Here is a 576,716-nt window from a genome sequence, read left to right as displayed (position 1 = left end):
GTCTTTGCCTTGGAGTGAAACTTCCAAGAAGACTGCTGTGAGGTTACTTAAAGAGATAGAGAGCTGGTGTTCCTGATTGCCACAGAAAGTGTATGCCTGACAGACATCGGTCTGAGCCCTGTTCTTATTGAATAGATCCCCTGACATTGAGGTAGCTGGAAGGTGTCCCAATTATTGTATTGCAGAACACCAATCTTCACCAGAAAGGATCTGACACTTATGAAGACACATATTCGCTTAAGGTCAGCTTGCAATAGACAAATATCTGTATTATCCCCATTTATAAATGAGGAACCTAAGGCTGAAAGAAGTAAGCAGTTTGTCAAGGTGAAAAACACAAGTCAGAGGCAGAACTGAGATGGAAATTTGAATATCTTTCTAATGTTCCTTTCCTCACACTTAAAGCTAGTGAAAAAAAAAGAGATACCAATTTTATTATTCTAACCATGGAGTAATATAACACCAAACCAAAAATTATGCATTAAAAACCCAAAAGAAATTATACCAAATATATTACTATTGGTGGGATTATGTTTTCCCCCTCACTTTTCTGTAGTTATTATACAAAGTTTCTGCAATGAACATTTTTGTATATATAAATAGAAAAAACCCTGAACTTTATTTGATTTTTTAAAAATGTATTTTGGGCTGAAACAAACTGTTCTGTCCCTCAAAATAGTATATGTGGAGATAAAAATGCATCCATAAGCCAAATAAAATGCTCCTTGTGTCATAGCCCTAAAGTATATTTATGCTGCTGACAGAATTTTTAAAATACACGAAATATCAGCCAATGTATTTTTTATTCTGTTATAGTATCTTAATTTTTTATAATTCAGTTTTAAAGAACAGGATGTTGGCTTTATTGACTAAAATATAGTGGTGTGGTTCTTACTGTTTCAAAGCCACATGAGAAGAAATGTTTAAAAGAAATATAAATAAATCTAACCTCTGTGCTCCAGTTTAAATTTCCTTTTGCATAGTTTATGTGGATACAATAATAAGATGCATTGCAAATCTTGCTAAGAATACCTTGGATGAAAGAGGAAGTTATATTTATGTTGCCGGTGGTGGTTAATAATGGGAGAGCTCTTCACTCATACACTCTCTGGGTTTTTAAACTGATGAATTGGAACATTGTAAATATGCATGTGACTGTCACCATGGGTGAATAGTACCAGTGTGGTGACAGTCATTACCCAAAGTCGTTTTAGGTAGAGCAGTTGCTCACTGAGTTTTGTATTGTTACTTTACCGTGTGCAAGATATTTTTAAATGTAGCTTTTTATTTTTAAGTTATGCTAAGGAAAAAGAAGTGAGGCAATATGATGGTAAGGTTTTTCCATGTGTGAAGGAAGGGGCAGAGGATGAAATAACAGCCTCTCTGTTTCTCTGATTTGTGTCTCTCCACTGACACATGTGCATAATTATTCATGTTTAAATATGTGTGTTTGAACTATATTATTACATATATATCTGGATATATTTCAGTAAATTTAGAGACACATTCTGATCTTGATAACAAAAAACAACAGTGTTACAATACCAATTGGTAAAATTGTGTTGTTAACTACACGATGTCATCTGAACTATTTCTAGTTCTTCAATACACAAGTCAATTAATAAATTGATTCTCTTCTTAATCTATTAATTAACAAGTGTATGAGCCTTTTTATGGTGGTCATGATTATAAAATAAAATACAAGATAGCTCATTTGAGACCCACAGAAAAATGAATAAAGTTGCCTTTCAGTAGTGCCAGGGAAAGAGACTGAATCCTCAGTGGTGGCTTGATTCAGTGGACGGATGAGAAGTGGAGGTGCAGCCAAGAGGCATCACTGAAGTCCCCTCCAGAGCGTAGATTCCAGGGATGCTAAAGCCACCTGTTCCAGATGGAGGGGATACAAGCCAGGGGAAACATGCAGAAACAATGACTGCCCAGGTAGTCTGTGGCCTGTTAGAGTCACGTACATCGGCTGGACTGCCGGGGATGCTGCGTAGCTTCTCACCATTTCACCGTAGGGCCCCCTTTGCAGTTCCTCCATAGAAGGCAGCAATTACCCCACAAATAGTGTCAGAGAGCCCTTGGGGTCCATTGGGTTGTGCTTGCTACCTACTCAACCAAAAACAACCCACACCAAAAATGAAATAAATTTCATACCATAAATGAAAGTTAGTCTGATTTTTGTTGACATAACTACATAAGAAAGTCATTTTACTTTTTAGATATAAACTTATCTGATTAGTTTTTGAACTAACAATAACAACGGACTTTGTTTTCTTGAAGCTGGATGAACTTCCAAATTATAACTAATTTTGTGTTTTGGGTTCTCTTTTAGCAAAACAAATACATTTTAAAATGTGTTATAAGTCTATTTAGTGTGCCTCTAAGATAGCTTTTATGTGTGTGTTGCATTATTTGTGTTAAATGAAGATTAATCTCCAGTTTCCTAAGCTTTTCTGAAGCTGTATTGTGTCATAATTAGTTTTTGCATATTTCGTTTTGAGTACATTGAAAATTCCTTGAGGGGAGAGATTATTTCTGAACTTTTTAACCTCTACAATGCCAATGGAACACTGAATTGAAATGAATTATACCTCTGAAAAATAAAGAAAGGAAGGAGAGAGGAAGAAAGAAGAGGACGAGTGAGGGAGGGAGGCAGAGAAAGAGAGGGATTCCTATGGGGAGAGGCAGAGAAACAAAAAGCAACCAAGGTATTATTAATAGGGGGACATTTTCCTTTCAGAAAAGGTCAGTTTCTTTTGCTTGTTAAAGAAATAACCTCCTTAAAGGCTTCGCTTGTGAAAAATCAAGATGAGCTTCCAGTGCAGCAAGCAAAATTAACCTGAGGTGATAAAAATTTATGAACCAGAAAAATTTTTAGAATGATAGCACAATTTTTTTTTATTTTTAAAATGCCAGTGATCGCCGTGCTTTTCACAACCATCAGCATTTAGGAAAAGAAATCAAACCACGTGACAGAGAGATTCCTTTCCAACGTGGAGAGTGGAGACAACAGGGAGGATTCACAGAGGAGGAGGTGACTAAAATGGGACTTGAAGACTATTACTGATCTGGGCCCTCAAAGGAGACATGGAGGCAGAAGGCATTGAAGGCAGAAGGTTCAGCATGAACAAAAAGCCCAGGGCTGTGGGGGGCAGGCGCGTTCATCAGGGACCAGGTGGTACATAGAGAGTCTGCACGTGAAGTCAGGTTTGGGAGACCAATGTTAATTCTCTTCTGGAACTTCCAACCTCGCCCTTCAGTGCTCAGCACTCCTTTTCAGCAGCAAGACAGTTTTCCCCTGAGCTTTGTAGCCTCAGAATGTGAAGGGTGAATAGAAACTTCCTTCTGTAGAGTTTCGAAACTGAGAGAAGGGTAGGGTGCGATAGTGGGGCTACACAACCGCCCAGGGTTGTCATTGTTTTCAGAGACCAACTGGTTCTTCTCCCTCCTCTCCAAAGTGTCCGCATCCAAGCTCAGAGAGGTCAGAGGAGTTGGGTGAAACAAAGAGCCAGTTAGATCCAGACCCTGGTGGTCTGCCCTGTGCTCCAGGGGGTCTTTCATCAGGGAACCGCACAGCCGTGAGATGGGAAGAATCCAGGCTGCAGAAGGCAGACAGACAAAGCTGCTTTCAACCCTGTCTGCATTATTACCCTTACTCTGCGAACTAGGGGATTTCACTGAGCTGCTGTCCTGTGTCTAACGTGTGGCTCGATCTCGGACTTTCCAGCCTCTACAGCTCCCAGAAACCAACCTGTGTCGTTTAAGCAACCCAGTCAGTGTCTGGTTTTCTGTTAGAGCAGCCGGAACTGACTAGACAATATTCTCATGTGTAATGAAAAGGAAAGAGTACCTATTTATGGAATTGTTGTAAGGATTAAATTGGTTAGATCATCAAAAAAGTGTTAGCCTGACAGATAATTACTGCTTAATGGATGTTGGTTATTACAGCCGTCATTATTGGAGCAGGATCTAGGTTTGAATCATGTTTGCATCACTTCTTATTTATATGAGCTTGGTGAGTTTCCCTGTGCCTCAGCTTCCTCATCTATAAAATGATAATAAGAGTCCCTGCTTAATAGGGTTACAGTGAAGATTAAACAAAGAATACAGGGAAGAGTTCAGATCATGCTTCACATAGAGTGAACACCCTAAAACTGCCAGCTGCTCCTGTCTGTGAACCACCAACGGGTTGCTCTGTGGTTGTCATTTTATATCCAAGTGATATAATTTTATGGAATCCACAAAACCATGTACTGACAAGTTTAGGAAGAGTTTTAATGTAAATACTGAACCAAGTTTCATGAACTAGTTTAACGAACTAAACGGAAAAACAACACCTGAAGTTCTGAGTAAAGAATGATGCAAACCTCGGCTCTTGACAGTGTGTGGCATTTTTGAAAACATTAAACTGAGACAGTTAAATTTCAGTTACCAGTAATTGCTTATTCTGAGGAAGTAATAATTGCTTCTGCTTGCCCTGAGGCTCTTCTCTCATTAAAACTGAAGCAATTGTAGCTTCAGGGGAAGGTATATATTCCACACACACACACACACACACACACACACACAAAAGAAACCAAAGAAGTAATTGCTTAGCTTGGAGCAATTTTTAAACTATAATTTATATATATGTGGGGAAAATATATATTTTAACAAATTAAAGAAATGTACTTTTAAGATAAAAATGTATTTGGTGATATTTATATGTTTTATAGTCACATGGTTCAAAATTCAAGAAGTATGAAAGGCTGTATGGTGAATATTATTCTTGTTTCTGCACCTTATTCTGCACAGAAAATCAATATTATTGGTTTTAGTGTAATCCTCCAGATGTATCTTGCAGTTCTTACAAATCAGTACATAAAAGCCACCTTTTTATTTTTCATGCCTTTATAATCTCCCATTGCGTGAATTTGCCATATTTTATCTAATCAGTCTCATATAGATGGACTTTCAGGTAGTTTCGAATACTGCACTCCTACAAATAATCCCAAATGAAGAGTCCCATAAAAAGGGTTTTGTGAGGAACATGATTATATCTATAGTATAATTCCTAGAGGTAAAATTGCTATTCAAGGCCATCTGTATTTAAAAATTTGTTAAACAGGGGTGGGCAAAAGTAGGTTCACAGTTGTTCACAGGGAAAAAGACATGCAGCTTATGGTGATTACGATAGCTTTATCAACTCTGTGTTTCACACACTCATAGCTATAAACCTGCTTTTGCCTTTTGCCTACCCCCACTAGTGTTTGAACTAGACTTCTCAAAATCTCCATCAAAATCACTTTTTTGGGGATCCCCAACTTGAGTTAAAATTCTGAGAAAGGCAGGGTGGGGGGTGTGGACAATGGCGTCATTGCTCCAACAGAAGATTCAGTCCAGTGCTCACCTGTCCAAATGTTTTCAGCGGGTGCTGTGAGCCTCCGGGAGAGTCTCCAGAGTGGCATGGCTTTGCATGCCCCATGGCGTGGTGGCAGAAACTCAGTGAGGGCAGCGAGAGGTTCAGGGCTGTGGGCCTGAGAGCAGCTCTGAAGGGCCTCGCACACCAGCAAGGCATGGAAGAAGCCCCAGAGGGTCCCTGGGGCCCACACGAAGTCTGAAAATGCTGAGAGGAGTATTAGAAGACAAGAAGACTGGGTTTGGGACCTAAAAGCTACAGAGGGAAGAAATCTTGTAAACAGAGTGGTACCCAGGCCAACTGTTATCGGCAGCAAGTTACACCCAACAGACCAGGGGAGACCTGGCAGGCAGCCATGTAAATTTCTTCCCATGGGCCAAGTGAGGGGCACAGAGGACACAGCACAATGACACACCAGCCGGAGACCAGAAAGGACCAGACACCTGTAGCCTCCCTAGTGACAGGAAAATGCATAAACTTGAATCCCACCTGAGGATAAGGCAAGGCCCCTCGGGCTGTCTTGCTTCACCTCCTCTCAGGTATTCCTTTCCCGATTTGCCCAGTGCCTTTGTCTTGGATCTCTTGTTCCACTGTTTTCTTGGGTAACTTACAAATGTAGTGGCAGACCATAAAATCTACCCCAACCAATTTAAGCACAAAGAGACGCATAAACCATTTTGGGGGAACTCCCAGGAACTCCAGGGTTCCTGGAAACTGGGCTGAGATGTAAAACCAGCAGCGATGCAGCCAGTGGAAGAGCCCAGGAGAAACCACAGCCACTACTCCTCAGCACTCTGACTCAGGATGCTGGGGAAGGGTTGCTAGAAACTCGGCCACCAGTGTCCCGGAAAACCCAGGGACCTCTGCCACCATGCCTGCCTGTCTGAAAATCACTTCTTCCTGTGACTGGCAGTTGTTCACTGTCACATCAAAAATGCACACAGACTTGTTGGAACCAGGCCACATGTGGAGCTCTAGCTGGGAGGGTGCCTGGCAGTGACTTTGTTAGGAAGCCTGGTGTCCAGAACGAGAAGACAAGCAAGATACGCGTCAGAATGGGTGTTGCATAAACCAAACCAGAACACCTGCCTCTCCCACATTTCAACTGTGACCTTTATGTTGAAGAGCTCCAAATATGTACATGTATCTGACCCTCAGATCTGCATTTTCAGCTCCCTAATTCTGAACTTTTGGTGGTTCAGTTATTCTGAATTAATTTTTTATAAATATGTTTTCATACATAAAAGATCGGAAGTGAACATATGCTGCAGTTAAAGGAATCTTGTAAGATATGTGCATAAAAGGGAGCTTTGCTTTGATAGCTGGATCATAGATTTCCAGAACCAATGTCAAAAAAGCATGATTGCAAGACCCCACAAAGACAGCTGGAATTTAAACACATAATGGTATTGCCTTCGGATGCAAGAAATGCACCAGCTTATCTTAGCCTATGCGAAGAATACCATACCTCCTTTTCCGTTTTAATAGATATTGCAGACTCAAAGCAATGAATATAGTTGAAGTAAAGGCTTTGGGGACATAACCTAGAGACTCCCAGTGGTTGTGAAATGTTGACTTTTCCTGCTTTGCATCTCACCTTCTTTCATTTAAAGACGACATTGTGTATCTTTTCTTGGATTACTTGCCTGTAGCTTTTGAAAAGCTATTCTAACAATTCCATTGGTATTTTGCCTGCTTGAGGTCTTCAAGTTAAATAATACTGTATGAAATGCAGACTTTTTTTATTTTCTTTACTAACATTTGCTTCAGTCTCGACTATTTAGTAAACTTTGTGAAGAATTGCTTAAGGCGTTGGGGCATTAGGGATGGTGCATTAATTATTTCATTTTAAAGAAACGAGTCTTATAAGAGAAAGGAACATGAGTAATTTCACTTCTCATTATTTTTAAAGCTTCTCTAGAAAATGGCCTTTTCTCCTTAGGCATAGAAGCTCGTTGTTTAAAGCTACAAGGGTGAGTGATTTTATTTTCACCCTGGGACTCCTTCTGCAAAAAACCAGATATTGATTCTTTTGTTAGATGTACAGTAAAGTCATTTTAAAAAACTTGTTTCTTCTTTTTCTTTAACAATGAGCATTGCAAATGCATGCTCCTGCTCTTCTTGGTAAATCACTGCCTAACTTAAATTCTCTATATCATTTCATACTTTTCTTTTGTGTGTGGCAATGAGACAGAAAAGGAATTTGGAGAAGTGAATACCAAAAAAGATTTCTCTTGTGTCAAATCTCATGAAGTCTTTCTTAAGGGTTTTGAGTGAAACTGCTTTGCACAGAGCACTGCAGATGAGAATAAAGAAGTTGCAGGAGAGATTTTTAGTCAAAGAAGGCTTTTCATTTAATGAAACAATAACATCCTGTCTCTATCCTGTGTTTATTGAGGAATAATAGGAAATAATATTCTCTCTCACAGAGACAACTTTATATTGACTATAAAAAAGATGGTTATGCATTTAATTATAAACCTTTTCTTTATACACCACTGATAGGAATGCAAATTGGAACATTTATGAACAACAACTTGGCATTCTTCATCAAAATTTATAACAAACATGCCTTTAGACACAACAGTTCCACTGGTAGCAATTTATTCTGCAGACGGACTCTCCTGTGGTGTGAAATGACTAATATACAGATTGGTCAGTCTGTATATTAGCACTCAGCACGGCCCCTCCCAAGTGAAAAAACAATCTACATGCTCATCAGTTGGGTTAAATAAAAATCATGGTGCATCTCTAGAATGAATTATCTTGCAAGCATGAAGCAATGAATGAGGAAATGTGGTAGGCGTCTCTACAACATGATCTCCATGGTGTTTTTGTCAAGTGAACAATCAAGGGGTAGAACAGTATGCCTGAAAGGTCACATTTGTGTCACAAAGGGGGAAATACATGTACATATTTATCACATTTGATACATTGCTGGTATATACCCAAAATATATTTGGAGAGACATTACAACAATCCCAAATAATATCGGTTGCAAGTGAGGAGCAAAATTAGAAGGCTGGGTAAAAGACTGAGGAGGGTGTGGTGTTTCACCTGTGGTGTCCTGGTAAATGTTCAACAACTAGAAGGGGGTGGGGGAGGGACTTGATCTGCATATTTGCCAATTCCCATTGTGTAAATACTCCTACCATGTCCGCTTTCAGGAGACCAATGAGCTCTCAGCAAACACAGAGCTGGGAAGAGGTGTGTCAGCGGCCTGAGAGCCATCTCCAGCACAGCACTGCCTTTCACTGGGTACCATGTTCCGGCTTTTCAATTTTGAACTATGTGAGTTGATTACCTATTCAAAAAAAAACAGTAAAATTTTAAAAATTCAATTATTCATGCTGAATTATTTATTATCTAGTAACCAGCTATTTTAAACATCTAAACTAAGGCTTCATAATAGTAAGAATAAAAATAATGGACCAAAAAATTATGTGTCTTTTCACCAAACTTCAAAAATTACTATTAATGCAAAAAGAAAGTAAATCTGAGCAGAATTTTTGAAACGTTGTGAGATTCCTGGTTTGAAAGCATTTAATGTATTTTTACTAAATTATGTGAGCATTCATCAGTGTTTGCTTAACATGATAAACAATGTCTGCTCAAATGGAAAGAATTAGAAGGTCACTTAATAAGAAACCCTTCCACACTTTCTATTCCATTTCCAGGCCCGGAAACTGGCATACCTTATACTTGATTACTGTTTCCCCTTCCAAAGTTATAATTCCCAGCCTCACAGCGAAGGGAGAAACAGAGACTTAGGGGGCCTCCCCTTTACCCCACTCATAACCGCCTCCTCTCCAGCCCATACTTGCATGTACTCTTCATTAGCTTAGGGTCCAAGTGTGATCACATGCCTTTTTAAATGAAATCATCTGACCCCTCATGTAATAGATTTCCAAAAGGTTTATTATGCCTTTTTGTTTCCCAAATGAATCAAGGGCTCCAAGGAAACCAGCGTTCCTTCTAAATGTCTCCTGGAGATAACACCCACAGTAACTGATTGATCCCAGGGGCCCAAGTGGGCGATGTCATTGCTTCTGTTGTTGCCACATTGCACTAGAAGGAGTCAAAACTAGTTCTGTGCAATATAATACATCCTTGTTCGCTCCTGCAACAAAGCTTATGTTAATCAGACCCTTGCTATCTCAGAGTTGTAACATTTCTGAGCTTCCAAGATTACAACTCTTTCATTTTGTGCAAGTTATTTGTGTCCCAGGTACTCTGTTCAAGGCTGGTGTACACATCCTAAACTTTTTAAATTTGTACTTCCAAGAGCTCACAGCTGCAACCTTTTATTCTGGGGAAACTGAAGCATCTTATCTGGGAGGGTTACACCTGCACCTTCCAACCCTGAGCAATCCACAGGCAATTGCTGACTGATACTACAATGATAGTAGAATACAATGATACTAGAATACTGAAGCTAGCACAAGGCTAAGAAAAAAAGTAAAATTCAATAAATATACATTGATAAGTGAAAAGACAAGGAGATACTTGAATATACATTGCTGTATATACAAAGCAAATAATTTTATGACAACAACATGTCATTATTTTTTTACTTGGTTTCTAAGTTGTAAGGCATAGTAAGGAAGATTGTCCCACTGAAAACTTAAAGATTTCATTCATGTTTTCTTCAAGTAGTTTTAAGGTTTCTTTTCTTACAATCAATGCGCACTTGAGCTTTTTACTGTTGTGGCTAACTCAGGTGGAGGCACCACCATAGCTTTACAGTGAAGTAGTTGTGTCCTCCGGATGTGAAGCCCGCTTGAGCGCAGCTTGATCTCAGAACGTTATTCCCTCTGGAGCTGGAGTGGGGCAGTAGCAGGTGGGAGCTTGTCTTTGTTGTCTTGAATTAAGAACATTTATAGAAGTTAGAATGCAAGCAAAGATCAGTTTAAGCCTAATACTATCCCACATTTAAAAAAGGGTGGAGAACAGTGTCAGAACTTTTTCAGGTAGAGGGAAGCATTATATGGACTCTGAGTTGGGAGGAGCATGAGTATTTGGGAAGCTGAAAGAAGGCCAGAGCTGTTATGAATGGAGATGGTAAGAGACTTCAGATGGAGCTTGCAAGATAAGCAGGGGGGAAATCAGGCAAGGCTAAAGCATGAAAGCTAAATTATGAAAGGACATGACGGAATCATTTACAGTTGCCAAGACATGAAAACAACCTAAGGGTCTATTAATGGATACACTGATAAAGAAGATGTACATTATTTCTTGGACTATAAGATGCACTTCCCCTACCAAATTTGGGAGGAAAATGGGGACGCATCTTATAGTCCAAATGTAGCTTACCTGGCTCGCTTTGTGGGGGTCAGGGGTGGTGGCGGCGGTGGAGTGGCGTCACAGGTTATTAAATATTTTACATTTTTTGCTTCAAATTTTTTTTCCTATTTTCCTCCTCTAAAACCTAGGTGTATCTTATGGTCTGGTGCATCTTATAATCCTAAAAATACAGTGTATGAATGAATATGTTACATATGAGCAGTGGACTATTATTCAGCCATAACAGATGAGGAAGTCCTGCCATTTGCAACAATGTGAATGAACCTTGAGGGCATTGTGCCACGTAAAATAAGTTAAAAGAAAAACAAACACTTCACAGTATCACTTATACATGGAATCTGAAAAACTGAACTCCTAGAATCAGGGAACAAACTGTTGGCTGCCAGAGGGAGAGGGATGGGGAAAATTGGTGAAGGAGGTGGAAGGGTACACACTTCTAGTTTTAAGACGGGTGATTTCTGGGAGTGCAACACACAGCATGTGGATTACAGTTAGCCATACTCTGTAGTATATGTGAAAGTTGCTTAAACAGTAAATTTTAAAAGTTCTCACCGCAAAGAATTTGTAACAATGTGAGGTGATGGATGTGTTTACTAACCTTATTGTGCTAATCATTTTGCAATATATACATATACCAAATTATTATGCTGCGTACACCTTAAACTCACACAATGTTGTATCTCAATAAAGCTGGGGGTGAGGGCAGTGATATAAGCCTGTTTAAATCTAGCAAAGATCACTGTAGCTGCTTTGTAAAGAATGAACTATAGTAGGACGAAATATAAACCCAAACCAGGGACGTGGCAGTGGGAATAGAAGATGAACAATGAAATACATTGTCAAGACTTGAAATCCATTGACTGTTGGAAACAAGGAATGGGAGTAAAAGGTAACTGAGATTTTGAGCCTGAGTTGGTTGTAAAAATATGAGGAAGAAAGAACAACATGAGAGGGAAGTCGGTGAGTGCAGTTGGGGCCCAAGACCATGCGTTCTGTGGCACATCTATGCAACCCAGGGTGTGCAGCTGCAATTCAGATGAGAGGGAGAGGTGGAAGATAGAAACTTGGGAGCCATCTACATAGATATTCTGTGGTTAGCAAGGAGGTGGGAGGAATTCTCCAGGAGAAAATGAATATAGAGAAAAGAGAAAATATGGCTTTAAACATATTCTTGAGATCTTAAAATGCAATGGTACATTGGTGTTTATATACCTTATTTCTAATACGAGAAACTGATAAAGCCTGACTATTTATTTTCCAGCTTTTCAATTTAAGCAGAAAGGAGAAATAATTATGTTAGTGTACATATAGCTTGCAAGGTGATTAGAAATTAAATAATGTATATATGAAATATGGATGTTTTGTTTTCAGAAATGTGGAAAGCAGGTTAGACAGAATAAATATTGCTATAAAAACACATAAAGATACCTCAGAAATTAAAAATAGATCTGCCTTTTGACCCAGTGATCCCACTTCTAGGAATACATCTGAAGGAATCCAAAACACTAATTAGAAAGAACACCAGAAACCCTTTGTTCATTGCAGCATTATTTACAATCACTGAGATATGAAAGCAGTCCAACTGTCCATCATTAGGTGAACAGATAAAACAACTATGGGACATACACACAATTGAATTCTACTCAGCTGCAAAGAAAGAGGAAAGTTTTACTCTTTGCGACAGTGTAGATGGAACTGGAGAACATTATGCTAAGTGAAATAAGCCAGTCAGAGAAAGACAAATAACATAATTTAACTCATATGTGGAATCTAATGAACAAACTGGACTGACAAGCAAAATAGAGAAAGACTCATAGATAGAGAGCAGGAAGACAGCTAAGGCGGGGGCAGGAAGAGGGTGGAGGGATTGAGCAAAAATGCAAAAGGACTGATGGGCATGGATAACCGGGTGGTGGCTGAGGTGGAGGAAGGAGTATAAGGGGACTAAACAGTAATGGAAAAATACAATAAAATAAATAGATAAAAATAAAAAAAGAAAAAAACCCACATACAATAGGCAACCCCAGACCATCCTGATTTTGAAAATCAAGCCATCAACCACCTAATAATTTGTTGAGAAGAGAAGAGGCAAAGGCCAAATGAGATTTGTAAAGCACAGATGGATGTCCTCAGGTGACAAATATTTAACATGAGCCATAGCAGGCATTTCTTAGTAGGTTGTAATGATCTTAATGATCTAAAATTTATTTAACTTTCTCTGCTTCAATGAAAGAACACTCACCACCTCTCAAGTCTCCTCAGACAGTTTATTGTGATAAATAAAACTTTAAAGGTAAAATATCTAGCTGAACTATATTGACAATATGGAAGAGAGCTTCTAAATTTTCATGGGGTTCTTGGGGTCTCAACATTGTTTTTTCAGAGCATCCTTAGTCCAAAAGAAATAATAGTCTATTGAGTGGTTAGATTAAAACAATTTCATAAGTATTCATGTCATAGTCACTCAGTAACCATGTGAAAAAATGGTATATACTTATTGAAGGAAAAGTATTTTATATCATTCGCACATAACCACATTTACTTCTTAATGGGAAGTACACCTGTTGAGTGCTGCACAGTTTCTCAGACCTTGGAATCAGATTGGATACCACTATCTTCATTTCCTGTTTCACATAAATTTTTGTGAAGTATTTGCTTTTTATCATAGCAATTCAGAAAACCAAGCTTCTAAAAGATATTATGTCATCCAAAGAAATGTTATGTGGTACGAAAATTACCTCAAACTTGTAAATTATGGGCCATCTGAGAGACATTAAGCATCTATGTGTTTCCTTTAAAGATATAAAATATCTGCAGCTCCCTATGCATTTTCTTTATTGCTGTGCAATAACTTGGCTCAAAGCTGGGAGAAGCACCTTTAGGCAATTTGGAGGTAATCAAAAATCAAACTGGGATAAGGGAATAGAAGAATAGTTGGGAGGTCACCTCTTTGGAGATGACCAAGTGGTTTCTTCGCTGTGCAAAACTGAGATTCATTGAGTTCATAAGAGGCCTCAAAATTTGTTTTTAGTTACACACTGACATGAGTTTACCTAACTCTCTTTCTTTCTTCAAATTTTTTTTATCCTCACCCAAGGACATGCTAACTGATTTTAGAGAAAGGGAAAGGAAGAAAGAGAGAGACAAAGAGAGAAACATCTCTTGGATGCCTCTCTTTGCAGGGGACTGAACCTGCAAACCACGCATGTGCCTTGACCCGGAATTTAACCCACAACCTTTCAGTTTACAGGACAATGCTCCAACCACCTGAGCCTCTTCGGCCAGGGCTGCATAACTCTCTTTCTAAAAAATATAATCAGTTTTCAAGATAAAGCAGTGACCTCTTATCTTAAGATTCCATCAAAATGTTTTGAGAAAAATAAGGTCAAACTCTGTCACTACGTTGGCGGGCAGAATTCAGGAACCATGTAGGTCTGACAAGATGTGATTTGTTGTCCTTTTGGAGTATATTGAGCTATTCTTCTGGCACTTTGTTAAAGGACACAGTGTCAGAGCTATCATCTGTTAGAAGGGCCAGGAAATCACTCTGCACCTAATCACTACCAAGCCTGGAGATACTTTATTATATGAATGAGCTATTAGGCCCCTACATCACCTTAATTGTGTTCCAAATTGGATCCCAACGTTAAATCTTTGCGTCCTGTCTCTAATTGCTAAACTTGCTTCTTTCCCCTGCTATGACAATATATTCATCGTAATTTACAATTTATCAACCCTCTAATGTAATCATTAGATAGGCCAACAAGATTACCTCTAACTGCTAAGGCAATTATAAGAAGAACTCACTCACCTTCCCTCATTTTCCCCAAAATAAACCTGATTCTAGAATACATCATCTATAAAAAGAAGAAGAAAAAGAAACAATGACTTATTTTTTCTAGTGCCTATTCTGTACTATGAACCTTAATGAATTTAAAACTCATGAGAACTCTTTTAAGTACATAGAACAATCTTTTTACTGATGAGGAAAACTCTCTGCAGAATAAGTAAGTGCTGGAGTGGGAATTCAAATATCAATACCCATTTTTTGAACTATACACTGTCTCTTCTAGGACTCTTGGACAATGCAGTCAGATCATGCAAAGCCCTTGTTTGGTCCATGTTCCTCCATTCTAGCATCCCAAGTCCAGTATCAAAGGCAGTGAGGGTTAACATTAAGGCCAGGGTTCGGATTATGTCCACAGCCAATGTACAGAAATGTTGTGTTCCTTACGGACTGGAAGTGGAGTTGCTATTTGATCATGCCTACATGAGAAAACCTTCATAAAGTCCAATAGTATGAGGTTCAGAGCATGTCACGTTCCACCTCCATGGGGACAGAAACTCCTACACTCAGGACCCTTAGACGTTGACCTGTGTGTGTTTAATTCTGCCTGTTCATATGTATCCTTTATAATATTCTCAAATAAACTGCTAAACATAAATAAGTATTTCCCTGAGTTCTGTGAGCTGCTCTAGCAAATTATTCAAAGCTGAGGAGGGGGTCATTGTAACCTGAGATCTGTAGCTGGTGTGTCAGAATCACAAGCGATGACCTGAATTTGGGACTGGAATCTGAAATGCGGATGGGGGTGCTGGTCTATGAGCCTATAACCTGTAACATCTGATGTTATCTCCAGGTAGATAATGTCAAGACTGAGCTGAATCATAGGACATCCAGGTGAGGTTGGCACTTACTTGTTGTAGGAGGCGAAAGCCCATATTTGTTGATGAGGAGTGTCAGAAGTGCTTTGTGTGAGTAGTAAAGGAAACTCACAGGGAAGAAACTCATTGCTGGGAAGAACTGGGTTTTTCCTTCTCACGTCCAAACTCTTAATCTACAGTAACAACTTTCCATGTGAGATGTAGGAGGAGAGAATGGACATCAGTGTGTAAATACATTGTGGTAGACATATAGATGATTTCTTTTCCCATTTCTTAGTATTTTTAAAATTAAAAAAAAATAATAAAATTATTTGTGTCAGTAACATAAAATGATTTTTAACCCTTTGGTGTGCTTCTTTTTGATATCTATTTAAATCTCTGATAACAATGAAATAATCTTATTAATCTCATTACTTTTATAATTTTGAGAACTCATAGCAATTGAGTATTGAAGTATGGACCCTCTTGCCAGAAAGACAAAAACACCAAAGGGGGTTTGCAGGGATTAACTGTTTGTCTGAAACATATCTGGTTTTAAAGTGCTGCTGTGAAATAAAGGGACTAATTTTCTTTTTAAAAATACATACACAAACCCCAAAACATTTCTATTTATGTTATAGTAAGGCCATTTAAAATAATATTTACTGTAATAATAAAAATATGCATGTTAAATTTATATTTAATTTTCTATGTTTGGAGATTATGCTAATATTTATCCCTGCTTAACAAGTTCACTGAATCTTGACTGAATGTATTAAAGTAGTTTTTAAGCTATTTCAGTCTTTTAAGGTGGAAAACCACCCCTGCTTCCTTGGTGTATGAAAATGCGCCCTATGACACCATTCAGATGCCATTATGCAGATGTCAGGATTTAGCCTGGATTTGATTTACTGGTGTGCTATTCTGTTCAGCTGGCTGCCTCCATTGCTATATCATCTTTATCTTTACTAAAAAGCACTGTCATGATCATGTTTAAAATCTGATGCCCATATGAGAACAAACGGGGTTGGCTTCAGTTGGAGTAAACATGGGGCAAAATCTCATGGGCAATTGTCTTGTGCATATCCAAGGAAAAAAGCTCACAGTACTGCCTTCTGTTCCTGTAGGTCATTATCAACAAGAAGAACCTAGGAAACCATGGAGGCTGGTTTTCAAGACATCTGTCCAAGGTATTCACTAAACCACAGAATTTCACTCTTTCTTCATAACCACAACCGTGTTGTAACTATATCATATTGTTACATTCAGTATTCCTGACACACAAGGATCATAAGAAATTAGCAAAAACTTTTTTTGAACTTCAATTTACAGTCTCTGGTTGGGTCGGTACCATTGGTATTGAACTCGGTAGTGATAAAGGAAAGAGACCAAAGCGAACTTGACATTGAGCTTAATCAAATAGGAAGCAGCAGGCCTTTTGCCTCACCAGGAAGCTACAGCTCTTCACAGTCCAGGGGACCACAGCATTGGGCTCCACTGAGGGGATTAGCACTCCTATCCCCTCTGATACCGGATCGCTGGGGAGTGCAGGGTGAGGGGCTGGACCATTGAGGCCTGTCAGTCTAACTCGGGGCTGTAAACCTGTCCAAAGCATGTGAAAGTTTAGGAAATTGATTGCTTCTTTGAAAATAAAAGCACTTTGTCCATCTCAAGCCCCAGCTAACATAACCCTAGGGGGACAAAGCAGCACACACTTGCTCTCCCTCTCACCCACCTGGTGATGCGCTCACCCCATGCACTCACGCGTTCTTTCTCCATAGTCAGGTGGCCTTAGCAGCCACACGGCTGACAGCCACACAGACTCAGCCACTGGAGTAACTGGGAACAAGTTAAGTTACCTGCATGGGCACTGAGACAGCTTAGCAGCCACCTCCAGGCTCCAAAGCTTTTATATTAAGTGAAAGCTCCAGATACTGGCTTTTGCCTTAGCATTGCTGAGGACACAGCTGGTCTTTTTCCATGGCAGGACAGAGAAAGAAACCCAGGGGGCAGCTTCTATTTCCACACAAATAAACTGTGCCTTCCGTGACAGGTCCATGGAATGCTTTCCTCGTGATTCTGTGGAAGAGCCTGATTCCCACCAACGACAGGGTGACATTGGGCAAGTAAGTCAGGTTATTTTCCAGCCACAGGTACTGCCATCGCTCTCTGCAAAGAATAATATTTTCCTTGCTGGCTGTCATGAAGATTCGAGAAAATGTCTTACAACCATGCCCTCCTCTCAGTAACTGTTAGTGTTTGATAATCTATGCAATACAAACACGGAAAAGAGTTCAATACATAAGCACTCAAGAAATAGTAGAGGTAAACTCATCTACTGGTGAAAAAATTGAAAAATGTGTCCTAAACCTGGAAGAACTGAGTTAACTTACCACAAGGGAAGCATCTATAACAGAAAGGCAAAAGGGAAGATTTCAGCAGCTTCCTCAAGCCAGAGACGGGGCTGGCGTGTCTCATGTCTTTTGCATTCATCACTCATTAGGAGATTCTGTGCTGGATACCGTGACAGAAAAAGAGATACCGAGTTTGAAACTTTGTTTTGAACTTCAAGTATCACCAGAGACCATTAATATTACTACAGAAATATCTGGATGGTTCATTGGAAGAAGGAAAAAGCAAGTTCTAGATATATAATTTTAGAATTTAAGTTACATAGGACAGATAGGAGAAACGTTTTGCAGAGAAACTTTTTCAAATCTAGAATTTTTGGAACAAAAGGCCTCTAATGGAACCAACTTGTCAGATATTTCATCACTCACAAGATTAATTTTTCTACTGAGATGGCAAGACACTGGCCACACTTGTCTTAAAAACTCAGGGAGGACAAATGAGTTCGTTATTGATTTGCTCAAGGAGGTGATAGTTCAGATTCAAACTGATTCTGTGTGGTGCCTGTCTAATCCACAGCTGTGTGCCCTGCAGGGGCTCAGCATGACTGGGCACGTCTGGAGGACCAGTGGCCCTGGTTCCCAGAAATCTATTTATATTAAGAATAAGCACATCTTTGGAGATAAATCATCCTATGGTGAAGATGAGTCAGATGCGTGGAGCTGGTCAAATAGCAAAAACTGACACCCAATAGGCATTTTTGAGAATAGAGTGATTACTTAGATGCTCAGACTCCCTCCCAAACTTTCTCCTGTTTCCTGGGGTTCGTATAAGATCATATGAGTTTATCACAAATGTGTTTGTATTAATTGCTCTTTAAGTTATTTGGGTACAAACAGTCCTTTTTTTAGCCATGTGTCACAATGTAAGACGGTGAGGGGGGAATGATAAGAAGGGGGACATCCTCAAACACCACCCACCTGCCTCCTTACATGTGAAACATAGTCTTCACTGAGCTGAGGACTCCAGTTAACCAAGATCCTTTTGACCTCTCAAGGGTCTTAGCAATGGGACACCTGTGAGTATAACAATGGTGACTGTCAAGAGCTGGGTCAGCTGTGAGCCTCAGATATTTCCAGATGTGAGGCATCTCTATCTGGCTGCACAGATTCAATACAGGCCTCAGAAGCAACAGAAGAAAAAAAAAGTCTCACCTTCATTCATTCAGCAAGCAACGGTTGACTAATTGACTGAGTTCCTGGAATACAGCTGACCCATGAACAACATGGTCTGAACTGTGCAGGTCCACTCATATGTGGATTTTTTTTCCCCAATAAATACTGTAAATGTATTTTCTCTTCCTTTAATTCTCTTAATAACATTTTCCTTTCACTAGCTTACTTTATTGTAAGAATACAGTATATAATATATGTAGCATACAAAATAGGTGTTAATTGGCTGTGTATGTCATTGGTAAGGCTTCCAGTCAACAGCAGGCTGCTTAGCAGTAAAGTTTTGGGAGAGTGAAAATTTTACGTGGATTGTCAACTGCATGCTGTATCAGCGCTCCCAACCCCAGCATTGGTCAAGGGTCAGCTGTTGGATGCTGCTGGGAGGGACGACTTTGCAAGATCCTAGAGATCCTTCACTAGATAGTGGGAAGCCAGGGCCTGTGAAATATGGAATATACTTTGTATTGTCAACTCCATGAGGATGGGCCTTTTGTCTGTCTCAATTACTATTGTATCCTAAGAGTCTACACTAAGAATAGATATATGATAGGAGCTAATAACTATCTGTCAAATTATTAAGTGACTATGATCTCATTTACTAACCTGGGCAGATTGTCTGATAAAACATGGTGTCATGGTTCATTTTGTGTGTCTACTTAACTGAACCACAGTGCCCAGATATTTGATCAAACATTTTTCTGGGTGTGTTTGTGTTCCTGGGTTTAACACTTGAATCAGTAGCCTGAGTAAAGCAGATTGCCCTCCTTGATGTAGGTGGGCCTCATCCAATTGGTTGGAGGCCTAATTATAAAAGCAATAACAAAATATTGAGCAGGAGAGAATTTACTCTTTCCCTCATGGTTTTCAAGCTGTGACATGGGTTTTCTTCTGTCTTGGGGCTCAGGCTCAAACTGGAACCATACCATTGGCTCTCCTGGGACTCCAGTTTGCCAATTGCAGATCATGGGATTCTGAGCATCCATAATCATATGAGCCAATTCCTTATAATAAATCTCTTTATAAATAAAGAGATTGGTTCTGTTTCTCTGGATAAACCAAACTAATATATATATAGATTATATGTACATTATGCAAATAGATATTATAGAGGAACCTCATTCCCTACTGCAGAATTTCTAAAGTCACAGGAAACAGATTATGAAAATTATAGAACAATTTCATGGAAATAAACAATTTCAGAAGAGAGTCACAGATTTTGATGACTATGAGCTATGCTTTGATATGTGGTAGCTGCATGAACAGAGTACAAGCTTCAGAATGTATTGAGTGTCACTCTGTTTCAAGAAGTCATTGAGTGGATAGAAATTGTATTCACCCAAACGATACATCAGTATCTCTGAAACTTGGGAGCCACTTCTCTATGGGAGAGGTGCATTTTTCTTTCAAGACACTGGTGAGATCCAAAGGGAGAGGCCTTTTGTGTCTTAAGTAGTGGTGGGGCCCCTGGGTCAGAATAGATGAATCCTGACTGAGTGGTTCCCACATTGAGTAGAGTGCTCCTCCTTCCCCCATTATCTGAAAGAGTTTGTGAATGACTGGGATTGTTTCTTCCTTAAATATCTGATAGAATTCACTGGTGAGGGCATCTGGGGCTGATACTTTCTTTGTGAGAAAAAATTTAAATTCTTATTTCAATTTCTTACTTGTTCAAGAGCTATTCTGATTTCTTCTTGAATAAGTTATGTTACTTTGTGTCTTTTTAAGGCATTTGCCCATGTCATTTAATTGTCTAATTCAGTGCATAAAGTAGTTCATAATATTTCTTAACAATATTTTTTTATTTTTGTATGTTGGCAACGACGTTTTTAATTGATTTTTGTAATTTTTGTTTTTTCTCTTTTATTTTTGCTAAATCTAACAAAAGGTTTCTCAATTTTGTTAAATATTTCAGTGAGCCAACTTAGTTTTGGTGATTTTCTTGTTGTGTTGATGGTTTCTCTGTTACTGATTTTTGCTCTAATCTTTATTATTCCTTCATTATAGCTTCCTTATTAATTTTCCCTTATTTTTCTAGCTCCCTGAGAAGCTTAGACTATTGACTTTAGATTTCTTCCTTTTTAATATAAGCAGTAAAGCAACAAATTTCCCTCAAGCACTGCTTTAGCTGTCTCCCACATACAACTGAGAAATTTTATTGAGAAATAAAATTAATGGCATTCAATAACTACATTTGTGACTCTACTTATAAAAAGAGCAAAGAAGGGGATAAAATACCATAATCATTTGAATAATTTTCTCTTTTGAGGTAATGACTTCTTATTTAAGTAGGGGAGAGAGATAAGTGATACACCTGCTCTGAGCTCCTGTCTGGCTCGAATAGTAGAAGCCTCAGCATCATTCATCACTGGGCCTCCCTGTCCTTTGCAGGGTTTTGTAAATGTCCTGGGAATCTAGTGAAGTCCAGAAGATTTGGCAGCTGCTTTTAGGGTTCTTTCCCCTGGGATGACACTGATATATTCCCATGCTCCCTCGGAGGAAATCTGCTCTACTGCATCTCCACTGAGGTTTGACAGTGGAGACATGGCCTTGGTTTAGATTGCATGTCTTGGATCTAGACTCCCTGGGTCACCATGGCATCACACCTCCTGCAGTTTTGCCTTCTTCCATAGTTGCTGCAAGAGAGTGAGGCATGAGCTCCTAATTTTCATGAAAGCTTTAAATACCTTCTTCAAAATCCAGAGGACTCATTTCTCTTAAGGGCTACCATAACATTTTCTTCCTTCTGGAAGAGTCTATTTAAAAGCGTTAGAAAGGTAATATTAGTCTCTCATTCACGGTGGGGAAAGAAGATTCTGAAATAGATTTTCTATTAAAAACATCTTGTAATAAATAATTTTCTTATTTTTACTAAGGTAACTTCTGAGGTTCGGATAGGGGCTTTGCTAAGGGATAACTGAAAACTGTAACAGAACACACTTCCTGAAATAGAACATTAATGTTTAAAGAATGACAAATAAATCCAATGGCTAAATAAATCCAATCTGTGCGAAGTTTTTTTAGAAAACATGTAAGAGGGAATAGTACAGATTACAGATTTAAAATAAATCTCCCTCTGTATTATTGATGGTCAATCGATAGATAGATAGATAGATTGATAGTTAAGTGTCAAAATGAGTTCTGTACTTGGTGAAAACTGTTGGTTACTGGTTCGCATCAATATAACACAAGGAAAATACAGAAAATGAGAGTATTTGGAAAACAGTATAGCAATTGGCATACTATAGTATCCAAGTTCATGAACAGAGAACTCATCTTATTTAATAGTATATAGATCATTACAGATGCCCTTAAACTTGGTGGTGATTTGCTTACGATTTAGCTAAATACTAGTCATGTGTGATATTTTAAAGTTAGTCAACTAGAACCCAAAATTGTATAAAAGTCTGAGAACAGGTAAGCATCAAATTACAATATTATTTTCATTATTTTACTTATTAATTCCAAAATTTTTAATTTACAGTTTAACATCATTAACTTTTTTTCATAAGTAAAATTTATATTTATTTATATTTAATCCTAATTTAAAGATGGCCTTTTTCTAAGCCTAGTTTACTGGACATTTTTTTCTTTTGTCAAGAGGATAGACAAGACTTTTTTTTCCTGATTTGTCAATAAAATATAAGCAATTACTAAGGTGGGAAGCACAAAAGAACCCATGCTAGTTTCACTTAGAAACAAAACAACGCCCACTGCGTGGAGCTCCATGTTGTGGCCACTATTGATGGGTAGGTGCTGGAACCTCACTCTGAGACTGTGGGGAAAGCTCTGCCCAATGGAGGAGCACAAATAGTAAAAATTTAAGCAGGATTTGCATACATAGCATAAAGAAATATGTTTAAATCAAAGAATTCTTTAAAGAAAAATATTGAAATGAAAAGCTGACAGAAGTATGTGTTCACTATTTCAAATAAAAACATTATAGTTCACACGTCCACACAGGTGCTTTATGTGCTACCTGAGATGTAGCACCACACCCAATCACTGAGGCTGAAGCAAGAGGCTCTGGTAAGGACTGTGGCTTGGAAATCTTGGGTGACTCTGCTGCAAAGAAGGTAAATGAAGTAGGTTCCAGTGACACCATCACAGCCTGGCAGATTGAGGACCGGCTGAGTGAGATGGAAAACCAAGTTAAAACCAATAAAGTTAACAAAACATTTTTCACTACACCTTGACAAATATATAGATATTGTTCATGACAATTCTTTTATATTTATGTGGTTTGAACATGTTGGTAATTATTCTTTCAGCAAATGTGGCTCAGGGTTTAAGTTTAGGTTGGGAATAAATCCTGGTGACAGTTGTAATGACAGGAAACTGATCTGGAGTAGTCTCCCAGACTAAAGAGTTTGTGCCAGAATGTAAATCAATGCACTGCTTCCAACATCAATAAAGTCTTGCCTCAAGGAAAAAACAAAAGTCAACTGAGCTATACAGCAAGCTAAGTAGTAAAAACTGTGAAGTGCACAAATGAAAATATGTTAAATTCAGGATTTCCCCTTTATTATGCCATATAAGGATGCTGATCATAAATAACAACTAGATATTCAGACATAGTTATCTAAGGGGAAAGTTCTGTCAAGAATGCTTGAGCTGTGGAGGAAATTCTTAATGTTTCTACAGTGTAAGACACTAGTTTGGTCTCAACTGTTTAAAGAGCTCTAGCAAGTTGCTAGATTTGTTTTTATTTTGTCTGAGAACTAAGATATTTTTAATGAGATTTAATTTTTCCATGCAAAGAAGGAACGCAACATGTTTTCCAATGGAAGATGAGATCAAAGGCCAACCTGGACACCAGACACCTGGACACCAGACACCTGGAAGAACAGGGTTTTTATAGATTGTTATGGCAACTCCCTTAGCTGAGCCATTTTCTGCAAAGTAGGTGGCGATCTTGATGAAGCACAGCAGCTAAATGAGATTTACACAGGTTACTTTTAGCCATGGGAAATGAGGCATGGGGCACGTTTGTGTTAGGATATGGATATACATCCATCACATAAGAAATCACTCCTGTTTTAGTCACTGTGGCTTTTTGTCCTATCTTCCTTGGCTCCCCTGTTTCATTTTTAGAAAGATTTAAGATAGCATAAATAATGTGTCATTTAGTATTGATTACTTTTCTTTGCTAAAAGCATTCTCATTTGGCATTCTTTTTTGGGTTGGGGGCTTGGGAGTAAATCCAACTTTCTTCCATGTGCCATATGTGCCTAGATTATCCTCGATGATGATGACAATGGTGGTGATGATGCTAATTCTGCTGCAGATGACTATAATTTAAAGGTCTAAAATATGTGTCTCTTTTGTTCTCTTTCTGAAATGGCAAATTTTACATTTAAGTGCACCATTTGACTCTGTCACCAAAAATGACACATTTAGCCTTTTGAGATGTCTTGGTATCATGCCATAAAAGCTTTTAAAATGGCATGTTAGTGGCAAAAGATGTTCTATCAAGAACCACACTTATGTACTAATTATTGCTGCTAATTACTTTACTGTTTTTCCTCCGACCTGAGACCTGAAGTTAAAAAAAAGTCTGATTCATTTACTCATTTGACAAATCATTACAAACTTAGGAAGGTTTATACTGCCAACAGATGCGATTCTCTCTAATCCTTACTTTCTTGAAAAACAGAGGGAACCGTCACCTTGTTCTGATGGTTAATGCAGGTGTACGGTGCGGGGTCTTAGCTTAATGATCTGTATTAGTGCAGAAATCACTAATGATCAGATATTTGGAGATGTCTGAAATAAATCACAGTTCTACATTCTTGTTAAATTCTGTAGATCAGAGAATGGCATGATCTATTCCTGACATTTCATCCAAAATCAATACCTCACACACATGCATCCTTCTCTCCAACCTCCCTCTGATCACTCTAATGTGAAATGCCTGTCTTCAGAAGGTTTTCACTTTTATAGAATCTGAAGACTTCTACAATTAAGATGACACCCCAGTAGGGAACTGCAGGGTCTGCACTTGACCCTACAAGGGGATGAGGAGAATAAATTTTAGGTCTGGGCCCCAAGTGAGAGTGATCATGCCTTCTAGAATGTGACCTGTTCCCGACCAGGTCTATTGTGAAGTCAGTGTGACTGATGAAAACACACTCTAGGCTCCTGGAGGATGTCTGTAAATGGGGTCATGGTAGAGGCGTACGGAACGCTGTGAAGACTGGAGGTGTTATAGCAAGCCTTTTGGTTTGGTGTTCCTGAGACCTGAGACTGAGCCAGCAACAGTACTTACTAGCTGGATGATCTCAAGTGAGTCACTCTAACCAATCTGAATCTCAGTTTCCTGAACCATGTGATGGAAATGATGTTACTTCACAGACGAGCTATGAAGATTACATACAATGATATAAGAAATGTTTTACACAGTATACACCAATGTATATCCTCATCGTAATGAGCATTCTAATTTCATTCGTGTTTTATTGTGTAGTTTACTCTCAAGGCTGCCACGTCAATCATAGCTCTCAATGGGAAATGGCCTTTCCTGGACTTTGTATAATTTTCTAGATTTTACTTGACATTTCTAAAGCCATTTTCAATCTCCTTTTTTTTTGTTTGAGTTCACCAAGGGGACTCATTTCAAATTTAATGTGAATGCTTTCCAGAGCATCTGCTTTTTCTCGCTCAGGAATCTGCTCTTGCTGTGAGCTGGTTGCTTCTAAGCACTGCTCCAGGCTGCCCCAACTGGGCCTGCACTCGGGTGTCTCACCGTGGCCTCTCCCTGCACCCCCTTGGAATATCTGCTCTCTCCTTCATCTCCCTGCCTCTGTCTCTGGATCTGATTTCTCTCTCTCTCACTCTCTCTCTCCCTCCCTCCCTCCCTCCCTCCCTCCCTCTCCTTTGTGTTAAGAATACTATACTCTTCACTTTCTTCTTTTAGGGAGATGGGTTAAGGAATCCAAGTGGAGAAGTTTAGGTCTCTTCTGAGAGAGTTCTCACAGACTTAGCGCCCAGGCATCCAGACATTCCCTCCACTTCCCACAGACGCTGTCCTCACTTCTGGTCTGCTATACTTTTCCAGCACAGACCACACTGCTGAATCTGTCCATGCCAGCCCTTTCCTCATTTATGGGGGTTATGTTTCCAGGGGTCCTAGTGAGGATCTCTCCTGTCTAGTGTCTCTTGTCCCTCAGTACAAACTAGATTCTATGAGACTCTTGAGCTATATGCAAATCCGAGGTTTGCCTAGATAATGGTCGGTATACCAATAAATCCCTTATGCGAAAATACCAAAACCTAAGGCCCCCATTCACTGCAAACAATTTGAGTGAAAATAATGGACTTGTTTAGAAAATAAACATGACACATAGATAGATAGGCAGTATCAGAATATGTAAGTCCTGGGAAAAAAACAAGCTCCTTTTACAGTAATACAGGTCCTGATGGATTGACCCTGCTATCATGATAATACATCATCTTTGTCTCTGGTAGCCATTTTTGTTTCAAAGTCTATTTATTCTGACATTAATAATAGCACTCAAGCTCTATTTTTGGTTACTGCTTTCATATTACATTTTTAATACTTTTACTTTTCACCTATATGTGCCTTGGAATCTAAAGTGTGTCTCAACATATAGTTGGAGCCACTTAAGAATTCTCTGCCTTTTGATGAGAGTGTTTAATTTGTTTACAATTAATGAGGGGGTGTGTAGAGTGGAGGGGAGTAAAGGAGGGAAATGGGACAACTTCAGTAATCAGTAATAGTACTGGGACAACTTTTCAGTAATAGCATAATTAATAGAATATATTAAAAAACAGCAAGAAAACAAAAAAAAAACCATAATTGCTGACAAGGTAGGATAGTAAGAGGTGGTCAGTCAACATTCGCCCAGTTGAAAGAAGACACCATCACCCTTCACTTGCAGACACAGCCAATGACACAGTGAGCATTTCTGCCCCCAAGCATAGACCTTGCTAATTTTAGTTTCAGTTTAGTTTTAGTCTTTAGGTTTTTCTTCAAACTCTTGTAATTTTTATTTGATCAGCAGTCACATTGAGGTCTGCTCTTTTTGTACTTTCTCCCAAATGAATGCTTTCCTATTAATTTCATTAGACTCTTCACTTCTTTATTTAAATAAAAGTATGTTAAAAGGAAGCTTTATATCTCTGTTTAAATAAACGCCCACCTGCTATATATATAGCATATCTTAAATAAAGTGAAAATAAAACATTGCTATTAAATACCAGCTAAATACTGTTGCCTACTTGAGTCTTTGAGTCTGAAATTTATACCTCTTTCTTAAACTATACTGGCAAGTATTAGTGATGTCATAAAGATATCCCAGCACTAAACTGAGGTTTCTTTTCTTAACTAACCAAGAGAAATAAAGCAAAGTGTAAAAGGAGAAGGCTTCTACACGTGTGATTTCAGTGTTGCCACTTGAAACTTGTACAGATGCGACATTTTGCAAAGTGCTCTCTAGTGAGAGCTGGCCACTTTTTCTACTCATCTTAGAGCACATACTTTCAACATAGAAAATACTTGGGGCTTAACTGAACTTAGCTGAGCAACTGATTGAATGAAGTTCACCTACATTAAGGAGGTCAATCTGCTTTACATAATGTCCACTGTTTTAACTGTTAACTTTATCCCCCCTCCCCCAAAAAAACCCTTTACAGAAACATCCAGAATTATGTTTGACCAAATATCTGGGTATGATGGCCCAGTCAAGATGGCACAGAAATGTAACCATCACAACCCATATAGGCCCAATTGTCCTTATACCACACCTACCTCCTTCTCTTTCCTTTCCCCTCTGCCCCAGTCAAAACTCAAGGGAGAAGAATATCTCTCCCAGATGGAGTTGAGGGATTAAATTCTAAAGTAATTCTGGAAGGCAATTTTGTAGACTGGAGGGATAGCACATCCCAAAGCCTGTTTACTGCTAGAATTACATTTTTTAAAAAGGATAGAAAAGTTACATATATGCTAGCACAGGGGCTAAAATGCATGCACACTTGCTTGACTATTGTGGTTGTACATGAATCTTAACTGTCCTGGGAATATCATAAAGTGTCCGATTCCTATCCAGTGGCTCACCTACTATTACAGATCTTAAATCAGAGCTAAGTTATGTCTGCTCTTCTGTGTAGATGAAAGAGATGTAGAGAGTTAAATGTGAAAGAAACAGGTAGGGATGGGCCTAAACCTTCCCCAAAAGTTTAGAGTATTGGAACAATGATGCATGATAGATTCATGTTCTTTTTATAAATTTGTTTTTCCTTAGAAGTAGGCCATTTTCTATGTTTATTCATGATAATTTACTGAGAGAAAAAGATACAAAGCTTTTAAAACTGTGTTTTAGACAGATAATGCTTTTAAAAGCAGAGAAAATATATCTGGTCATTGAACAGGTGTGTGCTTGCAAAAAGGGAAATAAATGAACCTTTTAAAGCTCAATTTTTCATCAAAATGAGTTTTACTTCTAGAAACCATGGCATTATACCCTGTGGATACTTAATATATATTCATTTGAAAGGCATCTTTTACCTAGTGATCAATTGCTTTGTCTTTATTTTTATTTTAGAAAGCCAAAGAGAGACGCCATAATTTTTCTGAGTAGTGCAGACCAATATTTAGCTATTTACTTGAGTTTCACAGCTCTGTGTGAGAATAAATATACATTCATATCAGTTCCTTATTTAATCCATAATTTGTACAACAAAGGTTTGCTATGTTACTAACTTTCTTTGTTAGCATAAAAAATATCTTCCATGTAACTCTGACCCTGTTGGCAATAGATTCAGAATCTGAATAGGTGGAACCCATAGAATTTAATAAAGACATTATCTTAATTGTTTACAGATGTTGACAAAAGTCAAATTTAATGTTTAGTATGAAACTTATCAGTATATTTCTATTATGTGTGCAAATATATACTCTAATATTGGGAGTAGGGTGAGACTAGCATACTCTTAAAACAGCACTTTGGCCATAGGACTCAGGAATACCAGAATTCTTCCCCAGAACAGTACCTCTCACAATTTTCTGGAAGGAGATAAGTGAAAAGAACAATGACTAGTTAAACAAAATTACACTTTATTACAAATTACATATCTGACCCAAAAGCCATGGACCTATTCTTGTAAATTGTGCTGGGATTTCCTAGAGTTTACCCCTACACTAAATATGCTATTGGGCATCACCCTACTGAGCCCAGATTTGACATTTAGAAGTCACAAAAGGCTACACCTGCCAGCTCAGGAAAACATGGAGGCAGGCAAGTAGAAAAGAGCTTTGGTACATTTGCCTACTACTGAGTGGGCCTGATCATCTGACAGGCTTACCTCCTAGACCAGGACACAGTGTCCTGGTGAGGGGCAGAGAGAGAGGGACAAAGTGCGTGTGGGGGGTGGGGGTGGGAGAGAGAGGCAGGAAGAGAGAGGAGACTAGAGGGAGGGGAGGAGATGGGAAGGGAGGAGAAAAAGAGGAAAGGGAGAGAAGGAGAGTAGAGGGGAGAAGATGGGAGGGGAGAGAGCAGTGTCCTTACCATTTTATGAGTGTAGAAGGAAGAGAATTCGGAAAATAAAAATCAAAAGGCCTTCTTGAAAGCTCCACCCATAGAAAACTCAGAGGAGTCGGTTAGTAAGCTTCAAATAGTCAGCCCTCTCTCCTTGGGTGAAGAGGGGAGCGGCGCAGAACTGCCTGTTTGGAATCTGGTTTGAGGGGAAGGATTGAGGGAATAAACAGAAAAGCATGAGCAGCCCCAAGGCTAACATCCATCTCATAGAGAAGTTCATGCTTCAGGGAGGTTTCTGATTGCCACAAAATGCATGCTTTTGCCCTCTAACATTTCTTTAGATTCATGGGATTTCATCATTAAGTGTTTTTTTTTTCTAGCTCTAGGGATCTAACCTCAGGGAGGGTCTACTCAGATTTCACTTCATTCCCTCAACACTCATTGAGAACATGTAGTTTTGGAGAGCTATAAAGAGGAATTCAGTTGAATTCTGACCTTGAAGGAACTTGTATTTTATACATTGTCAAAAGTAACTGGAATATAAAGTGAAAAATACCTTAAATATGTATTGCTCAGGGACACTGAGAGTTTGGAGAAAATAATATTTTAGCAACAGTAGATTTCACTATGATTTTCATAAAGTAATATAATTAGTTTTGATGTAACCTTTTAGAACTTCAAACAGCGCTCCTAGAATATTTCTTGTGAACAGAAAAAAAGCAGATAAGCAAATACGCACCTGCGTGATTCCAATATTATGCATCTGCTCCAAAGCTCTACAACTAATTAGAAATTTTGTTTCATGAGTGCAATTAGCCTTTAAAAAGATGGGCATCCATTAACACAGCTTGGTAGTATAATGACAGCAATTAGTTATAATTGTTCTATTCTAGAAAGAAATAATAATTGAAAGTAGATGACTTCTAGGGGATTAACAAATAAGCTTGCTAACTTAATTCTAAGAATTTGGTACAGAAAATTCATTTTAGGAATCTTCCTCTTTGGATGTATATAGAACTTGAAGAAAATATGATTCTTTTCTGCTTTGGCTCTTTCTAGTTAACTTTGATCTACTCTTTCTTCATCTGCCTCCTCCCACAAATCCTAGTTTAACCATTTCCATTTCCACTGTCACAGAAGAGAAAACATCAGGGTACTTTTGAGAACCTAGGAGCTGAGAAAAATTCCCTAGAAGATGGAATTAATTATACGATTTGAGACATTTGAACAATGAGAAGTTACAGAAGGCAGATATTAGTTCAATATAAAGCAGGCCATCTTAAAGATTAGAATGAACCAAAAAGAATTTTTTCTAGGTGGAGAACAGATGCCAGCTAGTTGGGGAGGAGACATCAGGGGGCGGAGGGATTAAGCAAAAGAAAAAGGACTCATGGACGTGGCCACAGTGTGGTGGCTGAGTGGGGAGGGGGTATAAAGGAACTAAATGGTAATTGAAAAAATATACTAAAGATTATATGTATACATTTTTTTCAAATGTTTAGAATTCCTGTTTATTCAAATGTAAACTGCAAAATCCCTTATTGGGTATTATAGAGTTGCTATGAATTGATTCATTAGGGACTTATGAAGAGCTGGACTAGTTGGTATATAACATTTCTTCATGCACTGAAGGAGCTTCTCTCACTGTAATTATTTTCTAATAAAGGTGTTATTTGCATTGTGTCATCTGTCAGAAAGTTGTCATATTTACACAATTTAATCCCTGCCATTGTTCTGAACTGAGCCATTCAGATAATTGTGAACCTGTGCACATGTGTTATGCAAAGGAAGAATGAGACTGAGACAAAATTAGATGTGAGATGCTAAGAGGCACTAGGGCATCCCTTTTATGCCTATTACCTCCAGTACACTGGTGGAGAACTGAATATTTCTGAAGGATGGATGTACCTAGGAGTTTTAGAATGGGAGTTTGGTGCAGTTCTGTTAATAGAATATAGCTATAAGTTAGCCCTCTTTGGTGCCTATGCACCAATAATTCTCACACACATAACTCTATTGCTAGTTAAAATCCTTGTATATTCTCAACACAGTATATTTGCCAATATGCTTAAATGGAATATAGCTAGAATATGCAAAGAAATATTACACAGGCCATGTGTGCAGCTTTATTTGGAGTGATAGCATACTGTTACTGGACATGTCACCCCTCATGACTACTAGAGCTGCTGCCACTGCAACGAGTAAATAGACTCACTATTAGGTTCAATGGCAATCAGTTCATTGGCCTCCCTCCAGTCAGTGCCAATCTGGCTTAGGTGAGCATCATCAACTTAGGTCAAACCCTTCTAGCCATACTGCCCATAGAACCTGTGTCTCAGTAGAATATCAGATTGCAACTCAACACAGGCTACCTCTTGGACACAGTGTGAAAACATCCAGAGATGCTTACTTATCAGTGAGGCCAGCCGTTCTTCCTCCCAGCAACCAGCACCCAGCACCTCTTACCTCCCACGTGTGAAACCCATGATTTTTGTTGCCAATTAGAATGTTTTTGCTTGGAGGTAACAGACAAATTAATTCAATGTAGCTTACTAAAACAATTTGCTGGCTGTCATAATGCCCAAATTTTTCATTCCCTTATAACTTGTTTCTATTTCCAACACTGTTGCCTTAAAGTTTTTAATACATTTCACTTAAATTATTATAGTTATAAGCTACCTGGTAAGTCTACCACTCAAGTAATAATTTCCTATAATAGGCATTTATTCATTTACTCAACATTTTGTGTGCCTACTATGCTGTTTGGTGGTGGGGGATATAGTACTGAACACGTTAAATTGCAGTCCCTAAATTTAAGGAGCTGTACTAGTGGAGAAAAACCAGTCTATGCTATGGCATCAGATGGAATCACAGAGGTTGATGCCATAGGTCTACTGTCTCTTGCTTCAGACATCTCTGTAGGGTGAATGTGGAATTGCTCATACTGTATTCACTGCAGGACTTAGTCTAATGAAACGGCCTCTATCTGGAACTTTGCCTGCTAGTGTGGCACAAACAAAGAGTGACAAAGCACAGTCTGGTTCTCAGAATTTCTGCCTACAAGTTATCTGTATCATACTCACTTATATTTCACTGGCCAAATCAAGTTCCTTGACACAGCTGACTTCATAGAATAGAGGAAGTATATACCTTTTCCAGGGAGGGTAATAGATATTGGTGAAGAATAAACAAATCAGCCACATGACCGTAAAATTTAGAGCAAGGGTCAGCAAACAATACACTGTCACAAGTTTTTGTAAACAAACTTTCATTGGGACAGACCTGTACCCATTAATTTACATATGGGGCAACTTCTGTGCATTACAAGGAAGAGAAGAATAATTATGACTGAGACTATATGACCTGAAAAGGCTAAAATACTTTTTAGTTCTTTCCAGAAAATATTTTTCTGCCCTGATTTAGAGAGGCAGAAAGATACATGCATCAACATTTAAATTGAAGTGTGTCCCACTTTCTTATTTATCTTGAAGCCTTTGGGGGAGGGGGAGCAGGCAAGGTATAAATTTTTTAAAAATCAAGTGGGGCCATTATTAAGAAAACATGTCATGAAAATGTACTATGGACCTGCAGAGGAAACAGATGATTGGAAAGATGAGGGAAGATTTTTTTGAAAGAGATAACACTTGAAGTGAGCATTGAAAGAAGTAACAATTTCTTAGGAGTGCCTTCAAGGAAAAAGTATTGCAGAACTAAGGAAAAACTTGAATAAGGAAAGTTTTGGGTATGCTCAAAAAATTATGAGTACCTGATTGTGATTAAATGCTAGTATTTGTGATGAATTATGGAGAGAAAGCTGTCCATTAAAACACACGAAAAATTTAAATTAGACCTATGTCATTAAAAGATGCAGCAAGGGCGTAAGAAGATGTTCAGGCTTCCACCCTTGGCTTCACTGTGTAGTGATTGCACGGCCCGCCTTGCCTGACCTCTCCGAGCCTCAGCTAGCCCTGCCTGGGAAATGAGAGTTATTGGGACCTCATAGCTTTATTAGGATTTAAATAATGGATCTACATCTGTCCTGTGCCTGATACATAGTACAGGCTCAAAAGTTGTAGCTGTTATTATCATTACTTTTTTAAAACCGTTGTCAACCCATTTCTTTAACTTTCGTGGCTAGGCCCATTGCCATCTGACACACACACTCCCTGGGCTTTGCGCCCCGCCCCACGTTCTGCCGACTCGCGAAACCACCTGCTGCTGCTGACGGTATCCACCTCACACAATGTTCTCTCTAGAAAGTCCTCAGACTGGCTTCACATAATTTAAAATCAAATTATGCATGCTGTCTTCTCATTCATGCTTAAGATTTTTGAGGGAAGGGATTGTATCTTGATCTCGTGAGAATCTTTGTTATAAAATGTTACAAGCAGCATTCACTCATGGCAGAATGATCCACAAAAATATTTTATTTCTTGCTAGGCTCCCTGGTTAATCTATGAACCATCTTGGGGAAATCTTTGTTCTGCAACACAGTTGATCTTTGGAAATAAATAAAAATACAAGGTCATAAATTAATCTAGTTGTTAATCTTTCTATATTTTGAAGGCAATTAAACTGAATTGTGTTCTTTCTCATCAACATATAGGGAAAGCAGTTTTAAAATCACATTTATGAAATTCTCTTACCATTATTGTTTGTTTTGTAAGTGTTTTTTCAGCAGGGGTGTCCAACCTTTTGGCATCTTTGGGCCACACTGGAAGAAGAAGAGTTGTCTTGGGCCACACATTAAATATACTGTGACACATAATCACAAAAAAATTAATAATGTTTTAAGTACATGTGCAATTTTGTGTTGGGCCAATTCCTAGCCATCTGGGCTGCATGTGACCTGAAGGTCCTCAGGTTGGATGCCCCTGGATGGACTGCATATGGCCCAAGACATTCCTAAATTTCTATTGTTTAAAAGTCACTAATGGACAAAAGAACTTAAAATGAGAATCCAACATATGTGGCTTAAATGAACACAAGGCATTTCTGATTGTTCCTTTTTCTTTTGATGAGTTCAGATGTTTAAAGCAGTATTCAAAAAACAAGGGGCTTATAGTCCGGGGAGTGGGCCAGTTGAGTCCCTGGAACATGAGGGAAAACTTAGAGCCTTTATTCATGTTCAGTTTTCATCCCATCATGTTATAGACGTCTACTACTCAATGTTTTTAAATATACATGATATATTTATTTAGTGTTTGATGTATATAATTTCTAAATGAAAATTAATTTTATGTATATACTCAAAATTTTATTTACTGACAGGTTATACAATTTTTTAAGAACTGAAAATCACTGGTTTAAAGGAAAAATATATATACAATATTTATAATAAATAGCCATATTTAGTTATGCATTTCTTGTGTCTATTAGCTTTTAGAGATACTGCTGATTGCTTTCTTCCTATGCAAATTGCATTAAGATACAATGCATAATTTTGAAAAAATATTGGTTTCTGGTGATGGAGAATCTTCTGGAAGCTTTGGGATCCCATCCAGCATTTTTAGGTTTGGCAAACAGGAGAACACTCTAAAGAAAAAAATAAAAAGGAGAAATGAGTAACTATTGAACAAAAGCATTGTATTTCATTTACTCTCTTTATAAATAAGTGGTCATTGCCTGCTGTTATGAGAAAGGTGAGTGGCTATCACTTTATTCCCTTATCTTTGCAATGGGGTTAGAATAAAATACTATCCATGCTCATTGTGCTGGAGTGTACCCTGTTGGGGAGCTACCCGACAGCCCAGTAATTTGCTAAGTATTGGTCAGAGAAGTGGGCCTGCATACAGTCTGTTTTTATAAGAGATTTAATTCAGTTTTTACAAAGTCTTATAAAGGGGAAAAAATTAATGAGTGGATTTAGCCAACTAACCATGAGAGAAAGAATGAGGTCATGGTATATGTGCATGTTACAAACTTAAAAGTTTTAGAAAGAAAAAGTAAAGCAAGCCCATGTTGTTCAGTGATAGTTAAGAAAAAATTCTGACTGAGAGGTGTAAGAGAGGGGGTAGGAAATAATATGATTCTCAGTTATTTTCTCTTGACAGAGAATTTTGAAGCTCGAATTTCAAATTCAGACAGTTCTTCACATCAGCCCAATTGAACAGTAGGCATACACCTAGCAGTGTTATAAAGCAGCATTTCCTCTCCAGTGGACAGCTTTTCTAGATTGGGGAAGCCTGGGAGATCAGGCCAGAGGGAATGCATGGCCCTGGGATTTTCCCAGGACAAAAGATACTGAAACCTCTTAGTGGACAAGAGGTGCTGACCTCCTTGACTACTCCCACTGGCTGCATGATTCCTATAGCACAAACTGCTTTCTGCATATTAAATCATTTCATCTTCACAACAGCTCTGTCTGATTGGTTTTTGTCGCTCATTTTAAGTAATTGATCCCAGATTATTAGGCCTGCAGATGACAGAGCAAAGGATAAAATCTAAGTCTTCTGGCTCCAATGTTAAGACTTAGCTGGCAGGAAATTCTAGTCACTACTTCTTTTTAAAAAAGAATGCTGAACTATGCATTCTTTTGCTGAAAGAATGCTATGTTCAAACTATGCTGAACTAATATCACATTGACTTCTGAAAAATGGCAGAAGAGTTTGCTTGTGGGTATTCTGAGAATTGGGGGTGACCTCTGCCTACTGGACTTACACTATTAGCTCTATCATTAAGTCCTTTCACTTTTGAATTGTGCTGTCCTCTTATTGGAGGATCTGAAACAAAGGAGGAAGGGAAAGACAGTCACAATTTTAGGTAAAAGTGATCAAGTTAAATTCATAGTTAAATAATTCTGATCATAATGTAAAAGGTCACTGAAGGTCTGGCTCAAATCCTCAACACAAAGATACCCAATGACAAATGGGTTATATGTCATTGGGTTGACATACAATGTCTGTTATAATGCTCAAAGTGTGGCTTTTGGCTAGACAATTAAATCCCAATTTGTATAAACTTCGGACTTCAGCAGGAGTTCCTCAGCAGAAGTGGATACTTAAATCCTCCCCTCAAACTTTAAAATGGCCACATCTTTCTGTTTAAAGTAATCCTGTGCTACCTAAATCAATACACCCTTGCTTTTTATAGCTTGAATGTCAGTGTATATCTACTTTGGACTCAATCCAATAGACTTAATACTGGAAAAGTAAGAACCTCATTATATCCTTCATTCCCACATAACTCTATACCACATTATGAATTTTGAAGACAGATTTACAGTGAGACCTCAGGGCATATCAGATTCCAGACAATTAATCTTAATACTATTGTTGTAAGGCATTCTTTGAAGGGAGACAAGTGACGGAGTTGGGACTAAAGTGTTTTATAAAATCTCACATATCAATTAACAAAAATGACATATAGTAGTAATAAATTATTTTTATGACTGAAAATGTGATTTTTTTATGAATAATGTTAAAATGTCCAGCTAAACCTCCTCTGACTGTAGAAAATATGATTTTGAACTTCAAAACACTATTATGGTTAAATATGAAAGCAAATCTGCTGCTAGTTTTCACTTATGTAAAAGCACTTTGGGAATTTATTAACACATAACATGAAATTTTGCTCTCAGAGGACAGTCTTAAGGGAGACAGCTGCAGGAATGGAATTTATGTAGTAACAACAGATATTAGAATTTTTATGTTGACAATTTTTCACTGTACATCAGGAGTTGAAGAGTCTAATATTATACAGACCTTTGGGTTACAGTTGCTGTCATGGGGAAATGGTAGAGCGAGAAAGAAAGGTAATGAGAACCATGTGTTCTATTGAAATTGGATGTAGACAAAGCACTATAACCACAGGACAGGAGTATAACCTAGAGATGATCTGAACCTTCGTATAACAAGTTCAAAGTGAGAGATGAGATGATTTGTGGTCAGATGGGGACAGATACAGGTTCGAGAACTCAGTTGCTTGTTTACATCCTTATAATGCCTGTAAGTACACTAATACTGGTGCTGGAAATTAGCTGGCAATAAATAGGTAGTCATTTTATTTGGTGTACACTCCAAGTTTGTTTAGATTCCATTACTATCATTAAGAATGTTCTGAATAGTGAAAAAGGAATAAAAATGGCTTATTCTTGGCATGTTTTCAAGCTCTTTCAACCACTAGAGTAGATTGAATCAATTACTTCTTTGTATTCACTTAATGGTGCCCTGTGGCCCAAAGGAGTGAAAATAAAACCAGAGAATAAACAATTTATAAGATTGTCACATGGGCCTTGATACGAATTTATATTTAGAATTTTTCAAAAGACATAATATCTATAAAACATTATGAAAGAAAATGCATAGGATCTGCGCATATAAAATGAAGCATATTTGTATATGTAAAGTCACATAATAAGAGGAGCCTAAAATTTGCACAGCAATTGAAAATTAACAAAAAAGTGTAGCAAAGATTTTTTAAAGACAAAAAAAAATCAGTTCAAAGTTCTTTAGGTGTGATTAGAAGCGTTAAACATCTAATTTATACTAGATATTCAGTGAAGTACATATTAAGGCACTTGCGATCTTACCGTTTCCGGTAATTTTGGTAAAATTCACAAGGGTTCCTCTTGAGCACAAGGGATTCTAGTGGAGTGTGCTGCAACCAGGAGAGCCCGGTGAGAGTCTCAATGTGGTTCTCGGCCAAAAATAAATGCTGTATCTGCGGTATCTTTGGCAATTGTTTGAAAGATGTGAGATGGTTTTTATTCATGTTTAAAACTCTGCAGCTGAATACAAAATATAAACACCTCGTCATTTGTCTCCTCATGAGGACAATTAACTCCCCAGTCTTACATAGGGCTAGTATGTATGCCACATCTAGAACATAACTCCTCAAAGGAGGGACAGTGATGTTTCCTACAAGTGACATTTGTAAGAAAAGAGAAATATTTACATTAAAATATTAGGAGAAAATAAGCAGGACATATGAGAATGTAAGCTTGCTGAACGTAGGAATCTGTTGTCTTTTCTGGCCCATGGCGGATCCTCAGTAGGCTCTGAAAGAGTGAATGACTGTATATAATCTCAGTCCTGAAACGTTCTCATGGAGAAACATAAAAATGTGTGAAGAGTACTGCCACTAAATTGTGAGATTATAGTTATTTTTTTTCTACTGGGCTGCACTTAAATTCTATATTGAGAAAATAACATTTTAGATCAGAAAAAAACACCCTCTTATATAAAAGAAAACCAAAAGGTCTTCTTAGGACAAGAAATGTGTGATTGCTCAATCTTTTTTGTCTCCTAATTTTTCCCTAGGACTGTCTGCCGTGACCAAAGCTGACCCCAGCAACCCATTCTGCCTAGTGAAGCAGATCACAGCTCGCCACTAAAAGGGTTCTCAAGCAATCCAGAGCAGAGATGTAGGTTATCTTGGGATCCTTGAAGGACTAAGAAGTCCATATAATTTAAAACTTTTTATATTTGTTTCTGTCACTGTTCTTATTGCTAACACCACCCCTCCATTAAAATGTGACCCTGAGCTAAGATTTCCATCAACTACCTACAGATTTTTCCCTACTAGTACTCAACACAAGGGGGGTGGACAAAAAAAGAAAGAAAAAAAACAGAATTTATTTATTAAAAATTATGTATCTATTCTTACATATTCAAACTTCAGTCACCTTCAAAGTACTCTCCACTTGAATTGCTCAATTATTGAAGCTTTTCCCACTGCTTAAAGCAGTTTTTGAACTCATTGATTTTGATTCCTGTTACTGCTTCAGCCATTTTTTGTTTTACCTCTTCCACATCAGCGAAACATTCCCCTTTGAGGACTTTTTTCATCCCAGGAAACAAACAAAAAAGTCACTTGGGGCAAGATTGGGTGAATAGGGAGGGTGGGGCCTGGGGGTAATGCCACTTTTGTTCAAAAACTGCTGAACAGTCAGTGCAGTGTGGGCAGGCGAGCTCATTAATCACCCATCAGAAATGGGCAAACCTACCGAAAGTCTCAAAAAAAGATTCACTGAAGCTGAATGCAGCCTCTCACAACCATGCCAGCTGGTGCACTGATTCATATGGGTTCCTAGAAGTGTCCTAGTCGGGGAAGCCTGTAATAAAAGGGGCCTGCCTTCTAATATAATAGAAGGGATAATAGAAGATAATTCCATTTTTGGGGGATGTTGCTGATAGTAAATATGACTAACTAAAAATTGCTATCTTACAACAATAGTGTATATGTAATATAATTGCACTTCTAGTTTATAATGGAAGAGATGGCAATTTTTAATGCCAATGTGATTCTATCATTACAAATTACTCCCCTAAATATTGATAATAACAATATTCATTTGGAAAATAATAGATTTCTTTTCTCTAAAGTGTGGCATTTTGATACATATATTTGCCTTTTTGCTTTACCCAGGCAACATTTAGCACTATGAGCTCTAAGACCTGATCACATGAGATGAACCACAATGTGGGCAGACAGTGGTCACAGTCTCATGTCTACAAACAGCAAAGATTTGATTTTGTTGTAGTAACTGGACATTCTAGGAAGCAGATACCTTGGCAATCTTATGGCACTTAAATCCACCAGTGAGTTATCCACTAACCAGAGGGTTTCGACTCGAATTAGTCTTCTAAGAATCCTGTTAAAATTTGTCACTTGATAAGGGTCCCCCAGATCCTGAAATGAAATGTTCAAATTCTGAAGGGAAAAACAGAAAGAAAAAGCAAGTTGTTTGTCAACTTTTAAAAAGAGTTATTAACCAAGAGTATATTGGATGTGCTATTTAAACAAGTCGTTGTCACCTTCTCTTGTCCTCTCACACACTCACACGTCCAAACACTCACAGTATGTCGCAGAGGTTCTCAAGGTGGCGCAGGTGAGTATCCTGAATGAACACTGATTAAAGCGACCCCCAAGGTGGAGGGTGAGGCTGGGTCCTCAGAGTCTGAAATTCTCTAGTGGTAAAGGGGGTAAAACTTTATTTGGGAATTACTGATTTAAATGATTAGTTATCTTTAGTTCCCTTGGAAATAGTAAAAAAAAAATCACATTTATAAAAATTTCAGAGTAAGATATCATCATTCAAAAGATGAAAACTATGGTTTTGTTTCAAAGCAACTAGGGATACATACCCAAAATGTACTTGGCATATTTCAAAGATAGTTGATATTTTATTTTATTTTATTTTTTATTCCTTGTTTTCTTTAAAAATAGATAAAAAATTGTTATGATATTTCATTTTTACTTTTAACATCAGTCACCTTTGATGTAAAGGAAATTAAAACTCTTCTCAGTAGTAGCAATGTTCTCGAAAACTCTATTACTAAAAGTCAATTTAACTTTTTTATTTCCACAATCTTACCATCAATTTCTGTCAATAAAAATTATCAAATAAAATGACAATGCTTTTTAAAAATTTGAAGCAAAGTAATTTACTATTTTTAAGGAAATGTAGATATCTCTATGTTTCAAAAGATCACAAAGGGCCCTGATGGGCATGACCCCATTGGTTCAGTGTCATTCTGAAGAACAGAAGGCTGTCAGTTCAATTGCTGGTCAGGGCAGGTGCCCAGATTGTGGGTTTGGCCCCCCACTGGGAAGAGATGCTTAAAATATTTATCCAGGTAATTTCTCTTTAAAAAGTGTCATGATTTAATCAACGAGGAAAATAGGTTCTTTTTTTCTGCTTATTTTTAGCTCTCACCTTGCAGTCCTCCCAGTTTTCTTGCAGCCATGTTTCCCATTGGCTTTTTTCACAGACTCTTTTCTGTGGAGGCAAGGCCCCCTCGTCCTGTGTGAAGAGGAGCTCTTCTGCAGGGGGTCCTAGGCAAAAGTCACAAGGGAAGGTCCTGGAAGTAGGTACAGGGTGACAGGACTGACATCTTCACTTGCTATTTGACCCATTGTTTCACACTTCCACTCAATATTTGGATTGAGGAAATCAAGATTTGATGCATATAATGCCCAAATAGTTCAGGCAGTAACAAAGGGAATTAAACTTCAGCCCACATGAATTATTTCTAGCCCAGGCAAATGGGAAAATCAACAGCACTGTGACTTTAATCTTTGTATAATTTTCTGTTTGGGGATGCAAAGGCACTCCTGACTTTTATTCTCTTTTGTATCTCAATTTAATTAGCATTTTCCCTTTGAGACTCTCCCTTCCTTGTCAACATCCAGATCCTCTTATTCTCCTACCTGAATGTAACTTTCCCTTGGATCTCCTTGTTTGCAGTGTTCTCTCTTTCAAAATAAATGATGCAAACTGTCATACAGCCTTCTTTAAACTACAGCTTCACCATGGGACTCACATGTTCAAAACAGTTCAGAAATGTCTTGTTGCTCAAAGAAAGATGCAATGTCCTAGCTTGTCCAGCAAGGTTTCCCACAGCCTCACCAATCTCCATTGCCAAATTCATTTCCCACTCTTTGCCAACCTTACTGCCCTCCAAATTAAGTTCGCACAAAACTCTCAGGGATAGGAAAGGGTACCCTGTTTCCAGTTTGGGGTCGGGTCCTAGGGCATTGTTGACTTCAGGTGCCTAATTTTAATTTTCTGAGCTTCTGCTTTTCACGTGTGGTGAAATACACGGAAGACTGGAACCAAGGGCTTATCGAGTTGAATTGGATGAGAAAAAATTTGTTTCATTTTTATAATGCTATATTAAAAATAGATTTCTAATACTTCTCTTTTTTAAAAAAAGATTTTATTTATTTATTTTTAGAGAGAGAGAAGGGAGGGAAGGGGAGAGAGAGAGAGAGAGAAACATCAATGTGCGGTCACTGGGGGTTATGGCCTGCAACCCAGGAATGTACCCTGGCTGGGAATCAAACCTGGGACACTTTGGTTCCCAGCCCGCGCTCAATCCACTGAGCTATGCCAGCCAGGGCTGATTTCTAATACTTTTCTAATATCAAAATGCTATTCTAAACCAACATATGCAATTCTCATTGCCATATGCCCCTGTTGTCTGGGGTAGCACATGAACTCACTCTGTTATTACGTCAATCAGGCCCCTGACAGCAGTCAATCCTATACTAAGTGATTTCAGTTTCCTCCCGACTCTAACAGACTGTATTCCTTTGAGTCATACCTGGTCCCCTTGGCACATACTTCTAATATCCTACTTTCCTGGAATGTATGATTCCTCTCATTTCAAAAGTGGGAAAAAAAGACACCAGAAAGAGGATACCAAAGGCATCAGGAACAAACTTTGTTTTGTGGCAGGTTTGTCTGGGCTCAGATGGGAGATGGAGTCCATTCGTGAAAAGATTTACGGAAGGCAATCAGAGAAAGACTCCAGTATTTCATTATTTTGACATGAACATCAGTTCTTTCATTAGGCACAGGTGGAAGCCAAGGTGTTACCTGCCTTTTCAGGCATTTGTCTCATAATGAACTGCACTATTTGCCATCCGGGAAATAACTTAATCCTGAAGGTGGCAGTATCTCAACCAATTTACAAATAAAATATTCTTGTGTTAGGAAATTATCTTCTTCATTTACTAGGGTGATTAGAATTAAAGGTCACAGAATTAGAAAAACCAGAACAATCACCTAATTGACTGGGGAGATCTTTGGCTCTATTGCCTTTAACACCCACCCCCAAATTTGGTAACTTTCTTTGTGCAATAGACATATACTCCCGAGTTTATTGAACTCTGCCCTGTATTGTTTGCTTGACTTCTATTGATCTTCTGCTCTTTCAATTACTTTTTTTTAAAGCGGCTTTCAAAATTTTCTTTGAAGTGGGAGGCCAAAGGTCATCTCCACTGTAAGGAGTTGCATTAAACTGGGTTTTTTTTTCCCTCAGACTTAGTCAGTCATTGAAGATATTTCTTAGCAGTTGAGAACAGCAGTTTGGAGTATCCGACAGCCCAAGGGTGTTTGTTGGCTGCTCCCTGTTCCTACTGCTATTGTTCCTGGTCTCCTCACTGGGTTTGTCATTTGTAGCATCAGTGACTGAACTGACTTGCTGGGGCCTTTTCAGACTGAAAGCATTTATTCTTTAGAAGAATTCTGTCAACAATTTGCTCTTTTGCTTGAGTTAATTGGGGAGAGTTAAGTCAGTCTTGATCTTTCAATGAAAGGCTATGAAAGTCTTGGGAAATTGCTGTTTATCACACACCAGACAACCTTTCTTTTCTTGGGAACTCTTCCTGGATTTACAACTGGGGCAGTTGATCCCCAACTGAAGTCGTTTTGAAGGGTCTTTCAGGATCTAAGCTAAGAGAAGGGTAATTTTTGTCATCATGCTTCTGAAAAGTGCTTGTTCTCCATCACACACATGCACACACACACACACACAAAAAAACCCTTAAAATTATGAACAAGGGACAACTATTTTCTCCATGGTTGGAGGTGATGGAATTTTCCAATGTTTTGCATCCCCTAGATCATGCTCCATTCCTTTTATGACTACTCACTTGGCCAGAGATTGGGTGTTGTTAACGATGTATGGCAGGAAAATGTGTCTTATCTCTGCACAGCAATGATGTCCTCTGCATGAATGACCACTGGGGTCATTATGTGGGATTGGTTTTGCTAAGGGATGACCTCCACACATGACCTGGCTGCTTAAATCAGGGAAGGAGGAAGACCATTGGACTCTCTTTACACAGGCTGATTTTCAGCTTGCTCCTACATTTACTCCTACATCTATTCTCTGGTCATCCCCTGCAATTTCTTGAATTCTGCAATCCTCTCTAAACCTCACTCTCCACCTGTGCTCAGGTTACAATTTCTTTTCTGTTCAGTGTGGCTGCCACAATCATCAACTACCTCCCTCATACATACCCTATGCCAGTACCCTTTTACCAATCTATTGACTTTCTATCCAAATTTCTTTCTTTTCTCCCTTCCTCCAAATCTCCTAAACTAGTGTTACTCATTGTATAGAAATGAGATAATCTGCCATGTAATTTCCTGTGATAATTTTTACAAATTCAGACACTGGGGCCCCACTCCATGCTAACTACATCAGATTTGGGGGGAGTATGGCCCAGGAATCTGCATTTTCACTCAGCAGTTTAACTAAAGTTTAAGAACCACCTGAACTCAACCCACTTTAGTTCCTGAGGTAGCCCTGTTTTCCTTTTGCTGATGAATTCCTTAAACATGACACTCACTCTCTCTCCCCCTCTGGTCTTCTTTTTTTTAAATTACTCATATTTTCTTGTTTTTTGAGATAATATTCTCTCAAAGGTCTCCAAAGGACAAACCTAAATTTCCTCTAGTTTAACTATCTATCAATATTTTTAACAATATTAGGAGTCATTACTTAGTTGCAAATAAAACTTACAGAGTTAAAACAGAAGAATTTTACTCGAAGTTTCAGAAAGTGATGTGTTTTAGTCTACCTTTGTCAACTGAGTTTGACTAAGAGACAAAAGGCACTGTGTGAGTAAAGTAATGCAACTGAGGGGAAAATAAGCAGGTAAATATATTTATAACAACTTTTTCTAAGCCAGCGTAATAATTGGACAATATAATTGCACAATATAGTTGCCAGTCTGAAAATACAGATGGAAGATAGCCAAGATATTGGGTGTTTTATAGAAACTAAATACTCACTAAAGCAAGAATTATGTCTAATATTATGTCATCAGCTTATGGAGGATGCAAAAAAAAAGACATGAAAAATGCACAGTCTCTGTTCCTACATAATTTATCATCTATTAAAAGCTACTTATAGAAATAAAACTATAATTTACTAATCCTAATCAAATTATGCATATCAAGGGCTGCAGATCATGGTTCTTCACAGTGTCTCACTAATCCACTTGTAAAATCTGAAGATGACAAAGGAACATTTAAATGTTGATTATTTTACCAAATTTAAAATGTTTAGTAAAAATATAAAGTGGGATGACTTGATTTATTTACTCTCTTTTAATGCTTCAAAAAAAGTATAGAATTAAAACAGGTTAAAGTCACCCACTGAAGTAACAGTGTTGCCCATGCTCATGAAATATAGTAAATAAAACTAAGTTGCAAAAAGATCATTGGTTAAATAAGTTTAATATACAGGTGATGAAATATGCAACCTTTTTATAAATATGTTTTGAGTAATTCTTACAATATTAAGATAAGTGAAAATACTTATTCACTTATTCAGAATTGTTTATACAATTTTGTTAAGTATATATGCATATGTTTATGATTTTCAAGGAAAGCATAATTGGAAATAAAAGTCACAATGAGTATTTCTGGATAGTTGAATTGTAGGTTCTTCTTTATCTGTTTTCCAATATTTAATACTGAACATCTATTATTTTTATAATCAGATACAGGGTCTGGCAGAAGTAAGGCCTGCTTGAGTTTGGTTGGTGTAATAATAGAGGTGTAATAACCTATACACTCATTTGAACATTTCACCCAGAATGCCACATACTGTGCTTGAGTGTGATATTGTTATGTTACAGAATTACATGCTTATGATATTGCAATAGAAATTTTATAATAAAAAAGAAGCACTATTTGTACTGGACCCTGTATTACAATATGCTTTTAAAGGTGGCTTCACTAAATTAACAATTCCATGATCTTGAAAAAAATTCTTTCTACTTGTAAAAAATATCTTTTTTTCAAGTGATGTATTTTAACCCATAAAACCGTCTACTTGGGGCATGTGCACAGAGAATAGACACATTTGTTCTCTTACCTTCTCTTACTCTTGGGCAACGCAGTTGACTTCCTTGAACGTCATGGTGCTCCACCTTCTGCCAAGTGAGGTGCTTAACAGAATCTGACGGAAGCTTTCAAATAAGAGAGAGGAAAAATACCATCTGGCAATACACAATTCATTTCCTTTTATGTACAAAAGTGATGCAAATCCATGCCAAACATTCAGCCAAATGGAACTCTGAGTACCTAATGGTGTGCTCATAGAAGACACCTTAGTCTAATCTAAATTATGTGTTCTTATTCACCTTTGCATCTCCAACACCTGTAATTGACTTATGTTTGATGGTGAAGGGTAGCAGAAATAAGTATATGTACTCTTTCATGAGTCCACTTCACACCACCTCTCATAAACTGTCCTTTAATATTTAATGAACATTTCATGAATAATCTCATTCCATTTCGAGCAGCTGTAACAATTAAGGGCTCTTCATTCTATGGACCCCAAAGAATCCCTTCACATGTGACTGCTGTTCAAGTGTTTGATAACCATCATCATCTTCTTCCTAAGTCATTCAATTATTACCCACAGACCATGGTTTGCAAATGATTCAATAGCTAGGAAGAACGTGCAGTTCTCCTTGGGAAGAGTTCCAATTTAGTGACATTGCTCTTAAAATGTGTAGCCAGTACTGAATAAATTATTTCATGTCTGGTCATCTTTCTTGTTCCAGACAGTATAATAGTGACCAAAATATGTGCCAAGATCACATTTAGGGCAATTTTATATTGTTTATGGCTACGGGGGTTGTAGTCGATCACAATTCCCATTATCTTCTACAGCTTATGGTAATTTCAAGGTAACACAAACAAAAAAGATATATTACTAGGAAAAGATAATTATGTTACATACACACACCATAGATTCATTCTTCTGTTAGCCAGTGTTACACACATATACAAACAAATCCAGGATATTTGATTTAAAGGAATGCCATTGAAGTATTTGGAACAACAGCATTTGACTTACAGAGCAGCATTTCACAGAGCTTATGTTTTGCTTGAGCTGTAAATTTGTTTGACTAATACTAACATAAAAAACATTTCCACTATTAAGTAAGCTTATGAGGCTCCGGATTAAACCAAGTTAAGCATTTCTCTTTATTACCAGGCTTCTCGGAGCCTTTAGCATTCTAATACATACTGTGAGTCGATACTACAAAGTGTCCCCTTGAACTTTTAAGACATAGAACTTTTTATTTGTGGAGCAGGATGTGGGACTATGGGACTATGTATCTTGTAAAGCAGAATTTGGAAAAAACTGTCTCAAAATGAACTGGGAAGAAGTGGCTTTTTAATAATCATTTAGCTTTGATCTTTTATATTAATTACTTATTCAGTGAATGACCTTGATCGACCCAGTACCTAATTAAGTATCTTCATTTAAAAAATAGAACTAATAATAAAATCTTTCTACCTTAATAACAGTAACACTAAAATATTAATGCTTGAGCAATTCTTTGAGATACCCGGAGGAGTTGATAACATGCTTTCAAGGAATTCACTCACTCTTTAGAGCTATTTAAAAAAAAATTAAGGAGCACAAATGCACTTATACATTTGTGATTATTGAGGAATGTAGCCCCTGGCTTACTTACTCTTCGTTGTTGAGTTCCCATGTTTATGTAAACTTCTTTCCCAACCTGTAGTGTGCTTTTGGAGTGTTTTTTTCTTGCTTCTATTATAGAATAAAAATTTCTTTAAAGTTAAATTCTTACACAGCATTGACTCTTTGTGCTATTCCTTGAGGTTCTTGCTGAGAAAAAAATAATCTAAGCTAAAGTTGTATTAGCAAAGATAGTTTCCATTTTTCAACTGGTGTCTAATTTTGTGCAAAAAAAAACTATGTTCATTTGTTTTTTAAAGGAGTTATGTGGGTGATTTTGGGAATGCTGATATTGTAGGAATTTGAGCCCTTGCCTTTCTATGTTTATATCAGGGTAAAGTTGTCAATGTGTTGCAGTTTTGTGAGTATTGTTCCTTCTTAAGGGATAGTGAATATTTGTGCCTTACCCTGTTCTTTTTCTGTTTTTATTTCTTGTAAACCAATTGACTAATTCATTGGTTCAATAAATATTTTCAAAGTGAGCATGCTTCATTTCATTCATTTATTCAAAAATTATAATAAAAATTAATTTAAAACTCCCCAAATATATATTGTACATTTGGTTTGTGCTTTAAAAATTCATTTTCTATAATTTTGGGAGGCAGACATAAATAACGCACCTTGATCCAGTGGGATAAGGGGAACAATTATGAACGAAGGAAAGGAGGAAAAGCATGTGTGATTCCATGTAGGTGGGTAAGAGGGAGTCTTGGAAATGGTCACTTTAGGAGGGGGAAATCTTGTGTTAACAAAGGAAATTCCAGAAAGAAAGGACATAAATCTTAGACCAAAGGCAGGATTTGAACTCAGTGGGAGAAAGGAAGGGATGGCATTTTTGTTTGGGGAATCATTATCTTTTCTACTCATCTCCTCTGGTGTTTCTCCACCCCAGCTTCCTTCCTTTCCTCTCCAAGTTGGGACTGAGAGTATCAACCATTCATTCCCGCCCCCCACCCCCCAGTTAGAAGGGTGGATTTAAGAAGTTTACACTTATTACAAAGTGTTAAATATAAGGTCAAGCTCATTTTATAAACTTGTCATTAGGTAAAGGGATAATTAAAAGTATTTACCTGGGATGATACTCCAGAATCTGAACGTGAATGAAATGTTCTGTTCCTTGACAGTGTCGACCAAGGGTATGACGCACTCAGATCGGAGCAGTATGATGAGGTGGGTGGATGAGTCTCCTGACTGTTCATGTTTCGACCTGAAGAGCTGTGTGCAAGAAAATGCTTAAAATGTTTGTATCTCTCTCTCTCTCTCTTTTTTAAGATTTTACTTATTTATTTTTAGAGAGAGGGAAGGGAGGGAGAAAGAAGGGGACTGATGGTCTTTAAATGTAAGCACTTTTGTATTAAAAACAGTAACAATAAATTATAAGCACCAATTTTTCCACTTAGAGGAGAAATAAATGATATCTTAGGAATACACCTAGATCTCAAGGACTTACAGACCTTATCATTGTCTTAAACACAGTTTTATGGTTAACAGTCACTTAAGATAAATTCTTCGCAAAGGTAAGGACGTCCACGTACATGGTATGTCTTAGAAAAGCGTATCTACTGGTGCACACAAATGCTGTTGTTTGTAAAACAGGAACAAAGAGGTCTAGCCCTCACATCGGAGTATCATTCCTAGTGGAGCTACAGGGCCAACAGCTGAGGCAGAATCAAGCATCTGAAACTCCCAGTTGGTTTTCCCATTAATCTGGGCCTTAAATTTTCCCTGACAAATTTCCCAAACATCTTATATTTCCTCAAATTGGTAGCAAACAAATTAAAAAGTCAGGTTCTTTAATCAATATTACTGACTTTGAAATACTTCTCAACCATTTCACTAACAACAACCTAGGGCCCTTTGTATTCCCATTGATATACCACTGACATAGAAAATGTCTTTTCCGGTCTGCTGTATAAATTCCCTAGGCGAATATTCATTGTTATGCTTACATGTTTCCTTTTCTCTTTAGCAATGATAATAGGATTCTCTTTCTGTAATTGGCTCTTTACATTATTTCAAGCCAATTTAAAAATAATATCTTAATATACCTTTTTATGTTAAGTAAAATTAGAAATCATATATTTATTTCTAGCCTGCTTTACTCTAAATAGATCATTTTTAGGCTGCAAGAATCTTAAGAGACAGCATTCTATATTTTATGGCACAGTTATTATGCCCCATAGAAATTTTGCTTACAAGAAACTACATATCCTTTATATATTGAGGCTGTCTTCATGAACTGCAATATAGAAATGTCTTTCCTTTTTCATTTATTAATTGAGCTGGTAGAGTAGATGAGCATAGCCATTACATCATATTCTAAAAATAGCATCCTGTGCCATTGAAAAAAAGCTATGCCCTATTATCAAGGAGAAAACTATCCCTCTATCTACCATTAAATAAAAAATAAACAATTAATTTTTTTGTGAAAAAGTCAGAGAATAGATGCCTCTCATATCTTTCCTACCTGAGCAATTCTTTAATAGTTTAGATATTGCTTCTTAAAATTACCAGAGTATTTTGCCATAGAAACAAATGAACAAACATTAAAAGAACAATATTAAATTGTGTACAATATATTATTCTTGAAGCAGGTAAACCCTGCCATCGACAACAGGAGTTTTGGGCAATAATCAGGGAGAAAAAAGTGGGGGGGGGGATAAAATAATATATCAAGGGATGAACAGAGAATGAAAGTTTAGCTGACTTTTTTTGTTCATTTATCTCTATTAAAATACACTAGCCATTTTATACCCCCCAAAAATCAGGAAAATAAGGATAATAAACTCTGCTGAATTTTTCTTCAGTGACTGGTGTCTGGTGATTGTAACCTCCAGTGATGGTTATGCAGTGAGAGGTTGAGTTAATAGAAGACACTGGAATTCCCATCTCTCTTGTTTCTTAATCTACAGTGTCAGAAATGGTCTTGCTTCGCCGGTGTAATCTCCTCAAAGCAGAGCAGCGGGGAGATAATAAGTTCACATAATTAAAATATTTTATAAAAAAGATCTAGTTGGTTGGGTTTTTACCATTTCTTTGTGTAGTGCTATCAGAGTGAACATGACAATTTCAAGGTAAAATTAAGTTTAAAAGTAACTGAAAATTACCTACAAAGGAGTTCCCATTAGATTATCAGGTGATTTTTCAAAAGAAACCTTGCAGGCAAGAAGAGGCTGGAAAGAAGTATTTGAAATCACGCAAGGCAAGGACCTACATCCAAGATTAATCTATCCAGCAAAGCTTTCATTTAGAATGGAAGGGCAGATAAAGTGCTTCCCAGATAAGGTCAAATTAAAGGAGTTCGTCATCACCAAGCTCTTATTATATGAAACATTAAAGGGATTTATCTAAGAAAAAGAAGATAAAAAATATGAACACTAAAATGACAATAAACTTATAACTATCAACAAATGAACCTAAAAGAAAAGAAAAACAATGAAAACAAAAACTAAGCAAACAGCCAGAACAGAAACGGAGTCAGAGAAATGGAGATCACATGGAGAGATTTCAGTGGGGAGGGTGAAGGGAGGATTAGGGGGGAAAGGTAAGGGAAGAAGAAGAATAATTAGTAGGCATAAAATAGATGGGGAAAGATAAAAAATGGTATAGGAAACAGAGGACTCAAAGAACTCATATGTGCAACCCATGCACATGAACTAAGGAGGTAGGAATGCGGGAGGGTTGAGGGGGCAGGGTGGAGGGGGGATAAAGGGGGAAAAAATTGAGAAAACTGTAATAGAATAATCAATAAAAAATACTTAAAAAAGTAAAAGTAACTGAAAATTATCTCATCATCTCAGTTTACATTAGATCATTTTGGAATTTGAACTAGAATTCTTTGTGCCATTATTCTGATTACTACTAGACTTTATTAATAATAGAAGGTAATAAAAAGTCTGGTAACATAATAGGCAACTAACATCCCCTCCAACTCTAGCTCTCTAGCTCGCTCTCTGTCTTTCTCTCTCTCTCCCCCCTGCTCTCTCTTTTTCAGGATGATTTAAGATTGGTCGAGCGTTTCAGCTAAAGACAAATGACCTGAGAAGATTCTAATCAGAAGATGACTAGACAGATTGTCTTCCAGTGTGAAATCTCTTTGTAGGCCCCAAGGTCTGAATTTCTCCGCTCACTTTTTTATTACTCCTCGGTGCCACACGAGAGTGCAGCAGTGAAGGGCAGTGTGCTGGGATTTTGTGGTAAAAACTTTGGGGTAGGCTCAAAATTGTCTTAGTTCTATTACTTCTATTGGAAATTTCCATATAAAATTTTTCTTCTGCCTGCCTTTTTGGGATAGAAATCTCAGCAAGGTAAGATAATTTCTGATCCTTTAATTTAAAAGTAAAAACTGAGAGGTAAAGCAGAATGTAGACTTTTACAGTAGACTGTAAAAACAGAAAAGTAAAAACTGAGCACAGTTCAGGTTGTATAACTACCCAAATCCTTACTCCATCTACAACTCCATTAAAGGTGTATATCAAGGATGTCAAAAGTGCAAGATCTGTGAGTTGTTGGAATCCAAGGAATAGCTACTGCTGTGACCTTGGGCAAGACATGGAGTAGTCTGTTATCTTTAGTATCAGATGGTGATGTGGGGTTTTGTTTCTGTTCTGTAACATGGCGATGATGGCAGCTTCATGCACCTGCTGTCATGTTGTCGTTAACGCTGACTGGGCACCTGCTCTGTGCTAGGTACCATACTGAGAGCTCCACTCATCTGATCATTGGAAGCACCTCATGAAGTGGGTAATGTGACTGTTTTTGATTTTACAGGTGAGGAAACTGAGGCACAAAGAGGTGGCACAACTTGCCCAAGTCACGCTAGTAAATAACCAAGTGGGTTTTTTTGCCACTGGGATTCAGATAAAATTCAAATAAGCTTTGTGACTCTTTAAATAACTATAAAGCTGTATCATTATTAGGGTGGAGTTATTAAGGAAAATCATTACTATTGATTTTTCTAATTCTGATTGCTCCACTTAAGTATAAATAATTCTGCTAGTTAATATAACACATAAATCTGAGCAGTTATTATTTGCTGAAAACAAAAAAGCCTTCAGTAGAACCTATGAGCACACTACTTTAGATAACAAGCTGTTTTTAAAACCCTCTCCAACTTCCCCTCCCCAAAAGAAAATAAAACCAGACACAGGCAGTTTAGTTGGTATATCGGTTTCTCATTTTTAATCTTTCTGCTTGCAGTGAACCGTTATCATAAATTACAAATCTAAACCCTTATGAAAGAGGAATTAATATTATTAATGCTCTAATATAAAGCTGCCACAGAGAAGATGCTGCAGCTAAAATCGTATAGCATTCATCAGCGGTGATTTATAGTGTCTTTAAAATAGGTAACATTATCTGAATTGGCTATCTATTCTTGGTTTTAAAAAAATGTAGAATGGCCAGCAGGATGGAGTCAGGCAAGCTAAGACTGCTGGATGAAAACAATAATATAACATCAACTCATGAGCACCTCTCATCAGAAGCTTGTGGTGTCCTTTACAATCACAAATTTATAAGCCTCATAAATTGCCGGCTGTAACGGGTGCTGTCTGTTTAATTAAAATGTCAAGTTGGCGATTATGTAACTTTGTCGGATGAGTGGGGGCAGTGGCAGATGGCCTAGTTTCTGAGGGGAAGCCAAACTCCTGAGTTGAAAGAGGCAGCACAGGGCACATGCCATACTGGAGGCCAGGGAGGCTCTTTCGGACCAATATCTAGGGTTGACAATATTGTACTGCATACGACTCGTTTCTAAATGTTCCGTTTATATCTTGTGTTGCATTGTGAGAGCTTCATTTTTACGAAGGGAGGAAGAGTTCTTACTTTCCCATTGGTAAACTTTTCCCAAATTCTCAAACCCTCTCTCTCTCCCTGCAAAATATTGAGCTAGGCTCTCAAATCCTGTGGGATCTTGCTAAAACCAGGTACTTTTGATATACTGGCTAGAAGAGTCATGATGGACTCTAGTGCATTAAATTTAGATGAAAGGGGATCAGCCTCCTTGAGTTCTTTGACTAGTTTTTTTATTTCTAAAATCCAGAATCTCTGTCTTTCCTATGCCTATATTTTATTCATTTGTAAAATGAGTAATGATTATGCTATCTACATGCTGAAGGTGGTAATGAGATAATAGGAAGTGCTCTGAAAGCAGTTCCTATAAAATCAGGAAGAAATTTGATATAATTTGATAGTTTCTGAATTGGCAAATTAGGTATAACAGGTTTTTACATTTGAATATTATCATGTTTAAATTTCTGATAGCTCTAAACTGAGTTCCTGAAACTAAATGCATAAACTCAGTAAATAATAATATAGCAATAAGCTGTTCTAAAAAACTGTGGTTTACAGATACGTCAAAAGTATCTGTCCTCAAAACCCAGAATTTTAACAGATACGTCTTACATTATTTAGATTGCTGATTCCAAACCCATAGAATAATAAATTGTAATTTTGATAAACATACTAGAATTATTTTTCTACCCATCTCTAATGAGACTTTAATTTTATGTGACCCAATTGTATTCTTGTAAATTTTGCTTGTCTCTGTTGCACCAGACCCATGCACGTTCCTATAAACACAAAGAGGCATCCAGCAAAGGTACAGCAAAAGTAAAAGGTACAGCAAAAGTAAAAGAAAAAACATCTGTTAAACTCTCTGAGGGAAAGTTTATAAATTTCAGTAACTATTAGTGGGTTTGCTGATATTTATAATGCAAAAGATGTATTCAAGTACCCAAAACAATGAAGACAGAGAGACTGAGACACTGCTATGCTCCCTCTACAAGACTATGTTTGGAAGTTTGTAGAAATGTATGGTAACCACACACACAGGTGTTTCTTAGATGGTTCTCAATACTTGAGGAATGTTTTTTTACTCCTTACATTGTTGTAACTTTGAAAATTCAATCACATAGAACGCTACAAGGGAGAAGAAGAACATAAACACTAACGGATAATATGTGATTGAGGTAGAGCTTGTGAACAAAAGTAAAACTATGAAATTGACTGTATGTCAGTAAGATGGTGTGTATAAGACTCTTGGTTTTTGATGTTTGGAAGTGTGATTGAACAAAAATACTGCCACTAAGAAAATTTCCTTTTTTTCCCTTTCTTCTTCCCTTACCCCCTTTCTTCCTTCCCTCTCCAAAGATGAAGTATAAAGTTTAAGTTGTGATCTGGGCATCACTTTTTAGTATACCTCTAAAATAATTTTATAAAGTTTTACTAGTTTAAAAAAGTAATAGTGATCATAAAGATCATTTTATACAGAGCTATGAATAAACCTCTTCTTGGTATACCACATTAAAGGGTGTTAGCAAGTAGGGAAAAATAAAGTTCATAATTCTTCAGAGAACTTCTATTCATTTAGAAACAATTATTTCACATGTCCACTTCTCCAAACTAAGACATAATTTTAGCATTAAAATCAACATAAATCTAGATATTGCTTGAGATCTACAGTTTGCTAACAAAAAATAGAACTTCTGTAATAGAGCTGCTTCATCCTCCAAACCCTGCCTATGTGTGATTCCTCTCTTGACTGTATGTAGTAAATGAAAGCTATAAGTTTCCTACACTCATATGAAGTCAAAATGTACTTAATCCTGAAAACTAAAGGTACAAATCTGAAATTGAGAGCCAGGTTATACATCAATACGAAGACAAAAAATTCAAGAAACATACAACCTCCCCTCATTGTCTACTGCCTAATTTTCGGCATGCTTTGAGAAACATTTATGATACAGCTATGAAATTTAGGAGTGAGGAAACAGTGGTTGGATTTTGGCTTCTTCTTTGGTCTTATTTGCAGCTTTAATGAGCTAGTACAAGTTGTTTTTGTGGTAGTAATTTCCTTCAAACTTAAATAATAGGTATTAACTAATATTAACTAAAAAAGAAGAGATATTAATGAATCAATATATATCCTTTTGGCTGTCTTTGTTTGTTTGTCTGCTAAAATCCACACAAGGGCCCTGTGTGTCTACAGACACACCATTACTGGAACAGTAAGTCCATCTCCCTCTCACAACGATGATCACAGAAATTGTACTGCACTTGTAGCCAGTCACATGGCATTGGGGAGAGAGTGGCAGAAATATTTGCTTCTCTCTCAAAGCAACCATCATCAGTAACACAGGCTGCAAGACTTTACATTTTTAAATGAAATTTAAGCTGGTAATGCTATCTTTGTTGGTTGGTTTGTTTTCTCTCAAGTAATGACTTAGCTTGCTCTTAAAATTTCATTTTCTTACCTTTCAGACATTTCCTGCCGGTGTACAAAGTTCCTCTGGCCTTCAAAAAACTATTTTTCTAAAGACATTTTTCATCATGTTCCCAGGAGGGCATATGAGAGCTGTCCACCAAGAATCTGCGGTCTCTTTTGGGGGTCTTCCAGGCAGTCACTGTGACCAAGGAAACAAGGTGTAACCTAGCAACCTGGCCCTTCAGGAGGTATTGTTACCAGTCTCTTAGAGCTCATCAAAAGAATTCCTCTGCTCCTGGAACAGAGTAACAGTGAAGATTGTTTCCAGGGTGATGTCTAAATTGTGGTTGAACTGAACCTTGACTGCAGAAACATAAATGACAGAAGAGGGAACAGACATCCACAGCATCCCTTGAAAGTTTGCTGTCCTCCGTTCCATTATTTATGTCTTGAACGGTTTACATCTGGCTTGGGTTTAGATGAAGTCGCATTTGTGCAACCTATCCCTCAGTATTTGGTTTCTTGCTTCTCTTCTGTAGTTTCAAGGCCAACAGGGGGTTGCCTAATTCCTGCTTGAACTTTGCTCAAATAAAACTTGTTTGAATTGGACACAGGGAATTCTCCCTTGTTCAGTACAAGAAAGTAATAGGGTCGGTTTTCAAAGCAAAGTTTTACAACTTTTCACAGAAAAGGGAGAGGTTATCATATTATATTATGTACTCATTTATTGGTCCAATACATCTGCAGAGCGTGCCTGCTGTGTCTAATTTTTAACATCACAAACTGATAAAACAAAACACTTCTACACCTGTGACATGGATGTCTCCTTTCCTGGAGACAGAAAATGTTAGCTGTGTTTTTGAGAATTGAGAAATTGTTGTTTGCCAAAAGCACAGTAAATACATCCATGGTCTTTGATGCTTCCAGCGGTAATATATCTGGGAAACCTTTTTATTTAAGACCTAGTTTCAAACAAGGTATTTGGCATCTTGCTTCAAAATATCTAGGAGAAACTGTCATGTGTACCTTTGCTTTACTTCTTTCCCCTGTGCTGCTGTAACCCATCCTCAGACTGAAGACAGTGTCAGTAAACCTTCAAGTGTATTTCATATTAAAAGAGTGAAACATATTCTCCTTCACATTAATTTCCGTTAGAACTTAAATTTTATATACAAGATACTGTAGGCTAAAACTTAGCATAACGACCTTCTATGCTTTAAAGAATGACACATTTGATTAAAATCCAAAAATTGATTTGTTTCTATTCAAGGTAGTGTAATTTTTTTAAAAAAACTATGAAGTACTGAAAAATGTTACATGTCAATTTTCTTGATATTTTTTCCATGATAGGGGTAGAAATACCAAACATCAGCCATTTTTTAATCCTCATCTTTTCTAAGCATCCTCAGAACCTCCCCAAGTCCAAAAAGTGTAGGCTGAAATTATCCAAAAATGAGTTAAATAAGATAAATAAATCACAACTGGTTTTAATTTATTTTTTTAGCTTTATAGACATTGACATCTACTCCATACCTCCAGTGCCTCCAGCAAAAGCTGTGAAACACTTCAGTGATGTGATTCTGACTTTGCTGTCGATCATCTTGGTTGCTTTAAATAAAATCCAGTGGCCAGGCCCTTTTGCAACCAAAAACCAAACAAGAATATCTAAAAGTGGGCAAGACCCAGTCATCATCATGTTTAAAAAGTTCCTGTCACACACCTCCAATTCCTCTTACTTGCACCTGCATCTGTATGGCAGAATGTGGTTCAAGAGAATCACACTGCCACGGTGACTGGTTTCACATTAAAATACATCACCTCTTACTGCGAGGTGCTGTCCAGAAGTCACCCTAGGTTCCCAGATCCATTCTTTCCCTCAGGCTCTCAGATGCTTTTCATACCATCTCCTTTCTCTCCTGACTTCCATGAGCTCTGGAAGTTACTCTTACCCAATCCCTGAGAAGAGAATTTCCACACAACGATCCACTTACTCACACTTACCTGCCCATGTGTTCTGCCTTCCCCTCTTTAACAGGTTTGACTTACAAATTCTCCTCTCTTCATTTGTGGACCAGACCCTATGTCTTCATCTCTACTCAAGGCCATTGATCCAGAAATTCTCTCTCTTCTGTATCACCCATTTCTCCTCTCTACTGAATCATTCCCACAAAGATACATACATGCTTCAGTCTTTCTCATTTAAAAGAAAAGCATGCCCTTTGGTTCAATTCTCTCTTCAGCCTCCATATCATTCCTTTGCATCCATTACAGCACGTGGGAATAGTGTTAGAATTGTTGGCTGTGCCTGCTGCTTCCAGTTCTTTTCCCCATTTCTCCTGAACTCACTTGAATACTTTTTCCCTCCACTACTCCACTAAAACTACATTTGGCAAGATCACTAATGACTTTCAGGTTACTAAAATTCAATGGGTAACTCCTAGTTGTCATTTTCATCATCTGTCCCCTGTATTTGAAACATTGAGTTACTCTCTCCTCCACCAAAACCTTCTCTTCCTTTAGCTCCTAGACTCCATACTTTACTGGTGGTTTTCTTTTTACTTTGTAATCTTTTTTGCTATTCCCTACTCATCCCCCCAGTCTCTTAGTTAGTGTGCCCGGAGTTTAGACTTTAGACTTTTTTCTCTCTTAACTCACTCCATTAATGATCTTATCCCAACTCATGGCTTTAAAAACAATCCATATGCTAGTGACTCTGAAATTTATAACTCCATCCTAGACTTCTCTTTTTTGAATCCCAGACTCATATACTCACCTGCCGACTTGAAATTCCTCTTAGGTTATTATAGTTATTCCAATCTTAATACTCCAAGACTAAGATTCTAAATCTCCTATCCAAATCAGTTCCTTTCATATAACCACATACTCATGCCAAAAATCATGAAATCATCTTCAAATACTCTCTTTCTTCAAACATCATGTTCATCCCAAATAAAATCTTATAAATTATACCTTCAAAATATATTAGAATCTGCCCACCTCTCACCCACTCCACAGTTACTGGCCTGGTATGAAACCCCATACTTCTTAGCAATATCACTAACACGGATGCTCCACTGATCTGCTGTTTTAGGCCATACCTCCCTACATTCTATCCTCAGACACACACCCAGACTAATTCTGTTGGTATACAAGTCATCCTTTTGATCAAAACACTTCACTGGTTACCCCATATGAGAGACAAAGAACAAAGTAGCATCCTTAAATATACTACAAGGCACTGATGTATTGATGTAAAAAGTAAGTATAATAGATGGCAAATAAGCACATAAAAAGGTTCTAAATGTCATCAGTCATAAAGAAATGCAAACTGAAATCACAATGAGATACTATTATGAATCTATTAGAATGGCTAAAATTAAAAATATAGACCATACAAAATATTGGTGACAAATATGCAAAAGTTGGAATTCTTATATACTTCAGGTGGGGATATAAAGTAATGAAACAACTTTGGGAAAAAGTTTGACATATTTTTTAAAGTTAAACATACACCTACCATTTTACCCAGTTATTCCACTCCTAGCTACTCACCCAAGAGAAATGAAAACATATGTCCACACAAATACCTATATGTTAATGTTTGTACGAGCTTTAGTTGTAATAGTCAAAAGCCAGAAAAAAAACAAGAGTCTATAAAAATTTAATGAATTACAAGTATGATGTATCCATACAATAAATACTATTCAGCAATAAAAAAGAATTAATTACGATGAAAATAAAATTTAATCTAGAAGTGACAGAAAACAGATCAATGGGGACATGGAGAAATGTGGAAAGGGACAAGTGAGATTACAAGGATATACAAGAAAAATTTTGTGGGTGGTGGACATGTGTGTTATCTTGATTGTAACAATAGTTTCACAGGTATATACATATGTCAACTCTTACCGAATTATATACTTTAGATGTTTGTGGTTTATTATATGTCAATCACACACACATAAAATATATATGGGGGCGCAGAGAAAGAGAACTTGTGTGTGAGAAGCATAGAGAAAGAAAGAAGAAAAAAAGGAGGAGCGAGAGAAGTACTGATTATCTTATTGTCTTTTTAAAATTTTATGCATTTTACTTTTAGAGAGAGGGGAAGGGAGGGAAAAAGACAGGGAGAGAAACATTGGTATGGGAGAGGAACATCAATCAGTTGTGTCTCCCATGTACCCAAACCTGGAACCTGGCGTGCAGCCCAGGCATGTGCCCTGACTGGGAATTGAACTGGTGACCCTTTGCTTTGGGAGACAATGCTCAACCAACTGAGCCACACCAGTCAGAGCCTCATTTATTGTGTTTATAAGTAATGTATGACTAAACTTTAAAAGAGCTTAAATAAATGGACTACCTCTTTATCTGTTTTACACGTGGAAGTTCCACATAAATTGTTTTTCGGGGATACAAATATTTAAAAAGCCACTGGGTATTTGACACTCTTAGAAAACCCTGCTAAAATGTGTATTACTTTAGATCATTCTGACACTTTTTGCTCTATCAAACTTTATCATGCAGTGGTGCTTTTTAAACTATCCTCCTCAGAATCCTAGGCAGGAAGGATGATTCATCTGAGCCTTTTCATTCCCTTCAACACTTCAAGCAGACTTGTGCTTTTATTTACTTTATAAATGGGTTTCTCTGTATCATTTAGATTGTCAAAAGTTTGTTAGACATTGGCAATTCCCATGGAAATGAACCCAAAGGATTGTTGAAAAAAATTGAAACTCAGAACTGTTGGGGACTGCCCCGCCTGGTCTCAGGAAGCTGTAACCCCCTGTGACCTAGGCTGAGTGAGAGACCTTCGGACCAGGAGCCACTAAGGAGACAAAAAAACTTATTTCCCTGGCATGAACGCTGCCTGTTCTGTGCCTGACCTCCTAAGCTTGATCAGTTAGCCAATGACGGGTAAGATTTCCCACAGAGGGAATCATCTTAGACAGGCATGATCACGTGGAGGCTTCTGGGTAGAGACTCAGGGCTGTGGAAATGAAGGGGTGATGGTATCAACCCCTGCCCCCTCGGCTTTGTCAAAGCCTGAGTCCTTGTTCTTAGATGTGAGAAATCCAAGTCTCCTGGCTGCCTCTGTCTCCTCTGTTGACTCAGGCCTGTGGAAATAGCAGGGGCGGTGTAGCCCAGACCAGAAACGGCGGACCCCCGGGGTAATCAGGCCTGGGACAAAGAATATGCAAGATCCTGTGAGATCTGTTTGTTGGAGGATGTTGTTAGAATATGAAGGCACAGGCAGGAAACTAAAACTAGCCCTTTAAGCAATATGTTAAAACTCCAAACTCTGCCTAGAATCACAGCAGGGGTTCTGTCTGCACCTTTGTAAGTCACCTACTTCTTTTGATCTTTTCTGCCAGACTGTGAATCCACAAAATAAGTTTGTATTCTCAATAAAAATCTGCTGGAGAATGGAAACAGGGTGCTCCCCACTAGAGAGAGTGGCTGTTCCGTTCCTACTTCCCCACAGGACCTGGTTGTCTCTGTGTATGTTTTGCTTGTGTGTCGACGAGCCATCCACAGTGTTCTGTGCTCACTGCAGGCCGGTGAGCATGCATCACAGAACATGGTGTCAGGAAAGAGCAGAGCAATTCACAGAACTACCATGGGGGAAGCCAAGGGGCTCTGGGGAAGTAAAACAAGACAAAGAGGATAGATTTGGAGACGGTGTCCAATAATGAGTCCCTGCACCTATCACACAAGGTCACTTGGGGATAGCCTTAAACATGTCACAAAAATCCTAACAGCTACTCTTCCTCTACTCTTTCCCCACACTAGTCATTGCTTACTACAAGGAACTGACAGCCACAGGAGGTTCCCTTTTTTAATTCTTCACTACCTAATATCTTCCATACCAAACACAGTGACTAGAATATCATAAGTGTGATGTAAGTTTGGTGAAATGAATGAGTGAAAGCACCAGGGTCTAAAGTCATCTTGCTGATACGGACAATGGACACCGGTCTGAGCTGAGAGGTGGTCAGGAAGCTGGAGAAGACTGCAGTGTAACTATTGGAAGATGTCCATGCATTTACATAGGGACTACTTAATGGAAAACATTTCAAGAGGTTTCTTTCAATAGAAATTCACTTTCGTTCCCCAAAAATTTATTTGGTAGTTTTGGAAAAAAGAGTGCATTTCCTTATACAATACTACCATTGTAATACTATTAGTAGTATACAATACTACTGTGTTGCATAAAGAATAACTAAGCAGGCAACAAGGCAAAAGCTGAGAAAAATTCTATGGCAAGTTTGTAAAACATATGTATACAACCTGCCTCACATTCTATTTTGGTGTCAGAAAATAATTACGAAAACATCTTTAATTTTCTGCCCATAAGATTAAGTTGGAGACAAATTAAGGTTTTGCCTTTTGTTCTTCTTATGGTGTAAAGAGTTATGTGCTTGGTTTAACAAAGCTTTTGAGTACCTGGCCCAGTCCTGGCTTATAACAGATGCTTAACAGTGGAGCAGAATCAGTGAATTGCAAGTGCTTCCAGAGATTGATTTTTCTAAGAGAGAATAAGATCTTACCTCCAAAGAAAAATAGGCAAACCAAGAACTCTAGTAGAACCCATCAATAAGCAGACAAAGAGAGCCCTAAACTTAAACTGGAAGAAATTGTTATCAGACAACACAACTGATAGAAAATACGAGATGCATCAAGTTCCTGTCATTTAAATTTTTTTTTTTGAAAAATAGGGAAAAGTGAGGGTATTTCACTCAAAATAGCATGGTTACTGAGGCAACGCTGCTAACATCTATTTCTTTGAGACCACTGTTTCCACCTCATTTCTTGACCCCTCCAGTTCTTCGGAAATCTATGAAGGAGAATATTTATTACTTACTTGTTTTGATTCTCTTCTTGAGTGTTGAAGGTGCTGGAGTACACATTTTACGGAAAAAAGTTTATTTTACAACACCTTGCCTTTTGAGTTATTTCTAATATCTTCTTATAAATAATTTGTAATATTGTAGTAAAATGGAATACAATGTCATTTGTTAACACAAAGCAAGATAGGAAGAAAAGGTGTAATTCTTTGATTGAAATTATTTTCCCAACCTAAAAAAATATGGAATAACCTTATATGGAATCTTCTAACATAATTATATAAATATGTAGGTATTTGCATGTATATGTTTATATATAAATATGATATAGATTTTTAATGTAAAATTTAGTTTCCTTCAGAGTAGCTCATATTATAGTCATATTGTAGAGTAGCAGTTTACAATTTGAGTATTTTATAAATACACAAAAAAAATTTTTGAATGGTAGCCCCGATTTATTTATCCTCTGTCTCCCAGCAACCTTTAGCACAGTGTGTGGCAGTGTTTGAGATGTGTTACTTGAAAACAAAACATGAGAGATTATTGGCTCTCATTACAGAAAACACTTCCCATGCCTAGGAAGACTTCCAGTCTTCAGGACTGGTCACTCTGCATGCAGCAGGTGCAGTGTGGGGTAAGGCTCATCCCACCTTCATTCAGCTTGTCTGTGAGAAGTCGTGTCAAGATGCACAGATGGGGCATTTACAGTCTCTGCCTTCAAATACCTTGCATGTTATCAGCTGTAAATGTCATAGAAGCTGGTGTAAAAGCATTTAATTTTTTCCCCTTATTTTTCAGTTTAACCAAGGTCTCAGCCACCATTTCTGACCAGGAAAAAAATCTTACTCTTTCCATCCAAAGTAATTCAGAATCTTCTGGATTTAAACTTGGTCAATTCAGCATTTAAAGTTAGTCTGTGAACGATCTCTAGTCAGGACCAGCTATGTAATTTCCAGTGCCCATTGCAAAATGGAAAGGTAGGACCCCTTGTTCCAAATTACTGATGATTTCAAGGCAGCAAGTGCAGAGCGTGCCATCAAACATGAAGCCCTTCTGATCGTGGACCCTACACAGATCACGGGACATGAAGCCAGCCCCTTCCCTCTCCTCTTCAATATACCCCATAAAACGAGACCTTTCAAATGTTTTTACTTTCCCTCTACCCAAACATACCAGGACAATTTGATACTTTTACTTCTAGATTGTTTTCCAGGGAGGAGGCCTCATTTACATCAAAATCTTCATTCAGCATCTACATTACCTATTCCCATTCATTCCATCATTGCCCATTGCTTATCACTCTGGTCTGTTTATTTAGAGTTCTTTCCCAGTTATTTTATTCCTGTGCTGCATAATGACACTCTCTCCGACTTTATTGCACATCCATAAATTTCTTTCTTTCATTCTGGCAAGTGACTAATGTCTTGGCCGCACACGCAGGTCCTCAAGCACAGACGTCTCCCTCGGAGCTGCGCACGACATTGATCCACTGCCTTCTAATTCGCTGTGCTGCCAAAGCACAGTTCAAATGACAGGCTGGTTCCTTCTCTTTGTAGCGTTCTTGTCTGTCTTGAAATCTGCAGGATTTTTCTCTTTACCCTTTAAGCTCATGATTGTACCAGGTTAGGCTGAGTTATATGGCTTTTCTCTTCAGCACTGCCTAGTACTCAGAATAAAAATTCTGCGAAACAAGGGTTTCTTCAGACCTATTCTCTCCTCAGCTCAGATACATTTCCTTTCATTATTCACTTATAAGTGTACTCTCCCCCGTCTGTCCTGTGCTCCTACTGGAACTGACACTGTTCGTACGTGAAGTCCCAGGATCTGTACACAACTTCGCTTCCATTCTTTCTCCGTGACTGCCTCCTCTTTGCAAATTTTCTCTAACTTCTTGCTCTTGATTTACCAGTTCAGGTTTTAATAATTGCCCTTCCATTGATCTGCAAAACTTTTATTTTTTTACTTTTTTAAGATTTTTATTTTATCTTATTTTTAGAGAGGGAAAGGAGGGAGAAAGAGAGAGAGAGAGAAACATCAATGTGTGGTTGCTGGGGGCCATGGCCTGCAACCCAGGCATGTGCCCTGACTGGGAATCGTACCTGCCATGCTTTAGTTTGCAGTCCACGCTCAATCCACTGAGCTACGCCAGCCAGGGCTAATGATCTGCAAAACTTTTAGATTAAAATATGATTTTATTTCAGAGAATTTTTTTTCCTCTGGGTGGTGAGCAAATCTCCTTTGATGTTCTTATCACCTCTTCACTTGAGTCCTTGAATAGGTTTTCTAACACCTTCGTTTCTCTGGGGAGCCAACTAGACTAGCACTCTGCTTTTCTTCCTTCTTGGTCTGGATTCTCCATTTCCTTACTCCGGGCTCAGCCCACTAGTGGTATTCCAAGAGCAGAGCAGTGGGAAGAGTCTGCCCTGCATGCCAGCTGCTAAGAGGTACAGTGCAGTCCTGAAGGCCGGAAGTCCGATGTGCACATGGTTGGTTCTTGTAGATCCCTCTTATGAGCTGCAGACTGCCAACGCCTTTCATATCCTCACATGAGAAAGAGAGTTACAAAATTGTTTTATTAAATTTTTTATTTCCCAAAAAAGTAACTAAAAGCAAAAACAACAAAAACATTATATATTTTCATCATTCTTTCTTTTTTAAGAGTTTTTTTTTATTTATTTTTAGAGAGAGAAGGGAGAGAGAAAGAGAGAGAGAGAGAAACATCAATGTGAGGTTGCTGGGGGCCATGGCCTGCAACCTAGGTATGTGCCCTGACTGGGAATCAAACCTGTGATGCCTGGTTCACAGCCCACACTCAATCCACTGAGCTACGCCAGGTAGGGCTCATCATCATTTCTAAAATGAAAAGATATATTAGGTAATCCAAATAAGAAAATACTATCTTAAAATAAAGCATATTTCTTTAAATTAGCAACACATCTCTTTATAAAACTCTGCTAATTTTTTTTTTCCTGTTGGTGGTTGGCTTTGCTGACACTAACTTGTGGACCAAGCTTTGGGCCTTTCAGAATCACTGCTCTGGAGTTTTTCCAGAGATGTAATCAGGCTGCTGGAGCATGCATGAAGCAGTGGGGACAGTCTATGTATTCAGGAGATTTGCAATTTTGAATCTCAAAGTGGGCCACAGGGCATGTCATGCTAATATAACTCATGTGTTTTGGTATGATAACATCATTTGTACAACAGGCATTTTTGTGAAATACAAAGACTTTCTTATTTTTAAGTTAATAATGGGATAAGTTAACAGCTCACTTCTGGAGACCTAAAATATGGTTCTGGCAAAAGGTACAAGAGAATAAACTGAACAACATTTGGGGTTGCCACAAATCTCATGAAATAGCATTGTTGGTTCTGGGAATATTAACATTTTCTCACACGTGTATTATCTGGTTTAGCCTAACTGATAAGTTCTAATGATTTTTCTTTCTACAGTAGAAATGACAGCTAACTAAATGCCAATGAAATTCATTTTTTAAAATTTTATGTACAAAATATATGATATAATATGTGCCAAGTATTCTACTTTGTTTTGCCAAAGACTGTTAAAATTATTGACATTTCCCAGTCATAATGAGTTGCTTCTTTAGGGAAAAGGAGATGAATAAATGTTCAACAGTCACTGAAGCCACTGTGTATTCTATACGTCTTTTATTGCATTCTAGTGTTTATCTCCAAATTTTTGTTACTGTACTGATGTTGGCATGTATTACACTAACTTTTAAACAGCTTATTCCTAGAAACTTACAATGTTTTTGTCACTTCCCTTTTAAAGTCACTTAACTTGCCATTGCCAATAAAATCACTGTTGAGTGCATTCTGACGGTTCCCAACAACAGGAGCTCGTTTCTGACTGCATTGTGTTGGATGCCCTTTGGACAACTACCGTGCTTTATGTTTTAATGTGAGATATCTAGTCTGGTAGAAATAAGTCTAAAGGCTTCAAGTAATTTTATTGAATCTGAAATCATTTTAATCAGCTGAAATTGCCGTATAGCCTGGCAGCTCTGAAAGAAGTGATTAAAAAGAATTATTATGATAAATGCCAAACAAAGATCAAATTATAGTTAAAATCATTTATTCTTGCTTTTTTTTTCAAAGAATAGGCTTATCATGCACTCCATATGCAATGGCAAAATTTGACAGCATTAATAGGGCGAATAAGTCCCAAATGCTGAATGGCCATTGCTTATTAAATCATAGGATAAATCAATTTTTATTAAGAGCTTTCATCCACAGTTAAGTAAACTATTTTTCAGATTGATTAAAAATTCCATCATAGTTCATTAACAAGCACTTTAGTTCCTATTTTGTATGCTAAGCATGATGTTAGGTGACAGAAATACAATAGTAAACAAGTCAGATTTCTTTAAGAAGAAACCTATTGTGAAAGTGAAAGAAGTAGCAGGAAACTATTAATTAACATGAAAAGTGCTACAGCGGAAGTAACCGTAGAATACTATGGAATCACCTAGAAGGGACACAAAATGACTAGGGATGGAAGAGCATTAGAGAAGGTTTTCTGGAAGAACCAGCATTTAGGCTGACAGATGGAGTTAAGAAAGAATCAGGTAAGCAAAAAGCGGGAGTTGAATGTGCTCTGGAGAAGGGGTAGCACAAGCAAGAGGCTAGAGAAGAGAGAATTGTGGCTTAGACATCTAACATGGATAGTTTGGTGTGGCTAATGCCAGGGTGTACACCTGAATCTAATATAATATTGTATGTCAACTGTAACTAAAAAATAAAAAAAAAGATTTATTAAAAGAAGAAAGAAAAGGGCTCCTCACCTGAGAAAAGAGGATGGGGGGGGCAGTTAGTTGCCATCCCCACTCAGGATAAAAGAATGGACATTTTATTACATTTCCAGGAAGATTTGAAAAAGTGACTTATTATGGTCTTTTTTTTTCTGTGAATAGCTCTTTACTTCCACTGATATGTATATAAAGCAGTGTGAAGTTCAGATGAACTACTCGAAGTATCACATCAGCATTTTAAAATACACATGCACAAATTCAGTATGATACATAGTATATGATATCACAGATGCAAAGCATCAGCACTTTTAAAACCATAGTATTCCCACGCAGGCAAGGTTTACAAGGAAACGTTTTCTGTTGCCCTCCCTGGCTGATTCTCTTCTGCCTCCCTAATTCCTTCCAGTGCTATTTTATCTTTTTATCTTTGTACATGTCTTCAATGCCATTTTTCTCAGGATATTGTCCTTCATCCTCTCCTCTTCTCCTTATACATCTGAGCACTTTCATCTACTTTCATTTTAACTTCCAACCAATGGCTCTTAGCCATCTTTAACTGTGAAATCTAACTAAAGCTATAGACATTACATGCATATATGCATGATTCATATATTAGATCAATATCTCTAATTTAGTGTTATTGGGTCAAATTCAATTTAGCATCTCCAAGTTGACCCCATAAACTTTTATGTCTACATTCCTCCTTATTGAGCAAAAAACTTGAAAAATAGCCCATATTCATTCACACCCATTTTCAGTCAATCTTCATTTTTTTTTTCATTGCAGGAAAGGGTACTGATATCTGCAACTTACATGGATGTGAATAAAAATGGAAAGATGAATAAACTGAGTAATAAATAGATGGTTACCTCCAGTGACTACCACTTTGCCCTGTTCCCTCTTCAGCTCCAGCTCCTAAATCGCTGCGATCGTCTCCTGGGTGTTCCTGCCGTGTTTGTACGTATTAATACTCACTCCCAAAGGGAAGTTGGCTAAAATGCTGCTACTTGAAGTGTGGTCCACAGACCAGTAAACAGCCAGCATGTCACCTGGGAATGTGCTGGAAATGCAGGCCCCCGCCAGAGGTACTGCATCAGGACTCACAGTTAAGAAGATCCCTAAGTGATTTGCATGAAATTTTAAGTATGAGAAGCACCACTCTGTGTGACAGTTCTCCTCCATATGATCCCCGTGCAGCAGACACTTCAGTGGCTCCCGTAGCCGACAGGGCGAGGTCTAAGATCTTCAGCACTGCGCACAAACGTCTCCTCGGCCGGCCTGGATGACGTCTACCTCAAAAGCCTCTCCTCTCACCACTACCCCTGTTCCTTCTGCACCCCCAGCGATATACCTAAGTATCATGCTTGCTTATTTTCAACATTTTGAATTTTTCTGAGGCACATGTGTCTTGTCTGATTCGGTTTTCCCTTTCATTCTTCTTACACCGTAACCCTCTGCCTAAGTCTGTCCTATTTATCCTTCAAGATAAAACAGTCCACATGGCTCCTTTATTATTTTGTGCATAGCTTTAGTGTCGCCTACTATTGTAACTTTTTTAAAATAAGAGAGATTTGTTCATTTTCTCACTAGGCCATGAGTCTCAGAAAGGAGGATATATGTTTTATTCATGATTATATTCCCAAGCCCTAGCATAGTTCTTGTCACAGGTGTGAGATATTTAATAAACGTTTATCGAACTGAGCCCAAAAGGACGTGACCATTGCTGAAGGTGCATGATCCAGTGTGGACCTGTGGTCCAGCAGGAGATTGCCGTGGGACAGGCAAGCAAGGAAATGCAGCTTTGAGTATAGCTCTGTTCATTGAGCTGTATCCACCAACTCACTAAACTATTATGAGTTCTTTTCTACTTTCCAGCTCTCTGAATCTATACACAGTAAAACAGCTGTTTGATTAAGTGTATATTCTGAATTAAAAATATAAAAGACATGCAAATTCACTGACATCTATTTACTGAGCACCTGTTAAACTGAGGCTAGTCTTTTTGAGATGTAACATTCCTTGTTACACTTAGAGAGATTTTCTAAGTGCTTTTTCTCAAAAAGTTACAGCAATTACATTTATCAATCTTCATTAATGATAGACAAAGGCACATAGTCATATTTATCAACAAAGGCAATGAAATACCATTTAGATATTCATCAGGCAATCAATCATTCATCAACAAAGCACGTTTCAAATCTCATTTTGACCTTTGCCTGTGAGATTATTACAACTAAGTAGCAAATTAAATATTTTGTGCATGTACCCTCTTAGTAAAGTAAATCAGAGTTGAAAGTAAAAGAACAAAAAGATAAAATTTTTTGCAATTTAAGCTCTAATCTTATTTGTCCTCCACTAAGAAGCAGTTTTTAACCATATTAATGAAATAGTAAAACATTTAAAAATTTTTTTGTGTATAAGTATGGTGGCAGAATTCATTTACCTTTAAAATAATTTTAGGTGCCAACCACATAGATATTATCATTTTATGTAAAACTAATAAACTGAGAAATCTAACTTTTCTTCCAATCTCTTTCTTTCCTTCCTTTTTCCTTCCACTGTATTTACTGAGTAGTTATATTGAGCAAAACATTGTGCTATGCAAGCTTCCAGGGATATGAAGATAAAGCATCCTTTAATTCATTCCATACATACTTAGCACCTTCCCAGTGGCAGGCACTGCTTTAGGCCTTGGAGATGCAGCAGTTAATGGACAAAGCTCCTGTGCTCTGGGAGTTTATGTTCTAGTGCATGAGATAGACAACAACAAATAAACGAATGAATAAGGAGTACAACTCCCGACAGGTGCTCTAACATGTAAGGTGGGGGAAAAGGGCAAGGATGTTATTTTAGGTAGAGTAACAGGAAAGTTCTCTTTGGGAAGGCAATGTTTGAAGAGAAAAGGAAGAGACCTGAAAAAGTGAGCAATTTGAGGACTGGGCAGAGTATACCCTAGGTCTGTCCAGAAGAAGTCCAGCCATTGTTAATATAATGAGAATGTTTTGTGCGACATTGATGTAACCTGGCAGCCAAGGACAGTGCACTGGGATGCACATGCATGAACAATGAATGATTGCACTGGACTAGTCAGTGTGGATGGTAGATATTGTTGAGTGGGAATGTGTACTCTGTGGCCATCACATTCAAAATGACTGAGCTAGTAGAGCAATAAATCTGCATCAGATTTTGCATTAAATTTGAACATTCCTCTATGGAAACTGTTTGGATGATTCAGAAGGCTGCAGCTATGGACAACTGGTGATTGGCAGCTTCATCACAACACACCCACTCATGCATTATGTCTCCTGAAGTTTTTTGAAAGCCCATATTTTCCACTTGCTCTGGACCTACCAATTTTCTTCACTTACCAGGAAGGCAAGTGAAGAAAATGATTCCAGAAGGAGGGAAGTATCTGTCAACTGTATCAAATGCTACTGGGAGTTGATTAAGATAAGGACAGAAAATTTATCATTGCTTTTAGCATGGAGACTATCTAATTAAAGTTAATTCTGTCAGTTTAGATGATGAACTATATGTATGTAATAGATTAAACAATAGTAAAAATGAGGGGTGTTTATACGCTCATTTTTATCTATGATGTTTTCATTTAAACGTATTATTTTTTATTCTAATTGTATTTCAGGAATAAATGAACATTTGTTCAATGTAAAATGTAATTGCACTGGAAATGAAATAAGTTAAAAAATTAATTCACTTATATACTGTTTTTATCTCCTGTTGTAGAAGGTAAAAATGTCATTTTACTTTTCTTTCTTTTTCTTTGTGTCCTATTTGTTTCTCCCCTTTACTCTGAAAATACCTAAACTAAAGGGAGTGAATTATTATTAATTCAAACCTGTAACTTAAAATAGCTTGTTAAGCCCCAGCTGGTGTGGCTCGGTGGATTGAGTGCCAGCTTGTGAACCAAAAGGTCACCAGTTCAATTCCCAGTCAGGGCACAAGCCTGGGCTGCAGGCCAGGTCCCTAGTTGGGGTGTGCAAGAAGCAACCAATCAATGTATCTCTCCCACATTGATGTTTCTCTCCTTTTCTTTCTCCCTTCTTTCCCCTCTCTCTAAAAATAAATAAATAAAAGTCTTTAAAAAATAGCATGTTAAATAAAAATCTGTATGCTTCCTGATTTGTTGGCCTCATTAAAAAACGAGGATAAAATACAGTGACCAAAACTTTGCCTTCCTCCATATTATTTACATAAAAATAAAATTTCTAGTTCATTATGTAGTAGCTTAAGTCAGCCACCAGATGGCAGATGTTACCATAGTCAACAAATCCTTTCAAGAAAGGAAACAGGTTGTGGTTTAGAATCATGAGCTGCAGAAACATACACTTCTATTGATTTATCCTCTCTGTCCTTCTTGTTTTTGAAGAAATCACTTGGTGGGTTTGAGGCTGGTTTCTATGACAGTTTTCCTTGCGTAGAGGAGGAGGGATTAAAGCGTTCTCCTATATACTAGATGGATGGTTTTTAAAGCAATTCTGGGATCTTATCAACTCCATAAAATATAAAGTGGAATCACAAAACTGGCTAACAAATTGCACTTAAATGACTATGAAGATGAATGGCAATGTTGCAGGGGAGTGTTTTCAACCAAGACCAAATGAATAACCTCACTGATCTTACATCTCACATCTTACAAGGAGGAAATGCCATAAAGATCACAAACCAAAGCTGATATATTTACTGGTGTGTTAAACCAGTTAAATTACATTTTAAAAAAACTTTTGCTACAGTTTGTTCATTTTATCATTATGATGGTTATTTACTCCTAATATGGGGGTTTCAATTAATGAGTACACGGAGGGAAAAAAAACTAAGCTGGTAGAATAATGTTATACCAAAGTGTTTACTGTCCCTCAATTATAAAAATTGAATTTCAGAATATGCTGGAGATTATATTTTAATTAACTAAATTCCTTTGCAGAGTTGCATATTATTTGTATTTTAACTGATGACTTTAAATATATTTAAGCAACAGAAGCTTATAAAATGTGAACCTTTATAAGTTTATAATTTTCCTAAGTTGACATACTGATTTTGTCTTATGATAAAGGGAATTTTTCTCTTTGATAATTTTGCTAAGAAGATAGCTGTGGATATCCTGTAGTATTGCACACCAAATATCTCTTTTTTAAAATAAATACTAAAACCACAGGAATTACTTGAATGAGACATTTTGGAACTTAAAAATAAATAATTAGGGTCAGAAAATAAACCAAATTTCCTACTGGAACTCTCCTTCACTCTCTCTTCCTTGATTCCATGACGTACTCTCTCCTTTATTCCTCCCTCTTCCCTCTGCCTGTCCGTTCTCAGTCTCATTTAGGGGTGCCTCTTACGCTCGCTCGCTTCTTTGATGTTTCAGTTCTCAGCCTTTCACTCTCCACTAGCACTCTATCCACACTCGAACATTGAATTCCCTCCCAGTGTTTCAACCACAATGACTACACTGGTTGCTCTTCAAATCCCTGGGGTCAGCACCACATAGATTATATTTAGGCTCTGGCATTAGGCTGCTGAGGTTCAATTGCTGGTTTGACCACTTAATGGTTAGGTGAACTTGATAAATATCCTCATTGTCTTGGTTTTATATCTTGTAATTTAAGAATAATAAGAATCTTAACATCTGTTGCTAAGTAAGAATGAATCAATTCATGTAATGCACTTAGCATAGTATCTGGCAAAATGTAAGGACCTAATAAATATTCCATCTAAGACTTTTTCTAGAAAATAGAGCTATATCATATGGATGGCTCTATTCAGATGTCCTTTAGAAACTTTAAAATGATATATCAAAATCTAGAAAATCAATATCCTATCCATCCCAACCCATTTTCTTTCTTTAATTCCTCACCCAAATTAACAACACTAAATCATCCAATTTAATGTCTCATTTATTTTATAATATCTTGTTGACTTTTCCTGGTAAATATCACCTGAGTTTATTCCCTCCAGTTACTCCCCCCTTATTCATTTATGTCTTTTTATTATTTCATTCATTAAGGGATATGCTGACAACTGTAATGGGACCTGGAGAAATGGCCATGAAGAAGACAGTTTAGACTACTGGGAAGACTAACATGAAACAGAAATTACAACTTTATCTCAGTAATCTGCGCTTAGATTGTCCCAGTTTTCCTCCAATCTCTGCTCCTTCCAAAACATCTGTTAAATGTATGAGAAGTTTCTCTTTAAAACACAAATCTGTATCTCAAAATATGAGCCAAAATAACTCAACAGCACAGTTTTTTGAAAAATGGATAAGACCAAGTTAGTTTTACTTGAAGATTGCAAGGGAGGTCCAATAATAAGAAATCCATTATTGTAGTTCATTATATTAATGAACTAAGAAGAAAAAAATACTGTTTACTCCATAGATTCAGTAGATGCACTAGACAAACCTTAACACCCATTCATATTAAAAACACTCAATAAACTTAACTAACATGCTACAGTATATTTATGACATCCCAGAAACCAGGGGGAAATTTAATATTTACCTATTATAATGTATTTCCTCTAAAGTCAAGAATAAAGATACAATATTAATAATAATTAGCATATGTTGCAAATACTAACAAATGCAATTGGACAGGAGAAGGCAATTCATGGAAAAAAGAAAAAAGACTCATGGACATGGACAAAAATGTGACTACATCAGGGAGAGAGGTGGGTGGAGGGGGAACAGGGCATAAGGGGGATAAATGGTGATGAAAAAATACAACAAAAAAGGGAACAAAGAGGTTAAACCTTCTTTATTAACAAAATATGTGATTACATATCTGAAAAATTCAAAAGAATCCATAGAAAAACAATAATTAATAAGACAATTTGGTAAAGACACAGGTTTAAAATGAGATTAAAAAAGTTAGTGGCAGAATATATATACACATATACATACTTATATGCATACATACACATATATACATGGATACACATATATGTATAAACAAAACCAGTTTGAATATGTAATTGAGGATAAGACTCCATTTGTCTTTGAAAAGAAAATACCTTGACATAAACTTAACAAGAAAAGTGCAATACTTATGTGAGCCAAACTGTGACTTGCTTTTCAAAAGCAAGATCTTAACGAGTAGAAAGACATACCGATTTTGGGAAAGACAGAGTCTGAAATCATAAAAATGTCAGTTTTTCCTAAGTTAAGGGATGGGAGGAAAAGCCATCTCACATCCTTAAAAGTACTGCAAAGCCTCTATAATTTAAACAGTTTGATATTAGCACATGAATAGGCAGACAAAGCAATGGAAAAAATAGAAAATCCAGAAATAGCTGCAATTCCATGTGGAAATTTAGTATGCAATAGAAACGGCATCTCAAATCACAGGGTAAAAGGCGGACTTTTAAATAACTGCTGTTGTGATTACTGGACATCCATATGCAGGAAAAATAGTATTGGACCCATTTCTTGCAACAGAAGCCAGAATGAATTCCCAACAGTGCAGATATTTAAATCTAAATAAAAGAAAAAGAGAAGAACCATGCAAGTATTTGAAAAAATCACATGTGAATTCCTCTATAATCTGGGGGTGGGGAAACTTTCCTAAATATAACTCAACATGTAGAAACAATGAGATAATAGATTGATAAATTTTACTATCTAAAAATTTAAATTTCTATGATAAAAATATACCATAAGCAAAGTAAAAATACAAATGGCAGACTGAGAAAATATATTTTTAACATATACCATGAAAGGTATACTAAAATATGACATGAAGTTATCCCTAATACATGAGGAGATTCTAAAACTTGTGATGAAAGAGGCTAAGAACTCTACAATTCAATGGACTGATCTGCAGAAAACTTATAGAAAAAGAAATACAAATTGCTCTTCACTGTAGGAAACGCTGCCCAGCCTCACCCGTGGGGTGACAACTGTTGACTGGGTGAACGGTATATGGATCATGTACCAGTACATGGATGCGTGCATCACACCCATGCACACACAAGTCTGGTAGTGTCACTCATGCAGCTGAAAGCTTCAGATGGCTTCTCCTGGCCTATAGATCAAGCCCTGACCTCTTAGCATGGCTTTTAAGGCTTTTTAGAATCAAAGTCTAATTGTTCAGTCTAATCCATCACCATGACCAACTCCACAACATGATGCTGTGATCATATCAAAGGTTATGTTTTTCTCCAGATATGACATGTATTTTTTATACTTTAATGGCCTTGAAACATGCTGTTTCTTTGTCCATAGTGCGTCCTTTCACTGTTCTCTGCTTGACAACATCCTGCCATTCTGCCAGACAAAGATTCAACTTTAATGCAACAAATGAGTAGTCAGTTTATTTCCTCCTAAAATCAAACCTTGGAAAATAGATTTGGCCTCAGAGTTGGTGGATTTCTATCTGCCTGTCTCTGTCTGACTCACACACACACACACACACACACACACACACACACACACACGTACACACTTCTGCCTATGTCTGATTGCTGCCTTCACCATCCTCAGCCTGTGATCTCCATGAGGTGGGAACTCATAGCAGATAGCTCTGGGCTTATATTCTTACAGCCTTGTAACTAGCAAGGAACAGAAGCTATTTCCTGCCAGCTCCAGTTAGAAAGTCTCCCTAAGAGTACTCTGATTGGCTTGAGTCCCATATCTACCCCTAGGTTAATTTTCATGACCAGGAAGGCAGAGTACGTGATTGACCCGAGTTACCATGCTTCACCGTTAGGGTGAGAGAACCTGATTGGCAGTCCTCATCAGGGCCATATTTTAGAATTTGAGAGAAGTTTCCCAAGACAAGAAAGATGTTGTCTGGGCATACAAAAGAATAACTCTTCACCACACGTGTGGAGAGAATAACAGTAAATGTTGGAAGGAATGTTATATCATTTTTGTGACTAAAACATTTTTATTCTTGATACATATACATTATAGCTCAAACATGTGATAAAAATATATCAATCAATAGAAGCAACTCATATGGAATCTGATTTAGACACTTTCCTCTTTTCTTTTTTTTCTACTTTCTAATTATTTTTAAAATAAGGATCCAGCCCTGGCTGGTATGGTTCAGTAGATTGAGCACTGGCCTGTGAACCAAAGGGTCACCAGTTTGATTCCCAGTCAGGGCACATGCCTGGGTTGTGGGCAGATCCTCAGGAGGGAGTGCACGAGGGGCAATCACACATTAATGTTTCTCTCCCTCTCTCTCTTTCTTCTCCTCTGTCTAAAAATAAATAAATAAAATCTTTAAAAAAAAAGAAATGAAATTGTCCTTTAACAAATAAAACAAAATAAAATAAAATAAGGATCCACCTAATGAGTAAAATTCCCTAACCTAAACTTTCTAAGTTTGATCAGTGTTATTTTTTGTCAACAATACTCTCCATATTCTTTCCTTCACCGACTCTATTCCCCACCAAACCGAATACTGTATTCAAAAAGGAAAAGGATTCAAAAGGAAAACAAAACAAAAACTAAAGAAATCAGTTTCCTTGCCTGTGAATAAGTTATTGCTCAGAGACGTCTTGAGAGCAGAAAGAAAGGGAGCAATTACTTCCATGATATTGCCTCTTACCTGGATGATCTGCCAGCGTTTGTGATGCTGTTTCAGGATCACAACATTCCACGTCTAGAACACGGGACTGGCTGGGCAGGTGTTTGCACCCGACACAGGAACTCTGGGACCTGCAGTCAGGGAGAGTGACTGAAGTGTCATCATGCTGCCTCGGCTGCCTCAAGAAACAGCTTTCTCTTGGATTTATTTGGTCCACATGCATCTGAGTGCTCATTATGTGCAGAGAACTGTCCCAGAAACAGTGATGGACAGGAGAAAGTGTTCAGGAGGTTAACCCTCCATGAGAAGAGAAGTGTGAAAGACGGCAGAGTAAAATTTTGAAATCACCAACTTTCCTTAAGCAAATTAAACTCTCTAAGGTAAAGAGATACAGGGCCTGGCATAAATAATGTCCTTTTTGTTACAAAATCTTTTATTACAAAATCATAAGCATGTAATTCTGTAACATAATGATATCACACTCAAGCATACCACATGACATTTTAGGTGAAATGCCCAAATTAAAACTATAAATTATTGCACTCACATTATTACCCCAACGACCACATTCAAGCAGGCATTACTTTTGCCAGACACTCTATTTATTTTGCTTACCTGTATTTTCTGATTTGTGTCTTACAATGAATAGATATTTCAAGGGTAATAAAATAAAATTAAATGAAAACTTATTATAAAATAAGAAAGGGTATGCCTCACCTGGCATCACAGGTGCAAATCCCATTTCTATCTGAGACCAGCTGTGTGAATTTGGGCAACTTAATTAATCTCTCTAAGCTCTGGTTTCTTGGCCTGTGAAATGGAACTAATAGTTCTATCTACCCCAAAAGTTGTGAGTATTAAGTAAGGTAAAATGTAACAAAGTGGTTAACACTATATGTGGAATACAGAAGATGCACAAAACACTTCCGACCAAGATGGAGGCATAGGGAGACATGCTTAGCTTCCTTGCACAACCACAAAAAGAATTACAGCTAAATCTCAAAACAAACAGCACCCAGAACTGTCAGAAAATTGAACTATAGCGAAGTCTAACAACCAAGGATTTAAAGAAGCCCCATTCATCTAGACAGGTAGGAAGGGTGGAGATGCAGAGACAGGCAGAGAGGCGAGCAGAGGTGGTGTGGCACAGAGAGAAAGCAGCAGTGGCAGAATGGGCATGGGTGGCTCCACATTCATGCGTGGTAGATAAAAATCAGGAGGAATACCTTGGGGGAAGGCGATCCCAAACCCAGACCAGACCACACAGCCCAGGGTTCCAGCAATGGAAAAATAAATCCCTGTAACTTCTGGCTGCAAAAAACAGTTGGGTTTGGGGCAGCAAAAAATACTGCTGGAGATTTAAGAAACTCCAATTAAAGGGCCCTCATAGTCTTAGAACGTACACAAACCCATCCACACAAATCACTGTGGGATTCAACATCAGGGTAGCAGCTGGGAGGGCACCACTCACATATGGGTGAAGTGACTGGAAATGGGGTGAGTGCTGGGCAAACCACCACAAGCCATGTAGTGACACAGTCCCCTCTCCGAGCCTCCCCCTACACAGAGCAACAAAGCAGTGAAGAGGGTTGCCCCACCCTAGCAATTACCTAAAGCTCCACTCCACACAATTTACAGCTGCCTTTTCTATAATAGGCCATGCTACTCAGACAAGGAGTCAAAGCAGTTCTACCTAATACACAGAAACAAATATATGGAGGTGCCAAATTGAGGAGACAAAGAAATATGGCCCAAATGAAAGAACAAAACCAAACCCCAGAAAAACAGCTAATTGGAATGGAGATAGACAACTTATCAGACGCAGAGTGTGAAACACTGATGATCAGGATGCTCAAAGAACACACTGAGTACAGCAACAACATAAATGAAGAAATGAAGGTTATACTAAGTGAAATAAAGAAAAATCTACATGGAACCAACAATAAAGAGGTGAAGCCAGGACTCAAATAAACAATTCGTAACATAAGGAAGAAATAAACATTCAACTAGAACAAAAAGAAAAACAAGAATTCAAAAAAACAAGAATAGTATAAGAGACTCTGGGACATCTCCAAATGTGCCAACATCCATATCATAGGGATGCCAGAAGGAGAGGAGGAAGAGCAAGAAATTGAAAATTTAATTGAAAAAATAATGAAAGAAAACTTCCCTAATTGGATAAAAGAATTAGACATATAAATCTAGGAAGCACAGAGTCTCAAACAAGTTGGACCCAAAGATGACCACACCAAGGTACATCATAATTAAAGTGCCAAAGGTTAGATAAAGGGAGAATCTTAGAAGCAGAAAGAGAAAAGCAGATAAGTTATCCACAAAGGAGTTCCCATAAGACTGTCAGCTGATTTCTCAAAAGAAACTTTGCAGGCAAGAAAGGACTGGCAAGAAGTGATTCAAAGTGATGAAAAGCAAAGACCCCCAACCTAGACTACTTTACCCAGCAAAGCTATCATTTAGAATGGAAGGACAGATAAAGTGCTTCACAGACAAGATAAAGCTCTAGGAGTTCATCATCACCAAGCCATTATTACATAAAATGTTAAAGGGACTTATTTAAAAAACAAAATCAAAACTATGAACATTAAAAAGGCAACAAATTCACAACTATTATCAACTGAATCTAAAAAAATAAAATAAAAAATGAAGCAAACAACCAGAACAGGAACATAATCATAGATGTGGAGATCATTTGGAGGATTATCAGCTGAGAGGGGAAAGCAGAGGAAATGGGGGAAAAGGTACAGAGATTAAAAAGCATAACTGGTAGGTACAAACTAGATAGGGGGATGTTAAGAATAGATAAGAAATGGAAAAGCCAAAGAAATTGTGTGCTTGACCCATGGACATGAACTAAGGGGGTATGACTGGAGGGGAGAGGGGTACCAGGTGGAGAGAGGCAAAGGGGGAAAAATTGAGACAACTATAATAATATAATCAATAAAATATACTTAAACATTTAAAAAAGAAGATGCACTAAACAGATTTTGTTCATTATTCTTGTTATTCATAGAAGGAAACTTTCATCTCTGGCTAAACAAGCATAAAATATAGGAACAAGTGGTACCTAACCCAGTTTATTCGTTTCCAATATTTGCTCAAGTATGAATTCTTTAGGCTTTTCCAATTTGTATATTGAACCCTCTCAGAAGCGATCCTAGGGTTCACTCCTCTGGAGTCTCCAGGCCTTGAGTTGCTGTTACCTCATGTTTTATTTCTAGCAGCCCTTATTTCTAAGGAGCCCATAGAACCTCAGCCCTGTTTCTAATCAGACCCTTCAAAGTAAGTGACATTTGTCACCATGAAGGTTAACCTTGCATTACTGAAGTCTACATGTTTCCCTGTCATTGAATCTGAGTGGCACCAATAAAACGGTGATCTGTCTCTTTCATCTTTTTCTACAACTGTATTTTTCAAGAGTATTCAGGGCTGAAATAGTGACGGCATCTTGCTTGTCTCTTCCCTGTTCTTTCCTCCACCCCCCTCTTCCGCCCCTCGGTTCTGAATGGGCTCGTAGTCTTCCTTCTAACAGCGAGCGAGTTAGTGGCTGACTCTCCTACTCAGTAGTCTCCAAAACTGGCTGAGTGCCAAAATAGGTTTTCTTTTGAGAGGAAACTTAATTTTTTCCTCTTGAACAAATCTAGTTGTTTTGTTTTGGTTTAATAATACATTTAGTTTTACCCACCTTAGAGATTCTCAGCCAGTTCAGATAATCAACTTTTGACTTAGTTCATTTTCCCCAGACTTGGTCTCTGGATAGTTGTAAAGAGGGAATTATACCCTTATACATAGCGATGCAACTGGGATAAAAACAGCATAATTCTAAGAGAATTCTTACAAAACAGAATTGATGGTTCAGTAAATATGATAGCTACCACTATGGTACTTCTATTAATGGACATTTAATAAGCAGTTACTGCGAGTCAAGCAAGAAACGGACATCATTCAATCCTTTTAAGAATGCTGTGAGTTGCTATGATTTTCTTTCCCATTTTATACTTGAAGAAACTATTACTAATGAGCGATGGGGTCTAGGACATGTTATTTAAACTTTTAAGCTTAATAGATTTTAAGATTTACTCATATAAGACAGGAATATAACCATCGAATAAAATATTTTTGGTGTGTACCAAAGTCCATTCACAAAAGCATGAATTTGGCTCTAAAACCTGTTTTAATAAAGGAAAACAACAGCAGTTTAACAATGAATTGAAGTCAGTTATCTTTAGGCATAGTCTCTATTACCTACTGTTCCAAGTTTGTAAGCTCCTCAGACTACTATAGTATTTTAGCACTGAAATGATTTTAAAATGTCTACTCTCATGTTGTCCAATAATGCTCCGAGGCGATCCAGTCCAACAGGGCCCATCTGGAGAAAGAGCTGGGATTATCTGGTACAACTGGGATTGTCTGGCTGCATAGTTACTCCATTTACTCCATGATTCTCCATTTAATAATTTTGCATAGGTCGTTTTAAACAGGTACTGGTAGTTTGGCAAATTTGGTGAGGCATCCATAAGACATTATCCAAAGATTTAAATTTTCAACCAGTTTTGGTGGTAGTGTAAGTTTGTTTTTATGACTTGATAGAAAAGAAAATATGTTAGTCTTCATGAGATTTATTTCCAAGATGGACAAACAAGATGGGTTTTTTCAGGCACACCCAACTTCAAACGTTCAATTGTTTTTTTCCATTGTCCATGGAATGTCCCCCAAATTTTAGTTCACAGAAAGTTAATGACGGAATTAAGTCAGTAAACATTGCAAAATGAACTAGACGCAAAAGATGATGCAACAAAGAAACTGAAACCACAAACAGGAGACTATCTGGCTGCATAAAACATTATAATCAGTCATGAAAATATCTGAACATCTAGCCTTTTTGAGGCACAACTCTTTATGAGTAGGGTACTCTTCTAGTCGTAAAGTTTTGTAAAACTATGATCATGAAAAAGCAGTGTAATTGAGGTTGCAAAGAAAACTCATGCAGTACAAGGTGTCTGATGGGATAATCATTGTGTCCACTGTGGGCCATTACTTTGTCTATGACCAGAAGTTTGAATTACATTCAGAAAGACTTCACGATAATTTAATATGTTGTGTAGCCAGGCAGATATAAGTTTTCATTTATCTATGCAGCAAATATATACACATATGAATGCAAACATGACTGCTAGAGGCAGTGGTTGAAGAGTGAGTGGTAGGGACTGCCTGGGTTCAAATCCTGCTTCTGCCACTTACTAACACCTCAGTTTGGGGAAGTTACTTCACTTTGCTATTCCTCAGTTTCCTCACCTCTAAAATGAGGATAATAATAGAATCTAAGTCATATAGTTGATGTGAAGATTAAAGGACTTAATATAGAGCCTGCCATACATTGTAGGAGAAACACTTGCTGGGTGCCTGCTGTGTGCCATGCACTGTTCTTCATTCTGGGGAAACTGAGGTGAACAAAATAGAGAAGGCCTCTATCCTGGTCTGTCATTATATTCTACTGCAAGACGAAATCAACCTGGGAACATAGACTATAAATAAATCAGATCATTGGAGATTATGATTAAGTACTAAGAAGACAGGAAACGCAGTTTTTGGGAATAACTGAACTCACAATGTAACTTGAGACTGATATTTTTTATTTTAATACAACAGAAACACACATAGATACAAGTATGTACAAGGTCTGTCCAGAAAATAGTCAGCCATGTAATATGAAAAACAGAGACATTTATTGAAGATACAAGATACAAGAAACACTGTACACAGGACAAGGAGGCCTAAGTTCCCTTCAAAGTAGGCACCTTGGGAAGGACCTCACACAGTTTTCCCAGTCACCATTAGTTGCCCCATTGTATTTTCCTCATCAGTGGTCTGAAATCTCTTCCCTTTCAGAGGTGATTTTAGTTTTGGGGAAAGCCAGAAGTCTCAGGGCGCCAAATCTAGGCTGTAGGGAGGCTGAGTCACCTGGGTGATTTGATGTTTCACCAAAAACTCTGCATGAGATGTGATGCATGAGCAGGTATGTTGTGATGAAGCTGCCAATCACCAGTTTCCCACAGCTACATCATTCTGAATCATCTGAATAGTTTCCACAGAGGAATGTTCAAGCTTAACACAAAATTTGATGCAGATTCATTGCTGTACGTGCTCAGTCATTTTGAAAGAGATGGCCACACAGTACACATGCTCACTCAACACCATCAACTGCCCCCACTGACTATTACAGTGAAGTGGTCATGGTTCCCACGTGTGCATTCCTGTCTACTCCCCTTGGCTGCCAGACTGCATCAACGCCATGCAAACCATTCTCATATTAACAATGGCCAGACTTTTCCCTGAGAGACCTCAGAGGATTGAGTTGGCTTTTGGTGCCCCCTCACTAAAGAACTAGTGAAAATACTTTGAGAGACGTATTCTAATAATAAATTGACCTCTGTTCAATGCAGGCTGGTCTCCTCTTCTGTGTACTCTCCAGGTTCCATTGTACTTTCTCTTCTTGGGCACCCCACTTATTCACAGGAATGTGACTTTCCTACTCCTTTGCCCTCACTGTGGGTTGCCGACTCAGCAGGCAGTGGGGTACTGCTAATGGAGCTTAGCTCATGCTTAATCTCTTCTCTAACAAATGTCTGGGGTTAAGAGGTTTTATCAACAGGGTCTGTCTTTTCTCTGTGTTTGCATGGTGCTACAGCTCCTCCAGTCTCTCTGCTGGTAGTACTGCCTTTCTCTCGCTGGCCTCCTCTGGGTCTTTGTCCATTGCCTACTGTGCTGTCACGATGGGCTATTTACCCTCGTTTGGAAGAGCAGCTTTCATACTGAGGTTTGAATTGAAAGCAGATTTCCCTCATTGAGCAGAAATGAGAGAGTCATGACACTTCATGTGAAGCCTCTCCATGGCTGGCATGGCTCAGAGGATTACTGTTTAACACCTTCATGCCCAGTGTTATGCAGGCAATTGTAATGTAGTGTAGTTGCTAAGGAAAAGTGAGGACAGTCCATCAGACCATAATGTCTATTGTTGGAATAATAATAATAATAATAATTCTGAATTTTGGGATGAAAATATTTTCTCATGGGGTAGAAGTCTCTAATATTGAAATATTGTCATGCACATAGTACTTAAAATAAGAATTGCCCATTGAAATAATTAATAAGTATATTTCTAGAATCTATGATGAATTGTAAAGACTGAGGCAGTAAAAGCGAAAATAAATGTGCTGGCTCTGTTTTAAGGTCAACAGTATTAAGGCGTCGGGCTAGCAGAGGGAACACCCGGGAATTTACTCTTCCTGGGCAGCCCTTCTCCGAGAGCGCCGATGGTCACAGCTTCCTCTTCAGTGTAGGCTGGATCTTCAGGAAGCGTATTTCTGAAAGTACTTTTTTAAATTTTGCTTTGTTTTTTTTCAACTTTAACACATTTTTACGAAGACCATTGTCTGTGAGATTGTAGCATAGGGCCTCTACCTCCAGGGGCAGGGCTCAGTGCCTCGTTACTATGCAGAAACCTTTGAATACTCAAGGTTAGTTTCACGGCAAATAAAATATTTTTTAATTATTAATCATAGTAATATAAATTGTACCTTCAAATTATGATTTAGCTAAAATTTGTTTTACCGTGCTCTGTTGTAAGCATGTCAGCTGTAGTATTTTATTTTCACAATCCCTATAAACTAGGTATTGTTATAACAATTTTTGAGATTGTTAAACTGAGGCATAAAAAGATGTCCCTAACAAAATTCTTTACCACTAGGTGCACCATTACCTCATATGGAGTTCTGAAGGAGTAAAATTCAGGAAACACATGGAAGCTCAATTAATAATCATGTAAATAATAGGTTTTATTGTAGTTACAATTATTGTCAATGTCAAGTAATTCAAACTTTAAAATGGAACCTCTTAACTTGTAAAGATGTGATTTAGTGGCAAAGGTATTTATTTGTCTTTTTGGATGAGAGAGTACTGCAGCTGCTCATTGTGTTTTGAATAGACAGTTACCGTGAAAATATCTTTATTGATGACCACAATGGTCTGCTGTAGTACCTTTATTTTCACTTTGGATCAGTTGCGTTAGCAAAGGATGTTTGTCCCACTTCAAACACAGAGGTGGCTGTGGTTCCCTGACCGACTGAAAGAGGCTTCATTCTGCGGCACCTGCCAGTGAGAGAAATCTTGGCTAACAGGACCCACAAGGAGACAGAGACGAAAAACACAGTTGGAACTTGGGAAAATATTTGTTTTGAACCCAGAGCCAGTAGTATCTTTCTTTTACATTAGAAATTCAACGCTTATGTTAGAGTTGCTTCTCCTTCCCTCTCTGGCTCCTTGTATCACTCCTCCTCACTGGAGTATGGCAGAGGGGTCCCAGCACGCATTTCAGACCAGCGAAGAAAAAAACTTGAGGCATAATGGATTGTGGTGTTTTCCAAAGAAAATAAGAGCAAAATGTGGACTTAGGAAAAAAAGATACTTGAGAAGTTTAAATAAATCGTTTTAACCTAGAGTAATTAGCAATTACTTTTAATTGCCTGTAGTAACATTTTTTTTGTTTTTATTAATTCAAATTTTTCTAAATCCAAATTTTAAATCTTTACCGAAAACAGGCATCATATGTTTTTTCAGTGACTATATTCAAGAATAATTTAAGAAGGCATTATTCAGAAAATTTGTTAATGTTTAATATGAGTAGATGCATTAAATTCTAGCCCCTAAGGGTAACAGAAACATTTCTGCTCTCTAGTGACAAGGAATCCTATAATTCATCTCAAATGCTTAAATAATATGTTTGAATAATTCTATGTTTTATGACCACCGCAGAGTACAACTCAGAGGAGTTTTGTCACTAAGTACCTGCATTTAGGAACAGCGTGAAGAGTGGGAGTCACACCACTGAGGTCCGGCTGCCACCACTCCTCAATTCCTTCCAGCATTTAAATGGCCAACAACTGTCTCCGGATCTCAGGGGGTGGGGGTAGGGGGGGATGGGGGGGGTGCTGTGGGAGGAGTTGTGATAGGCCTGAAAGGGGAGGAGACTTTCAGCTTTGAAGCAGGAAGTGGGAGGCAGATTTTAATTCATACAACAGCAAACTTCATAAAAGCTATTTGAAATGTATGCTGAGAGCATACATTTGAAAGGAGTTCCATTTTTGTTTTGTGTGCAGTAAAATGTTAAGCATCTCTCACTTTATTGTGACCATTCTAACATTTTCTCTCTAACCAGCAGGTTATATGAAACATTTATTTATGTAATACTTGGTGTCTTCTTAATCATCAGCTTGTTCTAAAGCTTAAGAATTTGTGTTTACTCAATAAAGTTGAAGAAATAGAGTTTCTGTTTGTCATGAAAATGTTAATTCATTAATAATGTTAAAGATAAAACTTTATTTTCCATTCTGAATATTAGCTTAGTAAAGATAGATATATATATATCTATATGTAGATATAGATAGCTAAATAATTTACATATGAATGAATAAGTGCAAATGAAGACAAAGAGTTGGGAAGATACCAAAAGTTTTACCTTGAGTACTATATGTTATTATTAGTGTTTGCCTAAGTCACGTGTAGCTAGAAAAATGAAGAAAGAGATTACAATTAAAATGTCAAAAAATACTTACAGTATGTTTAATGGTGCTTTCTGTCTCTGTGAGCTCACTTTATTACCTCTCTGCCCCCATTACTGGAGTTAAATGTCCTGACTAAAAATTAAAGCACTATTTCACAATTTGTCATCTAAAACATTTTACTTTTTGAGTATTTTAGCAATAAAATGTATTTAAAACTGTGAGCACATTAATACAAAATCTAGTTTTGATTGTAATGTGTTATAATATGTTGGCTTAACAAACATTGTATTTTATTTTTAATTACAAAAGCAATACAGGATTTCAACAGAACGTACAGTGTAATCCTTCTCTTGTTGCTACCTCAAATGGGAATGAACTTAAAACTTTAGTATTTAATACAATCAGTGACTTTTTTCTTTTCATTCTTTTTTGTTTTAGAAAAATAAGTACTTGTATCCACATTTTTATAAACAATAGGATGCCTTTCCCATCTTTTTCATGTTTATGCTATTTTAAATCTTCCCTCTCTCATTGGAATGTTAAACAAACAAAAATAACTTCCACAGCTGAAGTCTTTTTTGAAAGGAAAGTTTTGTTGAGCCAAATGCTGGCCAAACAAGACCAGTCTTGGGACACAGAGTCTAAACCACCAGCATCGTGGTTAGGTAGAGAAGGCCACCTGTCCGGTGTCTCTAAATTTGAAGTCTTTTTAGACATCAGGTAGGAAGGACAGTCTGGAATAAATTATCCTAGCTATAGTCACAGGGGTGGGAAAAGGTCCCAGAGATGCAGGGCCCGCCCTAGCAGAGGCACAGAGCCCAAAGAAAGGAAATGTCGTCTGGCTCCTGTGGATCGGCTGTGGGCAGCAGTCCAGAAAGCCTGAGTGCAAACAAGGAGCTAAAGCTTCTGGGGTTAGGTGGTGCCTGGCTATGATAATAGCCGCCTGCAGATTAATCTGAAGTTCCAACAGGTGAAGGAAGAAATGTGAGTGGCCTTTAATCTGGACCGCAGCCATTAGCAAACCAGTCCATTCTGTCTGTTTTTCTCACTCTCCGGATGCTCTAATTTAATTTAGAACATCTCAGACTTTTCTCCTTATCAGCAACATGAATGTCTTATTCACTGCAAATGAATCAATAGATCAACCTCCGTAAAGGAGGAAAATGATAAGAGAAAACTAATGAAGGGAAAAAAATGAGCAAAAAAGAGGAAAATGCTGAAAGCCATTTGTAAATAAATACCCATATGTTCCACTACTACAAAGAAACACCACCAGTAAGGTTTTAGACCACATCCTTATAGATATTTCCTATCTATTTATGAGAAGATGGGTCACTATTCTCTATTTAGACATCAGCCCATTTCTCTGTTTACGCTTTTCAGTTAATGCTCTGTGAACATTGTTCAGTGTCAATACACAGAAATCTAAGTGAGCATTTTTAAATACTGACTGTATAAGTGTATAATAAGTTATTTAACCTTCTTAATAGATGTTTATGGAATTTTTCAAGGTTTTTTTCCTACTGGGTACAATGAATAAACCTATTTTCACAGATATTTTTGCACAATTGTCTGAATATTTCCTTAAGATAAATTTTAAAGAAATTAGGTTTTAAAAGCTGTGTGTACTTTAAAAAACACAATTATACACATTCAAAATGTCTTCCTGAAACTCTGTACCAATTTACAACCTTCCTGTTAATGAAGAGAATTTGTTTACTCATAGCTTCAGCATCACTAAAATCTTTTTTTTATCCCTCCTAGCAAATCTCAAGACTGGTAAAATCAAAACCAAGAAAGAAAAAATGTCCCCCAAACTACTGCAATCCTTCAGTCAATGCGGCACTGAGCTCATAACCTACATCAATTTTCAGTTTATACCTTTAATATATCCTGGGGCAGTTCTTCAACCTCTTCTGCAAAATTCAATTTTAATTTATATTTGTCCACATCCTTTCAAAGGTGGTTTGAACAGATTCAGGCTATTGAAAATAATGAAAGCAAATTTCTCAGTACTTCCCTTGAGCTATTTTATGGTTCCTACTTTAACAGGCAGGAGATAGTCAGGAAATGATTCTGCTGTTTCTTAAAGACTTCACAATTGTATATTCAATAAAGAATGTGAATTCCTGGAAGGTATGGTATTTTTGAGGTGTTTAATGTCAGCTCCCATGAAGGACAGATCCACACCCCAAATCTCATAGGATTCCATGCTGCAGAATTTACTAGTTTGCTAGCTTCTCAAATGGGATTTTAGTATCGTTGTTGCAGGTTACTTGAGCAGAAAAGGGTATCAAAATATTGTATAGTAACCTTTAACTGTTGGTTCAAATGGCAACAATGGGATTTTTTTTTCAGTTTGAAAAAGCAATAAAGAGGTGCCTTGGGGGATGAAATCTTGCTTATCTCACCATCTGGATTATGAATGTAAAAGGATATTACTAAAACCAAGAGCATAAAAAGCCAAATAATATTCGAACTTTAATTAGTGTGCTTAATGAATGGATTTCTTAATGTTGACCTATGATGTGCTGTGGGTTTTTAAACCATAAAGATTAAAAAAATGGATAAGATGATATGACTAGAATATATTTCAATTTTAAGTACTTGTTCCTAAACAGAAAGAAAAGCTAACCAGGACATGAAACATAAAAAATATGAAACTATTGTTGCAAAACTCAAGTGTTGGCTGTTGGCAGGAGTGGGGACTTTGTTCAGGATGGAGAGGCATGGACAGGTGGAAAAGTCTCCTCTTCAAGGGGGTGGGAGCACAGGAGGCAAAGACAAATAAAATATTTTCATGGCTACAGTTACTTATTGATTTTTATGTGTTAATAGAGACACAGACTTTCATATTATTCTTAGAATGGTAGGTTAATATTTAGGGGCTTGGGGAATTATAAAATAATATTAATTTTTTAAATGATGGAAAAGAAACAACAGTATGAGCAAGAACATAGGGAGAGGTTAAAAAATAGTAAATATTAAATACAATGAGAATAAAACTAAAATACAGGTATCATCTTCACAATAAACTCAAAAGAACTAAATTTGAATTTAAATTATGAAAGAAGAAATATCAAATTATACTTTAAAATATATGAAGATATGGATTGTTTATAAGAAACAAATCTGGAATAAAATGAAGGCATAGTTTAAAAAGAAAAGAATGTGCAGAGTTATAAAGGCAAATACAAATAAAAAAGGGAAAAGGACTGACAGTATCAATATATCAGATAAAGGAAAATCTACAACTGCATTAAATGAGACAGAGGAGTCATAGCAGGGTAAAAGCTGTAGAGCAGAGTACAGTTTATATCTTCATTCACCAGGCACATAACATCAAAAATATATAAAACAAAATCCTCCAGAAATACAAAGATAACTTAATCAAGTAAAGAGTCAATGCATTAAAGACAGGATCAGCAGACTCCTTTCCAAATATTTATAAACATGTATATTTAAAATGTTTGTCTCATACTGACAGGGATGTGTGTTATTTTCTCACAGGATTAGAACATGCACGATGGGAATCATACACTTCATCCCCCTGGGAGCCACAGAAGCCATATTCTCCAGTCAATCCAATGAAACTAAAAATCAACAGAATCATGAACAAACAATCAAAAGCACTGCTCTAAACAACCACCAGATCAGAATAGAAATCAAATGGCTAATAATGGCAAATCAATTAATTTTATGAGCACTTCACTTCAAAATCTATGCAGCTGTGGCCTTGAACATTCTATCAACAAAGAAAGTCTGACATTTAACAATTAAGAATTCCAATTAAGGAAAGAGAAAACCAAGTTCTGTTACTGTAAGAAGTGAACTATTTTAGATTTCTGGCTTATCTAGTAGTATATTTAAGGTCATACTACACCAAATTCATGGGGAGGCCTGAGAAGGATTCAGGCCTATTTTTGACAATTCTCCTGTCACAAGCAGGAGCATGAGTCAGGCCGCTCTGGCCCTAATGGGCCCAGGGGCAGATTCTCAGCAAGGAAGAGGCATCTCAGTCAAGAACGAAAATTGGAGGGGCTCCAAGCACTTCCCCCTCTGCCGCCCTGCCGCCAGAAATGTATACTCACTGGCAGCTGGATGCATACTCAGGAGTCTGGGTGGTTTTCAGCAGGCTGACGGTGCCAGGGCCAGAGAGTAGCACAAGGGCTAGGGATTAGCACCAGGAAAGGTGCTAATAGGGCGGTGCAGGTGGTACCTTGCCCACATGCCCACTGAAGGCCAGTAGATCCTTCAATCTAGCCCTGCTCCACTGGCCAAGTCATGAGTCATTTTGCCCGCATGTCTGTCCCCATGTGGAGAGGTACCTTCTTCTGTCTTGAGGACATGAATGTTAGGGGTGGTCACAGACTGCAATGCAGGTCAAAGGCTGCCACTTCTCTAGGGCCATAGAGGAGTTTGGGAAGCCATGCAGATGATGCAATAGCAAACTGACACACTGTCTGACTCAGCGTCATGCAGGGAGGCGGGAACAGAAGGACGGGGCACAATGTCTTTTGCCTTCACTGTCTGAGCTGTGCTCCTGAAAGCCCCTGGCCTCCAACCACAGAAGGGACAAGGCTGCCTCCTCTTCAAGCATCACATGAACCAAATGTGATCTGAGCATGTGCCAGGTACCTACCACCAGGGCAGAGCCCCAGGTCAAGCCTGGAGTGTTTCATCACTTCTGAGGCTGCACATGCACCACTTGGTGCCACCTTCCACTGGTTTCAACAGACAGCTTTCAGGAAGGGCGAAGTTTTAGCAGCCCTTTGGAACCCTACAGATCCATACAGATGTCATATAGGCTCTGTGGAATTCCAAGAGCTTGCTACTCAGTCTGAAGTCTAAGAGCATCAAAATCTCCTGGGAGATAAGACCCCCAGGTGACTGGTGTGCATCGCTCAAATCTGGGAAGCAGTTTGTACTAGACTGTCCCCTTTCTGGCTAAGTTAGAATTAGTCCAAAAGAAGGTATGCCATTGTTTTTGAACCTGAGGTCACTGAGTGGTGGGTAGCTACCACCACTAAAAGGTTTCTACCCTTTTCTCTGGCCTAAGTACCCTAGAGGTCTTGAACACCAGGTGCGTATGCATGATTGAGAGTTGCTGTTGGCCTATAGGGCTGATTCATCCCTGTCTGGAGCCCCAAACCCAATTCTAACATCTGTAGTTAAGGCTCTCTGAGCATTAGCTGTTTGAAGAATGTAATGTAAGTGCCACTCAGTTGGACAGTGAAGGACTTGCTCCTGATGAATTTATCCTTTTCAGAACCCGAACTAGCTGGTTCTCATCTTAGAAAATGTCAGGGTGTCACCTTTCCATCCATCGGGAAACACTACCTTACCCACAGTGGCTCTCTCTCCTAGGTGACAGTGACCTGTCAGACGTGCAGTGTGTTTATCTCCCATTCTCCAAAAGAAACAATCCTTTGTGGACAAGCCAAGATTTACCAAAAATGCTGAAATTAGATGTTTTCTTACATTCCTATGTTTGATTTAGACACAATGTATCATGTTTTTATGCCATGATTTCAACAATAACAGCATAAATTTTAATCATCACTTTGTTTACAACAAAATATATTTAGTCCACTCATCATGAAGATTTCCAAATATCTATTATACACACATGCTTTGTGATGCCATTTTCAAAAAGGATCCGCCAAATATCTTTTTAAATGTGGCATTCTTGAATTCTTGGACACTGGCCTTCCTTTCTCACCACGATGCTGAAGAAGGAAGTGGGGCATCCTGTGTAAAGTGCTGAGGTCTAACCTCCAAGGGGATCCAAATGGAAAAACATGGCTGCTCTCAACAGGTTACAGTCCAGAGTAGCATCCCCAAAACAGAGAAAGTTGAATGTTATATTACATTTACACTGCTTAGTTTGAAGGTCAAAGAGAGACCCTATCTCTTGCTCTAGGAATCTGGGAAGCCTACTTCCAAAACATTTGATTTAAACATTCCACTTAGAGTCAGGCTTTTCAGTGAATGTAGGCATAGAAATAAAAATTAGATGTCAGCCGGCATATGTGTACCGATAAACTATAAAATGCCTCTCTCAGAATTTCTAATTTCAAATGTCCTCTTTGTCTTTTAGTTTAAAATTGTTGCGAGGATGACCTCCTACTCATGACAAACACACCAGTTAGAGACCAGGGCCCAAGTCATGGGGCCAGAGATGGAGAGAAACGTGCAGGCCATATATCACATACACGGAGCGTGAGAAAAGCTGGGATTAGAATTATAATAGTGTAATCGATCTTCTGCTTATCGATGCAATGCATCTCCATTGCCAAAAGTACAGAAAATTAATAAAGAAGCTGTTTTATCTAATGTACCAATCAGAGATGATTGCTCTAAGCCTTTAAGACCACATTTTACTAGAATTTTTGTGCTGCATTTATACTCTAATACAAATGTATGTGTTGATATCCTGCTGTGAATTCGTGGGACTGGCTGTGGGAGTGCAAGGAGAGGGATCCAGGAAGTTACAATTCATGTCTCTTTCAGTTGAAATTGCTTTATCTTGCATCGATTTTCAGTGCTATCATGTTGATGTATGGTTTGACAAGTTACCCTCTTAGCACCATTCAGTATTCGCTTATGTTGTCTACACTGTTCTATGTGAGGTTTGACAGATATGCAGTCTGAACAAAATGGAAATCATTCACTCCGAGTTCTGTCATGGGCTTTGATTTAGTAAGCACATGAAAATTAAGAGTTACTCAGTTCCCTAAAAAGTTTCAAATGTCCATATCTGCTTCAGTGTGAGGAAAATGTTAAGTCCTTCAAAATGTGTTTCTGAAATAATTAATATAAACCTTTTTGGGGGGAAGTTATATGGCTATTAATCCCAAATTACCTATGTTTTCCAGAATGGAACTGCTTGACTGAGAGTTTTATGTCTTAAAGACATTATTTTAAGATACCCTGCAAGAAAAAAAAATTGCACCAAATATGACCCTCACTCCTAGCACATACTATCTAGAATGTGAGTTATGAAGCCCGTGGAATATACTAAGGATGAGATCATTGATGGGCATAAATTCCAGGAAAGAGCCAAGCTGACTTGCCTTCACGCCTTCCTGAGAAAACCCAATCACTCTCAGATTCTCCTGGACGTCAGGAAACCTCCGAGTTCTCAGTCTATAGACTCTTTCATGATACTTTCATTAGACTATGTGTGCTTCAGTCGCTACACTTAACTCCTTTGTTCTTGTTTCTTTCTTCTTTTCTGGATGGACAGTACCTTGGGAGCAGGTCAGATGATACTCATTTTTGCATTGCTGAGAAATAGCACCTGGCCCATACAATTCTTAAATAAATGCTATTGGAATTTATGAAACTGAGAGAAGTTCAGGAGAGGAACTGGGAATCAAAATCATTTTGATTCTGAGGTACCAGCAGCTTCTTTAATAAAGAAGACAAAATTGCAGACAATAATTATAACATACAGTGGAACTAAAAAGAGACCCAGGTCAGAGTGTTCTGGACCTGAAGGTGTCCCTCACACCTACAAGTGGGAAGTAATAAATTTGTTTGACATTTTTCAAGTTGTGATAAAAACTCAAAGATAAATTAACTTTAGAAACTGTCCTTTATTTAAATAAGGCAGGGAAGCTGAAATAGCAAAGTTTCTTTCAGACTTTTTAAAAGAAGGAATCTTCTAAATAATTGAATGGTCTCCAATGATTTGAGACAGTGTTTCCCAACCTTTTGTCACTTACATTACTTTTGCTTTCTACCACCTTTTAAGCCAAATTTTTAAAACACACATATAGTTGAAATAGGCATTCGATGTGAAGCAACCTGGCTGTGGGAGGCTTGCGGGGTAAGGGAGATGGCTCTATCATTGAGGATGTCAGCAGCCACTCATAATATGCAAGTACAGGAGGGGCATGTCCAAAAAAGACCGAATGTATTTATAAAAAACTGTGTATTTATTCTTACATGTTCAGATTTCAGTCACCTTCAAAGTACTCCCCATTTGATGCATGTATCTATTGAGATGTTTTCTCCATTGCTGAACACAGTTTGTGAACTCATCGATTTTGATGCCTTTCAGTGTTCCTGATGTTTTTGTTTTACCTCTTTCACATTGGCAAAACATTTCCCTTTGAGGACTTTTTTTACCTGGGGAAACAAAAAACAGTTTCTTGGGGCAAGATCGGGTGAACGGGGATGGTGGGGCATAGGAGTTATGCCAGTATTGGTCACAAAATGCTGAATACTCAGAGCAGGGTGGGCCGGTGTGCTCATAAATCACCCACCATGCAATGAGCAAATGCAATCGGTGTCTTCCAAAAAAATTCACTGAAGCCAAATGCAACCTCTCACAATAATGCCAGCTGGTACACTGATACAGATGGGCTCCTGGAATACTCACCTAGCGGGGGAAGTCTATACTACAAGGGGTCTGTCCTCCAGAAGATAATTCCATTATTTGAGGGCCACCCCTCATATATGATGTATGGGGAAATGATAAAATCTTAATTAGCCTAAGAACACTTTTCAGGAAAATTCTGGAAGACAGCAATATATTTGAATATAAAATGCAATGGTTTGGGTTTTCCATATAATTTCTGTCACCTACATCAAATCTATAAGGATATGATTGTACTGCATTGTTATGCTCAAGTTTTTCATAAGCCCTTCTTTTAAAAATCTCTTTAGGAATGGGTTGCTTTCTCAGTATTGTTTTTAGCCTGATTAAATTTATTTTTAAGTCAAAACCCAAATTTCTTGAGATTGTATTCAGATTACAATATTTTATTACAGAACTAGAAAAAAAACTATTGACATTGGAAGGAAACTTGTAACGTTTCCTCACCTGATCCTAAACAAAGTGAATAGAGAGACAAGTGCTGGTCACTGCTCTCTCAGAAGGACATACATGTCCAAGTGGTGTTGGCTGTTTACCTGGTTCTCCCACCTACCTTGTGGATTTTCTATTAAGTAGGAATGAACTAAATCATTCACTACTCAAAATAAAGTGTGGTTAGATGAAATGTTTTAGAATATAAGCGCTATAAAAGGAGGAATTTTCATCTGTTTTCCAAAGCCTGGGGACAATACCTGAAACAAAATAGGTGCTTTATAAAGTCTTTTTAAATTAATTAATTTAGTAAATTAATAGCCTTGAAAAATTAAATATATTTAACATTAAAACTCTACTAAATATATTTCAATTTTGAACTATTCAGGGTCACTATTATAACTTCCACATATCCTCACATTATTAAAGTATTTTAATTTTGAGGTGCCAGGTTATTTCAGGGGTTCTTATTTTATAAGTTGATAGAAATGAATTTCATTAGGATTTAACCTCTGCTTTAAAACTTTTAGAGGCAGGGAGCTTACTCTGTATTTGTTCAAACTTAGGTTTTTTCTTAATGTTGAGACTATTCTCTCTGTAATTCATGGGAGAAGACCAAAGAAATGACTTAATTATTATAGGTAGCAATATTTTGGCAGCAAGCTGTCTAGTAAATTAACTCATTAACCTACCCAACCACCCATCTATTCATAATGGTTCTGCCCTGGAAGCTGGCAGGATGTATGAATTAGAAGTGTATGGTGTAGAGTGGTTCAATAAAGTCTTCGTGTTTAATATTTATTGGGCCTCCTCAGGGTGTCTGCCAAATATCCCATTAGATCACAGTTCTCACCTTCAAAAAGTAAGGCTAAACGTCTTGTAAAGTCTCTGTGGAATGAGGCAACTGGCCAAACCAAAAAATAAATTTAAAAAGTAATGACTGTCATTTCACTCTTGAATCTTGATTCTTTCATGCTCAGTCTAAAAGAATAAATCTGAAATGGAGCAAATGGGGCATATTCAGCTTGTGCTCAGTTTTCAGGCCACTGAGAGTAGACCCATCCATTTGCAAAAGGCTATATTGAACTGTCTTTGTGGGAGAAAACTTGACCTGTGTTTTAAGAGGTAATCAACTTCATCATTTTTTTTAAATGTTGTGATACAAAGTTTGAGGAAAAGTTTCTCTTGAAATTTGCATCTAATTAGGCAGTAACTTAAGAAAAACATTTCTTCCAGATATTTTTAAATATTCCAGATATTTTATTTTTATTTATTCATTTATTTTGTTTACCGTATTATTTAAAATTCCCATCCCCACACCCCCTCTCCTTTGGCAACCATCAGCTGTTCTCTGTATCTATGGGACAGTTTCTGTTTGTTTGTGTGTTCCTTCATTTACTTTAGTCTTTTTAAGTCCACATATAAGCGAGATCATATGGTATTTGTCTTTCTCCATATGACTTATTTCACTTAGCATAATACACTCTAGGTCCATCCATGTTGCTGCAAATGGCAAGATTTCATTCTTTTATATTGCTGACTAATATTATATCATATATATATGATATATATATATCATATCATATATATATCTTATCATATATATCATATCTATCTATCTATCTATATATATATATATCTCACATCTTCATCCATTCATCTGTTGATGAACATCTAGGTTGCTCCCATATTTTGGCTATTGTAAATAATGCTACAATGAATACAGAGATGCATATGTGTTTTCAAATTAGTGGTTCTGTTTTTCTCAAACAAATACCCAATATTTTTAAACAACTGACTTTCTAAATTGAACTGTTTCCCCCACTAGCCCAACTTCAACCGAACAATACACTCCCAAGAACAATGACATAGAGAGGCACGTGTCCTTTTCCTCCAGATCATGAAGCTTGGAGGTTAGTAATTGAAAGGTCTTGAAAGTTCCTACAAGAGGTGGAGCTATGCATCTTGCTGGGCACCAGATCAGTTGCAGGACCTGAGGACCATACTGGTGGGGCATCAGAGTGCAGTGGAACGTGTGGTAAAAGAACCACTGGGAAGCTTGATGGGTGTCCTGTGAAGGCAGCTCTTGAACTGGAAACCTCCTTCTAGTCTAGAAAAGTATGAAGGCAGGAGTCTTGCCCCAGTGGTTTGCCTAGCAAAAGGGTCTATTCTGAAATTTGCCTGTGAAGAAAAGTCAAAGGGAGGGAAGAGGATCATCATCCCAAGTCCTGTGGCTCTAGGAGAGAACAGAAGAGGACCTCTTTGATTCCCTTGGCTTCCTGTGAAGGGGTGTGGAGATGAGAAAGGGAGCTTAGGCTGTAGGGTTGTCCAGTCATTTGACCAAGTAGGGAGACCTTTCACCTCATCAGTAATGCTACCTGGTTGCTTTTGTTTTCCTCAGTGCCTCTTGTGTGGGGTTGAGAGGAGGACTGAGCAGGAGACAGAGAGAAAAGGTGAAGCCTGTTGCCTGAATAATTGATTGTTTTTTTCATAATTTGGGGTACTTAGTCTTATGAGTCCTCACCTATGAGTCCTAGTCCCAAAACCCTACTGCCTACTCACCTGTCTCACTACCCTGTTCAAATGCTACTAATGGCTTCGCAGTGGCTGCCAGAAAAAAAAATGCTAACTCCTTCGAAGATCATAGTTATGGCATTGGGTCTTTACCTACCTTCTAGCTTCTTTCATCTGTTAACCCCTTTCTGTGTTTTAACCAAATAGAACAACCTGGTACTATTCACCTTCTCCTGAAACCGTGCTTCCACTCATCTGACAAAATATATTAATTACCTCTCATGCATCAGGCATTCTTCCAGGCGTTAAGGATATAGTAGGTAAATCAGACATTCTTGTAGTTTAATGAACAGTATATTTTTTGTCTTAATAAATTCTATTCCTGCTCCTTAAATTTATTTTATTTGCTCTTCTACCATAAATTAAATGTTACCTCTACTGTGAGGTCTTTATTCAGGTAGAATAAATGCTACCTGTCTCTACTTTGCATGTATTGTTTGATGGAACTGTGTCTGTATTACTTGATTATCTCCCTCCCTAGTCTGAGATCTCATTGACACGAGATATGTTGTATCCATCTGTGTATCTACAACATCTGGCAGGTTGTGAGTAGTTAAAAAAATGCCTGTTGAAATGTCTCAACCTTATTGTCTTTTATTTAAACGTCTTTCTTACTTTTGTATTTTCTTGGGGATTATATAACGTACAGAGACTTGGCAATCCAAGTTTAGTTCAGAACAGTTATACAACCAAAATATGCTTTATAGAAGTTTATTTCAGGCAGCATTGGTTGAATGATTTAACATATTTCTTTCTGTATCTAAACAGTGAAGCCATTCCTGTCTTTTGGGCAAAAAATAAAGTACGTAGCTTTCCAAATTGTTCTCAGAATTAAGGATAAACAGCTGCTATAGTTTTGAAAATTAAACCTATTTTGACCATCAGAAGTTCATTTCAATGCATGCAAAAATAGAGCTATATATAGTTCACACAGACTTGCATGTTGCTAAGTTATAATGACTGAGTCACTCATTAAGGAGTGGCTTACATCTGGGACTTGTCCTGGGAACAAGATTTTTCCCCATCAAAATGGTTGTTTTCCTTTCTTCAGTATTTAATAAAAACTAAAGCAATACAAGATTTCAAATAGCAATCTGTGACATTTTCAAAACTATCAGTTGAACTTTATTGATCAACTCTATTAGAAGGATGAAAATAAATAAGTGTGTACTTGGTTAGAGCCCTAGGCAGCCTGAGAATTTACAAGGCACAGAAAGAGCAGAACAATTTCAAGTAAATGAAATTGGCATCAAAGGAGTGAGCATCTCAGTCTGCCATTTTGTCTGGCAGCCTAGCACGATATGAGAGTAGTAGAAGCAGCAGGTGGGATGGGATCACAAGGAAAAACAATCATGCAATAAGGTAGCAGCAATTTGTATATAAAATCTAGCAAGTACAACAGAATGATGGCCAAATCAGGAGATGACAGCGTGGCAGCCTTACACAAGGCCAAGTATCCATACCCACCCCCCCACCCCACCGCAACACCTCTGCTCTGTGCGTGCCTCCTGGTTCTCACACGCTACGCCAGAAAAATGGTAGAGAATTAATCCTGAAATGAAGGAGATTTATTTTTACCACCTGATGCAATGGGCTTGAGGTATAAATCAAATTGACTTACAGGAAAAAAATTACATTTCTTGCATACTTGAGTTTCGAAGCTGCTATGCAAATATGTTGCACTATATTACTGTGCATGTGTGTGCATTTCTGAAGGATATATTTCTAGAAGTGAAATACTAGGTGAAAATATAGTATGTGTCTAGGTGGAATATAATGAATAAAATAAACTAACAAAATGGAGACAAACTCATGGATATGGAGAACAGTCTTGACAGCTGCCAGAGCAGAGGGGGTGGCAGTCCTCAGTCAGAAGAGTGAAAGGATTAAACAAAGAAATAAAAACCTCATAGACACACACAACTGTATGGTGATTGCCAAAGGGCAGTGGGCTGGGAGAGGTAGAGGAGGGTAAAGAGGTTATAAATGGTGATGGGAGGAGACTTGACCTGTGGTGCAAAACACACAATACAATACAGATGGTGTATGGTGGGATTGTATACCTGAAATCTATATAATTGTATCAACCAATATCACCCCAATAAATTAAATCAAAATAAAAATGTGTATAGTATGTACACAAAATCCTTCACATTTTGGTAGATATTACCAAATTGTCCTCTAAATTATATATAATTTTATTTTTGTACTAATGATGTAGAAGGATGCCTTTTGTCTGATGTGTTTGCCAATATTTATCAATAGCTTCTAAAGATTCCTTTACCTAAAATATCTCTTTTAATTTATTTCCATAGAAATATCTTTTGTGGTTTGCTTCCAGAAAGGCTTTGCCCAAAGATAATTACTTGCATTTAGTTCAATTCCATTCAAATCCAATGTCATTAATTCATTTTTATCACCTATTTCCTTTGCTTTGCAGTGATTACATTGAATCAGGTCCTTTACAAATAGCATTTCTCATCTTAACGACATTATTTTAGTGGCTCTCAAAGTGTGTTGCCTAGACAAGCAGCATCAGCATTACCTGGGACCTTTTTGAGAAATGCAAATTCAGAGGCCCTGCTATAGAAAACCTGTGGAGGACCCAGCACTGTGTTTTCTCCTTTTGTAAGCCCTCCAGGTAATTCAAATACATGGCACAACCCGAGAGCCACTGCATTATGCCCGTTTCATACCTGAGGCACTGAACTGAAGATGTAAGCAGTTGCTCAAGGTCATCAGCAGCATGTGGCCGGTCTGACCTCAAACTCAGCAGAATCCTTCTTCCTTGAGTGGAAGTAAACTTTAATAGGATACAAAGTGTAAGATGTGGTATTGAAGGAGGGCAGTGTGGTAAAGTATGAGAGTGTGGAACTCTGAGAAAACCAAGCAGCAGCGAAAGTCTGTGGATGACCACTATTATGGTCAGGCGGTTACTAAGAGAGAGCACTAGGACCCAAACACCAGGAGAGAGAGACAGTCTTTGTCATTATATCAAATGAGCCTGAAAGGGACCAAGAGTCTATGGTTCTCTTTGTTCTCACAAATATGCCAGAAATGTGGAGGATAGACCATAATGGCACAGGCCCATGATAATGGGATAGAGTTATTGTAATACTCATTTTTAATCAAACTGTTTGAGCATTGTTTGCTATTCAGTTGTATGAGTTCTTTATATATTTTGAATAGTAATTCCTTATCAGTGTATTATTTGTAAATATTTTCTCCCATTTAGTATGTCACCTTTACATTTTTATATTTTTGGGGGGGATTTAATAATGATTGATTTCATAAGAAAACTATTTTTAAAAACTTGAATAGCCATTATTTTATTGACTATTGTAAAATATTTCCCAAAGCTACTACAAATGCTCTAAATACAGTTTTTTCTTTATTTTTAAATGATTTTCTTTGCTGTGTAGAGCTTTTTAGTTTCATGTAGTCTCATTTGTTGATTTTTGCTTTTGTCGTGATTACTTTGGATGTCAGATTAAAAAAATCATCGCTGAGACATATGTCAAAGAGCTTACCACCTCTGTTTTTTTCTAGAATTTTTATGGCTTCAGGTCTTACATTCAAGTCTGCAATTCATTTTGAGTTAATTTTTGTTCATGGTATTAGAAAATGGTCCAGTTTTGCATTTTTGCATGTGACTGTCTAGTTTTCCTCATATCATTTATTAAAGACTATTCTTTACCCTTTGTATATTATTGGTTCCTTTATCATAAATTAATTGATTACATATTATTTCTGAGCTCTCTCTATTCTGTTCCACTGATTTATCTGTCTGTTTTTATACCAATACCATACTATTTTAATTACTATTACTTTGTAATAAAGAGTGAATCAGGGAGCATGATGCCTTCAGATTCGTTCTTTCTTAAAATTGCTTTGACTATTCAGAGACTTTTGTGGTTCCATTCAAATTTTAGTATTGTTGGTTCTACTACTGTGAGAAAAATGCCATTGGAATTTTGATAAGGATTGCATTGAATCTGTAAATTGCTTTGGGTGACACACAATATTAATTCTTCCAACCCATGAGCATAGAATATTTTTCCATTTATTTGTGTTTTCTTCAAGTTCTTTCTTTAGTGTTCAGCATACCGTTCTTTCACCTCCTTGGGTAACTTTATTCCTAGGTATTTTATTCATTTTATTGCAGTTGAAAATGAGATTTTTTTTTACTTTCTCTGATAGTTTGTTATTAGTGTATAGAAATGCAACACATTTTTGTATATTGATTTTGTCTCCTATAACATTACTCAATTTTCTTATTAGTTCTAACATTTTTTGATAGTCTTTAGGGCTTTCTATATATAATATAGTGTCATCTGTAAATAGTGACAACTTTTACTTCTTTCTTACCAATTTGGAGGCCTCTTCTTTTCTTGCATAATTGCTCTGGCTAAAATTTTCAATACTCTGTTGAATAAAACTGACAATAGTGGGCAACTTGTCTACTTCCTGATGATGGAGGAAAGGCTTTCAGCTTTTCATTACTGAGTATGATGTTAGCTGTGAGCATCCCATACATGACCTTTACTGTGTTGAGGCATGTTCCCTCAATACCTGCTTTGTTGAATTTTGTCAAACGCTTTTTTTCCTGATGAAGATATACAAATGGCCAAGAGGTACCTGAAAAGATGGAGAGAAATGTAAATCAAATCCACAGCGACATATCACCTTACGTCTGTTAGAATGGATATCAAAAATGTAAGAAATAACAAGTGTTGATGGGTATGTAGAGAAAAAGGACCCTTCATGCACTGTTGGTGGGAATGTAAATTGGTGCAACGACTTTGGAAACAGTATAGAAGTTCTTCACAATGTTGCAAATTAAACTACCATATGATCTAACTGTTCTACTTCTGGATGTTAATCTGAATAAAATAAGAACACCCTACATTTATTGCAGCACTATTTACAATATCAAAGATATGGAAACCATGTAAGCATCCATCAATGGATGAGTAGATAAAGAGATTATATATATATGATTATATATAAAAATCAAATGTTATTCAGCCATAACAAGAATGAAATTTTACCCTTTGTGACAACATGAATGGATCTGAAAGGCATCATGCTAAATGTAATGTCAGACTCACAGAGAAAGACCGACACCATATGATACTTCTTATATGTGGAACCTAAAAAGAATCCAGGCTCATAGATACTGGGAATAAAGTGGTGGTTACCAGATGCTGGGAAATGAGGTTGGGAAAAATTAATGAAGGGGGTCAAAATGTAAAAAAAAAAAACAGTAAAAATACATTTAATTAGTTAATTAATTAACATTAAATATGAGAAACCTAAAAAACATGGCATGTGCTCTAATCACAATAAAACTATAGCAAACATTTTTAAAAGCCTGTTCAAAATTTTCATGAACAGCTCTTCAGTATCTAATGAAAATAGATTGATCACTTAGGGACTGAAATTTAGTACATAAAATGAGTTTATAGAGATCAAAATTTATTATTATAGACTCTTAAACACAGCATATCTTCAGGAAATATAATAATTTCAAGGAGAAAAATAGTTTTCAATTGTGATGAAGAAATTTTTACTATCAAAGAGCCTCATGTCTCATTTCTGCTTATGCATGCACGGTCCTGTCAGGTAAGAAACCACAGGGTTCGTTTTCACTTACACATTTCATGTATTACATACTCTTGATAGATCATTGATGGGGTCTATTGTTATTGCCATAACAATTAGAAAATAAATGATTAAGGTATTGATATATTAAGGTATAAACTGGATTATTAACTTGGAAAGAGAATAACACTTTTTTGATGTTTTATCTCTTTGTGTTTCTTTAATAAGCAGAATTATGTAGGGGACTGCTATGCCTGTGGTTGGGGAAATATAACTTTATAAAGTACCTGCTCTGCATCACAGATATAAATGTGATTTATCTACTTTCCTGCACGCTAATATGAGGAATTCGCTTCAAGACTGAATCTAGTTAGAATATTTACAGGGCTCCCTTAGTAACACTTACTAAATCACCATCAAAACACTGTGTGCTGGGAATTCTTCTCTAATAGGAGGAAAGGATTCTTTATTAGCCCTGCCTTTCTTGTGACCAGGATTGAGATTTCAATGCTTGGTTAAGGCTTTTGTCTATGGCCAGTAATCAGGAAAAACAATTTTTGTAGTGCTGGTTATAAGTAAAAGATAGTGGCAAAACTAAATGAAGACAAATTTATCTCATGCTAGAATGAGGGCATCTTTGTCAGAGATGATTATTAGTCACTGCAATATCTTGCATGTGTGTATTTAGGAGGAAATCCTGCAGGTGTCATTTGGGTCACAGAAGTATAGGGGAAATAGAAGAAATAGAGGGTAAAGGGCTTTCATTTTGGCAGAGGAGAGAGTTCATCATGATTCATTGCTAGGTAAAAGAAAATTGATTCTATGAGATGCAGACTTTCCCTAGCTTGCTTTGCCTGCTCATGTAGTTATATAACTCAGGCTGAATGTGGCTACTAACTTAACTTGATTCAAGAATGTGACCTTGGAATTGGGGCCTAATGGGTGGGTGATTTCCAAATTCTGAAAGTAGAGTAAAGACAATTTTGACTTCTTATGAGGTATCAGATAGCCATCAAGGGTATCCTGGGTTGACCTTAGGAAAAGGCAATACTTAATTTCCTTTTCCTGCCAAACCATAAAGCAATCAGAAAAAAGTTGCCCTGGCTCATGTAGTTCAGTGGATTGAGTGCCGACCTGTAAACCAAAGGGGTGCAGGTTTGATCCCTAGTCAGGGCACATGTCTGGCTTGCAGGCCAGGTCCCCAGTAGCGGGTACATGAGAAGCAACCACACATTGATTTTTTTCCCTCTATTCCTCCCTCCTTTTCTCTAAAAATAAATAAATAAAATCTTTTAAAAACTTGATATACTTCGGGGAAAATACTGTGGGTACTAGGGTGGAGTCCCGTGGTTCTCAATGTTAATGTGCATCACAACCACCCAGAGGGTTTGTTAAACAGGGTTTGCTAGGTCAGACTCACAGAGATGCTGATTCCTTAGGTCTGGAGTGGGTCCCCAGAATTTGCTTTCCTAACAAATTCCCAGGTAATCTGAGAACAATTGGTATAAAAAAACAGTGTGGATTTGGGAATCAGATTATTACTTCCAGTTCCTAGCAATTAATTGCTAAGCACTCTTGGACAAATCACTTAACTTTTCTGATTTGTGATTTCTCTTTTGTAAATTATGTATGGTGATAATAACATAAACTTAATGAAGTTGTCCAGAACTGTTAGGAGGACCAACTGCGGTGATGCAGAAAAATGTCTGTGAATGTTGGCTAATAATGCATGGATGATGGTTAATTCTATATGACAATTTGACTGAATTAAGGGATGCCCACCTATCTGGTAAAACACAATTCTCGGAGCATCTGTAAAAGGTGTTTCCAAAAGAAATCTGCCCTCACCAATGTGAATGGACATTATCCAATCCACTGAAGACTTTAATAGGACAAAAGGATGGCATGGCAGGAGCGGAAGTCTCTTTCTCTTCTTGACCTGGGATGTCCATTTTTTCTTATCTTCAGACATTGGAGGGCCTGGTTCTTGGGCCTTCAGACTGGGACTGGATTATATCATTAGCTTTCCTGGTTCTCCAGCTTGCAGACAGCAGATTGTAGGACTTTTGGTGTCTATAACCACATGAGCCAATTCTTAGAATAATTTCTCTCTTCTTGCTGCCTCTCTCTCCTTTTGGTTTTGTTTCTCTGGAGGGTTCTGACTAATGCAGCGTGTTTTTCCCTCTTATTTTTACAGTAAAAAATGAGACAAAACTCCTCCATCCACAAATTTATCTCCAGATGGCTCTCCTTTGCTTTTCTCAGGGCTGATGTAAGCCAAGGACGTGAGGAGTCTATGACAACAATGAACTGGAAATTCGGGTAGACAATGTTGGTAGCCTACCCAATAGAAACTCCTTCCCCTCTTGTCTTGTTACCAGAAAATTAATTTTATTCAAGAATGAGGTAGCTTTGTGCTCAAATAAGAAGAGTTCCTCCCTAGACCAAGGATATAAATTATGATTAGCCCAAGCCCATTTTGGTAACCTCTGCTTTTTCTCCCAGGAATAATGCTGAGAGGGTCAACTTTATACTTTCAACATATATTTATTTAGTCCCAAGCATTATTCTTGGCACAGGGATGTAAATGTGAACAAGAGTAATTAACAGTTCTAAATGGGAGGCATATGTTGAACAGTTAATAACACAAATAATTTCTGCCATGAAGTAAGAGTGCCATGTGCAATAGGACTAGGTAATTGTAATCCTAACACACTGTAAGGGGAGAGAGAGAAAAGAGATGCTGTGGGAGATTTCTGTAAGTCACATCAGTTAAGAATTACGGATGGATGGGAGCAAAAATATTTCAAATTTGTATAAAGGCTGTGAACTAATAAGTTTTTGTACATTACCTGGATATGCAGGTAATATATGTTGTCCCTCTCTGAACTGTCTTATATTTTATTTTCTATTAAAATAATGATTAAAATGTAAAGATAACTTTAAAAAGAAATGAAACTGATGTCTAACTAATATAAATGGGACCACTCTTTCAAGTGTGTTAGTGAAAACTTAGTGCAAATAAATTGGTGAAAGCACAGCAGTATGTATTGTACATCTAATTTTCATTCATTCATTTGCTCAACAATATCTTTGAGTGCCTACGATGTGACAAATTGTGTAATAATTGTACTGACTCTGCTTGGTAGTGCTGAGCCCCGCATTCCCACTATGACCGCACAACCCACAAGTAGTTTGGTGCGGTGATTAACAATGTTGCCTCTGAAGAAGCAAACTCCCCTCCTGGACTTAAATTTTAGCTTAAATTTTAGCAGCGTGACCCTGAGCAGGATTTGTAATTGCTTCAAGCATCAGTTTCTTCATTAGTAAATGAGGATGAAAATAGCACCAAGGACAGTTAAAAGGATAATATGGTGCAATGTTATAAAGCACAGATACTGCCCATTAAGCGCCCACGCGATAATGACGCTCATGTTCAGGGACAGCTGCACCTTTGCGGGTCTCTCTTTCCTCCCCTGAAACATTCAGGGTTGAAGCAGATTCTCTCCAATGATTGTTAGGAAGCTTATGGGAACTGCTAGCAGAAAGCATTGGTACCACCATTGCCTTAGAATAAATTAGTTATCCTGAGAGGTCTCTAAGGGCTAGTGGGAAGGTCAAATACACAGAGATAGCATTCCATTCCTGAGACGTGCACAGGGTAAGTTTCCATAGTATGTTTACTTTGCCATACCTGAATTGCATGCCAAATCCTAGCAATGGTCATACTTTTTTTAACATTGTGAAATAAAAAATGATCTTGGTTAGTTAGGGTCACTACCTAGAAAATTTTTAAGATCTGCCTTATAGTCATACACAGTCACCATACCAGACACACTACTATTTGGTATGTTACTCATAGTATTTATTGAATATGTCAGGATTTCAACAGTTAAAAAAGAGAAATATTGGCCCTGAACAGGTAGCTCAGTTGATTAGAACATCATCTCATGGTCAGGCAACATACAAGAATCAACCAAGGAATGCATAAATAAGTGGAACAACAGATCTGTGTGTGTGTGTCTCTCTCCCCTCCTCTCTCTAAAAGCAATACATACAAATTTTAAAAAGAGAACTATTTATTTTTGAAAACCATTTTTAAAATGTATGTTTCCAAGATCCTATTTGATGACCTGTTATTTTCCTATACTTCTATCAAAAAGTGTTCATTTTTTGTTGTTGCTAGTGCCGTATTTGGGCCAGATAGTTAGACTATTGATTTTGTTTTTCTTTTTACTTGACATTTTGAGTTCTGAGGTTTTATTCCTACTGCTTTGATTTGGAAACTTACGCTCAGAGCTGAGTTGCTGCATTGACAGCTGGAACTCAAGCCGCTCAGAGGGGAAACCGCACACAAAACTGCTGCACTGCCGGCAAGCCTTCCCTCTCCCGTTTAGAACCCCCACAGCATCTCGTATCTTCACAGTATTTTCGCACTGTTTTAATTTGTGTTGTGTCTGTGAAGTGACGGCGCCATAAATACCCTCCAAGTAGGTTAGTTTATAAGGGATCAGTAGAAGTCTTGATTTTTAAGAGAAAAATAAAAGCCCAAAATAAAAATCAGAAATAACGGATAAATATATTTAAATAAACACAGTATGAAAACAAGTCTAAAACAAGCGTTCTTTGTAACAGAAGAAGGAGGAAGCTCATAACAAATGCTATTTTTTTAAATGCCTTTATAGGTTCCTTTTTAACAGTACTTTTAAAATGTATTATATAGCTACAATAAAGGTCAGAATCTTAAGTTTGCACAGCTCTATTAATTTTGACAAGTACCCACGCCACCCCCACCCTGTCCAGCTTCCCTCTGGCACACACTTTGCACAGGATCCTAACTGCCTATATACATGCCTGCCTCTCCCCCACCTCTTTCTACAAGAGTGTGAGCTCTCTGAGGGCAGAGGCTAAGCCAAGCTCCCTGGATCACTCAGTGGTGAATGAATTAATGAACAAATAAACAAATAAACATTCATTAATAGGATATCTTATTATACTGCTTGACTGCCTTTGTTAGTGGCTCAGGCCTAGGGAAAGATGGTGAGTTAAATGTCGTCAGCACCTGCAGCAGCAGTGTTGGAGGACTGTAAACCAGTTGGGTCCCTAACGTGCAGTTCAGAGGTAGAGGGAGGGAGTGAGAGAGGGTGGGGGCGGAGAGAGAGAGAGAGAATGGATCAGGGAAAAGATGCAGTGGCCTGGGGCAGACTGGGCCTGGAAACAAAAGGCTGCTGGAGTCCGAAGCAGAGAGGTGGTAAACATCTGTTAGTATCTGTTGTGGACCCACCAGGCCTGTACAAGGGGCTGCTTAAGGTGCCAGCACACAAAAATCCTTTCCCAAAACAACGTCCTGCATTATTCAACAGTTTTAGTGAGAGCGACTTTACAAAGATTAAGCCTTAATTTAAAGTATATGTGTCTTGCTGATGGGAGACCACACTGTAACCCGTATATTAGCTAGTGTATTATTTTGGTGAAATGTCAAGGAAAAGAAAAGTGTAAACAAGGGAAAAGAGACACAGCATGCTTATGAGGATAAATCAGCCGTATGCACGCTTTCATCATGGTAGACTAATGGCTGCAATAAACAAACAGACTCAAATTCAGTGACTTAAATATACAAGTTTAGCTGCTGCTCACGCACAAGTCCAAATGAGTGTTCCTGGTCCCATGGCCCTTCCGGACCGCTCCTCTCCAAGTGGCAGCTCAGGCTCCTTCCCTCTTGCGGTTCTTCCAGCACCTAAGGCCTGAGGCCTTCTCTGGGCACTCCGCACCCTGCCCGAAGGTGAGGGTGTGAGGGGGAAGAGCTGGAGGATAATGAAATGACAAACACATGTCCACCTACAGATCTTCGGCCGGGATTTCGTTACTGGGCTGCACACAGCTGCAAGGCAAGCTGGGATATGCTGTGTGCCAAGGAGAAAAATGAACAGATCAGTGATAAAAAGCAAATTTTTTTTTGCCCTAAGACTAGTCCTATCTTTTTCCTTCCTATAAACTTTTATGTGCATTTTTTGTATGTTTAACCACTTTCACCCATTTCCCCAACCCCGAACCTCCCAGTCTTTAGCACAGTGAATCCATTCTATTTTTATGAATTCAGGATTTTTTAGGTTCCACATATAAGGAGATCATACATATGACTTTCTGACTTACCTCATTTATCATATTGCCCTACAGGTTCATCCATGCTGGCAGAATGTCAGGATTTCCTCCTTTTTTTCCTGCTGAATATAATATTCCTGCTTATATAATATAAGTTCACATTTTCTTTATCCATTCATCCATTCATAGGCACTTATGTTACTTCCATGTCTTGGCTATTGTAAATAATGCTGCAATAGGGGTGCAGAAATCCCTTTGAAATAAGTGATTCCCTTTTCTTTGGATATATACCCAGAAGTGGCATTGCTGGATCACGGGGTAGTTCTAGTTTTACATTTCTGAGGAACCTCTATACTGTTTTCCATAGTGGCTGCGCTAGTTTACATTCCCACCAATAATCCACAGGATTTTCCTTTTCTCCACATCCTCACCAGCTCTTATTATCCTTGTCTGTTTTGATGATGGCCATTCTAAGAGGTGTGAGGTGGTATCTCATCACGCCCTTGACTAGAATTTCCCTGATAATTAGTGATGTTGAGCACCTTTTCTTATACCTGTTGACCACCTGTATGTCTTCTTTGAATAAGAGTCTATTCAGTTCCTTGTTCATTTTGTGATCAGATTGTTTTCTGCTATTGAGGCTTTTTTTTGATAACTGTTTTTAAATTTAAAAAATTCAGCTCTACAAAGAAAATATCTTTTATACAAAAGAAAATACCTCAGACAGTAACTGAGATTCTCACTTTAAGAAAAAGCCTTAGCAGGTGCTAGGCCAGACCAGGGAAGCTGGATGGGGTTGCCAGGTGGGGTACAGATATGACTTGGACTTAGTTTAGGTTGCTAATACTTGAGTTTATTCCCCAAATAGCAAAAGAGCAATGCAAATGATATAAACACTGGATGTGGGTGAGTGGACACAGTATTTCCTGACTTCCTTTATAGAGGTTGCCCAAGAGTTGGTGGACATTCATGGGGGGTGATCTCTTCAAGGCTGGAGGGGCATGAGGACTGTGAAATTGGCCCTTTCTAGTCCCAGCCCTATCATTGCCCAGAAAGAGCTTCCATGACTGTCCATAGCTATAACTTTATTACTTAAGAACTCTATCACCTTATAATAATATCCAAGTCCTGATCATAAAGATCATTTCTGCGTCAGCACTGGAATAACCTCCCTTACCTGGGCCTCACCATTTATGCCTATACTGGGGCTTCCCACAGGTCAGTCTGGCTGTGCCCTATCACAGGTGAGGCCATCTTCCTAACTCCAGACACTAGGTTTGCGAATCTAAAAATGTTTTACTAATAGGGAGAGAACTTCCAGCTGACAAGATAAAGTGATAAGCCTTTTTGCATCTTTATTTTCCATTACAGTGATTTTTAAAATCTTCTTTTTTACAGACCTGTGGATCAATAAATAAGCACCTTTCTGCAATGCTGTGTGCGGAAGCAGACAAATGTAGAACTCAATATGATTATGCAGCCTCACGAGCATTACTTTAGAAAACATCTCTCTAGAAATGTTTTCTATCTTCAAGCAAACAAACAACTTCTTGCATTTCTTTACCGTTAACAATGTCATGCAAGTTAAAAAATGATTGGCTTCATTAGTTAAGGAAATTTATCAAGCCGAAAATAAAACTGATATCATGCATCTTGGCAGGTTTTGTTTCAGCACAGAGGGAAATAAATAAGCATGTCAAATGGGAAAAACAATCACATGAAGATTTTTCTTGCCTCCCCTTTGGGATTTATATGGAATTGGACCTCTACCCTGCTCTGTTTGTTTCATCTGTGTCCCCGGCTGCACCCAATATGGGCTTCTAGTTCTCTAATTCATCTCTGTATGTCTGGTGCACGATGAATTGATTAAGTGAATAAAATGGAAAAAAAACTTCAGTGAAAGGAAAAGTGATCACCAAAGTTACTGGTGGCAAAGGCTTTAGTCTACCTAGTTATATTTCTAGGTAGACTAAAATTTCTGACATTTTGTTTCTGAAATACTTTCAGTAACTTTCTTTTTGAAAAAGGGACAACTTAAAGAAAAAGTTGTCTCTAAATCCGTGTTTACAATTAGTCCTTTGTAACTAAAACCTCAGAATTCTAACTATAACATTATTTTATACATTCAAAAGCACAGAAGGGCTTTCTTTAATAAATACATTAATATCATTACCAGTTAATGGTAAAAATGATCTTGAACCAATTAAACTCACTTTTCTCCACGAGTTTATCACTAGAATTAGAAAAGGTTTATACATCTGCTTTTAATTCAAGTGCTTTGACTATAGGATATGAATCAGAGACTTTCAACAGGGAAGATAACAAATATGGGAGATCCATTTATGGTTTATGTCACGAGGATATTACCAAAAGGTAATTTTTTTTCATGGCCCAGCCTGTGTCTTTCCCTCAATTTTGTCTCCATTTTTGCTGCCAATGGAACCTTTCATAGACATCAAAGACATCATAGACTCAGTAGAAAGAGCTTTTATTAGATCTTTGACCTGGAGTATTTTACTTGCAATGAGTCAAAAATATTATCCCATTTCACTTCTGAATCAGAAATAAGGCAGATGGAATTGTATCATGAAAATAAAAGTTTTATTTCAAAAGAGCAAAGATTCTTATGCTACTTATGAAAGTTGCCATTGAATACCCGAGGCTCATCCCAGGGTGCAGTTTTTATAGCTACATGTAGATTTGGAAAGATACATTGTAGCATCACCAATTGCTTTGTGCCTAGTAGAAATATTTTTTTCACCTAACTTCTTTAAAAGTTGAAAAAAAAGTGGTTACTACCCTTACCAGTTTATTAGGATTACAGTGACATCTGGTGGCATTTTATTTTCCTTTTTAAAACTTGCCCAGGTAAAAATCTAACACTTTAGTTCTTGCTAAAGAATTGTAGCTTTACTGATGTAATATATATATATAAATTCTAAAAAAATCATTTGAAACCAACTGCATTATTGTCCAAAAAAATGCATTATTTCTGAGTCATGACAATTTTCTTTCAAAAATATCAAGATTAGTATTTATTTTAAAATTTATTCCTTTGACACCATTATAAGAACTGCCCTAGAAATTGGTTTTCAGGACACTAGAATTAAAAATTAAAAGTCTGCTGCTACTGAAGTGTTGTGTGTGATTGTAGTTTCTGTGAATTGTTTAGACAAGCTAATTAAAACAATATTAGTGGAAGAAATATTTTATTGAAAGAAAAAAACTTAGGGCAAAATGAAACCTCTGCCATTTAAATCTGATAATTATCAGCCTACTCATGGACTGCCTTTAATTAACATGTGCGGTGTGTAAAGTGAGAATGTTATTAAGCTACATTAAGGGATGAGAATTAAAAAAAAGACAAACTGGACTCAAGATTTCCACACTCCTGTTCTGCCCTTCTCTCTCTCTCTCTCATACACACACACACACACACACACACACACACACACACACACACACATACTCTCTCTCTCTCCAGCCATTAACATTTACTTCGATGTGATGGGTGTCAGAAAAATTCTTTCAGCTGTATTTTTTAAATTTTATTTTAATTGTTGTTCAAGTACAGTTTTCTGTCTTTTACCCCCATCCCAGCACCCCCCCAGCTCTCCCCATCTCCCACCCATTTCTGCTCTCTTTTTTATTGTCCATGTGTCCTTTATAATTGTTCCTGTAAACCCTTCCCCTTTTCCCCTGAAATTCTCTCCTTTCTCCCTTCTGGTCACTGTCAGCTTGTTCTCAATTTCAGCGTCTTTGGTTATATTTTGCTTGTTTGTTTGTTTTGTTGATTAGGTTCCTGTTAAAAGTGAGATCATATGGTATTTGTCTTTCACCACCTGGCTTATTTCACTTAGCATAATGCTTTCCAGTTCCATCCATGCTGTCACAGAGGGTAGGAGCTCTTTCTTTCTTTCTGCTGCATAGAATTTCATTCTGTAAATGTACGATAGTTTTTTTATTCATTCATTTACTGATGGGCACCTAGGTTGCTTCTGGCACTTGGCTATTGTAAATTGTGCTGCTATGAACATTGGGGTGCATAGGTTCTTTTGGATTGGTGTTTCAGGGTTCTTAGAATATAATCCTAGCAGTGGAATTGCTGGGTCAAAAGGCAGATCCATTTTTAGTTTTCTGAGAAAAAATTCCACGTGACCATATCAATAGATGCGGAAAAAGCATTTGACAAGGTACAGCACCCATTTATTATAAAAACACTCAGCAAAGTGGGAATAGAGGGAGCATTCCTCAACAGTATAAACACCATATATGAGAGACCTACAGCCAACTTCATACTCAGTGGGCAAAAACTAAAATCTTTTCCACTAAGATCAGGAATGAGATGAGCTTCTCCATTTTCACCACTTCTATTCAACATAGTATTGGAAGTTTTAGCCACAGTGATTCAGACAAGAAAAGGAAATAAAAGGCATCCAAATCAGAAAGGAGGAAACAAAACTGTCATTGATTGCAGATGACATAATAGTGCACATAGAAAATCTTTCAGCTGTTTTTTAATGACCAAGGTAGTCTAGTTCAGGAACTGGAGAGTCACTGGGCTGATAATAATTGCCATGTATAGGTAGCTTATTAACATTTGCTTTTCTACTACTTCCCCTTCTTTTCTTCCCTCACCCACTCTTTCTCTCTCTTCTTTCTGAATGTGAACTTCTAAATAACAGTTCTGACAGCCAATGAAAGCAATCACTTTTGGAAATTATAGGTGACGTTTCCACTTGCTATTACTTTAATAAATATAAGTCTTTCACTAGTGTTGCTGTAAATAATCATGCAATTTCCAATTCAAGACATCAATTGTAAGGCACTCCTTTGCACTACTAAGAAGGAACAAATCATCCTGAGTTAAACTAGGACACATCAAATAAAAAGATTATTTTAAGTTCATTCAAAATGTTAAGTAAATCTTTTAGGCTTATTTAAACAAATTTTATTATTTGTCATACTTATGTGTAGTTCACAATGAAAACACATGCAGAATACACTGTTTTCAAAACACAGAGGAGCTCCAGGTCACATACTGTGATGTCCCTGTCTGCCCTTGCCCTTGACTTCTGTGCCGCTGACCGCACTGGTGATACTGCTGGTGATACAGCCCTGCCAGAAGTGCAACTTCTGTCTCTAGGACTTTCTCCTAACAATTGACACCAATTCCACAAGTTTTGAAACTGGTATTTTATCTTAACACACACACACACACACACACACACTCAATGAAAGGTTTAGACAATAACTAGGATGTACGACGGTCCCTAAAATAGTCATGGTTAATAGCATGTGTAGTAACATATGCATTTTTCGAATGGGGGATTACAGTTAGACAACCGTCATCCAGCAAGATTGCTGCACACACAGGCAATGCCATGTTTTTAATTTTTATTTTTTTATTGTTGTTCAAGTACAGTTGTTTCCACTTTTCCCCCATAGCTTCCCCCCACCCCAGCTATTCCCACTTCCCACCCTTATTCCTAACCCCCTTTGGTTTGGTCTATGTGTCCTTTATAGATGTTCCCAAAAACCCTCCCCCTTTTTTAAAGTCATGACTCCTAGCTTTACCAGCAACCATAAAACACCATCGTTCACCCCATGTTCATAAATGTTAGAATGTGAAAAATGATGTACCCTGGTTGAACTGAAATATACTAATGTTAATGCTAATAGCTAGCCTTTTATGAGTGACTGCTTTGTGTCAAGTACTATTTATAGTCTTCATACATGTTATATTATAAAATCATTAACATAATCCTATGAAGTAGGTGTTATTTAAATGTATAGTTACAAATTAAACAATTTGGTGCAAGGCAGACATCTAGTAAGGGGAAGATCTGGTGTTTAAAACTGGTTCTCTGTCATTCCACAGCTCATATTTTTTTCCATAGGTATTTGGTCATACATATTTAAACAGAAAATACCAAAGGAGGGGTCAGTCAATCATTTGGAAAAAGAATCTCTCCATCAGCAATTTTGCTTGAATAATAGACAGAGCAAAGAGCAATCGTGTGAACAAATGTCAGGTGTATATATTTGTGAATTATCACAGAACTTTCAGAAAAGGAGAGATAAAATATTGTCCACGTGAGGAACAGTGAGAACTGCTCTATCAGCCAGAAGCAGCGCTGACTGTGGAAGAGACATTTTCTGGAACATGCCATATGTCACAAACAACCACTTAATTTTTCCCCAGATAAGCAAAATCTCTGCAATTTTCAAAGAGAGGAAAAGTTCATCTACACTTAATGTATACAAAAGAGTACATTTGGAAAAAGGAAAGTACATGTTTCATTTGCATTTGTTTTATTTTCATCAATCAAATGTTCTTTTCACAAATCCATGGATCTCTGTCTCACCAAAATCAGAAACTGATATGAACATAATGCACCTTTAGCTTAGGTTTATTAATGTTAAGTTATCTTCTATACTTTGAACCAAAATAGTTAACAAAACAATTAAACTGATTCTTCTGTGAAAACACCTCTTCCTGTCTTCATAAGACACAGAACTTTTTCCATAGCTATGTTTGTGTGCATGTAGAGACTTCACTCCCTCAAGAATAACTTTGCTGTCAGACATTAAACAAAGCAACAGGGCTAAGTATCATAATCTCTGTGTTTGCATTTTTAGAAGAAAATGTAGGGAAAAAACTTCTTGACATTGGTTATGGCAAAAATTTTTGGGATATGATACCAAAAGCACAGGCAACAAAAGAAAAAATACTAGGAGGGACTACATCAAACTGAAAAGCTTCTGCACAGCAAAGGAAACCATCAACAAAATGAAAAGGCAACCTACAGAACAGAGGAAAATATTGGCAAACCATATATATGGTAAAGAATTAATATCTAAAATACATAGGGAGCAAAATAAGTATCTCAAACAGGTGTCTGTTCTCCCATGTTTACTGCAGGATTACTCATAATAGCTTAGATAGGGAAGCAACCCAAGTGTTCATCAGTGTATGAATAGAGAAAGAAAATGTCACATACATTACTATTTAATATATGCACATATAAAAATGTATATGTATACCTGTACAAACATAAACACAGAGGAATATTGTTTGGCCCTAAAAAGAAGAAAATCCTGCCATTCATGACAACATGGATGAATCTGGAAGACATTATGCTAAGTGAAATAAGCCAGATGGAGAAAGACAAACACTGCATGATCTCACTCATAATGCGGAATCTAAAAAACTAAACAAAACAAAACAAAAGAGTAGAAGTCATAGAAACAGAGAAGAAAGGTGACAGCCAGGGCCTGGAGTTCAGGGAACACTGAGTAACACTGGTCAAAGCCTACAGCACATACTTCCGGTCACAGGATGAGTAAGCTCTGGGGGTATAATGTACAGCGTGGTGACTATAGTTATGAATACTGTATTATATGCTTACTGTTTGCTAAAAGAGTAAATCTCATGCATTCCTACCACACAACACAAAAATTTAACTAGTGTTAATTTGATCATGGTAATCATTTTATAATGGGTATATATATCAAATCATCACATTGTACACTTTAAATATTTTTATTTGTTGATTATACCTCAACAAAGCTGGAAGAGTTAAAAACAAACCATGCATAACTGTTGTTGATTTCTTTCCCCAAAAATATGTTCAAAAAGAAAGAAGTTTCTGTTGAGCTGTGCACACTGTGTGTGTAGTAATGTATGCATTTTGAAAGAAACAAAACTGAACCATACGAGGTCACTTTTTCAATAGAAAAGAAAATATTGAAGAAATTATAAAAGTCAAACAATAGGAAAAACTTGGTACTATCAGGTATCCTAATTTTAAGCACTCCATTAACATGTTAATAATAAGGTTTTATTTAAGGGGCATCTGAATTGTATTGAAATAATTTAGGGTAAACATTCTGAATGGTAGAGTTTAATCTTACATTAGTTAAAAAAATTGTATTTTGGGCTTCATGCTTATCTGATGATGTTGACTCTTCCTTATAGGTAACTCATTTAGTTTTGACTAATAGACATACAAATATAGCAAACATGTAAAGCTTAACAAGTAGCCATCAGTAACGAGGAATATCAGAAACTTAGAGTAACAACCCTGAATCAACATCAGTTAGCCTAGTCTGTGTACATTGTAAATGCAAGTGAGAGCATTGTTCTATAACAACCTCAGCTTTATGAATAAACTAGAAGTTTTCTGAGAATATAAGCTCTAAAAGATTCAGTGTTAAGTAATGTGTCCTAAGGTACTCATAAATTCTTTTGTGGGCTTTTGCCTATAAATGTTTCTATATTTTCAAAGAATATATTTCAAGTGTTCTAGTATGCAGAGGAAGTCTACATTTTTCCATAGTATGTAATAGGGAAAAAGCTTTAGAGAAAACCTTTTTTCTCATTTTGTGTAAATGCATTGCATTTTTAATGTAGACTAGTGCTCCATCCCCCAAATCTCTCCAAGTTGGATGACAGTTACAGCTGTTTTTCAGTTTCTCTGCATAAAAATATCAAACATGGGAAACCTTATGTTAAATGTAGTTTTGTTACCAACCTGAGTCCATGGACCAAAAGCAATGGCATCACCCTGAAGCTTTTTGGAAATGCAGGTTCTCAGGTACCACTCCAGACCTACTATGTGATAATCTCTTTTACAATCCCTGGGTAGTAATTCTAACACACAGAAAGTTTGAGAGCCACTAACTTAGGACACTTCACTGATTGATCTAATTTTCTACAAATTAATTTTAAACAACTAGTATATAAGTATTCCACATGTATTGTTTATTTGGCAATATTAAAGATTTAGCATGTAACCAAATCACCAAGGGAACTTGTTTAAAAACACAGACTTTCAAGTTTTCCCTCAGAGTTTAAAATTCAGTAGGTCTAGGGCCAGACTTGTTTCCCCCAAGCAAGTCTCCTGAACAGAATTAAAGTTAATGTTTGGCATTAAGTGCTTCTAGTTCCATTCATAGAACATGATCAGACCATCCTTTCTTTTTTCTCCCCACTTTCCAGAAGAATACCATTATTTCAGCCAATGGATAACAAAGTAATTCACTAGAGACCTGCCCCCTGTTGGAATGAACTACTTCTTGTTCTAGAGAATAAGATCAGTATGTTCTGCAAAGTACTTGTAACTCTCCGGAGGTCTCAAACAAATGCACCAGGAGCCATCAGATGATGGGAGAAACAAAATTGTGGTACCTCAATTACAGACATTCAAATTCAAACTGTAAAAACCTACACAGAACAAACAAAAACACTTCTGTGGGTAGAATTCAGCCCATGCCATGCTGATTTCTGGTATCTATACTAGCATGTTTTTTCTAGTTAATTCTCTGGTCACAGACATATCATAGAGCATATTTTTGTTACTAATTTGTTTGCATGGTTCACTTTGGGACTTTTGAGAACTTGGTTGTAGCTTGGATTTTATTTGCAGCATCAAAACATGGCGATATACCAGGCTGGTTAGCTACATAAGCCTTCTGATGCCAAGCAGATTATTTTGAAAGACATGGTAAATAAACCAGAGCTATAAGCTATGGGTTTGCACAGCCCTATTTTTTTTTCTAACACATTTTGTCATGGAGCCATGCAGAAGATGGTCAGTTGGGATACTTTTATATTACACTGTACACCATCTTTGGAGGAAAAAACAATCCAAATTTTTGCGGAGTGCTTGTCTTCATTTCACTTGTTGCTGCTTGTTAAGTACAAATGTACAATGGTAATTTACCTTGGTGCCTTGAGTCTGCATGATTAAAAAAGATTTAAGATGTCCAGAAACCTCACTGCTCCCAGATTTCACCTAGAGGAATCTTTACATTATAACTTCTACAATGAAAAGCAGAGCTGTCCACATGTTCACTATGTACTTTTATTTTAATTACTGACACAACACACATGACACGACAAGACCATTACCTCATTAACACTGATAACATTCCTTGACAAGTTGGCTTATAATTTACATACTGTTTTTATATGGAGTTAGTTTAAATATTATCTTAAGATATACTGTAAAACACGAATCTTAAATATATACCAGTTGCAAACATAATGTGCTTAGTTACTATTTTTTCTTGTTATTCAAGTGAAATGACTTAAAGTTCCTCAAAATCATGTCCATTTGTGTTCATTGTTTCAGGGTGCATGACTCGTCCCATGAATAGGATTGTACCTGCATTGGGTTGGAAGTGAACAAAAGAGGGGATAAACAACAAGAAAGGTATTTAAATTTAAAAAGGGTTATTTGTTTCTCTTCTTATTTACAACTAGCAATATTCTAAAAATAAAAATATATGTATTCTTTTCACTTTTAAAAAAATCATTTGAATATTAGAAATCCAATGAACAACATGGAAAAGTGTTCTCAATTTTAAATTATTTCCTTTTAACCTGTTAAAAAAGTTCTGTTCTCATTAACATACTCACCTGTTCTCCTGTTCCTGATAAGAAAGAAAAATGGGTGGTCCACAATGACTTGAGGATACAGCACGGCCATCCTACTAATTGCGATCATTCCTACAGTGCAGAGAGGAGGTAATTACATGTCTGTGGATGTGCAGGGATGAATGAATAATTTCTCTAAACCATCTATATTTAACACAAAGGCAATGCTTCATAAGAAACACGATTTTTAAAAACCTTTAAATTAGAAATATTATAAAGGTGCTAATATTTCTACTGAACTTGAAACACTCACACACCCCATACCACACAGTTTCCTCTCTCCACAACACCCCTCCCCCAATAACAGGATGATTTATTCTGCCTTTTACAAAAATTTTAGTCTCAGTCTCAGATAATACTTGTATCTTGCTAAAATGATCTTTGAATTAAAAGAAGGAAAAAAACCCTCTAAAAAGGAATAGTTGTTTTATATTCTCAAATCATTATTTCTTGTGTTTGAAATGGGTATTTTTACACAGAAATTTCCAGGCTTCTAGCAAGTGTCCGGAACGGCAGTGATTAAAGGGAAGGGACAGCGGTGAGAGACTCCATGTGTTCCTACAGCTGGGAAACTGAATTCCCCTGAGGTCTTTATTATAAATGATTGTTCTGTACTTGCTGTGGGGTGATTCAATCATCACAAAAAAGTCACTATTAAATTATGTAAGTATTCAGCTTTCTTGATGCCTGAGACTACTGTTTCTATTCCCTCCTGAAAATACTGTTAACTGGTGCTATCCTTTTAATGGACAAGTTTATGCAAATATAAAAGCAATGCATGCAAATATAAGGTGTTACATTTTATGAGGGTGGTGATGGTGGAAATTTGACTAAAATTTGATGATAAAACTGAAACAAATCCAATCAAATAACAGGAGGAAAAATATCAATGGAAAAATCATTCTCAATTAATTAGGGAACTCAGAATGATCAAAATAATTAAGGACATTTTCCATTTTGTTTTGGACACATGGTTTATATCAAATTTCTTGAACTATTTATTTAAAATTATGATTGTATTGGTATTATTATTTAGTTAAAATTATTACATGCTATCACATACTCTTGTTTATATACATGCTTTTAAAATCAAAACTTATCACAGCAGCACAATTTACAGTAGCCAAGGGCTGGAAATAACCTAAGTGCCCATCAGCATATGAGTGGATCAAAAAACTACGGTACATTTGCACAATGGAATTCAATGCAGCAGAGAGAAAGAAGGAGCTTATACCCTTTGTGACAGCATGGATGGACCTGGAGAAGATTATGCTAAATGAAATAAGCTAGGTGGTGAGGGACAAATACCATATGATCTCACTTTTAACTGGAACATAATCAACAAAAGAAAAAATCAAACAAAATATAACCAGAGTCATTGAAATTAAGAACAATCTAACAATAGCCAGAGGCTAGGGGGCAGGGGACAAGTGGGAAGAAGGGTTTTCAGGAACTACTATAAAGGACACATGGACAAAACCAGGGGGGAGGGTGGAAGTAAGGGAGGGAGGTGAGTTTGGAGTGAGTGGGGAATGGGGTGGGGAGAATATATGGACAACTGTAACTGAACAATAATAAAATAATTTAAATTAAACAAGATATAAATAAATGACAAAGTCTTTATAATAAAAAAATCAAATCAAATCAAAACTTTTCACTAACAAAATTATAAACTAACTTCTATAAGGAATTAAGTAGCCAGAAAAATGTTCAAATGCACAGCATGGAGATATTTGAAATATTGAAGCAGGCAGCACAGCAGGAAAATCTATTCTACAGGGCTCACAATGTCCTCCTGCCTCTCATTAGTGAGCAAACAGGAGATGGGAGTTAGCGGCATGGGGCACTGGAGTGAATGCATGTTTCATTCACAGCCTATTTAGAAATCCTAGCTGGTTCAGCATCAGCTAGTCTTCTAAATTACAGCAGAGCCACAGCAGTCAGATTATTGGCTTGATTCTAAAAATGGCCCCCGCCCCTCACCCAAGATTGCTTCAAAATTACAGATGTAGAAATGGTGAGAAGGTTTTAGAAAGCAACTTGGCACCTGAGGTGGCAGCAGCCTCGGAGCCTTCTTCATTAACCTCGATGAAGGACTTGTGAATTGCTTTGGAAAGGAAAATCTCTTTGTTATCTGCAAAAAAAGAGATAAAGAAGCATTTCTTCAGTAACAGAGATAGAAAAGCATTTTACCGTTTAGTTAAAAGGATTTGAAAACTATGAGACATAATATACTGACATATGATATAAACTCTAAGAAATAATGTTGTAAGATTACATTTATGATGTGAGTGAACCATCAGAGATGTGTATTCTGATTAGTCCTCATTTTATATTCTTTTGCCTTTTCCCCCATTATTTGTATTGACAATATTCCCATTGTTTATTTTTAAATTGCCATAAAAAGTGAAAAGTGGTTTTGTTTCAATAGCAATTTCAAATTAGTTCATAACTCAATATGAAAACATCTTACACATTGCCCTCTAATTTGAAATTTAAAAACACAAAATGAAAACATGTAGAAATCTAGATATAACCAGAATAAGAAATTTTTAAAAAATCTAATCTAATTACAATGGTAACATTAAATATTATTGGCAAAGAAAAACATAAAAGTTTCTAAGTTGTAGAAATGTAAATATATAAAAAAGTTACTTTGCATTTTAGTTCATTGGTTTATCTGAGGATTACTCTAAAGTCAGAGGAATTAACACATTTCAGTATTAGAAGGACTATTTTTCCCTTTGAATAATCTTTCTATTTATGTTTACTTTTAAATTAATGGCTATTATTTGCTGAATTATGTTCTCTCAAAGTTCATATGTTGAGGTTCTAACCCCCAAAACTTCAGCGTGGCTATATTTAGAGATAGACTCTTAAGTTAAAAGAGGTCATTGCAGTGGTCCTTAAGCCAATATGACCAGTGCCCTTCCAAGACGGCAATATTCGGACACAGAGGGAAGAGCATGTGCAATGGTTAATTTTGTTTACCAACTTGGCTGGGCCATGGTGCCCAGATATCTGGCCAAACATATTCTGGGTGTTTTTGTGAAATGTCTTCCAGATAAGATTGACATTGAAATGGGTGGATTTTGAGTAAGGCAAACTACCCTTATAACGTGGGTAGGCCTCATCCCATCAGCTACCGGCCTTAATAGAACAAACACTGACCTCCTCTGTGAAAGAAGGAATTCTGCCAGTTTACTGCTTTTGGACTTGAGCTAAAACTTTTCTATGGATCTTCAGTCTTCCCATCTACCCTTTAGCTTTTGGATTTTCAAAGTCACTACCCTGTGTGAGCTAATTCCATAAAATAACTCTTTTGTACTCTCTCTTTCACTTTCTCTCTCTCTCCCACCTTCCTTTCTTTCTCTCTCTCCATAGATAGATACATACATACATACATCATACATATGTACAAATGCCACATATACATGCATGCATAAGTGATAAATAAACAGAGATAGAGATAAAGATAGAGATTTTTCCTGTTGGTTGTGTTTCCCAGGAAAACCCAACAATATGTGAAGCCATAGGAAGAAGAAAGCCACCTCCAAGCCAAGGAAATAGGACTCAGAAGAAACTATCCTTGAAGAGACCTTCATCTCAGAATTCCAGGCTCCAGAACTGTGAGAAAATAAATGTTCATCGCTCAAGCTACTGAGTCTGTGGTACTTCACTACAGCAGCCCTAGCAAACTATATAAGATAATAGGTTTCAATCTTGGGTTTCCAATTTTTCCCCAAGATTAAACAAAACAAATAATGCCTCAAGTACTAAAATTTAAAAATAGTACAAGGAAAGAAGATAAGTACACCAACAATAAAATATCAGAAACAGAAATTAGAAAAAAAATCCATTTGCTATAGCAACAAGAAAAATAAAGTTCCAAGGAATAAACCTAACCAAGGAGGTAAAAGACCTGTACTCAGAAAACTACACAACACTAAGGAAAGAAATTAAGGAAGACACAAATAAATGGAAGTATATAGCATGTTCATGGACTGGAAGAATTAACATCATCAAAATGTCCATACTACCCAAAGCAATTTATAGATTCAATGCAATCCCTATTAAAATACCAATGGCATATTTCACAGATATAGAACAAACACTTCAAAAATTTATGTGGAACCATAAATGACTCTGAATAGCTTCAGCAATTTTGAGAAAGAAGAACAAAGTAGGAGGGATTACAATACCTGATATCAAACTATATTACAAGGCCACAGTAATCAAAACAGTATGGTGCTGGCATAAGAACAGACACATTGATAAATGGAACAGAAGAGAGAACCCAGAAATAAACTCAAGTCTCTATGGTCAATTAATATTTGACAAAGGGGGAAGAAACATAAAATAGAGTAAAAATAGCTTCTTTAACAAATTGTGTTGGGAGATCTGGACAGCTACATGGAAAAAAAAATGAAACTTGACCACCAACTTATACCATACACAAAAATAAATTCGAGGTGGATAAAAGACTTAAATATAAGTTATGACACCATAAAAGTCCTAGAGGAGAACATAAGCAGGAGGATTTCAGATATTCTATGTAGCAATATTTTCACTGCTACGTCCCCTTGAGCAAGGGACATGAAGGAAAGAATAAACAAATAGGACTACATCAAATTAAAAAGTATCTGCATGGCTAAAGAAAACATCAGCAAAATGAAAAGGGAACCAATTGTATGGGAAAGTATATCTGCCAATAATACCTCAGACAAGGGTTTGATCTCCAAAAATATAAAGAACTCATAGGACTCCACTCCAAGAAGACAAACAATACAATTAAAAAATGGGCAAGGGACCTGAACAAAAATTCTCCAAGGAGGACATTCAGAGGGCTCAGAGACATATGAAAGGATGCTCGGCATCACTAGCCATCAATTAAGTGCAATTAGATGCAAACTGAAAACACAATGAGATACCACTTCACACCATTCAGAATGGCCATCATTAACAAATAAACAAACACTAACTGTTGGAGAGATTGTAGAGAAAAGGGAACCCTAGTGCACTGTTGGTGGGAATGCAGACTGGTGCAGCCACTGTGGAGAAAAGTATGGAATTTCCTCAGAAAACTAAAAATGGATCTGCTTTTTGACCCAGAAATTCCACTGCTGGGATTATACCCTAAGAATCCTGAAACACCAATCCAAAAGAACCTATGCTACACTCCAGCATTCATAGAAGCATTATTTACAATAGCCAAGTGTTGGAGACAGCCTAAGTGCCCATCAGTAAATGAGTAGATAAAAAAAAAACTCTGGTACACTTACACAATGGAATACTATGCAACAGAAAGAACGCAAGAATTCCTACCCTTTGTGACAGCATGGATAGAACTGGAGGGTATGATGCTAAGTGAAATAAGCCAGGTGGTGAAAGACAAATACCGTATGATCTCATCTTTAACAGGAACCTAATCAACAAAACAAACAAGCGAGCCAAATAGAATCAGAGACATGGAAATAAAGAACAAACTGACAGTGACCAGAGAGGAGGGGGATGGGGGATAACGGGGAAAGAAGGGGAAGAGTCAAGTCAAGGAACATGTGTAAAAAATCCACGAAGACGGACAACGGGAGGATTGAAAGTGGAAGGTTGCAGGTGTGTAGAGCACGGGAGAGTAATGGGGGGAGGAAATGGGGACAACTGTAATTGAACATCAATAAAGAAAATTAAAAAATAATTAACCAAACTCGTCTATTAACATGAAGTTAAAAATTTTTTAAGTCAGAAAATTAAACACAGCAAGATATGCAAATAAATTTTTTAAATGAGTTTCAAGGATGTCGCCCTGTGTCATGTCACTGCAGTTGAGAACAACTCCACTGTCCGGGGCTCACATTAGCGCTCCCTCCGGATGACCTCAGTGCCCTGCTGAAAACCCTCTATCCCTCTGCTGCCTGCTCTGCCTCCCACCTCACCTTCAGTGTACCGCATACCTGCTCAGTATGCAAGCATGGGGACCTCCATGAGGCTGCCTCTGCTTCATTCGTTTAGCATTCCTCCATATACTCCGCTCCAGTTTATTTGAACTGCTACAGCCTGACTTGCCACTTTATCGCTTTTGTGTCTTTGCTTCCACAGAAACTCTTTAACCTTTGTTGTACCGTAAGACAACTGATCTAGTTTCAGAATTCAGCTTCGAGACCTACCATGCCGTTTTTGCTTTCCTCTGATTCCTACCTCCCGCTAAAGTAGAACTGACAACTCTTTCCCACTCATCCCAGGATCTAATTATATTGAATGAAGCCTTTACAATATATCATATTTTTATTGATCCTTCTCTCTTCCCAGACTGTCCACTTTCTTCAAACAAGGATCGTGTCATTACCCTTTGTGTGCCTGGGTTCTGGCATTCAGTGGGCCTAATAAATGAACTGCCCTAAGGAAAGGAAGTTTCCTGGTAATGTGTAATTTTCCAATATTTCACTCAATAAACAGAAATTTACTAATTGTTGAGTGAACGGGGGGTCAGCTGGTGGCATATTGTGAGTCTTTGGGTGTTGTCCCCCTGTGAACACCATGACCGTGATTCTGTTCACAATTATAGCTACACAGCTTATTTTTGTAATCCATAGAACATATGACACTAATCCAGAATAGATGCTGCAGGAAACCTGATGGAGAACGCCAGCAGAGAGGGAAAGAATACAAAGACTGCACACACTAAAAAATTTAAAGATTTAATTGAGTAGAAGAGCAAAGGGAATGGCATCCAAGAGACCAGTGTTATCATATATATTTCAAAGACAGCAAAAGAAAAATCCATCCAATGTTCTGCCTCCCCGGGGTGATTAAATGACGCATGATGGACAGCAAAGGTCTGCAGACGTAAACGAGACCTCAGGATACTTAACCTTCAGAAAAACAGTACCCCTTCGGGTATACCAGTAGGAGAAAATGTAACAAGTGAAAAATCATATCACAGATACTGAGGGGAAAAAAGAAAATGGCTTTTTTTTTCTCTTGGGACAAATTTCAAGCAGACACATTAAAATAGAATGTATGCTGAAAGTGGTTTAAGCAAGATTCTGTCTGCTGATGCCAGAATCGAGAAGGAGATCAGGTCATGCAGGGGTACAGGCAAGTTAACTGCTTCCCATGTTTGCCCTCCTATATTGCTCATTGCCACATGATGCTGTCAGGCAGGCACATTTCCCGCTAAGCCATACCCGTACCCCTCGAGGGCCTGGCCTTCACCTGTCCTATTCATCTTCTATCAATGATTCCTTGCACACTCCCAGGCACCAAGTATGCACTCAGATATTTTATGAATCAGAATGTGAGGGGATTTAAAGAGATCCGTTTTTCACATTGCTGAGCTCGTTGTATTGGTTAGAGAAAAGTTAACTCTTCTCTACAAAAATAAATAAATAAATAAATAAAAGGCAAACAGAGCTACCCCCCACACAAAAAATCCATACACTGGCCCCAAGCAGTCTTCTCCTTCTGGTCACAGCAGACACTGCTGCCAAGTGACCAGTCCTACTCTCTTCCGGGCCGTGTGGAGCCAGGCTGTTCACGTGGATGAGATGGGAGCTGGGCCAGCCAACCCCACATTCCCCAGAGAAGAGCTGGGCAATAATTCAAGCTCTTCCAAAGCAAGCAGGGCAAAATACTTAGGCATTCATTCAGTTTTGAGCAAATATTTATCAAGTACCCTCTTTGTATGAGGCATGGTGCAGGGCACCCAAGGCTCTAAGGGTCTGTGATTAACATAATGCTGGCAGCACGGCCATCATGTAAGTGGATGCCACTGCTCCCTTTGTGGCGTTGTTCCTAAACACAGGCAGCTTAAACAGATTTCTGCATCACCAAGGACATGCTTAAAATAAGAAAATGAAGAGAGTTCCATAATAGTGCCAAAAGCTAAATATTTAGTTTGCTAAAATATTTTTAGCTTTAGCTTCATCCATGAACTTTAGAAATGTTTCTAGGATTTGAGCTCCTTCAAGGCAGGAATAGTGTTTGTTTTACTGAATAGATTTTGTTATAGACAGGCAACTATTCATTCATTCACTCATTCATTCATTCACATACTAAGCACCTCCTATGTGCCAAACATTGTTAATGCACTGGGTATACTATGATGAACTAAACAGTTCCCTCCTTATGAGGGAAGGCAGACATTAAATGACAAGAGCAATTAAAAAGCAAGTCAGTAAATGATCACAATTTCAGGGTGTAAGAAATAAGATTGGCTGACGTGTTGGCTGGACGAGGGCATTAGAAAAGGCACGTCTGAGAAGGTCCATCTGCGCTTACATCTAAACAATACAAAGGAGCCATGAGAAGACCTAAAGCCAGGGTTCTCAGTGTAGGGAAAAGCTAGTGCAGAGGCAGATACAAGCCAGGTATGTTCAAAGACCCAAAAGATGGCTGATGTGGCTGGAATGTGGGGAATGATGAGGGCTGGCAATTTGACAGAAGCCCCCGTACCTGGAGCAAGCTAGAGCCAGGCACCACTGCCTCTCCACGCACCCACCCAGCATCTATCCTGGGCCCCGCTCTGTACTGGGCTCTGAGTATAGAAAAATGTCTATGATGCAGTCCTTGCTGCTGAGGAGCTCTGAGGCAAGAGAGAGGTATGTGAACAAATAATGTAAGAAAACCTCTGCATGATGAGAGTCCGCATGAAGGAACATAAATCATCTAGGAAGGGGGAGCTGTCCCTGAAAGACTCTCAGAGGCCGTGACATTTGGGCTGGTTCTTGAAGAATATGAAGGAAGTGAAAGGCAGAGAAGGGGACAAGGGCAGTGCAAGCAGAGGATTATACTTGCAAAGAGAGATAAGCAGCAGGGATGACCTGAAGGTCCAGTTGAAATCTCGCTTCTGAGAAGGTGGGGAGTGGCAGGGGATACACCCCAAATGACGCATTTGTACCAGAATACTAGAGAGCTGGGCTTTGTCCGGAGGTAACAGATCATGACTGCTTTCACTTTAGAAGATACCTGTGGCAGGAGCTGTAAAGGATGAATCAGATGACCAAAAGCTAGGGGCAGGAAGATCAAGTTGTTAACTTTTGCAATAGTCTGGGCAAGAAAGTAGGAGCAGAAATGGAATTATGGCACCTGAAGAAACAGAGCCTTCTGGCTTACAGGTGCAAGGAGAAAGAGAACAAACAAGGGCAGAATGTAAGATTCAGTCCAGCATAAATCTAAGCACTTTAGTCTGACCTGGATACGGCTTTTGCTGTGTCTTCTTAACTCCTTTATTTTATTGGCTCCTTTATTAAAGCTCGTACTTTATGCTGAAAGATTTAGTACTCACTTTTTCCTTCCTTACAACTTGCAGGAGGATTATCTATTAATCCAAATGCTGACACTCACTCATTTCCATTACAAAAATAGCCCTGATCTATAACAGGATCCTCACTGCAACCAGATGAGCCTTTAAAACCAGCCTGGGAAGAAAATGATTCTCAACACTCTAGATTCCATGTTTATTATGTGAGCCTTAACTATGTTTTATGTTAATGAAATTTAGCATCAAAAGCAATAGAACATCAAATTGAGATAAAAAACAAGCATAATAAATACAGAGCCTCTCATCTTATTCATTCCCTCACTCGGTAAGTACTAAGCAGAAAGCACAGTGCTAGGTGCTTCCCAAGCACACAAAAGGATCAATCTTTTGGGAGGTATAAATTATGGCAGGGGATATCTGGTGAAAAAATAATAATAATATGTGATCAGATATAATATGTCGCAAAAGGAGATGTATAGCATATATGACATTTCAGAATTTAAGGAGTGGTTACTTCTGGTTGTAGTAATCGTGGTGGCTTGAAAAAGTTGGGGGTATCTGAGCTGAGGCTCAGTTCCATAGGTATTTCAGGTGGGGGAGACTTCACAAAGAAGGGGAGCCAGGGGGGATGTGTGTTGCAGAGCAAGGGTTCAGTCTGGTTGGAGCACAAGCCATGTATAAGGAATCTGCCACAGTTAAGTTTGGAGGGAGCTGACGTCTGAATGCCCGTGGAGCGGGGAACTGTGCAGGGCAGGCTGACGGGAGGTTTTGAACAGGAACTGGAATGATCTGAGACTGAGTTTTAAGGCGATTAATGTTGGCAGTAGTAGATAAGCAGTAGATAAGACAGATTAAGGGGAAGAGAGATTGGACACCATTTAGGAGGCTATTGAAATAGTCCAGGGCAGCGGAAATGGGAGTCTGAAATGAAGGTGGAGGCCGGGGAAATAGAAAATGAAAGAGCAGATTCAAAAGGTCTTAGCCAGAGATCCTCAAGTCACTCTTTCTCAAGCAGCAGGAGAACACGAATCAGAGCTGTGGTTGTCGTTGTTGTTCTGGTCCACCTAAATCACATTTGCTATATTTTAAAGTACACTTTTTATTGCCTGATTTCAGGACGTGGCAGTGTCACAGTGGTACCCACTTGTTTTTGGAGTGCTCTCCAATGTACAAAACCTACTAATTATGTTATTTTTAAAGTGCTGTCCAATTATTAAGTAAGAATTCTAGTTGAAGAACTAAAACATACACAGGGTAAAATTCCACACAGTACACAGTGGTACGTGGAATAAAAATTCTTCTTTTATCTAAGAGACTCTGTCTGTATCTGAGAAGCAACTACTGCTATTACTTTCTAAGATGTTGTTCAGAAATGTTGTATGCATTTACAAGCTTCAATACATGCCTGTGTTCTCCATCTTTGGATCCAAAATATACTGCCATTCTACAATTTGATTTTCTTTACCTCTCTGCTTCCACAATGCTTTCTCTAGTTAAGAGCTTCTCAACTCATCACTATTGACAGTTGGGGCTGGATAATTCCTTGTGTGTGGACTGTCCTGTGCAGTATAGATCACAGGTATGTAGAAAGCATCCCTAGCCTCTCCACCCCAGATACCCCTGAGTTGTGACAACCCAAAAGGTCTCCAGCTATTGCCAAATATCCCCTAGGGGGCCAACTTCTCCTGGTTGAAAATCACCACACCAGTAGGTCATTTCTATCACTCTTCATTTTATTAAATCCAGCTGTTTATGTTCTTCTCCCCACAAGCCTGTATGCTTCTTTACAGAAGGTATGACATATTAATCATTTCTTTATTTTTCTCACATAGTACTTTGGTCACACTATCTGCCTCACATAGAATTGTTAAATGAAATAAGTAGACATGGCATTGAATATAATTAATGTTACATCTTAAACACCATGAAGTTCTCATTAAGGTAGAAAGTAGTTACAAAGTAATGCATGCTAATAATTTTCCTCGGTACTGTGGGAGTTACTAAGCATCAAAGACATTTTCATCATTATTTGGAGAGGCAAAAAACTTTACAGATGACAAGAATACCAACCATGTAAGGCAGAGTATATGGTGCTCAAATAAATGATGCAGAGATAAATTCTATTGAATTTAGAGGAAGCACAGACACAAGCCTTATAGTTATGTCATTGGACAGTTTTTGAATAAATGGTTTATACATTAATGTGTTTGTGTGTGTGTGAGAGAGAGAGAGAATGCATGAAGATTGCACTGCTTGAGGTGACTGGCATGCTGGGGCTATGAAGACTCTGGCAAAACTAGGAAGTTAAGAATTATGGGTTTCTCATTGAAAGCTTGAGGCACTGGCTTTAGCTCTTTCATCAAATTATTCTGAAGACCTGAATGGGGTAGTGTAGGAAGATAGCTGATTCTGGATTTTTTACTGATGTTTTAAGGAGTATATATTCCAAGAAATGTAATGTGTAAGGTGGCCCCCAAAAAACCTCTTTCCTCCTTCCTTCTTTCGTTTTATCCTTCAGCAAACATCTGCCAAGTGCCAAACACCACGTGCCCTGTGCCAGGTGTGGGGAATGCAGCTGTGAGCAGGATGCTGGGAAGGGTTCAGTTCTGATGGAGGTTTGATCAAACAGTGACTTCACATATTATATGAACTCTGAAAGATCCTACTGTTATTCCTAATCTCCAAACTATCTGCGTTCATAATGTATATCTATGCTCTATTGTCTCTGTACATAGTAAAGGCAATTACTACCTCAAACACCTTCCAGATGTGTCAAAAACATTAAGCTACACTGCCCACAGTAATTGATTTGCCACCGCGGTGCTACTGCCCCAGGACTGAAGAGCAGCAGATATTCTGTGCATGTGAAATAACGGCCTAGATGTTTGGGTGAGACAGTGAGGAGTGAATCTCTAATGAAATTGAAAATATAGCTACAGTTGGGAAGCAGCATGTAATTATGCAGCTGGAATTTGGCCAGTGTGGTAGGTAGATTCCGTCAGTTCCTAAGGAAGGGGGCATAGAACTTTATTTTTAAAAGATTCTATCCATTCATTTTTAGAGAGAGGGGAAAGAGAGGGAGAAAGAGAGGAAGAGAAACATTGGCATAGGAGAGAATCGTTGATCAGCCACTTCTCCTAGGTGACCTGACCTGGGAATGGACCTGCAAGCCCTGTATATGCCCTGGTCTAGGATTGAACCAGTGACCTTTTGCCTTGAGGGACATTGCCCAACCAACTGAACCACACGCATCAATGCTGAAGCATGTGAATTTTAAAGTATACTACACTTGAGCCATGAACGTATTTCTGACTCAAGTTCAAAGGTACCCATTACCTTTGGAATCTCCACCAAGAAGTACTACCTTCTTGACAATCTCACCAAAGAGTTCAGAGCCTCAGTTGTTGGATGGGAGTCATGACAACATTTACTCAGGAAAGTTTACTTCTTTTGTGTCGACAGACACACTTATATAGTAGATATTTAGAAAAGCTCTGTTACTGTTTTGCAACGCAAGCTCTGTAAGTAAGGGGTAGAAGACACATCAGTATCATCTCGCTGCTGGAAGCTAAATGCTGTTTAGGAAACAATCTGCCCAGTCCTCAATCTGGGTGGGCAAGGCTTTTTTGATTGTGGACTTGAGAACTTATTGAAAGCTACGAATGTGCTATCTCCTGCCCACTATTCCACCCCCCCCCCACTCTCTCTTGTGCTTTCAAATGATGCACACCTATATACAATGAGGGCCTCTTCTTCCCTGAATTCAATTCATGGGCCCTGACACTCCAGGTTTAGAAACTCTTATTTGGTCAGATTGGTTTTCTGTATTTTGCTACTTCAGGAGAAGAGACCTAAATTCTCTCCTGCAACTCTTGGGCTGCTAAGGAAATCTTCTATCACATCTGCTCTCTCTAGAAGGTGAATTGGGCTCAATGAAAGGCACATAAAGAGGGCTTACATGTTGAGTTTCTCTTATCTTGATATATAATGGACTTTATCTCATCAAAAATTTGTTTTATTTTCTGTGTTCTATAGAAATGATAGAGAATAATTATATAAACTGAGTTTCAAACTCACAGGAAGCTTAATTCTAAATGTCTTAGAGTTGGTTACTTAAAAATGTTTCTAAAAAGATTTTGCACATTCTAAGTACTTTAGTGTTACTAATATGCTATGATTTTCACTGAGGGTATCTGAATCAAATAATTCAAGTGGATTTTATTTCCTTGGGATAGATAAAATAAATTACCCAACACTCAATACACCAGGTATATTTTGAAGCTGCTTCTTCAAAACCAGTGTTTTTGATTGAAGACTTAGAATAATATTTACATTATCTTACTGAGTAGTCTTTTAAAAGTATCTAGTTCTCACAGCTGACACTCATTTATCCTTTCTTCCTTGTTTCTTTCCTCTATTATTTATTATTATTAGACATATTGAGATATTCAATCAATACATTATTGAGTATCTACTCTACAAAGCATTGTGTCAGATGGGATGGGAAGTTCAAGGATGTATAAGGCAGGTCTTCTGGAGAATATAATCTATTATTGAAGGTAAGACATGTACTGGAATAATATAAAATTAATGTTATGACTAAAAGTTATAGTTTTGCTTGTAGAATTTAAATATATTTATTATATTTATCTGACGATTAACTATATTTTATCTCAGAACTCCACAGTAAATAGAGGATTCAATATTACCACTTTGAAAAGCTTTTATGAAATAACTTTTTTAAAAAATTATTGTTTATTTCCTACCAGACAGGGCTGTCAAATTTGCATTTTTGTTGAAAACTTCAGTTATTCCAAGCGCCTTCAAAACATCTTTTAAATCAATTTCCTGTTCCACTGTGAACCTGGAGAACACATAGGGAGGAAAATAGTTTGTTATAGCATTTTAAAAGTATTTTGTTACTGTATCTTGTTGGCTGAGACAAAAATAAAATGTTAGACATGTTGCTTTTTAAAGTCTTTTGAGAGGAAAAATTATGCTACAACTGGCTTTTGCCTACAAGTAGTATTTGATTGCATTTGTAAAAAGAGGAGGAGTGAAATAAAATAACAGAAAAGTATTAAGTTATTAAGTAGAAAAAATATATGATATGGACACAAAACCATAATACATGGTGGAATAAATGAATTTTGAGATCAAGAATCATTACCATAGTACTATGTAAAACTTGTAAATGAATAGCATTAAAAATCCTTTAACCTGGTAATATAGTTGCTTTTTAAAGCTGGTATTGATTAATCATACATTTACCCAAGGGGCTTCCTTCTCTTCTTCATATTCTGGTCAACTTCCTACCCAATGGAAAACATTAAATAAGAATTATATTTTGCTGTAAAGTGAATACATCTAGCGTTTCAACTCCATACAACTCACAAAAAGGTGACATAAAAACTATTATGTTAAAAATATATATATATTCATGATTATATTAACCTCTCGGACATAAGGGTGTTCTCATGGTAGCACTCCAGAAAAGCTGTTAACCAATAAAAGTGAGTTAAATATTGTATCTTAAGAACTGTGCACGTTTTTCAATTATATAGAGATTTTTAGAACAAGAATAATAGATCCTTTTAGTTCAAATGAATTAATATATATGATGATATCCTTTATGATTATACATAAATGTGCCTTATTTTTGTAGGAGTAAATACAAGATTATTTAAAAACTTAAACAAAAAATAAGTACATGGTTTAATTTTACAAAATGGTTTACACAGAGCACTGGCTGGAGTGGCTCAGTTGGTTGGGCATCACCTGGCAAGGCAAAAGGTCACCGGTTAGATTACAGTCGGGGCACACGCCTGGGTTGCGGGTTTGGTCTCCTATCAGGTTGCATGTGAGGGGAAACTGGTCGATGTTTCTCTCTTACATCAATGTTTCTTTCCCTTTCTTTCTGACTCCCTTTTCCTCTCTCTAAAATTTTCCACAGAATGCCAGATTGTTACTAAAACAGAATATCTCCCAAACCAATCAACTTTATCACCCATGTTACTAGTTAGAGATACAGACAAAACATGGCTGCATTAACAAACAAATGTGTTTATTAAAAGCAAAGGATTTTATTACTTTCTATAAAAAATAAAAATAACTGGTGAGAACTAAATGTGCCTCCTTGTCAATACAGAGCAAAACGACAAATTTTAGGCAATGGTTGTGCACTTAAAAGAGCTATGTTGGCAAACAGTCACTTAATGTTAAATTAGCATCATTTCTGATGTCTGGCTTTAAGAGGAGTGACAGGGGAATGATTGCTATCAGTAAGACTCAGGCACTGAGAGAAATGATTAGGAGAGAATAGTTTTAGCAGGCCCATGTTTATTAAAAAAAATAAGATCAAAAGCTGAGTAAATGTATAGCAAACATATTAAACTAAGTACTAAATATTATCTATATCCTATACTTTAACTTGGACTTACATTGTTTATTTTGCTTTTTTTATCCCTCCCTATTTTGCTTTTACAAAAAAGTACATTGTCTATGAAAGTATAAAAGAAAGATGAGTAGGAAAACATGGGATGCTGTACAGAAAACATTCAATGGCTTAATTAAGGTTTTTTTTGTGTGTGTGCTTTATTATTATTATTATTATCATTATTCATTTATTTTGATCACTTATATAGAGCTTACTATATGCCCAGGACTGTTCCAAGAGCACAAAAATCAGAATAATTTAAATATCACCACAGCCTTTTGAAGTAGCTATTATTATAATCCTCAGTTAAAACAAGAAGAAACTTAAGGATAGAAAGATAAAATAACTCGACACAGCTAAAGGTCACACAGCTAAATGAATGGAGGAACAGGATTAGGGGGCCAGGCAGCATGATACATACTCTCTTGACCTAACCAAAATAGATAAGTAAAGGAATATATCAGAAGCGGATGCTTTTTACTTTTACTTTTTTTCTTTTTTTACACTGTCCTGGGATAGAATGGACCACCTCAGTAGCTTCTGAGGCCAATACTTTTCTATCACCACAATTACTTTAGCAAACCTGGTTCCTTTACTTTTTTTTTAAACTGAGAGTCATTTATTTCTTTTGCCATTGCCAAACATTTCCAAAGTAATACTTACCAGAAATTAACATAGCTTCTTCATTTCTCCTCCCTGACAATCCTCATTTACTGAAAGGGCTATAAGGGCACAATGGCCAATGAAAATGTGAACTTGACCTCACTTGTTAGTCTACCCATGCTAAGTCCTCATTCCTCCCTTTAGTCAACCTCTGTCTGAATTTTCTGAGAATTGCTCTCTATCCTTTTATATGCATTCTATCGTCTTTTATTCTGAGGCTTTGACACCAGATGTATTTATCTGGAGTTGGAAAGAAAAATTCTTTTTACTTCCTTAAAGCAACTTGGTTTGTTTTACACTTCTGAGGCTGGTTGTTTAGGTGAAGATGGTAAATTACCCAGACTGAACTTGGGCAAGTTCCTTGACTTCTGAGCCTCAGTTTCAGCATATGAAAAAATGGCAATAATAATAATAATACCCACTTAATAGTATTGTTGAGGGGATTAAAAAATGTTTCTAAAAGTCTTAGGATGGTCCTGGCATATAGCAGGCATGCAATAAAGAGCAATACAAGTAACAGTTCTTATTATATTGAAATTATGTATAATATTCACATTATTATAGATGTTAAGATGTATATATTTATATTTTAGTAGTGATGAAGTAACTTGATCCCTGCTACTTTAACTGTAAAGTAGTCAAATCCAGTGTTTTTATCCCTGCTACTTTAACTGTAAAGTAGTCAAATCTAGTGTTTTTACTTTAATGTTTATAGTACCTGGCATAGGACAAAACGTATAAGTTGAAGTGAAATATAATCTAGGTCCCCATGAGAATGTCTATTCTGAGTTGAAGACAGGATGTAAACAATTTCCATTCATTCATTCATCTTTTTCTCATCAAACTATTGAAAAAATAGCGATTACACATTAATAATCTCTTTCTTCTTAATATAGGCTAGTATTAATATAAATAATCATTATTATCTTCCTTAAACTGAGTGCTCACTATATGTCCCAGGCACTACACAAACCCTTTTATGCCTAGTATCTCATTTGATCATCCCTATGCTAACCTCACACAATCCTGTGAGACAGGCATTATCTCTATTCCAAAAGATAACAAATGGAAGTCCAAACAAGCTAAGAAACTTGCCCTAGTCATGCTGTTAGTAGGTCTTCAAATGAAGATAGGAACTACAGTCTTTCTGAGTGCAAAGCCCCCACCACTAACCACTATACTTCCAACAGTTGTTTATTTAAAACCAAATAATTACAGAGGGGGAATTCTGGGGGAAATGGGGGACATCTGTAACCGTGTCAATAATAACAAAAGGCTAAACACTGCTTTTTTAAAACCAAAAGGCATGACTGTTTTAATAAAAGCATACAATGTAATGGTGTATTTGCCCCTTTTTATCTGAGCGTGTCGCAGAGTTACGTGGGGGGAAGCGTCAGAGACTGAGTAGACGTGTGGAGCAAATGTTAGAATCCAACAGATATACAAGTGTGTTACCTTTAAGAACATTTATAAAGTTTGTAAGCAATTAAGGACCAAAACAAAAAGCATTCATGTTAAAGAACAAAATCAGATGGCTTGTGCATTATTTTTCTTTTAAAAACATGAGGCTGAAGTACTTTATTTGTAGACAGTTATTTCAAAATAACAGCATCATTCCTGGTTACAAAATAGAGAACCAATTTATATCCTCTGATTTCTCTCTGATCACAAATGACAAATCCAAGACTACAAAAGTCAGAGCCTCTGCCTTCTGAGTATTCAGATATTGGATTTTGAGTTTAGAAAACTCTTCTTATACCTAAGCCGAATCAGCAAAAACTGAAAAGTCAGCACATACAAGGGCAATGAAGAGAGTAATGTTCATGAGAACCAAGTTTTTAAAACTCCTACCTAGAGAAAAGTATATATAAAACTACCCATAGATTCAGATATGATAAATACTAGTATTTAAAATGTACACTGAAAAATAAATAACAATAGTAATAATATGTAGTACTTATATGCTACTCTGTCCATGCAGTACTCTAATGTGCTTTTAAGATTATATATATTTTATATGTCAGCCAAGCTACTTTTGCTATCATGGGTAAATTGGAAGATTATCTGCCCATCTCATTTAAATCTTAGAGATGTATGACTATGCATAAACCTTATGGTATTTCACTGGATTTGGCAATATACCATAGGTATAGCACTCTTACCCTCTATAAAACAGACTTCTTATGTTTTAGATACATATACAACTTTAATTTATTACTTGTTAATAGGATTATTTTGGGGGATAACAAAAATACAAAAGTCATTGCTTCTTTTCCTCACTCCCCAAAATACTCTACACATCTTAAGAAAAGCATTTTAAAGCTTTTTGTATAAAATCTAGCATAACACAATAAAATATCTGTCAAGCAGGACAAGAACTGGTCAAATTACAGAAATGCAAAGTTGTATTTTCAGGTAATAATTTCTGTATGAATTAAACTATATAACCCATTTAAGACAGACACTTGCATAAACCTAGAACACAGCTATTGGAACGTTTTTACCTTTGTTAAAATTGGGTCACATAAGTCACTACCCTTATTGAACATTTTGAAGATGCTAATGCTATAAAATGGAGGGGCTGGATAGTTTTCCATTGATTACTACTGACACATAAGTATTTGAAAATAGTCAGTCTCTCAAAAAGAGAAACCAAATTTCTCTTATCTTTCTTTTAGCCTCCCTCTCCACGCATTAGCCACGCAGAGGAAGAGTTCATAGAACTGCTAGAGTAATGGACACATGGCAATCAGCTGTGCCTAGTTTAGCAACAGGCACTAACATGAGCGAGCAAGCCAAACTGTTTCAGAATTGAACAGTATCTCTTAGAATGTGAAAAATTAATTTTCTTCCGCTGCCACATTCAGTTTCTCAGTGGGACCTGCAGCCCACATTTTCTAGTGAATTCAGTTGAATTAGAATATGTGATTCTTGTTAAGCATTCATTTATAATTCTGTTACAATACTTCCAAGGAACTGCACCCTCACAAAACTGAAGCATTTGGAGATGTTTCAGTAAGGGAAGCATTAACACTGTGCTGAATTTCTCATATTATCAAAAGGAATTCATTATATAATGTGAAGAAAAATATAAAATTAATGATAAAAGTCTCTGGATGAGAGTTTAAACCTGATTTAAGTATTTAAATTGGATTAGTAATGTTTAAAAGTAAGTGCTTTTAGAGTTAAGATATATTGTTTATATATTCAGTATGAGGGTCAATTATTTATATACATATACATATAGGAGGTCTGTCTGGAAAAAGTCTAGCCATTGTTAATATAATAAGAATAGTTTGCATGACACTCATGTAACCTGGCAGCCAAGGAGAGTGGACTGGAATGTGCATGTGTGAAAAATGATGACTTCACTGTACTAGTCAGTGGGGGCAGTAGAAGCCATTGAGTGAGCATGTGTACTGTGTGGCTGTCACATTAAAAATGACTGAGCAAGTGCAGCAATGAATGTGCCTTAAATTTTGCATTAAGCTTGAACATTCCTCCATGGAAACTATTGGGATGATTCAGAAGGATGTAACTATGGGCAACTGGTGATTGGCAGCTTCAGCACGACAACACACCTGCTCATGCAGCACACCTTGTGCAGAATTTTTTGGCGAGACATCAAATCACCCAGGTGACTCAGTCCCCCTATAGCCAAGATTTGACACCCTACTTTTCCCAAAACTAAAATCACCTTTGAAAGGGAAGATATTTCAGACCATTGATGAGATTCAGGGAAATATGACCTGGCAGCTGATGGCAATTGGGAGAACTGTGTGAGGTCCCAAGGTGCCTAATTTGAAGGGGACTGAGGCGTCATTGTCCTACATACAATGTTTCTTGTATCTTGTATTTTTTTTCAATAAAAGTCTCTGTTTTTTATATTACATGGCTGGTTACTACCTAGTATTATATATAGAATCTCCTTGGCTTTATTTCTTAGATATTCATTGGCTATCTCTCCTTGAGCATAGACTTAGTATAATCTTTCTATAGAAACGTATTTTCATGGAAAGTTATGCAAACAACATTTTAGCTAAAAAGAAAAAATATTTGGAGTACAAGAACCTTAATTTTTCTATATAGACTGAGAAATGAATAGCTATGTATTATGATGGTTCTACATTATGTGCATGTAGCACTAACATAATATGTATATATATTTCTAGTCATAACTGTCCACAGTTCCAAATAGATCTCCATTAACATAAGTAAATATCAGCTAAGTATTTTGAAAAATAAGCTTATATAAGATATAATTTTTATATTTTTAACCATATATTGTATGATTTATTTGGTATTAAGTATCCAGAAAGGGCAAATCTACAGAGATTTAAAAAGTAGGTTAGTAGTTGCCTGGCCTCTGGGATGGCAACCAGGATTGACTGTAAATGGGCATTGGGGTTTACTGGGGTGACAGAAATATTCTAAAACTTATTTTCATCATTTAATATACTTTTGAAATCCAATTAACTCTGTGAACTTTTAAATGACTATTCCTAAAATTAGAATAAACATGAATGTTTAGTAATTCAGTTTTAATACTATGTCTTATCACCTTTCAATGTTCATATTAATTAATCATATTGTAAATTTTCTTAATACAAAATGCATGTTAAAACTGTACTTTCACATACACGCATATACATAGGTTTATCTATCGTTTATTTGGATGTCACATCTCCTAGTCCAGATCTAACTAGCACACTATGTTTATAAACTTGTATGTGTTCATTGGTCTCACTCCCCTACTAGGTTTGAATGTACTAAAGGACAGAATAAATGTCTTCAATTGGGTTTGGTTTTGCAAGCACATCTCTATTATGGGGAAGAGATCTGACTTTAGAATAACTTACAGAAGTAAAGCAAGACTTACTGTATGGAAGGGTAAGGTCATCGTGGGGGGGACCATAAATGTACTGTCATAACAGGGAGATGCACACGAGGACAACGTGAGGGTCACCTGTGCCATCACGGCGTTCATGGAAGGCTTCCTGAAACTAGTGCCAGAACTGGACCCTGGAGGCTAAGTAAACCAATCTGGCAAGGCAGTGTGTGGAGGGCATTTTAGGACAATACAAAAAACACACAGAGAGACCCAGAAGCATGAAAAGAGCATGATGTCTGTGGCATAACCACAAGCACAGATAGTATATGCTACTAAATATTTGACATGCTTAGTGACCAGGGGCTAAGGTTGAGGAAGAGAATGTAGTCAGAAGAACATCAAGGCCCTGCATGGACTTTATTCTTTTGGCCACAGGAGAAAATTAAGCATCTTCCTGCTTATTTATGGTTGCATCTCAGCACCTAGCACAGCAACTTGCTTGCACTTTTTCCAACACAGTCAGAGATCATTTTTGCCCCTATAATCACCTTTAAATATTAATGAAATATAGAAGACTGTCAACGTAAATTATATTCAGAGTCAATCTATCGGAAAATCTACTAAAATGAAGCTCAGAATATTGACTCATATCTGAAACTAGGTGTTGGTAAACAGTATTGAATGAATTAATAAGTGAGGCCCTGTCTCTGGGCGGGACTGAATGAGAATGAAAGAATGCTTTTTAAAAAGGAGAAGAAGGAGAATATTAGAGGAGGAGGAGAGGACAGAGAAGGAAGGGAGTAGCACAAGACTTAAAATTTAAAAGTAATGGGAAGAGTTTTTCCCAGGTCAGAATCTTACTGATTACTCCTCCCCGAACTCCTGCCCCGCACCCCTGCCCCGCCCTGCCATGCTATCAGGGGGAGCCCCGCAGCAGCCTCTCACCTGGGCAGGTACACTTCCACTTTTTGCTTCTTCACAGAGTTTGCCCATTCTTCAATCAGCTGTGCTTTGACCAGTGGCTCCAGAGTGGCCAGTGGAACTTCCTGTCTGGACAACACCAGCATCATACTTATCTCATCTCCCTCATATGGTATTTCTAGGACTTGGTAGATACCACCAGCTTCATTGGAACCATCACTAAATTCCCCTAAAAAAAATCAAAGCTCCACATCAAAGCCTAAACAAAATGTTTAAATTTGTTATAAAGCTTTTTTTTCAAAACAGTGTGTAGAATGTAAGAAATTTAGGCATCTGAGAAACAGAGAGTTTATTTAAAAATAGACCTTGAAATTTAAGTGAATCCTAAGCCTTGCAGAATCTATTTTATTTTAGAATCCCAGAATTATTTCACATTTGTCATAACATGTTCTCTAGACTTGGTTTTTATTTTTAAATAAGACTTCAAGTGAATACAAATTTAAAGGATATTAGTAGAAACAATGAAAATTTCTGATTAGAAAAATAAAGTCCTGGATCCAATGTTACATTTACCGATATCCACCTGATTACTAAGAAGGGAAAAATGGACCGTGTAATACCTGGTGTTCTATTAATATCACAGCTAAACGTTTTGAGGCCAAGGCAGCACAACCAAAACGAACCCCGCTGCATTCTACAATAGGTGTCTGGTGCATTGTGGTGATTATCACCTTCAAACTAGGTGATTAGGTAAATTAGATAACTGGCTTTGTGTTCTATAAACTTAGCTAAATTGACTAGGCTTTCATAAACAAATTAGTCTTTAAAATAAATGGTCCTGCCATGACTTTCGAATTTTCCCCATTTAAAAAAAGTAATGCTTTTGTTGTGAATATTTTCCTGCAATTGACCTAGGGCCTTTTAATATCACATTAAACACCTTGGTTCTCAAATAAATGGTTATTTTCTATTTAGTATTGACTATTAATTTGATTAACTGTGATTATAATCTTTTATTTTTACAATGTATTTTAAATAGAATAAGCTACTAGTTCTACCATACATTTAGTTTAAAATTACACTTCTGCTTATGAAAACAAACTAATCCAGTTTAATATAGAGTATAAGAAAGATTAACACCTGAAACTTCTAAAAAATCCAATGAGATGTCTATGAAGATAATGCCAAGGATATTGAACTGTATCACAAATTACAGACCCTCAATAATGAAACTATGAATGAATAATTATGTCTGACCATACATACACAAGTGTGAAGGCACAATCTCAAAAGAATATTTGTGATTTAAGAAGTTGTAAGGAGTCAAATCGAGAGCTGAGTGGAACATACGGATCACTGAAAACTACCCAAAGCCAATGGCTTTTTGTAGTAATTGAATATTCTTACACAAGGTCAGGTATTTTTATGTGAATAAAGTCATTCTGCAGGTGTGATTACAGTTACAAATTAAAGAAAGATATTGAAAAGCTGTCAATGCACATAATATTCACTCAGGGTCTAATCAGAGGCTTGGAAAATGGAGCCAAGGAAATTGAATTGTAATTCAAACTAGATTGACAAGAATTTAAGTAATGAATGTTTCATGTTCTTTTTAAGAAATTTGTTGAACTACCTCAAAAAGAGAGAAATAAAAGCCAAAATGTCATACCATAATAAAATTCTCCTTGTTGATACATCATTGGAATTTGGACTTCACTTTCATCATCTTTAGTGAAGGAAAATGTTCTAGTATTTTCAGGTCTAAACTGTGACTTCCAGTTACCCTTGAAATAGACAGCACTGATGAGGGCCAGATGAGTGGCAGAGTCAAAATCTCTTGGGGACACCAAATCTTTAAACAGACCTATTCAGAAAAAAACAAATGGATTAAAATTCATATTAAATTGGAGGATGAAATGGGACCAAAGATTATCAAACTACCATCTGATAGAGTGTTACAGAAAAACTATATACTACTACTAAAATTAAAATAAAACTTAAAAGTACTTTACTCTCAAAAGAAAAATGTTCACACATACAATTATAGCTTCAGGGCATCTAAAATACCCACACCACCTAAAATAACACAAGGATCTTAATACTTGCACAAACTACAGAACCATATACAACAGAATCTCCAGCTTCAGTACTTCCTAGTTGCAATGATACATGTAAAACTCTTAGCATAGTAAGCACTCAATAAATGTTTCTAACTTTATTCTTAATCATTGTACCAGATTAAAATGTCATTCAATGCAAACATGCCTGCATATACATTGGATATCTTTCTACCAAATACAACAAGTACTTTTGACTTGGTAAAAACAGACAAGCGAAATCCAGTTTAACCTGTGATCTATGATGCCTCTTTATTTATTTACTTTTCCACACATGCCTGGACCAGGGACTGATACCTTCTTTTCTAACACTTGAGATGTTCCTTTCCAAATCTGTTTTGAGAGATATTTTGTTGATTGCTATGTGTTTAAAAAGAGTTTAGAAACAAACAGCTTTTAATAACTCACTCTATTCCAGGTAGATTCTTCTTCTTTTTTTTATTGTTGTTCAAGTAGAGTTGCCTCCATATTATTATTCTTGACTTATTCTTTCAATGTTACAAAAACAAACGTAAGTTTCTTTTATCTTACATTTTAATCTCATAGTTGAAAGAGTGACTTTAGTGAATGGATCATAGAGAAAAAGTAATATAGAGAAAAAGGACCAAATTTTGTTCTGTATTCTCTCATTTTATTAACTACAGCACTTCTGTGCTTACAAAGGTGCTTTAGCATTTTAAGGATTTATATGTTGCAAGCGTATATCATCAGGGTTTTTTGTTGTTTTTCCAACATAAAATGTATTAGATCTACATTATTTATGGAGGTCAACAATATGAATTAATTTAATGAAAAGCTGTAGTAAATACACTTTAAATTTGGTCTCACTTTTTAATATTCTAATTTCAATTATTTTTCATAAAATTGGAAAATGAAATGATAAAATATGAGATACCTGGAAAACTTAAATACATTTCAAATATATCAATTAAAAGTAAAATATAGAATTCATGCATCTTTTCCTAATTTCTTTGCATTTATTTGGGCCTAAAATGGGATATCCTCTTTTAAAGGAATCCTAAAGAGTTTTTTGATTACTAAGCAAGTTCTGTGGTTTAAAAGCCAAGAAAAATGTTTAAACTCTGACTTTTAACTCTCTTATTCTATTTTAATAAGATACACCAACTGCCATTCCAACCACTATCTAATTCATTAGTAAGCTCAAGCAAAATTTCATATAGTAGCTAAATTACTATACAGAGAAAACCCATCAAATGGAGAGCACAAGATTTCAGATCAATTTATCAGTGCCAAAATTCTATGTGTACCAAAAAACTAAACTTATTTCTCAAATGTTTACTCATAAACAGTACTTCTAAAACACTTTAATCTACACAAGGTAATTATAAGATACTCAACTAAATGTTATCTAATATTCAAAATGCAAAAGGAACAAGGAGACAAATAATATCAGAAGTAAGAGAAAGTCAAAACTAAACTATTTGGGAAAGAAAAGAACCAAATGACGTACTATTTGTGTTATTCTCCACCCACTTATTGATATGGTTGGCCACAGCAATATTTTCACTGAAGTCCACATGATTTACTTCCGCATTAAAATATTTTTTCATCATTTGCAAAAACTTATCATTGATGTGAAATTCATTTTGCACAAAGAGGGAATTGGCAATTTTCATCACATACTGGCTCTTTTCAGCAGTTACCATGTTAGAAAACTCCTTCAAGAAAGAAAATTCTTCACCTGCAAAAAGACACAGGGTAAGTTTTTTCAGTGGAACAAACATGGAGAGTGAAAGAGCAAAACACAGCAAGGACCCAAAGGAAAAGCACTCCCTTACTCCCCAAACCTGACATGGCGAGGGGGGTCAATATTTGTGAGATTTCTAATGTTCAAATTAACATTTTTGCAGTTTAGTATTATCAACTGATACCGCTTTCCACTTCAATCAATATCTTGGTAGAATCTATACAGTCAGATTTTTGGTTGCTTACTTTCAAAGTACTTAGGTTACTTTCATTAAATTAGTCTTATGTTTATCAGAAATAAGAAGTAAGTGTAATTATTTAGTTTAAAAATCAAATTATTTCTTAAAATTTCCTTTTAATAGACTTAAAAACTCTTACAACTAGAAAATCCATTAGAAATTGTTTCAATTCTTAGCTTTTTAATGAATTAACTCACATGTATGTTAGAAACATTAAAATAGAGATCTTACATCCTGTCAAAGTGATTACATAATACATGTTGGCTACAAATTTTCTTCAATAAATATAGTCTCATAATAATGCAACATTTCAAAAAAGATTCTTAGATGCTATGTAAACAATGAAGATACAATTGATTTTAAGCAAAAAAATGATATTCTTAGAGAATCATATTGCTTTTCTTTATAGCATTCATCACAGTTGTAAATTTTCATTTATTTACACAATAATTGATTAATAATATATGTTACTCCCTCTAGACTGAAAATTCCATTAGAGCAAGAACCATGTTTGCTTTTGTTTATAACAGTGAGGTTTATTTAAATAATAACATTATTATTAACAATGATATATAATTTCTGTAGATTAACTCAGCCTGAGACAGAGCCTGGAATTAGCTTCTTTCTTGGGTTTCCTAGTGTTTCTCGTGGCCACACCATCTCAATGAGATTACTTTGTTACTGTGTGTAAATACAGCTGCCTCTGGCATAAGACAATATAACTGAGTTGAAAGTTAAAGTTAAACCATCCTGAGAAATCGAACCTTACCAATTTTCAGGCTGTCATATCCCATTGAATGGCGAACTTCTTTCAGGGTAGATCCTTGGGCCCCAAGTTCCATCATTCCCATTGCAAGGGTGATGCTCAATGGAGAGAAAAGAATATTTTCATCTTCCCCAGTGGCTCGGAGGTTATTATACATATTCACTGACAACTCTGCAATGGTTTCCTCAGGGGGAGTGGCTCCTCCAGCCAGACTTTGCAGAACCAGCAAAGAGAAAAGTCCAAGGAAAGCCATGTTGGAACAGTTTCAATCCTGGAAAGCAGTAATTTACATGTGAATTAGCTCAGAAAAAGAGAAATATGAGTATATATTTGAATTATTTCTTAGATATGTTATAAAGTAAACCAAAAGATTTTTATTTTCTACATTGATTGATTGTATTTTTTTCCATTACCATTGAGCCCCCTTATACCTCTCCCCCAGTAATCACCACCCTGTTGTCCGCATCCATGAGTCCTTTTTCTTTTTTGCTTGATCCCTCCACCCCCTAACCAGCCCCCATAGCTGTCATCCTGCTCTCTATCTTCGAGTCTGTCTCTATTTTGCTTGTTAGTTCAGTTTGTTCATTAGATTCCACATATGAGTGAAAAGAAATCATATGGTATTTGTCTTTAACATACAGTGTTAATATTTCTATAACAAAATCCCCATTAAAGGATATGTTGGAAAATCCTGTTTTTCCAAAGTCAGTTAGTAGTCAAATGAATAACAGGCATTGCTAAGTTCTGAGGATATTCTCAGGAACAAGATAGCCCTGCCCCACCTTCTATGAGTGTAAGATTATGTATACATACATATACAAAAACCACTGTATTTTGGACCATAAGACGCACATAGGTTTTAGAGGAGAGAAATAGGAAAAAAAATTTGAAGCAAAAAATGTGGTAAAATATTTAATAATATAAATAACATAATATTTCACCAATGTAAATGTAAACAGAACTCAACAGCAACATTAACAACCATTATTCCTCCCAAATTGGGGGGGGGGAGTGCATCTTATAGTCTGAAAAATACGGTAATTATAGGTTGTGTTTTTGAGGCTGATTTATCCATTTTTCTTAGCTTCACCATGTATGTTTTGGTCGTATTTTTGAAACAGCTTACTCTAGCTTATTCAATACGACATAGATCCAGGACATGTATAATGGAAACCAAAAGATATTTACAGGGTTTTAGATGAACTTGTGAAGTTAGACATTTAACAATGCCATTTCACTCATTCACTAGAATTGTTCAAATTAATACACCAGGCAGCTGGGTTACCAAGTAGTGGGAAGAGATGACACACACCTGCCACAGGCCCCAGTTTATTCAGCCCAGACTGCAGAACCCACAGGAAGTGGTAACCCAGAGGAAATGTAGATTCAGCACATCCTTATCTGGTTTTCCCTTACCCACTGGTTCTCTAAGAAGCTGCTGCTCCCAGTAACAATCTCTGAGCAGGGAGGGAGGGACCTTTTACAACACCATCCTTTTAGACTCAGGATAATGTTACCATGTCAGCTTATACCAACAAAACTGGAGATTCTATTTAAATGACTGTTTCTAAATATCCAGCTCTTCTGGTTCTTGAACTGACTTCTCTGGGGAAGAGAAAGCAGCATCAGTGTCCAGATATCTCTGAAGAATATTTCTGCCTCTCAGCACACCGGTGTTCCAAAGCCCTGCCTCCTCACAAACAGCTGGACCGGCACATACTGGGGACAGGACACTCTCTCCTTGTATCCTTACGTTTTGTCACTGCAGGCATCTGGAAGCTAATTTTTTTATTTAAACAAATAAGTAGCTTACTTGTGCTTGATATACATATATTTAAATCATCATTAAAACAGCATGGAAAGTGATGTTGAGCAAACACATTTGGAAAATCATATTTCAATTAGTATGAAACATTAGTAATCCCCATTACTCAGTCAACAGAGTGAATACACTTTTAACTTAAGAATAGTGTGCTTCCAACAGATTTTTAAGTCACAGCTTCCTAATCAATCCTGTAATATTTTTAATTTCTATTTCAGAGAACTGCCTGGTTAATTTATAAGCCCTTCGCATCTTAGAGTTTAATTTAGGTATGGAGTTTTTTATTTTTGATTGAGAGCTTCCAAGTTTCTGCTCCCCTAAACGCACGTTTATATGAAACTTCAAATAATACTCTCTTGCTTAGGAAAGTAAGTTGAGCCCACATGTAAATATGGGCTCTCACAACTCATTCTGTGAGGAGGCAAAAGAGGGCTGATGTTGGGAGACCGAGTGCATTGCTGCAGAACAGCGTCGTTCATGTACGCCACGTGGGGACAGAAGCCAGGTGCCAAGCGAGCTCAGCCACCCTGCTAGTCTACCAACTTCAGCCGCCCAGGGGAGGCTGCTATGGCATTCTCTCTTCCTTTTCTACTCCAGAGAACTCCAGGAAAAGATGGAGGTAGAATACATAAGTTTTCTCCTTTAAGACCAGATGGCAATTTGGCAAGTACCCTTGTAAGTTAAAAGAGATTTTAAAACATATTCAGTATTTAATACTTACGATGCAATATTATTAAGGGGAACTTTGAAATCCAAGTCAGATCCTGAAGTCCATGATCTGAATCACCATGCTCTGCTGTGATCAGACATGCCATCTTTTAACTTCTGCCCTGTGAAGACCCACCCTTGGTCCTCATTATTTTCACTTAATGTTATCCAGTGTAAGGCCAAAAAATTAAAGTCATTCTATTACTGTGGTATCTGTCATTCAATAATACAACTATCAGGATACCACTGCATTTATCATGAACATCAAATTTCATATAAAACAAAAACTAACCTACTATGAATCAATAAGAATTCCAGGAAAACACAGCCAAGTATATTATGTTCATGGGCATTTTTATTTACAAGTGAATGTATCAGGCAATAATAATGGTGAACATATGATGTGCGACCTTTGGCCAGTCACATGCATTCTTTCAGTCTTAGCTTTCTCATTCATCAAATGAAAATACTACTTCATACTCTGCATAACGTTAAAGAAATGAATGAGGTCATGTGTGTGTGAAGCACTCGTTTTAAACTACAAGTTATATTAATAGAGAACTTTATTATTAGAAAACATGTTTCCTAGGTGTGTATATTTGCTAAGCCAAACAAGAGCCTGTAAAGCCAAAATGAGTGTGTTATCATTTCTGTTGGTCCAGCTATTGTAGCACTATTAGCCATTCATTCAATGAAGATTGATACAGGTACCATAAACATACCAAAATTGATAAAGAAAGGCACTTGTCCTCAAGGAACTCTCATCACTATGCAAAGGTGTATGATCCATACATTCTTATCTATTCTTAAAAAGAGACTCATAAGAATCAGAAAGGCAAATCATTTCTTCAGAAAAATGCACACACACGGACAACAGAATATTATATCCCCTGGTCGTGATATTCACTGGCCTCAGATTAGGAACTCCAGGTCTACGGCAGATGGTCCAGATGCAAAAATAAGTGTAGATGGACCTTCAGCCTGTCAGTGTTCTCTTACTGTGGGAAAGAGATACCAAAAGCACTAGTGCATCTTTGGGCTTCTGGAGGACTCCTGGAAAGAGCACCCATATGTTTGTGAGAGGCTCCTCCCAGGGCAGTGAGCAGCAGGCCACTGTTCCGTGTTCTGGTGGGAACTGGGAGCAGCATGGCTGCAAATAGTGGGAGTGGGTCACACCAGAAAACTTGTCAAGAGTATGAAAGCTCTGCTCTGGAAACACATATTAGCCACAGTTAAGTGATCTCTCTCCTCCTTTTGAAGGTGAGATTTTCAGTGTGCAAGTAAAATAACCTCTGCTAGCCTGGGTCAGCCTTACTCATTCCACCTATCCAACCCCTGATTCCTGGCCCCATTCACTGCTGCTGCCTCTGACTACTCTGCATCCTTTTTTTTCTCCCAGAGGAGAAGGAAAGATTGCTTTCCCCTCCGTATACCTTTTAAGCATAGATGTTTTTCTCCCTGGATCTATTCTTGACCTTCTCTCCATAATGTTCTTCTCATTCCTGCTGGTAAACACTCTCAAAACAAAGATTCTCCAACTATTATCCCAAACATGTTATTCCCAAGTAAGTACAATTCTAGCTCTGGCTTTATTTTTATCTTAATTTCTGATATGCATTGCAAATCGTTCTTGGTATATTTAGTCTTTGACTCTTGCCAGTGCTTCAAATACCAGGTGGCTCACATAGGACTCTCTCATCAATCAAACTCAGTTCTTTTTTTTCTTAAAACGTCAAAATCCTTGACTCCTCTCCATCTAATTTTCCCTTATGTTCAATAAGCTGTCAACACTTATTCCATACTGCAACTCTGTCACCTCTCCTATCCATCATCCTCTGGCCATTGCCACTGCCATAGTGACAGTTCTTTCCCTGGATACATTCTCAAGGACTCCACCAAGAGCTCTCAGCCATCCTCGGAACCTCAGGATATGGTCCTCTTCAACAGAACATATGCACAGCCTCCAGGTGAATTTTCTTGATGGGCTGTAATGAACAGTATTCCAGTGTTTGTAAAATCTCCAGATCTCCCTCATGTCTGCAGACTAATTTTGCAATATATCCCAGAATTTCCTTCTCTTGTTGCTGGATTGCATGATGCATTTTCTGGAACTCCTTCAACCTGGTTCCATATGTTCAATTCCTCACCACTCTTCAAGGTTCTGCTCCACTTCCATTTCCTTCGTGAATACCCTCCTGGCTCTTCAGTTCATCAATTTTCCCCTCTCTGAAATCTTGGCACATTTTATCTCTACCGTAGCACGTAACACTGGTCTCTTTTATTACAGACAATTCCCCTCATCTCTTTTTCTAGGCTTTTTAAAGGCACCGATGGAAATATGTTCACCTTTGTATATCTTAGGATAACCAGATACTCAGAATAAGCCCCTAATTCATTACACATAGTAGGTGCCAAATAAGTATTTGTGGAATTAATATAGCATGAGATGTAACGGCCCACATGGCTGTGTTAGAAGGAACAGCAAAAGTGACCGTTGCTTCTGAGTTCTGGAGGCTAATTTAATCTGAGCCCAAGGTAGTACCTCATTTCCATTTTTTATTCCTTTTGATAAAGTGTTTCCTTATTGAGTCTGAGACCATCTTTCCAGGCTGACAAAGTGGCGCTGTCACTAATGCTGGCATAATGCAACGGCTGGACATGGGATGCATTAACAAACAAAGTACACCACCTTGAAAAATCACAAAATGTGCTACCCAAATGTTACTGTATTAACATTAGTCTACAGAATGCCAGGGCCCCACCATTAATCATCATAACACATTCTAAAATGAGCTACTCTCACTTAGAGCATTACTTTGTAGATTCATTACTTTCAAGCTACTGAATGAAACACCTTTACATAAAAACGAGGGTCTGTAGTACCAGAAGAGTAGCTGACTGTGCTGTTGTGCTAGACAAGGCAGAAGTAGTTGAGCTGTAAATAGACCACCACTACTTCTTGTACTTCTCGTCCTTATTGCCAGTGGAAGAGTAGGTTGTGGGCATTGCGTGTATACCTACTGCTTTAGAATAGATACTTCATTGAAACAGGTCAGGGAAGTAAATCTTCTTGTAATTGAGGTCTGAGGAAACATAAAACTAAAAGCTAGCACAGTAAAAAACATGACCTTTTTAAAATGTCCTTAGTAGTTAATCTTATTTATAGAGATGGATTATTTCTAAATGCAACTTGCTTTGTTTTTGGTAACCCAATTATTATTATTTTAAAAAATGTTCAAATTGTGAGTTGAGAAAATGAGGGAGGTGTTCTTTAGCAGGAGAGAATAATGGCTGGAGAAAGTCTTTTCTCCAGTGGAACAGCCACAAGAAATAACTAAGGAGAAAAGCTTAATACTAAGAACATGTCTTGAAGCCCTCTGGCCTATTAATTCTCAGATTCTTGCATGTAAAAGACTAATAATTTTTAAAATTGAGGGAACCAATACAGGGCTGTTAAATTTTTATTTTACCAATTAAATGCATTGGGACAAGGCAAAAAAACTTAACAAAAATAATGTATCTTATAGTCCCATTAAATAACAAACACATCACTCACAGAAAATAATGAACATTTCAACAGGAAAATAAGACAGTCCTTTAAAGTGGATATACAGGTGTCTGAATTCATGAAGTTTTGCTACTTTTGTTTTTCTTCATGTTATAGCACTAAGTGCTTTGGAAAGCATTGTTCTAACTTCACTTAGCACTAGCTCACTCGGTGAAATTTAGAACAGACTGAAGTCTCCAGGACTTTGTTTCCTGACTTACTAAGAGAAAGGGTTAACCTAGAGCAGCAACCATGAAGTAGAGAAATTTGTCAAGGAATTTGCCACACACGCACACAAAAGAGTCATTACCTTCTGACACAATCTGTATGTTAACAATCTGTAATTGTGCAAATTTCCTCAATTCTGACATGCACATGCATGGTGTTGCTTCCAAGGCATAATTTTAACTTATCTGAAATTGGGATAAATCTTATAATCAATGTCCAAAGAAATCAGCTAGTCCTCAGAGAGACAAGCTGTGAACTTTTGGCTACTTGTTTATCGCATTGTTTCCTCAGTTGACTCATTTCCATTAGAGCTGCCTCCCACTGTCGAGTCTTTGCTTAAACTTGGATCCAGAATTGTTCCCAAAGGACTAAAAAGAAAAAGAACCACATATGCAGAAGAGAACAGAAAGGTAGGTGCAAATTTATTGTAAGTTATGCAAGTATTCGTCACTTGGGAAATGAACCAACTGATTTTCTTGTAAAACAACAACCAAATGTTTTACAAAGTTTCCAAGAATAGAAGACACAGGCAAGTAGATAAATTTGTGCCAGAGATAAATCTCTTGTCCTTGGCATATATGCAAAAGAACTTTCTGTTGGATGTCAAGCAGCACAATTAAAGGCAGAAGAATTTGACAAATCTCTCAAAATAAATCAGTGTTTTGAAGGCGGGAAAAGGTGAATGACCCATACATACTTTGTGAAAGACTACTGCTCAGGTACTAAACTGTCAAAGCTTCCTGATAAATTTGTGGAGGGCAGGGGTGTAGGGATGGACTAGTCTAATAATCAAATGGAAATGAAGAGAATACACCACAGGCAGATTTTGAAATGACTTAAGATTTTTTAATCATAAAGGTGTTAATAAAAAGCTTTGATCAGGAAATGCATAGGAAAAGTATCATGTCTTATGCATGACAAATGGTGGCTAAAAGTGAGTCAGAAGAGTTAAGAAGGGTTCTTTTTGGTTATTAAGGGCATAATATGCTAGTGTATGAATAAATATACTCCACTGTGCTTTTTTTAAAAAAAAGACCATACAATTTTTTTCTTCAAAATTAATCTTTCAAAAGTGCTGTTATTCAATTGAAGTGTGTCCTAAAACCAAGGCATCAGAACCAAAGAAATAAAAGACATAAGGAGGTTTAATTTTGTAATCTCAACATCTATTAAATTATGATATTGACTTAATCCTTTCATCTTTTCCTCTTCCTTTGGCCTTTCCCTCCAGCTATCTAGCCCCATGTGACTCTTCCCATACTCTCTTACGCTTTTCAATAAAATACATTTTTATGTTCTTTTTCCTGATTTACTGAATCAAGCAAAAAGGAAAGCTCACCAGGTTTCTCTCAAACAAGGAGGAAATAGAAAGATAAATGAAAGGTACATCACTATGGAGAAACAGTAACCTGTAGACATTTAACTTACCAGAAAAAATTATGAAAGACTTGGAAATGTCTTTCATAAGACATTATGAAAGATGCAAGATGATTACTAGGTGTCTTCTATGAAAAACTATGCATTATCTATTCTAGAACATGCCCTTCCAGGTTATAACCCTATATAGGTCTGGGGTCCCTCATTGTTTTTGAATATTACAACTCTCTAAGCCTCAGAAAAATTCTAGTGATGCAAATGATTCTTGTCCATAAAAATAATAGTATACATGTATGCCTGAATGCAATTGGTTACTGCTCTGTGGATATTGACCATTTTGCATCTATTAAGCAAATGTATTTCAGTATTCCTGATGGGTTTATATATATATTTATCTGCTTTTTGAATTTTCTCATGAATTGGTTAGAACATCTTACTGGCTGTCTCATTAGTGAGCTAAATAAAATCTTTTTATTTTGATATTTTTATATTTGTATTAGAATCATGATTATAACCTTTTAAAAACAATTATTCTTTACATTTTTAAATCTTTAAAATTAAAAGTTTTCTTTCAGGAGTACTTATTTTCATGGAATACTCAAATAGTCAGAGTAGAAAAGAACTGGAATATTAGTCTTTTCTTAATCACCATATAGTCCTTAATTATTGGTTTAATTGGTAACATACCAGTGGTACCCCAGAGTGACTTAGTAGAACTCTGTAGCTTGGAACTACTGATCACATAGCAGCTTGAGCTGAGCTGGCGATGTTATATGTCTAGAGTTCTTGGGAATTTTACAAGCATCCAAAAGGAAGTTTAGGATTGGAAGAGTTTATGGTGGCCTGTTCATTTAGGGACTAACCAATCCAGGAAATGTTGAAAAACAACCAAGGGAAGATACAGTGCTAAAACTCCCTAGAGTTTGTGAAGTGCTTTGGTATATATGAATACATTGTCTGCATTCCCCAGCCTCAAGAGGAGGTGCATTGGAAGGAAGAGATAAAATGTGACTTAGAAGATACCCTTTCTTTGGCAGTTCCTAAGGTTCCCAAGGAGCTTTGAAATTTTCCCAGTAACCTCCTTGGGACATGTCTAGTAAAAAGTAGGGGCTATAAAACTTTGAGAATGATACAGGGGGATCCAGCAAGATCCCTGAGCAGAGGGAAGGGACCCTGAAGCCAGGTTGCAACCAGGAACCAGCTAAACTGCCTGCATTTTCCAAAGGACAGTATTTTAAATGGGAGAAGGAGTTCCTGGCACAAGCTTTGAACTAATTTGGCAGAGGGTGGAGGGGTTATTTTGGGGGGTGTTTTAGAAGGAATGGATTCTGAGGCAGAAGCCTGCCATTATCCCCAAATTATGTAGCTTTTGAATAAAACACTCCTTTCCTTTTTCACCAAAACTCTGCCTCCAGAATTTATGAGTGGTGGGCAGCAGCGCCCCATCTCTGTTCACTTATAAGGATATTTCACAGCAAAGATAACCTCTTGAAAAGTTATTTTGACTCAATAAATAGAGACTGAATAAATGAATCTCCGGTTAAAACATTTCCCCTTATAGGCTATGAGAAATTTATAAACTTAAAAGCCAAAATACTTGATTACTCCGTGTCCTTCAAAAAGGTAGAAAAATGTGGTCCAACAGCACTTTCTGTGATGACAGAAATATTACGTATATGTACCTGTCATTTGTGGTTATCAGGTACTTGTTATGTGGCTACAGCAAGTGAGAAACAAGAATTTAAATTTCATTTAAATTTAATTAATGTAAATAGCTACATATGATTAGTGGTGAGCATAGTTGACAGTGCAGGGCTAGAGGCAGGCTAAACCGATCTACTCTTCCTAACATTGGTTCTTGACCAAACAGCCCATAATACAAGTGTTTAAAACAAAAACAGAAAAATTAGTAGCATGAACCCCACAAAAAGATGCCTCTTTACCTAATGTGTTTTATTTAGAACCATACTCCCTTTCTTTAGAAGATCTCAACTGAGAAATAGGCTCTATTTGGGATTCTGAAGCTGGTTGAAGCTGGTGACTACTGGGGAAAAGAAAACTAATGCTGACAGGACCAGTAAGCAGGTGGGTCCCCATCCCTCCTGGAAGCGTGATTTGAGCTTTCCATAAGATGGTGATGCATTTTTCTGTTTGGCACAATCCAGGAGCCTCTACGCTTGCCAGTGAATGATTTCCTTTGGAATACTGTCAGGAGAGCTAAATAACTGACACACAAGTCTCAAGGCAAAACTCAGTGAGTAGTTTCAGAGGGCCCTGTTAAAAAGTCATCATCAATCAAGGTCATGTGTAGCCCAAGGCCATTTTGGAACTCAGCCAGGCATTAATGGTTTTAGCTTACCCATTAATGTTGTAAGAAATCTCTTCCCCAGCCTGTGTGCTTGGGTGTTTATAAAATTGTAGCATGTTCCTGTTGGAAACACCTGTCTGGAATCTGTCATTTTCAAGGTAAGGAAACAGTCATTTGTACTGAACAATTTCTTGTATACAAAGGATGTTTAATCAGCTATGATAGATGCTAAAACTGATAAAATTCAAATATGGATGCAATACCTGGAATTGTATTCATTCACTTATTCAGTCAATAAATACTTGTTTTTGCCAACCACATGTCAGGCCCTAGGGATACAGAGAGAACAGGACGACAGAAGATACACGCCTTTCTGGTATTTTCCTTCATGTGCTGGGTCTACCTTGTTCAAAGAGATACCCAGCTTTTTATCCAGAGATTTAAAAGTACTGGATTTTCTAACCTTTTAATATTAAAATGGCACTTGTATGATAAAGTTTTAAAAATTTGGCCATGTCCCTGAAAATCTAAAAATACCTAGATGTTAATGCTGTTTCTCAATTATTTTTCTAATGCAAGGAGTAGTAGCCTGAATGGAGTGATATCCTGACTCACCCTCCATTCATTTACTAATGCTTGGGTATATCCTGAAGGGCTGGAAAATGAGGTAAGATATTCAGGAGGTTATTTAGTGTATAAACCTAAGGAAAAAACTCTCACAGAATGACTTTTAGAGTATTCAAGGCCAGTTTTAAACTTGTCTTGATACTGCATAGTGAGAACTGTAAATACACTATTGTAAAATAATATTAGGGTGTTGACCATACACACCAAAGTGTATTAACCCCAGCTACTCAGTATTTATATCAATCCTTACATTACACTGCGTGCGGATTGTATTTACTGTGTTTCTGTCTTGTCTTTCTTTCGTTTTTGGATTCTGTCTCTCCACACTCTGCATCCCTCACAGCTGTTGCTGTTTTGTTCTTTGGCTTAACCTCTTCCCTGATTTTACAAAATCGTGCATGAGTTTGAGGACGTCCTGAAACTCTCCTGAGATGAAATAGATAGCACACTCTGTGTCAATGTCTACTGAGACCCCAAATCTATTTTCTTACATTAGCTAATAAGTATAATATTTTTGAGATCTGAGTGCTCTTTTAGTAAGACGGTTCAGGCTCAAGGGATTCTGACACTAAGGTAAATCAGAAAGGATATTAATATTAGGTCTAATCCTGTGAATTGCCATTTTTGTACATCAAAGGGATCAAATACCAACTTCCTATGCTTCAATCTACTACTTACTGAGCTTTTAGGGTCTGTCAGGCTGAAGAATAGAACTCTCATACGCTGTTTTTGCTCACTTATATTTCATACAGTTGTTTCAATGTTTTGTTTGCGAAGACACACTATCTCATATTTTAAACATGCACACTAATTTAGAAATTTGGAAAAAGTTATATCATGATTTTATCTTAGAATTCTTTTTTTCACCTTGTTTAGAAATTCTAGAAGCTGACAGAAGAAACTCCCTAAGTGATAAAAATACCAACCTAAATTAAATGGCTTTCTTTAAAAGACAAAAAAAAACACACACAAAATATTCGTGGCCCACCCTTACTATACCCTGGGGAAATGAGGCTACATACCTTATTTTTTACATGGTGTTTTGCAGGACTAAGTGAAAGTGAGAAAGAATGTGTCAAAAATAATTGTATGGCTTTTAAAAAAATGCTCCTATAAACTTAAAACACAAAATCTACTCCTGCTGTCTTAGTGCTACCCTAAAAATATCTACCTGCTAAAACTCTACTCATAAACCTGCCACACCCATTGTGATAGGGGATTTCTGAAAGAAACTTTGGCTTCCTCTTCCTGTTCATCACTGTGAATGACTGAAAAGATCACTTGTAATTTTTTGCAAAGTGTAGGCAATCAGGAAAAACATAAGTAGATACACAAGGACCTATGAAAGTATTCTGGTTACATTTTCTTGTAATTTTCAGAGCCACATTTATGACACAGTGATGCCCTTAGGAAGTGTGTCGAAAGATAAGTCAAAGAAATCATTTTGGGGTGGTGAACATACAATGCAACACACGAATGATGAGATGATTATAGAACTATACACCTGAAGCCTATATATTTTTATTAGCCAATGTCACCCCAATAAATTCAATCAAAATGTAAATCAAAACCACAATGAGGGTGAAAAAGGTTAAGAGATTAAGTAGTACAAATTGGCAGTTTACAAAATAGTCATGAGCTTGTAAAGTACAGCACAGGGAATATAATCAATAATATTGTATTACCGTGAATGATGTCAGGTGGGTTCTAGACTTGTAACCTATGAAGTCATGTCAGGGAGGTCACTTCATAAATTACATAAATATCTAACTACTATGCTGTCCAGCTGAAACTAATATAATATTAATGTCAGCTGCAATTGAAAAATGAAAATTTAAATAAAAATAAAATCTTTAAAAAAAGGAAATCAGCCAGCATTAATGTTGGATAGGGAAAAAAGGAAGATATATATGTTTCCACAGGCAAAGTTAAACCAATCCAAATAGAATCAACGGCTCTTATTTTCATAGAACTGGAGAGAAATGGGTTTAATTACTTTCTCCTGAATCTCTTCCAAGTTCAACAGTGTTCATTGACAGGAAATTGCCCATTATTGTCCTTTATCAAGCTCCTTATAGCAGCTTAAGGCTTTTCCCGTCATTGGACAGGTAAATGGGAGGAACAGTTTATGGATCTCATATTGTGAGCACCAGAACTCACGGCCTGGCCGGCACACCATTAAGGTGCATTGCTCTCCTCCGTGAAGGATCTCAGAAGAGTCATGGGAAAGTGCAGGCAAGGATGTCCTCTTTTCATTTTGTTATCTTGGAGGCTGCTTCTCACAAATCTTAATTGTCAAAACTTAAAGCTGGTTGTGTCACAGAAATTTCAAAGAATATATTTATGACCTCAAGATATGTGTCAGAGTCTATCTTAGAGACAAGAATGTCTATGAGTAAATTGAATAAAATTTAAACAGTTCTTTCAACCTGTTTTTTTTTTTAAGATTTTATTTATTTATTTTTTAGAAAGAAAAGAGAGGAGGGAGAAAGAGAAACATCCATGTAATGTCAATCAGCTGCCCCTTGAACACTCCCAACCAGGGGCGTGGCCTACAACCCGGGCATGTGCCCCAGCCAGGAATGCCCCCGGGGACCTTTCAGTTTGCAGGGTGATACCCAAACAACTGAACCATACCAGTCAGGGAGTCTGCGTGTGAGTGGCTGGAGCTTGAAGCAGGGAATTGTTGATAAAATTCAGGAAGTTGATAGGAATATCTAAGTTCCAAAATAGCAAAAAAAGAAATTTTTCCCCTAAAAAATATATTCTTTGACCCCAATTTTCCCCCCAGGAACCAACTAATTCATGGAATTCTAGAGTTTAAATAATATAATGACCCGGCACTTAAGACAGTACAAATTATTGTTGATCTTTAAAACAAGCCAGAAGGTAAGTGAAAGTATTGTGTAGGTTAGGAAAATGAAACTAGTAAGTTTATAATATTTTACGATGGGCATATGTTTACTAAGGAATAAAAAGGGGATCTGAACTTTTGTCTGTAGGCTTCAAATCCTTCACCCTGTTTGCCATGCCATGCAGCTTCTGTTGGGCAGGAGTTCCCTATACCAGACTGACTCTGAGGAAACTCTCTGTGGGTGTGTGAGATGCACACACAAAGTTGGCCATCTCAGTTTTAGATTGGCGTCCTTACTGGCAAAGTATTTTTAATATTGTTTTTTTTTTATTATTTTATTTATTTATTTTCTAGAGAGGGAAGGGAGGGAGAAAGAGAGAGAGAGAGAAACATCAATGTGCGGTTGCTGGGGGTCATGGCCTACAACCTAGGCATGTACCCTGACTGGGAATCGAACCTGCGACACTTTGGTTCGCAGCCCACGCTCAATCCACTGAGCTATGCCAGCCAGGGCTGTATTTTTAATGTTTTGATGACATCTAATTCTCTTTAACATATGGCTTCTATTTCTGACAAACAATGGTATATCAGTTTTTAAACATAAAGTATATTAATTGAGATCCTAACCTGCTATGTATATAATGCATTATAAAACAAACTTTTTAACTAAAAAAAGTGTAATAGGCAAATCATTCCAGACACACAAAAAGGCATGCAGTGAAGATTCTCTTTCCCACACACTCTTTTGTTCCCTAGTCAGCCAATTTCGCTTTGGTGGAATCAATTAATGTTATCTTCCAGAGATATCTTGATATGCAATACACTGGCAAATCTTTTAATTAAAAATAAAAGATTAAGTAAAAATCCTTATTAATCTTTTCTTTAATGGTTCCTGTGTCTTTGTCACAGTTAAGCCTTCTCTGTTTCAACACTATATGTATGTGTATATAATACACATAAAAATTGTATAAGTATTATACATACATATATGCATGATATATATCATATATACATATGTATATACACATGTAAATATTTATATATGAAACACACAACATACTTATGGACATATATTTTTTAATTCTCATGTTTGCTCCCTGGAATTTTAAAGTTTCATTTTCAGGTTTAAAGTTTGATCTATCTGAAATTTATTTTGATTTGAACTACAAAGTAATCATCTTCTTTATAGGTACTGAAAAATGTCTCTTACTCCATTGATTTTACATGCCAAATTTTATCATATACTAAATTATATTTTTCACCACCCTAATCTGATTGCTGTACCTTTTATTGCTCTTTAGTATCTCATCACTAATTTTTACCCAGAATTTTACTTGCTGTCTGCCTCTTTTTTTCTACATAACTCTCTAAAATAGCTTGTATAATTTTCAAAAGTTGCTATTTTTGCCCTGGCTGGCGTAGCTCAATGGATTGAGCACAGGCTGCGAACCAAAGTGTCGCAGGTTCGATTCCCAGCCAGGGCACATGCCTAGGTTGCAGGCCATAACCCCCAGCAACCGCACATTGATGTTTCTCTCTATCTCCCTCCCTTCCCTCTCTAAAAATAAATAAAATCTTTTAAAAAAGTTGCTATTTTTATTGAAATTGCAATTAATATATACAATAATACAGGAAGAACTGGTATGTTTAGGATGTTGAATATTCCTTTCTAAAACTAAGTTACCAATTTCCCCTTATTCTACTCTTTTCTCCTAATTGTCTTATAATAACAGAAATGGTTTTTACAGTTTGTTTCAACCAACATCTAAATAAACTATAGGCATTGTACTTTGTTAATGTCTCTCAAATCTCTTTTAAGCCATCTGTCTCCCTGCCTCCCTGACTTTTATTTCTACATTTATTTGTGGAAAGTGAATCGGTTGTCCTGTGGAGTTTCCCACCATCTGGATTGTGCTGATTGTACTCCCATGGTGTGTTTAGCATGTTCATCTGTCCTTATTTCAGAAAGAATGCTACATAGGAAATGAACTATTCTAGTCTTTTCGTGTGTGTTTGTCTCAGAAGCATTTCAATTTCACTGGTGTAGATCTTCCTTATTTCTTTTTGTGTATGTCCTAGGGTTTTTAATGATATACCCTCCATGGAGGGCAGTTTAGGAATACTTATCAAAATTACAAGTACTTGTGTCTTTTGACTTAGCAATTTAATACCTAGGAATTTATCCTGCAGAGATAATTGCACACCTATCAAATGATGCATTTCTGAAATTACTCATGGCCTCATTATTCATAATAGCAAAAGGTTGCAATAATGTAAATTCTTAGTAGAACACTAACTAGGTAAATTGTGACATATCCATATAGTGAAATGCTGTACATCTGAATTTTAAAAGATGTGGAAGCTCCTCATGTAATATTAGGAAATAGTTTCTAAGACATGCTACTAAATGAAGCAATGAGGTTGCAAATCAAAGTGTATAGAATGTATAGTATGTTATAATTTCTGTAAGAAAAGGGAAAATTCATGAGGTCTGTGCAGAAAGTATCTAATATAAAAAATGGAGACATTTATTGAAGAAGATACGAGAAACATTGTACACAGGATAATGAAGCCACAATTTCCTTCAAAGTAAGTACCTTGGGACCTCACACAGTTCTCCCAGTCACCATCAGCTGCCCTGTTATATTTTCCTGAATCTCAGTGATGGTCTGAAATCTCTTTCCTTTCAAAGATGATTTTAGTTTTAGAAAAAGTCAGAAGTCACAGAGCACAAAATCTAGGCTGTAGGGGGACTGAGGCACCTGGGTGATTTGATGTTTTGCCAAAAAACTGCATGAGACGTGATGCGTGAGCAGGTGTGTTGTCATGATGAAGCTGCCAATCACCAGTTGCTCACAGCTTCGGCCTTCTGAATCATTTTAATAGTTTCCATGGATGAATGTTCAAGCTTAATGCAAAATCTGATGCAGATTTGTCGCTCTACTCGCTCAGTCATTTTGGATGCAATGGCCACACAGTACACATGGTCAGTCAACGGCATCTACCATCCCCACTGATTAGTACAGTGAAGTTGTCATTGTTCACACATGTGCATTCCAGTCCACTCTCTTTGGCTACATCAATGTCATGCAAACCATTCTCATTATATTAACAATGGCTGGATATTTTTCCAGACAGACCTTACATAAGTGAAATCATATGATATTTGTCTTTCTCTCACTGGCTTATTTCACTTAGCATAATCATCTCCAGGTTCATTTGTGCTGTTGTGAAAGGTAAGATTAATGTAGTTTAAAAGACACATAATAAATCATCATAGGTTTGTTTTTGTTTTTAACACACAAGTCAGATTTTCTAGCCCTCAATAATTCTGAATTGGGCAATATATAACTTAACTTATGATTACTTATTAAGAAATATTTTGTGGGTTTGTGACCTTATCACACAGAACATGGCTACATGTCATATTTCAAAATTACTTTCTTTGGCATAATTATGTTAACGGAGTGAAATTATGTTCACGTTTGAATCTGCATGGCAGTCATCGGCACCATCTGCTGAAGGCTCTTCTCGGTGTCTGTGGTAAGACGGCTCTCTGAGATCAATTTTCTTTCTGGTTGTAGTTTTCTTTGCTGTTCCTCACTTTTAAGCCCTGAAAATGGATGGCATTTTAAAAGTCTTCAAGTGGTTTTTTTAGCAATCAAGCTCCTAGACAACAAAAGGTGTCCTCAGGGTAGTGAGTTATTTTAAGATTGAGAATCCGGTATGATTAGACAGTGCATGTGTAGCCTCTAAGGATCATTAAAATTATTAATATGAGGCAAAAGTCCTAGACTAAAGGGATTCTGGGAGAGCATAATTCACTTCAGAATGACATGACTTTAAAATATTTTTATAACCCATTATTTAAAAGGGAGACAATAAAGTGATTTCTCTAAATCAGCACTTCTCAGTGTGTGGTCTGGAGATTTCTGCATCAGAATTCCCGAAGAGATGGTGAATATGCAGGTTGGGGGCTATATCACCAGCACCCTGAATCAGAAATTCTAGACATGGCCCAAGTTGCTCATATTAAAAGATATTTTGTGTGATTGTAAGATGCAATCAAGTGTGAACACTGAGTTGGTAGGATACCAATTAGGGTATGCCTGTCAGTAAACATGAGGTTAAAGCAGGGCAGTGACAGTTTGAGACAAGCAGGGACGTAGAACTAATTACAAACAAGGCACTTTACAAGTTAGCTCACTTATTCTTGTACAATCCAGTGTCTGTGATATTTAGATTTGTTTCTAGGATTACTGTTTAATACCTACCTCCTCCGAACCCCACGAGGGTAGGAAGCACATCCATCCCACTCAGAGCTCTCTGGGCCTAGCCTATTGCTTGGCCTATGAATGCCCTCAATATTTGCTGAGTGAATGATTCAGGTATGTTATCTCCACCTACAGATGAGCAAACAGAGACTCAGAGATAGTGGATAGCCTAAGACCACACAGTTTATAGTGAGCAGGGAGTTAGTCAGAGCTGGACCCCAAGCCCAGGCTTCTACCCCCAGCACCCTTTCCTTGCCATGGACCACTAAGTTTGCTTTCAGTGGAGACCTATATGCATATTGCCTGTTAAACACTCAAATCTTCAGAAAGCCCTGTAATGGACTTTGTTTAGAAAATGAAATATGTAATTGGCTATTCTAGATTGTGGTAAATATTCTGTAAAAAAATAAATCAGCAAAAGGAGATAACGGAATGAAGGGATGGGAAGGAACATTGTGATTTTAAATAAAAAGATTATGGGGTTAATTTCCAAATATATAAAAAAAAACTTATACAACTCAACAGCAGAAAGACAAATAATCCAATTAAAAAATGGGCAAAGAGCCCTGGCTGCTGTGGCTCAGTGGATTGAGTGCAGGCCTACAAACCAAAGGTTTGCCAGTTCAATTCCCAGTCAGAGCACAAGCCTGGGTTGCAGGGCAGGTCCCCTATAGGTGGCATATGAGAGGCAACCACGCATTGATGTTTCTCTCTCTTTCTCCATCCCTTCCCCTCTCTCTAAAAATAAATAAATAAAATATTTTTTAAAATGGGCAAATAACCAGAATAGACATTTCTCTGAAGAGGATATATAGATGATGGCCAATTGACATATGAAAAGATGCTCCACATCACTGTCACTAATCATCAGAGAGATGCAAAGGAAAAGCACAGTGAGATATCACTTCACACCTGCCAGAATGGCCATAATCAATAAATCAACAAACAACAAGTGCTGTTGAGGATGTGGAGAAAAGGGAACCCTAATGCACTATTGGTGGGAAGGCATAGTGGGGCAGCCACTATGTAAAATAGTATGGAGTTTCCTCAAAAAAATAAAAATGAAACTGCCTTTTGACCCAGTAATTCCAGGAATATATCTTAAGAAGCCCAAAAACGATGTCCTGATCAGAAAGAATATATGCCCTTCTATGTTCACAGCAGCATCATTTACAATAGCCAAGGTCTGGAAACAGCCTAATTGCCCATCAATAGATGAATGGATAAAAAAGCTGTGGTACATTTACACAGTGGAATTCTATGAGGCTATAAAAAAGAAGGAACTCTTACCCTTTGTGACAGCAAGGATGGATACATGGACCTGGAGAACATTATGCTAAGCAAAATAAGTCAGTCAGAGAAAGACAAACACCATGTGTTCTCACTCATATGTGGAATCTAATGATCAAAACAAGCTGACAAACAAAACAAACCCAGAGACATGGATACATGGAACAGACTGACAGATCTCAGCGGGGGCAGGGTGCAGGCGGGTTTGCGGGGGGAGAGGGAAGCAGCGGGAGGGAGGGGGGGAAGGGACAAAGTGGGGGAAGGGGACAAAAGAGGGGAAACTGGGGATATCTGTAATAGTGTCAACAATAAAAAAACAAAATAAAAATAAAAAATGAATACAAAGATTAGGGAGGTTTCACTACATAGGTGATTTTTGAACGAAGGCTTCAAGGAAGAAACAAGCCACTGATAATTGGGGTCAGAGGCCAGGGCTTAGCAAAGCAAATGCCTGAGGAGGGAGTGTATCTGTTTAGTCCAAAGATCAGCAAGAATCCGACACAGATGTAATGGAGAGGATGAGAAGGATAGTGGGTGAAAGCTTGGTCAGAGTGAGTAGAGGAAGAACAGGAAGAGAGGATTTAGAAACTGAGCCAAGACAATTCTTGAGGAACAGAGAAATCAGGAGTAGCCAAGAGAAACGAGTAGCCAAGACAGGGTTTTCTTTGCTTCTTTCAGGCAAAAGAAAGAGGATGCGTATTTCCTGGTAGTGATGCTCCAGGAAAGAAGGACATTGAAAAGTGAGTGGTGTTGTGAGGAGAGGGTGAGAACCTGAGCACAGGTGAGGGCTGGCCTTAGACAGAAGCAGATGATTAACTTATAGAAAAAGGAGAAAAGTCAAAGTGGATGGGTGCAGGTGCTTTTAGGTGGGGGCCTATGGTAGTGGGAGGCTGTGGAAATTTTCTGATGGATTTCCTTTTTCTCTATGAAATAGGATGCAAGGTCATTAGCTGAGAACAAGTCTGGGAGCAAGTGCTAGAGAACCTGCCTTAAGAATATTTTTCACTGCATCCTACTTATATATATATATATGCACTGTACTTGGTAGTTCTGCTTAACATATGGAAATATCTTAGGTACATACTCTTGCCAAATCAGTATTACTCATCTTTGGTTAGAATTAGCTTGGAAAGTAAACTGCACAAGTAATGAATTTTGAAATATAAATTAATACACAGTGAAAACCTCCTCTGCTCCAATTTGTATTACAAATTTATTCTCTCAAAATTAGTTCATGTTCTGAATGTCACTGAGAAGTTTAGTGGATCGCAGATGTGCCCCCCAGAATTGGGTTTCCAACCATAATTTAATTGAAAGGGTCATAACTAAGTTTCACCATATGGGGCTGCCAGATGTAATCAATGCAATGTAAGTTTGAGGAAGACATTATTGAGTGTGTCAAAACACATTTTATAAGCAATAAGAGCTATTATTTATGCAACAGAAATCACTCTAATGTATTATGAAATTAGAACATCAGTGGAATATACAACTGTTTGAGGGTTAATATAGAATGAGTAATTCTGGTTGAATGATAACATACTATTTAAAGACATACATGAGTCACATAATAAAGGCATTATCCATCACTCCTTCACCCCACTACATCAATAAAACCTGTAAGGCTAATATGGCTTAAAGTTCTAACACAAATATAGTCGGAGATACATTTGAAAACTGATACAGTTGGGAATTTAGTTTTATTAACAAAGAATGTGGGCAAATTTCTCAGCCATAAAGTTTTTAACCTGAGGCCAATTGATGGTTTAACACACCAAAACTGCCATCACCAAACTTTTGGCTTGTTATCTGGACTCTTCAAGTCTCAAAGCTGTTGAAATTCAGTGGTGGTCTTGCAATGGATAAACTTTATAACAAAACCAGTGATCCCAGAAGTCAATTAGAATGTCTGAAGTCAGTCTCAGAACAAAAGATCACACCTGAATAAACCGTATAAGAGGCACTGTTTACTCCCCGTCTAGGTCAGGTTGAAAAAGGCTCTTGTACAAGCAAAACTGTGCATCAGGAGTAGCTGTGGTGCTGGAATTGAATCCTGCTCAAACACAGAGGTATACATTCCACGTGCCACCAAACAATGTGCACTCCAAAACTGAAGATCTGAGACTACCCCCCAAGAGGATAATCATCTGGTCTTACTGTCCTCTGATAGTAAGTGATTTGCAGAATTGTGAGGAATGAATCTTAAGTGTTAATGCCTTAAATCCCCATGATGTGGAACTCATCTCCCTTACATAATCTGGACACATGTGAAACCATGAAGGAAAGGCAAATCCATATTTTGAGTTATGTGAACTTTGGCCAGATTAGAAAAATTCAGGAGAGCTATTTCACTAAATTATCCATAGGGTTTCAGCAGGTTAAGACCACACACACACACACACACACACACACACACACACACACTTGGAGCCAGGCTACCAGAACTGAGGAAACTCCTGTTGACAGCTCATGAATCTAAGCTGAAGCAGGATGTTCAACTCAGGGACATAGTGTGAGAATATCGGAGTTTCTCTGCTCAGCTGCCTCCCACTGTCTTGTGCCTGGACAGCATGTGGTACGCAGAGTTCCAAAGCCAGGCAGGCATATCTTCTCTTGACATTAGTTACCAGCCAGAGGCTGGCACTTCTCCTACCAGAATCATTGAACTTTGGTAAGATCCAATTGATGGCACCACACAGAGAACTGATGTGAGCAGCCAGCTGAACCACAAAGACACAGGCAGCAAGACTAATTTAAGCTTGCTAGTGAAGCAGAATTTAAGTAGATTCTAAAACAATCCCCAAGGCATAGTGAATGTGAGAACATTAATGTGTACTTTTAAAGAGCAGCCTGTAAGTGGTCTTTCCCTGATGGATGGGCATTAAGTGTTTACAGAGAAATAGTAAGAGGGGGCCTCGAGGGTGCTGGGCTTCCAGGCCAATTCTGTTGTACTCTTGCTACAATTTTTAGAGGCTGAGTTACCACCATCACTATTTAGAATGAAATTCTTAGCCTTTGGCACCTGAATACGTCTGTTACTCTTTCAAAACTCACCTCATTGAAAGGTGTCCCCCAAAAGTCATTTCCATTTGTGTATGAATGGTTCTCAGTGCAGTCTCTTGCCTAGAAGATTCTCAACAAATGTTTGTCACAAAATAAAAAAAAAAAACAGAGAGAAGTAGCTACAATTATGGAATACAAATGAAAACTGGATTAAGAATGGGAAGACTTGGCTGCGAACCAAAGTTTTGCAGGTTCGATTCCCAGTCAGGGTGCATGCCTGGGTTGCAGGCCATGGCCCCCAGCAACCGCACATTGATGTCTCCCTCCCTTCCCTCTCTAAAAATAGATAAATAAAATCTTAAAAAAAAGAATGGGAAGACTTAAACTTGAGTTCCAACTCCACCACTCACTAAATGACAAACTTTTGCTGGAATTCTGGTTCTAAGTCTCTGAGATGGTAATAATAATACCTTCTCCATTCTCCTTGTGAATAGTTACGAGAATGCAGGGGGCATAGGAATCTCACTCCTGGCTCTGTAATGCCTTGGGCAAATTGCTGGCTGGCATCTATTTCCAGGGTCAAATGTGGATCATAAAAACTTCCCTATCTCTTCTTAGGCTTGTTTTATCAGGGGCCACTCAAACATCAGAAAGTGTTATGGCTTTTTTATTTATTTTAAAAAATATTTTAAGTTTTAATTCTGAAAAACCTTTAGACTTACCAAAAGGTTAAAAAATGTATGTTATTTACCCTTCATCTGGTTTCCCTGAGTGTTGACATCTTAACTACACTTGATACAGAATTATAAAAATCAATATATTAACATTGATCTAATATTATTAACTGATCTATAGGCCTTATTCAAATTTTTCCAGTTCTTCCACTAATGCCCCTTTCTGGTCCTGCATTCTATCCAGGGTCCCACACTACATTCAGTTGTCACGTCTCCTTAGTCTCCTACAATGTTAAAAAAAAAATCTTGTGGGTAGATACATTAAGACTATGCAAATATCCTGTTTCTCATTATACTTTTGGCTACTAATTTTAACATCCCTTGATTATTCTCACCTGCAACAATTAACATCATGTTTACTAAATGGTGATTCTTCTTGCATCATTCTTTCTATATTCATCAATTGGAATTCTACTGTAAGGAAGAGCTATCCTTTCTCTCTCATTTATCTATGTATGAAAATTATTTGTTTGAATAAGCATGAACACATAGGTATTTAATTTATTCTATGAGTTATCGTCAGTTGTTTTATTTTTCAAATTGTTCTAGATTTGCTGACCTTTTTAGATGGTTCAACTCACATAGATCAACGTCTTGCTAAATAAATCAATCCTCCCTCCCCACCACCCTGGCCTGCAAGAAATGCCTGTTTGGATGTGTGGCATATGAGAAAAAATTAAAATGTACAGCCGAGAAGAAAAAATGTCCGGGGGATCAAGGGCACAGGATACTGGATTCAGACACCAGCAGCTCTAAATGAAGACAAAGGACCTATAAGGAGACAGAAGTGCAGGATACTGAATACCCCAGGCACTTGTACTCTGGCTGGAGATTTGGCCATCTGGTAACTGGCAAGGGTATTTAGGGATCTGTATATTTCTGGTTAATTTGAATATAGAGAGGCCAGTGAGAAGTATGAATTTAATAACTATGTTGTGTGTGTGAGAGAGAGAGAGAGGGAGGGAGGGAGAGGGATAGAGATCATTAGCATTTAGGCTACTTTAATGAGCGAGAACTTCTAAAAACACATAAAATCAATCTTGAGTATGATTCGTATAACGCATATCCCTGTGCAACAGACAGATGATCATGTTTGTTCATCAAATCGCTTATGAATTCATCACACAGACTCATACTTTGAATGTTTAATATATCCCTAGCACTGTGCAAATACCACAGATGTGAGCAACAATTAAACACTGTCTTTAGTGGTCTTGCAGTATGGTAGAACTGAGTTCTTTTCAAACAGCTGGAATGTTGCAGGTGGTCTTAGAAAATGCCTTGGGCTTCATCAGTAAAGGATGGCAAGGTGGTCTTTGATCTTTAAGATTGTTTCCAGGGCTAAGGTCATTTGATAATGATTTACTAACTTGACTATTTAAAAATTGCTGTTTAATATGTCTTTCTCTCAAACTATCCTAATCAGTAATAGGTGCACTTTTCTCTTTAATAAATCGCTTTGGAGCTGCTTAAATATTGAGTCTCACAGAGGGGATTCCCTACAGGTAGAAAAACTCATTTACATACAGTTTCCAACTCTATATTTCACACAGTGACTTAGGCTCATGATATAATGAAGAGTCAGTTGAGATTCAAAATACATTATTATTATTTTTTATTGTATATCTCCCCAGGAAAACATAGCACTATTGAGTGTCTATTATATCCTATGGCGAACTTCAATCTTAGGTCACAGCGTTAAGAGCTCCTGGTTTTGGTCCTATATGCTCTCTTTGAAATGACCTATCAGAATACATTATATTTGAAGTTGGAGGTAGAGAGTTGGTTGCATATTATAGTTACTTGGGTTTTTTTTTTAGTCTTCTTTTGATTAATGGAAATCAAGTAGCTAATCTAAATAATTGTAGTGGCAGATAATTGCTTTCACTGCTATGACAGCATATTAATGACAAGGGGAATGTGCTTGTCTCTACATCTTCCAAAATAATAAAGATGCCTTATTTTATGACTGATGGACAGATATCCTTACTAGGAAGTTTAATTAAGAGAATAATTTTGGAAAATCAGTAATACCTATTTGTTTTAATAGCTAATAATATAGGCTTTAGGTTTATTAACCTAAACCTAAATTATTTCATTACTACTAGAATCTCAGAAATTACAGAGAAGTGAAAAGCATATAAAAACCAAGTATTAAAAAGGACTTTTTATGCTATGATATCAAATGCACATTTTATATTTCCTGCAATTTCAAGTATGAATGGCTGGTGATATGGGTCTATATTGTATAAGGTTCCACTACTAACCAAAGGCTGCCTTATAGTTACCTCTTTCCTAACCCCTTAACCTAAAATAACAGATCTTTTTACAAAGCATAACTATACCCCAATGGGCTTGTTTGAAGGGGTCTAGGACTATCACGTTCTTTTCTTAAAACAAGAACTGACTTTTCACTTGTGTATTTATTTTAAAACATTAAATCTACCAAGTAGATTCTTCACTAGGAATTGCTTCCAAACTCTCATTCTGAACTATATCATGGATTAAAATGTATCACTTCTCCTCTACAGATAAGTTTATGGTAGATGTGGAGTTACATGTGTAATGCTTATACTGAGAGATAGGACCCCGTAACCTGTAAAAAGAGTTAAAAGACTAAAGGAAAAGTGAAGAGTCAGATTTTGTTAAATGAACATGTTTTGGAAATATCAGTTCAGACAACAGAATGGCTCCCTGAGCTGCAGGGGATACAGGGAAGAGTTACCAAAGATGTTTGTGAACAGCAGGAAAGGAAGAAATGAATTCAGGGTGACCAACTCGGTGGTCAGTGGTGATGGGAATCGAGTCAGCAAGCAGCTACTGCCTGAACTCCACGGTGGGCCTGCAGACCTGCAATGAAAGACTTAAGAGATCCTGAAGTGGAAGAAAATTAAGGATCATAGTTGATCAAATCTGGGAGCACTATAGAGTGGCAGCTTGAAAATAAATTATGCCATAACTAAACAAACAACGAGGGCGTGTCCTGTTACTTTCCCTTCTTGAATATAGCTCTACTAGAAGCAGTTTTACTTCTTTTTTAAAAAGCATTTTATTTATTGTTAGAGAGAGGGGAAGGGAGGGAGAAAGACAGGGAAAAAAACATCGATGTGAGAGAAAAACATTGATTGGTTACCTCTGGCATGCTCCCAACTAGGGCCTGGGCCTGTAACCCAGGAATGTGCCCTGAGTAGGAATCGAACCAGCGACCTTTCACTCTGTGGGATGATGCCCAACACACTGAGCCACCCTGGTCAGTGCAGTAATTTTACTTCTAACAGGTTAATCTGGTTAATGACATTCCCAGTGTGCACCAAAGATGTCTAAATTCAGAATTTGTATCATGGATTTCCTTAAGGCCAGGTCATAAACCTTAATATTATTCTATGTTGACATTTGAAATATTCAAGTTGAGCAGTGTCCATGTAGTATAGAAGACAGAGCTTCATGCTAGAAACTGCAACTTATGAGAAAACATATGCCCCACAGAAGCAAGGCACTTAGAACTGCTTAAACATTTCAATTGCATACATGATCCAAATGCTTGTAAACATTTTACAATTATAGACCAGTAGAGGGCTTTAAGAGGCACTTTCATCTATTTCAATTGCTGAATTTGTGTCTCTGTAGCCCAAGGTCTGGCTGTAATGTGTGGTTCTATCGGTTGATAGATTCTCATTTCTCCTATTTCTGGGATTTGTGGACATCCTGTGGTGATTCTAACCCTCATCCCTTTCTCCCTTCTGGATTTCATGCCTAATTAACTGGTATAAAAATGACTGCAGAGCTCACAAATTCTTAAACTGAGACAAAACAAAGGTAAATGTGGCATAACTGAGTCTCTCCCAACCACAGTCATTAGGAATATAAATATTTCCCTTGAAAAAGGAGCTTGAAGTAAGATTAATGCTTGATTTTGGAGAGTAAGAAATCTATTCCTCCCTCCTTTTTTTTTCTTTTTTAATTTTGGGCTAGCAGGTGTATTTAGAATTAAATGCAAAGTAATATACCTAGAGGAACACGCCACAAGCACACATTAAGATAATTCTTACCAACACAAAGACAGCAGCATCACTGTATAATCATTGCAGTTTTATTCATATACATATGTACGTATGTATGTATGTATGTATGTATGTATATATATTTGTCTGACAACATTGACAGTCCCCTGAAATAGAGCCACCGATACTTACTGGTTATTATTCCAGTAACAGTGGTTCTAGGAAAGATTTAGACACGGGTTTCTCAGCCTTTGCCTCCCCACACCTGAGGAGTACATTTAAAAATAGCCACACTGGAGATCCCTACTGGTGGAGAAAGAGCAAAGTGCCCTGCATCCTATCAAGAGTCATGGTCTTTGGGTACAACACAAAGTAAGTGAGGGAAGAAGGAGAAAAGACCCCGAATCCCTGCAGGATTAATTTATTCAAAAAGGAAATAATTGAAAAAAATACTCAACAGGCCAAAGTCTTGTGAAGAAAATGAAGGAAAACCACACAACATGCCAAGGTCCACAGAAGACCACCTTTCAGAAGAGGTACCACAGGGGGCAGGAGGAAATCCTCAACCTTCCGCAGAAGGTGTAAGCCGGGAAGCAGAAGGAACCTTAGAAGTGGGCTGACTCAGCCCATCCAGGGAAACAAGAGGACACTCTCACTAGGCATCTGGACCCTGAAGAACTGCTAAGAGGAGTAGATGAGTTGGAAGGGGTTAGGGAAGAATGAGAAACAAGTTTTACACATTTGAAGTAAAGACATTCCCCCAGACATCCTTATCCTGTTTGCTTTAGGCTGTGAATTTTTTGGGGGGGGGCGGAGTCTGATAAGAAAATCTGGTCCCTGTGTTCTTTCTGTTGGCATTTCCCGCTGTATCCTTTACCTTTGTTTTATTTTTAAACATTTGATAAAATTTTGTTCTAGTTTCCTTATTATCAGCATGTTTTTGGATTTTTGTATTTTGGCCCATTCTCCAGGTCTATTTTTCAGTAGGGAAGTTTCACACACATGCATGAAATGTGTGCATTGCATATTATAAAGTAAAACACGACAAGTTACAAAGCAGCACATTTCGTATCAGCTCACACGCAGGATGAAATTCCAAACTGTGTGTGTGCATGGGTATGTGTACACATACATGCATCAGAAACTTAACTGTGCTTATTTCTGTGTTGTGTCAGTTTTCTTTTTGCTTATACATATTTTTTAATCAACAGAATTAATTTTTTAAATAAGAGTCAAAATTTGCAACTAGCTTATATGGGTAATGGGGCACCTAAAAACTCTTGGTGAAATAACTATTAAAATGTAAACCCTAAATCACCTTTGGATCTCTTAGCCAGAAGAATAAAGCTGGCAATTATTACAGATAAAAAAAATAAATATAAATAAATAGCCACTCTGTAGTAGGCAGTGGATGTAAGGAACAAGTTTAAGTAGTTTAGAAAAGCCTGCAGAGGCATTCTAACCCAACTAACTCACTGCGCCACAACCCTACCTCCTTCTCAATCTTCATGGAGCCCAGGGCTTTTGAGAATCACTGGTATAAAAAAAGTAAATCAGATCTGGCTGGTGTGGCTCAGTAGATTTAGCATGGGCTGCAAACTAAAGGGTCACCAGTTCGATTCCCAGTCAGTGCACATACCTGGTTGTGGGCCAGGTCCCCAGTAGGGGATGTGCAAGAGGCAACCACACATTGATATTTCTCTCCCTCTTGTTTCTGCATCCCTTCACCTCTCTCTAAAAATAAATAAATAAAAATTCGAATTACATTTTGAAAAAGCCGTTATGTTTTCCAGCATTTATTGAGTACCTGCTATTTACTAAGCACTTTCTATGTTTTCTTTTATCAAAACCCTCAGTGTCACAAGAAAGGAACTTCACAAAAGAGGAAACAAGCTCATTCACTCAACAATCATAATATTTATTAAGCATCTACTATATACCGGGCACTTTTCTAAGCACTGGTGATACAGCAGTGAACAAAAGAGACAAAGTATCTGCTTTCAAAAGCTTACAATGTAAGGGCTCAGAAAAGTCACCTCACCCAAACGGAAGATGACTTTTGAGACCAGCCTGTGCTCCATGACCTATACACCCCACTTTCAGAAGCCCCTCAGCATCACAGCCTTTCTGAACACTCTGGTTTTCTTCAAGCCCCAACATACAAGATAGACCGTTTTTCACTTGAAGCAGATAGCATCCAGTAGGTACCTGGGCCCTGGGCGCAGAGTGAGGAGCACAGTCGACAAGAGCCCTGCCTTGTGGAGCTTAGTTAGCACAACAAACACACAAGCATCTAATTGCAAACTATGTTTAAATGCAATGAAGAAAACATAGTAATGTGCTATATGAAAGAATCACGGGGGCCTGCTTTAGACTGGGGAGGGGATCAGGGAATACCTGTTTGAGTAAGTGTTGTTTGGCCTGAGAGCTGAAGGATAAATGAGTTAAGGAGGGAAGCAGTAGTTCAGACACGGGGAAAAATGAAGACCCAAGGGCAGGAAGGATAAGAACAGGAGGGGCTGAGAGAAATTAGTGGACAAAAGGGAAAGAGGAGGCTGGGTTACGTAGATAGGGGGCAGCTCATACAGGGTTTTTGAGGAAGCAAGGATGTCACATATTCTCTTAAATGCAGAACATTTAACAAGCTATTTACAGACTGGGTTACAGGGAATCTAGAGTAGCAGCCCAAGGACAAATTAGGTGGTTATTGCAACCATCTAGTCGAAAGGAGATTGTGGCTGGATTAAAGTGGCTGCAATGGAGACAGAAAAGGAGTAAATAGATTGTGGAAATTCTTATTTAACAGAACTGGACAGAACACAGGTAATGGGAACAGTAAGTCAGGATGGCACCCGGGTTTCTCCTGGACCACTGGGTGGGTAGGTGTGCCCTTCACTGAGATGGGGAAGAGTGGACCATGAAGAGAGAAGGCTGAGAGATGGGGATCAGGAATTTTGCTTTGAATAGGTAAATCTGGGATGCTTATGAGACCTGTACTTGGAAAGTTAAGGGAGGTGTTGATAAACAAGGATCGAGTTCAGATCCAGGATAGAGATGCATTTGGGAGTGCTCAGCACATAAAAGATTATCAGGATGATGAGATTTCCCTCCTAGGGAGTGTGGGGAAGAGACGGCCTATGGCATAGCTCTGAGAAATTCTCGTAAGTTAAAGACTTAGGGAGACAAAGACAGAAAATGATCATTCATGTGCTCACAGGGCCTGGCAGAGCACAGGGACAATTTGCATGGTAATTACTAACCTAGAAACCAAACTATTTTAGCTTCTGTTAAAAAAACACTTTCCCAGTTTGGAATGATATATTCTAGGTTGGAATAACAGATGTACGAGGTTGAACAATGTGAAGTGCATTGTCTTTTTTGTAGGTCAAAAATAGCCACATTTGGGCAATTTCATAAAGTTCAACCTTATAAAACACAACTTGAAACAAAACCCACTTATATCATGGGAAAGTAAACAGTGCTAAAATGTTGCTCTTGGTACCTGAGTAGTAATCTTTTGCTAACGTTAGAGGCCTCTTTTACAAAAGATATTAAAATAAATCGTGCTGAACCACTTACCCATTAGTTTTACCCTGGCAATTAAGCTGACAGCCTGAAAATGCCACTGACAATTCATAACTAGATTCTGACTATTAATACCCCCAATATTATTCCCTGGGAAATCTATACACTCAGCAGGGTAAGCGTGTGCGATTTCATACGTCTCAACTTTTCAGTCTGGCTTTTAAAAAATTCTGATTTCCTATTCCTTTCTACAGGGAGAAAACATTTAAAGAACATTAACAGGCATGACTGACTGCTCTATAATTTAATATTAGCTTGTAAAGACTGGTTTTGAAAAACTATTCTGATACAATTTGAGTTACTTTCTATAATCACAGGTCTAGTTCATTTTATCAAACAGGCATAGTCCAAAAATATGTTACTAAATTCAATAGCGTATTTTAAACGTACCCAGGGCTCATGATTTTAAGCTGGGATTACAAACTCAGATGTCAGATGTGTGAACTGGACCAAGGTAACAGACAGGAGTGGCAATTGAAAAGGGTACTCCTCACCTAAATTTTTTCCTCTAAAACAAATTATGCCAAACAATGCAGTTGGGATGAGATGAGATGGGAGAATGTCACCTTGCCAAGCTGACAGTTTGGGATATCTTATTTAAAGTAAACTTGTGGTGGATTTTCTGTATTATCACTAGACATACTTCATTTTGCCTAATGATAGAATGTTTATACATTGATTTCATTATTTTTAAAGGGTCAAGCCTATAATTGTAAATGTCTTAATTTTTTAAGAATGAAAGATTTCACAGTTGCAGAATGCAAGTTGCAAAACACTGCATAGTAACTATGGTTCATTCTATAGAAACACACCAAGGATTACGGTAACTTCTGAAGTAATGAATGGGTCGTGTTCAGGCTACAAACAAATGTAAGCCTGGTACAAAGTGGTGATGCTTGTGGTAACCCCCATAACTTTCTATGACTCACTCTCCTCACCTATAAAACGGGGATCAAAGTAGTACTTACCTCATAGAATTATTATAAAAATTAGGGGGTATAATATATGTAGGTAAAGATACTAGCACAGTGCTTAGGTCATAGTAAAGTTCAGTCTCAAAAAAAAAAAACAACAACAGTAAAGTACTCTGGATTTCCTTCTGACAGTACCCACTGTTCTCTTACTACTCTGCCTTTTTCTTCATGCACTAATAACACAGTCCACAGGATGTGTAAACAAGTAGCAGGCACAAGATCATGAACCCATTGCTCAGCTTGCCTTTTCTGTTTCATTAATCTCTATGAGCAGTAGCCTATGTTCCTAAGGTAAACTGTGCTGCTGAAATACTTCTTGTAGAATTTCCTAAATCCAACCTGAAAAAGAGAAAGCCCACATCATGATGTACAACCAGTCATCTCTCATGTGTGTTCTACAATACACATGCTGCCATTAGCAAACATTAGATGCTTGGATGAACACATATGTGGGTATGTTGTAATACATAAGAACACTTTGTTCTTCTGAATTTCTCTGAAAATAAGTCACCCTGGCTTTGCATTTTGCCAATATCCATGAATTAACTACTTAAGGACCGAAATTTCTTTCATCACTTGCATGACACTTTATAAAAAGTTCCCTCTTTGGCACGTCTGAATGTCATCATTCTGAACTTGCTGTTTTTCACTCATCCACCTAATGCCGACTGAACATGGTCCCAGGTGCAGGCCACTAGACTTGACTGAAGCACCACGACAGGCATTCTTCAGACAGCGATGATTTCTTTAGTTCCAACTTTCCCTCCCCTCACCAATATCAAGAGGTTTTTATCATTAAATAACTGTTAATTTGTTAAGCAGGGCTAATCATTATTAAATAGTAAATTAAATGGTATATTCAAAGTAAACAGGCTCTACATGAGGGCTTAAGGGGATACTGGACGAATAAAATGAACTTTATAGCAAGAAATTTGGCTGGAGTAGGAAGCTTATTTCCTGGGTTCAGCGGCGTACTTTGGTGGGAATTATGAATCTACTGGATAAATGAGATCTTCCTGTTAAAGGTTGTCATTTACAAGGTATTCTAAGGGCAAGAAAGAAAACATAACTTGAAATATGAGCTGGTGCACTATTATACTTAAAGTGAAACTGGGTTTATGTTTTTGTCAGCCTTATAATCAAATGGTTGTCTTTGCTTGTATAAAGATAGTAATTAATTCTAGTTTGTCACAGATGGTTAATGATTCCCAGTGATGGATTATTTATGCTAGTTAGCTAGCTGAACGTTATGTTTTTTATAAGGGCAGTAAGCATAATTAATATGTTTTGTAGCAGTTAAGAAGCAGGTGTCAAATCAAAAACTAAAATTTTCCAATTAGGGGACATAAAAGGAACATAAAATGAGAGTAACAACAAAAATGAAAAGAGAGGAAATGAGACAGTATTTCAACTAAAACTGTCTTCATTAATCTAGAAGCAAGGTGAGGATTTTTACATAGTGGTGTATCATGTCTCAATAAGCCATTACTTTGTATAATATGAAGTAAACTGAAGCAGATGAATGAACATAATCCTTTTAAGACAAACATTTAAATGTTTCAACTGATTTATAACTACTAATCTTTTTTAAGGTTTTTGAACTTATTTTTTATTGTGGTAGAAATTAAAAACTTTTCCACATTAAGTATTTTTGTTTTTACAATACTTTTTGAACTATTACAATCATTCATTCTACTTTATTGCTCACACTCAAAACTTTCGTATTCTTCCTTAGCCCCAGCTGGCTGGGTCTCCATTAAAACAGTATAAGACAACATTCTCTATATAAGACAAAGAGGCCGTTGGGGATTACAGAGAACTAGCTGGCCTTCAAATACAGTAAGCACACATACACTTACCTGTGGGCTGACTTCTGACGTGTTTTGTAATCCCTATACTGTAGCTGTTACAGAGCCAAAAACTATTGAATCTGCATCTCAAATTTCCTCAGATGTGTATCGTCATTGCTACCACCTCTGGGCCAGTGTCACGGCTTCTGGTTCTTCCCAAGTTCATGTTGGTCCTTTCCTTATTCTTAACTTTCAAGGTTTACTTTTTTCCCTTGAATCCAGATCTGACCCCAAGGGCCATGTTTTCTTTTTTGGATTTTTGAAGTGTATTTTACTTCGATATGACCAGTACAAATAGGCTCACAGCTATTAAATCTTTGCCGATATAAATTACTCCTTCTTTGCACAGATCAGCGTTATTTTGCCTTCAGTATGCTTGTCTCACAAGTATGGCCACTCTATATTTTTGAATGATTTCATCTATTATTGCTTTGCCATCCTTTTACTTTTAACTGATACTATTTTGCTTATTAGTCTCTTTAGAAAGTGAGGTGGGTGAGCCCTGGCTAGTGTGGCTCACTGGATTGAGTGCAGGCCTGAAAACCAAAGGCCCATGGGTTCAATTCCCAGTCAGGGCTCATGCCTGGGTTACAGGCCAGGTCCCCAGCTGAGGACATACCCACAAGAGGCAACCATACATTGATGTTTCTCTCCCTCTTTTACTCCCTCCCTTCCCTTCTCTCTAAAAATAAATAAATAAGTCTTTAAAAAAATGTGCACTGGGTGTTATCCACACAGCATGGCTGTTTCTACCTTTAATAAAGGACTAACCTCACCGGTAATTGTAATAAGTTTGTGTACATTTTTGTCATGGTTCCTGTTTACTCTTTTTGCTTTGATTTTAAATATATTTTTCTCTATGAATGTGAAGAATAAAATAACCTCTGACTCCACAAACTGTAAAATAAGGCATTTAAATATGGTTTCTTCCACATTTTCCTGTTTTTGAAGTGATCTTGGAGTTCTCGATCCACAGTATTATTTTTTCTACCATTAAGACATCATATATTTTATAAGAATTGTTTTTTTATTTTATTTTATTTTATTTTAAATATTTTATTTATTTTTAGGGAGGGAGGGAGGGAGGGAAGAGGGGAGGGAGAGAGAGAGAGATATCAATGTGCAGTTGCTGGGGGGCATGGCCTGCAACCCAGGTACATGCCCTGACTGGGAATAGAACCTGTGACACTTTGGTTCGCAGCCCGCACTCAATCCACTGAGCTACACCAGCCAGGGCATGTTTTTAACATATTATTTTAAAATGAAGTAGCAGAAACTATTTAAATGTCATTTATTTCATTATTTTATAGTCCTGGTCTTGAATTCTGCGTATGCATGTTATTATTGTTGGTGGTGGCGGTGTGGGTCTCCCCTCATTATGACTGAGAAAAATCATTCTGTTCTTTTTTTATTGTCGTTCAGTTACAGATGTCCCCATCCTCTCCAACCCCCTCACCCCCACCCCGTAGCTCTGCCCTGCCCCATTCTTTTATTCTTATGCACACTGAATCATAGCTAGGCTGGACAAGGAGTTTGGAATCATAAGCTTATTCCATTGCAATTCCATACACACTGTTCGATTACCTTCCGTCACCAGGCGCTGCAGAGGAGAGGTGTGATGACAGGCTGATGTTTTCATCTTCACTATTTTTAATGCTTGATGTTGTTTAGGTGTTTGATTTTTTTCCCTTCATTTTAAAATTTAAATAAAAACACACCGTTAACAAAGTGTGACTAGATTTTTAGTCTCTGTTCATTGGTTTTACTTGGTGTTCTGAGGCCAGACAATATGAGAATATATCCTTCTATTTCACTTTCCTCTGCTAGACTGGTTTCCTTATAATTCAATCTTCCATAACTCTTCCCCATGTTTTTTTAAATTTTATATTATATTCACTCTTTTACATATACACTTTTAAATTGTACAATTTAGTGGTTTTAATATGTGCATAAAACCATACAACCATCACCACTGTCTAATTTTACAAACTTATCACCCCACAGAGAAACCCCATAACCATCAGTGGCCACTCCCCACCTCCCCCATCTCTCATTACTAATCTACTTTCTGTCTTTATACATCTGCTTGTTCTGGGTACTTCACATAAAATGTGGTCAGTTGTGTCTGGTTCTTCCTGTTTAGCATGTTTCCAAAAGTCATCCATGTTGCAGCATCTATCAGGTCCTTCATTCCTCTGGATGGTCAACTAATATTCCATTGTATGGCTATACAATATTTTGCTTACCTACTAATTCACTGATAGACACTGTGTTCTTACTGCCTTTTGAGACTTATGAATAATGCTACTGTGAACATTTGTGTACAGATTTTTGGGTGAACTAATTTGTTTTTAATCTTTATTATATTTTTTCCAATCACCTTTTAGTCCCCTTATACCCCCTCCCCCCAGCAATCACCACACTGCTGTCCCTGTGGTGAGTCCTTTTTGCTCAGTCCCTCCCCCCACCCAATCTGCCCTCACCCCAATGGCTGTCATCTGTTCTCCATCTATGAGTCTGTCTCTGTTTTGCTTGTTAGTTCAGTTTATTCATTAGATTCCATAAATCCTTTGCCTATTTTAACTGTTTTAGGTTTTGTTTCTTTTTTTATTTTATTTTAAGAGCTCTTTATAGTCTTTGGATATAAGCCTCTTCCCAAGTATTTCATTTGCAAATACTTCCTTCCATTCTGAGGCTTGTCTTTTCACCTTCCTGATTGCGTCTTTGAAACACAAAACTTTTCAAATCGGTGATGTCCAATTTATTTATACCTTCTTTTGTCACTTAGGCTTTTGGTGTCATATCTAAGAAATCACAGACCAGTGAAAGGTGACAATAATTTATCCATTTTCTTCTAAGAGTTTCATGGTTTCAGCTGTTATGGTTAGGCCTGTGATCAATTTTGTTACATTTTTTTGTATATGTTGTCAGGTAGGGTTCCATTTCATTCTTTGGCCTGTGAATATCCATTTGCTTATCATTTACTGAAGACTATCTTTTCCCTTGTCAAAAACCAATTGACCATAAATGCAAGGGTATGTTTCTGAACTCTTATTTCCATTTGATACATACATGTATGTCTAGATTCTCTGCATTTCCACTTGTACATTTTTGCAAAAAAAGGTAGCCGATAATTTCATGCATTGAATCTGTAGATTAATTCGGGGAATACTGTCATCTTAACAATATTGTCTTTCAGTTCACAAGTATAAGGTAACTTTCAATTTATTTAGGTCTTCTTTAATCTCTTTTAGTGACAGTTTGTGCACCATTTTGTGGTTTTGGTGTAAAACTCTTGTACTTCATTAAATTTACTCCTGAATTTTCACTGCTTCTGTATAAAATACAATTGATTTATCTTGTTCCAATATCTTGCAACTTTGTCGAACTTGTTTATTAGTTCTAACTGTATGTGTGTGTATTCCTTAGGATTTTGTGATATACAAGATAGTTCATCTGTGACCAGAGATAGATTTACTTCATTTCCAACCTGGATGCTTTTTATTTCTTTGTCTTGCCTAACTACCTTTGCTAGAACCCCTGGTAAAATGTTGAATAGAAGACATCCTTCTCTTATTCCCGATCTTGAGAGGAAATATTCAGTCTTTCACAATTAAAAATGGAGACACCTGTACTTGAACAACAATTAAAAAAATGATACTAGTTTTGGGGTTTTTATAGATGTCCTTTATCAGTTTGAGGACATTCCTTTCTATTCCTGGTTTGTTGAGTGTTTTCATCATGAAAATGTGTTGGATTTTGTCAAATGTTTCTGCCTCTATTTAGATGATCGTGTCTTTTATTCTATTGATATGGCATATTGCATTGATTTATTTCATGTTAAACTAACTGAATTCTTGGAATAAATCCCACTTGATCATGGTATGTAGTATTTTATTGTTGCCAGATTTTATCTGCTAGTATTTTGTTGAGGATTCTTGAGTCTATGTTTAGATTTTGTAGTTCTTTGTAAATTGTTTGGTAGTTTTTGTGGGAATTTGTCCATTTCACCTAAGTTATCTAATTTGTTACCATATAATTGTTCATAGTATTCCCTAAGAATCTCTTTTTATTTCTGTAGGATTGGTAGTGATGTCTCCTCTTTAGTATACTCACTTTTAAATATCATCTTCCTCTAAGTTCTCATAAAGTATCTTTGCCTCTATTTTAATTGACGGGCATGGCTTTCTACAACATTCAATATGCTGCTTAGTTTTAATTACAGACATTCCTCACTTGACTGAACTTGGAAGGAACTGCGTTTTGTTTTACGGATGGAGTTTGTGGCAACCCTGTGTAGAATGTCTATTGGTCCCATTTTCCAACAGGATTAGATGATGGTTAACGTTTACTACTAAATAGATATTTTAATATTTTTTAAATTAAGGTTTATAAATTGTTTTTTAGGCATATGTTATTGCACACTTACTAGACTACAGTATAGTGTAAATGTAACTTTTATATGCACTGAGAAACTAAAAAAATTGTGTGACTTGCTTAACTGCAATATTTGCTTTATTGCAGTGGTCTGGAACCAAACCTGCAATATTTCCCAGGTATGCCTGTAATTGTATTTTTAAGTCTGGGCTTTACTTTTCTATACATTTAGGCTGTTTGGCTTTTACATCAATCTTACTGTCACTACACAACATTTTGTGCAACTCTTAAAAATTTCTTATGATTATATGATACTGTTCCCAGTTTACTAAACATTTATTGTAGGGGTAGGGAGTACTTAAATTTAGAGATTCAAATCTCCATTTGAATTAAAAGTTACAGCTCACTTAAAATAGTAAGTCATAATAACAATTGAATAAATTCAGTAAATATTTAACGAACATCTACCACATGCCAGGTATTGTGCAATGTGTGTTATGTGAAATCACATAAATAGCCCTTGAGTCAAGCTACAGATTAAAAACCAAATTTGAACCGTTTTGTCAGACCTCAGAGCCCACATTCTTACACTAGTAGCTGACAAACATTTTTTTAAAGGGTCAGATACGAAATATTTTAGGCTTATGGGCCATGTGGTCTTTTTCACAATGAGTCAACTCTGCTATTGTAGCAAGGAAGCAATCTTAACAATATGCAAATGGTGGGCATTCCTGTGTTCCAATAAAATTTGATTTACAAAAAAAAGGTAGTGAACCAGCAAGCTCTAGCTTAGCCTTCCCTGATGACAACATAGAGCACTTTGTTCTGCTTCTGGACCTGTACCAGAGTAACTGTTGCAATGCTACAGTCCTAAAATACATACCCTTGTTTATATACATATGTGTCTTGAATTATCAAGGAATAAGTGATTTCACATACAAGGTGGCCAAAAGTAATTTTACAGCTGTGAGTGCGCAAGAGTTCATTCTTGTATTATTATTCATTATTATTTTCCATATGGACAGCCTGTATTTTGCTCCAACCTGTATTTTGCTGTATATCTTTATAGCACTCAACTCCATGCTACAGACTGTAAGAGTAAGTTAGAAATTTATATGTAATATCTGTCTGGAAAGTTGTGCCCTAGTAAAGCCACTCACCTAAGGTCACATGATAAAATGTAAAAATTGGACAATAAAGTGTTGATATGGAAATGCAGAAAACTGAAATATAGCCAAGGTTCTATGGTCAACATCTTTGATTATGACTTTTTAATATTGAAAAAATAGGGTTTTTATTTTCTCAAGTTTCAATTTTCTCCTCAGATTTTCCTATTTCAAGGAGTCATCACTTAAAGTTTAAGATGTATCATTGTAAGGAGTCATAATTTAGGTAATAATCAGCACAGATGTCAGTAAGTTTTTACATTTTAGAAATGGATAATGACACCATTTCCCAGGATTAAAAAAATTTACAGTGAATTCCTCTCTATGAACAATGGCTTGTTTTGCGTTGATAACAAATGTTCTTAAAAACAATCATAATATTCAATTGTGAATTCTTTTCATTTCCTTATACCCATATTCTCAAATGAAGTCTATAGGGAAATTTTTGATACTTTGAGGTTTAAAGCAGGTTTATGATAAAATCGTCCTTTGACCAGAAACTTGGAATGTGGTAGTCACAGGAATGAAAACGTTGTTAAGAAGATGCGAGTTTCCTAATCTGGGGATAAAACAGACAAACCAGTGCCACTGAGTCAGAATGAGATGGAATACAATTTAAAGTTAACAAGGTTTTAATTATCAGATTATAGTTGAAACTATTGACTGGTTACTCAAAACTCATTCTCAAACCATGTTTCTCCATTTGATCCATCACAAAGGCCCAAAATCCTCTTTAGCGCTGGGGGCAGCCACCTGCCACAGGCCAGTAGATCCACAGCAAACATTTGCTGGAGATCATTGGGAAAACGCTTTTTGCTTCCTGATTAAAAGAGAAAGGTTCAATATCTCCACCCATTCCTCATTATTCCCGCCCTGAACTGGGATGTGATATGGGAATCAGCGGAAATGCCAATCTTGCAGTGAGCTGGAGAGAAAGCCCGAAGACAAAATCCTGACAAAACTGAGCCTTTAAACAAAAAGTAAAGAATTACTTTCTAGACTTCTTGTTTTGGGAAAATAAATCCCTCTTGTTTTGACATCATGCATAAAACTGAACGCATTTCTAACTGATAGATACTTTAAGCTGTCAATTATGCCCTGGCTGGTGTAGCTCAGTGGATTGAGCGCTGGCTGAGAACCAAAGTGTCACAGGTTTGATTTCCAGCCAGGCCACATACCTGGATTGCAGGCCACGGCCCCCAGCAACCACACATTGATGTTTCTCTCTCTCTTTCTCCCTCCCTTCCCTAAAAATAAATAAATAAAATCTTAAAAAAATAATAAATTGTCAATTATTTCTGGACCACATAATGTGTATAAAAACTTGCTTTTAAGATAATCTTGGAGCCCTGACTGGTATGCTTAGTTGGTTGCACAATGTCCTGCAAAGCAAAAGGTCGCTGGTTCAATTTCTGGTCAGGGCACACGCCTGGGTTGTGGGTTCAGTCCCAGGTCAGGGCACATTCAAGAGGTAACCAATCAATGTTTCTCTCTCACATCGATGGTTCTCTCCCTTTTTCTCCCTCTCTCTAAAAATAAATATATAAAATCTTTAAAGGAAATTATAATTTTGGATAAAAAGATTTTTCTCAAAATGTTTAATTTTACCTTACTCATTATTAGCTAAATCTGATGCTATATTAAAAACATGAATAGTTATTAGGCCTTTATAATTTTAAGTTATTAGCATTTTATACTTAAAAGAGCTCATCAGAAACTTTGAAATACAGAAAAAAAATTGCCTTCCTGTCTTAGATTTAGTCAATGTACCTTGTGCTCAAGACCTCATAATATATGTAATTTCTTTGATGTTTCTTTATTTAGCAAAAGCAAAAATTATATCATTGTTACACAGCTGTGAAAATAGTGGTATTGTAGAAATTTCGTCCAGTTATTATATGTTAAATGAAATGATATACAATTTAACCTGCTTTGAACATAGAGCAAGTGATTTAATATCTGTAAGCAATTTGAGATACTTTAGAGGCTTTTTATCTAGAAGGCTGAATATATTTAAAAAACATTAATTGCTTCAATGATTTTAAATTGGTCTGTGAAGTACACAACAATTAAATGCTCCAATAACTGATTTAAGTGAGTGACCAAAATTATACATCATAATACAGTATCTATAGCATACTACTAAAGGTGGGAAAACAATGAAATTAACCCTTCAAATTACATAAGATAAAAGGACCTCAAATGAAGACTAGTTTTTCAAAACAAAATGTAAGTTATCAAAAAATAACAGAAGCTATTCAATGTAGGGAAAGATGTCAATGTATATCCGTGAGCTCTTCTGAGTCCATTCAAAAGAAGCCAGGATGCGTCCTGGCGGGGTCTCAGCTGGTCAGGGTGACACTCTCATATGCCAGGGTTGCAGGTTCCAACCCAAGCCAGGGCACATACAAGAATCATCCAGTGAATGCATAAATAAGTAGAGCAACAAATTGAAAATTGATGTTTTTTACTCTGTCTTAAGCCAATAAACAATAACAAAAGGAAAAGCCAAAATGCTAGGGGAGTGGGGAGGAGGAATGATGGACTATGAAGCTGATAGGTAATTACTGAATTGTACTGTAATGTCGCTTTATGACATCTGAGTTACTGTTACTGAGAACTCTGATCTGAGCTGTATAAGGGAAAAACAATACACTTAGGAAAATGAGGTTATTAAATCAAAGTAAATTCCCCATCTTCTTTCCTTCCCATACTAAATTGAGCTGTAAGGAGCTCAGAAGAGTCCCTTCCTAGGCTGAACCAGAAGGGGGCCTTGAAGGAGTGGCTGGAATCTGAAGTAACATGTGCACACTTCAGCAGCTGTGCTGTGCAGGCAGCCAGCAGTGAGCTCTCTTAGTGCCAAATCTCAGAACGCACCCCCTGCCCGTGCTGGCTCAAAGATGACAAATACCTGTATAATTTAGGCACAGTAAGCCTGAATAAGGCCTCCCAATGTAACCATTTCACTAAAAAGAAAACATTCAAGACCAGTTAAATTTTGGTTAAGATAAAGCCTCATATTACATTTATATACTTTTCTCTAAGTCTGTATTTCTATACCAAGAAAAAATAGTCCTAAAATGTATGTGTATGTATGTGTGGGGAGTGTCACCTAAAAGTACATCTTTAAGTCAGCAAAGTTTTAGAGGCAAGGGGAAACCAAACAAATTTCAAACAACACCCAATTAATAAATTTATTTTTAAAGTACACACCTGCAAGGTTGCACTTAATAGCAATGTTTGCTCTATTCATTCAGAAAGCCAACAAAAGACAGCAACATTTATATTAACTTCTATATAAGCAACTGTTGTGGGCAGAGGTCTGAATTTGATACTAAAAATGGATGTATAAGAAAAATTCACTTTTCTAGTGTACTTGAGTGTGAAAAATGCAAAATGGTACTTCATGTAGGTTGTCAAATATTTAAACAAATTGTTACCAAGTATAGACTATGCATAAGGTTCTCAGATAAAAAGGTACATGAAACTGTCTTAGCTCTGAAGATGCTAAGCATCTGGTAAAGACAATCATGAACTCAGCGAGGCACAGTGCTAAGCACTAGAGTAATGCCAAAGAAACGTGAGGAAGGGAGATGAAGCAATGATTAGCTCCAAGCCTATTTGTACCAACAAGTATGCTAGTGAGTGTTAAAACACAAAAGACAGTTACATATCTGCAATTATTAAATTAAGAACTATTTACAATTAACTAGACTTCTCCAGGTCTTATAATAATGAAAAGGAAAAAAAAATTTTTTTGTAGTAAGGATGTATACTAGGGATAAATGGTAATGGAAAAAATACAATGACAACAAACAAACAAACAAACAAATAAATAAATGAAAGGAAAAACATTTGAATTCTTAATTCTAACATTATTTCTGCAAGGTCATGTGCAAAAAATAAAATGCCCAACTCCACACGCATGTCGACACAATCAGTATGATTTCTTCTTATTTTCTCTCTCTCTCTAAGAAGGAATGATTAGAAAAGTGGATAGGCAGATTCAGTTTTTATAGAACGAAATGTGCTCTTTATAGATAAGCTTCAACAAAGGTATTTTACCTGAGGTAAAATGGTGGTGAGCTACATGCAGGCTTCCCTGGTTGTAAAAAGATCTCTGGTGACATGGTGGGAGAGCCTTTTCCTCAGGCCCATATTATATTCCCTATCCTTGGGACGAATTTAGAAACACTGGCAGGCAAACTTGTAGATAAGTCATTTTGCAGCCTACATAGTGGGAATCAAATTGGGCTCAACTGACATTTTTGCAAAGGCTAACCAGCACAAAGACAGTCTCAGTAGGCTTACTTAATAGCAATTATACTGTGAGGTCAACTGACTTTTGTCTACCAAAGTGCAAGGCATCTCAATGAATATAGTCCAATTAAAAAATGGGCAAGGGATCTGAATAGACACTTCTCCAGAGGACATTCAAATGGTCGATAGATGTCTGAAAAGATGCTTAACGTCACTAATCATTAAAGCAATGCAAATTAAAACCACTGCACACCAGTCAGAATGGCTATAATCAATAAATCAACAAACAAGTGCTGTTGAGGATGTGGAGAAAAGGGAATTCTTGTTCACCGTTGGTGGGAATGCAGATTGGATCAGCCACTGGGAAAGCAGTATGGAGTTTCGCCCCCAAATTAAAAACATAACATCTTACAATCCAGCAATTCTATTTTTGAAACTTATCTGATGAAACTAAAAACACTGATTTGGAAGAATAAATGCACTCCTATGTTCACTGCAACATTATTTACAATAGCGAAGATCTGGAAGCATCCCAAGTGCCCATAAGTAGATGAGTAGATAAAAAAGGCTGTGGAATACTACTCAGCCTTAAAAAAAGAAATCTTACCTTTTGTCACAGCTTGAAAGGACCTGGAGAACATTATCCTGAGTGAAATAAACAAGTCAGAGAAAGACAAGTACCATATGATTTCAATTATATGTGGAATCTAATGAACCAAATAAACATAATATTGGGTTGGTCAAAAAGTTCGTTTGTTTTTTTACCCCATAAGATGGCTTTAGTAGTGCTTAGTTGTCTTTAACTTCATTCAAAACAATTTCGTTAGATTGTATTGTGATAGCTATCATATCAGCATGCATTTAAAAAAATCAAAATTGGTGAATTTTTGTGTAGCCATTTTAATATTGAAGATGGAAGAAAATACATTTCAGCATATTATGCTTTATTATTTCAAGAAAGGTAAAAACACAACTGAAATACAAAACAAGAGATATGTGCAGTGTGTGGAGAAGGTGCTGTGACTGATTGAATGTGTTAAAAGTGGTTTGCGAAGTTTAGTGCTAGAAATTTCTCACTGGAAAATGCTCCACAGTCGGGTAGACAAGTTGAAGTTAATAGCAATCAAATTGAGACATTAATTGAGCACAATCAATGTGATCCATGCAGGAGATAGCTGACATACTCAAAATATCCAAATAAAGTGATTGGTGAAAATGAAAAAATATCTTTTATTTTACAGAAAAAACTATATGGACTTCTTGGCCAAACCAATACAAACAGACCCATAGAGAAAACAGACTTACAATTCTCAGCAGGGAAGGGGTTTGGTGAGTTGGGTAAAAAAGGTGAAGGGATTAAGCAAAAACTCAGATGTAACAGTATGGGAATTACCAGAGAGAAAAAGGGGTGGGGGGAGGTAGAAGAGGGTAAAGTGGTGGGGACAAATGGTGACAGGAAACTTGACTTCGGGTGGTGAACACATAATGCAATATACAGATGCTGTATTATGGAATTGTATACCAGAAACCTATATAATTTATTAACCAATGTCACCCCAGTGAGTTCAATATAAATTTTTTAAAAACTATTGGTCAATGGTTCTAATTCAGTAAATGGCTCTAGGGCTATTTATTTATGTTGAGCATGATACCTAGTGCTCAGAATCGGCAGGAGAAAGAAGAAAGTGTATAGTACAGGAGCTAGAAATCTAGTTACTTAAAACACAATCACTGAATAAATTCTGAAAACAAAAGGGAAGATTAAAAGCAAAACAAAAAAAAAATCCTTATGTTTCTATAAAAATCCTGATTGCCAAAGCAGTCTTTACCTTTAGGAGTTTGCTATAAAAGGGGACAGGCGTGTGTGCATGTAACTCTTGTTCATCTTTAGTGTCTGGTTTAAGTACCTCTGTGATTAAGAGCCAAACATCATTTTTGGTTTTTACTTCTTTTTAATATTATATCCAAACAATAGTAAGTTGCACTTAGTAGTGACTGTATATATATACATTCTTTTCTGCTTTGCTTCAATAACCCATAATTATTCAAAAATCTAATGAATTAATGTCAGTCTGATTCCAATCAAAATGACGATGTATAGAATATACTACTTTTTAGAGCCTTGTATGGATACAAGCCTCTAAAAATCAATGACTGGGTGGGGGAAGGCCAGGAATCACTTATAGGCATTTAACAAAAAAAAAAAAAAGAAAGAAAGAAAGAAAGAAAGAAAGAAAGAAAGAAAGAAAGAAAGAAAGAAAGAAAGATAAACCTCTTTGCTCTTGCTAAGGTTATGTTTCTTAAACAGTTTTCTTCATATCTGTCCCTACTTATAAAGCCCCTAATCCCACCCCACTGCACCACAACCTTTTGATCTTGAACCTTTATCAGTAAATCTCCTATTAGAAAGAGAAATTCATGCTATGCAATAGGCTTATATTTAGAATTTTAAATTAAAAAAAGTCCAAAATATATTTTGTAATTAGCTAAGTCTTTTGGCTAAAGAACATTCATCCCCAGAACATTTCCATTCAAGAGACATTCTGCATTCCACTGGTTTTCCTTTCTCATCGTATCATATGGTCACTGATAGCCATACACAAATAGTAAAAATCAAGAGCAGAATAAATAATATGCTTTTAACCTCGGTAGTGATTTACATAAAATTCGGCATTCTTGTGTACTAAACCTTTTCAACACCAGTATCATACAATCAATGTTTTCAGATTGTCTAAGGTTTAATGCGACCATCAGTTTAAAATGTGTCAGGACATCAAGGTAACAAATACCCATGTAACATATATTGCTAATGATTTTCTCATTTATAAAAACATGATCTTTTTACAAATGATATAGGAACCCAGCCTCCTTCATTGACATAATAAAAAGAATTCATCTTGGAAAAAAGTGAAAAATCCAGTGCTTTAATACCACAAATTCATTCATTCCTAATGATATTCTATCTTTCATTAATCCTCAGAGTAGAAGATCTACAAAGAGTTGGGATTCAAAGTACATGTGAATTTCAACACTTTGGTATTTATTTTCTTTCCCATTTACTTGCTTATTAACTGATCTCCAACAAAACTCTTTCAAAAAGACCTTTAGTAAAGCCTCTGAAAGAACTTCATTGCTGGAATTGTTATTAATTATTGTTATTACATGAAAAATAAACCAGTGACAGCAAGTGTTCAATTTCACAAAATGAATCATTAGCAGTCTGGAGAGAATCTATGGAGAGAATCTAAGACTAATTCAGGACAGTCCACTTGATCACAAATAACAAGGGTAAACAATCTTTTCCAAGTGTCACTATACCCTAACACCCATTTTCTCTCCCCAAAATATTTTCACAGGGTCATATCAGCTATGTCCGTTAACTGAGTCTCCTGTGATGTAGCAAAGAGAAAATTGTGATATAGCAAAGATAAAATCAGACCCTTACCATGGCTGCTAAGTTTAGTGGCTACTGTTGCTTTTCCTTCTAAGCTCTCTGCTGCTTTTAATACATACCTGTTCTGCCTGGGGACAATCTAAAGGCTGCTGTTTTTCTAAGAGGTATCAGCCTCTCTGTTGCTCTGGTGTATGAGAGTGTGGGAGGGGATACTGCAGGGGAGTAGTAAATACATTGATAAGTCTCAGGTTTATTGGTAGCAGCATACAGATGAGAGTGAACTTTAAGCTATGAATAGAATTCCTTCCAGCCATTTCTTTTCAAAAAGGAATTTTGTGTGCCTTACAGAAATAAAATCCTTAAGTAATTCAAGAAAGCTTGAAAATCAGAAAATAGAAGATAATAACTCCAATTTATTGACCAGCGTTCAAAAAAAAAATTTCCAGAGTATTAAAGTATTCAGGCAGACTCTGAAATATACAGCTGTCACAATGAAATCATTTTAGAGCAAAATGTGCTGCAATATGCTACTATGATTAAAAGCTATGTAATCTGGGGAACCTCTCTAAGAAAAACAACTAGGCAAATAGCTTTTTACATACTTCTCTAACAGGGAAAGGCTGTAATATTATCATACAGTTACACAAAGGTAGGTATGTCTTCCATCTTTACCTGGTACTAAAACATTTTCATCCATAAATATTTAATTACATTAAAAGAAACCACACACGGTTTAATGCCAAGAATAAACTTATTTTATGATACTATTACAAGTGTTTTAATTCTGAATCTATCGTAACACATATGAAGGGTAATCAATTAGCACACTCTTTAAGCAGAAGATACTCTTACAGCTTTCCTTGTACTTTTTTATTTACTTTTTTTTAAGTGTACAAATATCACCAGGACAATTGAGAGAATTAGGAACAGCAATGAAGTACACCATATGTTCGTACTGTAGGCTAAGTCCCGGTCTTTGTTCCAATATGCTATAGCCACTGGAAGGAAAGCTAAGTACCCATCTATTAAAACATATTTTTACATTATTGCTAGCAAAAGTTACACTTCCGATAGGTTTAGTCATCTTGATTTTTCCTGCCTGCATTTGCTTCTGTAATACAGATAGATCTGTTTCAATTCTAGGAACCTGCAGTACAACCACCCTGGAAAACAGGTCGGTAGCGGGATAATCTGATAAAACAACGTAAATGGTAGACATTGAAGAATAAGAAGTTATTTTCCCACTTAAAGAGTTCTGAAGTAATTCTGTATCAACGTAATTTTTTGTAACCAGCTACACACCTATCCAGATAACATTCACCTTTTTCTCAATTAACGTTAACAGAATTTCCCTCAATCTTAGGATCTCCCAAAACAGTTTCCAAGGCACAACTCAAACCAAAAACACTACCACACCCTTTACATAGTCAGGCCACCTTTTCTTCCGGCCCCCCGCCCCTAAAGTCCAAAAATGTACATTGCACCTAAAGGGGTTTGCACCAGTTCTCTAACCCGAGTCAGAGACTCTTTATAGCCGTGCCTAGATATAATTCTTATTGGAAGATGTTTTCTCCGGGTCAATGTACAGACGCCAGAAGAGACACCCACGCTTACCTCCCACACACCTGCAACCCCTGGCGGGATGCGGGAGCTGATGCTCAGACGACTGCGCTCCGCTCCCGTTTCTGCTCTCCTCTCCCGGGAAACTACAGTCCAGGCTGCGCCTTCAGCAGCTACAGAACAAAAGCTCCGCCTCTCCCTTCTCTAGTTGGCGAATTCAGCAGCTGTTGCTCCTCCCCCTACTTGTTCCCGCCGCTGCCGGAGCTAGAGGCGGCGGGAAGCTGCAGCCCGTACGTTCCTGAAGCCTGCACTCCTGCAGCTGTTCTGCCGCTTCCCTTTCCCTGGGGAACCCTCAGCTCTCACTCCGTGGCCTCAACACCTGAAGCTGCCTCACGCCCCGCCCGAGTCCCTCCGCGAGGAGCACGGACTAAACCTATCCTACCCGACTCCCAAGTCTGGCCGCCCGATCTGCCCGGGACTCCGCCACCTTCGTGAAAGCTGCTTCTCTAGCCATGGAACATTCCCTACACTGCACCCTCCCTCCGTCTCGGCATTTTCCCCAATACATTCATTCCGCCCGCGTCCACGGCTCAGCAGCTCCACGATCCCGAACTCGATCTCTCCCCTCCACCCCATTTCCCTTCCTCCCGCCCCCACAACGGGTGAGTCGCCCCGGGGCCGACCCCGCACCCTGATTGGCGCAGGTGAGAGCTGACCCCTCCCTTCCTCTTCTTTCAGTGCACCCTCACTCTTCATTTCACCTCCTCCCGCAAAGGCAGGGAACTCTCGCACTATTGGCTAGAAGTGTCCCCACCCATCGCTGTAGGCTCAACCGCGCGTCCTGTCGGGAACTGTAGTCTCGCTTGTGCAGGAATTGCCGACCACGCCGGCGAATGGGACTACGAGTCCCCATAGGCCTCTGCGCACTCCGGCTGAGCAGGATTCCGGACAACGCCTGGTTCCTCTCGGGTCCTTCCGGCGTCGCCGGAGTGAATTGATACGAGTTGAAGAGGGCTCCAAGGTGCGAAGTGAAGTCAGTGCCTCAGTAGCCGGTAAGGTGTGGCTTGTCTGTCCGAGTCCCTGTAACCCTGCACGGAGCACAAGAGGTTTGGGGTCACACTAGGACCGTGGCTGAGACACTCCGGCTTAGTTCTGGCAGGCGGAGCGGACTGGGCTGGGAACGGGGCCCTGTGGGCGTAAGCGAGGTTATCCTACGCGAGTGGCGTAAAGCGGGTTTGTAAATGCCTCCTGCCTTGCTCGGCCCGACCGCCTCCAGGAAGTCTTCTCTAGGTAGGGGTTGGAGGGGAAGGGCGAGGTTGGCCTCTGGTGTCCCCGGAGAAGGGAGAGGGCGGATGTGCCTGGGGTGGGGTCCTCTGAAGGTGTGGCTCGGGGTGGCGGGGTTGGGGGGGGGATGTTTTTCCCTGCTTTACAAGTTCCATAGTGAAGGAAGGGAAGGACGTTTGGGAGTCTGTTCTTGCGGTGACTCAGATTCTGTCCTTTGAAGAATAAGAACTGTAGATGGAAGACTCAAATGTTGACAGATCTACTGATCCAGTTCCAGTTTCGTGCTGTGGATCCTCTAAGGAGATCATTTTGCCACAAGCAGAAAACCTTAACCCTCTTAGTTGTAATTCCTAAGATAGGTGTATACCTTAAATGTTTCCAAAGAGCATTCACTTTGGCCTGCTGATGAGGAAACTGAGGGGATAAATGACATGCCCAAGGTCACACACCGAGGGACAGATCTTCTGAATTTAATCTTTGTAATCCGGTTTCTGAAACAGCACCAGAGAGTTGGTTGTGTTTTTTGAGCAAAGTGGAAAAAGTTGCAAAGTAATACATTTTATGTATTTTTAAGAAGCCATTTTTGAGGTGCGGACTTTCTGAACTCTGGAGAAATTCTTCCATTTAAAAGAAAAGGACACATTCTAACCTTTTAGAAACGTGAGGAAATAATCCGTTTCAGTTTACAAATTGTTCTCTTTCATTAGGTGTATATTAAGTGATGGACTGTATAGCTACTTTAAATGGTAGATGATGACATAGGAGAACGTCAGTTAAAACAGTATGTTCCATCCCTTAAAAGACAATTAATTTTTCCTTTCTACCTTAGGACTGCCCCCCCCCCCCCCATTGTGTAAAACTAATAATGGGATTGAAACTCTGCAAAACTTATTTTGCAATTTTTTTCGAATAATACAGCATCAAGAGAGTTTAGTGTGATCGTTACTAGAAAAGAAGATACATTGCATATATTGGCGGTAATATCACATTTTTATTGATTGTTTTAAAAAACTTTCCCCTTCGTTTTCTTGACTGGGGTGTTTGTGTGAATAACATGAGGCTTGCGCATATTTTCTTTTCCCTGATGTCACCTGTGATTTTTCACTTATCCTTAATTTAAATTAAAGAATGGGAAGATGGGACATTTATGTTTTATATTGAGTAGAAAGTAGTGTGCTTGTTCCAGTCTTATCCTATATAAATTTGTTATTATCACCAATTATAGTTCATGAGTATTAGTGGGTAGTTCTTTAATTAAATTTTGGATATATTCTTTGACATCAGAATTTGTTCGTGGTAAGTTTATAAACAAGAATCAGGTCTCCAGTAATAGCAGGCAATGAGTCATAGTTTACTGTTGTATAAGTTGACCATTGAAATATGCTGCATTGTGAATGTACTTTGCAGTTGTTAATACTATCACTTACTTTTTGAATGCAGAAACATTTTGTAGGATAAGAGGTATTATGTTCCCCTATGGATTGAAGTTAAGATAGTCTGGAAATTAATATGGCACTTAAAATGGGAGGGAGAGAGGTATGATACTGTAGAATGAAGTAAAATCAGGAATAATATAATGCCATGAGTAATGCAGTACACAAGGAAGGAAGACCAACTAAACAAATGGAAAATTATGTGGAGGGGAACTGGTTTTGTGCTATTACAGAAGTGTGATAGTTTAAGTATATTATAAGCTGAAAATAAGTGAGTGATCATAAAGCAAGAATACTCATATTTTGTAGATGGCAGTATAGGCATTACTTTTTGTTGGGGAAAGTATGAAATGAGTTTTTCTGCCTTTTGCCATGTAGCTCTGAATTAAAAGGAGCATTTGGAAATGCAGTTAATCAATTAACATAATGCACTTGTTCAGCACCTGTTATTTTTTGTCCTTGGCTCAGTTCTGCCACTAACTTCTTTTCATTTCTGAGGCCCGGTTTTAATTTTACCTATGTTGCAGTGGTGGAGTAACATTTCTGTTTCATTTATTACCTTTCAGTCTCATGCTGGAGTACTGGACTCATTTTGGATATCTGCATATTTAAAAATTGAAGGTTCACAGGGTTATGTGTGCACTTATATTTTTATAGTGGTTCTGCAGGACCCTCCCATCAGCCTTTGAACATCATCTCTTTCAGGACTTTGGATTTCTCCCATATAGTTACATCACTTTCTTTTTAAGGGTATAAGGTTATGAGAACAGGACTGTATATTATCATTGTATTTTCAGTAGGTAAATTATTGAGTACCTGTTTACAAAGAGAATAAAGAGGTTCAGATTGGTTAAGTGCAAGGGCATGTAACTGGTCACTGGTGGGTACAATACATTATTCATGTCTTCCTTCTCCAGATCTTGAGTATTGTAGTCTCAGTTCCCTTAGATTACTTATTTTACATGAGAAAAAGACTCCAAATGACTTAAATGTTCAGATACGTTACATTCTTACTCTGTTTTATGTTGACAACTTGTCTTTCCTCTTCTATCCAGCTCTCTATCCTTATCCCCAGCCTTTCGCATTTACTCTGCCTTCAGTTACTCTATACATAAACTCCAGTTACTCTATACATAAACTCCTCCTTGACCCCTGGGGCCTTTGAGCATGTTCTGTTCCCCCTACCTGTACTGCTTCCCCTCACCTTCCCAAATACCAGCAACTTCTAGTTAATTTTCAAGTCTCAGTTAAAATATCATTTGTCAGGGGAATCTTTCCTGAACTCTTTGAACCCTCTTTCCTAAAATTAGAGTAAGTTTCCACAATACCTTCACCACATACTTCTCTTTTATGGCATCATCACAGTAGGAACCTAACGGTTCTGTACTAGATTAATAAGCTACCTGGGGAGGGCCCTATCTTTTGTCCCGTGTCTTCACTATTTACACAGTATCTGGCACAAAGTAAATGCCCAGTAAATATTTGCTGAATGAATGAATAAATGATTGATTGAATGAATGAGTGCATTCATGCACAATGTCTCCAGCCCTGTGCTAGGGATAGAAATACAGAAATGGGTAAAACAGATACGTTTTCCACCCTTAGATAAGAAGTTGTTGAAAGAAATTTAATATAAATTGTAAAGAGATGTTCTTGGGGGTCTCTAAAATCAGGATAGTTTTCTATGAGCAAATGGCATAGAAGTCATTTTCTTTTTCTTTTTTTTTATAGTTTATTTATTTATTTTTAGAGAGAGGGGAAGGAGAGAAACACCGCTGCCCCCTACAACCCAGGCATGTGCCCTAACTGGGAATCGAACTGGGCGACCCTTTGGTTTGCAGGCCTGTGCTTAGTGAGGTACACCAGCCAGGCAAAAGTCATTTTTCTATTACAGCAAACTTTCTGTATTACAGCATTTTGGAGAACTTGTCACTATCCTGTTTTTTTGCAAGCAACATTCATTATAACAAAATTAGACATTTAAGAAACTAACTTTTAATGGATTCTGTTCCTTCCCAATGTTATCTATTTCACCCTCAACAAAATCTGTTTCCTTTTTACTTTGTTGATTCATTTTGATTTTTAAGGATGGCATCTTCCTTTGAATCTTACCTTTAATATTACCTGCTTTACACAGGTGCCTTTCTAAAATTGAGTACTGCTTGTTTCAAAGGAACTTCTATTTTGGGCTTCTTGAAAAATTTCATATTTCATTGGGTTATGATAATATTTTATTTGCTTTCAACCTAGATACTTCCTAAAGTAAAGAGATCATTTTAAAAACATGAAAACTATATTTCAGGAATAAACCGCATTCGATTTTGTTTCTAAAAAATTCTCTGATCTTTTGCAGAACTGTAGTAATGGCATAGAATGAATTCAACAGCTCTGTGTTGCTGTAGACTTATATGCTTTCATGAATTTGCCAATTGATTCTCCCACAATATATTGTCAAAAAAGTAATGGCTTTAAAATTTGATAATACTCCCAGTTTTTATTACTAAATATAAGTCTTTGATAAGTCCTAAATTTACTTTTTTAAAAGTCAGTCCTGTTATTGGGATCTTGGATAAAAAAATTTTATATTAACCTATCGTAATCAGTAATGGAGAATAAAACTGAAGTACTTCTTATATGTTGTTGGCTTTTTAGGGTCATAATGATAGGTGGTGTTACCAAGAATTTAAAGTTAGTTTCATGAAAAATAATTTTTTCTCCATAATATAAACTGTACACGTGATTTGGAAGTTAGTGTGATTGATTGTGTATGTTATTGCACTTGAAATATTTTTTAATTGATTTTTAGAGAAAGAAGGAGAGGGGAGGGGACGGAGGGAGGGAGGAAGAGAGAAGGAGAAAGATCGATTTGTTCCACCTATCTGTGCATTCATGGATTGGTGATTGTATGTGCCCTGGCTGGGTATTGAACCTTCAATCTTGGCGTTACCAGGAATACACTCTAACTAACGGAGCTGCTCGGCCAGGGACTGCATTTGAAATGTTAGAGAGTTGCATCTTAGAAATGTATGTATTAGGAATACACACAAAGTGTAAAAAATGAAAGCACCTTTATTGCAGTGATTAGAAATAATTTATTTGCAGAAAGGTAAACAATGTAGTTTGGATGCCCATTTTTTGTATGAAGATGAAAAATTCAGTTTTCTCATTTTACATACAAAATTAATTTCATCTTGGATGTATTGTAATGTCACTATCCTGTTGTTTTTTTTTAAGGTCACCCTTACATTTTTGCATGGGTAGTCTTTTTGTATAACCATCTAAAAAGTTAATTGGATCCATTCAGTCTCCTGACTCCCTCTGCAGTTGCCTAGAATCATGTGTTGTTATTTAAAAGGAAGGAAGGAAATTAGGGATTTTTTTTTAAGATATTTTAAATTTATTTATTTTTAGAGAGGGAAGGGAGGGAGAAAGACAGAGAGAGAGAGAAACATCAGTGTGTGGTTGCTGGGGGTCATGGCCTGCAACCCAGGCATGTACCCTGACTGGGAATCGAACCTGCGACACTGGCTCGCAGCCCGTACTCAATCCACTGAGCTACGCCAGCCAGGGCTATTTATCACATTTCTATCCAGTATATATTATGTGTGAAACTGTCTTAAATTTTCTTTGGAATGAGTTGGGATTAATATGATAGCCAATACTTACTGATTAGTAACTAAGTGCTAGGCCTCATGCTAAGCATTTTGCATGATCTCATGTAATCCTCACAATAACTCTGTGTAGTAGGGACACTATTATTCCCAGTATAGTAAAGTATAGAAAGGTTAAGCAACTTCTCTAGGGTCACACAACCAGTAATTGCTTAGAATTAGGATTTGAATCCAGGCTGTCGGACTCAAGAGACCATATTTTTAATCATTGAAATAAAATGATGTTAGTGATTGAGCTTCATTAGAGAGCAGTTAGATTTAGAGTTGCACTTACAGATAAGTTGTATTCTAGATGCTAAGGTCAGTGTGGCCGGAGAAAATTATTCGTATTGAAACTTAATTGAAAAAAATTGCTTTGGAGATTACCTCATTGGAGACTAACATAACATAGCCTTTTTTTCTTGAGCATTGGAATAGAATTACTTTTCCTGTGAGTGTTAGGTGAAGTATTTGACTTGGTATTCAGAGGCTTTGTTGGAAAAGAAATACGTGTATTACAGGAAAGTTAAAGGAATCACAGTGTGGTGAGCTGCTCATTGTGAGAGACACTGTGACTTTAAAATCAGCTGGAGGAGGAGAGACGGGGAATGACAGGTCCATGCCTCTCATCCCTTTCATTCTGGAGTTTATGTGCATGGAGTGGATTTATGATCTCTATGTGCACATTTCAGTATTTATTTTTTTTTGTTTTGTTTTCTTTGAGAAAATATTAAGCATATCTGTTGAACTTGTGTAGGGTAAGTATATATATAACGTGATACATACTTTGCATATGCTCCTGGCATTATGCTAAGTGGCAGCTTGACATGTCTTACTTTTTACTGTCTCTCTACCCTGCAAGACTGCACACGCTCAAGGGCATGGGCTGTATCTGACTTCTCATCACTACATGTCCAACTAACATTGCTGACTTTGACTATGCAGAGCACTGTGCTGGGTACTAGGAAATAGATAAAGGAGTAAAACTTCCCTTTAGGGCATTTCTAATTTAGGGTCTAGAAGGGGAGGAGGGTAGAAAGACCGTTATATGGACATTTAACCTTTGTGATATATTTTCTTTCTGGATTTCTTTTTGTTTTTACGTTTGATCCTCTTTACCCCTTTTCTGATTATTAAGTACTTGCACATTCATAAATTCATTTGATAATTCTGGGTTAGAGCTGTCAGGAAGGGGGAAAAGTGATAGTTCCTTTAACTTACCATCTGGTGCCTGGCACTAAAACATCCTTCCCTGCTTTATTCACCCATCGTGCCTTCAGGATGAACTGGAACTCCAGTGGAATGAAGGAATGACAAAACCCTAAATGTCACACGTCTGCTGCCTTCATAGACTTATATAAGCCTGCTATAAAAAAGGCCAGTTGGTAATGGTACATGAGTCAGACCTGGCCGCTAGGCTACCACTACTTCTTACACCAATTCAGATTGTTGCAAGGCGTTCTTCATTTAATTCCAGAGGATTTTAAATAATGCTGTGGTCTTTTATTAAGAAATCACATACTTTGTGGATGTCTTTATCTATAATAAAATTGGAATTTTGGCAATATTGTCAAAACTTGAGAGATTTCTGAGTTCTTACCTTAAATTTTGGTGTGCTTCCTCAAGAAAATAAGTTGCAGTTTTGTAAGTGAAGATTACATGAGGAATTGTGTATAAAATATAAACAAATACCATTCTACCTTATTTCTTTTGTGACTAATATAGCCTTTGTATTTGAGATCAATTAGGAGCTAAAGGTGAAGTTAAATGTCATTATCAAAATAGAACCTGCCTTTATTAGTACGGAATGTTAAACAGATGAGCCAGAGTCTATCTGGGGCTGATAGTTTTTATCAACATTCGTGCCTTGTGGCAGTATTTTGGTGCAAAGAGATTTTGTAAAGTAAGGTAAAGAGAATATACATTGCATAGAGATACAGGTTTTTAGTCAATTAAGAATAAGTTAACTAGTTGATATCTAAGATTATAAGTGGTGTGGAGAAGGTAGTCAGACCCATGTGGTGTATTCTTAACTTGTATTTCCCAGAAGAGAACATAGGACCAATATGAGTGCTTAAATTCAGTTGAATTATAAAGGAAAGCTTTGGATTTATATTGGAGAAATTTAAGCTGCACATCACAAATACTGATAAAAAGGAAAATAGGTGTATCTCAATGAAAAACTCTATGACTATTCAGTTAGGAATTATTTGATTCATGAGCCAGTAGATTAAGAACTTTATGGGCAAAAGATGACATATTCAAGGGGACACATTTGTTTTCACCCCTCCAAAAAATGTTTTCATTTAAATTTTGTTCAGACATGGCTTTAACAAACATTTAGGCATTGGAATAGGATAAAAAAATGAGGCTTATCACAACTAAAAAGAAGTATATTCTTTCCCCGATGCAGTTGTACAGAAGTATCTTAGAATCCAGTGGTTGGTATTTTTATTGTTGTTACCATTTCCCATCAGCTAATTCAGAGGTAAGGAGCCTTTTGAGTCAATTGTCAACTTTTGATTATTCTGTATAGATTTATCTCCTTTTACAATTTATCTCAAGAAGGTCCTTGATTGCATCTTGACTTCACTCTGTTACTCAGTCTGCTGCTGGGCCCCAACTGTCCTTATTAAGTTGATGTATGCACGTTAAGAGAATAAAAAGTAATTTTTACTTGGGCTTGTAAATTGTTTTAAAATGCAGTTGATGACCAAAACATTTTAAGTACTCCAAAACTATGCAATTTGCTTTGGATGATATGAAACTTTTTTTTGGTGGCCCAATAATGTATTAATGCCTTCATTTTGGCTAATGGAGAGAAAAGGTTTTATTTTTTTCTTTTTTATTATACTTTATTGATTATGCTATTACAGTTGTCCTGATTTTTCCCTCTTTGCCTCTCTCCATCCAGCACCCCCCACTCCCTCGGGCAATCTCCCCATCATTGCCCATGTCCGTTGGTCAGGCCTGTAAGTTCTTTGGCTACTCCGTTTCCCATACTGTACTACTGTACTTTACATCCCCATGGCTGTTCTGTAATTACCTATTTGTACTTTTTAAAAAAAAATATGTATTTTATTGTGGGGGAGAAAAGGTTTTAAAGATGAGCTATATAAGCATATGGCCTTTATGGTATTGTGGTATCAGTATTAGGCAATCATTGTGTGTGCTATGCAGGGGTAGGACTAGGGTGAGGCAAATGGGGCCTAGGGTGCAAAATTTAAGGAGGCACTGGCTGTGTCATGCAAGTGAGCTAAATTTTGTTCTCCAGGCATCTGGTTTGGCTCACCCTATTTGTAGTGCTATTGCCATGTCAGGCTCATAGAATTTTCAGTAAAATATCAGTATGAATTGAATGCTGAGTGTGTGTCAGCCACTGTTTTAAGTACTTTATATGCATGTAGTACTTTTTTTTTAATAGAGGGAGAGGGAGGGAGGAAGAGAGGGAGAGAAACATCCATCAGTTGGTTCTCATCCACCCCTAACAGGAATTGGTGGGCAACCCAGGAATGTGCCCTGACCGAGAATTGAACTGGTTTGCGGGATGACACCCAACACATTGAGCTACACCAGTCAGGGACATTTAGTACTCTTAATAATCCCATGAAATGAATCAGTTATTTCCATGTATTTCTCACTGAGTTTAGGAAGATTAAATAACAAATGGTATGGTCTAGGTGAACAACAATTCAAACTCAGGTCTTTGTTTCAAATGAGTACTTATCTACTGCTCTATACTGTCCATCTGAACATAGAAAAACTTAATTACTTCTTGTTCATTTTTGTATTAAGAAACAGTACTCAGAATATGCAAGTACATCCACTGACATGATGCTTTTAACATTTAAGGTGAGAAAATCAGAGGTCTCAGCAGCACCATATTGAAAATCCAAACTTGTGTGGCTGAGTATCCTAAAGTAACTGTGAATCACAGCTACATTCCATCAGGCTTTAGTCTGTAAACTTTGTGCATGGAGTCTGGAGGCATCTAGGCTGTAAACTGACCATGGATGACACAGCAGGACAGGTTAGTCTAGAAGTAGTTCACTTTAGCAGACAAACATGTCCTGTACAATAGGCTGTAGTAACTCAGTAGCATGTATTTGTTTGAGATATCTGTCACCATTCCATTTTGTTCCCCAACATGAATTTTTGTGGACTTTTATTTCTAAATTGTGAATTTGGAGATTGGACTAGATAATATACAATGGCTGTTTTCACTTTAAAAGTTTAAGTTTTAACATTTAACTTTCTTAAATGCATAAGCATGTGACAAGAGTAAGGGGAAATTTGGAGATCTGGAATTAACTGAGTTATGGGAAAATCTGAGTCCAAATATAATATCTTCTGCCAGTCCTTACTTACCCTTACAGTCAAGGCCATTTACTGGTGGATTTGATAATGCTTTGTTTATAATGCTTCTGTGCTGGTTGTCCTAGAGTAGTGGTTTTCGCATTGTTGAGAGAGGGGTGTTTAAGAGCTCCTAAGAGAGGGAGAGGCTGATAAACTATTAACACATTTATTGGATGAATGAACAGTTTAGTGTTTAGTCTTATATAGAGAGTTTGATAAAAGATTTTATTTGGAAAACAAAGAAACAAACAAGCCTTCTGTTTTAAAGAGATTTAAAATCACTTACCTTTCTCTATTTTTTGTTCAGTAGTCCTTGATTCCTTGGCTAGATGACTGCAGGAGATCAGACTTTTAGAAAGAGATCTGCTCCTGTCATTCTAGATTAAAATGTACTTAATACCTAATATTGAATAATTACTGTGTGCCATGTACTATTCTATTTAATATTTACATAAACCTTAAGAGGTAAATACTGTCATTATTCCCATTTTGTAGATGAGGAAACTGTAGCACAGAGAAGTTGGAAGACTTATATCCTACCCCCAAAACTAGTGATAGTAGACCCAGGCTCACATCCAGGCAAGTGTGGCTCTGGAGTCACTGTGCTCCTTACTCACCTCGCTGATGGCAGCGCTGTTGAAGTTGGCCAAGTGTAATTGAAACAGCCACGTTCCTGTTTTCCATTCAGTAGCATTGTGCATTTTGAAGTTTTTCTAAGAGCCTTAACTCTCACTTAACTCTCTAGAAAAATAAATTGTAAGTGTTAAATGAATAATGTATAAAGCACATGTGTAGAACCAAGCCTGCATAAGGAACACCTATCTGTGACAGATATACAGAGATGAACAAAAGTGATAAAGTGGATGGAGTTAATTTTGGAGCATTTTTACATTTTTTTTTCTTTATGAGTCACTGTGTTCTAATTTGCCAGTGTTTGCTGTTCTCAAAGATAACTCAATTTTCAGACAATATTTTAGTTAAAACTTCTGTTAATTAATAGCACAGCAAATGCTTATTTGGTCAGTCGTGTTTACAGAGATACTGATGATTATATTTGTTTATCTTGCTTTTAAAAATTGGAAAGCTGGAGTCCTTCAGCCAGTTAGTGGTATCACATACCCAGAAACTGTGGTAAAACAGAGACAGTGCGTTTAAAAATTCAGTTGAGTAGGGTAGACCTTCCAATGAGGTGATAATTCATTATGGAATGTGTACTTTCTTTGAATGTTTATTTAACAGTGCAAAAATACAGTGCTTAGTTATTTAGTAAAATGAAGTCTTCAGTATAGAGGTTTATGGTTTGATTTAAAAATTACCTCATCTTTTATTCTAGCCAGATCTCTTTCAAGTATACAGCTAAGTTTTTGTGCATGTTGTAGAAGAAACTAAAGCATAGAGAGGTGAAGTGACTTGATCAGGGAGACGTAGTCGTTTATTTTGAGAGTAAGTACCAGGATGTGGACCCTTGTTTTTGGACTTTAATTCTTACGCTCTTTTCTCATACCTCTCTGCACAAATTATCCATTTGATATTTCAGAGTCGCATAAACAGTTTTTGGTATCTAACAATATTATTTCTAGATGTCTCTAAATGCAATATTCAATAATTGCTAAACTCAGTATTACATGTTCAGGGAGGTTGAGTTCCACATTACCTTATTAAAAAAGAAAACTGTAGAGATTTCTCTAACACTTGAATTATAGAAAATATAATTTGCAGAGGAAGGAGAGAGACATAGGTATATCTTGAAGGTTTCAAGCTCATTTTGGTCTGAGTAGGCTCTCCTACCTCCTTTATTCCTCTGCCTCCCTTTTTCCTAGCTTCCTCTGCCAACCCTTTTGTCCCTTGTTTGGAAGTGGCTATAACACTTTGACATGAGAAGGCCCTAAAAGGTAGGTTGTGATACACGTGTTCACCTTTTCGGCTGTGAAATGGTCAGACTGAGCTACACAGCCTGTGATAAATTCAGTTTCTTTAGGAGCCCGATGGGTATGATTTGTGAGGGCTGGTGTTTGAGAAGAAAGCAAAGGGTTGTCTGTCGAAACCTTGAATCAGCCAGTTATTGAGGAGGCTTTCCATATTAGAATTTGGAAAGAATTTTATATGACCTGGTATTTTTCTTTTTAAAAAACTATTTTCCATGAGATTACTTTTGAATCTAGAGTAGATACAGGTATGTAATAACATATTATCACTGAATTTTAAAATTCAAGGCTTTAAGATAATTTTACTCCCTTTCTGTCTCTGATGGGGAAACAAGGTCAGTGATTAAGTGAAACTTAGGGTCTGAACCAAAATCCCCTGTCTCAGGTGCTTAGTCAAATTAAACTTTACCTGTGTCCCTGAGACTGACCTTAGCGGCTGGATTCTCTTACTGTGGCCACAGTTCTCTCCACACCAATGGTTTCCAGCCTGTCCTGTTCACAAGAATCATTTGGACTATCTGCTAAAAGTACAGCTCCTTGGACCTCGTATTAGGGGTTTTGATTTAGTAGTCTTGGGAATATGTATTTTTAGTGGGCATTGAAGTGATTGTGATGGTTTAGGCCAACTCAGCATTTGGGAACTCTATCACTTGCACCCTTTCCCATAAAGAAAGTTTTGCTTTGTGCTAAAAGTGGGATAACTTTTTGGATCGTGCTTATGTGTAAAGTAAGGTTAATCTAATCTAATCAAAATTCTTTGAGAATATTGTGAAATATCAAATTATATGCCAGTTTTTTCAGGATCTAAAAAATATTCTAGCAGCCCTAATAAAATGAGATATTAGAATTTATAACCTCTGACTTCTACTTTATTTTTATTTGGTGTTATTGTAAATTTCTGTTGAAATTCTGATGTTATTTACAGTCACCTGTTGCTTATATTCTCTTAGTATGTTAGGAAGAGTTTGGGATAGCAAAAAGAAGTAAAAACTGATAAATGTGAATGGGTCCAGACTTTGTTAATTGAATTAAGTAAATTTCTACGTTTTTGTTTTTCCGGGCTTGATAATTTAAAAAGTATTAGCAAAGGCTGGTTCAGTTTACATATTGCCTATCTCATATCTTATGAATTTGTTCATTAAACAAACATTTATTAATTGTCTGCTTTTGCTTTGCTGACTCTAATGTCTCAATTAGGAAAAAGAAACACTTATAAATGGTAACAAACACATGGATTCTGCTTGCTGCTAGAATGAATAAACTTTTATCTAAATGTTCATGGACAGGTTGGAGATGCAAGAAAGTAAATGAATAATGCTTCTCCCTTTAGGGAGGGAAAGTAAAGGAATTATAAGAATTTAGGACCAGGTAAAGGGGCTGAGTCCTGGACTTAACTACAGAGAAAAACAAGACAAATAAACCCACCTAGAAACATTTTAAATGTCAAATTTACTTAGGAGGCTTCTTTCTCACCCCAAGAACTACATACATCAGTGCTAAGGATTTCCCTGTGTCCACTCTTTTTATTTGTAAGCAAATAAAGCTTTGCCTCTAAAGTTATCTCTTGCCCCAGCTGGAGTGAAGTGAGGCTGTTTCAGGAAATGCTGATGTTGGGGCTTGAGATACACCCAAGTGCAGTTCTTTAAGTGAACAAGCTCTTGTTGGTTGGGTAGGGCAAAACTCCTGAAACTAAGAGTTTAGCATGGGAATGGCCAATTTTTAACCTATTTTTGTTACCATCCCACTCTAAACAAATAATTGTTTTAAGCCCAGGAAGATATTTAAAATTGATTTACCTTGTATTAGAAAGTAGCTGTGATATTTTGAACGTTCAAGGAAATCAGGGGGAAAGTATAAATAGGTTGCTTACATTCTATTTGTGTTGGTATCCCCATGTGACAAAGACTGTTTTTGAAGAGAAGTTTGTTGAAAAGTATATACCTTGTAACCTTGCATCTGAATTACTAGTATCTGTAGTCCTGGTTCTTTTTTTTTCCCCCTGTGGATGCTAACCACTCAAGAAACAGAGCTAGCTTTGAAATGAAAACTCTTACCCCAAAGCAACACTTCTGACATAGGAAACAAATAGTTCTTGCTATGTTGCCACCATACCCACATTAATTTTTATTTATTTATTGTTAGCTAGTAATTGTTATTGTGGGCAAGTCATTTCTTGAACTTTGGTTTCTGTTGTGTTGAGAGGGTAGATGAGGTGACTTTTTAAGTTCTTTCCAGATTTGGGATTTAGAGTCAGTAATCTTCAATCGACTGTGCATGCGTAATCAGTACTCCACTCCAGAAATCAGTGTCCCTTAGAGATGCCAATAATGTGCTGCATGACTGGTCAACACCTGGCCACACCCATAGTGAGAGGAAGAAACCATCTTCAAAGGGGCAGGGCCTCCGCCTTGGCTCAGATCAGCTAGCCCTTGCTCTTCAGGTAGCAGGCATGTTTTTGCTTGGATTGAGGGTTGTCCATTTAACCATTTCAAATGAAGAAGCATGTAGAAGGAATGACAACGTATTTTAACTTGAACTGAAACTAGCAGAACAGTTTAATATTTAAAAAAGCCTTATTGGAATTGGGTTTTAATCTCATGTAAACATTAATGAAACCGTGAGTGGCCCTAATTTGTGAATGTGTGTTCTGAAAAGTTGTAAATTCATCCAAGGAACAGTTTCGAAAGGTGGCTAAGTGTGTTGTAGGCCAGCCATCTACTTAGCCCAGAATGTTGGGGCTACAATACCATATTGTTGATGACAAGTAGTAGCTGATAGTACTGTAAAGTTAGTTTAGAGGAAATAATATAATTAATATGAGTCATAAATATCTTAAGTGAAAATTTCTTGACGTGGAATGGTACTGCTTATTAAACACAGTTGAAAAAAAAGAATGCAATGCTAGTATTGACAAAAGGTGAAAATTCAGTATTTGAGTAAGCTTAGTGTGGAAGATAGGTCAGAGGTCAACAAGAATTCTAAAGTTACTGGCTGCTTTACTGATCCCTTCATCGCCTCTGCTTTTATATATGCAGGGATAGGCACGTGTTTGAAAGAATGAAAGACAAATTATTTCATTGAGCCTGTGTTAGTGTATTCACCTTCTTTAGTGTTTCATCTCCTTTTTAGTGAGATTCTTGAAGACTTAAGACTTCTCATGCAAGGAATTTCCTCCGCCAATTTACCAGAATACAAGTGATCTATTCTTTGAGTGTTTAACTGTTGACCTCACCAAGAAATCAAATAAATTTGAAAGAAAATGTTGTCTGTCCATGCTTAGGAGTATTTCAAATGCCTGGTTTTTGTAATGATGGTTCTCTCATCTAGTTCTCCCATAGCAGTATAGCATCCTGACCTCCCCTGTGTGGTACTCACAGTTGTTGGTTTCTGTCTTCCTTCCATAGTAGAAGCTCCATGAGGTCAGAGACTGTCTAGCCTTGTTCATTGGTTTCTATTTAGTACCAGGCCTAATGCTGCATTGGTAACAAATACTTATTTATTAAATAAATAAATTATCTGTTTTCTGTCACCCAGTGAGATAGCTCTTCAAGGTTCTGTTGTTGACTCTGTCCTGCTATTTACTTGCTTTTTAAATTGATATTGATGCCTTCTTTTACTATTAAACTGTGCATACAGTATCCGTCATTTTCATTTTGCCTGATTTCTCTGTATTTTAACTCCTCTTCTCCTGTTCCAAGTTTATATAAAAAGTATCACAATTTATTTCTAGGTGGAAAAGTAGATTACCAAATGCCCTATTAGTTACATAGGAACAGTAGGACTACAGCTGATACTTACCTACTTCCTCTTGCTTATGATTCAGGTCCTGTTGATCTCTTATAAAGATGTAAATTTTCTCTCCCTTCAGTTTCTGTTCCCCATTCTATTCTTAATGCTGTGACCAAAGCAATCTACTTAAATCAATGGTCTGATTGGGTGATGATTTTCTCTTGCCCTATAGAATAAAATTTAGGAATTGGCCTTTTGTTCTTATTCTGTGAAGTCAGAAATAAGACTTTCTTATGTTTAGAACCACGAGAAATGGGACCAGATTGTTAAGTAGGTGTTGAGTTCCCCATCACTGGTCAGGATACAGAAGGACCGGAAGCAGTTCTCAAAAGGGATGGGTTATCAAAGAGTTTTGAAGCTATATGTACTTTAGGCCTCTGATAGTATCGTTCAAACTGCTTAGGTCTTCCACAGTCTGACCCAGATAACTTGTTAATGATTAGGACATCTTAGTCATTCCCCACTACATCTTGCATGTGGTAGGCACTAAATATTCAGTAAATAAATAACTTCTGCTTCTGGCTATTTTCCTGAATGCATGAGCCCGGGTTCTTTGTTTGCTCTTCAGACTTGATTTTCTGATGTGGGAGTATCAGATCTAGATTCTAAGTACTGGGATCCAGTCTTGGGCCTCTGCCTGTGTGATCTTGAGTTACTTATTTTCTCTGAGCCTACCTTTTCATCTGTAAAATTAGAATAGCTGTTACTGTGAAGTAAGTTATTGTGAGGACTAAGTACATAGGAAAAATGTTTTATAATCTGAAAATGCTTTACAAATGATAGAAATTGTTCAAAATTGATTGCTTTTTGTTTAATATATTTATTATTTAATATATAGGCATGTCATTACTATTACTCTTTCACATAATGAGGCTCATTTTTTAGCCTAGCAAAGGAAATATAATTACTTTTTTTAAAAAGCAGCACCATTTACTCACCTCCTCAAGGCAAAATTTCTCTCTTACATTACTGAATTCTTGATATTTTAATTCTAAACTACCAGTAACTGATTCCTTGTTTAGTTTTTGTGTCACCTTTGGACAAAGACTCAAAAAGCACCACTGGCAAAATAAAATAACATACTGTTTTTCCCAGATGTATCACATTTGGTAGCAATTATATAATTTTAAGATTTGTCTTAGATCATATAGTACTTATGTTTTTATTGTCATTTTTAGGTGGCAAAATCAGTGAATAATTAGCAAAGGGATTTTAATGAAAGTGTTACCTTTATTCTTAATTCTTTACTCATACACCATATGCACTTATATATTTCATAATTACAATTTTATGTTACATGTAAATGCTATAATTATGCATTTTGATGCTTTTCCCTAGATTGCATATGATGGAATTAGATACATCATTAATCCATGGTGCTTCATAGAGAGCTGTTTCTGAGTTCAAGATGAGTGGGTTCATGAACCACTGCTTTGTAAAATAGAACCTAATAAGAGATATTAGCTCTCAAGAAAGGGTAATTCTTGAGTCTGAGAAGGGAAAGAGATGTTCACTGACCAGGGCTGTCTTTACAAGTAAGATATATTAACAAATCAGATTTTCATAAGATGAGGACTATACATTGGAAAAGAAAATTATTGATTGGCATTTGTTGTTTCCTCTTAATATAGTAATTCTCTGTTCTTTCTCCCCTTTAACCAGGTCAGTATATGTTTTATGCCCTATTCTTTTATCACACACAAAAAGAGAAGAAATACTGCAGTGAATGAAGATTCTGCTGCATTTTAGCACTGCTTTTCCTGCTGTCGTTGGCCTTTGAATGAGGATGACAATGGAAGAGATGAAGAATGAAGCTGAGACCACTTCCATGGTTTCTATGCCCCTGTATGCAGTCATGTATCCGGTGTTTAATGAGGTAAGTTGGTAAATATTTCCTCACAGGCTCTTTGCTGTTGTGTGTGTGTGTGTGTGTGTGTGTGTGTGTGTGTGTGTTTTGTTTTTTGTTTTTAAGATTTTATTTATTTATCTTTAGACAAAGGGTAAGGGAGAGAGAGGCGGAGAGGGAAACGTCAATGTGTGGTTGCCTTTTATGCATCCCCTATGGGGACATGGCCCACAACCCAAGCATGTGCCCTGACTGGGAGTCAAACCAGCGACCCTTTGGTTCTCAGGCTGTCACTCAGTCCACTGAGCCACACCAGCCAAGGTTGTTTGCAGTTTTTAAATACCTACTTCATGTATTTATTTATTTGTTTGTTCTTTCGTATTATAAATACTTGTATAGAGATCTCCATCTGTGTATTAGGTATCATGCCAGGACTAGACATGAAACAGTGTGGGGAAATCCAGATGAACTGTTACCCCTCTGGAAGTTTTAGTGTAGTGGGAGAGAGAGACATTAAACAAAAGAATACAAATAATTAGGTGAATAAAAAATTGTTGTAAGTGCTATGAAGTGTAAAAAATAGTAGGTGGGACCTATTTTAGGAGCCAAGGCAGGCCTTACTAAAGAACAGACCTACTATCTAAAAGGAGCAGATAAGAGTTAGACTGCTGGAGAGCTGAGGATAAGCACATTTTAGATAGAAGAGCAGACACAAAAATCTCCTGATGAGTTACAGTCAGTACTGTTACCTTTTTACTGATAAATGGAACATACCAGTGCTTTGTATGTAGAGAAGATGTAGTTGCTTTTTTAATTTGAGGAATCTTCTAAGACTTAATACTTTTTTTTTTAATTAATATGCTAAGGTATGTACAGAATTCTAGAGCTGTGCAAGTTTCTTAAATATAATCTAATTACTCCCCTTTAACGGTGAACTAAGGTCCTGATATATAAACCCCCCCGAAATTATGTACGACTAAAAACCTAGGACTCGAAATTCAGTGGCTTGAGGCTTTTTGTGTAATTAGATTTTGGGGGGGGGGGCTGTTTTATTAATCTAATTATAAAGCTATCAATACCATTAATCTTATTGTCCCTGGACACTCCCACCATTTCCAATAAGTTTTTATATCTTTTTGTAAAATATTTGGAGTAAGATTGTGGGTTTCACAACCATTTCACCTACATTATTAGGTTTAATAATAATGTATTTGATGTATTTTATAATGCCTTGGGGACAATAGAGAGTGGTTTATTCTCTTCAACTTGAAATCCAGAGACTTAGTTTCCATTTCAGACAAATATTTTGTAACTTCACATGTTGTTGTCTACTAATAGTGTTACACTCAGCGTTCATGGAAGGAAAAAAAAAAAACAGTAGCTTGGGTAAAATTTATTTTTCTTACATAAAAAATTCTAGAGTTAAGTGGACCAGGGCTAGTATTATGGCACAATATCATCAGAAACTCAGTTCCTATCTTATCTTTCATCATCTTAGTGCTTGCCTTCAGTTATCAAGGTCATTTCACCTGTGGGTTGGCTGCTGAAGCTCATCCAGTCCTAAGTTGTTCCCTGGATTGGGCAAAAAATGGAGCACGGGGTACGGTGTAAGTTACTTCCAGCTGATTCAGCTTTCTTAACCTTTTTGAATGTCCTATACAAGACTGCCATTTACATCTCATTGGCAAAAATAGAATCTTATGACCACACCTAAGCTGCAAAAGAAGTTGGGAAATTTAGAAGTTTATTACTAAAGAGGAAGCAAAGAGAGGCATCTTTTGAAAACCCTCTCTATTATACTGCTACCATGGTAGCTGCCACTCTTTTAGGACTGATTACACCCACATCTGGCAGCTAGAACTGACACTTGAGTAATTATTTCTACTGTTTTGTTCTAATACTTTACCCATTTTGTTGCAAGACTAGAGTTATAGTTAGAAGCAAGTGCTTTACTTCTGTTTAGTAAGTAATTACTAAATGGCAACCATTTATTTGCTGAGTATTCCACTAGGGTCTGGAGGTACATATGGGGAAAAAGCCAACATACTTCTTTATAGGAATTGTAGGGAACACAAGTGCTTAAGCAGATAAATAATTATATGTTTAATTATTTATTTAATTGTACCAGGTATGAAGTAAGGAGACAGTCCCTGAAAGCTAGTGAGTAATCTGTCTTGACAATTTTTGTCTGTACTTCTCAGGTACTTTGAGAACCAATAATACAGTTCCTCAGATGCTCCCCCTTTTCTTGTCTGTAGACTGACTCTGTAGCTAACTCAGGAGGCTACTGGGCCAAGTTGTTTAGGGGACTATTGTATATTTGTCTGGGTTATTTTGAGTCTTTTCTTGAAGGGAGGGCAGTTGCGTTGCTGAGCTTCAGTGTTGCTGAGCTTTAGTTTGATCCTGTAGTTAATGAAGAGGAATAAGAAAAGCTTTTTTCTTTTTCCTAATAATTTGGATGATCTTTTTCTTTGCTTTGTTTTTTTTAAGATTTTATTTACTTTTAGAGAGAGAGTATGGGGGTGGAAAAAGAGAGGGAGAGAAACATCAATGTGAGAGGGAAACACATTGACCTATTGCTTCTAGTATGCACCTGGATTGGGGACGATCCCACAACCCAGGCTTGTGCCCTGACTAGATACTGTACCGGCGACCTTTATCTTTGCCTGAGCCAGCCAGACAGGGTGGGTGATCTTTTTCTATATGTGGAAAGTGGATTTTATTTTAGTCTTGATTTTGGAAGATAATTGTTTAGGATCTGAGATTCTGGTAAAATGAACCATTGGGATTAATACTGATACACCTTTTCTAATTTATTCAAGTATAAGGAAAGTTAACTTGAAAGGAAGAGTAATGGCTGTGAGTGGACTTGTAAATCTCTGTCATAAATAAAGGCAGTGATTCTCTCCAGATGAGATCTGAAAACATATGTAGGTTAATGGGCCCAGAATTAGAATTTGTTGCCAAATGATTCATAGTTGGTTCAAGAACTAATTATTAGAAGTGAAATTTGAAAAAGAAATGGCTAGATGTGGCAGACTGAGAGATACTACATCAAATTGTAGGGTCTAATTCTCAAATTGAATTTACTGATCAAACATCATGTTATCAAGCTTTTAAAAAATAATCTAGGTCATATATTTTTAAAAGTGTGTTCAGAAATAATAGGCATTTAGGGAATAGTTCTGGTAGAAGGTTTCCTTTTTGTAATAGAGATGAAATTTCAGTCTTGATTTAGGAATGGGGAGAAATAATTATGTGCCTTGAAATGTGAAGTGTTAGGTTAAAAAAAATAAAGTACTAGTGTTCTCTGACATTCCAGTGTATTAATGTAACATCTTAAATAAGATGCCTAATCAGTTAATTAATATTTATAGTTCAAAGGTACATTTTTCTATAAATTTACTAATAGTGAAATTAGTTGGGCTTTGTTTTTCTGTGCTATGCAGATTTAAAGATAAGTAGTTGTCAAATGAATCTTATAGAAAGTAGTACTACAGTGGGGATGAACATTTTACTCTGAAGCTAAATGATTTGCTAAATTTTGTGCACAGTGTAATGTAAGAGTTAAAAATCTTATGCATTCTCACCATAATTTTACATCCATGGTAATAACAATGGTGGGTCTAGAAGTCATCTTGTAGAGCAGATGTTTAGACAGTAGTACATCCTTACACCTGAGGAAATTTTAGTACCTCAGCTCACAAGGCATTTATTTACGGCATTCTGGGAGCTTGATGCTTGCTAAACTTAATGAAGCTGTGCTAGGACAGCTGAAAGAGTGGGTTTCTTGTTTAATCGGCTGCTGCAGAGTTCAGAGTCCAAGTATATTGCATGTGTTTTAAATGTACTGTGAAAATAGGTCTCCTGGTTGCATTATGGAATGAGTTTATAGAAACCTCATGCCAGGTGTCATTTCAGGTTCTTGTGGGCTATTATTTTTCACTAATTCTTTATTTATAGAGGAAGAGAGATGTGTATGGTTCAATTCTTCATTCCAGGAAAAGATATATCGTGTATCTTCTTTTCCTCTGACTTTGTGGAGGAACTGTTTTAAGATGAAATATAATTTGTGATGAAGTAGGTATTTTGAGACAGAAATAACAATTTTGCAACCAAAGATGAATTTTAGATCAAAGGTGTATTTGCTTGTCTATTAATAAATCGCACAAAACGGTGCTTGTGAATAGTTAGTATCATTCTGTTTAGAAGCATTTGAAGCAGCTATTCCTGCCAATCTCAGCAGAATATGCAACTCTCAATTTATGGACAAGGAAATATTTCTCCAGCTTTACCTATCTACCTATTCCATTTTTCCCCTCAGTGAAGAATATCAAATCCCAAATTTTGAGCATATCAAACATACTTTTTCACAGTGAAGGCGTAGGTTTACCCTGCAGTTCCATTATCCAGAGGTAATCATAGCTAATGTTTACATTTGAATTATTGCCCTGTCACTTAAGTTATATAATCGTCTTAGTTTTCTTATTTGTAAAAGGAGGATAAGAAATTATTCTCGCAATGCAGTGAAATAAATGAGTTAATATGTTTTAGCACTTAGAATAGTACCAAGTGTGTAGTAAATGTTAACTGTTAGTATTAAGCAGTCTTCCTTGTAATTTTCTGACAAAACTGTAATCATAGCCTAGAGTTTTGTATACTTATAGGCAGTGTTTTAAAGGAATACTTTTATATGAATAAAGTGGTTCTGGTTACCTTTTTTGCAAGACAATGTGGCAACCTCAGGAACTGATTCTTTTAGAAACATGTATTGAACTTACTATGTACAAAATATAGACTATTGCATTTGCTTTCTCGTTGGCACCACAAAGTTAATATGTGGCCTCTTTACAATAATTTTTTAGGGGGGTTGGAGGGATATGAGTGTGGCAAATGTCTGATTTTGAGGAAGCGAGATTTTTAGACCATCCAGAATCAACTAACCTAATTATTTTGACATTAAAAAAACTTTCAGAAGTTTGATACAGCTTCTATAAAACTTGAGCAACAAAAGGGTTAAATGTATTTTTTTTAATTACTTATTTTAGGGATTGGCTTGATAATAGAAAGTGAAGTGTAGGAATGAACTGATACTTCTAGGGGGAGTAAACAATAAATGAACTCTGTGCAATCGACACTTTGTATGAGCTTTTAAAGTACAGGGTCCCGCAGAAGTAACGCCTGCTTGAGTGTAATTAGTAGGGTAATGAAATGGGTGTAATAATTTATAGTTTTAATTTTAACATTTCATCTAAAATGTCATGGTGTGCTTGAATGTGATATTGTTATGTTACAGAATTACATGCTTATGATTTTGTAATATAAGATTTTATAATAAAAAAGGGACATTATTTGTGCTAAACCCTGCATTTTAATAAATAATCCAGAGAGTAAAATTTAACAAGTTTGTGGTTAACAATGCCCTCTAAAGCTATCAAGAGTAAGTTGGAGGAGGAGCTTACAAACCAGAATGTAAGGATGGGGGAGAGACCTAATGTTAAGCTCCCTATCATTTCCCTCCAAATGTACTTGAGCAGGTACCTTTTCTTCTCTTTTACATGAGATGAAATGTTATGCACCCTTTTCTCTCTCTCTGAGTTTCTTTTCTTTGCTCTCTTACTGATGACATGGAAGTTCAATATGATGGAGGCCCAAGGAGTGCCTTTCCTTGTTCCAGTATCCATTAATGCACAGTGTAGTCGTATGTTCCCCCTCCCTTCTTTGGACTCAAGGTGTATACACTATCAAGTACTACTAAAAAAATTGACTGTATTGGTTCTTTAAAGATACCCCAGCCAAAGACTGTTATCCCCAAAATTAAAAAAAATGCTCAACTCATTAGTAAAAGTGTTGGACACACAATGAAAGTTCTGTTCTAACCTTGCATAAAATCATTTTTCCTTGTGTTGCAACCCTGAAGAAACCCATAAGTGGGAGAACTGCCAAAGAGGTTGATTTTAAGAGGCCACATTCTTCAAGGACCAGTTCAGATCTCATATTCGTATTTTACCTCCTACTTTGACAGTGGTTCCATCAATTCCCATGAAGCTACTTACTTAACTAAATTGACCTTCTGGGATTCTAAGACTACCCTCTGTTTCTTTGCAGCTCTCACACTATCTTCCTTACACATGATAGAAACTCAGAAATTTGTTTGTTATTAAATAATTGAAGAGATTCAGTGATAGGGTAGACTCCAGTCTGGAGTGGGCAAGTACAAGGAGGCAGGGTAGCATTAGTGTCTTGTGCATGAGTTTGGGAGCCAGACAAATTTGGTATGAATCCTCTCTTTCCACCTACTAGTTATTTAACATTTGCATAAATTTATGCAAACTGAGTTTCTTCTCTAAAATGGATGTGGTAGCTAGTTCCAGATTTATTGTGAGGGTTAGAGATACTCTCTAGAAAAATACTTTGTATGATCAAGTCCATAATAAGTCCTTAATAAATGGTTGCTGTTAGAATATTACTAGAACCTGATACTCTCATGAAAAGGTGCTAGTAATATGAACATGACTTTATTATGAAATCATATATTACAAGCGAGAGGCATAAAAGATAAGCACTCTTGTGCTTTTAATTGGGAAGGGAAAAAAACATATCTTGCTACTTAAGTATGATTGCTTAAAATGATAGATTCCAGACAATTTAGATAAATTTACGGATAAGAGATTAAGTTCAATTTAAAAAATACGTATAGGCCTTTATGCCTGGGCAGTGTGAATACCATATAGGTAATAAAACCTAGTGGGTTTATTGCATGTGTCTGGATATAAAATGTATCCCAGAATAACTCCTCGCAGATTCTGGTGAGGTGCTTCAGAGCTCATGGATTTGATTTAGTGTGTTCTGTCTGAGCATCCCCTTTCTTTTCTAAGGTACACACATGCAAACTTACTCTAGAAATCTAGAGATGTTGATGTTAAGGAATCTTGGCTAATTTTGTGAGTCCTTCACTGACTTTTCTTGACCTCTTTTACTTGCCTTGGCCCTTTCACAGATCAGTCAGGGCATTACAGAATGAGTTAATATTGCTGATAATTGGAGGCACACATCTGACTCAGGCCTTTGACTTGTTGAAAGAGGTCAGAATGTGGTGTTAACCCAAATAAGGAAATAGGTTTCTATCAGGGTGGAAACATTCATCCTGTCTCCTTCTGCCTCTTGCACAACAAGAACTTGAGATCAGAGGAACTGTGTTATTATTTTAATCTTCAGTAGTGTTTATTACAACTAAATGAATTTTGTGGGGAAAAAATAATTTTATAAACTCCCCAGAGTTTCTTTTTTGCTGTACTTGCCAACTTGGTCCTCTTGTGTTTTCCGTTATACCTACTAAAGCAGTGTTAGATTTTACAAGATTGTAGAAGGTAAATCAATACTAAAACAAATGATCCATTGTGTTTTTTTTGGATTTATATTATTTCTCTCAGCAGATTTTGTTGCTTTTACATATGCTGAAGGTGAATAATTCATAGGGAGATAAGGTTCTTGACATTGTTGTCTTGTTTAGAAAATAAATTGATTTAAAGTGTTGGAGATTCCTTTGATATGTAAATGTTATATATACAGGATGTGGCAAAGTAGGTTTACATATGGAAAATAATACAATAATAATAAATAATACAAGAATAAACTCACTCCTACTTTTAACCTACTTTTGCCCCAAACTGTATGTCATTTATAAGGGAAAACCTACATTTTCATCACTGCAAGAGATTGAAAAGAATAGTTGGTACATAATATATGTTCATAAGGTTTTTGTAGAAATTTTCTACTTGCATAAAAATTTATAAAAGTGACAATTCTTTTGAACATTTAATATTGTCACAAACAAAAAAATACATATGTTGAGGTTTTATTAACTGGCCTAATCCTTTGGGATTAAACAAATCTGAATTTAACTGAAGATAGTTATTTTAAGTATGGCAGTTAACTCTTCAACAATGAGGGTTTTTTTAAACATGAAATTGTATAATGTTTTTGGCTCACTGAAAATGAATTCTATAAATTGTCTAATAAGGTCATTTTATCTTTCAAAATTATAAACCTTATATATTTGGTATAAAAATTAAAAGCATTTGGCTTGAACTTTTGATTTAGTTATGTTAGGTAACTTTTTTTTACTCCTGATAAAATAGAGGATAGATATAAGCACCTTTGAAATCCAGATGATCCACAGTCTTCAGGTTGAGTGTCAGACAAACCTTTTATCCGTACTGTTTGCTAATTAATAAAATAAACTAATCTCAGCTTAATCCTTTGCTGAGGGGATTGAAAAGCAATTAAGGAGGAATAAGGTAGTAAATACAGAGAATCTTAAATAATAAATGTTTTCTTTGTATTGGTCATTTTATATTCAATACATACACACACAGTTTGCCACATACTTGCAGCAGAGCATTTAGAGTTAATCCTGAACCTTCCCTGTCTTTATTAATTACAGTAAATATGTTTGTTCTTTCCATTGGGACTCATATTATTTTGTATTCTGTGCTTAAAATAAATTTACTTTTAAGTTAGAGTATTTCTTATTTTTGAAAAAAGTAATAAGGAACTGATTTTTATACTTTAACTTTTTGTGGTTTTTAATGAAAATTTTAGATAGCCTCTCTGGAGAATTAGGGTGATTTAGAGTTATTAGCAAGTATTTTTGTTAGTTAAATGATATATCTGTTAATATCCTTAATATAGAATGGAATACCAGAAATGTTGCTTTTTCTAAGAAAATTGATATTAATTGTGATTTAAAATTTTTATTGCAGCTAGAACGAGTAAATCTATCTGCAGCTCAGACACTGAGAGCAGCTTTCATTAAGGTGAGGCACAAAATATTCATTGTGATTATTAAAATGTATGTTATACATAAATCTGGATACTGGCTGATAATTGCCAGTTTACTTCCTTTTAGCGACAACCCTTTCAACCATCTCAGGCCTGTTTGTTGTACTCTGTAAAGTCTAACACTCTTCCACAACAGGAGGTGAAACAAATGCTTTTTCCTTAACATTTATCTGTTCACTTTGTGCTTCTGTATCTGTCTTTGGAGTATTCTCTCTTTAACTCTACAGTAGATTTTTAAATTCTTTTTTATTTGACATGTTAAAAACTTTGGTAAAACTATAACTCCAAAAGATTTTCTTCATACTAATTATAGAATATAATTATAAAACAGTGTTTTTGAGTGGGAAAATAAGACCTGTGTGTACATTAGATTAAGAACACTTTGAGTATATACAGCTAAGTCATTCAGCATGAATTTTTTCCTTGTCTGTACACCTGAGATTTTCAGTTGGTAATCACTAACCACATGTTGCTGTTGAGCACTTGAAATATGGCTAGTTTCAGCTGAATTGCACGGTATGTATAAAATACACACCAGATTTTGAAGACTTGGTACAATAAAAAGAATGCAAAATAACTCAGTAATAAATATTTTTTATATTGATTACATGTTGAAGTGGTAATATTTTAGATGGACTCTTAAGAAAATTATATATTGTATAATGTTTTAATGTGGCTAGTAGACAGTTTAAAATTATAGAGCCTTGTATTTGTTCACTGCACTGTGTTTTTATTGGGTGGCCCTGCTTTATGTATAAAACTTGATCCCCATCTCCCAAAGTACATATCAGTATGCCCAAAACTTTAATTTTTATTTACTTTTTGTGTTTGTTACCATCAATAGCTAAAATACTCAATAGCTAAGTATTTTAATGTTTAAATCTAAACAAATTTATAGTTGTGTTTCATTGGAGTTGAAACTATAAATTCATCCATTATTTTTATGGCAAAGATTAGTTTATAGATACCACTCTTAACTGATAGCATAATGTAACCAGACATCTCTCTTATCTCTCTACAAGAAATTGCATTGTATTTGTTGGATTGGAACTATGTTGACATGTGCTGAAATGTAGAGCCTTGCACACATTCATACTAGCTTCTTTAAAATGTGTCTTTGCCAAATCATTGGGTTAATGAAGAGAATCAACAAATCAGTACCATTATCAATTTTTCTTTCTTTCTTTCTTTCTTTCTTTGTTTAGTGTGGTTTGGAATGGCATATTTGGTCATTACGGAGGCATAATGACAACAATTTTAAGCATTGTTGTAACCAAAGAAGAGAAGGAAAACATGATAGGTTACACAGTGTGGTATTGATAAAGCAGAGGTTTTTCAGCTTTCCTAATACCAAGAGTAGGGAGAAGTTTCTCCTTTATATTCTGGTCAAGAAGACCCTATCTGAAGCAGTAGGTGGTATACTAAATGACATTCATAAAAGAGATAAAACAGTGAATTTCATGAAGCTTTTTCTTGTAATGTCCTTAAATATAAGCTCACGTTTTAACACTGAAGTACAAGTGAAAAACAAACAGTATGTTTGAAGTGCATGGCTATGGTAGATCTGGTTGATTCATGGGTAAATTTTGTTACCTACAACATGGATTCTTAACTCAGCATAGTGTAAGTTATTTTAGAGGAAACCATTAGTCAGTTATGCATTGATTTATTCTTTTTTTAATTTTAATTTTATTTTTATTTTTAATTATTTTATTGTTCAGTTATAGTTGTCTGCATTTTTCCCCGATTTATTCTTAATTATCATATTAATTTGTAAAATTTCATATGAAATTAAAGGAAGGCATGCATTGGAAAGATATCTTTGTGCTTTTTAAACAATAACTTACTTGAAGAAAATTGAATAATCTCACCCAGCCATTTATCTGTATTTATATGCATATTTCCAAGTTCTTGGTCCACAACAACAGTTAATATTTATCAACCTTCAAAATCTATTTTTGTTATTTGGGGGAAAATGATTAAAATAACTTTTTTTGAGGTAAAATAATATTAGTGAATATTATCATTTAAGATAATCTATTTTGCTTTTGATTCCTTTCCCATCGGATAGGTTGTGCTGTTGAGAATCCCTGATTCAGAAAAGTGGATATTACTGCCCTTGGGGATAGTTTTCTCTCACAATTGAATTCTTTATAAAAACTGGATACCCAGAGAGTTGGGGGTTTTATTCTGGGGGGGAAATCTGTAGGCATAGAGTCTCTGATTTAATGGTAGATCTGTTTATTTTGTCACTCAGAGTCATTGGGTAAATTTAATGCTTTTAAAATAAGTAGTTTAAGTAAGACTTCAAATAGAAGCTCCTAAGACAACTGTTCTCAAACTATGTGCCGAGGCATCCTGGGGCCCCACAGCAAACTCAGACGTCATGAGAGATTTTAATATTTTGAAACAACATGGTAATACTCAACATCTGTTTGACACTGAACTACTAGTTTGCTGTTTCAACATATTTGATTGGGTTACATTCCTTTCAGTGATGTCATGTCTGTGTTAGCTGGACTTTTGGCCATTGCTGAGATAAAATGCAAGTGCCACAAGAAAATCAAAGTACAACAGGAAATGAGGAGAGAGTGTCCAGTCTAATCCAGCATATGAAACACTGTGCAGTGCCTGACAGGGTGCACAAATCCCATTTAAAAAGGGAGTGGTGGTTATTTAAGAATGAAATTAGATATTTTTCTTTCAATTTGCATATATTTAAAGGTTATTAAGTTGTTAGGATGTCATTCGTTAAGTTGTTAGAACCTAACTATGTAATACACAGCGCTGTTAGGTATTTCTTTTGGCACAAAGAACACTGAACTGAGGAAGTTAGGGGCTTCTGCGAGATTTCAGTAATGTTCCTGCTTTGACATTTTGGGGTCCCAGAACAACTTGGTATTGAAAACTGCTTTCAAGCTTTCATCATTTAATATATTTTTTAAGAATTTATTTATCTTTAGAAATTGGGGAAAGGAGGGAGAAAAAGAGGGAGAGAAACATCAATGTGTGGTTGCTTCTCGCGCCCTGCACTGGGGACCTGGTCCACATCCCAGGCATGTGCCCTGAATGGGAATCGAAGTGGCGACCTTTTAGTTAGTAGGCCAGCACTCAATCCATTGAGCCACACTGGCCAAGGCTCAGCATTTAATTTTTTCAGAACCTTATTTTAACTTTATTAGAGAGATTGTTTTCTGCCGGCATTGTCTGGAAGCATATAGAGAATGCTTCCCTGCTTCCCAAGATAATGTGTTACAATAATTTAATGCTACTTAGGAAAGATACATCAGTTATCAAATACTTATTTAAATAGTGTACTATATGTAATTTTGTGGCAGTTCATCAAATTAATAAAGTTTATACCATCTTAAGTCATATTTGTACACCTATTTTTTCCATTGCCATTTAGCCCCCTTATACTCTCTTCCCCTCTGCTTTCTTTTAAAGACAACTCTTGGGGTGTTTGTTTTTTGTTTCAGATAGAGTCGGTCTTAAATATGTTTGTGGAAGAAAAATCAAAACAGGTTATACGGTTTATCCACAGTTACACTTTAGTTACCTGTGATCAACTAAGGTCCAAAAACATTCTATGGAAAATTTCATAAATAGTTTCTATAATTTTTAAATTATAAATTTGAAATTTGAAATGTATAAGTTCTGAAATTCCAGAAATAATAATAATAATAAAAAGTTCTTAAGTTTTAAATTTTGTGCTGTTGTGGGTATTATGATGAAATGCCACCATCCCGCTCAGTCCCACCCAGGACATGAATCCCTTTGTCCAGCCTCTACATGCTGTTTGTGCTCCCCGCCATTAGCCATTTAGTCACTTTCTCAGTGATCAGATTGGTCCACTGTGGTGTCGCAGTGCTTGTGTTTAAGTAACCTTACTTTACTTACTTAATAATTGCCCCAAAGCTCAAGAGCAGTTATACTGGCGATTCAGTTATGCCAAGGAGTTGCTGTAAAGTGCATCCATTTATTGAAAAGGTGAAAGTTTTTGACCTAATAAGGAAAGAAAAGATTCATATGTTGAGGTTGGTAAGGTCTCTGGTGAGAACAAATCTTCTATTCATGAAATTGTGAAGAAAGAAAAAGAAATTTGTGAAATTTGTGCAAGTTTCTGTTGCACCTCAAACTGCAAAAGTTATCGCCACAGTGAGTGATAAGTGTTTGTTTAGTTAAGTAAAAATGTCATTAAATTTGTGGGTGAAGACATGAACAGAAAAGGCTCCAATAGGTTACAGAAACATGTTGCACTGGAAAACGTGACACCTATGCAAAGACTTCGGCAAGGGATCCCTTGCAACCAGTCGCACCAAGCCATATTCATCTAGCTGCTTACAGTATATTGTTGCAGTTCCTTTTTCTTAGATATTGTTGTTGGTCTCTTATTGTGCCTAAGTTATAAGTTATACTTTATTATAGATATGGATGTCTAGGAAAAACATAGTACAGACAGTTCCCAACTTAGAGTGGTTTGACAACGATTTTTCAAGTTTTCAATGGTTTGAAAGCCATTTGTTTGCATTCAGTAGAAGCCATGCTTGGAATTTTGAACTCATCTTTTCCTTGGCTAGTGATATGTGGTTTGACACACTCTCATGGTGCTGGGCAGTGTCAGCCAGCTCTAGTTCCCAGTCAGGTTTGCAATCCTGAAGGTAAACAACCAATACTCTATAGTGTACTTTGTTACCAGAGTTTTTTAGATACTGCGTTCTGAGCATGGGTAACCTTAGCTAAGCTGTAGTAGTTCAGTAGCTTACATGTGTGAAATGCATTTTTGAGTTAGGATATTTTTCCATTTGTCCTGGGCTTGTAGGGTCATAAATTGAGGAACATCTGTATGTATAGGGGTTTGTACTGTCCAAGGTTTCATGCATCCACTGGGGGGTCTTGAAACATATCCCCCATGGATAAGGGGGAACTATTAAAAGAAATAGAATTCAATAGGGCCCTCTATTTTGTCACCTTTTTTAAGATTTTATTTATTTCTTTTTAGAGAGGGAAGGGAGGGAGAAAGAGAAAGAGAGAGATACATCAATGTGCAGTTTCAGGGGGCTGTGGCCTGCAACCCAGGCATGTGCCCTGACTGGGAATCGAACCTGCGATGCTTTGGTTCGCAGCCCGTGCTCAATCCATTGAGCTACGCCAGCCAGGGCTATTTTGTTATTAATTATCTATCATAATGACTTCCCTGAATAGCATTTAATAAAAGTTAAAATGATCTCAGGATTGAATGTTGCATATTTTGTTTTCCCATTCCAATCCACAACCTTTTAGTTTTTGATACTGAAATCTAATGAGAAATAATATGCTGTAATAGACTAAAATTCATGGTCATCTTAAAAGAAACAAACTCAGGATGTAATTATAAGTATGAAAAGCAATTTTGAAATGGTACAGAATTACTGGTGAAAAGCTCAGCTCTTGAAAATTAAAATTAACTTTGGTAAACCCAGAACTCTTTGTGCTCAGTCTTGAAATGACTAGGATGATTTTAGTGCCCAGGGGAGTAACACAGAAACAATGTAGACTCATTAGTGAAGCAAGCTCCAGAGGTAGTAAAGGATTGATGATGTTCCGAAAACTAGTGAAGGAAATATTCATGCTACAAAAATAAAACAAACAAGGTTTCATGCAAACAAAGTGCAAATAAAGTGCAAAGTGCGGGAGAGTATTTAAGGGATTGTGTAGCTTCAATAAAACTTGCAAAAGAATTCCTGTTTTTTTGTTTTGTTTTTCCTGACATTCTGTTAATTCAAATGCAAAGAATCTGCTAAATACTGGTGAGATGAGTAGTTGCTTGATCCTCAAGGTGAAAGATTAGCTAATGAAAAAAAGCTTAAAGTCTTCAGTATATTTCTGGAAAAAGTAATTGATGGATTACCAAAATATATATAATGTTTATTTATATCTCTCATTGCAGGAGATTGTAAAGGAGAAGTAGGAAATGTTAAGTACTTTATGTTCAAATGGAAAATAGGACCTTGTCTGTAATAAGTGACTGATGTTTAAGTTTTAACAAAACATGACCACACTTGCTTTACAAAGATTTCTGCACTTTTAAGTTGATTAGTCTAAGCTCCCAAAGGTTCTAAACAATTAAGTTTTGGTTTTAAAATTCAGATTTTGTTTCTGTATTTCAAAACTAGCTTTCTTTTTCTTACAGGCTGAAAAAGAAAATCCAGGACTCACACAAGACATCATTATGAAAATTTTAGAGAAAAAAAGTGTAGAAGTTAACTTCACAGAGTCCCTTCTTCGAATGGCTGCTGATGATGTAGAAGGTAATCACAGAGTCTTGTTTAGTTTTCTTTGTTTTCTTTCCTTTTTTTAATTGATGTTCAAATACAGTTGTCTCCATTTTCCCACCATCACTTCCCCCGCCCTACCCATGCCGACCCTCAGTCCCACCCTCCTTTAGCTCTGTCCGTGGATCCCTCATTCATGTTCATTTACTTCCCTTTTTCTTCTTTCCCACGTTATTTTCCTCTTCCCTCCGGTTACTGTCAGTTTGTTGTTGATTTCAGTGTCTCTGGCTATATTTTGCTTGCCAGTTTGTTTTGTTCATTAGTTTCCACTTACAGATAAATCATGTAGTATTTGTCTTTCACCACTTGGCTTATTTCACTTAGCATAATACTTTCCAGTTCCATCCGTGTTGTCTGGAAGGGTAGGAGCTCCTTCTTTCTTTATGCTGAGTAGTATTTCACTGTGTAAATGTACCATAGTTTATTGATCTACACATTTACTGATGGCCACCTAGGCTGCTTCTAGCACTTGGCTATTGTAAATTGTGCTGCTATGAACATCGGAGTGCACAGGTTCTTTTGGATTTGTATTTCAGGATTCTTAGGGTATAAACCCAGCAGTGGAATTGCTGGGTCAAAAGACAATTCTATTTTTAGTTTCTTTTTCTTATAGTTGTTAAAAAACACTTCTTTCAAATTTTATATTATTTGACAAAAGGGAGTAGCCTCCCCCTTCTCTTCTTCCTTTTTCTTTTTGTTGTTGTTACTGTGATGCTAGTAGGAGGAAAACTGTAAAAGAGGAAAGTAGTTCTCTTTTTGTTTTATATTTGTCAGACTTAATTGCTTGAAGTCAAGTATTTATGTTGTACACTTTAACTTTTTCCCTGTTATTTGATGAGTTTGGGTTTTGCCAAAGATAAACTAAACTCTATGGAATGGTTATTTGATTTTGTATTCACTTTATATAAATAGCAATTGAAAATAATGAGGTATCTTTTTAACTTTAGAATAGTGGGTTTTTTTTAGCACAGATTTGAGAGAACAATATAATAACAATTCTTCTTTCTCATTTTTTGCTTTTTTAAAATAATTAGAAATGGATTTCACTTAAATTTAGTAGCTATTTTGCCACTAATTCAGAAAAACGTAGACGTATAATTTCCCATATTTAGGGAAAACAAAAGTAAATACTTTAACTGATTCAATAACTTATTAGAAAGTCATTATTATTATTCTAAATGTAAGTATTTCCAGCCTGTGAGTCTCAGTATATTGATTGGTAGGGTTGTAATGTTTCTGGTTGTACAGTGAATTTGCTAGTAATGTTTTTGCCTCTACCAGGTCTGATTGAACTTCTTTTCAAAGTTGCTATTCTGTGATCCAACTCTTGTATTGAAATTCATGGTAGTGTTTTTGTTTTTAAGTGAGATTTCAAGAACATACTGACAATTTTAGTAGGTTGTTTGGATTTTGATACAATGAGACATTGTATATTCAGTATATAGGTTTTTGTTAAAGTCATCTTCCCCATCAGCAGATACATGTTGCCATCATATTTATCATGAATGTCATTGCTTTAAGATTTCCTTGAGAGATGTAGCTTCAGAGACCTGATGAATCTGATTGATTCCCTTTTAATTTTATTTATTTATTTAGCATGGTTTCATGAGCTATTTACTTCAAATTGAAAATGTGTAGTCTTTCATTTTCTGTTATTTTACTTAGTAAGAGCTCTGCTATTACCAAGCTGAGTTGAACTCTAACAAATCCAGCTTTTGCAACCTTGCCTTTCTTAGTTATCTGGCCTTTCTCCTCCCTCTTGACCAACACTGAGAATTCTGAGACTTGCATTTGGTGGAGTTGCATGACACTTTTTATTACATGTTTATTTCATCAGAGTATATGATTGAACGACCAGAGCCAGAATTCCAGGACCTGAATGAAAAGGCACGAGCACTTAAACAAATCCTCAGTAAGATCCCCGATGAGATCAATGACAGAGTGAGGTTTCTGCAGACAATCAAGTAAGCAACTGTTTGTTTTTCCCCTTTTTTTCTCAAAGTACCTCAAAGGGACCACTCACTGTAGATGGATAATTTTGGTATAACATTAATATTAAATGAAAATATTAATTTGAAATAAATTTGGGGTTTTTAAATGCCACGTCGTTATTAACTTCTAAGTTGGTGGTATTTGGCTTCAGAGTACAATAGCCGTATTTTAGAATGTGTGATTTTAAACAGTGAATGAAATGTACATCAACTAGAATATCATTTAAAACTATATAAAAGTAGACAAATGTGAACATCAGATTAAAGTGAATAGAGAAATTGGATAAATTATCGGAATTGATAACAAAGGAAACCAGTATTGTTTTTATTTCAGAAATGGCATAAGTCGTGTACTTGTCTTGAATAGCATTTCAGATATTGACCAAAATTGTGAAGCTCCAAACCCCTACCTTTGGGATTCAGGTTTAAAAAGGCCAAAAATGTGTGGGGCCAGGAGGCTGGCTGTTGAGAAGAGTCGTCCTAGAGCAGTGGTTCTCAAACCCAGGGCACTCTCCTCAGGGGTAAGAGGATGGGGGAATGAGGAGGGAACTACACACATAACTTCGAGAAGAGTATTTTTAAATTGAAGCCTTGGAAAATTTTCTTCAACCTCAGTGGATAGAAGACAAAGAAATCTGGGAATAATTGTAGTGGCACCATTAATACAACCTGTTGGTAAAACCACAACTAGAAATTGCTAGAAAGGAAATTTGTAGTGGTTGCATCAAATATCATATCTTTAAAGACTTAGCGAGGCTCACTTGGAATATTAACATTCACTTCTCAGAAATAGCATTCTTTTTTCTTTTTTTTAAGATTTTATTTATTTATTTTTAGAGAGGGAAGGGAGAGAGAGAGAGAGAGAGAGAGAGAGAAACATCAATGTGCGGCTGCTGGGGGTCATGGCCTGCAACCCAGGCATGTACCCTGACTAGGAATCAAACCTGCAACACTTTGGTTCACAGCCTGTGCTCAATCCACTGAGCTATGCCAGCCAGGGCTAGAAATTGTATTCTTTATAATTTATATTGCAAAGTGCTATTTCAGCTTGTTTGAGCACCTACATTTTGACTGATATAGAGAGAGGAGTATGTCCTGTTTTAGAAAATCATGGCACGTGGTGGGTACCCAACAGAGCTGTTATGGAGTGACCCTCTGCTTTTCAGTCTTCTAATTGAGGACCAGGAAGGATGATAAAAGCTTCATTGACTAGTCGAAATCTGTGCAACAGAGGAAAGACACTGAAGTAAATATTTTACTACCAATGAAAAGCCCCAACATCCTTTAACTATTTGTATCATGTGAAGGAAGAAGACAATCAACTGTTCATGGGTTTTTATTTTTAGTTAGGTATAAAGTAAACATGTTTGTCCTATAAAAGCACAAATTGTCAGTGATCTCAAGCACAGCTATTTACAACTTATATCTAGATTTTCTAGTAATTAAGTTTAAATTTCTTTTAGTGGTCTATACTGCATTTCTATGAAGATTTGACATTTTTAAAGTAGTGTTTTCAGCAAATTTTGCTTCGGGTCACTGAAGTAGAGGTTTACAGAATCAATGTCATCTTAATAATACTGTTACTTATATAGAACTTACATGCTAAGCACTTTTTAAGGTACATATGAACTTATTACAAAGCCCTGTAATAGAGGAAGAAACTGAAACATCAGAAATTAAGTAACTTTCCCAAGTTCACAGGGCTAGTGAGTAGGTAGAGCTTGGTTTGGAACCAAATAGACTGACTCCAGGGGTCTTCTCTGCTGCTTGCCTGTCATAGATTCATAATGTTGATCTAATTTGGTAACTGAATGAGAAGTTTCTGCTGTTTGGAAGAAGTGTGATAAAGGGAATCTTATGTAGAATGTCAGGAGGTAAGAGGGAGATTCGTGTTGTGGTTGGAGCTGGAATAGAAATGATTGGCCCAGAGCCATGATCCGGTTACTTTGACTCCCTCTCTCCCACCTGTGGAGACCCTGAAGCATCTGCGCTAAACCCAATATGGCTCTAGAGAGATACAATTTGAAAACCCCATTAAAAACAGCCACATTTTAATCTTGAGGATGTTCAGGTCAAGAACCTAAGAGTCCATGCTTCATGGTCACTGACAGAAGCTGCATTAGGGTCTTGCCTCTCATTATGGGGCAATAGTAATGTTTGAGTTCTGTTTTCTGGAGTGTACTCAGCACAACTGGATTAAGGTTATTGGCAATAAAAATTTATTTTTTAAAACATTTTAGGAGGGATAATTTGCCATGGAAAGTTAGTTTATAATATGTATTATTTCTGAGACTACAATTCAATGATGTATGAGTTAGCATACATAGCTAAAGGTGCAATTATTTGTTTTCCTGAGACAGAGATTTCAATATACTGTTACCACTGTTAAATTGTTTTAACAAATTAATGGCTAAAATTTTACTGAAATAAAATGTAGTTTATCCATTAGGCACATATTGTACATATAGTACAGTTCCTGCTTTTCTTTAAAATATTTTACTTTCTCATATTTAAGGTATTCTGTTCTTTATTCATTTATTTTAGCAATATTTTTCAATAAGTATGTATCAAATACCTATGATACCAAGTATTGTACATGGTGCTTTAGATTATGTTAGAGAAGAAAAATGATTCCTGTCAGCTAACAAATGTCCAGGTATTTTTGCATGTGTCAGTAGAGCTGGGTTTGAATCTCCATTCCAACATCTGTCTGGCCTTGGACAAGATGCTTTGCTTCTGTTATTCTACTGTCTGCCTGTGAAAACCAAGGTGATAATTGTGAGAACTGAAAGACATGATGGCACAGAACCTCGTATCCACGCGGCACATGCTAGCGTTGTGAAATAAGGTGGTTGGGTTTTTTCAGTTTTTCTTTATGGAGTTAATTAGGAAAAAATGATCCAGCAAACATATTTTATAAAGTACTTTTGATTAATGAATGTTTCTGTTTGACTACATTTGAGCTTATACAAATATTTTATAAAATTAATTCATGGAATTTTTTTTTCAAGTCCAACACATTCCAGTTAATGGATGACTAGTGGAGACTTGTGATTCACTAGACCATAAAGCATATGCATTTATGTATTTGTTCATTATAATATGTATTTGCATATTCATAGGCAAAAATTTGTCAGGGTTTGGTTTCAATGATGGCTTCATATTAGCCGTTCCTGAGGTGTCCAGTCTAGACAAAAATAAACATAAGCAACAGGAATTTCCTTCCTCTAGAGTATTTTCATAAACATTTACAAATTTGGGTGATGACAATTAGAAGCTCTGCTATTCTGTGCAATTTTTTGATAGGATGTGTGTTTATATTTCATCCAATGCCTTTTGTCCTCTTTCAGTATGTATGTTTCTCCAAAGCTGCTCCACTGAATAGCTGCATATTGCTAAAATTCATTCCTATTAATTCATACTCTGTGTCCCTTAACACAGAAACCATTAACTTCAGCATATGATTATACTATAGTTCTTTTACCCTCAAGTTTTCCCTAGTTCTTTGTCTGTTTAATTGGAGTATTTTGTGTGTGTGTGTGTGTCGGGGGGTTGCTGGTGTTTTATCCTATAAGGAACAAATCTTCAGTTATTGGCTAATATAATTTTAGCTTCCTTGGTGCCATAAATGAAAATACTATTCAGTGTACATACAGATAGCATAATATTTGACATAAATTTCTGTGCTTGTTTTATAGAAGACCAAGCCTGAAGATTAATAGACTTGGTCTTTATAAAGCTCTGTAGCAAATAAAGAACCTCAACTCTAGGTTCTGGGTTCACACACAACACTTCCCAAACCAGGTTTATCAACAGAATCACCTGAAGAGCTTCCCCCACCCCCTTTTTCTTTTAAAGCACAAATTCCCAAAATTTATTAGTAGGATGGAGTACTATCCACTAAACCCTCCCTTCCCTTCCCTGCCCCTATGCTCCCCTTTTGTTTTTGCGCCTGGGTGAGTGAGGGAGCCGCCAGCTTTAGAGTTGCTCTTTTGACCTATGCAGTTCAGCCATTACCATTGTATAGGGAACGTATGTTCATGTTGTTCGTTAGCACTAAAAGGACATTTTTATTCTTTGTAGCAGAATTTTAAAGTATACCACAAAGTACAGTTGTGTATAAACAGCTCTCTGATCAATGTATGATGTACTCCATCGTACTTTGTTTTAAATACGCTCACTGTGGATATGAAGAATCATATTTAGAGGTTAGAGAATTTTTACTTGTTGAAATTGTGACTTTCTCACATAATATGGTAATGTGACACTGTTTTATTGAGCAAGGTGGACTTACAACTTGCTTAAAAACAAATGAAAGGAACAGTTAAACTATAGGCCAAAAAAAAGCATACAGATGTCGTTTCTATGTAAAAAATACTTGAGTATTTAATGTTTGAATGTTTCGAAGCCTGATGCTGATGTTTGACATATAAAATGTAGTAAGTAAATATTTATTGAAATGTCATAACTACTTTGGAATAGGCTAAAATCCCTTTTTTATACCAGAATCCTGAAGACTGATAATTTTTAGAATTGCCAAATGTTTGTTTACTAGAAATATGCTGTGAAATACACTCACATGCACAATGAAACCTGGACAATCTAGACACCGAGTTTTTTTTTCTTTAAATAGTAAAGCTGAAACGTCGTTACAGGTATGAAGAAACTGAAATCGGACATTTTTTATTAAAAAGTCATAAAAATTTCTCTTGGAATGGTCTGGATTTATGTTTTATTAATTTGCATCTTACACTCGGATTACATTTTAGCAGCAAAGACAATGGTTGTGAAAAAGAGAAGGCTTGCTTTGGATAATGTGAGACTGCAGAATTATGTTAAATGCAGTTTGACAAAAACATTGCTATGGAGTTAGAACATGAAAATTGAAAAGAGCATAGATATAAAAGACAAGAGTTCAGAAAAAATGATGGCATGGTTAGGAGGAATAGTCAAATGAGAACTGACGGATTTCTTCTCTTTAGTAGGGGGAGGGAGGTGTTGATGCATACAGATGTAGCAAAGGGTGATTACTGGAAAGGTTAAGGTAAAAAAATACTCTGATACTGTCTCTCCCAGAAATTTAAATATATTTTAAATGTATACATATAGGCTTGGAATGGGGAGGGGACATAGATAGAAGGTAAATGTGTGGCAAGAAGAGCTATGTTTGGGAGGAAGTATTTTAAAACATCAAACTATTGGGTATATAACTCAAAGTGTTGGTTAATATTAGAAATGAGTTACATGTAATAGCAAAGTGTCATATCACTGTTCATGAGATAGCAAAAGTAGAGAATATGGTAGCTTGAATTTAGCTATATTAGTGAGAGAAAGGAAACACTATAACTGGAAAAGATGAGAGGCAGAGGCATATTCTTTTAAATTCAAGTAAGGCTAACTGAAATGTTTACTAAATTGGGAAACTTGATGTTGTGGAATGTTCGGTCAGCAGCGTTAAGAGAAGTCAGGATCACAGAAGGGTGCGTGCAAAAACTCCCTCCCACTCAGCCAGCTAGTCAGATGTTTGTGCTCGACAGAGTGTTGGTATGGTAATTAACAGTGTGGATAGTAATTCTTAAAAATATATACACAGCCTTCTTTCAAATGTAACTGATTTTAAGAAGATTCTTTTTTTCCTTATCCGACAGGGATATAGCTAGTGCAATAAAAGAACTTCTTGATACAGTGAATAATGTCTTCAAGAAATATCAATACCAGAACCGCAGGGTAAGTTTACTAGAAGCCTTGCACACTGCCATCCCAGTTGGGTTTATACCTAGTTGTTTTATAGAATTAAATACAAGACGGTTCGATTACTGGAAATGATCTCCTGTCTTTGGCTTTTGTGTTACTTCTCTTTTCTTTCTTAGTATTTTTAATTTTTTTTTTATGTCTCATAGGCACTTGAACACCAAAAGAAAGAATTTGTAAAATATTCCAAAAGTTTCAGTGATACTCTTAAAACCTATTTTAAAGATGGCAAGTAAGTACTTTTATGTATTTAAAACCTTCTCTTTTAGTTTTTATTGATTGATTTGAAAGTGAGGAGGAAAGAGACAACAGTTTAAGTGTTGTTTCACTTATTTATACATTCACTGGTTGATTCTTGTATATGCCCTGACCAGGGATTGAACCTGTAGCCATGGCATATTGGGAAGATGCTCCAACCAACTGAGTTACCTGGCCAGGGTGATCCTTCTCTTTTTCAAAAAAAAAAAAAAAAGATCTGATTTTTTTTATTTTTAGAGAGAAAGGAAGGGAGGGAGAAAGAGAGGTAGAGAAACATCAATGTGTGGTTGCCAGTTGTGCATACCCCACTGGGGACCTGGCCCACAACTCAGGCATGTGTCCTGACCAAGAATCAAACCAGCGACCCTTTGGTTCATAGGCCAGCACTCAGTACACTGAGCCACACCAGCCAAGGCCTTCTCTTTTAAAATTAAATAAATTACGTGGTTTATATGATACTAAAACCATATAAATTAAGCCCTTTTAGTGTATTGTTAATACTTACATCAACTACTAAGATAAGCTGTTAGAAATGAAAGTGAATGGTGGATAACCCAGTCATACCAGTCTAGACCAGTTGTTGGTAGACTTTTTCTGAAGAGGGCCCAATAGCAAATATTTTGACTTGGTGGGCTTTGTGGCAGCTTCCCTCCTCACCTGTGCTGTTGCAGTGAGTGTGAAAGCAGCCATAGATAATAAGGAAACAAGTAAGCACTATGGCCATTTTCTAATAAAACTTTCTTTATAGGCACTGAAATTTGCATTTTGTGTAATTTCCACCTGTCACATTATACTATTCCTTTGTATGTATTTTTTATTTTACCATTTAAACAACATAAAAGTATTCTTAGCATGCAGTTCATACAGAAACAAGGTAAGATTTGGCTTATTGGCCCAATTTTCTTAGTAGCATCAGAATCCCTTGTAGGGCTTGTTAAAGCACAAATTGCTTTTGGGTTCCATACTGAAAGTTTCTTATTGTTGAGGATGGCCCCAAGAATCTGCATGTTATTTCTAAGAAATTTCCAGATGATACTCATGCTGTATGTCTGTTAAGAGCTGCTGCATTAAAGTTAATGGTTCTCAACCCTGTTTGCATATTAGATTCTCCTGGGTTCAGTTTTTTAAAATCCCAATGGGATTTTGCAATGAATTTTATTCACTTACTTTTAGAGAGATGGGAAGGGAGGGAGAAAGAGAGGGAGAGAAACGTCAATCAGTTGCCTCCTGTATGCACCCCTGGCCAGGGACTAACCCCGCAACCCAGGCATGTGCCCTGACTTGGGAATTGAACTGGGGACCATTCTCTTTGTGGGACGATGCCCAACCCACTGCACCACCCCAACCAGGGCTGTAATAATATTTTTAAAATAATACTGCATTAATGTGATCTATTGATTTTAAAGCTATTTTTAATTGTTCAAATAGGTCAAACCATTTACATTTATATTATGAACTAAAGATACTGAGTTAAAGTATTAATGATTTTTTATTCCATTCTACTACTATTTAGGTTGTCTATGGGAAATGCTTCAGTTTAGTAAGCTGGCAGGTGTGTTCTGAAAATAAACTTACATCTGTTTTTCCTTGATCTCCTCTGCTAAACCCAAATAACCAAAAACACATTAAAAGAATAATTTACACATTGGGATCGTTATTTCTGACTCTAATTAATTAAGAATTACCAGAAAAAGTACATTAAAAGGTAGAAATTCATGTAGAGCCAAATTTTCATTCATCTGAAATTACTTTCAGTCTAGAATGACTTGGGTTCAACATTTAAAAGTCCCAGTGCCTTTGCCCCAAAATTATTTTTAACAGTTCAGACAGGCATGTGGATTGTTCAGGCTTCCTTCCATTACTTTTTCTTCATTCAGCACTTCTTTAAATTACAATTACAATTGTGTATGAATAATGTGCCGGGAGTTTTGTACCTGTTTCCTCAAACTGGAAGTTATTACTACAGCCTGATCTTTGAGCTGTCTTTCAATAGGGGGATAAATTTGCATTGATTCAACTTAATTCCTCAGCGTTCCTCTTTTTTAAGAAATGCCTGGAATGGAAATAAAGTCTTTAGCTATGCAATTAAAGAACTGGTAAGGCCACATAATGGGGCATCAGTTCTGTCTTACTTAGATACATGGAGGTGGCCTGATAGTAAATGTGGGATAACACAGCATAATTTTTTTAGAATATGTTTTTATATATTGTCAGCTCCAAAATATTGAAACCACATGATTATTTTGTTGAAAATAGATTGGGATGAATCATATTTGAAAGTAATTAACTTTTTCTTAAGTATTTATAATGCCCATTGACACTGAGACTGAGTGTAGTACTTTTGCAGATTTTATCTTGCTAACTTCTATGAAATCACAGCTGGAGAGTACATTTGAATCAGTTATTTGTTTGACCTATAAATAAACCCTGATGGTTCAGGTGCCACCTGTCATTAGCAGCCCTCCAACACCTAATTGCCAACCAGAGCCACTAGGGGTCAGTAATTCCTAGTTTCAAATGATTGAGGACCATTGAATTCCAATCTGAAATACAAGTTATGATACTCCATACTGACTCACCTTTTATTCCCCAAATTATTTCATCGCTACTGTTAATATAGATATTTATAAATAATGAATTTTTGTATAAAATTAATGCTTGTTCTTTTTTTTTCTTTGAACAGGGCAATAAATGTGTTCATAAGTGCCAACCGACTAATTCATCAAACCAACTTGATACTTCAGACCTTCAAAACTGTGGCCTGAAAGTTGTATATGTTGAGAGATGTACTTCTCAGTGGCAGTATTGAACTGCCTTTATCTGTAAATTTTAAAGTTTGACTGTATAAATTATCAGTCCCTCCTGAAGGGATCTAATCCAGGATGTTGAATGGGATTATTGCCATCTTACACCATATTTTTGTAAAATGTAGCTTAATCATAATCTCACACTGAAGATTTTGCATCACTTTTGCTATTATCATTCTTTTAAGAATTATAAGCCAAAAGAATTTACGCCTTAATGTGTCATTATATAACATTCCTTAAAAGAATTGTAAATATTGGTGTTTGTTTCTGACATTTTAACTTGAAAGCGATATGCTGCAAGATAATGTATTTAACAATATTTGGTGGCAAATATTCAATAAATAGTTTACATCTGTTAAACATTTCTTTACTTGAAAAAACGGATGCATATATATGTGAATATATATATGATCAAAAGACCAAGACTACTTGGGTTAATATCTAAAGAACTACTAATAGGAGCTTATTAGCAGTTTATCAGATAATAAAGCAGCACAAAAAAAAATTGGGGGGAGCTGTTCCTTACTCACTCTGGGCAAAAAGTAGTCAATGGAAGTATTTTTTTAGTTAATTATATATAGGGTACTGAATATTTTTCCAGCCTGCTTTAAGATACATATGAGAGAGATGGCAATTTGTAGTGTCTTTACACTATAACGCCACTTTTGAACTCTATGACTATGTAAAAACAAGTCTTTCTTGTGTGCTAGGCCCTAATAAGCTTTGTACCTTTTTTCTCCAAAATAGCCACAACTAATAGTGATTTGAAGCTATACCAATGCTAGTTGGTTTGAAATTGTCGTGAGTGCTGATAATAGTATACGCTCTTTAAATATATATAGTTCTAAGGAAATTATGTATCAAACATTCATGTTAAGCATTTTCGTTTTTCAGTTATGAAATAAAGGAAAGATAAGAATTTGTTTATCTTTTATAAAGATTTTAAATGTTGAACTAAATTTCTGTTGGCAATATAATTTTTTGTTATAATGCAATTTAGTTATTTTTAAAACTTTTCTTCATTTTTAAAAAGATTGTTAAAGAATTACTATCATTGGCGCTAGAAAAGGAAATTGTCCTGTCAGATGGATATAGGAAATATGTAGAAAGAAGCAAAAAGACAGTAGACTACTGGATGAAATCTCATACTTTATGGACATTTTACTGAATTGATTTTTTTTTCTTTTAAGATAATAGCCAGTAAAATAAATAGAATTGGTGATATTAATACTATTTATTTTTGACATAAACTGTTACTTACTCTTGGAAGTAGATGGTCATTTGCAAAATAGACATTAATACATGAAAAATATATAATTATTTTTTATGAGCAGTAGACTTTTCTAACATAAACCAGTACTTTTTATTCCACTATCTAGTATCTCTGGCTTTGGTTTTCCTGATATTTACCTCCAGAAAGGAGGCTTATTCTTGGGATAGTTCAGTTTCTTACATAATCCTAGAAGGACTGAATTCAGGTCAGTGAGGAAAGGGCTGGTGTGGCCCTGGACAGAAACATCTCTAGAGAACAGAAAGGTGGCTCCCAAGGAAAGGAAGACAAGGAGACATGCTGAGCACCTTCTCTGTGTGAAGCACTATTCTAGATGTATTAATTTAATTCTCCCCACAGTCCTATGATTTGGCTATGTGCCTTGCCTTGGAGAAAACGAAGAAAGCTTAGGTTACAAGAGATGGTAACAGCTGGAGCCATGGTTTGATTCAGCGTTTGTTTCCAGACTCCATTCTCCTTGCACAAAACTACTTCATCCATTGCCAAAAATGGACCTTGTTTGGAATACTGATTCCCTAACACCAGGCTGACAGAGCTCTCCTTGGTCCACGGGGAAGTCAGAGAAGCTAGGACAATGTGATGTCTTTTTTTAGAAATCTAAATTTTATTTTAAAGGGTCACTCTTATTTGGTGATGATGGCTATTTTTTAAATGTTTAAAATGTCCCCTCATACTTCCTTTAAACGAAATGACAAAATCGTAGATGGTAGTCTTTTTTTTTTAATAACCACATTTTAGTAACTGTATTAGGCAAAACACGAGATTAACAACCCAAGATCAGTCTCTTCTAATTATTTTTTAACTTTTTATGGAAATGTTTTTAAATGTACAGAAAATCGGTAAAAATAAGACTAGTACAAAGAACATTTATACATCTTTTAACCAGATTTACCCATTACTGAGGTGTTGCCATTTTTATTTTAACATTCGCTTGTTTATTTTCCCTCCCTGAAGTCTCCTTTACTCTGGCTCTTCCCTGTGACCCCTTTTGTCTTTCATGGCATTAATGTAATATGTTTTTGAAGGACACAGTCTTCTGTCTCCTCTGCCCCCCTTTTTGGGGTCTCATCATTAGATTCAGGTTATGCACTCCAAGAATACCAACCACGTTGGTGTCACATCTGCTCGTCATTGGAGATGTTAATTTTGGTCACCAGGTCGGGGTGTTGTTCACTTTCTCCAAAGTGTAGTTACTGGTTGTTTTTCTTTTTATCATGCTTGTAATGAAGAATCTGTGGGAGATTCTTTTAAGTCCATGGTAACAACAGTATTTTTTCCCCCAGGATTTAACATCCACTGATGATTCTTGCTCATTCTTTCTTTGTTTGGATAGCTGGAGGATGATTTCCCAGTTCCAGCATTTCTTCCTCATGTACCAGTTAGCACTTAGCATTCTGCTGTGAGCAGGAGCCCTCCTTTCTCCTTCACCCATCCCTGTGTGCCCACGTGAGTTTTTATATTAGCTATTGCTCTAAACTCCTGGTTTTCTATTTTCTTAATGGCTTGTGTTTCACTACTTAACTTCGGTGCTCAAATTCTTTGGTGCTTAAATTGTCTTAGATTTGGCCAGCAGGAGCTTCTTCATTCTGGCTCCTACTTCCTTGTATCTGCTTTTTTTTTAATTATTTTTTTAGCACATTATTTTAAATAAAAGATGCTCCAGGATCTGGAATCAGCAATTTTTTCAGGGAATCCTTGGGAATGAAAAATACATAGATCTGTCTGGCTGTTGGGCATGCTTATCATTACTCGGTGTTTTGCTGCGGCTCGGCCTCTTCAGCAGACGGAACTAGGAAATGTTCATACACACAAATACACACGTACACATGCATGTTACATGGGCTCCCATCCATATTTGGTTTTAGAAATCACGCATTCACACTAATACCTCCAATTTCAACCCATCCTCATAGGGTTCTTTCCTTCCTTCCTCATCCCATATTTCTGTGTCCCTTCTTCCCAGGAATCCTGGCTCCCCAAAAAGTCTGTCAGTATATTCACTTGTTTAGTCCTATGATTCATCTAAAGTAGTTTTTTCCTGCTTCTGCCTATATCACTGTAAAATACACGCTTAAAAGCCTATAAGATTGTATTCTCTCCCTGTCTGTACCCTGCCCAAGACTAAGGATATATGGCTATATTCCGTATTCATAAATTATTTCGAGTCATTCTTTTTTTCTCTTTCACTGTGATTATTTGTTGGAAATAAATCGGGTTCATTTGTTTCAGTTTTCTTCCAAGTTTAAGGTCCCTCCCCCCCAAACTTCCCATCTTTAATTTTATTTTTTATGTATTGAACATTAGCACGCTTCTAAAAGTCAGAACTGTACGAGGGCATACAGAGAGAAGGGTCACTCATTTTCTGCCCAACTCCGGCACCACCTTGTAGGTATCCAGCTTCTCTGTTTTTTCCCATGTTTCTTTTTTGGAAGAAAAGCAGTAAATTTGTTTTCTGAGTCCCTCTCTTTCTTGCACAAAAGGTGGCATACAGGTAGGGACACCATTCCTGGTTTGCCTAGGACTGAGAACTTCCTTGGGATACAACTTTCAGATAAAGCTAAAAGTGGACAAGTCAGGTAAACATAGGGTCGGTCCTTCTCCACACATGCTCTTTAAAAAAATAACTATCGATGAGTAATTTATATCCCATAAAATACATCATATATATCCTTTTTAAAACAAAACTATTGAGCTATGTAATTCAATGCCACACAATTCACTCATTTTATGAGTTGTGCATTCCAACCACAATTCAGTTTTAGAATATTTCCATCATTCCAGTAAAATTCTTCACGCCTGGTTACAGTTAATCCTTGTTCCCACCTCACCCTGGCAAGGAAGAGCTACTTTCCATCTAGAGTTTTCTGGGCATTTCATGTAAATAGAATTATACAGTGTTACCTTTTGAGCTCTGGTTTCTTTTACTTAGCATGATGTGTTTGAGGTCCATCCATGTCATTGCATATATCAGCATTTCTATCTATTATTGCTGAATAGTATTCCATTATTTGAACTATGCATGTTTGTTTGGAAGTTGATGGGCATCTGAGTTGCTCCCTTTTTGGCTGTGATACATCATGCTGCAGTGAACATTCAACTGCAAGTCTTTATGTGGACATGGTTTTCATTTCCTTTTAGTGAAATTGTTGGGTTGTATGATAAATTTATATTTAACTTTTTAAGAAGCTGTCAAAGTGATTTCTAAGTGGCTGTATCATTTTACATTCCCACCAGCAACATAGAGTTCTTGTTTCTCCACATCTTCACCGAAATTTGGGAAAAACTGTTTATAGACATTCTTGCAGATACAAAGTGGTATCCTGTGGTTTACATTTGCATTTCCCCAATGATGAATGAAGTTGAGCACTTTTTCATGTGCTTATTAGCTGTTTCACATACATGCTTTTATTAACTTTGCATTTTTCACTAAACATCTGTAGTAACTGCTCCATGCCAGTTCATAGATCTATCTCCCCCCTCTTGCCCTCCCCTCTAGATGCTCAGTGTTCCATGGCATCTAAGTACCTTATTTTATCCTATCAATCCACTATGCTCAGGCATTTAGGTGGTACTCGATACTTTGCAAAATAACAAATGTTACAGTAAATGATCTTACCCATTTCCGTTTTGTTTGAGGCATACCTTCAGAGTAGATTCCTAGAAGTGGAGTTACTAAGTTAAAGGACATATGCATGTGTGGCTTTATTAGGTAATTGCCGAATTCCTTTCCATAAAGGTGGTAGCAATTCAGATCCCACAAGGAATGTGTGAGACTGTTTCCCCAAAGTTTCAATAGCAATATATTGTCAAGCTTTTGAGTTTGGCCAATCAGATGGTAAGAAATGATATCCCGTTATAGCTTTAACTTTCATTTCTCCTGTAAGTGAAGTTAAAATTCATATGTAAGGACCACTTTTATGTCTTTCTGTGATTTTGATTTTTCTGTTTTTGTCATACAAACTTTTAAAATTTTATTGTAGAAAAATGTATCAGTTCCTTTATGAAACCATCAGGGCTTGATGCTTTCTTGTGGAGTAACTCCTTGATAACTTTTTCTTTTATGCAGATTGTTTTCTTTAATTGTACAGGAGTCATTTTGCTGTATTTTTCTAAGAAAGTATCCATATCTAGGTATTCAGATGTATTTCCATTGAAGTGAGTGAAAAATTTTTTATGTTTTAAGTTTCTTCTCTAGCAATAGCTACATCTCGTTATTTCTTATTCTGTATATTTGTACTTTGCCCCCTTTTTGTTAAATTAGCACATTCTTTGTTGATATTTTTGTTTTTACAGGATTTTACTCACTAATTTGATGAACTTTTCTTTTTCTCTGCGTCTACTTTCAAATGTTCAAATGTTAATTTCTGTTCTTGTATTTTATTATTTCTTCCATGGGCTTTCTTTTGTTTTACTTTGTTTTAGGCTCTTTCAGATGGAAATACAATTAATCTTCATTTTTTTATTTATATAGGTACTTAGTGCTGTGAAATTTTCTCTGATCACTGCTTAGAATGCATTCCGTAGATGTATTTATCATTTTCAGAAATTCTGTAATTTTTGTTTGTATTTTCTATTTTGTGTAAGAGTTAAGTTTATTAGAATAATTTCCAAGTGGAAGAGCTTTTTTGGTTGCATTATTTTCTATTTTTATTGCATTATAATTAGCAAGTAGTTTGTAATAACTTTATATAGTACCTGCTGATATTTTCTGTATGCCCTAATATATGATCAGGTTTTTGGATATCTCTGTAAATGTTTCAAACATGCTTGAGAAGATTGTGTATTCTCTATTATAAGGATGTAGTATTTAAGATAAATCCAGAACATATATCCTTACTTTTTTTTGTTTACTGACATGTGTTGTACTGCGAATGAAAGTGTCTATTCATGGTGTGTTCCTCTGTTTCTCCTTGCCTCTCTTCTAGTATTTGTTTTATATAGGTGGTTTTTTGTGTTATTTGTTGTATAGGAACTCATGCCTGTTATATCCTAAATGTGAAATGTGGATTTTAACATTATAAAGTGTCTTTTTGTCTAGTTTAATGTTTTTGAAGTTTGTCTTTTTACCTTGAGTTAAACCCATTCACGTTTGATGAGATGACTGTCATGTGGGCTTAATTCTGTACATTATTTGTTATAATTACTCTGTGTGTTCTTTTCTTTTTAGTGTGGCTACTTTGTTGTTTTAAAACAGTTCCTTTTGGTGTTTAGGAAGGTTTATATTTTATCCTTGTGGCTTTGGATTAATATTTTATAGGACTGATAATCCCTTTTTTTCTCTTGTCCTGTCTGGTATGTCAGGTTAAAATATATCCTGTAACCCTCACCTGTTACCTGAGTGAGAGTCAGTGTTCTTTTTCTACATTTTTCTTTTTCTCTCCCATGTCTCATATTCTTTGCATTTTCCTACGTTATCAAAACATATCCTACCACCTCTGGTCCCACCGTTGCTTCAGTCTGAACAGTACAATTAAATAGACAAAGTGCTCATGATTAGTGCTTTTACCTAAGTTTTCTCAATTATCTAGGTTAGACGAAATTTATTCTTTAGTAGCTTTCATTATATATATATGTATGTATACATACATATGTGTATGCATATTTATATAATCTCTGTATGTTCAGTCTCTGTATGTTCTTGTATGTTCAATATTACTTTCCTGTAGTCTTGATACTTAAAGGATATCTTGGCTGTCTATATCATGTTTGGTTCACATTTCCTTTCCTTGACTTTCTTGAAAATGTAGCTTCACCTTTGCCTTGGTTTGTACAGGGTGAGGCAAAAGTGGGTTTACAGTTCATAAGGACATTCTACAATAATTAATAACAATAATACAAAAATAACTCTGGGTTTCACCTACGACAGTAACCCTATGCTTCTTGCACCGCCCTGTGTGTTGCTTTGAACAGCCCAGTGTCAGTCCAGTTCTCATGCCTTTACATTATCTTTTTGCCAGGAAATCCTGAAAAAAATTTTTTTTAATTTTCAGAGTCCAGAAGTTTTATTAGCATATATACCCGAATTGATCATTCCAGGTACCAATTTTCCTGGTACTTTGATGGGCCCTTTCTCCGTGTGGATTGAGGTCTTCCTTTATTTCTGGAAAGTTTTATTGGATGACAGTTTTCTGTATTAATTCCATTCCATTGTTTTCGTCCTGGAACATCAATTAACATATGTTGAGCTCTCTTGGCTTGTCTTCTGTTTTAACCACTTTCAAACCTTTTTAACATTTTGCTCTATTTTGTTTTCATTTCTCTTGGTTGTAGTTTCCTGCTTTTTTTTTCAAGACTCTTTTATTAAATTTTTATCCAAATCTACCTTCTCAGGCATGTTTGAATTTAATCTTGATTTCTGATACAATTTTTTTTCTTTCTTGCACTCAACCAGTTCTCATTACTCCCTGTTTTTGTTTTTCTTTTCATAGTACTTCTGAATCAAGCTAGTTTTTTCATATGCCATATGTTTACTTGACGATATTTTATTTATTTAGGGCATGCTGATAAAGTTTTACTTACCTCCTCAGAGGTTTTTTTTTGGAGGAAAGGTACTTTCAGCAGCAGAAATGTGTTGATGTTGGGGAAAGAAAGCTCACAGTGCCTTTTCGGGTTTTTATCACCATCAGATACTTAATTTGCCCTTCTATTTTCTTCGCTTCTACCACTTCATTCTTTTCTGGATACAATGATTCATCAAAGCCGCCACCTCCAGTCCTGCCTCTTCCGTGTATCTCGTCCTGTGAACTATCAAAGTCAACTGCCTATGATCAGCGTTTTGGTTTAGTGTTGCACTTTCTCCTTCTAGAGATGATTGTACCTTTATTTTTCCCAAGTCCTCTGTCCTTTCTACTCCTTTCCACGGAGTCTCTTAAACTCCTCTTTACTTACTCTCCTCCCTTGCAGGCTTGCCAGCAGTAGGAAAGTGTGACAATGGGGGAGTTTTTCTTCCCCACTTAAAGGGGATCTGAAGGTTGTAGCGATTACTCTCTCCTGACACTGAAAGCACAAGTCCTCTAAGGTTTAATGTATCATTGAAATTATCATTTCAGCTCAGAGGACACGGGGGCATACTGAGAATCAGACACCCATCCTTATTCTCCAAACCTGAAATTTCCTTTCTCAGTTTCTGAAATAATTTTGCTGATTTGTGAACTCTGAATTTCCTGAAACTTATGGACTGAAAGACTGGTCCTTAGGGGTAAATCATTGCCTGGTGTTTTGTGTGGGTGGACAGATCCAGGAAAAAGCTGGGGGCTCCCCTCAGTTCTGTCTGTCCCCTCCCATCCGCAGCCCTAGTAGGAAACATGCTGCTTTGCACTTTCCCTGGTCTTGGCACTCTGGGGGCTCATTTGCCAGTGACTTGGGATACACGTTTCTGTTCTGAGAAAGTTGTAAAATGGCATATTCATGTTGGCTAGAATGGAATGCTTACTCAGAGACTTTAAATTAAATAATGTGGCTGTTGAATCCAGTGAACTATGCAAATTGTGATAAGTGACAGAGTAGTATGAATTTGGAGTAAAATCTAGTGTTGTAAATGGGTAAATTCACACTAGTCTGCCATAAGCTTATGTCTTAAACAATAACAACTTATTTTTCCCACAGATCTGGAGGCTGGAGGTCAGACCAGGATGTCAGCATAGTCAGGTTCTGGTGAGGGCTCTCGCCCTGGCTTGTAGATGGCCACCTCCTCACTGTGTTTTCCTACGGCCGAGAAAGACTGACCCAGTAAGCTCTCTGGTGTCTTACAAGGGCACTAATCCGTCATGAGGGCCCCATCCTCATGACCAAGTGACCTCCAAAAGTTCCCATCTGCAAATACCACATTGGGCGTTGAACCTTTAATATAGGAATTCTGGGGACCATGATTCAATCTACAGCATTCAAGAAATTGCCTGCCCAGAGTATGAAATTCACAACTTATGGGGCAAGTAAAATTTGATACCATAGTTGAAAAGAAGTGTTCTTGAAGAATGACAAAAATAAGTTGTAGAACTAGAAGAACTAACTGTAAAAATCTGAATTTAGAATTTAATTTACATGTGGAATATCCCATTGTCTTTGAAATGTGATGGTGACATCACTAATGAGGTCAGTCATTACAGTAAGTTGGATTCTGAATATAAAATTGTCTAAATTTTTGATTTTACAAATAAGTAGTGTTTTGACTGCACACCTTCCAAAGTTATGGCTTGCCAAACAAGTAGGCCTAAAAGAAAGATGAAATGTAGTTCATTTTGGTTGAAATATAAATAGGACTAATGAATGAGATTTGTTAAATAATTTTGTTGACATTATAATGTTACAGAATACACCCTCTTCCTAAAACACAAAATTATTCAGAGACCAAAAGAGGAAAGACAACCAGCATGGTGCTTACCACTTGGCAGGCACTTCCTAAATAATGAAAGAATGACTCATTAGACTACCTTTGCTTCAGTAATATCAAATATATGTTAAGTGTAGAAAATCTGGAGAAGATTAAGAAATGAGTAAAAGTGTTCATGAAAAAGGGCTTTTTCTATTTTCTTGTAGAGTAGCAGGGCAAAGAATCAGGGAAGACAATGCTATAAACTATTGAACCTTCAGATGTCTTAAGGAAGACCTGAGATAGATGCTAAAATTAATACTAAAACAAAGGAGGGACAAAGCTCATGGGATAAAAGAACACAGATGTAAAACGAGTTTCCATAATACACATCTCAGCTATAAGAAAAGAAATTAGAAGAACAGAAAGTCCTAGAGGACAATTCTAAATAGCATTACCTTATAAATATACTAAAATAATAACATTACCCATCGCTTCTCGGCCTTTTGGCTAAGATCAAGTGTAGTATCTGTTCTTGCCAGTTTAAAATAACCTGACCTTATACATGTACTAAAATGTTTCACTCTGCATGACATAATTGAGATACTTCTTGTTTTGTAAAGATGCTAAATAAAAGAGCAAATAGCGCTTCATTAAAGATCTCTCTTCACCTCAGCACGTTGCCTAAAAAGCTACAAATTGTCAACAGGACATTGTTCTAAATGGAATTAGAAATTATATAGGTTGAATCCCAAACGAGCTAAGATTTCTGTGGGGGGAAATGGCTGCATACTGGTCTACTTCACCTGCTTTCCTGATTGGCACTTGCATTTAGCTTCTTCATAAATTTATGTATTTTTCTTTTGTATTTATTATGCTTTTTCCAAAAATTGTTTTAGAGAGTTTTTACGATTTTGACAGTTTGACATTTATATTTTGAGAAAAGTGCTAAGCTTTTTCAAGCATGTGTTACTAAGGTCTTTGAGAAAATAAACCGAGTCATTTGATACCACTGCAGGGCAATAGCAGTCATCTTTCTAAATCAAATCAGCTATTCACACGCATATTTAATACCTCATTTTATTCTGTAATTATCCTACAGTGCCTTGTTTTGTGAGTATGGGTAGGAAGTTACTCTCTGCATAGCAGTATACTCACTAACCTACTTCTTACCTGTCTCCTTTCTCGATGGTACTTAGAAGCACTAGATGAGCCACCTCAGTTTCCTCCAGACTCTTGGAGGAGACTGCGTCACCCATGGTTGTTGCTGGAGGAAAGGGATCTTGGCTGTTTGAATGTGACCAGTCACACTGATTGGCATAGGAGTGGAAACCATCCAGGGGCAAAAAATTGCAGGTGAATGGCCTTTGAGATTGCTGATTCATAATTTGGCTTTGCTCAGTCATTGTGAGCCAGGCCACTTAAGATTCTTGTTTCGGCTTCTGAACTGGGTAATTGTAAAGACCAGTTGGCAGTGGGAGGGGAAGCTGAAGGAGTACAATGACGCTGTGAAGCAGAACGGGTGCCCATGGGTAACGTTGAGAGAGAGCAGGAACAGTAAGGATGAGGTGGGGAAATTGACCTGTGTGAGGGTCAGTTGTCAATTTGTAGTGAAAAGGTGTAGAAGCAAAAATAAAAAATGAAAAGAAAGAGCTGGAGAGTTTCTCAAGGTACATTTACTTGAAAATCCTAATTGATTGCTGTTAAAATAAAATAATCCAATTCCTAGCCTTCCCTGGTTGGGTTCCAGAATGACCTTCCAGTACTTGTCATAGTGTTAAATCAGACTTGGTGCTGCAGTCCCTTCCTGCTCTAGGAGTACCCTCTGTCTCTGTCTGTCTGTCTGTCTCTCTTCCCCCTCCCTCCCCTCCTCTTTAATGGCACTACAGAACAAATCCTCGTTCCTCTGCTATCTGAGTGAGCTTAGTTTTTATCATCAAAATAGCCTGATCTGTATTGCCTAATGGGTTTTAGGGTAATTCTATCTGCAGACTATTGATATTTAGGTATTCATTTATTTTCCTAATACCAAAATGTTATATTTATTTTCTTAATTTTTCCCTCCTTGTAGCTTAAATAAAAAAGCAAAGAAAACAGTCCCACATTCTGAACCCCTTCTTGATTGGACACCCCACCTGGCTGGTTCTCAGAAACCTCCGTCTAACAAGTCTAAAACTGCATTCATTGCTTACACCTTGCGTACTCTCTAGTATTTTCTAAAAAGACAAATGTCATCTTCCTAATTGTATTAGGTTACAGGTAACAAAACTTTACTGTTTAAGTAAATAGGAATTTTTTTTTAATGTAAGATCTAGAAAAAGGCAGTTGCTTAAATGTCTCCAGTGCTGATTAAATGTCTCCAGCACTGCCTTTCTGAGATTGTGTTGTCTTTTCCTCAGCTACTCCAGTCACGATGTCCACCTTCAGGGCAGGGCGAAGAAGAAGGGAGCTCCTCCCTATTCTACCATACACAACTAAAGCCTTTCCGGGACCCGCAACATGGATGACGTCAATGGCCAGAGTTGTGTTGTGTGTCCTATGGCCATTCCTGTGTGTAAGGGGAGCTAAGAAAAAGGCAGGCCATCTTGCCTGGTGTTAGACACAGCGTTCTATGTGAAACAAGGGTTTTGTTAGCAAGGAAAGAAAGAGATGTGGGTAGGAAACCCAAACTCCTTGCAAGACAGCTAGAGGAAAAAGATTAAATGTTGGTTCAGTGGCCTTTACAAGCCTCAGAAAAACGTGGCACTTGACCTTTTATAGAGCCACTCTTGACACATTAATTCCAAGAATTATAAGGAGGTTACGTATACTGGACCTAAGGAAAATGAGAGTCCAGCCATGGACTCTAATGGTTCAAGCACCTGTACTTCCTGTCGCAATGGTTATGGAGAAATGAATTACTAGTATGAGATGCAGGCTGCCCTGGAGAGTGGACACAGTCATGGGCATCCAGTGGGAGGGAGGGGTGCTACGTGACTTGCAAGTGTAATGGCTGAAGTGACTTAGGAGCCGGTGGTTTCCCTGAGCGAGGTTGTCCTACCTAGATGAGAACACCGGGCATCAGTAATCTTCCACAAATGCACATCTCATCACATTACATCTGCTTAAAAATTTCCATATTTCCAGTGCCCTCAGCGTGCACACCTGACTCCTCAATACGATCTGGACCAGCCTCACTTCTGCAGCCCAACTCCTGCCCCATCTCCCTGGCCCTGTGCTGCAGGGGCCCTGCAGGCTCTACTACCTTCATCCCCAGAAATCCACCTTGAACTCCGTCCCCTCTGGACCTTTGACAAACTATGTTCTCTGCTTAAACTCTCATCTTCCTACTCTGTCTGGCAAATACCTAAACATCACTAGGGTACCGCTAGAGCTATGGTTTCTTTCAGTTACATCTTTTCTCATCTTCTGCCTTTGGGTTCTTCCTCGAATCCACCTCATCTCTGTTCTCACAGCACTGTTACGTAATCCTCTGCTTAGTCATCTGTCTTCCCCCACCTCCCGGATTGTAAGCTTCATGAGAGCAGGGGCCCACCTGTCTTTGTCACTTGACATCACTGGTACCTAACACTATGCCTGCCTCATAGTTTCAGTGAAGGAATGGGGAAATGAATGAATGGGTGAATAAACCCATATATTTATATATTTACATTGTATTCTTTTGAGAGAATTCACTTGCCATAAGCAAGTACCCAAATCCCCACTGGTAAATCAACAGAAGAAGCAGGTTGTGTAGAGCTCAGCTTGTGGCAGGTGTACAAATGCTTGACTGGCAGACCCACTGGTCGATCACATGATGATTTCACTCATCAGCATTAAAGAATTATTGACAATGTCCACATTCATGTTCTGAGCACTGTCAGTGTGACTGCAATAATACCGCCAAGGACATAACATCTTTTCTTTTTCCATGGAGCTCACAGCATTCTTACACTTTCCCCTCCCCACTTTTTCAAACTAAGTACTGGAAGGGACTTAAATGATCATGTGATTTGGTTTTTTAGATGAAGATTCTGAAACAGAGATGGTGAATAACTTCCTCCAAGGTCAAGCAGCTAGCTGTTGTCATGGTTTTGTATCATTTTCCCCTTAGCTAAAAATCTGACTCACTTCCCTAAATTTAGCATCCCTCTTGGTAAATAACTCTGTGAGCCAGACCATCACCACCACTATATTTTCCCAGTAGGTGGATGAGCTCTTTTTCTGGAGCTGACTGTCCCCCTCACCACACACACGCGCACACACACACACACACACACATGCATCCCCCGTAGTAGACACAGCAATCAGCATCCCACCATCTGTGTACTCCCTACGTCATTTGAGAGTGCATTTTAAAAGCTTGCCTTTAAAGGGCCTCGTGTTTGTTTCAGACATTGGCAAGAATTAATCTTGATATTTGTCTTTCACTGCCTTGAACATGAAAAAAAAAGAATTAATCTTGAAAATTACAAAACCAAAATATGTTGAGCAAATTAAGACTCATTTTCTCTTGACAGCATTTGATCTAAGCAATGGTTGCAAAAGCTCCATCTGCATTTTGTGAGAGGCCTTCTCTATGAGCACCCCAAACAACTTGATTTGGGAGTGTACTTCTGACATGAATTTGACTATTGCTGTTCCTGCCACGGAGAAATAGGGGTCCTTGGTCTTCAGGGCTTTGCATCAGAGCGCCGTGTTCGGGAGCGCTGTGTTCTGTGAGAGGCGTTTGCCTTGGCAGTGCGCTCTCGCTCTCGGGATCACAGCTTTGGTTCCGTCTTGTAGAGTGTGTTTGTCTCAGAACTTTGACTGTTACAAGTTGTAAATTCCTTCTTATTGCCTTTTATATTTAAATTTTCTTTGCTTTCCTAGGGAGACTTTCTTAGAATAAACAGAGGTGAAAGGGTAGCATTTTTCACAAGAGCGCTAATTTTTCTGATTGTGTGTGTATAATAAGTAGAGGGACCAAGGACAGAAGTATAAAACACATAAAAAATATGTATTTATATTTATTGGCATCAAATATATATATATATATACACATATATACATAAGTGCAAATATATATATATATATTTCATGCCAATCCATTCCTCTTTCCGTGATATATTTTTATTCATTGAAACATTCATTCAATAAATATTTGTTTGGTGCCTATAGTGTGCTGAGCACTGTACTAGATATTTGATAACAATAAACATATCAATGACATACATTTCTATACATACACTTCATTGTTATCTATATAACCAATGATATTAGTTTCCAAGGGCTGCCATAACAAAGGAACACCAGCAGCGGCTTAAACAAAAGTGTATTATCTCAAGTTGTGGAGGCTGGAGTATCAGGGAAGGGCTTGTTTCAGGTCTCACAGCTTCTGGTAGTTCCTTGGCTTGTGGAATCCTAACTCCAGTCTTCACATGGCATTCTGTCTGTGTGTGCATTTCTGTACAAGTTTCTCCTTCTTATAAGGATACAGTCATATTGGATTAGGGGCCTTACTCCAGTATAACCTTATCTTAATTTAACCAGTACCTCTGCAGTGACCCTGTTCCACATAAGGTCATATTCTAGAGTACTGGGGGTTAGGATTTCAACATAGAACTTTTGGAACACAATTCAAGCCATCATACCAAGTACAGTGTCAACTCCTCCAAAGCCGTCCTGCTTCAGCTATATTTAAGCAACCTCTTCTTTCACTGAACCCACATAGTACTTTATCTGTAACATGTTTTACCTATATGATTTGTTTTTTTAGATGTTATGTCCCTTTACTGTGGAGACCCAGGACTTGTAATCATTGGTATCAGCAGGGCAGTGCCTACCTATGTTAAGTCATATAAAAATGTCATAAAATGTGTTGGGAACCGCCCTGACTGGTATCAGAGGCTGAAACCTCCGCCTAGGCTAAGGCTAAGGGAACGCCCTTGGAACCGTGAGCCAGCAAGGAGACAAAAGCTTATCTCCCTGGCAGGAATGCTGCTTCTGCTGCTTTATTCATGACTGAACCCCCCAAAAGCTTGGTCGGTTAGCCAAAGACGGGTAAGATTCCCCACGGGGGAAACGACCTAAGCCAGGCACGATCACTTTTGGGAGGCCCCCCAAAAGAAGGACTTGGGGGGCTGCAGCAAAAGGGGGTGATGGACCCTCGCTCCTCGGCTTTGACATAGTCTGAGTTCTCAGCGTCTGGGAAAAAATCTCCTTATCTCTCGGTGGCCTTAGTTCCCACGCTCCACCTAAGCCTGAAACAATGACAGGGTGGTACAGCTCGGTACTGAGAAGTGCGGATTTCCCGGGGTGATCAGGCCAAAGAAAGAATATGTAAATTACTGTGAAACCTTCTTTGTTTAGAATGCTCTCAGTTGAATGAGAAGGGTCTTAGGAGGAAGTTAGTTTGTTCCTCAGTCTTACAGCTCTTTGACCCCCAACTCAATAGATCGGCAGAGTTCTTTGTTTTCTATAGTTCCTTACTTCCCCTAATGAGTACTGTACTTTACCTGAATTATGCAAAATGAGCCTAATAAAAGCAGGTATGGACGGTAAATCAGCGCGCTCCCCACTAGGGGGGGTGGCCATTTTGTCCCTACTTCCCCACAGAAACTAGTCTGTCTCTGTGCATGTGTTGTTTTTTCTCGCGTGTTTTGTCGAGCCATCCACAGCGTTCCGTGGTCACTGCTGGCCGGTGACCCACGCGCAACAAAATAAATGAATGAACCAACCAAAAAATATCTACATAGCCCTTTCTAGTTAGCACACATTTCCACATACTTGATCTCACTTGAGTCTCGAAGCAAGTATTTGAAGTGGGCATGTAGGAATGATCTCTATGTGTGACTGTGAAGCCCCAAACATTGAATGTCCAGAGTTACATAGCCATAGTGGGGACTGCATTCAAATCCAGATCTCCTGATTCTGATCTTAGAGTTCTGTCTCATTGTGTCTGTTCCTTTCCAGAGACATTTTTATCTCCAATTTACACCTCTGCCACCCATTTAGTGGTCAGCACTCATCCGAAGCACTGTGACTATCTACTATCCTCTCTTGCTCATTAGGTACCTGTCTGACAAGGTGTACTCTTACACAACTCCTCTCCCTCTCTCTCCAGTCTGTATATGTATATGTATATGTATATGTATATGTGTATGTATATGTATATGTACATGTATATACAATCTTCCTTTGAGGCTAACCCATTCAGAGAGTCCATATTAAATTAAAGTCCACTTCCTTTTTAGAATAGGGTTTTTAGTGCTTTATAAACAAAACATCTGATTCTGAGGATTTGGGCGCTCCAACTGGCTCAGATAGTCACTTTATGACGGTAGTTACACTGTGTTAGTTATGGGAAAGAGTCACTTCTGATGTTATTAAAAGTAGATTCAGACAGTGCCAGACAGACCAGGTATTCTTGGAGAAGACTTCGTTAATTGCAATTACCTCTGACTCATTCTAATGCAGAAAATGATTTTTTTAAAGTGTTAACAGCATACATCATATTTAATGTGTTTCAATAACTAACATTGTATTAATAACTAACCTTGAAGATATTGATGTGGAATAGATTGAGATATTAGAATACCCTAGAAGCAATAAAAATAATTATAGAATTTTGGCTTCAGTATGAAGTGTCGTGACATGGATAATTTCGCTTCATTATTCCAGTCACTCTGTGAATCCATACCTATCTCCCTGAGTTTGGAAGAATTTGCTTTCCTCTGTGCTAACATTAGTGCTTTGCTACTTCTTTGCTAGGTAAAATTGGATAAATTATTTAATCTGCCTAAGTCTCAGTTTCTTTATTTATAAAATGGTGACCATAATATGCCCACACCATAGGATTTCAAAGAGAATTAAATGACAAAGGAATTGGTGTAAAGTCTTAGTGAAGCAGGAGATAGTCAGGAAGCAAGCTCCACAGGCCCCGCAGGGCTGAGATGAAAAACATCCATACATGACAAAGACCCCCTAAGATGGTTGTTCCTGTTTTCTAGGATAACTCTGAATCATGGAATGCGCCTGCTCCTACCCCTGATTCATTATAATATCATTATAATGAAATAACATTGTGGGACTCCCTTCTCCAGTAGCCAATCAAGAAAATCATGGGAAACCACACATCCGCAGTAGCTTTGAAATCCAACTCCTTGTACCTGCGCAGGAAAACCCCGCCGAAGACTAGCAAGGGGGCTTCTGCCCTATAAGAATAGAATGCCCCCCAGCCCATGTGTTCCTTCTCTCCTCAGAGTTGGCCCACTCCCATGTCCTGTGGAGTGTACTATCACTTAATAAATCTTCCCTCTTTCTTTATGCTAAAAACTTTGTGTGTTCGGTTCAATTCTTTGTCCTCGATCACTAAGAACCTGGTTACCTGTGCATACCTGTGACATTAGCAGAGAGCGGAGTGTGACATTATTATGTTATACAATTCACAAGTTGTGTGAAGTTGAGCAAGATACTTAATCTTGTTTAGTTCCATCATCAATAAAAAAATAGGACAATATTAAGTATCTTGCAGGTATATCATAAGGTTTAATAAAATCACAGTTGTGAAAGTGCCTAACACCGTATTTGGCATATACTAGGAACTCAATAATTGTTAATTTCCAACCTACCTACTTTCCTTCTCTCTTCAAAGAGGAAATCAATACCTGTTTACTGGGTTTTCAGTGACTCCTTCCATGCAATGATTTTATGACTCTTTCTTAGCAGTTCTATACATGGATGCAAGTATTCAATATCAAGGTGACTTTGACGGACTATTCTAAAGCTCCAAGTAGGATAAAATGCAGTGCTCTTTCAGAGAGGCAACACAAAGGAATTTGGTAACCTAGTTCAGAGTAATTGCCCAGAAAGTGGCTCCCTAGTGAAAGCCTCGCTGACAACCAACAAGCCCAGGTATAACCTTGAACATGGAAAATAGGATTTCAAAGAGAAGGATTTATTAAAGCAAAGAGGGACTCAAGAGTGATTAACTATTGGGAAGATATATCAGAATTTGCATGAAAAGATTGAACTGGAGATATTTTTTAAGCACTGTTTCCCAATATTCTGTTCTTTGAATCCTATGTGTTTAACTTATAAAACCACAGTGGCCTTTCTCAAATGGGAAGAGATACTTAAATCGATAATTGGGATTTTTTCCAATTTCACACTCCACTTCCATATATTTTAAAATTTGGCCACCACTCTTGGCTTAGAGTAGAACTTAAAGTACGATAATAAGCAATTTATTGCAGAATTACACATTTAGTTATTTTAGGACATCATTGTTTCATGAAACCCCATTGTTGAAATACTTGAGCAATCTGCAAAATGCTGTTATGAAAATAGTTTTGTTACCTTGGACATTGTTCAGCAGATCAGAAAAAGGCAAACATCATGTTGCCTAAGATTTAACCGGGGACCTGTTTTCTCAAGAGATGGGATTAATTTCAAACCAATATTTACTGTTCTGTGTATCTCCGGGCATGGTGGGGCACAGAGCTGTCTCGTTCACCTTTGCTTTTCTGGTGCCTAGAGTAGGACCCTACACAGAGTAGGGGTCTTGATGTCAGTTCCCATCTTACATAGACATGGTATGTATAAAAAACGAAATGGTTTGTTTTGAGAGTCTTTGAATTAGTATATTAAAAATGCTTTAAAGGCACAATCTCATATTTCCTTTCCCTCGTTTTCTTTTTTCATGGAATTCTGCCTCTGTTTCTGACTCAATGCCACCTATTCCCAGGATCCTGTTCTGCAAACTCAAAGCAGTAGGCGAATTTCACTTTCCACCCAGGTTCTCTTACAATGGAGTACACAGTGCTGTGTGTTGTATAGTTTATGCAAAGCACTGCCTTGGGCATTGTTCTTAGGGAGTTAATGTAGTTGGAGAGAGATACACAGGCTACTAATTACATCGCAAGGCAGAAAAAAGAGTACTGTGGTTAAAGTACACACAAAATGCTGCCGTTGCAGAGTGGAAGGAGTAATTAATTTGAACCGGGAGCAACAGGAACAAGGAAGGAAAGCAACTAATGTTTACTGAGGGCTTAAAAGCTGTCAAAGGCAGGGCTAGTGCTTCCTTTCCCCTGGGCTCTGGGAGGAGGTTGTGTTTGAAAATGAGCCCTGGGAGGTCTCGCCACTGGGGCCCTGTTGGGAAGGCTTGCCTTGGAGAAGCAAGGACACCACGGGAAGTCACCTTTCTGCTGGCCCCAGGGGACAGGGACTGGGGACAAGAAGCAGGTTCCACTCTAAATGGCTTGGTGGGAAATAGGTTGGTAAGGGAAAGCTGGTTTCAGTTGAAGTGAGAAGGTGCTGGGAGAATGCTAGGCAAAGATTGTAAGAATGTAAGAAAGAATAAGCTTCAGCGTGAGAGGAGGGCAAACATAGAGCAGGGGGATTAGAGGAAAGACAAGGCCTACATTTGTGTCGGTGAGTTTAAATTACCGGGGAGGAAGAGAGCAGGGATTTGGGGGTGGACTGGGGAATTGAGATAAGGACACATACAGGAGTGTCTGTTTAATGGGCATAGTGAGTCAGTCCCCAAGGGTCCAAAGGAAGCAAAGGAGAGTGGATGTATCAGCTTGCTTTGTCGCTTGGGTACTCAGCTCTCCAGGATGCTAGTGAGTGTGGGCTTGTTCCTACAAGAGAAGCGAGAAGTATAGATTCATTGCTAGAATTCTTACCCAACTGAACTGTCCAGTCCTTGAGACCACAGACTGTCTCCATCACTACACCATCCCCCAAAGAGCCTCGTAGTGGAGTGGGCAGGGGACAGGTATTCACAGTCTTAATTGCTTCATGACCCGCCAGAAGATGAATTTCAGTAGAGCCAAGAGGCTGGTAAAGGATTTTACAGGGTTGTGGAAGTTTAACTTGAAAATCAACCACACAGTTACAAAGACGTTTCAAACCATTTTTACGATTTTACAATCAAGAATTATTTCTATCACCATAAATTTACAGAAAAATGTCAATTGATGAACTTCTCCAGTAATTTGTTAGCTGCTCATTGTGTTTTCCTGTTTTGACTAATGAAAATGTTTAGAGCTGCATCTTCAGGAAGGCCGAGCAGGCCAGGCAGTCGGACTGTCTTAGAACAATTAGAGCAGTCTGCATCGTCAGCCAGTGGGACACCCACCTCTCCTGGCGCATCTTCACGGAATGATTTTTCATTTCCTTGTTCTTCCCTCATTAGTGTCCATAAGTGCACAGAGCCCAACTCTCCAGAACACCACTATTAAACGTTTTGCAAACATTTATGGGACAGATTCAGCTTATCTAAGCTATTATTAATTTATAAGTTAGGATGGTATAGGACAAATTTGGTTCTTATGTGAGATAACTTAGAGGAATTTATAATATTAGGGCTTAAAAATGGTTTCCTAACTTACATGTAGGGCTAAACCCAAAAAGAGAAACTCGTGGTCAATACACCCCACCTGCCCTCCACGCCCTTGATAAACATCCATAATCTATAATGCCACTCTTTGCCTCTGAACCCAGCTGAGCCTTCAGAATCCTTCTCAGTGCAGCACTGTAAACAGCAAGCAGTTGGGACTGGCCTGAAAGGGGACCAGAGAGGTAATGGTTCTTAAAAACCCATAAACCCCTTGGGGGTAGGTCCCAGCTCCAATTCAGGACTTGATATAGAGTAGGTTTTTTAATAAATAAACTAGGGACAGAGAGATGAATCAATGAACTCATAAATGAAATTTCATTGAGTTTTCTGAAACTGGTATAGGAATATGTGTGGGACACTTCCTCCTCTGTGATGCAGGAAACGTGCTGTGTATCACCATGCACCTTGTGCACGACAGTTCATAGGATGACAGAGTGGAAAGGACCTAGGGAATATTTGGTGACAACTTGTCAGTTTTACAGAGAGAAAATGAGGTGCAGATGGGACATCACCTAGAGTTCAGGCTGTCGAAGAGGGAGCTGCTACGTTCCACACCTTCCTAACCATGTGTGGCCTCCGTCTAACAGTGGGGACAGGATCTCACCTGCCTGGAGGGTGGTGGTGAAACTTAAACAAGGTAAGGAGTACAAAGTGTTTCCTGTAGGGCCTGGCACGTGATACATACTAAAAAAATGCCAACTTTTCTTTTTTTCCTCTCCTTTTCATTAGTAGTAGCTGAACCAGTGATGGTACTATAAATAGTTTCATCATAAAGTTTATCATATTATGTTTTCCTCATATTTTCAGTTAATTGAAAGCCTTTTTAAATCATCCTCATTTTAAATACATAGAAACTAAGACAAAGAGAATATAAGGAATGGGTTCTTATTAAATAATAAAAAAATTTCCTCTGTGAAAAACATACAATTTCTGAATGTCACATTTTTTTTGGCTAATCATATCATTTCATAATACATGACATGCTTCATAAAAATATATTTCTAAAAGCTGTCTTTAAATAATACAATGGTGAAATTTAATGAAAAATGAGCTGAGTTGTCTTTTCAAAGAAAAAAAATCAGTATTTACATCATATACTCAAACCTTTAGGTCAGTCATTAGTTGGGGGCAGCGGGGGGGGGGAGAAAAGGGAAAGTTGTAGTTGGCTCTATGCTGGTTGCCAGGAAATACACAAAAGCAGCAGGAACAGAAGAAACAAACAACTCCACATGGCTGCCAAGGTGTTTTTCAGAGGGTAGCACTTCACCGGGATGGAAACCTTGCAGCTGCCTCATCTAGTGTCTCCAGACAAGAAAATGCAGTTTAAAACCTCAACATGTCCGTAGAAACAAGGTTAGCCAAAGAGGTTTTGAGAAGTTGCTTTTCTAATGCATTTGAAATGAAGATCTTCATTTGAAATGAAGATTAGAAACTGCACCCTGTGTCAGTTGCTATAAACATGGGGAACCTTTACCCATTTTTAACCAAGTCAGGTTCAACAAGGTATAAAGTGGTGGTGTTTCAAAAGGACTGGACTGTAGACTTTGAAAAAAAAAATCATGGAGTGAAGGAAGTGTGGGGGCTGAGGGCTTTCATTCTCTCTCTCTCAGCTTGAACATTGTGCCTCCTTATTGTAAGCCTCGAAATGTACTTTTGTTTGGAATTCTATTGCTAAGTTGGGTTTCTTTTCAGAGACACCTGTTGAAGGAAGCAAAGTAAGTGTAGACATTGTTGAAGGCTGTTGAAAAGACGTGGAGCCATTATGAGCTGCCAGAGCGCTGCACTTGAGCTGGACGAGGGGTCACAGCCCAGGCCAGAGAGAACCGAAGGTGAAGACCACAGCATAGTTCTGCTTGAAAACCAACTCAGTATGGGTGACTTTGTCAAAATACAGAGGGCTTTTGAGGTAAGCATTAATTTTATTTACTGGAGGCTTTGAGTTGCTAACAAAGGAAACTAGCATGAAACAGATTTTCCTGTTAAAATTGCTTATATATTGAATGGTTAAAAATAAGTTTAATGGTGACAGATGATTACCAGACTTAGTGTGGCAATCACATTATAAGGTATAGAAATGTCAAATCCCTATATTGTACACCTAAAACTAGTATACCAATAAAAGATTATATACCTACTATACTTAAATAAAAAATAAATTAATAAAAGATAAAAGTATTACTCATTTTTTAAAAGATTTTATTTATTTTTAGAGAGAGGGGAAGGGAGGGAGAAAGAGAAGAATAGAAATATTGCTCAGTTGCCTTACACCCCCAACTGGGTACTTGGCCCACAACCCAGGCATGTACCCTTTCTGGAAATCAAATGGGTGACCTTTCAATGCTCAGGCTGACAGCTCAATCCACTGAGCCACACCAGTGAGGGCAGGTACCCTTCTTAAAAACAAAACAAACAACAAAACAAAACAAGAAATTGCAAATAATTGGTCAGGCTAGGATTTAACATCAGAGTAGCTTTATCTCTCTATTCTTCCATCCAAATGATATTACTTAGTATGCAAACGCTGCTCTTGAACACCATTACCACAGAGGAAGGAAAATTAATTCTTGGAAAAAATTCTTCATAGACATCAACATGTTTTTAGAAAGCCAAAGTTATGCTTATGAGTGGAGAAAGCCCGATCTCTGAGGTGACACACAGTAATAAATGTTCTCGTGTGTAACAGGGAAGCAGACCTCTGGGAGTGCCAGTATGCACCTCCAGTTTGCAAAAGTTCTCTCGGCCTTACCCAAACGACACAGCTCCTTTCTGAAGCTGATTTTGACGCTTTGTGGTCTGGAGATCCTGTGCGAAGGACAAGGGTCCCACTCTTTTTCTAAATGTTGGAGGAATGCCAATGAAAACACAATTTAAAGTTTTCATTTTGGTTCTACATATAAACCAAACCTTAGGAATTTTAATTATAAGTGAATAATTTTCTGTCTCTCTCAGTTAATTAGTTTGGAGTTCTGCAGCTATGCCCCATAAAGAGCATGCATTAACATGAATTTTAGTTTCTCATGCAGATAGGAAGAAGTGCTTTCCTGGGCTGCGGAATTTAGGTAGGCATGAGACCCAATTCTTTCTACTTTGTGACGTTTACTAAAATATGATCTCAGAGCTTCTGCAAGCCCTCTCGGGTACTTGGAAATGTCCATATTAATTGGAAACAGACATATAATATTTTGAAATATCACCTTGAAATGAACACAGTATGATGAAATCGAACAATTATACTATCCTATATTTGGAATAAATTTTAATATTTAGCTATCCAAAAAAACCACCAAACTGTTAACCACTGAAAAATTGCTATACTGTGTGTTGTATAAGTTAGATTTTACCTGTGTAGATAAATTAATGTCCCAGTGCTATCAGTCATTTCTTTATAATAGAATCTACCGTACTTAGTAGCAAAGGCATGCTTTGCCCTACATGTTCCTCATTCTCATCTTCACGTATTTGCTATTCATCCAGCCCCATTTGTCTGGAAGATTTCAGGGCTGTTCATGTTCGATGACCCAAATGAATTTCACATATTTTGATAGACAGAACAAACATTTTGACAGGGCATTCATAAAAACATAACATCAGATTATAACAATTTTGATTCTGGAATGAACAGAAATGTGGCAGTTTTGTTCTGGTGCTAAGAACACAGAATTTGAATGCTTGGGGCTATCAGGAGAGTCAGCATGATACCGTCATTATGTTGGAGAATGAAGCTGCTTCAGAATGTTGGGAGTGGGTGTTCTTTTTAAATTACTTATTATCTGGAGTAAACCCACATAAAACTGGTCAAATCAGTCTCAAGATTCTTTTTCTTTTTTAACTTTAAACATCTGAAAGGCCAGACCACTTATTTTGAAATTACCAGTTGGAAAAGCACATGTTAATGGTAGGAAAAGAAATTGCAGTCCAGAACCTGCATGAACACGGAGAATCTAATGACAGTTTTTAAAGAGAAATTGAACTTTGCAGGTGTTTTCAAGAAAAAAAAAATGAAGTCTGGCCATTTTTAGTAGATTCAACACACAGAGAGTGGAATCATTCAATGGCCAATGGACAAGCAGTACAAAATGCCAGCCCTTGAGCCAACACGATTTCCAAACACAGCATGAACACCTAGAGAAGAATGATACACAAGGCAGTCTCAGTGGAGTCTCGTCCGTCTTTCATGAGCACTAAGTCACAGGCTACAGGTAGCGATGCAACTGTACGAGGAGAAATTGCCCTTGGCCCTGTCTCGCAACCCAGCTCTGTAAAGGCAGTGATTTGTAGCCCAGTCACTGAAGACACGATCTTAGAAATGCCAGAATTCTGACACTAGATTCTTTATCTCTCATTTTATTTTTCATATGACGTTTCCTTGTTTGGGTCTGAAGTTGACAGACATTAGGTCAAGTCCATCTCCTTTAATAGCAAGGGTGATGCTTAGTTTAAAAAATGGGAAATTGGATCTTTCAATTGTGTAGCAAATGTTTCACACGTATTTCCAAATGATATATCACATACCTTATCAGCCTTAGCAGTATCACTTAGGAACAAAGTCAGTAATGCTTGTGTTTTTTGTGTGATGGTACAAATGAGTCACGATCACTTAGTGTTTGTATTCCAGTTTTGTCACTTATAATGTGTCTGCAAATCACTTCATCTCTTTGGGGCTCAGTTTTCTTTATTTCTAACATGGAGATAACAGGGTCGTTGTGAGGATTAGGTGAGACATCGTCTGGACAGGGCTTGAAAGAGCACGTGCTCATTAAGAGGTATTACATGTTCCCCGAGTAGAGGTTGAACCACACAGTCTCTATGGCCTTGATTTAATGCGTGTGTTTCCTAAAGGCAGGTAGACTTCCACGACACAACTGTGATTCTACATTCCCTTTAGCTGTGGTAGGAAGTGGGGGTAATAAGATTTGTAAAGACACAAATTCACATGGAAGAGAACAAGAACATCATTTTCTATCTCCTACTTTATTAACATTAAAAAAATTTTAATTGATCCTTGGATCCTCCTCTTTAGAACAAAAAAGATACTTGGGTAGAAGTACTACAAAAATCACTTGTGAATCTCATTTTCTTTCAAGTGATGGTGTCCAAAAAGCCGTATGTCAGCTTGAAGAGAGGGAAATTGTATTCTTCACAGAATTGTAAAAATGGCTGTTACTCAAACTTTCTTGTAGCACTGCTAATGCTTAGAGAAATGACATAGTCTCTGGATATTCATATTATTTTGATGTCAACCGTATTTCACATGTTCTTAGGTACTTCAAAATCCAGCTATTGTGTAAAGAAGGATGGCTATGGTTTGCTGGTTTTATAGGCCTGCTGAGAAGTAGAAATTATGGGTCAAGGAAATGGAATGTTGGAGAAGTTTCACTGAGGCCTGACATACATGGATTGAGTTTCTTCCTAAAGTGGCTGGCTGTGGAGGTGTTTTGAGTATTTCTTTTTCATAATTCCTCACTATTGGCCTCACCTGGGAGGACATTCTGTTCTTTGCTCCGGCATGCCCTGCTGCCTATTGACCTGGGACTGTAGATTGCTCGCACTGCTGGACTCACTGGATTGGGTCTTGGCCTGCCTCTGTCAACAACTGTGTCTATATCACCTCCTGGAGCATCTGTTCTGGCCCAGGTGATGGGTCCAGAGCCAAGGGCTGGCCCTGTCCTATCTACTCGGTGCTGTCATTTGCTCAAGTCCTGCTAAATCTTGAGATTTAAATAGCTAGATATGAAATCTCCTAAACTGTGTGTAAAAAGTGGGATGACTATATGCAAGGGAGAAAGGGCCAAACACAGTTCGGGGTGAGAAAGGCATAGTAAAGGCCAAGCAGGAAGTCCCCAGAGATGTTCAGGAAGTGTTCTGAGAACTAATTCTCTGGGGGTGGGGAGGGATGGTGAATGGAATCTAAACAAAACACACTTGACTTAACAAGACCAGAGAAGTTCAGGAGGCAGTTGTGCAGATCTGAGAATTGTGCTTGAGGTATAATAAAATGAATAAATCCACAGAATGTATGGTGCTTGACTGTCTTTATAAAATTCCCAAGAACACTGCAGACAGATCTTACACCCAGGCTGATCGACAATGCTTCTTAGCTCCAACCAGTCAAAGCTGAGGGTTCTGATGCCCTGCAGGGCAGAGTAGGCTCTAAGGCGATCAGGAAAATCAGATTTAGACCTTTTCTACCCTTCCATTATTTGTCTTTCTTGCTACACTCTTAGGACTCCTTTCAATGTATTAAGGAACAGTAAGTACTCTTTCTGTTTTTTCATCACCCATTGTACATTCGCCATCAACTTACCCGAATAGACAGGACCTCCTGGATGTGTCTCTTGTTCTGCAACAGTTCTCCTCTTGCTTTTCTTTCCTGTCTGTTTCAGGAGTCACCAGCTCAAACACAGAAATAAAACCACCTGTCCTTGTTTCATTCCCTTTCTCTAGAGCCGTTAGATGTTGCTCCCCTATTACAAAAGATGAGACAGTCCATAAGGATTAAAAAAGATTAGATAAAAATCATAGTTAAAAATCCTGGTGCACCTTTTGGCAGCACATTTACTAAAACTGGAACAATACAGAGAAAGTTAGCATGGACGTGTGCAAGGATCATGTGCAAAATCGTGAAGCAATCCCCCCTCCCCCCAAATTCTGTATATTATGTTATCCAACAACTTTCCGAATTAGAAAACCTTAATTTTTATAGAGTATGAAAACTGTAAAATAGCTCCAACATTAGGCTGGATTATTTTACTCACTCATATGAAGTAGAAAGTGGATATTTCTAATTGGTGGGCAGCTCCAAGTAGGGATTCAGGTGCCTCAACTTGTTCTAACTTCTACCTCCCACACTTGCCATGTCTCAAGTGAGTATGGGCAGAAAAGCCCGAAGGGGCACCGGGGGAAGGTTTTGTGGGCCAGGCTGGCATTCCAACTGCAACACGTAGACAGGTGTGTGCCCAGAAAATGATTTCACCCACAATTCTTAGAGTTTAATGGCAGGGGAATTTTCTTCTCTCCTAATAAAACAACATGCTTCATTCTGTAAATTAGGGAGAGTCATGTGCCTAATGGTGTTTTGTGTTCTGCTTCAGCTGCCAAGAAGTTGAAAGCTAAATTTAGTGTTCAACTGATAGAAATATTCTTAACATAGATTTTTCTGGAACAATTATCTGCTATTATCATATATGACTCTTATTCTTTTAGCTTTGCTTTAATGGCCCAAATGCCTATGAACTTTCTGTTGTAATTGAACTAAAAATCTTTCTGGAAATTAGTGGAGGTAAAATAATACAGATTTAATATCTTCCAAGTATGGTACAATTTTACCAACCAATTCTGTGACTATTTTGTTATTTGATCCTTTCACAAACCTGGAATGTAGGCAGGACACACCTTTTTATTTCCCATTTATGCATAAGAAGAATTAAGCTAAAAAATATTTAATTGAATTACAATGGGGCAGACAGAGCCAGGACTCAGGGGGTAGATTGTCCAATTGCCAGCCCGTTGATATGGCAGAGCTCCCATTGGCTGCAAGACATTCTATACCTGGGATGTTGCTCTAAAGAATAAGACGAGGATTTCATGAGTAAAACAAGCATGCTAAGTTAATAGCACAGCACTGTATCTTCGTAACTTGGAACGAATGTGTAATTAGTGAATAATCAACAGTTCCTACAATAAAATCAATGCAGAGAAAGAATGGAAGAATAAAAGGAACAGATAAAAATAACCCATTGCTTTTGAAATTCTATTTTTCTTTCTAAAGGCATCTCAATGAAGACTTGTGAGAAGGTAAACAGGGATGTTTAATTTATGACTGTTATATACTGCAGAGTACATTCAACAACCTCAGTCAGTTCATCACCTACTGAACAGAGGCAGCAGGTCAGAACACATCTTGCCCCAACTCCCTTAGTGGAATGAAAAAGCCCCTTTTTGATGGCAGCAGAAAATCAGTGGGGCTCTGCAGGTCCCCCTCCTCAACATCAGGTAATACTGTGAAGATAAATCCAATACCACTGAAGCTGGCACAATTGGAAATGACAGAGGACTTTTTGGTGATTTTGTCTGACTTGCTAGAATTTATGGGTGAGGTGAGGAAATGATGTCATCACCAAAGCACAGTAAGTGAAGTTGTGTGTCAATGCATATGAAAAATTGGTTTGCTTCCACGTTTGGCCTTTGTGTTGAAGTCTTTGACAAGTTCTAACAGCTTCATGCCTTTTCCAATTTCTCTGTGTGCTTTTGGAACAGGTGCTTATAAAAATTAATTTGGATCAGAGAGGCTGAGAGAGTGCTTTTGGTAAACAAATGTTTTAACCTTGAGCTTCAGCCAGATCTGGAGCAGAGAAGGCCACTAGGAAACTTGTTATAAAGGAGAGAGAAGAAAAAAAAAGATGCCTAGTAAACCAAAGCCTACTTTTTCAACTTTCGTGAGAAATAAAAAACAAAAAACAACAACAAAACCCCCAAAGAACTGTAACTTGTACTGTTTTGATTTCACATTTCTCACATATCATCAAGTATAGCATACTAAATGATGACACAAGACCCCACCAACTCTAGTACTAAAAATAAGAAACCTCTGAATTGTCTCTTCATGATTTCTAATTATTTCCCAAGACTCTGAGCCACACTTGCTTAGGCCCAAGCTCCTGGGGTCTTTTCTTTCTTTATCATGTCTTACCACTATTTTCTGATACGACTTCCATTAACTCTTGACTCTCTTGGTAACACCATTCCCTACTAAGGATCACCAGTACGCTGTTTTCCTCTACTCCTTGGCTTTCCATGTGTGCATGAGTTCTTCCTTAATTCTCAACACGTTGGAAGCCAGGTTTCACATTGGTTTTGCTGTGTAGATCAGCATTGCCCAATGTGGTGGCCACAAACCATATGTGGCTATTTAAATTAAATTGAAATAAAATAAGGGTTCAATAAAAGAAAACATTCAGTTCCTCAAAAGCACCATCCACATTTAGAGTACCCCATAGCCACATGTGGCTAGTAGCTACCATAGTGGACAGGGCAGATTATAGAACGTTCCCATTACTGCAGAAAGCTCTTTTGGACAAGGCTGCTCTGGACCCTTCTCATGGAATCCTGCTAACTTTTTCCACTTCCTTACTTCTGGCCACATTTATATGGCCAAGGGGCTACTCTCAGCCCCACCATCCCCCTGGAAACATATCAGACTTCTCATGTCTTGGAGCCTGGTGGCCAAGCTGATTCTTGGCCTCAGAGATAACAGAAAATACTTTCCTTCAAGCTAGTCTAACAGCACCCAAATTGTTTTAGTCATGCTGCTCATATTTTAGTTATTTGAATGCTTTCATGGTATTTCCCAGCTAACACCAATCACCCTTCATATTTAAATACCATTCTCTCAGGAAAACCTTGTCTCACTACCCAGGCTGGATTAGCAACTCACTATGTTCTGATTTTCTCTTCTCAGAAGTTCCCAGATGTTCTTTCTGTTGCTGTGACTGCACATGTTTAGATTAAGTTCAATGCCATTATTTGTTTAAAGCCAAGTTGAAGGGTTAGGCAGGCAGAGAGATGTTGTTATGAGATCCATAGATCTCTGAGGGTGGACACCCGGGGTGCAAAAGAGATAGCTGGAGGAGGAGGAGAGAGCAGAGTGTCTAAGACCAGATCTTCAGGAACTATTGAAGGAACTCCTTCAAGGGGGTAGAGAAACTATTGAAGTTGATGCAACAGAGAAGCAGGGTTATTTACTGGAAGTAGCAGGATGAGAAGCAAGCAAATAGGAAAAAAAGCTATAGCCAGTCATATATAGTTTTATTCATTTTTATGATATCTATTTAAGTCACTTTATTATTTTAAAAAGTTGGAATATATTATTCTCATTGTAAAAAAGTCCAAGTAACACATGAAATTCCCTTATGACTATTGTCAACCCACAATCACTGCACTGCCCAGATAACTACTCTTAGCACTGCATTTCTCAATGTGTTTTTATTCATTTCTATCTATAGATGCACATACATTATCACGTATAGCTTTAATGCCATGTTATGTTTACATATATTATCATTTTTATGCATTCAAGGAGAAGTGCCACACAAAGAGCTGCTAATCATGTGACAGGATACTTGGACTCATTGAGAATTAGATTTAAAATGCTAATCAAAAACCCTAGGCATCCTTTTTCATTCATCAACTTGGCAAAGATTAGAAAGACCAATAATATTTACTATTGGCAAAGAATCAAGGAAATGAGTACTATACTAAGACTGTAAATTATCAAATCTTTTTTGTAGATAATTTTCCCTAATATATCAAATGTAAAATGTATCAAAAGTATAATTTTTTACTTTAAATCACCTTTTGTTTTTCAACTACAGTTGACATACAATAATATATTAGTTTCAGGTGTACAACCTAGTGATTAGACATTATATAACTCACCACCTTGGTAAATCTAGTACTTCTGTGACTCCATACACTGCTATTACAACATTATTGACTGGGCTGTACTTTACATCCCCATGACTATTCTGTAACTACCACTTTGTACTTCTTAATCCCGTCACCTTTTTCACCCATCCTGCAACCCTTTCCCACCTTAAAAAAGACCCTTTAACATTTCTTGTAATACTTGTTTGGTGGTGGTGAACTCCTTTAGCCTTTTCTTATCTGGGAAAATCTTTATCTGCCCTTCAATTTTAAATGATAGCTTTGATGATTAGAGTGATTTGTTGTATTTCCTTGCTTTCCATCACTTTGAATATTTCTTGCCAGTCTCCTCTGGACTACAAAGTTTCTGATGAGAAATCAGCTGACAGTCTTATGGGAGTTGCTTTGTAGATAACTGTTTTTCCTTTGCTGCTTTTATTGTAAGAGTTTCTCTTTGTCTTTAATCTTTGACTATTCAACTATGATGTGTCTTAGAGTAGGCCTCTTTGGGTTCATCTTGTTTAGGACTCTCTGTACTTACTGAACTTGTATGTCTATTTTTCATCAAGTTGGGGAAGTTTTCTGTAATTATTTTTTCACATAGGCTTTTAATTCCTTGCTTTCTCTCTTATTCTTCTGGCACACATGTGATGAGAATGTTGGTACACTTGAAATTGTCCCAGAGACTCCTTATACTATTCTCATTTTTTTCTATTCTTTTTGCTGTTCTGATTTTCTAAAAAATTTCTGATCCTCCAAATTCCTGATTTCATCTGCTTAACTGTTGTTTTCCTGTAACGTATTCTTCATTTTAGTTAGTATATTCTTTATTTCTGACTGGTTCTTTTATACTTTGTTTTCTACTTCCATTTTTATATATTTTATCTTGGTGTTGAAATCCTCACTAAGTACATCTACTCTTCTCCTAAGTTTATTGAGCATCCTTATAACCAGGGTTTTAAACTCTATATCTGGTAGATTGGTTATCTTCATTTTGTTTAGGTTTTTTTCCCTGGAGTTTCATTCTGTTCTTTCCTTTGGGACATGTTTCTTTGTCTCCTCTTTGTGCCAGTCTCCCTGTGTTGGTTTATTTGTATTAGATAGAACTTCTATGTCTCCTGTGCTTGATAGAGAGGCCTTATATAGCCAGTGTTCTATAAGGTGCAGAGGCACAGTCTCTCTGATCACTTGAGCTGGGCACTCCAAATGTGTCCCCTACCTCCTTAGGCTGTGTTCGTCCTTCTCTTGTAGTTGAGTTTTGATTGCTGTTGCCATGTCAATGGGAGAAATTTATCCCTAGGCTCATTGACTGTAAGAACTGGCTGCAACTACCATGGAGGATAAACAATGTAGGGCCCACCCTGTGGAACAGGACCAACTTCAGCAGGGCTCTGGTGCCCACTGAGTCCTCCCCTGGAGTGTGTTGCTTGTGAGGTGGCCATGGGGGCTCCCAAGAGGTACAGCCCAAGATCAACCACCACCCATGTCCTGCCCATCTAAAAAGTGCTGGGCTTAGACATGCCCAAAATAGGCCAAGCTGTGAACCAAGGCTGGCTGCTGCTAGTTCCAGGCCTGAGGCTACTTAGTGAGAGGTACAGGGCACACTATGATGAGATACTGCCTGCTTGAGAGATTTTAGGAAAGTCTGAAGAGTGAGCTAAGACAGGCCATTCCTATGGAAAAGCCACTAGAAATAGCTAGGTATGCCCAAAAGTTGGGTGGGGAAGAGTCTCATGGAATCACCAGAGCTGGGTGAACAGTGTTAGCTAGGTTTGTGAAGACTCAGGTATGGCACCTGCCTGTTAGCTATCTGAGGGAGGGCTCAGAAAAAGAACAATGGCCTCTGCCAGTGCTTCTGCCTGGAAGAAAGCTGTTCCTTCAGTTTTCACCATTATGCCAGACAATTCAGTTCCTCTCCATAAATCCTGGTGCATTTTGAGGTGGTGCCCCAGTGCTGGAGCTCAGAGAGAGAGTCTGAGTAAGTCCATGCAGGGGACATTTAGGAGGAAGTGCCTGGGACTCCAGGAGACTCCATCTCACTCAGCCACAATCTCCACTGGTTTTCACAGACTGGAGTTATGGGGACTTCTCTTCCCAACACTGGAACCCTGGGCTGGGGGGCCTGCTGTGGGGCTCACAGGTCCCTCAGTCCTCAGGAGGGACCTCTGCAGCCAAGATATACTTCCCAATTTTTATCTACCACATGTGGGTAAGGAACGAGCCTGTTCTATATCTCCACCTCTCCTACCGTCTTGATGTGGTTTCTTTGTATCTTTAGCTGTAGGATTTCTGTTCAGCTAGATTTCAAAATTTTTTGAATTATGCTTGTTCTGTAGTGTGTTTGTGGTTTTGATGTGGTTATGGAAAGATTGGTGTAGCACATTTATTTATGCAGCCATCTTGGCCAAAACTCCAAAAGCATACTTTTAGAACCAACAATTCCAATTCTACAAACTATTCTAAATAAATTATGGTGAGCAAAAAATATATTTGCATAAGAATATTTAATATTGTCAATCAAATAGAAAATTTAAAACAACCAAATTATTTATCAGTAAATGGATAAATAAATCACAGTATACTACTGGGATTATAAAAAAGAGTAAGAAAAATATGTATATATATACACACACAATTTTAAGTTATTTTAGCTTTATAGCCTTTGGAACTTTCTAAATGGTTCTTTATTGCCATGTCACCCTCTGCCATCATGCTGTCACCCACCCTGTTCACCTCCCATTTCTACCACTCTTCTTTTTCTCTGTCTAATAAAATAATGAAGCCAAAGCAGTAAAAACAAAAAATCAAATTCTTCTCTTCTCATTTACAGCAGCTTGAACCTTTTTGTTCTTTGATTCATGTCTTACACATTTCTCTGGTTTTACTTTTCAATTAAGTAGGAATCTCAAGAAATTTTCTCCAAGCTGTTTGGAACCAAACATTAGCTTGGTACATTTTTCATCTTATAAGAATGGGCACAAATCCACTGGAAGATACCACTACTGGTTTTTAGTCTTTTTGGTAAGAGCAGCTTCAGTGGAGGGAAAGGGAAAGAAACTATATTGCAATGGGTTCAAAAAGTTGGAGGTGAGCACATTGAGACAATGTGTGAACTTGATTCCTTTCAGATGGCTGTTTGAAAGGATGAGAAGGAAAAGCACTAGCTAAAAATATATGGTAGTGTCAAAGAAAGATGGTTAATGATTCAAGTGACTTGACCATGTTTAAATGCTGATGCAAAGGAGTCAATAGAGAGCAGGATCAGGATGATCGAAGAGATCCCTTGAGGCAGTGGAAGGAGGTGTCCAGATGAGAGGAGCAGTTCTATTGTCACAGGAAGGAAAGGCTGCAAGTGAATCTACCTTGCAGATATTTGAGAGAGTTCCCATCTGATTGACACTTCTTTCTTGTCCTCTTCTCCCTCTCATCCTCTTCTTTCTTCTCCTTCATTTCTATGAATTACAAGTTAAATTTCTCTATTAGAAGTTTAAAGAATGTGGAGAATAAGACTAAGAGTTCAGCAAGAAACTTGGAAGGGTTCCTAGTAGTTTCAGTGATACTTATTGTATCACTGATTATAGTGATACTATTCTGCATTTGTGTGATCTTTGTCGGTGCTCAGCTAGGGTTTTTCTTGACACCTGGGATGAAAGGATGAGAGGTCAAAGGAATGAGTGTGATGGCCAGAGATTAGTTGAAGTGTTGGATAGTTGGTTTGAGAATGATGCAAGAGCGAGAAGGAAATGATAATTTGGATGAGAGGATTTCCTTCTACAACGTGGTTTGAAATCTTTTTGACCTTTTAGTTTATTCATGCTTTATTGATTTTAGACTTCATATGTAAATTTTAAGTATCTCATCATAAAGTTTTATAGTTCTAGGTAAATATCTTTTATCAAAACTGCATGACATTATTTGGGTATACAAATTCTAACCTCACATATTTCTGGATTGTTGATGAATGTGTTATACTAGAGATAATCAGGGTTTGCTGAGATCAACATATTTATGGTGTAAGAAAAGTCATTAGGGACTGGATACCATTGGGTGTGGGCCTAGTTCTGTCAACAGTGAGCTGTGGGGCCTGAGAAGTCTTTTTAACTCTCTGGGACTAGGTATTTTGTTTTTAAATGAAGGGTTTGGGATAGATTCTCTAAACTTTCTTCTAGCTCTGAAATGCATGGATTTGTAGATGCATGAAATTCTTTGACTCTATTTATGGTTTCCAACCAATGGACAGCAATTGTTTTTAAAAGTATTAAAAAACAATTAAACATTTTTAAAAGCAGTATATGTTTATCCTTCTGTAGTGAGTGATATTTCCAAATGAGGATCAATGAAGCTCAGTTGTCTCTTGGATGCACCATTCCTCTGGTCAGGCCCATGCCCCCAAATTTCCTGCTTAGACAAAACAGATGATGGTAATAAACATCATTTAGGTCCAAGGTAGAGAACTGAAAACTTCCATAGACTGAGAAAAATGATATGGACAATTACATATGTTAGGGATTATGATTATCTTTATTTTAAAGTGAAAAGTAGATTTATTGACTTGTTTCTCCTGCAGTGGCAATTCAATTCTAACTTATCAGTTGATAGGAAATCTAACTGTTGATATTTTGGTTTAGAAAAGTTCAGTTCCAAATCTTAAATTCAGTACAGGGATTTCAAGGTCTGTGCCTTCATTAGTCACAAAATTTAAACTACATTGAGATTGGTGAGCTTTTGAATCATTGATATCATAATGTAAATGAAAATGAAAACCAACTAAAATCTATTGAAGCAAGAAAAAGGAGCAAGACAAACCTTGGCTGGTGGACTAGTCTCTCCTATTCTGTTGTTCAGTCTCTCATGAATGTTCATTGGTAAGTGAAAATTGCAGGGGGTGATATAAACTGATGCCTTTGTTTTGAAATAACATATCTAATCTGCTCCAGAAGATGTTCACAGGGTTTGACAGCAAACCCTAATACATATTCATGACCAATATGCTTTGTAACCAAGAGAAATTGAGGCAAATGCAACAGGATGAAGCATGAGAGAGCAGCATGTTAATTTTAAATTTTATTACAGAGATAAGGGAAAGAATGCATTTTGATAGTGCATACTAATTCAGCTGTCACAAAACATTACCCAAAAATCATGCCAAATATTTGGCAGAAGAAATGTTATTTATGGTGAAGCACTTGATAAAACTAGCAGGTTCTGGGCAAAACAAGATTCCGAGATCCTATTAGAAACTATTTTTCATGAAGGAAAAAGAAACATCGCACAATTCTAAGGATCTGAAGGAAAAGTAGAAAACAAGAAGCATTCAAACTAAGGAAAGGTTTCTGGACCATACAGGATTTCTGTTTGTGCAATGTTTTGACATGTTTAAAGTCTAGATTCTGTTTGAAATTGGAAGAAGAACATAATTAGTGTGATTCTTGAGATCTGTTATTACTTTTGGTACCTAGAATCATTGTGACCAGCACACCTAGTCTCCCCACTGAAGTCTAAGTATTCAAAGGACATAGACCTTATCTGTCTTATTGAAAGTTGGTGCTGAGTGTTTAGAATAGAGTTGGACATGGAGTGGGCACTTAATATATATTTGTTTAATAGATGAATAAATAAAGCTACCTTATGCCAGCATGTGGGGTGTTCATGGTCAATATACATTTATTAATGAGCAGATCGTTTTCCAGGATCTGGGAGAAAATAGCAACCAATGGATGAAGGTAGCCATCCTTTGGTCAGTGATATGCAAACACATTGTCAGTTTTAACAGAGGAGAGAATACTGAGATTTCTGACCAAATTGAATTGTGCTCTTTCCAGAGCTTTTAACTGGGACCTGTATTCTTGTTTTGGGCAAGTCCTTATTTACAGAATAAGAGAAATGAAGAAACTTTTTCTTTCCTCATCTCATTACAAAATATTGCCATAGGAAAAAGTTAAAGAGGAAAAAACATAAACAGCATTTCTAAGAGTTATCAGGCTTTTTGAAAGAATTGTTGCTTTGGGAATGCATTGCTCCATTTTACCAGAAAGTATGTCAATGTTTAGGCTCACTAGAACTATTTTTTAGCAATGAACCAATGAGTCTTATGAAGTATGAGAATACCACAACTTGGTGAAATTTGGGGCAATATAGTCAACCTCATTCTTTGTTGATAGAAATGTAAATTTGTTCAACGATCTCCAGAGAAGGGTTTGGCAAGCTCTATCAAAAGCTTTAAGAACATGGGAATTCTTTGACTCAGCAATTCTGCTTCTTGTAAATTTTCCTCGGGAAATAATTGGACAATTGAGCAAAGATATATGTGTAAGGATGTTTGTCTCTGGGTTATTTATATAAAACAGACAAGAATTGGGAACAATGGAAGACAATAGGTGTTTATAAATAATATGCCTTCTCTGTAGAATATTGTGCAGCCATTAAAAATGATGATGAAAACCGGTGTATATTGTACAAGGCATAACTTCGTGACATGACCTACACTGGAAGAGCAGCAATCAAAGATGTGTATATTATGACACCATTTGGTAAATGACACACAAGTACTCTATTTCTGCCTAGAAAAAATCCACAAGGCTGATGGCATCGTGAATTTTAATTGTTGGCTGACCTATGTCTTGTGTTTTTTAATGTAAAAACAGATTATTTTGTGTCAAAATAAATAATTTTTAGAATGCATGGGCTCAAACATTGCTAATTGAAAGCACATGGTCTCTTCTTGCAGTGAAAAGGGCTGTCACGTTTCTTACATCGGGTAGAGTTCTGAAGGTCTGCACTTAGCTCAGGGCTCAGTTTTCCTGTAAGTCACAGTGAAATCCAGATCTTACAAAGCTCAGAAGCCGTACAGAATTTTACAGAGTTCATTTTTTTATAAAAAAAAAAGATAGGCAGTTCACTAGAACTGATTGTAGCTGCAGAAAAACCTTTCTGGGAAGATGGAAATGATTTTTAGAATATTCTTTGACAGGGATTTGGGGAAACAGGAAACTTTTCTAAAGGTCCCTCCAACACTGTGCCTACTGAGATAATCAACCAGGCATTCTGAGTATATTACTGTTCTTGCAAGAAAAATTGGAGAAAATAACTCACTATTTTCTTACTCCGTAGTTAAAAGACATAAAAATAAGTTTAAAAGCATTATCTAAGGAAGTGCTGAGTGAGAATACATTTTCTAATGGATCACACACTTTCACTTTATCAGAAAATGAGTTCTAAGAGACACAGGGGCACTAAATTTTTACCTCAAAAAAACCAGACAGTGAATCTTGACTAATAGGAGTGAAAGGTATACTTTTAAACATAGTTAGGTAGTTTTTATTTGTTAGGTATACATCAAATTAGAACAAATTGGAAGAAAATCCTATTAAAGCCATACTAATTAAATTTTCAGTTGAAGGAATTGAGAATTAATTGTTTTGTGCTCTATGTTTTATAATGAAATAAAATTTCTTAAATTATTTATACTATCCTATTTATATTAAGTATATGCTTGCAAATTTAGCTTGATGTGGATAGATCACCAATAATAATATCTTCTTCCATCTTCAGTTTTAATAGAATCATTTAATGTAAGGATGGCCTTATGTACAGACCTCTTATTAGACCCTCAGATGCTGTGGCCTGGGGTCACACAAATGTCATGTCACAAAGGCATAAAACCAGATGCTACCTGAATTAGCACTAATTTAAATATGTAAATATATATGTATGTGTGTATCTATACATAAATAATTATGTAATTATGTGTGTATATATACATATAAAGACATATATATCCAAAGATTACACAAAGATAAATTATGTTGCTACTCATGACTGAATCTAATTACAGATTGAGAGTTTGTAGCAACTAAATCATAGTGTGCTCCAGCTCATTTTTAGATTGAAGGATGATTTCTCTTTCTTTCTGTGGAGTAACCTTTTGCCAAGAAGTTTAAGGCAGAGCTCTGACTCACCTACAGTTTCCGGAGTAGCAGTACCAGTGGCTCAAGACAAGGTGGGAGCTACGACCACGGTGATTTGGTCTTACACATATGAAATGGCTGTGGTTTCTGGAAACAGATGCACTTTACTTGCACTGGGCTCGCTTAAGATAGTCTGTATTTGTGCCTTTGAGCAAAAGCAGCGGAAACAGTGTGTACACAGTTTCTGTTTCATGTTATGCCAAAAACTAGCAACTGGTAATTGTGATGGAAATAGGGCTTCACATAATCCTGTTGCAGAGTGTGCCACACACATTCTCCTGACCCACTGAGAAGTATCTCAGAACCATCTAGGGAGTGCCTACCCACCCCTGATACAATAGGTAGGGTAAGTTTATTAAAATTAGTAATTAGTGGGTTGGTCAAAAAGTTCTCATGGTCTTTTTCCCTACAATAAAAGACACATTTTTTATTTTCACCAATTACTTTATTGATTTGGATGTTTTGAGTATGTCGGCTATCTACTGCATTGCGTAATGTTTACCATTCTCAATTAATGTTTCAATTTGATTGCTGTTGACTTCAACTGGTCTACTCAACCATGGAGAGAAATCTCCAGCACAAATCTTCACAAACCACTTTTGACACATTTGATAAGTCACAACACCTTCTCCATATACTGCACAAATCTTTTTCTGCAGTTCAGCATAATAAGGCATAACATGCCAGAAAATATTGCTTATCTTCTTCCATCTTCAGTATTAAAATGGCTACACAAAATTCACCAATTTTGATAAGTTTTTTTTAATGCACACCAACATGACAGCTGTCACAATACAATCTAACAAAATTGTTTGGAATGAAGTTAAAGACCACTAAGCGCTACAAGAGCCATCGTACAAAAAAAAAAAATGGAGCAACCTTTTTGCCAATAATATGTACAACTCTGGAGGCCTCATGCACATGCACACAAAAACACACACATTAACAAATCAATCATCTAAATCCTCAGAGAAGAGTCGTTGTTGCCATGATGGCTTAGTTTATGGTTTTATTCTTTTAAAATGCTTAGCAGGGAATTAACCTTTATAGAATATAAATATGTTATACACACAATAAATGATCTCATGTGGTATATGTACATTGACTTATCAACTAATCCTGATAACAGCCCTAAGAGCTAGTTATTATGATCCCTACTTAGAAGTGTAATAACTGAGGCTGAGGCAACTATACAACCATAGTCTCTTTACTACAGATTGTGATATATATATATATATATATATATATATATATATATATATATATACGCACACACACACACACACACACACACATATGTATATATATATATATATATATATATATCACATAACAGAATAAATGAAGTAATTCTAGTCCCAGAACTGCAGACAAATAAGAATTAACTGTATGGTAAAAGTTACTGCATTTGTGTTTTAAAGCTCCTATAAAAGATCACCTACTTTAATTCTACATTTAACTAATTTATTAAAACAACATATAATAGAATTAATAAACATAAACCACATACTTATTGGTCAAGGAATAATGATTCTTGAATAAGTTGGGGTTTTTTGGTAAGGGCAAATTCTTGAATTTTAACCAAGGGTACGGCAAAATCATGGTTTTATGTTCAAGCCTGAAACCACAAAACTCCTGAGCGGACAGTCAGTGGCAGGGCTGCCCGGTATATCAGACAGCTGTGCTTGTCCGTCAGGTTTGTTGAGAGTGTGCATCACGTCTTCCCTGTGCACATGGGCATTATCCATATGCAGCGCATACGAAGTTCATCGTTCCACTTACTTCAGGGAAGAACATTTGTTTTATTCTTTGTAATCTAGTTCCAATTTCATGTTCCAATAAATAAGAAAGAGTGTTTTGATATTTGTCAGAATGGTTTTTTGTCCTTAGAAATAAAAATAAATTATTAGTTCATAGGAAGAAAATACTCTGAGATTAAGTTTTTAAATGTATTTTATTAAATTAATGGGATACTGACATAGATATGAAGGGTTGATTGATGTAATCATTTAAAATAAAAGATCAACATGACTTAGCTTTCACGGTTTGCAGTGTTGGTTTAAATGGAGTGTTTTTGGGATCAGATTTCTTTCTCTACACTTAAAATCTGGGTCACTGAAAATTTCCATCCGTCTAAGCTTGTTAGACTAACAATAATTTAAGAAAGATAAGAATTAGGGACTTCTGAGTAGTTCAAAGGGCTAGATGCCAATTATTTCTCAGGAAATTAATTTAATTAAAAACCTAGATTAACTTCCATTAAATACTTGATTACATAGTTCTTGCACACATAACATCTCAGTTAATCATTTTTGTATTAAGACTTTACATTTCTTGAGGAGTTGTAGGTTCACAACAAAATTAAGGAGGAAATACAGAGATTATACCTATATCCCTGATGGGAAACATGCATAACCTTCCTCATTATCAACATCTCCCTGCAGAGTAGTACGGTTGTTACACTGGATGAATCTACACAGACACCCAAAGCCCACACTTTGCATTAGGGTTCTTTCATAGAGTTGTACATTATATGAATTTGACAAACGCATAATGACATGTATCCATCATTACGGTATCATATAGAGTAGTCTCACTGCCTTGAAAATGCTCTGTGTTCTGCCTATTCCTCCCTCCCCCACTCCTCTAATCCCTTGGCAACCTCTGACCACATAGTATGTAACCTTTTCAGATTGGCTTCTTTCACTTAGCAATATGCATTTAGGTTTCCTCCATATCTCTCATAACTTGATAGTACCATTTATTTATCAACTCACCCACTGAAGGACGTCTTGGCTGCTATGAATATCTATGTGCCAGTTCTGTGTGGACATAAGTGTTCAGCTCCCTTGGGTAAACACCAAGCAGTGAGATCGCTGGATTTATGTGGGTAGATTGCTGGATTCATAAGTCTTGTAAGAAACCGCCAAAGTGTCTGTACCGTCTTGCATTCCCACCAGCGATGTACAACAGTTCTTGTTGCCCTGCGTTCTTGCCAGCCTTTGGTGTTTTCAGTGTTCCAGATTTTGGCCATTCTATTAGGCATGCAGCGATACGTCATTGTTTTTTTCTTTAATTTGCAGTTCTCTGCCTTTTAATATGCTGACTTGCCATCTGTATATCTTTGCTGAGAAGATATTTGGCCCATTGTTAATTGGATTGTTCATTTTCTTATTGTTGAATTTTAAGAATTCTTTGTACATTTTAGAGGAGTTCTTTATCAGAGGTATCTTTTGAAAATATTTTCTCTCAGTCTATGCTTGTCTTCTTGTTCTCCTGACATTATATTTTACAGAGCAGAAGTTTTTAATTTTAATGAAGTCCAGATCATAAATTCTTTCTTTCATTATTCATGCCTTTTGGTATATCCCATCTAAAAAGTCATCACCAAAATCAAGACTATTAAGGTTTGCTTCTGTGTTATCTTCTAGGAGTTTTATTGTTTTCCATTTTATATGGATGTTTTTGATCCATTTTGAGTTACCTTTTGTAAAGGGAGTAAGATCTGTATCTAGATTCATTTTTTTAAAAAAATCATGTGGATGTTCAGTTATTATAGCAGCAGTTGTTGAAAATATTATCTTTTCATCACTGCATCTCCTCCTTTGTCAAATATCAGTTGGCTATATTTATGTGGCTTAAATTCTGGGTTCTCTATTTGGTTTCATTGGTATATTTGCCTGTTCTTATGCCAATACCACACTGTTTTGCCTACTAGAACTTTGGGGTAAGTCTAGAAATTGGGTAGAGTCAGTCCTCCAACTTTGTTCTTATCCTTCCATATTTTGTTAGCTTATCTGGGTGTTTTGCCTCTCCATGTTTGTAGATTTCTTTGTATAGATCTTGTACATAATATTTTTTTTAGATTTATACAAACACATTGCATTTTTGTGGCTGCTAAAGTAAATGGTATTGTGGTTTTAATTTCAAATTGCCTTTGTTCATTGTTGGTGTATAGAAAAGCCATTAAGTTTTGTATATTAGCCGTGTATCCTACAGCCTTGCTGTAATCACTTGTTAGTTCCAAGAGTTCGTCGGTTCCTTCAGACTTTCTACATAGATGATCATGTCATCTGAGAACAAATGCAGTTTTATTCCTTCCTTCCCAGTCTTTGTGTCTCTTATTTCCTTTGTTTTTGTCTGAGGGCATTCTGTGGAGCTCACAGGATGATGCTGAAAAGCAATCATGAGAGGGGGCATTTTTGCCCTGTACTGACTTGATCTTAGTAGGAAAGTTTCAAGTTTCTCACCATTATGTGTATTGCATGTTTTTTTGCAGATATTCTTTACTGAATTAAGGAAATTTTATTTTATTCTTAGTTTACTGAGAATTTTTATCACGAATTGGTATTGAATTTTGTCAAGTGTTTTTCTGCATCTATTGATATGTCAGTTAATCTTCATAACAATTTTCCCGTGGCTGATATCACCATATTCATTTCATAGATGTGGAAATTGACTCATCAGTGATGTACACTCCCAATAGTTCCCCCAGTTCCTGGTGGAATCAGGATTAAACCTATGACTGTTTGACCTGCTCCATAATATGCTACCTCCCAGAGCAACTCTCAATCCTGACTTCTTGGCTCTGAAGTAATAGGAAAAGTAGATTTTTCTCATCTCGAATTTCACCAAACTGAACAATCTGTCAATATTAAGCTATGTACTTTCTTGAAATATGGATGATTTTCATTATTCATGAATTCTGTGTTTGTGAATTTGCTTACTTGCTAAAATTTGCAGCTACTATGGAAAACAGTATGGCAGTTCCTCAAAAAATTAAGAATAGAATTACCATATGACTCAGCAATCCCTCTTCTGGGCATATGACTGAAAAACTTGAAAATATTTATTTACAAAGATATATGTACTTCTATGTTCAATACTTAAGGTGGTTTTATGAACATTCACAGACATATTCAGAGTAGCAAAAAAATTAGCCTTGTGAGGTACATACTCCAGGCTGAGATCCAACAAGATAATACTTTGCCTTCTTATTTCTGTTCTTTTACTGTAAAGATGTGTCTCATTTGTGGTCTATTTAGTGGCAAGAGGTGTTTTTTTTTTGTATTTTATGCTTTTTGTTGGTGATTTCACTCTTTAAAATGGCACCCAAAAGTAGTCCTAAGTGCTGTCTAGTGTTTCCAAGTGCAAGAAGACTGTGATGTGCCTTATGGAGAAAATGCATGTGTTTGATAAATTTCATTCAGTCATGAGCTAATAGTGCTATAGCCATGAATTCAATGTTAATGAGTTAGCAATATACATTATATAAGGTGTCTGTCAACAGAAACACATGTAAAACAAAGTTATGAATTAATCAGTTGATAAAAATGCTGTGCAAAGAAACCTAACCTTGTATTTCCTCTAGTAGCAGTGGCTCAGTACCTGCTGATTTAGTATTTTTAGAGACTTTATAAAACATAACTATGATGAATAACAAAAATCAACTGTCTATGGGTTCACTGTTTTTTTGTGTATATTTACAGAAATATACTTCTTGCCCTTGGATTAAATTTCTACTATTGTATAATTTACTGGCTGTGCTAAACTTTCTTCAGGGATTCACCCATTTTCTGTAAACCACTGTGTTAATTTCTTATGGATGTTATAACAAATTACCATGAATTCAGTAGCTTAAAATGCACAACTTTATTATCTCATAGTTCTATAGGTTGAAAATTCCAAAATAGGTTATACGGGGATAAAGTCCAGGTGATGTCAGACTTGCCTTTCTTCTGTAGGCTCTAGAAGAACCAAAAGCATTCACCTTTTCAGCCTCTAGAGGCCGCCTGCCTTCCTTGGCCCAGAACCCAGCACTGCTCTGACCCCTGCTTCTCTCATCACATCACATCTCTGACTCTGCTGCCTCCCCATCTTCCACTTGTAGGGACATTTGTTATTGAGAACGTCTGCTTGTAGCCCCATTAATTATTTGCTCCTCAGCACCAGTTCACTTTAATGCTCTTATAAGTAAAAGACATTTTTCTTTGCACCTTCAAAGAACTGCTGATTATATCGACCTTGCGGTATAGCACAATGCTCTGGTATTGATGATGATTTCACTGTTGTCCTGTGTTTCTCCCAATTTCTAGGCCCCAGAGGCAAGTCAAACCACTTGTATGTCCAGAGAAGAGTTTATTCAGAGGATGACAGAGATTGTTGGTTGGGGCACAAAGGAAGAATACGGGAAACTCTTTGACAAAGTGGATGTGGCCCAAGATGGCTTCATTGACTGGGACAAGTTGTCTTCATTTCTGCTCTTAACACTATATGAAAGTGATGAGCGAGCAAAGGTGACTGTGGTTCCCCAGTGGAAAGACCTTGAATTCCTCCCAGGGAAACACAAGGACACCATTCAAAAAGTGCTTTTCTTAAAGAGCTCAAGTCGTTATTTGACCAGCAGCAAGGAAGGCTTATTAGGAATCTGGGGAGAGAATTTAAAGCTGCAAGAAACACTTCCCATCACTCCAGATGCCATTAAGCTCAAACATCTGTGGGTGACAAGTCTGGTTTCTCTGGAAAATGTAAACAAGGTACACATTTTTATAAATGAATCTACTGCTTGTAAAGGGGAAAATGATGGGACAGGATTCCAGATCAGTATCAAGTACACCACCAGCAGGGACAGAGAGCTGCATTACTCTTCCGTGCCTCTAGCCTGACTTCAAGAAAATACAAGTAGGGCCAAGGGAGCTACTCTATTTTCTAAGCCATTCTCTTGTGTGGCCTTAAATGAGACAGCTGATACTGACTCAGATGTTTGGCTTTGTCCCAAATGTGGTCATGCCGCATTACTAGCTAATAAGACCTTTATGACTATATAGTTTGCAGCAGAATCATGGCTCTATATGCAGATCTGAGAGGCTCTGCAAGGCATGGCCCAGCTGAGTGCAATTACAGGGAACTGCTTCTCTCATTTTGATGATTTTGACCACTGTACGAATCAGTTTCTTAATTCTAACATGTAGGACCCACTCAGTCCGCATAACTATGCCTATGGGCAAGGTAACATATTGAAAGGAGAATCAGTGTATGAGAAAGATGCAGCTTAAAAATCCACATTCTTAGTATTTTATATTAAGTAGGTGGCAACTTCACCTTGAAAAATCTTAAACTAATACACAAGCATGAATAATAGTATTAAAAACCAGTGTTCACCCCTAACCATTTTCCAATTCATATTCAATCTTATTTCATTTATATCTCTTCTCTCTTGAAATCCAAAACATCCAATCATTTAATCTGGAAATATTTGGTATTTTTAAAATGTGTCTGTTTAGTATTACCATAATACTACTATCACATTTAATATAAATAGCAATAATTCTTTAATATCATTAAATATCCAGTCATATACATATCTCCTAATCTTATGATTATTAATTGTTTATAATTTGATTATTTGAAAGTTAGTTTGAACCAAGATCCAAATAAAGTTCAAAAATGTTTTAAATAGTTGATATGTCGCTATTGATCTACACATTTCCCCTCACCTCTTCTTTATTCTTTCATTTTTATCGTTGCTGGTTGATGTTTCTGTTAAAGAAACTAGATGTTTGTCCTTTACACTGTTCAACACTCTAGATTTTCAGACTGAATTTACCTGGGTTTTTTTAACATGTCTGCTTGTTCTCTTTTTTTCCTGTAAACGGGCAGTTAAGTTGAAAGCGTTAATATAGGTGTTCCTCAACCAGGAGGCACAAAATCCCAGGTTCTCTCTCCTCTTGGGATAACAGTTATGGTTGCAAGATGATGACATGTTAGTTTCATCATTTTCTCCTCCCTTATAAACTGCAGTACCTCTATAAAAACGAATTCCCCTGGTCAATTATTTAACTGTCATGCAGTACAACTTGTGTAACAAAGGCAGAATAAATGCCTAATTCTTTACTTTTATTTCCCAGTATTCAAAATAATGAGCTGGTTTTCTACTATCCTCTGAAGAAAGAAAAAACATGAATACTACTATCATTATTGTTTTCAAGATCATTGTAGACTCAGGGGTTTAAACAAATTTGAATTGTGACAACCCTCTGAGTTATTGTTCCATCCCCAAAAACTGTACCATTTTTTTTGTCAGTGGAACTAATATATGTCAGCTTTCTGAGTCTTTTTTGATATAATTCTGCCAGTCTTTGAAAACTTCTTTGCTTCCTGGTATGACAGATGTTCCAGGATCATCTCATATATTTATTACACTAGACCCAGAATCAGCCACTTCTCCAAAGAGAGCAAGGATTTTTTTGAAGTGGGAAATGGTGTTCACTGCTTCCTGGAACCATTAAGAATCATCATCATCTTCATTAGCTTCCTATGTGACTTGCGCTTTTCTGTTAATTCCCTCAGTATCACCCTGAAGTGGATATTACTCCCACTTTTAGAGTTAGAAATTGAGCAAGGACAGGCTGTGGAATTTGCCCCAATCACACAGGATGTAATCAGTGATGCAAGATTTGTAATGGAAGCAGCCTGATGTCTGAAGCTGTGCTTCAGTCTTTGCTGCCTCTGTAGTGTCAGCTAACATCATATCCTGTTCCTTCTTGCTGAGGATCTGGTGTTAATGCTTAATGGGTAGGGCTTAAAATGTAGTTGTGGTCCAGATTTTTTTATGCCTGTGTGCAGCATTCTGTTCTTACAACGGAATGTTTGTGTTGCTGTATTATGTAATGATTATGCTGCTGTTTCTTCTTTCCAGGTCTGATATATCTTAGCCTTTCCTTTGTACTTACTCAACGTAGAAGCTTCAAGAATGCTGCTTTTACTTCCTTTTAAAAATAGCTTTACTGAAGTATAAACACACAAAATAAATCACACACATTAAAAGTATCCAAGTTAATAGATTTTAATACATGTATATACCTGTGAGGACTCAAGAGTACAATGAAGATAATGAACATGTTCGTCATCCTGAAAACTTTCCTTGTGTCCTTTGTAATTCTCCCTCCAACCTCCCCCATCCCTGCCTGTCAGGTAACCACAGATAGGCTTTCTGTCACTGTAGATTAGTTTGCATTGCCTAGACTTTTGTATAAGTAGTATTGCAGTGTGTGCTCCTTCTTTTGTCTGACTTCTTAACTTGGCTTAATTATTTTGAGATAATTCCATGTTATGGGGTATATCAGTAGTTTATATTTTTATTGGTGTAATACTCCATTGTATGAATATAGCACAACTTCCCCAATACTTGGTATGGTCAGGTTTTTTGTTCTCTTAATTGGAGCCATTTTAATAGGTTTGTATTTTATTGTATTGTGGGTTTCATTACATTTCCCTAATGACTAATAATATTGAGTATATTTTCATGTACTGATTTGCTACTTGTATATACTCTTTGGTGAAATATCTGTACAAATCTTTTGTTTATTTTTTATTGAGTTACCATTTGTTCAAATTAAGGTTTGTTACTATTAAGATTTGTTATTATTAAGATTTGGCAGGCATTTATATATTCTGGGTTTATACATTTATCAAATGAATACTTTACAAACACTGTATCCAAGTATGTTTTTTTGTGTTTTCATATATTCAACACTGCTTTTGGTAATTTTATTTTCAGGTTGCTTATTGCTGGTATATAAAATGAAGTAGATTTTTAAAAAATGGTCTTATGTCCTGGAACTTAGCTGAACTTGTTTATTAGTTCTAATCTTTGTTGTTGTTGTTAATTGTTGATTCCTTAAGATTTCCTACATATAAGATCATGCCATCTACTAGTATAGGTAGTTTAAATTCTTCTTTTTCCATCTGGATACTTTTATTTATTTTTCTTGCCTAATTCCCTTGGCTAGAAACTTGAGTACAGTGTTGAATGAAATGTTAATAGTGAGCATTCTCATGTTGTTCTTGATCTTAGGGAGAATATATTCAGATTTTCATATCAGCTGTGGGTTTTGTTTTTCTTTTATACATGGTCTTTATTAGGTTGAAGAAGTTCTTTTCTATTTCTGGTTTCATGAGTATTGTTATTATAAAAATGTGTTGTATTTTATCAAATGCTTTTTTTGTGTCTATTGGGATAATCATACAGTTTTTGTCTTTTATTCTATTAATATGGTGTATTACATTGATTGTACCTACATGTTAAACTAACCTTTCATTCCTGATATACGAGGTCTGTCTGGAATAAGTCTAGCTATTGTTAGTATAATGAGAATATTTTGTGTGACATTGTTACAAGCTAGCAGCCAAAGAGAGTGGACTGGGATGCACATGTGTGAACAATGACAACTTCGCTGTAGTAGTCAGTGGGTATAGCAGATGCCTTTGAGTGGCCATGTGTACTGTGTGGCTGTTGTTTTCAAAACAACTGAGCCAGTGGGGCAACAAATCTTGCATTAAGCTTGAACATTCCTCCATAGAAACTATTCGGATGATTCAGGAGGCTGCAGCTATGAGCAACTGGTGGCTCGCAGCTTCATCATGACAACACATCCATTCATGCATCCTGTCTCATGCAGAGTTTTTTGGCCAAACATCAAATTACCCAGGTGACCCAGCCTTGCTACAGCCCAGATTTGGCACCCTATGACTTCTGGCTTTTTCCAAAACTAAAATTAGCTTTGAAAGGGAGATTTCAGACCAGCAATGGTATTCAGGAAAATATGACAGGGCAGCTGATGGCAATTGAGAGAACTGTGTGAGGTTTCAAGGTGCCTATTTTGAAGGAGACTGAGGCATCATTGTCCTATGCACAATGTTTCTTGTATCTTGTATATTCTTCAATAATGTCTCTGTTTTTCACATTATATGGCTGCATACCTTCTGAAGAGACCATATATATACACAAAACTTGGTAATGGAGTGTCATCTGGATTCTCTTTATTAGTATTTATTCAAAGATTTTTATATCTATATTCATTAAAAATATTGATATACCATTTTTTGTGATGTCTTTGTGTGGTTTGGTATTAGGATAGTATCATTTTCATAAAATGATTTGTGAAGTACTTCTTCCACTTTTTTGGGGGGAGAGTTTTAGGAGGACTGGTGTTAAATCCTTAGATGTTTGATCAAATTTGTTAGTGAAGTCACCCAGGACTGGGATTTTCTTCATGGAAATTTTTTGATTACTAATTTAGTCTCTTATTATATTTTTGCTGAGTTTTTCTGTGCCTTTTGAGTTAGTTTAGGTAATTTTTGTGTTTCTATGAATTTATTCATTTAATTGAAGTTTTTTTGTTGGCATATGATTGTTCATGATATTCTCTTATCATTTTTTTCTTTCTGTAAAGTTGATAATAACATCCACTTATTTCTTTAAGATTTTAGTAATGTGTATGTTTTCTCTTTTATTTCTTGGGTTAGTTTAGGTTAGTTTTGTCAATCTTATTGACAAATTTATTTCCCTTTTTAAAAATAGACTTTAGGATATTATCTGACTTAGGAAGGCTTCTTACCAATTTTTTTTGTCTACTGATTTCTGTGAAAGCTTCTGCTTACTTTGTAAAACATGGTGTGAAAAGTTTCTGGTGTGTCTGTGTGAAGTTGTAGATCTCTCAGTCTTTGCTTTTCCTTTGTGATTAATCATCCAGTTTCCATGGACAGAAGTTGGTGGGTGTATAAAGTGAAGACAGGCAAGAATGTATGTTCAAATGACTTCAATGGGAAGTATTTTTTCTTGGTCAGTGTCCAAAGTCAGAATAAAGCACATTTGTGTGCCATGCTGAACCTTTGTGATGCTCTTAAGAACCTGCAAGGAAAATGTCTGCTTTGCATATTGATTTCACTAATTTCATTAGAAGTGCTTTCTGACTTTATACTTTGCTACTTTAGATAGCGGTGGCTTTTACAAGTAAAGAGATTTGTTTCTATGATCTGCTGTCCAAAGAAGGATTTCCTTGTCAATATAAACTCCAAGGCCTGAAAGGAACACCAATTTGCATGGATTATTGGTATGACCCTCTTGATACCAATGAATCAATTCTGTCTTTTGGGGACATAACTGGAAAGGTAAGTAAGAGAACCATTATATTGAACACTATACTATCAATTTAACCATGAAATAGTAGCTAAATATAGGAATAAAATGCAATGAGTGTGACTTTCTAATTGAACTGTATTATAGATTATAAGGCCACACATGAGGGACACGGAAAACATGGATTAGTCACAATTTCTCTTCTTGTTTATGAAAAAAGCAATTTTCATTTTGGGTTTTTTGACTATATATAATCTCAATTTTCATATTTAAATTTTCTCATTTTTTTTATCATGGGATGCTTATAATCTGTTAGATCCCAATATTAATAAACATTAAAATCAAATGCCTAAAGTTACCTCTCATAACTTTCAAATTAATTATTCTGAGTTTTGCTCATAAGCTTTCAGGCTTCTCGGTACCAGCCTCCTGGAAAGTGACTATTTCCTGTATCATGTGACAAAAGACGTGCCTTAGAGAGGGCAGCACAGACACCAGACATGGATGCAATGATTTCTGTCTTCCTATCAAATTCCACCTGACCTCTGTGAAATCATTACTTACAGAATGACATTGGAATATGCCCGTGAACTCTTAAGCAGTCTAATTTGAACAATTTCCTTTCATAATTGTGAAATATTTTGATTGTTACTGTTTTTAGTGACTAGTGTATCATAAAGGCAAATGAGCTGCTCTTGCTAACTGCCTTACTAACACTGTAGTTTCTGTCTTTCAATATTACCGCTTGCATCTGTAAATAATATTGAAGAACTTCCTATTAATTCAATCTCAATTTTTTATTAGTCTTAAAGGGTGTAGAATTTTCTTGCAACCATTTCTTTGCCCTTGTTTGTTCTTCTTTCAATGTTTCCTCCAAGGTCCAAGCAATTGTTTTCACGACGTCCACAATTTCCCTGTTTGAGCGCCCGGCTAGTGCATGTGAAGACAAAGAATCCACCGTGACCATTAACTGGACGGAAGTGCTCTCTGGACGTCACAAGTGTTGTTACATGTTAAAGCACAAACTTCATCAGGGAGAGTGGGTCAGGCAAGGTACTGAATTTCCACAGTCATGAATGAAATGGTTCTCTGACTTCTACATTTACATTCTTTGATGAAAATGTTTCACACAAGATGTTCAAGTTTAGAAACCAGTAATGGGTTCTCAGGCGTTGTCCTGGACTCTCTGCTGTCCCCTGCATACTGGCAGAAATACTTTCTTTTATTTCCTTCTGAAGTGTGCTGCATACAATGAATGCAGGTGAACTTTGCACTCAAAACATGTCAAGAGAAGGGAGATAATTTTCACAGCATCCATTTAACTTCAACTCCACTCTGATCCTAACTAGTCTCACCTAGTCACTTCAGTATTGCTTAATAAAATAATTAAACAAGTTCCCTAAAAAACCACTCCTTTGTTTTCTTTATGTTCTCATGGAAGTGTATTAGGAGGACTGTCTTCAAAGTGCAATCTTCTTTTCTTATTTTGTATTGTATTTTTCCATTAACTTTTATCTCCCTTATACCCTCATCCACTTCCAACCACCCTTCCTCCTGCAACCAATGGATCTTTTTAATTATCTTTTGTACTTTTTACTCTTTTTTTGGTATAATGACTGAGTTCTGATCTAGAATACTTGGGCAGTATTTCTCTGTGTGATAGGATTATGTTATAAAACATAATCTATAGAAAGCCAGAACTTTCTATAAACCTAGTCACCAATGAGTATATTAGTTTCGCAATGTGCCTAAATTTTATAGAATTTTAATCCGATGGCTCAAGACCCAAATGGGAGATATCTGCTCTCTATATCCCCTTTGGTCCAGACACTAATGACTATGGTGGTTTTCTCATTTCTGAACCGCTGCATTACACAATGCCCACAGAAAGGAATGAAAACTCACTATCTCATTAACTGTTACACTGTAGGGTCTATTCCTAATATGCTTCAAAGAAGAGACAGTCAAAATGGACCCCACTGTTGCCTTTCATGGTAGCTGTACCATTTTGGGGTTTTAGGAGGGTGGTAATTCTTTAATGCATGGCCCACAATAAAAATATTCCACATGAAAACCTATATATAGATCCTGCATTTTTTTCCTTCAGTATAAATCATACCATGTCTGTGGTACCTTCTAATGATCCTTTAATTCTGGCATGATATTAATAGTGGGGAAAACAAAAGATGATATTTTTTGGCCATTACTATGCCTGACAGGCACAAAATTATGTGTTACATTTCATAACATGAGAACAAAAATCACAGTGCTAGAAACTCTAGAGAGCTATTGAAAATGCTTCCAAATAAGCATGATACTTTCATATGTAAACCAAAGACCAGATAGACTATGTTAATAAAGTTATAATTCTTGAAGTCTACTTGAAGTAGGTCTCCTGCATTTTAGTGTATTATTCCACTTCCATGACCTTACGGTAATATGGATAAATACAGAGAAGTAGCTAATAGAAATCTGTTTTTGAAAAGGTTGAGAATGTAACAAGTAATGTTGTAAAACTGAAATTGTTTTTTATGAACATGAGTGACGTTTAAATACTTTTTATGCTCAGGGAAAGAATAAAGAGTTCTCACTGTAGACCCTGGCACAATAACGTTTAAACCTCTCAGAACCAACCCTGCTGGTGAAGTAAACTGTTAAAGAGCATTTGTCTGTTAAGTTGAAGGACAAGGGCTTTTCTTTCAGTGCATGTGAATTCATTGCTCATCACGTTTCTGACTTACCATTCTGACTGATCTGTGACTTTCTTGTCAACTGACAAGAGGACATTGGGACTTAGTGTAGTATCAAGAGCAGAGATTTGTGTTTATAAACTAAGACATCTAACTTTGGAGTTTAGCCTCTAAATCACTGCAATTAGGAATTGACCACAGAAAGTTTTATATGTAAAAATTATTAGGTATCTTTGCTAGCTAACTTGGATTAAATTTTTTTTTAGTTTTTGGAATCAAAATTCATTGCAACTAAATAGGTAATCTTTATAAGAATAACTGAGAAGATTTACTTTGGCCAGTTTATTTAAATTGTGAACTTGGTGCATCAATCAATCAACAATTATTTATCACTTATGTGCTTTGAAACTGTCTTAGGCATTAGAGACTATGGAACAAAGATTAATTATAGGCTTAAACCTAACTAAACACACAACTAAAAATTAAAGACTAATATAAAATAATTTATTAGAACATTGTACTATGGTATGAAAAATTAACTACTAAATCACACAAATAAGGCTTTGATTCCTATGCTAATTCTTCAGCTGGAAAAGCCATGAGCAAAAGCTTCAAGGGCGGGTGGTGGTACCCGAAGGATGGATAGGTGGAGGGAAGAAGAGAGAGCATGGTGAGCAGGAGTAAAGGTAGACCCGCAGGCATAATAATGATGGAGCAAGATATGGACCTGAAGAGATAAGAGACTGAATATTAAAGAAATAACAATAAATAGATCTAGTAAGGACATATGTGGGATGACCTCGGCAACCAGGTCAATTCACATTTGATAGAAAATGAAACAGTAAAGCATTAAAAGCTTTTGAGGAAATCTGGACAGACCTGATGCTGGCAGTGTTTAGGGAAGGTTCGTTGGTAGTTCTGTCCAGGATAAGTTGGAGGACAATGAAGGAAACTGCTCTCAGACTGGCCAGTTAGAAGTCTTTTGATCATGAGAAAATGGCAATGATAAAGCAAGAGAGAAACAAGCCACCTTCTGAAACAGGCATCTTCAGGATTTGAGGTCTGAAAACGTGGCATGATGAGCCATTTTAGAATGTCCTACAAAGACTTCCATCTGCAGGTGGGGAATGTTCTACTTGCAGATCACAGGTGCCCAACTGGGCTCAGTGATCAGTCCCTTCCTAGCTTGCCTTCTTGATGTTGACTACCTTTGAAGGATCTTTTATTCTGTGATATTCCAGATCTGCCCTCAAAGATTACTTCCTGCTCCTGTTGTTTCCGAAACTTCCTTTACCTTTTTCAAGCTCCTTATTTTGCCTCTTTCTCCATTTAATTCAGATGAACTCTTCCATGCATGATTTACAAAGTTCTTGGTTTGGCTTTTCTCCTGGGCTAGTTCTTTAAAATCTGGCTTTCAGATGCTGCGCAATCTGTGAAGCAGTCCTATACATCACTGTACCCACATCAGAATCTGGGTCCTGTCTGTCAACCTTCTCAATCCCACAAATAAATGTGGATGTCTCACATGCAAATCACAATTATATATAAATCTAAAACTAGGAAAATCTTAGAGAGAGGAGTCTGGCCTTTTTTCTCCTTAGTATTCCCTCTAATGCATAATGTAAAGTTTTATGTGATTTTTCCTTTCTCACTGATTTTAAGCAATTTGATTGTGATGTGCCTTACTTTTCTTGGGGGTGAGGGGTGTGTGTGTGTGTGTGTGTGTGTGTGTGTGTTTATTCTGCTTGATCTTCATTGAGATTTTGGATATGTAGATCTATAATTTTCATTAAGTTGGAAAGTTTTTCTTATGTTATTTTTTTCCTGTTCATTTTGTCTAACCCCCTTCTATTTGTCCCTACTGGGTTTTCCATTATATGTATGTTAGATGCTTGACATTTTTCTACAAGTTATGGAGGTTTTAAATTTTTTTATTCAGTCTTTTTCTTTAATCACTATGCTTTAATTTAGTTAGATTCTATTTCTATCCCTTCAAGATACTGGATCTTTTCTTCTGGGATACTGCAGAGAGGTTCCAAAGGCTATGGCCGCCTCTCTGGTTCAGGTGGGCCAGGATACCCCACCTAGTGCCTTAGTGAAGGGGGGAAGGGGAGCAGCTGCAGAGACCTGTGGTATGGAATACAGTCTGTGAAGCCATTATATGAGAGGGGTCACCTCAGAGAGCTCCAGCATGGGTGGGTCACTACCACAGCAGGGACAGTGCCCATGGGGGTGACATTGCTATTCCAATGTGTCTGAAAGACAGAGCATCAAGCCCAAGAGGAGCTGTGAGCCTTCAAGTTTGAATTTCTTTGTTAGGTTATTTACTGGGGACCTATTACTCCTTTCTTCTTTCCTGTTTCTCTTTTCAGAATAAGAGTTCTTATTAAATGCCTATTTCAACATATATTTTGAAAGCACATAACTTGTTTGGTTATACAAGCTCATAGTTTGGAGAAGAATTTGCCTCAGGGTGAATTGTATCCTGAATCTTAGTCATAACAGATTTAGAGGCTGTTTAGATAAGACTTGAAGTTAGACTTTAGAGTTGATGCTGTAATGAGAACGCATTTGGGACTGTTGGGATATACTTTACATTCAAGAAGGGCATGAATTTGAATGCAGTACAGAGGCAAATTATTATGGACCGAATTTTTTGTGTCCTCTCTAAATTCACATGTTGAAATCCTTACCCCACTCTCCCACCAAAGTAATAGTATTAGAAGGTGGTGCCTTTGGGAGGTAGTTAGCTAATGAAGGTGTAGCTCTTATGAATGGGATCAGTGTTCTCATAAAAGCAACGTCAGACAGCTCTCTCACCTTTTCTCCATGTGAGGGGGCAGCAAGAGGTAGGCCATTATGAACCAGAAAATGAGCCCTGACCAACATCGAATCTGTCAGTACCTTGATCTTCCCAGCCTCCAGAACTGTGGGAAACACACATTTGTTGTTTATCACACTCAGTCTGTGTATTTTGTTATAGCAACTCAAAGGCTCTAAGACATTGGGTAAATGTTATTGAAATCTATTTCAAAAGATGGAAACTATATAAAATCTTTCTAAGTATATTTGTAGAATGCTTTTAAAAATTAGAGGGTTATTTATGGTTAAAAGAAAATGGTTGGGTGAGAAATACATACTTACAAACAATGTGTGTGGTTTAATTCTGCATGAATGGGTGTTGGGGAAATTCAGGAGAGGAGAAGAGAAGAAAACTCAAAAAGGAGAAAGTAAGGAGTACAGAAAGGTGAAGTGCCTGTATAATGTTTCCTCTTCTTTCAAGTTTTAGATTTGAAGCTCAAGCACTTCTAAAGGGGAAGCCTACTTTGGTCCTAACCAATTAATGAGTACCATTACTCAGGTTTAGCAACCTAAAGTACATAAGAACTTTTTGTTTGCTTGTTTGCAGCTCAGTTATTTCAATCTAAGAGGAAGGGAGGGAGGGTGAAATGAGCTGACAGGGAGGAGGAGCGGAGGCTGAGTCAAATATGGGACAGGGGGCTTCCAGTGACTGTGCCCCTTGGTGGGTGTGACTTCCTCTATCAAGAGCAAGCAACCAAGGGCTGCTTTCATTTGACATTCTTTTTACCCCAGCAACGTGAATTGATATTCTTAGAACTCCTCAAGACACATTCTTGCTGATTTTCTTCTCAGTGTGAGGAGAAAATATAAAATTGAGAAAAGAAAGAAATATATGAGCATGTGTGACAATAATGTTTCATTGAAGCTAAGAATAAAATAGCTATAAAACTGAAATTTCAAAGGAAAATCTCAGCTTCCATCATGGATATTAGCTTACTGCTTTAAGATAAGGTTCAGATTTCTTATTTAACACTTTGAAGAAGAAAATGTTTTCATCTTGTCTGAAAGGTTCTGTGTCATATTTTAATGGAAAAATAATTACATTCCGAAATGCTTTACAGAGTGAGCACAGAGATTCCAGGCAAGAGTGGCAAGACATATAAATGTCTTAAATCTCAGAGCATGTTCCTGGTTTTGGTCCCAAATAATTGCTTCTCACAGAGACAATATCTTTGGAAACCACAGAATGGAGGTGCACCTATTGAATGAGTAAGCACCCAATCACCAGCCATAAAAACTATTGATTTTTCATTACATTGAAATGTGTTCTGCCCTCTTTGTTTGACCACAGCCAGGAGAAGGTACAAAGCAGAACTGATAACAGCACCACTAATCTCTGTGCTAATTAACAGAGCTCTGCCCGAGAATTTAGGATGCAGATGCCAGGTTGTTTCCTCAGGGGGACTTCGTAATTGATAGGGCCTGGGTTTGGAAGAGGAGCCAGATTTAGCATCCTGCTTGTGCGTTGCTCCACTTCGCTGTGTCTAAATCAGTCCTCTGGACAAAAGTGCGGTGCCCCACTGAGTTCGCTAGAACACTCGCCTCTCCTGCCAGTCCCCTCACTGTGTTGAAAGCAGCTGAAACAAGGTGTAAGCTGGCTGCCCAAGTTTGAAGGAAGAGGTCTCTGCCTGCAGCTTGTTCTGTAGCCTGATGGAAGGGTAAGGTCCATTTATATCATGAACGTGGGTCTAAGCAGCATTTTGAAAAGTCATTAAATTAATTGCGTTAAAAAATGACTTAGCAGTTCTGAATTAGATGCATTTTTATTTTTTAAAAATTTAAAAATGTTTATCTTCACCTGAGGACATTTTAATTTTTTCATTGCTTTTAGAGAGAGAGAAAGGGAGAGAGGGCAACCAATTCATTCTTCTTGAGACAGAAGCATGAATTGGTTGCCTGCCAAAAGCACCTGGACCGGGGATGGAACCCGCAACCCAAGCATGCGTTCTGACCAGAATTGAACGCACAGCCCTTTGGCCACAGGACAGGGCTCCAACCAACTGAGCCCTGTCGGCCAGGACAACGCATTTTAACTTTTTCAAACAGAGTAGATAGAGTTGTTCCTATCTTTCCTCTTTCAAATGGTAGTTGCTCAGAATATAGAGAGCCTTGTGGTAGTCTCAGAGAATGGAACTTCAGAATAAGAAATGCGACTGAAAATAAACTCCCTCAAGTGAAAGAACATCAAAGGGAGTTCAAGGCAGGGTGTTTTCCTTAGTCACATGAACCATAACGTAAAAGCCTGGAAAAATTGGTAATAATTCCTAGTTAGAAATGGCCCAGTTTTTACCCTGCTACAGATGTTCCTGTGGGCAAATGATATAGAGTGGTCTTCGTCAAGCTTACTCTAAGTGCACCTAATAGCATAGGTATAATTTTTCATTTTTAGATCACTTTTCCTACATTACCTAATTGCTATTACACAGGGTCATTTTAACACACCTTAAGGCGAGGACTGATAGCAGATTTCTGCAGCGCCTTTATAAAAATGACTGAACGGCAGGAAAACAGACAAGTTGAAAGTTAACATCCTAGCCCTGGCTGGTGTAGCTCAGTGGATTGAGTGTGGGCTGCGAACCAAAGTGTCGCAGGTTCAATTCCCAGTCAGGGTACATGCCTGGGTTGCAGGCCATGACCCCCAGCAACTGCACATTGATGTTTCTCTCTCTCTCTCTCCCTCCCTTCCCTCTCTAAAAATAAATAAATAAAATCTTAAAAAAAACCAGAAAGTTAACATCCTAATAACAGACACTATCAAGTTGTCTTTTTCTCCCTCAAAACGTTACGTAACAAACTTATTTTTCATGTGTTTCTTTTATTTTCACCACACGAGTTTTATCAGTAAGTACTATGTAATATCATCTTGTATGCTTTTAAACCGTATATAAATGTATCATCCTGTGCATATTCTCCTGCAGTTTGTATCAGTCCGTATTGTGAGATGAATCTGTTTTGACTTAAATGGCTTCCCCCATTATATCTTAGGCTGTAGACTTTTCCACCCTTTATTTGGTCTCCTGTGGATGGACACGCAGGGAGTCCCCCTCTTTCTTTTTGCCTCTATAAATCATGCTTTTAGAACATTCCTTACACACTTTGTGTGCATATATGTGGTGTCTTTTCAGTTCACATGCTCAGGAGTGAAACTGCTGAGTTGTGGGTTTGGGTTTACCTACCTTTGAACTGCCAGGACTGCCACAGCTTTGGCATCTGCTGCCAGATTGTTCTCCAAACTATTTACATCAGTTTACATTCTCACCAGCAGGGCATAAAGGACCCTGGTTGGCCACGTCCTCACCAACTTTGGTATTACTATGCTCATGTTTAAAGTTTGCCCATCTGATGAGTGGGAACTACACTCATCAACTATGGTTTTAACTTGTATTCTCCTGATTGCTGGTGAGGATAAAACATCTTTTCACGAGTTTATTGGCCATTTAGGATTTGACTTCTGTGAATTACTTGGCCTATTTTTCTGTTGGATTGTTTTTCTTTTCATATTGATTTGTAGTCCTTTCTATATTACAGTTAGTAATTTTTTAGTCAGTTATCTCTGTTAAAAATATTTTCTCCCAGTGTGAGTCTTGTTTTTCATTTTGTCTTATGGTGTTTTTTCATGAGAACACATTTTTTAATTTTAATGTCATGTCTATCTATCTTTTATAATTGGTGCTTCTTTTGGTGTATTGTCTTTTTTAAAATAATTTTTTATTTTTTCCAATTACATTTGACATACAAAATTATACTAGTGTTAGGTGTACACTCCAATGATTAGACGTTATATAAGTAAATAATCATCCCAATAAATCTCATACCCACCTGATACCACACATAGTTGTTAGAATAGTAGTGACCATATTTCCTATGTTACAGTAACAACCAATTTGTGCTGAAATCCTTTCACCTTTTTCACCATCCTCCCAACTCACCTCCCATCTGGCACTATCAAAATGTTAGTTCTCTATATCTAGGAGTATGTTTCTATTTTTTTCTAACAGAAATTTAAAAGTTTTTTCCTCTACCAATTCTCAAACTCACCAAGAATACTAAAAACAAATAATTTATTTTATCAGCTCATCCCATTCTCTAGCTTGATATTTAAAAATGTCATAACCTATCATTTCCTTTACTACCTTTAAACAGTAAGAAAAACTTTTATCTGTCAGATAATTTGATATTAAGGAAATAGCTTTACTCTCACCTTTTACTCAGGCATTCTCAGGAGTTCTGGCATTTTAATCAGAAACAAGTTCTATCTTGCTTTAGAAATAATGTGTGAATTGTTGAACCTTCAATATGTAACAGTACATACAGGTCCCTAAATGTCACTTGGTAACCTGCAGATTCAAATCTTCCAGCTATACGTTGAGTACTCTTCCAGCTATCCTTTTTAATGCATCTTTCTTTATAGCCTCAAAACTGAAGATGATACTTGGCTATAATGTGGGAACATGTGACAAAGTAATTTTCTGGGTAGAAATAACTTTGATTATGCTACAGTGATATGGAAGTTTTATGAATTTGAAAATATAATTATAGTCTGTGTTACATACTTTAGATCTTATAGTATTGCTTTACTGAGCCAGGTTGTAATTACCCCTTAGTGTTTTCTGTAAACAAAGGGAATATTTTCAGTGAGGTTGTTTTCTAATGAGAACAATTGTCATTAGGTTTTACACTGTTGGTATTTCTGGTAAAGTAGCAATAGTGGTACAGCAGGTAGTCAGGGATCAACTAAATATTTAGCTGGTCATAAAACTGGTCCCAGAAATACCAACTTTATGACCCTAAAATTGATGCTTCAAAGGACTCACCTTTATAGGAACTGGTCACTTCTTGGGTCTTGCCCTCCCTCCCTCCCTCCCTCACTCCTTTCCTTTTTTTTCTTTCTCTCTTCCTCTGTTCTTTTTCTTTTTCTTTGTTAGAAGGAAAGACAGTAGATGAGAGAAAAGGATGGAGAGAGAACAAGGAAGACATAAAATACTGTTTCTAGACAGTAAGTGGCAATAGAAAATTGAAGAGATCAGGAAAGGGAAGGCTATTACCAGATATAGCAAGATCTGTATACAGATCTGCATACATGCAGCAGCGTGGCTTAGTGGAAAAGAATGATGCAGTAATGCAAAACAGTTCACAACCAAACAGCAGTGGGTTCAGTCTCATTTCCACCTCCAATTGGCTGCCTGCCCTTGGGTGAATTGGCTTGGGACTGCCTGTTACCTCATCAGTAATCTACCTGCTGAAGATGATTGCAGTAAAGCGCCTGGCATGATGCCTAGTACTTGAGAGAGATACAGTAAACTATCCTAATAATTACTGAAGGTAATTCATAAGTTGAGGGAGATTATAATGGGAGATGAGCAAAAATTATACTATCCAGGCAAATTCTAGGCAGAGTGAGAGATAGACCATTTTGGCCTTTGGCAGTGCTCTGTGTTTCATGACACTCTTCACAATGAATTACTAGTCCCCTTGCTCAAAGTCTCCTTTGCATCGTCCCAGCCTTCCCTTTCTCTCTTAGAAATTGTGCTCTGTCATTGCTTAAGAGAAACTCAGCATCAAAGATCAGTTAAACTCATACACTTTAAAGAAATAGGAGCTAAAAAAAAATGGAGCCCAAAATAAGCATTGATGAGAACAAAGGGTAAAAAATTTTAAGAATCACTTGAGAAAGCCAGTGAAGTGTTTTAAAAATCCAAAATTACCTTGTAGCTGGAGGATCATCACCTGAGTTCTTCAGATCTATCATGGTTGGGCTTTGTGAGTGAAGGTAAAGAGGCTCGTAAAATCTTGGTGTTTTACTCACGATTTTGTGCACGTATACATCTTTCTGGTGGAGATGGTATATAGCTTTCATTAGATTTCCAAAGGGATATTTGACGTCCTAAATTTTAAGACCTCTGGAACAATTCCCTGGAGTATAAAGTAATGGTGACGCTCTATAGAACATATTCTAATGCTTGCCACCTAAAGTGTGGTGTTCAGCAAACATCAGCAGCAACAAAAGGGGGTTTGGTAGAAATGAGAACCCTAGTTTATTGCATATATGTATATGGATGTGCATTTATATTTATATTTATATTTATATTTATATATTAGGTTGCCATGCCCAATACAACCAACAATAGAAAACCAACACTATGGTGCTTACTTGGAGAAATTTTTCTTATTTTGATGACTTTTACTGGTACAAAAAATAACTTTACATAGATCTGAACATTGTGTCATTATAAAAGTATTTGTAAGGTAGAAGGATAAAATGTTTTTGTATTATAATTTGCCACTGGACTTTTATCTTCTAAATACTTAGATACCTGGTATGTGGGCCTCCCTTCGTGTGTTTACCCTGGGCTCTTTGTTAGGGGCGAGCCTGCTGTCAGCCTAGGGGTGGTAGTGTCTTTCTGCCCTCAACTTTCTGTCACTTGTTTGGCTTCTTGGTTTTTTTGTCACCCTTTCATTTTGCACAAATAAGCAGACACATGCATATTTTTTTTAAAGTCCCTTCATTTTTTACATAAAAGGTAGACTTATGGGTTGTATAATGACCCCTCCCAAAAGATATGTTGAAGCCCTGACCCCTGCAACCTTAAAACATAACCTCATTTAGAAACAGTCTCCTTGTACACCGGTGAAATTAGATAAGATGTGGTCATGCCATAGTAATGGGGACTCCTAAATCAATACAGCTATTGTCCTTATAAGAAGAGAGAACTTTGGAGGCCAAAGTCCTAGAATGATGGAGGACCTGAGGCTCCTATATTAGAGAAGAAAGGACTTCATTGCTCACAGCACAGCGGCAGCTCGAACAGGAGCCTATTCACGTCAGTCCCCTGGACTGTAAGTCCCACAGGGGACAAGTGACGGCTCCAGGTGAATGCTTGCACATGCTGTGACTTGTGTGACAAAGAAACCCCAAGCTTAGAGAATCTGAATCTTTAAACCAGACCGGGTGCACGTTTGCCTTTCAGTCTAGGGGGAGACATCATTTTTCTTGTTCTGTGTAGCAAGTTTGTCTGCATTTTGCTGCAAAGTGAGAGACCTTCTCTGTATCCCAAAGTTATTTCTTATGCCAACATCCTTGAAAAGACAGTCTAGAACAAAGGGAGTGAGTGGTTAGTTTCAAAAGGAGTGTGAGAATTCTAGTGATATATTGAGAGTTCTTGTCAAACTGTGTCACTCTTGATTCTATGGGTATTCAGATCTTAACTATTTCTAAGGGCCATTCTATTAATGCAACTCTCTTTAAGCTATGCAAAGTTATAACATCCTTCTCCATGTGAGCCAGGCACTTGATTTTGAGGCCAAACCAGAAATCCTTCACCTCTGGACACAAATCATTGAGCAAAATGTACTGGAGAACTTCCACCTAACCATGGAAGACAGCAGTGGTTGGAAGTTGGGGAAAGACCAGCTACAGCTCTTTGCCTTTGGAGCCTGAGTCTGAAAGAATGGAAAGCTTCTCCCAACAAAAGAGTCGTCACTTTCCTTACTTGGGAAATAGAGTTTTGCTCCTCCTCATCTGGTTCTGGGTCACCAAGAATGTAGGAACAGCCATTTTACCTAAGTCTGTAGCTGTGACTGTGAGTCTTGGCAGGGCATCGAGTCCTGGCCATTGCACTCTCAAACATTCTAGACCAGGCATGACTTACAGACACCCAGGTTTGCACAGGAGCTAAATCTCTGAGAGCAGCAGATGCCGCTAAGCTCTTGTGTGCCTGCTTCAGACCCAGAAGGAAGAACCCAGGAATTTGGCCAATTACTCATGTAGATCTCCAGAATCACATGCAATTATAGTGATTAACATTTTTCCTGCCATATGTTCCAATTAAAAAATAAATTCAAGGTAGCCTTATAGTGGATAAAAGTTCAAATGTGGACTTTTTTTATAACTTTCCACGGTAAGTTCTTTAATGGCAGGTTGGGGGAGGGGTGAGCAAGAGGTGTTTTTTTTAAGTGGAGGCTTGTGTTATCATAATCTGAGTTTAATTTTTATCTTTACATATTAAAACGGTTCTATTTTGATCATGTCTTGTGAGAAATCAGTTAAAGGTTATTTTTCTTTTATGTTTTTCAACTCAGTTACCTACAATGCATCTTTAGATGCTATTATTTCCAGCACAACCAACAATACAAATACTGTGGTTCTGGCCTGGAGAGAGAAATCCAAAAAGCATCTTCAAATGACATCCTTCAACATTGCCCAGGGCATTCATGCTTTTGATTATCACTCTCGGCTCAATTTAATTGGTATGTAAAATAAATCATGATAACTATGAGGGCCTCATAATGAGTCTGGATGCCTATTTGTATGCACGAAGGCTCTCCACCTTGTTGCTTTATTGCCAGAGAGACCAACTTGAGAAACTTACGTTTTATTTCCTGAGAATGCCTGATAATGATGCATTATGATGTGCAGTATACATGAGCCACACTGGGGTGCAAATACGGCAAAGTGAGCCAATGTTTTAATTAGTGTTTTTATTTGCATTGGTAAGGTAATAAAACGATATATAGAAATAAGACAGCATGTGCTGTGTCTGCCATTATACCATCGTCCTAACACCACCAAAACCTTGACCCCCAAATACATCATTTCCTTGCTCCTCATCCCTCACACTTGTACACACAGGTGAACTGCAAAATGTAGGATGTGTTCACCTTCCACAATACAACCACTAATGATTTTTGAGAAATTTCAGATTATCCTAGCTTTAGTTTGTTAGAGGAGAGTGTTTCTTTTGATGCAAAAAGAGTATATTTTCACTGAGGGAATAAGCTATAAAGGTTTTCAGGCATTAACTATGTGATATATAGACATTTTGGAAGCTGAATAATGTGATGTGTATAATATTAGTTCAAGCATTGTAGAAAATGTGAGGTACTATTGAAAACTTAATAAGGGTAGTTGAAGGGAATGAACACATATGATCTATAGAATGGGTCTTATTACCTCTCATTCAACAATTATCATTCATAGAAAGAGTATTGATAGACTCTTTACTAGAGGACCGATTCTCTAAATTTCCCAACTATAAGAGCTGACGACTCTGGTAAAGGATACCTTGACTATGAACTCAAGAATATGCCAATGTTAAACTTTCAAGGAGTGTTGTAGATTTATTAGAGAATGCTGGAGAGTTTGGTGAATGGACTTTGAAAGGACTCAAATATCAACTGCTTTGCTTATTGATTGATTGATTATTTCAACCCCTTTCCACTATCACGACTTTGTATCTGGCACAGTGCTGAGAAAATAAGGGTGAATAAGCTCAGCTCCAGGCAGCCCTAAACGAGGGCACCGCAAAGGATGCTCTTCTGGTTTCTGCGCAGACCCGAGGAAGCGCTGTGCTCCCTGCTCCTGACCTGCTCGCCTAGTGCAGCTGATTTATGGCCAAAAATACCTTATTCTCTCAATAGAGCAGGTCAGAAATATATTTGCACTTCTTGTTTGCTTGTAAATACTCAATTATTTACACGGCAGTGAAAAATTGTTTGCTTATACTTTTTAATTAGGTTGGAAACTTTAAATATCATTTTAGTTCTTTCTTACTCCTGGGATAACTTGAACGTGACTATTAAATCCATTCCTAGGGTGTGCTGGCTGGAGAGCAGAGATACAAGGACTAGAAAGCAGGATTTTGTCCCCTCCTGGCTGGGCAGCTGGTTGCTTCCTAAATGGGACGGTGTTGTCCTTTCACATCACGAGACCCCTTCTCCCCTGCTCCCTCGGTTTCAGCTCTTTCATGTGACAGAGCTCAAGCCCTAGTACTCTGGGCTGCTACGCAAAGACAAGATTTTCCATCCTTTAAGCCAGGGTACATTAGTGCTCAGAAAGCATTTATCTGCAGATATGGGATCAATTCATTTCAAAAAGAAAATGAATGTGGGTTATTCATGTTATTAAAGAACTTTTTCTTCTGATTCTGATTAGCAACTGCTGGCATTAACAACAGAGTTTGTCTTTGGAACCCCTACGTCGTCTCTAAGCCGGCTGGTGTCCTTTGGGGTCACTCAGCCAGTGTGATAGCTGTCCAATTTTTTGCTTCAAGAAAACAACTTTTCAGCTTCTCCCAAGATAAAGTAAGTAGATTGTGCATTTATTTAGTTCTGCCTCCCCAGTTGTATCCAAATCTACCGTTGATCCTGGATTACTCTGAGAGCTGGTCTAGATTTTAAGATATGCTGTCTAACTACTATGTCTTTGGAAATCTAATATGTTTGGAAATGATGTTGACGGTCACTTAACAATTCTCCTGGGTAGCAGGGCAAAGTATTTCATTAATTTTTTTTCAAACCATGTACTCATGAATTTAATTCTTATTATTGAGCTCCTAATATGTCATATCTTAAGAGTTTCAAAAGTGCTCACAACTTCAGTAGAAAACAAACAGAAATGGGGTGAAGAAATGTCCCTTTGGTAAGACACAACCAGTTAGCTGTCATTGCTCTGATATTGAAGAGATTGAGTAAGAAATTAAAGTTAATCTGAAGAATATCAAGTACGTTAAGAACATTTCAATTAAGTATATCAAGCCATTCCCTTTGATATTGATGGGATATTTTAAAAATGAAAGAAAAAACATGGCACTTTGAACCAGATAGTCCCTGTTGCATCCTGACCACATTACTTGCTACTTATTTCCCCTCAGGAAAACTTCTTCATCTCCAAGAATCCCGTCATTGGTCCCTCTGTAAAATTTCCATTTACATGGTGCCTGATGTCTAGGTCCAGTTGACACGTGACAGATTTCAAGACACCTGGTTGTGAAGAGAAGGGTGGACAATAAGCTTATTGGGCACAACCTCTGAGACTCTGAATCTGACATTTTGCTTTATTCTAAAGTGACATGTAAAAGCCAGAAGTTTATCTTCAGTTCTTAATCTCATGCCTGTGCATAAGTCCTGTCAAATGAATGTATTTTACTGTGTACCTGTCACATAAATCCTCTCCCTTTCCTTTAAACTTCACCAATCAACTGCCAATTCTTGTTGGTTAAACCATCAAAATATGTTTTATATCAGACTCACCTTTCCCTCTCAACTGCCACTGCTCGAATTCCAAATCCATCTTCTTCTGCCCGAAGTACTACCAAGTTTTCCTAACATGTCTCCCCACATTCAGACAGTCTGACTTCAATCTGTCCTCCATTAACCAAAATTCTTCAACTTCTCATCTTTGCCCTTGGTCTAAATATCAATTCTAAAATGCTTGAACCTTTCTACAAAGCCTTTTCCTGCTTTCCTCTTCCATCCATTTAATGCTCCAGCCCCATCACACTCCTGTGCTGTCTCAGGGATTTGAAGTCTGCTCCTCCTTCTGCCCTCAATCTCTTCTCCGCCATGATCAATTGGCAAAGTCCTATTTACCCTGAAAGTTTCAGACCTTTTGCAGTCCTTCATGCACACCTGGGTGTTTCTCTGCACTCCCATTTTACCCATGAGTCCCTTAGCAGAGTTTGTGTCATGTTGTGCTAAATTGTGATTAGCTTCCCTAGGCAGGGTCAGGATCTCTTTACTTTGTATAGTGTCTCAGTGCTCAGCACCTTGCAGTGTTTGTTCAGTGGTCATTTGTTAGCAGCTTGAAGTGAAGACACGTCACTGGGAACCTCAAACACCAAAGAGACTCAGAGTAAATATTTTTTGGATGCCCTACTCAGATTTAGTTGTTTTATTTTTAAAAACCTTTTGGCACTTTATTTTAATTTCTATTATTGGATTTAAGACAATCTAACTTGTATACTCAAGGTTGTATTTGTACATTGTATCTTTTACCAGATTGAATGGTTGACCACAAAGATTTTTTTTGTTGGATTCATTTTTTGTGTTTCCCAGGACCTCACAAATATTAGTGCACTTAAACACATGTTAAATACACAATATATGGAATAGTGTAATTGTCAACTAACTGACAGAAATTGTGAAGTTAGGGACTCTGTCTTTTTTTTATTGTGCATATGTATAGTAGGTCCTCAATAATTCTTGAGGAACTAACACATTTGTTTAGTAGTTAAATTAGCAAATCTCTATTAAACATAAACATACAATAAATACCAGGCATTTTATCATTACACAGTTGTCTGAAAAGTTTTATAACTTTAAAAGCAAGCAAAAAAAATGTTTTTAGAGTCAGAATTGATTGTGTGCAGTTATTATCAATGTGAAGATTACCTGGCCTCCTCTAAGGCACTGTTATCATTTTCTTTTTGCTTTGACTTCTAAACCATTACATTATAATAAAGCTGGTCATGCCTGCTTTTACATTAGTCTGACGCCATTTCCCTTTGATAAATGCACAATAATCTCAGTCATTATGTCTTCACCACAAACAACAGGGTTTTCTCCTACCAGGTTAAGCCTCTGCTTTATTGTCATACCATTATTTTGGATATTTTATAGGACTGGGGATAAATTAGAGAACAGAGAAAATGAAAGAAAGTGTCCTTTTTCCAAAAGAGTCTGAGTGAACCAACCACGTTTGGGTCAATAAGTTGCTAAATTAGAGGAGTTTTAGAGCACAGCAGTTTACTCATGTATCTAAACAGGTTCCTCCCAAGCTGATCTGAAACCAGTTCTCTTTTGGAAGACTGCTCTGTGGCCACTTTCCAGTGATGAAGAAACAATACATTTATTCCTGTAGAATTTGGGAGCATACTAAATAATTCTCCAATTGTGTTTTGTTTTGGATGCCTAAACTGTTTCATAAGGAGACAGTCACTGCTGGCTAGGCCCTGCTGGAAGCCAGCAACTTGGTCCTTTTAAGGACGAATCACCCTGGGGAGTAAGAGATGTTTCAAAGCCCAGGGGGTCTTTCTCTGCAGGGAGTTGATATTCCATCCAGTGAACTTGATTAGGCTTTTCTATTGCTCTTAACCCTTCTCTCAACCCTTCTCTCCTGGGCTGCTAAGCCTGACTTGACCACTAGAAACAGGTCAGTTTGTAACTTTTTTAAAAAGATTTTATTTATTTATTTTTAGAGAGGGAAGGGAGGGAGAGAGAGAGAGAGAGAGAGAGAGAGAGAGAGAGAGAGAGAGAGAGAGAGAAACATCAATGTGCAGTTGCTGGAGGTCATGGCCTGCAACCCAGGCATGTGCCCTGACTGGGAATCGAACCTGCAACATTTTGATTCGCAGCCAGCGCTCAATCTACTGAGCTACGCCAGCCAGGGCTATCAGTTTGTAACTTAATCCTTTGTTTGAGGTCCGGGTTTTGCCCAAAGACAGGTTTCTGTGTTGGAGACACAAGGTTGGTAAGGAAAATACATTAGACTTGTGTTGGTGCCTCCACCTCACCTGCTTGTCATCCTTTCCACTCTGTGTTCCCCTCCTTCTCAACTTCCCTCTATTCGCCCAGAAACGGGCATTTTCATTGTGTCTTAATTACCTAACTGCAAGCATTAATGCCCTCCCATAAAAGTTAAAGTTAAGAACCATGCAGTAAAAAAGGGAATATTCTTCTTGCTAATTTCCCCTTCAAATCAATTCCTCTCCTCCCAAATAGCTATTAGTAACAGTTGAAGTTGTATCTTCTCATATTATTTTATTACTATTTAATATATTATGTTATGATATTTCATGATATATTAACATATATCCCATTCTATGTGTGTACACAAATACAGCAAAATATTTATTATTAGTTTTCTGGTAAATGGTATAACATGAGTCTTATTTTCCTGCAACTTACTTTTCCCTGATAATCTCTCTTAGAGATTTTCTGATATAATAATTTATAGTATGGGTGGCCATAACTTAGTGATTTAATCACCTTTATATAAAAGATATTGTTTCTAAATTTTTACTTTTATAAACCAACTATTACATACATACACACACACACCATTAACATTTTATAAGTAAATTTCCTTGTGGTAAGTTTCTAGAAGTTATGCTACATAAGGGTCAACGGGGATGCACTTCTTAAAGAATTTTCATAAATATTGGTGATTTCAACACAGAAATGTTGCACTAATTGGAGTACACTGCAGAAGTGTATAAAGGTCCTCATTTCCCCAAGCTCTTATCAATAGTAGATACCAATATTTTGTTCATTTTGTGACTCTGATGACAAAACATTAGGGTAAATTTTTTTCAAATATTTATTGACCATTTATATTTTTTTGCTTTTTGTGTATTATCTGATCATGCTCTTTATCTTATGAACTAGACTTTGTGTTTTTTTTACTGATTTGTTTTAAAAAATATTTTGATTACTCTTTGTTATATAGGATACAAATATGTCTTTCAAGCATCCATATCTTTGTTTATGTCATTTTTTCTCATTAAAATATTTTTAATGTTGTAAAGTTGAGTCTAAGAAATTATTTTCTTTATGGCTATGCATTGCTCATCCATCTAGCTTAGGAATGTCATCCACACCTCTTACTCATAAAAATACTCTGTTTTATTTTCTGCTGATACACTTCATATTGTGTACACTTACTTTTCATATTGTGTAGGGTTTTTTTTGCATTTAACTTTGTCATTTGTTTGTGCATAGTTTTTATTTTCTACAAATAGATACCCAATATTATTTTTGGAGTAGTTTGTTTTTCTCACTGTTTTGAAATGTTTTCATCATTTGAATTACTGTATATAAGCAGATTTATTTCCAGATGCTTTATTTATTCCATGACTCTACTTGTCTTTTTCAGCACTAATTTACCACCTTCTAACCAGCGCACCTTTACTGTATGCTGTAATATCTGGTAGGGCGACTCCTACTTCTTGTTTCTCTTTTTCAGTTTTAACTGTTGTCTGGCATTTTATACTTCCAAGTAAATTTTAGGGTCAATAAGCCATATTAGTATATAATTGGAATTTCATTGAATTTGATATTTAACATCTTTAACATATTGAGAAAGCATATCCTGTACTTACCCATTTATTCATTCTTTTAGCTGTTTTTCAGAAAAAAATTATGCACACATTTGTTTCCTATTCTTTGTTCAGGTTTTACCTTCATATTTTAGGAAACACCCTTATCATTCATATCCTTACTTTTAAAAGGGGTGTTCTAATGGGGGTATGTCTACTTTCTATATAACCTGTACATTAAGTTTTTAATTTTAGCACAGTTTTATTTCCCTAAAACATTTTGAAACTGCCTGGCAATTTTGAATAATCTTTCATTTTGAGGATGTTGACTTTTAGCTGTTTAATATTGTATTAATTATTTTACATTCGTATTTAATAATTTCAGTATCTGGAGTCCTTGGTGATTCACACCTGGTATTTGCTGTTTTGGTGATTCTCCCCCAGGGTGACTTGTTCCCTCTTATGCTTGGTTATCTTTCATTGCTGCCTGGGTATATTTGCTGTTGTTAAACTGTAGGCATTCCTGGGAACTAAGTTGAAGTTGCTTTCCTCCACAGGACATCTGTATGTGTTTTTGCATTGTGGAAATGAGGAAACTCTGTCCCGAGGCTACTGCATTCCCCTTTCCCGTGTCCAGTGTAATTGAAAAGCCTCGCCTCATTGCCTCCACCTTGCTGCCGGTACAAAGCTTAGGCTCCTGGCTGTAGTCTCTGCTGTTATGCCTACTGTTCAGTGTATCCATCTTACCTTTTTTATTTTTTTTTGTCCCTTTCTTCTTTTAGAACAGTGAAGCTTGTCCCCACTCCCCGAAGACCCAGCAAGGCAGTAGTCATGATTTATTCAGAGGTGTGTTTCTTTGAAGCAGGAAGGCCCCCTACAAAACCCTACTCAGCAGTGATACTTGAACCAGAGTTCCTTTGTTCTTCCAAACTGTTGTTAGTATAAATATTAAGTAGCTTAAAGAAGAAAGAAAAACTTAAAATGTTAAAATTTACTTTGTAAAATAAAAGAGGAACTGCGATCTTTGAAAAGCAAAGTTAGAACTTTTTTTAGAGACCAGCAAAAATTCTGTTATTTTTTCAGTCTTTCATAAGTAATGACAATGGCAAAAAACCTCCAAAAAACAAAACAAAACAAAACCAAAACCAAAAACAATTTCATAAAAATTTTAAAATTCCCTTACTGAACTTTTGTTCTAAAAAAGGAAGTCCCTGCAATAAAGTGTTGGAATTAGTTAGATTTATTGTCAAGTTTGAACTGGGAAGTCAGGGAGATTTCTTCAGAACAATTCATAGTGTTAGAAAACATTTTGAGTTTTTCAATGTCAATGACAGAATACACAAACAGACACATCATAAAAATCTGAGACTTGGAGCTATATGTCTTCTTTCATTTTTGTTGAAAAGAATGAACAAAAAAGAGAAGGATAATGGTTAGGACAACAATTTAAACATGGATAGCACAAGAGAAGATTTTGGTTTATTTATTTATTTTTAAAATTTCATTTATTTATTTTTAGAGAGGGGGAAGGGAGGGAGAATGAGAGGGAGAGAAACATCAGTGTGTGGTTGCCTCTTGTGCACCCCCACTGGGGACCTGGCCTGCAACCCAGGCATATGCCCTGACTGGGAATCGAACCAGCAGCCCTTTGGTTCACAGCCCACACTCAATCCACTGAGCTACACCAGCCAGGGCCACAGCAGGAAATTTTAATTTGAGACAAATATCTTGTTTGGCTTAAGGACTGGGAAAATGATGACATTTCTGAAGGGAGATTTAGTATATAACTTTAAGATAAAAATGTTAGCTGAGGCATTTTGTCAGCACATATCATGTCAAACAAAATTATCTTTAAGTACTTACCAGTTATGCTTTTGTGGATTACTCAAAGGCTTAGTTCTAAATAAATAGACTTGTTAACACATGAAGGTGTATTCAGGAGAGCCAATGCTCCAGTTCCTATTATCTTATTATCTGCAAGTAGGCTATCCATTTTGGGGAGTTAGCCCTGGAGATCTGAGCTGTTGCACTGTCCTCCTCAAATATATCCCCCTAGCAATATATATTCTCTCTCTTTCTCTATTTTCATTTCATATCCATCCCCTACAGGATGACAGGAATTAGTAATAAGTATTTGATGAAACCAAACAAGTCCCATTTTCGTAGTCAACTGAGTCTGTCTGTCTTCTACTTTTCCCCCTCACTCCTATATTATTATCAGGAAATTAGGATTTCTTTCCCTAACTACTTTAAATTATACTTGGACATGTTGCCAATATGTAAATAATCTTGGCTGGGCTTCAAAAACTGCACTAAAAATAGATTCTTTATCCATATATCTGTTCATAACCTATCTTATCTATGAAGTTATCCATTTATAAATGTGATACTTATAGAACTATATTTAAACACTTGAAATTTCTTTTTTTGGCCAAACCTAAACACTTTAAATTTCTTCCTTTCTTTTTTCGTTTTAGTCACTTAGTATTATACTAACAGTAGCTTTGAAGGAAATAATAGACAATTTTATTTGTGTACTTCTTTATTTACTAATTATTTATTTGTTATAGTTTTTTAAAGATTTTATTTATTTTTAGAGAGAGCGGAAGGGAGGGAGGAAAAAAGGGAGAGAAACATTGATGTGAGAGAGAAATGTCAATTGAGTGCCTCTCCTATGCGCCCTGTTCAGGATTCAAACTGGCAACCCAGGCACGTGCTCTGACCGGGATTCAAACTAGCGACTTTTCATTTTTCAGGACTACATCCAACCAACTACATGGTCAGGACTGTTCGTTGTAGTTTTATTATGCCGGTGTGAAATGATTCTATCCACCTCTGGCAGAATGCCAGGAGAGATTTTTTTTAGGAGAACTAGACGGAAAGCATGGTGATGTCCATTTCTTTAGTCAGTCTTCCTGATGCACCTGCCTGAGTTCATTTGAAATATTGTTATTTTGGAATCTGTAGATAGTGGGCTGGACATTTCAGTACATTCAAGACTAAATTGACAGAACTTCAGAGCAGGCAGGGGCCCATTGGGTAGAAAGGTGAGGAAATAGAGAGGTAAATCCCATATCTAAGCTGATAAACCTGAGTAATATAAAACTAAGATCTGCGTGTCTACAGTCTCAATAACCTGGTTTCTACTTCTAGTGTATGTAAGCAATACAGTATTTGCATTATTATACTTTTTCAACAGCTAACAGTTGAAAAAAGATGAAGCCTAAGCAGAAAAAAATGTCATCATCTTTATGTGAATAGCTAAATTTTACCTTGGTATAATAAAGTCATAAGCTTGGGTACTTATTCCTCCTAATATAAAATGAAGGTAAAGTAGAGTGCCCTAAATCATGGCATTTTAAGGACTTCACTCAATAAGTCTGAGTGTGGGCAAATGTCCTGGGTTCTTAGTAGTTATCTTGATGCAAATAGAAATAGAGTTGAGATGAAAATTTGTGGAAAATATTTTAAAAACAATTATTTGTTATTTTTAAGCTTAGGTGTTTGTCAGTTTATGTATTTTTCCTCCTAAGAATAAAGAAAACATCTCTAGGATATATAGAATAAAAATTGATATTAAGTATAGTCCTTTCTGAACTGTGGCCTAATTCTTTTCCAAAAGTCAACTTGACTATAAAAGAAGAAAACTGAGGATTCACAAATATTAAGTAGATATTTCAGTCACATTTGTCAAAGGACTGGATTAATAAAACTTAATTAATGTGAGATATTTTTCATGATTAAAAGGATATAGACTAATTAAGAAAGAAGTACAGCTATTTGGTTTAAAGCCAAACCACGTAATATTACTGATTAAGCTGAGATTTAAGTTTCTCATTTAAGGAGATTAGCATTGACCTTAGAACCAAGGAGAGCAGTTAAGGTATAATACAAAGGAAATACTTGGGAAATTAAAAAGATTCTAATTTAATTGGCCTGGGCAAAGGACCCAAGCATATGCAATTTCTAAAGTACCATAGGTGTTTTTAAGGTCAAGGTTAAAACCACTGTTATAGAAGGTGGTGGGTGGTGCAGGGAAAGTTGAAAAGCTAATGGGAGGACCACACACCATGACATGGTGTCTAGGAAAATGCCAGGACACTGTTGCCTGCACTGATGGCAGATTCTTGGGGGTGTTGCTTTGATTCTCAGCAAGGAGAAAAATTTAAGAACTAAAGATAGGAAGTGGACTCAGTGGGATCATTAATTGAGAAGAGTTCTCCAGATAAAGGAAAGTAAGATAATACAATCTATTTTAAGAAAAGCAAACAAATATACACATTCTGATAAAAAATTTCTAATTTTAATTGCTAATAACAAGAAGTAACCTGTCATAGACTAGAGAGGTTATTGCTCATCTATTTTATATTTTTATTTAATTTACATGACTAAATGTCAATGAAATATTAAAGCCGATATAAATTATTTGAACAGCACAGTGGAAAATGATTCTGAGAGAATTATAGTCGATTAATACTGTTGAATTATTGTCAATCTATACTCAACTATGCCCCTGATTATTATTCTGACATGAAATTAATTTTTCTATTTTAGAACAGAGTCCATACTAAGTAAGACAAGATTTTGAACAATGAGAGCAAGACTATCCTAAGTAATACAAGTGTCTGAGAACATGGCCTTAACATTCCAAAACTAGTTTATTAATTCTATATTTAGAACACATTGAAATCCACAGGCAAATCTTTGTTCTTGTAGAATCTGTATTTCTGAGGATAAACATTTTCTGAAGAGCTTCCAGAATATTTTAAATAAAAAATAATTTAATAATGATTAAGAACCAGAATAAATTCTTTAATAAAAAATTCTTGCCAAGAAAAACAATCTATTTTATAGATATACAATGCAGGGCAAACGTTGTGGCACAACACATTTGTTTTTGCACTATTTACTAATTATTGTATTATTTTCTATATAAACATCTGTAAATCTACTTTTGCCTCACCTTGTATTTTCTTGGTAATGGTTAGAAGGACTGGTAATGCTGTTTAAGAGTTGATTAGGTCTGTTTAAGTTTGTTGTAAGTGTTTGTTATAAGTGGATGGAGGGGTTGCCCTAGGTACATCAAGCATAATTTCTTCTGCAAGATATTTGAAAAATTTTCACAAATAGCATCGTAGATTACCTGAGATCTGCAATTAGATGAGTGACCATGTAGAATAAAGTGACAGTGAGGTACAGAGCCAAAATCAGAACCCAAGAAGTCTGGCCCTAGAATTTGTCTGATAGTCCCCTTTGGGTGGGTCCTTCGCTGTCTTCATTTTGACTCGGGTTTCCTCGCTGGCCTGTGTTAATTCTGCACCATCACTCACAGCAGCGACACCTATACCTGCAAAGCAGCTCTTTACATTTTTCCTGTTTGTCTTGTTCTATCTTTGTGCCTTGATTGTGCTTGAGTAAGAGTTAAATATCTGTGGATTATTTGAACTGGATATCATTTAATACCATTTCTTTTATAAATATGTACATATGTGTGTGTGTGTATACATGAGAGAAAGACACAGAGAGAGAGAAACAGAGAGAGAGAGAGTCTGTATTATTTTTCTATTGCTACTTTGACTAATCACCACAGACTTATCTTGAAACAATACAAAACTATTTTGTGTTCTGGGTTAATATCAAGGCATTAGTAAGGCTCTCCTTTCTGGAAGCTCTGAGGGAGAAGGTTTTGTTGCTATTTCTAGATTCCTTGGCTCAAGGCCCTCTTCCTCCAACTTCAAAGTCAGCTCCCTTGTGATTACCTTGGACTCACCCAAATCATCCAGGGTAATCTCTCCATCTCAAGGTCTTTAATTTATCACATCTGCAAAAATCCCCTTTTCTTTGCAAGATGAGATAGTCACACATTCCAGGACTAAGACATGGGTGTCTCTGGGGATCATTAGTCTGCCTACCACCAGCCCCTACTGCATGCCAGGCACCTCTCTGGGGGCTGAGACACAACCCAATCCCTTCCCTTCCCTCGAGGAGATCACAGTCAGTGAGGTGTTCAGAAGGACAAGGGAAACAGTTTGCTCTGTGACAGAAGTGCCAACAAATAGAGCATCACGGAGGACACAACTGTCAGCTTGGGGATGAGGAGAGGCAGAAAAAAATTGGTTGAAAAATTAGAATTGTTCTTGACTTATTTGTGTGACTTTACCATTTTCCATCCAGGTCTTGAGACTCTGGGATATCCAGCACCAACTCTCCATCCAGAGAGTAGTGTGTTCTTTCCCCAGAAGTCAGGACTTCAGATGCCTCTTCCACTTCGATGAAGCCCGCGGTCGCCTTTTCATCTCCTTTAATCACCAGCTCGCACTGCTGGCAATGGAACCGGAAGCCAGCCAGAGGGTGAAGAGCCACAGGAACGCAGTCACTTGTGTCCTTTACAATTCAGTCTTGAAGCAGGTAACGAGGCTTTTCTGTCACTCTGCCAACATGTCCCCATCTCCAGAGGCTCCTTGCTTAATTCTGTCTAAAGTCACCGAGGACAAATATAGAAAGGAAGTGTGGGAAATTAATGAGTTAATAGGCATGGGCTTTTCTGCAGTAATGTGTGTTCAGGTGGATCTGAAGATGATTTCATTTCAACCAGTGACCACCGCAGCATTGAGAGAGTGATAGGAAATGACAACATTCCAGCTGAAACAAGCACAATGTGTAACATGATTGAACTCATCTCTGTTAGCTGCTGCCTTGGGTCTTGATGGTGAGTGCAAGCAAACCTGACTGTAAAATTTTCCTTTATAACACCATCTTCCTGTATCCCTGTGGAAAGTTCTGAAATATTCATGAAATGTAATTAGCAGAGATCCATTTTGCTAGCATATTTTACACCAGTGGCTCACAGTGGCAGCCTGGAATGTATTCATAATAAAATGATTCCGTTAAACGTGGTGCCACTTGGTATGCAGCATGAGTGCTGTTTGTCTCCCCACCACTTTAATGAAGCTCTGCAGCCTTTGTTGATGGGAGCGCTACCTGCATGTCAATGAAGAAGCCGGCTCTTCTGGAGCAGAGATGCCACCCAGAGCACAGGCCTTCCTAGAAGACAGGGAGGGCCAGTCTGGGGGTTTCAGGGAGGGAGCAGGCACCCGTCTGCTGCCATGGTCGCCTCAGGCATGATTGTGACAGCACGGCAGGAGCCCAGAAGATTGCCAGTATCCAGCTTGCAGCCGATTAAACAATAACTCCAACCCTTTCTTGCCTTCCCTTCCAGAGAAGCTTCTGCAGTCACACAGACATGAGTAGTTCAGATTCTGTGCAAGGGGCAGAAAGCTCTTTGTTACTAATGAGGATGGTGTCCTGTCACTGTTTCAAGCATTCTGTTTTCTGATTATTCTAGGAGATAAAAATCCTTTACAAAGCAATGCATTTTGAATTCCATCTGTGGGAATTGTTCCACCATAAATGTTTTACTGAACTTTATGAAGGCAACCAGTTCCTACGGCTCCCGGGTGGCCACTGAGCGATGTATTTGTTTCCAGGAGAACATTTTGCTAATTGAGATCTGCAAAGTTAAAAAGCTAGGTTTGTGCTTAAATGTTAAGATCCTCTGTTGCCTGGCCATAAGATGAGCAATATTCCCTGAGGAATTCAGAAAATGAAACACAAAGAAGACCTGGACTCTTCCCTTTAAGATGTGAAGATAAAGCCAAGATAACACAAATATATGCAAGTCATAGATGATGATAGAGTATGCACACATGGTATGTGATGTAGGAAGAATCACTGTTCAGTTGAGTTGAGTGAATGTCTCTTCATTTTTGTTCTTAATAGTATGAATACCTAAAAGCAATAATATGTATATAAAATACATCGAGCTGTGTACCACATCCATAAATGCTTCCTAACTATTAGTGGCTAAACTATAAAGAAACACTTTACCATTGTATTACGTTTATATGTATAAAAATGCATTGGCAGTCAAGTAAAAGAAGATAGTATCACCCATAGTATCATCCACCAGTGACATTAATTATTTTAGAATAACTAGGCAAAGCACATAAAATAGCTTTGAAGAAATCTGAGGAGCCAGGGCTGAGGGAGACTCAGTCTTTGCAGGCAGGCCCAGGGTGTCTTCCTGGTGCTTATTGCTCTGTTCGTCCTCAGGGCGGGATTGTGGGGTGAGAAACATTACCAACTCCCAGGGCAACAGTGGAACTGAGTATAATGAGGCAGAAGTAAGAGCAAAGTGCTGCTCAGGAAAAGTGATCCATTCCGCCTGGAGCTGGGGTGAGTGACATTTCAGCAGAGCCCTGGAAGCTAGAGTGAGAAACCTTCAGAGGAGAAGGAAATAGTCCAGACAGAAAATACTACTTGAGCACCTGTCAAGAGGCTGGAGCACTGACAGAGCATTCACTGGGGTGGCCCGTTTGGGAGCTCTTGGCAAACGTGGGAGTCGAAGCAGTAAAGGGAGCTTAGGGACTGCGAAGGTCATTCACTGAAGGAGCCACTGTCGGGTCTTGGAAACATTTTTATGTATTGACTTGGCATTAAAACACTAATTCTCAGAGTGATCTCAGACCCCAGGGGACTGAGGGAATCTGTGGGATCAAAACTACTTCCATTGTAATATCAATTTTCACTCTCACTGTCTCATCAGCGTGGAGTGGAGTTTCCTAGAGGGTGCGTGCTGAGTGATGACAGCATTGCTGGGGTGTCCAAAGGAATGTGTACTTTTGTATTCCCATGTTTTAACAAATTCTCAGTTTAAATTTCTGACAGTGTAAATCACCTACCTATTCTAGATATATACATATGTGTCTGTCTGTCTATCTATCTATCTATCTATCTATCTATCTATCTATCTATTTATCTATCTATCTTAATCTTCCATATGCATAAAAGCTATTTGAATTCTTCAATAATTCTAAGAATGAAAAAGGACCCTAAGATCAAAAGTTTTAAGAACCTTTGGGTTAGAGAAATCAGAGTTCAAATGTTGGGCAGATTACTTACCATGCCTAAGTTTCAATTTACTAACTTTCAAAAGTATGTGTGCTCGTGGGGGCGGAGACACGATAGCGGTAACCATGGCTCTCACTGGCGTTCCTTGTATGGCTGCCCTTCGGAAACAGTTCCTTCCTCCCAAGCAGCCGCCCTTGCAAGGCTCCCTCAGGTCCCCCATATTTCTCGGGTTGAACGTTAATGCTTTACGACACCTCCTTTGCTTGTTAACTTCTTCATAGTCCTTAATCTTTCTTTAACCATGTGTCTTGAGGGATCAGATCTTAAGGAAAGTTAGGAAGAGGGAGGAGGCCCTGAATTGGGCTTCGTCCCTGCCCTGGTTCTGTTCAGAAATGCCCCCTGAGGTGAGGAAGTTGTTTATCCGGTCCCTTCTCAGCCACGGCAGTTCCTGCTCATAGTTGTTTAGTTCTAGAGCTCGTCCCTGGTCCGCTCAGGGCCCCGAGGCCCCAGGGACAGCCTCAGGCACACTCATCTCAGGCCTTTCTGAGCCTTGGCCGTATTTGTAGTTGTTTTCTAGTTAAACACTTCACTCATTTTTTCTCTCCTTCTATGTTTCTGGTGTAAGAGAAAGATCCTTGTCTTTCACTCCTGTATTTTCCAACAACTGCTAACATTCTTCAGAGTACCGGATAGATGCTCAATTGCTAGGTTTGGTCAATGACTGCCGTTTCTTATTCCAAGTTCAGACAAAACCCATGCTTTTTCAGCCCACTGGCACTTGTTCTTTGGTTATCTGGTCTGGTGTCTCTTTTGAAGACCTTTTATTTGACTGAAATTAATGAAAAACCTTTCTCCTGCTGTCATTTCAACACGTCACTGACATGTTAGTATTATTTAATTCTATTTGACTTCTGTGGGGACCTAACACAATCCCTATATGAAAGCAACTTGGCACATTTTTTGTGAATTTCTTTATCTTTCTGACTTTTGGTGCCCTGGCATCTTAATCTAGGTAAGTGATGGTAAACCACGCGAAGCCTAGCAGAAGGAAGCACAAGCTTTGCTTCACCCTGCAAAGCTTGCCCTCACAGCCAGCAGCCCAACAAGTTGAGACAGGATGAGGGAGTCCCTGGAATGCCCAATTCTGAAAGAATCGAAGTAACTCAATATCCTGGAGGCAGTTCTAATAAAATGTCTTTGCACTGAGTTCTTAAATGAAGTGTTTCTTAAAAACCCATGAATGTTAGGAAACTTTGAAAACTCTATTTGTAGATGCAAACATGAGTGGATAAAGTTTCAGAGTTATTAATATGGCTCTCATCCTAGTCATGTGGGTTAGTGTGTTTTTGTAAAATACATAATATGTCAGTTTGTTTTGCACCTTGGACACACGTTTAGTCTGGCTAGACATTTAGCTGTCATCAAGTTTTGACAGAAAATACTCAACTATTTTATTATTGAAATAACTTAATTTTTGTAAAATACTATATGCTTCTGAGAAATTAAAACAATGCAGTAAAACTCAAACGAAAAACTAAATATCATCATGTTCTAAATATCTCTCTGTGAATAGAATATTTCACATAAATATGGTTCGGTAATCTGCTTTTTATTCAATAATAGATTGAAATGCATTTCCTTGTACCTGAATGTAGATTTATGTCATCATTTTTAAAAGGCAGCGCATATCCTATTGTAGGTATGTATCATCATTTACTGAGCAATTTGCCTTGATGAGAATTTTGCTATTACAATTTTTTTGTGCATAACTGTATTCATGCTCATGAGTTTAGCTCTCTAGGGTAAAATCTTAGAAATGACTTTCTAGGTTAAAATATATGCATAGCATATAATTTGATACACAAATTGCTTCTCATAATCTTACCATTTTATCCACCCTCTAAGAGTAAACACATCAATCACACCCATGGTTACATAAAGAGACATGTGCTGGCTGGCTTTTTCCAGCAGGGCCCTGAAACCCTTGGTGGGTTTCACAGCCCGTCACAGGATGTGGCTCTGGAAGTTTGAAGTCCGGACCCTCCTCACATGGTCCAGAGTGGCACTGTCTCTTGAAGACCCACTCTCCCTCTCACACTGTCACAGGAAACATAACTCCGTAACACTCATTAAACGTGAGACTGGGGTATACTTTTTTGGTAACTGCATCTCCTGTCCTCTTTTCTGTACATCTTTATTTTGGGGAATTGTGATTTTTGAGAATCTAAATAATTCAACTTGTAGTTTGCTTGGAAATTATAAAATCTGAGAAAAGGTAAGCCGACAAACTTGAGGGAAACTTATCTCCACCTTGCAAGGCACTATACCTCTCGTATTTAAGGCAAAGTCAATGAGTGTGTCTTTTCCACAGAACTGGACAAACACTTGCCTGCCTTATTGCTGGGCTCCAAGTGACCTCCGTTGTGTTAACATGGCTTTTCTCCACAAACCAGCTTAAAGCTTCTCTCAGTGTCATGTTAGTCCTGAGCCTGTGAGGTCTAATCAGTAGATGGAGACCTGGGAAGTGCCTTAGTTTTAAGGTTACACCAAAACCTATACACACACTCACACACACGGGCACACACACACATGCTCAGTTGAATGTGATTAGCTTGGAAGGAATGTGCGTTTCAGTGTTACAAAGCTCAAAAGAACAAAAGGATACACAGTGAAAGTTTCCCTTCATCCCTGTGTCTACCTACTCAGCTTTCTGCCCTGGAGGCAGCCAGTTTTATGAGTTTCATAAGCTTTCTTCCAGAGCTTTGCTAGGCAAGCACAAATACATACACATACTCATTTCAAATATATATAATTATTAATTTTAAGAGCATGTTCGTTTAAATGCTATTTACACAGATGGTGGCATGTTACATGCACAGAAATACTGCTCTGTGTGTTGATGTTTCACCTAGTGATACAGCTTAAAGGTCATTTTACCTCCTTACTTAAAAGTCATGCTTTTCCTTTTTTCCCACAGCCCATGGTGCCCCATTACAGGGGTCCGCCGAACTCGTGTTAATCACTTCTTATAGGCATTTAGGTTAATTCTGATTTTTTAATTGCAACTAATGTAGTAGTTTTCAAGCTTGAACACACAAATTTGGGCACAGGTGAAGAAATATCTGTGGAATAAATTCCTCGCACTGGTCAGAAACTATTTATGTCAGTAACTTTGAAAGATATTGTCAAATCTCCATAAAAGCTGCATTAGACCTGTCAGCAGGACCCTTTCCTCAGCCTTTCATGTCATCACAATCTCCACTTCTTTTTTAAGAGCATTTTTAGGTTCATGGTAAGATTGAGAAGAAGGGTCAGAAATATCCAGTACCCTCTGTCCCCCACATGCCCAGCCCCCACCCCATTGTTCACATCCTCCACCAGAGTGGTCCATTGCTACAACCGATGAACTTGTATTGGCCCATCCTCATCACCAGATGTCAGCAGTGCACACTAAGGGTCAGAGTTGGTGTTATACACTCTGAGCTTAGAGAAGAATATGTATCTACCATTAGAGTGTCCTGTAGAGTAATTTCACTGCCCTAAAATCTTCTGTGTTCCACCTCGTCTTCCCACCTTCCTCCTCTAAAGCCGGGCAACCACTGATATCTTTATTGCCTGCATAGTTTTGCCTTTTCCAGAATGCCCCATAGTTGGACTCGTTCAGCATGTGGTCATTTCAGATTGGCTTCTTTCACTTAGTAATATGCAATATGCATTTACATTTCCTCTATATATTTTAATGCTTTAAAGCTCTTTTTTAGCAGTAAATAATATTTCATTGTATGAACGTACCACAGTTTATTTATTCATTCACCTACTGAAGGATGTCTTGGTTGCTTTTGAGTATGGCTTATGAATAAGCTTAATTATGAATAAGGCTGCTAACCATCTGTGTGCAGGCACTTGTGTGGACATAAGTTTTCAACTTTTGGGGGTAAATTTCAAGGAGCCTGATTATGGGATTGCATTATAAGAACATACTTAGTTTTGTAAAAAATTGCCAATTGCCTTCTAAAGCAACCACAGCACTTTGCTTTCATGTCAACAATGAGGTAGTTGTCCCATCGCTCCACATCCTCGTCAGCACTTGGTGTTGTTGGTGTTCCAGATTTATGTCATTCTAATGTAGCGCGTTATTGTTTCCCTCTGCTGCTTCCTGGTGACATAGGATGTGCAGCATCTTTTCATATGTTATTTGCCATTTGCTTATCTTCTTTAGTGAGGTCTGTTGACACCTTTGGCCCATTTTTTAAGCAGGTTCTTCAATTTCTCACTGTTGAATTTTAAGAGATCTTTGTGCGCTTTACATAATAGTACCTCAAGAATATGTCTTTTACAAACATACATTTTTTCAGTCTGTGGATTATCTTTTCATTCTCTTGACAGTGTGTGTTGAAGAGCAGAGCAGAGATTTTTAAATGTGGTGCCATCCAGTGTATAAATTATTTCATTCACAGACTATATATACCCTTAGTGTTTTATCTAAAAAGTCATTGCAAAGCCAACGATCATTTAAATTTTTCCTATGTTACCTTCTTTGAGATTTAGAGTATTTTTGTTTGAAATGTAGGTCTTTGATCCATTCCAAATTAGATTTCTTGAAGACTATACGGTCTGTATCTCAATTCATTTTTTTTTAGCATGTGGGTGTCCAGCACCATTTGTTGAAAAGACTATCTTTTCTCCGTTGTATTGCTTTGCTTCTTTGTGATAGATCAGTTGGTTATATCTGTGTGGTTCTCTATTCTGCTCCAGTGATCTGCTGTGCATTCTTTTGCTGATACCACACAGTCTTGATTATTGCAGCTTTATAATACGTTATGAAGTTGGGTAGTGTCAGACTCTGATTTTGTTCTCCTCCTGCGATTTTGTGCCGGCTCGTCTGGGTCTGGCCTCTCTGTATCATCTTTAGAAGCAGTTTAAAATCGGTGCTGTCTACTATCCCCGTTAGAGCTCTTAGCATATTAATCATAGTTATTTTAATTTCCTGATCTGATAATTCCAACATCCCTGCCATGTCTGAGTCTGACATTTGTTCTGTATCCTCACACTCTGTTCCTTGTCATTTAGTATGTTTTGTGTTTTTTTCCACAGTTGGACATGATGTACTAAGTAAAAGCAACTTCTGTAAGTAGGCCTTTAGAAATGTGGTGTCAAGGTATGGGGGGAGGTGAAGCCTTCTAGAGTCCTGTGATTGGGTCAGTGCTTTAGTGAGCCTTTGCCTCTGGACTGTGACCACATATAAGCATATGTCCCCACCTGAGTTGGCCCCTCCTCCCCCTTAAATAGAGCAGGAAGATGAGCAGCAACTACAATTTGGTATTTCCCTTACCCGGGTCAGTTAGCCTCTGATAAAACCCTCACAGGTTAGGTTGTGGTTAAACAGTTTCTCCTGAAGGCAGACCTTGTTAGGATGAATGGAGTACTTGGACTTGTTCAGAAATCATTTCTTTCTCCTGCCCCTGCCAGGAATATGAGAGGATTTTTCATCACTATTTACAGTAAGAACATGGTGGATGTCCTCAAAATAAAACTTAGAAAATTGTGGGGTTCCCCAGTGACTGGCTCCCCCTGGAATTCTGACTCTCAGACTTGTCTGTTTGCAGCCTCTGGCGTTTGTCAGTTGCAGTCCCGTTTTCTTATCTTGGCCTTGCAGGGGGCAGTTTTCAGTCCCTGAGTTCTGCTGTGATTTGTTGTGACTGTCTTTGTTTGCTCGTTGATCTTTCTGATTTTTGGGGCAGTGATTGCCCTGTGACCTCCTCTTATATCTATCTAAGAAAAGTTGTTGGTTTTCAGTTTGTTCGGCTTTTTACTTATTTTTAGAATGCATGAGGAATTCCAAATATGCAGAACGGGAACCTGGGAGTCCAATGCAGACTCAACTATTTTTTGAGGGAGTTTTTTTCTCAGGTTTTTTTTTTTTTATAATGAAGGAGGTGGTGGGGGTTAGAGTCAGAGTTCTTGGGGACATTGACTTCCTGACCTTGAGATTCTGTTTTGTGAGACGCTGACCATCTTCACTGGCTCCTGGATCTGAGGGACCACTGCCGGACTTGGACTCTTGGGACTTTCAGGTTCATTGCCTTCATACACTGATATTAATGATGTTATATTCATTATTCACCCCACGTGCACAATTCTGTGAATTAAACCTTGCTTAGCAGCATGTCATATTTGTATGTGCTCTGTGTCATTGCTTGGTGCCTGGGCAGTGGAGACCACTGCAAAGTGGCCTGCCTTATAGGGAGGGCTGTCTCGGAACAGACAAGAGTCTCGTGGGTATAAAACCACTCAGTTTATTTACGAGAGATACTTAACAGTGGTGAACAGTGTGGGTGGGCCTCAGGGACTAATTGATTACTCACGATACAAGGGTAAAAGGTATATGCTATTAGTTAAAAAGGGGGAAATGATAATTTTCTGACTTTGTCCCCTGTTTACTGGGGGTGCCTGGTGACCTCGGGAGTATTTGGAATGCCTGTACAATGACCACAGATGGTCACAGACCATGGACCCTCCCCTTATTCTGCCTTAGCCTTGCTAGTCTTCTTGCCAGTTCTGGAACATGCCAAGGACACCTCGCCCCAGAGCCTTTGCATCGCTGTTTCCTTTGCCTGGACCTTTCTTTACCCAGGTATGTGCATGGCTTCATCCTTCTCCTCAGTCACGCCTTTCCTCAAATGAGTCCCCCAGTTTTCCACCCACTCCCAAATGATCTTTACCTACTTCTCAGTTAAATATTTTTCTCACCATTTTCTGTAGATACACGTATAACAAATCATTTTATTTTATTTTTCGAATTGGATTGCATCCTCCCCCACTTCTCCCACTAGAGAGAAGGGCAGGAAATTTTCACTACTGTATCCCTAATGTCTAGATCTTGTGCCTTGCATGTTACAGGTGTTCCATAAATTTCAGGAATGAATTTGAAAGAGCAAATTACAAATTAATCTAAGAAGAGATGATAGCCAATAAATAAGATTTATTAATGGAGAATGACTGCCTTAAAGTATTTGAATCCTTTGTATCAGTTCTCTGAGATATTATCATTCTCCTCACCTCACTAGTTACTGAGATGTAGCTTCCAGAGGTTTGATGAAAATTAGAAATAAAGGAGATAATCTGTTTTATATTAAGGGACCATAAACAGCACTGACTAAAAATATGTGTATATAAAACAGCAATTAAATCAAATGTCCCCATCCCTTGGTAGCTAGCCACATCCAGTGCTGTAACTTTTATTCCTCTTCTTGCTTAGACCTTGGCCTTGGGGCGTATATGAAAGACAGCTAAAATGCCTACTGTTGTTGGAATAGCAAGAAGACAATTAGGGGAATGCGATACAGTGTCACATCTCTTAGTATTGTCTGAGTGGCTGTGACAGCCTCAGTTGAGAGACATAAAGAGACCCATATATTCCTAAAGAGTTATTAACTCGGGTACCGAAGGTGGAGCGCATTTCCGTCAAAACAAGGGTTTGTTCAGGAGGCCTGAGGCAAAGGAGCATAGTTATAGAAACAGGGACATTTCTGCTCTGCCAGGGCCCTGCCCACATTGGCTGATGTCTCATCTCTGAGCAGCAGCCAGGAATGAAGTGGAAACTTAAAGAGATTTGATATCATCAAAATGTGGCATATAAATGTGATGCCAATACTTCTTCCTGGGCTTTATTACCAATAAAAACAGCTTGCTAAAAATAAAGTTGCTTCCATTTTGCAGTCACAGCACTGCCTTCACCTGCCAAGTGATGTTACAAGCGCGCCTCTCTCACCAAACTTTGGAAGTTTTTTCACCTGCTTTGTTAGTCTTGTATTCTGACAGTGTTGTGGTGACTGTAGATTCTTAATACTGACTGTGTGTTGTGACATAGTCCGTCCTTGTTTTTCAACACATTGTTTTCGTGAAGCCTGCACCACAAGGCAGATTGCCACAAAATGAAACACGGCTGATTATATACTGTTGCCATTATTAATTCAGATTTCATGAGGAAGTGTTGCATGAGCACAGAAACGTGCTGAAAACTGATGAATAGTATGTTCAAGTTCAGGCAGGTGGGCAAATAAGGGAGAGGCCAAAGCAGCAAAAAGTGGATGTTATTCATGTTTGATTGAATGTGTCCATCAGATAAATTGGGGTGGATGATTAGATGTTTTGTAATGTGGCTGGAGCCAGTTCTGAACAAGTAAGCAAACCTTTTTTTTAATATAACTGCATTTTATTTTGATCTTTCCATTCCTGCCAGGGAATGCTTATCTTTTAGGACTGAACTGTTTAGCATGTAATAGATGCTCTGTAATTGCTTTTTGAATGGAAATAATAAAATTCTTCATAAACTTTAACCATTTCTTAGAAGACTACTATCAAAATTTTCTCATGCTTAGAAAATTATATGTTTTCATAGTTTTGTCTTTAATGAATACAATTAAAATTCCTAAGCAATTATGAGAAATATTCACAAGTAGGATATAATTTGAGATTGTAATGTACATGTATAAATTTGATTTCTAAAATTATAATTGCTTATATTCTTTGTCATGGTTGGAAGAAAACATGATATTAAATACTTTTGTTAAGTTGATTTGGATATAAAAAATGATATCAGCCCGAATAAATTTCAGACTAATCAAGCTTAAATGGAATAGTAACACTAGCTAATTTTTAAGGCTAATTTATTGTATGTCATTCACTGTGTTTTATAAATATTAGCTTATTTAAACCTCTTAGCAACAGTTTGAAGTAGTTAGCATGATTCTTTCCAGCACAGAGGTGAGGAAACAAGAGCTGAGAGAGGGTAAGTAAGGAGCCCGAGGTCAGACAACTGATGTTCAGACTCAGGCCCCCCGGTGCTGGGACCAGCGCTCTTCACCACCACGCATATCACACAGACCAAAACAGACAGAAACACAGTTACTGGGAGTGATGATTAAAGTGTTAGGTCACACTATTTTAAAGATCCAGGCCATTTGTCCTAAGAATTACACTATCATTTAACAATGGTAATTAAATATGTAAGCTAACTTTCACTTCATTGAGAGAAAATGTGTATCAAAATAGTATTCTATCATTTGAGAAATTATCAGATGCAGAGTTGTGAATTCAGGGAGAAAAAGGTTATGAGAGATTATGTGCTCATGGTCATTTCTTTGCTGAGACATAAATATTGCTAAATGGTGGCCATTTTCCCCAGCTCCTCTTCTGCACGTACCTCCAAGACTGTCTTTGGTGAGCATCTCTTACCTAGACTGTTACAGCAGCCTCCGGTTCATTCTCCACACTGTTGCCAAAGGTGTCTTCACAAACCGATCCACAAAAAAACGCTGTATGACTCTCCTCCTTACTAGGGACAATAGGATTGTTCTTAACTTCATTTTCAGTCATACGCCCTACTGACAATCTAGGGAAAGCTATAGACCCTTTCTGAGTAAAAAGAGCTTTATACATTTTGCTTATTATTCTCTGGCACAGCTTGTTAGGGATTTCAGATATCCGTCACCAGCTTGCTTCCTCATCTGATATATTCTACCATTTATCCCCTTATCTGCACCCTGGTTCTATTACATTTCTTATTGTTTCTCGTGCTTAGCATGTTACCCAAGGTCTCTCTTCTAAGTATAGTCTTAACTCTCTGGAGTACTATGCTGGAAGAGAGGAAGGCCTTACGATGCCTGCCTGTCATGGGCAGCCCATGGTTCAAACCTCATTCTATGAACTTGGGAATGGCACTAAGCTAGTTAGAATATCAGTTTTATCACTTGTAGACAAAGCGGGTAACATTGCTTATTTTACAGAGTTTTTATGAAGATCAAATGAGACAGTGAATAGATAGGGCTTTGCACTCAGTAAATACATGTTCCTAACTTCAATCCCGTGTTCCCCCTCACCTTTCATTCCCCATCTCCCACCCTTATGAGAGGGCTTCCTTTCTGGGCCCCCACAGCACCCAGGGTGATACCTTTACACCTGTAGCACGACTTGACATTTCCTGTTTCTTGTTTTTTTCTCAATCTGGCCAAGTAGTTCTTAACCCAGTTTGCACACTTAAGTAACCTGGGAAGCTCTTTGAAAGATGCCCCTCCTCAGTCCAGTTAAATCAGAGTTTCTGGCCTAGTGCCCAGTCATGGTTTACAAAGTTCCCAGGCGATTTTCATGGTCAAGCCTAGACTAGGGACTCCTTGAGAGCAGGGATCCAGCGTGAACCCCCTGCCATCATGGCAGCAGGCACAGAGCGGAGGTTCAGGGCGTGCTCACAGGATGACTGAATGCGTGTCTGTGTGATGGCGGCTCTCCATCCCTACTCCATGTACATTTCATAAACCTTGCCCCACTTAAATATGGAAATGAGATGTTCGAATTTAACATATTTTTAATGAACTTACATTCATACAATAGTAATCAACACTTAAGCAGGTGAAGACATACTTTAAATTTTCTCAAAGTAGATGTTGCTTCAGGTAACTTCCTATCAACACATTTGTATAGTTAGTGTTTTTTTTTTCTTTCCATTCTTCAGGTCCTGAAGTCCTGTTGGTGAGATAGTTTAACCTGTAAATCTTTTAAAAGGTGCTTAAATGCCCAGAGCTGAAATTAGCAGTCTACTCACCACTCTAAGATTTCTCAGTGTTGAACTACTATATATAATTCTATCCCTTCTAGTATTTATTTTGGTGCCTTCCACTTGGGGTGTATATACAGATTTATATTTAACCTCCCTGGGTTCTTTTTCTTTAGTGACTCACTAATAACAGTGTTTAGCTGTAAGAATATACACAGTACCTTGAGAAAGGATGGAGAAGGGCACTGATGGCAGTCAAAGCAATAGCTCTAGCGATTTGCTGAAATTAACTTTCCCCATAATGGCCGATGGTGCTTTCTTCTCTGAATGCTAAATGGAAAGTGATATGTAATAAATGTGTCTTTTCATATAGTAAATAGTGTCAGATCACCATGACTAACAAAATCAGCTTTCTCATTTAAATGTAAGAATTTATAAGTTTATTTTCAGTAAGATTCGATTCCAGGATGGCCTTTAGACACTAAACTGAATGGTGGGTAAGGGAAGTAGATTCCTTTCTTTTTCTCATAAAGAGAATCATGACTTTATTACCTCAGTTCTGGCCTAGAAATTGAAATGTTATCAGCTCAACAAAAAGAAAGAAAATAACATTTTAAAAATGTCTATGTTGGGGAATCCCAATAGCACAAGTTAGATATTTTTATTGAAATAAAAATGGTGGACTCTGGGTCTAAATGTAATTTCTTACAATGTTATTTTCTCTTAGGTAATCAGCTCTGATGTGGGGTCAACTGTTTCCTTCTGGATGATAGACACTGGGCAAAAAGTCAAACAATTTACTGGTTGCCATGGAAATGCAGAAATCAGCACTATGGCCCTTGATGCAAATGAGATGCGGCTTTTGACTGGCAGCACAGATGGAACTATTAAGGTGCGAACAAGAGTGATGCTTTCCTATCTGGATGTGAGGGGGCTGGAATACTGTGAGAGGAGGCACGGTGTTGACAATGTTTATTTTTGCCTCCCTGGCCTTGCAAGCCGAGAGATGAGACAAGATTAGAAGAGCTAAATAACCCAAACCATCGAATAACGAAGCTGTTAGGAAAATAAACCTCTGTGTGGAAAAAAATGAATCAATGATTTTTCTGAGTAAATTATTTAAAATAAAACACAACTTGGCTTACTTATTTCAGAAAGCTTTTGCCCGTGCCCTGGATAGAGAGCTGCTTTGAAGACTAAGAGGCTTGAATGATTTTCATGTGCTTCAGCTAATGTCTCTGGTTTTCTTCTTCTTGACTTATAAAGTTAGAAATCAGGGCAAGTAAGTAAACTTTTACAAAATGGTATAGGTGGAAGTTTTTCAGAAAATTAATATTTTAAAATCATTCCAGTTTCTAATTTGCATTTTTATGTAAAGGTGAGATAGTGAAGAAAGAAGGAAGAACAATCATAATCATATTTATTATTCATCTTAAACTAACATGATTTTACGCTTTGTTTTTTTACTTTGTAACAATTATTAATTTCTTCTGGGAAGAAGGTGCTATTTTACTTTGCAAAAAAGATGACATTTTCATGCAAAGTTAAATACAATCTGAAATCATGCTCATCAGTGAGTCTTCCCTGCTCCCTTCAGCTCTGAGAGCAATGACAGTCTTTGATTGGAGATGACTTGCGACACTTTGAGGCAACAAAAGAAGGTAGTTTCTGAATAAGATTCAAATGCTTTTCAAACTTCTGTCATATCTGGAGTCATAAAGGTATTAATTAGATGTACCTTCCATGATAAGATCTATGATGCATTCAGGTCAGTGTCGGGGAAGGTAAGGGAAGGCTACCTGGGCAGGCAGGTATAACACCGCAGATGTTGAGGGTGAATGTGCAGGGGATTCCGGGCTGGTACTGATCAATGGAAAGGAGGTGCTATGATGTGTCACAGTGAGAACCTGCAAATCGGCCAAACTTGGCCTCTGGGAGGGTTAATGGGTCAAGTACAAACTGGAACTTGGATTTAAGCAAAGCAGCATAGTTCATGGGAGGACTGACTGGTAAAACGTGGGAAGAAAATGGAATAATTTCAATTCTAATAGTGAAGGTGGAATAAAACAGGGATACCTAGAAGTGGAGTATTAGACAGTGGCTTAGGCAAAAGGAACAGGCAGGTATCCCCTCTACTGGTCCTGGGGTATGAGACAGAACAGAAAACCAAAGGAAGTGAATTAGGTTCACTCTATCCCTATCTTGGGAAGTGACCATCCAGGGTAGGGCAGACTTTTTTGATGGTTGCTAAAATGGTCCCAGCCAGGGGGCTTGATAGGATCTGGGGAGACCAGAGCTTCATAATACCTATTTGTGGGTGTTATATGAGGTGGGCTGGGTTAGGAGTCCTGTGTAGCGGAAAACAAAGTAGAGGACATGGGTGAGGAGATGTGCACCGCTCTATGTCTCAGCTCAAGACTTGACATCTTAGAAGTTAATGTGAATTTAGTAGTATAATCATGGCTTTTGAAGGTGCATTTATCTTTATCCCAATAGCACAACAGAATTCTGAACTTTGGCTACCTCTGCATAGGACACATAAATACGGCTGTACTGGCCATATTCTACGAAGAAACAAGAATGAATGCCATTTTCCAATCTCATTTATCATTTAACATCTAAAGTCAATACCTGTGTAATCAAAGATTTAGAAGTATTGTTCTATTTATCAAGGGTTTGGAGTGTCTATTTTAATATTAGCTAATGTTTTGAATAATTAATGCATTCATTTAATAAAATTTAAAATATAAAATAGATATAAAGTGAAAAGAAAGTCTCTTTCTCACCCATTCCCAGCTCCATATTTGTGGCTACCACTGTTACAAGTTTCTTATGCATGCTGCTAGACCACGGGTACTTCTTCTCAATGGCAACTCACTATTCATGCTGTTCTGCAGTTTCCTGTCTTGGACATTGATTCATACCAGTGCAAACAATAATCATAATCTTAACTGACATCTATTGCCTGTTTACTACAAACCAGGCACTGTCCTAGCACTTGCATACATACACACACAGATATACACACCCACATAAATATGGTTCATGCTATTATTATCCCAGGTTGAGAAAACAGATGAGAAAACTGAAGTCCAAAGAGATAAAGCAAGTTGCTTAAGTTTCCGTAGCAGTTTAGTTTTGGCAGAGCTTAGACACATAGAGGGGACTCATTCTTCTTAGTGGCTACATTAGATGTTGCTGTATAGATATTCCACATTCTGATGTTCAGTCTCTTATTAATGAACAACTGAGTTGATTCAAATCTTTAGCTTTTGTAAACAATATTTTAGATTTTTAAATTTCCAAGCAATCCTGAGGAGTACGTTTCCCGTGTCCTGAATGAGGAAGTACAATTTTAGAGAGACACATTTGGAGTGAGAACCAGGGTTCAACAGACTCCAAAATGTGGCTCTTCATGATTTTAATTTGCCTCCTCCTTAAAAACATGCATAATTTATTAGCCTTTGAATCAAGTATGATTAGAACAGACTAATAGGATTACACATAGAGTAATTAATATAATGGCTAAATTTAAATGGTGAGAAATTTGTCTTTAATGATTACATATCCCAAGTGAATCAACCCTAGTTCAGAATAGAAATGCAAAATTTTAGAATAATCTTATTACATCGTGTGGTCTTGCTCATCGAAGAAGACATTTTCTCTTCTTGTCTCATAGATGATTTTTAAATCTTTCTCTTAGGTGTGGGACTTCAATGGATATTGTCACCACACACTAAATGTTGGGCAAGAGGGAGCTGTGGATATTTCACAGATCCTGGTCCTTAAGAAGACAATACTGGTTACAGGCTGGGACAGGTATGCTATGCTTCATGCAAAACTAATGGGAAGGCAAAAGGAGAATGTTCTTATTTAAATCAAAACCTAAAAGAAAAAAGAACATAGAAATCTTGACTGATTCGGAGTCATTAACTTCCTGGTGACCTACATGGGTGAAACTGCTTGGAATTGACTAAGTGCTTAGTGACTACAATATTACAAGATTGTGTAGCTTGAGCAGCTGTGAGAATTGCTATAGGGCTTTCTCCTGGCTTTGGGAATCTGTCTTTTTCTTTCACTATTCCAGGTAGGCACATAATAGCACCTCTTGAGTATTAACTCTGAAAGTTTCCCAAATTTTATAGGCAATACATTCTTAATGTGTGAATGGCATTATCTCAACCATAAAAGGAGCCCATTCCTTCTCTTGTTGCCTATTTTAAATTGTAACACAAGAAGTAAATAGCCCACTGAACTTTGTTAGTACTTCCTTAATCTTAGTGCAGAGAAGGGCTTTTTGTAGCCCACTTACTGTTCTCAAGGAGCAGTTCTTCCATTTCGTTACAATGAAAAATACTTTCCTTTCCCTTTTCCTGAAAGAACTAAGTCATCATAAACAGAGTCTTTTCTATGGCACTGTATAAGCACTAGGAAAATTAAAGTGTTATGTTTTGAAAATATATTGTCCATAAATTCAACATATCACAAAATATTGCTCTATTAAGTAATTTTCCCAACATTATTCACTATAGAGTTGTTATCTTAAGGGTTTGAAGCTGGGATTAAACAGATTTTATACCTAGAAAACTAGCAGTATATACTTGGAGATTTTTATCAATCATGTGAAAGGCTTTTCTTCTAATGCAAAATGTGTATATCCACACTAGAAAACCTAGTGCCACACAACCTAGTTTTCAGGGGAAGTTTAAATAGTTCAGATTATTGTACTTGACATTAAGAACTAATTCAATCATCCTCACCTTTGAAAGACAAGACTTCTTTTCATCCCTGGGAGCAAACCTGATCCGTTAGTGACTCATACCCACTCCAACAGACTATGGCCTAATAAGCTCTGTAATTAGGCTGTGACAGTGAATAAATTTAATTCTCTAATATTATGGCAGAGTAGATGTGTTGTATATAGCTGATCCAATTTAAATTTTGAACTTAACAGATTTTTAAAATTAATCAGTATAATTTAAAACTTTTAGAGATAACATTTTTTGTTTTTTTAAAATATAGTTCAAATTTGCATCAAGTATAAGGTCTTTTGATGGCTTACAGGTAAAATTTTTAAGAGTTGAGATGTACAGAGTCATCTAAAAATGGTTTAAAGGGTTCAAATGGTTTGAACCCTTTAAAAGGTTTAAATGGTTTTAAAAAAGGTTTAAATGGTTTAACTTGCTGTTTTGATCTATACTAGTGGGTGATTATATTCTATAATCTTGGGGAGGAAGCTCTGGAAAGACTGAAATGTGAGGAGAGAAAGTCACCACTCCTTTCATTATTCTCCATTTTTTCCATCTTCCTCAAGGTTGTGAGGACTTGGGTCCCTTAGTTGGAATTGAAAGTTAAGGAATACATTCCCAGTTGTTTCATTTCACTTCATATTGTTAGATTTAAAAATTATATTTCCTTATGTTAGAATGGATTTTGGAGGATCTTTGCAAGGACCTTTTTGTCAGGAGGCATTGAACAAAAGAGGCAAGAGAATGGGTTAACTGGTTGTAGCTGGGGAATGATGGTCCATTAAGGCAACTCTCCAGTAGTTCAGTGATTAGAGAAGAAATAACTAGAAGATTGATAGTCAGATTACTAGGTTTTCTTTAAAAACTCAGAGAAAACTGTTAAACTGAAGCTTTAACTTAAGGCTCTAGCTAAATAAAGAGAGGCATTTGATAATTTTGCCCAGAGTGGAATAAGTATTCCATTTATTGAGTTAGGTAGATAAACATGCCATCTCATTTATTTTATTCACAGAACTATGTACCACTCAACATTTTACATACATTATCTAATTTAGTCTTCAAGCCTCATCTTGGAAGGTGTGCAGTATTTTATAGATATCTCAAAGCTCTCTTTAGCTCTTATCTCTCTAAACTCATTTATCAATTTGCTTGCTGAACATGTTTTCTGCAATCCCAAATTCAACTTATTCTAAACTGAATGTATCATTTATTCCCCTGTTCAAAACTACTTCTTCTCTTACATTCAGAGCCTCAGTTAACAAGCCAGAGACTCGGGCAACCATTTTGGTTTTTCCTTCTCACTCAATGTCATCACCAACTAGTCACTAAGCCTGATCTATTTCATATTCTAAAAATTTCTCAAACCTGTTCTCATTACTACTCCACCTGTGTAACTGAGAGTGTCATTTCCACATACATGGATGCCACAGCCTTCTAATTTGTTCTTTCCTCGAGTGATAGCTCCCTTTTACCTCTTAAATAGATACTGCACAGTTTAACTATAATGATTTTTTCTACACTGCATTCTATCAGTGTCACTTCCTCGTCTGACACTTTTCAAAGTGTCCACAGAATAAATTGAAGTTTCCTTGAGCCTGGACCTCTTTTTGATTTCATTCCCACTCATTCTCCTGTACACGATAAATTTGAGGAGCAACCTGCTGTCCCACACAAACCTTGCTGCTTCACGCCCCTTTGCCTTTATTCTCTCCTCTCTCCAAGCATTTTCTCATGTGGCTAAGGTTTATTCCTATTTCAAGTCTCATCTGGTATCTTCCCCAGCAAGATATCTCTCTTTACCTCCCCCCCAGTATGGAAATATGTCTCTTTTTTGTCTTTGTGCTCTCCAGCTTTCTGTACTTTATCCAACATAGGAATATATACTTGTTGAATGACTTAATTAATGTTCATTGACTAGACAGGGAATCTGAAGATGAGCAAGATTAATTACCCATTAGACACACTCTGAATAAGAGGCATGCAGAGTAGATATTCAAATCTATTTTCTCCTCACAATAAGTCAGGAAGCTAAGTATGATCAACCCTCTTTCTCAAGAAAGGAAACAAAGCTTTAAGAAGTTGGGTAGCCTGGCCAAGCTTGCAGAGCTAATTGGTAACTGAGTTAGAATTCTATACCAAAGTCCATGCTCTTTACATCATTTCTGAGTTACAGTTGAATTCATTAAATCATTGGAAAGCAACTATATATATTTTTTTTCTTTTTAAAAAAGATTTTATTTATTTATTTTTAGAGAGAGAGGAAGGGAAGGAGAAAGAGAGGGAGAAACATCAATGTGTGGTTGCCTTTCATGCACCCTCTACTGGGGACCTGGCTAGCAGCCCAAGCATATACCTTAGACTGGGAATCAAACCAGCAACCCTTTGGTTTGCAGGCTGGCACTCAGTCCTCTGAGCCACAGCAGCCAGAGTGCAACTATATTCTTTGAAACAAATAATTTTGTTGAGTAGGGTAATCATATCAACCAAAGCTAATGAATCATTTCTGCTCATTTGGAGAAGCACATAAAAAGCATGTCAACTTAACAACACCTTAAAGTTTTAGCTTACCATTATTTTCCCCTTTTCTTCCTACAAATATTTTGAAATGGCACCTAGATGAAAAGCATTGAATTAGGAACTATGATGGACTACGTGTGAGGAAGCATGATTCATGCTGTTAGTGGTATCACATTCTAATTGGGGAGGCAACAAATACGAGGCAAGATGCGGTAAATGCCACTGTAGAGCTGTCCTAAGGAACACCTGCATTGGAGAGACCATGTGAGCTATTTGGAAGTACTGTCACTCTATAGGATCTTTCTGTCAGAAGAAAGAAGCCCTAAATTCAGAGCTTCTAAAAATGTGTTTCTTATCATTTTAAGCAAAATACACTTTAGAGAAAAAGTTGTGAAGTGACATAGGGTCAATTAAAAAAATACCTGGTTAGCCCTGGCTGGTGCGGCTCAGTGGATTGAGTGCCAGCCTGTGAACCAAAGGGTTACCAGTTGGATTCCCAGTCAGGGCTCATGCCTGGGTTGCGGGCCAGGTCCCCAGCAGGGGTGCTCTAGAGGCAACCACACACTGATGTTTCCCTCTTTTTCACCCTCCCTAACCCTCTCTAAAAATAAATAAATAAAATCTTTAAAAAAACCTGGTTAAATATCTGGTCATGTTTATTTTAGTAAAATTGAATGAATGATCAATTATCTTTGCATTTGTTTAGAATAGTCATGTGTGTGTGTGTGTTGGTAAAATCAACTAAATAAACATATTAGTTTGGTATTTTATTCTACTTTTAAAATTCTGATTCTATACTTAAGAGCTTTCTGTAAAAATAGTCACACTCTTAGTTTCCTCCACTTTATTTCCCTTTTTTCTGTTACAGGTGAAATCATTGTTCATGAGAATTTTATTTCTGTAAAATATATAGACATACAAATACTATTGAAAAAGAAAACCTTTACTATAATTTCAAATAATTTTGAAAATGTTATTAATAGCAGAATCCTTCACAGAGTTTTGCAAAAAGTAGCTGTTCAATAAGTAGCTGTTGATGTAATTTGATTTATAAAAATATTTTTCAATGACATAAGATTAGGGGTTTGAAGTTCTTCAACAATAAAACTTACCTATCACAAGATAATACATTCTTGATAGTTACCTTAATAAGGAATTATGATCCTATATGACTTAACTGGTTTCTATTATTAGGATGAGAATCAGTGTGAAAACTTCCAAAGTTGTGACTTATTCTGGAAAATCATGTTAGAGGTCAGGAAGAGGCAGGTATGTTTGAAATTCACAAATACCTCTCAAATATAATTTTGTGATGGTTTTAGTGTTAAAATTTGCCTCCAAAAGTTTTAGGGGAAAGGATAAAAATGAACTGAAATAGAATGAACTAGTTCTTTGCCTTAGGGGTACTCCTTTTAAGCCTAAATGTCAGTAGATAGGTTTTTAGGAGAGCTGGACTAGCAACACATGAAGGAGTAACCTCAAAGGAAACAAATAATTAATGGTGTTCTTTTGTTCTTTCCATGAAAATTTCTACATGATAAATTTTAGTGGAAGTTATTTTCCTAACCCATTCATCTTAAAAGAGGTTACTTTTTTAAAAACATTTTTTCTTTTTTGTATTTTTATGCACTTGACAGGAAAACTAATTTTATTCTTACAGGATTCATCATTATATCTAAATTCTGAATCACGGATATGATCATCTTCAGAAGGTGACACAATAACTCAGTAACAGTGCTCTCAGGACTTCAGATGTGAGTTGTGAAATAGAGCTAGGAAAGTCCTTCAATGTCAGAAAGAGCAAATCCCGGGCTCCTAAAATGGCCTTGAAATTGGCTCATTCTGTGCTTTAATTTTACTCTTGGCAAAAGTACAAACTTAAAACAGTAGGAAATACAGTGTAGATTCTGAAGGTACTTTAAGGATAACTGTCATTTCAAATGGAAGTTTCACGTCAGGTTTTAGGGAAACGGTGGCAGCTAGTTTTTGAGATTTGGACACACAAGGTCAAATGTCAGAAGTGCTGCTTTTCGTGCCATCTTATGAAAAGTGTTTCATGCTTTATGTGGGACTCCCTAAATATATCTAGTTAATATGGGTACTCGGTGAAAAGACATATGACACTGAATTTTAGCTGAGAGATAATAGAAGAGAGAGAGGATTGGCCTCTTCCCTCTGACTCCCACCTCATACTCTCCATTCCCAAGGGGTAATCTTTTTAGTCAAACTTACTAACAAGTAAAGAAGAAATTAAAAATATATACATATAAAGCTATAATGAGGTTAACTACAGTTTCAGAACTTCAGATTACCTTACTTATATTATCATAACTTGCTAAACCTCATATTGAAAGAACATTAATATTAGATTATTAATTTTACAAATAGAATTGTTCAGCCATTGCTTCAGCAAATATTTATTAAATGCCTGAGATGTTCTAGGTACTATTCTAGGTCCTGCTGATGAAAAAGGTAGCAAAGTCCCTGCTCTCCTAGAGCTTAAGTATGAAAAAGAAACAGACAAGTAAACACAGACCACAATATCACTTGATGATAATGTAATTAAGATGCTATAGGTGAGAGGTGAGAGACTCAAGCGTCTTTAGTTAGGGTGGTCAGAGAAGACTTACTCAAGAAGGCAACATTTGAGCAGAGAATTGTTCATCCATCTGTTTGACAAATATTTATTGAACAGTCCATATGTGTAAGTGACTATACTTGCTACTGTAGGGTTGCAGAGTAAGACAAGATCCCTGGCTTCTGAGAGCTTACAGTCTAGCAGAGAGTGAAGACTACACACTATTTATTCAATGTTATAAGTAAAATGTGAGCAATGTAAGAGGCCAGAGGAGGGAACTATTTCAACAACCTTTCAACTCAGGTTGTTAAGGCCGCCTACTAGAACACGATAGGCCTCAGAGATGGAGTGTCTGGATGGGCAGATGCGGGTCTGCGTGGCATGGAAACCCACAGCAGCATGGAAGAGCGCATCATGACCAAAACAAAGCAGCAAGAAGCATGAAGGGTGTTTAGAGAACAAGCAAGGTTCTGAGAGAGCAGTTAGAATATGGTTTGGGTTGAACAAGAAAGTGTGCTTTGGAAACTTGGCCCCTGAATACTCTTTTTTTTTTAAAGATTTTATTTATTTATTTTTAGAGAGGGAAGGGAGGGAGAGAGAGAGAGAAACATCAATGTGCAGTTGCTGGGGGTGGTGGCCTACAACCCAGGCATGTACCCTGACTGGGACTCGAACCTGCGATGCTTTGGTTTGCAGCCCACGCTCAATCCACTGAGCTATGCCAGCCAGGGCTGCCCCTGAATACTCTTAACAGTCCAAAACAGCTCCTGTAAGCAAGACATTTATTTGAAACTTTATATTCTGTCTTTAAAATCCAGGTGAAAATTGCATTCTATGATATTACTTCATCTATCCTTATTTTAGTGTAAAAAATATTTTCCCCAAAGTCTTTGAGTAAAAGTAACACTTTGGAAGTTGTGCTGCATTTACCCTGTGGCTCCCAGTAGCTCTGTCAAGTATCTGGTTGCACATTCACATTTTACTTTTAAAAACAAGGATAGAAAATAGAGAGAAATCATTCTAAAGAGGTTGATTGAATCCAAATGTTATTGTGTTTTGAATAACAGGCCCATGCATTCGAATTTTTTTATGTAGGAAATGAGAAGCTTGTAAATGTTTTCTAGTGGAACAGGAGCCTTATCTTTGCTCATGTTACTTCCTCACTCTATGTAGAATGTCTTCCTTTTCACAGTCCTGCTCATCTATTGTGGTCCAGCTCCAACACGACCCCTCAGTGCAGCCTCCTGTGGTTTCTACACCAGGAATTCCGTGGCAGTCTGTCAGTACTTCCTCAGCACTTACCACATTTCTCTGCACTTTAGTTACTTCATGCTGGTGGCTCTATCCTGCAGACTAGGGACTTCCACAGACAAAACAAGAAATGCTTGTAGAATAAATGCATGATAAGAGCTTCCTGAAATGGAGTGAATAATCTAGGACCAGGATGAAGAATGTACCAGAGGTGGGTAGACAAGAGGCAGCAAAACTGGTTAAGAGACTGTTACAATTATTCAACCATGAAGTAGTGAGCACGGAATTAGGGAAAGACAGATATATAACATATCACAGAGGTAGGATCTGAGTACTTTACTGGACTGAGAAAGAGAAAGACATGCAGGAGACTGGAACTCTGATCTATTAATCAAAATAGGGAATTTAAGGAGGGCCCATATGGAGGAAAGATGGAAATTTTGGATTTTTGATATGTTGTTGATGTGAGCATTATATGCAACTCTCAGTTGGCAAGGGAGAACCATTCAACACCGGAAAAAGTTATAAATGAAGGGCAATTTAACAACTATTCATAAGTGAGATAATGGTGGTCTACAGCATTCATGAACAAGCCCTTTTGAGTAGAGCGATGGATTGGAAGAATGCCAATTAGGAATGTACATATTAAAAGGGGGGGAGAAGGGAAGGGAAAATAGGGAATAGGGAATGAAAATCAGGGAGGCAGAAAGAGAGGCAGGACATATGAGAGTTTCCAGGAGGAGAAAGCTTCTTTCATTAGAGAGTAAGGAGTTGTTACATTTATAGGGCAATTGGAAGACCTTTAAAGTAGTGGGAATATTGAACTAAGATTTCAGGGAGGTGAAGAAAGTGAGGGTGCAGACACCGAGCCTGTGGTTACAAATGCTCATTGAGCTGTGTGTGGCTCTAGAAGGAGGGAGGAGCTTAGCCTAGGTTGGTAGCCAGAGCCTAAGTCATGTGGGAACAGACAGGTATTAACACCCTCGCACTTTAACTTTTGTGGTCCTCCCTTCCTCATTCGGCACCAGGCATTGCATTCTCTGCCCATCCTAGCTTGTCCTCAAATTCACCAGCAGTACCCCATGATATTGACCTTCTTAAAACGATTATTTCTGTCCAAAATGTATCTGTCCTGTGTCCCATTCCTATGGAGTGCCATTTCCCAGGTGTGTTCCAAAACTGGTGGTTTTTCAAGGTGCTGTACATGAAAGGATTCTGTAGTCAAGTATGTATGAGAGGCATAAGGGATGTTAACATGTGTTGGACACTCTGATAAAGGACACTCTGATAATTTCATTCAAACTACCAAATAGTATGTGTTCACAGACCCATCCCCTTTTTTATTGTTACTGTCACACAACTCTTAGTGGTTCCATATGAGTAAACTTTCCTTTGGCGTCTTGGTGATGGATAATTAGTCTGATAAATGCATATAAATTTGGTGTTAGTGATTGTGAAAGGGTAAGTGATCTTCTAATACTAAGTATTTATCATTTACCAGATAATTTAATGAGAGAATCCAAAGAAAGTTCAGTGTGGAAAGTTCAGTATAGTGGATGGCAAGTAGGGATACAATTTTGAGCAGTGTAGTGTTTTGCACCTCTCAAGTCGCACTGTCCAAGTGGAGGATGGCTACTCAATATCTATATCACTTTTAGATCCACAGCTAAACTTTATATCCTTTTTACTAGGGCCATTACTGTGTTTCGACCTCAGAACTTCAATCAGTTTTCCGTCCAGCCTGAAGAATGGAAAGGAGGAACGAAGCACCAAGATGATATCTTGTGTGCTGCATTTTCACCTCCACAAACTCTTGTTACAGGTTAATTAAACCTTCACTTGACAATCAGTGGTGAAAGTTTGGTTCCTTTTATCTCACTCACTTGACAAAAAAACCTTTTCCCCACTACAAAATGAATAGATTTTTGAAGAATCAGTCCTTGCACTTAAAGCTACTCTTGGTCCTTATTTCTAGGGCTTCAGATCCTATTTTTAACACTTGCAACTCACAATATTAAGCAAGTTATTACACTGTGAACCATAGTTTTTTCTGGCTAACAATAATGTATCTATATCGTAGTTTATAGTGAAGATCGAATAAGATAATTTGTGTAAGGGCTAAATGCAATTAGCTTTTAGTTTTATTGTCCTTTTACCAGGAGAAGCATTAGGGACCCTGGATAAAAATGTACTTCTGTGGTACTCAGATGTGTCATAATGGAATCATATTAACCCTTTGGCACAATGTAGTCTAAGTAATATTGGTTAAAGACTGGCTTCATAGAAATGTCAACACATTTAAGCTCTTAAAAACATCCATGAGCAGAATTTGATGTGACATATTAAAGAGAATCAAAATGTTGGATCATTTCTGGCCAAAGAAAACAATTTATAAAGACAGATTGCACCATGAAATTAACAAGCCCATATTTTGACAGGCTATTTTTTAAAAATAGAATAAAAAATGTGATTAATTAGGAGGAATGAAAACTTACAGGAAAAGAGCCAGGATATCTATGAAGTGTTACAATATGAGGTTCACTGCTCTATCTCCACTTAAAGTCGCACTGTTTTTAGGACTTTCCTGATTACCTTCCAGTAGAGTCAACACTACTATTCAATTTGCTTTTTAGCTGCTGGAAGTCAGCTCCCACAGGGAGTATCACATACTGAACAACGATGGAAATAAGTAATCTATAAGGCTTTATAGCTGTTATTTTGGAGTGTCATAAAATACCATTGTAACTGGTGAATACATAATGTCTTCACTCATTCTCATTTTACCAGTCCTGTGTGAAAATGTTTAGTCAAACACTTTGAGAATAAAGCATTGCAAAATCATAGGAGAAGGTAGGTACCGCCATGGGCAGCTAATCTATGCAAATATATCATCCTTGGCTAATTTGTGAGTTTCACAGGTTGCTGTCCCCAAGACAGTACGGAGTTTGGTATTATTACTCTCTTCTCTCTCCAAATCCCACCAAAGGCACCATGTGTATATCCCCCTCAAACTTGGCTTTTCCCCTCTGCTCTTGACATTGACACTGCTCAGTAGGGAGCTGTCCTCATTGAGCAGCTGAGAGCAGCGATCTGGCTTGCATTGCTCCTTTCCAAGACGGGCTCGATCAGACTTAGCTTCATTATTTGGGTTTTCCTATGTTCTCTGTGAAGAGCAGTAGGAAGGGACTTTCTGCTTAGGATTGGAGAAAGCAACATGCAATAAAGAATGTAGGAGGGAGGGACTAGGAAGAAGATACACACACACCATAGAAGAGATGTGGGAAACAGAAAACTAGAAAACTTTGATTGGCCTGCGCTCACTCAATCCTAGAAGATAAATATAATTTCAACCCAGTTTTTTAGATAAGGAAATTGTGGCATCATGTAGAGTTAAATATTTTGCCCAAGGTTGCACAGATAGTAGGTGGAAAAATCAGGAGTTAAACTCAAGCTATTTAAATTGCAAAGCCCTTATTCTGAAAGCTTTATTACTATCAGATAAAAAGATGAAGTCAAAGGGGGGTAGAATTGAGGATGGGAGGCAGGGATGGATGGGGTAGGAGGGAGTGGGGGGGTGCGAATAGAGACCACTGTACTTGAACATCATTAAAAAGATAAAAAAGATAAAGATATATAACAGCAATTTCTAGCATACTCAATGCACAGATAGGTTGTAAGGATCATGTGTTCTGAAGTTTAATACAAATACTAGCTATTTTTATTCATTCATGTCTCCAAAAACATGTAGAGTACTTACTACGTGCCACATTCCATGCAAGATATTATGATAATGACTTCTCATTGCCATTGCCCATATTTCTCTAACTTTCTGGCAATTTATACACTCCTTCCTGGCTCATATAGGGAGTTATGATGGAGAAATTATTCTGTGGAACAGTCGAACAGAAAATGCTCACTATGTCCTTCACCCGGATTACCAGAGGCTGTTAAAATCAAAATCAGGTGAGTGCAATTTGAAATTAAAAAAACGTGGCTGAGTCAAACCATAGTAGGCCTGATTGTTTATTCATGAACCATTGCATCTTTCTCCTAAATTATGGATGATTGAGTATAGGCACCAGGGATTAGGGATATTGTTGTCAAAGTGACTTTAAAAAACCTTGAGATTTACTTGGTTTAGCAAATTCTCCATGGCATGCCATTTTTTCTCTTTATACTATATCAGCATTTCTGAATTACTGAGAGCAGGGAGCAAGTCTCTCATTTCTATCTAGTTTAGTTTTCACCAATAAGCCTCACCAAATTGCCTTTGAGTGAACCCTTGGCAAGAAAATGGGAACTCATGTTCACTTGATTGGTTGCTCAGGCTCAGTCTGGAGCGTGCATTAAATATTATGCCACCTGGAAATCTTAAATTATTTCTTGCTTTAGAAACCTGTGAGGAACATTAGATGGGAGTATATTGTATTTTATGGGAATTTAGCTGAGCACATTAATATTTTATACTTAAGCAAAATGTCTTGACAATTGACTTTCACATTTTATGTTAGTTTCTTTAGATACTAAAGGTTTTTCCTCAGACTCATTTATTCAGGTAATGAATATGTCATTCCTCATGGCCTAGCACGGTGCTGTTGACTCAATTGGATAAACTCAGAGAGGCTGAATTGGACCTTAGGAAAAGACTGGTCATTAGCTACAGGGTGTGTGTGTGTGTGTGTGTGTGTGTGTGTGTGTGTGTAAGTGAAAAGCAGAGGGACTGATGTGATAAGAGTAAGGAAACAAATTTAAGAGATTCCGGGCTTATTAGCCCACAGGCCCACAACTCTGACCTGCTTTATGTTCAAGAAATTAACCATTTAGGTTCATCTGAACTCTCCACAGAGAGAATGGATTTCTGCCTCTTCCTCTCTCTTGACTTTTAGGAGAGCACTGTCTTGGTCTCATAGCAAACTTAACCATGGCTACCATTAAAAACATAGAGATGGATAAAAAAGAGAAGATAGCATCACATTTCTAAAAGAAACTAGAGACATTGCTGTAGATTTCTTGTTTTAAAAATTTGAAGATACTTCTGTACAGATTTTTCATAACTATGTGTAGACTATTCATAGGTTCTAAGATGAACACCCCCAGTTTTTATTAGTGTGGCTTGGAGATGATGTCATGAGATAATCAAAATACCATTAGGAATATTGTTTCCAAGGCAACTCACTAACAAGTAACCTTACTAAAAAAAGATCATTTAAATATATTTAAATAGTCATAGCTCATGTTTATTAAATTTTTGCAAGATTAATATTAATGATTAGGAAGCTGAAAATGTTATGGTAATAGAATCATATTTGTCTTAAACGTATCTAGCGACTACAAAATGAAATCCTTATTAATTCATATCAAGGGAAAACAGTGTAAGTACATGGAATATGCACACCAAAAGGGAATGAAACAATCCTTCAAGGTGAGGTTGAGGAAGTGGATAGCAGAAGGCTGGGTGAATGTTGAGTGAAACCTATTCTGAGACTTGATGGGGTCATCTGAGATTGTGATGAAGGTGGGCCTGTTGTTTTTCACAAGCATTTGTTTGAAAAGCAGATATTTTTCTTCATTACGACTCCCTGGCTTTGTCTCTGGCACAGATATAAAGCCTCAAAAGCTCCTTGGTGTGGGGCGGGGCAGCTCCAGCCACCCCACAGCAGAGCAGGCTATCCAGGGAGCTGGCTCCTTTGAGACAAGCTCCGCGGGCAATAATGCTGTTATGAGGCTTTGCTTCCTTGAGGCAAGAAAAGACATTGCAATGACAGGTAAACTATATCTATTTTTGACTGTAGAGTGCTTTGATGTATTGTAAAATGCTGGAAAATGGGGCAATAAAGAGAATTCGATCTAATCGTATCTAAGACTTACGGAGTTTGACTGAGTCCAGCTAACAGTCAGTGCTAGGTCACGGGAAACCCTAACCGGCCAATGTGGTTAGGGTTCAAGGGGATGGGCCCAAGAACAGGAGCCAGGCTAGACCCTATCAGCAATTTTACAGTACTGCATAGGTCAGAATCAGAGCGAGAAAAACTCTGGCAAGTTACCTAACATTGGCAACAATCAGAATGGCATTCCAGCCATGACACAAAGAGGGTTGGTAAGGCAGAGGGCACGGTAAGAAATATGCCACATACAGATGATATATCACATAACTGTACACTTGAAACCTATATATTTTATTAACCAATGTCACCCCAATAAATTTAATTTTAACATTAAAAAAATGTTCCAAATACATGAGCTCTGCGTAGGTCTACATACAGTAGCATGGTGGAGTCTCAGGCTGACTACACTGGCAGCTCACTCACAACTGACTAGGAGAAAATAGTGTGGAACCTGAGACTGGAGGCAACAGCAACATTTAAAATAACTGCTGATCCCAGCCAGGGCAAGAGAGGTGCCTACTTTTTGTCGTAAGTGTTTTGGAGCGGGTCTAATATGCTGGGTGTCTTGACCAGCTGCGTGGCAGGGGCCTGGTTAGAGCTTCTGTTGAGATATGTGCAAACACTGGTGCTACCATGTGGTTTACTGCGGTTATTTAGTATTATAGAGGTGCAATAAACATTATCTTAATTTCCCCTCTGTTCTCAATGACCATGTTAGCTTAGTGCTGATGAAGCTTTTGAAACTGTTAGATTCTCAAACTTTCTATTTTCCGAAACTCACTTATATTCACAAAATGAACTATTATCCTGAAATTGCTCTCATTTCCTTGACTAATTCTTTCTTAATGTTATCAGTATTCCTAAATTGTTTCTACTGAAGCAGCTACATGCTATTATTTCTACCTTAAACAGATATGATTGTTAATCGGCAGTACATTTGTGAAGAAAATTGATAGTCATCTACAGATTTAACACATAATAATAGGAACTTTGACACAGAAGAATAATTTAAGTAAGGTGCTTTTACAAAGCATATAAGAATGGCAAATGAAAAGGTTAGTTCTAGGCCTATGAACCAAAAAAATGTCTCATAAGAGCTTACAATAAATTCTTGATTAAAAATGTAAAAATAAGCTCACAAATAGATTCTAAGCATGCTACCTCATGGAGAAAACAATAATTATACTGCTATAAGTACATGTATGCAGCCAGACCTATGCATGAAGAGTTTTACTTTGTTACTTATGTCTAATGGGTTATCAAGAAAGATGAGTGTTATGTAATCAGAATATAATCATCAAGTTGCAATTAATATCTTATAGGTTTATGTGAAGGAACAACTTAATTCTGTTCTAGCTAAAAAACCCAAATAATACCAAAATAATAAATGAAGGAAAGGGAACTAAGTTTAATGGAACATCTTACATACCCTATCTCATATAATATTCAACCTAACCCAGTGAGATTATCATAGGGTTATCTCTACTTTATATTTGAGAGAATGAGAATGCTGTGAATTGGTCTCAGGGTTACCCACCTCCACAACATGCGTTCGCTTTCCACAGGGCAAGCCACTGAAGTTGTTTCTGGTCATTATTGTCACAGTTTCCTCACTCGATGTTCCTTTACACGTCAGGAGGTGCTAACTTGGTGTCATGTGGAGGGTCTGGGTATGTCAGATTCTGGAATACATTTAAGAAGCAACTTCTGGCTGAATTTTTGGCTCATAGTGGAGTTGGATCTATTATTATGGCTACTGATAAATTGAATCGATACCTCACCACAGGAGATCTTGACGGATGGATAAATGTCTGGAATATAGAGGTGAATTGAACACATCATCTTTATTTTTTATTGCTTTTTGTTGAAGATTACTATGAGTCCAGTCTTGTCTATTTCCTAGATAAAAGAAGAAATGCTTATTCTTAGTATTTTATTTATTTTTTACAGTAGTTTCTTCTAATTTTTAAAAACTTTTTTACTTACAATTCGCATTCCAAATTGTATTAGTTTCAGGTATACAGTGCAGTGGTGAGACATATATGTAACTTACAGGCGCTCCCCCCACTCGACAGTCTGAGTATTTTAAAGGAAATATTTACATGTATTGAACAGTGACTTCCTTTAAGTAATTTATGGAGAAAACCAGATTTTTCTTAGTATTAAAAATCTTCTGTTAATATATACTCAAGTCAATCACCCAGTTTAAGAATGCAGTATTGTCAGTAAGGTACTGCAACATTATGTGAGTATACTTAGGTTTATACCTTATTTGAAATAAGACTATAAACACAATTTAAATAAAGTACTCATTCTTCATCTAACATTACTGTCATCCTGAGTTAATTTAGGATTCTTGTGTCACCGATTACCTCCTTAATTTTCTAATAATATTATACAATTGTATAATATGAGACTACCTGTAGGTGATAAAGTTCCCTTTTATCAAATAACTGACTTTACTGTTCATTTTTTCTTTTCATCCTTCCTCTCCCCTCCTTCCTTTCTTTGTATTTTTAAGTTAGTTAAATAAATTACAAACCTTTTTTGTGTGTGTTCGTATCATTTCTCTAACCTCTGTTATCATGAACTATTCTTTTGCATTTGGATCACAGATTATTGTTCCCAAGTGGGCCTGCTTTTCATTTCTGTATGAGGCATTTTTTTTTAAAGAAATGTTGTATCACTGCAATAATTTAATATTTGGACTTTTTAGAATTCTGGCATTTCTTTCCCTTCAGGAGTACTGTCTTAATTCTAGTGAGAATAAAATCACACAGACTCCAACTCTGATAAGATCCTTCCAACCTCATGCAGACCAGATAAGTTCCTTAGCGATGTGCGAGCCCGGCGGCAGGTCACTGATTATCTCGTCCTCGGCAGACTGCAGCATTTGCGTGACGGATGTCTGCGGTGCTTCTGTCTGGATCTTCGGTCAGGTAGAAATATTGCTTCTTTATTATTCTAGTGTTTACCTGACATTTAGTACGACTTGGGCTGATTTCCATTTGAATCTCAACGGCTGTTGATGATCATTAGTCGTGAAAGAACTGACTTCCGTTCTGGAGCTGTGGCCCCAGGCGTCTCTTGTCCTGTTGACCGTGAATCATGGATGCTCCATCCCCTGCAGGACTCCACAGAAGGGAAAGATGTTGACTCTGTGAGGCTCAACTGAGTCCAGGATTTCTACAAAACCTTTTTTTTCCCTCTAAAATAAGTGAATTCTTTCCATTTCAAAACTGAGTCAAAATACAACGTGGATAATATTAGCATCTTTCATTAAACACAGAAGGCTCTGACTGTCAAGTAATAATCAAGTTAATAATAAAATAGAAAATTTTAGAAAAAAAACAAACCATGCCCTCCACCTTCAATACTGGGGCTGGCATTGCCCTCAATGACCACTTTGTCAAGCTCATTTCTTGGTATGACAATGAATTTGGCTAGAGCCACAGGGCGGTGGACCTTGTGGTCCAAAAGGCCTCCAAGGAGTAAGAACCCCCTGGTCCACCAGCCCCAGTGACGGGAAGAGAGACCCTCAGCTGCTAGGGAGTCCTTGCCCCAAATCGTTCCCCCAACACACTGAGAGTCTCCTGATCTCCAGTTTCCATCCCAGATCCCCTGAAGAGGGGAGGGGCTTAGGGAACTTGCACAATCAATAGATTTCACTGTATTCACCCACCTTCCCCCAAAACCTTGCTGCTCATCATTTAGTTTACTTCCGTGAAAATAATAATAGCTGATGTTTTCTGAGTTTTTCCTGTATTCCTGGAGGACTTTTGTAAGATCTCTATTTCATTTTATCTCATGTAATCTGCACAATTGCCCATCCCATTATGAAAGAACTTTTATTATTCCTACTTTACACGAGGAAACATGGGTGCAGAGAGTTTGAATAAATTGCCCGAGCTCACAAAAGCTAATATGTAGTAGAGTTTTGCTTTTAACTGAAGCTGGCTCATGTCAGAGTTCATGTTTTTAATCTCCACCTCCCATAAAAGTAAACTCTCGTTTGTACCTGCCCGTGGTGGGGAGGGCATGGAAGTGGAGAATGGAAGAAAGGAAGCATTCATTTTCTCACATGTTGATTCTTTTTTGTTTATTTGTTTTCATGGAAACTCTGCTTCTGTTCCTTTTGTGCTTTTGAGAACAAAATATCGGCTTGATCTGTTTCAACCAGTACTGTTCAAACACGGTGGTGTGAGGTTACGCTCAGACCTTAATTTCTGTCTGTATGGCTCGTTGACTTGGTTCCACTCAGCAACCTCGGGTGCCACTCTCATGCTGTGAGAGCACAGCCATTCTCTTCATGTGGGAAGACAAAGCCTGTTGTCGCTCTATTGGTAAAGTCAGTTCAATGATGTTCACCTGTGCTGAAAGAACTCTGTACAACCCTTTAGGGTGTGAAGGGTGAGGGTAAATCTGAAAATGATATGGGGAGGTGAGAACCCACATTTGGCCGGGTAATGTGGGAGTCTCAGTGTAACACTCAAGAGCTGCAATCTCTCCTGCTCTGTAAATGAGGCAAGTGCTAGACTTTTCTTAGAATAAAAAACAACATCTGAGTGGGGACTTGAACGAGTGTGTGAGTAGGCGTGTAGAGAGTGACATAGAGCAGTGCACACTGGCATCCTGAACTTGGGAAGAGGTGGAAGGCTGTTTCGGGCAGCGGAGAAGTTAATGCGGTGCTAACATTGCTATATAGACAGGCCACGTGGGTTCGCGTGAGTTGAGGTGGATGTTAGAATGACAGGTGATCAAAGCGACATCAAGCGGGTGACAGCTAGAATATAAGAAGTCTCCGTAGATGGGACTGAAACAAAAATAAGACTATCTCATGTGTGGGCGCCATATAAACTGTGCCCACAAAACACAATCTGTATCTAAATTTTATTTTAATTAAGAAGTATGTGCTAGTAGAACTGTTCACTTTTATGCCTTTGATATTTTTCCTTAGTTATTTTGAAGGACTTCAGCCCCCCAAAGCCTGCATGAAAATAGTTTTTTTGTTTTATTTTGTTTTGTTTTTCCTGCTATTGAAGGCAGAAAAAGAGTCAGCAGAGGAAGCTGGTATAGTTTTACAAAGTCAAGTCTGGCAAAGTAGGGATAGTTGTGTTTTCTAGACCCTTCTGCTTGGGCTTTTAAAGTTTTTTTTAAAGACTTATTTTAAATCAAACAGTCTTGGACATGGGTGTTGCTAGTCCCAAGAAGCACAGGGGACCAGGGCGAGAAAGGGGATGGGAGGGAGAAAGGATAGGAAGAGTAAAACTAGTAGCACTAGTTTTACTGGTGGAGAGTAAATGCTGGAGAGTAGCACTAGTGGATGCCCTTCTCGTAGTGTGTAAGATGAGGCATCCTTTTACAGCAGGATATGGGAGGCAGACAGAAATATGTAGATAAGAAGAGAGCCAGTTAGTAAATACAACTAGGATCAGGACAATTTTTACTGAACAAACTTGATTTGTAAAGCATAGTGACTTTTGCCCTACATTTGAATGAGGAATTTGTCTTCTAGTTGAATTAATTCTGGTCTAGCGATTATAAAAACAGGAGGAAAGCATTAATGGATTTTAATTTCCCATGTGAAGACTTAATTTTTGAATTATACACAGTCTGATTAAAGTGTTTAAAATTTAATGCAATGCGATTCTACATATTTCATGAAAGAAGTTTTTTTTCAAATAAATGTGAATCTCTTTTACAACATAACTATTGATCTAAGATTGCTTTTCAAGTTAGACTTTTAAAAATAAGTGGTGGTGTGTCTCTCTTGCTAGAGTTGGAGAAATGGGAGTGGAGATGCTCTAACCACAGAGATACATTTACCCCAGAAAACTGTCAGGCGGCTGTGGTGTAAAAAGAAATTAGGTGCTGCATGCATATTTTCAGTGACTGTCTTTAAGCACTCACCACAGTTGGGATGGGTGGAGTTTGTTTCCTGGCACTGTTACCAAACAGAGATGGGGTCCTGCTGCCCAGGCTGCATGTAAATTCCGGAGGCAGAAGTCTGGTCAAAAAAGGAAAGGAATCTTTTATTTAAAAGCTACACAATTTTGGAAGAATGACAGGCTTCTGCCTCAGAGTCCATTCCCCCTAAAACACCCAAAGAAAAATAACACCACCAGGCTTTGTTAGATTAGTTCAAAACTATGCCTGGAATCCCTTCTCCCACTTAAAATACCATCTTTTGGAAAACACAGGTGGCTGCAGCATGATCATCCATCCAGATGTATTAGCTGGTTCCTGGTCAGTATGGCTCCAGAAATCTTCCTGGAGTCTGTGTACATGCATGGCCCTGTAGCGTGCCGGGCATAGACACATCACCATCACTGCTTCCCACGGGCGGGAGGGACCTGGGGCACTGCCAACCACTGTAGCCAGTCCTGCCGTTGCTCCATCCTGGGACCCAGCACTCAAGACTGCTTGCACCAAAGGGGCCCTCGAACACTTTGGGCCTGTGTCCCTGCACGGATCTCAAAGGCAGAGAAGGGTGCGGCCTTCGATGCTGCACAGAGCTGTGGTGTCCCAATGCCATCATGGGGGCATGCACACCTGGGTAGAGGACTTAGCTTTGGCACAAGTTGGCCCCCAATCCAGGAAGTGAGGGGAACCAGAAGGATCAAGTCTCTGTACATGCCCTCTGTTTAAATCTACTGGCCTAAAATTTTATGTGCTCCACTGTCTGGCACAAAGGGGATGCTGGTATATTTCCATATCCCTTTACCTGAGGGTATGGAAATCTACTACAGGCTGTGCTGTGGCTTCAGTCCCACCACCTCCAGCATTTTCTGACTCTCCCGGCTTCTCTCCTGCACTGCCTCAGGGTCCTTCTTGTCTCTCCAGCAATCTCACCAGATCCTCCTGTATTAGCACCTCTGCGGCTCCTTTTCTGGGGGCCAGTGACTTTGTGCCCATTCACTCAGTGTTTAAAATTGGATTTCATTGCCCACATTGAAAATTAAGACATTTCATATAAGATCCATATCTCTTGCTTTTCTTGAAAAAGAACATAGGTCATTCCTTGAGAGTAAGTGTAAAATGGACTCTGTGATCAGTGCAGTCCCCGCCTTTCTCTATCGTCTCTGAATGCCCAGGCTGAGTTTTATTCCCTCTGGATCATCTCATGTGAGCCTTGATTCATTCATTGGCATTGTCTTCCTGCCTCCGGTCGGCCTTTCACTCAACACGCCCTTCTGACAAGGCTATCAGCTTGTGGACCAGTCGGACATCCTGGGCATGCCCGCTGTCACCCCGCTATCATGCGGGCTGTGTTCTCTGGTGCATTCCTGTGTCTGCAGTGCAGAATGATAAGCAACAAGGAAATTGGTTCCGTATTTAAAATATAAAATAGTCATTGGGAGCCTTTGGTAGATGGACACAAAGTAAGAAATATAGCCTAAATCTGTTAAAACTATTAAATAGTACATATATTTTCTGGGAAAAAGGCTCAGTAATTGGACTGGCTTTTGATATTTTTAGGAAATAAGACAAAAAGTAGTAGTTGTATCAAAAATAAACTGATGATTCTTCAACAAAAGTTTTGTTTTTCTTTTTAGTTAATATATATATTTTTTCTATTCAGGACTTTAAAAGTAGGAATGTCTATTTTCTTCGTTATTATGTTCTCAGGGAGTTTTTGTTAGTTTCTGATGACACTTAGCCTTTTTATCTTTATTAAAGTTCCGTGGATATGTGTTAGCTCCCTTGCAAGACTACGTTTTTTGGGAACAGAAACATGTCTCATTCTTCTATTGTGTATGTCCCTAGCACTTTAATTAACAGTGTAGAATATAACTGTTCTAGGAAATAAAGCCATACAAATAAAATAAATCTCTTTGTTTTCATAGGCAAAGCATTGGAAAATTGAAAACTGTTTTTCTCTTCCTAAGAAAGATAATAATTTAACAAAAACTGAGACTCAAGAAGAGAGTGTAAGGGAAATTCCTTTACTTTCTAAGGAGGAATCATGTTTAGACCCAACAGAACTTTCTCTATTTGATAAGAAAAACAAAGCCGAGTCAATATACAAGTAAGTAATTTTAAGTGTTACCCAGATGTCAACTGGAGTCCAGATAGAACCTAGGGGAGCTGGCCCAGACATCCTTCTGTGCTCTGTGATGTCCAATGACCATCACGGTTTCTCTAAAATTGAGGGGGTGGGGGTTGATAGGTTTGCATGTGGCAGAGGGAATATGTATGTCCTCAGGGTTATATGTGGTTCTTATTTCTTGCCTTCATTGAATTTTTTATTTCTATTCAGTGTCTTCCAGTCCTTTGTTTCTGCTCCATCAACCACCTAATTGTAGAAATTAGCCTCTTTCCTAAAAAAAAAAGTGTGTGTGTGTATGTATGCATGCCCGTATCTATCCCGGAATGTATATTGGGTTTTACTCCTGATTTTGGTACAGGGCACGGAAGATTATGTGACAGAAGTTCAAAGAGCCTAACTTTGATTATTAGACATGACTCTCTTTTTAATGCTCCTAGCTTTTCCTTCATGCTGCTGTTCAGCCATGTCTTCCTTTACAGCACTCTGCTAGACCGACCCCCTTTTTGCATTCCTCTTCCTCTCACACCAGGCAGCAATAGTTACTTCTTTTGTTTCCGATAGTCTTGCTAACCTATGCTCTCTGAATTTTACCTTTCATACTAAACAACTATTATTTTTGAAAGGATGATTTCTTTCATTGTATTTTCTTTGATACAAATGAAATTTTTTTACCATGTGTATATATTACTTTTTTAAGGAATTTAGGAAAAATTGCACAAAAAGTACAGAGTTTCTATATTCCCCACCTCATTACCTACTACCTTACGTTAATGTGGTACATTTGTTACAGTTGATAAACCAGTATTGATACTTTATGAATAACTAAAGTCCCTAGTTTACCTTAAGGAGGTACACTTGTGTGTTCTTTGATGGCCCCGCTCAGGGACCTCAGCACATTTCCAAATCAATTCCCTCTCTGGCCAGTCTCCTATGGCTCTGCCACACCAGCTGGGGTTACCTTTGGAAATATACATCACAGTGTTTTTCTGTTTCAGTTGCCGTGCTCTGGTAGGCCTTCACTCTTGCACAACTCTTCTTGGGTTAACCTCTGCTTAGCCAGTAGGAAACGTACTCATCCTTGCCACACCAACTGTTCCCTGGTTGTCCCTTCCAGGCTTACTCACCTAGGTAGCTCCAGCACAACTTTTTTCCTGTAGGCTTTTTCAGGATTTAATGAACCACTGTTCTACTGTGTCCCTCTAATGATTTCTGCAGGCAGTACACATTAAACTCTTGGACTGGTTTATGTGAATGGATGCTAGAATTCAAGGGGAAGCCTCCCTCCACCCTTGTGGGAGTGGACCTCAAGCACACAAAGTCTCTCCTCTCCTCCCTTCTGTTATCGCATCTCTGGTCTGTTTATATCTCAAAATGGTGGTTGGCCTGGGTATCATCACCAGGTCGGTTTTCGAACTACCTCACTTAGGAATGTGGGTTACTTTTTACCTCTTAATTAATTATTTTGCTTTCAGACCTTTTGGACCTCTGCTGACAGGGAAATAGAAGAAAAAAAATCTCTTTTAAACCTTTTGTTACACTAAATTACACTTGGTATTTGTTCTTCTATTTCTTTGAATTATGGCTTGCTAAAATGTCAAGTGGCATTTTACTTTCAGGGAGAATGATCTTTTCAATTTAGAAATATAGCGTGACCAGTCCTGCACAATAATAGAATCCTGAGAATGGAAGGACTTTCACTATGACAAAATACCCCACCCAGCTGTCCAGCTCAATTTTATAGATCAGGATATAAAGTTACCCAGGATAACACAGGTAGCTCATTGTGTTTTTTCCTGTCACACCCCTGGAAGAGTAAAGGCAAGTGTTATAGGTTCCTGTTTAAGAGTATTTCAGCAAATATCTTAGTTTCCCCTTCCTTGTGACAGACTGAGCTAGTATTTTTGAGTCTTTCGTTAGAGTTAAAAATTAGCAGTTTGACAGTTTACTTCTTTCTTGACTTCCATCTCATCTTACTGCATTTCCTATTGTTTCATGACACTTTGTATTATGAAAATTAGTGCTGATATGTAGGTTTTTAAATTCACAGATTTCTCTTAAACCTAGAATTTTGCATTCTGCCAGATGAACTAGGTATATAGCAGAGTGATCTTCTCACCTTGGTCATAAGTTTCTGTAGGCCTTGGGAGAAATTTCCAGCAGTAAGAAACAAAGTTATCACTACTGTCCTGTGCTTTGTCAAATCGATATATCAAAAATACCTGTGATCTTTAAAATTTCTGCCTTTATCTAATTTAGATGACTGGATTGAAATAATTTTAAGGTGTTGTAGTAATGATGTAGTACCGAATGATGTCATTTAAGTTATTGAACAAATTGAAAGAAAAAGGTTAAAAATGTATCCTCAGAATTGACTTGTCAGATATATACGTCCCTCACTTCTCCCAGTAAGTTTGTGTGGAAAACATACAGGTGCAAAGTCATTGTCAGCTGTAAGATGTTTTTCATGGCCTCCATCCAGTACTGAGGAGATCTCAGAGGATGCCTTCCCTGAGAAAAAATTATTCTGAAGAATGTGCTGTTTTCCTAATCAGATTAGTAAATCCAAGTAGAAGAATCATGCCAACTCTTGTCTATATACAAACATATGAAAGAAATATATACAAGAATTTAAAGAGATGAAAGAGGAAAGGTGCTTTCAGTACAGGTGTGTGCAGGTAGGGGTATGTTTCGATGGAGGCATGAAACAGTAAGAAAGATGGAGAAACAAAAACTACATTTTTGTTTTAAATCTTAAGATTCTTTTCCCAGGATAAAAATCTTAGCATATATATCTTCTGGTTTATACATAAATACCAGTCTCCTGTAGTACTTAGGGTATTTTATAATATTATGTCTGAGAAGTAGGTTGGTGGTAAAATGTCACCTTCCATTTAAACTCTGGGGAGATGGAGATGAATATAGAATTTAAGAGGGTAAGGAAGTCCTAATGCTAAGTTAACAATTGATACAGAGATATAAATTTTACCTTTCCTTAGGTTCTGCAAAAATCATATTACTCTTAGAAAATGAAAAAAGAAGAATAAATAAATTAAAGGATAAAATAGACAGAAAAACTACAGTGGACATACATTTTTCTTCATTTATGTTACTATTTAGTTTATGGAATCACCAAAAGTTAATCTAGAAAAATGTAGATAAAATAATTTAGAAAATATAAGCTCAGAATATTTTAATACAAAAATAGTAAATGTTCATTGGGGAAATCTGGAGTAAAAATTAATAAGAAGAAGATGAAAGTAATCACCCATAGCAAAGCCATTGTTGACAATTAGGAATTTCACTTTCCAGGTTTGTTCTGGGCATACTTATGCAAATAAATAAATGTGAAGTTTATAAAAATGAGGATTTAGTATACATAATTTATAACCTGTTCTATCACTCAAAAGTATACAGCAAGTTCATTTCTGTATTTTTAATACGAATCTCCACAGACATCAACATTCATTAATGACTCCCTAGGAATGTATCATGTGGCTTTTTAACAACACTCTTCAAACATTTACACGGTTCACAAATTTTAACTGGGTGAACATTTCTTTAAATACCTTCATGTGCACTTGTTAAAGTACTCAGCTGAGTTCACCATTAGAATAAATTATTTGAAGTGGAGTTGCTGAGTCAAAAGGTTTAAAAGCCTTTGGGTCATCTTGCTAAATTGCTGTCCCATCATGTGGACTCTCTCTCCAGCGTGTATGAAATTGGTGGCCTCTGAACCAACACTGCATGTTGTCATTGTCTTAAAAATGTTGTCATCATCTTCTTTATTGCTTTATGTAGCATTTTTAAATTACTTATAGAAGTGAACCAACACTGCCTGTTGTCATTTTCTTAAAAATGTTGCCATCATCTTCTTTATTGCTTTAGATAGCATTTTAAATTACTAATAGAAGTGAACATTTTTTCACATGCTTATTAACCTTTAATAATTCAATAATAATCAAGTTGAGAGAAATACTCAAAGTCTACAAAACTAACTCCTATGGCACCCTTAGGAGAAGCATATCCCAGCCTCCTTCTGAACAATTGCTATGGGATGAGCTCACCATCTCACGGACAGCCATCCCTGTTACTGACCCACTCTTTATTGTAGAATGACTGTAATGTTAGGTCAAATCTGTCCCTTTGTAGAGGTCTCTTTCATTGAGCATTATTCTTGTTCTAGGACAATGAAATGCAAGTCTTTTCTACTAGCTTTTAGCAACAAATTTTCCTTTGGCTACCATTAAAAAATTTGCCAATGAGGATCAGGTTGTTAGAGAACAGAATTTAAAAAATCATGTACGAAATGAAATGGAACTTTCCTTTACTTTTTCGGAAAGTTTATGTAAGGCAGAAGATACAGTTAAAAGTAACATTTTTAGACATATGAAATAATTGCGATGTTCTAAATTCTATATTATTGTAATGAGGAAACTGATACTTACTATTCTTTATGCTACTGATTACCTAACTTTTCTACCAGTAGACTTTATGTGAGAAATTAAATTGGAAAATTTATGGACAACTATGACAAAAAAATACACAGAACATTAAAATCTCATTTTAAATCAGGTCTTATGTGACATAAAACACTTGGAGGATTGACAGTCTACTTTCTCCAACATTCTGTGGCCATAACTATCATGCAACTCACATATGACAAATGAAAGCAAATGAAAGTCTACTCCATTTTTGAAACTTAAGTCTTAAAAATACTTGTACAACAAATTATTATTTTTGTAAATGCTGTATATTCTTATTTTTTTGTCTGATCATTCTGATAGTTCCCAGGAGTGTTGTAACTGGCTACAGGCAGCATTGGATCTCTCTGCCTTGAGTACAAAATATCAAGCTTAGCCAATACCTATTGAGCTCTTACCATAGTCCAGGCACTGTTCTAAGGTCTTTATGTGTTAAACTAATTTAATTGTCCCTGTAATCTTCAGAAACAGCTACAATTATGATCACTATTTCACAAGACACTAGGAAAGCAAGACACACGGAGGTTAAGCTATTTGCTCAATGTCAGCTGACCAGCAAGAGATGAACCAGAGGACTCAAAGCAGGCATTCTGACTTCAGGGTCAGCACATTTTGCCACCACTCTATCCTGCCTGCCCAAAAAGCGTCCTGTGACAATATTGAAAAGTTAGTTTCTGAGTGAAGTGATCAAATACTTTGCCAAGAGCCTGTTATGTATAAGGAACTATTCTAGGCAGCTTCACTTTCCTTTAATGCCTAGAAGGGCACTGGGGATTTGTCACACATCATTCCTCCCCTTTATATCCAGAACCAAGAGATGAGAGGTCAGTTAGAGCCTTTCCTTCTCATTGAACTGATGGCAATGCTATGATTGCCCGTAGCAGGACCACTTTCCTGCATCACCATCCAAGACATGTGTGCAAAAAGTTTTCAACTCTCAGCTCTTTATTACATTCTTCTGCTTCTTTGTCTTTATCCATTAATACTATTGGACTTTCAGGAATATTCACCTTTTTCGAGTTCTCTGTATATTTACATATTAATCACTCTCCCAAATATCAGCTATCTATGGAAAAGAAGCAATAGGTTGGCCTCTGAATGTGAAGTTACATCTGCAGTCTGGTTGTCACAGAACTGCTCTTTGCCCTGGAGCTTTATCAGCACAGCTCCGTTTTCTAGGCAGTCATCTACGTGTGCAATTTGTTGCGATTCCCTGGAGATTCTCTGCTACCCTCTGCCTGCTGCTCTTCCTCCGTGTATTACATTCTTTAGTGAAGATAGGCAAAGTCTTTGTTTTATGCAAAAGGCATTTGATTTAAATACCACTGGGTGAGAAAGTGAATGGTCTAAAAGCAGGAAAGAGCTCGAGCTGTTTGGGGAAAAATCAAGATCTGGTGAAAACTGGTCCAAAGATAGATCCCACTGCTTCTAGGCCTTCTTAACCTTTTATACCTCAATTTATTTCAAAAATACTTTTCTGGGAGAAAAGTCTTAACCTAATGCCTACAAGACTTAACTGCTCATACTCTATCCTTCCTGTATCTACCACCACTTTTCACTCTTACAGATTCTCTTACCAATGTTTCTTATAATTAATTAATTTATTTTTTAGAGAGGGGGCAAGGAAGGGAGAAAGAGAAAGAGAGAAACATCGATCAGTTGCCTCTTGTACACACCCCGACTTGGGACTCGACCTTGGGCCGAACCCATAGCCCAGGCATGTGCTGTCACCGGGAATCAATCTGGCAACCTTTTGGTTTGTAGGAAGATGCTCAACCAATTGAGGGCTCTCTTATTTAATGATACCATCATTCTTGTCTTCAAAGCCCAGATACTGGCTAAATACTATGTTTTTATTCATAGGAGATGGCATGTTACGAGAGAGGCCATTCCAGTGTGCTTTTTGGGGGAAAACTGCCACCTGCCTTCAGATAGCTGTCCCTGCAATTAAACCATTCTTTATTGGAGAATGACTCTAACATTAAGTCAAACTGATCCATTTTCAGAGGTCTCTTTCATTGATCTTTATTCTTATTCTAAAACAATAGAGAGTAAGTCTTTTCTACCCAGTGTTATCTACAAATATTTTGGATGGCAAAATTTTCCTACAGAAAAAACACTCTATAACTCCAAAAAAAAAATCAAAACAAAACCTTATGTAGATACTCCCACCAGTCAAGGAAGTAGAGTTCTCCTCCTCCTCCTTTTGTAAGCATGGGCTATGCTTAGAAACTTGCTTCTAGAGAAGCGTGTATAGAAAGAAAGGGAAACAATTTAAACGCCAGTGCAGAAGCTGGCAAACATCACCTTGGCCAGGTGGTGACTTACAGCACTCCGTCCGGTTGACAGCGTGTTCCCCTGATGAGGTATGATGAGAATAGCACTTCACCTTGTTGTTTTCCTCCCAACAACCATGGCCCCCTCTAACCTTAAGAAAAATATCAGACACATCTAAATTGAAGGACATGCTACAAAAAATATGACAAGTTTTCTTCAAAATTTCCTAGGTCATGAAAAACAAGGAACATCTGAGAAACTGTCATATACCAGAACAAGCTAAGGAGTCAAGTTCTGGGCAATGAAATTTGTAGCTGTTAAGGCTGAGGTCTGTGACAGTGAGTGATAAATATATTCGAGACCATTTTTTGTTTTCTGACCAGAATTATATACAACTATATAGTGATTTCACTCTCTGTTTTTTTGATAATTTTTTTCCTTGGATTCAAGAGAATCTAAATTTTTCTTATAGATTTGTATGACAGTCCTCAAAAATACTGGATTTTCCTGAATTTTATATACCGTAAGTGAAGATGTAGGCTTGACATAGCATACAGGAGTTTTAGACACGTCCCTCTGATTATCCCATATAGCTGGCACCCAGGGCAAGCATTGTGTGTGTTTCTATTCCTTTCCTTCTGCATGGCTTTTCTCTGACCTACCAGTCCGCATTGAGGACAGCATCTTTGCTTTAACTAGCCTCTGGGCTTCTCTAGCTCTTACCATTTTATGTTGTCACATAGCTAGCAGGCATTTTATTCAATGATTTGGCTTGTTTGGTGTAAACCAATGTCACTATGTAGGTCCACGAGATAGAGTTTTTTTCTTTTTGTCAAAGTGAAAAATGTATTTATAACCAGGAAGTGTCTGTTCATCCTTTGTGGTTCATTTTATTTCACCATGAATTATTTTCTTCCAGTGTCAGACCATCAGAAGTCATAAATTTAGGTATAAAATATAAGAAAAGAACCGTATATAAGCAAAAAGCACATAATGTTTACAGCAGTGAAGTTATACAAAAACCATCCAGTAAGTAATCACCATTGATCTATTTTTATAGTGTTATCATTTTATCGATTGGTATGAATAAGACAAGTAGCCACTCCGAGTGCAGGGATATTGGTATTCTTTAATAAACTTGAAAGTGTGGTCCTGTGATCCCCACTTCACAAAAGAGGACAATGAGGCTTAGCGACTTCATGTGACTTGTCCGAGGCTGCACAATGTACATACAAGTGGCAGAAGTGTAAGATCTAAACCCGGAAACACATGTCAGATGCTTACTATAGTTCCTGAAATAGAGCTGACACAGATGTTAATTCTTTCCCCCAAGTGTTGAAGAGATGAAAATGAATAAATGCTAATTTTGCTCTCAGGAAGCCCAAAGCCACACAAAATGATGCATTAGTTATTGACTGACCAGGAAAAGAATTACAAAAAAAGTTAATGCAAACAAAAGAATCATTATTACCTTGAAGTGTATTATTTAGAAGTGTAGTGAGAATCTCCCAAAGCTCCATCATATAATGAGACTATTTCACACACTACTGATCTTTTTTTCACCTTGTGTCCTAGGGGAAGCTGCGCTTTCATAGAGCAGATATTTTAATTTTAGAATTCCTGTTGAAATATGCTCTCAAAAGTCACATCATTATTTGTTAGCATTCAGTACACATTTATAAACTGATCTCCTCCATAGGATTTTTTTGGTCAGGATTATAAGAGATACTTCGTGTGAAGCACTGAGAACCAGTGCCCGGCATGTTACAGAAACTCAATGCAATTTTGTTAGCAATATTATTATTGTAGTTGTTATTATCATTATTATTATTCCTTGGGGCTCGATCTTTGGAGTGAAACATATCTGAGCTTAAGTCCAAGGTCTCCTGTTTACTGGCTGTGTAGATTTAGGCAAGTTATTAAAGCATCTTGGGGCCCTTCTCTATTTCCTTATCTGTCAGAAGCACACAATGCTAGTTTACAAGCTGTGGGGATTCCTCCTTTGGTTTGGCATAACACATTCTTTCTTGAACTCTGTTCCCTGGCCTAGCAGCATCAGCATTACCTGGAACTTAAAAATGTCACTGCCGAGGTCCCACCCTACCCTACTGCATAAGAAATGGAGGGCTGCAAAGCAGTTCATGCTTTAGCAAGCCCTCCAGGGGACTGTGAAACCCGGGGAGGTTGGAGAGCCATTGATGTCCCGCAGGGCCTGTCCCACAGCTGGATCTGAATCTGTGTGAGCTCACTTTTCCTGGACACTGAGCCTCCACAATGACAAAAGCATAGTTCCCACCATCCCAGAGCTACCAACCAAACAGGAAACCACATCTTGAATGAAGCTTCCATAGCGAAAAGAAAACGTTTTCACTTTGTCCAAGACTTTGCTTTTAAGGGTATGATGAAAAGAGCCTTCCTTTCCATTGTCTCATTGTATGCATCATAAATACAACAACACAGCCCTGGTGTACATGTTAGCCAAATGAAAAAGTACCTGTAAATTCAGACAGTTAGAGATGTTCTTAATTTAAATGCTTAAAAAGTAGATTTTCTGTCACAAGTGATACAATATTCTCATAGATAAAAGAGAAACTGGAGCTTTTCCAAAACTGTTAAATACTCATTTTTTTGGGGGGGGGGGAATAACAAAAGAATACAAGATAAAAAATAAAGGAGTTGGGGAGCCCTGACTTGATTTTGGTCTCGTTGAATGACAGAACCACAGATTTTTGCTGTGAACAGCTGTGTCTGCAGGCTATGCTGATGACTGCAGCTGTACCAGCTGAGGAACAGGAAGGTTAAACTAAAAGAATGAACTTGGAAATGTCCTGGCTCCTTTTGAGGAATTAATGATATCCTGCTTTTATTTCTATCTTGCCCTAAAACCTGCTGCTGCGAAGGCGTATTTAGGTCATTAAGCATCGGAGCTCTGAAAGAGCTGCCTGAAGTGCATAAACCAGCTTTTCTTCTAGACCCTGAGAAATACTTTAGGGAAGAGCCAGAGAAGGAGTGTCCCCAAATTCCAGAGGACCCATCACCTTCTGCGAGTAAGTCTGCAGCCCTCATACACTTCCACCATCTCTCCCTATGAAACTCAATCCATTAGAAAAATAAAGTAGAAGCACACAAAAGCAAAAACAGTATGCCTTCTAGGCTGTCGTGCAATGAAGTGTGGCTTGACTGCTAAGATTTATAGCTCAGCTGCTGACCCAAGCTCCCAGAAAGGACAGCAACAGCCTAGGATACATAAAAAGAATATTTTTTATTTTGTCACTTTTCTCAAGTCAGAATGGCACAAAGATGTATTATGAGTTGCCGTGGATGGGAAGGCCTCCCTTCAAGTAATCTTAATTTTCAAAACTTACACCCAAGAGACATCACAGGATTGCTAGAAGAGTCTCTGACAACCTGGTTTTGTTCTTTCTATGTAAAACACTATAAATAGAGGCTACTTAGAATGTATTGTCTTAGAGACTTCCAGCTGCAGTGCTGGGCCAATATGATGAGAGGACAAGAAAGCTAAACTTGGGAAACACAAGTGAATGATCTCTCAAGATTTGGAAATGTTATGTGTAAAGGAATGCTCTATTTTTCATGCTGTTATAGGCTTCAGAGTTTTTAAGAATTTGAAGAATAATTTCTGTGCAAAATTGCTACCCGTACAGAGGCGTAGGCAGCGGGAGTAGACGGCACAGCCCGATTCTCAATGAGGCACTCAGAAAGCATATGGACTCTGCAGGGAGCTCATTTAAAATAATTAATGAAAAGTACAAGTTTCAACTTGTAATAAACAAAAGATTAGAACTGCAGTCAAACCATCTCCTGAGATCGGAGCTTTCTAAACTTTTCACATCCTCCGAGATGGGGGGAATTCAGCATCATCCTTGAGAAATACTAACACTGTAGGAGGAAGGCATTTCTTCACATCCACACTTGAGGAAGGTCAGGGCTCTCATCTCTGACCGGTTTCCTGTGGAAAGGGAGAACAGCTGGTCCACATTTTGTTCTCGGAAATTCCACTTGTGAGCAAGGTACAGTTGTCATTCCTTATCGCCAGAGTTTCTGCTCTAATTATTACCACTTCCTTTGCCTTTTCTCAGAGCTTCTCTTTTCTAAATTTACAATCATTTATTTGCTCTCACGAGGGTCATCTATGACTTGTGCTCATTCCTTTTAAAAACGTGAATCCATAAATGTTAAGGCTCTAAATAACTGTTAGTGCCTCTCAAAGGGCTTTCAGTCTATCAGCCTATTGTTTTTCCCAGGGTGATTCCTCTTGAAGAATAAATATGGGGGGTATTAATCTTGTCCTTCTGCGTCACAGACAGAAGAGAATCTGGGGAGCAGACAGTTAGAAGGCTTCAGAGAGAGCCAGGACAGAGAGTAAAGATAGTTGAGACGTAGAACTCGAACACAGGAGGAAACCAGGATGGAGGCAGGAGTCAGAGCTGAGGCAGGAGAAATGGGACGCGGGGAGCATTCCCAAGGCGGGGACCAGGAAGTCGGAGAGCTCAGCAGTCAGGGCCGCCAGCTCCTCTCCTCGGCCCTGTGAATGCCTGTTTACGTGAGGAAGCTTGTATTTTTGTTTTCCTTCATCCCCAGATGAATTCTCCTGAGGCACAGGGAGAATGTGTATGGGCAGGTGGGGCAGATGGCTGGATGGAAACACCTAAAATACCTAAAAGACTCTAATAACATTTTCAAAGAGAATTTTTTTCCCGGATTTCTTAATTTTAAAATTTCCTGTAATTCCCACACAGTTTTGAAAAGATGGTTTTTTCTCTATTGCTTTTAAAAATTTTTTCTTCAGCTTTTCTTCCTTTGCCTTCTCTGCAAGTGACAGTAATTCCTTTTTCATCTATTTCACTGACTGAGGGAGAGATAGAGGCAAACTATTGAGGACAACAGCGTGCACGACACAGGTCCCCACAGATGAGGTTCTACCGAAGCACTAAGGAGGAAGCCAGGTTAGCTCTGGCTCGGGCACAGGAAGGAATTCAGAATGGAGGTAGCATCTGAGTTGGGACTTGGAATGAGTAGCAGTTCAAAGGCGTGGGAGGGGAACAGGAAGTCAGTATCAAGGAAACAGTGTAAGAACAGATACATCAAAGATGAGGTAGGGCAGAAGTCCAAATGACTCCAAGTTGGCTGCCATGGCTGACCGGATGGTGACCCGGTCACTGAGTTTGACACCCAAAAGTTGAGTTGAGTCTGGAATGTGTTGAGTTTGACGTGCAGGTGTGCCATTTAGAAGTAAAGGTGTGGAAGATGGAAGGAGATTGCAACATGCTCTGTGTAGTGATGTCATAAAGTATTCAACTAGCTGACACTGAAATAATGTGTGCTCATATATTGAACCTTTCCTAAGCTAGATATTTTCCTAACCTTCTCTGAGTTAGACCCCGTGCTGGATGCTGGAGACACAGAGATAACACACACAGAGGCCTAGTTTTCAAAAATCCTGAGGATGAGTTGGAGAAGTAGAGAGATTAACAAAACAAATACAAAACAGATCTAATTATGTTTTACAACAAGGGCCATGATAGAGGTAAGCACCGCCAAGGAGAGATAGAGACTATGTGGAGATTCATAGATGGTTTTTCAGAGAAACCGGATTATGCCTGAATTGGATATTAAATGCTAAGTTGGCATTACTCAGGTAAGAAAAAAGGGGGATGATATTTCTGGCAAAGGAGTAGCATATGTAGATATAGGGTGGGATGGGAGACAAAGTATGCTAAGGGAGTTAGCTACAGATACTTCCGGATAGCTGGGGTCTGGAAGGGGTGTGATAAGAATAAAGGCTAGATAGGTAAATGGGGTCAGGTCAGGGAGCACTTAGTTGACTGTGTGCTAAGGACCTTGGTATTTATTTTACTAGAACTGAGGATTCATCAGAATGTTTTCATCAAATATTCTCAATTACCCTATTTTATGTCTTCTATGAATTCTTCATTTTTAATATCTATTTTATTCTTCTAATGATTAGAAGCTATAATAGTCTTTCTTGTGGTCTTTATTTCTTCTCGTGGTAAAGGTTTCTGTCTGATTATTTTCAGACTTAAGAATTTTCTGCAATTTTTCTTATGATGTGGAGCTGCTGATGAGTAAGTTTTTTTAGCTTCTCTGTTTCTTAAATATGCATTTACTTTATTTTTACTTTGGCAGGATATTATCACTGAGTTTACAACTCTAGATAGCAGGATTTTTAAAAATTTCAACTCCTGAAAGATCTCATCCCATTGTTTCCTTGCTCTCATAGTCCTTTTAAGAATCTAGCTCTTAATATTATTATTGCTCCTTTGAACATAGTATCTTTTTTTTCTGGTTGATTTAAGGTTTTTCTCTTTATCTTACATTTCAGAAGTTTTATCATGATGAGTATAAATTTATTTTTCGCTGTATTTATACTGCTTGGGGTGATAGGAATTCTTAAATGCACCTTTCTTCAATTTTGGATAATTCTCAACCATTATCTTTTGAAATATTATTTCTTTTGAATTCCCACTCTCCTCTACTTCTAGGATTGCAATTATACACATTAGATTTTCAGAATGTAACAAATGTTCTCTATGTTCTTCTTTCTATTTTATTTTCTCTCTGGGCTTCATTAAATTTTTTTTATTGATTGATTTTAGAGAAACAGAGGCTGATGTGAAGGAGGGAGGGAGGGAGAGAGAAATCTATTTGTTTCCCACTTATTTATGCATTCATTGGTTGATTCTTTTAAGTGCCCTGAATGGGGCTTGAACCTACAACCTTGGCATGTCAGGAAAATGCTCTAACCAACCAAGTTACTCAGCCAGGGTCAAGCTTCATTCTGGATATTTTGTATTGACTTGTCTTTGCATTCAGTCATCCTGTGTTTGCCAATGTGCTTTTAACCCCTTTGTGATCAGTTCCCATTTTCAGATTATGTATATATATTCAATTCTATAAAGTCATTTGAACATCTTTTATATATTCTCAGTTGAAACTACTCATGTTTTCATCCAGTTTTTCTAATTTTTTTTCTGTTTTTTAAAACACACTTATAACAGTAATTTTAAAGTCCTGGTCTGCTAACATCAATATCTACACGATCCTTGTGTCTGCTTCTAATGCCCACTTTTTCCTCTTTGTTATTGGTCACATTTTCCTCCTTCTTTGTAAATCTTGTAATTTTTGTCCAGTTTTTATTAAATGACAGAAATTATGTATAAGAGATCTATGATACCAAAACTGATGGTATTTTCTCCCAGATGCCCCTTTCCTTAGTTCAACAGGGAGCATGAGGGGCCAAGCACGTTAATCCCATTAGAAACTGAACTTGGTCAGTACTGGGTTACAGCTTTAGTAATCGTTAGTTCACTCCTATGTCAAATGTCTGTCTGTTTTAGACCTCTCCCTCTAGTGGGATGTTGTCTCCGAAGTGCAAGACTGCAGGAAGCCTTGCACTGCCTCTCCAGTCCGACCCACCGCCTCCCACTCCACCCCAGCACTCAGGATGTACCCTATGGGGAATGCTGGCCACAGCTATGAAATTTCTCTAGATTCCAATACATCACACCAACCCACACAGTCATCAAAAGCATTTCTAATTTTGCTTTCCCTTAGAATAGCCTCTCTGTCTATGGTAAGCCCGTTTCTCAGAAATGCCCAAGCATGGTAAGTCCCCAGAGGGAAGAAAATACGTAGCAATCTCAGCTCATCTAAGAAGGGTTATACATCTCTAGATTTTTAATTTGATAATCTTTGCTTCCACAGCTCTATGATGGCTTTAAAACTTTATTTCTATAATTTACCGGGTTCTTTTTGCTGTTGTTTTTTTCCTATCTAGTCAAAGAAAAGAATGGCCTGTTATTACTTATTAAATCCTATCCAGAAATAAAATTCCTGTTGAAATATTTAAAACAGAAAAGTGACCTGACCAGATTTGCATTTTAGGGAGCTTTCAGGGAACAGTGTAGTGGATGCAGCTCAATGGGACCAGACTGAAGGCAGCATGTTATAGTAGTGGGGACTTGTTCACAAAGAGCTGCCTGCTTTTGAGCCCTCATTTTACCTTTTCCTAGCTGTCTATGTCTGGATAAATTACATGAGCTATTAGGTCCCAATTTTCCCATCTGCAAAATGCAGGACAATGATACTTCCTTCTTAGAGTTGTGGGGGTTAATTTTAGCACAATGACCAGCATGTACTGAACATTCATGAAATGGCATCTATTATTCCTTTGACAATAAGGAGGCCCCAGAAAGGAAGCACTAATTTGAAAAATGTTCAGGAAAAATAACTGAAAGGATTATGTGACCTGATGAGCTGTGAAGACATATATGACTATCAGGCTTCTAGCTTGGATAATTATGTCAAAAAAGAAACTATTTTTGAGAGAGAAAATACAGGAGAAGAAGGTGGTTTAAAGTTAGTTTTTAGACTATGTTGAGATGGACATGTCCATGGGATGTCTACCAGTAAAAGCTAACACTTCTTGAAAAACTGGCTGAAGTAGAAAGGGAAGTAAAAGAAGGGCAACTAATGAGCAACTTCAGGCAAGAAATTATTTTAGAATTAATTTTATTTTTAAATGAACTTTTTTTCTGATTTTAGATATATGAGTGTTATAGAAAATTGGCTAGTAAGAAGTAAAGAGAGCTTTAAAGAACACAGGAATAGCAGGTGTAAAGTTCTGAGACAAAGAGACCAAAGAAGATGCCCACCCAGCAGGTAGAACTTGCTGGAAGTCTGCTTTGAGGGGTGCTGGGGTAGCCATGCACAGGGAGGTGCCATATCTCAGAACTCACTGCAAAGCCTTCACAGGTGTGCAGCGGAAGCCATGCACAGGTAGTCACACTCTGCTTGCCTCTTGGGGTATTATGGAGAGCCATTCTCTGGGCGGTGCCAGACAGGTGGCATTCTGCTGCAAAGCTATCCAAGAGGGTGACAATGGAAGCTTCGGGCTCTGGGCTCTGGGGAAGCCATATCTACATGACTGGAGTGTGGAGCTGGAGGAGCTTGGGACTGGGTAACTCATTCTATAGGAACCTAGAGCTGGAAAAACTGTGCTACAGGAGTTTGGTGACAGGAGCAACTGCTTGAAAGAGAAATCCATTTCTCCTTCAGTGTCTCTCCAGTGCCCTCTAGTGACAGAGCTCAACATCACACCCATGGGCAAAGGAGAAATATCTGCAAGACTCCAGTTATCACAGAGCAAGCAGTGAAGAGTGACTTTGGAGCTTAGGTCCAGAAAATTGATAACTGGCATATTATCACTCACCTGGCTCTTCATGCTTTTTCATCCCACTCTGGTTTCTTTACATTATTTTGTAACCTTTGAAATTGCAGTCATTATTTCTGCTGTGTTATAAGGTGTTAATGGTTACAGGTGTCTTTTGGGAGGATTTCTGTTTATAGAGGGAATAAAACTTGGAACACTCAAGACAATAAAACTGTAGAGGCAAAATTTTCAGCATATGCCTGGCTTCAAGTCAAGACTCTACCACTTACTAGCTATATGGCCTGGAATAGTTCCTTTAACTAAGAATGGGCATTACATTAGATACTACTCTCATAGTGTTATGATGGATGTTAAGTGAAATAACCCATGTGATGGACTTAGTACAGGGCCTGACACCGAATGAAAGTTTGATGCATTTTCTTTGTCGATAATATTTTATTGCTGTTCCCCTAAGTAGCTCTATGATATAGGAATAGTTATTGTCCCTACTGTTCTGAATAAAAAGTCGATGACACTCTATGACAGAGACACAAAGAGTTTAAATAATTTACATAATTTCACATAGCTAGTAAAAGATGGACCCTAGATAGGAAATGTCCACGTTATTAATATTTCATGGTGCAGCTTTCCTTGTTCAAATTCTGTACAAATTGTATTTACTAGGCAGCCTATTCTTATGCTGATTTCTAAAACCAGCCATTTTATGATAATATTATCATTTATTTAAAATTGTTCATTTCGTTTTCAATATAATACTGCTCAATTTAAAAATTGTTATTACAAAAGAGAACTTTAAAAAATCTCAGTTACCGATCTATCCACTCACTCTGCCATTACACAGTGTCCCTTAAGTCTTTGTGCTGCATTTTGCCTGCATCCCTGCAGTCACCATAATTACAGTGTGCAGAAGTTATCTGGCAATGGTGTGATGAGAGGCTTTTTGCCAGATTTAGTGTCGGTGTTCAAAACTATCACTTTGGAACTAGGGACAGTTTCCCAACACTTCGTGATTCCCAGGTGACTTTTTAATCTTACCTACTGGGTCTGTAATATCCTTTTGTGTTCTGTTTCCTTCCCTTTCAAGCTGAAAAGTCTTTCACACTCTCTTTAGCTTCCAAGTTGTTCCCTGCAGATTCACAAACAGCTTGAAACCCCTCTTTGATATGCCTGATTCAAAAATCTACTTAGAAGTGCCTCTAGGTCAGGTTTCACCAATAAATTCACTTTGAATTAGTAAATCTTTAAACCCTCCAGTGCAGAGAAAATGCTGCATTGGTGATACCTCAGGTGAGCTCTGTTGGTGGTGTTCTGTCAAAGACAGAATGAATGGGGTGAACTCAGATGATTTCAATTAGGCTATTGAAATGGAAGGAATATTCATTAAAGAAGAACATTTCAAAGAAAAGGAAGGGGGCTGCACTGTGATAGAGGCAGGTCAACGAATTCACAAGTCTCATTAGACTTGTGAGGAAGGGTAGAGAGGGTCTCATCTCAGAATATGAGAGAGCAGATGTTACTTTGCTGATTTCTGTTTACCTAAAAAAATGGTGGGGACATTTCTTAACTGTTTCCACTTTTCAGGGGCACAGGGATCAGGAATGCTCAACATTTGCCATCCCACTTTTGTCACGATGAAGGAAACTCTCATAACTGAACAACTCAGAGGTGATCATAAACTTGGGTGGAGCAAAGCAGGATCTAACAAGATGTCTTTTGGGGATTCTTGTTGGTGTCACTCCTGCAAAACCACTTGAAAAACAACCAGATTTGTCCAGAAAGTGCCCAGCCATTGTTAATATAATGAGAACAGTTTGCGTGACATTGATGTAACCTGGCAGCCAAGGAGAGTGGACTGGAATGTGCATTTGTGAACAATGAGGACGTCACCGACTTTAAACCATTGAGTGAGCATACGTGCTGTGTGGCTGTTGCATTCAAAATAATTGAGTGAGTAGAGCAATGAATCTGCATCAAATTTTATATTAAGCTTGAACATACCTCTGTGGAAACTGGATGATTCAGAAAACTGTAGCTATGGGCAACTGGTGATTGGCAGCTTCATCACAACATGCTCACTCACTCAGGCATCATGTCTCATGCGGAGTTTTTTGGTGAAATATCAAATCACATAAGTAACTCAGCCCTCCTATAGCCCAGATTTGGTGCCCTGTGACTTCTGGCTTTTCTCAAAACTAAAATCCCCTTTGAAAGGGAAGAGATTTCAGATAGTCAATGAGATTCAGGAAAATATGATGGGACAGCAGATGGCAATTGGGAAAACTGTGTGAGGTCCCAAGGTGCCTATGTTGAGGGGGACCGAGGCGTCATTGTCCTATGTAAATGCTTCTTTTATCTTGTGTCTTCTTCAAGAAATGTCTCTGTTTTTCATATCACATGGCTGGATACCTTCTGGACAGATCTTGTATAAACTGTGAGGTGGTGGCTCAGATCGGTGAGTCCCAGAGAGTCCGAGAGATCCTGAGAGGAAGGCAGTGGAAGGACTCTTGGGTTTTAGTTCTCAGGTTTAGTCAGATGTGAGAGCTGGAAAAGTTAGTTTAGATGATTGTAGTCAGATGTAGGAAAGTAGAAGAATTGAAAATTTGGGAAAAAAATTAAAAAGTAAAAAAAAGAAAATTTGGTAAGGGTTAAAAATTGGTGCAAGGTAAGTTTCCAATCTAATTTGCAGGTATATCCAAACTCTACCAGATGAGACAGGTAGTCCTTGACCACATACACATTGGTGGCTTGAAGTTTACAAAGAAATAGCAGGATAGTTTAAAAACATGGTAACTCAGGTAGAATCTGACCACCTGACAATACATGGTTTTCCATTGAAATGCAAAATTTCTCTCTATAGTTCTTAAAACTACAGGTGAAAGATATACATACAAACCTTTAGTAAAATTTAGTTTAATATATCTTTGCTTTAGAATATAATTTTAAATCTAGTACCAATAAAAACATCATTGCTATTATAAAAACCTTCTTAAACAAATGTTTAAAATTCAAGAAGAAAACATATTTTCATCTAGAGTAGGAAACAAGATATTGACAGACTCATGGATGGAGAGCAGGGTGACAGCTAGTGCTGGGGGAAGTGAGTGGGTGGAAGGACAGAGCAAAAAGGGAAAAGGACTTGGGGACATTGACCATGGTGGGTGATTGCTGGGGGGAGGGGAGTAAAAGGGGACAAAATGGCAATGGAAAAAATACACTAAAGATTAAATAAAAAATGAAATGAGATATTACTACACATGATTCACTTTGGGAATTTTAAATAAGTAAAGATCCAGAAACAGCACAAAACTCAGAGACATTTTAGAAGTAAAAATTCCTCCTGTAATTTCATATCTGTGCTGATATGGTAGCACCAAATCATCTTGAAAGTCACGTGCACCCACTAAGATTTGGGTCATACAAAACAGAAGTCATTATATGTGAAAGATATTTTTGAAAAGGTTCGGCAGCTATTTCACATAATATTTTATCGGGGAATTCCAAAGTAAAACAGCATGAATTATGGCTACACACGGTTAGCATGGCCAAAATCCTGAACACCGACGATGCCGTGTGCTGATAAGCATGTGGAGCGACAGCAACGCTTGTACTTTGCTGGTGGGAATGCGAACTCAGACAGGTAGTCAACCTGGTGATTTCTTACAAGACTAAACATCCTCTTATGCAGCCCAGCAATCATGCTCCTTGGTATTTATTTACCCAAAGGAGTTGAAAAGCCATGCACATGGATGTTTATAGCAGCTTTATTCACAATTACCAAAACCTGGAAGCTGCCAAGATGTCCTGCAATAGATAATGGAAAAATAAGCTGTGATCCATACAGACAACGGGATATTATTCAGCATTAAAAACATGAACTACTAAGCTATGGAAAAGCATGGAGGAATCTTATATGACCTTTACTGAGTGAAAAAAAGTGAATCTGAAAAGGTATACACACTGTATGATTTCAACTATCTGACATTTTGGAAAAGGCAGAACTATGGAGAAAGTGAGAGAATCTGTGGCTACCAGGGGTGGAGGGAGACGAGATAAATGGGAGAAACAGAGAACTGTGTAGGAGAGTGAAAATACTCTGTGTGATGGTATAAGGGATATATATCATTGTCCTTATGTCCAAACCCCCCAAATATACAACCCTCAAATAAACTCTGCACTTGGGTTGATTATGGTGTGTCAATGTAGATTCGTCCTAGGTAAAAAAAACATGCACCTTTCTGGTGAATAATGTTGATGTTGGGGGAGGCTATTCATGCCTGGGAGAAGGAGATTAGTGAGAAATATCTTACCTACCTTTCCATTTTGTTGTCAACTAAAAAGAGCTGTTAAAAATGGAGATTTTTTTTAAAGGAAAAGAAGTTTCTACAAGTCCTGAGTAACAATCACTTGAGAGTCATATGAAGAGTATTACAGAATTGTGATTATTCCTCAGCACTCAGTTGCTTTGTTCCCTGGCTGACAAATGAAGTTCAATGATGGCTTGGCAATACTGATCTAGAGTCTAGATTTAGGAATAAGAACCTTGACATCAGAATGTGGGCAGTGGATAATAGCACGGGCACCACCCAGAAATGTTAGAAATGTAGCATCCATCACAGACCTCAATTCAGATCCATTGACTCACAATCTGCATTTTAACAAGATTTCTAGGTGATTTTTTTTTAATGCCCATTAAAGTTTGAGAAGCACTTATTTAGAGGACTTCAAATAGAATGGGGGATGTACATTTGAAAAACGGCTTTCAGAATACTGGACACACTTAGACTAACAGCAGCTGGTCATTTCAGTAGTACACTTACACAGTTGCCAAGTCCCTTCTTGGCAGGGCACCTTCGTGAGGTTTGCCACTAGTGTTCGTTTGATTAGTGGCCAGAGGGCAAGAGAAGAATTAGATGACAAAAGATTAACTTGACTTCATTAAAATCACTTAATCATTCTCTTTTAGTGAAAATCTTTTAATAGCTTCATGACTCCTACATCTTTTATTTTTATTGCTTCAAGAACACCTTTTGTTATCATCGTAACAAATCTTGTCAGGCAGTCAACCAACAAGAGAGGTGATGAATGTAGAAATATCATATTTTCCCCGGCAGGACATAGTGGATGTGAATGGTTATACATAATGCTAGATGTTGAAGAATGAGGGCTGTGGCAAGTGGATGGATATACGGAGGTATGACCCAAGAACCATCTTCCTATCACAGTGAGTGAGCCGAGCCCTCAGGTCTCTGGAATGCAAGAATTCCAAAGTGTGAGGACAGAGCCCACCCTTTGGCATGTTTGGAGATATCTTCATTCGTTTCTTCATTTATTCAGCAAATATGTTTGTTGAACAGCTTCCATGTACAAGACACAATACTGGGGGCTGGGGGTATATGAGACATAAAGGCAGACAAAGGCTTTGCTCTCAGTGAATTTATCACCTGGAGAGAGACAGACAATGAATAAGTCATTATAAGAAGATCAAGTTTGGATAGTGATATTGATAAGAGATCTGAAGAAAATGAAGCAAGATAATGTGATAAGATGGGTTGGGGGGAGCATCAGTGAGCGGAATCCTGGAAGAAGAAGTAGTCCCCAAAGAATTGGGGGCAGATTATTCCAAGACAGGGAACAGGAGTGTAAAGCTGCTGAGGGGGGAATAAGGGTAACATGCTCCAGGGACAAAAAAGTCAGTTTTGTTGGAACAGAGTAAGAGAGAGGAAGACTGGTACAAGATGAGTTTAAAAGGGTGTTGGGAATCAGGCCAGGTGGGGCCATGTGACTGGGTTTGAGTGTGAGGGGACACACAAGATTTGAAGTAGGGATGACACCCCATGGATCCATATGTGTTGTCTGCAGTCTAAGAGACCTACTGTCCAAGATTCTAAGTGAGTTGTGGGGCCCAGAAAGCAAGAAATTTGACCCCTGAGGTTCTGCTAACACCTGTGTGGGAGGAGGAGGGTGCTTTAAGATAAGCTGTTTATTTAAATAAAAACAAACTTTCTTTTCAAGGAGTATCTAACAGATTCTAGTCAAACCACAGGAAACTTGGCAAGCCAGTTTATTTGGCTCAATAAGAACACTCCCTTTGCAATTGTCCTGTGGTAAACAGTGTATTTATGGCAAGCACACCAGTTAGGATTCTGGGAAGCAGAAACAGCAAGACCATGAATTGAAATTTATGACAAGGAATTGGCTTACAGGACAGTGAGGGCTGGCTGACCAAGTCCAAAATGAAGGGAAGATCATGGGCAAGCCGGGCCCAGGCAGAAACTGTTGCCCAGTGGTGGAATTTCTTTCCTCTCGTAGGGAAGCTTTAGCTCTGCTTTTGACCTTCCCATTGACTACATCTGGCTCACCAGATTATCAGGATAATCTTCCTTTGTTTCCTCCCAATTATAAGAGAAAGTTTATTTAGAGATTCACAGAAAGGTATGAGCCAGCTGGGCTGTGTGGGCTCAGGAAACAAGTTACAGAGGGAAAAGAAGGGTCCTTGGAGATCAGGAGAAAGAAAGACACAGGTAACATACCTGGGGGAAGAAGAAGTGGGGAAGCAGTGGGAAAAGCGTGGGTGTGCTCTAGAGAGAGAGCAAGTGTGCTGGGTGCAGCATAATCTTTCTTACTCAAAGGCTCTTGATTTAGGGACTTTATTTACATCAGCAGGATCTTTTGGAGCAGTATCTGAATTAGTATTCATTGAACAACTGAAAACTTTGGCCTTGCCAAGTTAATACATCAAGAAAATATGTCATCAAGCAAGGCTAAAGACATTTTTTATAATATTAGATAAATTCAGTAAGTGGTTAATGGTTTCTTAACATGTATCATAATATGTTGGAGACTCACCCAAATCATTATAGAAAAACAATATGCCATTAGCCTAGCAGATGTTTCCAGCATACTCTGAAGAGTGAGCAGAAATGATTACCATTATCCAGTTAGAAGGTGTTAGGTTAATTTTGACATTGTTTTTTTGACACATAAAGGAGATTGCCATCAACACCAATGAAGATTATCTTGTTTGTGTGCCTCCCGCAAATATTCTTGTGAGTATTAGGGAGGTTGCTGAAAGTTTTAGAATGTTCTAGGTAAAGGTTGCAAGCAGGAATCATTTCCAGGTAAGCATTTCAGGTATGTTTCCTAAAAGAGATCTCAGAAGAAAAGGACTCAACTCCACGAATCTCCAGTAATTCATGGAGATTTTTTTCTCATTCTAAATGAATAGGCACTTTCATGAATGACTTTGTATTTGTAATTTTATATTCTTTTTCTTAAAGAGAGATCCAAAAGTGTTAGCTTCAGGCCCCCAAAACAGGGATCCACTTCTGTATATGTATTTTTTTTATCATCTGTTTCTTAACTATAAAAAAGAAATGAATTATCCCAGCAAGATGATCTCTCTCAAGATATTTACAAGGGCCTACCAGTTAGTTATTGGTTTAATTGTCCTGAAAACCGGTTGATTACATTGAAAATGTTTCCTCTAGTTTAGAGACAAAGCACAGTAAAATAGCTATGGTTTATTTCCGAAGTATCATTTTGGCTCCCACAGTGAATCCCAGTAGAGCTCTGAGGTGCTCAGAATCCTTGTGATTCCGAAGTGCTAATCTGTAGTGAGATGGGACAGGACCAACTGCTAATGTACAGAAATCCACATCATCTCCCACTGTGGTAGGCAGATGGAAAGTGTTTTCATTTGTAGCTTTGCTTATGAGGTAGTTCCAGGTTTACTCGTTTTTCCTGGAAGAAACCCACAACGTATTTAAACAGTGTAAATACTAGAACATTAAAAAAAATTATTCAGTGAAAAGTCTCCCTCCCTTCTGTGAGGCTGAGCTGTCCAGTTCCTATTATCATCTATTTCCTGGCAACCATGATTATAAGCTTCTGAGTTTCCTTCGAGGGTTTCTATATGCATTTATGATTCTGGATTTTGAGCTCTGCTTTCTTTTGGCTTTCACTTGCCTAGGTACTTTTTCAATCCTTTTGCTTAAGATTTTTGGAATCACTTCAAAACTTTTGTTTTCGTTGGCACTATTACAGGTGTCCCCCATCCCTTCACTTCCCTCCGCTCCAGGCATCCCCGGCCCCAGCCCTCTCTCCCCTGGCTGTACCACACTGTTGTCTGAACCCATGGGCTCCTCACACGTGTTCTTTTGTTAATCTCTTCATCTCCTTTCATCCAGACCCATCCCCTCCCCTCTAACATCCATCAGTCTGTTCCATGTGTCCATGCATCTGGCTGTTTTGTTTGTCAGTTTATTTTGCTCATTAGATTCCACATATAAGCGAGATAACATGGCATTTGTCTTTCTCTGACTGGCTTATTTCTAAAACACTTTGCCTTAAATGTGTGTTGGTTTTTTGCTTTGGATCCAACTACAGGATTTTCTTTAATCATGAAATTGACCACACTTACCTGTATGGGTATGTTAGACTTTTTAGTTTTGTATTTGTCACATTTTTTATGCTATTCATTGTTTACATATACTTTAAGGTTTTTACTGGATCTGTAATTTTTTTCTTTGTTTTTATTTGGAGAATTGTTATATGTTTCTTCTAGCGGTATCTTTAGAATCATAGGTTCATTAATTCCTCTAGACCTTTATTTCTCTAAGACACTATTAGGCCCATGCTGAGTGACAATAAAATAAACATGTTTCTCCATTCCCCTCTCTCTGTTTCTCTACACAATTTATTCAATAATATGATCTTCCTTTGTTCCTAATTTTGTTTTAAATTTGCTTTATTTTTCTTACGTGACTTGGTTTAAGTCATTTGTTAACTATTACTGGTTTATAATGAATAAAACTTCTTCTCCCTTACCTTCCCAATTTTTGTTAACTAAATCATTTCTTCCTTGCCAGGCATGTGGCATGTACCTTCCGTTATGTCATCCTAAACCGCACATTATTTTAGCCTCACTTCTACATTGAAATATTTTCAGTGCTCACCATCAAATCTTCCAAATTTTCCTCAGTCATTTCTCAGTTTATTTTGTTGTAATTTTCTTGTAAAGGACTTGTGGGAACAATGGTGTCTGAATTCTCCGCATGTTGAAACTATTTGTCATTTTTAGATTTGAGGCACGGCTTGGATGTTTATAATATTCATACCTCACATGTTCTTTCCCAGATTATCTTTTCGGCATTGCTCTGCTATCTTCTGGTATTGATCACTGCCGTGAAGATATCTAACTCAAGATATATTTCTCCCTTTTTAGGTGACTTGATTGTTTTGTCTGGCTGCCAAATGATTTTGTCTTTATCTTTCAAGTCTAATAACTTTACTAGGCTGTGCCTTAGTTTTGACTATTCAGTCTATTACCCCTAGTGTACAGTACATACAGTCAGCCCTCTGTGTCTTTTGCAACCACAGATTCAACCAACTGCATACTGAAAATACTAGATAAAGGACGTTACTTTGTTGGCAATGTGTACTATGTAGTCAGGCCTATGATGATGGAATGTGTAATGAATGTGTACAGACAGACTTTTTGCCTTATCATTATTCCCTGAACAATTTTGTATGTCAACTATTTACAAGCATTTACATTGTAGAAGGTATTATAAGTCATCTAGAGATGACTTAAGTATGCAGGGGCATGTGTGTACGGTGTGTTCAAACACCTGTCAATTTTACATAAGGGCCTTGAGCATGGGCTCCTGGGTCTAACCCCGCGGATTCTGAGGGACGGCTGCGTGTCCTCTCCATGTGCGTCAGGTTGTTGCTTGTATGAAGGAAGTTCTAGTACGTGATGCCTTTAAATATTTGTCTAGCTTTGGTTTTCTATCTTAAGAACTCACCTTATTTATGTGTTTGTTGAATCTATATTTTCAACATCTGTCATTTTCCTCTTTCATTTGTTCTCTTTGTAATTTTCATCTTATGTTTTGTTTTTCTCATTTGTATATTCCATGTCCCCATTATGTCTATTCTCAGTAATGATATTTGTTCTTTATTTTCTTCAGACCTGAGAGCTCACACTTCACCACTTCCTGTGTGCCTTTGTTTCTTCCCTGAGTTCTTTCATTTTTGTTCTGTGATCTTCCTTTATAGAAGCAAGTGTTTTTTCAAGTTTTAAAAAATAATTTGTGTCAAAGGCTCAGTCACAGTGTTTCTCTATCCAATTGTGATGGTATACATATTGATTCATTTTGCTGTTCTTTTTAAAAAAATGGTTTGTTTTTAATTTTGCTTATAACACTACTGTGCCCATGGTATGGCAATTATTTATTTTTAAATTTTCTCTTTTAATAATAAGCCTAATGAATTGGCTTTGCTCAGGCTTGAAATTTGTAGTAGGTCCCTGGATGAGAACTCATGATATGATTAGTGTGGCCTTCCATTTTTATAACCCACAGGCACTGATGGCTTTTAGCAGAACATGGCTCCAGAGTGTGAGTCTTGGGTGGTCCCACCTCCTCAGTTTCTCTGAACCGAGGGAGGTAAGGGAGGGCTTTCGCATCCAGCCTTGTTCACCCCTGCGTTCACCCACAGGGATCAGTGAAGGATAAAGCATTGGCACTGCAGGGTGAGCCCCTCACCTTCACTGTCACTCCGCCAATCCTTTCTGAGATGCTGCTGCTGCTGTTCCACTCTCACTCTCCGTTCTCACCACTTTATCTGGTGTGACTCCTGCCCAATCCCAGCTGTTCGCTGCCCTTCTTCACATTTTGTAGGCTGAAGGTTACATCTGTCTTAAGGTTTTGCCTGATGTGAATTTATTTGCAGAGTTGTTTTCCCTCATTTTCCTAGTAGTTCTTGTATAATATTCAAGAGAAAGGAGGGGAATATATTAACTTATATAGTTAGGTTTGAATGGGAAGTTCAGAGTTTTTTTTTTTTCAATTTAAATATATAAAGATGCCACTATACTGTGAAGTTGCCCAATGTTTACATAGTTTATTTCAAATTCCTTGGCTTGGCATTTAAAATGCTCCACTGTCCAGCTCTACCTCATTCAACTTCCATCTCCTTCATATATTTTACATGTTTGTTGAAGGTTATTGAATTATTCAGAGTTACCTTCCTGTTTCCCCATACTTGTGTTTACTTTGTTCCCTCCAGTTGAGATTTCCTTTCCACGTGGAAACCCTTCCTCACTTCCAGGATTCTCATTATCAGTGAAAATCCCATCTGGACTTCAAGCTCCCCTGCAATCGCATCTGATTCTTAAAGCTTTTCCTCTGGTTTCTGCATATTATTACAATCTCTTTATATGCTTATCCACAATTCCCATTGCTTATATCTTTTCAGAACTGTGTCCTATTTTATGTGATATTTTGGTTATTTGGGTACTGCTCCTACTTCCTACCAGAGAAGAAAGCCTGTGGCTTAGTTATATTTGTGCCTCATTTGCGCCTGAGTACAGAACATTGTGCATAATGTACATTTGATAAACATTTGCTGAAATGATAAAATTAAGCAAAAGGCCAAAATTATTTTTTTGAATGCATGGCACAATTTCCTCTCACTTTTCACTGATGCGCAATATAACCACTCATGGGGATAATTTGGCTCTTTTTTTTTCCCCCTGAAGCCACAGATCCCTGCGGATCAAAGCATCTTAACAGGAAGTGATTGCAGATGTACTTGTTCAGTCATGCAGACAGTCAAACTGTGTTTTGATTATTTTAATTGTCTTATTTCAATACAGAATAATTTGTTCTGGGCTTTTTATGAGTCCCTGATAGCTGTTAAGTATATTAAGAAAAAAAAATGGAAAACAATCTTCTTTAGTCTTCTACTGTTAAAATGGTGGCTCTCTATCATTATATGCATGCATTAATTGAACTAACTTTGGTAAAATTTAACTTCTACATTTAAATTGAGGTCAAAAGAATACCAGAAGTTTAAGAAAAAAATTTCTCTCCAAAACTGTAGGTTTCTAAAACACACAATTTTTTAAATAAAGTGGAACGTGAATATTTTCTCCCCACTGTTTCATTTAATTGGGTCCCTTTTCAAGTACAATTTACATGTCATTTTCTTCACTATTTTTAGCTTTGAAAGCTGTATTTGTTGAGAAAAACCTGTTTCCCAAAGACTTTCTGGATCGTGAAAGAAGAGCCAAGCAATTATGTCAAGAAACAAGTAGTGAAGTGAAGATAAAAAGAAATAAGAAGCAATTATGACTGAAAGAAAAATAAATATTTCATTGACACATGAAGTATGTGTATAAAATACATAAAAGAAATCAAGAATTTTGCCCATTCCTTTTTACTTTGTCCTTCAACTTTAGAATGATTTGTTTTCAGGCAATGCTTTTATCTGTCACCTTTCACTTTCCCTTTACTTTAAAAAAAAAGAAAGATTGGACTGAAGAGGGGGCAGCACAATTGGTATTACTTATTTGCAAGTGCTTGTATATAAAAAATGAAGAGTTTCAGAGCAAAGCATTTGACCAGTCACACTTTTGGTTGCTACTACAGAAAATATTTTGGCCAATTTTTATTGTAAAACCTGCATTGAAATTAAACACAATAGGTACTGACACATTATATCTACAAATTTGACTGAGAAAAACATACCCACTTATTTTCACTTTCTGGAGTTTTGAAAAATGATACTAATAATGCAATTAGAACTTGTCAGTAATGCTGTTCTATTAATTCTTATCAACTTATGTCTATTTTATATGTACTCATTGAGAAATTACTGCATAAGTTCTACCTCTATACTTTGTTATACTCTAAAATTAAGTGGCATAGTACAACCAAAGAGGTAATAGCCTCAAGAAAACAAGGGTTCTGAAGTTATGTAAAAACCTTCTATGTGGATGGTCAAATAAAAAATGCTTGCTTCTGAAACAGTGCCTCATTTTTAGATCCATTTTTCTTTGTAAATATCATCATCATCTATCAAGCAACCAATATTCTTATGTTGCTCTACATACATTCTGTCTCAGAGGAATGATTAATAAAATCTTTCACATAATTTTATTAATTATACATTAATACTTTAAAGTGTCCTTTCAAGATATTTCTATTTTAGGAAGAATTTTACAATAACAAATAAAAATACATGAAATAATTAACAATATGAAGGAGACTACTCTGTCTAGTAACTGCAAAAGTTCATTGGTATTTAAATCTGACAGTAATGATAAAACATATATATCTATTTCATGGTTAAAATCTGAGAGTGACCAATAATTGATGGCAGATTTGGGATTGGAACCCAAGCACCACTGTTTTGCCTTTCACCTTGTGTTTGCTTCTTACTACTTCTAAAGTCAGTGAAAATGAACTTGAACAGCAGAATTTCCAGTATCAGTGGAGCAAATGTTTTCATTAGGTGGAGAGGATGACAGAGGAAAGGTTTTTAGAAGACAGTTGCCTATTCCATCTATAATTCAGTGCATCCTGAGTCAGGCATTGCTTTCCTTCTCTTTGAGTGACAGCCACATATGGAGAGACTATAAGAGAATAATACATGTGACAGAATCAATCAACAAATGTTGGAGATGTTTTCAGAGTGGGCAAGACCCTAGAAAGCATGTTAAAAGGAAGAAGACTTGTCAGGTCTTGTTTAAGAAAGAGAATTCCTAGGAGATACAACCTGTCCTCAAATATTTCAAAACTGTTGTGAAGAAAGGGAGGAAAAGTAGAACTGATGGGCATAATTTTAAGAAAGCAGATTCTAGAATTGCTTCCTAATAACTGTTAATATGTGAAAAGGTATCTCATTTTCTCTTTTCTTCCATTGTCACTTCCCATCTTGGTGAGGAATGGTTGTCAGCAGGCCCACTGTATGGCTATCATAGGAAGGAGGAGCCTAGAGAAGACCCACCAGAGATATGCTGACTGGACCCAAGAGAAGGGAGTGGGCGAGGGAGGGGGAATTAGAAGGTGAGAAGGCAGAAGGGGTGAGTGAAGGAGATGACCAACATGTCTGGGAGATTAATTACATTGAGCAAGTAATAGCTGAATACATGAATGAAATCAGTAAATATGTTGAGAGTAATGAGGGTCAGATATCTCACTGTTGTAGAAGGTAATTACAAACTTTGAAAGGAGGAAAACTAGAAAGAACCCTGAGATTTGGGACTGAGATTAAAGATATCACTATGAACTCATGGTTTCAGATAGACAGATAAGGAGATAGAATGGAAAATGGAATATTTATGTGTTAGAAAATTATGTTTGCAGTACACTCTCAAATGATTCAGAAAATTCAAATGATAATACATTCATTCACGTATGTACCCCGACACACACACTCATTCATATATATATATATATGAATATATATATGTGTATATATATATATATATATATATATATATATATAGAGAGAGAGAGAGAGAGAGAGAGATAAATAAATAAATGGATGGATCCCTAGAAATTAGTTACATAGAAAGAGCACACACATGTGATGAAATGTTAACAATTGGGGAAACTGAGAGAGAAAAGAAGAATTGTATTATACCAGCACTTTTCTATAAACTTAAAAGTATTTCAAAGTAAACTAGTTTTTGAAAATGAAACATTGCCTTGGGACAAAGGATTCCTTGAGATGTCCGGGCAGAGGCTGAAGAACCCTGTCACTGGGTTATTGCAAAAAATTCTCCCACTGGTTGAAGATTTGATTGGATAATTCATCATTTTAAACTTTGAGCACATGATTAATGAACCATATGTTGGGGACAGTACAGTGGACTGAGACTTGAGCCTCATTTCCAGCAATTTAAGGAACTATTAAGATGTTAAGGAGATGTAATATGGGTATCAAACACTTTGTGAAGGCTCTTTTCCCTATCCATCCATCTATCCATCTGCCCATCCATTCCTCTGTCTGTCCATTCATTCATATATCCATCTGTCCATCTATCTATTTATCTACCCATTACCCATCCAATTATGGAAGGCATATGCAAGGGACTGTTTTCAGACACCATGTACACACAAATAAATAGAATACACTTCCCCTGCTACCTGCTTCTTGAAGTGAAGGCCCATAAAATTATAATGGTTTATTAAGCAAAGATTCAATGAGCCCCCTACTTTTCCTAGTATAATTTAGAAATTATTTTATAGACATATTTTACTATGTCCACCCCTAGAGATGACTTTGTCTGAAGTGATAGTCTGAAATAGTCTGGTTTGTATAGACAGACCTTCTCTCTCTGTTCTATTGCATGTGGAAGCACTACACTGTGTGTGCCCCTAATCCCTCATTCAGGGCTGCTTCTGTGAAAAGAGGGGCTGTCTCACAAGTACATGTAATGAGAATAGAGCTTTTAAAAGTGGGAAAGTCTTTTTTACTGATACTGTTTCTAATACTTAAGAACAACACATACCCAAAAGAAAAATAAAAAGACCTTTACTTATGCCTTACTCTTCTTTTATACCTTACAACTTCTAATTGTGCTAGACACGGTCTCACCTACCAAATGTTAATAGAACTGAAGACTTCATAAGCTATTTTGGAAATTAACATTTGGGTTTAATTATTTAAGATCCATTTTTTTTACAGTGAAAAGAACTTGTCACATTAAAATAGGGTGTGCATACACTTCAGTAGGCTACTTTGTTTGTAGCATGAAGATTTACACTAAATATAATTTAACTTGTTCTCTTTTCAGAACATTTTCCTCTTATTATCCAAAATATATGGAGCAAAATGACAGAGGGGAAAAATACTGGAAATTTAATCTATGGAAGGATGAACTTTAAGCCCTTTATTTATTAATGAGACCACTTGATTGTGTTTCTAAAGTATGGAATTAAGCACATTTTTACTTAAAAAACTATAAAATGATAAGAAATGCTAAGAGAAATAATGAAATTGAAACTGTAACGCCCTTGCTATTGTTTTTATATATATTCCCAGGTGGTTTTGCTGGTTAGCTTGGTTATAGTGGATGTAGAGATGTGCTCAAATTAATACCAAGACAGTTTGGATTTCACTAATTAATAATTTTGTTTTTCCTGATGTTCTAATGCAAAATAGAGTTGTAGAACGATTTGTGAAAACATTTAAAATGTTTGCAGTAATATTTTATGAACACTTGTGGTACCTTAATGTTTATTGAAAGAGCTGAAACCATGGAGGAGAAATTCGTGGCCATTGCTTTTTACTCCCCAAAATAAGGAAAATGTACAGTCTGCTTGAACTGCTCAAACATGAGTTCCTTACAGAACAAATTCATTAAATGATCCTACTAAGACAGAGTGTCTGTCTCTGTCACTGAAGGAAAAATAATGACCTGTTCCTGGGTAAATTACATTATAATCCGAGCATCGTAGACACAATAACTTGGTAACCAAGTGTACTTGTGATGGATGTTTGCTGGTGTCACTGCATGGGTAGAGAAGCATTGATTGAATCACAGCCTTGGACATTCAGACTTCTTATTTATGAATTACAGAGTAGAACAAAAGAATGATAGTGTTCTTAGGTAGCATAACTGCGTTTTTGGAAAATAATTTCTAACAGTGTTAAGTTAAAAGCTGGAAATGGGTTTGCTTATGTCAGAATAAGAAATATTAGGTTATAACCCAATATTTTGAAAATATTTAGAGATACGTATGTGGGCAATTAAAAATTGTAGTAAGTTAGGAGATTGTGGCCAATATCAGCCATTGGGATTCTCAAGGCTATTATTACGCTATAGACCTATTAAGACATTAAATGATGTTTATAGGGTCCCTGAAAAAGTTATTTTTAAATAAGCTCTTTTAAAGGTATCTTTATTCATTTTACTTTTTAAAATAGATTTACCAGAAATAATATTACATTTAGTAATCAATAGTAAATACTTGTTTAATTATAACTGGAACAAATTTTCCATTTTTCTTCTCAGAGGCCACATACGAATAATGCAACATATGCAATGTCTGATTGCCATTGATGTGATTGATTTGAACTAGAATAATGAAATCAAAACCCATTCAATTATATACCTGTTTTTATTAATTAACCAATTATAGAAAAAAGATGAAAGTTTTAAGAGCTCATAAAAGTAACACCAATGTTAACTATCAAATTCTCTTAATAGTAATTTTTGATAGTAATACTTATTTTAATAATAACATCTTGATATAATTTGGTAATCTGGTCTTTTTGTTCAGGCATAAAGTTTATATTTCTTTAATATTTAGACTTTTTACTAAGGATGGAAATGGGCCTTGTAGCCGCAGGAAATTCCTCTGACTATTGTATAATTTAGTGCATTTTCGAGGACTCTAAATGCAGCAGCAATTTGTCTCTCTGCAGTCTGGACTCGATAGCATTTTATTGTTTTTCTCGTAGGCATTTGGAAATATTTATGATGCAATACACTGGTAATCTTATGTGGTAGTCCTGTGAGAAACAAAAAGAACTAATTACTAGCAAATTTGTGGGCACTGGTGCATTCTCCCAAATTCTGTTTCCACTTGTTATGAAAGAAGTGAAATAATAAATAAAATACTAATATAAACTTAATGATCTTTTAAAATTCTAGTATTGTTTTCTCTCTCAGTTCTTGCATATTTCACCATTGATCAGTAACCCAATCATGTTAGGTCTTTCATACAAATGTGGTGAACACCTGCTTTAGTTTCAGAGGAATTAATCTAGCAATGTTCAAGATAAATAGAGTTGGCCTTGACTGATCAGGTGTTCCATGTCCTAGTGTTTCTCAGCAGGCATATTTTAATTAAAACATTACTGTGAATGATCAGAAGCAAATTTTGAGTAAGTACCTTAAAATTAAATAGCTTTTGAATAAAGTTTGTATGTAATAATATTGATTACCAGTGCTTAATAGAATAGGAATGGCATTTCAGTTCACTTTGGTAGATACTAAAATTTATCAAATTAATGCGTTAATTTAATTCACCTTAAAAGGTGCCACCATAAATTTGAATATCATGGTCTTATAAGATTACTCATCAGGTTGTTTGGTTCATGAGTATTTTGTGGTTTCTAATGAGTTATAATCCAAAAGCCAATGACATATGTGAATTTTTAAAATCAATATCTTGTGTGATCTTGTAATTTATTAAGTACCCAGAAATTTTCTGGGAGAAATGGATGTTCCAAGAATGTAAATTTTAATTATTAAGATTGTTAATAACAATGAGATAATAACTTGCAGATTCTTCTATAGGGGAAAAATTAGATCCTTCATAATATTATTTATTATTATTCTGATACAAACCAAGAACATAAACATGTGCCTAATGGATTACCACTTGATGACTGAAAAGCAATGATAACATTTTGACTATATATCTATAAACTGATATTTTGGGCAGAAAACATCTGAGATAATTAATATATTATAAAATGATACACAGAAATTTATTTTTTATGTAAAACTTGTTTACTCATTAGCTTTTCCTATTGTTGCATTGCTACTTACAACTTTGTGTACTAATTTAATCCTTGATTTTTGTATGTATCTGTATTTTCAGTTTAACAAAACATCATTTCTGACAATTATTTTGGATTGCACTTTAAGAACTTTTTCCTTTGCAAATTGTGTATCTAAGCAAGTGGAGTTTAAATATATAAATATATACATATATATATTAGAAAAGAATGTGAAATATTTAAATAATGATGCCACACCTTAATTTTGGAGAATATTTGACTATTAGAAATCTTTACATGTAATAGTGATTCTTCATAACTGAATTCATTTTTGGGTCATGAGGACCTCCCTAATGGTTTGCAAAACACTCTAGAAATATAGTTCTTCAATTATTTAAGGCTAACTACACATTATTCCAGAGGCTTTTATCTTTACTCCCAATAAAAAGTTATTTTCTAGCAATTTATTCAACTAGGAGTTATTAAGGGTTACTACAATATATTATTTGTAAGGCAAAATTAATGTTACTAAAATTTACAAGGCCTTCAGTGTCGATTTTCCACCAAATCGGTTTACCACCGATCTTTGGTAAAATCGCAAAAACTCATTGTGCTCAAGATGTAAGTAATCACAGTCAAATTTTCTGCAGTTTTAGTGGCAAGCACTTCAATGGGGTGTGATTAGTGTTGTTGTGACTCGGTTGTAGTTTCCAGTTGTAGCTTTCTTATATTTGTTATTTGTTGAATTACTCTTCAATTTTTTAAAGAAATTGCTTTCGTTTGTTATTGTTGTACTACTTATATTTGGTTGTAATTTCATTTCTTCATAATTTTCTGAGGTTTCTTTTCGCTTTGTACATGTTGAAAAGTACATGTTGGTTTTGGAGTATTTTGCCCCACAAATTTCATAACTTTTACTGTTGTAGAGAGTTAGCTAGGTTACTTAATTGATTTAGAATATATTAATTTTCTAATGCTATAGATCTAAAACCACACTGGAATGTGTCATTTTTTAAAATTCCATTTCTTTTTCTAATATTTTGTTTGTTTATTTTAGAGGGGGAAAGAGTGGGTGAGAAACATCAATGTGTGGTTGGTTCTCATGGGCCCCTTATTGGGGACCTGGCCTGCAACCCAGGCATGTGCCCTGACTGGGATTTGACCTGTCAACTGTTTGGTTTCCGGCCGGCTCTCAATCTACTGAGCTACACAAGCCAGGGTATTTTTTTGATCTATAAACCATTTCAGAGTAGTCTGGAGAGAGAATTCCACTGATATCAGAGTTTTAGGTATTCCATTTAAAGCCATGGGAAAAGACAGAAAAAATGTATCATATAGCCATTTAGTGATAATATTACTATTAATAATGCCCCAGAATTATAACTTCTTTTTTGATTTTAAGAAACTACTATATATTTTGAACTAGTTTTTAAAAGAATATAAAAAACTACCATGAACACATAGCCTATTTCTCTTAATAGATGACGCTTAGTCTGAACACTGACATTAGAATATTTTTGTGGTAATTTGTCCTAAGAAGACAGAAAATTCTAACAGGTAGAAAGTTTGTTTTGAGCGTTATATGATAAACTCTGATCACTTTGAAAATTAACAAACTTTGAATTACTGCAGAGGTCAAAATGTTTAAGATCTTGTTGTGGAGTCTTCTATTGACTTTCTCTGGAAGTCAAGCCTCACGACACTTGGCTCAAAGAAATACTGAGTTTGCAGCGGATCTTTATCAAGCTATTTGTTCATCTCATGAGAACAACATAGTATTTTCCCCGCTTGGAACGGTGTTGGCTCTTGGAATGGTGCAACTGGGAGCAAAAGGAAAAGCACGACAGCAGATAAGACAAACATTAAAATTTCAGGAAATCTCAACTGGTAAGATTCTAATATATGATTATGCGTACTGGATGATATCTGGCCAAATTTATTTTTAAAATATTAGAGATAAGTTCAGGGTCACAGAACCTTAATAAATAAAAAAAATTACAAAAAGTATAAAATTATAATTAATTGGAAAATTATAATATAAATAGTATCCATTTGTTTATAATTGTTTCCTAATAAAAATGTTACCAAAATAATTTACTAGGAAATTAATTCTATACAGATATAAAATTATGAGTGTATCTGTATATCTTATTCCAATCTGTTTCAGATATTTTTTAATTAATCAAGATTAAGCTTTGTGTATACGTGTGTGCATATGCATATATACACCCATATATGTTTATATACACATATTCTTCCACTATCCCTTGCTATGTTGTGATCATTTTCTCATATCATGGACTATTTCAGAATATAAATATTAATTGTTGCCTTTTATTGACTCTTACAGAAATATCACTACTTACTTAGCCCTTCCTCCTTAGGTCTTTTCCAATACTTCTCTTATAAAAATATTCTGGTGAGCACCCTCACCCAGAAATCTTTATGTAGAATTCATTAGCTTTTAAAAGCTTGCTTTCTAAGTAAAATTGAAGCTTTTCACTTAAATGAGACAACAGAGCATTAATGTATACATTTTTAAAGCTTATTTGGTTATTAGTCTTTAAAGAAAATTTGGAAAAATGAACACTTCAGAGGCCTTTTTACATGTGAGTGGTTGTTGTTTTGGAGTCTGCTGACATCCCATCTGAAGGGGCCGCTGCCCATTTCCCTGGCTCTCCTGTACTATCAATTTCCATGATAACTCTAATTTTAAACTTTTACATCTCTGTCAGATCACAGGTCCTGAACATTAAAGGAACATCCAGGTCTCTCATTTGGGAATTTATTTACTATAACTAATTTCAATATACTTGTCTTAGCACAGCATAGTTATATTTAGAAATGTGTTTTTCTCCTTTACAAGGTTTTCTTTGCATCATTTTAAACAAAGGCAATTTTATGTTAGAAAAAAGCTGACGAGAGTGAAGTTAATTGCAAACATTTTCCTTTGTGAATAATGTAAGAGGAAGCCACTATGTTCCAGAGTCAGTCTTCACTGTTTGTATTAATTTCAGCAAATCCCACTACACAGTCCCAGAAACATTTAAATCACATGGTACAGTTTGAATGGTAATAGAACATTTATGAAGATACGTAAAGTTGATTCCATGATAAACCGGCAAATTAGAGCCTCTAAAATCTAAATTACTTTAAATGGATTTAATCTTACAGAGAAATGCAGATATCTTAACAACTCCGGATTGTGAATGTAATAATAATCACAGTAATAATGATGACAGTATCAAACACGTATAGATATATGTGTATATTAGCAGTAATTGTTTTATATGCTTGATATACAAGATCTCATTTAATTTTCTGAATTACTCTGTGAGGTACACATACCACTGATGTACAGATGAGGTCACTAAAGCAAAGAAATGTTAAGTGACTTTCCTAGAACTAATTTCAAAAATGATTCAGGGAGGGTTAAAGATCATAAGAACAATAATGAAAATCTTTATCTTTTCTTTGGAAGAATATATACAGATAATTGAATACGAAGATTTCAGCACATATGACTAGATGTATCAAACCTGCTTTCCTGGTATGCTTTGTGAAGGCAGAGAGGGGGCACAGATGAAGGAAAACTACAAAAAGAAAAGAAAAGGCCATCCAAAAAGGGAGAAGATTTGAAAGATATAAAAGAAGGGAAATGAAGGAATAAGGAGAAAAGAGACAGAATTAAGAAGGGGAGACAAGAAGAAGGGTAAACACCCAGGACATCTGGAGCGAGAGGGGCTCTAAGGACAGGAGGAGACTGTGACAGGCAGGAAGGTGGTGCCTGGGAGAGCCACACTGGGACCCAAGACAGAAAGAAACATTGGCAATCATGATCCTGTCTTTATTTAAAATTTGTATGTTTTGTTTACTAAAATTTATTGAAATTAATACCGATTTTTTAACAAATATACTACAGTAAAAGATTATTTGTCTTGATTATTGAATTCATTGCCATCTCCTTAAATTTTATGCCCAAGGTATGTGTCTTTCACTGACTCATCTCAGTCCTGGCCCTGCCGTTGGTTCCCAATGATTACTGAAAGCTGCACTCAGTTGAATCAGGCTATAGTTTACTTTTTCTGCTCCCAATCTGTTTCACATAAACAGCAGGCTTATTCTGGAGATTAGCATATGACTCCTGGCAGCCTGCCCCGCTGGGGCTCTCAGTGTGCTCAGTTTTCCTTCTTTCCCCCAGTACCAAAACATCTGCTCAGAATTTTTTACTGAACCTCTGATAATGTTCCATTTTTCTTTTCCTCTAATAATTTCACTTACTAATCAAAAACTCACACAAAGGTGCTTCTTAATTCCAAGGGTGTTATGGAGAGAGAGCTGGGCACAAATTCTTGACTCAGCTCTGTAATCAAATGACCTTGTGATATGGCACCTTTCACGCTACCGTGTGTATCTCTCTGGAGTTTAGATTCCTCACTATAAAAAGAGGAGTTTGGATGAGATGATTTATATGGACCATTTGGTGAAAATAATCTCGAATCTTATGACCATCTTTGTTTTCATCTTTGAATCTCTCACATGGCATTCACAATTGGCTGTTGGGCATTTCACAGCAAGAGAAGCAAACATATACTAGACTTCAGAACATTTTATGGAGGTCTGGTACAATCAAGCCAAAAGTCATATTCATCCCATGACGAGTAGGTTTTCCCTAGCTCTATTTTAGGAAATTAAATAAACATATTTTCATAGCTTTTTATAAGCCACGTATATATATTATTTTTATCTATGCTGAGAGAAGTTGTTAATCTATAAATTAAATCAACTTTGTAAGGCTGATAGCTTTACATTTTCCTCCAGATCTGTGCAACTTGCTGACATTTTTGTATTGACTTCTGAGTCCAGTGATCTATCAAAGGGCAGCTGATCGTCTGTCACACAGTCTTAGACCTTTAAGTACCTGACATAAATCTATTTGCTCTGATAAATGAGTTCGAGCTATTTTTTCTCCCGCTCTCCTTTTTGTCCCCTTTCCCTTAAAGATGTACATGAGTTACAAGTTCCTGCAAACTGGTTTCACATATTGCCACTTTACTTCTGACCTTAATTAATTCTTTTAGAGAAGCTTGCTGCCTTCACCAAGAAGTCTTCTTTGTAGCCTCCCAGCTATCGAGACATCTTTCTTGGCCTCAAACAGCAGGAAATGATTGCATTCGAAATCACTGCAGAAACAAGTAAAACAGATTAACTTCCGTCCCTTCCTTATATAAGGAATTACAGGATTGTAAAGAATTACCCAAATTCTTCAGATGAACTTTCGTATCTAACATCTTTTCTGTCTGTGTTTATGTTCCACATATGGGGACTTACAGTGTGAAATATAATATACCATACTTCCCAGAGCCTCTTGTATGGTTGTGTAGGCTGTACCTACACAAGACTGCCAGGACAAAGAAGCAATTAGGGACTGAAATGTAGCCTCTACTCACTCAGCTGGATAAGATGTGAGGCATGAGGTTGTAGCAACCCATTGAAGGTATGTGTTCTTGTTTGCACAAAGATACCGTGTGGGCTGACAAATGTTAACACACACACACAAACATGCACACATGCTTATATCCAGTAGACACTGAGTATTCGATTTATCTCAGTAATATTTTTAAATGCCTTTATGTAATGGGCATCTTACAATGATAAAACATGTATGTTTCTTCAATAGAAATTAATTGCATTTAAGCACCTTTAAAGTTATAGAAGTGGTATTTTCAGTATTTAACTGAAAATATGACAAAGGCCCTGAATAAACATTTGATGTGAAATATAGTTCCCAGACTAAATGATTGAGTTCCAGGATTAAGCCAAAGGGGATGAAAAACATTGGTGCCATTTGGTGAGTAATAGGAAGCCACTGAGAAAGATCATAGAATTCTCTCATAGGCACGAACACCTTTCTGACAACACTGTGGTCAGAATGATCCAGTGATAAACAAATATAATAGGCCAACGGCGATTCTTAGCTGACTGTGATGGACTCATTTGGCTAGTGGCTATAGTTAGTGGCTATAGCTAATAGCTATAGTGGGATGATTAAAGATTTTTATTGTTCACGTAGACAACCAAAGTATGTAGATGCATGAACCCAAAGAAACAGGCAATTCTAATTGTTATGCATCTCTAGAAATGATTATAGGGATCGCCTTGTAAACTTCGAATCTTGGACAGGTGCAGTTGCTCATAAGAGAGTAATTCTTTCTTAAATGGAAATAAAAGTAATGTTGAAGAGAATTACTAATCACTGTCACAGGCCCCATCTGCATCTATTAGCATTACCCTTTTATAAATACTGCATGTTATGCAAAAAATGAGATTCTAATGATAAATTTCCAACAACAAGAATAAGCTAAATTTGACTATTAAGAGGGAGTTTCCTTCACACTGTTTAGTTTGTTTTTGACAAATTTCAAATTTACACGGATAATTTTGTTCCTATATAAAAGCTGATTTCTTTAGGAAATCAATATTCCATGGGAGATAAATGCTTAAATATTTATACTAAATTAGAAGGGATTATTAATTATACTTAAGGGTGCAAAAAGTGATAAGAATCAGATTGTTTAGAAGGAAAGCTGAAAAGCTATTGTTTTTATGTTTTCAACATGTCAGTATACATTATAATTATTTTTTAGGAGAAGAATTTTCTCTGCTGAAGTCATTTTTCTCTGCCATCTCAGAGAAAAAACAAGAATTTACATTTAATCTTGCCAATGCCCTCTACCTTCAAGAAGGATTCACTGTGAAAGAACAGTATCTCCATGGCAACAAGAAATTTTTTCAGAGTGCCATAAAAGTGGTGGATTTTCAGGATGCAAAAGCTTGTGCAGAGACAATAAGTGCCTGGGTAGAAAGCAAAACAGATGGTAAAGTTTTCCATTTTCATAAAAATCATTATTGACATTGTATTCATAGTTTTTAATATCTTTAAGAATGGTTGAATATTTCCCTACCAAACTGGCTCAGCGCGATAAATCTCTTATTTCTTTTCCTTGCTATTTAAATTTAAACTAAAACAAAACTGAGATAAACTATGAACTGCTTTGAAAAAAACACAGATTCTTTTTTTTTTTAGAAACACCTATTTGTGGAATTCTTACTGGAAAAATTTTACTAGTAATTTCTGTTATTATATAGATTTTTAAAGTATGGCAGCAGGAATAATATCTTTTTGGCCAGATAAAAATGAGATCTGTCAATCCCAAATGCTTTTTTCCTCACAAATACTATAAATAATTAACACATCTTAGTTGGATGTGTTAATGTTTAATAATAAATGTTGATAGTCCTATTATAAACATGGTAATCTTAACTTGAAATTAAATACAAGCTAGCAAAAATTCCAAAAGGACTATAGAATGACACAGCAGAAAGAACATAAGCTTAAAGTCATACAGATGAATTCAGATTTTAACAAATTCTAAGCTATGCCTCAATTAAAATGAGGATATTATTAAATTTCAGGGCTATTAAAAAGTCTAACAATAACTATGTGAAGTGACAAGCATATATCTGGTCCCCAATAAACGGTGGTCTGTTTATTTGCTTATTCATTTTACTACAAAAAAATGGTGATGGTAATATAGTAAGATGCTACTATATTCTTTACGGGAAGCCTCATACAGGAACTGTCAGTTGAAAACATGAGGTGGTGGTTGTGAGTTGTGTTCGTAGGGAAGTCCTATTAATAATATACAAAATGAGGACATCCCTAGGCAGCTGTATGGCACCCATTCATGCCTTTGTCTCATAACTTTGAAATATTCATTGGACATTGATATAGGAGACGGTACTCTTGGAAGAAGAAAATCATACTAGCAGCTCTGTATTGTCTCTTCCAATGGTCAGTGGCTGCAGCTGCGAGTAGAAGACTGGGTGTCCCATTACCTTATTCATTCTGATTGACCTGCTGGAGCACCTTGAAATAACATTTGAAAAATGCCAATAAATGCACAGGAAGAAACTTTTTTTCTTTCTGAAAAACAATTTATAGAAAATAATCTTACTAAAGAGAGTTCGTTACTAGGTCAGTTCACATTTGCTTAAGACAATCTTGTCTCTCCTGTTTCCTAGGTAAATCCTGTTTGTACCTGTTTCTAAGTAAAATATTTAATAGTGCTACCCTTTACTCTCAAAATTGGTGTGTTTAGGTGATCTGCAAGAGAAATTTTTAAAAAATTCTATTGAAGTATTTCCACTGAGCTAATGCATATTTCTTCCTGCCTCCTCTTCTATCTCCTTCACAGGAAAAATTAAAAACATGTTTTCAGGGAAAGAATTTGGCCCTCTGACTCGGCTTGTCCTGGTGAATGCTATTTATTTCAAGGGGGATTGGAAACAAAAATTCAGAAAAGAGGATACACAGCTGATGAATTTCACTAAGAAAGATGGTGCAGCAGTCAAAGTTCCAATGATGAAGGCTATTTTGAGAACAAAATATGGTAACATGAGAAAGCACACTCTAAAGCATGACTTGGGGGATTGCCAGGTGTATTTAGTATTTTGTTTTCTCTTTTCCAGGTTATTTTTCTGAATCCTCCATGAACTACCAGGTTTTGGAATTACCTTACAAAAGTGACGAGTTCAGTTTAATCATTATACTTCCTGCAGAAGAGGTGAACATAGAAAAAATGGAAAAACTAATTACTGCTCATCAAATCTTGAAATGGTTCTCTGATATGCAAGAAGAGGAAGTGGAAATAAGCCTCCCTAGGTTGGTAATGTTGTTTTATTATTCTGGTTCTTATATTTTCACTGATGGAGAGATTCATGTAGTCAGCTGAATTATAACAACTGCTTGAAAGGCTATAGACAAAAATGAAAAGGAAAACACATTTGGAAGTATTACTCCATGTTATGGACACAAAAGCAGGTCTGAACATCACCAGCATTGCTTTGGCATGAGGAGGACTGAGTTGAAGTGCTGTGTATTCTCTCATAAAGATGAGGGAATATAATTCTGCAAACTAGAATGCTAGGGTTAAAAGAAATTATCACTATTTTTATCATACAAGGTTGTTTTTTCTTGATTAGAATTTAAAATTCTTATTTTCTATCAGGTTTAAGGAAAATAAAACCCCCAAACACTTAGGATACTATACAATGAAAAGACACGTTAAATCGCCTTTGAGAGACAATGTTCTAACAGTCACTGAATTTTATATAGACTCCTGGGATTGGTTTTAGACAGTCAATACAAAATGGAAAACGCAAAGGCATGACTCAGTAAGTAGTCATTTTAAACACTAATTTTGTGGTATTATGCTGCTAGATGACAGGAAACATTCCAGAGAGTAAGATGTGCCCAAATAGCTCAATTCACACTCTATCTGAATTTTTAAAGAGACAGATGTCTAATAGATTGTATTCTGTCTTTTTATTTCTATTTTTTTCTTCAAACTCATCAAGGCCTAACTATCTGTGTGCCTCTCTTCCCGAATCCTTGGCCTCTTAAGCCTTCTCGGCTTTCCTTTTTCCCTCAGTTAGCCAAGATCCAGTCAGTCATTTTGATCCTTCTCTCACCAAATTTTTTAATCTTTTTTTCACCTTGTCTTTTCCCCTAATTCTCTCCCCAGCCACCCTCAATCCTGAGTCTGCTCATAAAACCACTCCAGCTCCTCAACTACTGATTTTGTTCAGCAAAACCCAGAAAGCAGTTGCTTCTGGTCTCCCCAAGGCTGGAGCTTGGGTTTCCATGTTTATCTTCAAATCACCTTCTCTTCCAACTCCCACACCACACCACAACTTCACCTCTGTTCTCCATGTACTGCTCTGTGCTGCTTTCTCTTACGAGAAACATGGATCTCAGCTTCCTATTCCTTAAAGAAAATACGTGGTCAAGCAAACTCACCTCTCTACCCTTCACCTCAAAACATGTATAAATTTTTGCGGATCATCTCTTTTTCTCCCTTCTTTGATGTCCTATAAAGGTAGCCTATCATTTTCTCATTCTAACTCTGGGCTTTTGATCCAAATGTTATTATTCATCCTATTTTTCTTAAAAATCTTTCTTTAATCCCTGTGGCAGAATTTCTATTAATTTCTTTCTCTCTGTAAAATTTTCCTGCTCCCTGACTTGCCTTTTTTCTTTCGCTTCCCTAATAATGTTCACCAGAGTTTTATCTTTAAATTTTTCTCTTCTTACTCTTTTCCTAAAATTTGTCCTTTATTATTCATGTCTCTAAAATCTGACTTTCTCTCTCCAATTTGTCTTCTGATTCCCCATCATCTGTATAATCTCTACCTGGACATTCTTCAGGCTTTCAAAGAGTACTTTTTTAAAGCTACTTCCGTGTGCCAACCATGGGGGATTTAATCGTGTATGTGACATATAGTTGATTTTTTACTAAAAGAAATAACTTTTGGAATTAACTTTTTCAAATTAACTTCTTTCTCTCTTTTCCATTTCCCTCCCTTTGGAAAGACAACTGTTTGGGGCCAAGAAAACCCCTGAGTTTAAAAACTCTTTTTGCCATGGACTAACAGCAGCGTCTCAGGAGAGACACTTGACTGTTTTGAGTGGTTTTATTAGTATAAAATGGGGATGATAATGTCTGTACTGAAGGTTTCCCCAGCTTCTTCAGACTAGGTAGCAAATGCCTAGAGAATAATGTGGAAGTCTCAAACTCCACTGACAATAGAAATCTTGGGATTTTGCCTTCAACATTTTAGGGATCTCCACAGGGGTTCGCTTCGATGTTCAACCAAGTGTTGAGAGACAGGGTCAGCTCTTATGTCTACTGGCTTACAGATTTACAGTCATTAGTTTGCTACTCATTAGAAAATGTATCTCCTGTTCAGAAACACAGATTAATGGGGACAGCCCTCAACACAAGGAACTAGGGCAGGTACAAACTTATATACATGTTGCCTATCAATAAGATGGTTACCACTTACATGGAGTGTTGTAGGATTTGCACAAGAAATTTACTAAGCCCTGGCTAGTTAGAACATCATCCTGATACTCCAAGGTTGTGGGTCCAGTCTCTGGTCAGGGCACACACAAGAAGAAACCAATGAATGAATACTTAAGTAGAATAATAAATTGATGTTTCTCTCTCTCCTCCTTCCCCTCTCTTTAATATCAATAAAACAGAAATTTACTAACACTATGCAGCAATGTACAATAAGTACCTGAAAATGGTGTAACCAGTAAGCACTAGAAGGTTTATAAAGAAAGAGAGAGGAGAGGGAACAAGAAGCACCAGAAACTAGAACTGTAAACAAAAACTTCATCAAAGAGGAAGGAGTTGAACTGGGCTTCAAAAGAATCAAGATGGCTTAGTCCTGCATGTAATAGGGAGTTACTAAAAATTTCCAAGTAGAATAACGGAATGATTAAAGCAGTGTTTTAGAATATATTATTTGATAGTCACAGTGCCTTTGTTTATGCTGAACAACTTGTCTGAACTCTTTCCCAGCTCTCTTCTACCCCCACCACCATTGTTTTGAATAACTTCTATTGGTCCATGAAACAACGTTTGAATTTTAGAAAGCTTTTTTTGATCTTTTTTATGCAAGATCCCACAACATCTTTCTTTCTCCCTGATGGGGAAAGTTCTTACACCTTTTGTTTATTTCTGCATAGTAGTTATGTTAAAATTACTTGTTTGTCTTTCTCATTAGACTGTAACCTCCTGGAGGAAAGGAGCTATGCGTATTTCCTTTCTGTGGCCCCAGCACAAAACAGGCACTTGTAAAACAGTAGCTGTTCAATGAAAATGTGTTGCTTTAATCTAAATAGTAGTTATGTTTAGGATGTGGTAAAGAGGGAAAAACTAAAGGCCAAAAGATCAGTTAAAAACCACTTCAATGATTTGGGCACTGAGTAATAATTGTCTAAAGTAGGGGTGCCAAACTCATTTTCACCGGGGCCACATCAGCCTCGTGGTTGCCTTCAAAGGGCTGAATGTAATTTTAGGACTATAAAAATGTAACTACTTCTTAACTAGGGGCAAGGAACTGGGTGCTGCTGCAGGGTAGAAACAAAGTGCTGGGCTGGATAAAACAAGATTGGCCCACAGGCCTCATGTTTGTACCTGTGGTCTAAAGGAACTGGTGAAGTAGCCAGACTTTGGAGTGTGTGATTAACTAGATATGAGTGAAATTGTTTTGAGTTTCTAAGCTTGACTTATCAGGGAAATGAGAGAACTGTGATTTTTTTTGTTCTTTTGTAGCAGTCCAGGCACCATGGACTCTGGAGAGTTCTGGAGTAGATTCTAGAGTCCTTAAAGACCTTGAAATTATTAGCAAGTTTATGTATGCAAGTAAGGTCGTATGAATTTTCCTAGGAAGAAGCTTCATAGTTATCATTGAATTTTTGGAAGCCCAGTTGTTTAAACTTGTTAAATACTATAGTTTCATTCAAACGTATAGTAACAACTCAACAATAGCCAAAGCAGTTCAGAGAGGTATTCTTTAAAGATATTGACTGATATGACATCTCACAGTACCTTTTACCAACAGTTGAAACCAGATCGTGGAAAATAGAACATAACATTGAAGCCTAAGAGCTTTGGACCCTTCTTACTATATAATTTTAGTTACCTCACCTAAACTTTTTTATTATCATATGGAATAATGATAATGCATGCTTCTTAAGATTGGTATGAAGATTATATAAGATAATATGTAAAACAATTGTAGTACTCAGTGTTATCTCTTATTGTTTTTGTTATTGTTTTTATTGAATTTTAACATTTATTGAGCATTGGTTACAGTGCCAACACTGTTCTAAAGGCTTGTTCTTTTTTATGACCCTAATTTTATTTTTTTAAAGATTTTATTTATTTATTTTTAGAGAGGGAAGGGAGGGAGAGAGAGAGAGAAACATCAATGTGCGGTTGCTGGGGGTCATGGCCTGCAACCCAGGCATGTGCCCTGACTGGGAATCGAAACTGCGATGCTTTGGTTCGCAGCCCACGTTGAATCCACTGAGCTACGCCAGCCAGGGCCTAATTTTATTTTTTATTTTTAAATTATATTTTATTGACTATGCTGTTACAGTTGTCCTGATTTTTTCCCCTTTGATCTCCCTCTACCCAGCACCTCCCACTCCCTCAGACAATCCCTACACCATTATTCATGTCCATGGATCATGCATATAAGTTCTTTGGCTACTCCATTTCTTATATTGCAATTTACATCCCCATAGCTATTCTGAAACTACCTGTTTGCACTTCTTAATCCTCTCACCTGTTCACCCATTCCCCCATACTCCCCTTCCATCTGGCAACCATCAAAATGCTCTCTGTATCCATGATTCTGACTCTATTCTTCTTGTTTGCTTAGTTTGTTTTTTAGATTCAGTTGCTGATAGATTTGTGGTTTTTGCAGTTTTATTGTTCATAGTTTTGATTTCCTTTTTCTTAAATAAGTCCCTTTAACATTTCATATAATAATGGTTTGGTGATAATGAACTCCTTTAGTTTTTTCTTGTGTAGGAAGCTCTTTATCTTCCCTTCGATTCTAAATGATAGCTTTGCTGGGTATAGCAACCTTGGCTGTAGGTCCCTGATTTTGAATATTTGACTTTGAATATTTCTTGCCAATCCCCATTAGCCTGCAATTTTTTTTTTGAAATCAGCTGACAGTCTTATTGGAACTCCCCTGTAGGCAACTAACACCTTTTCTCTCTCTGCTTTCAAGATTTTCTTTTTATCTTTAACATTTGGCATGTTAATTATGATGTGTCTTGGAGTAGGTCTCTTTGCATTTATCTTGTTTTGGAATCTCTGTGTTTCCTGGACTTACGTGTCTATTTCCTTCACCAAATTAGGGAAGTTTTCTTTCATTATTTTTTCAAATAGACTTTTAATTTTTGGGTCTTTCTCTTCTTCTCTGACACCCCTATGATGTGAATGTCAGGATGCTTGAAGTTGTCCCAGAGGCTGCTTGTACTATCATCATTGTTTTGGATTATTCTTTTTTCTTCTTGTTGTTCAGATTGGTGGTTTTTTGCTTCCTTATGTTCCGTATTATTGATTTGATTCTTGGCTTTTGATTCTGGGCTCTCCACTTTACTGTTGTTTCCCTATAAATTATTCTTTATTTCAATTAGGGTATCCTTTGTTTCTGACTGGATCATTCTTTGTGCTGCGGAGGTCCTCACTATATTCTTTGAGCACGCTTATAACCAGTGTTTTCAACTCTGCATCTGATAGATTGCTTATCTCCATTTCATTTAACTCTTTTTCTGGAGTTTTGATCTGTTATTTCATCTGGGCCATGTTACTTTGTTTACTCATTTCAGCAGCCTCCCTGTATGTTTCTGTGTACTAGGTAAGTGGTTTTGACTCCATGTCTTGGTAGTGTGCCTAATGTAGTAGGTGTCCTGTAGGGTCCAGTGGCACAGCCTCCCCTATCACCCAAGCTGGGTACTCAAGGTGCACCTTCTTGTGGGTGAGTACATCTTCCTCTTGTAGTTGAGCTCTGGTTGTTGCTGGCAGATCAATGGGAGTGTTTTACCTAGGCCAGTCAGCTGCCACAAACCTCTGCCCTCTGTGGAGGATCAGCTGTGCAGGAGCTGGTTGGTGGTGCTCTGATGTGGTCTGTAGCTGTCCCCTGGGTGTGCCAGCCCTGGGGTTTCCCAAGTGGTGCTGGCTAAGGTCAACCCCCACCTGTATTTTGCCCCAGAGCCACCTTGCCTGAGCTATAAAGCAATCTGAGATGGCTGCTACTTTTGCTGTGCTTGGAAATCTAGGCTGGCTGTTGCTTGTTTGATAGGATTTAAGAAGTTGTGAAGCATGAGTCAAGACCTGCCATTCATATGGAAAAGTAGCTTGGGTGGGCCTGTAAATTGGGTAGGCCCATAAGTTAGGTGGGACAGAATCTCTGGGGATATCCAGGGTGGGTCAAACAGTGTTAGCTAGGTTGATGGAGTCTCAGATATGGCATCAGCTTGCTGGCTCTGTGGCTCTGTAGGGGGAAGGTTCAGCAAAGGGACAATGACCTCTGCTTGTCTTGATGCCAGACACTTCAGTTTCTCCTAGTATACCACTGGTGCCTTTCAGGATGCTATTCCAGTGCTGGAGCTCAGAGAGAATGAGACTTAGTAGGTGAGTCTGTGTGCTGGTTCTTTAAGAGAAACTGCTTGGGCCTCCAGAAGTTTCTTCTACCAACTGAATTTCCACTGGTTTTTGTAGCCAGAGTTGTGAGGACTTATTTTCCTGGCACTGGAACACTAGCCTGGGGAGCCTGGTGTGGGGCTGGGACTCTGCACCCCCAAGATAACCCTCTTGAATTTTTATCCACCACATGTGTGTGTGAGACTAACCTGTTCTGCATCTGTATCCCACCTACCAATCTGGATGGATGTGGTTTCTTTAATACAATAGTTGTCAGACTTCCATTCAACTCGATTTCTGATGGTTCTGAGTGATGGCTGTTCTATATTTTAGTTGTAATTTTTATGTGGTTGTACAAAGAGGTGAGCCATGTGTGCTTATGCCACCATCTTGACCAGAAGTCTCAAATCTTCTCCTTCTTACTGTATCTCATTCATTCCCATAATAAATTTGATAAAGATCTATTTTGATATTCATCTTTACAAATAAAGTGAAGACAAGTAAATACTTTGCCTGTGGGTACATAGCTAACAAATGGCAGAGCCAAAATTGCGAGAGTCAGAAAACAGTGTAATGCGAGACAAGCAAGAGGGAGAGCACAGAACAGAGCAAATGGTCAGTGGTAGAATGAGCAGCAAGATGAAAGATGTGGAGCAGCAGTGCAAGGAGACTTTTGAAAAAAGATAATTCCTGCTGCAGGACATGAAGTATCCTATTCTTGCTGAGCTAGAAATCAATCCCAGGCCTGGCCAGCTGTGAATCTCTAAGTGGATGAATGTGAATGGTGTGTGGGTGAAAGAAGGTGAACTCAGGGAAAATGAAGCTGGATATGAGAAAAGATATGTCATGACCAGCTGCAGTAGTAATTACAAAATATTCATTTGCTTTAACCTACTGGACCCTGATGCAAATTCAAATCCCAAATTCACATTAAACATTGTGCAGGCATATTTTGTATGTATTTAATAACATAAATCCTTTTTAGTTTAACCTTGACGCTAATAGAGTCACACACACACACACACACACACACACACACACACACATGCACACACACTTTGAGGTAATTGGTTAGAAAGTGACCAGAAACTACTATTCATTAACATAATAGTCCAGGTTCACCATTGTCGAGGATTATGTTATATTTTTATCTTTGTGGGCAACTTCAAAATTTGGTTTGGTTGGTTCTAAGGCTGAACATTCTAAGGATTATTCAAGCCTAGTGTATCAAAGCTGGGATTCCAAACAATAAAGATGGGGATAGCAAGGGGACCCAACCACAACTTTTTTTTTTATCAAAAAAGAGTCTTTGTTATAAAGGAAAAGGAAGAAACATCTCAAAACATCCATCTCAAAATAGAAATTCTGAATTGTTTTGTTTTATTTTTTTTTACCTGTGTAAGACAACTTTAAACACAATGGTTGCATTTGGCAGCCAATTTCTGTCTTGCAAGAAAATACATAATGTTTATATATGTTAAAACATTAATTTCATGATTAGTTAGTTGTTAATTGTCTATCCAGTCTTTTGCTCATTCTTTTACTTTGCTGTATTCTTTTGACAATTTTAGAGGAAGACCAAGGAAAAAAGAAGTGAACAAAATCTAGAATAAATATCAAGACAAAATTTGGAAGAGGTGTATAATTCATACTATTTATGCATATATTGATGATTTTGAATTATATTTTTATTAGGTGGCAATGGGAATTAGCACATTAGCTTTGACTTGGAATGGGCCTAAGTTTGAGTCCTACCTGTCTGCTATCTTGACCTTTAACCCGAAAATCAATCTCCTGAGACCTCTACTTTTTTTTTATACGTTAATAAGAATACTAATGGAAAATAATAATGCTAATTTCTTGGAGTTTTGTGAGGAATAAAAACTATAATCTATATTAAGTGCCTAACATATGGAAGTGCTACTTCACACATGGCTATTCATGGCTCCAATAATTATGGATAATTAGAAAGTGATTGTAGATTATACTTTTATTAAATTTTCATCCTGTTTAGTTGGGTTAAATGGTTTTCTATTGCTGTAGGTTTCACTGGACTGTATTATATGCAGAACTGTTACTTAAATGACTCTGGTAACAATTAGGCATTATTAGAAGTTGTAATAAGTCTTACAGTATTCTTGCTATTATCCTTAAACTAGTTTATTGGTGGGACATTTATTCTCCACTTTTTAGAAGCCCGTACTCCATTCAGTTTAAAAATAGAGTGTGGTAATAAAAAAGCAAACAAACCCTCAAAACCAATATCTTTCTTAGCAGGAAGTTGAAAACAGTTGGCATAAAGCTAGCTATTTTCATTATCAGTAGATTTGAGTGTTCCTGTTGTACCCATTCCCAGTTAACTAGGGTTTTGAATGAATTAACATCTTCCAAAAGTGCATAATATTTTACCTAAAACAATTTAAACCCAGTACATTTCTACTGTGGCTCTTTTTGTTTTGAAAAATTAAAGTTAAGAAGCTGTTTGTTCAGTATTTGACAATTAAAACTGTGATCTAATTACACCGGCTGCCCAAGCTAATTTCTAGCCTTAGATGTGGGCTTACCTGTTACCTAAGCTAGGGTCTAGCGCTTGAGCAGTTGCGTCTGCATTGAAACCTGAGAACACAGAGGCAAATGCCCATCCAGGCACAGGCAGAGCAATGTGGGCAGGAGTTGCCTGGGAATTTGGCTAATGTAGGAATATACATAGCCCCTATTTGAGGATTTTACACTCTTCTCATTCATAAACAAAGTTTCCAACATGGTTTTCAAATGCAAATTGATACTGTAAGCATTTGTAAAGTCAGTGAGGATTGGCTTTTATTATTATTATTATTATTATTATTATTATTATTATTATTATTTATTACTGAAATGGAAAAAAGTAAGCTTCAGTGATTGCTGTTGACTTGGCATCAAGGCTCAGTCAGTGCCTAGGGGAATCCCTGTGTAAGGTCCCTCTTCATATCAACCTGGAGAGGGGAGCTGAATCTGGAGTCCTAATTTATGGCCCTGCCTTGGAAGTGAGGCAGGAAAGATAGAATGGGAAACAAAGGCCTCAAGCTCTACCCCTTCCTTTCTCCTTCTCTTCTCTGTCCTGGCTGGGACAATCAGAGAGCCAAATTTCACTGACCCCTGTTCCCCCACTTCCCCTTCCCCAATTTCTGGTAATTTGGAGGACCAAAAAATATCAACACCTGCAGAGGAGAGTCAAAGTTGAGCCTATGAGGGTCAGAAGCAGAAGACCACCCTGTCTACCCCCTTGCCCATGTTTAATAAAAGCCTTCCACCCAGACCCCCCATCAGCAAGTTCCTTCTTCAAAGTCACCCACTCTCACTTCTTGAGTGTGTACTATTGCTTTAATAAATTCACTGTGCTTTGCTAAGTCAGTCTGTCAGGCTCTTGAATTCCTTCTTGTTCTGTGACAAGGAGGTGGATTGGGTTGAGGCCTCCCTTGGCTTCCCTGGGTTCTGCCCGACATTGGAAGTACTGAACATTTTTGTTTTTCTCCTATATTGTTTATCTTTTATTTCACTTGGAAGATATTTAGCTCCTTTGCAAAGTTTTACCCCTATTACTGGGCTTATTGGAAAGACATTAGGTATGTCCATAAACTGAAGGAAGTCACATTAGTTATGACAATGGATGGGAAGGATAATAGGTTATTAATGCTTCTTTGTACTTCAGTAGGCAACAATTCCCTCCAAGGATTGTTGGCTCCTGTTCCCCTCTCATAGCATCTTGGACATCTGCCAGGAACAGTCTTGGATGGTATGAAAAAATCTGAGTGTATATAGTTGCTGGAGGGGACTATTTATACTTTTAGAGAAGGAGCCAAGCAATTGAAAACTTAAACTCTCGCCCTGTTTAGTTGGAGAATTTTTACTTCAAAAGATGGAGTACTCTTTTCCCCTTCCCACCAAACTTTTATCTGGAAATCAAGTTATTAACAACCCAGACCTACTTAGTGGAACTGGAGAAATAGAGTATGTGGAAATGTAAGGAAATGTAACTGCAATAATGAAAACAAAAGATTTCACAAGATAATCTTTTCCAAGTTATCCAGCTGATAGATAAAAAAAATTGGTAGCAAATGTATATAGTGTTTCAATATGTTTTATCTCTCTCTCTTTTTTCTAACAGATTTAAAGTAGAACAAAAATTAGATTTCAAAGAAGCTTTGTATTCTTTGAACATTACTGAAATATTTAGTGGTGGCTGTGACCTTTCTGGAATAACAGGTAATATGATAAATAATTCTTATATTATCTGGTTAATGTATTTTCTTAGTAACTATGTTAACTGACTGATCTTAAACCTGAAGGAGCATTCAGTCCCAGAAAATACAGCTCAATGATGAATAAATGCCTGAGCTGTCTGTAAACCAGCACTCTATTTTGCATTTAAGTATTTTCCTTAATGAAAGCCAGAAATCATTCTACAATGTTAGATAAGCCTTCTGACTTTTCTCGTAATGAAACAATGTAGGTAAAGTATTATATGGGCTTTTATTTTGGCCCTATTTGGATTTTCTTATTTGAACAATGGGAATTACAATGTTGAGTCTCTCATCTAAGCAGAGCTAATAAAACTCGTATAAACCAATTTGTAAATGCTAATTCAGTAATATCAGAACCCATGAAATTGGCATTGACAACATGCTGGATGCTGAGCACAATCTAGAAACTGTAGGTTTAGTTAGCTTGGGACTGACGACAAAGCTGAGGAGATACTCTTATGCCAACTCGAATCTGGGAAATTGTGCAGGGTTAAGATGCTCCCTTGCACAATAAAACTCAAGGCAGCCTTTTAATTCTTCTCATCCTGGCAGCACCCATGGGTTCAAAAATACACAATTAAACAGAAAAGATGGATAAGGAGGGCCAGTTAGTCCCAAGTTACTTACCCTCTTTTAAATTCAGACTTCTGTTTTATGAACTAGGCCTGATAATACAAGCCTATCTATTTGATGGGCTTTTGTAGTATAACATGGAAATTTTGTGTATTATGATATAAATATCTGGGCTTTAAGAAGTATTCATTATTTTTTTCACTCATCAGTTATGTGGGTAAATGAACAGTAATGAGCTTTCCTGGTGGAAGAGTTGGGTGAGGCGCACAGGTGACATAGATATTCATTTTCACCTTCACACGTGATTTAGCTACTGGTTCTCACACGGACAGATCAATCTAATATATTTGACAACTTCTTCAGTATCAGGAATGCAGCAGTCAACACTAACTACTGCAACAGGATGCCGCCTGAGTGTGCCCTGGAACACAGGCACCTGAAAGGAAGCAAGCCATTTTTCTAGCACCTCTTCATCTTAAACTTCTTTTTGGCCTTTGCAAGCTTACTAGCTGTCTTTTGGAAATTTCAGTTACTCTGCAAATTCCCAGCAATTTGTGAATTGTATAAAATCTCTCTTTATAGGCAGATTTGTCAAGAAAATACTTTCAAAATGATTCATAAAATAATTTGTGCCAGAGAATAGCCTTGAATAGAGAATAAATGTCCAACATTTTCAGCTCTTTTTCTCTTGAATTACCTACTTGATTTGTTTTAACTATTTTGGTTCTGTCTTATTGTCTGAAATAGAACAACCACAGCCAAGGCTGGCACTGTCCCTGGCAGTTAGGAAAAGAGTGAATTCAGTGCTATTCCCTACCTTTCGTTTGTGTAATAAGCATTCACTGAAGGCTACTGTGACCCAGCCCACCACTAGTGCTACAGGATATTTACACAAAAGAGACATTACCTTTTACTAATGTAGTTCAGAAGTTTTATTTTTAAAATTAATTTAATTTTTGTATGTATGTATTTATTTATAGAGAAAGGGAAAGAGAGGGAGAAAGAGAGGAAGAGAAACATCAATGATTGGTTGCCTCTTGCACGCCCCCTACTGGCGACCTGGCCCATAACCCAGACATGCATCAAACCTGCAACCTTTCAGTTTGCCAGCCGGTGCTCAACCCACTGAGCCACACCAGCCAGGGCAGTTCAGAAGTTTTGGGTGAAATGTTTTCAGAGAATTAGCATGAAAATTTTAAGATGAAGATTTGACTGATGGTATTCCTTTTTATGTCATTGTTAGTAAAATATTTAACCTCCTGAGCATCAATGTATAAATCTGTTAAAAGAAATAATTATTCTAGTGGCATAAATAAATAAAAAGATGTATGTAAGTCACCTGGTTCAACATCTGGCACAAAGTAGTTACTCAATATATGTTAAATTAGAAAAATGGGGCAAATGGATCATTAATATTTACCTGCACATTTTCTAGCATCTATATGAGGGTTTTTTTGTCTTTTTAATTTGACAAAGACATATGTGGAATTTTCATAGAAAATTAAGGGAATGTATTACTACATAGGTTAAATGAGTGAGTTTATGGAGTCAAGACTTCTTGTTCTGGCCTACTACCTCCCATGTCCTGTTCTTTTCTCAAGACTGGGCTCTCTGTGAGGTAAGGTGAAATACACAAGACCAAGTTGCTCAGTCTCATAGCCCGAGTCACTTAGTCTGGTGGCATTGTGAAAGTGGGTGAAATTCTCTACTTCTCCCCAACCTGCTTTTAGATCTTGGCCCTTGGTGTAGTCCTCTAAGTCATCTACTTTGTGTTTTCTGTGTGAATCCTGTCATATACCTGGCAATCCTGGAGAAAAAAGGAGCTTGTTACCTGACCTTAAAGACATTCTCTTCCTTTTCAGTTAATCTACACAAGAAGGCGAATGTCTACTTTTCTCCATCTTGTATGTCAGAATTAGGTGAGGGAAGACTGCTATTAGGAAGTGACATTTTGCTGAAACCTGAATAACAAGGGAGTTAATGGAGAAAGAAGTTCTAAGCAGCAGGAGAGCTAGGGTTAAGGACTTGATGCTTGACTTTGTAGCTGGGTGAAGAAGACAGGCGGGTAGAAGAGGATAAAAGTAATCAGAGCCCAAATACAATCATCATGAGTGATTCAGAGTTTATTTTTAGTGGATGGGAAGCTGTTTCTTATGCAAATATTCCTTAATGACTTCTGTCTTGCCTGAGGACATTTACTTTTCAGCAAGCTTACAAAGCTGGTTCCCCTTTGCTAAGGCATTTCTTCTTGAATCCTTCAACATTGAGTGGTTTGGGTGGAGTCTACCTGCACCACATCAGCTTTTGTCTCAAGAAGCAAGAATCTCTTTTTTCTCCTTTTTTGCAAGTTTCAGAGCCAGTCTTCCTCTCCACTCTCCTCACCACTGAATGCCTGGCCACATTTTAGCTGTCTCTCTGTGGAACTTGGTCAGAGTGGGAAGGCTGATGGCTTCTGAACTTGGGGTGTCTCTTCCCCCTTCTCAAGGAGACCATCCTCACAGGCCACTGTGTGGGCAACGTTCACACATACATATGCTCCACTGAAAAGAGAAGAGGGGCCATCCCTCTCGGCTTGTATCCACCAGAACAAAACGTTGTATGACACCATCATATGCGGAAAACTTGGACATTTTAAAGTCTAGCTCTGAAGTGATTTTGTAACTGATACCACAAAAGCTCTTTAGGCTTTCATTGTTTCAGCAGTCTTAAAGGAAAGTAAATTTCATTTTAAACTCAGATCAAAACTGAATAGAGGATTTAAAAGGCAAGTTGGCTTTGAGGTTGAATACATAGGGTGAGATTAATTCGAATCTATAAAGCCTCTTTCAACTTCTCTGTAGACCGTGGCTAAAAGGAACAAAACCTGCTGACCATTCAAATATTTCACTTAATGAGAGATCTGATTTGAGGGTCACACCCTTCTGTCTTTACCTTTTATATCTGGGCTAAGCTTGCGTCTCTGTACCTGTCTCTAAACCATTCCTGCAAAAGCTAAACCTAAACCACTTTTATCTCTCGCAAATTAACTAACTTGGAAAGAGGTTCTTTATCTCATTTTCTTTATTCATTTGAAAATGTAATTAACCTGAGACCAAATAAACAAGGTCTCTGAATTTTAACTCTTAAATACACTTTTATATTTTCCAACAGATTCCTCCGAGGTGTACATTTCTCAGGTCATGCAGCAAGTTTTCTTTGAGATAAATGAAGACGGCAGTGAAGCTGCATCATCTACTGGTAGGACAAGTGATTCACAACAACAGGCAGGGAGAAAAGACTGGGGGGCAGTGAGTATTAGGGTGCTGGTGCTTTTGCAGTACTCTAATCTCACTTTTCACTCCTTCTGTCTTGTCCTCTATAAGAAGGAAAAAAAAAAAAAAGGAGTTGGTTATATAAGGTGCTTATGCATCTCTGCAGCTATAGTGTAATGCAAAAAGAGAGGAAAGAATTTGATTAGGGGTTGAGGCCTGTCTATTGATATACGCTTATTTGCAAATTGGATTACCTGTCACTTAGCAGATGGGACATGTGGGGAAAACTTTAGGCTCAAATAAAAAAAAAAACATTATTGTTCAGAAATGCTCACTGTTAAGTCATTGTTAATTTCATTCTTCCATCACACCATGTTAGTCTTTTGTCATTGATTCTTGCCATTATCTCCATGGTAATGGTTCTCCAACTTAGTTGCACATTCGAATCACCTGGAAAGCTTTTAAAAATCCTGTGCTTGGTACACAGCCCAAAATAATCATTGAGATAAAGCTGTATGTCTGGAGAAAAGATCTAGGTTCTAGCATTTTCTTAAGTTTCCCTAAATATTTCCACTGTGCTTCCAGGGTTGTGAACCAGTGCTCTGCAGTGGCTGGCAGCCTGTATTTGCTACTGCAAGCATAGTGCATCAGCACCACTCAAGAACTGGTTAGACGTGCAGAACTTCAGGCCCAACTTCGGACCTGCTGAATCAGAAAAGTACAAGGTCTCCTGGTGCTCTGTGTATACATTACAGTTTGAGACCAACTCCTCTATGATATATTCCCTTGAACAAATGACATTTTGAATAGTAGCCATGGTGCATATGAGACACTTAAATAATAATTAGAGAAAAGCCTTAAATTTAATTAGAAATGAAAAAGCAACTTTAATGAATCCCTCATGTGTCTACATTAATTTTTTAGACTACTTAGATTCTAACCAATATGCAATAATATGTATTATTTAAACTATCTTATTGGTAATTTTGTAAGTTTTTATATGTGAATTTCTTGATTAATTTGTAATGTAGTTAGTGCCAATGGTTTTGACATATGGGTGTGACACACTGGACTTTCTCATTCCATCATCTCTGGAAGCGTTTGAATTATTGTACTCAAGGAACTTACATTGGAGGGGATGCAATATTTCAGTTCTTGGAGATATCAAAAGGTAACATTGGTATGAGGTTACTCCCCATGTAGAATTTTACAGCTGCTTTTACGTAGAATCAAAAGTGTTCTTCTGAGCCTGTCATTATACTTGTGAAAAAACAGACCCAGTAGTGTGACCCCAAGCAAGAAGTGACTTGCTTGGGGTCAGACTATTCCTTGATGGCTGAGTTTGAACTGAATCAGTTCCCTAACTTCATGTTCAGAGCTCTCTCTGCTATTGTCCCCTGGCTCTCACTTTAAGTCTAAAGTTCTCTAAGAGGCTGTATCGATCCTTAAGGGATCAGAGGTGACCCTGATTTGTTACACCGCAGTAGAGTCAGCGTATTTTAACTTTCAGGCCTGTGCTCAGGGGTTGCTAATGAACAAAGGAGCTCTGGTATTCACCCAATGAGAATGGGAGTTGGACTGATGTTGCTTTTCTGGTTATCTTATTAATTCAGACATGGGCCTGTATTCATTGGTAATCTGGGCAACAAAGCCCTGATAATCCAGATAGGACAGTGCTATGTATTTTACGTTACTAAGTTTATCTGTTATTGTGAAAAGGATCAGAACATGCCACCCCCAAATATGCAACTTTTGGCAAAAATGCTATTTTGAGCTGGAGGCAATTGAGAAACAAGAGATACAAAAAGAGCTCTCTACCCGCTCCTGTCTGCCTAAATCAGGGCATAAATTTGCACCTTTATCACAGGAGAAGGAAGCTGGCAGTGAAATGAGTCTGCCTAACAAACTTTGGTGAATAAACCTAATGTACCATTAATTTCCCTGTATATTTATTTACCTTTCCACATTTTACCACTCCCGAGAGTCCACATCCTTTTTCGTTGGACTATTCTCTTCCCCACAATTTACCAACCTTTGTAAATATGGTATATGTAAGTGCTCAAGCCTAACCACTTCTTTGGGCATTCACGTCTTTTCTGTGAAGCTCCTGTTAGATAAAAAATAAACAGTGTCTTCTGTTAATCTATTTTTGTCAGTTTAATTTGCACACCCCAAAGAGTGCAGAAGAACCGTTTTTTTCCTTTGGTACAATTGTTTTTCAACTCTGAACGGACAAGTTACATTTTTAAATAATTATTTTTTCATAGGTCTAAAAAATTGTATGAAATCATTGTACTATTAGTAAAGAAAACATCTGACTTAAGTGTAGAGATATTTAATCTAGAAAGAAAAAATTAAATCATTTAAATTTACCCACTCTCAATATTGACAAATGACACCACAGAGCAGCATGGCATACATTATCATAGTAAATAATTGCCAAGGCAGCAAATCTCAGCTTCTAATCTCATGATAAAAACCCCACGCACATTGACAGCACAAGTCCTAAAAGCTCTGAACTCACAGAATAATTTTGGAAAGGTAAGTTAAAAAAATGAATTTAAACTCAGATATGATTACCACAAGCCTGAAGAATAGAAATAAAGTGCAAACATATCTGCATAGAAATTAGAGTTGAAACATTGTAAGAATAAATCACATAATGTAAATAAAAAGTGAGAAGAAAATTACTGTTTAAAAGATGAAATATTTCAACTGCTTTTACTAAATTGAATCTAGTATCTCGCTTTCTTCTTCATTGAGCATAAATGTGAAGTTGGAATTAGTCTATGAATGATCCAATATTTATTCTTCTGCTTTCTGGTTTTCAAATTTATTCCAAATTTTTCTGCATTTAGAAAATGGTAATTTTTCCACATGTTAACTCCTCAAACCAGATGACCTTTCCTGTCTACAAAAAACATTACGGATATATATATTTTTTACTAATTTAAAAAAAATTTCTTCACCGATACTTTAATGTGAACATCTATAATCATTGTCTCTATTTTATAGGAGTACACATCCCTGTGATCATGAGCCTGTCTAGAAACCAATTTACAGCAAACCATCCGTTTCTCTTTATTATGAAGAATAACCCAACAGGTACCTTTTTGAGAATTCCCTGGGGGAGCTATTTGGTTAAACAGATTCCTAGCTGCTAATTGCAATCTGCATATCTGAATCACTTATTCTTGCAATGGGTATTTGTTGAGTGCTTGTTTTGTACCAGGCATCCTATTTTAAGAGATATCAAGGACCTAAACAAAGGCAGTGGTAATAATAGCAGTTCACTTACCTATTATATGTGCTAACCATTTTGAATATTATCTTTAAATTGACATAATTTCAGTAAGTTAGACCTTTGCCCAATAAAGACACAGAAGCTCTGACAGAGGTTAGGTAATTTGTCTAAGTGGCTGAGAGGGACTAGGTAGGACGTGTTTGTCTCTGAAGTCAGCTGTCTACAATGCTACAAGATGAGTCCAGATTGAGAGTGGTAGAGCTGTGAAAAGTTTCAGAGGTAGATTCCAAAAGAGTAAGTGAGTAGTACGTATAGACTCTGAGTGGGAGGGAGGGGCCAAACATAATTCTAAATCTCTGAAGCGGTCATTTGGTGAAAGATAATGCAGGTAGGTACAAAAGGTAGAGATCACAGTGATGGATTGGATTGGCATTCGACTCAATGCCAACATGTGGAAATACAAATTATCTGGGCAGATGTTTCTGTGCTTTCTTTTATGAAAAAGGGAGGTCAGGAGTGTGATCCAGTGAGAGAACTTTCTCCAAGTTTATATTCAGGACTCCGAGAGTCATGATGACTATGTGAAGGTTATAAACCGGAGGAGAGCAAAAATCATTTTTTATTCATTCACATATCCAGCCCAGTATGTGGCAGAGTGCCTTGCACATGATATCTGTGTCCCTAGAGACTGAGAGTATGGACTGAGTGTCAGACCTGGGCTCAAGTCCCAGCTCAATGAGCTAATAGTTGTAACACAATCACTTATACTTTCTACGTCATATTTTCCTTATCTCCTACATGAACATAATAACTCATCTCATAAGGTAAATACAAGAATATACGAAGTCTATAAAATCCTGTCTGGCCCATAGTGTTTACTATAAACAAATCAATAAATAGTATTGAGTGAATGACTGAATACACAAAGGAAAATGAAAAAAAAGTTTCTCTGTATAAATTGGTTTACATGGAAGGGAGAAATAGTTAATTCATAATCTATATCTGTTAGATTAACTAGGGATTTTGATGTGATTGGTCCCTTAAAGGATATGCCAGTCTCTTTATTCAGGCTCCATGAAACTAATGTTGAATGGCCCTTCTGAAAGCTATGGGAACAGTGGAACAGTTTCATAGTGGCTGAAATTACATAAACACAACTTCAATTCCTGCAGTTGATGTGTCAGTGTTTAAAGATATTCTGAGTATGTCATTTGATTCATACATACTTAACCTTTGAATAACTCTAATTTCTTACAATTACTATGCAATTACTGAGTATGGAGAACAGAAAGAAATGAAGCTACATTGGGCATCAATGAACAAGGAAATAATAGCATATAGAATAGCAATGTTTGACTCTGTGTTTTCTAAGTTGATGACTAAGGCCATGCAATAGTCATCAGTTAAATGGCAGTGAGATTCAAAACCTAAAATAAAGTACTTACTTATTTATTTGTGATATGGCTTCATTATCAGATCTTAATGACAATTTCTACTCTTCTATGAACTTAATTGTAATGTCACTTTCTAAACTAGGGTTATTCCCTTAAAGTATTATTTAAAATGAATGCTCACCCATTGGTCAGGGGCTATAAATTGTGACCATATAAAATGTATAATGGGCTATTATCTTAAGATAACACACATTCAGAGATTTATTTATTTTTCTTTCACAAATGAACTCAAGAAATCATTTAGATTGATGAAGATGGTGATTTTGCATAGCATAGTAGATTACTAAGAGGCTTAATGCTCTACATAAAATATATTCATTTGACAATTTCAGAGGTATGAAGATGAATTATTTCAGATTTAGTGCAACAATTTTTATCGATATTTAAAAATTGTGTAAGATCCATGCATTATTTGTATTTTTCTATCAAGTTAGTTTTATATTTTCATGTAGTTTGTCAGAGCTATTACTAAGCTGAACTTCCAGGGGTATAAAGAATGTTTTTTATTCTTTTAGGATGAGGGGCTCAGGAGCTCAGGAGCTGAGGATATAGGCCAACATTAGGGACTTTCTGAGAAAATTGTGAAAGATGCTACATGAAAGGTGTCATTTCTGAGAAAGTAGTGAATCACGATTTTGAAACTGACAGTACCATATGCATATTAAAAAATACTGTGTTTAGAACTCTTTCAGGTCTTGAATTGAAGAGAGAAACAGACTGCAGGATATTTATTAAGAAATCTTTTATTTTAAGCCATTAGCTTCGATTGTGCTATTATATTTTAATATTAAGAGGCAAAAGTTGTTTACATCTTATATAGATGTGTATAAATATGATAATTTAATATGGGACACCTTTCTAAGAAGGGGGCATGAAGACAAAAATGAAAACAGTTATGATTTCTGTTTCATCCTGTCTCTAAATCCATTGCTATTATGTCAGAAGAGATTTCACTAACCTTCTCAGTGTAGTAGAGAGTAGACTGGTGAATGCATGAACACTTAATTTAAAAGGTGGTTCTCCTGGGTCAAAGAAGCTGATTGCAAAGGCTGAAACAAGTGGTTTTTGTATAATGTCCTACATTTCCGAGTGTTTAATATTTTCAACTGTTGTCTTCAGTTGTGAATTTCTGTAAAAGTTACTCTAACAATTTCCTGAACAAATAATTCTCATAGGAATTTTGATACCATAGCATTATAAAGATATGAGTCACTGATGATTCTTATTGTAACAAGAACCATCTCAGCTATCCTGGGAGAAGTTAATTATGCATCCTTATCTGTCTGAAAAATAGGAGTATTAGTTTTCTTTCTTTTTTCCCAGAACTATTTTGATATTTTTAATTACTACTGATTACAATTTTCCATAAAGTTATTATTGATTATAATTATTCAGAAAAAGAAGAGAAAGTCTGCTAGAGATTACATCTATTTCTATGCTTTTGTCTCTTCTAAGAGTGTGTAGTTGTTAGACTGAACTGTACAAAAGTTAATGAAAAAGGACTCTATCACTGTTATTGCAAAGACATTAAAATATAATTTTCATCAGCTTTAAAATTGCATGGAACTCATTTGATCACTTTTGAAATTAACCTTAATTCCATATGACTGTAAAGAACTTAAAGCATATGACATAGTACATTCAAACCACTTTCCTTACCCTGGTTGAATAAAAAAAAAAGGTGAATGGATTTTCAACACATCATTTCTTTCTGTTTTTTTCTCTAGTTCTTAGTCACTTTTCGCCTGTGAGCACAAAATGGCTGGAAATAGGCATTTGCATTTGTGATGTATACCATATCACCTCCATGAGGTTTTGAAAGCACTGGAGATATAAAAACATTGTCTTTAGCAGTGAACTTTGAATCAGAGCTGAAGATCTTGAGAAGCTGTACTTTTAACCCTCAGGGCTTATGTTACATGCATTAAAAGATGACTGCTAATGCATTAAATTTAAAACTCTATCATGCTTATCACTATTTTATTATGCTGTGTTTGCTTGACTGAGTCTCTATATTTAGAAGAACACTTCTAGGTCACTTTATTTTTGCTTTCCTATATGAAAAACTGGACTAATGTATTTTTCATGACAAGTTGTTGTGGGTATTAATTTACTTTATAAATTACCAGAAAGTAATTAATAATAACTACTTTAAATAACATTATTTATTTCAGGCAAAGGAGAGGGTTTTGTTGTTTGACATTGCTTATTTGTCTGATTTGTTAAATTAGTAAGAAAAACTAATTACTATTAACTTTTTTCTTCCAGAAATTCATAAAATATATTTTTTCTTTTCTAGATTCAATTGTATTTATAGGACGGGTGACAAGTCCTGATACCCAGAAAATGAAAGGAAGAGATTTAGATTCACTCTGAATGAAATGCACAGATGATAAGGTGATTGATTACTAGAAAATTATTGATTGGAAATATCATCATCTTGCAAATATATTCTATGTATCTTTTTCTGTTTTAAACTGTGCCTGTGTTAATCTTTATTAACATAGACCTATATTAATGAATAAATCAAATTATCAAGAAATGAACATTTATTTAGTGCTTCTATTCTTTTTTGTGTGTTTTATGAAGTCTATATGAGTCAAAAGCAGTCAACCTGTATCCATACTGCTATTAATATATTAGAACAATCTTGTGTAAGGTATTTTAGATTTCTTACTTAGATTTCAAATTTCTGTCTTAGATTTGAAAGCCCCTATATTGCTAGAACACTGGACTAGTTTACTCCCAGACATAATAGCCCTGTCCGGGCCCTCGGGAAGCAAGGGCTAATGGAGTGGCTGGTGTGTGTGTGTGTGTGCGTGCTTCTCTGGGGTGCCACTTAAGTTGTGGAGGTCTAGTATCTATGAAAATAGAGAAATTTTGAGTTTTTTTGCTAATCTTAATTAGACATTCTCTGTTGCATTTAACATTTGCCTTGTTTTAATACCTTTTAGGACACATAATTTTTTTTCTGTTCTGATTTAAGCTGTCAACATGTCTAGAAAGGAGAAATGATACAAGCTTTTATAAAGCTTTCTTATGTGGCAAAGTGGCAGCTAAATTAGTGTGATTCAAGAGGCTGACCTTCTGAAATTTTACAACACTGAGCTAAGAAAGTGTTCGAGTGAAGATTTTAATCTATAAAGATTAAGTGCAGAACCCTTCCTCTGAATGCCCTGAAATGTCAGATGGGAATATCTAAAATAATACTTCGTTCCAATGACTTAATATAACATGTTTCACAGTTTTTCCATTTGCATGTTAATGATGTCAAGTGTCTTTTTGTTTGTTTGTCTTTGCAGTTCTTGGCAGAGGGCTTAATGATAATGGCTACCCATTATTGAACCCTGATTATGTATCAGGCACTCAAGTAAACACTTTACATTATGTGAAAGGTACTAAACAATCTGATGAGATTCTATTATTCATCTTTCTGATGAAGAAACAGACTCAAAGATGTTATGTAATTCAATCAAGAATACTTAGCAAATTAATATGGTGGTCTGGACCATATTTCAAAGTTAGAGCCCAGGACTAACTGACTTCGAAGCCTGTGACCAAGAGCACTGAGTTATAATTCCTTCTACTTAAGTCCTTCAGTGTTGCACTGGTCTCCCCCAACACATTGGCTGTCTAGGCCCCTAAGTCTAGGTGTCCAACCAACTACAGTGAAGTCTAGGACAATATTCAAGGTATTATGAAGACAATTTTAGAATTAATTGTGATTGCTTAAAACCATAACATATTAAAAGCCATGTTCATTTTCCTAGACTGTCAACTTGGGCTTACTTAGGAATAATGCAACAAATACTAATTTACATGTTAATAATATGCCATACGTTTGTTCTTTATTATGGAATTGGCTTAAAAATATGCTTCTTCTATTCAGGAAGAAGAGAATAAGTGGATCGGTTAAGAGCAGAGTAGTTTTATTCAGGCCTCCAGACTCCTGTTGTACTGGGATTGCCTGAGTTCGTATGATCTTCCACATGTAACAAGTTGGTCTGCTCTGAAGAACCATTCATTCCTTCCACATAGTACAACTGAGCTTCCACCACGTTCAAGGCACTGTTCTAGATATAGGCGATAAACCAGTGAGCAAAACGGACATGGTCTCTTCCCTCAAGGGGCTGATATTTTGCTGGTGGCAGAAAGACAGTGAACTAGTGGACACCTGCAAACATAAGTCAGTTTCAAGTGGTGAAAAGTAATGACTAGTAAAACAAGATGAGGAAATGAGAGGGATTTTATTAAATAAGATAATGTAACATGACTGCTCAAGTTTCACTTCAAGTACATTTTTTAATGCTTTCTTGATGCATTTGCTTTTCTTCAGTAAGATCTGCTAAATGTCTGCCTCGAGTTCCCTACTATGGAGGCTGACTTTGTGTTGTAGAGTAGTTTTGGCTATTGTTTTTCTTCACTGATTTTGTATTCTATGTCTGGAAGGTGTTACTTGCTTTAAGAAAGGTGTAACAGTGGAAAATTGTAACAGTGGGAAATTGTAACCTACCCCCACCATTTTTTTGATGTTGCTTCTGTCAGTGCCAGCTCTGACTAATACGTAGCTTGTAGACAAACAGTGTATTTGTATAAAAATCATAAGAACTAACTTAAAAAGATACAGATTCTGACCTTCAGGCATTCTAGCTCCAGATTTGCTGACCTTCCAGCATGGATCCATGTTACTTGAAGCTGTGTTGACATGAATCCACGATGGCTGAACCAAGATGATGCACATTGGACCATCACTTGCCTTATCAGAAGGGACTGTGCTCATCTGCTCATAGAAAACTTTTCAACCCCCTTCCTTGACCTTTTTGTTCTGTTTCCTTTCTCCCTCCTTATAAAAACCTCTGCCTCCACTGAGATGTAGAGATGGGCTTTGAGACGTGAGTTCCCCATCTTCCAGGTGGCCGGCACATGAAAATAAGCCACTTTCCTTTCAGCACCTGCCTCTCCAGTATTGGTTTTTACAGTGGTGGGCAGCTGAACCTGTGTTTTGGTTAGAAAAGGAGGAAGAAAGTTAAAGATCCTACAGTAGGGAATATATCCTTATCATGTGGGCTCCAGCTGAAAAACTCCACTTCTACCTTCTAGAAATATAGTTCCCAAAGCACTTCCACGTTTAAAAATTTTAATCTTTACCTTCAGCTGCAGTTAACTCAGTAGTTGTAACAGCTCCATATCACAAAGGTTAGAAGTGCCTAAAATATATGATAAAACATGTATATTATGAAACAGAATAAGTCTGAAATAATTTTCTTTGCCAAACTATATGAAAGTTTTAAGATTCACAGCAGTATATAATTCTGTGAAATAAAATATTATCATATTAAAATAGCAAATAAAAGTCTACTAAATTGCATATATATTTTTTCCCTCCTTGAGGAAAAAGGCCCATTAAAGTAGTAGTATTTGGCTGTGGTGGGGGACTCGAGATTGGGTTTTACTGATTTCGCATAGTTATAATTAGTGACGTATTTTAGAGGCATCTGCTACCTCAGGCCATGGGACCTCAGAGGTCAAAGGTCTGCAAAAATGAACAGTCACTTTCTGGGGGTGGGGTTTATAAGATCTTCCTGAATTAGATAATAAAGATGTGGAAACCTTAAAAGATACAGAGAAAAGTTTAGGCAGGCTTTATTAGAAGCCAGTGCTTTGGATCTCTGGACGTAAGGTATTTTTTCACTGTATGTCCTTGGATCATTGAGTCATGCCACTCGGAGCTAGCTGTTCCCCTGAGCTGTGGGTCCTGAGACTGACTCTATGCTCAAAGTGAAAAAGCCAGTTGGCTGTTATCTGCTCATAAGAGTTCTTTTTTCTGACTTTCCCTCCTTTTTTTTTTTTTTGGCTTTTTCTGTGATCATCTCTAAATCTGAAACACAAGATCTAGTTTCTTTCTCTGATACCTCAAGTGACCACCCTGATGGTATATAAAGAAGGTAAAGGATGAAATCTTTTTCATTGTGGAATGTTATATTTTTGGCTTGTTACCTCATTTCTTTGGGGCTTCAGTTTCCTCACCTGTATAGTAAAGAATTACACAAATCCTATTTAGTTTTTATGCCAAAGTCCTGTGTTTATAAATGTTGGACTTCTCAACAAAAACACATCTTTAGAATAATGTCGTTTGAATGATTATTGTCTATAGGCAGCATTTTTTTCCCCACAGAGAAAGTTCATGATATACTTCTCACTAGCATGTTGGCCCATTACATATATACTCCTTCACTATTTACCTCTATCCCTTTATAAGTTTGAGATTAAATTTTTAAAAACAGAATGCATATAAAACAATTTTGTTGTTATGGCAGAGACCTCTGCCTAATGAAGATTTTTGGCCAGGGCTCCCACAATGAAGAGCAATTGCTTGGCCGTGTCCCTCTCTAAGAGCTGTTTCCTTCTGTACCAGATAGATGCCAATGTTCGAGGTGTCTCTGGTTGCCCTTGCAGGTGCCTAGAAGATGACAGACCACAGAGAACCTGGGTTCCTTTAACACACCGTGCATCATAGATCCTTTCTCCTGTCTTGGTCAAAGCCAACCAAGACTACCTACTGGCACTGGAATGTGATGTGAGCTAGAGTTATATATTTTCACTGGAATTTGAGGGATTTATTGGTGATAGAGTGAGTGTTAATTTGGCATGTCTAATGCGGTGCTTCTATAACAAAACCCAAAGTATGTGGCATAATTTTGAGTTGGACAGCAAAAACAACAACATAGCTATAGCAGGCTGGAAGGCAGGAGACTTGCTAAGTTGTGGAAATATTTGGTAAAATTGTTGCCTGTGATAACTTGGAAAGTAGGCCATGTGTAGACTGACCTGGTACCCACCCAGAGACTACGTTTCACATCTCTCTTGAACTTGGTAGACTGCTCGACCTGTTCTTACCAGGTGGAATATGAACAGAGATGCTATGTGTCACTTCTGGCTGCAGTGGTTAGGGAGCAAGTTGGTCCACTTTCTCTCTCTGTTGTTCACTCTGTTGGCTGTATATCAACATTAAGGGTGTCTATGAAAGCCTTCAAGGCACCTGGAAGATGGCAGAGGCTCCATCAACCTGGGTTCCTGATGCCTGCTTAGATTACATCCATCCTACCCTTTGCCTCAGCACCACTGGCCAGGGATCCCCATGCTGGACTATGCTGCATGCAGAAAATACACCATATGGTGTCAGGCCACAGGAACTGGGTATCCGATCTTACCAAAATAATATAACTAGGTTCTTAATACATGTTTCCCATGTATTAATCCATAGTAATTTTTTTCTCATCCTAATGCCTGACACCTGTTACAAAAATGTTTGGGGATGCTATTTCAATTTGGCTAATTCTGTGAAAGAAGCTCAGGAATGATGTCTCAGTGTATTTTTCCATGCAAATTGTTCAGCTCCACAGTAAAAATGCATCTTTACCAAAAGAGAAAAGAATGTAAAATCCATAAGCCCCACTAATGAGGTTTCTCTCTGATTAACACACAGCTCTCTTGATTGAGACTCCTTTCATTAAAAAAAAAAGCACCCTTTAACTCTTAGTTACTCTGTGGGTGTGTGTGGTGGAAGTGGGAGTGTGAGGATATCCTCCTTAATGATTTGTCCTGAACGGGTTTTTGACTAAAATATAACATTATGCCTATTACAAGGGGTGCAGATGTGGCCTTGCTAATGATATTTAAAGCATGTGCTCAATGCTTCACAGAAAGTGAAAGAGAAAAACTGGTCTGAGAAGTTCTCGGTGGGCATTTGTGGGCACTGAAACAACTTTTCTTTTAGCTTGTATGTATGCACTAAGTTTGAACTATTTGGCTTGTCATGCCTTGTATTACATTATTCATATTCTCATAGCTATGAAAATATGGGGATAAGTTTCTGGCATATAACTGCCTATTTTATAATTAACAATAGATTATGTTTATAGAGATCTTACCATCTCTGAGTAACGCATATACCATACCTTATGTGACCCTCACATCTCCATCATGCTCTTTATAAAACGAGAACACTGGAACAAAATGTTAATGAACTTTTCTCAAGGACACACATGGAGTGTAAGTGGTGAAGTTGGTATTTGAACTCCGGTTCTCTTACTCCAGACCTGCCCTCTTAATCACCCAGCCAGTAGTCCTCATACTTTGATGGGTGTCCAAGTCACCTAGAGGGCTTGTTAAAACACAGATGATTGAGCACTACCTTCAGAGTTTCTCATGTCTAGGGCTGGACAGAGTCCTCCGTATTTGCCTTTTTAACAAGTTTCCTCATGTTGCTGACGCTGTTGGTCTGGGAGCCATGCTGTGAAAAGCACTGCGGTAAGGTACGTGGCTGCTCTTCTGTGCTAGATCTTTTCTGTACTCAGAATGATCTTGCAATCAGCAAAATAAAAAGAAGGCCCCAGAATACCAGAGTCAATAAAGATTATACTAAAAATTCAAATAGAAGGAGGGGAATAAATTATAAAGATGAAGACTCCTCATTGCACGAAGAATAAAAGACCGTAACCAATATTCGAAGCCTTTCCATTTAATCCTGCATTTCTAGACTAATCTTCACTCATTGGTACTTGGTCATTCAGTATGTCCCCAATTTCTCACCTTGCGTGGTGGCTGTTAAAGCCACTTCCTCTGCCGGAAATGATTTCCTCTCCTCTTCAACAAAATCTGTCTGTCAAAGCGCCAATTTTGCTCAAGACCTCGTTCAAATATTTTCTTTTCTAAAAAAAAAGTTATTCAAGGTGCTCTCAATTTCAACTTCTTCCCGCTAATAACTCTTCCCTATTTCATAATAGTTCTTTGTTTGAGCTGCTCTTATAATAACAGGCAAAGGAAACATTGTGTTTTTTAAATTACACTGTAGCGAGATCTTACTGATCTATTTCCTGTAGAACCTAGGACTCCACTGTGTCCTATAAAATGCTCAATGAGGATTCATCTAATTGAATAAAAATGAAAAAATATTTTAGAGTTATCATTTCAGGTATACGTTTGCCAAATTAGTCTGTAGAAAAGGGTCCTAAAGTTGTAGATAATTGTAGAGTATGAGGTATGTTTCAACTGTAACCGTGACTCATAAAAGAATGACTTAAGATGACACAGGTTTACTTTTCTGTAAAGTGAAACGAGTCTAGAAGTTGTCACTCTAGGGCTCATGTAGGGGTTTCGTGTTCATCAGAGACTCAGTGCCCTCAGTAACCCCATCCCTGTGGTGTAGTGTCTTAGTCAGCTCAGACTGCTACAACAAAATACCATAGATTGTGGATTAAACAAGGGGACATTTCATTCTAACAGTCCAGGAGGCTGAAAAATTCATAATCAAAGTGTTTTCTATAGGTAACGTGGCCCTGTGTTTTACTGATTTTACAGTAATTTATTTATAATGTGCTCTGGTGTCAATGTCATTGTGTTTATGCTGCTTGGGGTTGTTGTCCTTATCTTATTGTGCCTGTGGGCTAGTGGTTAACATCAGATTTGAATGTTTTGGGCCATTATTTTTTCACATATTTTTCTTTCCTCCCCTACCTCTCCTGGACTTCAAGTACATACATGGTAGACTGCGTTGCATTACTCCACAGGACACTGTAGCCTTTTTTGTTGTTGTTCTCTATGCATTGGTTTGCATAGTTTCCATTATATTTTCAAGTTCTTAATCTTTGCTTTCATAGGATGTAATATTCAATGAGTTCTGCCCAGTACAACCTTCATGTAGATATTACATATTGTAGCTCTCAAAATTTCATTTTAAAAAGTATTTTCAATTTTTCTCTAAATTGTAACTAAATTTTCCTTTAAATCCTTCATATTTATAATAGCTATTTGAAGTCCTTGTCAGCTAAATTTTGGAGTCTCTTTTTCTTTTAATTGATTTTCCACTTATTTATAGATTACATTTTCTGCCTCTTTGCATGTATAGCATTTTGATTAGATGCTGGGAATTGTTATTATTACTATGTTGCTGTGATTCTGGAATTTCTTTTTTTGGCTTGACCTTAAAAAGACTTGAGTTTTTAAAAAATTTAAAAATTTTTTTAAATTGTTGTTTAAGTACAGTTTTCTGCCCTTTACCCCCATGAATTTTATTTTAAAAGCTGTAACTTGCAGATCTGCTTGATCTTTCGAAGGCCAAAGGTAGAAATTCTGCATATACTGGGTTAAATCTTGAGAGAAGTTCTAGAAACTGTTAACCAATTGCTTTCCAGGCTGATTGTTAAACTTCATAAAAATAGTTGCTTGTTTAGTTTTATATCCATGTGTTCTCAATTTGTCTTCACCTTGCCATCACTCCTTGAAAGAAAGCAACAAAATTCTAGAACTCAAAAGTGAAAACATAGATACATATTCACACCTGTGTCTTGTGCAATGATTGACTGCAGTCCAGATAGTCTCCTGCTTAAGTTGATTTCTTTACCCTTGACTTCACCTTAAAATGCTCTGCATGCCCATGGTGGAGAAAAGAAGGAGGTACCCTTACATATCTCAGTGAACATTAACTTTGGCATAAAACTAATTGTCTAAGGACAGATAGACTATAACTGAGTTCTACTCTGGCATATTCTCAAAAGATGGTGAGAGGAAATTTACTCGATCAACTTATCTAGAGATTGTTGGAGAAAGATAATTTGGAAGCTGGAGTATTTGAGCTTTACTAAATATATCAACCACAGCATACATTCTTCTTTTAGAGATTTGTAGAATTCTATAACTTCATTTTGGCCAATATATTCAAGTCTTAATATATTAATTATACCAGTAGGTTAGGATAAAAAATACACTAAAACTGAAAAATGCTAGAATAGTCCATCGCTATTTATGGGTATATTCAAAGGAAAAAGAGGAATGTTATTTGTTTAAGACATTTAAGCAAAGTCTGTTACTAATATATTCATTCTATCTAGATGATGATGAAATGTTAACAAACTAGTCCACTATATGGATGGATTTATGAGCTTTCTCAGATGCAACTTAAATTACCCCAAAGTATCTTATAGTCTGTTTTTTATGCCTATGAGTCTGTCCTAATTTTTCTTGTTCATTTACTTTGTTCTCCAGATTTCACACATAGGTGAATTTATATGGTAATTTGTCTTTCTCTTACTGGCTTATTTCTCTTACACAGTACTCTAAGTTGATATGCTCTAAGTTGATACGTATATATCACACATATGTATGTATACACACATACATACACATGCATGTATGCATACACACATACATACCACTTGTCTACTGATGGGTGCTTGGGTTGCTTCTATACCTTGGCTATTGTAAATATCACTACAATGAACATAGAGGTGCATATATTCTTTCAAATTAGTGTTTGGGGTTTCTTTAGATTTATACTCAGAAATGGAATCACTGGGTCATAAAACAGTCCCGTGTTTTATTTTCTGAGGACCTTTCATACTGTTTTCCACAGGGACTGCACCAATCTGCATCCCACCAACAATGCATGAGGGTTTTCTTTTCTCCACATCCTCGCCAGCACTTGTTTATTGATTTATTGATGATAGTCATTCTGGCAGGAGTGAGGTGATATTTCATTGTGGTTTTAATTTGCATTTCACTGATGATTACTGACATTAAGAGGGACTGAGGGACTGGGAGAAAAAGGTGAAAGGATTTGGAAGTATAAATTGGGAGTTACAAAATAGGCATGGGGATGTAAAGCACAACAGAGGGAATATGGTTAATAACTGTAATAACTGTATAGGGTACCAGGTGGGTGCTGGAAATATTGGAGGAACACTTTAAAAAGTATATGATTATCTAATCACTATGCTGTACACCTGAACCTAATACAAAATAATATTAAATGTAAACTGTAATTAAAAATAAAATAAAAAATATATTAGCAAATTTAAAATAGGAATGTAATTTCTCCTCCAGAAATTATATTGGTTTAAGATATCTCAAATATATAAGTTTGGTCAGTTCAGTTAAAAGCCCCAAAACAAGATTTTTCATGTTAAAATATTTTATTTCTTATTTTTTAATTGTATCAAAATGAATTTATTTTTTATTTTTGATAGGTTAAGCTTATGATTGTATAGTTTATAGCAATACTTCATAAAGTGCCTGAAACTTTATAAAGTCAAACTACCTTCACAATAATATCATGAAGTTAATTGTCCATTTACTCTTAGTCTTCACAAGTGTACAGTGGAGTTTCTATAGGCTACAAGCTATGTACTATTGCAACAGACTGAATGCAAAGACAGATACGAGACTGTTGCTTATTGCTAGCTTCTATTCAATAAGATATGAAAGGGATATGAAAAATATAAAGACATGTGATTCTTCTCTGTGACTCTAAAATTTGGAAAACAGTTTTTTTAGAATAAAAATATATTATTTATGTTAACATATAATAAGTTTATTATTGCCATGTTACAGTGAATTAATATAAATATGTTTTAATTATTTAGTTTTACTTTGTAATATGACAAATACCTCGCTCTTCAGTATGCTCAGTGATTTGTAAGTGTGGAAAGAGATATAGACCAAACTGTGAACCCCGAGCATATACACATAGGCCACGTTGACATGAGACAAACACTATGCACAAAAAATGTCAGTAAGTAATGGGAGGGAGAGTAGAAGCATGAGTCTGGGAAACCAAGGCTATTATGCTGTGAAATAAGCACATTACAGTCATAGATACATAATACAGTCAAGTACTAAATGCTCCCCTCCCCCTTCAATATTTTTCTCACACTGAAAAAGAAAACAGAACAGCTTTAAAATCCTGACATGACGGCAGGACAGATGGACTACAGAGCATTACTGCAGAGCAGGATATAGCTACAGGAAGGGCCACAGAGAATCAATGTAAGTTAAAAAAACATTATATATATTTACACATATTCATATATATGTGTGTGTGTATGTGTGTGTGTTTCCGCCTTGAGGGAATATAGCATCATGCAAATTGTTTTGTGGAGAACACTCATTAGGAGGTATGCAAGTCACAATTTTCTCAGTATTTGCAGAGATCTTTACAGGGTAAAGGAGAAATTTAAGTAATATTTTGTCAAGGCTCCTTGGACACAGAAACTGTCATGCTGAAGCAGGAAAGATGATTTATTGAATGACACAGGGATATTGTGGTTACCAAGAAAGAAACTGCAGTCAAGTTTCAGGAAGGGCCAGAACCTGAAAGTGACTAACGTTAAGTCTTCAAGATGTTATTAAATTGCCTCCTTCTTTTTAGTACACATTATTTTTCCTCTCTGCTGCTCTCTGGGATCCTAATAAATTAATTTATCTCTATAGATAGGTGTTTTTGCTGATTCATGGTATGGTTAAATATGACCCACATAAGTTTTATGTGTATAAGCCAAGCCACCATCAGATGCTAGCTATCATCATTGAATTCCAATTTCAAATGCTTAAATAATTGTTAGGCTCAATTAGAGTTATGTCTAGCCCTAATCAAGATAGTTATTGCACAGAGATATTTAGGAGCTTGTGCTCATTAGGGAATAAGTTAGTTCCCAAATAAGAGCGTTGTGAGTTAGACAAATACTGCCTTTCACTAGAAACGAGATATGTGAATATATGCAACACATTTTCACTAATCTCTGGGTAACTTAGTACCTTAACCAGTGGCTCAGCCAATCTTCATTGCAGCACTTAATTACTGCAACTTTAATAATTGGTGTAAATACTCTCTTTACATATCATTGTTGGTAACTATTTTGATTGAAATCCCCTGGAGAATTCTCTTCATGAAGTTTGAGGCTCCCTGAGCAATTGCTATATTGTAATGACATTTCTTTCTTTGGGCCCCAGGCTCTCACGTAAATTAATCAAAACCTATATAAATGGAGGGCTGATGCAGCCTGAGAGTGTAACTGTGAATGTGAGTAGGTCTGCAATGAAAGCATAGAGTTGACTTTTCTCATTGGGATCAATTCTTAAAGTACTCTGCCCAGAATGTTCTGGTCAGAATGCTGCATCTAGGTTGGTGATGTTAGAAGTACAGCAGATTGCACTCATGAAATGGCATTTGGCGCTGCCCCTTCCTTAAAGCCTGAGTCAATGGGATAGGCATCGTTGTCTGGCTGACAGGTGACAATGGATCCTGCCTAAAGGAATGCAATCTTCTCCCCTTCAGTCCTAGAGTGCAGAGAAAATGTAACACCTGCCTCTCTTCATTGACCAGGCACCATATCTTTTGTTCCCCTAGTTAATGGGAGGAATTTGAAGTGGAAATGCTCAACCTTGCCTGTATCTTGCCAGTACTGTCTTACTTGTGTCTCTCTGTGAGTACTTAATTAAAGGGGAAAAAATAATTCCAGTAGCTTCACCCTTGGGACTCAAAAGTTGGATCTTAATTAGACTAATTTAGTAACTAGGGCAATATGACATATGTTGCAGTGATAGCACTTTTTATAAACCTTCATTTCAAATTTCCATTTTTAATGCTTATCCTGACTGTGCCCAGAGATAATTTCTTCCTCATTTTTAATGGATCCTAGGACCCGATTTGATGTTATCAATCTCCATGCCATCCTATACGTAGCTAACAACTGATGCACTGAATAGGATACTTTCCTGAAGGTTGAAATCAGGTGGCAGCATCAGGAAGCAGGACCAGAGCCCAACTGCCAAATCTTCACACAGCTGACTGCTGCCCTAGGTTCAGTATCACCTGTAGACCCAGGCAAGAGAGTTTGGGTCCCATGTTACAACCTTCTCTAAGTCCTTTGTCCACAGAGCTGAAAGTCTACAGAACCAAGAGGTGTGTCCATCCAGAGCTTGAGCCTCTCTTTGGACCATGCTTTAGATACTTGAAGTCTAGGAATTCACTTACCGAACAGCCCTGAGCCTGCTCCTAAGGCCTATCACGTATTCCTACACTCTGTTCTCTCTGCACAGCCAGAGGGCCCACCTCAAGATCCAGGGAAGGGCCAGAGGGCTGGTGTTCGCAAGAGCAGAGGTGGAGGTACAGGCTGGGATGTGCATCCACCAAGCCCTCCAGAGAGTGGGGCAGAGGCAGAGACAGGGGAGAGACAAGCAGGTTACCTCCTTCACAGCACAGGGGTCTGTCTCTCCTTAGGCTGCTGGTTTGTTCCAAAACCCCAGCAAATTGAAGAATTCTAAATTCAAACTGGCGTTATTATAAAGGTTTACTTACAGATAGACAGACACACTTTTAAAGTGTTTTGGCTTGATATATAACTTTTAAATACTTAGACATATGGTATGTGGGCCTTCATTTGTACTTTTTTCAGGAACCCACACATATTAGAGGTCAGAGTACTCAGATCCTTAGACGTTTACAGGAAAAATGCAAATGCTTTATTAACGTACGACTTTTGCCCTAGCTCTAAAGTATTTGTTTTATAGGCTGAGCTGGACAGAAAGAAACAAAAACAAAATCCTCTGGCTTATGATGAAACAGTTTGAACTGGAATCAAACCAGGCAGAACAGCTTGTTTACGTTCCTCCCAAGCACAGAGCTCCGTTTCATTGCTTTGTATTCAATATTCAAAAGCAAGGGAAGGCCTGGCAGAGGAGCATGGAGGAGCCAGGGTGCACTTGAAGACTCAGAGAATAATGGGATAAAACCATTTATTCTATTATTCCTGTATCTGAGAACTATCCTGGGTCTTGATAAACATTTTCTCTACACTTGACTATGATTTCTTAGTGAAGAAAGGGACAGTGACTGACGAGGTATTATTTGTATTTCTTGGGCATATAGCAGGTTAAAGAATTATAGAATGAGTACTTTCTTCTGTGATACATTTTGCTGTAATAATGCAGCCCAAGATAAACATCACTTTTCAAGGGTTGTTACATGGATACTTAGATTAGCAGACCAAATGAACAACTGAAGCTAAGATTGCTGTGTGTAGAGCAGTCTGAGAAATGCTCTTCAGCCATGAATAACGCTTCAATGATGTTAGCATCTGCCCAGGTGTGCCCTAACATACACAAACACAGCTTTCGACGGTGCTCCAGGGAGAACCAGAATTGCTATTACACAGCATCCAAGGAACAGCATTAATGCTAGAGATTCAAATTTCTTATTACCCTCATCTGGAAAACTAATCCTGCAGTCTTTTTTTATTAAGCCTGTAGGTATCTCACCATTCATGCAGTTTTATGACACCTAATATTAAAGCACAGTTCAGATGTCAATAAAGTTAGCAATGTCAATATTAGTCACTGCTGATCTGCTGATGAACTGACAACTTCTGCCAGGTCAAAATGTGGAAGCATTAGCCATATGGTCTTTTTCAGGCTTGACATTATATCCAGCTATCAGCAGTGTTAGTGCTCATAAATCCTAACCTTTGTAGGGCTCACCCTGCATATAAACAGGTTAGGTGGCTGCCTTTGGGACATGATTTCAGAGGCTGCAAACCCTTCTCATTCCCAGTATTTTTAAACTTCTTTTACTCTGCACCTATTATTATACTAAAACCTGTGTTAAATGCTAGAGCCAGAAAGACGTAGTCTTGCCTTTCAAGTCATTAGTGCTATGCGAGAAGCAGCCATGGCTGACTTGCCAAGATGTGCAGAATTCCTCTAGCAGATAGAGGTGCTCCTGGTCATTAAGTAACTAGGTCTCTAGCTGCCTGTGTTAAAAATGCAATCATGAGAGATAAAACTCACTGGTCTATTAACATCCGTATTAGTTAGGTAAAGGTTAAGTTGCTATAAAAAAGTGTGTTCCGAATAGAGAGGCTTTAAAAGATCTGTCAGTTCCTAGGCAGCGATGAAAGCTGAATTGCAGACGTGCCCAGGTCCTGACTCAAGGCAAGGGAAAGGAACAGATATTGAGGGAAACAATTTCATCTTACGCCAGCGAGGTAGGCATTGCACTCATCATTTTCACTAATATTCTCTTGGTGATAACTAAGTCACATCTCAGGGACAGCTGCAGATGAGTCTGGGAAACAGTCTCTGAGCCAGTGGCCACACCTCCCCTTTGAACCCTATTATTATGAAGAATGGGAATATGGGTCCTGATGGACAACTAGCAGTCTCTACCCTAAAATCATTCAAAGAAAGCATCAGTGCTTCCTGCATTGTCTACTCAATAAAGTAGCTATTGCTTTAGTAAAATCTTGAAGTTATGAGGCATGAAAGAGCAATATTATTAATGAGGAGACAGTGAATAGCACTTTGCAGGCTAATTGGGCCTGACTGTGAGTTGGGTGTGGAGACTCCAGTTGTCTAAGATAAGCTTGGAGAGGAATGTGGCAGCCAAAGATCAACTTGGAGCCACTGTGGGGGATCACCTGGGGGCACAGTGGGGATGTTACATTGAGATGGTAGTCGGACTTGGTCGAGATCTTCCCGGGGCAGTCAGCAAGCACATCAGTGATTGTAATACGCATGCTGTTATGTGTACCATACTACACCTACATTTGCCTCACTGATTGGAAAAGTCCTAGGTATAAACCTTTACCTTTGGGAACTTGTATATATACAAATGCTTTAGCATTAATGTCAGAAAGAAATAATTTTAAATGAATGTATGCACACGAGAGATTTCATACTATTTTCTAGTATCCTTCTTTGAATTTTTAAAGAAAAATTCAAAATATATATTGAGGGTCATAAGTATATTTATATTTATATGTTTGGAATGCTTGAGGCTTCTGGGACTCTGTAGTTACATGATGATCTGGCGCCACCAGCAGACCAAGCAAACAATGACTTTGTGGCCACTTAGAGACAGGGCTGATGAGTGCAGCCAGCCGGTGGGAAGGTGGACTGAGGTGGACTGAGGTGGACTGAGTGCAGCTTCCAGTAAAACAGCCTGTCCTCATTCTCGTGACAGAAGGCAGGCTGGCCATTCAGAAACTACTACAAGGATCAGAAAACTGATGTTTCGAGTCTGATGATCACTTTGCAAGTGTCAATTCCTACACACAAAATTTAAAATTGTCTACCTTGTACAACTCCCGTTTCTCACCTACCTATCAGGAACAAAGTTAAGGTCTGGCTCTTTGTTGCCACTTTTCATGGTCTTTTCCTTTCCTTTGCCTTATCCCCAGAGATCACGGTAGATAACCAAGAGAGTTTACTAACTTGCAGTGAAATCTGAGTTATAAGACATTTTCTTAGGTGTATGTGTGGTGCTCAAATCAGAGATAATCCTAAGAAGAAATACCTTACTTATGGGATTATCAATTAGATTTTCTAACATTTATATCATTTCCACACACCCTTTCCATCTCATGAGATCCCTGGAGATGATCTCCACTGTATAAATTATTAAGAAAGGTGTGTTAAACTATTCCACTGTTTGTTGTGCAAAATAAAAGCGTGCTTTTGCCTGAATTGCCTTAAAAACACTGTTAACACTGTTAAAGTGTTTTTCACATTCTTCTTTTAAATGCACACCTTTCCTAGAAACTTCACCCAGACGGTGCTTCCCGTAAAGACAAGTTATTAAGGACTAATTATCCCTGAAGATGTCACTTAGGTGAATATCTACATGAATATCTACATAACATTAAAGAAACTATGATAATCTCTCCAGTGGGGAAGAATTTATTGGTCACTTAAGTTGAAGAAAATGCCTCCTGCATCATTCTTATGACTTTCAATAGTCTTTTAAATTTTGGTGACACCAACTCACCAAGAATGGCTCCTATAATTACTAATTTCAGGTCACTGGTTCCCATTCAGCTTAAGAGTCAAGCTGCCTGCAAAAGAAATAGTCTGCATTAAATTTTCTTCACCTTTATTTTTTATTCAGTTCACCTCTTCACAAAACCTATGCTGTCAATGTTGGGAGAAATCTTCTATTTGCCGAGTTCAAGGAATGCACTTCAGTCTTCACTTTCTTGCAGCACTTAGCCCCCTTCAACTAATATCCCTCCTCAACTTTTGTGGCATACTTTTTCTGGGTATCAGGTATTTCATCTTTTCCATTTTGTCTCCATTGCAGGTTTCTCTTCCTCTACCCACACTTTCTATGTCAAAACTCAAGGGTTCTTTCTGTGTGGCCTTGTACCTGTGTTTACTGGGCTATTTCGATCTTGCCAATGATTTCAATCACGGCAACTATCTTTAACCTGATGTCTTTCCTGTCTTCCAGACCCACATATTCAATTGCCTACTGGGCATTTCCAACAATGCTTCACATGCATCATAAAAACATCGAACAGTGAAGTCTGTGCCTTTCTTCTCAGATGGGATCCTCCTCCTTTACACCATTTTGATGAAAAGCATCCCTTCAGTCTCTTAAAAATAACTTGTGAAGATTCTACAAATCTCCCTATTGTCACCTCCCACCTGTGCCAAACAGCCAAGAAGTGACCGGTTTTTATATTTAGAAATGGAATATATCTCCAGTTAATTACTTTCTCTCTATGCTCACTGTTTTTTAAAAATTAATTCAGGCCATTACCATCTCTCATTAGATTACTGTAATGACTGCTAATTAATGATTTCTTTTTCTCTCTCCCCCTTTTTCTCCTTCCTCCCCCCTCGCAGCACACACGTACACGTCTTCTCCTCTCTTCAATACCCCCTTGACAATTCCACCAGTCTGAAAAATGCAAATCTGATCATATTATTTTGATATTAAAAGGTTGTCCTGTTGATTAATGAGAGAAAACATGTTGAAATCTATTACTATAATTTAAATTTGTCTATTTATTTTTGCCAGAGTGGTCAAGTCTCCTGTGGATTTGTCTATATTTTGTGTGAAGTTTTACTTCACTTACTTTTAAGCTCCATTATTGGGAGCACACACGTTAAGAAAAATTGTATCTTTTTGGTGAATTAACCTATTTGCCATTGTGAATATCCCCTGCTCCCTAGAAATACTCCCTATTTTGGAGTCTACATTGTCAGATATTACCATAGCCACATCAGATCTCTTTTTATTGGGGTTGGCATAATATATATTTTTCCATTCTTTTCCTATCAACCTATGTTGGATTTAAATTGCAATTCTTGTTGAGGGCATGTTATTAGTAATTGTTTTTTTAAATTTAATCTTTATTGTATTTTTTCCATTACTATTTAGAACCTTTATACGCCCCTCTCCCCAGCAATCCCACACTGTTCTCCATGTTCATGAGTCCTTTCTCCTTTTGGCTCAATCCCACCACTCCCTCCCATCTCCCCCTACTAGCTGTCATGCTGCTTTCCATCTATGAGTTTGCTACAATTTTCCTTGTTAATTCAGCTTATTCATTAGATTATACATATGAGTGAAATCGTATGATATTTGTCTTCCTCTGACTAGCTTATTTCACTTAGCATAATGTTCTCTAGTTCCATCCATACTGTTGCAAAGTGTAAAATTTTTCTTTTTTTAAAGACTGAGTAGTACTCCATTGAGTAACTGTCCCATAGCAGCTTTATCCTCGCATCTATTGATGGACATGTGGGCTGTTTCCATATGTTGGCAATTGTAAATAATGCTGCAATGAACATATAGGTGCTTACTCTCTTTTGAAGTAGTGTTTTGTGTTCCTTTGGATATATTCCCAGAAATGGGATTGCTGGGTGGAAAGGCAGATCCATTTTTAATTTTCTGAGGTATCTCCATACTGTTTTCCACAGTGGCTTCACCAGTCTGCACTCCCACCAGCAGTGTACTAGGGTTCCCTATTCTCCACATCTTCTCCAACACTTGTTGTCTGTTGCTTTGTTTATGATGGCCATTCTGACAGGTGTGAGATGATATCTCACTGTGGTTTTAATTCACATTTCTCTGATGAATAGTGACATTGAGCATCTTTTCATATGTCTGTTGGCCATCTGTATGTCCTCTTTGGAGAAATGTTTATTTAGGTTAGCCCATTTTTAAATTAGGTTATTTGATTTTTTTGGTGTTGAGTTTCATAAGTTCTTTATAAATTTCGCATATTAACCCCTTATCAGATGTATCAGCAAATATGTTCTTCCATTCTGTGGGTTTTCTTTTTGTTTTGTTGAGGATATGCTTTGCTGTGCAAAAACTTTTTAGTTTGATGTAGTCACATTTGTTTCTTTTTTCTTTTTTTTTTCCTTGCCTGGAGAGATATATCCAATAAAAATTTTCTATGAGCAATATCTGAGATTTTGTTGCCTATGTTTTCTTCTACTTTTTTATGGTTTTGGGTCTAACATTTAAGTCTTTGATCCATTTTGAATTTATTCTCATGTGTGATGTAATAAGGTGGTCTAGTTTCATAAAAACAGATACATAGATCAATAGTAATTGTTTTTGAATTGTTACTAGTTACTATTAGTAATCATTTTTAATACCCTTTGACAATAATCACTTTTTCTTTGACATGTTTATTGCACTTACATTTAATGTAACTATTGATACAATTTGCTTGAAGTTTGATGTAATTTTTATTTTCCATTTGTTTTTCCTTTACTTTATTGTTTTCTTTTAAATTATTCTATTTTATCTAACTTGTTGGATTTTTATTTTATTTTTTTAAAGTAGTTGCTCTAGGGACTTAATCTATCATTTTCTACCTTGAATTAATATTATTCTGCTTTCAATATAAGGTAGGAAACTCACCAAATTATAACTCCATCACTCCCATTTCAAATGTTATTTTTTTCTCTAATTAGTCAAATGTATTTCAAATGAATTAGAAGAAAAAAGAGATTTAGAGGTGCCTCATTTGCCTTTTCAGCATTCTTCATTTCTTCTTGAAGATCTGCATTTCCAAATGCTGTCATTTGTTTTTGGACTAGAGAATTTCTTTTAGCATTTCTTGTAGTACAGATCCAATGGCAACAAATTCTCTTAGCTTTCATTTATTATTTGTTCATTTATCTAATATCATATGCATTTCACTTCATCTTTGCAGGCTATTTTTGCTGAATATAAAATACTAGGTTGACATTATTTTTTGGTTGTTTTCTTGTAGCACCTTAAAGATGCCAATTCATTGTGCTATGGTTTGTATTCCTTTTAATGAGTGTTCCCTCCTCCCCACCACACATACACATGATATATTTTACTGGCTTCTTTTAGAATTTTTCTCTTTACATTTGGATTTCAGTAGATTAACAATCATATGCTCAGATGCATATTCTATGAACTTTTTCCACTTGACATTCACTGAGCTTCTTAGGTTTGTAGATGAATGTATTTTAAACATAGAAAAAAGTTGTCATTATTTCTTAAAGTTTTTTTTTTTGCTTTATGCTTTCTCTTCTCTCCTTCTGGGACTCCAGTACATGTATATTTGACTGTTTGATATTGACCCATCCACAGGTCAACTAATGCTCCTAGTGTATTTTTGTTTTCTCTTTTCTTTTTGGGCTTTATTTTGGATAAGTTCTTCTGATCTGTCTTCAAAGTCACTAATTATTTAATTATTTTGTTGGTTTTTCTGTTAAACCTGTTTATTTTTTCCATGTATTTAATTTTTCAGATATATAATTTTTATTTTTTCTTATAATTTCTATTTCTCTGATGAAATTACCCATTCATTCATCTATTCTTACCATTTTTCCCTATTTACAATTGAAGTTTGAAATTACTTTCTGTTAATTCTTATACTACATCATTTGTGGTCTTATAGTTTTCCTTGGTTTTAAGTTCTTTTTTTATTGTATCCAGAAATTAGGTATAGAAAACAAATGAGAATGGAAAATATGCTTGATTTTACCTCCTGGGATTTCAAGTTCTTCTCTCATCTGTTGGCTAAAGTGAGGAAGTGATTGATTATTGATATTTCAGCAAAGGTTCATTTGACTGGGACTGAGCTTCAACTCACTCTGGTCAGCCCATCCCCCAACATACAGATTCCTAAGGCAGGGCATTTCTTTGTTCTCCTCTGGATTTGATTCAGAATCCCATAGTACCTCTTCAGATTTCCCAATTTCAGGTATACAGAGAATGTGGGAGGTGGGCCAGGTGGAATATTTTCTTTCTGCTCATCAGTCCTGCTTTTACTTCAGTTTCCTAAACAGATTTAGAGTAGTGTGGAGATGATTGCTGTACTGAGGAAATTATCGCTAAACATGATAGTCTTTCAGATTCCAGTGCATCTCACAATCCTCACCATGGCCAGGAGCTCAGGTGGCAGTGTCTCCATCCAGCAGTGAAGGTCTGTGTCTCAGGCAGCCTTCGATCTCCCTGCACCCAGACTGCCCAGGACTCACTGCTCTCTCAGGAAGGACTCCTCCAGCTGCAAATCAGTTCATCAAGCATTTTTGCATACATTATCCTTTTGTAGTCCCATATATAAGTGTTATTTCTATATTATTTAGATGTTTTAGATGTTCACATGGGAATTGAGGTCTTCTGTCTTCTAACTGGAAGCAGAAATTGCCTATAAAACTTTTAAATATTTTTTGACACTCTGAAAATGCTACTTAGAAGTTTTCACTGAACTTACTTGAATGTAGTTCTGTTGTGGCCCCTGTGTACAATTCTACAATATCAGCAGTGACACTTTCAAGTACCTAGTTGTTTATAGGATTTATCTTTCTATGAGATAATAAGAATATTTGAGTCCAAGGGCCACATTTTATTCAACCAGTGCATAGTGTAGATCCTGCCTCAAAACTGATGCATAGTGAATGCTTGGTGAATGTATTGTAGTTTCTCTTGCTTCCCTGACTTTGCACATGCTGCCCCTCTACCCTGGCACCACCACCCCAGTTGCATGCAATTCCCTTTCTTCCCTTTTCCTGGGAAACTCCAGTTTCTACTTCAGCATCCAGGTCAGTAAACCTCCTTTTAGTCAGACTTCCAGAGCCCTTATCACATTGTATAGTAGTCTTAATTATGACCTAACTCCAGCACCAGAGAACGAACTATGAAAATAGTAGAAGGGAAGGAGCTTAGCGTGGGTGAAAGAACATTGGCTTCGGTTTCAGAAGAAATAGGGTTTAAATGGATTGGGTTTGTACTTCATATTTTGAATTTTTTAGCAAGTTTCTTAACTGTTTTGCAACTGCATATGTGCAATGGCTGACACATATCTGGCTTCTGTAAGTGGCAGTTATTGTGTGGAATCAGTAAAATACCTATTATTACAAAGTATTCACAAAATATTTATTGAATGATTGAGTTTATGACTGAGTGAGTGAATGAATGAATAAATGACCAATAGCTGGGATCTTGCTTGAATTGTCTTTGTAAATTATTTTTTCTTGTGTCTGAGATTTGCTCATTCTTATCAGTTTAATGGCTCTTAATTAGCTGCTCCTGTACAAAGTTTTCCTGTGATAATACCCAGTCAATTAAAAAACCATTTACTTCTCGAGTCTCACATGTCTTCATGTTTTGCTAAAGGTTGCAAGTATTAAATATCTAAAACTAAACTTCCTTTTATGTGCAATTATAATTCTTTAAACAAAAAATAATAAGCTTTTGTAGTATATAACAACCAGTAACTATAATAGTTGCTCATTAAATCTGTATACAGTTGATGTTACATGTTACATGATAAATTTACCAAGTATAAAAAATGTTTTCTAACTAATACAACACACATATTACAGTTTATGACTTGTAGACTTAAAGTATGTAAAAATCTGGGCGGAATATTTTCTGAACAATTGAAGAATTTGTTTTTTGTTTCCCACAGTAAAAGCATAACATTGACTATGTTATCTGGTCTTTCAGAGAATCTTATTCCTTTTTATGTTTGTTGTAGACTGACAATAGTATATCTGACATTTCAAGATAAAATAAATTTGCATTTCACACTTACAATCATCATCTCTTTTTGCTGGGATAAAATATTGAAAAGAAAAAACCAGTAAGACACCCTGTCATATCTACACATTTCTGAAACATAAACAAAATGAAGAATTTGAGAACCCACAAATCAATTTTCCATTGTGGAGATTCATTATCTGTTACCTTGCTTGACTGAACAGCTTTATGACTGAAGAAAATAAGAGCTCATTCATTTTTTCCCCTTCCCATAGCATATCGGTGAAACAGAGTGCAGGGTGAAATGGGCACGTTACCAAGTCTGTGGATTTTCTTTTGTACATCAGGATGCCACCAGCCCAAACATGCTGTTTCCTTTCTTCCCAACTCTTCTGTCTGATTTTTCTTTGTCTGCAATTTGTGATTTTTCCAAGCTTAAACTCATTCTCATTTTACATGCAAACACAACCTTTCAACCTTTTTTCTTTTTTTTTTTTGCCAGTGAACTTGAGTTTAGTATTTTGAAAACCACACAAGACTTTTTTTCTCCCTCAAACGCTGCTGATTCAGCACGGCATTTTTCCTCTTGAAAGGCAAAGCCATTTCCAGTGCAAGTTCTCCTAAAGATGATTTGTTTTCCCTTAGTCTTATAAGTTTTGTCATCGTCTGCATTTCTCTCTGCATAAAAGGCTTCCTCCTGCCTTTCTTATTTATTTATTGTCTGCTGTGCTAACAACAGTTTTTCTGGGATCAGGGAAATTTCTTATTTTCTGACTTTGTGCTAGTCAACACAACTCTCCACTATGACATGTTACATTTGGAAATGAAATATTAATATATGAGAACAAGCAGTGTTTCAAGGAAGAAGAAAAGTAAGGAAAAACATATTTGGTCATTTTCTTACGACGTGGAAAAAAGTATGTGTGTACGGTGTGCATACATATGTTGGAATGGGATGAGAAGTAATTAGTTTCCAGAAGAGCACTGTGGGTCAGTCATACAGTGTGTATGTGATGTGATTTCTATATCTTTGCAGAACCTAGAGTGTTGTTTTTCATTTTTCTAAGAAAACAGCAGTTCAGTTGGTGGCTGAACAAACAAAGAAATAAAAAAAAACCAAAAATGCAAAGGATTTGGAACCAGAGAAGGTAAGTAAGAAGTAGAAGGAGTTTGCAGCAAGAAGGCAGATTTTCTATCCCTGAGAATCTCTGTGCTTAACTACCACCTTATCAGTTCTGCACGTGAGTGGTTGAGTATTTGTGTTTATGAATGAGATACTCAAGCATTTAATGATTAGGAAAGGAAAAAGAAAAGGTAAGCTGTGCAACGCTCATCATATGAGACTAGGTAAGGCACACTGTCTTTCTGGTCTTTCCTCTCCAATAACAATAACCAGATCTGACATTTTAGTGATGTTTTATTTAATTTAAGTCTTGTGAAATGCAGAGATAGGTCATTTAAATTCCCTGAAGTAATGTTGCTGCATCTCAGCCTTCATCACCATTTGCTCTTAAGAACAAAAGGGTAAGAACAACTGCTAATGTAATTTTTCCCAATTAAAATGATGAACACTCAAAGATGTCAGCATGTCATCATTATTGTGTTTTTCTCTAAAGGACTTTGTCACTTGAGCATTCTCATTCACAAGCCACAAATATGTACAGCATTCCCAGATATTGATGACTACTTTCATTAAAACACAGCAAAAAAAAAAAAAAAAAGGAGCTGCTACTTCTTAAACATAAGTCAAATCTGAGGATGAAAATGGCTTATAACAAAAATCTTTAGGTTGTGAACCCCAATTTTACCCACGTAGTTGAAATTGTATTTGAGTCCATTAGAATATGTTAAAAACAAGACAACAGGCCAGAGATGGAGTTGCTCGCACTAAGTACATATGACTAAATTGAGACAGTCTCTGCTCTCACAGAATGGAAACAGTCAATCAGAAAACTCCTGATCAGCACTAGTGAGCTTATCTGCCTGATAGACCCCTGCCATCCCGTAAAGGAAATTAACCTTATGATAACCAACTAGCTTTTTTGCCTGGTGGAAAACTTCCTCATTTCTGCTCGTATGAAAGACTTTTCATTTTGTACAGCTTCCTAGAGCTTTTCTTTCTGCTTAATTGGATGCTGCCCCATTCAAATCAATCTTTGCTCAAATAAACTCTTAACATTTTTAATATGTCTATTTATCTTTTAACAACTATCACCTTGATAGCAAAATAAATATACAAATATTTCTTTGTTATGAAAATTAAAGGATTCAAATGTGACTGAATTAAGATCTTTATGAAACTTTTTAATTGCATGTTTTATTAAAATTTGGTTCGTGGATTATCTGCATCAGAATTATCTAGATCAAGGCTTTTTAAACTGTGTGTGATGAAATTCTTGTTTTTTTTTCTTCCTACTCTGTGGATGACTGAAATTTTTGTTTTATGTTCTATACCAGGGGTCCCTAGTCCCCGGATTTGCGGCTTGTTAGGGACCCAGCAGTCAGCAAAGCTCAGCAGAGCTCTGCCTTCTGTCCGCACCCTCCTTCCCCACTTATTATCTGTATTTCTTTCTTCCACTACTGGTAACAAGCAGTTTGCAAACTCACACTGTCCTCAAAGCACACTTTGAATTAGCAGGCTGGTGGAAGTCCTAAATAATCTGAATCTTGCGAGATGGCTTTTAGAAACCAGCATTTCTCACAAGTCCCCAGATGGTATTTATGTACCCAGAAGTTTGAGAACTTTTGCCTTCAGACAAACCTAAATATTATCCTTTCTCCCAATCATGAACCTATGGAAACTATTATCACTTGCAGTGCTTTTTAGAGCAAAAGGATTTGTAATACAGTTTGCCAAGCACATGGTCTTTCCCCTAACAAAACTTTAACTGTGCCACTAATAGTTACTGTCCAGGCCCTGCATTCATTTTGCAGCAGCAGGAGACCGCTATGCTCTCTGTCCAGTAGATACATTTGCTCCTCTCCCCCATCCTGCCCCTTGGATTTCAAAGCATTGCATTAGTTGATTCACCTACCACTTCTGATTTTTTTCACTTAGTTTTTCCCTGCTAATTCTGGCCATTAGCTTTGCTCTTAGTCCAACCTTATCCCTGTCATATTTTGATACATATGTTCTGCCTCAATTATTTTTATCCATTCTGATGACTTCCCTCTCTCACCTGTATATTACAAATACTTTTTCCCCTCAATTTTAATCCAAAGTTCTTTCCACTACTCCACTCTGCCCATAACATTATCATTCTTAAAACTTTCTTCTTTCTCTCATATCTCTGCCAATGCTGACAGCCTTCTGCCCTATGGCCTTGAACTTGGCCACACAAGCTACATTGTTACATGCCATTCTGTTACACACCGTTAAGCTATACTTTAAAGTTAATGTCTGCAGGAGGTGAGCACAATAATAAACTTGACTTTCCATCACCCAGGCTTGCAACTACGCAGTCTGACTTTGTTTCCATAGTTGCTAATTTATACAGGTGACCCTTGCATGGATCCACTTACTTGTGGATTTTTAAAATGAATAGTATAAATATATTTTCTTTTCCTTATGATTTCCTTAAAAAGTTTTTATTTTCTATAGTTTCTAAGACTATAGAATATAATACATATAATACAAGATATGAATTAATCACCCATGCTGTAAGTAAGGCTTTTGGTTAATAGGAAGCTCTTAGTAGTTGAGTTTTGGGGGAGTCAAAAGTTATACACAGATTTTTCAACTGTGTGCATGGGGGGGTGGTGTTAGAGCACTTAACCCTATGAGTTCAAGGGTCAACTGTGCATTCAACAGCAGAAGGCAGTTAGGAGCAGCTGACACAGAGCCAGGGAATAGCGTCCTGCAGTCATCAGCTCCACTGCGCGACAGAACAGAGTAGAGAGCAAAGGTGGATTTGGGGCTGACAGGCCCAGGATCAGCATAGGAGCTGACATAAATTCAGGAACTTTATTTTTGCATGAAAAAGATTTGACTCTATTAAGAAGAAACTGTGCAAGGAAAATGAGAATTCTGAAATAAAGCTATCTTCATCCTCAAGTATTCGCTGAGTAAACTATGAAGAGGCAAAGCAAAATGAAGGAATACTTTACTTTAACTGAGGTTTGCACTCAAATTTATAACTTATGATATGTATAGACAAAAAGGTAAAATGAGCCAGAATCAAAGAGAGATGTAAAGAAAAGTAAATAGAGTGTGCTCCCCAATATGGTGAAGCTGCCTTTAGCTGCCTCTTTGGTGAGCCTCTGGCCAGGCCAACATAACTAGATGTAGTGATCACGTGGGGGAGGAGAGAGAAGGATGACAGGTAAGGAAGGGGCAGTCTCTGGCACTCTCCTCAGTCCAGCCTCCCTGAATGGAAGAGAGCAGATGAGGTGGGGTCGCACAAAGAACAATGTTGACTGGTTAGTTCTTTCAAAACCTCTGAAAATATGGCCCCAGTCAATCCTCCGCAGTGTGGACTGAGGAAGGAGGTGCAGACCTTTCTCCACACGAGAGCAAAAGGGAACAGAGGAGTCAAAGTGCCCGCTCTGAGGAAGCACAGAGACACGTGAACATAGAGGAGACCCTCCAGTAATGGCTCTTGTTTCTTTCTATGGTGTTTGGCTTGGGTGTGTACTTCTAAAATGTCATGCATGGGTTAATTGAATCTTGTTGTAAAAAGAAAATAAAAAGCTTACTTTTCAATATTTATTATTATGGATACACATTGACGTGGGTTGCTATCTAGAACAAGTATTATCATGGAATTAGATATTTTTATTTTTTAAGTATATCTTTGTCTACATTACTTTTACAAAAGTGTCCAGAACATAGCATTAGTGTGTACCATTACAAAAGTCACCAACTGTAGTGCTTGCTGCTATTTCATGAATGTAATCTTGCCTTCCCAACTCTGCACTGACTGAAATACCAATAGTAGAATATATTACCTTTGGAAAATGTGAGCTTAACTGAATCAAAGGGTACTGAGTGATACTTACATGGTGGAGGAGTTTGGAAAAGAAGTAGCTTAGAAAGTTTTCCATTTTTTTCTCATCATAACAGCATTCTTTAATTTATTATGGAATACAGAGTCTCAGGTTTCCTGGGGGTCTTGATTTAGTAGATGTGCAGGGCCCAAATATTGGAGTTTTTAACAAGTATCCAAAGTGAGTTTTATGATCAAGAAGCATACCTGTAGGGTGTCTTTCAACTCTGATATTCTATAATTCTATTGTAATCACCTGGACTAAAAGGAAAATATCTTTCATGACTCTATCAGAGTTAGCATTGCCCTAAGAACAGATAGGGTGTTCAGCATTAATTCAATTTATCGTTGGTGAACATTCTGACAGATTCTCAGCCTTCAATTTGTATGCAGCTTACAGGCAGTGGTGTTTTGGATAGTGACTTGAAAGTGAGAGAGTATCATCGGAAACAAGGTTATTGTACTTTTCAAGGTACTTCACAGTGCATAAAGTATTTTTATTCTGTGCTCTCTTGCAAAACTCATCACAACCTGATAAAGTTGTTAAAGCACTATCATTGATATTATACTAAGGAAAAACTTACTTTTTTACTCAGCTATTATATGTGGGATTAAGATTCAATTTCGGATCTCAAGATTCCTTATGATTTTTCCATGGTACACGTCTGCTTTTCTAACATGGGTAGTTCTACCTGCTCTTATTGTACATCCAGTTAAAAAAATCATAACCTGATTCTTTCATAAAAAGACCAGTATTGCAGGTAAAATCAGCTCGTACCAACATTGATAACTATTATACACAAAACCTGAGACCAAAAGTGCAATATTCAAGAACATTACCTCCTATTAAGGAAGGAATTTAGTAATTCTTAGTCAGCCAAAGAAAACACCCATCTAGTCCAGTCCATAAACCTTCATACTCATCATTGTCTCACCACAGACTTGGCCTCCAGTGTTCTAAGTGACATCAGTAACGAGCATTTTTGAGAGGGTAGATACATGATGCCTAGGGAGTAAATACGAAAATTCTATGTCTTCTTTCAGAGGATGAATGCACTGGACTTACAGGGATAGTTGAGCCATGGGTTAGTTTTAATGTGCTTCTATTTCCTTCTATGGGTCAAGACTGAGAACTCTCTGATGGCGGGTCCTCATTTTCTTTCTCCTACTCTCAGGTTGGTGCTTCCACATATGGTCCTTGGAGCATTACAAGTGCTTGTAAAGTGTAAAGATTCTTGAGGTCCATTTCAGGTTGATGAGATCAGATTTTCTAGCATAAAGTCCTTTATGTACATTTAAGTCAGAAATTCTGCCAGAGGGAGACTACCTAATTCTGTATGCAAATACACACATTTTTTTTTTTTTGAGACACTAGTTCCTCAACTACATGTCAAACTTTGGCAGCTTTCTGTAGCACCAATTAGAATGAATCAACATTAATGAAGACTTGCTTATTTTGGGCATGCAGCATTTTGTCTCACAGGAATTAAAATATCAGCTGCTTACCTCTCTTCTGGATAGCAGAAAAAACATAAATTGGAAAGATGAAAGGACAGAACAACATTTTTTACCAGATCCATTGTTATTTTCTATTTACTCTTCTTAACTTTTATATTTTTGAATAATAAGCAACTATGTTCTTTGATAGGATTATTAAATCTAAAATTGTGTTTATGTGCATGTGGTTTATACTTGCTGCAATCAGAAAAGAAAATAATGTCTAAGCCAAAATCTCCAAATAGTTTAAAGTGGGAATAAAATATTTTTAAGGCATTCAAAGAGCAGCTATTGCTTAGTCATAACCTGTATGAAGCCTTGGGAAAAAGTTAAAAACAGAAAGTTAAAAAACACTTTGAAATGTTAAGTTATAGTACAACTCCACCCAATGGATTTCTGTTGAATTTCACTTGTGTTGAGAAACACTGTATATACTATATGCATCTGAGTTTATATTTGATCACCAATATGTGAAAATTAAATGATTAGTGATATGGATAGAGAAAGAGCTGACAGAAAATATATTCATGTATAGAGAGCTTTTGATATGCATGGAAAACTTAGAGTGACTATATGTTCTACTTTAAAGGTATTTTCCATATTTTCTCTGTCTATGTCCATATATGTAAATTTCATAAACAATCAATCAAATTAATTTTTAAAATCTTAAGAAACATTTTACAAAGCGCTGATTGGCAGTTTTCTGAGGCTGTCTACATGATAAAAAGGTTATGCTTCTTGGATCTTGTATCATGTATTTAATTGGTTGTGACTTATAACTCAACAGTTCAATAAAAACAGAAGTGAGATAATTATATTTTACTTTCAGCTTTTCCATTAACTTGGTTTGCTATTATGGGCAAATAATTTAATATCTCTACTTCAGTTTCCTCTTCAGTGAAATGAAGACAACTACATTAACTTTTTTTAAATGTTACCATCAAGAATTAATTGAAGCAATGACTGGAAAGAATCACAAGTATATGAAGAAAATATTCATTAATTTTCTGCAAGATAACATCATTACTTTATTTCTCGGAGCAGTTTAGAAGCACGAGCAACCTAATTTTTTTGAAAATTATATCCACGTAAGTAATGCAAAAAAATAAACAAGATTGTGATAAAATCAATAAAAATGAATAAGTGGCAATGGAAATTAGCTTAGTTGAGCATAAGAAATAATTAAATATGCTTCATGAATGTTAAGATAAGGCTTAAACTGCAGAAAAAATCAAATATAGTGGCTCGAACAAGAGAGAAATTAATTTTTCCTTTGATATAAGAGTCTGTCTGGAGAGGCGCATTCAGATGGGGAGAAAGACTGTAGCACTCATATTCTGTCAGCGAGAATTTAGTCACACAGCCTCACCTAGCTGTTAGAGAGGCTGGGGAGTCTAATTTTTAAGGGGCTTAATGAATTGCCAGGGGACGGGGATAAAAAGGTGTTCTGGTTTGTTTTGTTTTGTGCTAACTAGCATTTTGTGTGTCATATTCATATGTAGCTCCATTTCTCAAAACAGTTCATGAAATCATTGCATCATCACAAAGAAGTCATATCCTACATTTACTCCCCAGGTAGTAATCTCATCTCATACCATGGCTTTAAACTCCATGCCTATATTGATGATTCCTAAATTTCTCTCTCCAGCTTTGATCCCTGTTGGAAATACACCAGAATGGTATAGTGAACAGTTTACTTACTCATCTGCTTGGTTGTACAACATCTCAAACTCAACATGTCAAATCATTCAGGGTGGCAACATACACCCCAAATCTAGGAACCACATTTGAATGTGGTTTCCTTTACCTAAAGCCAGTTCCTGACATTCCCATTTCCTTCATTTGTAATAGAAGCCTTGAGCTTTAGATGGGCACTAGGCTTCCTAGCTACATACTATATTTCTAGCTTCCCTCAAAGTCTGGTGTGGTCACATGTCCTGTGTGACCACATGTGTCCACATGTCACATTAAGCCCTGTTTAATGGGATTTATAGACTAGAGCCACATGTACAATTCCCAGGTTATGCTCATAAAAGAAGTGGAGACAGACTATCATGTTTTCAGACAAATGTTTATAGCAGCTTTATTTATAAGAGATAAGTTTAAAAAATTTATTTATAAGAGATAGACACAATGAAATGTCCACTGAAAGGGAAATGCATAGACAAATTGTGGTATATCTATCCAATCAAATAGTTATCAGGACAGAAAAGAATGCAACATAGAAAAATTTATGAAACATCGTGTTGAGTAAAGGAAGTTTTACACAAAAGAATACAAGCCGCATGTTTGCATTTATAATACTAGAATAGGAAAAATTATTCCATAGCAGCAAAAAACAGACCAGTGGTGGCCTGGGGGGATTAACTACAAATAGGCATTTGTATATATAAAATATATATATATATATACACACACACACATATGTAATCTTGATTTTAGTGGTAGTTATAAGGATGTATAAACATTTGTCAAAATTCAGTGACTGTAAACTAAAAAAATATATAATTTAATGTATGTACATTATATATATCTCAATAAAGCTGGGTCAAAAAAAGATTGCCTTTTACAGTAGAGACTAAATGGTAACAATTAAAAAATGAATCGTAGAGAAAAGAAGCAGTTCTCAGAAATAAAAATGCAAAAGGCCATTGTTCAAACTCAAAATAAAGTAAATGCAAATTTAAAATGTGATTTTCACATATTAATTATTTAAAAAATAAACAGAAGATTTCAGTTTCTGGTATGACATGTAAGAAGTTTGGAAGTCACCACTCAGTCCTAACAACAAGTAAAAAGGTGAACAAACTGAGAAATCAACAATGTTCCTTAGATCCATAAGAGAGGTGAAGTCACTGGGTAGACACCACTACTCCCAGATTGTAGGGACCTACTGGTAAATTCAGAGAGTCACAACTCACTGGGACAGAATATTCCTTGGGAACAGGTTCCAGGGTATGAAAACTTGAACTGTAATTGAAGAATTTCTGGCGGTACAGTGTGGACAACTCAGAGAGTTAAAAACTCTAGAAGGCCCAGTCCTTAGAGGAACCACACATGCTTGTGAGTTTTGCCTTCTGAAATTCTACCATGTTCTCACTGTGAATAATGGGGAAAAATGCCCTCATGCATCGTGCAGGGGAAGGAGAAAAGAAACCATTTAAAAATACTCCAGAGCATTCTGTGTTTCTTGAGAAGGTATACTTTTAGGAGAAATTATTCAACCAGATTCTAAGCCATGGTTTTCTCAGAGTCTAACTGACCTGAAAGGAGAAGGGGAATACTCAACTTCAACGGGTATGAGCCATGCTGTCCCACCTAAATGGCAGGTGAAACAATTGAGAAGCATAAGTGATGGTCACAGTCCAGAGGCACAGATTCACTAAAGGTCTGAGATTTAATTGTAGGACTTGAATGTTTCCCTTCTGACACCTTCTACCATATCACTAAAAGCCTGCCCTACACATAGCAGTTCATTTTATGATAGTAGGTAGCTAGTTGGTTCGTAGCAAAGGAAGGGGGCAAATGGAATCAAACATTAAGCCTGATTAACGAGGAAGCTGCACCTTCACAGACACCCCTGGGACAACCACATCCTCTGCCCAGGGAGCTTAATCCCAGAGCAGACACGTCTGAGCACACAGGCGAGAAGGATCAGCTTTCCAATCTCCTTGGGGAACTATAGGCAAGTTAGGAGTGGCAGGGAGCAAAAAAAAAAAACAAAAAAACCCATTAGGGAAAATTCCATTGGTGGATGCATGCAGGTAGAAGCCAGATGACGATTCAGAACTCTGAGGCATGAGCAGTAATAGCCAAAATGGTGACCATAAAGGGGAGGAGGTTAGGCTGGGAAAATCTTGGAAAAAGACCAGATAGGATAAGGACACGGAACCTAGAAGACCCAAGAAAAGAATGAGACCGGGAGGGCCCAGCACAAGTCCAGGAATGGTTAGGAAGAAGGTTGGTGAGTTTTGAAAGAAAATATGCTCTCTCTCAAGCCCAGTGAAATGGTGTGAAACCTTAACACAGGTGGACTTCTTTGGCGCTTCCCTCTTAGCAGTTTTAGGGGCCTGGATGTGGCAGCCACCTGGGCTGAAGTGCAGAGCCGAAAGCAGGCTGGATGGTAACAGAGACTGTGCTGGACTCCTAGAGTCCAGATGCCAATTTAATGGCAGGGCAGCTCTGGGGCCTGGCTCTCCTCCTGGGCATGTGGCCCCAGGAGCCGGGCTTCTGTAGCTAGTCGGGGCTGAGTCACCTGGTCGTGGATGAGGCAGTGTGCTTGCCTCTTCTGGGGCATCTGTGCCCTGTGTGTCCTGCCATTAAATCTTGTTGTTACACCTCATATTTTTCGACACACATGGGTCCCTGAAATGCTTTTCTTCTGACTTTCCAAAACCTGTTTTCAGACCCGTCTGGCAGACCCGCCTTGGTCCTTGTCCCTGTCTGGCAGCACTCTTACCCATACATCATGTTCACACATCAGGAAAACAAATTGCAAGACATCCTAAAAGGCAAAACAAAACAAAACAGGAAACTAAAACACATAGTATGAAGAAACAAAGCAAGCATAAGAACCAGAGTTAGATATGGCAGGGATGAGGAATTATCAGGTTGGGAATTTAAAGCAACTATGATTAATATACTAAGAGCTTTAATGGATAAAATAGACATCATGCAAAAAACAGAATGGCATTGTAAGCAGAGAGATGACATTCTAAGAAAAAAAAGCTCCACTAGAAATTGAAAAAACAAACTGGTGACAGAAATAATGAATTCTTTTGATGAGCTTGTTCACATGAGTGACTGCATATGTCTGAGGAAAGATCTCTGACCATAAGAATATGTCAATGAAAACTTCCAAACATGAAAAACAAGTGGGTAAGAGACTGAAAACAAATCAGAACAGCATATCTGAGTGATGCGGAGGAAAAATGAAAGGTTCAACATACATGTAATGGGAATACTGGAAGAAGGAGAAAGACAGAAAGAAACAGAATATTTGAAACAACAATGGTGAATTTCTGCAAATTAATGCCAGATGCTAAACTATAGACCTAGGAAGCTTAGAGTACATCAAACAGAATAAATGCCTTAAAATTATACCTGGGCATATCATTCTCAAATTATAGGAAATCAAAGATTAAAAAAAACTCAAAAGAAGCCAGAAAGAGAAAAGCTTTACCTAGAGAGGAGCAAATGCAAGAATTATATTAATTTTTCCTTAGAAACAATTGAGCCAGAAGACAATGGAGTAAAATGTTTAGTATTGAGAAAAAAATCTCATTAACCTAAAATTCTGCACCTTTAAGAATTAACCTAGAATTATTCTTCAAGAGGAAAGAAAAAATAAAGAATTTTTCAGACAAACAAAATTGAGGAATTGGTTTGTAGTAGACTTTCCTTGAAATAAACGTTAAAAGAAGTTCTTTACAGAGATGTAAAGATACAGATCAGAAATAGACCAGCATAAATAAAAAAAAAGAGCACCAGAGAAAGAATAAGTTAAGGTAAAAGAAAAACTTTTACTTTTCTTATTCAAAATTGAGCTAAAATGTTTGTTCAAAAAGCAACAATGTATTCAATTTTACAAGTATATGTATATTATATGTAAATAAAGTGAATGACACATTGGAAATAAAGGAGGAATTAGGATTATTTTGTTATTATAAGGAACTCACACTACCTGTAAAGCAGCATAGTGTTATATGAAAGTGGAATTGGATTAGTTGCAAATGCATATTACAAACTTTGGAACAATCACTAAAAACATTTTTTAAAGGTGTAACTGATATGCCAACAAAGAAGAGAAAATGAAATCATATAAAATGTTCATTTAAAACCACACGAAGCAGAAAAAGAGTGGAAGACTAAAGTAAAAACAAAGAGCAAGAGCAACAAAAAAGTAAAAAGTGTTGTAGAAATTATTCCAACTATATCAACAATCACTTTCAATATCAATTACTTAAGGGTACCAAATAAAGGAGTGACAGAGTCCAAGCAAAAACAAGACCTAACCATATATGGTCTCAAAGAAACTCACCTTATATATAAAAACACATGTAGATTAAAAATAAATGGATAAATGTAAATCATGCTAACACTAATAAAAAACAGGAGTAGCTATATTAATTTTGGACAGGACAGACTTCAGAGCAAGGAAAGTTATCAGGAATAAAGAGGGGCATTACAGAATGATAAAGAAGTTGACTTTCTAAGAAAAACATAATAATTCTTAACTTTTATGTGCTTAACAACAGAGTATCAAAATATGTGAGACAAGTATTAACAGAACTGCAAGAAGTAGTACATGAATCCATTGTTGTAGCTGGAGAATTTAACATCCTTCTTTCAGAAGTGAACAGATCCAAAAATCACAATATTAGTAAGGACATAGTTGAACTTATCAACACTATCAATAAACTGGATATAAAGGACATCTATATGTGTTAGTTTTTTCAATTATAAGCAAAAACTAGATTAAGTAGTTGACAGAAGAGTTCAGTGATGAAATGCTAACCAGTGAAACAGATCCAATGTACACAATGAAAATTTATTCTCCTTCTTACTCCAAATCTTCTCAATTCCACTGGCCCAAGAAACTGTTAGCAGTTTATATGCCCATTAAGACATTTTCTAGTCAGGACAACTTGTCAGTTATAAAAATCGTCATGAAAATATAAAGTACAGCATAGGGAATATATTTAATAATATTGTAATCACTATGTATGGTGTCAGGTGGGTACTAGACTTACTGGGGGGATTACTTTGTAAGATATATAAATGTCTAATCACTATGTAGGAACCCTGAAACCAATATAACATTGTATGTCAACTATAAATGAAAAATAAAAAAAGTTAAAGAAAGAAAGAATAAAAGGACATCTATAGATACTTTATCCAACAATGGCAGAATACACATTCTTCTAAAGCTTGCAAGGAATTTTCATCAAGATAGAACACACTCTAATTCACAGAACACACATTAACAAAGTTAAAAGAATAGAAATCATACAATGTATACTTTCAAATCACAATGGAACTAAACTAGAAATCAATAACAGTAATAGCTGGAAAATCTTCAAATATTTAGAAATTAAACAAAAACACTTCTAAATAGTACATTGACCAAAGAAGAACTCTCAAGCAAATTTAAAAATGGAATTAAATGAAAAAGAGGATAAAATTTATCAATGTTTGTGAAATACAGTGAAAGTAGTGCTTAGAGGGAGATTAATAACATTAAATGTACACATTGAAAAATATATAAAAAATAAATAATGTAAGTTTTTAACTGAGGAAAGTAGGAAAAAGCATCAAATTTAATCCAAAGTAAGCAGAAAGAAGAAATAATAAGAGAAAATGTCAATGAAATTGAAAACAGAAAATCAATAGAGAAGAATCAATGAAATGGATAGCTGGTACTTTGAAATAATCAATAAAATCAATAAGCCTCTACCAAGGCTACCCAAGAAGAAAAGAGAGGACACAAATTACCAATTCCAGAAAGAGGGGGGATCTACAGATGTTTTAGATGTTAGAAGAGTAATTCTAGGCTCACAAATTTGATAACCTAGATGATGTGAACAGTTCTTAAAAGACACAATCTGCCAAAACACTCAAGAATAAATAGACTATCTAAATAGGTCTATATCTATTAAATACATTGAAGCAAAAATTAATAACTTTCCAAAACAGAAAGTACTAGGCCCACGTGGTAAATTCCTCCAAAAATTTAAGGAGGAAATTATACAAATTCTGTACAATGTCTTTCAGAATATAGAAGCAGCCCTGGCTGGTGTAGCTCAGTGGATTGAGCACAGGCTGTGAAACAAAAGGTTGCCAGTTCAATTACCAATCAGGGCACAGGCCTGGGTTGCAGGCCAGGTCCCCAGTAGGGGGTGTACAAGAGGCAATCACATATTGATGTTTCTCTCCCTCTCTTTCTCCTTCCCTTCCCCCTCTCTAAAAAGAAGTAAATAAATTTTTTTAAAAAAGAATATAGAAGCAGAAGGAATACTTCCTAATTAATTTTATGAGGCCCCATTGCCCTAACACCAAAACCAGACAAAACACTATAAGAAAATTATAAACCAATATCTCTTCTGAACATAGATACAACAATTTTGTTTTTAGTCCCCAAAATTCTGAGGAACATCCTAAATTCCTCAGCCTCTCATCTGACCAATTTCAAGTCCACTGATGAATTTTTCAATGAAAATATTGGATCCTTTCACTTGACATTAATCTTGCTTCCTCTGTCTTGACCTAGGCCACTTTAATACTTACCAGACTATAACAATATCCTCTTAATTAGCCTCCTCTTGGCCAAAGTTGTATGATTTGCACTTTTTTTCTTCCCACTTATCCATGTCTAAGTCCCTTTCATGTTCAGTTAGACTGGACATTTTTAGATTTTCTAAATTTGCCATATTCTAACTCACTGTATGGAAGTTTGCATATGCTTTTTTTAAAAATGCAAAACACTTCCTAATTTTACTCTTATACCCCCAAACTATTCTGGAGCTCCTGCCCACCCACCTGGGCTAAATATAGAGGGTGTTGCTTATGCTGAGGATCCTTTCTTGAGCCTCAGCTGTTGGGTTCAGTTAGTGTTCTTTCTCTGTGCTCTTGCAGTGTTATGTTCCCATATAATTTTAACAGTTAATATTCTGAGTTCCTATCTGTATCTCCAATATAGTCCATTTTTCCAGAAAATATAGAATATAAATCTGTCTTGTTCATGGTTGTAGTCATTATCTATCAAAGTACCTGGAACATAGTAGGTGTTCCACAACTACTTGGTGTATGTCCATACTTTCATGAAAGCTAGCTACATTAGATGTATATGCTTTTCTGAGTTAATGTGAAGATGGGTACACAGGTTATGTTAATTCACAGTGGGCATAAGAATAGGAAATCTAGTTTGTTCTGTAATGGAGAGAGTTGTGAAAGCTCCTTTTGAATGTTTTGGGAGCAACTTCTGCAAAGATAAGTTTGTTGTTATAATATGTTCCACAAAATCTGATGAAAAAATATCTACCCTTGGAAATCAGAATTATAGGAAAATAAAGTTGATGAAAGAAAATTACTGTTAGACATTTCATGTCAAACAAACCTGTAACTCTTGTTTTGTGCTTCCCAGCTTGAGTGCTTGAGAGAAAAATGCAAATTTTCCAATTGAAGTATAGCTAATCGTGCATAAATCTCAAGACAGTAGGATACACTTATTAAAACTTGGCAAGGATCAGAAATGAATGACTTTTTCTTTGAAAAGCTGGAGTTTTTAAAATGATGAGCATTTTCCTAAAACTACATCAATTATAAATGTCTACTAGCCAAACTGGCACAGCTAAACTTAAAGCAAACTAAGAAAGTAAACCGATTAAGAAGTAAACAAAAGGTATTAGGTGTTTTTTCTTTTTGAGGGAATGGCTTCAAACAGTTTCAGATGACTTTCTTGTCTTTTTATATTTAGAAATATTAGTTTAAAATTATGAGAAACATATTAATTCTACTATTGTTGAAAAGAATTTACTGAAAATGTGCACTTTGGACTTGCCTTATAAAATAAGTTATTTTATATTACAATTCTGGCAGTCGTCTTAGTCGACTCTTTTTTGTGCACAACTGAAACCATGTCACCCTTATTTAAGAAACAAAGCCCATTTATTTTAAGGATACAAGGATGTATCCTGAGACCCAAGGTCTAGAATGTAGTTAGTCCTCAAGAAAGGGAAACTTTCATAAAATTTCCTCCTTTCTTCTTTTTTTCCTTTGCTCATCCTTTCTTCCTTCTGATTATTCATGTGGCAGATTATTGTTAACCCAAGAATCTCTCAGTCTCAATGCCACATTCTCACAGGAGAAAATCCGTCTGGTCTAGTTTGGACTCCGGTCCAATAACCCATTGCAAGGGTAGGCTGTGTCATAGAGGAGAACATTGCTGCCAAGACACACAGATTGTTTCCAGGAAAAGGGAGATGTATGAGGGCTGATTATCAGAGCCTGTTGTAGTTGTTTATCAATTTATGGGTGGTACTGAGAAACACTAGCCTCATGTTAAATGAGAGAGTGCAGGGAAAAACCCCCAAAAGCATTATGTTTCAATAAAGTGTCTTTCTAAAGACCTCATCAGGTGAGTTCTACCTTCACCTACTCTAGACCTGTTCATGTAATTGTATGTGGGGGAATTGATGTTGGCAACAGATATTTCAGGGACCGATGCCAGTTATTTTGTTACTGCTGCATGCAGAGCATGCTTCTTGGCTATAAATGTATGAATGACAAGGAATAATTGAGGATCACATTAATAAATTTATTCATGTCATCAAACTCATTGAGGAGGACCTTGTAATAAATACTGCTGGATAAAATAACCTAGGAGATAAAATAAACCAATATGAAACCATGGTTTTCATATTGGTCTACGTTAGGAATCCTGGAGGGATGTCTCTCTGAAAACCATGTCCTCTGTAGACTTTTGAAGGCTTCTGGGACATTTTCTTTTTTTTTCTTTAAAAATTTTTTTTTTAAATTCACTTTTAGAGAGAGAGAGAGAGAGAGAGAAACAGAGAAACATCAATGTGCGGTTGCTGGGGGTTATGGCCTGCAACCCAGGCATGTACCCTGTCTGGGAATCGAACCTGCGACACTTTGGTTCGCAGCCCGTGCTCAATCCACTGAGCTACGCCAGCCAGGGCCTGGGACATTTTCAATTCTTTTTTTAGCTTTGGTTACTCTCTATATGCTGATGACACCGTAATATACATGACAGGTCCCTGTCACTTCTCCAATAACTAGGCCTCACATTTTATTTGTATCACCTCTTATTGACATCTTTAAGTAAAATCTTACAACTGAACTCATTTCTGTGTCACCTCCTCATCCCCACTGTCTATGAACAGTTTCCTGTTTCTCAGCAATCACATTTCTTCAGTCTTCAAGTCTTGTTGGAGTTCAAAGAAACCCCTTGAATCTATTTCACTTGGTCTGTGCCCTTTACTTTGATTTATTCCAGACTCACCATTTCTAACTGGGACCAAGATATTTTAAACTTGATTCTTTGTCTCTATGTTCTCCTTTTACTCATCTTCACATTGCCACCAGAATTGCTTTATAAGCATACTGAAATGAGTATTTCTGTTTTAAAAACAATTTTGGAGTTTCTCTTGTGAACAGTGTAATGTCTGAGGTGCTTTTAAATGTGTCCCTGGCACAATTTTCATCCTTGTCTCCCTGCCACATATAATAGGTTTGAACCACACAGAAATTCTGATCATACCACACACATGTCATGCTCTTGTATACTATAAATACATATTGTACTTGCTATGTTACATATTAAATGTGTTTTTGCACACCCTCTCTTCCCTCAAAAGACAATGAGTTCCTGAAGGCCAGATATGCAATCTTTGTTCCCCTCTGTACCCATCTGAGGGCAAAGCCTGTGATAGAACAGGTGCTGGTAGATCCAGAGTAAATGAAACTATGCCCATCCAACAAGCCTGTGCATTTATTTTTCAGCTGAGAAAGAATTTCACACTGTAGAAAGCAGAAATTTATCATATAATGTGAAGACTTTCCTACACTTGTGAAACCTCAGTAATAATTGCCTCATGTTATGAAAATTTACTTACTGAAGAATTCTGTGTCATGGATGACAGCCAGAAATTACAATACTGAAAAATATTACAAAAGGACAATGTCATCTCCTAACTATGAGTTTCTCTTTTTTCCTTCTTGTAAGTTTAGCCCTTCAGACATAATTAAATATATTCACATCATATTAATTTAGGTTTTTGAGAAATCTTCTTGTAATTTTATGTTGCCTCTAAAGCTCAGCTATTCTTGACAATTTAAAAAATCCCATACATATGTAATGGGATGTGATATTCAGTATCTGCCAAGGCATGAAGGAAGTAGATGCTCCATTTCAAAGGAAGGATGCGTTTCAGGACTTGTAAAAAGGAGAAGCTAGAGAATTAGTTTTGCAGTCCTGAACTGACCACCAACTTCTGCCTATAAAAGAGTTTGAGGGGCCAAGAAGTGAAGTGGAGATTAAATTGCTGGGGTTCTCTGTGTCCCACATCCCTTTGAAAGAGAAAGGCTTGGTACTGTCAGAAATAACTTCAAGAAGAAGTTATAGGGGGATACATGGTGATGGAAGGAGACTTGACTTGAGGTGGTGAACACACAGTACAATATATGGATGATGTATTGTAGAACTGTACACCTAAAACCTGTATGATTTTATTAACCAATGTCACCCTAATAAATTCAGTAAAAGAGAGAAAAAAAGAGAAGGGCATAGATACAATCCTGAAGAATGAACATTTGAAGAGCAATGAGCAGAAGGTGAGACAGTGTTGTAAACTGGGAAGAAACTGCTTAGAATGAGAAATATGTAAATCCTGCTCCTGGGGTGAGGGTGCACCGGTCAGGGGTCCTGTCCCCACTGAGCCAATCACAAGGCACAGATCCTGAGCAGACTGGACTGTGCGGGGAATTTTCCCCTGGGAAGTAGAGGGTTAAGGGGGATTGTAAGGAGTCTGGGGAAATTTTGGATTTATCCAGTCTTCTGGTAAACATCTTATTGAAAATTATGTGCAGTAAGAAAAAAGAAAGACATTTTATATAGGGTGTTTCTTCTAATGAAAGTCAATATTATAAGGGGTTTTCTTTGCAACTTCGTTTAGACTTTTTCATCATAAAAATTTCTTCATTTAGTCCTTACTTTTGAATTGCATTTTTGCTGAACAAAATAATTAACAAAATTAATAATACTAATAATTATTATTATTTCAGTAGTTAAGAACATGATGTTTTATAAATATAGAATGTACTTGTACCACAGGTTATTTAATTCATTAAGGAAGGAGCAACCAGAATATTAAAGCTGGTTCAAAAAATATGCTATGGTGACCATATAGGGGCATTGACCAAAAGAATTGATATATGATTTCTAGGTTAGACACAAAACTGGTAATTGTAGCACAGGGCAGTGAAACTCTAAGCCCTGGAATTATTTTATCTAAAGGACTGTTACTTGTAAAGTTTCAGAGCCTTACGAATAGTAAATGACAATCACAAAAATGTATATTTTCCTAGAGAATAAGGTAACTTTGGAGTGGGCTATTAATGTGAACATTGAAAAGTGTCTAGTTATTCCTTGTTTCCAGGCTTTGAACAATGTCAGTTAACAGTCCCTGACTGTTATATGAAGGCTGGTGAAAGATACACCCGTGGGCCCTGGCAGCTGGGGACACTGGGCGGGTTTTTAACTCTCATCTGAGAAGTCAGAAGTACAATTGTTAGGCTGGCTCGTCGCTGATCTATGAGCCAGGGAAAGGCAACTCTGCTGGCTGTCCTGCTCTCCCACAGCGTGGCAGGGCAAAGCATGCAAGAGTATTTTCTGTGGGTCAGACAGGAACCATGCAAAAGTGTAGGAGAAAGTGGGTTACTTGAAATGCTGTCCAGGAGGACAACTGAGAGCCTGCAGAGAGAAGCGAGAACAATCACTTAATGCCTAGCATGGAGTAAGCAGCTCAGTAAGCAAAGGCCTGAGGAGAATGCATGAACGGCATCTAAAGGCATTTAGGTAGGAGGTCCCCAGTGGATGGCAGTCTCTTTGGATTAGACAGATTTGTTCACATAGAATGCCTGACATTTTGAGAATTTTTATAAAAATTGATTTGAGGCAAACAGAGGATATACCTGGAAGCAAGATCTCAACAGACTAAGAAAAATGCTTCCTAAAATCACAGTTTGCAGCTTCTTTTATGCACATGAATGAAGGAGGAACTGCAAGGAAGATTGCATGAAGGTGGGAGACAGCAAGGCAGGGGTGGGATTACAACATAGTTAAGATTATGTGCTCTCTTGAGGAGTCTGAAAGGGGACGTTTCAAAAGTGTGTTAACCTAAATGCACAGAAACAATGAATGGGGCTTGCTTAAGGCAAAAATAAGCCTTTAGCTAAAAAGCTGTAGGCCTAGGGCATGACTAATTACAATAAGACCTACTCCGTTCAGAATTTATGGTCAGATCACCCTGTGAGGTTACTTTCCATAGAACCCCCTTTTCATCCACAGCTTTAAATACTGGGAAGGATCAATACCTGTCAAGTTAGGAATCTTCTGTTTTAATTCTTATCCTTTTCTGTGACCCTAATATAGGCAATAAATAAAACTGAAGCAAGAATGGATGGGGAGAAATAGAAGCATAAGCATTTTCAATTAAATTTATTTGGGTTACATTGGTTAATAAAATTATATAGGTTTCAAGTGTACAATTCTATGATATATCACCCAAAATCAAATCTTCCATCACCATATATTTGAACCTCCTTACCCTTCACTACCCTCCCTTCTCCTTACCACTGGTAAGCACCATACTGTTGTCTGTGTCTATGAGTTTTGTTGTGTTTCTTGTTTACTTATTGCTTTCAGTTTTGTTTCCCACATATAAGTGAAATTCATATATGGAATATTCCATATTCATATGTGGAAGTTCTTCAGAAAATTATGAATAGGGTTACCATAAGATCCAGCAACCCCTCTTCCGGTGTATCTACTCCCCAAATTTGAAAACATTTATTTGCAAAGACATATGCACCCCTATGTTCATTGCAGCCTTATTCATGGTGGCCAGGACATGGAAACAACTGAAGTGTCCTTCAGTAGATGGCTGGATAAAGAAGACATAGTAAAGATATACAATGGAATACTGCTCAACCATAAGAAAATATGAAATACTGCCATTTGCAACTACATTGATGGATCTTGAGAATATCATGTTCAGTGAATTTAAGTCAGACAAAAAAAGTCAAGGACCATAAGCCTTTCTCAGTAGGTCCTTGACTTCATGGTTGCCTGCAGTCAGCATGCCTGACCACTGCAAGAGGACAAAAACCTTAATGCTAAATCATGTGCAAAGCTTTGACAATGATGTGAGACTGGACATTTTTCTTCCTCATCTCAGCACTTTTATTACTGTGAATGATCAGAAAAGTCCTGGGGCCTGCCCCAGTTTTCCTCTAGGCAGTGGCCTTCCAAGGAGAAAATGAGGTTACTTACTACGATGGGGTTGCTTAATGGAGGTGTGAGTGTGGGTGTGTGTGAGAGAGAGGGAGGGGGAGAGAGAGAATGTATCTTTTCAACTATGACCTTGAAGCTACCCTTTTAATTCAATAAATCCATGCTCTCAATTTCTTACTTATGGGTAATTTTTATCTCTTTAAATTGAACATCCTTAGTTCAGAAAACTGGAATTCAAATCCTGTCTTCACACTGGCACAATGAAGCATGAATTTGCAAAAGCTTTTAGAAGTCTTGTGCCCCTGATATAAACTTGGTAGATTATTTGCAGAATTGCTGGTTTATTACTTAAATGCACTCTGCTTCAGGGTATTGTCTTTCTGGCGGTGTTGTTTTTGTATGGTTCTGAAAGACAAACTCTTCATTTTGTCACTGATCATGGTTCTGAAAGACAAACACTTCAGTGTTTCTCTTTGCTATTCAATGTGGCATGGGCTTATTATTTCTTTTAGCTTTGATTTGTTTTGCATAGCTGTGCCTGAACTAAGATATTTTCCTAAATATAAGCATGATGATGTCCATTATTAATGGTTTTGAAAAGTGCCAGGATATTTGGTACATTATTTTGATGAGTTTAATTTTACTATTATACCAGCATATTCCTTGAAGAATTCTTTTCTGAAGTAAAAAAAAAAGTGCTGTACATAAGTGATCAGAGTTTTATGTAAAATATCGCTCTTTGTTATGTCAGAAGTGAAGTTTGTTTCCTGTTCCCAGGCTGGAATATTCCTTGCCTTGATTAGCCCATGTGTTTCTCAATCTCTGCATTCAGAAACTTCCCTGATCTTCTTCTATAAATTTGAAATGTTGATAATTTTTTTCTTTACTTTGCCCTGCCTTTAAAACACCCACCATAGATTTATATGTTTATTTATTGTCTTGCTGCCTCCATTACACTATACATTTGACAGCAGGAGGAGTTTTCTTCGCTGCCATATTTTTAGAACCTGGAATGGAGGGTTCCCAATAAATATTTGTTGACTAAATGAATGAATGAATGAATGACTAAATGGATGCATAATGAAAACCTTTCCCAGTAATTTGAAGAGCACAGCTATCTATCTGGGAAACACAGTCCTGGACAAGAAACTTTTAGGAATATGACACATCTGCTTAAAACTTGTCACTGTGTTCAATTTAAAGGAAGAACCTAGTGGATTTATTCCATGAGCACTAAGATGACAACAACCACCGTCACACCAGCACCATCACCTTCCCATTTAGTAAGTACCTATTATGGGCCTGTGCCACATTATGGCTTTGTGCTAAAGACTTAATATACATTGTTCCATTTACTATTCCACACGACATCATGTATGGACTAAGGGTAATGTTACCAGTTAAATTGGGTATTATAACTTGTTCAAGGTCACACAGCAGGTACAATGTGGCAGGTCTTAGAAGTCCAACTCAGGTCTGCTGTGATTTCAAAGCCCAGAGTCAAGACTACAGACTATCGGTGTTCTTTCTTGTCTGTTATGGTTCTAATCTTATACGATTGAATCTGCCAAGGAAAAACATTACATGAGTAAACAAAACATTACTCATTTGAGTATTGGCAGGCACATCAATGTGGACAGCAACAGTGCAAAGTCTAGTATCTTTACCACAGATGTTGAGATTATTAGTCCAGTAACAAGGGAGAGTCAGTGTGGATAAGCACAGTTTTGTGTTTTTGGACCCACTAACTGCAGAAGCAAGCACACATTCTATTTGCAGAATATAAAGGCAGCGATAGAAATTTACAACAGATTTAAGAAGCCAAAAATAAGCTTCCCACGGTCGACTGTTTGGTATATAAGTTTAAAGAAAAAGAGTTCTGAGTTTGTCAAGAGACCTCGTCTTGGCTTTGTCTATTGTGAGCTTCAGTGAGCGCCTGAACAGAGCATACATATGACCCCTCTGAACTTGCTTGTGTTAATTCTTCTTGGGTCTGCCCTTTGCTGACCTTGTCCTTTTGGGCTGTTATTCAAATTTTCTGTGCCTTAATTTCCTTAGATATACATGGGGCTGTTCTGAGGATGGATAAAATATTACAAAGGAGGGCTCGATAAGTGGTAGACAAGTGTTACCCACTCTAGCAGAAAGCCTCCAAGGCCTGCGGGGCTTCGCAGCCCTTTCCTCTCCTCGGTTCCACTCTCCCCTTCCCCGGCGTGGCTCCTTCGCTCCCTCTGCCGGCAGACCGCGGCAGGACCCAGCGTTCCGGTTGCTATGGGTACGGAAGAAACGCGGTCACCTAGGAGAGCAAGGCGGAAGCTCAGGGCAGCAAAGCCGGCGGCGGTCAACTCGGAAGGCTGGGGTCTCCAGGTGGGCAAGTGGCGGCGGGTGGAGGGCCTCGGGGTCCGCCTGGCGGCGCAGCGCGCCGGGTCTGGGCGAGGGAACCGGGTGAGACCGCGGGGAAGGAGACTGGGTTCCCGGTGGAGCCGAGGTCGCCGGGCCGAAAGGTGTCTGCTGAGCTCCTGCCAGGTACTTGACACAGTGCCAGGCCCGCGGGCTGCAAGACGCGGCCTGGACCTCAGGAGTTAAAAAGTCTTTTTTATAAGCAAAAGGATGCCCAGCTCATGATGCTAATAACCTGAACCGGGGGTGAATCTTAGGCCGCGAAACCGGGCCTTCGGCAAAGGTACCCCTTCTACAATCCGACCTTTTCAAATACTAGTATCTTTTATCCTTTGAAGTCTTTTGCGCCTTAGAAAAAAATTGGTGCCTGCAATATCATGAACGCATCCCCGTTCCTAGCTTTCCTTCTGTGTGGCAGCCACATGCACCCACTTCATTGCAGAAGTACACTCCTCCAAAGTAAAGGTCAGAGAGAAGGACGCCAGATCCCCAGCTGTCTAAACTTTCCCCTTCTTTCCCAAATCAGCATTAGAGGTGCTCAGATGTATAGGTTCAATTACGTATTTTTTAAAATCAAAAGCTTCACAATCTCAAAAAAGAAAGTCATATCGAGTTGAAACTTAACAAGATAAAACTATGCAAACTGAAAATTTGTTTAATAGAAAATAAAACAACCCGACAACAGCAGCAACAAAACAAAACAAAAAAAACAAAAACAAAACTAAACCTTACAGCTCCCTCTAGCATTTTGGAAGTTACACCAGAGGTCTGCCCTGATCTACCATCACATTGCCATTACATTGTAATACAATACAGTTGTATTGCAAATTACTTATTTGAAATTATTCGAAAGTATCTCAGTCCTCGATTTGCTTCAAAACACAATTCTTCACACGATTATTTTATTTGGTTTTTAATTTTCTTCCTAATTTACTTCCTGGAGTGTAAGTTCAGTGAGGAATGGGTACTTTGGTTCACCTTGCTCCTCAGTGTTTCACCTGATAACCTGTCGCAGAAGAGGTGTTCAATATATGTATGTTGACAGCTCATCAAAGTCTGGTGTAGGATACTGGAAAAAAAGAAAACAAAAAGATACATTGCAGTGGGAAAGAAGGTGCTATGTTCATTTAAAAAAATTATAAGGTGGGTTGTGCAATAAATTCAAAGCAGTAGAAAAAAATTAAATACTTAAAACTTACTACATTATTGTTGGCAGCATACTGTGTAGGCCTTCTACTAGTCACTGGGGATTCAAAGACCAAAGGTGGGATTACCCTCAAGTATTTGAGATACTTGGGGAAACAACACCTATATAAGGGAAGTAAGACAAAAAAAATAACAGAAGGCAGTATATAATAGCAAACAGGTGTAATACATACACATGGTATCTGCACAGTTGGTGAGTTTTGATGGAAGAAATATTCATGGTAGAGGTGACTTTCTAACTGTGCATTGAATAGAAAATAAAACTTAGTGAGCAGAGAAGTAGAAAATTAAGCACAAGGTTTAGGAAGATTGGAATGCATAATGTTAAGTACCAAGCAGAGCAACTTTTTTTTTTCTTATGGGTACGGGGAACAGTTTAGAGACAAAAATTTGTGGTCTCACATTTCACTAGAGCAATTTGACACTCAAAAGATTTTTTAATAGTGTTTAAATATATCGATGTAAAATTAAGAAAATATTTGATATTAAACAGTTATTTCAATATCCCTTTTTATGACAGTAAGAGTACAAAAGGGGATGAATCTGAATGAAATGAATGAATCATTTTAAGTAAATGGAACCATATTTAGATTTTGAGTCTTAAGAGAAGCTAACAAGACTGGGAATAAAATAGTAATTTCTGGGTTTGTTGCCAATCTTCGATGGATACCATAATTTTCCCATTCCTAAAATATTCACAAGGGATTACCTACAGTAATAGTTGATTATGTGAGAATAGATGGGAGTGATAACATAGAAATATATAAATAAATATATGAAAGGTCTTATGTTACTGAAAGTTAAAGTTTATACATTCAATATTTTATTGCTATTTATAATCAGATGTTTTTAGCTGATACAGAATAAACAATAATTGTATATGGCTCAACTGTCATGCCTTTCAAACTTTTTTAAAGCTATAGAATAGTTTTGTTATATTAAATCTGATGCAGAGGCTCATTACGTAAAATAGATACAATCAGGGAAGCTGTGGATAAAGCAGAGCCTTTGACACTCCCTCATTCCATTCTCATGGTAGTTGCTAAGGCTGCCCCTTTCCCTGGACCCCAGGCTCTCTGGAGGTTCTTTAGGGGGCCCACTGTTTTGCAGGCCACAGATCGGAGAGCCTTTGTTTGATATCCTTCAAATGGGGGGCCTTGGGGGCATCCTCACCATGTTCATCATGTGGTTAAGGTGAAGCTCAGAGATCACTGACACAAAGTCTTCTGAACCTAAACCCAGTATCTGTTAGTATTACTCATCATTTTAATTGAGGAGTATTTTAAAATGATGTCTTGCCCCTTAACATCTAAAGGAACTTTCTCAGTTCTCAAGGGAGCCTGCACACAGAAGGTAAAACATGGGTAACTGGCGTGCTGTTTAGTGCCCTGATGCCTAGTCTAATGAAAGGATGGGCGGGTTGGCTAAAAGACTGAGAGCAGCTTGAAAGTCAGTACCTGGTTTCCTTCCAGGGCCTGTGCTAGAAGACAATGACAGGTACTTATTTAGTAGGGCACTCAAGTATAAGATATTATGCTCAGGATTATATATTACCAGTTTTTTCCTTAAAAAATTAAAAAAATATCTAGAATAAGGTTATCAAATAGAGAAGATATTAAAATTCAAACTTTAAGAGTTTAAAACTATTATTTTTATTTACATTCATTTTCATTTAACATTTATTGCACAGGTCTCTGATTTCTAGTTCCTGGTAAACATGTTAATCCGCCCCACAGTGCTTGCTTATTAGACCCTTTTAAAGCATGTGCTGACATAAAAAAAAAAAAATCCTTGTTTATTGGCCGTTAAGCTTTCAGGTCTAAGATGATCTTGGTCTTTAGAAAAATCAGCTAACCATAGATAAGTTTTCAGTTATTAAAAAATGGCCCATCTTGAAAATGGTTTCCCCAAACCTCCCATTCTGTCCGTGGTGGGATGGTAAACTCTCTAGAAGACTAGGGCACCTCTTGATGAGTGCTCTGAGTTGCTGGGTTTATAGTTTATCATAATTTCCCTGACTCCATCCCATGGCAGCAGGCCTTGGTGCCTGGGTTGTGTTCAGATTGAGAACTGTGTAGAAGGATCAGCAAACCATCATGGATAATTTTGGGTCATATTGTTGGTGCATGTGTGGGGAAGAACAAGGTTGGGGTCAGAAAAATGATGCAGCCTAATAAACCAGGTAACTAGGAAATTTTCCAAAATAACTACTAAACTTTTGGTATTTAATGATAAAAAAAATTGAGTGATCAAAGGACAGGTGGAACCATGAGGGTTGTGTAAAAGGGATTTTATCTGTGTTTCCTTGGTGCTGTTAGGCAACCGTAGTTTTGTGCTTTGCTATTCTTCCTGATGGCATTGTTATCTTCTTGCTGTCCCCCCCAAAAGGTGACTAATTCTCTGTTGGTTTTAAGAAAGGAAACAGGCAGAACAGCATGACTCACAATGATAATCTTCCTTTTTTCTTCATACAAGAAAACTGGTTTATGTGTGTAACTCAATTTAATTGAGATGATACCTTACTAATTGCATTCAGTGAAGAGAAATGCCCCCTGAACAAGACCATTTATTGGTTAAATCACATTATCAGCAGAGCTATAAATCTGAATCATCTCGTCCTAATGAAATTTGCTGACTTTTCTTTCATTCATTTCAGCCTTTGTGATCAGCTTGATGCCTATGTACATCGCATATAAATTGTATTATGTATCTCAATGTATACATAAAATTAGGACAATTCTAATAATTATAATTAATTAGACACATTAACTTTGGGGATTTGTTTACTTTTTAGATGATAATGTTAATGATGACAGTTGAATTTCTTGATTTTAATGAAAAAGGGATATGTAGACTTTATGTTGAAAGACAAGAATTATCCTAGAGGTTTTCTTTAAAAATAGTTTTTGTAGTCTCTGATAAAAATGACACAAAGACTTTACCTGCAAAGAGGGACCCATCCCCAAAATCAAACAAAATCCTAGTTTTCCATTTCTATGGTACCTTCAGTTCTTTTTGACACTGATTTTAGCTTTGAGAGACAAAAGTGGGTGGTTGAGAAATGAATCTGAATAGGATGCCCCTCCTAAGTACTTCTGTCAGGAAATCCCATAGTATTGCTGTTGCTTGTGTGGGCTTCCCTTTGGCTGTGGGTTCTTTGAGGGAAGATGCCACATGTTATTTACCATTGTGATTTCAGTACCAGTAATGGGGATCACAGAGGAGCAGCTACATAAATGTTTGTTGATCAAAGACACAAATATGTTTAGTCCAATCTTTGCTTTTAGCAAAGCCTCCAGAGTTACTTTATGTTCTTCCCTCTAAAACTTTCGGTGACTCTCATTAGCTACAGAATAAATTCCAAAAGCTTTAAGTTAGCATTTAAAGCCACCCATTACTGGACTTCAGCCTGCATTTCCAAACTTACACCCACTTTTCCCCCTTCATGTAACCTGTACATCAATGAAGTGGAATCTGTCATTCGGCCCCATTCAAGAGCTATACTTTCTTACAGTGCGCAAAGTTCATTCAGTCCATATCATAACATGTACGTCCTGCTTCTCCTTAAAGCCGAAGTCAAATGCTAGCCAGCTTGAATTCTCTCACTTCTACTATTACACATGTAAGTCTTATGGCCCTTATAATTTCTACCTTGTTTTGTGGCTTTTATATATAGGTATTCAGTACCCTATTTGACTCCCTGTGAACCCAAACAACAAATATCCCTGGGCCTGGCCTTCTTCTGACTTCCCAGCACCTTGCATGCAGCAGAGCTTTAATAAGTATTGATAGGGGTTATGAGCACATAGGAACACATATGTAAACTGGTAGTATAAAATGGTTTGGGCACTTAAGAGTAAGGACTCTATAATATTGCCGTTTATATACTTTTAAGAGTATTTGGAATTTGGAAAATTTTATTCATATAAAATAGTTTTGCATGTGATTCAGTTCAGCATTACAGAGAAAATTATTACAGAGCCATGAATAATTGGGATGCTCAGGGAACAGGGTGTTCTGAATAATATAATTTTCTGGTTAACTTGGAGTTAAGCAGAAAATGTTTTTTGATTCATTTCTTGTTGAGTATTCTTTCTAAATATGCTAATTTTATATCTTAGGCAGAACATCATTAAATTTTTCTTTGATGAATGAGGATATGAAAATGCCTTTGGGTAATCATTACATACCTTATTCTCATTTTACATTACCCTTTATGTAAAAAGATAGGTTTTTAAATTTGGGTTGTATCTCTTTTCACTATATTTAGCTTTGGATATTATTTTTAGATGTGGACAAACACATGATATATATTTTTATAATCTTAACATAGGATGATCCAAAATATGTACTCTACTCGTCTTTATGAATGCATTCTTCACTTTCAGATGCATATTTCCAGAGTCTTTTATGGCATAATTATTGGTAACATTTTATTTCCTCCAGAAATGTTATATTTATAACTTCATTACTAAATACATTTATATAACATAATAATTAACCATATATAATAATTATTTGTTGTTTAACCTTTGATGTAGCCTTTTCCCTTGTAACAATTCCTTTTTAAAAAGTTTTTCTGAGTTATATGTAGTTTCAAACTTGTAAGTTAACTTCTTTACCTCTGCTGTAATTCTTTTGTCTTTGTTACTTTTTCAGAAGTTTCCACAAATCACAATAATCTTTTGACAATATTAAAACAGTAATCATGAACACCAAAGACTTTGTAGTTCTTCCATGGGGAAAACCTGGACATTCAGTAAAGCTAAAATATAAGTAAGTACATGCCTATTTATTTAAGCATAAACAGCTACTAAAGTTTCTGTATATTGTAATTTAAAATCTTTTCACATGAGACTATTTAAAATTTTTTAAGATTTTATTTTTTTATGTTTAGAGAGAAGGGAAGGGAGGGAGAAAGTGAGGGAGAGAAACGACAATGTATGTTTGCTTCTCATGCATCCTCTACTGGGGTCCTGGCCCGCAATCCAGGCATGTGCCCTGACTGGGAATTGAACCAGTGACCCTCTGATTCACAGGCCCACGCTTAATCCACTGAGCTACAGCAGCCAGGGCTCATATGAGATTATTTAGAGTTGAACTATAATTTTGTGAATTTTTATCTCTGTTTTCTTCACAGCAGTATTTTTATCTGTCAGAGAGTCAATTTGAAATATAAATCTATATTATTTTAAAAATAGGGACTACAAATATTTATGCCACAGGAATCAAAGGGAAAAGTTATAAATGAAAGGTGGGCTCACTATTAAAACTATAACAGAAAGTTACAAATATTTTTGTGACGTTTATTCAAAATAAAAAAAAAAGAATTAACCTGAAGAGAATGAAAGAAACTTAAAAATTAAGGACACTAATAAGGTGAGTGACCTTTTAAGAGAAAAAGGAAGTACTAACTAACCTAGCACTCTGTATAGTTAAAAGATGTTATGTTGAGCCCTGGCTGGTGTGGCTCAGTGGATTGAGTGCTGGCAATCCAATCCAACCCAAAGGGTCACAGGTTCGATTGCCAGTCAGGACATATGCCTGGGTTGTGGGCCAGGTCCCCCAGTAGGGGGTGCGTGAGAGGCAACCACACATTGGTGTTTCCTCTTCCTCCCTCCCTTCCCCTCTCTCTAAAAAATAAACAAAATATTTTTAAAAAAGATGTTATGTTGAATTTCCTTTTCTCTGTAAGAGTACCTTCTGTTCTAGATGCATTCAGCCAGAGCCAAGCAGTTCTGGGCATCATGGGAATTTTATGGCATGGCAGGGATACCTGAAGGGTCACTATGCTGTTTGCCCTTGCAGCCATTGAAAGTCACTGAGAATTTCCAAGATGTTTCTCTCATTTATCACTAGGGCAAGCCAGCATGTGTGGGGAGACTGCCACTTTGTTTATTCATTTATTATGTATTTATTTTAATCCTCACCTGAGGACATACTTATTGATTTTTTTAGAGAGAGAAGGAAGGTAGAGAGAGAGGGAGAGAAACATCAATAGGTTGCCTGTTATATGCACCCTTACTGGGGGCCAAATCTGCAACCTAGGCATGCACCCTGACCAGGAATCTGAGCCACGGTGCTTGGGTTTTTGGATGACGCTCCAACCAACTGAGCCACACTGACCAGGGCCAGACTGTCAGATGCTAATTGTAGTTTCTGATGTCCCTGATCCAGATCAATAGTCCTGCGGTTATTCAGTGTCTTCAGAGCTTTCCTAATTCGCCATTTACTGTAAAAGCATTGTGTAAACTGGAAAATGTTATAATACAAATTTATGGCATTATCATGATAAGGATTACCATTTTGTGGCGGGGAGGAGAGCAATGCAATTGATAGTATTACCAGTCATCCCTTTTTATGCAAAAAGACAAGGGGGCATGCATTAGTTGATTTTAGTGGTATGTTTCAAGTCTGTGTGTGTATACTTATAAACATTCATCCAACAAACTTTTATTAAGAGTGATAGGGAATGGTGGATTCAAAAGTAGAAAGTCACAATATTTGCCATCAGGTACAATAGCTTGTGGAGAATGTGAATGAGTAAAATGGCATTTACAATATAGCACAAACCACAACAGGACATGAAAGCGCAGGGGTCACGAGATCTTGGCCCAAACTGCTGGGGTGAGGTTAGGTGTTCTCCCAGCAGTTAGTTGGGTGAAACTTGGGCAAAGGCACTACACAGTTTGGGGACTTCCACACATATCCAGCTGGCTAAGATTTACAGAACAAAGTTGGAGAGAAGGGCAGGGTCATATAGATGACAAGCTAACTTGTATACCACACTAAGGAGTTTAGAATTTATCTTGGATATGAGGGGGAATCATTATTTTCTGGCCTGTATGTCTCCCTGATCCACTCCTGATGCACAGCCCATAAAAGCTAGGACCGGAGCACCCACTCTATGGTAATTACTTTGGAGTTCCCTTTCTTGTCCTTTTCTTATCCCAAGTTTATTTTCATTTGACATTACGTTAACGAATGTCTTTACATTTGCCTCACATTTTGATGTTTTCCAACCCCCACTACCTCTTTCCCGGCCCCCAAATCATTCCAATAGGTTGTTTTTGGCCTTTGGATTTGTTGTGATGATATGGTCTCTGTAAGATTGACCTTAGTTTTTCCTCAGTGGCGTTGCTGCCCTGCTGGCTCTGTGTCCAAAGCTGTCCCCAAAAGGAAGTCTTTGTCTTATTTTAGACACATGCAGTCCCACCATAAACTTGACCACTTGGTCAGTGGGCCAGTACTTTTTTCCCATCTTACTCATTTCCTGTACCACAGTGGGGACTTCAGAAACATTAAAACATTTTACTCATTTCCTGTACCACAGTGGGGACTTCAGAAACTAAGCAAATGATTGACATAGTCATATTTGTGCTTTCGAACTCTTCCTTTGGAAGCCACATGGAAAGTATTGTAGGCCCTTGAGACTCTGGATCGGGAGACCCTCTTGGGGACTACTCCTGATCTGTCCCCATCCCACCCCAGGGTGATCTGTTTCAGGAAATGGCATCACATACTCCCAATCACTCAAGTAAGGAACCTGGGATTGTCTTAGACTTTTCTTTGTTGCTTCCCTTGGGCAGTAATCTATTTCTGGTCAGTCTCCAAGTCCAGTTAATTCTAATTTCTTACATTCTCAAATGTTCACATTTTTCTTTACTGTCTCTGTTAAGATATTTAAAACTGGTTCCTGTGATTCCAGGCTGTACCGTTGTTTAATTTTCCATTATGCAGCCAGAGTGATTTCTCTAAAAAGCAAGTTTGATCAATTCTCTTAAAATCTCTTAATGATTCTTATTGCTCATTACCTATATGGCTGTTTGTGATCTTGCCACCGTAACCCTCAGAAGTTCCATTCCAGCCCACTTTTTCCATCCTGCACTTCACTCCTGGTCACGTAGAACCTCTAGCTCCTTGGCCCATACATCACTCTTTTTACTTGTGCCTACACATATCAGTAATCCTGGAATACTGCTCTCACCACTTCCTCGACTGGCTAAATCCTTTTATCCCTTAGGGCTCAGTTCAGGGATTCACTTTCACCAGGAATTGTTCCTGCAGTCTCAGAGGCTGGGTGTGAGTGTGCTTTTCCTGTATGCTCTGAAACATCCCTGTGAATCTCCTGTGAGCTCACCATCATGCTAGAGTTCAGCTACCTTCATGCCTGTCTGTGTTCCTGTCTGTATTGGAAGCTCCATTGGGTCTCATATCCTATTACCTACTTCAGTGATTTTGTGTAGTAGGGGCTGAATTACTATTTGTAGAGCAGATATAATGAAAGTAATGCCTCTCTGCCAATATCTTTGCAGCTTCTCTGAATCTTCCGGATGACCTTTGCCTCCTATCATTTTTTATATTCTCTCTGAATTGTGTCTATTTAGGGACATATCTTTGACCCACTTGCCCTTTGGTGAATGCTCACCATCTATATGAATTAGTTCTGATTATCTATTATTCTTAATGTAGTTCTTTGCTGTAGCACACATGGGTGCCCATGCTACAGGTTTAGAGTAAAGCACTGATGTAATAATGAATATGCAGTTTAAACTCATGATAGACCATAAAAGATAGACAACTATGTTGGTTTAGACCTACAAAACAGTTAGTGACTAATGCTGACTAGAGAACACAATTGTAAAATGAAGAAAATGGCTTTTGTCAAAAGTTTATGAGCTTCAGATATTAATATCAAAATCTCTTGCACAAGACTCTATAAGAGAGCTCTTTTCTCTTCTCAGAAAAGGTCTCTTCTTATTGCTTTTCTTCAGTGGAAAGATTTGGTGATATTTGGCTCAGTTCCCATTTGTTCTTTTTTGTGGCTTCTATACCAACACCTTTCATGGCTGTTTTCTCCAGGCAGGTTCTGCTCTTTTATTTTTTTTTAATTTTTGACTGTACATTCATGACATAAAGGTAGAAATTTACTGAATGTTTAGCAAAAATATGCACTCTGCTTATATAGAAAAAATCATTGCTTAAATACTGTGCTTCAAACTACTTGAATTCTTAGAGAAAAGATAGTCTAAAAATTAAAAACATAAAATTTCCTTTGTTTTCCATTGTGTATCATAGATATTAATTCACATATAAAGGCAGAGCTCATATATAAAGTGAATTCTGATTTTAAACCTCTAACCATGCAATGGGAAAAACAAAAGTCTAAGAATTGAAGAAATACCTTGTTTAAGGAGAATATTAATAGAAAACAAATGCTAACTTTAGGAACCATATTTCAAAGAAGGACAAAGAAAGTAATTAAAATATGTTATCACTATTTATTGTTCATAATTTTACTTAAGAGAAAGGGATGATATGAAATTATTTAGCCTTTATTTTGTTTGTTTGTTTATCCCAAATGAACATTCTGCCTTTAAATCTCATCAGAAATGCTCGAGAACTGAGAATGGAGAAAGTACAGCTGGAGTTGCAGAACCAAGAGATGGAAAAGAAATTACAAGAGTTCCAATCAACAAAGAGGAAAGACAAGGAAGAAAGAGAGTAGGTGACATTTTTAGAGAACTTTAGAGGACTAAACTGAATTATGTAAAGGACAATTTTAGATACTATTGTCATTCTTATAAAAATCTGTCCTGAAAGATAATTTCTGGCTTTTCTTGATAAACAAGCAATATTAAATTTTCCAATTATCATAAGATTTTACTTATATGTGGAATCTAATGAAAAAGCAAACAAAATAGAAACAGACTCACAGATACAGAAAACAGAAAAAACTCAGAGACATAGACACACCAGCACGGTGATTACCAGAGGGAAAGGGGTGTGGGGAGAGAGAGAAGAGGGTACAGGAGGGATGAATGGTGACAGAAGGAGACTTGACTTTGGGTGGTGAACACACAATACAGTATACAGATGATGTATTATAGAATTGCACACCTGAAACCTATATAATTTTATTAACCAATGTCACCCCAATAAATTCAATAAAAAAGTCTCCTACTTTTTCTATTTGAATTTCTCATATAAGACATGTTGCTGCTTAAAAAATTACCATTACTTTTGTTTTCTGTGGACCTTATTTGCTCTTATATTTTCTTATTTCTCTTACATTTTTCTTCTGAATCAGTTATAGTTTGGAATGTTTAGGACCTCAATGCAGTATTTGCCCTTCTTATTTCTCTTACATTTTTCTTCTGAATCAGTTATAGTTTGGAATGTTTAGGACCTCAGTGCAGTATTTGCCCTTTGCTTTCATAAAATTGCCATCAACAGGAGATTGCCAATTAATATTTTGGGACATTTTTCTTTATTAAAGGACTTTTTGAGGTAGAAGTTTACATGTACACACATAAGAATCATTCAGACCCTTAAGTATCTTTGAAATATTTTTAGCAATGTACTTTAGCTTAAATTTTATGAGAACTCTCTAATATTATGCTTGCATATTTATATGAATTTTTACTGAGAATTTGGTTTTATTGTAAAAATAATAAATAAATATGATGCAAGTCTAGTAGAGCTGATAATTATATAATGGAAGTTATCTCTTCTTAGCTCTAAGCTGGTTTCCAGCCCATTTTGTAACACCACTTTTAACTACCAAAATTTTTTTTCACCACAACTGTTTTGTCTTTATATAAGGCTATGTATATGTGTATATTAATGTGTGTAACTAATGTCTTTTATGTTTTTACAAATATGATTATCTATAATTATATGTGAATTGATTCATATCCTACATTTCTACTTAATGTAAGTACTGTTGCCAAATCAGCACCAGTGATCTCATTTGTAATGGCTACATAATATTTCTTTGTGTGGATATGATAGCACTTATTTTTCAGATTTGCATTAAGTTTTCAGTGTTCTGTGATTATATATACTCCTATGAATACACTTATATATTTTTTTAGCTTGTATGTGCAAGAGTATCTATGAGATAAATTACTAGATATATATTTTAGGTCAAAGTATATGAGTGGTTTATGTATTGATAGACATTGGCGAAATTGTCTTTCCAATAGGCTTCAAAAGTGTGTAACTTTCTCCTATAGAAAATGAAGGTGCATGTTTCATGTGCTTTTGCTGGTAATAAATATTACCAGACTCTCTGTATATTAAATTTTGTTTGGTGCAAGAAGTGATGGTCATCAAATTTCTGTGAAGTACCATCTAAACATTTAAATTCAAATGTTTACTGTAGTTTCAGTAGTATTTATTTTGAAGCATAACTCTTAGAAAAATATTCATGACATACACACACCCTTTCTAATAACCAGAGTATTGGTTTAATTAAGGCACCTCAATGCTGTACATCATCTCAGGTGACAAAGTTTATTGTTTGTGTCTTGCTGCTTTTCTCTTAATGATCCAATTACTAGTTCTATTTTTTGGAACTTCACTGGTTTGGACTTCTCAGTGGATCACAAATATGTCTGTGAATCAGAGGTTTTGAAATCAGCTCTCAAGAGAGACTTTTTATTAGCCCTTTTATAAAATTTTAAAAAATATTCTAGAGCTTGACTGAATTTTTAGAATAATCAAATGCTTTTCTAAGGTCACACAGATAGTAAATGTCATGAGAACCTGCCACTTAGTTGTTAGGAAGTTAGAAGTCCAGTGTTCTCATCTTGGCTTTATTTTTTATTATCTGTGACCTTGGGCAAAGTTTTGTCTCATTATTTTTTTTAATGGGAATTGGACTCTCTCCCCTGTTGACTTCAAAAAAATCTGTGAGTCTCAAATAAAGGTGCTTTGAAAACTAAACTGTAAAGCTAAACAGGTGCCTTCTTTGTAATCTCTGTTACCATTCAGTGTAGGGCTAATTTGAAGTCTTAATAAGGAATTGATCATTTAATAGATCTGCTGAATTTTTTTTTGGTTATTGTTTTACCTGCTTTCTGTCTTTACATTTGTGGACCTTAGCTTTTAAAACTACATAACAATTTGTAAAAATTTCTATAAATCAATAAGGCTATATTTGGTCATTATAATGTCTTAAAATAGAACTCTTCATCTATTTGGACATTTTGTTTTTATTCATTTCATCTCAAAATTCCCAAATATGGTGGAGCAATGTGAGGTCTGTCTGGAAAAAGTCCAGCCATTGTTAATATAATGGTTTGTGTGGCATCATATAACCTGGTAGCCAAAAAGAGTGGACTGGAATGCACATGCATGAACAATGATGACTTCACTGTACTAGTCAGTGGGGGCAGTAGACACCATTGAGTGAGCATGTGCACTGTGTGGCTGTCACATACAAAATGTCTGAGCTAGTAGAGCAACAAGTCTACATCAAAGTTTGTATTAAACTTGAACATTCCTCTGTGGAAACTATTCAGATGATTTAGAAGGCTGCAGCTATGTACAACTGGTGACTGGCAGCTTCATCAGGACAATGCACCCGCTCATGCCTCATGTCTCATGCAGACCTTTTTGGGGCAAACATCAAATCACCCAGGTGACTCAGCCCCCCTAGAGCCGAGATTTGGCGCTCCGTAACTTCTGGGTTTTCCTGAAACTCAGATCACCTTTGAAAGGGAAGAGATTTCAGAGCCTTGATGAGATTCAGGAAAATACAATGGGGCAGCTAATGGTGGTTGAGAGAACTATGTGAAGTCCCAAAGTGCCTACATTGCAGGGGACTGAGGCATCCTTGTCCTATGTACAATGTTTCTTGTCTCTTTTGTCTTCTTCAAAAAATGTCTTTATTTTTCATTTTACATAACTGGATAACTTCTGGACAGATCTCATATTTTAAAGTTACTGAGGATATTGTGACACTATTAATATTTCATTTTCATTTTGTGGTGGTCTGTTACATGTTAACAACTGAATTTCCATTTCATGAAATCAGAAAAATATATTTGTTTTCATTAAAAGGAGAAATGTATTCAGTGGTTACATTTGACTTCTGTTTACATGTATTGAAGGTCAAGTGGATATTACTGGAAATCTGGAAAAGTGGGCAAATTGAGCACTCAATCACATAAAATGTCACAAAATAAAGGAAATGTTATTAAGGTAAGAAAATACTATTTGATTCTCAAACAACTTGCTAACAAGGATATATAAATTATTTTTTCTGATCTTACATTCCCTTCCCATTCTTAACAACTTTGCATACTATTTGATTATGATTATTTTTATAGGTTACACAGACCTTTCGTATTCAGGTAAGTTTTTGTTTCCCATCTACAAGTTGATTTTTAGAAATTCACTTTAGTTGAATTTTCTTAATGAATTTTTTTCTGTTAAGTTCAGTTCTGGTTTCAAGTACGTGAAATGGAATTGTATAGTTCTAGGTTAAGGTGAAAACTGTTATTTGATGTAACAAAAAGCAGTTCTTTCCCTAACTTTTCATTATATCACATTTGTTTAATATATTGATGTTCTGCTTGAATAGTAATTATTATTCATATCCTATTGATTCTATATGTGAAGAAACCCAAGGGAAAAAAAAACTTACAGATTTCCTAGCCATAGAATGGCTTTATTTTTCCCCTATGTATCACAAAATATATCATTACATTATATGCATGATTAAAACCAGATGAATGTCTTTCTGTAATGAAAACTTTTTATTCTGAATTCTTAAGCACAAGATTTGTGACTTTGTAATTTTTAACTTATTTAGGTTTCCCTTTTTTATGTGCCTATCATTAAACTTTCATTGGGCAGTTGCCATATACACACATCTCACTTGATGCTTCTAAAGTTATTGGCTTTGAAAAAGCATTGTATAGTTTAGTGTTGTTCTAGTTTTTTAATTTTTTGGATTAAACAGTGCATACTCTACTTCCCATTTTTTACTATCTTTCTGAGATATAGTGTTGCATGTTTCGGATGTTATTATACATATGATATACTAAAAATGCTGAGTCTGTGATTATTGACTTATCTATTGTTTACTAAGTGCCTCTTTGTCATAGAGTGAATTTTCCTTATTCTCCAGTAAACTCTTATCTATTGTAAAAAAACGATTCACATATGAAAATATTTATAGAAATCATCAGTATATAATTTTTGCCATAGCTATTTAGTGTATGAACCATCTGTGCTTGGGAAATAATAGTTTAGTTCTACACATATTTGAAAGCCTACTAGATGTGTTTCTAAGAAAAAAGTGATGAGTAAGTCATAATGCTGTCCCTACAATCTTCATAGCTGAGTTGAGGGTTGAAAACACGGGGGCCGGGGGATGCTGTGGACGGCAGGTGTAAAGGCCTCCTATAGGACAGGAGGGAAGGCCTTCAATCCCAGGCTCAGGAGTCTTGATCTTTTTCACTGGGGGAATGGAATTCCCTGACAGCTCTGGAGCAGGAGTACAGCAAGATTAAGATGATGATTTCTGATGGTTGATTTTGTTCAAATATCTAATACAGTTGGGACTTATATAGACAGAACACATGATATCCAAACTATTTTGATTATGCATCACATCAATAAAGAATATATTCTGAGCATAGCTTTGTACACATCAACTATTTATTTATTTATAACTAGAATTCATTTTTATATATTCTTGCTTACTAATATATCATGTGCACTCTAAAGCAAAATATGGAGGTTAATCAAGGATAATACAAACATAATAGATGTTTCTTTCCTTCTCTCTGATCTTTTCCTGAGCTCCCCCAGGCATGCATACATACTACTTTGGAAGACACCAGTATAGAGGCAGAGAGACTATTAAAAAAATCTAGAGATTCAGATAAGAAGAGTCTAACTTAAAATGTAGCAGAATAAATGTAAAGGAAAATATTGGACCAAAAAAGCAGTGATAAAAGAAAGGAAGAAGTCAAATATATAACAGATATTGCAGCCTGGGTTTGCTAGGAAGTAGAATAAAGAAGGCAGTTAGAAAAAAAGTTCTGGGATATTGATGTAGGCCTCTCCTCTCTCCCTCCCTCACTCTCTTCTCCCCCAACTTTACTGAGGTGTAAGTGACAAATAAAATTGTAAAATATTTAAAGTGTACCATATGAAAATGCAATATACATGTATATTGTAAAAGGATCCCCATGCTGAGTTAATTAATACATCTGTCACTTCACATCTCTCTCTTTTTTTTGTGAGAACATTTAAATTCTGCCCTTTTAGCAAATTTCAAAGATTTAGAATTTTCATTCGAATTTTCACATGTTAGTTGAAGCTGATAGAGTGAATTGGTTCCTAAGCATTTATAAAAAGGGGAAGAAAGGTATAATGGATAAAGCACAAGAAGGGCAGGTGTGAAGGATAAAGCTCAAAGTCTCTGGAGGCAAAGAGAACTTTAATATTTACTCACTGTCTGTTTTACGCTAGTCAACAGTTTAGCCACTCTTTCCGTTTTATCTCATTAAGTGCTTATGTCACTCTTGAAAGCCAGTTGTTATTTTTTTAGTTCCACAGATGAAGTAATTTACCATCAAAAGGTTAAATAACTTGCTGAAGGTCAAGTGCCAGGGCCAAGATTTGGAATACAGGCTTTCAGGCTGGTCTTAATGTAATTTGCCAGCTCTGCCATAAAGGGAGCCTGCAAAGAGAAAAATGATAGGAGTCAAATCAAAGCAATGTGATTTCATTGAAGAGGAAAGGGAAGGAGGGTACTTTTAAAACATATGGAGGAGTCAACATTGCCTAATACATTGTGTAGTGGACCCAGTTTTGAGTCTAGTTTTAGACCAGTGTTTCTCCGTAGGGGTCAGTCCCCACCCACCCCAACTTCCTGCCACCAGGAGACATTTCACAATGTTGGAGACATTTTTAGTTATTACCAGGAAAGGGTGTTTTGGTAATGGTAGTGTTGTAGTTGTCATTGTTTTTTCCTAAAGGTAGTGATGGCTTCAGGACAGGGGTGCTGCTATGCATCCTACGGTACATTGGACAGCCTTCATAGCCAAGAATTGCCCTGGCCAAGGTCAAGAAACCCTGTTTAGATGACATTTCTCACTCATTTTATTAGCTCTGTGATTTTAGGCAAGTTATTTGTCTTTGTGAGTTTGTATTACTATATTTGTAAATATGCATAATGGTGCTTTGTAACTACAGAGTTTTTGGCAGTGTGTGAAATAATAGGTGTGAAGTCAATTGTAACATTACCTGAAAATCAATTAAAATAGCTCTTTGTGGAGAATGGGAATTTCTAGAAACACTAAATTTGGTTTGATGATTGGGTCATTATTAGATGTAAAAGTATTTTCAAGTGGTTGAAAAAGAAAGGCAGGCGGCAGTGAATAAAGATTACCATTTCAGTGATTGTGAGGAAAAGGATGACTTCTCAAGGGCTGAAGAGCATCAAGGAAAGACTTTATCACATTGTTTTTTAGACTAAGGGAGAAGGTGAGTCAGTGTGTAGTTGACAGGTGACTCACAAAAGTAGAGTAAAGATTAAAGGTGGAAACAAGAGAGGTGCCAGTTTTGGGGAGCATAGTAAAGAGGTGGCTCATTAAGCAGTTCTTTACCAGGACAAGGAGGATGTATTTTCTCTGAGACCAGAAAGATGGAAGAAAAAACGAGTGGCAGTAAAGGTAAAGTTTTAGAGGTTTTTATCTGACAGAGTGAAGCAGAGGAAGCTGTGGAAAACTCCCAATGGCAAGACTTCAGCATTCTTAGTAAATTTGATGGCAAGATCACCTGCCAGATTAAGGAAGAAAACTGGGGTAAATTTGAATTTTTTTGGAAGGGAGAAATTTGGGATTAGACACTGTGGGTGACTGAGGATTAGCACAGATGGATACATACATTGTGGAAGAGCCACAAGAGCCCATTGGAGTTGTTCAGCACAGATTTGTAAGGGACCCAATTAGTATTATGTCATCGCAATGCCAGGTAGGCATGGGAGGTTTAAGAGGAAGGAGGTAAGGTGATTATGGTTAGCACTGAGAAATCTGACTTTGGCATTTTGAAGGTGTGGCCATACAAATACCTGCTTAGGTTCCAGGTTTGGTCATGATGGTAAAGTGGCTGAAGAGACACTTGGTAGTTCATAGTAGTCAGCATGTTGAAGGGTCTTCGGCCTCAGGATGTCAGGTGGACATGGACACTGAAGTCTCCACAATCATCCCCCAGAAATGTAATGAGAAGAAATACTGGGCAGAGCGCTGACCTTCAGGTGGATGAGGATTCTGGATATTGATAAAGGCAGTAAGTGGATGATGAGGACCTTCAGCAGAGGCAGCTGAAGATATATCTTATAAGAGCAGTATTGAAAAGGAACAGGGAAAAAAAATTCTTCTCCTGGTTAGTGAAAGAGAGTAGAAATGGATCTAGTTTCTCTGGAGAGTTCTGTGGAGGAGGTTGTGTTGGAAGAAAGGTAGGTCCAGTTCATGTGAACTTTTGGAAGAGATATTTTTAGGAAAGGTCCAAGTTAAATGACTGTTTCATTAGTGCTCCATCAAATGGCAGGGGAGCCTGGAGAGAAGGACAAACAGTAGAGAATGGCAAAGGTCAAGTAGCTAATTAGATTAAGAATGAGACTATTTGAAAAGGTAGCCTGTGGGAGGAGTGCAGGCCCAGCATGGGGGATTAGGGCATTGGAGGGAGTTTGGAGGCATCTATGAATACCAGGGGGGCAGAGGATGACAGCATAGTCTGAACCCAATGGCCCAGATGATATGTTGGTGTGGTAGAGCCACTAAGCGGCCCTGGTCCCTGATGGCACACCTTCAGCATCTGCTGGTGGAGGCGTAAGTGGTTTAATAGGGCATAGGCTTTAGTATATTGAATTACTGATATTTGGATATACCTATGTATGCATATATGTACTTATAGCTATATATATGTGCATATTTGTGTATATACGCATGGGGGCAGGGGGTGTGTGTGTCCCTGGTCCAGCCCTACTCTACCTTCAACTCCTTCCCAAACAGATAAAAATCAGACTTAGGAAGAAATTATATTTTCTGAAAAAAAAAAAGCAGCTAGCAGTTTGTTCACTGAAATATTTTTTTGTGCAGCTTGAGTTATTTTAAGTAAATATGAGCAGGGAAGTAGTATTCACGATACTAAAAACAAAGTATAAAATTTCCCTAATTTTCCTAATAATGGCTTCAGTTTGCTTTAGCAAGTCCATTCTGCCCTGGTAGCCTGTAACTACATTGATCATGTTGCAATACAGATGTGTCATTAAGGTAATAATATAATTACCTTATAATTACCTTTATAATTTGGTTATAAAAATGAGATTAAATTATTTGTAATTTGTAAGTTTAAATGTAAAAGTGTGATTTACTACAAATTACTTATTTCAATTGTATTTTCATTTTTTTTTTGCTGTGTTTGGTACATAGCATCTGAGTAACTACTAAAAGAATATGAACAACAAATGTCCTTTTGAAGCAAAACCATGAGATTCACTGAAAATAATTAGGTTCCAGGCATTTGGTACAACCACAGACATAGAAGCAAAATTGTTCTCATATTCTCATGTACAAATCGGGCAATTGAGCATGCAAATTGAAAATTGGAAACGAGGCGTAAATTGACAGCATCTGTGTAAAGTGCCTCTCGTCCGTGTTTGTTTGTGCTCTTTGCATGTAGGTTTTAATAAGACCAGGGCAAGTGTGTGTGATTGGTGAGTCTGTTTTATTTCTTTAAATCTTAAAAAGCCCAGGATTTTAAGTGAATGTTTATCTGAAATACCTAGCAGTGAGTCTTAATTACCCATGTATATCTATATTTCTGGCTACAACTTGGGAAAGTCAGGGATTACGAATAATACATTTGAAGGTTAAATTTATGACCCTATAACACGTGGTTCTCTAAACTGAACAAATAAGATAATAATATTGGTTCCTTCAGGTATGTAAGCAGAGTGGCTCAGTCTAAATTCAGTTTAGAATCAGTCTACACAAATGTTTGACTTTGTGCTTTTCAGAAAGATCAAAGATGGAAAAGCCTTTAATACTTAAATAGTATTGCTTTCCTAAAATCTTTTCTTGATGATATATAATAATTTTGTTTAACAAATAATTTATGGCATGTTTAAAAGACTGTTTTTTATATATTTCCAGAATTTATTTTCTTTTTAATAAATTTTTATTAATTTAATTAAAAGTTTTTATGCTTTTATGATGATCTATTAATTTTATATTATTCTTTCAAAATGGTTTGTTCGAGAAGTACCGACATTTTATAGTTTTTTAGTATTTTTGTTAGTGACTTAAGCTTTCTTTGAATATGAAAATATATGCCTAACAAATAATCTCTATTTTATTAATAGATGTTCATTAATATCTATTTCCAGGCACTTCCTCCTGGAAAATTGAAGTTAAAATTACTCAAGGAACAGCTTCAAGGTAAACAGTTTATCACTGTACTATTAGCTGGTACAGATATAATTTCTTCTACATTTGAATTACATAGAAAATTAAAGTGCTAGAATTGCTCAGTCAGTATAAAGACTAAATTCCCAAATGATGACTATTTACTTCTGATATTCAAAGTACATTTTATTTATGTTTGTTTGAGAGTGGTTTATTTTTTTGTCAAAGAATGTCAATTTAGAATATGATTAGAATATAATATTTTTTATAGTGAGGACTTTTTATACCACTGGTCCTTAAAGTTTATTAGTGTAATCTTTAACTAAGATAAGAATGTTTCAGTATAAATTTGTAAATTGAAATTCTACTCTAAAAAATTACAAGAATATTGAAAAATTCCTTTATATTTTAAGACAGTTTGACAATAGCAAGCACCAAAATCATTTTGAATATGTACTAATTTCAGAAGAAATGACTTCTTAATAGAGGATAAACACATTTAATTTGAATGGTTTAAGATGATTTGGTAAAATAAGTTATATATATAATATATATAACATTTATATATGTTATTTGGTGGACCAAGTTATGTATAGTGTATATAAATTATATATATTATATATATAACATTTAATTTGAATGGTTAAGATGATTTGGTAGAGCAAGTTATGTATATATTTTATATATATATAATATATATAACATTTATTACAGAAGATGTTCTGTGTAGGCTTCAGTTTGATCCAGAGATGGGACAGAATGCTGGAGGTATTCTATCAAGAGCGTGGTTTTTAGCACTTATTACGTTCTGTAGTTTCACGTGCCCAGTGTAAGTGAGTTTGAAGCAGTGTGGATATGGGTGGATGTGTGTGGCCCTGCAGTCACAGGAGGGGTATGTGAGCTCCCCAGCCTACTGAGAGAATTAGAATTGGCTACATGCCATTCTTACTAGGTAATATTTAAATATTATTTGAGTATTTAGAGATACACATAATTTCATCACTTTATCAATCAGAAATCTAAAGATCATATTTTAAAGTGATTAGTCTGACTTTTTCTTTTCTTCCAGAATCAGGAAGACCACTTAATTATAAAATGGCAAATTCTTCTGAAAGTGAAAAACCCAAGATAAAAGGGAAGCCCTGTGGACAGTGTGAGAACAAAGCCGCTCTGCTGGTACGTACACTATAATAAGATAGTGGAATAGAACTTATGCTCAGTCTCAGACGCTTCTCCCAACTTAACCTGCTTTGGCAGGCACGCACTTTTCCTCTGTGGCTCGTATTAAGGATGAGGTGTGCATGCTGCTGGGGATGGCCTACAATGCTCTGAAGCTCACCCTCTCATTCCTGCTTGAGGCACTAGCTTAACTCCTCCTCTCTGCCTGGGATCATGCCTATCAGCACGCAAACATGCGGTATCTTCCATCCACAACCAAAGCTACAACTACAACACTCTCCTTGGTCCACCACATCTCCATCGGTACTTCTATTTTGGTAACAGTTGACAAGTTGGCTATACTTGCTGTCATCATATTCTCTCCTCTCATTCTGTCTATTTTTTTACAATTGAGGTATATTTTACTTACTGTGAAGTGGACGGATCTTAAATATATAACTAATTGCCTTTTGACAAATATCTACACTCCCATCAAGATAATGGAATATCCCTGAAAGTTCCCTTCTGCCTTTTCCAATTCATCTTCGCTGCAAAGGCAGCCACTGCTCTGGTTCTTAGCACCTTACATTTGGTAGCACCTATTTTTGTACTTTATGTAATGGAATTATATATGTATACACACACACACACAGGAGCGAGCAAAGTAGTTTTATAGTTGTGAGTATGCAAAACACAGTTTATTCTCACATTATTTATTAATTATTGCATTATTTGTTATTATTAGTAACCTTCTTTTGCCTACCCCTGTATCTATTTTGTGTGTAAGTTTTCTTTTGCTCCATGTGAAGATTTATTCATATTATATTTTTCAGTAGTTTGTTTATATCACTGACTTGTATTCCATAGTACAGATACACCAAAATTTGTTTATTCCTTCACACGTTGAATGATATTTGGGTTGTTCCAGTTTTTTTTCTTATTATGTTTAAGGCTCCTGTGTACATTTATGTGCAAATTTTTTTTTGCCACAAATAACATTTATTCTTTCTTTCCTTAAAAGTTCTTAAGTGAACTTTAAAAAAAGTACAAAAATATAATGCTTTCTGACAGCTCTGGAACTTTCATAGATGTCAATTCATGAGCTTTAAAAAATATTGTAAAACACATCATAATTTAAATGTTGCCATCTTGGCCATTTTAAGTGCAAAGTTCAGTAGCATAAAGTACATTGCTTTGCTTCCATCACCATCATCCAGCCACTGAATTCCTTTCAACTTGCAAAACTGAAATTCTGCACTCAATAAAACAGTAACTCCCCACTGCCTCCTCCCCTCGCCCCTGGCAACCTCCACTCTATTTCTGCCTCTGTGAATTTGACGACTAGGTTTCTCATGTAAATGGAGCCACATACTATCTGTTTTTATCATTATATAGTATCGTCCTCATTTCACTTAGCATAATGTCTTCAAGATTTATCCATGTTGTAGCATGTATCAGAATTTTCTTAATTTTTAAGGCTGAGCAATATTCCATTGAGTATACAGTGAATAATGCTGCTGTGAACATGGGGCACATATATCTGTCCAAGTTCCTACTTTTGGTTGTGTGGGGTGTCGACCCGGAAGTGGAACTGCTAAATTCCCATTCTTTCTTGAACCCTCTCCATTCAGTATGGGTCTCTGCTACTGTCCGGCAACTGCTCCTCTGATGCTCGCCAGTGGCTTCCACTTCAACTCTCGGTTCTTTTTTTGTCTATCAGTGGTCTATTCTCAGTTTTTATCTTAATCCATCAGTAATATTTGATACAGTAACCCTCTCCTCTCCTATGACTCTTCACTTGGCTTTCTCTGAAACATCATTCTCTCTTGATTTCATTTTATTTTGCTAGCTGTTCCTTTTCAACTTTCTTTGTTGGTTTTCTGTATTCTTGACCCCTTAGAATGCCTCAGCCCTCAGTCCTTAGCCTCTTCTCTAGTCTGTCTATACTTCCTCTTTAGGTAATTGCATTCATTCTCTCGGCTTTAAAAGACCATCTGTACTTCCATGCTTCCCAGATTTACATCCCTGACTTATGCCTCTCTCCTTGAACTTTCAACTCAGTCTGCCCAATCAGCACCTCTAGTTAAATGTATAACAGGAATCACTAACTTAAAATGTTCAAAATTAAACTTTTGTTTGTCTCCAACAAATTTTCTCCCTCCTACCCCATCTCCTCATATCAATAAAGGTCAACTTAAAAGTTACTGACCCCCAGTAACCTTTAGAAAATAGCAATAGTTGAGTTGCACTCTAGTTTCATGAAGCTTCTTCATTCATCTGCACAATAGTTATCACCCTATAACATGTCTCTGTTGGTTTTCCATGCACCTTTAATGTAAACTTCATGAGAATGGTGATTTCATTTTGTTCAGTGTGGTGGGCCCACCACCTACACCTGCAACTCAGCAGGTACTCAACAAATATTCGTTGAATGAGTCATTTCTTTAAAACTTTTCTGTAGTATAGACTTTAGACATATTTTCCTTTCAGTTAGTATTGATGATACTCCAATACCTTTTGTAATTTAATATATTACACATACTTAAGGAGAAGTTTTTCTCCCAAATAACTTAATGATTATAACTGATATTGTGGAATATATTGTAGTTTCAGAGAATTTAGCCATAATCACTTCTGATTGAAGGCTATTTTTACTGGCCTAATTTCAAGGTAGTTTTAACTGGGCTCAAAGAGTTAGGATGCTGTGAGTTTAATAAAGGGCTAAAAACAACATTAAATATGTTGTTTGGCTCTTACTATTACACCCTACTGTTATAGTATTAGAGATAATGATGGACAATAATTTAAAGAATATTAGCCAATTATACCTATGTAGCAATGTTTAAAAATTTTTTTAAAAGAATTTATTTATTTATTTTTAGAGAGGGAAGGGAGAGAGATAGAGAGAGAGAGAAACATCAATGTGTGGTTGCTGGGGGCTGTGGCCTGCAACCCAGGCATGTGCCCTGACTGGGAATCAAACCTGAGACATTTTGGTTTGCAGCCCGCGCTCAATCCACTGAGCTACTCCAGCCAGGGCCAATGTTTAAAAATTTAAACAAATATTTTTGAGGCTGGATGTATGAAAGGGGCTTACTGGTTGAATTGGATTGTTGAGGTTCATTGTTCACAATCTGAGAAAGGCTTTATGTATTAACTCTGGGTCGCATTTCTATGGAATCCTGTTCTATGTGGAGCCCTTTTTAAGGGCACTTTTTAACAGTATGGCATATGTAGGCAAGACTTGCCCTGAAAATAAAGGGGCAGTTTTTTTCCATTGAGTGGGAAATGTAAAGAAATGACATCCCAGACAGGATAAATGACATGTGCCTTTACTGGAAAGCAAATGAGTGAAATGTATGCAGTGATTAAAAAGCTGATTTGCACTCTGGCTGGCGTAGCTCAGTGGATAGGGCACGGGATGAGAACCAAAGTGTCGCAGGTTCAATTCCCAGACAGGGCACATACCTGAGTTGCAGGCCATGACCCCCAGCAACCGCACATTGATGTTTCTCTCTCTCTCTCTATCTCCCTCTGTTCTCTCTCTAAAAATAAAATAAATAAAATCTTTTTTTTAAAAAGTTGATTTGCCTGAAAACTGTGGAAGTTGGGATTTATGCCTTAAATATAATTAAACATTTCACTAAGGTTTTAATAAAGGATGTTCTTTGATTTGATGAATATATACTTGTCAAAACACAACAATCAATTGTTTAAAAATTGAAGCTAGGCAGACCTAATGGAGTCGACTGTGGTAGTGTTAAGCTCTGAGGTTATCCTATGTTTTAGCTCCCATCACTCCAGGTGATAATGTTGGTTGGATAATTAGAGTCAACCTTTCTATCTCTTATGATAAGGTCTTCTTCGTCAGGGAAAACTGTATATTGAGATGGGGTTAAGACCTTGTGTTTTGGGGGTTTTAATTTCAACTTTACCTTTTATTAACTATGTGACCTTTAGCACATAGCTGGATTCCTCTATATTTCTGTTCTCTCATTTGTAAAATGGAATACTATGAGTAACTGTAGACTATACCTCTGAGTTATTCAGGACAGTGGGCTAATGCATGTGAAATATTCAGCATTGTGCCATGTATATTGTCAGGAGACACTAAATTATGTGTTTTGGGCACATTTTCTTATGCCCTGATGCATTCACATATGTTGATGGTGAAAATAAAATCCCAAACTTCTAGCTCTTTTTTAATGTTTTAAAGATGTTACAGTAACTTTAGACTGTTTCTACATGGCAAAAGTGAAATGGACGTTTAAAAATTGCGTATTAATTTGGCAAATGTGGATAATTTAATTAAGCTCCAGTGGTTTCTGAAGGCTTAGTACAACCTACTGGGCTAGCCTTGACCGAATTAACATGATGTTTACTGAAACTGCACTTGGGTACTCCGTCCTTGAAGAAGAGTCTGTGGCAGAATGGAGTGCTCGTCTATGTTCTTCGTATGTTCCTGCTAGTTACACAAACTGCCTAAAAAGGTTTTCTAGTTGGCGGTCATTTTAACCCAGTTTAAATCCAAATATGCTTGTATGACAAAATACATAAGCTTACTCGGCTGCTTCAGCTTTGATCTTCCAGTCTACAGCCTCTGCTTAGCTGCTTTCATTAAAACTCTGCTGTCAACAGATACGTGACTGAGAATTGTGTGTTGAAAGTGACTTTCTGTTCTCTCATTACATTATAAAACCATTGCTGAGTATTTATAAGTTCATTAAAATATTAGCAGATAAGTAAAATAAAAATTAAACAGAATACATTTTGTAAGGTGTGTTAATACAAGGATGTTATCATATATATATGTGGAATTATAGTTTTTAATTGATTTTGGACTTGAAAAATTATGTATTTAGATATGTTCATCTCATTTTTCTAAGGGACTTTAGCTTTTGAAATAAGAGTTGAAAGGGTAAGACTAGTTCCCATAGTAGGGATAGTGTTTATTTTTCTTCCACTTAAATAAAAAATCCAGTGCTGTAGAGCTAATTACATTAGAAAAATATATATTTGGATTTATTTTATTTTATTTATTTTTTTTAGAGAGAAAGGAAGGGAGGGAGAAAAAGAGGGATGGAAACATCAGTGTGTGGTTGCCTCTCACATGGCCCCCACTGGGGACCTGGCCTGTAACCCAGGCATATGCCCTGACAGGGAATCGAACCAGTGACTCTTTGGTTCACAGCCTGTGTTCATTCTACTGAGCTACACAAGCCAGGGCTATATTTGCATTTTGATATTGGAAAAAATACATTTGGACTTTGACAAATACCAGAATATGTAGCCACTGATATATTTATTTTATCAAAGATTTTATTGTTTTTAAATAAATGATTAATACTGAAATTAATGATCAGTAATTGGTTTAATGATTAGTAATGTGGATTGTGAGTAAAAGCTTGAGCTTGAGCCAGAATTGAGGTTGAAATTCTAGCTCTATTGGCTGCACCAACTGACATTTTTATTCATTATACCCTTTTGTTACCTCATCTTGACAATGGACATACAATGACCTTTATCACTTTAGAGGGTGGTTGTGAGGAACAAATGAGATGAGATATGTGAAGCCCTTAGAGCAGTGAGTAAATGCTCACTAAACACTGTGAATATTGTTGTTTGATTCTAGCTTTCCTTTTTAGTTTCATTACAGCGACATACAAATTTCTCACTTTTTTAAACTTTTGTAGTGTTATCCTAATCACTTTACATCTGATGAATCTGTCTACATTACTGTAGGTAACTATGTCATTATATGAGTACTCACATGATTTTTAAAAATTAATTGACTTAAAATGGCTATTGGATTTTTAATAAGAGTTAGTCTGCTTTTCTATGTCTTATACATTCTAATGCTTGGTTACTCAGGGTGTGGTTTCCACCAACTGCTGCATGCTGTTGCCTGGAGGCTTGTTAGAACCCAGCGTCTCAGGTGGCATTTCAGACTTCCTGAACCAGAGTCTACATGACAACAGAGTCCCGTACGATTCTCGTGCACATTACATTTCGAGAAGCATCACTGTATTGCACATTCAGTCCACCATTGACCAGTACAAGGCAGAAGAGCTAGGCCACCTCTCCCAGTCTGCCCCAAATGTTTTATGCTTATGTTTCCCTGCTACTAGGGCAGAGGAAGGAGGGGGAGAATAAGGGTGGGCACCCTAATGGGGGATAAAAGAGGGTCAGAGGGAGTGTGAGCTCCTTGACATAGACTTTCTGACTCCATTTCTCTGAACCCTCATGCTTTCTTATTTGCACTAACAGTAGTTCTTCACCCAGGCAAACTCAAGAAAAGAGGGATTTTAGCCATTTCCAGTTTTTTGTCTAATTGTAAACAGTATTGAAGTGGCTGTACAGCTGCATGGTAGTAATTTCACATGCAGTAGAAATGTCATTGTCACTTATATTAGCTTCTAGTTTTGCTGGATACCATCATAAATACAAGGACATCACATTTTTCAATTTATCTCTAAATTAAAAAAATTATATTTTACATTGTAAAGAATTTGGAAGATAAGTATATATTTTTCCATAATCATTTCACTGGTCATAAACATTGCTGATATTTCTGATGCAGTTCTATCCAGTTTTTAAAAATACTTTTCTTTGAGGACTCTTCCAAAAATACTTTTAAACCATATTTTGAGAATCATCAGCGAAGGAGTTCCATTCGAGGAAGTGGCTGGGGACTTTTGGAGACAGACAGTACACATACCATTTGGAACCAGTTGTGCCCTGTGAATCCACACGGAGAGATGAACGAGCAGAACCGAAGCAGTGCCGACACAGAGGTGGAGCTGCTTCGTTCTGACCATGTCCTGGAGTTGGACCTGATGCTGCCTATTGTTTTATGATTTATTCAGAAATTGTATACACTTACCTACATCTAGCACATGGATAAAACCTGTGTTCTAGCCATTATATTTATTATGATATGAGAGTAATTAGTTTGTAAGTTCATTTTTCTCAGAGTTAAATCTTAATTGGAGCAAATAGTTGTCTCAGTTTCCTTGGACTTCTCAATTCCAATGACATCTAGGTCTGTAATGGAGAAATGAAGATAATAGCAATAACATCATTACACAAACATTTTCTCAAAGTCATATGATAAGATTGTTTTTTTTTTTAATATCTTTTAAGGTATGTCTTGAATGTGGAGATTATTGTTCAGGGTGCTTTGCTAAAATTCACCAGAAGGGAGCACTGAAGCTCCATAGAACAACTCTTTTGCAGGTATGACTTGAAAAACTTTAAAATGCTTTACTGGTAGTGTATTTATAGAATGTTTCAACACAAAGCCATTTAAAACATGCTTAATTATCTAGTATTTAGGATGATTTACATTGATTTCTAAAATCCTGTTATATACAGTCTTTACATGTATCTTAAAATGTATCTACGTGTATTTTACAGTCTGGATTCTATTTTGCTATTTAAACTGTTTTTAATATAGTCCCTGAAACACTTAGCTTGATTAGAATTTTCAGATTATGCATCCTATCTGTGAACTTGACATTTAAAAATTAGACAATATTTTTATCTATTGTTTTAAGTGAACACATGACTTAAGTACTATTTCTGTCTAATTTATAAATAGAAATCTCGTGTTGGATTTTTTGTTTAGCTTTAAAAATTATTCTTTTATTTATCCTCACCCATTATTATTTAAATAAGCGTATCCCTCAGGTTTCTATGTCTCCTCCTACATATTAGCAGCTTTTATTTGCCCTCATACAGTCATTGCTTCTTGAAATGCCTGGACTCAAACCATGTCAGAGAGTCTTAACATTCTAATAGTTAAGCAACAAATATGGTTAAATATCGATATGACATTATACCATTTATATTTAATGATAGTTTGATTTCATTCATTTGACAGTAATTTATTTGACAAATATTCACTGAATGCCTTTAGGGCACACTGTCGGCGGGGGCAGTGACCGTGTACAGGTGGGTGACACTGGGGTCCTGCTCATGGGCCTGGAGATGAAACTGACAAGCGAGGACCTTGTGCAGTGGGGGAAGGTAAAAGGGTGGAGATGATTATATCTATATTTAGAAAGATGACTGGTAGATTCCAATCTTTACATGTTACTTGAATATCAGTATTGGTAGCTCTAAAGACCCAAGTTGTGACAACCACAAACATAAAATACACCTTTCTCATATCATTTTTTTATATAGAAAGGTTTTTTTTAAAGATTTTATTTATTTATTTTTAGAGAGGGAAGGGAGGGAGAAAGAGAGAAACATCAATGTGCAGTTGCTGGGGGCCATGGCTTGCAACACAGGCATGTGCCCTGACTGGGAATCGAACCTGAGATGCTTCTTTCTCATATCATTATTGATCGGAGTCTATTACTTTCGAGTGGCTACTCAATGTTTAGATCCTCCTGGCAGAAATGATGGAAGGAACAAGGAAAAGAAACAAACAAATAAAACACAATTACCTGTCATTCTCCTCCCTCAGGATGGTACAATTGAATGGTCACGAGAAAAAGAAATTGATGCATACAAAATTGAGTGTCATTGTTAACATAGAAATAGTATAGAATTTAACTAAAGACACTTCACTTTAAGGGGAAAGGGTGTACTTATCCCACTGTGAGTCCATGTGAGGAATTTTCTATTCAGTAATTTATTCAGTACATTTTTTGAGCTATCACTCAGTGACTTTAGTTACTATGCTATCTGGTACAGAACACACAGAGAGGAAGAGACAGCGCTTTTTCCCTCAACTTCCAGATTTGACCTTCAAGATTTATCCATGGCTTAATTCTCTTCTCTCTCTCTCTCTCTCTCTCTCTCTCTCACACACACACACACACACACACACACACACACGGGCAGGGAGAGGAAAGGAGAGAGAGAATATAAATTTCAACCTCTGTTAAATAATTATCTGTAAAGTAAAATTCATGAGGGGAATTTACTAAGTTATCTCACTTTTTTCCTCATTGCTTTCCTTATCCCTGGGAGTTAAGGTGCTTGGTGCTCAGTGCCTTGGCCTGATGACCTTTGTGCAGCAATTAGTGGGTGTCTCTGTTTAGCTCTTATAAACTAGTCATATAGTATTTTTTATTTTCCACTAGTTTGGTAACTATCAAAGTCATAAGATTTTTAATTGACTGCTGAATTTATACCTGATCTGAGAAGTTACAGTGTACATGTGATATCTGAATATTAATCATTACTATATAAAAAGCAAACCTTCTAGGCTAATGGCTGCTATGCTTTACATTCTTTACCTATGCTGACATTTCTGGTTATTTTAAAGCATAGCAAAATTTGATTGTTGTAAATAATTTCAACCCCCATCCTATAGCTCAGTGACTCTGTACAAAGTTCACAGTTAATAAGGACCATTTTATTCTGGCACATCTTGTTTTACTTATGAGATAAATCGCTGAAAAATTGAAGGTGAACCATTACCATTTCCACATTGATTAACATTATAACTTCACAGGGTCTTTGTTTTGATTTACAATTAATTTATACTTGGCAGTGAGTCTGGCACCAGTTTATTTTTACCTCCTCCAAACTCTATTAAATAACTATTTGCAAAATAAAGTGTAAGTGTATAAGGGGAATTACTAAGGATGAAAATTCTACTTCCTATATTTAGGATGATTTTCAACAGTAAAGTTTTAAAAAAGGTTATCTTAGTGTGTAAGCCTCCTATTGATGAAAAATAAGGTCTTAGTATATCCAGCATTTTTATTTCCTTTTAACAAACAATCAAGCAGAAGAGACAAGGTTAATCAGAGATAATAGAATCTGCGGGGAAACAAACAAAAGACATTCATTCTGTTGTGAAGTGTGGCACGCACAAAGGGAGGTGGGATTAAAGAAATCATTAACCGATTCTGTTATGTATATTTTCTTAATTGGAATGGGGATTTTCTTAAGTGGAAAGGAAAGACCTTGGAAAGTGGAGAGGTGAGTGAGAAGCAATAATTGAGGCATTTATATTCAGCCTCTCACATTTTTTATCTCCAATGGAAAATATGTCTACATAAATATAGATGTAAGTGGGAACATGTACTGTATTTTTCAGACCATAAGACACACCTAGGTTTTAGAGGAAGAAAATAAGAAAAAAAAATTTTTGAGGCAAAAAATGTGGTAAAATATTTAATAACATAAAAAAACATAATATTTCACCAATATAAATGTAAACAGAACTCAACAGCAGCATTAACAACCACTATTTCTCCCAAATTTGGTGGGGGAGGGAGGGAAATGTGCATTTTATAGTCTGAAAAATAAGGTACTTGTTTGAATACACTGACAGGAAAGTATCAGGAAGAATCTCAGTTATCATCAGAATACAGTCTATGCTGACTGACTGGTTGATTTGTTCTCCTTTAGTTGACAAGGACCAATGGTAGCTTTTGGGCTCACATTATTATTATTCTGTTACTGTTTAGAATAATACAGTATTTTTATTTTATTTATTTTTTGAGGTATAATTTACATGTTAGTTTCAGTTTTACCACATAACGATTTAACATTTGTATATGGCACATGATCACCACGGTAAGTCTAGTTAGCATTCGTCACTATACAGTTCCAAAAAATATGTATTTTTCTTGCAACGAGGAATTTTAAGATCTACTCTTTCAGCAACTTGCAAACAGGTAATACAGTATTACAAACCACACTCACCATGCTGTGTATCACATTTCCATGGCTCTTTGTTTTATAACTGGAAGTTTGTACCTTTTGATCCCCTTCACCGTTTTGCTGTCTCTGCACCTCTGCCTCTGGAAGCCACCAGTCAGTTCTCATAATACAGGATTTTTGAATCATAGTTAGTCATTTTGGATAATATGCTGCCTTAATAGGATGATTTTATTGTGGTCCGTTTTAAATGCTGTGCAGACACATATTTGCAGATCCTGTGATCTACTCTTTAGGGCTGAGACACTTTGCTAGTTGCCTGGAGTGTTGTCTGCGGATGAACTAGAGCTGAGTCTCTCCCCAGGAATTACCTTTGCTCAAAAGGAGTTGTGACTTCTGAACTTAAACCCTATCCATGGAGGCAGCCCATTTCCCGGCCCCATTTCTGGTCATTGGGAGGGTACAAATTGCCAGCAGTTCACTTACCTCAGTTGTCAACAACTATGCTGGGCCATCAAAGCTCCCCACCTTGGGACTGGCAGTTGCACTGAATTCAGCTGTTCTCTTTGCCTAGTTCTGCTTCCTTCCCTTGTCCACAGGTATTCTCAGAGCAGTAAAAGTCAGGCAGACAAATCTTAGAATTCGTTTCCTGGGGAAACTGGCCCATTACAATATGGGATTTTGAGTAAAATGATAGATAATCATTGCCCTAAATTTAGAGTAATGCAATGCTGCAATTTTGAAGGCCAATATATAACATCTTTTTCTTTACTTTCCAAATTCTGAACCAAGTAAGAAATAGATATTAGAGTCAAAAGGTAGAAATCAAAATATCAATTTTACTACAGACACCGTCAGAATTGCTGGTTGTGGCATGAATGGTGCACAGACAAATTCAACTTCCTGATAATTCCTTGAATTGAACTTTTTTTTTCAGCCTCTCCGTCACATCGTAGCCATTTCCCTTCATCAGTGCAAGGCCACCCCAGTAAAACTCCTTAACAGACCGACACCTAGTTGGGAACCATCCCTCTTTGGGCAGGCAGCTCTTAGAGAACCTGGAAGGGGCAGAAGGCTCACTTTCTTCTCCCAAAGTCTCACCAATAAGGTAGAAATACAAGGATGGGGAGTAAATATTCTCTCAGAAAGGAATGATTATAATTGACATGATTTTAGAGTCCAGGTAGTATATATATCCTAAAAATGTATATATTCACTGTTCATATCACACTTAAAAATAAAGCATTGCACACATGTGTGCGCGTGCGCGCGCGCACACACACACACACACACACACCTGACTGAGTATTGCATGTTTCACTTATTTCTTTGATGGGAATAATGCTTATATCTTATGCCACAAGTCTGGGTTCATTGTCCTTCAATATTATTATTACTTTGCACTTTCTCTATCAAGGGGTTTTAAAAACTGTGCTGTTATTGACTAGTCCCTCTTTTATATCTTCTGATACACTTTAAATTCCATGAAGAGAGGAACTGGGTGGGTCATGTTCATTGCAGTGCTTTCAGGGCTTAATATTGTATCTGGTACACATAAGTCAATTTTGGAACAAATGAAAATGGGAATGAATCTCTAATGATATGTTCCAGCTCCTGAAATGACTTGAAACTATATTTTAAGTAACAATGTTTGTTTTCCTCTGAATGTTGACAAATGAAGATTGGATAATTGAAAGAATTCATGATATGCTATTGTGTTATGTTGGTGAAGGGTTAACAAAAGCCTTTGCTCTTAAGTACGAGAATTTGACATTTAGTTAATTTTCTAGCTCTTTCCCTGGGAAACAGATAAAGGTAGTAATGTCAACTGTGTTTCTAGACTTGTGAAAAATATGACTCTTGATTGGCAAATGGCACCTAAACGGGAGAACTATAGATACTGGGAGGGGGACACAGCTCCCTGAGGGTGGTGAGCCATACAGCTGGCGCACTTGCAGCGGAAGTCCCGCATTCTGGGATTAACTCTGATGGGAAACAAGGCTTGTAAGGATGCATGTCCCTCAGCTCCCCTGGCTGTGCTTCTGGGTGAACTGCTGCAAAACTCCAACCCAGCAAGGTGCTGTCCTGTTATCCAACTCTTGTTCCTGTTCCTTCTGAGTATACTGATGCCGAGACTGGTTTGATGGCAGCCCTGTGCATCTGAAAGTTTAGTGAATCTAGGCAGACTCCTTGGTGGGCATTGCAGTTAAGTCTTTAATTAACCAGCATTTCAAAAATCAGAAAGGTAGAAAACCAAAAAGGTAAATGAAGAACACAACTAGAAGAATCATTGACTTGAATTTTTTAAGAAGAGCTTTCTTGAGTATAAATTACATAGCATATAATTAATTCATTTAAATTGTATAATCCAATGGATTGTAGTAGAATCACAGTTATGTGCAACTATCAGCACAATTAATTTCAGAACATTTTTACCACCTCAAAAAGAAACCCATTTGCTACTACTTCCATTCCTTTTATTTCTCTCCCTCAATTCCTTAGCAACTGCTAATCTATTTTCTGCCTATTCTGGACATTTAAAAATGGAATCATATAACATGTGGTCTTTTATGTCAAGCTTTTTTTTACTTAGTACATTTTCAAGGTTCATCCATGTTTTGACATGTGCCAGTATCTTATTTTTATTCCATTGTTTGGTTATACCACATTATGTTTATCCATTCATTGTTTGATGGACATTTGAGTTTCTTCCTTTTGGCTATTATGTATACTATTGCTAGGAACATTTGTGTACAGGGTTCTTTGTGGACATATGTGTTTTTTCTCAGCTATGTCTCCAGCAGTGAGTCATGTGTTAACTCTGTCAATTTTTTGAGGAGCTGCCTGATGTTCTCTGAAGTGGCCACTCCATTTTGTACTTCCATAAGCCGTGTGTGAACGTTCTGATTTCTCCATGTCCTAGCCAACACTTGTTATCTTTTTGATTCTAGCATCTTAGTGGGCCCAAGGGAATATCTCATGGTAGTTTTTATTTGCATTTCTCCAGTGACTAATGGTGTCAAACTGAGTATGGACTATGGGTATATCTTCCTTGAGGAAATGTCAACTAGGATTTTTGAGAAGGTCTAGGTATGGGACTGCTTATTAGCCTGCATGTCAGTGAAACTACATGTCTGGCGATGGCCTTTTAGATGCCAGTACTAAAGAAAAGCTAGAGGAAGGGAAAAGAGAACATTTGAAAGGAGCATGGGAAAGGGAGAAAAGGATTTCTGCTGGCATTAGTGAAGAGTTGGAGAACATTGTGGTTTAGGGAGCATATTACAGGAGCGAGTGGCAGACACAGTGCAGAGGGCAGATGCAGTGCAAGGGTTTAATGTAGAGACAGCTCAAGTCGGTGTCGAAGGGAAAGGAGGGATTTCTGTGATATTGATGCTGAGGGAATCTTTAAGAAAGACTCATATATGCAAGCTCAGAAACTCACAGGGTGGTTATGTGGGTCAGATTAAATGGCAATAAAAGCATTCTGCTCTTGGCAAGTGCTCCATACATTAGGTTTTATTAGTCAGGATACGTTGTTTGTAGAAATTCAGTACAGTTCCCACACCATCTAAATTTAGAAACTAGAAAACAAAGCAATATTATAATAGTGAATCTAAAGTAGTTATGAAATAATTACTTTTGGCTTCACAGCTGTTTTCTAAAGTATTATAGCAATATATATTTTGGAATACTTTTGGGAAAAACAGTGAAAAATACAGACTTTCTCCTTATCTATATTGAGAATAATAGAATCTCAACTTTGAAAGGGACCATTCAGGTCATTAGTCTAAACCTTTAATCAATCACATTGATGCTGGATATTTGAAGAGCCTTTATGATTTCTATGTGCTACCTATGTTACCTTATAGTTTTACCATGGAGTCTGACAAACTTCATAGTAGTTTTATTTACTTTAAGTCATGTTTATTGGACTTAATAGGATAAAAATCATCTAATTGTGATACAATGACACTGCTATATGTAAAAATGAGATATGACAGATTATTGATTATTTGTTAATGACTATTATTCTAATCTGCCTAAAATCTCTCCTTCAAACCATTGTATATATAATAATTTGTTCCTCATGAACTCAAATATAAGTAATTACTGAAAATAGCTAACTCATCTGGATGCATTTTACATGTAATATGAGTTTGAAAGAACAGTAAGTACTTGCTAAAATAATTAATATTGTGCATAATTATATGGCATCAAAACTGCAAATAGAAAGCAGATTGCAGGTGTGAATTTCCTGCATGGATTTCTTGTTGCTATTCTGACTCACTTTTAGGATTGCTCTCTAAATAGAGTTTTTAAATGTCCTAATACAATTTGAAAGGCACAATTACTTATACTGAGATCACATCTTGTAATTTTTTGAGACCAAGAAATTTAAAATTTCTGACAAATGTCACCTTTTGAGCTATTTTGTGCTACCTTGCCTTGTTTTAAAATATTTTAACCGCATTGTTTTATTTTACTATTTTTCACATGTTAGTTTATGGTGGTACTAAATGAAGAGTCAGATTAGTTTCATTTGTCATTTACTGTCTGATAAACAGCAAACAACAGTTATATCAGTGGCATGTGTCCAGGTCAGGGGACAGAACAATAATACATAAAACCTGAGATTAATAAAACCCAGGGTTTCCATTAGACTTTTATCAGATGGTAAATCTGAGGGTCCGTTTAGGTCTTGATGTAAAGTTCTAGTTAAATGATACTGAAATAAGCAGTCAACTTGAGCCACATGAATTTCACACTTCCAGGATTTGATTCCTGTCTGGCTTGCACTAAGTACTTTTTTATACCATTGATATTTTTGGACTACCCATGCATATTCCATATCTGTTTTTAGAAATGTGATGAGCAGAATTGGATTTAAAACATGATTCTGTTGTAAGTTCCCCTGTTAGTTTTATTTTACTTTTTAAAACACATTATATATACGCACATAGTTTATTCTGTATATATAGCTTCAGAATAGCTCAGTGAATTGATTAGATAGAAGTTCAGCACATGTGACCCCAGTGTTCAAAAGCAGTGACACAAATGCATTTCTCATATCAAAGGCTGGAAGCAGCCAGTCTGGGGTTAATGTGGAGCTCTGAAGGGTTTGGGGATGCAGGCTCCTCCTGCTTTCTCGCCCTGGCATCGGGAAAGGGTGCTGTGTGTCCCGAGTTATCTGTCTCACGGTCTGAGATGGCCATGAAGCTTCAGTTGGCACCTGTTGCAGTTTTATTTTACCAAGTACATATTTAGTTTGCTTCCGTTTTTCATTTTTTATGTGGCGATTTTTACTCAAATTCGGTTTTTGGTTTTGAGTTTCTGGCACAAGGAAATCCCTGTCCTGTGCTTCTCTACCTTCTGAGCTGGCTGGAACTTAGCATTTTTCCTATTTTCTTTTGATCCTTATGGTAGACATAACCTTTGGTTAAATGATTTACAGACATAGTTTTCTTTAACTTTCATGGAAAATTCAGATTTGACTCTGTGGTAAAGCATAGAGAACCAAATTTATATTAAGATGATCTATAAAGATGGATTCATCAGAAAAGCAAAAGAGCAATATGCTCTAAGAATACAAGATATATTTTAATAATGTAGAAAGACTGAAAGAGAAAGATCATTTTTTCACTCTTGTTTAATGAATCGGGTTGTTTAACACTATGTATTTTAGAAGTAAAATATTTTTAAGTTGCAAAGATATTTTTACTACACGGAAACTTAATGGTATCATTACATCTTATCATAGATCCATGATACTTCGAGGAGTGTGTCTGCTTGGTACAGTTAGGATTCCTTCTCTTCCACGTGGCTCCCCACTCAGAGAGCTTTAGCCTGATGTGTTACTGATGTTAGTCAGCGGGATCCTTGGTCTGTCATTATGTGGTGTGTTCAATGCAATGTGTAAATCGCAATATGCTGGCAAAATAATTTGTAGAGCTGTCTTTGAATAAATAGATCTTGAGCAAAGGTTTCATAATTTTTAATAAAAATTACTTTGCTGTAAGTTAAAACATAATTATTTAGTGTACATGTTTCTGCCCTAAAATGATACAAATTTGTATGTTGTTTTAGGGCAGAAGCACATGTACACGAAAGATATGATTTCTGAAAAATGTCCCATTCTGAGAAATCACCCTCCTAACTTAAGAGGGTTTAGGGAGAAACTAGGATTAGGGGAGGGCCACTCAGTCCCTGTGGCACTTTGTAACTGGAGCTCTCACAAAAACAGTGAACCAGCCTGATAAAAAACCCCACCAGTGTAGGTGCCTCGAGGACTTCCGTTACCTTCTCTGTGATGTAAATCCTGGTAGCACATTGCTTCTAACAGATCATTTTCATCAGAATGCAAAATCTCAGTCAAACTGCTGCTTCCTTTATAAATCAGTTGTTTAAAACCAGAGGGTATCTTTGTAGCCTCCTTGTCTGCACTCATATTTTTTCCAGATAGCTTAACGCAGTGGAATACATGGTTGTTCAAACCATTCAACTGAGTGCCAGTCAGTACTGGCACTAAGGGGACCCATTTCTATATATTTTCAACTTTCTTCCTAAGGTCTTCATACACTGATGGCTAAGATTTTGGCTTTAATTGTGAGGCAGCTTGCCCCCATTGCCTCCAAACAGTAATGTGCTGGAGAAGAAAAACTTAAGAATCAATAGAACTCCACAGTTGTACTGGTACCACACTTCTATTTACCAGTTGCCTATGAGGCATTTCACAGCAGAGTAAACGGGGCATACTGTGCTGGGGAACATATTCCTGATATGTCAGGGGGAATGTTTTTATTAAAAACCAGGCCAAAACACACAAACAAACAAATAAATGAAATTATATATGTGAAATTTAAAAATTCCATTTAGTGTACAGTATGATCTTCTTGAAATGATTTATCATTTAAAACTATCGGAGTCCACCTATATTCAATCCCAACAACCACTGCAGCCAATGAATTCATATTTCTTCCACTGTAACACTTTTTTTCTCTGGATATTTACCCCTACCTCTACCTTTTGGCTTAGCATATACAAATGAAATAACAGAACTCTCCTGCAGAAATCAGTGTTCAGTTTCTAATGCAAGGCTGTGGTTGCCATACAACTCCTCTAAAATATTGTGATTGGAAGATCAATGGAAGTTAACACCATGTAGAGAGACACTAAAGCATTTTCTTTTTCACACTCAGGAAGTAATATAGGTCCAAATTACATGTGAACTTCCTTGTCACAAAAAGAGGCATGGCGATGTCCACATACATGATGACTGGTATTTATTGCTGGAGAGTCAGGGTTTGGGATAGTGATGGTAGGTGGAGCTCTGAAGCACTGACACTGTCATAGAGTACATCATTTTTCTAACTAAACTAAAACTTTTCCTCTTGGACCTAAACTTCTACAAGGTGCCATCCATTCCAAAATGCTATAAAATATCCACTCTCTTTACTTTGATTAATGATACATTGTCAGAGTGATGAATTCTTCTAGAGTGTAATTTGAAAGATAATATCATTCTGGGGAGAACATATAAAAAGTTCAGGTGAGAATTTCGAACTGCAACCAGATGAAATCCTACCATCACACTGTGGAGTGAAGGATGTGGGGGGAATCTGGGGACGCTGGCAGTAAATCACATTCTTTGGTTTTAGTTTAAGCTCCTACTCTCTTCTGCAGTGAGATCTGTGATTTACTATGTGCCCAGAAAACTGTTTTGGTTTAGTTGATAAACATTTTTAGCATGTACAGAAGTTGCTCAGGTAATTTAAATCATGTTTAACTAAAAAGTCCCCTCTGCTTTCTGTTTATATCTTTTAGTACTCTATATGTAAATTTCCAGATTCAGAAGAAGGAAATACTATTATCTTTGAGTTTTAAAATTTGAAGATATCTGTTTAGTAGATATGATACAGTGTTATGATATTTAATAGGTGCAGTTATCTATTTTAAGTACTTTATAACAATAACCTTTGCATTCTTATTTACTGGCTGCTTATTATTCAAAATGATAGTTTTTATATTGGCAAGTGGAAGATAATTTGTTTTGTGTTACAAATCTAGATGGGTCCTTCTAAGCAGAGAGAAAAGGCTGCAGACATATGTATATGCCAGACTGTTAATAGCTGTTATCCCTGGGAAGCACTCTTCATGCTTTAGAAGAAACGTGTATTTTTTACTTTTTCATATGGTGGTGTTATGATTTATTTTCACTGTGTTTCTGTAATTTTTAAAATGTCCCTAATGTAAGGCTACATCTATGTTTTTCTCTACAGGAAGGCTCTTGAGTATTTTGGGCAGGAACTTTTCTTCTTAAATTGTGCCATCCTTCACATTTCAGGATTTGCTAAATCTGGTTATTACCCATTAAATGTTAGTGATGTTCTCTCATGATATGAACACCAAAAACACCTCCTTACATTTTCAAATCTTGCTGCCTAAATGGAAGCACTGATCCTTGTATTTAGATCTCTTTACATTAGCTTGAGCAAAAAAGAATTTTCCTTGTTGCCGAAGGCCTCACAGATGTCTTGTAAGGGAGCAGGGATGATGTGGCTGAGTCACAGTAAGAACCAGGACTAGACACTGAGAAGCTGTTTCGAGCCCAGGGAGACTCCTTCCTCACTTCCAACTTTTTTTTTCTGTGTATCTACTGTATTTTTTCTTATCATTAACAAATTATGAATTGACATAACAGAGGATCACTAAAAGACAGACCAAATGTCACTTTCTTGATTCCAAATCTAAATTCTCATGAAATAAACTTGGGTCAGATGCTCACTTCTTGTCCAAGGAACCTGCGCTCAGAGGGCAGAAGTTTTTAAAAGTAAATTTACAAATTTACAAATTACTATTTACAAATGTGTGCAATAATCATTTTTAAGTATATAGTTCAGTATGTTCACATCATTGTGCAATTAATCTCTGGAACTTTATCATGTAAAACAGAAATTTTGTACCCACGACATAACATTCTACTTTGTTTCTACCTATTTGACTATTCTCCATACCTAATATAAGTGGAATCATATAGTATTTGTCTTTGGTGACTGGCTTATTTAGCATAATTTTCTAATGGTTCATTCACATTATGAAATGTCCATTTTTTTCTTAAGGTTAAATAATGTTTTGTTGTACCTTTATACCATTCTGTTTATTGATCCATTGATGTCACTTGGGTTGCTTCTACCTTTTGCCTATTGCAAATAATGCTGCTAGGATCATTGGGTGTGCAAATATCTCTGTGAGGTGCTGATTTCAATCGTTTTTAATATTGGGTTGGGCAAAAAGTTTATTTGTATTTTTCTGTAAGATTGTTCTAGTAGCACTTAGTTGTCTTTAACTTCATTCAAAACAATTTTGTTCGATTGTATTGTGACAGCTTTCATGTCAGCATGCATTAAAAAATTAAAATTGGTGAATTTTGTGTAGCCATTTTAATACTGAAGATGGAAGAAAATATGCAATGTTTTCAGAATACTATGCTTTATTATTTCAAGAAAGGTAAAAATGCAACTCAAACACAGAAAAAGATTTGTGCAATTTATGGAGAAGGTGATGTGACTGATCAAACGTCAAAAGTGATATGTGAAGTTTCATTCTGGAGATTGATGGCTGGACGATGCTCCACAGTCTGGTAGAGCAGCTGAAGTTGATAGTGATCAAATCGAGACATTAATTGAGAACAATCAGAACAATAAACATTATACCACATGGGAGATAGCAGACATATTCAAACATCGTATTCATATGATGTAGTGTAGGTTTTTTGTAGACGTTCCTATCAGAATACACAGGGACTTTGTATTCTTTGTTGTGATTATTTTCTGCTCTTATTAAAATGATTGTGTTGTTTTATCTTTGATTCATATGGTTTATTATGCTACTTGGTTTTCAGATGTTCAATTAACATTGCAATACTAGGATATAATTTTTCTTGGTCATGATGCATACTTTATGTGCTGGTGAGTTGGATTTGCTGATATTTGGTGAAAGAAATTTGTATCTATGTTCATGGGTTATTGAATTGTAGTTTTATTTTTTTTGAATGTGGTTATCTACTTTGCTAGCAGGGCTATATTGGCCTCATAAAATGAGTTTAGAACTATTTACTCTTTAATTTCTAAATGTGTTTGTGTTGGACTAGTGCAATTTCTTCCTTAACTATTGAGTATAATTTATCAGTGAAGCAGTCTGAATTTGGGATTTTTTATGGGAAGATTTGTAATTATTAATTCAAACATTTACCTTCTATTCTAATTTTCTATATTTGAGTCAATTTGGTAATTTCTTTCACTGAATGTTATTCAAATGTTGGCATACATTTTTCAAATTTCTTTTTTTTAAGGATTTTACTTATTTAGTTTTAGGCAGAGGGGAAAGGTGGGAGAAAGGAGGGAGAGAGACATCAGTGTGTTTGCCTCTCACATGTCCCCCAGTGGGGACCTGGCCTGCAACCCAGGCATGTGCCCTGACTGGGAATTGAACCAGTGACCCTTTGGTTCACAGGCCTGTGCTCAATCCACTGAGCCACACCAGCTGGGGCTCAACTTTTTAATAATCTGTTTAATTTCTATATATCTATACTGATGGTCCTACTTTCATTATTGATTTTGTTAATTTGTATTTACTCTTTTTTTTTCTTGGTCACTCTAGCTGAAGCTTTATAAATCTTCAGCTGTCAACAAACCAAGTTTTAGTTTCATTGATTTTTAAATTTATTTCTTTTCTATTGCATTGATGCCATGCTTATCCTTGTTCTCTGATTTTCACCCATTTTGTACTCTTTTCTTTTTCTGTCTTCTTGAAGAGAACCTTAGATTATTGATTTTAGACATTTCTTCCTTTTAAAACAAGCACATAAAGCTATAAATTTTACTCAAATCACTCCATTAACTGTATATCATACCTTTTTTATGTTGTGTTTTTTCATGTTCAATTACTTCAAGATATTTTCTACTTTTTCTTATGGTTTATTTTTTCATGCATAGGTTACTTAAAAGTGAGTTGTTCCACTTCTAAACATTTTGTCATTTCCCAAAACTATTAGCTGTTGATTTTTTCATCTTTGTTGAGGTCAGAGGTCATGCTTTCTATTTCAATTCTCATGAATTTATTCCCACTTATTTTATGTGGAGCACATTGTATGTTCTATCTTGAAGAATGTCTCATGTGAGCTTGAAAAGAATTCATGTTCTAATGTTGTGAGGTTGAGGGTTCTTTAAGTGCCACTTAGGTCAAGTGACTTTGATGGAGCTATTCAAATTTTCTGTATCCTTACTGATTTTTCTACCAGCTGTTTCATTAATTTCTAAGAAAGGGGTTTTGAAATTTCTAATGGTAATTTTTAAAGGACTTACTCACTTTTTAGTTGTCTGTTGTTGCTTTATGTACTTTAGGGATCTGTTGTTAGTTGCATATACAATTGTTATATATTTCTGTTTTTTGACTGTTATTATTATCAAATATCCCTCTTTGTCTTGTTATATTTCTTATTAACATAGCACTCCAGTTCTTTTATGGTTATTAATTTCAAGGTATATATATAATATATATCATTAATATATAAATTAATAAAATATTATCAATTTAGACATCAATAGTCTATTAATTTATATTAATAAAACATATTTTATAATATATAAATTATATATTTTTTCATTCTTTTACTTTTAACTTATCTGTCTTTGAATGTAAAGCCAGTCTCATAAATGGCATGTAGTTGGGTATTGCTTTTTTTTCCCTGCCTCTTAATGAGAGTCTGACAATTTCTGCCTCTTAATGAGAGCATTTAGTGCTCTTATATTTAGTGTAACTATTGGTATGGCTGGGTTTACATCTTCCGTGTTGCTGTTTGATTTTCGTACATGTCCTTTGTTCCTTTATTTCTCCTTACTGCATTTCTTTTGTGTTAAGCACATATTTATATTGTTCCTTTAAAGTCACCTTTTTGATGTGTGCATGCACTTGCATGTCCATGCATATATATGCATGCATTCACTCAGTGGTTGTTCTAGGTATTACAATATATGCCTTACATCAATTTACATTAGCAGGGACTTACTATGGTAAAATATTGCATAAATGGCTTTATTTTAGTTCTATTTTTTTCTCCACTTCTTTGTGATATCATTATATATATTATATCAATGTTACAAAGCCATGGTAGTATTAATGTTATTGCTGTATGTAATTTTATGCCCTTAAATATTTTCTTTAAATATTTAAAGAAAATAAATATTTAATCATCTTTTATATTACCCATATATTAATGTTCCTAGAGTTCTATCTTTCTTCTAGTGGATTTAATACCTTTCAGTCTTAAAACCTTTCTTTAGTATTCTTTTTAAGGCAGACCTGCTAGTAATGAATTATCTCTTACTTTGTCTACTTGGGAATGTCTTAATTTTTGCCTTTTTTTGAAGGATGGTTTGCTGAATATACAATTATTTCTGAAAGTTTTTTCTTTTAGCACTTTCTATCATTCCACTGCTTTCTGTTCCTCATTGTTTTCAGATGCAAAACCAGCTGATATTCATATTGGTGCATGCTTACATATGATGAGTTAGTTTTCTCTTGTTGCTTTCAAATTTTTCTGATTGTCTTTGGATTTCAGTAGTTTGTTTATAATATGTTTTGGTATGAATCTTTTTATGTTTATTTTCTGTGAAGTTTGGTGAGTATCTTGGCTTTTTAAAGTAATAATTTTCATCAAATATGAGAATTTGGGGGCATTTATTTCTAATTTTTGCTCATTTCCTTCCTTTGATACTTCCAGTAAATATATGTTGGATGCTTGTTGCTATTCCCTAGCTCTTTAAGGCTATGTTCATTTTCTTCAGTCTTTTCTTCTTTGATTTTCAAATTGGATGATTTATCTTGATCTATCATCAAGTTTATTGCATCATCTTCCATTTCACACCTTTTGTTCACCTATTTAGGTCATGCTTGAGAATTTTCATTAGGTTCACTGTAATCATTTCCATTTCTTAATCAGCCCTTCTATACTGATTCACAGGAACATCCCATTAGATGTTTGGCTGGTCTGCTGCTTTCCCCAACTGGCATCAAAACCTCGGTCTGTCAGACCTGTCGGTTTTCCCCATTCGTTTATAACCGAATTTTCTAGTTCATTGGCAATGCCATGGAAACTTCAAGATTCTGTCCTTTGCTGAAAATCAAGCACACTCCCTATTGAGCAAGACCAGGCTTGCCCTTGTTGCACTGATAGACTTGGGAGGGGAGATATGAAATACGAACAGCCCTATGCAAGAAGCCTTGCTCTTATTCACTAAAATCACAGCAGTTTTTCTTGAGTAAATACTCAATTTGTTGTTTGCTTTTAGTTGATTTCCTGAAATAGTCTTTAATAAAGTTATCTAATTTAATATTTGCTTTATGGAGATACAATTATTTACTGACTTCTTTATTATACGGAAGTTTGAAGATTAACTTCTGTCTGTTGAATTCAGTAGAAATTCTGTTTTCTGGATATTTGAACAATTTATCTTGCAAAGAAGTAGTATATTGTGATCTAAATAAAATGGTAGCAGTGATTTGATTGCATTACATGATGTTATCACTCTGCTAGGTGTTTTTCATTCAGGATGTATACGACGCAACAGCTCTGCAAGGTAACCATTGTCTTCATTTCACAGGTACAAACACTTAGACTCAGCGAGGTACATGACTTGCCCTGTTGTGCATTATTAGTAATGTCATTTATGTTACCTGCATTGACATTGACTTAGCTTAGGTATGATGAGCAAATGTTCAAATGGCATTTTTAGTCATTTTTATCTCAGAAAATCAGTTAAATTTGATCCAACCAAAATTTCTCAAGAAGTTAACGAGCATTAAGCAATGTCCTTTGCACTTTGCAGAAGTGTGAAGGACAGGGCTGCAGGGAGGAGAATTGAAAGAGGGCAATGTAAAACATTGTGTATAAGGCAGAAGAAAGTATGGTTCCCTCTCTCGAGGAATTCATGATCACAGTATTCAACCAATTGTAACAATCAACCTAATAAGTGTTTTCACACGATGATGCTCAAAGCTTAATGTGCATTCAGGTTACCTGTTAAATTACAATTACAGATTCTGATTCAGTGAGTCTGAATGGGACCTGACATTTTGTACTTTTAGAAAGTTTCCAGGTGACGGCGATGCTGCTGATTTATGGGTCACACATTATCCTTAATGTGTGGTATCGATGTAAGCAAGGATTTATAAGATCACACAGAAGATATATTAATTTTGCTATGGTTAGTTGAGGAAGAAAACTTTGTTCCAGAGAGATTAAATGATTTGCCCTTTAAAGCTATTTTTTTATAATGCAACTGGATGTATATTGGAACCAGATAGCATTTGATCTGAGCCTAAAATGATAAATAGAATCATAATAGGAACACTCACCTTTCCAAGTAGACAGGGAAACTTTGGCATGACATGGAAATAACACATTTATGTATGCTATTAATGGGAAACACCTTTTTAAAACAACCTTTATTTTTGCTAGTTTAAACAATATCTAGTTAGGCATAGTTTCCAAATATGAGGCTATACATTAGGGTAATGCTTGCTACATAAAAGGACCCCTTAATCTCAGTGTCTTAAAATGGTAAAAGTTTATTTTTTACTCACCTAAGAGTTCAATAGGGATGTATATTCTTAAGACATCTTCCCTCTTAAGAAATGATTTAGTGACTTTTACCTTACCATTTACTATATTTGATATGTTACTTCCAAGGTCACCATACATTTTTTTTTACCAAGCTTGCTGAACAGTAAACAGGGTAGAGAAGGCAGTCTGTTTGTTACCACCTTGCCATTGGAAGGGAAACTCATTGCTATTTCTCCCATGCAGCAAACTGTCACAGAACTCTATCAGATCCAAGGGGAGGACCTACCTAGGTGGAGAGATGTACCTAACAATTAGTTGTCAATTCTTCTCTGGAGTGAGTATGGGAGATTGGGTCTAGAGGACAGGAAACTGCAAGTTATTAACATGTATAATATATTTTTCACATAACAAGGAATCTATTAATATTATAAAATAGCATGTGATAGTACTGTAGTTTCTTTAAGATTTATTTATTTATTTATTTTTAGAGAGAGGAAATTTTTAGAGAGAGAGAAAGAGAGGGAGAGAAATATCAGTGTGTGGTTGCCTCTCATGTGTCACCTGCCGAGGACCTGGCCTGCAACCCAGGCATGTGCCCTGAATGGGAATCAAACTGGCAATGCTTTGGTTTGTGGTCCAGTGCTCAATCCACAGAGCCACACCAGCCAGGGCAGTACTGTGGTTTCTAATCTTATTGATTTTGTTAAATTATATACCTCTTTGTGAAGAGATGGATGGTTTAAGTTTGTTCTATAATTCTACTCTTAAAGAGTACTTTTAACTTGGTTGTTTGAAAGATAATTTTTTCAAAGTTCATGTTACCCCCTGAATCCCCCCAAATATGTAAATGAAAGAGAAGATGAGCAGAAGGGACATCTTTATTCCTTCAGTTTTCTAGTGCTTGCTGAAACATGAAAATAAGCAAAATAAATTAAAAACAAAATTTGAGCCTGGCTGGTGTAGCTCAGTGGATTGAGCGTGGGCTGTGAACCAAAGCATCGCAGGTTCTATTCCCAGTCAGGGCACGTGCCTGGGTTGCAGGCCATGGCCCCCAGCAATCGCACATTGGTGTTTCTCTCTCTCTTTCTCCCTCCTTTCCCTCTCTAAAAATAAGTAAATAAATCTTTTTAAAAATTTTTGAAAAATTTACCTTAGTTTCAAGAAATCAGAAATAAAGCACATTTTCTGTGTTACCATAATTCAGGAGGGGAAAGGATTAGGCTGGAAGAAGGAAAACCTTGCCTCTAAATCAAGCCCTGGCATTTTGTGTCCATTGGCTTTGACCTGAGCTTTGTGAGCTCGGGTTTTCTTGTCTAAGTAGTGGGGGATCAAAGTGTCTGCTCTCTCTCCTGAAATGACTATTTTAAGAATATGAAAAATAAGGTCAACATATACACTTTTAAAACCAAGGAAAGTGCTCTGGCTGGCATAGCTCAGTGGACTGAGTGTGGGCTGCGAACCAAAGTGTTGCAGGTTCAATTCCCAGTCAGGGTACATGCCTGGGTTGCAGCCATGACCCCCAGCAACCGCACATTAATGTTTCTCTCTCTCTCTCTTTCTCCTTCCCTTCCCTCTCTAAAAATAAATAAATAAAATCTTAAAAAAACAAGGAAAGTAATATTTAAATATATGATTTTCAGGAGAAAATTTATTTACCCTGAATTAACATAATGTTAAGATATCCAGATAACAGCATTCCATTTTATCAATTATCCATGATAGTTATATATTTTTTAGTAGTAAGCAATGTAAGAATAAAATCATTTTTTGGCCATTTCATATTCTTTTAAAATGCTCCCTTGAAATATCATAAAAATTGTTGTAACATTGATAGGAAGATTCATTGTAGGACAGGAATAATCTTTCTTTTGTGTGTAAATAAATATAGATACCTGCATGATAATTCTATCATAATTTTATATAAAATTAGTGTCATTTTTTATTTTGACATTTGATAAAATGAAAACTGGATATTTTAACTACTTTTGAAATCAACAGACCTTTATTTCCTGAAATTTAAAAATCAGGCTTAAATTGGACTATTCTGTTTAAAAAATATTTACTAAAAATATAGGTATTTCTGGGAGAATAAAGCACTACCATAGGCATAAATTTTTTTCTTTTCTTTTCTCTCACCTTCTTTTCATTTTTTCTTGTTAAACCAACTATGTATAGCTCCAATCAATAAATAATAAAATGCACCTCTCATTGTTATATGCTCATTATTTTAAAATTGTGGTAAAATCCACATAACATAAGTGTTCCCATCTTAATCATTTTTCAGTGTACAGTTCCACAGTGTTAAGTATAATGAGTAGTAAACAAACCATACAGATCTAACACACAGTATAATGAATATGCACAATAATGGGTTATAATTATGAATTTCTTAAAAAAAAAAGGGTCACATAGATCTAAATGGGCTTTTAGTTGACCATTGGAGACCTGGAGCAGATACCACAGGTCTGAATGTGCACAGTAATATATGTGCATGGGTCACATTAGCCATTTTTTGTATATAACTTACTGATTCAGTGTGAAGTAACACTAGTTAATTTGACATTTATAGATTTATTTCAGAATTGGATTGAATCCTAACAAATTTAAAAAAGGCCATGCTGGAAAGTTTCCATGTAATATTAGCTATTTAAATAGATAACTAGGTGAAAATTTAAAAATAGGAATATTTTCATTGAAAAGTACAAAAGGATTCTTGCTGATCCCTGCTGGAGGTTTCCTCCATTTTGAGGACATTTGCTAGGAAGTAAGACCTGCTGCTTTTGTTCATAACATGAGGCTCTCAGAGAGCCACTGAAGGACCTGCATCTTCCCCCAGAAATCATTCAGTTGAAGCTCAGATGGCATCCACAATCCTGCAGTGTCCTTGCGCAGACCAGAGTAGCTCTAATAGGAGACTCCTCAGAGAATAGGGCCTTCCTGAGATTTGCCTGTTCCTTTTCAGCCACTTAGAAGAAGGCATGTGTAAAGGTTTTTTGAATTACATTTCTCAATCATTTATTTTACTTCTGGAATCCTTCTGCTCCCTCCCCACCACACATCCTATTTTCACCACATGTTATTTCCCAGGCACGATGGTAGCCATTCCAAGATTTAAGAAGACATATTTTATTATGTGAGCTTATGTGCTATCACAGAATAGTTAGATACCAAAAGATGATATAAAATCAGTACTGTACATGTTGGTAGAGATCTACCCAGGATTGAAGAGGTTACAGAGAGTGGGCGCCCCACAGGCTGGGAAAGAAAGACAGGGAAAGTTTCCTAGACATGACAGTAACTTGGGACAAGGCCAGGAAGAGAAGGGGAAGTCTGCTAGGCAAAGAAGATAGTAGAGGATGAGGGCCTTCCTGATAACTGAAACTCAGCAAAGGCACGACATGCGGAGAAACTTGGCGTGCACTGGGGAGCTACAGGTAGACACACTTCCTGATCTGCACTTTTTAGATAGTTAATATGTTCTAAAGATGTTTTTATCACCAAGGAATACTTACCACTGCTTATTCAGGCTTCTACTAGATTAGCTATATTTAGTTCTTTGGCCGTGGTGTGCGTAAAATAACATCTATTTGTTTGGGGTTGACGTAGTGGGAAGGCTATGAGTCAGAATTATATACTCCTGGGGTCACTTCCCAGCTCTGCCACCCACTCATTATGTTACCAAGGACAGATTAGTAAAACACTCAGAGCTTTTGTTTCTTTACCCTGAAACAGAGGTAAAAATAGTTACACCATACAGTTGACTTTAGGATTAAATAACATATTTTTAAGACAGTTAAAATAGTATGAGTCCAAACTAGACCCTCAAAAGATTGGCAGCTTTTACTATTATATTGGTTGGTGTAAATGTCAATTTGTATTTTTAAATATTAAATAAAACATTGAATTTAGTAGTCATAGAATAACAAAAATATTATTTTTTGTGTCTAAGTTACTGAGGATTATATATTAGGCTTTTAAGTCATGTTTTGTTTCTTTTTTAACAGGCAAAATCTCAAATATCAACCAATGTATTGGATGTTGCCCATCAGTTTATAAAGGAAATTAATCCCAATGAACCCAAAAGAGAAAATCACTCTACAAAAGAGGCTAGTAAAATCCAGCATAAACCTCAATCACCTCTTCTGCAGGGGATTAGCTCTGAGGTAAGCAGAAGGAAATATAATAGACATTTTCTGTCATATATGATCATGGAGATTGTCATGCATATACTTAACTGGAGATCTTAATTTTGCAGATTATTTTACCACACTGTTGTTTAATATGAATTTGTTTTTTATTTATCAAAAACCTCTTGACTATAAAGATCCCTTTAAGAGATTGCTTTGATTCCACTGAACACTGATTTTTTGATGAATGATCTTTTGCCCATGTGGCTTTCTGGGCATTTCTACCATGTCAGGAAATAAATGAGTATTTGAGGAACATAAAAGTAGATAACACAGTGCAATATAATGATTTTATATTAATCAGAACTTCAGACAGGCTAAAAATACAAAATCTTGCCAAATGTTTTGGTGACAGTAAATCTCTCAGTTGTTTAAAATTGGATTTATGACAAATGTTGGTGGTTATTGAGATTGATTACTGATCCCACAATGTATGAGATAAGTTTTCACCAGCTCATGTCCATATTTTTATAATAGACTTGTTATATTGATTTTTAGCAAAGGACAAACTTCCTCAGATTTTGATCTATGTGGTAATCTTTATTCTTTTAGATGTCACTCACCTTTTCATTGCAGTTCAGAAATAGTGTATAACTTGCCCAAAGTCACACAGCTTGTTACTTGGTGACAGAGTGAGGCTTGAACTTCATCAGCCTGTTGAGTTCCATGCTCATAGAATATAAAAGAAAACATGCTCTATGTTAGTGGGACCTCTTTTCAGCAGAGGAACTATGCTTGGATTGTCCAGGAAAGTCAGCATATTTGAATGGATTTCATGTTCTAATAGACCCGCCATGGGTGTTTGTGAGGAATCGCTGAACAAGTCAAAACCTCTTGGTTATAATAATAATGTATTGAAGACTGAAAATGTGCCAGACACTGTACTAAATATTTCACCTGTAATATCTACTCTGTTTTTTCTTAATTCTTTATTCTAGATGATAAAATAATGGCAAAAATCAATTTTTGTAAAGCACCCAAGGAATTATTGATAGTGGAATTTATAGTTGAATCCAGATTTTCTGATTTCAAATTACTTGCTTTTAACCACTACTCAAAGACTGTGGTTTAAGATTGTTCCTTCATGCCTATCATTTTATCTAATTTATCCTATAGGTAATAATAGTGGTAAATCAACAACTAACACTTATTAAACACTTGATACTAGGCATTATGCTTAATTATTTATCTGCCTTATCTTACTCAGTAATCACAATAACCATATGTTTTGCATTATTATTACTTCACTTAACTGATAGGGACAGTGGAGGTGAAGTAAGTAGCCCTACTGAAAAACTATAGAGTTTATTGCTTTGCCTAGACTTCTAATCCCTACGATAAATACTTTCTCTTGTCCACATAAGTAACTGATGTATAGAACCTCCACCCCTTGTCTTAAGAGCCTTTAATCAGTGGTTTCATTTAGGAGTATATATTTAATCAACTAGAGAAATGTTAGAGAAACACACAGAAATGAATTCAGTACCTCTGTGGGTTGGGTCCAGATGTGAGGGTTTAACACCTGCTCAGTGATTCTGGTGAATATTCTTGGTTGGGAGTCCCTGCTATTGACTCTCAGATGCGCACCTGTCTGTAGTGCACGCACTGAAGAGATGTCCCCTCACCTGTGTGTGTGGTACTCTTTTGTGTTGAAGAGCAGTGGTTCTCCAACTGTAATGAGCATCAGAAAGAGTGGCTGTGTATTCCTGGTTTGCCTCTCAAATTTTGATTTTTTCCACATGTGGGTTCCAGCCCAGGAATCCCATTTTTAATTAGCCTACCTAGCAATTCCAAAGCCTGGAAGGGTCAAAATGGAGCTAATGCCTAATATCTGTCTTAGGACTTTGCTTATGGATTCAGGCCACTGGACATCCTCTGAAAAGGGTGCACTTATTGAGAGAGCTTTGAAATACTGGCCCTCATTTTCTTATAGCTTTCATAACTTCTAGCTGTTTGCTTAGTCGTTTTGATCCTCTGTTTCTTCTTCCTGAAAGTGGGGATATGTGAGTAAAACCAGAATTATCTTCTGGAGGGTGTGCCCCTTGTAGTATAGGCTTCCTGCCAAGTGAAGTGTTCTAGGAACCCATCTCTTTCAGTGTACCAACTGGTAGTGTTGTGAGAGGCTGCGTTTGGTTTCAGGGAGTTTTTTTTTAAGACTCTTTCAATGTGTTTGCCCATTTACTGAAGGCTGATTTATGGGTGTACCTGCCTATACCGTGCTGAGTTTTCCACAGTTTTTGACCAAAAACAGCATGACCCCACGACCCATCCTCTCCACTCACTCCATTTCACACCAAATGACTTTTTTTTGCTTGTCTGTTTCCCTGGATGAAAAAAAAAATCCTCAAATGGAAACATTTTGCCAATGTGGAAGAGGTGAAACAAAAAAATGGCAGAAGTACTGGCATCAAAATAGAAGAATTCAAAACTGTTCTGAGCAGTGGGAAAAAAATGTCTTTATAGGTGTATTGTATCAAATGAAGACTACTTTGAAAGTGGCTGAAGTTTAAACATGTAAGAATAAATACATAATTTTTCATAAATAAATTCCATTTTTGGGTCTCCCATACACACACACACACACACACACACACACACACACACATGTCTGTATATATGCATATATGTGTATATGTGTATATGTGCACACACATATTTATACATATGCATAGGTATATATATGTATATACATTTAAAAAGTGGGATAAACATATCTTGCAGGGAAGGATATCATTTGGCCCATAGGGGTAATGTTGTACAGTACTGCTTCTTCACATTTTCCAGCCTTTTCAGAATTGGGCAGGGTCATGTTGGGCACTGAGTGGAAGTGACATATGACAGTTCTGGGCTGCAACAATTAAGAGCCAAAGCACAATCCACTGGCTTTTTCCTATCCTGCCACCACTATGTGGAAGTCAAGTAATCCAAAGGCATAGCTATAAAATGCAAACATCTTATGTCAGTGATTTATTGATTAGAAAGGAGCTGCCCCGCAGAACTCCTGGAATAACTGCAAACTTAAACCATTTTATACTAAACACTGAGTTTTTGATGCTTCTTCCTTAGTGCAGTATACATGCATGTACATGCATACACTCACACGTTACTTACCGGATACCCGTAATTACCTTCCAACATACTTCTAAAACTCAGTATTTTCAAACCAAGTTCACTATTTCTCCTCCACAACCTATAGATATTACTGTTGGCATCAGCCTATCTTCCAGCTTCCCACGCTGACAAGAACAGTTATTCTCTGTAGTCCTTTTTCTTCCGCCTCTGCACACCCACTCAGTTAGGGTGTCCCGTGCAGTCTACCATCTAAAAACTCTCTTTAATGTTTGGCCATTTCTATTCTTATTGTTATCCCAAATACTGAAGTTAGGTTTTAAAGTAAAAAAAGGTTTATAGAGTGAAAATTTCATTTCATTCTCTCCCCTTCTAAAAATCAATAATGTTTCCAATTTTGTATGTAATTATTGAAACCAATAAATATCACTTTGCTTTGCATATTGCTCTTCAAACATGCCTTCTAAACCTATCAAAATATTTTGATATCTTTAAAAGGACATTCTAAAGCCTCATTCTATATAGTGGCTGTTAAAGACTTCATTTTTTGGACTTTTAAAAATCTGATTTCCACAGATAAGCATTTACACTGTTTCAGTTTTTGCCAGTACAAGCTGTAGTATAAAGAATAATTTGGAAAAATGTTGTTTGTCATAAATATGTATATTTACGTAATAAATTCCTGAAATTACTAAGTGAAGGGCGTTATGCATGTGTAATGTTGATATTTCCAAATGGCTGAAACATTTTTGTTGGTTTCCTTGCATCCATACTCACTATTCTCTGACTTCTCTCTTTCCCACAAAATTCTGTGGAACTCTTCAGTGGCTTTGTGTTTCCAATAACTTTAAGCCTAATTTACTCTGTGTGGCAGGCAAGATTCTTCAAGATCTTCCCCTGTTTGTCTTTCTACTCTTTATATTTTTTTCATATCCCACTTTTCACTATAACAGTATAAACTACTTATGTTTTCATGCGTTTGTGCTTTTTGACTCCCTGTCTTAATCTATGTTTCACTCCCTCTCTGGTGTCCTGCCCCTGCCACTGTCTGCCCGTAGAGTTCTTATTCATCTGAGTTCAATATCTGCTCCGCTCACCTGTTTCTGTTGTGGCCTTATTAACCCGTGTTTCTGTGGCCAACAACTAGCATGATGTCTGGCAGGTTCTCAGACCCTTTTTCTTTATATTAAAATTTTTATACACTTATTTAATGATCTTCTCTCAATTGTACTCTAACAATCTGCATGTTTACCTTTCAATTAAGGACTGAACATAAACATAAAACATTCTACTCTTGTATCTAGAAGATATGCGATGGAGTTTAGCACTTGGATATCAGTATAGGTAATTCACATTTAATAATTCCACATTGGTGTGGAATTTATCTTTCTTTAGTTTCCTAACTTGGATGTTTTCTGTGATTCGGTGAATAACTGCCAAATCCTACCTGTCTTTTCTTTTGTGTGTTCACAGTGGGTCTATATTTTGTACTGAATTCATCCTTTCCCCATCATTATGCTAAGAAGCAGGCATTGTTTCATATGCATTTATTTATTCATTTGTTCAACTAACATTATGAGTACCCCTTTGTGCCAGGCATAGCTCTGGGCACTGAGGGGAAAAATGCCCTGATTTTTTTTACATTCCAACGGGGAGAGGAATACAGTAAACAAATAAACATGTAGAGAAATTCACAAAGAGATGTTATTTCAAGAAAAATAAAGCAGATAAGGGATTGTGAAGAGTGTGTGTGGGAAGAGTCTATATTCTTAAGGTCACTAGCTGGGTCATCTCTTACTCTCTGAGTAGGTGACATCTCAGTGGAGACAGAAGGAAATTCTTGGAATGGCCGTGTGGAGATACGGAGAAGGTTCATTCCTTCCAGTCTTTGGGTACAGCTAGTGCAAGGCCCCATTGCGGCAGTGTACAGTGTGGGTTCCCAGAACCACAAGAATTTAAGTTTGGCTGGAGCAGGGTGAGTGAAGGGGAGAATAGAAGGAAATGAAGTAGAAGACAGGGAGTATGAGGTTGTGAAACCTCTTGTAAGTCCTAGTAGGACCTGGGGGCTTCATAGAGAGTCATTGGAAGGTTTTGAGCAGAGGCCTGACATGGTCAGACTGACATGTTGTAAAACGGCTCTTTCTGCTCTGGGGAGCTTGCAGGAGCAGGAGATTGGAGAAGTAGGAGGGTCACACACAAGGCTCTTGTCACTTCCCAGGGAAAACACTAGTGAGTGACAAAATGATAAATCCTCAGTTCTGTAGGCTCCAGTTTTAATACCTTCTGAAAAGACCATTTATGATTGCTGATACACAGCTGTAAAAAAATGAGTAAAGCATGTAAAGAAGCACAACTTTAAAACATTCTATTTTGAGTTAAAAAATGTGTGATTTATAATGCCTCACAATTAATGCTACGTGCATTTTAAGATACAGAATATTTAGAAAAGCATACTTAGATACATTTTTAATTGGTTTAGATGGAAGTTTCAACAACACAAAAAGGAGAACGTACAGACCCAAGAGATAGGCTTCTGTGTGAAGGGTCATTCGATGAAGAAGCTTCTGCCCAGTCCTTTCAGGAAGTTTTAAAGGAATGGAGAACTGGACATCATTCTAAAAATGAGAAGCAGAACTCACCTGCAGCAAAACCAGGTATTGTTATTTTTATAAAATGAATGTTGTGAAATAAAGCAGAACTTACTTATCTCCATTCCCTATGAATATAAATGTGATGTTCAAAACTATTAACATTGGGATAGCAGTTTGATATAACTTCTCAAAATAATATTCACTGTATGACCACTGGCTAGTGGTTTATAGAGTGGTTTATATTTATAGAAACCCTGCATTGGGAACTGGGGATGTTTGTGCTTGTTTCCTATGTAAATTCAGGCTCTCAGATGAATAGAGAATTGGTTTCTTTCAGCTCTCCTTCTCCTAGCAGAAGGTTTTTGTCAGGAAAACTATTTCTTTATTGGATTGTAATTACAACACATGAAACAGGAGGGTCAGTGAGGTAGGGAAAGAAATAATTTTTTTATATGTGTCTTGAAAAATATGTTTCAAATGCTGCCATGAACTTCAGGGGAGAATTGATTTGTCTTCTGTTTTCCAAGAAATACTTCCTGTATTTATTTTTCTTTGATGATTTTCACACCTATTTCCTAGACGCTGAAGAACTGGATGACTGAAGTGTACAGTATCTTTGCCTTGAGTTTCTCAGTATCTCTTGAGGAATATCATACTTGTAAAAGTATTTGATTTATTAATTTTATTACTCAGAATCTTGTAAGGACTTCCAGTTGCTTTTCATTAAAAATAAAGTGTTAGATAATAAATTTCAATAATGTATCTTAGTTGACAGCATCCAACTTTATTATTTTTATTTTATCATTTTTCAGTGGGGACTCTCCTTATTATTCATTCTTTATAACTCAGCACAATTTCTAACATCAAGGTATCACATACCATCTTCCCATTAGAACTGGATTTTTACTAAATATATTTCTCTCCTTGAAATATTTTTTCTTACATTTTTCTGATGCATTAATTTTGTTCATATTTCTAAGATTCTATTTGTATGCTTTCTTTATTATGTGCCTCAATATAATGTTCATTGACTATGTTTTATGTACTTTTTATTTTAACTTTCATACTTTGATGTACTTTTTACTTTTCTGCTTTGAAAGAGACTAAGTCTTTCATAGAAATATCTTTCTGATTGTCCACTTGAAAGACATAGGATTTAAAGCAAAAGGACTGACTTGATAAATCAGATTAGGTCAGGGAAGTCCAAAAATCATTTAAATTAAAAAAATTATTTTTCAGTTACATTTTATGTTCAGTATTAATTAGTATTAATTTCAGGTTGTACAGCATAGAAAATCATATACTTTACAAAGTGTTCCCCCTGATATTTCCAGTACCCACGTGGCACCACACATAGTTATTACAATATTATTGACTATATTTGTTATGCTGTATTTTATATTCCCATGACTATTTTGTAACTACCAGTTTATACTCTTAATTCCATCACCTTTTCCATTCAGTTCTCCAACCCTGCTCCCCTCTGGCAACTATCAGTCTGTCCTCTGTGTGTGTAAGTCTGTTTCCATTTTGTGAGAAATCATACAGTATTTGTCTTTCTCTGATTCATTTACTTCACTTACTATAATACTCTATAGATCCATTTATGCAAATGGTAAGATTTCATTCCTTTTTATGACCAAGTAATATTTCATTATACATATGTGTAGCACAATTTTTTATCCAATCATCTATTGATGAACACTTGGGTTGCTTTCATATCTTGGCTATTGTAAATTATACTGCAATGAACATAAGGGTGAATATACTCTTTTGAATTAGTGTGTTGGTTTTCTTCAGGTATATACTCAAAAATAGAATCACTAGGTCATTAGATAATTCCGTTTTTAATTTTTTGATCATTCTCCATGCTGTTTTCATTGTGGCTACACCAGTCTGCATTCCCACCAACAGTGCATGAGGGTTTCCTTTTCTCCACATTCTTAGCACAAGCCGTTGTTCATGGATTTTCTGATGACAGCCATTTTGACAAGTTTAAAGTGATATCTCATTGTAGAGAAACTATTTTAAAACATTGTCTCTTATAGTAAAAATAACTAAATTATAAAATCAATATCATGATTATTTTTAATGACTTGATTATAACAAAAAAGTTACCAAGAAGAAAATATAAATAACCTAATCTTACAATATGGTGGTAGCCAGTGTTAGCATGTTGGTAAATATTTTTCGACAGACACGGTTACACACACAGGAGCATATGTGAGGTAACACTATATATGCTATTTGTTAACTATTTACTTAGATTGTGTTGTGGACACCTTTTGATATAAATGCCTATATTGAATACATCATTATTTATAATTGTTGCATAGTATTCTGTATGCCATGATTTACTTAATCAGGACTTTACTGGTGGATATTTTGTTCCTAATTCTCACTATTATAACAAAAGTTATGATGACCATCTTAGCTTTTTATGTACTTGTATAATTGCCTTAAAATACATTTCTAAATGTAGAACTGTTGTATCAGTGTTGATTTATTTTGTGAAATTTTGATGAATATAATCAAATTGTCTTGTAAAAAAATTGCTGTTACTTTTATGTCTATTACCAATGTGAGATGACTTATTTCCCCATATTTTCTAGTCCCTTAACTTTAGCTAATTTGATGGACATTAAATGTTTATCATTTAGCTGGATTTTTCTGTTTACTTGTGAAATATAATTGGCTATTTTAATTTTTTGGTAAATAGATTTTGTTCTTATTATTTGCTATTATTTAGGTATAAGTAGTATTTTAAACATTAGGGTTATAAAGGATTCCTTTCTTGTAATCAGTTCTTTCAACAAATAATGTATTCTTTCAACAAATAATGAGTACACATTATATGCTCTGTGGGAAAGTGATGTGCAAAAGCAGTCACAATCTATTCTGGAACTTGTAGTCGAGTAGAGGTGACAAAATCAATCAAATGACCCGCATAAGCTGGAGAAGTGCCAAAGCCTGCACCAAGTGAAAATTACCATCCACTGAAGAAGTTGCAGTATCTTGTCGATTTGTATCACGTAAGTCTGTGAAGAAAGCAGAGGAAGAGATTTTTAGGAGTGTTAGATTAAGGAAAATAACAAATAAGAATACTTCAGGTTGGATTTATCAATATAGATATACTCATACAAGATATGGGCTTTAACGTGCTCAAGCACTTTAGCAATGGCATTAACTATTTGCTAGGTTGGTTAATTTTAGCTTGGACTTGATTTTGCAGTTAATGACAGAGAGATGCTGCAAGATCCCTGATACTTTGTTGAGAAAGAATGTTGAAGGCACTGAGAGATAGGTGGGAAGGTTGGAATCGATAGTGTGAAACCTCCTCAGTCATCTTTAACTAACTCTACCTCTATGAGGGCCCAGAGGACCCTCTCATCACCAAGGAGTTAAGCATTGGACTCCTGTAAAAAGGTTTGTTGTGGTGGAAGGTAATTGTGGATGGAGATGCTTTAATGGAGTTGAACTGCTTGATTTCAAAGGAATTGTGGCAACCTGGAAGAGTAGAGGCCAGGTGTTGGCACATACTCATCAAAGTTGTGGTAGAAAAATTATCAAAATAAGTATCAGGGATGAGCGGTAAATAGATTGCTTCATTCATAGAGATCTGTGATGCTAATTAGGGGACCCAAGAATAAAAAAAGCTATAGAGTCTTCTCTTTTACCTGTATAAGTAGCAGATTTCTATCTAATGGCAGGGAACCAACTGGAGCCACTATATTGGAGATTCGGAGTTTTTATAAAGTTCCCAGACCTAAAAAATCCACACATCTGTATTCTCTTAAGTGAGATAGATGGAGAGTCCTTTTACATGCTATTGTATTGTGGTTATAAGAGCACACTAAGTACCCTTCAAGCCTTCACTACAGAACTTATGGGTATTTTCCAGGATAAGCATGCAATGAGGAAATGCAATACACCTTCAGGAGGGTTATTAGATTCTGACTCCGAATTTATTCTTATCCCTAAAGACTTTAAGTACCACCGTAGGCCACAAATCATCAGTCTTAAGGACTTAAGGAAGTGAAGTGATAGATAGAGTCTTCTCTGGATTCTGTCTCATAGTGGTTGTATTGGTACTGTGAGATGATTATGTGGTTATTTTCTAGGTCCTGAATATGTATTGGCAATGGATATGCTTAATAACACGCAGAATCCCTATACTGGTAATTTGACCTGAAGCATAAAGGTTGTTATGGTATTATATGAGTAGAAGACCCTAGAACCCTCTTCTTCCCCTATCAACTTCCATGCTAAAATAGCATTCTAGGAGCAGCAAAACATTTCTTGGGATTACAGAGATTAATGCCAACATAAAGGACTTGAAAGATTCAGGAAAACTTCTTTTCATTATATTTCTTTTTTTTTTTTAAAGATTTTATTTATTTATTTTATTTTTAGGGAGGGAAGGGGGAGAGAGAGAGAGAGAGAGAGAGAGAGAGAGAGAGAGAGAGAGAGAGAGAGAGAGAGAGAGAGAGAGAGAGAGAAACATCAATGTGTGGTTGCTGGGGGTTATGGCCTGCAACCCAGGAATGTACCCTGGCTGGGAATCGAACCTGGGACACTTTGGTTCCCAGCCCGCGCTCAATCCACTGAGCTACGCCAGCCAGGGCTTTCATTATATTTCTATTTAACTTTCCTCTGTGGTGCAAAAGCCAATGAATGGTTTTGGAGAATGACCATGGGTTTTAGCAAACTTGATTAGATAAGGATGATGCCGATCACAGTTGCTTTCCTGGATGCAGTGAAAATCAACATGTTCTCTGTGGTTGAGTGGGCAGCTATTGACCCAGTATAGGGGTAAAGGCTGGTAAGTGTTTTCTGTAAAGGGACAGATGATAAATAGTTTAACCTTTGAGGGCCATTCAGAAGCTCACAACTCTGCCATTGCAGTGCAAAAGCAGATGAAGACAATACACAAACAAATGAGAGTGGCTATGTTCCATTAAAACCCTATTATGGACACCAACATTTGAATACAATGTTTACAATGTTTACAATGTCATACAATGTTTACAAATCACAATATGTTATTATTCTTTGTTTTTTTTTCCAACCATTAAAACATAAAAGCCACTCTTAGCCCAAAGGCCATGAGTGGCAGTTAGTGGATCATATTTGGCCTGTAGGCTGTAGTTTGCTGATCTTTGACCTATGAAACGTATTCTTTTCTATTTCTATTAATAAGATAATGAGAAATAATTTGAATTCATGTGGCAGGGATAACAGCACACCTTCACACTTTCACTCCAGACCTACACTAGTGCTCCTGAAGGACCTCTATGGTCTTCTGTTGCAAAAATGATGATGCTTGCACATTATGTTGATGGCAAGGTGCTAAGGGGATTTGGTGAATAGGCAGCATCTGGTACAGGATGATTTTATTTCACCCTGTCTACAATGGATGGGGCTGTGATTTGTCCACATGAGAAAATGTACATATTTTAGATACGGATTTGCCTTCTCTGCCTGTAGGACGCCTGCCAACAGAAGCCTTATTTATCACTGTGGTATCTCACACATTTGTCTCAAACCAAAACACTCAGTTTATTATGAAAAAGATATAGCAATTAGCTCCTAGCCATGGAATTTGCTGATCTTACCATGTGTAGTGTTTCCAGAAGCAGTTTTCTTGATACTGTTGTGGGATGCCCTGCTGAAGGTCCAGTATGGGTCCCGGTGCAGAAACAACTGTCCTATGAAGCCAGGTGCTTTTTCTGTAGGGTGCTATATGTTACATGAAACTCCAGCCATGCTTTCATTAAACAGGTAGCTGAGATTACCCATGGGCATTTTGAGTCTCAGCGTCAATAGGAAGGGGCGTTGTACAACTATGCTGGTTGAGCTTAAGACCCAAAGAACCATTGTGATGTCACAACATGATGAAGAAAAGATAGACTTCATATGGAAATCAATAACACACATAATAATCTTCTGTAATCAGTGATAGTGTTCATTGAGCAAATGTGGCAACCCAATGAAGAGAGGGCTTGTATGGTTTTGGATCCTTTGGGCGCGAAGCTTTGAGTCAATCCTCCAGGTAAAGGTGTCGGCAGACAGTAAGGTGAACATGGAGTGAGTGGTGAAAGAAGGAGGCTATGGTAATCAAATCAACTTGGGCTTCATAACCAGCTACAAAATTGCGACCAAACCAGCTATGGTTTATGATGAGTAATTGTTTTTTCCTCCTCTTTCTTTTTTGCAGCCTTATATGCTGTGTACTACCAGTATCTAACATTGTAATTTAGGTTTCACTTGGGAGTATCACTGAATTGGAAATTGAACACTTCCTATGATACAAAGTGCCTACAGAACCTTGTGCTTTTCCTGTCCTTCAGACATGAATTTTTTCTTTTCTTTCCTTTTTTTTTTGAGAGAGAGAGATGGAGAGAGAGAGAAAGAGAGAGAGAGAGAGACACGATTATTTAGATTTGAAATAAGTAGACCCTTTCCAGATCCATTCTCTTCCATTTCTGCCTTCCTCTGTGACCCGAAGGTTAAACTCTAGATTTTACATCATCTGAGCTGCTTTGTTCTCTGGTTTATAGTTGGGTTTGGCCAATCTGAGACACTAACAAAACACTGAAGGGTGAGAAAAAGGAGGTAGAGGCATTTACTCTGCTTTTCCTTGTTGATATGCTGAGATTTTGCAGTGACTTCATTCTCTATCCACGTTATTAGGATCACTCAGATAAACTCTCTTCCACAGCCATTACTTTCAATGACTTTCTACAATAGTTCTCTTACTTAGTCCCCTCAAACCTAGCTTTCCATTCTTTCTTTTTAAAAATTTTTTTAAAATTTATTTATTTATTTTTAGAGGGAGGGTTAGAGAGGGAGAAAGAGAGAGTGAGGAATATTAATGTGTGGTTGCCCCTCATGCACCCCTGACTGGGGACTTGGCCCATGACCCAGGCATGTGCCCTGACTGGGAATCGAACTTTGGTTTGCAGGCAGGCACTCAATCCACTGAGCCACACCAGCCAGTGCCCCTTAGCTGTAACAAGTGATTATTAGTTAGTCCCTTCATTTGACCTTCTTTAAATTACCCCTTTAAGTTTTTTGTTGTTGTTGTCAGGACTCTGAGATGCAGACAATTAGAAAAAGGATTTCTAAGAAACCAAGATTTGAGTTGAGGTCTATAGCATAAGTTGGAGAATGGGGACAGAGAGTAGCATGTGCAAACACCCTATGATGGAAGGAAGCATATAGTGTTAATAGGGCTGAAGATCAGTAGGTGTGGCTGAACCTTAGATAGCAAAGGGCAATATTTTAGCATAATAGTCTACAAAGGAACTGCATCTACTGGCCTGGAAAGACAAACTTGTAGAGAAGATACAGATTGGCATAGAGATAGGTAGAAAATTTGTAAAGGCATTATCATTAAAACCAATGGAAGACAGTGTTTTAATATCAAGAAGTGAGGTCAACAGTGTGGTTGCTGTGGAGAAATCATTAAGATGAGAACCTTTGTTGACATAATATGTGATTTTTATTTGCCCCACAGTATTATATGTGTGATTATCTGTGTGTATTGTATGTATGTATTTGTAAGAATTTTCCTTTTCCTAAGATATTAAGTAGATTCAAAGGAACATTTATAAAATTTATATAGCTTATAAAGAAAAACAAAACAGTAAGCACCTGTTCTCTCCCCTCTTCCTTTCTCTCTAAGCGATTATCAGTAGCCTGAGTTGTAGTTTTCCACTCCCTTGATTTTCTTGCAGTTTATTGCCTGTGTGTAAACAACACAATATTAAATTTGCATGTATTGGAATATTAGGTAAGTGGAAAGCTAGTATATGAATTCTTTTGCAACTTGTTTATTTCACTGAATATTATTTACTGCTATTTATCCATCCATATGTGCATAATTGTATTTCATTCATTTTCACTGCTTAATATTCCTCTGGTATATGAATACAGCACTGTTTACCTGTTTGAATGTGGATGGGTGTTTGGGTTGGCTCTCATTTTTGCCATTATGAATGATGCTATTGTGGATATTCCATTGTGTAGTCAGGTTTCCTGGAACACATGCACGTGCATTTCTAGGATGTCTATTCCTGGGCGTGTCGCTGGGTCATTGGGTGTGCATGGCTTCAACTATACTAGAGAAAACCAATTACTTACCTAAGTGTTTGTAGCAGTTTACACTCTCACCTGCAGTGTATAAAATGTTTGGTTGCTTCCTAATATCACCAACACTTAAATAGTCAGATTTTAAAAGTTTTTTTGGTCTGAGGGAGATGAAATGGTATGTCTAATTTGTGTAACTCATTATAAATGACACAGAGTATTTTTTCATATGTTTCTTCACCATTTAGCTTAGTAATTATACTTTGAATTTCCAAGTTCTGTAGTTATTTCTTTCCCAGAAATCTCCATCAGTTTTAAACACCCCTGAATAGCAGTTTTAATTTGGTAGTACTTCAGAAGCATCTTAAGCATCTGGAAGTAAATGGCCATGTAGCTATAAATTCACAAAGACAGTTGTTTCCTCCAGGTGCCATTCTGAGTTATTTATTTTCTGTTTCCCATAATGTGTAAATATTGTCAGTGGCTATAATACATACCTTCATGTTTGTGTGTGTTTATAGAATATATAATGAATCTATTTGCATTTATTTTTAGCATCTAAAAGAATTAGTTGCTTTTAAAAACCTTGTGAATCATCAGGTTCTTTTATTTCAAGGGATTATTGAAGAAAACTGTCTATACAGTCATTTAATAAGTCATCAATATTGAACACTTTTACATTATTTAAACCTAGAACTATTGATTATAAATAAATATCAGACAATATTTGGTAAGTTCTGTATCTTGAGAGAAGTTATGATAATTTATAGAGGAGGTTACATTGAGTATGTATGTCATGTTTATTGTTACAGACTCTTTGGAAGAATGTGAAGTACAAACCAATTTGAAAATTTGGAGAGAACCAGTTAACATTGAATTTAAAGAAGATAGTATATCCTACATGGAAAAATTATGGCTTAAAAAACACAGAAGGTATTCTCTGAATTTTTGCATTATTATTAAGAAACATAAAAGCTATTTATGATTTTGCTAGTGTGACATGCTTTTTGGTAGCTTCATATTTGCATAAATACTTTTAATGCAATATTAAATTCCCATAAAGCTTCTACTGTTCTAATAAGAATTTTAATTCTATTTATGTATGTGATACATCATTAGTTTAGGGTTTCCTTGAGAAATGTAAATGCAAATATGGGGAAAAGGCACACAACAGTATAAAATTAATGAATAATAGCAAAATCATATGATAAATGAAAGACTACTTTGAGAAGGTAGTGCTCTCAGATATTTGAAATTAGCATAAACTTTTGAGGCTATATTTTTCAGAATGTACTTTTAAGTTTAATTAGACCTTTAATTTTATATTTTATTAATAGTATTCAAATATATTTTATTCAAAGACTATTATCATTAGATCACCATTTTATAAATTATTTAAAATTTAACATTAAATATTAATAAACAACATTTATTTTTCACAGATCTTAAGGCTGGGAAATCCAAGATAAAGGTGCCAGCAAATTCAGTGTCTGGAGACTTCCTGGTTCATAGATGCCCATCTCCTCATTATGTGCTCCTACGCAAATAGGACTAGGGTCTTTCTCAGGCCTCTACTGTAGGGCACTAACCCCATTCATGAAGGCTCTACTCTTACGACCTAATCTCCTCCCAAAGGTCTCACCTCCTACTATTGTTACCTTGGAGGTTAGGATTTCAACACCCCAATTTTGGAGGAGCACAGACATTCAGAACAGAGTTTTCTGCTCCTGGTCCCCTAAAAGTCATGTCTTACTTTCATGCAAAATATGTCCATCTCATTTCAATAGCCCTAAAGTTCTTAACTCATTCCAGAACCAAAAGTCTAAAGTCCAAATTCCTATCTACAAACCATCTAAATCAGATATGGGTAAGACTGAATGTACGATTCATTCAGAGGCAAATCGTTTTCTGTCAACCTGTGAAATCAAACATATATGCTTCCAAAATACAGTGGTGAGACAGACAGAGGATAGATTCCCAATCTAAAAGGGAGAAACAGGAAAGAAGAAACAGGTCCTGAGCTACTCTGCAACCCAAGAGGACAAATTCTATTATATCTCAAGTCTTGAGAATTATCCCCTTGGTTGATACTCTGCCCTCCAGACCCACTGAGATGGAGATCCCACCTTCTAGACATACTAGAGCAGGGATCCAGCCTTCTGGAAACACTGTGGCTGAAATCCTGCCCCTGTAGCTTTGTTGAACAGAGATTGAGCTCCAAAGTCTCTGTGTGGCTCTGGCCTCTGGCTCTGGGTGGCCTCATTCCTATTGTGGCTCTGTGCTGGGTCACATGCCTATGACTCTCCAGTGCTAGAATCCAGTGCTTCTTCTGTTGGAGGGTCATGGGGATAGCCTTGTCCCTACAGTTTCCCTAGGTATTGCTCTCTCTGCAGCAACCAGGAGCTCTCTTGTTCTTTGATGGGAGGGATAGTCCTGATGGTTTCTGAATTGCCTTCTGGGTCATTCTTCTATTGTATTGGACAATAATAGGTCATGGCTTCTGTTTAGATGGCTGACTAATCTCCCTGTCACATGATCCTTTGGTCCTATCCTTCCTGTTCTCTCCTGCATAGGGTCTTTCATTCTTTTCCATATAGGTAGGCTGAGAATGTTCCAAAGTTTTAAGTTTTGCTTTTCTTTTGATTAATAATTCTGCCTTTAAGTATTTTTTCTCTTCTTGCATTTTCCTATGAGCTGACATGAGAAACCAGGACTTTTCTTTAACACTGCTTAGAAATTGCCTCAGCCATATATGCAATTTCTTTTTTTTTTCAACTGCCACTTTATTATAAGATGGTGGAACTAATTACAAATTTAAATTATAACTTGGCAGTCTTTAGTCAGGTACCAAATTTTGTTAAAAGCAAACTGCTTATTCAAAAGTGATCATGGAACAGTAAGAAGTACAAGAAACATTTTTGGCCAATAGATTGTTTTAGTTCTGTCACTAGAAGAAACTCATTCTTTCATTTTTAGGTGGGGTAAACTGCGCTGCAGTACAGAAAGCTTTGGTCACAGGCTAGTTCCCATTTAGTCAAGTGTTTCTAGCTGTGGCAATCTGGGTAGATTCATTTACAGAACTGTCTGTGCTTGAGTCTTCATTGCAAGCAGTTTTAGATCTACAATGTACTTGGCTATCTCCTTTTTCTGCTTCCCAGAGATGCTCTGCACCTGGTGTTTCTTCACCCGCTTTATCATGTGCTCTTGTTCCTTCCAACGCATCACATTCTGCACAGAGATATGGTAGTCCAGGTTATTCTTTACCCCCTTGTGTACTCTCTGCAGCCATTCCCAGTAAGTAACCTCCAAGGCCATCACCATGTTACTCCCCTGGACATCATCAAACAGGTAATGGGACTTTTGAACCAGTGCCTGCTAGGACTTCTCCAAATCAATTGCACCCTGGATGTTTTTTACGGAAACTTGTTTCACTTCTAATTGGGCAGTTTTTTGCTTATCGAGTTTATCAGTAAATTGCCTAACTGAAGTACCATATTTTTTAGTTACATAGGTAAACAACCCTATTGCTGATACAGCAGAAATGGCCTCTGGACTAACCACATATATTTCCTTGGTTAGAAAATATAGCATAAGCCAGATTCCAAGCACATAGGGTACTATTACACTGGTTTTAGGATAAAGGAACTGGAAGAATTTCTCAGGGATCAGTCCATGACAAATTTTTCCTCCATATTTGGGGAGAGGTGGTACAGGGGTGGGACTTGGTTACCTGGTGTGAAAGATCCTTGTTGCCTGCAATACTTCTGGACCAAGGATGGCTGTGTTCTTGAGGGAGGGGGCAGTAATAGCAGCAGCAGAAAGTACCACTTGAGCCCTGGCTGGTGTGGCTCAGTGGATTGAGCTCCGGACTGCAAAGCAAAGGGTCGCTAGTTTGATTCTCAGTCAGGGCACATGCCTGGGTTGCAGGCCAGGCCCCTGGTGAGGGGCAAGTGAGAGGCAACCACACATTGATGTTTCTCTTCCTTTCTCATTTCCTTCCCCTTTCTCTAAAAATAAATCAATAAGATCTTACAAAAAAATAAAAAGAAAGTACCACTTGAGACAGCATGCTCAGCAAGGGTCTGGTTGGTAGTCTTGATGTCCCAGTGACCTGGATGAGAGAGTCTGTCAGAGACAGGAGCAAGAAGGTTGCTCCCATACGTGTAATTCCAATACTCGCAAATTCTACCTTTCATAAAACTCTAGGACAGAAAATACAATTCAGCCAAGTTCTTTGCCAGTTTATTAACATTGATTGCCTTTCTTCCATTGTCTAATAACATGTTTCTCATTTCCATCTGATACCTCAAAATGGCATTTACCACCCATATTTCTACCGATATTCTGTTCAAGATTACTTAGGCATTTTCTGAGAAGACTGTCTTTTTCTACAGCTCTCTTCTCTTCTTTCTGAGCCCTCACCAGAATTGTCTTTAAAGGTCCATTTAGAGCAATGTAACCTTTTTTTTAGCATGGACTTCAAACCTTTTCTACCCATTACTCAGTTCCAAAATTTGTTCCTTATTTTTAAAAAGTATTTGTTATAGCATCATTCTTCTTCTGATACCAGTTTTTGTCTTTGTCTGTTGAGATGTTATAACAGAATACTGCAGAATGGATGGTTTATAAACAAAAACCTCTATTTCTTAGAGTTGTGAAGATTAGGAAGTCCAAGATCAAGATTCAGAGTGTGATGACAGTCTGCTTTCTGATTGGTAGGTGGTTGTGGTCTTTTTGTTATCCTCACATGGCGGACTCTGCCTTAATGACCAAATCACCCCAAAGTCCCCACCTCCTTATATAATCACATTTACGATTTCAACCTTTGAATTTTAGGGGGACACAAATATTCACATCATATTAATTAATAAATATTTTAGGGAGATAGTTTGAGATGATGCAAAATCCTGCTTTTCCTTACATTATCATTTACTCATTCTAGCATTTGTCAGAGGATTTTCCTGCAGCACGTATTACTCCCTACTCTGTTGGCAATTTTTCTATGTCTTTCATTTCTTTTACATTTATTAATGGAATTCCTCCAGGAAAGGTTTCCATTTATTCATTCAACTGGTTACTTATCTGAACTCACGAATATTTATTTTTTTATTAAAATCTGATACTATTCTTTATTTTGTGACTCAAATAGTTTCTGCTTTGACCATTGAGACTCTTGCAGGTTGATGTCTCTCTTTTTTCAACGTGGCTTTTGTTTGTCAGTTGGTTTGCTTTGAGTATCTCTTCATTTTTATGGCATTCAAGGTATATTTATCTGTCCTAACTCAGAAATCATTTCTCCAAAGAATCATGACTCTTATTGTTGGAGAATCATATTCAGAAACCAGGCTCTATGGTATGTGGGCTCTAGATGTGCTCACTGCTGCTCAGGCGTCACAGGCCCTAGGCCATCTCAGAGAACATCTAGGAGAAAAAGTACGTACTTGAAACATGAGTTTACTCCCATACCTCCAGCTCTAAACCAGAATCATGTGGTTCATTACATTCTCTCTTTGCTTATTTGTAGTTTCTTTCACCTACAGTGTGAGAATTCTAGCTATCATTACCTATAATGCATTTATTAATTTATCACCTTCAGTATATCTATAGAGTGGTTTCAGAATTGCTAACATCACTGTGAGAAAAAATTCCGCAACTGGAGCGCATTGTTTGTGTACAGTTAGCCTGCTGTCTCCAGGCACAGAGTTGTTTTCCAAAGTTGCTCAGGCCATGATACTCATTTCTTTCCCACCTTCTTTAGAGTGATTTTACCATTTATCGATTACTTTTAAATATTTTGACTAGCATAAACTCATGTATGGTTCTATGGGTTTTTACCAATGCCTGGAATCATGGGTTTACCATAGTACCAAACAGCATAATCCCATCACCTTGACATTTGCTCGTGCTTACCCTTTGTAGTCAACTCTTCTTCCCCAGCCTATGGCAACCATCGGTCTGTTTCCATCCTTATCCAATTGCCTTTTCCTGATTGTCATGTAACTGAAATTGTGCAATATGTGGCCTTTATGTCCTGCGTTTAAGATTCAGACATATTCTTGAGTGAATCAAAATCTATTCATTTTTATTGTGGAGTATTATTTCATCCCTGGGATATAAAGTTCATCTATGTAAATGTTGAAATATATTCTGGTGTGCCCTGACTGGCCTGGCTCTGTGGGTTGGGTATCATACTGCAAACTGATAGGTTGCCAGTTCAACTCCTGGTCAGAGCACATGCCTGGGTTGCATTTCAGGTTGCCATTTGGGAGCGTGCGAGAAGCAAACAATGGATTCTTTCTCCTTCCTTTACCCTCCCTTTAAACATAAATAAATACAATCTTTTTTTTAAAAAAAGAGAAAAATATACTCATTTCTTTCTTTTTTTGTAATTACGGCTAAATCTGTTATAAATATCTGCATATAGGTTTTTGTTTGAATATAGGTTTTTAATTTTCTGGTAAATATCTGAGACTGGATTGGCTAAGTTATATGGTAAGTGTATGTTTGTCTTTCTGAGAAATAGCCAAACTGTCTTCCATAAGACTGCATAGCTTTGCATTCCTTCCTGCAGCCTAGGAGTGTTCTAGTTGCTCTCCATTCTTGCCAGTGCCTGGTAATTTCAGGTTCTTTTCCTTTCAGTGGTTACTTTATTAGGATTGTAGTTGTATCGCATTGTGTTTTATTGGCAGGGTTTTAAGTTCATTAATATCCTATTTTAGTTATTCCTATGTAGCTACTGTTTAAGTTTTATATGTCTCTTTTAAAGTATGATGCCTGTAACAGTCCTTCAGGTGTGAAGCTCAGTGGTATGTACCTGTCCATTGCCTCCTTTTAGTTTAAGAATTATTACCGAAAAGTAACATCAAGTTCTCTTATCTTTTATGGTGGCCGTTCTTTGATGCCTTTCATACTGAATTTGTTATTCAATAAAAGAAGCACAATTTTTTTATTTAATGACCACTATCATTTGTGCTTGGACACATGCAAAAACCTTAATTTAATCTTGGGCACATGAAGTCCTGAGCTATGCTGAATGCTGAGTATTGGCAAATTTTCTTATTAGAAAATAATGGTTAGTGAACATATTTGCTACAGTCTTATTTCCAGTTAATGTTTTTTAAACACTGATCATTTCTTTTGAGTTAATACTTTATGTCTTAATTTCAGATGCTAGTACAGGGCAATCCATTTGTAATTTACAAGTTTGTGATTGTAAATTGATTATAGCATTTCTGATGCTGTGCTTCTGAAGAGTTTCCCATGTTGATAATGATGATCATGGTTAAGATTTTATCCATGGCATGGATAAAATGCCATGGATATGGCATTGGCATGTTTCATAACAGGTTTATGAACATATGTTCCATTGAATTTTGTTTTTGCATTTCTTTTATGATTTGAATAACTTTTTTGTATATTATGTGCAACCAATATAGAAGTGTTGACAGATCTTACTATATCTTAATGTCTCCAGTAGATCTTTAAAATTCTAGGAAAGTTTCATGAAAAGAAGCATATGATTTGAATTTAGAGTATTTTAAAGGTAAATATTAGCAATTAGCTGATTTTCCCACTCAAATTCCCCTACTCTTTTTATTACATTTAATTATCAATTTCAGTTGATTATCAGAAGTACCCAGGACAAGTTTTTTGAATACTGATTTCTCTACCTAACCCCAGAAGAATCTCAAAATCAGTGTTTTAAAGGATGGATATGAGACTGCATTTAAAAATTATCTTCCTTGACAACTGGGGGGCAAACAGCCTAATAAATTCACAATACCTTTAGAACCACTCATCACACATTTCCTCAAATGAATTGGTCAATGTTCAATTTAAATTTTTAGGTAATCCTATTTTAAAATACCCTGTATGTTTATTCTTTATTTATGTGGCTTGATCTTTTAGCAAGGCATGGGTGCCAGGGGTTCAATACCCACAACACACTTAGTTTATTAACTAACTGGTTATTTGTTCATGGGCAAATCATTTAAATTTTCCTGGCCTACATTTTCTCATCTGGAAAATATTGAGTTTATAATAAACAATCTGTAGGGGTTCTGAGCTCCTATGCTTTACTACCCAGACTCTGTCAGTCTTTGGTTCCAGTCTTTACTCATAAAATCAGATGTTTTCACTTCATGAAGAAGTATTTGGGTAATAATACACTTATATGAATCTATGATTGAATTTTAATACCATATATCCATGTCAAATTGGAAAGAGATTTCTGATGGCCAGGTACCAATTTTTCTTTGATCTTTACTCTTCAACATTCTTATCACTTAATTGAATTATGGATGTAAAATGATATGCTCATCAAATTTGTTAAGACACAAAGCTGAATAAAGTAAATATTTTGAAGTGTTCTGATGTACACACATCCTGTATTGGGAAAATGAACATAACTGTAGGTTGCCAGGAAACTATCAACTTTTTATGCCTTTGCAGGTGGAGACAAAGACAATATAGAGTAATGGTTATAAATATGGGCTTGGGGAGGCAGATGCTTTGGGTTCAAAATCTTTTTCTGCATTTATTACCTGAATGATTTTGAACAAGTTGGTTTGTTTTTTGTGCCTTGATATCTTCATTTGTAAAATTAAAATGATACTAGTGCCTATTTAATGTATATGCTAAGATTAAATGCCCGAAATTAGAACAGAGCTTGATGCATGTTAAGTTATGTATCAGTTTTACCTATCAATGTTATGAAGAAGGCCCTGACCTTTTTATGGGGACTGCATGAGATTGTATGGTCTACAAGGGCTGCAGCTACTTTTATTCTTGGTTAAAAAGGAAACAGCTTCCCATGATTTGGGAATAACCTCTGAAACCAGATGCACACTCTTGACCTCTGAGAAACCCTGTGCTCTAATCCCTTCAACATGAAATGGGCCACATCAAACCTCGTTATTAACTGGATGACAGATGCCACAGTCAGAACACTTCATATTCATATCATGGGACCCTTCTGGTTGATGGAAGCTTAGAAAAATATCTTCAGGTTCTCTTAGATTATCAACACAATGCCAAAGCTGTAAGACACAGCCCACATTCATAAATTCACCTGTTAATAGTGTAATATGTTTCATGGGCTTCATGTGCCTTTTGCAAGAACACTGACTTCTATTAGAACTTTGCTTTTCTTCCTAAACAAAAAACAGTAGGATATGCAATTTAAAAAATGCTGTGTGATGTTAATTTGATTTATAAAATTATTTTAGTAGATTAAGATTCTCTTATGCAATCATACTTTTCTTCTGTGAATTCACATACAGCTGTGATTTCATTATTAATTTTGTAGACTCACTCCTTGGTGAAATAAATCAAGATTTTGTCTGGGAAGTTTTAGACAATGTATTTTAGTCTCTAAATTGCTTCCATTTTGTTTTGTAGAACTCCACTGGAGCAACTTCAAAACATGCTGCCAGACACGTTCATACCTCAGTGTACAACCGCCGCTGAGACACAGCCTTCTCAGACTGAGAGTGGTGAAGACAGTGGTGGTCAGTCCAGTCTTGATCAGAGATTTTCAAATTTATTATTTCAAATTATATACTCTAAGCATTAATCAGCATCTGCTTTTGTTTTTCTTTACTGTATCATTCTTAACTGGACTATGTACCCTTTATCTACCAATCAAAATAATACTTTCTCCCCATTTTCTAGATATACTTTGCCTAATTTGAATAGCTTCATTTAAAAATTGAATGTTAAGAAAATGTGCATTTTGCTTGAACTACAAACATTGACAGCATTTATATATTTGTGTACATGCACAAGAGAATATACTTGGTAAAAAAAAATTTGGCTGTGTTATTTGAAAATAGGAAACGATCAGGTAAAGTATATTCTTTGATGATGCTATTTTCTAATCTTATTCCCTAGCTGAGGAGACCACAGTGCAGTACCCAGTACTGCTTATGCCGGTAGAAGAGGTCAGAGTACAGAGACCCGAAACAGCTGTAAAAATAGTCGAACTGGATGACGTAAGTGCACAATGGCCACTCAATGTCACTTAACAAATGGCAATTTCATAACATAGAGTTACAACTTCACTTTATTTGCTATAAGCTTTCTTTCATAATTCAACATAATTTAATAGGAAATTTGTAAGTGTTTTATTTTAAACATGCTGATAGTAATGAGTATTGTTTTAGTTTGATGGTAAATTTCTGTATTGATAATGTGCCATTCTTTGGAAGCATGTAGTATTGGAGATGAAAAGACATTTTATTCTTTTAACTTATGTATATAAATGTAGTTAATTGTTTATTTAGTTTTTTATGTTATCAGGCTTTTAAACACAGATTAGTGTTTATTATCTAATAAAATATGTATACATTTAGTTTTTTGAATGTCATTAATATTACTTCCTTTTTAAAGGAAAAAGAGTGTATTTTAGAATTTAGTGTAATAATTACTTGAATACAAGCCTCTAGAAGACAACAACTAGGGTCAGCTAAAGCTAGAGCCAGTTAGAACTAGAGCTCCAGGCTGAAAGTTTAAGTTGTGACCAACTCAGTGCATTTCTGACTTTCTAGTCACCTAGTAGTTGAATATACCACTTATCCTCAGTATTTATATTACTGTGGTTCAAAGTCAAGTCCTAGAATAAGAAGTACCTCTTTAATATTACTTCCTTCCTTAGGTTATTAGCCCCTGATGTGTGTGTGCACATGCGTGTGTGTGTGTGCACCTACCAAAATTTTATTTTTCCTCTGGACAAATGTTAGCTATTGAGCAAAACAGATCTGTGCACACATGCCTATATATGTGTGTATGCTTGTTACCATTTCTTTATGTATGTGGTAAGCTTATAACATGCTGGCCAGAGAACTAAAAACCTCTCGGTCAACAATCTACTGGGCAATTAGTAGTTACAAAGCAAAACATAAGTTGGTACTGTTGGTTCTGAGTGTGAGAGTAATGATCAAATGACTGACAGAGGAAGTGCCCTCAGCCAATATCTGTTGAATTTGTTGGGTTCTTCTAGAAATTCATGATCTATAACATATAGTCAGAGAGCTGATAACATTATTCATTGAAGAAACTTCTCTAAATATTACCACAAGTTAGCTGGCAAATGTATAGCATATTTATTGAATATACTAATATTATACAACATGCATTTAATAAGACTTACGAAGAGGAATTGGAAGAACGAGGAAACATCGTCCCTTACAAAGTTGAATTAGCTGTTGCAGACAGTCGACAAAGGTAAGGCCTTTCTGATGCACCTTTGAGGCTTATTAGAAACCCACCAAAAATCAAGTATCTTTTCAAATGAGAAATTTATAATGCAAAAAAAAAATAAGTTTATGTTAGAATGTATTTTACTAAAGTTGTGTTTAAGTTTGGATACAATATTGCTAATATTTGTCATCATTCAGCAATTTGAAATTTGTCCACAATGATATATATATATATATATATACACACACACACTTACCTAACATTTGGATTATTTAATACATGCTTATGAATTTAGGAATTGTAATTGTTTGAAATTGCTGACCAGGGCTGATATATTTCATATGAGCTATGTTCAGTCCTTCAAAGATAACTGAATTTTTCTCACTTTAATTTGCTATGAACCCTAAATAAAACAGATACTATTAAGGATTATTTTAAGAGATCAAAAGAGCTCCCAAATTATAAATTACTTCATTAGTAGATTCTACTGTGTAATTAACAAATTAAGTATAATGGTGCACTTTGCAAATTTTGTAGAATTTTGTTATTTCCAAATGGAAAATAACATCTAGCTGTATTCATTAGTAATGTTAAAAATTACTTTAAGTCCCTTTCACTGTTGAAACTTTAGGTAGGATTTCACATGTTTTGACTACAAAGTATTAAATTGGTTAAACAACAAAATGAATTTTCTAGTAAGTAACTCCTATGCCAATTCTTTGCTTATATGTTCAGATCAATGTAGGTCCCTGTCAGTATTTTAAAGCATCAATGGGCCTTTATGACACGCTCGGACCTGCAGAGCCCCATGATTAGACACATGGACCCAGATATTTAGCCGCAAAGGTGCTTTTGACATGTGACATTTTGTCAGCAAGCAGTAGACAACCTTCTGGTCGTAAATAAGAGGTTTTTATCCACTACTGTATCCCTAAGGAAATGAATGGCACTTCTGCTCTTTAAGTTGATTGTTTTATATATCTTACTATATTTTTTTTGCCTTGTTCTCCATGTATGGTGTTAGAGAAGGCACAAAAAGTCACTGATCATGGTTTGGCTATAGTGTGCATCTTGAGTTTGTAAGTGCCCTTAGAGCTTCTTATTTTCTAAGAAAAATAACAAATCATAGGTGATAATGCAAGAAGACCTTTTTGATTAAGTAAGCATAATCCATGAGTTTTTATGATGGATTCAGCAAACTTACAAAAATATCAGGTATTATTCAATATACTACTCAACTAATAGAAAATGTTAGTTAAATTGTAACAATGCAATTGGTAATCATCATTAAAAATGGAACAAATACCACATATGCCATTTTAACTCTTATAGTTCATTGATGAACAACTAAAAGTTTATTTAAGTATAAAACTTTCATTTGATAGAAGGAGACTTGACTTGGGGTGGTAAACTCAATAAATTATGCAGAAGACGTATTATAGAATTTTATACCTGAAACCTACATAATTTTATTAACCAATGTTACCCCAATAAATTGAATAAAAAATCCCTTGATTTCATCAGATTTCAATGATCTTGAAAGATAACTCTCTATCATTTGAAGAAAGAATATAAAGAACAAAACTTTTTCCAGAATATTTTTAAAGGAAACTTTCAGTTAAAATTTTGTAGTTAAATCAGTGTTGGCCTAGTTCCCTATTTCTTTTAAATCTGTAATACTGCATAGTTACTTGTAGTTTACAGTGTGTCCCACAGCAAGACCAAAACACAACATGAATATCCCTGTTCCCTTCAGGTTTTATTATATTTGTGTTAATAAGCTGGGACTCTTTACTCTTTTAACATTATTTCTTCCAACTCTATTCTTTTGCTTGTCCATAAACATGAAAGTTGCAGATTTCATGATTATCAGAATGCTTTTCTGTACGAAAAGAACATCCTTCAGCATCATGTTTTCACAAAGGGGAAAACAGACTTCTTACATCTTTGTCTAAGCAACAGCTCTTGTTGTGAAGATAGCTCTAGAGGTAACTTTTTTCCTTGATTAATATTATTAGCAATAAATGTTGGTAATTTAATAAAACAAATTGGCATTGCAGTACATAAAAGCTTTGACTATTTTACTATTCATTTGAGACCCAGAAAATTTAGTACTCAGAAGAAAATTGGTTGAAAATATACCCAAATTGGAGCTTAGGACTTTAGAGGACACTCTATCTAGTCCAGAAGGTATTTTTTAACTTACATGGAGCATGGTGTTTCAGTTACTTATAGGAAAAGGCTGAATATAAATGTTTATTGAGTGTTACTTTAAAGATACTTAATTTATGTAAATAGACTTTTAGAGCAGTTTTAGGTTTGCAGCAAAATTGAGCAGGAAGTATAGAGTTCCCATTTACCCTCTGCTGCCACAAACTCATAGCTTATCCCACTATCAACATCTCGAGCCAGAGTAGTACATTGTCAACCAAAAAGCATGCATTGATACATTGTTACCACCATATATCCATAGTTTACATTAGGGTTCAATCTTGGCTGCACACTCTATGGGTATAGTGACATGTACCCAGCATTATAGCTTCATACAAAATAGTTTTACTGCTCTGAAAATCCTATGGGCTCTGCCTTCTCACACCTCCTTTCTTCCTAACCCTTGGCTACCAGTGATATTTTTACTGTCTCCATAGTTTTGCCCTTTTCCAGAATATCTTATAGCTGGAATCATGCAATATGTAGCCTTCAGATTGGTGTGTTTTGCTTAATGATATGAATTTAAAGGGGTTTCCACTTTTTATTATGGCTTAATAGCTCATTTATTTTTAGTGCTGAAATTCCATTGTCTGAATTTAACACAACTTATTTACACTTGTATGTTCACTTATTGAAAACCATCTTGGTTATTTCCAAGTTTTGGCAATTATGAATAAAGCTGTTATAAATATCTGTATGTGTTTTTTTTTGTTTGGACCTACATTTTCTCCTAATTTGGGTAGTATCAAGAAGTGTGATTGTTGGATCATATGTTGTACATATTTGGCTGTGTAAGAAGTCACCAAACTGTCTTCCAAAGTGGCCATGCCACTTTGCATTCCCACCAGCAACAAATGACAGTCTGTTCACGTTCTTGTCAGCACCTGAAGTTGCTGGCATTTCAGATTTTTGCCCATCGAATAATTGTGTTGTGGTATTTCATTGTTGTTTTACAATTGTCTAGAGGTTGATGATGTTGAACTTCTTTTCATAAGCTCATTTTTCATTAATGTATCTTCTTTTATTTATTCATTTTTAGAGGAAGGGAGGGAGAAAGAAAGGGAGAGAAACATTAATGTGGGGTTGTCTCTTGTGCACCCTCTACTGGGGACCTGGCCCAAAACTCAGGCCTGTGCCCAGACAGGGAATTGAACCAGTGACCTTGGGTTCGCAGGCTGGCTCTCATTCCACTGAGCTGCACCGGCCAGGGTCAATATATCTTTTTTGATGAAGTGTCTGTTAAGCTTCTTGGCCCATTTTTTCTGTTGGGTTGTCAGATTGACTGAAGAACCAGTCATTCTTACTGTTGAGATTTAAGGGTTCTTCTGTATATTTTGGATAACAGTACTTTACCGGATACATATTGTGCAAATATTTTCTCCAAGTCTGTCTGTAGCTTGACTTCTTATCTTCTTGGCAGTGTCTTTTATAGAACAGACATTTTTAATTTTAATTAAGTCCAGCTTATCAATTATTTCTTTCATGGATTCCGCCTTCTGTGTTGTGTTCAAAAAGGTCATTATGATACTCAGTATGACCTACATTTTCTCCACTGTTCTAGGAGTTTTACATTTTTCATTTTACATTTAGGTCTATCCTTCATTTTGAGTTAATTTCTGTGAAGGGTGTAGGGTCTGTGTCCCAATCAATTTTTGGGGCATGTGGCAGTCTAGTTGTTCCAGAAATATTTGTTGAAAAAGTGATGTTTTTCACCAGTGTATTGCCTTTGTTCTTTGGTCAAAGATGGGCTGATTATATTTGTGTGGGTCTATTTATAGATTTCCTATTCTGTTTCATTGATCTATTTTTTATGCTTTTGCTAATACCACATTGTCTTTACTAGCAGTCATATAGTAATTCTTGAAGTTATATAGTGTCAATTTTCTGCCTTTGTTCTTCTTCAATGTTGTGTTGGCTATTCTGGGTCTTTTGCCTCTCAATATAATTTTTAGAATAAATTTATCAATATCCACTAAATAGTTTGCTGAGATTTTTGATTGGGAGTGCATGGTGTCTATAGATCAACTTGAGAAAAACTGACATCTTGATGATACTGAAGTTTCCTAACCATGAACATGAACTGTATATTTATTTAGTTCTTCAATTTCTTTAATCAGAGATTTCTAGTTTTCTCATATAGACCTGTACATAGTTTATTAGACTTATGATGAAGTATTTCATTTGTCTGTGTGCTAATGTAAATGGTATTATGTTAACTCAAATTCCACTTGTTCATGTTGGTGTGTAGGAAAGTGATTGACTTTTGTATGTTAACCGTGTATCCTGCATCCATGTATCCATGTATGTTGACTGAATCACTTCCGTTTCTTTCTCTTCATTGATTCTTTTGGATTTTGTACACAGACGATCACATCCTATATGAACAATATCAAATTTCTTTCTCCAATTTGTATATCTTTTCTTGTTTTATTGATTAGCTAGAATTTCTGGCTCAATCTTTAAAAAGGAGGGGTAAGAGAGGAAAACTTAGCCTTGTTCTTCATTGTAGGAGTAGAGCTCCTTGTTTCTCATTATTATATATGATATGAACTGTTGTTTTTTTGGTAGTCTTTATCAGGTTGAGGTATTTTCCTTTATTTCTAGTTTGCTAAGAATTTTTTTTTAATCATAAATGGGTATTAGATTTTTTTGTGCATTTTCCGTATTGACTGATATAATCCTGTGATTTTTCTTCCTTAACATGATGTGATGAATTAAATTGATTTATGAATGTTAAACCAAGATATCTAATTTTCATGACTTAAGAGGGCTTCTATTAAATAGGTTATATTAAATAATGCCTGTACTTTCTGCATCACATTTTAAACAATAATAAATGGCTATTTTGTCTCCTTTTCAGCAAAAGATCCTAATAATGGAATTTTGCTACCTTGAAAAAATATTGTAGAGGTTAGTTGCAAGACATTTCCATGTAACAAATGGCAAGCGTTTCTGTCAAAAAACAACAACAATCAAATAATTTCTATTTAAGTTTAGAAGGAAAGTACAGCATTATTGTGGAAGTTTTATTAAACTGAATAGCTTTTATAAAATTTTTCTTATTAAAGCATTTCTATGACTCACAAGTTATTGCATTTCTCAGAGTAAGTATTTATGCAGTTTAAGTGTGGTAGTTGTTGAAAGGGAATGTTATAAAGACTGCATGCGACTGCTGAGTTGCATCAACATTTGACTGCCGCAAATCATTTGCCTACAAGGTAGAATTCACATCACTGGAGACTGTTTCAGTCACAGCCTCCACTGGTTTACACAGTATACTTATAGAGAGAAGGTGTTGATATTGGAAAGAGAATGAGGGATAATCAGATGAGACTGTATTAAATCTGGAAAATGGTATAAATATTTTTTTAATTTAAAATGAAAGCAATATAGTGCAAAAATTGTTCAATCATTTTTACTCTTCAGAAAATCTAGACCAACGTTTCACCACCCAGGTTGCACATTACAGCCACCCAGATAACTGGCAGAGGGAAAGGGAACAAACACACATGAGACAAGAGAGTGCATGAGTCCCACTCCCAGTGTCTGACTCATGGTTTGGGGTCAGGCCCACTCGCTGACAGTTTTTGAGAGTACCTTTCTATGAATCCATTGTGCAGCCAGATCGAAACCAATGATCTAAACCAAGTGATATATTAAAAACTGACATGATGAGGTGGTAACTAATAAAATTTTGCTCATTTTGTAGCGTTCCAGAGGCAGGTGTCCTGGCTTAAACTTTCCGTGTGCCTCTGACTTCTGCTCTTTTATCTGGCAGGCCTTCCCTTGCCCTCTCCTTATCAGTAGCATGCTAAGGAAAAGAGGTTAAAGTGTGGGAATAAGATTGCCTCTGCATTACTTCTCTTCAGTTGCTGTCGTAAAACTTGAGTGAGAAAGAGGAGGTAGGAAAGGAGAAATTAAACCATGGGCTGAATAAAAATTTGCATCAATTTCAAGATTTCATTAAAAAATGAAATCTTGCTTTCCTCCATTAGTCTCTAGCTCATTAAGGTTTGAATGCCTAAGTAAATCATGATTATCATTTATGAACAAAAACTGCATAATAGTAATTTAATACTGAGCACTCAGTATAAAAATGTTAATAAAATAGTGTTTAATGATACAGGTTTACACCACAGAGCATTTGGGTTAGGAACAGATTAATCAATGTATTTGTTTAAATGTATTTATTTAACTTTTATAAATGTGTGTTTTTGACAGCAAGAACTTCAAATACAAAATTAGATAAAGATGTCAACCCTGATGTTTATTTTCCTGCTGTTGAAAAATTAGGGGAAAGGCTCTGCTTTAAAAAACATTTCAAAGAGAAAAGTATAAAAGATATGGAAAGTAATCAGAAGTTGGATAATTCCTGCATGTCATTCGAGAGCAAGGATTCTTTGCCAAGTGTAGATTTAGAAACACCTTCCATTAAGGAGAAATTACCACAAAACATCGAAGAATCATTGGAATTTAGCAATCTTCCTGAGAGGCCAGACTGTGAAGATCCAAAAACGATGGAGTCACCACTGGTAAATTTCTATTATGTTTATTATATTAACAATTTTATAAGAAACATCATAAGAAAATGTTATACTCACACAATATATTTGTAAATGTTATTTATTGAAGTTAGAATGTGCTACCAGATATAATTTTGAGGTAGTTGAAGTTTGAGTTATATTGGAAAAATTGTTAATGACTTACAGGACAGATTCTAATATGGTGAATGCCATTTTAATAAATGGTTTCTATAACAAATAAAACTTTAAGGCCCATTTCATGCACCATAGTAAGAGTGCTGTTACCTTTCTAAATGGCATGCGTTATTATGAATAATTTAGTATAATAAATTCTTTCTAGTTTTTTCACTGTACAGTCACTGGTTAAAATGAAAAAAAGGCACATATGTAGATAGAATCAGTTTTTGTGGATTGATGTAAGTATAGGATTTAAAGGAACATGGCTAATAAAGAGATGGGGGGGAAGTTTTGTTTCTTAGGAAAAAAGGTAAACTAGCTTATTATTACATTATTGCCAACTTTTAAAACTACTTATAAACTTCTGTTCTACATACTGAAAATCTTAACTAGTAGTCTTATTGATAATAAACTCTTGGGTAATTAAGCAAGACAAATGTTAATTTTTTTGGAAATTAGGAAGTTAAACATTTGAACAATCCTTTAAATTCACGTGAAGTGAATCTCCACGGCGCCTAAACTGAAGATGGTACCAAAAATTGGACTGAATATTGGGCTGCTGTGGCTTCTGCTTGGGGATTGGATTTCTATGCCCACTTTGTGACAGGCCTTGCTTCTTCTGAAGTGTGAAATTGGAACTGAGACCTATGCAGAACCTTAGATCCGTAATAGTCTGCTAGTCTCTGAAGGACCTCACCAGGAGACATTTTCACAGAAGCAAGGATATGAAAGGAAACTGACTTCTGTGGGAATCTGGTCCATAAGACCAGAGTCCATAAGATATCTAATTTGAAAAATAGATATCTTGAGTTTTCTTTTTGTTTAGCATTAGTTGAGAGTTTGAGTATACATTTCCTGATTTCCTGCTTGGAATCTCCAAGCCATGAAATTAGCATTAATGTTAACCCATGTCTGTCTGTCTTTTGATACCCTGAATGTATCTGACAAAACTAAACTCCAGTTCCTTCTGGGAAGACATTCCCACAGCTTAGATAATAATAGACTCCCCCAAATAAATGCTCATTGCAGATAAGCTGTTCTCCCCCGTCTCTCAGTGAAGAAAACAGTTGATCATAGATTGAACTTGTGCAGTCAGAACAAACAAGACCTCTAATTTTCTAGTTTCCACAGGGCATTATGAAGAGGGCTAGGTGACCCCTGCACATTCAGTGTGTTGTGTTGTAGGAGAGTAAACCTGAGCATAGGAGGCATCATGCTTTTCTACTGGGCATAGGTCTGTCTGACCTTTGTCCTAGGGGGAGACATCATCTTCTGTAACCTACTAAAAGGCACTTGGCAAAACTCACAGGTATATAAGCTGTGGTAATTCATATCCTAATGGAAAGTAATATAGTAGCTGAAATAAGTAAAATAGAACTATTTTTATTAACATGGATGTATCTCAAAAATATGATGTTAAAATTGAAATGTAAAAGGATACATAGAGTTTGATAGCATTTTTGGAAACATTTATGATGTTTATAACCCTTTATGGATACACTCAAATGTGAAAATAGTCAGAAATATCATTGGAATAGAGCATGTCAACTTCAGTGAAATACAATTAGTTAGATTTATAAAGATTAATATCTAGTTTTGGCTTAGAAATCTGAAACAAAATCTTTCAAACTACTAATATTAAATTGTGTGATCAAGTTGAATCATGTGTTGTTCATATCTACATGTTTAAAGTATTTCATAATTTAAAGTGAAATGTTAAAAAGCTACTAATCATATTTTGATCACTCATCCTACTATTGTTAAAAAATTGGTAAATGACTATATCATAGAGCACAGAGCTTTATAAATAATATCTTTTCATCCCTAATGACTGCACACGGTGTCTACGTACTCCTCCTGCCCTCGTGGAAGCCATTCCCTAAGCAGAAACTACTTTAACATCTGCTGTGTTCTGGTGGAAAATTCAAGAGTGAGCAATAGGAGCAATTTTTAGTAATGACATTAATTGGCTTCCAAATTGAGTGTAAGACAGTTCATTTTGCACTTCAGTTTTCAGAAATTGAGTTCTTTGTAAAGGTGGAACCGCCTATGGAATTAAGTACTGACAAGCAGCAGTAAGGTAGGGTCAGGGGCCAGGGAGAACACAGTCTGGTCAGGGGCTCTTGGTTCTGGTTCTGAAACAACAAAGATTTACTTTGTGAGTTTGGGAAGAACAAACAGACCCGCTGTCACTCTTCTTACTTGTCAACCAAGGCTTGTAAATCTATCCAGATTTGCAATTGCCTAATCCAAATACGAGCTCCACTGGGGTTGAAGGGGTTCTGTGGATTGGTTTTTCAGTGTCTGGGAGAACCAGTGAAGACGGGTTAGAGTGGACTTGGACCAGTCTTTCAGGGAGATAATTTATTGCTCACTAACTTGGTTTTATAACATTTTACCATTTATACGGTTTATACATTTTAATAGAGTTATAATAATTTTCTTTGCATTGGTTATCTCCTTGAACAGACTGCATGGAGGCTCCGTTAGGTCCATTATGGAACTTCTAAATACTGATAGCCACTTGGGTGCATTTTAAGCCCATCTGGAGCTCTCACTTCTGAACCACAAATCATTTCCCACTAGACTCCTATAGTTTTTTCATCTCATTATGGTCTTCCCTAGGATGAAAACATATCAAAAAATGAATTCATGGGGTGATGGAATAAGCCTAGCCATCAAGTGAAATAGACCTATATTCAAAACTTGGGTTAGCTTCTTTCTAGCCATATAAACGTCTCCAATTACGTAGCTCATTCCTGCCTCCGCGTCCTACTTGCTTCATGATGAATATTTTGTTAATTTGGACTCTGTCAATGACCATGATCTGATCAGATCTATTCCTTTTGATATTTTACTTTCATTTTTGAAATTATTTTATGTACAGAAATAATTACTAGTTCGAAAACACAGCATATGAGAGGGATTTGGTTTTCCAGATAACATATGTGCAAAGACATTGAGGAAAGAAAATAAAGGAAAGAAAAGAGAAAGGAAAACTTTGTTTCATGATCTCTGACACTCCTCGGATGGATGACAACTTTCATATTATTATGTAATTGTGGTTTATGCATTTCTTAAAATCTACCATATATAAATGCTACTATTTATGTCTCCACTACTAGAACTTAAACTTGATGAGGGCAGAATCCATGCTAAGAACACAGTAGGTGCTCAATAAATGAACGTGCTCTTTTGTATTGATGAGGTAAAATAAACTTAATTTTGTTGAATATTTTGTTTCCTAGTCATTACAAGAAATAGCCTGCAGAAGTAAGCCTATAACTGAACAATATCAAGGACTTGAAAGATTCTTTGTTTCTGACATAAATGAAAGACTAAACTCACTTCCTTCTCATAACTTAGAACGTGGCTATTCCAGTATTAGGACTACAATTGCAGGTAAATTCAGACATCAGATAGCCTTTGGGCCAACCTAACATCTTTCTGACATGTTTTTTGAAAACAGTCCATCCTCAGTTTAAGAAATACTGGGCGATTCTGTCCAACAAATAAAATCTTCTCATTCTTCTGTAGCTGAAATCATTAGCGCTGTGTGAGTTGCCACATATTGGTATTGAAGGCTGCTATCAGAATGACAGATAACATGACTATAATGACACTGGGCAGAAATTATTTTTAGAATTTGGAAATGTGGCCCATTCTAAACTGTAAAATAAAAATTCTTTGACTCAATTTATTAACTATTAAGTGTTGTATGATGATTCTTAAATGCCATTTTAAAAGAAAATCCCAAAAATCTCAGGATCTGTGAGATTTCTGAGACATATCTATAATTTCCTTTTGAATTGAGATTTTGGTGTCACATGTTTTCTTAGGTTTCTTATGTGTTTAAATGTGTTTACTCACATACAAGCTATTATACTTCATGTCATATTGTTAACTACTTCTTAAATTATTTGTTTCTATTCAAACATGTGTGCAGTATCTTTGCAATTTAGAGTTTACTGTCCTTGTTTTAAGCTATGTGAATCTAATGGTCTTTATTGTGTAATTATGATATTTTGTCTTTCATAATATATACCTAACTGTTATAAATTTTTAACAGTTTCCTTATTTAGCTAAACAATATTCAGTAAGACAATATGATTTGATTAATTAATAAACTGTATAGTAAATAAATAAAGCAATGACAAAGATATTTCCTTTTTAAAATTTATATAATTGTGCCATTTTTCTCTCTGAGGAGACAGAGACTGGATCCCAGAGCACAGCGTGAGCACGCGTGCTGACAGCGCAGTTGCCCTGGGTGTGGTGCGGAGTGCCCGGAGCTCTCTGACGGGCAGAGCCCAGCAGAGGACAGGTAAGGTGGACTGAACACCACAGTGACATGCCTACTGGCGACTCGCTTTATTAGTTTGACTTTGCCAGTTTACCAGCCACCTGACAATTAAGTTTTGCATTTTATGATGTAAACTTAGTCATTTTAACCAACTGTCCTCTACTTTTCTTCTCAAACCACAGCAACAAAAACAAAACAAAAGACAAAAAAAAAAACCCCGAAACAAAAGAAAAATCCAACCCTAGAGTAGCCATTATTCCTGTCAAAAAACCTGAGTTACAGTCTTAGTTATTTTCTGTAGCAATGAATTAGAGCACAATATTTTAAAAATGTAGCTCAGGATACGGTGTATGTTTTGAACAATCCTTATCTGCTCAGTTCCATAGACTTAGGGAAAAACAGTGTATTTATACGAAGCTTTGCATACCCTCCACTTGGTTTGTATGCTGATCAGATAATGGCTTAAGCTAAGCTTACTGCTAGTAGGCATGGGTGAGACACCTCCATTTTAAACCTAAGGCTGAGTGTGTTAATGCTTGGATCTTGATTTTGTTCATTTACTCCATTCCCTAACCAAAATAATTGCAAATTTTTTTCCTATAGGATAACTCTTTGACATGTTGAATGTTCATTATAATATTTTCCTAGTAAGTATATAGATCCATTGTTGTTATCCAAGAATACCTACTAAAGTAGGTTTCTTCTATGCTGAATTTTACATGAGTTTGCAGTAGATGAATGATGAATTAAGGCAATGCAACATGGACGTGTTGAGTATGTTAGCACTGTGCTGGGCTGGGGGCAGGACGAGGATGCATAAGTAATATTCCCAGATGGGTTTAGGAGGAACACTTGAAAAGGGAGCTGTTTGCTTTGTTTGAAGGCCAACTTCATGCCATAAATTTAATTACATACTACTTGTACAGATGTGTAAGATTTATATGTCTCTCTTGCCCTAAATCCTATGATTAAAGCTCTTTGGCTAGAAAAAATATTTTTCATATGCATTTATGTTGTGAAACTGTCAGAGATGAGATTTTTTTAATGGAAAAACTATCTATTTAAAATAATATTTTGGTTCTATTGTTAAGTACCACCACTTATATCAGAGTCTAGATCAGCTTCAAAAATTCTGGTTGCTTCCTTCTAAGGCAGTCAAAAGTATTGTTTTAAGTCACTGTATAATGCTGAAAACAAATTCACATGCATGCTGTGAGAAATTTGTTACTAAGACAAATCTTTATACATAAGTAGCCCAATGCCTTTAATTATCCATTTGGAATGGTCAGATGAAATCAATAGTTTAATATAAAACCCATTTGTGAGAGCACATATTTTAGGCCAGGCACTGCCAGACACTGGTGATAAAAATAAGCTCTCCCTAGTGAATGTGTTTCTGGTCAAGAGGCATAGGTAAACATAGCTCGCCACCTTGCACAACCACAGCAAAATATTATAACTAGACTACAAAATAAATATTACCCAGAATCGTCAGAAAATCGAGCTATATGGAAGCCCAACAACCAAGAAATTAAAGAAGTCACATTCATCCAGACTGTTAGGAGCGGCAGAGAAGTGGGGACATGTGGAGAGGTGCAGAGGCACAGAGGTGTGGAGATGCAGAAAGGGGGGTCACACACCCATGTGTGGTGGATAAAAACTGAGAGGGATACCTTGGGAGCAAAGGATCTCAACCGCACACCAGATCAGCCAACCCAATGTTCTAGTGCCAGGAAGATAAGCCCCCATTACTTTTGGCTGCAAAAACCAGTGGGTATTGGGGTAATAGAAGAAACTGCAGGATTCTCAGGAGTCTCCTCTTAAAGAATCCCCAACAAACCTAAGACCTATGCAGACTCACTCTCACTGGGCTCTAGCACTGGGCAACAGTTGGAAGGGCACCAGTGGCATACATGGAGAAATTGAAGTGTCTGACATCAGGGCAAGGGCCAGAGGACAGCTTCCTCTAGAGGCCAGCCAGTGTCATTGTCCCCTTTGTGAGTCCTCCCCCATATATAGACAGAGAAAAGTGACATAATATCTGAGATTCCATCATCCTGGTTCACATGGGTTGCCTGCCCTGGTGATTGCCTAAGGTTCCACCCTATTATAGAAAGTACACCTATAATCTACCACATTACAGGGTTGCTTTCCATAATAGGCCACATTACTAAGACATGGAGTCAAAGCAGCTCTACCTAATACATAGAAACAAACACAAGGAGGCTGCCAAAATGAGGAGACAAATAAATAAGGCCCAAATGAAAGAACAGAACAAAACACCAGAAAAAGAACTAAGCAAAATGGAGATAAGCAAACTATCAAATGTAGTGTTCAAAACACTGGTTATCAGGATGCTCAAAGACTTATTGGGTACCTCAACATCATAAAAAAGACACAGGCAGAAATGAAGTTTACACTAAATGAAATAAAGAAAAATTTACAGGGGCTAACAGTGGAGTGGATAAAGCTGAAAATGAAATAAATGATTTGGAACATAATGAAAAAATATTCAATCACAACTGCAAGAAGAAAAATGAATCAATAAAACAAGAATAAGCTAAGGAGCCTCTGGGACAACTTCAAATGTTCCAACACTCAAATCATCACAAAGGCATCAAGTCATTTGTGCCTTTCTGGCACAAATCATAAGGGTGCCAGAAAGAAAAGAGAAAGAGCAGGAAATGGAAAATTTGTTTGAAAAAATAATGAAGGAAAACTCCCCTAATTTGGTGAAGGAAACTGATATATGCAAGTCCAGGAAGCACAGAGTCCCACACAAGATGGAAGCGAAGATCACACTGTGACACATCATAATTAAAGTACCAAAGGTTAAAGATAAAGAGAACTTTACAAGCAGCAAGAGAAAAGCAGATAATTATCTACAAAGGAGTTCCCATAAGACTGTCAGGTGATTTCTCAAAAGAAACTGCAGGCTAGAAGGGACTGGCAAGAAGTATTCAAAGGGATGAAAAGCAAAGACCTACAACCTAGGTTACTCTATCCAGCAAAGCTATCAGGTAGAGTTGAAGGGCAGAGAAAGTGCCTCTCAGGCAAGGTAAAGCTAAAGGAGTTCATCGTCACCTAGTCATTACTATAAGAGATGTTAAAGGAACTTATTTAAGAAAAAGAAGAATATCAAAACTATGAACCTTAAAATGGCAATAAATTCACAAGTATCAACAATTGAATCTGAAAAACAAACAGCAAACAAGGATAACAGGAACAGAATCATAGATAGGGAGATAATTTGTAGGGTTATCAGTTGGGAGGGGGAAGGGGAAAATAAGGGAAAAGTTGCAGGGATTAAGAAGTGGAAATCGGTAAGTAAAGAATAGATAGGCAGGTGTTAAGAATACAGCCAAAGAACTTACATGCATGACCTATGGACATGAACTAAGGTGGTGGTGGGGGAATGTTGCCAGAGGGAATGGAGTTACAAGGTAGAGAGGGCAAAGGGGGAAAACTGGGACAACTGTAATAGCATAATCAATAAAATATATTAAAAATAAGCCCTCCCTTCTATAACCTGTGATCTTAGAGTCCAGAGCAGAGGTTCTCACTTGTCAGTGGGAGTGCAGTCAGCTGGGATGCCTGTTGTAATGCAGCTTCCTTGACCTCACTCCTAGAGATTCTGATTCATTTAAGTGCCCAGGAATTTGCATTTATTTTATCACAACTCCATGTTGTGCTAATATGATAGGCCAAAAATTGTATGTTAAGAAAACTGCTATAGAGATATGTAAACATAAATTACACCATCTATAAGTTTTATAAAAGGACTGTGAATAACACACTTTTGGAGATTGACATGTAATTAATGATAGTTACAATAGAGGTAGGTGACTGTGCAGTCTTTTAGAAATAAAGATGATAAAATAATTGCTTTGCCACTGAAAAGCATAAATATGCAAGATGATAAAAATTAAAGGACATTTCAGCTGAATCTGGAAGAATTCATAAGATTTACTAGTTGGTGGCAGAGAGAAATGGCTCTATGGGGACAGTGTTCCAGGCCCAGTGTTCCAGGGCCTGGAACACTGTCAGAAATGGTTTTATTTCTGTGGCCTAAAATACAGTAAAATTTTCCTGGCTATGCCATAAGTTATAGAAATGCTCTATTCTGAACTGATGCCAGTGTATAAAAGAATTCATATTTCTGTTAAGCTTTTTAATTTGTGAATGTAAAAGCCTGATAGTTATGAAATACATATGTGTTTGACAGCAAGTCCATTGATTCTACCCACAACCTGCCAAAAGCTACCCCTGCTCCTCCCCAACCCACCTTTCTGTCTAAGTGACACCACCATCCAAACATTGCTACGTCTGAACCCTGGGAATCCTTCTGACTCTTACTCATCACATCCTATTCATCCCCAGATTCTGCTGTTTTCAGCTCTAAAATTGACCCTAAATCTAACCAGTTCTATCTGTACTGCTCAAGTTGAGCCCAAGCCAGCTTTGCATCGTCTCTTACTTGTCTCCCCCAAATTTACTTTTACCTTTCCACAAAACTATGATTATTTTCCATCAAATTCTGGTATTTATAGTCAGTGAATGAATTATTCATATTGTCATAAAAGTGTTTATAATTTATAGGGAGTGAATCATATTTTTCATAAACTTAAGCCATAGATTCCATCATGACAAACTTCTACTAAAAAGCACCCTGTGGCTTCTTAGAAAAGATGGAAAAAATTATATTCCTTACTGTGCCTCACACAGCAATACCAATTGGCCCTGCCTGCCTTTCCTCACACAGCTTCTCCCACATTGCAGCCCCACTGGCTTCCTTTCTGTTAGTAGACAGGCCGCACTCTTACCTTGCTTCTTAGCTTTCAAATTTGCTCTTCCCTCTGATCCAAGATGGTCTGAAGCCTTGTCTCCTTATTCGTATTCTTTTTCATATGATTCATTATTTCTGATTGTTCAGCCTCAGCCCAGATACCAACTTCTTAAAAAGAGGTTTCCTCAGACCACCCCAACTATTTAATGCTGGTGTTTTGAGTTCCTTAATCACATCTACCTTCTCTTACCTTTCTCACAGACCCTATCATTAAGTGAAATTATTTTCATTTGTTTATTTTATGCTTACCCCAGCTGTAATAGGAAGGAGAGCAGGAACCTGGCCTGTGCCATTCACGGGTGCATCCTCGGTGATGGAGCAGGGCCTGGAACACTGTCAGCTGGCTAGCAGGACAGTGTGTTGCCTGGTGTGCACCATTGGATAGGGACAGTGTCTCATACATTTTTGAATATCTGGATCCTGACACAGTGCCAGACAATTTTAAAATTTGGCAAATGTTTTTGTACTTGAATGGGAATGGATGTGAACTTATAAGTTCTCAGGGTGTGAGGGGATTTAAGACATCATTCTGTCCAACTCCTTAATTTTACTGCTGAGATATGAATTCTCATGTCTTAGGTCATAACCTGATTTCTAATTCAGTGAGACTAGATGATAAGGTTCTTGCTTCCTAGTTTAATGTTTTTCTGCTAAACCATAATGCTAAATAACATTTCTATGTGTGTTTCAAGAACTCTTAGAAAATACATTCCTATTTCTTATATGTAAATTCTTAGTAAGTTACATAGTTGAGCAAGAGTATCCATAGACAATAGTGTTTTACAACTTTTGTTCAAGAATAAAATAGTGGTCCATTGATCAGAATGGAATTTGTTATCGGGATACTGTGCAAGATGCAAGTTGCCATGATTATGTTTCATTGATTCTAATTTATAATTAGAATAGCAACAATAACTGCTGTTGTATTGAATACTATTCAGAGAGTGATTCATATTTTCACATTCTTATTAGCATTCTTGTGACCAGTAATATAAGAAAATATTTCCAATATCTGGCATGGTTTCATTTGTAGTCATAGAAAAATATATTCTTTAGCTAATACTGAGGACAGTTTCTTGTGTTATATTTTGTGTATAACTGTGATCAGTGTTAATCTATAATTTCCCAAGATTACTTTGCCAGTTATAGCACAAATTAGTCCTAAAATGATTTCTTATATTTATATCTAAATACTATACTTTAAAAAAGGCATGGAATGATCCTTGCAATAGTGGCATTTTTCATTAATTCCAGACTTAACTATGCCTCAAATCTCAATCCTAGCAATAACATTAATAAGCTTATACAATGAACATTAGAGAGAAGGACACACTGACATGTATAAAATAAATGAGTTAAATCAAGAACCAAACTGAAGTATTTTCTTTCTGTTTCTGCATGTTAGTTACTCTGAATTGCTTTTTGAATATATTTTCATCAAAAAAGATGGTCTGTCTCTTTGCTGTGTGCTAAGCACAGGTCTGATAATTGCTGGTGTACTTTTATTTATTTTTTTCTCGATTGGTATCAATTAACCTCAAATATTGTGGCAACTAGATGCTGTTATAAGAGTTCATCAAGTATTTGAACTTTTCTGAATTTTCTGAAGGACATCAACATTATGTGAAAATTTTCTCGCCTTGTATTTATTTGTGTTGTCATAAGTCTAATTCTTGCTAATCACATCATTTTGTTTTATTTTAATAAAAGTTCTAAATCCCTTTACATTTTACTTAACTGAGACCTAGCACGATATATATAGAAGGGTATGGTTTTCTCTGTAGACCTAGAACTTTCGATTTATTCAGGTGACTTGTTACACTCACTGACTGGTGCTTCTATCACTGTTCCTCTTACTGCTTTACTTCATTATGCAGGAATGGCAAATTTGTTTTTCTAGATGGCTATGCATAAAATATTGATTCTTTACATATTATAGGTAAAAGGGGAAATTATTTCCACATTCCTGTCATTAAAATAATTAAAATAGTTCTTAGGGATATTTACATTTATTTTTCTTAAAACATAAGCACATTTTTTGTCAGTTACTTTTCTTCAGAATTGTCCCTGAACACAAACAGACACAAAAGGTCAGGAACTTATTTTAATTTATTCGTAATTTTATTCCAACAAAATTGTTTTCAAAATTGATTTCTGAAATGTTCATTAAAATTGGTGCCCTTTGGGACTTACCTTAGTCAGTTTTAATTGCTTAAATAATTACATACTGCCCTCAGATTCTTCTTAGGGTACTAGCTACATTCAAAGTAGATCTTTAAAGTTTTTTAAAAAAAGAGTAACTCAATAGTCAGTACATGTTTAATACACGACAACTGCCTAAAATTCAGAATGACTCTTTCAAGTTTTACATTTTCCTTTGGGTCACTAGAGTGCCATCACTTCATGGCAAATGCTCAATCAAATCATGATATTTATGATAATAACAATAACTCTTTTCTAAAGAATTTAATATTTTATACAACATCAATTTGTGTTAAGGGAATGCAAGGTTATCTCATAATATAAATCATTTACACTTCATATAAATATATTTATCTAAATCAGAACAATGAATCAGTACATTTATAACTTTACCTGTGCTATCATTTCTACATGAATTTGCATAGACATTTTGCTTTAATTAATATTCACATTATTTTATCTTTTTCCAAATATAGAAAAATTGTGGGGAAATAACCCCAAAGTGTTCTTTATGGCATAGGTAAAGTAATTTGGGCTTAGCAACTTGTGGTAAAGTATGGATGATGAACTAAAATTTGATTTTTCATAAACTCTTTGGCATGACTTCACTGCTCTAAGTTTGCGAGGCTAATATTTTGTATTTTTAAGTATTCATTCAAAATTTTAAAAGCAGCTGATGTAAAAAATTTTTATGTTTTAGGCCAGACATCACAGAGACCTTCAACAGCAAATTTACCACTTTCTGACTCTGTGAAAAGAAGCTCCAGCTGTCTTTCCGTCTTCTCTCATCCTCCACCAAGAAGTGCCCCTGTTCAATCACTGTCTAGAGCTACTTCTGAAATGTCAGAAATGAAACATATTCATATTACTGATCATAGTGAGCCTTTCTTAGACAGCCTGGAAAAGGAATCAAATGTGCTGAAAAATCTTGCAGGTAATGTTATTTTTTTCACTGTAGACATTGTTAACTCTGTCTGCTGCCTGATTCTTCCTATGGAGCTTGCTCCAAGAAAATGAGCTAGCAAACAAAAAAGCCTTTCCCTTTTCTTCTTTAACCAGCAACTTTTGTGTCTGTTTTCTTCAATATCCCTTGAGGTCACCCTGAAAATGTTATGTGTGGATGCCAGCCATGCAAGAGATAGTCCCTTAGGTCACATAATATGTAATTAAGTTGTATTTCATAGGAAACTTCATGTGGACAGAAAAATAAACTTTTTTCTCCTTTTTGCAAACCCATTGAGTGGCTAATCTCTATAGCTTTATGAAAGCTGCTGCCCAAAATCTGTGTTAGAGAATTAAGCTGTTAGATCGTTTAAAGCAGCATTTCCTAAGCCTCAGTGTGTACAGGAAACCTCCAGGGATCTCGTTAAAATGCAGATTCAATCTCAGTATGTCTGGGGTGGGCCCAGGTTCTGCCTGTCTAACAAGAACCCAGTTGATACGAATGCTGGTAGTTGGCAGTGCAGTGTGAGGAGAAATTATATCTGTGCATTCCACTTTCTGAATGTCAGCGGATGTAGTCTGGTAAATCATAACCACATTCTTGAATTTACAAAGGTCTGGTTCAGTAACAAAACTTCAGGAGAAGAAATCTTAATTTCCATCAGAAAGCTGTTTGTGCAATGTGATAGAAGCCAGCTGCAAATCTACCAGGCAGGCCAGAAACTTCTCTGGGCCTGTGCGTTCCACCTGCAGCTCCTCCCTTGGTTTTGCTTGTTGTTGTTTTAGTGATATTAACCTTAGATTCATGCCTTTGCTATTTTCCTAAAAAGAATACATCTTGGTTTTGAAAAATTCAATCAGTATAAAAAAATGCCAAAGGAAGTAAAAATGCCACAAAATGTTACTACTCTGAAAATAACCATTAATAACATTTGATAAACATCATTTTAAATTTCTCTTCTTATAAGTGTCTATATATATATACACACATATATATACAAGAATTTATAGTTAGAAGGATGAACAGATTGTAGGAAAGATGGTAATAATTTTATTAAAAATAGACTTATGTTCTATGTAATATTTTTAAGTTATGTATTTATTTACCCAGTTTACCAAAAAATAATTGAAGCTAAAGGAAATTATAAATTTCAAATAAATATTTTTATCACAACAAATATTAAGTTAAGCTATATGAAATTGCCTTTTGTTAGACCAAAAACAGTGGGATATTGGCAATTTTATATGGTCCAGCTTGTAATTTTTACAACTACCCCTTTAAAAATTAAGGAAAAGGGTAAAAACAAGTAGTAAGCAATTGAGGCCATTTTTAACTTTATGATTTATTTTAGACAGCAATAAATAAATCCCTATAATAAAAGATAAGAATTCATTTATTTCCTATTTATTACACATGTAATTTTAGGTAGTATTGAATACATTCCTGTTACAGTGATGTTGTTGGTGGAGATCAGGCTCTTCCATGGACCAGAAGGAAAGCATCCTAAGTACCCAGCACAGGAGATTGTGGTGTGACAAGATGGTTTATTACAGTGAAAATAGAAGCTGCCACCTAGGTTTCCAATTTTTCATCTCTGTCTGTCCCACCACGGAAAAAGTCCACCAATGTCTTCGGCAAGGCCAAAACAAAAGACAGGGTCCAGAGTTTCCGCTTCATCGTAAAACTTAGTTGTTTGGAGCCCCCACAGTCTTCTGCAGGCCTTGGGAGCTGCTGAACGGACCCACGTGGTCATGTGTTCTGTGGCAAGAGGGAATGTGCTAATGTGTGGGATAAGTGTGGGTCATGAGCAAGAGACAGAGAGAAAGGGAGAGGGAGAGAGTTTCTTTGTTCCCCTGGGATTATGTTAGCTTGGGTTTGGGACAGACCAAGTACTTTTTCAAAATGATGAATAAACTTCCCAAGCTTTCACGGGCTTTTTGGGTCCCCTCCCTGGGTCCACCCCCTGGTTAGACTGACAGGCCTCCATCCTCAAGCACCTGCCCCCGCATCCCCCTAACAATACAGTACTGGAGGGCTGAGGAGAGGAGTGTTAATCACCTTGGTGGAGCAATGCTATGATCCTCTGGGGTGTGAAGCTGTAGCTTCCTGGTGAAGCAAACAGGTTTATGCTCCCCGGTTTATTAAGCTCAATGTCCAATCCCTTTGGTCCCTTTACTGATAACTAGTTAACGATCCATGGTAACAGTGATGGTATAACTTTTTCATTGTTTCAAATTTTCCTTTTTAAATTTTTTTAGTGAAAATTTTATTGATTAAATGATCAGAACCATCCTTTTACTACAACTTCCCAATTTTGAGTCTTTTATTTTGATTCTTCTCTGGAAGATTTGATTAGGGCATCCCTGAGAATGTCTGTGTTTTACCTTCATGGTAGATTAGCAAGTTAGCCAGATGAATTTAGTAGATCACAATTTTTCCCTTGCGCTTGTAGACATTTCTCTATTGTCTGTTATCCGTCCCTGAATGCGGTGCTAGTTAGTCCCTTAGCACAGTTTTTCCCATTAAGTTTTGTTTGAATGTGATTGTCAAATAGTTTTTCCCTCAGGTAGAGCTCATGGTAGCTGAATGTCTTGAGTTCTTTCATGTTTCAGAATGCCTGCTGCCTTTATATTTGGGCAGCAAATTGGCTGAGGTCACCTTGACCTTTTACTTCACCCTCTCGCATGTGACAGGCTTGTTTCCTCATTGGATGCTTGAAATTTTTTTATATCTTTAAAATTCAGCAACAGAACCAGGATTGTGTTTCAGTTTTAATGGACCAGCATTTCTTAAAACAGAGGCTTCTCTTTCTGTCTGCAAAATAAGTTCCTCTTTGTTCTCAGAGAATTTTTCTACTATTGTATATTTAAATTGCTTTTCTGTTCCATTAGGTTTTCTCCTGCTGAGAAACCTATTTTGTTTATGTTGGATCCTCTTTGTACAGTGTATTTACTTATATTTTCTTCAACTATTTTATTCATTTTTTACTTCCCTTTGCATTTACTGTGATTCTCTCAAGCGTGGCTTCTGTGTCAGAATTTCAATTTTCAGCTGGCTGTAGTCCATTCTTTATTGATTGACTCAATAAATTAGCTCTCTGAAGGTATTTCTTTGATTTTATTTAATAATATTTTCCTTTGGTATAATTTTAAACTTAAAGAAAATTTGCAAGAATGCAAAAATAGTACAAGGAACTTCTGTGTGCACTTTACTGAATTAACCACCTGTTTGTTTTTTGCCCTTGCTCTGTGTTTGTACACACGCAGCCCTTTTTTTCAGAACTACTTAAGAGGAAGTTGTAAACATTATGACCCTTTACCAAAAAAATTTGTGTGCATTTCCCAGGAATGAGGATATTCTTTTACATAACCATAGTACAATTATCAAAATTTGGAAACTTAACATTCATACACTATGATTCTGTAATCCACAGTGCATATATAATTTTTAAAAACTGTTTCAATGTTCATTATAGTCCTTTTTCTGGTACAGGATTTAATTCAGAAGCAGTTTACCATTTAATTTTTTCCTTTTTGATGTTTGACATGTTTGATCTATGAGACTCTTATGAAAAATATTGTTTTTATTATTTATTTTGTAACCAAAAGCTTTATGGGGAATTTTCTTATGGTTTTGATCTGTTTACTACAACTGGTCTTTTATTTAATCATTCTCTACATACTATGGATTCTTGGATTCTAGTTTGTTTGCATATCTAGTTACCATTTTTTGTGTCTTATTTGTTCATATTTATTGTGGATAGCTTTGCTCGTATCCTCTCTCTTTCCTGATATAGTGTGATGACATTTTCTGTGAAATGCTTTCCATCTGTTCTGAGATATGTCAGTCTTCTCTTTGGAGCTACATTTGTGGCTTGGATATTGTACTTTTCTGTATCCTACCAGCTCAACATCCTGAAGAGGATAGATGAAGGGCTGAGGAACTCAGACTCCTTTGTTGGAGAATCTGGGTTCTCTTATTTTTTTTTGGATTTTATTAAATGCCAAATTTCATTGAACCTGGTTTCAAGTTTCTACCTGTCGAATCACCTGCAGGTTTCAATTTTCTTGCCTTTTCTAAAACCTTATTGTGGGTATATAGAGGCTTTAAAAATATTTCAAAAGATTTCTTTTTCCCCCTCACCTGCTTTTCTCCAAATTGGTGCAGTAGTAGTAAGACTTGTCGGTACTTTAGATGACTCTCCTTTTCCTATTATTAGAATATCGAGTGGAGTAGGGGAGAGGGTAAACAGCAGTAGCACTCAGCAACACTTCAATGAATCTTCCATTTATTTCTATGTCTGCCCCTTGTCAAAGTTTATTACGTGAACTTGTTTTCTTTGTTTGGTTCTTGATGATTTTATTTTGTTTTTATTTTTATGCTTTTTCTATTCATTTCATTAGAAGTTGAGGGAGGAGAGTTTATGGTCCATCTTTACCCATCCATCATTCATTTGCTTTACTCTAAATCACTAAAAATCAAATGCAAATCTCCTGGGAGGTAATAATACTCGCACTAAAAGCAAATTATAAAATGAAGCATGTCTCTGGTGTGACGTGGATCTAAAAGGATAACCATACCATTTTTAGTCAGAAAGTAAAGGGGTTTCTTATTTTGATTGATTGATAAGCTCTATTATTTACAAATGAAATGCAGCACTTACAAGCACTAGTCTTTTTGTATGTGTGTTCCTAACCACTGAGCTTTCCTTTGCCTTTATCACTTTTATTCTTACATGCATTACTGGAGCCCTGTGTCTCTCATTTCCTCATACACCAATCCCAGCATTTTCACTACGATAGGTAACTTTATATATGAAAGCAGGCACACATGGCATAGCCTGTGAGCAGCAGGGCTCTTCCACTGGGCCCGGAGCAGAAGGCCGTCACTTACACACACTTGACCCAGGCACAGCTCTCTTTTTCTTTGGGAAGATTAGCTCTGGATGAGCGCACAGCTTTGAGACATTCTCCTGGAGCTGAGGAAGTAAGAAGATGGCATATCAGCTGAATCAATGCAACAGTCAGTGAGGTGACAGATGCTGTAGTGAAATTAGGCTCTATTCTAGAAAATTCACTGATTCTGCACAAGGCATTTTGTATTCTGTTTAGCATCAATGGACAGAAAAATTCCACCCACATTTTGCTACTTATGATGCATTCTGGCAAAACTCTGGAGATTTGGTCTCCCGCAGACATAGCTACACAATTTGACTCTTATACAAATGTAAATATGTTCACATCCCTGTGAAAGCTGCATTTTTGTGAGCAGCTACCCTTGACCCGTTTTCTGTAGGCTCTAGGATGCATCTACTTCCACTAAGTTCTGTGGAAAACAGCTTTGCAAAGGAGCTGAGAGAAGAAAAGACAGAAAATAACTACATTAAGTAAAGCATTTCTCCTTTGGTTCAGATTGCTGTGGCTGATAGTAGAGCCATTTCAGAAGTAGGTAGGGTGGGCACAGCAGGGGATGTGTGTATGCAGACAGCTTCCTGCTGAATCAGGACGGAAGGGCAGCAAAGCAGGGCAATGGAAGCCAGGCACTGGGGCAAGGGAATCCAAAGGGGGAGCTGATTTGGAAACAAAACAATCACTTACTAGTGTGGTGACATTGGGCAAATTATTTTCTTAATCTCACTTTGTGTCAGTTTCTATGTATAAAAGATGGGTATAATAATAGGCCTTATCATAAAATTGCCCAGTGGTTGAATTCAAATATGTATTAAATATTATATTTAATAATATTTATTAAATGTGTTATATTTATTTCTCTCTGCACTAAGAAGTTTGGGTCCTGGCAAGCCACTGGGGGTTTGAAGTAGAAACATGCATGCATGCGCACACACGAACTCAGCAGTGCCTCGCACATTAACATGTCCTGGAAAAAATGTTAAATTAGGTAAGGAACCTGTGGGTGGTGCTTTCTACATATGATACAATAAGATGATCTTAGTAAGTCTAAATTTTAGTAAAAATATCTAAAAGTTGTTTCTATTCTAAAACTTTGTTCTTTTCTAGAGTGCATTGAGGGTTATAGTTAGCTAGAGTTCATGCCATATTATTATCTTCTCCATAAATATATTTGTAAATAATACTACAGTCATTTCCTCAATAAGCTCAAGGTTATATCCATAACCTTGTCAGTTTTTAGATGTTATAGCCTGGAAAAAAATTTGGAAAATATCGGAAAAGAAGCATTATGAGAAAGTACCAGTAATGGTCCACTTTAAAGCATGTGCCATTTCAATGGTTACAAATAGTTTGTTTATTCCAAACTCATTTTGATTTGTGGTTTAAGAGCTTTTGTGGTCCTTAAATTCCCATGGAAGTTTTATGTTTGCGTGGGCTCATAGATATTTCAGAGAGTCAAGTAATCAAACAGAAGAAAGTACTTTTCTTAAACAAGAAGGTATAAAAATCTACTTGATATCAGATGTACCCAGCTGTCTGTGATTCAAATAGTGAGCCATTGGATTCCTATGTAATTGGAGCCTTTGTTAATTGGTTGACCATTAAGCATGCCATTAAGTTGTAAAAGGTCTACTCAGGGTGTGTAGTCAGCAAATTCACTAGAGAACCCTTGTAAAGACAGTCAGGTCATGAAGGGCTACAATGGCAATCATTTTCTTTTGGGCACCTTTGGATTACAAGTGAAAGTCAACATATTAAAAATTCTGATATAAGGTATATGAAACCATTCAATGAGTAATAATATTCACCATTTTTTATATGCAGTGTTGCCCCATTTGCTCTTCCTAACTATTCTGGGAGGTAGATGAGGCAGGTGCTATTTTTGATTTCCCCTTTGTAGATACCAGCTCTGGACAATGTAATTGCCCAGGGTCTCCCCTGGGTGCACAAGAACTGAGGCAGAAACCCACAGGCAGGTCTGCCCTACGTTCCTTTGTTTTACCAACATACCATAATGTCACTTAAATAATTTGAAATCCTTACTTCAAATCAATATTATGACCACATAAACAGGAAAGCCTGTGGGCAGAATGAAAGTAAGGGGAAGAAGGTTTGGAGGAATAAACAAAGGCAAGACCCAGCAGCAGAGTGGAGGAGAGCTGGAGGGACAGGAACACAGGGGGCTGAAGAGCTGAGATGGGGCTCATGGTTACCATGTTGTCATACCCTCCTACACATTGGGATGTCATTTGTAGCCAACTACATAGTCCTTTAGAAATTTTTGTACTTTTTGGTCTTGGTTCCTTTTGTAAATAGCCTACTTGCTGTGTAGTTTTTAACTTTTTGAAGTTTTTAACTTTTTAATGTTTTTAAACTTTTAATGTTTCTTTGGTCCTTCCTTTCTTCTTCCCTTTATTTCTTTTATTTACATGTTTTTTATTTTCATGTGTAATAAAGTATATAAATGTGTTATACATTTTTCTCCTTTGTCTAATTCTTTATTATTATATTTAAGAGATTCTTCAATGATCATAGAACATACGTTCTTACTCTAGGGATAGAAATGGTTTAACTCATCCATTTCTCACCAATCAGCTGGCCTGATGATTATAAAGTAGAATTTCAGTATAAATCAATCCAGTTTCCTCTTGTTCTGTATTAGGAAATGAGGAGCCTTGGATTTTTGTACAACTGACCTTTTAGCTTTAACACTAATGTGCAATAGGGCTTTTGTTAGCAGTTGTATTTTTCTCTGCCATGAAAAATCCAGTGATGTCATCTTTGCTCCTTTTAACTTGACAAGGTATTCAGAAATAAAAATCTGAGAATGAGTAATTATACAAAAACAGGCCCATTCTCTTTGCACATACCAAATTAGCATTTTGTTAATGCAATTAGGATTCAAATACCTAACACAGGTTGAATACCTTTTCTGGTGGTATTCTTTAGATCTAAGCATCACTATTGAGTTTTATTACTATAATCCAACCTATTCCAAATCCTGAATTGACTGTTTTCCCACAGGTACCATTTCCTATTATTGGGGCATGTAGAGGTGTCTGGCATACCCATATTCTCTTACCTGTGGGAAACTAGGAAAGAAGATAGTTGCCTAAAGCTAGAGAATTAGATTCTGGAACATGGTGCTTTATGTTAGTGGTGAACTAAAAGAACTCAGGTCTGGTTTCAGTTCTTTGACTGTATACCTGTGTGATTTTCAGCAAGTTGCCAATCCCCTGTGGGCCCCTAATTTCCTAGTCTCCAACAAAAGGGGATAGAACAAAAATTTTAGCTGAAAATCATTTGTTTTTTCTCCAAATTAGTCTTATTTAAACCCTAAATGTAAATAAGACCAAGTGAAGCCTTCCTGATTGCTTTAGCAATCCTCCTAAAGCCTATAGACTTTCTCCATGAATCATAATATGAAAATCAATGGGCTGAATAATTTTTAGGACACTTTCCATTATAAATGTGTCGAGGTCTATTTTACAGCAGAAATAATCTAAGTTACTTTTAGTAGGGGAATCTGCTTGCTCAAAAATTTTAAATTAATACTAAACCACCAAAAAATTATCTCTTCAACCAAGTGTGTAATACACTGTGGTTTGGTGTTTGGTTGTTCTGATCAGGAAGATGTTTCCTTGGCACTTGCAGCAGAATGAAGGGAAAAATGGTGCCCAGTTATGTTAACAGTTGTAAAAATCACCATAACCTTATGTATAAGTTAGATGACTTCTTAGAATTCTATCAACAACAAAAAGAAGGCATTATGGCCTTTCTAATATAGTAACCCTATATTTATATACTTGACTTTTTGGCAGTTTCTATAAAGATATGTTTGCGTCTACAATTGCTTACTTGCACTATTTTTCCTACCTAGGCTAACTCATAGGCCAGATTTATGAAAAGGGAGATTTAAGGCTCCCCCCTTTGACATACAAATGCTTACTATCTACCCAAACAACCCAAGGAAGCCAGAACAAAAACAAAAACAAAAACAAAAACAAGTGGGCAACTTTGCTGAGACTAACCTTTGCCTCAGACTATGTGGAGGTAAAGCTTTTATTTCTTAGAAGACAAAAAGATAATAAAGTGTTTAACATTCAGATAAATTAAGAGTTGCACAATATTCTAACTTTTAAGAGGATCACTTGTCTTTCTTTGTAATTTTATAAATTGTCAAAATATTTGACACTTTTCTTAAGTGTAATGTGTTTTGAAAAATCAAGATGGCTGAGATAAGTCAGACAGAGAAAGACAAATGCTATAATAACAGGTGGAGTGGGGGTGGGATGGGCAGAGGAGAGCAAAGGTGGAAAAATTGGGACAACTGTAATAGAAAAATAATAAAAGCTGATAAAAAAGAAAAGTAAAATTAGTTGGTAATAATTCTTACATCATTGGATTGTTATGAACATTAAATTGATGATATATAAAATACTTAAAATATTGCTTGGCTCAAGGCAAACACTAAGTAAATGTTATTTACTACTCTAAAAAACAAAACAATACAAAGAAAAAACACATGTGGAATCTACAAAAGCTAAACTCATAGAAACAGACTAGAATGGTGGTTGCCAGGGGCTTGAGTGTGGAAAAACTGGGAGATGTTGATCGAAGAGTATAAACTTCCAGTTATAGGATGAACTTCTGAGAATCTAATGTATAGGGGATGATTATAATTAATATTACTATATGGTATACTTGAAAGTTGCTAAGACAGTAGATCTTAAATGTTCTCACCACAAAAGAAATGGCTTTTATGTGATGTGATGAAGGTGCTAGCTAACACTATGGTGGTCATCATTTTGCAATATATGATTGTTTCAAATCAACACACCATGCATCTTAAACTTAAATGTTACATGTCAAACAAATCCTAATTAAGTTGAGAGAATATAATTGGGTAATTTGCCAAAAAATCAATATGATTAAAACCACTTGGAATCTCAAAACAAATTTACCTCATACTCTACCCATCCCACAAACATTAGGAAATTAAGAGATGGTTAAAAATCTCTGATCCTCTTTATATTACTTATTGTTCACTCTGAATAAACTTTTCAGGCCATTTGCTGTGCATTTGTTTCTTGAATTTATGTGTTGACAATTCATGAAATACAACATTTCAGATCCTTCAGAAGAACTTTACAGCCTAACCGCAGAAGATTCACCAGCCTCCAACTACAATTTGCTTCATACAAGTCAGCCTGCCTTAGATTTCTTTAAGACCTTACATGCGATGGGCCTCCGTGGAATAGAGGAACTGAGGTAGGTTAAACCCACGGTTTATGTGTAAACATAATGCCTAGTAACCATTTTGATGAGCCCCTGACTCATTCTTTTTATTACGTAAAGAAAGATTGTCCTCATGTGTGTACTTTATAAAGCCATTCTTTGTAAAATGTTTGTGTTCTTTGCTGAATGTTATCAGGATTTAGTAAAAGGCTTATGAAGGTGTTACTATAATGTGAAGAGATAATTTTGAGCTGCAAAACATATGTCAAAAATAACAAATTGGAATTTAATTATCCTTCAGCATTCCTTTTTAAGTTGAAAAACAGTTGCCTTACATTAATTAATTAAGCTAAAAATTTTAACACTTTGCATTAATAGAATTTTACTCAGTGTGAACAAAGTTTTTAGAATATAACATTGAGAGGTTTCTTTCTGGAAATTGAGTCCAGGCTGTTAATGATGGCATATTTTAATTCACTATCATTTCTTTCTTTTTTCACATAAGGTAAGAATTTTTAGGGATGGTGATCAGTTTCTAGGGAATGTAGGTAATATTAATAAATGCTTAAGAAAAGTATTTTATCATGTCACCATACTACTGAAATACTAGAATCCCTTGAAAAAGAAGGAGGGTTTATTTCAGAAGGTTTATGATACATGTAAATAAAAGTCCTTTGTATCGTAAATCCTGTTGATTGATTTGAAGTCTAATATTGCAACAAAAGGAAATCAAGAGTGTTATGCTCTTTTTTCTGAATAAGGAAATCATTTAGTTGAGGTTTTTGGATTTTTGTATCTCTAACACCGCTTAAAATTTATTTTCAAAATGGGTTAGTCTAAAGTTGCTATGTTTTTCCTTAAAGCCATTAAAAACAAGGTAACTAAACCTACTACTTACTGTCATCATCATTTCATAAAAGAAAGGACATTTACTCCCAAAAATATATGGGGAACACATTAACAGGACAAAGCAGTCGTTTAAAATTAGGATTGTCATGCAAAAGTCATTACCAGTGAAAATTTTTTATCACAGTTAAATCTGTACTGGATCACAGATGAGAGTATAGGCTCTGCTGATATAGCCTATGTTGGACATGAGAAAGAATGCAAAGAATGCTTATATCCATCACAGGATCTTAAGCAAGTATTTTATATTATTTAGTGGCACACATGGGCTGATAATCCAAATAACTTAGACCAAAACATCTGAATTGTGCAGGCTCCCCTCTGTTCCTCACTCTACCTTTTTTCTCAGACCTTTGCATGCTATACCCTAGACCTCCAGCAGAACTTCCTCTTAACAATAAAATGCGACAAAAGAAAGTAACTCAATAATTGTTGCCACTAATTCTGGTTTTGACATATCTTGACTGGCTATCCACATAGTCCTAATTTACTGTACACAAAAGAAGTGATTTATCAGGCAGTCTATTCATTGGGCTGCTATTAAACAGCCAATGTAATGATGAATGTCCTTAATGATGACCCTGAGGCTCAACAAGTTTCTGAAGGGTCTTCTGAATCATCAGTGAAAGACATGATCAGAGATTGTAAAATCTTCTCTCTTTGCTGCCGCTATGGCTGTATTTCTTGGGAGAGGGATAATGATGAGAATTTCTCATCAGAAGGAGGGCTGGTATATTGGGCAAGTTGAAAATTACGGCCCCAGTCTGAGGCAGCTTCCTCACATCTGCCTGCCTCCAGTGACTTCTACGTATGTAGTATTGATCAGAAGATAAATGAAGAGTTGAGACCTGGTTCTGTATATTGTGTATTGATCTTTTAATGTATTTCCAGCTCTTCTGAAAAAGATACTGAAATTCAGTCTTTCCTGACACTTTCTGAGAGCAGCACAGACAAAGAGGAAGAGGAATTTTCTTGACAAGCAACTTGTCATCACACCACCGTGGCCAAAGAGTACCTCAGGATCATCTGTTCATTACTTTTTACTTTTCACCCAAAGTAAATGGGAAAAAGTTAACAACCGATAAAAGTAACCAAGTGATTACTCTTCTAGGTGCTGAAGATGTTCACTATTATTAATGTCTGATATTTTAACATTTACAGACTAATAAAAATTAGTAAAATTATAGCTTTAAGGACTTTTTCTTCCAAATGACATGATATATCAAATAATCTATATTGCAAATCATATTAGTAAAATTTGGTGATTAAAAAAATAAGTTATAGCTATGTCTATAGAACCAACCATAGACTATGGCATTATCACATTTAAAGTTATGTTTAATTGTCAAACTATAGTTTAAATAATTATGTCATCATTAAGAGTATACATTGATGGCCAAGCCATACTTGGCAGTGTCACTAATTGTGCCTGGAATGCATTTCTTCACTTTGGTAATTATAGGGTTTTTTTTTTGTTTTTCTAGTGTTTTGACAACTATAGAAGTTCTTATAGCTTCAAAAGTTTCTGCTAGAAAAAGGAAAAAGGACTCATGGACATGTTCAATGTGCCCACCCAGTGTGGTGATTACTGGGTGGGAGGGAGGTATAAGGGGACTAAATGGTAATCAAAAAAATACAATAAAAAACAAATAAATAAATATTAAATAAAGGTTTCTGCTAGAAAACAAAAAGAGGATCCAAAATAAAGTGGATATAATACTTAACCTCTGTTTTGATAAAACACAGAAAAGATCCCCAAAGCACCTTATTTTAGAAGGGCCAGTGTGATGGTTAATTTTATGTGTCAACTTGGCTAGGCAACAGGACCCAGATATTTGGTCGAACATTATTCTAGCTGTCTCTGCAGAGGTATTTTTAGATGATATTAACATTTAAGTCAGTAGACTTTTAGTAAAGCAGATTACCCCCCATAATGTGAGTGAGTCTCACCCAGTCAATTTAAAGGCCTTAAGAGAAGAAAGACGGAGGTCCTTTGAGGAGAAGGGAATTCTGCCCTAAGACTTCCTCTAGACTCAAGTTACAGCATCACCTCTTTCCTGAGTCTCCAGGCTGCCAGCCACTCCACAGCTTTTAGATTTGCTGCCCTGCACAATTGGTTCTGTTTTTCTGGAGAACATTAACTACTACAGTCACTTTGAAGGACTGTTGTGATAACCAAAGAAAATAGTAGATATGGAAGTTATTTTACTAGTCTCGGGTAGTAATGGATACTTGGGTTGGTGGGTGTTCAAGGTCTTATAGGATCTTATAATTCAGGGTCTTCAGAGCAGAAGAAGATACGGAGAGAGTAAGTTTTACAGACTTTTTAGGAGAGCATCCCCTTAAGGAGTTTGTGGACTTAGAAAAACATCCTTGTAGGTTGGTTGTGCTATCACTGCCGCATGGTCATATCTCGGTGTTCAAATTTCTTTCTTCTCTGTGATTCTGATAGTAATGCCTTATGCAATACTGCTGGTTGTTGAGTGTAAATTCATCTTGGTTAGGTTTTTCCTTGGCATCAATAAATTGTACTGACATTCACACACATCATCTACTGACAGGATAGAAAATGATGAGGAAGAGACCTAGAGCCGTTTCTATGTCTTTTAACCAAAAAATGTCTTTTATTAAACTTGATTAATGTAAATAAACAAGTAGCAATCATCAGAATCAATCACATTACCAGAATAAAAATTTTCAAAAGGAATATCTTAAAATCAAGTATGTGACTTCCCAGTAATTTTCACTGTCCTCTGAACACTTCCCCTATTGTCATCCCATAGAGGGACAGTATGAGTCACTCTAGAATCTTCATCATTTGTCTCAGAAGCCTTGCTGGCATCTTGTCTTGTGGCTGCCAGCTTTCTGAATTTTAGTATCTGTACTTAAAATAGGGATTGCGTGTTCAAATACGGTAGTTTTTTTCCTGCATATTTGTTCAGGTTTAGCTTTTCTTGACTTTCCCTACACTCCTTTGCCCTGAGACAGCATCATCCTTGTACTTCTGAGGAAGAACTTTGTTCCGCTGAAGGAAATATATAACTCCAGTGTCTCTCAAAGTGAGAGGAGGTGTTGTTCTATTCTCATGAGGAATGTAGGATCACTAGTACTCTTTCTGTGTTTTCAGTCATAGCTTGAGTCTTCTGTGAACTAGCCCGGAAAGAAATTTTGTAAAATGCCATTGCCTTTTACACCATAAGAATTCTGAAATAAAAATTTAAGTGGATAGATAATTAGTTGTCATCAGTGCATTTTTGGCCAGAATTTGAGAAAGAGCATACCATTGACTTTGTCATTTGACTTTCAATATGGCATTGGAGTTAAACAGGAGAACCTTCTGTGACGAGCAGAGCAGACCCCCTTCTGCCTTTATTTGCTTCCCATAACCACACATTTAGAAAAGTTCCTTAATCCCTTTGCCATTAGGCTAATGAGGAAATAAAACTAAATAAGATTAGAGCCTTTGCCTGAAGCAGCTGCAATGTGTTCTCTCATTTTGAAGCTCAAGCTTAAAATTGCTGTTTAAGGCAAGCATCTACTTCTGACTATTGAACTGAATTATAGACATCCAGAAAAATCAGAGCCATATTCCTAACACTGGAGTTAGTATGGTGTGCCTCTCACAACTAGAATATAAACAATCACGTGATATTATATGCACGTTGGGATTTAGTAGTTTATATTCAGACTTGCCTGCTGGGGTAATAGCTGATGAAATTCTGTACTTTTACAGGTCTGGACATACACACGATGCAAACAAATTGATATTAAATTATGTTTGATAGTTTTATTCTGTTGTTGTCATTTGTTGAAGTCCTTTACCTCTAGTGCACTCCAAGTGGGTCACACAACACCAAGCCAGGGGTACACTACCCTTAAGACCACTTAATGTTGTTTATAACTCTGTGATGGTCAGAAAACCTTTTTCCTTTTTTATTTAACAATGAATATTACAAAATGGCTTCATCTCTGTAATAGGGCACTTAAGTATTTTGAATAATGCCTTGATTTATTTAAAAAAAAACTCTTTGTCCTCGTGATTTAATTGTTGGAAAGATCTTGAGCAACACTTACACACTTATCTCATCTTATTTTTGGCCACATGCTATTTCTTTAAGGTCTCAAAATGTACCTGCTCATGGAGACTTTCTCTAATTTCTGTCTAAATTAATTCCTCTCCTTCCTTTTCCTTTATTTTTTTCATGGCATCCTACTTTTCCCTTCATAGCATCTATAATTATTTGTCTGTATTTTGAATGTATGTCTTCCAATTAGACTACACATTTCAATGGAGCATTGATTATGTCTATTTTGTTCATCACTATACACTTAGCCTTTTAGCATATGCTTAGCTTAGACTGGGTTGTCATTAGTAATGAATAAATAAATGATGAATGACGAATGCATGAATGAATGG

At 36.9% G+C, this 576,716-nt stretch overlaps 6 protein-coding genes, 3 non-coding genes and 1 pseudogene across 11 annotated transcripts; 6 read left to right on the top strand and 4 right to left on the bottom strand.

Moving 5' to 3' along the window:
- Nucleotides 1-34,776: 34,776 nt before the first annotated feature.
- Nucleotides 34,777-56,281, bottom strand: LOC123827540. The gene is made up of 7 exons (XM_045852076.1): nucleotides 55,927-56,281; nucleotides 48,742-48,886; nucleotides 46,046-46,139; nucleotides 41,086-41,204; nucleotides 39,937-40,079; nucleotides 37,957-38,154; nucleotides 34,777-34,961 (listed from the first exon to the last, which is right to left on the bottom strand). Exons 1-7 carry the CDS (start codon nucleotides 55,935-55,937, stop codon nucleotides 34,850-34,852), a joined length of 822 nt encoding a protein of 273 aa, XP_045708032.1. The 5' UTR covers nucleotides 55,938-56,281; the 3' UTR covers nucleotides 34,777-34,849.
- Nucleotides 56,282-119,570: 63,289 nt separating this feature from the next.
- Nucleotides 119,571-195,229, bottom strand: SERPINI1 (serpin family I member 1). Of its 2 annotated transcripts, none has more exons than XM_045852018.1 (9): nucleotides 195,092-195,229; nucleotides 147,102-147,369; nucleotides 145,858-146,088; nucleotides 143,939-144,133; nucleotides 142,294-142,498; nucleotides 134,185-134,282; nucleotides 122,207-122,293; nucleotides 120,142-120,231; nucleotides 119,571-119,887 (listed from the first exon to the last, which is right to left on the bottom strand). In XM_045852018.1, exons 2-9 carry the CDS (start codon nucleotides 147,349-147,351, stop codon nucleotides 119,811-119,813), a joined length of 1,233 nt encoding a protein of 410 aa, XP_045707974.1. In that variant the 5' UTR covers nucleotides 147,352-147,369; nucleotides 195,092-195,229; the 3' UTR covers nucleotides 119,571-119,810. The 2 variants fall into 2 exon arrangements, with proteins under 2 accessions (XP_045707974.1, XP_045707975.1); XM_045852019.1 differs by having other exon boundaries at nucleotides 195,103-195,196.
- On the bottom strand, nucleotides 136,358-136,488 carry LOC123827620. The gene has a single exon (XR_006787278.1). It is a non-coding gene; the product is annotated as a small nucleolar RNA SNORA66 (small nucleolar RNA).
- On the bottom strand, nucleotides 171,489-171,615 carry LOC123827629. Its single transcript, XR_006787287.1, has one exon. It is a non-coding gene; the product is annotated as a small nucleolar RNA SNORA25 (small nucleolar RNA).
- Nucleotides 195,230-195,938: 709 nt separating the features above from the next.
- PDCD10 (programmed cell death 10) lies at nucleotides 195,939-239,645 on the top strand. 2 transcript variants are annotated; one of them, XM_045851617.1, is made up of 8 exons: nucleotides 195,939-196,089; nucleotides 213,137-213,350; nucleotides 222,086-222,139; nucleotides 228,337-228,454; nucleotides 230,316-230,442; nucleotides 236,118-236,196; nucleotides 236,370-236,452; nucleotides 239,162-239,645. In XM_045851617.1, exons 2-8 carry the CDS (start codon nucleotides 213,255-213,257, stop codon nucleotides 239,241-239,243), a joined length of 639 nt encoding a protein of 212 aa, XP_045707573.1. In that variant the 5' UTR covers nucleotides 195,939-196,089; nucleotides 213,137-213,254; the 3' UTR covers nucleotides 239,244-239,645. The 2 variants fall into 2 exon arrangements, with proteins under 2 accessions (XP_045707573.1, XP_045707574.1); XM_045851618.1 differs by lacking the exon at nucleotides 195,939-196,089 and adding an exon at nucleotides 196,149-196,327.
- Nucleotides 239,646-249,374: 9,729 nt separating this feature from the next.
- LOC123827662 lies at nucleotides 249,375-249,496 on the top strand (annotated as a pseudogene).
- Nucleotides 249,497-262,008: 12,512 nt separating this feature from the next.
- Nucleotides 262,009-387,063, top strand: WDR49 (WD repeat domain 49). Its single transcript, XM_045851169.1, has 19 exons — nucleotides 262,009-262,152; nucleotides 284,731-285,171; nucleotides 290,411-290,587; nucleotides 291,434-291,608; nucleotides 304,187-304,354; nucleotides 306,039-306,187; nucleotides 317,095-317,328; nucleotides 331,110-331,274; nucleotides 334,086-334,201; nucleotides 343,168-343,298; nucleotides 345,341-345,439; nucleotides 347,077-347,241; nucleotides 348,998-349,185; nucleotides 350,103-350,300; nucleotides 355,209-355,390; nucleotides 363,089-363,198; nucleotides 365,070-365,216; nucleotides 383,390-383,510; nucleotides 386,973-387,063. Exons 1-19 carry the CDS (start codon nucleotides 262,009-262,011, stop codon nucleotides 387,061-387,063), a joined length of 3,201 nt encoding a protein of 1,066 aa, XP_045707125.1.
- Nucleotides 266,781-266,886, top strand: LOC123827605. The gene has a single exon (XR_006787265.1). It is a non-coding gene; the product is annotated as a U6 spliceosomal RNA (small nuclear RNA).
- Nucleotides 387,064-388,940: 1,877 nt separating the features above from the next.
- Nucleotides 388,941-420,114, top strand: SERPINI2 (serpin family I member 2). The gene is made up of 9 exons (XM_045851713.1): nucleotides 388,941-389,068; nucleotides 391,322-391,576; nucleotides 396,337-396,567; nucleotides 397,948-398,142; nucleotides 398,222-398,414; nucleotides 408,911-409,008; nucleotides 412,770-412,856; nucleotides 415,886-415,975; nucleotides 419,868-420,114. Exons 2-9 carry the CDS (start codon nucleotides 391,330-391,332, stop codon nucleotides 419,942-419,944), a joined length of 1,218 nt encoding a protein of 405 aa, XP_045707669.1. The 5' UTR covers nucleotides 388,941-389,068; nucleotides 391,322-391,329; the 3' UTR covers nucleotides 419,945-420,114.
- A 51,862-nt stretch (nucleotides 420,115-471,976) lies between these two features.
- Nucleotides 471,977-573,275, top strand: ZBBX (zinc finger B-box domain containing). The gene is made up of 19 exons (XM_045851774.1): nucleotides 471,977-472,061; nucleotides 476,676-476,789; nucleotides 480,185-480,275; nucleotides 486,481-486,532; nucleotides 487,569-487,675; nucleotides 494,801-494,893; nucleotides 516,908-517,066; nucleotides 522,639-522,813; nucleotides 531,654-531,774; nucleotides 540,241-540,350; nucleotides 540,733-540,833; nucleotides 541,985-542,064; nucleotides 543,892-544,028; nucleotides 548,473-548,783; nucleotides 552,200-552,353; nucleotides 553,159-553,275; nucleotides 561,003-561,236; nucleotides 571,288-571,426; nucleotides 573,191-573,275. The coding sequence occupies exons 1-19, from the start codon at nucleotides 471,994-471,996 to the stop codon at nucleotides 573,273-573,275; spliced, it is 2,448 nt and encodes an 815-aa protein (XP_045707730.1). The 5' UTR covers nucleotides 471,977-471,993.
- Nucleotides 573,276-576,716: the final 3,441 nt, after the last annotated feature.

Source organism: Phyllostomus hastatus, unplaced genomic scaffold (assembly GCF_019186645.2).
Source record: "Phyllostomus hastatus isolate PE091 unplaced genomic scaffold, TTU_PhHast_1.1 phas_contig_86, whole genome shotgun sequence".
Taxonomy (NCBI): domain Eukaryota; kingdom Metazoa; phylum Chordata; class Mammalia; order Chiroptera; family Phyllostomidae; genus Phyllostomus; species Phyllostomus hastatus.
Note: the sequence above shows the minus strand (reverse complement) of the source record. Positions and strands in the feature narration are given on the sequence as shown.

Excerpts from the sequence above, each read along its gene's own strand:
- PDCD10 (XM_045851617.1), top strand. The coding sequence starts at position 213,255 with ATGAGGATGACAATGGAAGAGATGAAGAATGAAGCTGAGACCACTTCC. Across the intron at positions 228,455-230,315 it reads GGCTGCTGATGATGTAGAAG|AGTATATGATTGAACGACCA; the intron begins GTAATCACAGAG and ends TTATTTCATCAG. Across the intron at positions 230,443-236,117 it reads AGGTTTCTGCAGACAATCAA|GGATATAGCTAGTGCAATAA; the intron begins GTAAGCAACTGT and ends CTTATCCGACAG.
- LOC123827540 (XM_045852076.1), bottom strand. Across the intron at positions 41,205-46,045 it reads TTGCCCAAGAGTAAGAGAAG|GACCCCCTGCAGAAGAGCTC; the intron begins GTAAGAGAACAA and ends ACTTTTGCCTAG. Across the intron at positions 34,962-37,956 it reads TACCAAAATTACCGGAAACG|AGTGTTCTCCTGTTTGCCAA; the intron begins GTAAGATCGCAA and ends TTTTTTCTTTAG.
- SERPINI2 (XM_045851713.1), top strand. The coding sequence starts at position 391,330 with ATGTTTAAGATCTTGTTGTGGAGTCTTCTATTGACTTTCTCTGGAAGT. Across the intron at positions 391,577-396,336 it reads ATTTCAGGAAATCTCAACTG|GAGAAGAATTTTCTCTGCTG; the intron begins GTAAGATTCTAA and ends ATTATTTTTTAG. Across the intron at positions 412,857-415,885 it reads TGAAGCTGCATCATCTACTG|GAGTACACATCCCTGTGATC; the intron begins GTAGGACAAGTG and ends TCTATTTTATAG.
- ZBBX (XM_045851774.1), top strand. The coding sequence starts at position 471,994 with ATGAACACCAAAGACTTTGTAGTTCTTCCATGGGGAAAACCTGGACAT. Across the intron at positions 522,814-531,653 it reads CTCACCTGCAGCAAAACCAG|ACTCTTTGGAAGAATGTGAA; the intron begins GTATTGTTATTT and ends TTATTGTTACAG. Across the intron at positions 540,834-541,984 it reads AAATAGTCGAACTGGATGAC|ACTTACGAAGAGGAATTGGA; the intron begins GTAAGTGCACAA and ends GCATTTAATAAG.
- SERPINI1 (XM_045852018.1), bottom strand. The coding sequence starts at position 147,351 with ATGGCTTTCCTTGGACTTTTCTCTTTGCTGGTTCTGCAAAGTCTGGCT. Across the intron at positions 146,089-147,101 it reads ATATGACAGCCTGAAAATTG|GTGAAGAATTTTCTTTCTTG; the intron begins GTAAGGTTCGAT and ends GTCTTTTTGCAG. Across the intron at positions 122,294-134,184 it reads AAATTTGACAGCCCTGTCTG|ATAACAAAGAGATTTTCCTT; the intron begins GTAGGAAATAAA and ends CTTTTTTTGCAG.
- WDR49 (XM_045851169.1), top strand. The coding sequence starts at position 262,009 with ATGAGCTGCCAGAGCGCTGCACTTGAGCTGGACGAGGGGTCACAGCCC. Across the intron at positions 306,188-317,094 it reads TCAGCTTCTCCCAAGATAAA|GTCTTGAGACTCTGGGATAT; the intron begins GTAAGTAGATTG and ends TTTTCCATCCAG. Across the intron at positions 334,202-343,167 it reads CTGGTTACAGGCTGGGACAG|GGCCATTACTGTGTTTCGAC; the intron begins GTATGCTATGCT and ends CCTTTTTACTAG.